Below are 576,716 nucleotides of genomic sequence, written 5' to 3'. Positions count from 1 at the left end.
AAACTCTCCCTCTTCGCCGATGACATGATACTGTACATAGAAAACCAAAAGCCTCCACCCCAAGATTGCTAGAACTCATACAGCAATTTGGTAGCGTGGCAGGATACAAAATCAATGCCCAGAAATCAATGGCATTTCTATACACTAACAATGAGACTGAAGAAAGAGAAATTAAGGAGTCAATCCCATTTACAATTGCACCCAAAAGCATCAGATACCTAGGAATAAACCTAACCAAAGAGGGGAAGGATCTATACCCTAAAAACTATAGAGCACTTCTGAAAGAAATTGAGGAAGACACAAAGAGATGGAAAAATATTCCATGCTCATGGATTGGCAGAATTAATATTGTGAAAATGTCAATGTTACCCAGGGCAATTTACACGTATAATGCAATCCCTATCAAAATACCATGGACTTTCTTCAGAGAGTTAGAACAAATTATTTTAAGATTTGTGTGGAATCAGAAAAGACCCCGAATAGCCAGGGGAATTTTAAAAAAGAAAACCATATCTGGGGGCATCACAATGCCAGATTTCAGGTTGTACTACAAAGCTGTGGTCATCAAGACAGTGTGGTACTGGCACAAAAACAGACACATAGATCAATGGAACAGAATAGAGAACTCAGAAGTGGACCCTCAACTTTATGGTCAACTAATATTCGATAAAGGAGGAAAGACTATCCACTGGAAGAAAGACAGTCTCTTCAATAGATGGTGCCGGGAAAATTGGACATCCACATGCAGAAGAACGAAACTAGACCACTCTCTTACACCATACACAAAGATAAACTCAAAATGGATGAAAGATCTAAATGTGAGACAAGATTCCATCAAAATCCTAGAGGAGAACACAGGCAACACCCTTTTTGAACTTGGCCACAGTAACTTCTTGCAAGATACATCCACGAAGGCAAAAGAAACAAAAGCGAAAATGAACTATTGGGACTTCATCAAGATAAGAAGCTTTTGCACAGCAAAGGATACAGTCAACAAAACTAAAGACAACCTACAGAATGGGAGAAGATATTTGCAAATGACGTATCAGATAAAGGGCTAGCTTCCAAGATCTATAAAGAACTTCTTAAACTCAACACCAAAGAAACAAACAATCCAATCATGAAATGGGCAAAAGACATGAACAGAAATCTCACAGGGGAAGACATAGACATGGCCAACATGCACATGAGAAAATGCTCTGCATCACTTGCCATCTGGGAAATACAAATCAAAACCACCATGAGATACCACCTCACACCAGTGAGAATGGGGAAAATTAACAAGGCAGGAAACCACAAATGTTGGAGAGGATGCAGAGAAAAGGGAACCCTCTTACACTGTTGGTGGGAATGTGACCTGGTGCAGCCACTCTGGAAAACTGTGTGGAGGTTCCTCAAAGAGTTAAAAATAGACCTGCCCTACAACCCAGCAATTGTACTGTTAGGGATTTACCCCAAAGATTCAGATGCAATGAAACGCCGGGACACCTGCACCCCGATGTTTCTAGCAGCCATGTCCACAATAGCCCAACCGTGGAAGGAGCCTCGGTGTCCATCGAAAGATGAATGGATAAAGAAGATGTGGTTTATGTATACAATGGAATATTACTCAGGCATTAGAAATGACAAATACCCACCATTTGCTTCAACGTGGATGGAACTGGAGGGTATTATGCTGAGTGAAGTGAGTCAATCGGAGAAGGACAAAGTGTATGTTCTCATTCATTGGGGGAATATGAATAATAGTGAAAGGGAATATAAGGGAAGGGAGAAGAAATGTGTGGGAAATATCAGAAAGGGAGACAGAACATGGAAGCCTCCTGACTCTGGGAAATGAACTAGGGGTGGTGGAAGGGGAGGAGGGCGGGGGTGGGGATGAGTGGGTGTCCTCAGTAGGGGGACACTTGATGGGATGAGCACTGGGTGTTATTCTGTATGTTGGTAAATTGAACACCAATAAAAAATTAATTTATTAAAAAAAAGATTACAAACTGGTGAAAATGTTTGCCACCCATATCACAAAGAGATCCACCTCTCTTTATGAAAAGCTCTTAGAAATCATCAAAGCGTGCACGTGCACACACACACACACACACACACACAAAATGTGAAGAGACTGTTCAGAGATAATATAAATGGCCCTCAAATGTATGGAGAGGTGTCAAACTTTTCTCATGAGAAATGCAAATCAAAACCATGCTGAGATAATATTTCTCACTTAACAGATGAGCAAAAAATTGAAAAGTTAAATTCATTCTTAATAAGGCCGTAGAGAAGCAGGCATTCTCATAAACTGCTGTGGGGATTACAAAATAGAAGTCCTATGGAAAGGAACTTGACAGTATCTACCAAAACTATAGATACATTTGACTTTTGATCCAAATATCCCATTTCTGTCCCACAGATACACCTGCATGTGTGCCTTGAAAATATTTGGCATTGTTTCCAGGGAGTAAAAAATGGAAAACACATATGTCCATCAGTAGAGGACTGGTTTAATAGACTATACATCTACAGTGGAAGAATGTGCAGCTGTAATGAAAAAAATTCTCTTATTGAAATGGAAATATCTCCAAGATATATTAAATAAATGCAAGGTAGAGAACAATGTGTATATATTTATGTATATATAAATATATAAAAATATATTGTATAAGATATAAAATACATTTTATTAAGAATGAGAATATATATTTGCTTATATTTGCATAATGTCACACTGGAAGGATAAACAATGGACTAATGAAATGGTTGTCTGGGGAGCAGGGCTCAAATTGAGAGTTTTCTGTACTTTTTTTTTTGTATTTTTAAAATAGTTTTTATTTGAACATGCTACTTTTAAAACAATGAGTGAGAGCCAATAGCTTTTAGCATTTATTGACATATTGGCTTCCCTATTGTTATTTTTAATAAAATATTTTATGCAGAATTTTTGTTTCTATGGGTTTGCCTGAGTTTTTATTTTAATTAGGATTTTTATTATGGTTTTACAGTCTCAAAAATGGGTTGATTCATTTAAGTAACCTAGAAAAAAAGCAAAATATACTCAAAAGCAAGCAGAAGAAATTAAAGGGCAGAAATCAATGAAATTGAAAACAGAAAAATATATGCAACTGATTAATTAACTCTACATCTGAAACTAATGATGTACAATATGTTGGCTAGCAGAATTTAAATTTAAAAGAAATGAAACCAAAAGTTGATTTAAAAAAAAGTTGATAAATGTCTAGCCAGACTGACCAAGAAAAAAATAAGACAAATTATTGACAAAGAATGAAACACTGTTCTCCCTACAAACATTAAAAGAGTAAGGAAATACTCTGAACAACTCTACACAAACCTGTAATAAATTATATGAAATGGACCAATTCCTTGAAAGACACATTACCAAAACTCATTCAAGAGAAATAAAGTGAACTATACACCTACTAAAGAAATCTAATTCATGGATTCAAAAAAAGAATAATCCCAGTCCAGATGATTTCACTAGTGATTTCTATCAAATGTACAAGGAATAATTGGTTCTTCAAAATCTCTTCTAGAAGCTAAAGAGGCAATTTTATCTAACTCATTTTATAAAGCTAAGAGTATCTTCATATCAAAACTAGACAAATACAAGAAAACAGACCAATATCTCTTATTAATATAAATGCAAAAATTCTTCAATATTAGAAAATCAAATTTGATATGTAAAAAGAGAACACAAAACAAAGAGTATTTATCCCAGGAATACAAGAGTGGGTCTACACTTGAAAATCAATGTAATTCTCCACATCAACAGACTTAAAAAACCCACGTGATTATATCCATAGGTGCAGGAAAAGCATTTGACAAAATGTAACATCATTCATAATAAAAATTCAGCAGACTAAGAATAGAAGGGAACTTCCTCAGTCTAGTAAAGATAACCTGCAAAATACTACTTAATAATAGTATTCAGTTATACTTAATAGTAAAAGATGGAATGCTTTCCTCCTAAGATTGGAAACTAAGGCAAAAATGTCTACCATTGGGGTGCCTGGGTGGCTCAGTCAGTTAAGCATCTGCCTTTGGTTTAGGTCATAATCCCAAAGTCCTGGGATTGATCCCCACACCCCTGCTGAGCAGGGAGCCTGCTTCTCCCTCTCTCTTTGCCTGCTCCCTTTGCTTGGGCTCTCTCTCTCTCCCTCCCCACTCCCTCTCTTTTTCTGTCAGATAAAACCTTTTTTAAAAGTGTCTACTACTGCTACTATTGAATATTGCTCTGGAAGTCTTGGCAAATGCAATAAGGCTAGCAAAAAATAAAAGCCAATCTGATTCAAAAGGAAGAAAACTATTCACAGCTGGTATATCTCTGTAGAAAGTCCTAAGGGACCTATAAAGCTCCTGGAACTGATGAATATATCGAGGTTGCAGGATACAAGATCAATATATGAAATCCATTTTCTACACATTACCAATGAACGAGTATAAACTGAAAATTTTAAAACTACTGTTTGTAAAAGCTCCAAAAGAGAAATACTTAAGGATGTAACAAAGTATGTGCAGTCTGTACATGCTAAAAAATACAAAGTGCTAATGAAAGAGGTAAAAAAAAAAGACATGTTTATAGATGAGAAAACCCGATATAATTAAGATGTCATGGCACCTGTGTGGCTCAGTTAAGCATCTGCCTTCACCTCAGGTCGTGATCCCAGAGTCCTGGGACCAAGTCCCACATCGGGGTCCCTGCTCCTTGGGGAGCCTGCTTTTCCCTCTCCCTCTGCCTGTCACTCCCCCTGCTTGCACTCTCTTTCTCTCAAATGAATACAATCAAGATGTCAGTTCTCCCCAAGCTATGGATTTAATGCAATCCAAAACAAAAACCTATAAAGGAAGGTGAGGGGAATTAGATTAGACAAGATGATTTTTGAAAAAGAAAGTTGAAGGACTTGTACATTATTTTAAGACATACTATAAATCTACAGTAGCTGAGACAGTGTAATATGGAATAATGGAACAGAATATAAAATAAAATCCAGAAATAGATTCCTACAAACACGATCAACTGATTTTTGACAAAGGGACAATAGTAATTCAGTAGAAAAAGGAGTCTTCAACAAATGGTGCCAAAACTGGACATCTATATGCAAAATATGAACCTTGATCTACACTTTAAATGGTATGTAAAACAACTCAAAATGGATCACAGCAAAACTACAGTGAGACACCACTTTATATCAATTAGCATGGGCAATAATCAGAAAGACTGACAAGTGATGGTGGTTGGGACTCTCATATTAGTGGTGAAAGGTCAAATGGTACAACTACTTCAAAAAAGAATTTAGCAGTTCTCCAAAAAGTTAAATGGAGTTACCAAAAGACCCAGCAATTCCACTCCTAAATATATCCAAGAGAAATGAATACATTTGTGTACATGTTTTCATGTGGATATATGTTCATAGCAGCAGCATAATAGCTAAATTGTTGAAACAAGCAAAGTGTCCATCAACTGATGAACAGAAAAAATATAGAGTATTTTTATACAACGGAATATTATTGAGCTAGAAAAAGAAAGTACTGATACATGTTACAACATGGATGGACCTTAAAAATGTGCTAAGTCAGTCACAGAAGGTCACATTTTATGATTCAATGATAGAACAGGCAAATTTATAGAAACAACATAGATTAGTGGTTGCTAGGGCTAAGGATGGGAAGTGGAGAAGGGGATTGATTGCCAATGGGCATGGAGTGTCTTTGAAGTGGGGATGCAAATGTTCCTAAAGTGGATTATGGTGATGAATACACAATTCTGAACATTCTAAAATAAACTTTTTAAAAATAAACTTAAAATTAAAAAACATTGCATTTACACGTTATATGGGTGAGTTGTGTGGTAGGTAAGTTATATCTTAATGAAGTTATCTTTAAAAATGAATCAGAGACCTGGGCACCCAGGTGGCTCAGTTGGCTAAGTATTCAACTCTTGGTTTTGGCTCAGGTTGTGATCTTAGGGTTGTGGGATCGAGCCCAGCATCAGGCTCTGTGCTCAGCACAGAGTCTGCTTGAGATTCTCTCCCTTTCCCTCTGCCCTTCTCCCCACTCCTCCTTCTGTGAGCAAATGCAAGCACTCTCTAATAAAGAAATACAATCTTTAAAAAAAAATAGATCAGAGACCGAAGTGTAAAGCGTTAGATTATAAAACCCTTAGAAGTAGAGATAGAGGGATCCCTGGGTGGCGCAGCGGTTTAGCGCCTGCCTTTGGCCCAGGGCGCGATCCTGGAGACCCAAGATCGAATCCCACGTCGGGCTCCCGGTGCATGGAGCCTGCTTCTCCATCTGCCTGTGTCTCTGCCTCTCTCTCTGTCTCTCTGTGACTATCGTAAATAAATAAAAATTAAAAAAAAGAAGTAGAGATAGAGGAGAAAAATATCATGACTTTTAGTTAAGCAGGGTTCTTAGATATGAGACCAAATGCATAATCTATGCATTTGAAAACTTGATTTCATCAAAATTTAAAAACCTTTGCACTGTGAAGGACACTGTTAGGAGAATAAAAAGACAAACCACAAACTGGGAGAAAACACTCATATGACATGTAACAAAGGGATATATCCAGAAGATATCTTTTAAAAACCTCCTAAAATTCAACCAAAAACCTCAATTAAAAAAAGAAAAAAGAGGGGATCCCTGGGTGGCGCAGTGGTTTGGCGCCTGCCTTTGGCCCAGGGCGCAATCCTGGAGACCCGGGATCAAATCCCACATTGGGCTCCCGGTGCATGGAGCCTGCTTCTCCCTCTGCCTGTGTCTCTGCCTCTCTCTCTCTCTCTGTGACTATCATAAATAAATTAAAAAAAAAAAGAAATAGGTGTCAGTGGCACATTGGCCAGGCCTCGGGCAGGCTTTAGGGGGACAACACGGCTATGGCCAGTGATTTCTACTTGCACTACTACAAAGGGCACAAGGGCAAGTTTGGACACAAGTTTTTGGAGCTGAAGTTCCAGCCAGATGGAAAGTTTAGATACGCCAATAGCAGCAATTACAAAAATTATGTCATGATCAGAAAGGAGGCTTATATACACAAGAGTGTAATGGAGGAACTGAAGAGGATTATTGACAACAGCAAGATCACAAAAGAAAATGATGCACTGTGGCCTCCCCTGACAGAGTTGGCCGACAGGAGCTTGGAATCATAATTGGAAATGAACACATTTCTTTTACCACATCAGAAATGTGTTTTCGGTATTTGTATACAATGGAATATTCCTCAGCCATTAGAAACGACAAATACCCACCATTTGCTTCGACGTGGAAGGACCTGGAGGGTATATGCTGAGTGACAGGAGTCAATCGGAAAAGGACAAACATTATATGGTCTCATTCATTTGGGGAATATAAAAATTAGTGAAAGGGAATCAAGGGAAAGGAGAGAAAATGAGTAAAAATATCAGTGAGGATGACAAAACATGAGAGACACCTAACTCTGGGAAATGAACAAGGGGTGGTGGAAAGGGAGGTGGATGGGGGGTTGGGGCGACTGGGTGACAGGCACTGAGGGGGGCACTTGGCGGGATGAGCACTGGGTGTTATGCTATATGTTGGCAAATTCAACTCCAATAAAAAAATTTAAAAAAAAAGAAATAGGTTCTCTGGACGTCTGGGTGGCTCAGCGATTTAGCGCCTGCCTTTGGCTTAGGGCATGATCCTGGGGTCTCAGGATCGAGTTCCGCATCGGGCTCCCAGCATGGAGCCTGCTTCTCCCTCTGCCTTTGTCTCTGCCTCTCTGTGTCTCTTATAAATAAATAAATAAAATCTTAAAAAAAAATAGGTTCTCTTATTGATGTAAATCTGACAAAGGATCCTGAAGGCCTTCGAGTATTTTTGGTACAGGACCTTAAATGTTTAGTTTTTAGTCTTATTGGATTACATTTGAAGATTAACCCCATCTAAATGGTATGTTTTTGAAGCTGTTTTTATATTAATGGATGGGTTTGTTATTTACACTATTGGCATTTTTATGAGTGTGAAACTTTTCTCTGTGTGCCAATTAAAAATAAGAAAATACATAACCAGGCTTAATGGTTATTCTCACTTGGGGCCAAGTGGTCTAGACAGTCCTCACACATGAAATTCTGTAAATAAAAGCAACCTTGTGTTGATATTTTGTTCTAATAAAACATCAAAGCCTAGGGAAAAAACCCAACATTAATGGACAGTTCACCAGAGAATATACAGATGGTAAATAAACACCTAAAAAGATGCTTGAAAGATGAATGGATAAAGATGTAGTTTATGAATACAATGGAATATTCCTCAGCCATTAGAAACGACAAATACCCACCATTTGCTTTGACGTGGATGGAACTGGAGGGTATTATGCTGAGTGAAGTAAGTCAATCGGAGAAGGACAAACATTATAGGGTCTCATTCATTCAGGAAATATAAAAATTAGTCAATGGGATTATAGGGGAAAGGAGAGAAAATGAGTGGGAAATATCAGAAAGGGAGACAGAACATGCAAGACTCCTAACTCTGGGAAACGAACTAGGGGTGGTGGAAGGGGAGGTGGGCGAGGGGTGGGGGTGACTGGGTGATGGGCACTGAGGTGAGCATTTGATGGGATGAGCACTGGGTGTTATTCTATATGTTGGCAAATTGAACACCAATAACAAATAAATTTATAAAAATAAATAAAATAAAAAGATACTCAACATCACTAGTCCTTGGGAAATGCCAACTAAAACCACAACAAGGTATTATTACATACTGTATTAGTTATCTTTTGCTATAAAAAATTATCCCCAAATCTAGCATCTTAAAACAATATACATTTATTATCTCAGTTTCTGTGGGTCATGGATTTAGGTGCAGTATCAATGAGTCCTCTGTTTTAGAGTCTCTCATAAGGTTTCAATCAAGGTGTTGGGTGTTGGGGGGCAGGGGCAACCCCAAATGGGAGCTCCACTGGGACAGGACCTGATGCAAAGCATGGTTATTAATAGGATTCAGTTTCTTGAGGGCTATTGGACTTTGGGCCTTAGTTCCTTCCTGGATGTTAGCGGAAGACTGCCTTAGTCCTTCACCAGGTGGTTCTCTCCATCAGGATAAGCTCACAAGAAAAGCCAGGAAGAGAAGGCCAGTTACATAGAAGTCAGTCTTTCATAAGATAATCACAGAAGCGACGCCCCATTATTGTTGCCATAGTCATCTCAATTTAAAAAAATGAAAGGGACATTAATACTGTTAGTATTTCTTATCGTGTTAGAAGCAGGTCTTTAGATCCAACCCAAATTCAAGAGGTGGGGATTATTCAAGGATATGATTATGAACACAATTGTGTCCATGGGAGCCATGTCAGAAGCTTCCTTCCACACACTCTTTTTAGAGGAGCTAAAATTTTAAAATACCTAAAAATGCCTTAGAATAGACAATTCTAAGTGCTCACAGGGTGGAAAGCACAGCACTTTCATACATTGCTGGTGTGAATGCAAAATGTTAACAGCCATTCTTGAAAGCTGGAAGTTACTTACAATGTTGAACATACACTATATAACCCAGCAATTCCACTTCTAGATATTTATCCTAGAAAAACGAGAGCTTACATTCACAAAAAAAAATGTACACAAATAAAATATAGCAGCATTCATAATCACCCAAAGGTGGAACCGATCCAAATATCTCTCAATGGGTAAAATGGATAAACAAATTGTAGTATCCACAAAATAGACACCATCCATCAATAAAAGGGAATGAATTATTGATGCATGCAACAACATAGATGAATTGCAAATGAATTATGCTAAGTGAAAGAACATGGACTCCAAAGGTTACATACTGTATAATTTCATTTAAGGGACATTCTGGAAAAGGCAAAAATAGAGAACAAATCAGTGGTTTCCAGGGCTAGGGAGTAGGGGAAGGGATCTGAATACAAATTAGCCAGAATAGAATATTTAAGAATAAAAAGCACAGAGATGGTTTCTGAACCTAAAGAGGAAAAAGTGGTATCCAGACACTATGAAGAATTTCATGTCCATTGACCAGACAATAACCAAATACCTCTTCTCTCTCTAGTCTCAGTCTTCATCAAGAGATCACTATGCCTTACATGAACCCATGAAATTGTTATGTATTTTAAAGTCAAATTGTTTACACAGATGCAAAAAATATCCACGCAGACATTTGCATATCCTAGATAGACAATTCTACTTGACTGAAGCAGAGCACATTTGCTGGGACAAGTGAGACACAAACTATTACATAAGAAACTCTCCTTGAAGTACATAGGGGTTTTGTACTAGGGGAAGATTTAATCTTCTAGACATTCGTCAAACATTGACTATTGTCAGTAGTGAAACGTTGAGATTAATAGTTGCATTTATAGCATGCGAACTACATACGAGGTATGATTTAAAGTGCTTTGTCTATATTAACTAATATAATCCTCCCAACAATCCGAAAAGTCAGATATCATTATTATCCCCACTTTACAAATGAGGAAATTGAAGCACAGAGAGGTTATACAAAGTAATATGGCTAATAAGGATTTGGGATCAGGGAAACTTGGCTTCAAGCCATGTTCTTGATTCTTCTTCTGTACTTCCTTTGCAATATAAGAATGTGAAAGAAAAAATGGTATCATTAGCACTTCTTATATACCAGCCATTGTGCAATAGGTTTTATAATGAGAACTATTTATTATCCTCATTATAGCCCTAGTTATGGAACCAGGTTGCTATTCCTGTTTTACTGAAAAAGAAAACCAAGGTACAGAGATTTCATGCCATGTTCCATGTTATACTATAAAAAATGATGGTTTTAGAATTTGAACCCAGGCCTGTCTAAAAGAGTCCTGTCTCTCATTCTGAAATACTACACTCTGGGAGATCAAGGGATAGGAGAGTGAAGAAGGGCAATCCCTGCCCTTATTGATTCTCACAGAAGACTAGAATTAACACTGTCTAGGAAATCCCCAAGTAAAGTAAGTTTCGGAAATTTTACAGATAGAGATTTCTTGCAAACAAATCTAAGGAAAAGTGATCGTCAAAAAACTGAGAGTCACAACTGTATTATGACTCTTCAAGGGGGAGTATTTTAGGAATGTAACATCTGTTATGGGTGCAAGATTTTAAGGAGAACTTGCAGATGCAAGAACATGAAGTTAGTCTTCAAGAGGCTGATTCTAAGAACCTAGAGAAGCAAGAACATCAACCTTGAAAAATAGAAATCTGCCCACTCAGAGCCTTGTGCAAAATCCTATATGAGTGAAGACAATGGGAGTAAAGAACATCTCCCGGGTGCCTGGGTGGCTCAGTGGTTGAGCATCTGCCTTTGGCTCAGGTTGTGATACCGGAGTCCTGGACTCTGCTTTGAATTTCTTCATGGCATGTGTGACAAAAGTGAGAAATTAAACATTTGTGTTTACTTTCCTGAGTTTGGGGCACCTGGGTGGCTCAGTGGTTGAGCATCTGCCTTCAGCTCAGGTTGTGATCCCAGGGTCTTGGGATCAAGTCCCACATCGGGGTCCCTGTAGGTAGCCTGCTTCTCCCTCTGCCTATGTCTCTGCCTCTCTCTGTGTGCCTCTCATGAATAAATGAATAAATAAATAATATCTTTTTAAAAAAAGAACACCTCCCACAGAACATTGCTCAGAGAAGCTCCAAGGTCAAATATTGCCTGACCTCATAGAGCAAGACTCCCCATTGCCTAACGGCTAGGTAACCTCATTCAGCAATATGTGTAAGGTATAAGAACGTTTAGAATTGAAAATCATTTGTCTTAAATAGACACCAAAGAACTCACTTGGAAGAGAGGACCTAAATTTGTAATAACCATGGGAAAATCTTTATAATACTTTAAACTTACAAGAATATAAAATAATTCAGAGAAATAATTAGATATACATGAATTGTAGGTGATTATATGAATTATAAATATATGAATGAATGGCTTGGATATAGCTGAGTCCCTTAGTACATATCTTCAAATTCAGACACTCTACAAATGAGAAAAACACTACAAATGTGTGAGTGTGGTAAGGGCTTCAGCAGGAGTATGGATCTTTGATTATATCAGACAATCCATACAAGGGAGATGCTATTTATTTGTGAAGAATGTGTTAAGTAGGTAAATGTGTTATAATTTATCTTGGAGTTCACACAGAAGAGCCTTACAAATGTGATGAGTGGACTGTGGGTGTGGGTGTCAGAAGCATAAAAATATTTGCAGTCATGAAAGTGTCCATTGGATCCCTAGGGAAAAGGGCAGAATAGCAGGATCCTGAGGTCACCTTGTCCCACAGACACACCGAGGCAACATCTACAGCTATGCAACTAACTCTGAAAATGACCTGAAGACTGGCAGATCTTCCACAGCTAATTGTAGAGGGAAGGCCACATGAAAAGGGGGTAGGAGTAGAAGTGTGGTCGGCAACTAAGCACCCAGCCCAACGAGCTGTAAATGGGAAGCACATCACAAACACAGGAACAGGGGGATTAGACTGCACATTGGAAAGCCCTAGCCCTGGGGACCCACACTGAGATGAATCCCCATAACATCTGGCTTTGGAAATTAGTGGGGCTTAACTCCAGGAACTTTAGAAATCAGTGGGGCTTAACTCTGGGAGAGCAAGAGGGTAACAGGAAAAGAAGTCCCCATCCTTAAAGACCCAGCAAGATAAGTAACTCAGCCTGAGATATAGCACAGAAACAGCAGTTTGAAAGAAGAGCCTGGAATACAGGTGAAGGAGATTTATCAACTCATGTTAGAATGTGTGCCAAGAGGGTCAGGATCTGCAGGTTTCTCCAGGAACAAAAGTGCTGGCAGGTACAATTTTTTCTGTCCTCCCCCACCCTCTCAATGGCAAGGTGAGCGAACCCTGCTCAGACTCATAGCAGACAAAGCTAGTCATTGCAACCAGGTAAGTTCAGACACAACGGAAAGGTGCATGCAGCCCACATAGGGCACAGCCCTGGAGTTGCTGGTTCTGGTGATCAGGGGAGATCAGAGATGCTAGAGGGCACCACAGGAACTCTTCTATACAAGGATATTCCTTTTGAAACTAAAAGATGTAGCTGACCTACCTAATATACAGAAACAAATACAGTGTCAGACAAAATGAGGAGACAGAGGAATCTGTCTCAAATGAAAGAATAAGACAAAAATCACAGAAAAAGAGCTAAATGAAACACAGATAAACAATAGATCTGATGAAGCGTTCAAAGTAATGGGGACACCTGGGTGGCTCAGCAGTTGAGCATCTGCCTTCGGCTCAGGGCATGATTCCAGAGTCCTGGGATCGAGTCCCACATTGGGCTCCCTGCAGAGAACCTGCTTCTCCCTCTGCCTCTCTCTGTGTGTCTCTCATGAATGAGTAAATAAAATCTTTTTTTAAAAAAGTTTCAAAGTAATGGTCACAAAGGTACTCACTGAACTTGAGAAAAGGGCAGGTAGCAAATATAAAAAAGCAGCAGGCAGAGCTGAAGAATACAATAACTGAAATGAAAAATACACTAGAGGGAATCAACAGTGGATTAGAGGATGTAGAAGAATGGATCAATGATCTGGAAGACAGGGAAATGGAAGCAATCAAGCCAAACAGCAAAAATAAAAAAGGAGACTAGGTTAAGGGAATTCTGACATCATCAAGCATAATAAAATTTACAATATAAGGATCCCAGAGGGATAAGAGAGAGACAATGGTGTAGATTTGAAGAAATAATAGCTGAAAACTTCCCTTATCTGGGGAAAGGAACAGATATCCAGGTCCAGGAAACACAGAGAGATCCTAATAAGTAGCCGAGGAAGTCCACAGCGAGACATATAATAATTAAAATAGCAAAAAGTAATGACAAAGAAAGAATATTGGAAAGAGCAAGAAAAAAAAGAAAAGAAAAGAAAAGAAAACAGTTACATAAAAGGGAAACCCCATAAGGCCGTCAGCTGATTTTTCACCAGAAACTTTAAATAAATCACACAAATACCCTCTGGTCTGCAAAGTGCTTAAAAGAAAAAAATCTGAAACCAAAATATTCTATCCATCAAGGTTGTTGAGAATTGAAGGAGAGATACAGGCTTTCCCCCACACAAAAGTTAAAGGAGTTAATCATTGCCAAACCAGCTTACAAGAAATTTTAGGGGGACACCTTCAGGTGGAAAGAAAAAAAGATCATAACTAGAAAATTATGAAAGGAAAAAATTTCGTAAGTAAAAGCAAACATTATAAATATAGTAGATTCATGAGCAGCCCAGGTGGCTCAGTGGTTTAGTGCTGCCTTCAGTCCAGGCCCTGATCCTAGAGACCTGGGATCGAGTCCCACATCAGGCTCCCTGCATGGAGCCTGCTTCTCCCTCTGCCTCTCTCTCTCTCTCTCTCTCTCTCTCTTTCTCATGAATAAATAAATAAATAAAATATTTTTTAAAATAGCAGATTCATCACTTAAAAGCTAGTATGGAGTTTAAAACACAAAAGTAGTAAAATCAGTTATACCTACAAAAATTAATCAACGGATATACCAAATAAAAAGATGTAAAATATAACATACATAAAACATGGATGGGGGGAATAAAAATTTCTGCTTTTAGGAGATTGTGTAAACCTAAGTGACCATCAATTTTATATAAACTGGTAAATACATAGGATGTTATATATGAATCCCATGGTAATCACCAATCAAAAACCTAAAATACGTACATACAAAAAATAAAGAGAAAGGAATTTAAGTAAAAGACTAAAGAAAGCTATCAAATCGCAAGGGAAGAGAGCAAGAAAAGAGGAAAGGGACAGAGGGGAACCACAAAAACAGAAAAAATTAACAAAATGGCAATAAGTACATACTTATCAATAATTACTTTAAATGTAAATGGACTACACACATATGGTTTTTAAAAATATTACATTAAAAACATATTTTTAAAAATGTAAGTGGACTAAATGATCCAATCCAAAGACATAGGGTGACTGAAAGGATAAAAGCACAAGACCCATCTATATGCTGCCACAAGAGACTCCCTTCAGACCTAAAACACATACAGACCAAAAGAGAAGGGAGGGAAAAATATATCCCATATAAAAGGGCAGGGGTGGGGGGAAGCCAGGATAGCAATACTTAGATCAGATGAAATAGATTTTAAACACTGTAGCGTGACAAATAAGAGTATTACATAATAATAAGCAAACAATTGGAACAAGAAGATATAAGCAATTGAAAATATCTATGCAACCAACACAGGAGTACCTAAAATCATAAAGCAAATATTAATAGACATAAAAGGAGAAACTGACAGTAATACAATAGGGGCTTTAACACCCCACTTACATCAATGGATAGATGATCCATACAAAATCAACAAGGAAACAGTGGCTTTGAAAGACACATTAGACCAACTAAAACCTAACAGGTATATACAGAACATTCTATCTAAAAACAGCAGCATAGGGGCACCTGGGTGATTCAGTCACTTAAGTGCCTGCCTTCAGCTCAAGTCACGATCTCAGAGTCCTGGGATTGAGCCCTGTGTTAGGCTCCTGCTCAGCAGGGAGTCTGTTTCTCCCTCTGCCCCTCACCACTGCTTGTGTTTTCTCTCACATGCTCTCTGCACTCTCTCTCTCTCAAATAAATAAAATATCTTAAAAATAAAATGAAAAAAATAAAAGCATCAGCATACACATTCTTTTCAGGTACCCATGGAACATTCTCCAGGATAGATCACATGTTAGGGGGGATCCCTGGGTGGCGCAGTGGTTTAGCGCCTGCCTTTGGCCCAGGGCGCGATCCTGGAGACCCGGGATCGAATCCCACGTCAGGCTCCCGGTGCATGGAGCCTGCTTCTCCTTCTGCCTGTGTCTCTGCCTCTCTCTCTCTCTTTCTCTCTCTCTCTGTGACTATCATAAATAAATAAAAAAAATTTAAAAAAAAAGATCACGTTAGGCCACAAAATAAATCTCAATGAATTTAAAGAAGATTGAAATGATAAGAAGCATCTTTTCTGACCACAATGATACAAAACTAAAAAACAAGCACAAGAAAAAACTAGAAAAATCACAAACACATGGAGGCTAGATAACATGCTACTAAACAACCAATGGGTCAATGAAGAAATCAAAGGGGAAATAAAAAAAAAATACTTGTAGACAAATGAAAATGAAAACACAATTATCCCAAATCTTTGGAACACAGCAAAAGCAGTTCTAAGAGGGAAGGTTATAGTGATGCAGGCCTACCTAAAGAAACAAGAAAAATCTCAAACACTCAAACCTTACATTTAAAGGAACTAGAAAAGAACAAACAAAACCAAAGTTAGTAAAAAAGAATAATAAAGATTACAGTGGAAATAAATGAAACAGAGACAAAAAGAGGAAAAGATCAATGAAACCAAGAACTGGTTCTTTTTTTTAAAAAGATTTTATTTATTTATTCATAGAGACATATATATATATATATATATATATATATATATATATAGAGAGAGAGAGAGAGAGAGAGAGAGAGAGAGAGAGGCAGAGACGCAGGCAGAGGGAGAAGCAGGCCCCATGCAGGGAACCCGATGTGGGACTCGATCCCGGGTCTTCAGCATCAGACCCCGGGCTGCAGGCGGCGCTAAACCGCTGCACCACCAGGGCTACCCAAGAGCTGCTTCTTTGAAGAGAAACAAGATTGATAAACCCTGGGGCACCTAGGTGGCCTTCAGCTCAGGTCATGATCTCACGGTCCTGGAAATGAGCCCCACATTGGGCTCTCTGCTCAACAGGGAGTCTGCTTCTGCCTCTCCCTCTGCTGATCCCCCTGCTTGTGCTCTCTCTCTGTCAAATAAAAAAATAAAATATTTTATAAAATTGATAAACCTTTAGCCAGACTCACCAAAACTAAAAGAGAACTCCAAAAAAAAATATAAGTGGAACAATAACTGACACCACAAAAATATAATTATGATACTATTATAAAATTATATACAAAATATTTGGACATCCTTCAAGAATGGATAAATTCCTAGAAGCATGTAATCTTCCAAAACTGAATCTGGAAGAAATAGAAAATCTGGAAAGATTGCTAATAACAAAATTGAACTGATAATCAAAAAACTCCCAACCAGCAAAAGTCAAAGATCAGATGGCTTCACGGGTGAATTCTGCTAAACATTTAAAGAACAGTTAATACTTCTTCTCAAACTATTCCAAAATATAGAAGAGGAAGGAAAGCCTCCAAATTCATTCTAACACCAGCATTGCCCTGATACCAAAACCAGACAAAGATATTTCAAGAAAAGAAAATTATAGGCCAATATCCCTGATGAACACAGATGCAAAAATCCTCAACAAAATATTAGCAAACCAAATTCAACAATACATTAAGAGGATTATTCACCATGAGTGGGTAGGGTTTATTCCAGGAATGCAAGGGTGGTTCAATTTTTGCAAAATCAATGTGATGCATTAAGGAAGGATAAAAACCACATGATTATCTCAACAGATGCAGGAAAATCATTTAACAAAATACAAAATCCATTTGTGATAAAAGCTGTTAACAAAGTAGATTTAGAGGCAACATACCTCAACATAATAAAAGCCACATATGACTATCCCACAGCTAATATTATATCCAATGATGAAAAACTGAAGACCTTTCCCGTAAGATCAGGAACAAGACAAGGATGTCCACTCTCACCACTTTTATTTAACATAGTCCTGGAAGTTCTAGCTGCAGCAATCAGACAAGAAAAAGAAATAAAAGGCATCTAAGTTGGTGAGGAAAAATTAAAACTGTCACTATTTGCAGATGACATACTAAATATAGAAAACCCTTAAAACCTCCACAGAAAAACTACAAACGAGTTAATTGAATTTAAATAAAAATAAAAATTTTAAGTTAACAATTGAATTTAACTAAATAACTTAAAAAGAACTGATAAATGAAAAAAGAACTGATAAATGAATTAAATAAAGTTGCAGTTTATAAATTTAATATACAGAAACCTGTTGCATTTCTATACACCACTAACAAAATATCAGAAAGATAAATTGAGAAAACAATCTCATTTATAATTGCACTAAAAAGAAAAACTAGGAGTAAGCTTAACCAAGGAAGTGAAAGACCTATACTCTGAAAACAATAAGACATTGATCAGAGAAATTGAAGACAACACAAATAAATGGAAAGATATAGCATGTTCATGGGTTGGGAGAACAAGTATTGTTAAAATGTCCATACTATCCAAAGCAATCTACAGATTCAGTGCAATCCCTATCAAAACACCAACAGCATTTTTCACAGAAATAGAACAAATAATCGTAAAATTCATACAGAACCACAAAATGCAGAATAGCAAAAGCAGTCTTGAGAAAGAAGAATGAACTGTGGGTGTATCACAATCCCAGATTTCATGATCTACTACAAGGCTACAGTAACCAAAACAGTATGTTACTGCTGTGAAATTAGATACATTGGTCAATGGAACAAGAGAGAAAAACCCATAATAAACCCATGCCTATATCATCAATTAATCTAAGACAAAGAAGGCAAGAATATACAATGGGAGAAAGATAGTCCTTTCAGCAATAAACTGGCACTGGGAAAACTGGACAGCTACATACCAAAGAATGAAACTTGATCCCTTTCTTACACTATGCATAAAAGTACACTCAAAATGGGTTTAGGACTTATGTAGGTGAACTATTGGGACTTCATCAAGATAAGAAGCTTTTGTACAGCAAAGGATACAGTCAACAAAACTAAAAGACAACCTACAGAATGGGAGAAGATATTTCAAATGACGTATCAGATAAAGGGCTAGTTTCCAAGATCTATAAAGAACTTATTCAACTCAACAGCAAAGAAACAAACAATCCAATCATGAAATGGGCAAAAGACATGAACAGAAATCTCACAGGGGAAGACATAGACATGGCCAACATGCACATGAGAAAATGCTCTGCATCACTTGCCATCAGGGAAATACAAATCAAAACCACAATGAGATACCACCTCACACCAGTGAGATTGGGGAAAATTAACAAGGCAGGAAACAACAAATGTTGGAGAGGATGCGGAGAAAGGGGAACCCTCCTGCACTGTTGGTGGGATTGTGAACTGGTGCAGCCACTCTGGAAAACTGTGTGGAGGTTCCTCAAAGAGTTAAAAATAGACCTGCCCTATGACCCAGCAATTGCACTGTTGGGGATTTACCCCAAAGATTCAGATGCAATGAAACGCCGGGACACCTGCACCCCGATGTTTCTAGCAGCCATGTCCACAATAGCCAAACTGTGGAAGGAGCCTCGGTGCCCATCGAAAGATGAATGGATAAAGAAGATGTGGTTTATGTATACAATGGAATATTCCTCAGCCATTAGAAACGACAAATACCCACCATTTGCTTCAACGTGGATGGAACTGGAGGGTATTATGCTGAGTGAAGTGAGTCAATCGGAGAAGGACAAAGTGTATGTTCTCATTCATTGGGGGAATATGAATAATAGTGAAAGGGAATATAAGGGAAGGGAGAAGAAATGTGTGGGAAATATCAGAAAGGGAGACAACATAAAGACTCCTAACTCTGGGAAACGAACTAGGGGTGGTGGAAGGGGAGGAGGGCGGGGGGTGGGGGCGAATGGGTGACGGGCACTGAGGGGGGCACTTGACGGGATGAGCACTGGGTGTTATTCTGTATGTTGGTAAATTGAACACCAATAAAAATTAATTTATTAAAAAAAGACTTATGTAGGCCTATGTAAGACCTGAAATCATAAAACTCCTAAAAGAAAATATGGGCAATAATCTCTTAGACATCAGCCTTAGCAACATATTTATGAATAGGTTTCTGTGGGCAAGAGAAACAAGAGATAAAATGAACTATTGAGACTATGCCAAAATAAAAACCTTTTGCTTAGAAAAACTTATATAAAACTTATACCACTAGACACCAATAAAGCAAACAATCCAGTTAAAAAATGGACAGAGAACCTGAATAGACATTTTTCCAAAGAAGACCTACGGATGGCCAACAGATGCATGAAAATATGCTCAGCAGCACTCATCAAGGAAACGCAAATCAAAATTACAATGAGATATCACTTCATACCAGTCAGAATGGCTAGTATCAGACAAGAAATAACAAGTGTTATCAAAGATGTGGAGAATAAGAGAATCTTTGTATCTGTTGGTGAGAACGTATTTTGGTGCAACCGCTATGAAAAACAGTATGGAGCTTCCCACAAACATTAAAAATAGAAATACCATATGGCCCAGCAATTCCACCATTGTGTATTTACCCAAAGAAAACAAAAATATTGATTGAAAAAGATATATGCCTCCCTATGTTTATTGAGGAATTATTTACAACAGCCAAGATATGGAAGCAATGCAAGTACCCCTGGATAGATGAGCAGATAAAAATGTGGTGTGTGTATATATACACACACACACACACACACACACAATGGAATATTACTCAGCCATAAAATAGAATGAAATCTTGCCATTTGCAACATGAAAGGACTTAGACGGTATTATGCTAAATGAAATAAATCAGAGAAAGTCAACTACCATATGATTTCACTTATATGTGGAATCCAAAGAATAAAACAAACAACAACAACAAAAATCCTAAAGACTCCTAAATACAGAAAACTGGTGGTTGCCAGAGGGGAGGTGGGCAGGAAGATGGGTAAAATTGATGAAGGGAAGTAAAAGGTTCAAACTGTTATAAAATAAATAAGCTATAAAGGTGAAAAGCATAGGGAATATGGTCAATAATATTGTAATAACTTGGACAGCCCCAGTGTGCAGTGGTTTAGCACTGCCTGCAGCCCAGGGCGTGATCCTGGAGACCCTGGATCGAGTCCCACATCAGGCTCTCTGCATGGAGCCTGCTTCTCCCTCTGCCTGTGTCTCTGCCTCTCATTCTCTGTGTTTCTATGAATAAATAAAGTCTTTAAAAATATATTGTAATAACTTTATATGGTGACTACACTTGTCGTGGTGAGCAGAGGAATGTGTGGAGTCATTGAGTCACTATGGTGTACCCTTGAAACTAATAGAACTTTGTATGCCAACTTAAAAAAAAAAAAAGGGAACGATCACTATGTGATATCCTGGACCCATAATGAAAAAAGTCCTTTAAGAAGAGTTGGGTTCAGACCGCAATCCATCCTGTGGTACTAGATTCTGCCAAAAGAAGTTAGGTGATCATGAAAGATGGGTCCATAGTGCTGCTTCTCTCAGGTAATGATGCCTTATGCATTGCATAAAACCTGGTCTTGAGAGACATGAAATTTTCCACTTCAACGTCTCTTACATGAGTATTCTTGTTTCTCAAAATGTGGTTTGCAGATCACCTGTATCAGAATTACTCAAGGTGAGTACTAGCGTGTAAATACTACTTCAGTATTTAGTGCACAAGACACTAGTATACACAATTATCCAGGAGTCTTGTAAAAATTCAGACTCCCCTATATCTACTTAACCAGTTTGTAGGTGTAGGGACCCAGGATTTGCATTTGTAAAAGCTCCCCTTGCCCTCCGAAGGTGGAGAATCACTGTGCTTTGGGATGTTTGGATAAGGTTAGGAAACAAAATCTTAGGTGGCACTTTTGTGCATTGAACCCACTAGATATAGAAATTGTTGGGACCCCTGGGTGGCTCAGTGTTTGAGCAGCTGCCTTCTACTCAGGGTGTGATCCTGGGGTCCTGGGATGGAGTCCCACATTGGGCTCCCTGTGAGGAACCTGCTTCTCCCTCTGCCTGTGTCTCTGCATCTCTCTCTGTCTCTCTCATGAATAAATAAATAAAATAAAATAAAAATAAATTAAAAAATAAAAAGAAAGAAATTGTTACCAGTAGATTGATTGAAGTTGGGAAGTAGAATTCAGGGACTGGAAAATACATATCACCTGGCCCAAGGAAATAGGACATCCCCACAAATAAAAGCTAATGGGGACAATCTGCCACAACTTGTCTTTTAAATGATGTCTCCTCCCCCCCCCTTTTTTTTGAGAGTGAGAACACACACAAGAGCAGATGTTATTTCTAAAGTCTCAAATAACATTAAACACACTTTGGTGTGGGAATGTATAGCTTGATAAGGGGGATCTGGTTGGAGTCTGTTATATATGAGAAATCAAACACAGATGGAGAAATTCCTATAGGAGGATGGGGTAATGGTGAAATCATCCTCAGCGCAGCAATGATTAAATTAGAAACATCAGCATAAATCCAGTCTGTAACTGAAAGAATCTGCACTCTCTGCCATCATCCTAGTGACTGCAAATAGTCCCATGGAATGGCATCAACGTGCAATTTGTGCCCTAAACTGAAGCTGTATCCGTGGTTCCCAGATGTGGCTGGGGATTGGAATCAACACAATAGCTGGTTAAAAATACAGTTTATTGAAAAAAACTGTATACATATACTTTATACATATACTTTATCTTGGGTCCCACCCCAGGAGGCTATGATCCAGCACTTCTGTGAAAAGGCCTCCATAAGCACCTAAGTTCCAGATTGGGGAGCCCCTGCTTTATACTCCTTTTCTAAATGGAACTGGGGCTTCCTAGAGATTGGTCATTAAGAATGTTGGCCATGGCAATTAAGATGGGGCCTGGGACATCCTGTTAAGGTACCGATGCCTGCAGAGTCTGCTGGGGTGGTAATTAAAGGAAGTAAAGCACTGGAGGAGGAGAGCCGTGAGCATGGCAAGCAACAACAGGCTGAGTCTTAGCACAATCTCCTGTCACCCTGCCCCAGGGGCCCACAAATGTGTTCCCCAAGCACTGCACTATAAAAATAATTGTGCACCTGTCAGCAATTTCTCCCTGAAAAGGATTTCTGGTACTGGAACATTTTCCTACTGGAACCAATAGGCTCCAAGCAACCCCTCCAGCCCCTCTGTGGGAAGCTTAAGATGGGGCTCTGATACTTTTTCAAAGACACTCAACAGAGTTCAATAAGAAGCAGGTGTCTGCTTCGAAACCCAGGCTGCAGAGAGGCAGACAGATCACCGTGATTGAGCAGTGGGGGGGGGGGGGGCACTATGGTATCCACCCTGCCTTGATGACCCTTTAAGGCATCTAACACCTTGGCTTCTCGGGAAGCCAGCAAAGAGCTAAGGGTGAGGTCCCTTCAGGAGACAAGCCAGAGTCAGGAGAAGCCTCCTCCTTAAGTGCTTTGTCAGCACACTTGTCTGAGACTGAGGGTGTGAAATTTGGGGATGGAATTAAAGGCATCCCCATTTTGGAAGGTCCATGAATTCCCAAAAATAAGCCTTTATTTTAAAAGTCTGCTATCAACCAAGTAAATTGATCAGTCCGCACGGGTAGATTATGGGGGAGAAGGATGAACCATTCCTTAGCACCAGGAGGGAGGGAGAAACCCTTTTTTGAATCCTCCTGCTAACCTGGGCCATCAGGAGCACCGAAGTGTACTTGGCAAACTCATCTGTAAGCAGCTCAGGCAACTTTATCAAGTCTTTCTCCCACCTTAAAATTTCCTCTTCAGTAGGAAAGAGTGGTTTTTGCTATTTTTTAAAATATTAGTCTGGGGATCCCTGGGTGGCTCTGTGGTTTGGTGCCTACCTTTGGCCCAGGGTATGATCCTGGGGTCCTGGGATGGAGTCCCACATCAGGCTCCCTGCATGAGGCCTGCTTCTCCCTCTGCCTGTGTCTCTGCCTCTCTCTCTGTGTGTGTGTGTGTGTCTCATGAATAAATAAACAAAATCTTAAAAAAAAAAATCTTGGTCTGTGTTAAGCCATGCCAAATTAATGCCTAAACCCAGAGATTGCTGTCAGGCGTTGGAGGGTTACTTCTCACCTCTGTCCCTACTTCCCAAATCTCAGAAATGTCACCCTTGAGTGACTAGGATTGTTATCTCTGCATTTGATCTATTTCTCACCTGCTCTTTGCCTGCACATTGATCTTCAGAATTTGAAAGGAGGAGTATCTCTCAGGCCAGGGGTGTCCTGTTCCTTAATAGTTTCTAAGTGTGTAGCTCCTGGTAATTCTTGGTGAGCTTCTGGTCCCTTCACCATCCGGAATTCTGATTGCAAGCCCTTTCATTCGGACATCAAGGACAACTATGGCTTATTTCAAGCACTCTCCGTGAAGCAATAATTAGCATTCTTTTTTAAAATGGTATTAGTGGAAGAAAATGGTATAAGGAAGGCAGCTTTGGTAGCACTAGGGCCCTGGCCCTCTCTCCCAGTCTCTCCATCTCCCTCTCCACCAGTTCTGAATACAGTTTTATCATATCTCTACATATGGGATACCGAGCCAAGCTTTGCTTAATTTAGTCATGTTATTCTATTCTTAAATGAATTGCAACCCTCAAAATGAATTTGTGTAATCCTGATATTCATTTAATTCCAAATATTGTTAACCTTCCAGCCATAAAGTCCTCAGAGCCACTTTACTCACTTGCTCTTAAAATTTCCAGAGCTTCTGTTACCCATTCAAATTGACTTAAATTCAACCATGAATTGTCCTTGACAGTCTAATTGGATGGATATATTTAGTAAATGTTTCTGCATTGAAAGCCATTCACTCATTTAACAGGCATTCACGGAGTACCAGGCAATCTGAGTGTAAAGGCTGGCCTACTCATTCTTCCCCCATGAGCCCCTCTGTGTGGTCTGGAAATGCCTGTCCTCTCTGTGAGTTAGCCAAGGTTGGCCAGTACTATGTAGGTCACTTGGAATATTCTGGAAGTTCAACCAGAATCGTCATTTTTGCAGATATCAAGGAGATCACTTAAAGCAAGATCCCCTTTATTTATATCTTCTATGACTGACTGGAACTCAGATTTCATGGAAGGCTCTCAGTACAGCAGGGTAAAGTACGGATGGCCTAGAAAATTAGGTAGAGGTCTGTGACTTAAAACAGTGAATAGGGGGATCCCTGGGTGGTTCAGTGGTTTCGTGCCTGCCTTTGGCCCAGGGCGTGATCCTGGAGTCCCGGGATCAAGTCCTGCAACGGGCTCCTGGCATGGAGCCTGCTTCTCCCTCTCCTCTGCCTGTGTCTCTGCCTCTCTCTCTATCTCTATCATAAATAAATAAAAATAAGTTTAAAAAAAAACAGTGAATAAAGAATCCCTTAAGGTTTTTTTTTTTTAAGATTTACTTATTTATTTATTTATTCATGAGAAAGAGAGAGAGAGGCACAGAGGGAGAAGCAGGCTCCATGCAGGGAGCCCGATGTGGGACTCGATCCCACGTCTCCAGGGTCACACCCTGGGCCGAAGGCTGCGCTAAACCACTGAGCCACCCGGGCTGCCCCACTAAAGGTTTTTATACCAAGTGCAAAATAAACAAAATTGGATGTTTCAGGTAGAAAATTTGGCAGAGACATTATGATTACTTAGAAAGTGTGTGACACTCTAGCTCCATCCATGTAGTTGCAAATAGCAAGATGTCATTCTTTTTGATGGCTGATTAACATTAATATATATATATATATGTGTGTGTATATATATATATATATATATGCACACACACACCCCACATCTTCTTTATCTATTCATCAGTTGATGGACATTTGGGCTCTCTCCATAGTTTGGCTATCACTGATGGATGGAAGAGTGTATTTTGTTAAATAAAGTCAGTTAGTCACAGACAAATACTACAGGATCTCACTCAATGTGGAATTTAAGAAAAAAGAAAAACAGATGACCATATGGGAAAGGGGAAAGAAAGAAAAAAGGAAAAAGGGAAACAAGCCCTAAGAGACTCTTAACAATAGAGAACAAACTGAGGGTTGATGGAGGGAGGTGGGTGGGGGATGGGCTAGATGGTGATGGGCATTAAAGAGGGCACTTGTGATGAGCAGTGGGTGTGTATGTAAGTGATGAATCACTGAATTCTACCCCAGAAGCCAATACTGCACTATAGGTTAACTAACAAAATTTAAATTAAAAAAAAAAAGTGTGTGACAGCAGTAAATGCTCTCACAAGGAATATCGTATTTCGGTCATAGAATGGTGGAGACCCAGCTCAGCAGTGCATGATGGGAAAGGACAGAATTTCCCTAGAAAAACTGTAGAAAACAAGGGAGAAAAGTTGTGGTAGAAAATATAGTCCTTATTAGGACTGACACGATGGTTTCTAGGGGAGGATGCTGTGAAGATGGAAAGGTCAGATTTATTCCAGGGTTTCCGAATAGTACAGAGACAATGAACCTGAGTTTGGAATGGCCAGTTGGATATCTGGCTAACAACATCCCCTCTTGGTGGCTCTAGGACTTGACAGAAATTACTTAGCATCACTGACCACCACCCCCATCTTTCCAGTTCGGCTCCTCTGGTGCCCACATTCTAATAATTCTTCATCCTCACTGTGACCTTCAGGACCTGAGGCCCACTACTTTCCACTCCCCTTCCTTCTCCTTCCCCTCCTACCTCCTCTTTCCCACTTTCCCAGCATAGATCCCATGGTCCATCATTTTGGATCTTTTAAAATGATTTCAACCCTCTCTCCCCTCTCCACCGCCCGTACTAATCTAGGAAACCCCCAACCCTTGATACCCCAACTCTGACTTCCGGCCGGTACTCAGCTTATCTTTGCAGGAAAAAGGCCCTACAACACCGACTGCCTTCACCTTAACTCCCTGGCTGCAGACAGATGTGGTAAGTACCACCCATGACATAATCAAGTGGATTTGTCTCTTACCGTCCCTTTAATATTTATTTAGTGGGGGTCATCTCCTTCCCTGGAAGAGAGTCCAACAGATCTGTAACTTTTCTTCTCTTACCAAACAGTCCTACACTCACTTTTGGTCCAAACCCAGTCTGGATAGAGAGACCAGAAAGTCCAGATAGGACTTAGTGTTGAGCCTTCCTGCCTTCTCCAGGTAGGAGCCACGCGTGGTAGGAAGCTTGCAGCAGGAAAGGGTCTTTATCACTGTGCTCCCTCCTCTCCTGCTCACCCCCTCCCTATTCGTTAACCATTGTTGGGGACCCACCAGAGTGTAAGGACAAAGGAGGAGGAGGAGGAATTGACGTAGTATGTGAACTGGTGCTCCTGAAATCTGGTCTCAAGCTCTTGGGTGGGGTTGGGTCTGGTAGCTGAAGAAGGCCAATGCTCTCCTGGTGCCTTGATAATTATTCAGCGGTTTCACGGACACCACCCTCCTTGGTGAGCTTGCCTCAGAGGAGTGCACCTCTGTCCCAGGAGGCTGCTCAGGCTTCCTTCCTCCGCCCTGGCACCAAGCACCACCTCTCAGCCTCTGTCCGCCAAGGTCTCCTCAACCATCCAGACAGCCCCATTGGGTGGGAGCCAACACAAGGCCCCCAGCTCCTGTGTGGCCTCTGGGCCACAGGAAGCATTAGTATCCCCTTTCCAGGAGACAGAACATGAGAGACTCCTAACTCTGGGAAATGAACTAGGGGTGGTGGAAGGGGATGAGGGCGGGGGGTGGGGGTGCCTGGGTGACAGGCACTGAGGGGGGCACTTGACGGGATGAGCACTGGGTGTTATTCTATATGTTGGCAAATTGAACACCAATAAAAAAATATATATATATATATATATATATATCCCCCAAAATCAATGCCCAGAAATCAATGGCATTCCTATACACTAACAATGAGACTGAAGAAAGAGAAATTAAGGAGTCAATCCCATTTACAATTGCACCCAAAAGCATAAGATACCTAGGAATAAACCTAACCAAAGAGGTAAAGGATCTATACCCTAAAAACTATAGAACACTTCTGAAAGAAATTGAGGAAGACACAAAGAGATGGAAAAATATTCCATGCTCATGGATTGGCAGAATTAATATTGTGAAAATGTCAATGTTACCCAGGGCAATTTACACGTTTAATGCAATCCCTATCAAAATACCATGGACTGTCTTCAGAGAGTTAGAACAAATTATTTTAAGATTTGTGTGGAACCAGAAAAGACCCCAAATAGCCAGGGGAATTTTAAAAAAGAAAACCATATCTGGGGGCATCACAATGCCAGATTTCAGGTTGTACTACAAAGCTGTGGTCATCAAGACAGTGTGGTACTGGCACAAAAACAGACACATAGATCAATGGAACAGAATAGAGAACCCAGAAGTGGACCCTGAACTTTATGGTCAACTAATATACGATAAAGGAGGAAAGACGATCCACTGGAAGAAAGACAGTCTCTTCAATAAATGGTGCTGGGAAAATTGGACATCCACATGCAGAAGAATGAAACTGGACCACTCTCTTGCACCATACACAAAGATAAACTCAAAATGGATGAAAGATCTAAATGTGAGACAAAATTCCATCAAAATCCTAGAGGAGAACACAGGCAACACCCTTTTTGAACTTGGCCACAGTAACTTCTTGTAAGATACATCCATGAAGGCAAAAGAAACAAAAGCAAAAATGAACTATTGGGACTTCATCAAGATAAGAAGCTTTTGCACAGCAAAGGATACAGTCAACAAAACTAAAGACAACCTACCGAATGGGAGAAGATATTTGCAAATGACGTATCAGATAAAGGGCTAGTTTCCAAGATCTATAAAGAACTTATTCAACTCAACAGCAAAGAAACAAACAATCCAATCATGCAATGGGCAAAAGACATGAAGAGAAATCTCACAGGGGAAGACATAGACATGGCCAACACGCACATGAGAAAATGCTCTGCATCACTTGCCATCAGGGAAATACAAATCAAAACCACCATGAGATACCACCTCACACCAGAGAGAATGGGGAAAATTAACAAGGCAGGAAACCACAAATGTTGGAGAGGATGCGGAGAAAAGGGAACCCTCTTACACTGTTGGTGGGAATGTGAACTGGTGCAGCCACTCTGGAAAACTGTGTGGAGGTTCCTCAAAGAATTAAAAATAGACCTGCCCTACGACCCAGGAATTGCACTGTTAGGGATTTACCCCAAAGATTCAGATGCAATGAAACGCCGGGACACCTGCACCCCGGTGTTTCTAGCAGCAATGTCCACAATAGCCAAACTGTGGAGGGAGCCTCGGTGCCCATCGAAGATGAATGGATAAAGAAGATGTGGTTTATGTATACAATGGAATATTCCTCAGCCATTAGAAACGACAAATCCCCACCATTTGCTTCAACGTGGATGGAACTGGAGGGTATTATGCTGAGTGAAGTAAGTCAATCGGAGAAGGACAAACAGAGTATGTTCTCATTCATTTGGGGAATATGAATAATAGTGAAAGGGAATATAAGGGAAGGGAGAAGAAATGTGTGGGAAATATCAGAAAGGGAGACAACATAAAGACTCCTAACTCTGGGAAACGAACTAGGGGTGGTGGAAGGGGAGGAGGGCGGGGGGGGGGTGAATGGGTGACAGGCACTGAGGGGGACACTTGACGGGATGAGCACTGGGTGTTATTCTGTATGTTGGTAAATTGAACACCAATAAAAATTAATTTATTAAAAAAAATAAAAAATAAAAATAGGGAAGTGTTAAAAAAAAAAAAAAAGTATCCCCTTGCCATGGCACATCCAGGCGGGAGGTCTGTCCCAGTGCAGAAGGATGCCCTGAGCAGCCCCGGCCCTTCAGGTTCCCACGTCCATGGGCTGCTGCAGCTCTCCCAAGCATCGTGCCTCAGCCCCTTTGCTCCTGGCCCAGGAGCACGGCTCGCAGCTGTCCCAGTGGGTGCCCTGAAGGCCCCCTCCCTAGGCTGAGGTTCCAGGGGAGCATCCTCCCACCCCACCACCGAAGGGGAGGGAGGCCCCTCAGCTTGGCACCCGCAGCACTGCCCGGGAGAAGGCCCTTCTCGAGTCTCCTCCTGCCTCCTTCCTCCATCAGAGTGGAGGAGATCCTTAGGTCGTCTTGTTTGCAGGCCCCCGCAGGGCGATTGGGACCCTCACTCTGGGATCCCACGGGCCTTGCATCTGGTCTCTCACAGCCACTGGCAAGATCACTGGATCCTGCTGCCAAGTCAAAAGATCAACTGTAACAACTCAGTTCACTCTGCAGAGTACTCAGTACCGCCCGGGAATCCCACGGCTCACCGAGCGCTGCCGGCTTTCAGAGGCAGCTCGAGAGTCAGGGCGAGGGGATCATGTGGAGGGGGCCCCCTTGGCCCCGGTGTAGCTGGGCGATCTGGGCAAGCTGTTGAGCTTCTCTGTGATTTCCTCCTCTGCAGCATGGGCTCCACATGCCCCTCGGGGGATGGGGTGGGGGGGTCACGAGGGCTGAACGCGGGACTGCCAGCCTCCGCTGAGAAGGGCAGCTGAGGCCTAGTGAGCCCTGACGGTGCGTCTGGCCACTGATACTACTTCCTCCTCTGTCAGCCAGCTGCTTCCCTCACTTTACCAAAAGAATAAGGCCACCAGAAAGGGGAGCCCTCCCCTCCTGCCACCGCATCCCCCAGGGGCCTGCCTCTGGCTGGATGGATGCTCTTTCTTGCCTCCGCCCCTTAAAAACAGCCTTGCCGAATCCCCCACCCCAACCTGAGCTTGAGGCCCCACCCTGGCTCCCTTCAGGGACTTGGCCCCCCTCTTTCCAGTGTTACTGACTTCTCCGTGTGCAGAGAGCAAAAAGGGATCCCTGGGTGGCTCAGCGGTTTAGCGCCTGCCTTCGGCCCAGGGCATGATCCTGGAGTCCCGGGATCAAGTCCCACATCGGGCTCCCTGCATGGAGCCTGCTTCTCCCTCTGCTTTTCTCTCTCTCTCTCTGTCTCTCATGAATAAATAAAATCTTAAAAAAAAAAAAAAAAAAAAGAACAAGAGCAAAAAACCCCCCAAACCCAAGCCCTTCCTCAAGGCCTGCACCCCTCTGGCGCCTCTGCAGAACAGGAAAGCAGGAGCAGGAAAGCACAAGAGAGACCCCCACCTCCTTCCCAGGGGTGCTGAGAGAAGGGAGGGCCTAAGAACCCACGTCAGGTGCTAAGCCAGCCCCTGGCTTCCAGCAAGCGCAGGAGGTCAGCTGTAGCATTCGTGTTGCTATCACTACGGCAAGTTTGCGTCTCAGTGCTTCTGCCAGAGTGGAATCTCTTCGAAACACATTTTAGGCAACAGTGACGGATCCAAACTTGAGATGCGGTTCACGTACCTCACTTCACTATTTCCCTCTATTGTAGCCTTTTCCCACTTGATCAATCAGATGCCAGCGTCTTCTGCGTGCCAGCTGGCAAGCTTTAATTAGCTCGCTCTCTTCCTCTTAGTATTTTTTCCCCCATTAATGTGTCTGCCACTCTCTTTGTCCTGACAAGGGGAAAACACTTGGGCACAAAATAAGAGGCGCAGGGGGCCTTGGCTCAGGGACAAATCCTTCCTCTGGGCTGGGGCCACCCCCCCACCAGCCACCCTGGCCCAAGCTCAGGGAGTGTCTCTGCGACCTGGGTGTCTTGCGCTCAAGCACAGGCGGGCCTGCAGCAGACTTGCAGACGGAGCAATCCAGACTCCAGGCCCCCAGAACCGGTGGGGGAACAACCCTCCCCTCCACCAGCTCCAACACCCGCACTGTGGTGTTTTTTCAGGCCTAAGTGGAGAAACCACCTGATTCAATTCAATTCACATCCAAATCCATTCAAACCATGAAGAGCTGAGAAATTCTAGTTCTGAAGATAAGCTCTCTGGGTGCCCTCTCATGCCTAAGGCAAAGAGCAAATATGTGCAGAGTGAGCATCATTTCACAAAAGGAAGCAGGGGAGGGAAGGCCTTTCCTCCAGGCCAACACTTCACCAGCGCAGACCGAAAGCTCTGGAGCTCGCAGGCAGGGTGGTCTCAGCTGAGCAGGGGCTACACCTCCCCAGGGCGCCTCCTTTAAGAGTAACAACACGAGCTTTGTTTGGCACAGCTGTAGTTCTTGCCACCTTTAGGGAGTTGCTTGCTTGAGTTGGGTTACTGCTAACCTGATAATTCAATCACCTTGACCCAGTGATGGGGGGTTCTCCTACAGCATACCCGTGAGGGGGGTAATTCTGTGGGTTCTTATTCACTGAACTAATTCTCCTTAAATGTCCAGGGCAGGGTGGGTTCAAGCAGAAGGCAGTGTGCCTTGGCTCCCTTCGTAAGGCCACAAGAGGCAGGTACTCTGAGGCCTTGGATCTCCCCATAGGGAGCCCGCTTCTCCCTCTGCCTGTGTCCCTGCCTCTACCTCTGTGTCTCTGATGAATAAATAAATAAACTCTTAAAAAATAATAAATTCAAAAAATCCTTAGTTTACCTCTCTGATTATTCTCTTCTTAAAACACTCTCTTGCCTGGGTTCCACGACACCCCACGCTCCTGGGTTTCCTTCTGGCCCTCGGCCTGCTCATCTGCAGTCCAGTTTGTAGGCCTCTCTGTCTGTCTGGGGTCATACATGCTGTCCCTTGGTCCTGGATGCTGTCACTTCTCACTTTATACACCTTCTGAGGCATAAATTTCTGCAGATGCCTCTCAAATGGCATGTCTCCCTCAGATCTCTCTCCTGAGTTACAGGCAAACAGCCCAAACGCCAGGTGAGGTTGATTGATTCTTAATCATGATTCTTAATAGGTTAAAACCAGGACCCATAACCTTTCCATTCTTTATCCCATCAGAAAAACCTACTCTGCTAATATTCCCCGTCTACCTGGTTTCCCAAGTCAGAAACGTGGGTGCTAAGCTGACCTCTCCTGGTATCTCACTCCCCCAGGAGTAAGACCTGCCCATTCTGCCGCCTTTATCTGTCTCAAATTGCCCCCTCCATCCGCATGGCCTGGCCCGGGGGAGACCACTCTACACCTGTCTCCAGGTTCAGAACGTTAGCCCCTTAACTGCGCTCCTTGCTTCCTCCCTCGGTACAGCCCACCCGCGGGATCCCAGCAGAGCTTCTAAACCATGATTCGAACCATGTCTTTCTCCTTCTCAAAAACTTTCAGAGCCTCCTACTCTTCGTAGGGTAAAGTCCATTCTCTTTAAGGTGGCCTACAAGGCCCTTCCAGGAGAGAACACAGCTCAGCTCTCCAGCATCACACTTGCAAACTCCTGAAACTCCACTCGCAATGAGCTTGTCACTGCAGTGAGACACCCAGTGCACTCTTTTTTAAGATTTTTTTTTAAGATTTTATTCATTTATTCATGAGAGACACACAGAGAGAGGCAGAGACACAGGCAGAGGGAGATGCAGGCTCTAAGCAGGGAGCCCAACACGGGACTCGATCTTGGGTCTCCAGAATCAGGCCCTGGGCTGAAGGCGGCACTAAACCGCTGAGCCACCCAGGCTGCCCCTAAAGATTTTATTTATTTGAGAGAGACAGAGAGAGAGAGAGAGAGAGAGCATGGGGAGGGGCAGAGGGACAGGGAGAAGCAGCTGCTGCCCCCCATCTCCCTGCTGAGCAGGGAACCTGATGTGGGGCTCGATCCCATGACCCTGGGATTATGACCAGAGCCAAGGCAGTGGATGCTCAATGACTGAGCCACCCCCCCACCAGATCCCCCCAGGGCACAGTATTGAGGCCAGGTTTTCCGTGTTGTTTCTTTTCCAAGGATGTTGCTGCCATAGCAACCCCACCCCTTTAGCTCCGCTAATTCTTCCCATCCCCACCCTCTCAATCTGGGGGCCTGAGTGAGGCCTCAGGGCCCTGACTGCTCTCGGGGCTCCACTCCAGCCACGTGTCTGTGCTCCCCTTCTCCTTATAGGAGTCCCCTGAGGGTCTCTGTCTCCTTCCTGAACCAGCAGGTCTGACACAGCCCCATCCTCTGTGCTTTGGGGGATCCCTGGGCCTCCCCTAGCAGCACTTCTCCTACAGTCTCTGATGACCCTTTGCTTGTGTCCCGTTAGATGGCAACTATTTTGTGACCACAGAGGGTTGTTGCCCTATTGGTTCTGTCTCTCTGGAGACCATGACTAATACAGCGTGTTAAGAGTTCAGGGAAGGGGGGCCTGGGGGGCTCAGTTGGTTAACTGTCCGACTCATGGTTTCGGCTCAGGTCATGATCTCATGGGTCAGGGAATCGGGGAATTGAGCCCCATGTTGGGCTCCTGGCTCAGCAGAGAGTCTGCTTGAAAGATTCTCTCCAAAAAAAAAGATTCTCTCCCTGTGTCCCTCCCCCCTCTCATGCGTGCTCTTTCTTTCTTTCTCTCTCTCTCTCTCTCAAAATAAATATTTTTTTTTTAAAAAAAAGAGTTCATGGAAGGGGCACATGCACATACATGCATGCAGTCACAGGGCAGGATTCACCAATAAAACAGGGGTTCTGGCCCAAGGTAGGAGGCTTTGTAACCCTCTAACATCCTGTTTTTGTGCTGAATCAGAGAAATGAAAGAGGGCAGCCTGGGTGGCCCAGCGGTTTAGTGCTGCCTTCAGCTCAGGGCCTGATCCTAGAGACCCAGGATCAAGTCCCGATGTCAGGCTCCCTGCATGGAGCCTGCTTCTCCCTCTGCCTGTGTCTCTGCCTCTCTCTCTCCCTCCTCTCTGTGTTTCTCATGAATAAATAAATACAATCTTAAAAAAAAAGAGAAATGAAAGAAAAATATTTTTAATAAATCCATTTTTATACTGGGGACTAAGAAGGGATGTCTTCAGTGGACCAGAAATGATTAGGAATCCCTAATAGGGACACATCAGTGACTAAGGAGTATGAGAAAATCCCAAACATTTGAGGAATTCTAAAATCGTAAAAGAGACACAATGGAGACAGAAAGGGTGGTTGTGGCTGCTGTCACCACATCCGTGTCCTCTTCCATGCCCATCCCACTTCCCCATGTAGTCATCTAATGAAAAGAGCCAAGAACCAGGTGCCAGGTTTCTGGTTCTGATACTGTTCCGAGGCTGTGTGGCCCTGGGCAACTGTCTCTACTCCTATTTGGGCATTGTGTCTTCTTTTAACACCCTTGTCCTGTGAAATTCTAAGGGGACAGAGTAGGAGAGGTGTGGGAACATCTCACGTAATGGCCAGAGGGAAGCTCTAAACTCCCCTCCACTCCTGCTCCAGCGCCTTCTGCCCCCGGGCCCCAGGCCCAGGCCTGGATGCGAGCTCAGCTGTTTCTCTGCACCTTCAGTCTCTTTCCTGGGCGCCTGTGGTGGGCTTCCTGTGGAAGGGACATAAGGGGCTAATTGTAAATTCTGGGTAATGGCTGGACAGGGATAGAAGGTGCCTTTCCAGTCTCCCTTCCTCCCCTCCATCTAGGGCAGACCCGAACGGCCCGGAGGGTCCCCCTGCCACTCTCTGGAGAGCCCTACACTTTGACCCACTGCCAGTCAGCCTGGGATGGGTTTTGGTTTTGTGCTGTCTTTTTCTTTTCTTTTTTTTAAGAGTTATTTATTTAGGGACACCTGGGTGGCTCAGTGGTTGAGTGCCTGCCTTCAGTCCAGGATGTGATCCCGGGATCGAGGATCAAGTCCCACCTCAGGCTCCTGCATGGAGCCTGCTTCTCCCTCTGCCTGTGTCTCTGCCTCTCTCTGTGTCTCTCATGAATAAATTTTAAAAATATTTTTTTAAAAAAAAAAAAGGATTGATTTATTTATTTGAGACGGATGGGGCGGCAGGGAGAGAGAGTCCCAAGCAGACCTCCTGTGGAGTGGGGAGCCTGATGTGGAGCTCAAACTCAGGACCCTGAGATCATGACCTGAGTGGAAACCGAAAGCTGGATGCTTAACCTACTGTGTCACCCAGGCCCCCCTGGGATTGTTTTTATGAGCTCTGGATTGGGCTCTGTCCCAACCGTGTCCCTGACTGTTGTTGGGTGATTTTGAACAACTCCCTGGGCCTTTGTTTCTTAATTTATAAGATGGAGAAGGCTGTAATTGAGGCTCTCAAAAGTATCCTCCTAGTGAAAATGCTGTAGAATCTTGGACTCTCCTCTAATGGAATCGGAGTCATAATGGAACCAGCAAAGAAAGAATGCAGAGCAGTGAACCCATCACACAGACCCTCATTTCTCAACTGAGCCATGCGGAAGAAGCTGCCCGGCCTCGCTCCTGCTCAGCATCGTCTTCATCATACTTCTCCGACCCCAGCTGGGCTTTCGGCCCCCTCCCTGCCTCCTGTCCTGCCTCTTGTCTCTATGACTTCCCTGTCTCTCAGCCCTGCACCTGCCTCGGTCACCAGTTACTCAGACCAACCTGGTCTTCTTCCCACCTCATGCCCAGACCACCTGCCTCCTCTTACCGGTTTTACCTCTTCCCACCTCCCAGCCTGGGGCCCCTCCACCTTCGCCTGCCCCTCTGCTCCTCCCACCACCTGCCTTCCCCCTCTCCCTCTTCCCTGCATCCACCGCCCCTTCCGACTTGCCCCCCTCTTCCCCCACCCCTCTCCCTTTACCCCAGGCCTTCCTCCTCACTCTGCTTCTTCCCCCACCTGCATGGGCCTTGGGCCCAGATAGGCCTCCCCTGCTCCTGCTAGGACATCTGCCCCAACCAGCCCTCACCAGGCCTGATGATTCCCACGCTCCACCGTGAGGGCCTCATGTCCCTCCCCATGGGGCCCCTGGCCCATGCCAGAACTCCTGGGAAGATGGTACCCAGCATCCTGGTGACCCAGTGGACATGGGGGATGATGGCCAGCAGGCTTAGAACCAGGAGGGGCACCTCCCTCACTCAGGTAAGGGTCTCTTTCCTAAGATGGGGTGCTCGGCTACCCCCATGTGGTTTTCTTGCTGCCCCAGGATAGCACAGGCCTCCGTTTTCATTCCTTATGTCACATGTAAATGGGGATCTTATTATTTTACATTAGAGACTCCACAGGGTGTAAAGCTTGGGGCAGATTGCTGGATCCTGATGCTCCTTATTCATCTCAACACCGAAGTCAGGGACCCTGATACACACACGGACAAGCGCTGTGTGTACCAGCAGGTCCAGGTCACCATAACCCTGCACAGAGATCAGCACGGTGTGAGGCAGCTGTGGCCTGATGATGGTGTGAATGGAATGTTCTGAGACGTTCTGTTTTCCAGCCCTTTTATCCAATCCGGAAAACTTGGTTCTGATCTTTCATATTGATCAGATGAGGCCCATTTGGCCATAGAACACATTGCCCCTGGGAGAGGGAAATTTTTTTTTCTTCTTTATACATCAGGATCAGAGAACTGAGCTAATCATGCTTTTATCATTGGCCTGCCTGCCTGAGGCCCCTCTCCTGTTCTATTTATTCACTTTTATGCCCATGTCTCACTTCTCCTCCCCTCATGAAAGTACTACTCAAAATATTTTGACACGTATGTGTATGTATTCTCACAAAATCCGTGGTGTTATTTTGTGAGCAATATTTTTAATTTTCTTTTTTTTTAAAGATTTCATTTATTTATTATTCATGAGAGACACACACACAGAGAGAGAGAGAGAGAGAGACAGAGACAGAGACACAGGCAGAGGGAGAAGCAGGGATCCCGACACGGGATTTGATCTTGGGACTCCAGGATCATGCCCTGAGCCAAAGGCAGGTGCTAAACCGCTGAGCCACCCAGGGATCCCACTGTATTTTTAATTTTCATACGTGAGATTATGTGCTAGACTTCATCCTGCTTATTACCTTTCACCCAGCACTATTTTCAAAATGTGCCTACATGTGTGTCATCTCTGCTTCTAACTTCCACCCTGTGTCCTGCCGAGCGTCTCCTCCAGATTACACTCATCCATTTCCCTGGGGACAGCCCCACACCTAGACCCTCTGACTCTCCACCAGGGTGGATGATTCCAAACCAACCATCCTGCTACATGCCCACTTGTGACTCTATGGGAGGGTTCTTGGGGCCCGGAGTTAAAGGGTCTAATCTTCCATCATTCATGTCCAAGTGTTTTGTCAGGATGAGAAGTTGTTCATTAAATATGTTCATAAACTGAGTTTGGTAGGTCATTCTACGTCCAAGACCAAGGAAGTGAAATAGTTTTCTCAAACCCACAAGAGAAATTTGGCCTTTTATAATCAGCCGATATTTTACAAATTTTCCTGGATCTCAGTGGTGGTTCCTTATCAGTTTCTGGAGTTTGGAGGCAAGTACACATGCCCATGAATCAAGACTGTGTAGACTCTCTACTTGACCGCCAGCACCAGCCAACATTAGCAAATGGGTCAACATCTACTGTCAGGCACTGCTTGTCGGACATCTTCTGCAACTTCTTTGCAATTTTGTCTTAAAATTATTATTTAGTATTACTAATTACAGTAATTACTGTTCTATGTCAGTCCATAAACCCTCCCAGTTTCAGATGTAGAGGGATCTTTAGTAAGTTCCTTCTCCTTAGGCAGGCTGCTCTTCCCGTGTCACTTATCCCTGTCTGGTTGGTTGGCCGGTCTTGAAGGTCACCTCCCTCTGTAACTGTCCTGACACTGCCTGGACCTATGGCGAAACCACAAAAATGCAGGACTAGTGATGGTGAGCTGGCGAAGAATGCAGGAGCCCACCCTCAGAGAGACTGTGGCTGGAGTTTCCTGGGTAACTTCCCTCCTCGTGCACCATCTCATCTGTATCCCAGCAACACCCAGAATAATGCTCTATGGCCACCGAGGCCTTCCCACTCAGAATGCACATCTTGCAGAAAGAGGAAAGATTTCCAACGTCCCTATCAAAGCTGTGATCTTCTCACATGGCCCTTACCCTGGAATTTACGAAGCAGCACTGCTACTTATTTTTTTTTAATTTTATTTTTTAAAAAATTTGTATTGGAGTTCAATTTGCCAACATTTAGCATAAGACCCAGTGCTCATCCCGCCAAGTGAGCACGGTTACTTATACACGCCCACGTAACCCCATCCAGATATAGAGGGTTTCATGATCACCCCAAGTCACGCTGTGACCCTTCGCAGTCAATACCACCCACGTCTAATTCTCAGGAAGCACTGGTTGGAATTTTTTCCCTCTAGATTATTCTTGTGTTGTCTAGAATTTTGTATAACAGTATTTACCTTTTCGTGTCTGATTTCTTTCATTCAGTATGCTGTTTGCCTTCGCTCCACGTTGTTCTGTGTATCAGTAGTTCATTCTATGTAGTGCTGAGTGGGATCCCATTATATTAACATACCAACCTGTTTTCCCATTGCACTTATTGCCAGGTATGACAAGTATCAATCTGTTGCCTCTCAACCCCAAATCAGCCCTTCATTACCTGCTGGGCAGTAGTAGGATAGCCCCTTGATGCAATTCTCCTTTATGGTGAGAACATCCAGAGCCATGTCATGTCAGTAGATGGCGCTGGCGGGACACTAAGGAGGAGGACACTTCCCTTCCCCCACCCAGTGTGCTTCTGTTTGCTTCTCCTCCTCTGCCTGCGACTGCAGCCAGAGATGAATGGGGACCCCCATGGCACTGCCCCAGCTATGCATCCAGAGCACACAGTCCTGGGGGCTCACGGCCTTAGGCTCAGGCAGCGCAAGGCCCACCTGGCTACAGCCCTCCCGTCGTGGACTCAGTAAACCCCCAGCCCCACATGCCCTGCAGGTGAGCAGGGCACCGACTCCCCTGTGTTGCCAACCCTCTGGCCTCCCCTACCAGATCCCTGGGGGAGTGTTTCCAGTGGGCCCTCCAGACACAGGCACCTGCACCCCAGACCTTCACTACTCTGCCTGCAAGGAGGTTCCTGACTTGGGCTCCCCCAGGCCCTCCCTGCTAGTCTCTGCCACCACCATTTCACTGACCTGGAGACCATGGGGCAAGCATTATGCATTTTTCAACAAGGTTTGAATCCCAGCTTGATGGAGAGGGTCCTCTTCCAATCCGTTCCCTCCTTGGATCCTCTCCTTCTGCCTTAGAATACTCTGTAGAGTTCTCTTATTATTCTTATCACCTCACTGCTGAGGTAGTAATTTTTAAAATTAAATTTTCCTTGATCATATTACTGTGTGGTTTCCGTATCCTGGTTGGCCCCTGAGAGATATGTTAGACATTTGTATTGTTTCAAATTTGTGGCTATTAGGAATAAAGCTGCCATGAACATTTTTGTCTTGGGTGGGCACATGGTGTCATTTTTCCTGATAAAAACCTACAAGTGGAATTGATGGGTCATGGGATAAGCGTATAAGAAATTTAAAAGAGCCTGGGTGGCTCAGCGGTTGAGTGTCTGCCTTTGGCCCAGGGTGTGATCCTGGAGACCAGGATTGAGTCCCACATTGGGCTCCCTGCAGGAAGCCTGCTTCTCCCTCCGCCTGTGTCTCTGCCTCTCTCTGTGTCTCTCATGAATAAATAAATAAATCTTTTTTAAAAAATAATGATCTCGGGATCCCTGGGTGGCGCAGCGGTTTGGCGCCTGCCTTTGGCTTAGGGCACAATCCTGGAGACCCGGGATCGAGTCCCACGTCAGGCTCCCGGTGCATGGAGCCTGCTTCTCCCTCTGCCTATGTCTCTGCCTCTCTCTCTCTCTCACTCTGAGTGACTATCATAAATTTAAAAAAAAAAATAATGATCTCCTTATACTTAAAAAAAAAAAAAGAAATTTAAAAGAAATTGATAAACTGTTTTCCAAAGTGGTTGTACCATTTTATGTTTCCAGCAATGTTTCACATCCCTGCCAGCACTTCATATTGCCAGTCTTTATTTTTTTTGAGATTTATTTATTTTTTTCATGACAGACATGGACAGAGAGAGAGAGAGAGAAGCAGGCTCCATGCCAGGAGCCCGACGCAGGACTCGATCCCAGGACTCCAGGACTGTGCCCTGGGCCAAAGGCAGGGATCCCCTGCCACTGAGCCACCCAGGGATCCCCCTATTGCCAGTCTTTAATCTGAGCTATTCTACTGGGTATGCAGTTCCCTGATGATTAACTGATGAATGTCTTCTCATATGCCAGTTGACAATTTGTACATCTTCTTTGGTGATGCATCTGTTCCAACTTTTTGCCCATTTTTACTTATGTTCTCTTATTAAATTGTCATCTTAATAGGAGTCTCAATGGTGTCTGTCTTTCTTTCTTTCTTTCTTTCTTTTCTTTCTTTCTTTCTTTCTTTCTTTCTTTCTTTCTTTCTTTCTAAAGATTTTATTCACTTATTCATGAGAGACAGAGAGAGAGAGAGAGAGAGAGAGAGAGAGGCAGAGACACAGGCAGAGGGAGAAGCAGGCTCCATGCAGGGAGCCTGATGTGGGACTGGATCCTGGGTCTCCAGGATCACGCCCTGGGCTGAAGGCAGCGCTAAACTGCTGAGCCACCTGGGCTGCCCTCAATGGTGTCTTTCAAAAAGATTTTTGTTTGGATGAAATCCAATTTCTTTTTATTTCGGGGTTAGTGTTTTTAATGTTCTAAGAAACCACTGCCTACCATAAAGTTGTGAAGATTTTTTTTTCCCAAAATTTTCTTTCAGAAGTTTTATGATTTTAACTTTTATATTTAGGTCTATGACTCACTTTGGGTTAGTCTTGTGCATAATGTGACGTAAGGGTCCAGGTTCATATTTTTCCATTCAAATATCCAGTTGTTGCAGCACATTTGTTGAAAAGATGTTTGGATTACTTTGGCACCTTTGTCAAAAGTCAATTGGCTATGGGTAAGTCTATCTCTGCACACTGTTCTGTACCATTGGTCTATAGGTCCATGCTTATGCCAAGACCAGCATTACTTTATAGTAAGTCATACAGTCAGGTTACATAACTCTTCCAACTTGGTTCTTCTTTTTCAAAATTGCTTTAGTTATTCAAGGCCTTTTGCCTTTCTAAATAAATCTTAGTATTGGCATGTCAATTTCTCCAAAGAGCTTGTTGGGATTTTTTTACTGAAAGTGTAATGAACCTAGCGATAAATATGGGGAGAGCTGACATCTTCACAATACTGTGTCTTTCATTCCATGAATATGGTATGACTTACTCTCCATATAGTCTTTAATTTCTCTCACACTGCAACTCTCTAACCATTCTTCTGCAATCATATCTCACTCAGACTACAGCTACGAAAAATTTTCCACTTTTCAAGATCCAAGTGACAAGACTGGGCCCACCCAGATAATCCAGAGAGCAGGAGTGGGAGAGAAGTGAAAGACAGAAACCTGGGAAGCACTGAAACTCATATAGTGAGCCTGGTCTCATGAGCCTTCCCTCAAGAGAGGGAAAAGCTTCTACAAAGCCAAGAGCCAGAACCAAAGCAGTGGGGGTCATGCCGGAGGACCCTGGGGGAGGAGGATGCCAGCCTTTCTCCCAGCAGGCATATGACATTGGGACGCTTCCTTTATCCATCTTCTGTACCCACAGACCCAGTCCTACGGAACAAGGACACGGCCCAGAAGTGGTTAAATGTTAACATACCTTTCTGTCCTTCCCTGAGAGGCAGGGAGGGAATGGGGTGCCCCAGGGGTCAATGATTGCTGTAGTTCACAGCACTGGGGGTGAACTGCTATGTTTACTGCTTGTATCAAGTGTGGCTGCAGGAAACAAGACTGCCCTGGCCTTATGCCTGAGCAGAACTCCTGGACCTGAGAGCTCAGAAAGAGACCTATGAGAAGGATCAAAAGCAGTGGCCTTGGCTCCCTCTTACCTTCCCCTCTATTTGCCTCTGGGCCTCCCTCATGAGCCTCGAAGCAACAGAAGGCTTCGAGGGCCCATGAGCGGGAACCCCGGGACAGCTGGGAAGCCACCTGGCCCAGCCAGATTCCACAGCCCACGGCCATCAGTGTGGCAACAGAGTTCCCCCACGGGAGTCGGAGGCCCCGTCAGACCTTAGAGGCCTTTTCCTGAGACGCACTGCTCTCTCCCACCTCTGGGCCTTGGTGCCTCTTCCTCCTCCACGTTTTAGTCACCTGGAACTCTGTCTTCTCTCTCCTAGAATCAAGAACCGTCTTCAGAAAGCGACACGTGAAACCATTTTCAAACTGACTTTAATCTTTTTTTTTTTTTTTTTTTTTTTGCTGCCCAAATATTTTACATGCAGAAGCCATGTGAAAGAATTTTCTCCTCAAGGGAATTGGCAAGAATGTTGTACGAAACAGCCGGCAGTCCTCCCCAGCCATCCACCTGCCACCTAGGAGCCACAGCAAGTTTGGAAAGATGCTGCACATAGAAAATGTATAGAGCACAGATATAAAAGGCTAATTGCTTCTTATCTAAACAGTGTGCTTGTCAGGCCCTATCAGCTTATCTCTTTCTTTGCAGGATGCATTTGGAAATTCTAAAAAAGGGGTTCCTGCCTCCTGTGAATTTACATTCTAAAGGAGTGGATGGAATAATCAGGCCAACTTTTCCTAAGGAAGCAGCCACTCTGCCTGCTGAGGTGATGTCTGGCGAGAGATCCTAGAGAGGGGGGTGGTCTTAAGAAGCAAACTACGCTGATGGGAAATAAGTGCCCTCTCTCCTCCCACCAGAGAGCAATGCCTCGAACATTCTCAGGTGTTCAACTTGCCCACCGACGTCGTTCTAGAAGCAGAAGTGAGGACTGGCCCAGTCTCATCTGCTGGTGGGGGGTACTGACCTATGCAGGAGGTGGCTGAGGTGGTGACGTCACATCAGCACCTTGAAAAGTGTCCGTTGTAGACAACCCTTAAGTATTTCTCGTCGTTACACAAGAAGAGGGACAACAAACCACAAGGAGGTGGAAGCAGAGTCTGTTAGGATTCCCCGAGTTCTTGTCCGAAGCAGCATCTGGGCGTGGATGGAGAAGGACCTGCGCCCAGTTGGGGCACCGGGGGCTGGAAGGAACCGGCCCAGGCGCACCAGGCTGGAAACCCTCCTCAGCTTCAGATCAGACTTTTAAAACCCAGAGGGAACCACGGAGCAACTAGCAAATGCTCTGATCTTGCAGATGAGGAAGCTGAGGCCCAGACAAGTGAGGAGTCTTGCACAAGGTCACAGTTTGGGATCGAACTGTACAGAACAGCCTTGGAATCCATGTAGCCAGCTGTCCGGATCATCGACCCCGTGGGGCAGGTGCTCTGCTGCCCCTGGATTCCCGGGCCCGCATCTAGAGCCCAGTCCCAGGGGACCCTTCCCTGACATGAGGGTGAAGCCCCCTGGGGGAGGGGGCGCACAAGGCCCCAGGTGCTTCCAACTGGAGCCCGGGAAGGTTTCCCCAAAGCGGTGACGCCCTTTTCAACAAGCACCCGCCCAAGCTAGTCTTAGGCCCCTGAAAGAATGCGGTTTCTCTTACTGGCGTGGTTTTCCTCACAGGCACAGCCATGCTGGGCCCAGGAAAGCCCGAGCTCGGGGGTGGGGGGAGAAGGAGTTGCTTTGCTACATGGAAAGATTAAGCCCTTTGTCAGAGAACTGGGTCCCCCCATCAGGCAGGCCAAGGCCCGGCGGGGAGACCAAGTTGCTCTCTTTGGCATCACCGACATCGCTCTGAGATGCTCAGGCACTCTCAAAATCACCCTCTCCCAGCCCACCGGGCCTCACCTGATTGGGCGGGGCTCCCCTGCTCTCAGTCATGAGTGTTGGGTCCTGCCCCCATCCTCTTCTGACCTGAGTGAAAAGCAGACTCGAGGAGGCAGGCGGGGGAGAGTCTGCAGGCCCATCTCCTCCCTCTCCGGTGGGTGGAAGCGAATCCGGTGGAGGAAGCAGCATGGTCGGGAGCCTCTTTCCACATCAGGCTCGGGAGGAGAGGAGCACAGTCCAGGGAGGTGCCGGCAGGGGGGGCAGGCCTCTTCTGCTCCATCGCCTGCACCCCCGGGGCCTGGGCAGTGCACCCTCCCTCTCTCCACCCAGGGGGAGGATGACTCGTCTACATCGTCAAGCAAAGGCAGCCGTTTCTTGCACAGAGTTTGCACAGTGCAGGAAGCAATCAGAGACAGAAGAGCAGCCTTCCTGAAGCTCTGCTGCTTTCCGGGCCGAGGAAGATAGGGGATCGGAGGCATGGGGAGCCCTGGTGCCCCCAGGGGAGGAGCTCGGCGTCTCCCGGGCAGCAGGGCGTGGAGCGAGAACCCTGGGTGCGGGTCAGGGTTCCTGGTAACGCAGTCGAAGATTGTGCTACATTTCATTTCCAAAGACATACCCTTGGAGGTCTCTATGGTCTCTAAGGGGGTGGGGAGAGGGGCCTGGTCTCCTCAAGGCTGGCAGTAAAGAAGAGCTCAGGCATGCTTGCCCTGGTGGGTGTCACGCCCCCGGGAGACCCCGCGAGCCCCAAGCTCCACGGGGCCCTGTCTCTAGGGCTCCCTGGGGCCGCCTCACCCCAGGGAATGCTGGCGTGCCTGGGAGAGCCTCCGAAGCCCTCCGCTCCTTTCCTGGGAGAACTGGGAAGTGGGAGAGACGGGATGGAGAGTCGTTCTGGAGCTGGTCCTTCCCCAGAGGATCAAATCCCCCTTGGCAAACCCAGACGTGGCCCCACTTACTGGAGCCTGATTCATACCAGGGGCCCTCAGACGTCTCTGAAGAAGTGGGACACGTTGAGCAGGGCAGAAACGTGAAGACAGATGCTCTGAATCATCCCTCACGGTTCCTGCCCACAGCCCAGAAGCCTGGTGCGGCTGCAGGGCCACCCCCATCTCCGCGAACCTCCGCGAACCCTGCCTGAGCAGAGGCCGGGGAGTGACAAAGAGCCCCATCCTCTGCCCGCTCTGGGTCTCACCTGGGGAAGGAGGCCTTCAGAGCCGGGGACACCGGACCCCGGACCCCGGCAGCGCCTCCCGCCCCGCCCCCCCAGGGAAGGCCAGAAGCACCCTGTGCTCCCTCCTCTCCTGGGACAGGCTGGCCCCTGGATCGAGGAGGACGAGAAACAGACCCTGGAACCCAGCCATTCACCATCACACACGTGTCAGCCTCACCACCATGGGGGGGAAGATCAGGTGGGGATTCGTCACTGGTGCAAAGGGTTAGTGAAGGAGATGGTGCCCTAAGGTGGGGAGAATGCCATCCCCCTGGAGAAGTGGGATGGCGAGCGGCCCAGCTGGGACGGCTTGGCAGCTAGGGCGTGTGGGCAGCCGGCACGAGGTACCAACACATCAGGCCTGAGCTCCAGCTAGGCCAACTTCCACGATGCTAACTAACTAACCTGCCAACTTCCACGATGCTAACTAACTAACCTGCCCCCAGAGGCGAGGGGGCCCCAGGCTCTCTGCTGGCAGCCCCCCCATCTTCCCGGACCCCGAGAGGAATGAGGGTGATACCACTCACTGACACCCCCGCATTCCCTGGGGACGACTGCACGGGGTGGGGAGCACCCCTCAGCACTACGTCAGCCAATGTCCACACTGTCCGAGGAGTCCCCGCTCACCCCACCCAAAGGTGCAGAGTATGTGCACGCTGACCTGAGGGCAACTGCTTGAGCGGCAAACACATCGCAGAACACAAAACACCCTTCTGGGAGCGAGGTTCCTCCCTCTCCCCACCCTAGGGTCAAAGACGACAGAGCCCTTTGCCTTATTTTTAGAAAACACGAGAAATGCGTGCATTACCCCATCCCGACGACGGGAGAGAATTTCTGCCTAAAGAGAAAACTCTGACCCAGCTGCCGCCTCCCTCATCCTACACCCGCAATGGTCCTCGTCTTGATCATAAGCCAGGAGCCCATTTGGTTTATTTCTTACGCTCTTACCCACGTCTGTGGGTTTTCCTGGGGGGCCGGGGGAGGTTACCAGGCTCTGGCTTCAACCTGATGTGAGTCCCTGCCAGGAAGGGAGGCCCTTTGGGTGGAGGTGCCTTTATCTCCAGAGAGCCTCCTCCTCCACCTGCCCTCTACACCCATCCGTCCGGCTTTGGTTACCAATGGAGTCCAAGCACTCAGGCCCCGAGACCTCTCCCCGCCTCCACCTTGAGCATGTGGGTCACAGTCATCGCAGCACCCGGGGCCGACATCTGGGGAAGAGGCAGAGGGACGGTCTTCTCCATACCTTGACCCCTCCTGCCACCTCTTCCCTCCCAACCAGACACGGACCCAAGGGTTTCTGTGTCCACCCCGTGGACGACCTCTCACCCTTTGCCCCAGACCTGAGGAGGAGAGGACAGATTTGGGCATTCCTAGCAGACATCTCACAGGTCCAGGCCAGGCCCTGGTCCCCGCCGTATCCCCCATCCCCTCCCAGGGCCCGGTTGTCAAATCAAGTCAGGGTTTGAGTGGCTTTGGGAAGCTCCAACCAGACAAGGGTAGAAAGAAAGCAGAGGCTTGTGAGGGGCCGAGAGCAGGCCAGGCCACTCTCCAGAGGGCAGCTGCGGAGTGCAAGGAGGCAGGGAGGCGGAGAGGGGAAAGTATTGCTTGTACAGAGCTGGTGACTGTGGCAGTCTAGCTGAGTCCAGAGCCAGGCTGTCCATGGGGCCAGGAAGCTGGAGCCCGAGTGAGTCTGAGCTCCCAGACAGGGACCCTGGTCTGGAAATGAGCAAACAAAGAGAGACCCAAATGATCAACCTCATGCAGCTAATCCCCAAAGGTCAGACAGGATTCCCAACAGCGGCACAGAGCAGGTCAGCCCCAACCCTCCTCATTCCCGCAAACAGCCCTACCCTCAGCACTTCCTCCACAAGCCAGGCCCCACCAGGACAAGCCCAGAGGGGGACAGAGCCACCCTCAGGGCCTGAGGAGGACACAGGTGCCTCCAGGGACTATCTGCTTTGGCAGATAACATCCCCTCTGAGGCCAGCCTCTGGGATGTCAAGATCCTCCAAATCCACACCTCCTAGGGTCCCACTGAGAGAGCTCCTTTGGCATGTTGGAAGTGAGGAGGCTCAGAGGAAGACAGGAGGTGAAGAACAACACTAAGGGAGGTGCCAGCACTTCCCTCTAAGGGGCCCGGCCAGCAACCCTGGGAACTAAGACTTCCTAGTGTTTCGCTTATAGGCGGAGGCGGCTCCAGCCAAAGGGAGGAGGCGATATCCAAGCCCTCAGCTTCCCAGGCGTCTTCTGCTCCCCCGGCCCCTGGCCAGGGCACTAGATGAGCATGCTACATGCTGCAGATGCATTCGGTGGGAAGAGCTGCCAGTGCGCTCGGCGGGGGGGAGGGGGGTGTCGCGTCCCAGAGGGGCCTCAGTGTGGCCAGCTGCAGTGGGTGCTACATTCCTTGAAAAAGAGCAGCAGTGCTGGGAGAAGCACAGGTGGGACAAAGGACGAGACAGGAAACTAAGCAGGGACCACCAAGAGGCGACCTGGACAGGGACACATGGGCTTTGCCGCAGGCACAGGGCCAGGCAGGGTGGATTGGTGGCCATGTCCCCGACTTCCGCCCCTGGACTCAGGGACACGTGCCCACACAACACTCCTTTGGGTTTCTTTTCAACAAGACACAGATGTGGAGTTTAGCTCATGTAGTCACCAAGACTGACTATACCCAGACACGTGAACGGATATAACATGGTCACACACAGACAGACACACACACACACGCACACAGACACACACACACTACAGTCTCCACTGCCAGCTGGGACGGGCCCAGTAGCCAACAGGCATGCAGCAGGGCAAGGGGTCCAGAGAGACATGAAGACTATGTACAGGGGCGGGGGAGGCCGTCAGGCACCCCTCCCCACACTACATCCCAGCCTGGTCTGGAGGTCCTTAGGAGCACGAGGGGCTGGTGGCACTCTCCAGGGAGGACTGGGACAGGCGCCTGGTGAGGGATCCAAGCGTAGAGTCTGCCACTGAGGATGTGGGGAAGAGTTTGTACCAGCCGGTGACCGCGGCAGTCAGGTCCAGCTCGTCCAGCATGATCTGGGCCATGCCCATGAAGCACTTGTGGTCCATGCGGCCGTAGTCTCCCCAGACGATCACCTGCCGGGGGCAGAGGGGGGGCAGCAGGAGACAGGGGCGCTGAGCCAACACCCCGACTCCAGGGCTCGGTAGCGGGCCCAGGAACCTACAAGCTTCGCCAGAGCACAGATGAGACAGAGCCGGAACTGAGCCTGATTTGAGGGCTACGACTATTGAGCACTTACGATGTGCCAGGCTCGGTCCTATGGACCCCTACCCATGACCATGACTGTTACAGCCATCTAGGGGACGGTGCTGCGTGTCGTCATATCAACCACGAGGAAACCACAGCTCAGGTTAATTAACCCCAAGACGCAAAGAAATTGGTGGCGGAGCTGGGACTGGAACATGGGTCTGACTTCGGAGCCTCCCCCAGCCTCCCGGATGACAGCATGAAGGAGCAGACTGAGAGTCTGGGACCTGAGTCACAGCAACCAGTCTGCTGCGGGCTCACAGAGGAGCTTGGGGAGACCCTCTGCCCTCACTGGACCTCAGTGTCCCCATCCATAAAACTGGAAGAGCAGAATAGATTAGCTCGGTGATTTTCTTTTCTTTTCTTTTCTTTTTTTGCTCGGTGATTTTCAAACTTGTATTTTTATCAGTGGATCCTTTTCTCAAAATGGAATCCATATAGTCTCCCATGATCACCCCTACCCCACAGAACCCGAGGGTCCTGTGGTCCTCGCCATCTGAAGCCCCAAGGATCCTTGCCACACAACCACGTCAGCGCAGAGGGACAGCCCTAGACGAGCAGTCATGCAGCCCAGCCCTGAGCCCTGGCTCAGGCTTCTCCCCTGCCACCCATGTGGCCCCAGGCAAGGCCACCAGCCACAGCCACTACTGCCAATGCTCAACGAGCAGCTGTCTGTGGCCCAGATGCTCATAAGGCCCTCCACACCTCTCCTTACTCTTCACCATACGCCACCTGCAGACTGTGATGGAGCTGGAACTGGAATCCAGGCCTGAACCCAGAGACCAGCCCCCACTGTGCTCTAACCCCACTCAGCCTCCTGCGCACCTCAGGTGCTTCATCTGTCAATGGGCCTGATGGCCCCTCCCTCCCCGCACCGTGGCGTCACCCCGGCTCTGCAAGTCGCTGGCTTGAAACGAGTCACTTCACCTCTCTGAGGCTGTAAGATGAAGAGAATCGTCCCTACCTCGCAGGGTCATCTCGAGGATGCAAGGTCAGGATTGGAAAGCGCTTCACACACAGCCTGGCACGGAGCTGATGTGCAATAAGATTTAGCACCAGGCAGAAAGAGAAGGTGGCGAGCAAACCCTGCTTCTACCCACCAGCTGAGCAACCGGGGGTGGGGGTGGGGAGGGCAGTGGGCTTATTCCCCGCCTCCCCCCCCCCCTGGTTTCCTCATGAATCAACCAGGGGCAATAACCCCTCACTGGGCTGTGGAAACAAATAGGTCATGTGCATCAGTGCAGCCGGTACGGTGCCCGGCACAGAGCACAGCATACGTGAAAGATTTTAAATTACAGCTTGCAGTTTTCGAGAGTCACCCTGCCCCGTGGGCCCTGAGGTCCCCATGACACTCACCTGCAGCACCTTGCCCTGGGGCCCCTCATCAAAGAGCAGAGCCTGCTGGTACAGGGGGTCACAGGTCTTCTTGGCCACCTTTGTCTTCTTTTTGGCCAAGCAGGCCCCATTCTCAAGCAGGTAAACCTTGATATAGGTGGCTGAGGGATGGGAGAAAGCATGATGGGGAGGGGTCTGGGAGAGGCTGCTACGGCCTGCTCCATCCCCTAACACCCAGCTGGTCCTGGAGGTGAGCAAGGTGAGTGGGATGAGCTGGCCAGTGGACAGCAGTAGGAAAGACAGACTCAAACACCGACCCGTCCATCCTTCCCTCCCCCCAGCCCTGTCCACCGGCCTTCCAGACAAGTCATGACTCCGGGATTGAGAGTATGGATCTAGGTCTCTAGGTCAAGGGACAGCTGGGAACACGCCTGACCTGGAGCTCAGCTGCAGGACCCCATATCCAAAACCCCTCTCCCCATTGCCCTGCCTCACCTGGGAGGGACTTGGAGCCTGGTTTGGGGGTCAGGCCCCGAGCCTCAATCACTTCCACCTCCAGCTGGCCACTCCGGTCCATGATGGCAATGTGCACGTCCCCTGCAGGGGAGAAGAGGGACAGTCCAGCAGAGGCAGGCCCTGGGGCAGGCCAGCCAGCTGCTGTGCAGGACGCAGTCTGCAGAGGATGCTACGGTGTGGAAAGGGCATAATACACAGAAAACTGCATGTGCCTGAACTGCTCTCGAGAGCATGAGAGCACGTGAAAGCAGCTGAGAAATACTCTGGTACCTCCCCTGGGGCGAGGCAGGGGCACGACCCTCAAGGGACATACCTGGCTAACCACGAATGGCCACCCAACTCCCGGGGAAGTCTGGTTAGCCGGGGGGCTTCTTTTTACTGAGCAGGATAGCAGCCCTTGGCCGCTCCCCTAAATATCTATCAAACAAATATTTATGGAATATCAATTTGGAGAGATGCCGAGATAGGAGCCTGCACCGGACATCAGGTGCTGCCTGGGAAGGAGGACCCTATCGTACCCTGGCTCAAAGGATGGGAGGCAGGCCGGATTTCCTGGGAGCAGAGAACTGAGAACTCCTCACTGCGCTCCCCCAAGCGATTACCTCGCGAAGACAAGTTCTGTATGAAGTCATGTCAGTTATTTCTAGAACTCTTAGCTTTGTTCAACATCAGTTAGCGGAATCTGAAATTATGCATTAGTCACTTGGAGCGTCCTTCAAAGGAATGCAGAATCATAAGCCTGATGCAGAAAAATTAAAATTGGCCAGACTTTGGGTTCAGCCACCCATTTTAGATACTCTGAGCTATCATGCAATTGTTTGTATTTGCATACTTGGGAAGATGGGGATTTATACTTTCAGGAAACATCCTAGAAGTCATCACCCTCCCTCTAGCTATTTCTGACCTCCCCTTGGGGGAGGGAAGGGGAAGAGCTCACTGTAACATCCCTAAGAGGATGAGCAGATGCAAGCCTGCCCTTCCTGCTTCTAGACACCAGGAGGCACCACACACAAGTGTTCTAGGCTTAGGAAGGCCCGAAAGCCTTGAAAGCCTCGCGGAGGTGACTGGCTCCTCTCACCGCCTCCCAGCCCCTGGCTGGGCCTGGGGCTGGGAAAAGCAGACTTCCCAGGCCCTTAAGAACCTGTAAGCAAGGGTCGGGAATTAGCCAAATCCCAGGGAAAACAGGGCAGTGCAGTGGGAACACTAGTGGCCTGGGAGAGAAACCCAGCTCCACTGCATGGCTTGCAGGAGGGCACTGTCTGAGCCCAGCTTCCTCACGAGCTGTCAGGTTGAAGGCCGAACACTGTCCCAATGAGGACTGAGTCCAGATGTTTGGGGCAGACTGCTCAGGCTGGAGTGATGGGGAAGGGCAAGAGGCAAGGGGAGCACCTCAGGGGGAGCTAGTTCCTGGGAAGAGCAGCCTAAAGCCAACACTGCCAGTATCTAAGTCAGAGGGAGAGCAGGGGAGGTGTGAGAGAGCCAGAAATACAGCTGAGAGGACCAAGGACAGGCTCCGGGAAATAGGTCCCAGCTGCAGGGAAGGCGATGAGGAAATTATTTTAAAGGCTTTTGGGTGCCAGGCAGAAGTAACAAGTCCAATAAGACACGGTTCCTACGGAGTAAATGAAACACATCATTCAGGGGCACCTGGTTGGCTCAGTGCTTGAGCATCTGCCTTTGGCGCGGGCTGTGATCCTGGGGTCCTGGGATCGAGTCCCACATCGAGCTCCCTGGAGGGAGCCTGCCTCTCCCTCTGCCTATGTCTCTCTGTGTCTCCCATGAATGAATAAATAAAATCTTAAAAAAAAAAAAAGTCACATATCATTTAAAGCATCGAATGGGAACACTCAATGAATTGCTGTTAGATCACAGAACTAAGGCAGGGATTATCATTCCCATTACACAGATGCGGAAACTGAGGCTCGGGGAGGGGGAGTGACTTGCCCAAGGTCACGCAAAGCACCAGCGGAAGAACAGACTGGCCAAACGTCAATGCTGGATGACTTTTGTTCACCATTTCACATCCTGCAGGCACGCAGCACGGCCTGGCATGCAGCTGGCCGTGGAGAGTGGGTGGGTGGTGAGGAGGTGAGGGAGGCAACGCGCTGTAAAGCTGCTGCTGCGGGGAAGTGGCAGAACAAAGCTGGAACCCCTGTCCTCTCTGATGAGGGAGGGTCAGTGGAGAGCTGGGCCAACTCCTCCTCACTGGTGCAAAAGCCAGAGAGCGTGCTCCCCTTTGCAGCTGGCCCTGCACCGCACGGGGGCCCCCACTGAGCTCACTCCTCCCACTATGTGGCCACCATCACCCCACCCACTCGGCCCTCAGGAACACTCACCCATTGGTGGCGTTGCCAATGTCTGTCGCCCCACGATCTGAGCTGGTCCCAGCCCATCCAGGAAATCGCTGAACTGGCTTTCAGCCCCAAGCCGAGTGGTGGGGAAAATGAACCTAGAGGAAGAAGCAGAGGGGCACATGCTATGGTCTGGGTGGTGAGATGCAGCGGCTCTGCCCCCCGGACACTGGGCCATGCCCCTCTGGGCCTCCATTCCCCCCGCCCCCGACATCGCACGAGTGCACCGTGTTAGCTGGGGGCAAACAGAACGGTTCATCTCTGCACATTAAAGAAAAATACTTTGGGGTGCCTGCGTGGCTCAGTTGGTTAAGTGTCTGCCTTCGGCTCAGGTCATGATCCCGGGGTCCTGCGATCAAGCCCCCATGTTGGGCTCCCTGCTCAGTGAGGAGTCTCCTCCTCCCTCTGCCTCTCCCCACTGCTCATGCTCTCTCTCTCCCTCTCCCTCTCAAATAAATAAATAAATAAAATCTTTAAAGTAAATAAAGAGGAATACTTTGGTGTCCTTTGGGAAATAAATAAGCATAACAACATAATAATGTTATCGAATCCTCAAGCACCAGGATTTCTCAGGTGATCCTTAACAGGTAGGGCTTGCTGGACACCTGTGTCCTCCCCAGGGGCAACGAATGCCAAGAACCAGAAACAGAGGCCAGAAATGTCAATGCCTGGAGCAAGTTCCAAGAACTGAGGTTCAGTTGACCATATGTTTGAAATCCAAGTCAATAATGTGAGGTGGTGCCCAAAACAGCAACTGAAACCAAAATAACGCAATTACTGGGTTGAGATAAAAGGCGAGTGATGGTGGGTGGTCCCTGGTTGTGGAGGCCTGCAAATAGGAACGAGCAAAACTGACAGTGATTGAAAGCTGGCCGGGAGCCAGTGGCTCGCTAAATGCTCCGCACGCATCGTGTCGTTCCATCCTTGCAGCCTTTCTGTGCGGCAGGGGCCTTGCTTCAGTTTTACGGATGAGAAAACAGAGGCTCCGAGAGGTAAGAGGCTGGTCTTGACTGCAAAACAGAGATGATGCCCAGATCCTAGGGTTATGGCGGAGATCGGGGCAGCTGGTGCATGGAAGGTTCCAGACAAGCAGGAAACAATAAAATGGTAGTTCTGAAATTGCTGCTGGTAACACCGAGGGAAGTGCTACTTGTTCATGAGCTCAAGCCCAGACGTTCTGGTGGGGTGGCAGCAGAGAAAGGACCAATGAGGGATGGCTGACCCGGGTCTGCTCAGGGGCTGCAATGGACCAAAGACCTCCTAGGACAGCCCGGGTGTCTGGCCTGAGAGATCAGATTGTCCCGGAATGACTCCCCTGTTGGAAAATTTGTTCTTGAGTCCTCCTTGGCTGGCGACAGGCAGGGAGAAAGAGAGGTTGACTACGCTCGTCTTGTTGGAGAGGGCCTGGATTTCCACTCCGAGGGAAGGGGCTTCAAGCCCCCCACCCCTCCAATCTTACTGGCCATCAGCGGCAGCCTCATACCATACTCGGAGGGAAAGTGGGTTCTGAGAAGGTTAACTAAGGTCATAGACTCGCAAGGTCACAGAATTTTAGGAGCTCGGGATCCCTGGGTGGCTCCTCTCTCTCCCTCTCTCTGTGTCTATCATGAATAAATAAATAAAATCTTAAAAAAAAAAAAGAATTTTAAGAGCTCAGTATAGAGAGCGGAGAGGTTGTGACCAAAGGCCGTAGGGTCAAATGGTCTTAATTCAAATCCTGACTCCACCACCACCAAACAGTGGTGACCTTGGGGAAGGTACTTCAGTCTCTCCATGTGGACCGTGGAGATAATGGTAGTGCTGACATTCCCCAGTGTTAATTGAGACACAATTTTTGGTCTGATGGTGGCTGGGAGATCCCAGAGTAAGAAGCACTCATCTGGGCATCCCTGGGTGGCTCAGCGGTTTAGTGCCTGCCTTCAGCCCAGGGTGTGATCCTGGGATCCCAGGATCGAGTCCCACATCGGGTTCCCTGCATGGAGCCTGCTTCTCCCTCTGCCTGTGTCTCTGCCTCTCTCTCTCTCAGTCTGTGTCTCTCGTGAATAAATAAATAAAATCTTAAAAAAAAGGAGTACTCATCAGACATGCCCAGAGAGGCCCTGCATACCATAGGGCGCAGTACATGCCACTGGCCATCTGCATTCATAGATGTAGACACGAGATCTCAGAATCCTACATAAGAGCCACAGGGCCCTGCAATCATGGGCCTTGATGAAGCCAAACCCAGAAAAATCTTTGTCATATAACCGCTTTCATAGATCTAGGAGAGACCAAGGGAATATCTAAATCTAGTGACTTCCGCATTTTTGACTGCAGCCTCCATGCGATGGAAAAACTAAATTTACCATCAGAGACCTCTGTACATCCATCTATTAAAAAACCAAAAGTTCACAAGGTAATGCATTGTCACTCCACAGGATATGTCTGAAATTTCTATTTCTTTCCCTAATGCTGGTTTTGACCCACTAAACTGATTTTACTTCCTGCCTGAGTCATCAACCACAGTTTGAAAAACACTGATCTAGTCCAACCTCCTCCTCTAAGCTCCATGCAAGACCACTTGTGAGAACTTCATTCATCTGAGCCGTAACAATGGTTTCAGATCGAAAAGGATTTTAGGTCCACATTTTCCTCTGGAGCAGGGCAGTGTGCAGGTGCTAGGGCAGGGTCGGGGGTGGGGAGGTGTGCAACATAGATGGGATGCACTGCCCCCGGGGCCGCTGGCGTGTGCGGATGGGAAGCAAGCAGCCAGGAGCAAGAAGAAGACTGAGGCCCAGGCGGTGGGTGTCCAGGGAAGGGAGGGATGCAGAGGAACCCAGACATCCAGATGGAAGCCCAGCCAGAGGATTTCCCCACGCTTTCCCCCGCTCTGTGACTAGAGGGCCACGCGGAAGGGTGGGAGCAGTGGGGGTGGGCTGCACGCACGTGCCCTCGGAGCTGTTGCTGTTGGTGCTCCCATCTGTGGACTCCCGGCTTCCCTGGCGTGTGACCCGACTCCGCATCTCCACTGCGATTCCTGTCTCTGTGCTCCGCCGGATGTTGCTGCGCAGCTTCTTGGTGGCCCCTTCTGTGACCCCCAAAGACATAGAAAGGGGACAAGGTCAGTTCACTGAGGAGGCTTCGGTGAGAGGGCTGCCAAGGTCACCTCTTGGGAGGGGGTAGGACTGCCTCTGACTGGAGGCAGGGGCCTTCCTGAGCCGGCCTGCAGCCTGACCCCTGGCCCTACTCGGGGCAGTGACAGGGACAAAGGAGACTAGGATGGCTGGAGGCAGAGTCGGGATGGTGCGGCGGTGGGGTGGGGAGTCAGCAGGTGGAACCCAGGCCTGCAGCGCTCACCCTCACCCTGCCAGGCTCGCTGGTGGCCACCTTCCCAATTCAGTTCTAGCCCTTGCCCCAAATGGTTAGGTGTTCCTTTTTCTTCTGGAAAGTTTGCTTTCTCTGGCATTCCCAGATTTGCTTTCCTCCTTCCTGGGACCCGCATGAACCCTATCACACCCGGATCTCATACTCCACTCTCTGTGATATTTTATAGGCACGATAAAAATCCCCATGGAAAGCTTGGCCATTCTCACACTAACCCGCATTCTCAAGGTGTGTCTGAATGTGGAGAGGGCTGTGTGTGGAGGGGTGGAGAGGCCATTAGGGAAGCAAGACTGAGAGGGACCACTAGGTTGACCTGAAGTGACCTTGGCTTTGAGAGAAAGCTCTGCAGAAGAACCCCAGGAGCCACATGGTGAGAGCTCACTCCGTGTCTCTGTACCTCTTGTTTGGAGGGCCTTCCACCCTCACCCCAGCCCCCCTCTTGAGCCTTGCAGGGAACATGGGGCACTCTGCCTCTCCTAGCGGCACACCATCCTGCCTGGGTTTCCATGGCAACCTCCTCAGCATTGCAGTGAGGTCCCTCTAGACACCCTCTCCTCCTGGGGGCGGGGGGAGTAGAAGACAGGTTGAAGGTCTGCAGGGCCTTCCCTTGCTGAAGCCACCCCAAGAGTTTGATAGAGAGGGAAGTGGCATTCAGATAAGGACTGCACCAAAGGAGGCCATTTGCTGTCACTGGTTAGAGACCTGGGTAAATTCAGAGTGGAATTGCCAACAGGGATGGGAACGCTGGGAGTGGGGCCAACAGCACAGCCTCCAAAAGCAGTGGGGAGTGGGGAGCTGGTTATGCTGGCAATCTCCTGTCTAGGCCACACCCAATGGGGGGTTGGGGGGGATAGTTATTCAAAAGGCCAGTCCTGCTTCACCCTACTTACGTTTCAGGAAGTCCCAATGGGGGAGGGAAGGCTGAGAGGGCTGGCATCACTAGGCGATGCGATGGGGGGACTGGGAGGGGGGATGGGCTGGTGGTGAGGAGGAAGGTCTTCTCTGAAACCAGCCCAGCTTCTGGGATATTGGAATGGCTACTATCCACAAGTCAATGAGACCACTGACCTTCTGTGCCTCTCTCTCTCATGCACACATACAGTCACTTTGGCTCATATGTATTTCTTTCACACAAGCAGAGTGCAAACAATCACATATGAGGACAGCGGTCTCACAAGTCAGGTCATGTAGGTTCACAGAGTGGGCACAGTCACGAACAGTCCTGCCAGGTCTTAGTCATCCATACACACCACACACTCTGCCGCATACATGTGACTGTCACAGCATAACCCCTGGATTGAACCCCTCCACTCGATCACACACAGAGATACAAACTCACAAATGGTATGTGACCCACCACACAGAGGACTGGGCAATGATGGTAGGTGTAGGGGACTTGCCCTGGCCCTGGCTCCTAACTGCCACATCCCCTCTAACCCAGTTAGGAGACAGATGGGTCTGTGGGAGCTGCATGTCACCCTCTCCCCTCATAGCCCCTCCCCCCACAACACATACCCTGAGCAGAAGCCACAGTTTCACCACCCCATGGCCCCAATACCCCTCTTCACACCCACTTGGGAGAAAATTTACCTTCTTTGACCCACCCAACCCATTGTGAGCCCCTGGGTAGGGGTGTCACAGAATCCTGAAGTGTTAGAGACATCTCACTAGCTTCCTGCTGCCATTGGGGAACGAGGTGGCCACATACTCATAGGGCTGGAGCCAGACTCCAGGCCCACATTCTCCTGGTCTACTGACAGTCTACTTTTCACTCCTCTACATCAAGTCCTCATTGGTTTGAGAGGTGATTCAGCAGAGATTAAGTTTCATGTCTTCTGGGTAGGGAGAACATTCTTGCAACCTCGGAGAAAATTCATCTACTGGTTTCATACTTGTCCAGTCTGAACTCTGTTGATCTGGGGAGTAACTGTATGTAGTCTCTGTTTTTCTCTCTAGAGAACTGGGCCAAGTTGCTTGCAATAATTCTGTGGTGCCTGGAGACTGAAAGACTCCAGGAACCAACCCATCTGTCCCACCACATGCAAGGGAGAGGCAACGCCTTCAGCAGCACTCCCCATGGCATCTCCTGGAACATCCTGAGCCCTCTCCTCTCCAGAGCCCAGGTGGGAAGAGCCACTGTCCCTGGTACTGAAAAGGGAAGCTCCATTAGGGCAGAGGCTGGAATGGCCCAGGGTGGCCCTGAGTAGACCCAGCCTAAGGCCAGGTCAGAACCACCTATGTCCTGGGACTCCAAAGCTCTGCTCTTCCCCTCACCTTTACTCCTACAACTTAGAGAATGTTAGATCTATAAGGAAGCTGGGAGGGCAGCCTGGGTGGCTCAGTGGTTTAGTGTGCCTTCAGTCCAGGGTGTGATCCTGGAGACCCGGGATCGAGTCCCATGTCGGGCTCCCTGCATGGAGCCTGCTTCTCCCTCTGCCTGTGTTTCTGCCTCTCTCTCTGTGTGTGTGTGTGTGTGTGTGTGTGTGTGCGTGTGCGTGTGTGTGTCATGAATAAATAAATAAAAACTTTAAAAAAAAATAGAAGGAAGCTGGGAGGTAGTTTTTATAGCTCCATTTTACAGAAGAGGAAATTGAGACCCAGTGGGAATGTGACTTTCCCAAGGTCCCATGGGAGAGTTACAGAACCAGAACTAAACTCTAAAGTTTCAGGATGAGTTTCTGGAAGGCCATTTGAGGAAAATGTGAGGAATAAAGAGGAAAGGGCAGGGGAACTAGAGAGGAGGCTGGGGCAATAGTCCAGGTGAGATATCATGGGACCTAAACTAAAACAGAGGCTTTGAGGGCAGCCCTGATGGCTCAGCGATTTAGCGCCACCTTCAGCCCAGGGCCTGATCCTGGAGACCTGGGATGGAGTCCCATGTTGGGCTCCCTGCATGGAGCCTGCTTCTCCCTCTGCCTGGGTCTCTGCCTCTCTCTCTCCTCTCTGTGTATTCTCATGAATAAAAACAAATGAAATCTTAAAAAAAAAAAAAAAAACAGAGGCTTTGAAACAAAGAGGAAGAGAAGGGCAAAGCTGGAGCCAATGGACAGATCAGGGGGAGGGAAGCCCCTCAAGGGGCAGACCTAGAGCTCACAAGACTGGGTCCAGAAGAGGAGTTCTTCCCCACTTCACGCAGCCCAGCCTTGCAGGGAATGAGCTATCCCATCTGGGGGCAGTAGGAGTACCCTGCTCGGATCTGTGCCCAGTACAGAGTCTCCAGGGCCACTGCCCATGACGAGTCAGCCCGTACATCCCTCTGGGGCCAGACTCTCCTACCCAGGATGGGGCTCCAAGCTGGGACACTGGCATCCTCAAAGCTGGGGAGGAAGAAAATGGGGAGAAAGAATTATAGATGGGAGAGGAGTATGCCACAAGCAAGGGGCAGAGCTGTGGGGGCTAGAGAACTCATTTCTTGTTTGGTCCTACTGAGTAACCATGGCCAATAATAACACCGACAATTTACCAAGTATCTACTACGTGCCTGGCAAGAGGGTGGGTGGCTTTGCATACCCTGTCTTCTGTAATTCCCTGGACAATGCTGAAGGGCAGGTATCTTGCCCTTACAATCAAGGAAGCAGGCTCAGAGGAATGAAGTCACTTGCCCGCATCATCCAACTAGCAAATGACAGGGCGTGGCTCTGAAGGCCAATTTCAAGTTGTTCTCCAGGAAAATACCTTCTCCTCTCCAGGCTCCAATGCTTCATCAATAAAATGAGTAAATCAGACTAGATGATCCCAAGGGCCCCCCCCCCCCCCTGCTCTCACATCGAAAGATTGGATGATTCACAGAGACTTTCAGTTAAAAGGGCATCTGGGCCATCCACCTGGCTCAGGCTCCAGGTCTCCAGCTGCACCCTTGCATACGATGGAGACAAGTGATCCAGAAGCCCTATCGTCATCCATCCCCCCTGGAGGCTTGAGGTCTTGGCATCTATTCCAATCCCTGCCCATTGACTGTGGAGTCTGGGTAGGTGAATAGCCCCAGGCAGACCACCAGAAGGTCTCCCAGTGACTCAGGCCCCGGCCCTGACCTTGGATGACTGTCTGGCCAAATTGCTTGGACATGAAGAGGCCCTTGGGTCTGAAGCTGCATCAGGTGCATTCAGCTGGAGATCAGCAGGGCTTGGTCTCCTGAAGCCACACTCTTGGGGCCCAATACCTCCTCAACCTAATCTTAATCCCCTGACCTTAATCCCACCCCTTCGTCCTTTACAAGCCCGACTCCTGGATCCCCATCTCCCTGACTCCCTAGTGCAGGCCTATATTGCATGCTCACAGAGGCCCTGCCCATCCTGGGGCATGGATAGCCTCAAGCCCTCTCCCCATCTAGCATTTCCCTGAGCCAGAAACCACATCGCAGCTTGATTGCTGGAAAAGACCATCCCACGTGCTCCTGTGAAGGGCTTTGTAAAAATCTATTTTAAGGCCTGGAAAAGTCTCCCACCCTCAGCCCCAACTGGGAGTCTTGATGAGCATTCTCTCTGGATCCTCCGGCGCCCCCGCCCCCTCACCACCCCCATCCAGCTGCCCTATTTGAAGGTTTCCTGGGGAAGTTGTTACACTGAACAAAATAAGCAGGAAGAGATTTTAAAACAAAACCAGCTGGTGTCTGGGCTGATGCCACAAAGTGAGGAGGTCTTGGAGGGGAGGGCTGGCTCCTCTGTGATGTGGGGTCCAATGTGACTGTGTGTGACAAAGTAGGTGACCACCACCCCCACCACCCCACCCTGCCGGTCTGGGCATAACTAGGATTCCAAAACTAGGTGTCTGAGAGAATGTATTTTTCAGGATGTAGCTGTTAAGGTGTGTGTGAATGTGGCTTCATGAGATATGTGCATATACACGTGCAATGCGTTTCTGTGACCATGGGCTGCTGTGTATGCATGTGTGTAACTATGTCATTATGATCTGGGTCTGTGCATTAGTACTCAGAGGGCTGTGCTTGTGTGATGTGCACAACTGGCTTTATTGTGACCACAAACAGTGGGAATGACCGTAATATGCTTTCCTGGCAGTAGGGATGGCTTCCTGAGCAATTGAGCACACTATCTCTATGACTACGCAAAATGTGTGTGTGTGTGTGTGTGTCCTGTGACTTGTAATGTACACCTGTAATGACATTCGTGTGGCCATTTGTACTCAGGAAACTCAGAAAACACAGGTGCGATTGAATCCTGTGGATGTGTGTTTAGGAAGCTGTGTCACTTAGCATGGTGTCAGGAATACGATGGCAGTTTAATAGATGATTGATGAGGGGCACTTGGGTAGCTCAGTCAGTTAGGCCTCTGCCTTCAGCTCAGGTCATGATCCCAAGGGTCCTGAGATCAAGCCCCACATGGCTCCCCGCTCAGAATGGAGTCTGCTCCTCCCTCTGCGCCTCCTCCCTGCTTATGCTCTCTCTGTCTCTCTCTCTCAAATAAATAAATAAATAAATCTTTAAATAAATACATGATTGATGATGAATGTGTAAGTCTGTGCGTGGAGGTAGCGCAGCGTAAAGTTTAGGAGTGCGAACCCAGAAGCCCGGCTGTTGGGGTTTGAGTTCAGGCTTCACTAACCCACCAGCTCTGTAGTTTGGGGCAGCTCAGTTGCCTTCTCTGTGCTTTAGCACCTGCCTTGTGGAGTTTGCGGGGATTCAGTGAGTCAGGATGTGTCCCAGGCCCAGTACTTGGGTGTACAGTAAGTGCTATATGGATATTGGTGGGTGTGAGGACATTCCCTGGGTGCCCTGTCATTGCAAGGGGCCCCAACCCAGGCCCTGCGCGTCGCGGCCCTCTCACCGGACTGGGGGAGCTGGAGTGTGCTCTTGCTCCACTGGGTCAGGCCCACGATGGCCACCATCTTCGCTCCAAGGCTACTGCGCCGCTTCTTGGCTGTGGTGGTCCCGGGGCCACCCCCAGCCTGCTGGGAGCCACAGATTTCACCGCTGATGCTGGAGCTCCGGACCACATTCCTGGAGGCCGCGGCCGAGGCCGGACCCGGCTCCCCGTTAAACATGGTCCGAGGGGAGGCAAGGCCTCAGGCAACCCTGTGGGGGAGGGCGGGAGACAAAGGGGTCCCCCTTCAGGCCCTGGGGCCACTCTCCTGCAGCCCACCGCTTCCACCAAGCTGTGTGACCCTGGGCGAGTCACTTGGCCTCCCTGACGCTGTAGCAATCGAGGAAATAAATAAATGTCAAGAGCGTACACGGGGTCTGGCTTGATAAATGGAACAGAATATTCTTATTAGCACACGGCTGTCCTGGCAAGTGACCTGGTTTGGCAGTGAAGGCAGAGGCTGTGGAGTCATACAGCCCCCTCTTGAATTCTAAAGGCCTCTACACACTGGCTGTGTGATCTTGTGACCAAGCACCTTGGGGTTTCAGTGAACACTTCAGCAAAATGAGAAATAAAAGCACTTACCTCATAGGACTGTCGTAAGGATTAAATTAGAGCATGTGAATGAAGGCGCCTAGAACGGTGTCAGGCATGGAGTAAATATTTAGCAGGTGTGATTACTTTCAGAGCCAATAATAAGAACAGGGAGAGCAAAACTGGCCCCAGTCTGCGGGGACTATGGAAGGGGACCTCCCGCTAAGGGGGGAGCACAGAGAAGTCTAAGGAAGGAGGCACAAGTCACTCTTAAGCGCACCACAGAGCGGCAGCCACTGGAGGTGTTTTACCCCATTCCTTCCCAGGGTCTTTCTTATGCATTTTTAAAAATGAACTCAGGGCACCTGGGTGGCTCAGTGGCTAAGTATGTGCCTTCGGCTCTGGCCATGATCCCAGGGTCTTGGGATCAGAGCCCTGCATTGGGCTGTGGATGTGTGGGAGCCCTGCATGTGGCTGGGGCTCTGCTTCTCCTTCTGCCCCTCTCCCTCTGCCCCCCCCCTCTCTTTCACTTTCTTTCTCTCTCAAATAAATAAAATCTTTAAAAAAATGGAACTCACACTGCCAATACAATTTTACACCCCGGTATTTTTCATTTAACATCATATCACAAGCGTTTCCCAAAGTCATTAACATGTTTTAACATATGGTATTAACGTTTCAATACCACTAGAAGATTCCACTGTATAGAGGGAGCATAATTGACTTAACTACTTCAATACAATGACCCCTTAGATCAGGTCTGACTTCTTCCCCTCTCTCCTGCCTTTTAAACAACGCTGCTATAAACATCCTTCTATGCTGCTTGGATCCGCTTATTTCCTTAGGATTGATTCCCAGAAACAGAGTGAGGGGGCTGGGTGTGGATACTGCTGGGAGCGTCTCCAACGTCCACTCTCCCTCCCTGCTTCCTGACAGAGGGTTGGTTTTGTTGGGTACCACCCCATCCCATTTCAGAGGCTGATCTGGATTAGTTCAAGCCAATCCGTGAATGGCACTCACCTTCGTACGTACTACTGGTCCGAGGGCAGGCATATGACTAAGTTGGTCAAATCTGACTTAAGCGGGGGGTGGGGGGGAGGTTTGGATTCCATGCTTACCAGAGAGGTAGGGTCTCCCTCTCCCCTGCCCCAGTTCTTCCCTCAAGACGCTTCCCCCTAGAGAGCACCGGGTCCAGGAGGAAGCCAGTGTCACTGAGTGCAGCACAGCAACAGAAAGGACCTCAGGCCACCCAGGAGCCTGCCTTTCTCTGCCCTTCCAGTTATGGGAGATAATGTGCTAAGCCAGTTTGAATCAAGTGTTCTCTGTTACATCCAAAAGCATCCCAACTGATACCGAGGATATAAACATTTCTTTGATTCTTGGAAAATATTGCCAAATTCCTTTCCAAAGCTACATTCAACAAATATTTACGCTCTTAAAATTCCAAGGCCTATGCTGAGTGCCAAGGATACAGCAGTGAGCCAGGCTGACTTGGTCCTGCCCTCCCAGAGCCTCCAGTCCAGGAGGAGAGGCAGATAGTAAATAACTGATTATGTAATTAAATATTAAATCAGATAGTTCTGATGAGGGCTAGGAAGACAGAGGGCCATGGGGGCCACTCTGCGGGAGCGGGGCAGCAGGCATCCATAGCTCGGTTCTGCACAGAGATGGGATCTCCAGCTGTCGGCCTCTACAACTTGGCTGAAAGTCCAATGCAGCAGTGGGTGTCCTCTGCTCAGAGCATAGGAAAAGCAGCTGATCCTGCAGGCTCTGCCTACAGCCCTTCCCAGCTCTGTCTCTGCCTACAGAGCTCTTCCCAGGGCAGCTCCTGATCCCAGGGCTCAGGTCATTCTGCTTAACCCTTTGCCCTCAGGCCTGTCACCCTGAGGGAATCTGACTTTCTAAAAGGACAAAGTTGTAGTGTGTGGGTGGGTGGAGAAGAATGAGGGAGAAGGGGAGGGGCCACTCTAGAGGATTCAGTCCCCAGAGAGCTGTGAATGGTAGCCACTTAGCCTCCCGGTCAGCATGGCTCCTGCCAACCAGGCAAATTGGGGCTGACAGTGGGGACGAGTCAAAGCTGTGTTCTCCCTCCTTTGTGGTCGTCTGGACCGTTTTCACTCACCCTGTGATGTATGCAGAGCCCCGTATTATATTTCTTTATCCATCCCCCATTAACCTTGCAGCTAATGGAAAGTCCCCTGGACTTGGGCCTATGATGATCTCTTCTCTTTAGTTTCCAATTCTAGTGCCAGTTTGTGTGGGGGTTTTTTGGTATCTGCACGGTGTTTTGGTGGGTGGTGGGAGAGGGCTTACAACATGAGCCTAATTTGCTCTTTAAAGTATTTCTACTAAGTGTGTGGTAATCTCTATGCCACATAATCTCTATGTCTCAGGATGAGAAACTTGAGTCTCTGAAAAGTCAAGGCCTTACCCATCCTACTCAGCTAAGATATTGTAGCACCTGGACTCACACCTAGGTCTCCTTTTCCCAAGAAGATGCAGACATAGGGGCACCTAGGTGGTTCAGTCGGTTAAGCATCCTACTCTGGGTTTTGCCTTAGGTCATATCTCAGAGTCATGGGATGGAGCTCCGAGTTCTCAGGCTCCCACCTCAGCAGGGAGTCTGCTTGAGATTCTCTCTTCCTCTGCCCTTCCCCCTACTTGCACACTCTTGCAGGTTCACATGTGTTCTCTCTCTCAAAATAAAGAAAATCTTAAAAAAAAAAAAAAAAAGGATGTAGACAAACTCAGCAGCTCCTGCCCCTCCAACCCAGAGCTCACTCAAAGGTGTGGGCCCATCCCTCCCATTCAGCCCTTGCCCTGAGTCTCTGGTTCTTTGGGAAAAAAAAAAAAAAGATCTCTGATGAGAAAAACCTCTCTGGCCCAGGTTTTCACAGCTGGCATGAGCATGTGAGGGGCAGAAGGAACCCTACCCAGACCACAGCTGGAGAAGTAAGTGCTTCCCCAGCGAAGCCTACAGGAAGCTCAAGGGTACCACTCCCAAAGCTGAGCAGGGAGGAAGGCATGGGACAAAATTCCTGACCCCTCCAACCCAGGGGCTCATGTTTCCTCATGAATAATGAATGACATTGACAAGCAGATGGTTTGACATCCGGGACTCAGCACCATCTGGAGCCACTTTCTCATCTTTAACCACCCAGGGATCACCCAGAGGGCCTGGTGAGCTGATGAATGCTTCAGAGGGTCCTGCCAGATAGGCCACCCCCAAGGGGACAGGAAAAGTGGACCCAAGGTCTTGAGGCCTGACCCCTAGTACAAGAGTGCTGGATTGGGTGGCGTGAGAGAAGTAAGAATCAGGAAGTGGGATTAGAATGTATACAGACTCCTTGTGTCACTTTCTCTGGGCCTTGGTTTCCTTACCTGTGTGTAAAACAAAGAAGTTGCATTAGGTGATCTCTAGAAGCCCTTTAACTAGATAGCAGAGCCTGTGAACATATACTGCATTGGCAGGCTCAGAATTGGGGCTCCAGTTGCTTCTCTGACAGCTGGCCTAGCTCCAGAGGAGTTAAGACAAAGAGACAGAGGGACATCTGGTTCAGTAGTTGAGTGTCTGCCTTCAGCTCAGGGTGTGATCCTGGGGTCCTGGGATCGAGGCCCGCATCGGGCTCCCTGCAGGGAGCCTGCTTCTCTCTCTGCCTGTGTCTCTAGTTCTCTCTGTGTGTCTCTCATGAATAAATAAATAAAATCTTAAAAAAAAAAAAAAAAAGGACAAAGAGACAGAGCTGGCCACCTGGTCACTATGAGGAGGACGTCCTACTCACAGTGACTCCTGAGCCATGACACTATAGAGATGGGAAAGGAGCAGCAGGCAGAAATGGGGGAGTGGGGAGCAGCCAGCAAGGCACAGAACCCAGCACCTCATAGACTGGTAGCTCTGAAGGATTGTTAAATGAACTACCTCCTTCCTACAGAAGTCATCTCAATAATTCCCTGCCTCTGAGCATGGCTGTCCCTTTGCCAGCCCAGTTCATGGCTCCCCAAGGAAGGGAACACTTCCTCACCAGGTCATGGGGACCTCACTCTAGAGTTCTCTCGATGACTCCCATCTACTGCCACAGCAGCATCTACTACTATGGCTCAGATTTCCTCTCCTGGGACAAGGACTACTATTCCCACTCCTGCCAAAGCTCCGTGCCAGCAGAGACCCTCCAAGGTCCTCAAGGAAGGAAACTACTGTTTTCTTTCCAGGTGTGGATATTTGGCCTCTACCCTGGAGTCTCAGTACCCTAGCCCTCTGAACCATCTCTTGAATCCTAACAATAGGGGTCTCAGGGCTCTGCCGGGCTACCCAGGCCCCTTGGTCCCTTTGACCATGTGTCTAACCAGATCATAAGCCTTTTTTGAAAGTCAATGAGGCGTTCTGAAAGCCCAAGATAAACCTAGCTACCCACCCTTCTTCTAACAGAAGAAACCAAGAAATCTGTCAGAGGGTGATAGACTGGAAGATCCCCCCACAGTAGACATCACTAATCCATCTCTTTCCCATCAAGGCCAGATTTAACCTCAGAATCCCTCTCAACATAGCTCTAGTACCAACTGGTGAGAATTGGCTCATGATTTAAAATAGATTTGCGAAAATAAATAAATAAATAAATAAATAAATAAATAAATAAACAAACAAATAAATAAATAAAATAAAATAGATTTGCTGGGCAGCCCAGGTGGCTTAGCAGTTTAGCGCCACCTTCAGCCCAGGACGTGATCCTGGAGACCCTGGGCTCCCTGCATGGAGCCTGCTTCTCCCTCTGCCTATGTCTCTGCCTCTGTGTGTGTGTGTGTCTCTCGTGAATAAATAAATAAAATCTTAAAAATAAAATAGATTTGCCAATCCTATTCCATCCCAAGTCTTTCATTTTACAGAGTGAGAACCCAAAGCCCAGGATGGGAAAGAGACACACCCAGGGTCACACAAAAAGTTGGTGACAAAACCAAAGCTCCAACTCAAGCCTCATAATTCTCAGATCCCACATCGCCTGGTAGGTGCTTCCTCCCCACTTTTTTTTTAAAGATTTTATTTATTTATTCATGAGACACACACAGAGAGAGAGAGAGAGAGAGAGAGAGAGAGAGAGAGAGACATAGGCAGGAGGAGAAGCAGGCTCCATGCAGGGAGCCCGACGTGGGACTTGATCCTGGGACTCCAGGATCATGCCCTGGGCTGAAGGCGGTGCTGAACCGCTGTCAGGCTGCCCTTCCTCCCCACTTTGAAGAAAACCCAAACTCACTGAACTGATGAATCTGAGCGTGGTGTTCCACATCACAGGGGGCTGTGCCCCTCCCAACAGCACACCCCTAGGGCATTTACACGAGGCTTTAGGTCACTTCTGTCCAGACACCAGTTTCCAAGAAAGGAGGCAAAGGCAGTCAGGGTAGGTCCCACAAGGAGATGATGTGATAAGAATCTGAAAGGAAAGAGGGAAGTTTAGAGGAAGGGCTAGTGAAAACATCTGTCCTTAAGAGGTTCCAGTAGCTTGTGGAGTAAAAAGACTTTGGGGATAGTTGTGTGATGCTGAGCCAATCATTTAAACTCTCTGATTCTGTTTCCTACTTTGTAAAATTGTCCCAGCTCCTGGGTCCTCTAATCTTCCTGTTGGCACCTTAATGTCAAACTGCTGTTGCTGAAGCCCCCCCACAACTTTAAGGGTTTTAAGACATAAGGGACACATGGAGGTCCAAGTGCTAAGGAGCTCTAGACCCTATCCTTCCTTCCTCAGTCCTCCCCGACTAATGGGGTCTGTGTCCCTGCCCAGTATGTGTATGTGGGTAGGGGGGACTGGGGGGGGACTCCTGGCTCCACCCCTAGCCATATGACCCTAAGCAAGTCATTCAGCTTCCCTGAATTTCCATCTCTTCTTCTATGAGATGAGTCTACTTGCCACCTGGACCCAGCTGCACTCTCCAGTCTGGACTGGGTGTCAGATGGGATAATGAAGAACAGGAAAACACTGTGATTAAAAACAGAGGTTGTTTTTGTTTTGGTCTTTTTGAGACAGACAGACTTGGTTCAAAACCTAGATCTGTCACTTAACAAGCTGTATGACCCAGGGAAATTTCCTTAACAAACCCCTCAAGCCTACTGCTCCTCATCTCTAGAGTGGGGATAATAATGCCTGTCTTAGATGAAATGTTGCAAAATAAGCATCGGTATAGTACTAACTGTTCAGTTGGGCAACAACTCCACTATTACTGCTCATACCGGTGCCTTTGTGAAGGACTGCACAGGTGTTAATGCTTATTGGTCTGGATTGCACACCAGGTGCAGCCACTTCATGGGAAGGCTCAGAATCCAAAATCACCTCTCACTCCAGCCCGGGCTGCTTCTACGCAGAGCCCGGGATGGCATGGGATCTGTGCCTCTCAGCCGAGGTGAGAAGCTGGCATGTAAAGCTATACTCATCTCTCCCAGCATCTCAGCTCCTGGTCCCTCACTGGATGCGGGTCTGGCATTTGAGACCCCTGACCCAACCTTAATCCAGCACCAAGGCTGCCCACCACATCTCCCACACCAATCTGGGCCCATGCCAGACGCCAGTGTCTGCATCCACAGAAGGGGAGAAGGGTTCTCTTTTTTCCAGCATTTCCTTTCCCTCCTCAGGAAAAGATGGGTAGGTGACAGGGCTGGCACACGGTGGGGGAGGTAGGCTGGGCCAAGGGAGCATCCCCAGCTTGCATGCGGAGCACCAGGCCAGCTTCCTTCCTGATTACGTGACCTTTGTCTCTCCCAAGCCAGACTCACACACACAACACTATATACACACAGGGGAAAAACGTAGGGCACTCAATTTCAAATGTATGACCACACACCATACAGACCCAGACAGATGATATACCCGTAAAGACATAATCACATGCGTACACAGATATGCACATGCACCCCCAAGACAAAGGCACACAGAAGCAGTCAAACTGACAGTCACTGGCGTTTGCAGACTCATATATGTGTACACACTCACACACACTAATACACACACCCCTCTCCTTGGCCTCTGCCCAGCCCAGAGAGGCGGGAAGAGCCCATCCCTTCAGGGGGCAGGGAAGTGGGAAGTATCTTACCTGGATCGTGGGTTCCCTTGGCTGAGGCATGCACACCAGCTCTGAGCAGCCGCTCGTGTGAGCTTGAATACACACACACTCATCCCCGCTCCAGCCCCCAGTACCACTCTCCTGGCCCCCATCCCTGCAGGCCGGACAAAAGAGCTCCTCAGTGAGGTTTGTGGTGAGGAGATGAGAAGGCTGGCAGGGAGCAGCTGCTGTCACCATGGCTACCGAGCTGACCCACTTCTTCTCCACCCAGCCTGGCCCACCCAGCCTAGGCAAGGGAGGACAAGCAGCTTGGGGCAGGGTGGGGGGCCCTCTCCCATCACACACAGTAAAGAGGTGGCCCTCTGAGGGTGTAGTAAGGGATGGATTGAGGGCCAATTTGGTTCCTGGATAGAAAGGCAAGAGCCATTCTTTGAGGGGATCAAAGTACTAAGAAGATGGCCCCTGCTAAACCTAGCCCCTGGCCTCCCTCAGCATCTGCCTCAGGGACCTACGTGGGTCATGCACTTGCCCTGAACACATTCTCAGACACAGTCCTCATGACAGAGCAGAGGGTGGGGTGGCCAAGCCCAAATCTGTGTCCCCAACTCCAAGGACTCAGGACACCGAAGGGAAAGAGAGACCCAGAGCCGTTGAACTCTGTGTCCTGCTCAGATCAAGGCTGCTGAGGGCAGGGCTTGTCCTCCCCACTTGTACTAGGGGCTGCTGGAGGCATGGTCATGCCTTCATTCCTCAGACAGGGCTGCCATGTATCTTCTCTCAGCCAGGAGACTCCTGAGGACATGGCTGAGTGTCTTCCCTCCGAACTGGGGATATAGAGGAACCATACAGCCTTCAGACAGCTCAGTTTTGTGAGATTGCTCACAAAGAAGAAAGAACCACTCCTGCATGACAGCTACCCATAGCTCCTCATTTCCTCCAGGATAAAGTAAAATCCCCTCACACCAAGGCCCATAAGCCGAGTGACTCAGCTCATCCCATGCCCCTGCCCTTCTGTATTCCAGCTGCACTTGCCTTTTTCTCATTCCTCAAAAGTACCCTTTGTCTCTTGTCTGCCTGGAATGCTCTTCTCCAGCCCATCCCCACCTTCATGTACTGAAGCCCCGTATTTATCTGTTGTGCCACCTTTGCCTGGCTAATCCCTACTTGTTGCTCCGTCCCAGGTGGAATGTCATTTTCTAGGAGAGTCTTCCCAGGCAAAGTGAGTCCCCTGGTCATGCTCTCCCAGAGTCTGTTCTGTCCCTGCCTGGTATGTGAATTGTGTCCCCCGTGCCAAAAGATATGTTGAGATAGTAACCCCAGTACCTCAGAATATGACCTTGTTTGGAATAGGGTCATTGCAGATGTGATTAGTTAAGTTGAGGTCATGCTGGAGTTGGGTGGTCCCTAATCTAATATGACTGGTGTCCTTATAAGAATACAGCTACACAGAGAGAATGCCATGTGATGATGTAGGCAGAGTCTGGAGTGAGCAGCAACAAATTAAAGAATGCCAAGGATTGCCAGCTGTCACCAGAAGTGAAGAGAGAGCCATGGAACAGCATTTCCCTCAGAAGGAATCAATCCTGCCAACACCTTGATCTTGGACCTTTAGCCTCCAGAACTATGAGAGAATACATTTCTGTGTTTTAGGGAACCCAATTCGTGGTACTTTGTTAGAGCTCCCCTAGAAAGCTCATATACTGCTATTCCTAATTTGTTCAGTGCTTGTCTCCCACACCCCAGCCCCTGGCTGTGAGCTGCCAAAAAATAGACACCATGTCTTCTTCACCCTGAACCGCCAGTGCCTGGCATAGGTCTGGCCCACAGTAGGGCTCTGTAAAACTGTTGAATGAATGAATGATGATCTCAAACAAATATTAAATTAACAGTATTTATAGTTGGATAGTAGAATGGTGAGTCATTTTTATTTTCTTCATGTGACATATTGTGTTTTTCTAAGTTTCCACTTCAGAAACTATATTGATGTTATCATAAAGAAAAACTAAAATACATATTTTTCTTTTCAAGACATACATTAAAATGACAACCATTTCCACCAATACATGTTTTGTGAAGAGGAAGAAGTTCTGCTATATGCTTGATAACTACTTTTTCATTGATTAATTGATTCCTTCTTGTGTCGCTAGAGTGCTTTCTGGAGTCAGATTTATAGAGCCTGAGCTCCTGGGCCCTTGGGAGGAGTAGATTCCAGGTGAGAGGGATCTAAGCAATGTATGCATACTTCTCAGCCATCTACCCCTTCCCGTAGCTTGTAGGATCTGGCCAGATGTGGTACCTGTCACCTGATGGGAGCTGCTAGACTTGGCGCTTGAGAACATCACCAGCTCTGGTTGAAGACCATTCCCAAACAAGCAAAATCCTACCCTTAATGAATGTACCCTCAAACTTGAATATTTACACAAATCACTTGGGGATCTTGTTGAAATTCAGATTTTAGGGATCCCTGGGTGGCTCAGCGGTTTCGCGCGCCTGCCTTTGGCCTAGGGCATGATCCTGGAGTTCTGGGATCGAGTCCCACATCAGGCTCCTTGCATAGAGCCTGCTTCTGCCTGTGTCTCTGCCTCTCCCTCTCTGTATTTCTCATGAATAAATAAATAAAATCTTAAAAAAGATAAACTTAAAAAAAAAGAAATGCATATTTCAGTCCCATGGGTCCCAGGTGGAACCTGAGACTGCAATTTTTTTTAAATTTTTATTTACTTAGGATAGTCAGAGAGAGAGAGAGAGAGAGAGAGAGGCAGAGACACAGGCAGAGGGAGAAGCAGGCTCCATGCACCGGGAGCCCGATGTGGGATTCGATCCCGGGTCTCCAGGATCGCGCCCTGGGCCAAAGGCAGGCGCCAAACCGCTGCGCCACCCAGGGATCCCCTGAGACTGCAGTTTTAACAAGGTCTCAGGCAATACCCCACTGTTGCTGGTCTATTCTGGTTGTTCTGTAAGAGTGAATGCTTCAGGATAGGGAGACCAGAAAAGGCACATTGGGAAGTGCATTGCAGAGTACCTCACCTCAAAAGATAGGTGGGATTTAGAGAGGTAGAGGTGGCAGGGAAGAGATGGGAACTGCCTGGGAAGGTCCAGGGAGAAAGTACTTTGTTCACAGGATAGTGAATAGAGCAGTGCACTTGGAACAGGAGGCAGGTACAGTTGTGGAAGGGAGGGCTAGAAAGGTAGGCTAGGAACAGCCAATGAAGGGCTCTGAATGCAGGGTTAAGAAGCTTGGCTTTAATCCTGTAGGGAGTGAAATCTGACATGACTTAGATGCAATGTTTTACAGAGATCAATCTGACACTGAGTGCAGAATCAGAAGAAAGCCTGACAGAAGGAAGAACAGTCAAAGGCAGATAAGAAGGCTGCATTGCTTCAGCTAATGGAGATAGGAAGAGGGAAGGGGTGGCCAGGAATCACGAGAAGGCTTGGGGGGTTGCTTGTTGTTAGCGACGGGACAAAGTCGGGGAGAGGAAAAAACAGAATCTAAAGTGACTTATATGAAGGGTGGAGACTAAGAAGCACCATCAGCAAAGCTTGAGGTCCCAGAGGAAAGCACTGGCTTAAGGGGAAGATAAGTCCCATCTTAGATGTGATGAGTCTGACATAATACTGCAACTCCCACATAGAGGCGTTGGGCAGGTAAGCAGATTCAGTAGAGCTCAGGAGAGCACTGTGACTAGGCAGGATTTGGATGCATACCCTGAAGGGAAAAGTGGGGTATGGAGAGGAAAGAGAATGCCCAGAGGGGAGTACAGAGTGAGCAAAGGGTGAGCGGTAATACTCACAGCTAGGGGTAAGAGGAAAATAGAATCCATTGAAGCAGGGAGAATTAGCATAGAAGGCAGAGAAGACACCATGAGTATACAGATGGCCAACCTGGAGGCCCTACCATACCACTTTGGTGACATCAAAACCAAGCAAAGGCCTGCCCAGCCAAGGATGCAGGAGGGCAAGTGAAGCCCGGGCTCAAAAAAAAAAAAAAAAAAAAAAAAAAAAAAAAAAAAAAAAAAGAGCGCTGCTTGAATGGAAAGCAGGATTTGAATTGGTGGAGAAGAGGATTGGATTCCCTGGAGTAGGTCTGGACTTTAGCAGGATCCCGGGGGGGGGGGGGGGGGGCTGAGGCTCCAAAGCACTTATTTCAGTTCAGCCCAAACACAGAAAGGACGATCCCCTAGCTTGCAAACACACATACATGACATGTGCACACCTCAGAACCTACTGACCTCCCAGGGCAGAGCAGAGAAGGTGGGAGTAGAGGTCTTCGGAGCAAAACCTTATTGCCGCGAAGCGCATAATTTATCACCCAACTAGGGCTCTTTTGAGAGTGAGCGGAGACGCTGACCCACCATCACACCGGGACCACAGGTGTACATTACGGCTGTCCCAGGCAAACCCAGCCCTATCGTTACTCTAGCCCTGGGGGATACTGGGTCCCCAAAATGCCCGTTTGTTCCCTGTTCCCCTTCCTAGGAGGGGTGGCGGGATTGAGTCGCAGGCCCTAGGTACAGGCAAGCTCATGCTCCGAGGCAGGGGCCCGGCGGAGGATGTTGGTGGATGGGGAGCTCCGGCTCCCCCCACCCCCGGCAGCACCACGGACAGCGACCGGCCAGCTCGCTCCCCGCCCCCCGCCCCCCGCCCGCTGCGCCAGGGCCGCCGGGGGCCTGATCAATATTCCACAGGGGGAAGGGGCTCGGGTTACCAGCCGGAAGGCGCCACCCGCCCTGGGGACCCTCCCCGGGAGCCCAGCACACGCCGCCCCTCCTCCCCCGGCTCCGACAGCACCGCCCGCGGGTGCGCTCCCATGCCCCGCCCGCTCCAGCCCCGGGCCCCTCCCGGGGCGCAGGGACCCGCAGCCGCACCGCACAGCCAGACGCGCGCTGTCCAAAGCCGGCGACTACACAGGCCAACAGGCGCACACCACACCCAGCAGCCAGCCGCCCAGACACCCGGCACACACGAAATGCCTCGCAGACACACACCGCATGGAGAGGAGTCCACCGCAGACCCACCTGCACGCACAGACACCCTGCCACACTTGCACAAACCCACATGCTGCACAAAAACTCCCGCAGGGAAGCTCAGGTATATGCCACGAAATACATTCACTACAGACACACACATCACACGCTGTGTGTGCACACACACATATTGAGTGCCTCAGACATATCGCCCAGATATAAACTTTTATCATCATCATCATCTCTCTCTCTCTCTCTCTCTCTCTCTCTCTCACACACACACACACACACACACACACACACACTGTACACCTTCACAGAGACCCTCAGGCATTCACCATGGATACAGAAGCACATGCCTCACACTACCCAGGCCCCCCACCCTCCTGGAGCCCAGGGCTGCCCTCCCACTGTGGACATGGGACTGGGGAAGAGACAGGCAGGACTTCTATCCCTCCTGACTGGCCCTGGTGTTGAGTCCTCTGGATAAATTCTGTGTGTATTGAGGTGTCTGAGGGTTGCTGCCCAATCCCCAGGGGCAGACAGCAGCAGCACAAAGGGGTGGGAAGGGGGAAGCAGGGGAGAGGGGACCTTTGAGATCTCAAAGCCTCCCGGGCTTTGCTGTCCCGGGGCTCCAAGCTCTGGGGCATGAGGCTCCAGGGATGGCCCTGCCCTCACCTGCAGCTCCCACAGCCTCTGTACGCCCTGGGACTCCCACCCTCAGGGGGCCCTGAGGTTTGTGTTGTGCGTGGGGACCAGGAGAACTGTAGAGTTTGCAGCTCCTGCTCTTCCCAGGAGTGCCCAAGAGCTGTCTCACAGATAAGGGCACGTGCTAACCCCATCCTGGAGCCTCTCTCTCCAGCAGGGTTGGGTAGAGTGGCACAAATTCTCCTGCCTACAGAATAATCATGGTAAGATTTTCTGAAAGAAATCTAAGACGGGGCACGAGGTGAGGAGAGGAAGCAGGCTGGCAGAGCAGGAAGGGATTCCCAGATTTTCCAGGCAGGGGGAAGGGCACTTCAATATTATCTAGGCCAACAGGCCATGTCCCGATGTCCCCATATCTCTTCCCCATTGTGCATTATCCACATAACACTGTGTGCCCCCTCAACGATTTCTGCCAAATCTCCTTTCTCTGCACTACTCCTTATTTATAGTCTTGAAATTGACACTTTTAACTTACATACATTTACTGTAAATAGAAACTTTGTGTTACTACTACAAATGCAAAGGCTATTATTGCTTTTTTTAAAAAAATTTAAGATTTTATTTGAGAGAGAGAGAAAGAGAAAGAAAGCGCGAGCAGGGGGAGAGGGAGGGGGAGAAGCAGACTCCCCACTGAGTGGGGAGCCCGATGCGGGGCTCCACCCCAGGACCCCAGGATCATGACTTGAGCCAAAGGCAGATGCGTAACCGACTGAGCCACCCAGGCACCCCTATTATTGCTTTTAGCAAATAGAAAATGATGGTAAAATAAATACGGTAAAAGCCAACTGTAATATTAAATTTTAGCTACATGGAGTTGCCAGTAAGACCTCTTCATTATAAAGGGAAGGGCAGCAGTGTTGGTAAGTTGTTAAAGACACACTGGCACTTTCTCCCTGGGACAACCTTGGACTTGACAGAGTTGAAAGGGAACCAACTTTCTTACCACATGAGCCAATTCTACATAGTGACAGGTCCACGAGCCGCTGAAAGTCACCTCAGGTCTTGCGGAAGGTGCTACTCCCCACAGTGAGGAGCTCGAGGCTTGCCCGCCTCCTGTAGGAGCTTGGGCACAGTGGCTAGCTGGAGCCTCGATGCCAAGGTCCATTCTGGTAATAACAATCCTTAGATATTGCTCAATTTTTTCCTATTTATAAATTGGCCTTACAGCCACCCTCTAGTATGAGCTACACAGTAGGAATTATCATCCCCATTTCTTTTTTTTTAAATTTTTTATTTATTTATTTATGATAGTCACACAGAGAGAGAGAGAGGCAGAGACACAGGCAGAGGGAGAAGCAGGCTCCATGCACCGGAAGCCCGATGTGGGATTCGATCCCGGGTCTCCAGGATCGCGTCCCGGGCCAAAGGCAGGCGCCAAACCGCTGCGCCACCCAGGGATCCCCATCATCCCCATTTCTGAATGAGAAAACAGAGGCTCTGAAAGATTAAGAGATTTGTTCAGAGTCACATAGCTACACAGGATAGGTCCTCAACTCCCGCCCAGATGCCTTTTCTAAGCTACCTGCCTCCATCTGTTCCCATCACTGGGGGAGCTCTTGTTCTAGGCTGGCCCCTTGCTAGGCAGTGGGGAGTAGAGGTAAAATGATAAACTTGCATCTGCCTATGAGGCCCTCACAACCCCCAAAGGCAAACAGGCAAGTAAGAGCTTTTACTCTAGAGTTATATTGTTGTGTGTTCCTAATCTAATAATGGCACCTCTCTGAACCTCAGTTTCTTTGTCTGTAAAATGGGGATAATAATAGTACCTGTTATATGGGGCATAAGGATTCGATGGAATAATGCATGCGCATAGAGTCTGGCACAGAGTAAAGACTGAAAACCACTTATTACTAGGGAAGTACAAAGAATAGAATTAATTCGGGTAAAAAATGGCTGCTGGGGGATCCCTGGGTGGCGCAGCGGTTTAGCGCCTGCCTTTGGCCCAGTGCGCGATCCTGGAGACCCAGGATCGAATCCCACGTCAGGCTCCCGGTGCATGGAGCCTGCTTCTCCCTCTGCCTATGTCTCTGCCTCTCTCTCTCATTCTGTGTGACTATCATAAATAAAAAAAAAATTAAAAAAAAAGAAAAAAAAAAAAAAAAAAATGGCTGCTGGGATGGGTAGGCATGGCATGGTCCTTCACTGAGGAAACGATATGAGTTCCATCTTAGAGAATGAATAGGATTTGGAGAAGGAGAACTATCCTGTCTGCTCAAGCCCTCCTCTTCCTTCTCTGCCCACTCCAAAGAGAAGTGAGAAAACTGAGGGTGTCACCTTCCAATCTCTCTGCTCTGGCCTTTGAATGACGACAGACAAGCTCTTCAGAGCCTGCCCTGGGCGTTGCTGCCTCAGGAAAGCCTCCCACTTTAAGTCACAATGCCTGGGCAGTCTTCTCCACCTGCCATCCATGGAAGGTTGGGGGCCAGGTGCACCCTGGCCCTCCAAGGATCCTAGCAGATGTCTTTTAACGGACTTGCTCAGACAACAAAGACCCTCCCTACCACCACCCTTCTCCAAGGGGGTCAAGATCGAGGTGGGCCCGTCTGACTTTGAGAGCCTTCCCAGCAGGTTCAGTTGATTGGACCTGACCCACTCAGAGCCAATCAGATCCTGTCATACAAGTTCCGACCTGGATCTGTCAGACCCCTCTGAATGCGGTGGTGAGTTAGGACACAAGACAGCAACTATTAGGTGGTCCAGGATCTGGTAAAGCAAAGAAAACCTAGTCTGCGGAGAAAGAAAGGTAAAGGCGGCCAGCAAGGTGGTGCAGAAAGCAGCTGCTTCAATTTCTCCCCGCCTACAGGTCCTGCCTCCCAAAAGCTAACAATCTTTCTGCCCCTCCATTCTCAGGAATCCCTTGTGACCTGGTATTAAACCCTTCTTTATTACTAAGTGGGTTTCTATATACAAGCAAAGACCTAATTAAGACAGAGGAGAAGCTGGGAGCTAGAAGCACAAAGATGAACAATCCTGGGGCAGGGCTGGAATCAGTGGGCCCGCACTGGATGAGCTCAGCTCAACTGGAAATAAGGTAGAGATGTAGACTCTGTACAGATGTGGCCAAATATGTGGTTAACACCACCCAGGAAGGGCCAGGAGGGTCCTTGGGAGCTTTGCAACAAAGCTGGTAGCTGAGCCAGCTCTGTAGAGTGAAGGACATTCTCCAGGGGGACAAAGCAGGGGCAGGGAGGCATTACAGGTAGAGGGAACAGCAAGTGCAGAGCCACAGGGGCACAAAACAGCCTGATGTGTTAGAGGAACTGCCAGAAGTTCAAAGTGTGTGTTGGGGGCGGGGAAGGTGGAGCAGAGAAGACGAAGCTGGAGAGGCAGTTGGGTACGGATCACAGGATCACAAAGGACTTTGAATTCCATGCTAAGAAGTTGAGGCCTTTCTTGTCAGCAATAGGGAGCTATTGAAGTATTTTAAGTAGCAGGGGGTGACAGGGTCAGTTCTGTGTTTTAGAAAGATGGCCCTGGGGCCACAGGAAGAAAGGACTGGAGAAGGCAGGCCTGAAGGCAGGGAGGCCAGTTAGGACGCTGCAACAATGATTCATCTGTTCCTTTCATCCACCGAACAGCTCATGGTGTACCTACTGTGTGCTGGGGCTAGGCAAAACAGGACTCCTGACCCCACGGAGTTCACAGGCTAGTGAGAAAGAGAAAGAAGGAAGAAGCAATTCAAGTGTGATGAGTGTCATGAAGAAGTACCAGGTCCTACGGAGGAGGGCGGTGTTTCGTTTCTGGTTTTTAGGCTTCACTGTGGAAATGATGTTCGAGCTGGTATCTCTCTGAAAGCTCAGTAGGAGTTAACAAGACACCAGGAGGAGGAGTGCATTCCAGGATGAAGGAGCATGTGTGAAAGTCCTGCCACTGAGAGAGGGAGAATGGTAGCAGATGAGAGAAAAAGGTGGGCAAGGACCAGATCACACAGGGCCTCGTGGACTGCGTCAGAGTCTGGCATTTGTTCCAAGAAGCCTGGAAGGGTCTTACACAGGGAGATGATACAATCAAACGTTTATCTTTAGAAGATCACTCTGGCTGCAGTGTGAAAAATGAAATAAAGTGGGGCAAGAAGAGAAACACAAGGAGCCCACTCTAGGCTCCTGGACTCTAGGCTGTCGCTGTGGTCCAGGTGGGAGCCGAGGGTGGACTGGAAAGGGGCGGTGGGCAGGGAGAGAGATACAGGAGAGCTAACACGACTTGCTGAGGACGCCTGTGGGATGTGGGGGTGAGGGAGAGGGAGGTGTCCAGGAGAACTTCCAGCTTTCCAGCTTGAGCAAGTGGGTGGATGGTGGCAGCAGAGATGAGCTGGAGATGCTGGAGGCAGAGCAGGTGCCGGCAGGCGGAGCTGGGGACCTGGGGACCTGGGTTTGGACCCCAGGCTGATTGTGAGACAGCTAAATGTGGCCCAGGAAGCAGTTACACCCGCAGGGCCTGAGCCTAGAAGAGACCGCTCAAGTCCAGAGAGTGGTGAGATTACCTGGCTGAGGAGGGGGAGGAGGAGGAAGAGCAGTGGGCAGTGAAATGAGAAGGAGAGGTGGGGGGAGTCCTGGTGGCAGCAGGGCCTGGGGACAGAGTGATTAGAAGCTCTGAGTTTGGCAAATCAGAACCATGAGATCCAAAGGTTAATTCCTTCAGCCCCAGGAGGCACCAGGCTTTGGCTCCACCTTTCCTGGCCAAGCCTCTGGCCTCAGCACTGACACTTTCCAGCTGAGACAGCCCTCCCTCCCCCACAGCACCTCTTTCTCCTCTGAGCACACAGCTCAGGGGGCCCCTCCTCCTCAGGAAGACTTCCTTGGTCCCAGCATGCACTGTGCTGTCCAACAACCTGGGTTTGAATCCCAGTTCCGCTACTTGATAGCTGTGTGACTTGGGCCAAGAAATTTAACCTCACCTCCCTCATCTATATAACGGAAATAATAATAGTATCTACTTCATAGGGTTGTTTGAGGGTGAGTATATAAAGTACTTAGCAGAGAACCTAGCACACAGTAAGCACTAAATAAATGTTACTATTATTAACATCCCGCCCACCTTGGGACAGTTAGTCATGCCCTCCACCTTGTACCTCCTCCACTGCGGAACTATTTGCAGGTCTGTGTCTCTCCCTGCCTCTTCCTACCCCTACCCAATTTGTGGGGCTACATAATATGCAGGGCCCAGTGCTAAATGAAAATGTGGGACCCCTTGTGCAAAATTAGGCATTTCAAGATGGTGACAGCAGGACCCCGAACATGGGGTCCTAACCCAGGGCTCTGTGCAGCCACAGACTCCTGAAACCAGCCTTGTCCCTGCCCCCACCCAGCTCTGGGCCTGGCCTGGAGTAGGTGTCAGCCCCAAGCAACAGATAAAAATGCCAACTGACATGGAGATAGGGTTTTATAATTTCCATCTGGAATTTCATTTTATCTTTCCCATAGAAATAACATCAACTCAGTTTTATAGTTGACGACACTGAGGGTTAGAGATGGGGTGTGCCTTGCCAGACGTCAAACCACCTCATGAACTGCAGAGCTGGGATGTGAACAGAGGCCAGCCTGGTGCCAAAGCCTTGCCTCTTGCTCTCTGGCTCCTGGGGGAGGTAGGGAGAACCTGTCCCCAAGGGGTGAACTTTGTCAACAAGGCCCAGAGAGAGGGAGCTGGAGGGACTGGGACCGGCCCCCTCCCTCCTGGGGTGAGCCACATAAACAACCAGCTCCCTGGGCACCAGGGCCGGCTACAAGCTACCCAAGGAAGGGGGTGTGAGAGGGCAAAAGGTCACTCGGAGAAGGTTTTGCCTGAAGGCCACAGACCCTAGCCCACACTCCCTGGAAATGAAACCCTGACTTCTCAGCTTCAAGGTCTTTAGGGGCTGCCATTGGCCTCAGATAGCTCCTAAGCCTTGAGGATCCTACTGACCAGGAAGGTCTGGCCTCTGGCACCTATGCACCCTCTCTCCTCTCTCCTCCACAGCTGCCCTCTCCCACCATACCAGGCCCCTCCCACCATCATCCAGGCCTGAGCACACAAGGCTCCCTCCCCTAATCCCTGCTTCTTTGCCCTCCTCAACGCTTTGTTGCCCTAGGCTCCCTGAATCCTTCCTTTCAACACACCAACACAGGTGCCCTGGGCCATCCTGGGCTAGGATGCAGGCTCCATGGAGGCAGGGTTGCTTGGCTCACGGAGCTCTCGGTATGTCAGGTGTCTGAATGCATCCCCCTGCAACAGAGGCAGGAGGGTCCTGCACCCCTTCTCCCCTTCTCTCCACTCCTCTTTCATCTTGAGCTCCAAACGGGAGAAGCCCAAACTTGCAATGGGAAGAGAATCACCATATAGTATGCACCCTCCACCTGCCAAGCCCTGGGCTGGGTGCTGTACATCTGGTCACTGCATCTAATCCCCAAGCACCTTCCAGATGAGGGTGGGGCAGTAGGAGTATATATTATTCCTATGTTCCAGAGGAGTCTGAGATCACTTGCCTGAAGTGGCAACAGAGCCTGGTGGTGGAGAATTCAGGATTTGAACCCAGGTCTGGCTGAGACCCAGATACCTGGTGTCCTCTCTGCCCCTGTGACTGTTCGCAGCCAGCTCACTTCCAACCAGGGAGCAACTGTTTCTCACCCGGGCCTTCAGTTCACACACATCCAAAGCAGCTCAGCTTCTCTGTCAGGTCAGCAAAACCCTAGTGCAGAAGGCAGCTCCACTGTCAGTGAGAGCCAGTGTGAAGTCACCCCTCCCCTGGGTCAACAAAATGACAGCGTAGTAGAAATGCCCCCCGCCCCTCATCAAACACTAATGGGGGAGACACTCCCCATGTCAGCAAAATGCTGGTACAAGAGGTATACCCTGGACCCCAAGTCAGCAAAAAGCCAATGTGAGAGATACTTCCCCATCACTCTCCACCTGGGGCCCAAGACATGGGCTAGGGGTGCACAGAGTCCTCCAAGGTAGAGCTCCTGGGGTGGGCTAGGGGGAAGCAGTGGGGCTAGGGCTGCTGCTGCCTGGGGGAGGAGGCTGCAGCCAGGGAGCGGGCAGACTGGGGTGAGAGTTCTCACATGGCACTAATGAAATCAACCACCAGCCTGCCCCCCCTTCCCCAGGGACCCTCCAGGCTCCAGCTGATGCAATGCCCAGGCCAGATAATTGTTTTCTTCCCTCCTTAAAGGGCCAGCTGCTTTTGCAGCTGCAGACATCACCCAGACCCCCCCGAGAGACCCCACAGAGCTAAGCACCTGGTTTAGGGGTAGGGGGAGCCCAGAAAGTAGTGGCTTGGCCCCAGGCTCTGCAGAGGAAAATCCAATTAAGGTCCGGGACCAGAAATGTCTGTGAGCAAGGAGGGAGACATGAGAGTTAAGACAGAGACAGCGCCTGGCCCACAACCACATGCCCCAAGGGAAAGGAACCTGGTCCCTGGCTGGGTCCTCAGCACCTGGCTTCTGCTTGCCTGTCCCGTCAAGTCCTTGACGCAGGGGTTGCTAGTGAGTTCAGCAGTTCTCTTCTGAGCTTCCCTGAGTGCCAGGCACTGTGCGAAGCAGCTCAGATCCACCATTTCATTCACTCCTCCCAGCAGAGCTGGAAGGTGGGTCTGTCTTACCAAAGAAGTTCCTAGACGGGAAGTGATTCCCTCAATAGGACCCAGTCAGAAAGTGGCAGAGCCTGGGTTTGAAGTCAAGTTTGCCTTCAGACCCTGCAGAGGGTTGAGTAAGTGTCAAACCCTAGGGCTGGAGGTCCCTAAGCCAGGCAGCCTGGCACTGAGGGCAGGAAGGGGGTCTCTGGGCCCTGAACAGGTTCAGAAGGGCATAGTGCTTGGCTTAAGCACTGATTTCATGAACCCCTTCCCCAATTCCCCCCCAACCAGAGAATGTCCCAGTAGGCTGCCCACATGTCCCCAGGGACAGTTGGCAGCTGCCTGATTACGGACTAATTGGTGGCTGGCAGCAACTGTGGGGGCTGGCTGGTTAACCCCCTGGTGACCAGGCCTAGCCCAGAAAGGCCCTCTTCCCTGACATTTCAGGCCCCAAACCCAAGGACCCAAGACTTAAAAAGGCATCATAGGCAGAGGACAGGACCAAAGGAGCATCAGCCTTCCTCTTCATACCCAGACAACACCCTTGGGTCTAGGGATAGACACTGACGTTCACCCAGGCTCTCTAGCCCCAAAGGGGCAGTGCCAGTCAGCACCCCTTGTTCTCTGGCCTTGGGTATGGCATTGCTTACTCCATTCAAGACCACAGGAGCTATGGGGCCCTCCCTGGGTTTCCAGGCCCAGGATACTGGGAACAAACCCACTCTTCTGGCCTGGGGTACCTAGAGAAGGTGATGTGGCCATGGGTCCAGACAGCCTGGAGGCCAGCCAGTGAAGTTGCCTGAATGAAAGGGTCTCCAGGTTGTCCACCAAGAGTCCTGCCATGCCTCCCTGAAACCTGGGCTCCCCACCATGGATTGACCAATTGTCTTTCCCAGCTTCTCCAAAGCCCCTCTTCCTATCCTAGGGCTGGAGTGAGTACCACCCCTTTTCTTTCATGGGCTGGGGGGGGGGGGCGGAATGGGGGTCCGCTGGGCACCACAATGGTATTTCATTGGGAGGAAAGAGTGGCTGCTTCTCAACCAGGGCACAGGCAGGAGGGAGAAAGCAGGCTGCCTTCCAGCTCCCTTTCCAGGAGAGATTTTAAGCACTTTCCAAAAATGCCATGCGAGGCAATGCTGTTGAAGACCAGGGCCCCAGGTGCTCTGAGAATCAGCAAAGAACTCAAGACTCTGGGGTCCCCTACCCCATTTTCCAGGCTTCCTCAAACACCCCGCGTTCCCCTCTCCTACCTTGGCCCCCACCCCAGAGCCATCACACACACTCTGCTCATCCTCCCAGCCCCCGCCTCCCCCAGACCCCGCACGCTCACATCCCTACGTGGCGCCTCACGGCCGGAACCCCCTCCCCCCGCCGGTGGTCCCCCGGACCGCCGCAGCCCCCTCCCCACGTCCACTCCCAGGCGAGCAAGGCCTACCGACTCACCCGGAGGTGGGGCCAGGGTCCAGACAGGGAGGGGTCTCCGCCGGGCGAGGCGGCTCCGCAAGGCGGGGCAGGTGCTGCCCCGGGGACCCCGCCCCGCGGACCCGGCGGTGGGCGCGGCCCGGTCCCAGGCGGGCGGCGGACTCCGAGGGCGTGGGGGCGCGGGGCGGGGAGGGGCGGCGAAAGAGGCTCACGGGGGCATCGCCCGCCACCGGGCCGGGCAGCTCCGCTCCGCCCGCCTGCGCTGCCGGCTCCGCAGCCGCCACGGTTCCCAGCCGCCGCCGGGTGCAAAGCCCAAGCCCCGGCCGGCGGGAGGCGAAGAGGGAGGCGGGGCCTGGCGGGGGCGGGGCCTCGGCCCGGCGGGTGGGGCCAGGGGCGGGGCCTCGGGCGGTGGGCGGGGCCTCGGGCGGTGGGCGGGACCCAGGGGAACGGATCCAGCCTGGGTTTGCCCGGTTGCAGGCGACCCCTTAAGCTAACGAGACCTGAGACCGGACGGACCTGAGACCGACCTCGAAGGGTTGGGGTCTAGAGGACGCCTCAAGGCTCTCCACGTCCCTAGGACACTCCCGCGCCTCATGCCTGTCCCCCCCTCCACCACCATTTCTATCTGTACTTTTTCATCCTTACTCCTCTTCGGGGCACCTCGCAGGGCATCACTGGCACCACGGCACCCCTACTCCATCCTGGACCGGATCCAGGAAAGTCAGATGGTGGGAAATGGGGGAAATGGCTTACAAACTCAAATTCAATGTACAGGTGGAACAATTGAAGCCGAGACAAGGAGACATGACTTGCCCAAGTTCCTGCTGGGAAGAAAAAGACTTTGTGAGACCCTGAAGGGTCTGGAAACGTGGAAAGCCTGAAGCTGGGTCCCACAACTGGCCAGAGGTGAGGCCAGGACTCAATTTTATTCACCTATTGATTAAACTTTTGTTATCATCTCATCTCCATCAGGCCTAGAGCTAGGGCCTGTGTCATAGAATGATTGTTCTGGAGCAGCAGGGGGGACTAGATTAAAGGGACAAGATGGAGGGCAGAGAAATACCTGAAACAATGGTGGAGGTGAAGGATGGGGAGAGCAGCGCCTGTGAGGATGTGGGAGAGGGGTAGGAATCAAAATCCCCTTGTGCTCTTCCCATGCACCTATCACAGACAGGGAAACCAGGGGCTCCCTTTGGAATCATGTTCCCTTTGCACATTTGGTGAAAACTTGGGCCTTTTCTCTGGATAAATGTGCAAATGTACAACTTGCATATAATTTCAGGTACCCCAAAGACAAAGGATTGGGTGAAGGGTTGATTTTTTTTAAGATTTTATTTATTTATTCATGAGAGACATAGACAGAGGCAGAGACATAGGCAGAGGGAGAAGCACGTTCCCTGCAGAGGGCCCCCTGCAAGAGACTCAGATCTCAGGACTCCAGGATCATGCCCTGAGCTGAAGGCAGACGCTCAACCACTGAGCCACCCAGGCATCCCTGCAGGGTTGGTTCTTAAGTGCATGTAGAATAAACATGCAGGAATTTTTTTAAAATCTAGAGAAAAAGGAATGGAAAGAGATTCCGCCTTATATAATATTAAAACATAAAGCACCATCGTATTGAAGCAGGGCTACACCAATCATTGGAACAAACTGGAATGGAGAAGTGGATCCAACCACAAAAAGTAATTCAGTGTATGATAAAGATGGCACTTCAGGTAAATGGGTGAAATAACTGGCAAAACATTTGAGGAAATCAGAGAAAACTGTGTCCTTATACGAAAATACATTCCAGGTGACGAGCATATTTATACCTTTTATGTACCAGAAGAAAGCATGAGTGAAATGTTTTAATATCCCTGGAGATGGAACTTTCCCAAGCGTGATGAAACCTAGAAGCCAAAGGAAAAAACATCGATAAATTTGGCCATAAAAACTTCTGTAGAGAAGAAATGATCACACTCAAGTTTGGAAGACACAGGACAAACTGGAGAGGATAAATCCCAGCAGCCCTGCCCTGGGGCCCCCTCTAGCCTGCCAGCCCCTGGCCGAAGCCAAGAGGGGGCCAGCAGGAGGGAAGACAGTGGCTTCGAGAGGCCCGAGCACACGGCGGAGGTTCCTCCCACAGAGCCCTGGCCAGCGCCCACCTGTTCAGGAGCCGGGAAGCCCCGGAAATCCCAGCCGGGCCATCTGGGTCCCCAGCAGGTGCCTCAACCAGCAGAGCCAGAGCCGGCCCTGAGGCTGCTCACCGCTACCCTCGCCTGGCCATCCTGAGAACTGTCATCCTTGGTTCCAGTTCATGCAACTCCCCATCCTTACGGTGGGATTTTTTTTTTTTTTTTTTAAGATTTTATTTTTAAGTAATCTTTACACCCAACCTGGGCTCCAGATTACAACCTGGAGATCAAGGGCCGCCCGCTCCATGGACTGAGCCAGCCAAGCGCCCCGTGGAAATTTTGTTTCTTAAAATAATTAACAACTAAACTTCTGAGGGAGCTAACAATGTTCCAGGCGTTGTACTAAACACTTAACATGCAGCATTTTGTTTAATGCTCAAAGGTGCTCCACTAAGTAGGTCTACTTTATTATCAGCTCAATTTGACAAATGAGGAAACAGGGTCCGAGAGAAGTGACTTGTCCAAATTCTAAGTGGCAGCATCAGGACTCAAAGTCCGACTCCTGGCCACACTCTTGATAGAAGAAGGCCAAGGTCTAGGAAGAATTCAATAAAACAAAGTTTTTTTAAACTTTTTTTTTTTTAAATTTTTATTTATTTATGATAGTCACAGAGAGAGAGAGAGGCAGAGACACAGGCAGAGGGAGAAGCAGGCTCCATGCACCGGGAGCCCGATGTGGGATTCGATCCCGGGTCTCCAGGATCGCGCCCTGGGCCAAAGGCAGGCGCCAAACCGCTGCGCCACCCAGGGATCCCCTAGTTTTTTTAAGTCAACCTTGATCCAGGCTTTGTCCCAGGTGCTAGGGATTCAGAATTGGGAAAAATAATCATTAGGGGAGACAGGAGAGAAACATTTCTGACATGGAGAATCCTGGAAACAGCCGAGGACTTGTTAACCACAAGGAATAGTGGAAGAGAGGAAGGCTGCAGGAGGAGATGTCCTTGAAATGAGTCGTGTGGAGTTTAAGAGTGGGGTGAAAGAGTGGGGCAACACTTACAAGTCTGGACAGGGGAAGAGTAGAGCTTGGGGGAGGAGCAGTGGTCTACCTGCCCTGAGTCCAGGGTTGGTTAGAGATGAGACTGGACAAGTATACCAGAGCCAAGCTAGGGTTTGGGCACAGAGGAGTTTGGACACAAAGATTTTGAGAACTTTTCCATTGTTCAGTTGACTTAGTGTAGGTGCCACCTGCAAATGCTGAGGACACAACAAAGGGCAAAACACAGAATTTAAAGTCCATTAGGGTGCACCAGGATGACTCAGTTGGTAAAGTGTCTGATTCTTGATTTCAAGTCAGGTCATGATCTTAGGGCTGGAAGGTCAAGTCCTGTGCGGGACTCCACACTGGGAGGGAGCCTGCTTAAGATACTCTCCCTCTGCCCCTTGCTCCAGTCCCTCTCTAAAAAATAAAGTCTAAGGGATCCCTGGGTAGCCCAGCGATTTAGCACCTGCCTTCAGCCCAGGGCCTGATCCTGGAGACCTGGGATCAAGTCCCACGTCGGGCTCCCTGTATGGAGCCTGCTTCTCCCTCTGCCTGTGCCTCTGCCTCTCTCTCTGTGTCCCTCATGAATAAATAAATAAAATCTAAAAAAATAAAAATAAAATCTATTGGGATGGCAGACACCAATCAAATTACCCCCACACCAAAATAAGACATAATTACAAACTGGAATATGTGCCATAGGAGAACTTGCCAGAATGCTCCTCAAGGTAGCTCATCTGAAGCTTAGATAGTAGTCAATCAGATCGAGTCAAGTATAGGGTAGGAGCTTATGCAAAAAAGCCCCAAAGGTGCTTCTGAATCTCAGTTTTCTCATCTGTATCATGGGGACATTTATAGTTGTGAGGATTAAACGAGTTAATATATATAAAGTCCCTAGAACAGGTCTTAGGACATAAAAATTTTCCATAAGTGTTGGCTATAATAATAAAAATTATTTCATTTTCTTGGGGATCCCTGGGTGGCTCAGCGGTTTAGCGCCTGCCTTTGGCCCAGGGCCCGATCCTGGAGTCCCGGGATCAAGTCCCGCATTGGGCTCCCGGCATGGAGCCTGCTTCTCCCTCCTCCTGTGTCTCTGCCTCTTTCGCTCTCTCTATGTCTATCATAAATAAATAAATAAATAAATAAATAAATAAATAAATAAATAAATCTTTTTTTAAAAAAGTATTTCATTTTCTTTAGAGAGTTCTTGAAGGTCTATCAGCAAAGTAGTTAAATCATAAAGAAGCTTTTTTTTCAAGTAAGCTCCGCACCCAGGACAGAGCCTAATGCAGGTCCTAACCTCACAACTATGAGATCAAGACCCTGAGATTGAGACCTGAGCTGAGGTCAAGAGTTGGATGCTCAACCGACTGAGCCGCCCAGGTGCCCTATAAAGAAGCATTTTTTAAAGGTCATTCTTGCTGCAGTGAGGAGCATGGGTTGAAACAAGGAAAGAACAGATTTGGGCAATTAATGAGGGCACTTTGCAGGGGCCCATTGAGAATTGTGGGGCATTTAAACCAAGGAAGCTGAGAGCATTTGGAGATATTTTGTTATTTTGGTGGCAAAATGACTAGCCTTTGTGTTTGATTGGTGGTAGGAGGCTGTGGGAGGTGGCAGGGGGCTCCCAACATCTTGGCCAGCAACAGGGTAGGTGGTGATGTTCTTCACCAGTTTGGGGGAGCCTGCAGGAGGACCAGGCCTGGGGGTGGTGCTGAGACCAGTTGGGGATGCTTTCATGCACAAGCATTGTGGGGTGTCCTGGATACAGGGATGCAGAAGCAGCTGCTTGGGTCTGGAGTTCAGGGGAGAAATTGTGGCCAAAGATATAAAATTAGGATTGTTGGCAAATACCTGAAAATTGAACCTCAATCATCTCATCTGTAAAATGGTAGGAGGAAGGAGATGCTAGATGATTTTTAAGGTTTCTCCAACATGAATAAGATTCTAATTGCTGAGGTTAGTAGGCCCACAGAGAAGGAGGATCCATGGGCCTGAAAGATTTGGCAGAGGCTCCTCGGAGGCTACTTATTATTCTTTCATCTATCTTTTTTACTGTGCAGCGACTAGGAGTTTAATGATCTACTAGGGATGGAAGAGTGGACAAGACCCAGCCCTTGCCCTCAGGGAATTCAGTCTGGTGCAGAGATAGACAAAGCAAAGGGTGATTACAAAAAAGTAAACCAAGTGCCCAAAGGCAAGCCTGGGAGACCAAGAAGCTTCTAGAGGAACTGACATCCAAGACAAGATCTGGAAGTCTGCAGAAAAAAAGCTGTGTGGGAAATCTGGAGTGGAGAGGATTGGCGTTTTTTGTTTTTTGTTTTTGTGTGTATGTGGTTTTGTTTAGTTTTGTTTCCTCAGGGCGAGGGGCAGAAGGCTGGAGGGAGAGGAAGAGAGAATCCCAGGAGGCACCGTGCCCAGCACAGAGCCTGCTGTGGGGCTCAATCTCACAACCCCAAGATCACAACCTGAGCTGAAATCAAGAGTCAGACACTCAACTGGCTGAGCCATTCAGGTGCCCCTGGAGAAGACTGTTTATGTAGTGATTTTAAAGATTTTTCCCTCTTGAATTTTTCACTTTGGACTCTACCCATGTGCCCTGAGCGTCTATTTCAGGTACAAGTGCCCAGATACTGGTAGTTACATTTCATAGGCTGTGTTCAATTTGTCTTCTTTTTCCAGATCCTTCTCGGTGCAATAAAGGCAGGGCAAGAGAGGCACGTAGGGCACAAACTTAGGGAGGCACTCAGGCTCAAGGGTGTACAACGTGCTCCTGGCCCTGCTCCCTACTCACACCCCCACTCCAGCCTTTTTGGGGCTCACATCTTGCTGTGCACACACATGGCTCTGTTTACAAAGATCCTCCCCATTGGCCTGATGAAGGCTCACGCCTGCTCCAAGGCCCAGCTCCTCCTGGAAGTCTACTGCTCTCGCTTCCCATCCCTGCCTCCTCCCTAGGCCAAGGTGGTCCTCTGTGCTCTAACAGCATGGTAAAGGCTGCATAGAGCAGACTAGACTTTGGCATCAGAGCCCTGCTGTGCTATTTATTATCTGTGAATGACTCTGTGAGCCAGCTTCCACATGTGTAAAATGTGGTACCGACTTCACGGCAGGGGGGAGGGTGGGGTGTAAAGATTACATGAGAAAATGTATGTAAATGGATCAGCAGTGATTGGTACAGGATACTCAGTAAGTGGTAGGTATTATTCATTTATTTATACTTCTTCTAAAGCACTCATATATTCTATTTATTCTCCTGCCTTTATCTTCACTATACCATAAGTCCCTCGAGGCAGGAGAAGAAGAAGGAGGAAGAAGATCTTTATGAATGACATTGAACAGGAACTAAGACTTGTCTGCTGCATAAATAAAGAAATGACAAATTCTATGAAAAAAAGGAAATCTGGAGCCTTGGGCTCTAGTCACATGGTCCCAGTGATGGCACAGTGCCTGCCCAGCGCAACATACATTTACTTGGAAGAAGAGCTGCCCAGACCACAAACCCTATTTGGCTTGTGCTTTAGACCACTTGGTCCCTTCGGCCTCTAGCCTTGAACAAATGGGGCCAGCACCAGAACTAAGGGTTACCATTTCATATATTAGCTGGTGACCTTTAACTAATGGCCTACCACAACATTCGGAGACAGGCCAATTAGAGGCTCTCTTGAACCAAGGAACAGAAAGAAACTGTCAGGTAGCAGAGGGAGTTGGAGTAGGGAGGTCAGAGACAAGCGAGCCTTGGCCAGGAGAGCCATGTGCAAGCCAAGATAAGAGGGGGGAGAGACCAAGAAGCAGCAGGAGCCGGTTACTTGGTAGAAGAAAAAGGAGCAGCCCTGTGCAGAGATAGGGGAGGGTGTCAGGAGAGAGAAGTTGAATAGAACAGTGAGTCCTAGAGCTGCCTTGTTCCTGGTGGCATTTCAATTCCAGTCCTTGTAAGAAAATCCTTTATGTTTGAGCTAGATTGGGCAGATTTCTGTACCTTGCAACCCAATGAGCCTGATTCCGCTTGTCGTCTTGGTCAATCTCTGTCCCTCTCTGCACCTCAGTCTGACTAGACCATCTCTATGGTCTTCTCCAGATCAATGTTTGCTTTGAACATCATGTAGTGAAAATGGATTTTAGGTTGCTGGCAACTGAGTTCAGTATTAGGTACAGAGTGCCATGACATCCCGGCTCCCAAAATAGCTTGGTAACTGGTTAAAGAGCCTGTAGGAGGATCCAACACACACACCTGACTTTGAACCCGAGTCCTGCTGATACAGCCTGCCTCCCCCCTGTCCACTGCATCCTTTGTTGGATCATAAAGGAACTGAGAAACCAGGGCTGGTGTTTCTCCAGTGTCTTTGGCTGCTGAATGTCCTACCTACCCCCTTAACACTTTCCTGGACCCACTTCAGCATTTCAGAGGAGTCCAGTGCCAGGTCTGCTCCAAAGAAAGTGCCACTCCAGGAAGATTTTGAACAAAGAAAGTTTCCTTCTTTGGTGTTAAGATTTCCTGCCTTCCAGCTGTTTGGCTCTCAGCCTGGGCCCTGCCTCCATCTTTCTAAGCTAACAACTATGTTGATAATAATACTTCCTTGCTTTTGTATGGTGCTTTGTACTTTTCAGAGCATTTTCATGCTTGTCTTATTTGATACTCACAGAAACCCAGGGAGGAAAAAAAAGAGAGAAAGAAAAGAAACCCAGGGAGAATAGGCAAGAAGGAGAATGTAAAGGATAATACCTATCATTTCCCCCATCCCATCCACCCCCTTAAAACTATTTATTTTTAAAAACTTAGAAAAAATTATCCCTCCACTGCTTTTAAAATAAATGAAAATATTGAGACTGAGCTTGATTAAGTGGCTTGCCCAGGATCACAGAGCAGAAGATGGCTGAGTTGGATCCAGAAAGTTTTCTTTTTTTTTTTTAAATGGTATGGAGATTTTTTTTTATGATAGTCACAGAGAGAGAGAGAGAGAGGCGGAGACACAGGCAGAGGGAGAAGCAGGCTCCATGCACCAGGAGCCCAATGTGGGATTCGATCCTGGGTCTCCAGGATCGCACCCTGGGCCAAAGGCAGGCGCCAAACCGCTGCGCCACCCAGGGATCCCTGGATCCAGAAAGTTTTCAGTCACAGATCACACTTAAGCAGGACTTGTCTAACATTGCCTTGCAAAAAACACTGCTGGCCAAGGCAAAGGACCCCTGAGAAAAGTGGTATTCTTGGCACTGTTGCCCTTTTAAGGCCTCCAGGAATCATGCACGATCTTACCCCTCCAGTCCTTATAGAGACTTTGCTGCCCCACAGTGGCTAGGCTAGCACCAGGAACCCCCAGAAGGTTAGATGTAAACATTTAGAAACAGTTCCTTACATACTGGCAAGGATGAATGCTAGTGGAAGAGTCAGTTTTCTTGTTTTGATTACAGAATACTTCATGGAAGGGAGGACAGGAAAGGTTGAGAACCATAGGTCCACCCTCCCACCAGCACCTCTGAAAAAGAGGAAGCAGAGGTAATCATTCCTGCCTATCCCTCCTTCCTAAACTCTACTCTGCAGCAAGGACACCCTGTCCTGGCCCCTGTTTAGGGCCCCTTGCCAACTACACTCAGTGCTGCACTCCCACTTGGTCAAGATGAGCCCATCCCTCCCAATCGCAACAGGGACTCAAGTTATCCTGGGAGATAACAGTAAGTTCTAATAGTTACAGTTAGGTAAGGAAGCAATGGGAGTAAAGCTTCATCTGGGCTTTTTCCAGGGTCTGCCTTTGCTCTTTCCCCAGCACCCCCTGGAGAGTGTAGTGCGCTCTTCTTGTGGCTTCATCCACCCCAGCAACTGCAAACAGCACAACTTGGAAATTAGTCAAGGGAGTTGGCCTATCCAATGGCCCGGATAACAATATGTAGAGGTAAAGACAAGAAAACAGAAAATGTCCTTGAAATTTCAAACATAGGGCATTTATTCCAGAGAACTGGTTAGAAACTTGTTGGTTTGAAGGAGCAAAAAGGGTAAGGTGAGGCTGCCTAGAGATTAAGAGTTGCATGAAGCTTCTATCACCCCTAGGCTTGGAAGACCAAATGGAAGAGTGTTATTGGATCCAGAAGTGCATTTGCTGCTCACAGAAACTAAGCTGGGAGCTTAGTTTTTGAAATGATGCTGCTAGCAGAACTGCCAGAGGTTGCTGGAGCCTGCAGGTACCCACTGCTGCCCCTCCACTACCACCGACACTGCTGGATCCTGCGGCAGTAACCCACCACTGCTGGAAACGCCGAACATCTCTGAGCCCATCACCACCAGCTGCTGCCAGAGTCTCCAGTGGATGCAAAGAGAAAATGACTGCCTGTCCCACTGCCGTGCCATCTCCACCTATACAATTTCTCACCTGTACTTCCCATTCACCGAATCTGACAGGAAGCCAGCTGGTGAAGGGAGTCTGGGAAATGTAGTTTTCAGGGCCCAGCACCCTCCAGTACAAAGCAGAGCCTGGAAAGGCTAGAGCAACAGGCAAATGACCAGCACAAGTGCTAATGCAAAAAAAAAAAAAAAAAAAAAAAAAAAAGTGATAATGCAACTTACAGCTCATTTTGGCACGTTAGGGCCATATGAATTGGACATTAGTTGATTGCCTCATTACTTTCCAGGATCTATGTGTTTCCAGGAAGCCAGTCAGTGGCAAGAATGATTGGTTCAGGGTGGTCATATGAATCAGCCAGTCCAATCAGAGGGGAATCTCAGGATTTTGGCTGAGAAGGCTGCCACGTTCTTTGCTAACCATGAAAGAGGGAGCAGGGAGGCCTTGGGAGATGTTGGCACTCATCTTGGGGCAATAAGGGAAGCAGAAACAAGGAAGAAAAAGAGTAGCCTGATGACTAGGAGATTAATTTGGGGGCACATATATAACCGGCTGTGTCCTCTGCTTATGAAGCTCTGGCATAGTTGATCAGTCTTGTGCCACAAAGCAAGACCTATTTATTTATTTAAAAGATTTTTATTTATTTATTCATGAGAGACACAAAGAGAAAACGAAGACATAGGCAGAGGGAGAAGCAGGCTCCTCACAGGGAGCCCGATGTGGGACTTGATCCTGGAACTCCAGGATCACTCCCTGGGCTGAAGGCAGGCACTCAACCACTGAGCCACTTAGGCATCCCAGCAAGACCAATTTATGAGCATCATGGAAAAATCTAGAAGAGAAAGTCCTAGGAATCAGCCACTTTTCCCATGGTCACATCCTAAACCAGTAACTTTTAAACATTTTTTATTGTACCCTCAATAATAAGAAATCAATTGTACAGTGTGACCAGAACACACATAGCTGTATAAAAAACCAAAATAAAGTTTCACAAGTTTTCACTGTATTTATCCTGTTATGTTCAATTAATTCAAAATTTCAATTCTATTCCATTTTTTAAAATATTTTGTTTATTTATTCATGAGAGACACACAGAGAGAGGCAGAGACACAGGCAGAGGGAGAAGCTGGCTCCCCACAAGGAGCCCGATGCGGGATTCGATCCTGGACCCCGGGATCACGCCCTGAGCTGAAGGCAGACACCCGACTGCTGAGCTACCCAGGCGTCCCTCTATTCCATTTTTAAATAAAGCTGGCTGCAAGCTTTAAATTATTTCATGATCTACTAACGGGTATGACTGGCAATATGAAAAACATTACCCTGAACCATGCCATCATCAATTGCTGTCAAATTTAAGTCTTGATTTTAAGCATTCTAACCTTTACTAACTTTCCTGCTTTTGTACCCATATTCTCTGTCTTCCTTTGCTCTGAAGGAAAGTCACAGTGTCCCAGGTCTCAGAGGCCAACCTCTCCCCAACCTGAGGTAAGGACACCAAGAACTTACCTCTGTAGATACTCTCTTCTGCATTGCCAATTTCTGCCTACTGGAATGTTTAGTTTATTAAACTGCTCAAGTCTCTCTTCTTAAAACCAAAAACAAACCAATAAATAAAAAGCCCATTTTGGCTTCAACTGCCACTTCCTTAAGTCAACCCCGAGTAGATATGGTTGAATGGGATAGGAAGTAGAAGTGTGGCCTAGAGGTAAACTCAGTGGAAGGGATGAGGACCCTGTCAAGAAGGCAAGTAGTAGACGTGGAAGGGAGAAGACATTGCAATTTATGTGAACAGATAGAAATCACAAGTGAATTTTGACCCAAGAACTGCCTTCCTTAAACTCCTCTTTGGGGAATCTTGCTCCCTTTGCTCTTTTGTTGGGAAAGCCTGGAGTTTGGAGTCATATAAGCTCAGGTTCAGTATAGCTCTAACATTCCTGAACTGGCTAACTTTGGATAAATTACATCTCTTAAGTTTTCTCATCTGTAAAATTAGTCTAATAAAACCTTATCAAGTTGGCTTATGGATTAAATGAGACCAATACATGTTAGCTGTTATTATTATTAAGGTCTTCTCCTATCCTTACATAAAAGCTTACCTCCCCCCACCTACTAATAATAATTACCATAGTGACCACTTGTTGAGCAATTCCTCTGTGCCAGGCAATATGCTAAAGACCTTACCAATAGTTTCCAAGCCAAGAAAAGATTCCTTGGCACCTTCGTACTATAGTTTTTTTTTCTCTCTGATAATGTAATTAACATTTATAGAGTGTCTAGCGTGCATTAGGGAGTGAACTGGCTTACTTGCACTCATTTATTCTACAGTAGTTAGTTAAGCACCTACTGTGGTGCTGGGAACTTACTAGATGTTGGAGATATCAAGATGAATAAGGCTCTGAACCTTGAAGGATGCAAGTCTAGTCACACAATAAATGTCATGTAATGAGGGGATATGTATGAGATGTTCATTCCTTGTGGCTTCCTTAGTCTAGGCAACCCAATCTTTGAATCCACACCTAATGACTGATGGTGTTTGATTCTGTTTTTCTGGCTTGACTTTGGAGCCCTACTTTCAGGACATGCCTTTCAGCTCTCAGTTCTCCACAAGCCACTAGGATTAAGAGAAAATTTTTGTGTTCCTTATCTCTCCCTGCCTGGGATCCCCCTCTAGAGGAAAGAAAAATAGCAGATGTCCAAAAGACAGGTACATTGTGGGTCTGGCTTTCACCCCATCACATTTTTAATACTTTTCTGTCTTAATCCACTCAGTCTCCTAATTGCCAAATTCAATAGACTTTTTGTGCCTTTGCAGATCTTTTGCCCCTTTCTCTTTTTCTGGTACTACGTATCATTTCCTGTTCTTTGTATCTTTAAATTCTACAGCTTGAAAGGGTTAATACATGTTCAATTTATATCACTAAGAAGTACAGTTGGGACCTGAACCCAGAGTAGGCTGACTCCAAAGCACATGCTTTAGCTAACACTCCATACTGCCTTCCCAAGCAGACTAGTAGTCTAGATTTGTGCTGTTCAGTATGTAGTGATTAAATGTATGTAGCTATTTAAGTTGAAATGAAAATAAAGTAAAATAAAAATTCAGTTTCTTAGTTGTACTACCTGTCCTCAAGTGCTAAACGGCTACATGTGACTGGTGCCTACTATACCGAACAGCATAAATTGAAAACATTTCTGGGTTGCCTTAGTGGGTCAGTCAGTTAAGTGTCCGATTCCTTTTATTTATTTATTTATTTATGATAGTCACACACACACACACACACACAGAGAGAGAGAGAGAGAGAGAGAGAGAGGCAGAGACACAGGCAGAGGGAGAAGCAGGCTCCATGCACCGGGAGCCCGACGTGAAATTCGATCCCGGGTCTCCAGGATCGCGCCCTGGGCCAAAGGCAGGCGCCAAACTGCCGCTCCACCCAGGGATCCCCTAAGTGTCCGATTCTTGATTTCAGCTCAGGTCATGATCTTAGCGTTGTGAGACTGAGCCCCACATTGGGCTCTGGGCTCAGCGAGAAGTCTGCTTAAGATTCTCTTTCTCCCTCGCTTGCTACCCCTCTCCCTACTTGCACGCTCTCTAAAATCAATCTATCTTTTTTTAAGAGCTTAAAAATTTATTTATTCATGAAAGACACACAGGAGAGGCAGAGACATAGGCAGAGGGAGAAGAAGCAGGCTCCGTGCCAGGAGTCCAATGCGGGACTTGATCCCAGGACTCACAACCTGAGCCGAAGGCAGACACTCAACTGCTGAGCCACCCAGGCGTCCCTCAATCAATCTTAAAAAATAAATAAGGGATCCCTGGGTGGCTCAGCGGTTTTGGGCCTGCCTTTGGCCCAGGGCGCAATCCTGGAATCTGGGGATGGAGTCCCGCATCAGGCTCCCGGTGTGGAGCCTGCTTCTCCCTCTGCCTGTGTCTCTGCCCCCCCCCCTATGTCTATCATAAATAAATAAAAATAAATCTTTAAATAAAATAAATAAATAAATAAATAAAACATTTCCATCATTCCAAAATAGTGTGGTTCATTCAGTCAGACTGGGTCATATGCCTACCCCTATGGCTGATGGGATGTGGAAGATATGCTGTGGAAGGAAATATCTCATCCTCCTTCCCCTCATGCCAGTTCAGATCCTCAGAAAATCAGGGATCAAAACAGGATTAAATACAAGGATGAACAATACCTGTGAGAGAAAATGGGGTAGGAGCTGAGAGAGACTAAGGAGAGGACCATCAGACAATGATGCAGATCAGATCCTAAGGAGAAGGAAAGAGTTCTAGGTGGAAGGGTCTTAGACTGCAGTGTAGATCTAGAGAGAGTTTGGCAAGGCCACTAAGGGTCCTTGAGCCTAAGTGGCCCATCAGAAGAGTATCATGCTTATCCAGCTTATGCTGGAAAGAAACCTGTCCTAAAATTCCTGCTGGGCTGTCAGTGGTCAGGACCAGCCTAGGGAGAGGAGGCTTTAGGAGTGAGGGGTGATAGATTTCAGAGCTGCATACCTGGGCTGCTGCTGAATTAAATTTTTCCCAGTTGGAGAGTGAAAAGTGTATTCTCATGGTCACATATCCTCTCAGCCCAGCATTACATGTAGATAAGAAGGACGGTTCTACACTCTAAAAGAAGAAGAAAAAGTAGAGTGCCACTACCAGTTGAAGGGGCAAAGGTGTTGAGGAGGTAAGACAATGTCCATCTCGCAGCTTACAATATCTCATTTGTAATTCAAACTCTACATGTTCCAAGCTGAACTCATGATTTCTCCATGCTCTGGAAAAGTCCAGAAGTCTTCATCTGGAGACTACCATCCTCCCGACTGTGAAACCTGGAAGTCATATTAAACATCTTTTGATACCATCTCCCCTTGCTCCCGATATAGCCAATCAATAGTCAAGTCCTTCCAATCTTACCTTGGCAATATCCTCTGCATTTGTACCTCTTCTCTCCATTCTCATTCCTGATGTGTTCAGGAACTCATTGCATCTTGCCTGAACTACTGTGGAGGTCTCCCGTGGTCATTTTGCAATCCCATTCCATCTTATCATCTCTGCCACATTGTAACTACAGTTCTCATCATGTCAATCCCTCATTTTGTAAAAATTTCTATCACTGGGAACATAAAATGGTGTAGCCATGGTGGGAAACAGTATGGCATCTCCTCAAATAATTAAACATAGACTTACCATATGATCCAGCAATTTCACTTCTAGGTATATACCACAAAGTAATGAAAGCAAGGACTCAGATATTTGTACACCAATACTCATAGCCAGCATTATTCACAGTACCCAAAGGATGGAAAAAAACAAATATCCATTGCTGGATAAATGAATAAATAAAATGTGCTATATACACATAACAAAATACTAATATTCAGCCATAAAAAGAAATGAAATTTTGGTATGACATGGATGAACCTTGAATATATTATGCTAAGTGAAATAAGCCAGACACAAAAGGACAAGTATTGAATGATTCCACTTATATGAGATACCTAGAATAGTCAAATTCAAAGAGACAGAGAACAGTGTTACCAGGAGCTGGAGGAAGGGAGAATGGAGAATTATTGTTTGATGGGTATAGAGAGTTTCATCAGGGGACAATGAAACAATTCTGGAGATGGACAGTGCTGATATTTACATAACAATGTGAATGTACTTAATGCCAAGGAAATGTATGCTTAAAAATGGCTGAAGAGGTAAAACATGCAAAACCTTAAGCTTCCATACTACCTCTCCTTAGCAGAAAATAAAACCCAAGAGCCTTAATCTGACTGTATATAACTTTCCAGATGATTCTTCCTTTTCCTGTTACTCTGTATTTCCCCAATTGATCTCCTGTTTCCTGTATTTGCTCCAGTGACTACCTATTCAGGGCATGCTCTTCCCCTAGTTCTACTTTTTTTCAAGACCCAAAGATCACATCCTTGCCAATCTTTCTCCTCCCACCCTTCCATACTAACTAGAAGTAATTGCTCTCTTTTTTGAACTCCCACAGCTTGTGAATTATGTCTGTCTTTAACACTTACTGCTTTTCTTTTAGTACACAAGGAGATAGAGAGGGATGGCTGAGGGTAGTCTAGTTGGCCCTCTAGACATGTCCCTCTACTAGAGAGCTATAACCTTAAGGAATTTACCAACATCCCAGAACTGGTCTCTAGCCTTGCAAATTCAGAAACCCGATTTTAATAGTAAGCAGAGTGGAACCATCTCCTGGGGGCTCTTGTATCCACTAAATTCACAGAAACTGATGGTTATGTAAGCCAGAACCCAACAGGTTGATTTACAATGAAAAATGTAATTATCAAAAGAACTGGGATCCTCCAAGTGGCAGATCACTAAATTCTGTCCCAAGTTAAGTCATTTTCTGGGTGAGTCTAGAATCACACCAGGGAAGCATGTTGATCTTAAGAAGCATTTCTTAGCTCAGGCAGCCTGAGATATTCTCACCCACTGTAGGGATGACACGGAAAAGGAAATGCTAATACTTAGGTGGGCTTGACCAAGGCAGGACTTAAAAAGGCAATGCTAATTCTTGCCTCTGGACTCTCTTGTTTTGGGCTGTCATAGCTGATTAAGCCCTTTGGTTCACAAAATCGCTTTCCAAATAGGATACAGAACAAACAGTTGATAAGACTGATTAGGCATCCATTTATTAAATTACAGTCACATCTGCCTTCTTGAGATTTCTCTCGTATGACCCAGATCAGAGTTTGGTTTGTTTTTTTGATCATGATTGTACATAAAACCTTGGCTTACCACCATGGATAGCTAATTTTAAGGTTTGATTAGTCAGCATAGGCTAGCTAGGCTATGCTGCTGCAACAAACAACTAAACCAATTTCAGTGGCTTACAACAACAAAGGTTTATTTCTTGCTCACCTTACATTACATGTCATGTACATCAGCTGTGGCTCTGCACATCTTCATTCTGGGACCAACACTGGAGAAGCAGTTCTATTTGGGACATGCTGCTCTCATGGCAGATGAAAAATAATATGGAAGAATCATTATATGGTCCATATATTTCTAGTCAGAAGAGGCTCATGCCATTTCTACTCATATTTCATTGATCAAAACAATGCCAAATGTGATGACATTAGGGTGAGAAGTATAATCTTCTAGGTACAGATTAGATAGGTGGGGTTTCAGAAAGGCAGGGGCAGAGAATATTGATAATAGTCTACAATATTGGTAATATTCAGTCTGTATGAACCAGTATGTCTGGCATATTATATTAACTATTAAAACATTGAAATAGTTTCATAGTAGCTGATAAACACCTGCTACCCCAAGCCTCCTGACAGCTCCTCTCCCCTGGGAGTCATTGGGACATACTCTTCACACATTAGCTACGAAAGGGTTAATACCTAGCACAGAAAGGTATCTCCACAACTTTATGAACTTCAAATCTGCTAGATAAATGCTTGAACACCGCTTGTTGTTAAGTACGTTTATGATCACCTTTTATTTCCCCTATGTTAATTCTTACTCGTTTAATTCTGAGGGGAACCTGATTTCCAGACTCTTGCAGGGAAACTGACTGCAGCCCCTATGTGCTGTCAACACTTAATTATAACAGTAATAGCGGATAATGCTAATTTATGCTGATGGCTACACATTTTTATATCTTTTGTAACAAAGTATATGTAATAATTAACTCAGTATTTTAGAGCTTCACTTAGCTTTCTCTCATTAGCTAAGCTCATCTTTTTCTTTTTTTAATATTTTATTTATTTGAGAGAGGGAGCATGAGTGGGGGAGGGGGAGGAGAGGGAGAAGCAGACTGACTCTCCGCTGAGCAGGGAGCCCCACCGGGCTTGATCCTAGGACCCTGAGATCAGGACCTCAGCAGAAGGCAGACGCTTAACCTACTGAGCCACCCACGCACCCTTATCTTTCTACTATCTTAACATACTATTTATTTTGAGTCTGTTTTGAAATTTTTAATGCTATTTCTCACGTCTGGAAAGTATCATTATCGCCAACTTCTTTATGACACTTCTGCAATTTGCAAAGCACTTTCCTTTACGCTATTTCATTCAATCTCCCCAACATTCCAAGGAGGTAGGAATTAGATCATTTTACAGATGAAACTGAGACTCAGTGAAGTCAGGTGTCTTATAGCTGGTTAGGTTCTGTTCATTCACTCATCAAATATTTATGGAGAGCCTGAAGTGAGATTTATTCAAGTTGGATTTTGAAAACAATTTTCCTGAATCCAAGTCAAGGGCTATTCCAGTATTCTGAACACCTTTCCCACTAGAGTCATACCCTCAAAGGAAATACCCTCAAAGGAAGGAAATAACAACAGTGTTGATTATATTGTTGAAGGCTCCTGCAATCCCAGTCTCAGAAAGGCTCAGAGATCCTTTATAAAAAGTCAAGGTAACCACCAGCAAGTGCAGTTTCACTTCACTCTGCGCTTACACCTAACCCATTGGCTCAGTGTAGATTAATTCATCTACAGATTTCGAAGCTACTCAAATTGACTTGATGGGAATGAGCACTGGGTGTTACGCTACATGCTGGCAAACTGAACTCCAATAAAAAGAAACTAAAACAAAAAATTGAGTTTTGACACTTGCTAGCTGTGGGGCTTTGGTCAAGTTCCTTAACCCTTCTGAGCATCAGTTTTATCTGTAAGACAGTAATTCTAATGCCTTGGGACGACCTGGTTGTGGAGACTGAAGACAGAAGGTATGAAAAACACGTATGTTCATTGTAATGGGTTTTCAACAGAAAATAGTTTATTTATTTTTTCAATAGAAAATAGTTTAGATAGAAATTCTAAACTGCATTCAAATGAGAAAAGAAATGTCTAAGTCGACGGAAGGCTACGTCTTGGGAGGTGCTGTTCTTTACCCTGGAATATAGCATTTTGCAGTTTTGGTGTTAAATCTCCTTTTATGGTACTGGTAGCTATCTTCTCCAGCAGCAGCGCACGGAATCTGGCATCCCCATGCGATCCTGCGTACCCCGGCTCTTTTCTCCCAAACTTACCTCCCCCCAAAAAGAAAAACCGTATCTAACACTCAAGCGTGCACTCCGCATCACAGGTCCGGAGGCGCAGAACGCCCCGCGGCGGTCACCAGGAGGGGGCGGGGCCAGAAGGCCCGTGATCTCGCTCCGCCTCCCCAGGTCGTCGCCCCTTCCTAATTCTCGCGAGACTTCACACAAGTCAGCTTCTGCGCATTACGAGACCCAGGGAGTCCAGGCGCCAGGGGAGGGGGGAGGGGGGAGGGGGAGGGGGAGGGGGGGAGACGGTGCAAACGGCGCGGCCGCCATCTTGTTTGTGCCCGCGCTTCGCGCGCGCTCCGTTCTCCGTGACGCACGCTTCCCCCTCCCCTCGGCCGTGCCCAGGCCTCCGCAGGAGCGCGGGGGCGGCTCCCGGTCTTCCCTGGACTCCTGAGCAGAGGCGTGTGAGTGTGCGGGAGCGTGTCCGCGGGGAGGGAGGGGGAGCGGCGGCGGCGGGGGGGAGGGGCAGCGCTTCCCGCCCTCGGCGGAGACCTCGCTTCCTCTCGCGGCCGCTGCCGTAGTTCGGTCCGGCCTGGCCGCCGCCATGTTGTGTCCTCGCCCGGCCCGCCGCTGTCGCCGCCGCCGCGCTCCTGGGGTCCGCGCGCCTCGTCGGCCCGGCCCGCGGGCTTTCTCCCATTGGCGGAAGGCGACTGCGGGGGGGCTCGCTCGTGATTGGTCGGTGGCGGGGAGGCCGCGGACCTGGCACCTTATTGGTCGCGCCGGCTCCGGCCTGGGGGGTGAGGAAGCGATCGGAGGCTGCAGGGATGCGCGCGGCTCGGGCTCGGGCGGCCGGGGGTGACCCCCTCCGGTGCGGCCGCGGGGTTGAGGCTGGGGGCGGGCCTGGACCCCTTAAGGGGTAAGACAAGGTGAGGGTCCCCCAGGTACTGTGCGCGGCCCGGGGTGGGGCGCGCCCCTAACTCCAGAGGTACCTCCGTGGAACCTGCGTGGCCCCTTATAGGGCCGTACAAGCCCCAAGGATGCAAGGCTTGGAAACACCGAAACCGGGGTCAAGGGCTGAGAGCGTGTTGCTAGAGCCGGGAGAGCTAGACCTGGACTTTATTTTTATTTTTATTTTTTAAATCGAGCATCGTTAACATAGAGTGTTATTTTAGTTTCAGGTGCACAGGGTAGTGATTCAACAATTCCATGCATCACCCAGTGCTCCGCTCCCAAGTGTATCCCTTGATCCTCATCCCCTGACCTGCCCCCTCTCTGATCATCATCCGTTTGTTTTCTTATGGTTAGGATACACTGGAGTGGAACCCAGTTTGTGAGCGAGCTCGATGTCCACGGATGCTAGATCTGAGGGCATTGGTGTAGGAGGAAAGGGCATCAGGGCGTTAGGGACGGATCGAAGCGATAGGATCAGATCAGAGGGGCACTTGATGGGATGAGCGCTGGGTGTTATGCTATATGTTGGCAAATTGAATTCCAATAAAAAATAAAAAAATAAAAGGATCAGATCAGGGATTTCGTCGGAGAGTGCCAGCCTTGAAAGCGAGGTTTCACTTAACCACCGGCTCTGGGATGTGATATCAGGAGAAAACTAAACAGAACCAGCCTGAGAGAGGGATCCCGTTGAGTCAGTGCGCCGGGTCTTTACTGAATGCCGCCAAGCCTTAAGAGGCACAGCATTAAGTAGTGACAGATACATAGGAATGAGAAGTGCAAAGCATTTTGGGGGAACATTTTCAGACTTGGGAATTATAGATGATTGGGTCTCAGAACCATGCAGTTGATTTTGAGGTATTGATATATGAAGTTTTCCTGCCTTAGGAAGCATACACGTCAGGGCTGAGATTCTAAAGCTACACTTGCTAGTAGATTTTAGATACTTGGCATTTATTTGTTGAATAGATATTGTTAGGTTCCTATTTAGTGGAAGAGAGCTTAATAGAGATCCTGGACCCTTGAATTATTATTATTATTATTATTATTTTTATATGTATATGCTGAAAAGTATACCCACATTTGTGTGCAATTATTATTATTATTATTTAAATAAGCAGCTTATGGGACACCTGGGTGGCTCAGCAGTTGAGTGTCTGCCTTTGGCTTAGGGCCTGACCCCCGGAGTCCTGGGATCAGGTCCCAGGTCGGGCTCCCTGCATGGAGCCTACTTCTCCCTCTGCCTGTGTCTCTGCCTCTCTCTCTCTGTGTCTCTCATGAATAAATAAAATCTTTAAAAATAAGTAAAGAAGCAGCTTAGAAGGAAAATAAACTAGTACATCATTTTCTTGCATCTTGTCATGAGTTACAGGACTTGTCAACACTTTCTGGTTTGTGTTTCACCAAACTTTTGTTCTAGTCGAAGAGCTGTTAGAGTCAGCTGGGGTATTTTATCACTTTCCATTTTATTGTAATGAATTGTTCTTTATTTGCTCTTCCCACGGTTAGGGGATCATGGAAACACATTTTTGTTAAACCTCTGTGTTTCCTAATTTGTTTTTCTTCGTCTATGTTAGATGATCCTTTCTAGCTTTAGATGAATGTTATACTTCTGTTTTCATACCAGCTTCAAGAAACTTCTCTGGTTTTCAAATTTGGTCAGTTTTATGTGAATGCAACAAAATTTTCAAGAGAGAAAGAGAAAGTAGTAAAGGAATGGAATTGACATTTTAGAGCACATTTACCACCCTGTTCTGTTAGGTAGGCATTATCATTCCCATATTGCAGATGATAAAGTTGAGGATCAGAGAGGTTATGTAGCTTATCCATTGTCACTCGGTGGTTGAACTGGAATTCTGATCCAAGTTGTCTGTTGCCAAAGCCTGTAGTTTTAACTGCTATGTTGTGCTGTCCATATAAACCTGACTAGTCAAACTTCAGATAGTGTTATATTTCAAAGGGAATCATCTTTCTTTGATTGATGGGTGTCAGGCCTGTATTGAATGGGGAGAATATGAACAATTTTTTGTAGTGTTTCAATGATTCAGACCACGGAATAGGAACCAGATAGAATATAGGTTCTTCAGCTGGATATTTAAATCATATCTCTTGTTTTCTGTTGTGTAGAGAAAGATTTACAAAGTAGGGATCCCTGGGTGGCGCAGTGGTTTGGCGCCTGCCTTTGGCCCAGGGCGCGATCCTGGAGACCTGGGATCGAATCCCACGTTGGGCTCTCGGTGCATGGAGCCTGCTTCTCCCTCTGCCTGTGTCTCTGCCTCTCTCTCTCTCTCTCTCTCTCTCTCTCTCTCTCTCTCTCTCATAAATAAAAATAAATAAATAAATAAATAAATAAATAAATAAATAAATACAAAGTAAACTGTTGGAGTTTTTCTGAAGCCAGGTAGATACTAGGGAAAAGTATGTACAGAAAGTTTAAGAATCTGCATTCTTTAAAATAAAATCAGGTTTCAGAAAATTGCTGACATAATCCTTCTATATATGGAAGTGATTAATGCCAAGGAGTGAGGAACTACCAAGTGTATAAAGAACTCATTTGGAAGCTTTTTCAAATATCACTAGTTCTTTAGAATCGTAGTCTCCAAACACTGGGATCTATCCAGAAGCCTAGTGCCTTCTTCAAACCATGGGATAGTGATTCTGTTATATACTTATTCTGAATGATGTGTAAAAGTAAGCCTGGATATAAAAAATTATTTGCCGTTCTGGTATTTGTATGGAAATCTTTAATTCAAGTTTCAAGGGGAGACGAATTGGAAGTTTGAGTTGCTTTGCTACTTGATACAATTAGGTGAGGATCTCCTCTCTTTTATTTGCAATTAACAATTACATTGCAGTGTGGAAGTTAGAGTCAAAAGAACAAGGGGAAATAGGGCTTGCCATGCATTTTGTACCTTGGTCATCTCACCTTCCTTTGACTCAGTCATTAAGGTAGCCAAATATGAAGAATATTAGGGCATCCAGACAAGGTTGCAAAAACAAGCATACACATATTTGCTTTTTATTCAGCAAGCCTTTCTTAACTATCTGCTCTTTAACACCAGTGATCACCTTCATTCCCATTTGCTCCTTGCACCCATGGCCAGTTGCTGGGCCTTGTTAACATCTGGAATTGACCATCCTAGAAGTCTTGAACTCACAGGCGGTCTGAATTTATGGTAAAAACTTGAGAACATCAACTTTGCCATCTAAGTAGACTCACACTAATGTTTAATACTTAACAGACTGTGTCCATGTCTTGTTATCTGAATCATTATAACAGGTTATTATTATCTCATTTACGTGTACATATTTTCCATTTGGTCAAAACTGATTCATTGTACTAGAAAAGATACAGGGTTTCTTACCCCATTTAGAGAGTAGAGGCAAAGTGAAGTGAGGAGTTGATGCTAGTTGTCTTGGAGGCAATTTTGAAATTCACATCTCTCTTAGTTCAAAGATACTGAACCACTAAAAATCTATGAATCAAACTCAGGAATGATATAGTTACTACCTTTAATTAAGTCTTACATTGCACCAGCTAGGGTATAAATGTGTTATATGTATTATCTGCACATGCTGTGTGGTAGACCCTATTACCACCCGCAGTTTTAGGTGTGAAGAAAGGAGTTAAGTAATTTGTCCAATATCACACAGGTGGCAGAGCTAGATTCAAGCATAGGTCTGTAACTCTCAATTTTTTTTTTAAGATTTTACTTTTTTTTTTAAGATTTTATTTATTTATTCACGATAGACATAGAGAGAGGCAGAGACACAGGCAGAGGGAGAAGCAGGCTCCATGCAGGGAGCCTGATGCGGGACTCGATCCCAGGACTTCAGGATCGTGCCCTGGGCTAAAGGCAGGCGCTAAACCGCTGAGCGACCCAGGGATCCCCAGATTTTACTTATTTTTATTTGAGAGCAAGAGAGAGAGGATGGCAGACAGGGAGAAGCAGAAGCCCTACTGAACGGAGAGCCCATGAGGCTGGGTGTGGAGCTCGATCCCAGGACCCTGGGATCATGACCTGAGCTGAAGACAGACACTTAACCAACTGAGCCACCCAGGTGCCCCTGTAACTTTTAACTCTTAACAAAAAACAAAATTTGTGGAACCTTTACTCTTCAATACTGGGTTCTCTTTTTCTTTTTCTTCTTTTTTTTTTTTAAGAGAGAGTGTAAATGTACAAGGTGGGGAAGGGTGAGGGAGAGAATTTTTTTTTTTAAGATTTTTTTTTTTTATATATACATATACAGAGAGCATGGGGTGGGCACAGAGGGATAAGGAGAGAGAGAATCTCAGACTCTGCACTGAGCATGGAGCTGACATGGAGCCCAGTCCCATGACCCTGAGACCATGACCTGAGCTGAAATCAAGAGTCGGACGCTCAAAGAGAGAGAGAGAATCTTTTTTTTTTTTTAAGGGTTTTTTTTTTTTTTTTTTTTTTTTTTAGGATTTATTTATTTATCATAGAGAGAGAGAGAGGCAGAGACACAGGAGGAGGGAGAAGCAGGCTCCATGCTAGGAGCCTGATGTGGGACTCGATCCCGGGACTCCAGGATCGTGCCCTGGGCCAAACAAAGGCAGGCGCTAAACTGCTGAGCCACCCAGGGATCCCCGAGAGAGAGAATCTTAAGCTGGCTCCATGTTCACCTTCAGTGCAGAGCCCAATATGGGGCTTGATCTCATGAGCCTGAGATCGTGGTCTGAGCTGAAGTCAAGAGTTGGACACTTAACCAACTAAGCTACCCAGGTGCCCCAAACACTGTGTTCTCTTGGCACCATAAATTATTAGGAGAAAAGAAAAAATGCTTGCATCTTGGATCAGGAAGTGACTTTTAATTTCTTTCAGGCAAGTGCTTTGTACTGAGGCCCTAGACTGTGGTGACCTTGACAAGGTCACTTGACTCTGCAAGGGGAGAGCCGGGTCTAACCCAGATTACTGGATTGCCAGACCAGTGCTCATTCCTTTGGACAATATTGCCTCTTCTTTCCATCAGTGGAAACACTGATGATGATAGAGATGACTTTAAGGCACCTTTTGTGTTTTGACAAGTTTGCCTCATTCATAGGAGGGAGAATGGCAGAAGACATTATTAAGGTCACAGATAACCTTCTTGAGGTTCATTCCAGCCTCAGGCATACAACCTAGGAAGAACATTCCTTAGCCAGCAAGTTGTTCTTTTCCATTCAGTTTCTTGTGCTCAAAGCAGACTGATTGTGAGTTATCTGATGTCTTCCAGTCTCTCTTTTCATTTTGTTTATTCAGTTTTTCATGCGTGTGTGGTGACTAGTTAGAAAGGCTACAAGGTCATTTTAGTATTTTCCCAGAGACCGAAAGCACCTAACATAATTTAAGGAGATTAATTGTAGGAGGAAATGGATTTAAAGTACTTTGGCCAAAAAGTGCTATTAGGTGGGGGTAGTGTAGTTGCTGATGCTGGAGTCAGACCTGGGAAAGAATTCTGTCTGCAGTGCATTTACCCTCTGGTGTGAGCTGGGGTCAGGTTCTTAGCCTGTTTGAGCCTTAGTTTCTTCCTCTGTAAAGTAGTGGTAATGCTACTTGTCTTACAGAGTAGTTATGAAAAATGAATATAGTAGCATATGGTGGGTGCCTGTCACCAAGTGGACCTTAATATGTGAGAGGACACATCACTTTTTAGAACAGCATAAAATCTGTCCTTTCAGCTTCCCTAATGAGGAGGCCTTTTGTAAAAATGATCTACTGTTATATACAGTAAGATTTCTACATGGTGGAAGCAACCACTTGGCATGAAAGAAATAACCTAATTTAGTTGTATTGTTGTGGTTTAGAAGCTGATTTATGGTGGGTCCATATTATTACTAGTTTATATTTATAAACTACAAAGTAGTAGGACCATTTATTTCAGGATTAGCTTGTCTCCTGATTGCTCTGTTAATCCCCAGGTTCTGAGTGCTAATGACTTTGAGGAGATGAGAACTTTCCCATATTTGCTAAATGGCAATACCTATTGAAATCAGAACAACCAGTGTTATCCTTCAGTCCAGAAAGAGAGTTGCATTATAGTCCTTTAAAACATTTTCCAGTTGTAGAAATTGTCAGTTGAGGCAGGACCGTCAGTTTGGTTTGTAGTCACCTGGGCAGCATTTTCTCTGAAGTAAGCAGGAAGACAACATTGTGGAATGGTTCAGGAAAAATCTCTCTGCCTGCAGAAATTTTTGCCAGGTTGCAAAATTTGCTGCACCCTTCCCACACTTCTCCATGTTTTAGCAGTGATTACCTGATAACAGATGTTGATCTGTACTCATTTTCAGCATGAGAGTTGTGTTTTCTATTTTGGTTTAAGTCTGTTTGGTTTACTTGTTTGGGGTCACCTAACTGACTCAGTTGGTGGAGTGTGCGACTCTTGATCTTGGGATTGTGGGTTCAAGCCCCACGTTGAGTGTGAAGAATTTTTAAAAAGACAGTCCTAAAAAAAAAAAAAAAAAAGTCCTTACCTGTCTTTTGATAGGTTACTTTACTTCTAAATTCAGTATACTTTTATACAATGAGAACTTTTTAATAGATAAACTTCAGGTGCAGTTTAGAGAGAGGGACTAGGCTAACCTTTGCTTTTGAATGTTTCTTTCTTTTTTTTTTTTTTTTTTTTTTGCTTTTGAATGTTTCTAGTAGAGTAAGTTTAACTCAGAGGTTCAGATCTTCATGTCCAAGGTATATAATAAGGTGTCCTATTTAGATGCATACTTTTCACTTAAAATCAATAGTATGTTGTTAGATCAGATTCAAAAATTAATCTTAAAGTACATTAATGGGTATGAGCTATAAATAGTGATCTTGAGCAGTGCTTCAGTAAATGCTTCAGTGACTCATAGGAAATGATATTGGATTATAGAATATTTTGTATGATGTCATTGGCTTAAATCTATCAGTTACAGCAGTCCCACCCATTCTCAGCAGTTTCGCTTTCTGTGTTTCAGTTACCCATAGTCAACTGTGATCCAGAAACAGGTTCTGCTCCTCCTTCTGATTATTGTCAGAAGATCAGTATGCCACATCTCAATGCCTGTCATTCCCCTTACTTCATCCCCTCACACAGGCCTTTTATCATCTTACATCATCACAAGAAGGGTGAGCGCAGAAAGATTTTGAGAGAGAGAGAGAGGTCACATTCACATAATAGTATATTGCTATGAATTGTTCTATTTTATTATTAGTTATCGATGTTGATCTGTACTGTGCCTAATTTATAAATTAAACTTCATCATAGGTATGCACGTATAGGAAGAAACATAGTGTATATAGGGTTCAGTAGTGTCCTCAGTTTCAGGCATCTACTGGACAGGGGGCAGGGGGCTTGTGGAATATATCTTCTGTAGGGTAAGAGAGGACTACTGTACTGAAGGTTTTCATAATTTCTTTTTTTTTTTATTTATTTATTTATGATAGGCACACAGTGAGAGAGAGAGAGAGAGAGAGAGAGGCAGAGACACAGGCAGAGGGAGAAGCAGGCTCCATGCACCGGGAGCCCGACGTGGGATTCGATCCCGGGTCCCCAGGATCGCGCCCTGGGCCAAAGGCAGGCGCCAAACCGCTGCGCCACCCAGGGATCCCAATTTCTATTATTGCTAACCCTGCCCTCAAGCTGCACATTGTCCAGTGATCTATATGAAGTGAGATTTTTTGCCCAGTGTTAAGAAAAACATATCCCCTCACTACTGGTATGATCTCACTACTGGTATGTTCATTTAAAAGAGGAAAGTGAAAGTACATACAATCTGCACACTTGAACATCTTTGTCATTTTTAACTGTCTTAAAAATTATTACTGTGCCCTGAAGGGTAAGTAGCTTAGAATTTGCTCATTATCAGCTGACAAAGTTGTGGCCTTTTTAAAAAGCAAAGCACACTTGGTTGGCAGTAATTTGGGAAGCAGAGGATTGCTATTTATGGTGATATTTAATGTCATTTTCAGTAGGACTAAATTAAAAGGGAAAAGCCATAATGTGGGTAAAACTCCAACCATTTTGGAAGGTAGTCAGAGTAGAGTTGCCTATAATCTTTTCATTCCACCAAAATCTGTAATCGCAGTTTAGAGTAGTGTTTCCTAAGCTGTTTCATCGACTGTTATTTCTTGTACAATATAATAAACGTTCTCTGGCGTTGAAAAAAAAGATCCTTGACAGAATGTTGAAAAAAGGATCCTTGACAGAATGATGGCTAAAGTGAAATGCATTTCTTTACTGCAGATTAGTATTCAGAGCCTTTGAGTTGACGTGCCTTGTGACTCTTCAAGAGAGAGGATACATAATGCAGTGTTTCTTGAACTTATTTGGCCATGGAACCCTGTTTGTGAGAACATCTAATAAGCATTTTATGTTATGACTAGTATGTAGTGGGGCCCAGTTGAACGGTTCTGGTGTAGAGAGTTTATGAGTAAAAAATGAATCTTTTTGTATAAGACAGCTTGGCCCATAGTGGGAAAGGAATTTTCTGGGAACATACAACATGTCTCCAAAGTCATAAAGACTCTTAAGGATGAATGTGATTTCAAAAGGTCATCTAACCCAGTAGCCAATATCAACAATAACACTAGCAGCTACCGTTTTTTAGAGCCCTTGCTGTTTATCAGTCATAGTGTTGTTATTCTCCAGGCATTATTAGCCAATGGTCTTAATGATTTTTATCTTCTTAAAATTTCCAATTCATCAACATCTGCATTATTACATTTTCCAGTAACTAGATGACCACAGGGTCTTGTTTTCTTTGCTGTCTGTCTAGAGCTGCCATGCTTCCACCCTGTCTACTTCTCCATATTATACCCTGAATGATTTGCTGAAAGGGTAATTCGATATTGGTCCCATGCTCAAAACCCTTCAGTTGCTTACTGTTATCCTCAGAATAAGGTTCTAGTATCTTAGTCTTGTCTAGCCCTGTTCACTTTTCTAGGTTAACTTCTAGCCTCTTATCTCTGGGCTACTGCCATATCAAACTATAGCCCTTCCAGGAATGTGATGCTTTTCTGTCAGCTCCAGGACTTTTTGCACATGCAGTTTGCTTGCCTGTCTCAGTAGGTTCCTATTCTTCTTAAAATTTTCAGTCTTCCAAGAAGCCATCTCTGGCTGGCCTGAAATTGAGTTAGGCCCTGGGCTAGGGGCTCTGCTTATATCCTATACTATGCATTTTCTCCTGTTGTAACTCTTAACACACGGCACTATGATTGCTGATTTTAATTTTCTTCTTTGTTATAATAGACTATAGTCTCCTTGCAGACAGGACTGTGTATTTTGTAGGATCCCAGATCTTAGCACAATACCTACATATAAGTATTTATTGAACAAATGAAAGTATCCTTAATCCTTACAGCTTTACAAGATGGTTTATGGTTTAGGAAATTGGCCTCGGTGGGGTTAAGTAACTAGTTTGAGGTTACTCAGCTAAAAAGAGGCGAGGAGGGATTAGAATCTAAATCTGTCTAGCTGCAAAGACTGGGCTTTTCCCTCCCCTGCTTCTCCACATGGCTGCTCTTTTTCATCTTGTCTTTACATATTCCTGTCAAGTGTTCAAACAGCCTGTGCTAACAACCCCATCCATAACTTCTGAGGCAGCTTGTGCCATCTTTGGACAGCTCTGAGAGAATAGAATAGTTTTCCATCCATTGGTCTTAACTTATGCTTTGGAGACTATAACTTATTTTTTAAAAACAAATAATTCAGAATTTATGATCCACTTAAGGTCTCATTTATTGGTTTACTTCATTTATTGAGCAGCCATTTATTGGGCACCAGCAAGTACTGTGTTCCTTATTCTAATGATATTGTCATTACTCAAAATGTTTCTGGGACTTCTTTGGGGATTGTCTTCAAAACTTCTGTCAGATTCTTTTGAAAGTGTGTTGACACACTTTTTTAAACCTTGAAGGTAGATTTGGTTTGGGAAATAACTAATAAGTTGTTCAGGACCAAGTCAGGTGAAAGATATGGGTCAGCAGTAACAATCTGGCAGCCCTTAATTTTCTTTGTTCTGCTTATAATTAAAAAAATTTTTTTGAACCAGAATTGAAAAAGGAAAGATTTGACATTAAAAATTAAAACCACTTGGCTTTCATTTTTTTTTTTAAACCAGACAAAATGATACTACTTATGAAGCCATTGCTGTGGTTCTGGAAGAGATAATGAAGGTACCAGGAATGGGCATAATGGATGTTCCCTGTGATGCTATTTACAATATTTTAAAATTGAAGCCATTGAAGGATTAAAATCTAAAATACATGAAGACCTTAGCTATCTCAGCACCACACACACACACACACACACACACACACACACACACACACGTCAAGTTAAATGCGCAGATGGGATGCCTGGGTGGTTTAGCGGTTTAGCGGTTTAGCGCCTGCCTTTGGCCCAGGGCGTGATCCCGGAGTCCCGGGATCAAGTCCCACATGGGGCTCCCTCCTTCTCCTTCTGCCTATGTCTCTGCCTCACTCTCTGTGTCTCTCAAGAATAAATAAAATCTTTAAAAAAATGCACAGAGGATCTGAAAAGACATTTTTGAAAGAGGACATGCAGATGGCCATTTCAAAAGGAGACATACAGATGGCCAACAGACACATGAAAAGGTGCTCAGCATCACTAATCATCAGGAAAATGCAGATGAAAACTGCAATGATATATTACTTTATACCTGTCAGAAAGGCTAAAATTAAAAAAGACAAGAAATAAGTGTCAGCAAAGATGTGGAGAAAAAGGAACCTTTGTGTGGTGTTGGTGGGAATGTAAATTGGTACAGCCACTGTGGAAACAGTATGGAGGTTCCTCAAAAAATTAAAAATAGAAATACCATATGATCCAGTAATTCCACTACTGTGTATCTACCCAAAGGAAATGAAAACACTAATTCAGAAAGATATATGCACCCCTATGTTCATTGTAGCCTTGGCATTATTTACAATAGCTAGGATGTGGAAGCATCCTAAGTGTCCATCAATAGATGAGTGGATAGGAAGATGTGGTACACACACACACAGACACACACTCAGTGGAATATTACATAGCCAAAAAAAAAGAATGAGATTGTGTCATTTGTGACAATATGGATGGATCTAGAGGGTATTATGCTAAGTGAAATAAGTCAGACTGAGAAAGACTAAAATCTAAAAATCAAAACAAATAAAAGCACAGTTAGACCTAGAAATACAGAGAACATACTACTGATGGTTGCCAGTGAGGTGAGGGGCATGGAATGGGTGAAGGGAAGTGGGAGATACAGGCTTCCAGTTGTGGAATTAATAAACCTCAGGAATGAAAGGCACAACATAGGGAATATAGTCCATGATACTATAGTAGTGTTGTATGGTGACAGATGGTAGCTGCACTTGTGGTGAGCATAACATAACATATAGAGAAGTTGAATCACTATGTTATATACCTGAAACTAGTGTGATGTGTCAGCTGTACTCAAAAAATTCAAAAGGTAAAAAAAAAATAAAAAAGGAAGCTACTGGAAGTTATTAATATAAAACTAACTGAAATTATGGTACATCCATTCAATGGAATATAACCCAATTATAAAGGATACAGATATATATTTGATATGGAAAATTGTCCACATTTTTTAAGTGGAAAAAAATACAAAAACAGTTTATATAGTATTATATTTAGAGACTTAGCTTTCTCATTTACATAAGTAAAATATAGTGTTTGATTCTGAATGGTTGCATTAAATACCCTATTTTAGCAGTGCCCAAGTGACTCAGTTCGTTAAGCATCTGTCTTGGGCTCAGGTCATGATTCCAGGGTCCTGGTATCAAGCCCACATGGGGCTCCCTGCTCCCCAGCTGGGAGCCTGCTTCTCCCTCTCCCTCTCACCCCTTGCTCATGAGCATGTGCTCTCAAATAAACACATCTCTTTTTTTTTAAGATTTTATTTATTTATTCATGAGAGACACGAAGAGAGAGGCAGAGACATAGGCAGAGGGAGAAGCAGGCTCCATACAGGGAGCCCCACATGGGACTCCATCTTGGGTTTTCAGGATCATGCCCTGGGCTGAAGGTAGCGCTAAACCGATGAGCCACCAGGGCTGCCCAACAAATAAAATCTAAAAAAAAAAAAAAAAAAAAAAAAAACCATTATATATTCATCTCATCAGTTTAGTATATAATAAGTCATACAATGTAATATTCAAGTAAATATGGCTTTGTGTTCACATCACAACATATGAAAAGTTTGTTTTTCTTTAGAGGTTCTCTGATATTTCTTGGGGCTTCTAGGTTTACTTTACTAAGTCCAAAGGAATCACCTAGGGGCACCATCAATAAAATATTTATTTGTTCAGGGCACTGAAGAGCCCAGTTTCTTTGCTGCTAGTTATGCTTGTGATGTGATATAGTATAACCTCCAAGATCAGGTCATCTTGGGGACTGAGCAAGACCTTGTCCTTGACAAGAATTGTCATGGTAGTTAAGGCCAACTTCTGCCATAACTCTGGTCCTTCAGTCATTCCTCAGGATGCCAGATCAAGAGCTGTTGTAGCATCATCTTTGTTTTCAGAATCTGGCTTTTGCTGCTTTTATGGATTCTGAAGCTCTTGCTGCAGCTGACTAGTATTCTTTCATGGCCTTTGTCAGTTTGGAGCTGAACAGTGGCTGCCCCTTTAGATGGGACAGGCACCCTCCAGTTTTTCTCAGTCCCTACTACTCCATGTTATTTTGTTGACGCTACGGCTAAGGTTGTGTTTGACATATATCTCTGTACTGAGCACTGGGGATATATGTGGGTATAAATAAAACGTAGCCGCTGTCTTCAGGAAGCCCTCTTCTGGTAATAGACTTGGATAAGACTATAATGTATGATAAATGGTCTAGTCAAGTGTATATTTACATATTAATTGAATACCTACCACATGCAGGTATTAATGCTGAGTGCTTTACCTTGTCATTTAAGCCTTAACATTTCTCTTCGCTTCGGCAGCACTTATTCTAAGCCTCAAGATTCTCATAGGTTGTTTTTTTTTTTTCTTTTTCATTTTTTTACATGAAGAAATGAGCTCAGAGATGGTTAAGGAACTTGGCCAGAGTCCTAGAATTTTCTGACCAAGAGCATCAGTTCCCACCCTGTCTACTCTGAGAGCATTTAAACTTGAACCATGTAATCAGAGGCCTTCACTTTGCCTCATAGTGATATGGGTGTTTTTTAGGGCAAGATGATACAGTTCTCTAGTTTGGAGGGCTGCTGAGATCGAGGACCAAGGAAGAATGTGAGTGGGAATCCCAGAGATCACATGAGGGTCTTAGTCCACAGTAACAACAGGCTAGAGAAGGGAAAGCAATAATAAGTGAGTGGGTCAGACTGCCAGATGGAAATTCTAGTATAATTTCAGTTCTCTTCCCACTAGTAGCTTGAATTCTAGTAAGGTGGCTGTTGATGAGAAATAGGGGTTGAGGGGCACCTGGGTGGCACAGTTGGTTCAGTGTCTAATTCTTGGTTTCAGCTCAGATCATGATCTCAGGATTGTGAGATACAGCCCTGAGTAGGGCTCTGTGCTCAGTGCAGAGTCTGCTTGTTTCTTTCTCTGCCTCTCTTCCACACTCTCCTTCCCCCCCACCCCTTCAAATAAACAAGTCTTTGAAAAAGGAAAAGAAATAGGAGTTGAAGTGTTTTTCTTGCAGACTTCCTAAGAAATAATAAAAACTGTGCCAAAGACCTTCATAGTGTATTAAGGGACATGTTTGGTTTAGTTGGGTACATCAAACACAGAGTCAGGGATGGGCATTTGGGACAATAACCAAATCTCAGCCTGAATTGGTGGTAAAGGCATGGGGAAGATGTTTTGTAGCAGCTGGTGGTCATCCCACACTGCTCTTTATGGCCTAGGAGTTGCTTTCTGTAGGGTTTCAGGGTATGCTGGAGATAGAAGAGAGACAGTTCCTTCTAGTAGCTTTGGAGCCTTAAGGAGAGGGTGCTGTTTCATCACATACTTAGCTAGGTCTCAGCTCAGGAATCAGATTTCTAATTTTTATTTTATTTTACTATTTTATTTATTTTTTAAAAAGATTTTATTTATTTGTTCATGAGAGACACATAGAGAGGCAGAGACATAGGCAGAGGGAGAAGCAGGCTCCATGCAGGGGGCCCAATGTGGGACTGGATCCTAGGACTCCAGGATCACACCCTGGTTGAAAGCAGGCGCTCAACTGCTGAGCCACCCAGGCATCCCAAGGTTTCTAATTTTTAAATTAAAGAAGTTGGGTGTAATGGTTTATGCTACCTCTACATATATGTGACCCCTAAGAATTTCCTTGGCCGTGCCCTGAGATGCCACATGTCTCAGTGTCAGCATTATGGTACAATAGAAAGAATAGCACCCTAGGTGGGACCTGAGTTCGCATCCTAAGTGTATGGCCAGGAACCAGTTGTCAGACTTCTCCAAACCTCATTCTTCTCACATGTAAAAAAGGATAGTGAGGATTAGAGGGGGGAAAGTCTGTAGCGTACTTAGCACAGAACCTGGCACTAATTGATGTTCAGAAATAAATTCATTACAACGTGAGAAATGAGTGGAATGTATGTAGAGAAGTTAATATGGCAAAACGATCGGAAAGACCAGACCACCTTGCTTCTGTTTCGGGGGAATGCCAAATCTCAGCATATGCCCTGCCCATCATGACCTCTTGTATAAGTTCAGCAAAGCTATTTCTACCAAAGGTCTCCTTCCCCCTGGCAAAACAGTTGTGTTTTTTTTTTTTGTTGTTTTTGTTTTTGTTTTTTTTTTTTAGTTGTGTTGTTTAGTTCTGGGATACTTAGCTTTCAAGGGAGGAAGCAGATCTAAAGAGATTGTTAAAGGTCTTTGGTAATAGTGTGATGTTTCTATCTGAATATTTTGTGAAGAGAAAAAAGACATGTTAATTGATTTTCACCATATTAAGAGGCTCCTCTTAAAATCTCAGTAGTTGGGCCCAAAATCCAAAAGCAAATCTTTGACTCCCACCGATAAACTTCAGCATCCCCAGAATGTCTTCAGTAACTATAATACTTACAGAATCTCTCCTGAGATCATCCCTGGTACTTATTCTTGAAAATGTGGTAGAAAAGTTTATTCGCTGTGATACCAAAACTCTGTAATATTAAAAGATAATCAGCATTTTATGACCATCGTAAATAAATCAGTCCATCAAACTATGAGCTAATAGTCACTGGCGTTCTATCTCTGCCAGTCCACACCCCCGCCCCCCATCATTGTATTTCCCTCTTGGGTTCCTGGTAGACCATTTGGAAATGCTACCGTTTCTGTCACTACCTTCTTACATTATCCTGGAATTTTCCTATTTAGTGTTTCAAAATAAGGTGATTTATTCTAGTACTAATACATGCTTTTAAAATTACTGGAGACAATGACAGATGCCTTTTTAGAAATCCTACAAGCTGTTGTATGCTATTGGTTTCACTCTTTATTACTGTTAAAAAGGTAACATTTTCTTTGGAGCTGTTGGATGAGCCCACTCCGTTTTCTTTTTCTTCTTCTGTTAATACTCGAGAGAAAACTAGATAGTTAAGTCACAACTTTCCGATCTTGTGCACATTGCTCCTCTGGTTTACTGCCATAGGATACTATAGCAATATCTTACCGACATCTTTGATGGCCAATCAGAAGCAGTTAAATTACCTTAAATTTTTTAAATGGAACTCTGACAGCCAATAAGAAATCCTTTGGTTGGGAACTGTAACAACCCTTTCGTGTGATTTTAAGAACAATTGTAAATTCGCAGTTTCTTCTGTTTTGGAAACACAAGAGGCCCTAGTGCATCTGCTATGTGCATTTGCCAGGCATTTCCAAGCCTTAAGTTCCCCTGTAGTTTGAAGTCTGGATCTGACCCCTGTTCTGCTTCTCAAGGTAACTTTAAAACAGGAAGTGTACAAAGGAGGTAACTGATGACGTGAACAGCCAATCATGGCTTTGTGTTCTTAGCTGATAAAGCTGCTCAGCCAATGGGACCACTCTGGAGGCAAGGTTTGGTGTCAAATAGCATGCTAGATTGAATGCCTTTGACTGTTAAAGTGGAAGGAGGCTGCAGGGCTTCATTGGAGCCTCGGAGTTTTTCACTGAGGCAGGGGTCAGCTGAAAGACAAAGAAAAATGGCGAATAGTTTGTTGGGGGGTGGGGGGACAGCTGTTCGGGTTTTCACTGGAGTGGACATTCCAGACTCAGGTTTCTGCATCTCCTGCTGCTTTTGTTTCCTCCGTCCTTTTTTTTGGGGGGGAGGGCTAGGAGTGACTTAAATTCTCCCTGTCCGAGGAGATATAAATAACTACATGTAAAATTAATGCAGTTCCCGGTAAGTTTAATTCTTTGTTTTGTGTTAAAATGGTAGAAACTGTTTAGCTTCAGAGAGTGTAGACAAGTTGCACTGTTTCAGAAAATGGCCACTTTACATTCCATGCATACCTTTTGGTGCACCTAGAATACCTTGGCTCTGTTAAGATTTTGCATGCCCTTCACCTAGGATTTCTTTTCCTAGTTGAGTATTGACAAGATCAGGTACATGAAGAAAGGCTAATCATTTTTCAGGGCCACACAGCACTTTCTCTTTGCATTGGGTAAACTTAACTGTTTTCCAAATAATTTTCCTTTGTTCAAGTGCACTGAAGCCTTCCTACAGAGTAAGCTGAGTTGTTGTAAGACTTTTTCTGTTTCCATGCACTTTGTTGACATCTGTGTTTTCAGAGGTGGAAGCAACACTATTGCTGTTCTAAATTTGTGTGAAAATATGGTTTGCACGGATGCAGTTCTGATGGTGAAGGCCCACATGCCAATGTGAAATTCTCCCGTAACTTTCTTGATTTACCTGTTTGCTTCTGTTCTAATACGTACCAGTTAATCAATAACAATCTTTGTTTTAAAATGCACATTCCAGCTTAGAATGTTGGTGAGAAACATACATTTCCACTATATTGGCAGTGACAAGAGCAAATCTTTTTCTACAATTTCACACATTTTGTCAGGCATTGGTTTGATCTTTGAAAATGATGTGAGCAAAGTGCTTTTCATTTTCTGTATGAAATATTTCGAATCCTAATTTACCTGCAATTTGAGAATAGGAAAGTTAAGAGTACAGGTACCCTATCTTTTGCCCTTGATAATTTTTCTCCCCTGTTTTAGGGATACGAAGCTAATGCTGGTTGCTAATCAGTAACCAGCCAGTTTTTGTGAATAGTGAACTCTTCTGTCCCATGTACTAACATCTATAATACACTCGATTTTAAAAAGCAATTCTTTGTTTTCTTATTTGCAAATATGGAATGAAGGTCATTGGAACATTTCTGCAGCAGACTCAGTGTGGAGCAGTGAGCCAGCAGTACTCAGTCTCCGGGTAGGGAAAGGGAGCAGGCCCTAGTAGAGGAGAAGTTTGGAGGGTGTTGATTTGCCTTCTCTGGCTTCCCCTCGTGTAAAGGATTTACCTGAGAGGATCGATAGGGGTTTAGATTTGGGGCTCTTCGAATTGGAGTGGTGTAGCAGTCAAAGTTACTAGATACAGGCCTCTGTCGTTGCTCTCGCAAAAGTGACCTTGAAAAACTGCCGAGGAGTTGAAAGATTGAAGGACAAAGTTTGTTTATACAGATTTAGACTGAAAAGCTCTATTTAAGATGAAAAGAGACTGTACTTCTGATGTTCAAGTTGAGTGGTTAGTAGGAATATGTTATAGATTCAGATTAGGAGTTTTCAAGCAGTAAGACAATAGAGCTGCATTCATTCTCTCTCCCACTCTTCTCCGTTCCTTCCCCCAGCAAAAAAATTCTAAATCCTTTTGGTATGATAGTTGAGTGAACTGCCTAACAGATTCAGAATTCCTTGCACGCTACCTTGTCTTTTGTGTAATCTAGAGGGTTCTTAGTGAAGAATGGCATTTCATAAGTTCAAAGCAGTTATGTTTGTAAAACTTCTTTGGGGGAATTGGAATGCTTATGGTAAGAAAACTGTCATTCTGGGAAGTTAAGTCATAAGAGAAAGGGAGTATGTGTTAAGGATTACATTTTAACAGATAATTTAAATTTATTTTTTATAAGTCATTGATTTATATGTTATCAGTTGCTCCAGGTTTTATGTATGATTTAAAAGACAGATGTAGATACCAAATGACTCTTTTAGCTTGGGAGGCCTGGAGCAGGGAAGGCAGAAGGTAAGTGGGGCACAGTATGAGGCCTTGATTAAAACTCTTTATATTGAAAACTTTGTGGATTTCACTTCTTGGAAAGATTTATCTAGCCATTGTCTCTAACTTGGGTTCTTAACCTTTTCAGAGTCATGAATCTGACCCTTTACTTGGAAAAATGCACATAGGCATGTCTATGCAGAACCCCTGGTGACTAAGATATCTTTCAGTATATGCTGAATGGTGTTTATGTGATCTCCTCGTTTAACACATTAGCCAGATTAATGTTTTCCAGAAAAATGAAGAAAATTCTACTTCCATAAGGAGCATAGACCTTCCAGAGCTAACTATAACTTAGACTAGGGGTGGGTGGGTGGGGGTTGGGGTGACTTAGATAGGGTCTTAGATTTGGGCATTTCTTTTTTTTTTTTTTTTTTTTTTTTGGTGGGGGGGGCATTTCTTTATATTCTGATTACAATATTTGAGGCAGCATGCTGCTGTAGCAAAAGCAGGCCATTTAAAGTCAGGAGACCTGTGTTCAAGTTCTACTTAGCTATCACTAGCTTTGTGAGCTTGGGCAAGTCAGCCATTTAGTGTCCGTTTCCTCACATGTAAAAATGGGACCTAAAAATAGCACCTTCCTATTTAGTGGTGAGTCTCAAATGAGATCATGTATGTCAAAGTCCTTTGCAAATTGTGAATTGCTACATAAATATTAGTTGCTATTAATCCAGACTATTGGGGGGGGGCACGCTAAATACTTAGGAAGATAGGTGGGGCATCAAAGAAAAATGTTTACAAGAGTTTGCTTAAACCCAACACAACTCTTTTTTTTTAAAAACCTCGTTCCACTGTTTTTGCTGACATGACCCCTATGTAGTAGTTTGTTGAGACCATCAAAACCTTCCCTTACCAGGATTCCTTTGAAAGAATTTTAATCCCTTTGTCAAAAATTAAGAGTGTCTCAGATGAAATGAGAATGCTGATTTTTAAAAAACCCTTACTAGATAGGAGCCTCTCAGAATGAAAACTAGGAACCTGTTCCGATGGGATACTGAGATTTGTGTTATAATGCAGGTAATTTCTAATAGTTGTGGATGTTTACATTTTTAGTTTGTGCAACAAATATTTGTGAAGTAAGCTGGAGCCGTTTTTTTGTTTGCTTTGTGGTCATATTATTTTTTTGGTCAGTTTTCAAACTTGAGAGGTAGTTACAGCTTGCTGAGTAGTAGCAAGCAAGTAAATGTTGGGAAACGACCTGAAAAAAAATAATTGGTCTCTCATCAGAATATAAACACTAGCATGAATTTCACATAGCTGATACATACCAAGATAAATGGTAGAAACCAACGGACATTTCTTTCTCACCCATTTTACATGCCTGGTATCATCTATTTTTAGGACTCTTTCTTCCCCTGGGGTGGGGTGGATATTTTGCGATCTGTTTGATTTCCTGTCCTATTAAGTCACTTCCTTTCAGGCGTGGTCAGTCAGCATTGATGTCTGCCTCCTTTCTGTGCATTGAAAGAATGATTTACACAGAATAAGGTTTGGCAAAATTGGAATTGGCCTCCAAATAAAAGTCCACTTCCTGGGATGAGTTATGTTTGAAAACAGGAGTCATGGTCACTGTGAGCTTTTTTGTAAGGAAGCCATATATTTTTGTGGAGGCTTCAGTAACCCCCAAAGTGTTCTTAGAGCTTATCATTTATACATGGTCTTCACAAATAGAATTGTTTTCGTTTATTCCTATCCCCAATAATATATACAAACAGAGTTTTTATACTCGTAAGTTAGGCTGATGAAAATTATATAGGATCTAGTCTACTTCCCTTCTTGTAAAGTGGGGAAATTGATGCCCAAAGAGGTTAGGTGCCCCCAATCTTTCAGCTTCTTAATGACTGGCCTTTGCAGATTCAGAGATTCAACTCCTGCTTAGTTAATTCCGGGTTTCTTTTATTCCTCTAGGTTGTTTTTACTTTTTATTTTTCATACTTCTCTTCCTTTTGGTACATCCATATAGGTTTGCTGTTTTACACAGAAGGAAGAGAGAAAATGGGCCATGGAAATGGTTCAAAAGTCCCCATGTGGAGTCTGTTGGTTAGAAAGTCTGCTGTGGCAGCGGACTTACAGTCCCTTTTGGGATCTGAAGATTTCTTGCCTCAGCCAACTGGCTTATTCAGAAAGCAGAGAATCAGCTAGGAAGCTAATGGTGCCCACCTGGCCGAGGCGTCCCAGAGAGCTGGGATACTTTATGTATTATAAGGAAGTAAACAAAGGTATGCAAACAACACCTGCATGCCAGTTACTTGGGATTTTGTTTTGTTTTGTTTTTTGGTGGTGGTTGTTGTTAATACACCTCAAGAACAAGCTAACTCCCAAACAAGTTCGGGCCTGGTTCTTCGAGTCCTTAAGCCAACTGGTATTTAATAAACAGAGATCCCAGGCTCGTTTTAAGCTTTTGACAAGACTGAAATAGAAATCATTTGTATACTCCCTTAATAATATTTTAACTGTGTCAACTTTAATCTTTACCACCAACAAAATAGTATTGTGTATTTGCACGTGTGTGTTTGAGTTAGTTGTGGGTTTGGTTTTGTTTTTATTTGCATATTCTCTGATAGACCATAATCTATTTGAACCTTTTAAAAAAATTTTTTTTAGATTTTACTTATTTATTCATGAGAGACAGAAAGAGGGGCAGACGTAGGCAGAGGGAGAGGCAGGCTCCCTGTGGGGGAGCCCGATGTGGGACTCGATCCCTAGACCCCCAGACTGGGACCACAGCCTGAGCCAGAGGCAGAAGCTCAACTGCTGAGCCACCCAGGTATCCCTAAAATTTTTTTCTTTTGTAGTTGGATTTCTTTTCACCATTTTCATTTGTTGAACTAACGTTACAATTTATTGAAAGAGTGAGAGCTTGAATGATGTGCATCTTCTGTGATGTGTAAATGCTGAAGCATATGATGTCTGAAAAGTAGAGTAGACACAATTGGGATAGTATCTTCCTTGCGTCTGCATCTCCCAGAAGCTTGGTGTTTTATTTTTATTTTTTTTTAACTACTACTCTGCTGCCTCAGCATGGGGCCCGGACCTTTAAAACTTGATCAGATTCTGTCTGTATTGTCACCCATCCCATCCCCTCAGTATCCCAAAGCCACACCCCACTGTTCAATACACGAACCCAAAATTTCCCTGTTTGGGGTATTTACTATAAATTAAGTTACAGAGCGGCACTCTGTAGGGAAAAGGGCAGTTGAAGGATAAGAAATGAAGGTAAATTCCAGTGTGAAGGCAGAACTAAAGAAAAAAACATGTAGTAAATGTTTAACTTTAAAGTGGCATAACATAGCTTGTGACCTTGTGTTCCTTAGTTCAAAGGAAGAAGGGAGACAAACCACAGCAAACAGCAGTGCTGATTCACTTGGTGACCTTTTTTCTTGGAAGTACTGTCATTTGGTTTGTCTTCATCATTTCATTTACATCGGAAACTAAAGCATAACCTGCTTGACTGGAAATATCCAGATGAAATGAATTTTTCCTTTATTCTCCCTAAGCTGTATAGTTCTTACCTATGAGAAAATACCGAAGGTGGATGCTCTACACTTCCCTTTACTTATTAATTCACCACCCATGCATGTCTTATGTGTGGAGACTTTAAAAACGTGTACAAATAAAATTTTACTCTAGGATATAATAGGTAGGGGAGACAGAGGATGTATATCAAGTATGTGAAACTGATATGGAAAGTACAAGCAAAGGACACAGAATTCAGAGAAAGGGAGACCTTTACTTCTGACTTAGGAATGAAGGAAGGCTGTTTAACTGGCCTTTGGACTCAGGGAGATAGGGACAGGGGCATTCCAGGCATGGGGAAAGGAGGATCAAGGTCATGATTCAAAAAGTGCAGCATGTGCTGAAGATAGCAGTAAATGGTCCTGTCTGCTTAGAGCATAGAAGATGAGTTAGGGAAAGGAGGGAGTGGAAAAGCAATGAAGTCTGGAGAAGTAAGTTGGGGTCAGCTGTTGGCAGGCCTTGACTGCCAGGTTAAGAAATTTGAACTGTTTCTGTTGATATTGGTGAACTTTTAAATATTTGGGATAATAGGTTGATGTAGCATTATCAGAAGCGTTCTTTTATAAGATTTAGTTAGCATCAGTATGTAGAGATAAGCAGAATTTGAGTAAGAAACATCAGAAACTGTGAGTAGTGCAATGAATTCACATACTAGGTTCACAACACTTACAGGATTGTTATGAGGGTGAAAAGGGAGAGCAAAAGGCTTAGAACTGTATGTGGCACCCAGCATTAAATGAGTATTAGCTGTTATCATCATCATCATCATTTTTGTTGTTATATGAAGATGATGCGGACCTGAACAGAGAGTGACCGTATAAAGAAAAGTTGGGAGATGGACATTGTTGGGGTGCTGTTACTATAGGTTCTAGAAGTTGATTAGAATTGAACAGAGTCCAGGATGACTTGGGTTTTAAATCTAGGTGGACTGGAGGATGGAAACTGAAAAGTTAGAAGGATCAGGTTTGGGGAAAGGGGAAGATTTTGGACACATGGAGCTTGAGTTTGAGTTCTGGGTCGCTTTCCATTTGGAGATGTCCAGCTTACAGGACTGAAGTAATAGCGGAATTGGTAATGTATATTTGGAATTTAAGCTACAGAGATTATAGCTGAACCCGGGGAATAGATGGGAGTCGAGAGAATGGACAGAAGGGCTAGAAGAATAAAGCCTCATGTCAAAGTTAGAAACAAAAAATAAGTGGAGTCCTGTAGAAATGAACATGATGGAGTCCTCTAGGTCAGTGTTCTGTTAGATTTTTTGATTGTGCACCCCTATATCTGAGTGTGCAGCTCCCATATACTTTACCGTCAAGCTACGTACTCATTTTTTGAATGTTAGGTTAGTTAAAACTGTAGAATATCTATAACTTCCCTAATTCAGGCCTACATAACAAAGTAGGGTATCACTGTTAGCCTACATTTTTCTCAGAATATTTAGAGCACCATTGGTGAAACATGATCTTGTGATTAAGTTAAATGGAATGAAGGTGTCAGTATCAGTCCATAGGTTAAGTATTCAGAAAACTAATATTAACATTTTCAGTGTGTGCCTTGATATGTAGATTAGAAATGCTGCCCTAAAATCTGGTGGCCTTCACCTATTCTGAAAATGTACAAATAGTTCCTTGAACTGTTTTTCAGTAGTTGCTTGAGATTAGTTATATATATGTTTCTGTATATGTGTCTGTGTATGTATAGCCTTAAGTTTCTTATTTAAGTTTTAAATACATACACATCTCCATCCAGTGCAAAAGCTAGGGGTTTTTTTTCTGAGTTGCTTTGGGCTTAATCTTCACTAGTGTTAGTTTATAAAGTCTCAGACGGCAGCCTCTGCATGAAGCATAAATACACATGTAGGAATTTGGCAGCATTTGCTTAGCAAGTAATTTATAGACATGATCATGATAACACTGATGAACAGCATACAATATAAATTACCAGGAATAGGATAGCCTCATCTGTAGGACTTAGAACTTTTAATAGAAGGCATGTATATTTAGCTTCTAGGCTAGGTATCTTATAGTTATCCTCAATCTAAAATAAAGGTAATAAGAAACTTTTCACTTGATAAAAGTGGTAAATTTCCAGCCACTCTACCCTGTTATTTATTAATATCCTGAATTCCATGATTATTTCTCTCCTGGTAATTAAATGGCTAAATTCCCATGAAGCTACCCTTGAAGATAGTTAAGCGATGTAATAGTATGTAATGTTTATGTGAAATAGTATTTTACAGTTATAGAGTGATTTTATATTTATTCTGTCAGTATTTACCTAAGGTAGGTAGGACAGAGGGTTATTATCTCCATTTTGTGGGTGAGGAAATCAAAGGCAGAGCCTACTGACATAAGCCCTGCTCTGTGTTCTTTGTACTGCACCTTGTTACTGCCTGTGAAAAACAAGCTATAGCTATGTCTGTCTAATAGGACTAATTCTTTTGCCTCCCCTTTGCCTGTGTGTGCTCTTCCCCAGAAAGGAGACATAAAATTTTTTTCTCCCAGAGTTCACACATTATCTTATATGAAGTGACTAAGTTGAAGTGACTATGACAAATGGGTCATAAAAGGAGCAAATATATAGTCGAGCTGAATTATTTTTTAAATTTTTTGTCAGACACAGCCACCTTTGTTTTCAGAACAAAACATAGTGCAAATAGGTACTAAATGAGTACCACCAGTGAGTGTGGTAGGGAATTGTCTTTCCTGAATCCTAAATCCACTGAGGTGTCAGGTAAGTAGGTGAATAACTTTTTCAACGTAGATATGAGGTTAGAGTTGTATTAGGTGTCCTGCGGTGTTCCTTAGTTGTGCTGCAGATGCACACATTATTGTATGCATTAGGCACTTTCTAGATTTGTGTTCTTATCTGGAACTGCAGAGATTGGTATTTTTAGATGATTCATGGCATTCTTTAATAATCATTTATATTTCCTAGCTGTGATTTATAATACTTGCCTTACTACCTTCGTGAGGTAGTTAAAGGAATGCTGATTTCTTGGAGCGGTGACTGCATAATTAAGATAACATTGTCACCATGTTCACAGTGTTGCAATAGCTATCATTTTGTTTTTTATTTCTAATTTTTAAAAATATTTTATTTATTTATTTGCGAGACACACGAATAAATACACGAGAGAGGTAGAGACACAGGCAGAGGGAGAGGCAGGCTCCTTTCAGGGACCCTGATGTGGGACCCGATCCCCAGACCCTTGGATCATGCCCTGAGCCAAAGGCAGAAATTCAACGACTGAGCCACTCAGGAGTCCCTTTGAAACACTGCATAGTATTGAGTCGCATGATTCATCCTCTTAGTGTGCACCTATGAAAACATCTCCAACAAGGAGGCTAGGTAGGCTAAGGCTATTCTGAACTAAGGGGAAAAGATAGAGTGACTTCCCATCACCAGGCCTCCAGAGAGTGAACTTGATCTACCAAACTTTTTCATCCTCACTCTTGGCCAGTGACCAGATAACTCCCAACTCCCAGGCCTTGTGCGCAACTATAGGTTTAACAAGCTTGAAAAACCTTAAGCTGGGATGTCTGGGTGGCTCAGCTGTTGAGCTCTGCCTTTGGCTCAGGGTGTGATCCCGGGGTCCAGGATCGAGTCCCACATCGGGCTCCCTGCGAGGAGCCTGCTTCTCCCTCTGCCTATGTCTCTGCCTCTCTCTCTGTGTCTATCACGAATAAATAAATGAAATCTTAAGAAAGAAAAAGAAAGAAAGAAAGAAAGAAAGAGAAAGAAATAAAGAAAGAAAGAAAAAAAGAAAAGAAAAGAAAAGAGAAAACCTTAAGCTTTCCACTTGGAATTGTATAAGAATTTGGCATTTTGGCCTTTTGGAGTATTTTTTCCAGGAGAATGATCGGGAAAACTAAAGATAAAAGGCTTAATGGCTTACATTGCAGGCTTCGAAGAGCCATACATTCTTAAGTTTTGGGTCCTCTGTTGAGTTATTAATCCTACAGAGGGAGGGGAACATGCAGTGGAAGAGCACAGAACTGAGAATCAGGGCATGCGGATTTTCATTCCAGCTCTGGCCCATACTTGTCCTGTGACCTGCAGCAAGTCCTTCAGTCTATCTGGATGAAGTATCTTTGCCAGATGGGAGTATTAATACCTGTGTTGTGTTTGTAGTGAAAAACAAATGAGGTGGTAGAAAGAGAGCTACTGTACAAAGTGTGAAGAATGTACAGGTGTAAAGGATTAGCATAACCATCTCAGTTGCTTCCCATTCTTTGAAGTAATCTTTACACTCTTAGCTCCTGACAGCTGTGTACATGGAGGTAGGAGGTGTAGTGCTTGTTTGGCTTGGAGGATTTGTTTCTTTTCATGCTCTTCTCACTTCCTTCCTTTCTTTCAACATTTAAGACAACCATAAAAAACACTAAGCAGAGGGCAGGATTCAGTGTGTCTGAATCAGCTGAATCCATACAGCCAAATCAATACGACCAAGCTCATATTGACATTCTTACAACACCTGCAGGTTTTTAATTGAGAATTCTTTGCCACACCCTCCGCCCCAGTTTTTAGATGGATTAACTGATCAGCACAATCTCTGATTTTCCAGTGGAGTTTATGATTTAGACAATTTTCTACATTCATGGTTTATTTTCTGAAGAAGAACAGGTTTCTCTCCTTCCCTACTCTTTGACTTTTCTATGGGATTACTGCACAAAGGTTATAGCACGGCTGGGTACAGGTACTTAAGAAGGGATTTCCCCATATGAACCTTTCAAAGAAAAGAACCCAGAGTGAGGCCAAAGATACTTGGGGACTTAAAATAGTTCTTGAGGAGCTTGTATTTGTTCTGTAGATTTGTGTGTGTTGAATTCCCAATATGAGCAAGGCATGTTTCCCTTGAGGATGTGCCAGAAACAAAGAGAGTTACATAAGAACTGTGGAGAACATAGGAGCAGGGAAATTTTAGGCTTAAGAAATAATGTGCCAGATAATAATTTGTCACAAGTCTGAAGAAAGTGAATGTTAATTGTAGAAGTAGATTTTACTAGGTGCTGAGAATGGTTTCTTGGGGAGAAAAAAATTTAGTGGTCACTAATTAGTGAATATGTGTATTTAATTTGTTATAGTTGTATTGTAAAAAGCAAGCTTCTTAACAGTGCTATTCCCAAAAAGCCATCACAGGGTTGGTTTCATTCCATGAGATAATCATAACAGCTCCAGCTTTCAGAACATGTTTGCTGTATTCCTGGATTTTGGGTGGAGCCAGAGCTCTCTTCAGAGCTCAGACCAGAATCTTTTTCTTGGGTGGTGGGTCCGTAGGGTGGATGCTGCCTAAACTGTAGGTCTCTTCTACCCCCTAACATAACTAACAAGATTTTCTTTTGAAGGACAAAGTGACCACACACTCTTAACTTACAGACGGCTGATGTGTCCAAGGAGACATGTTCTAGGAATTGGAATGTTTTTGGATTAGTATAGAGGGAAAACCTGCATAGCTACTGGCCATTGACATTCCTGGGGATTTAAATTTGGATCATTCCTAGTCATTTCCACTTAAATTCTTTGCTTATTTGGAAGAAAAACACTCATTCTAAATTTAATAGAGGGTTTTACAGTTTACTTCATGTTTATAAAAGAGATAGGAAAAGATTTATCTCTATGTGTTTCCATGTATGTGAAACTAGACTCTTAGAAATTACATTAACAACAAAGAAAGTCTGAATTAGAGGGAGAAACAAGTTGGGTTACTTGCTACAGTACCTAAGGGAGATTCGTCTTTGGGCTTGGTGCTCTGCGACCATTCAGGCCAGGAGTAGGTCTTGCTCTGAGCAGTGAAAATGATATACCATCTGGTATTTATATGATGCTTGGTATTTTTCGAGGCCTTCTAGTAGATATTTTCCCATTTATGTGTTGCAACTGCCCTGTTAGGTGCTCCTACAGGTGAACAGAGGCTCCACGAAGTTAAGCGATTTGCCCAAGATGATAAACATAGCAAGTTAGTAGCCAGAGAGTGAGAACCTCGAGGTCCAGTACATTTTTTTGTCTTTACTCTGTACTTTACTGCCCCCCACTGTTCACAACTGAGTATTCATAGGTGCTACTGACTGACCTGGAGACACGCAAAGGGGGAAGGATAAAATAGGAAAGAAAAAAGCAACAAAGCTTGGAAAAAGACAACAAAGAAATAAAAAGATTTTCATATGATAGTAAATAGGGGTGCCATTAGTATTTTCTGTTTTCAGATAAAAATGATCTTAACGGTGCAAAGAAGGGCACCTGGGTGGCTGTGTCCGTTGAGCGTCTAACTTTGGCTCAGGTTGTGATCCCAAGATCCTGGGATCGAGCCCCTCATTGGGCTCCCTGCTCAGCGGGGAGCCTGCTTCTCCCTTTCCCTGCAGCTCCCCCTGCTCGTGTTCTCTCTCTGTGTCAAATAAAATCTTAAAAAAATTTTAAAAAAATCTGCAAAGAGTGAGAAAGAACAAGCTATAGTAAGGCAGGAAGAGAATTGTAGACCTTTTGTGGGTTTTTTTTTTTTTTTTAAGATGTATTTATTTGGGATCATGACCTGAGTTGCAGGAAGATGCTTAACGGAACAAGCCACCCAGGTGCTCTGAGTTTTTGTTTCTGACGGCACCATTTACTATATTGTGCTTTTGAGCAAGTAACTAATCTTCAGCTATCTTATTTGTAACATTGGAATAATATTGATGTCTTTATCACTGAACTGAATGAAGATCAATTGAGGGTAATGTATGTGACAAGTAGTTTGTGAACTCTACAGCTCTTAAGTTGGCATCGAGACATTCTTCAGAATCACACTTCTTACCTTTCTTGGGCACAAATTACAGGATCCTGTCAGAAACAGAAGAGGTTGTTCCCAGGGTTTCTAAATCTCAGAAGGGATCCAGTAGGCAAAATGCCTCCTTGTTTTAGGATACAACCTAACTCAGGCTACTGGCACTATTTCTGTCTCCAGCTCATGTCAGAATTCTCTTTCAGGCTCAGAGCCTGAAAAACCAGTAACTCCCCATTCTTCGTGCAAGAATTTATTTACTTTCATTAGGTTGGAGAGTCAGAGAGAGTAACAAATATTTCTGTGGGGCAAAGGGGGCTGGCCCAGCTCACTCCTAATGGAGGCTGAACATGTGAGGGAGCTGTGTAACAGCTGTGTGCTGTAAGGCAAGTTTCTCAAACATGGGTGCTCAGTTGCCCCATCAGTAAATGAGAGAAAACACTACTTCTGTCATGGAAGGATTCAATTCAAAGCACTGAACAGTTTAGAACTGAGTTCTAAATGTTATCTGATCCTTTCTTTGTAAAGGGCCAGATAATATTTTTGGCTTGCAGGGGCACCTGGTGGCTCAGTGGTTGAGCGTCTGCCTTTGGCTCAGGTCCTGCTCCTGGGAGTGAGTCCGCACTGGGCTCCCTGCATGGAGCCTGTTTCTCCCTCTGCCTATGTCTCTGCCTCTCTCTGTGTGTCTCATGAATAAATAAATAAAATCTTTAAAAAACATATTTTTGGCTTGCAGATCATACAGTTTAAAAGTTATAACTCTTCAACTCTACTGTTGTAGCATGCAAGCAGCCTTAAACTTTGGAGTACTCCACTGAAATACTTGTTCCTTCATCATACAAAATAGTGTTGTATTGCTGGCATATATACAGGGATGGTTTAAGTTGAACAGTAATGAACAAATGAGAAATAAAGTATGTGAAGTAAGATGCTTGCATATCATTTTCTCTTCTGCAGGAAAAGATCTTAAAGTGTTTTGTTCATGCATTCCTATCAGTTTCATTGCTTATACCAGTTGCCATGCTGTCAGTTTTTTCCAGTTATAACTGTATTATGATCTGGCCCTTGTTGAAAAGATTATGTTATAGTAGATAGCAAACAGAAACATGTTTTTGTTTTTGAAGGAAGTGTTTCTGCTGCCAATTTAAAAATGTGTCCCTGTGAACAGATCTTTAGGGAAAGTAAGTGCAGCTGGTTCCAACCCTTAGTCTTTTGGGAAGCGTGATTTTTCCAGTAGGCAGTTTGAAAAGCAGCTTCAGACTTAGCTTCTTGGAGCTAGAAACAAACACACCCTCAAACATTGAACTAGGCATTAATCAGGGTTGGGGAAAGGGGTCTCCAGTCAAGCTGTATTCTTCTTCTTCCTTCTTCCTTCTTCTTTCTTCTTCTTCTTCATTTATTCATGCGAAACACAGAGGCAGAGACACAGGCAGAGGGAGAAGCAGGCTCCATGCAGGGAGCCTGATGTGGGACTCGATCTCAGGACTCTGGGATCATGCCCTGAGCCAAAGGCAGACACCTTAACTGCTGAGCCACCTGGGCGTCCCAGGGTACATTATTCATTCTAATAGTGGGTACTGTGTAAGAACCTGCCAGTAAGTATGACTAGCTGGTATCCAGTTATGTAAGGGTTTAGAACTTAAGTAGTAAGTTTTCTGGCACTAAGCGTAGTGCTTTCTTGTGTGATTAAATTGAAACCTTAGATGAGCTTAAAGACTGTTGACCCCTCTTGTCTTTATAATCACCTTGCCTTCTTTTGTATCCATTCATTTATTGCATCCTCAAGTAGTCAAGTGTAGGTCTTCCATACTAGACCACCCCTTTGGCATATGTTCAGTATACATTGCTTCTGGAGGGGCTTAGTTGAATGATTGTCCCAAGGCCACCAGTTAGTAGGCCGCAGGCCAGTTCGCAAACATAGGTCTTTTAATTTCCAGAGTAGAGCTATTTTTCTCCTGAAATTGTCAATTTGACATTGGTTTTATTGTAGAGAACATATGCGTCCTTAAGGCTTGAAATGCTCTTTAGCCATGATTGATAATGGCATATATTCGTAGATCCATCTGTATAAACATTAGAACCAAATTGTCTGTTGGTGAAATTGTTTCAAAAGTCTTAGTTCTCAAATTTTTTTACACCTTTCTTTGTAGTTGGGAAGAATATCTAAAATAGCAAGCACAAATAAGCTTAAAAGTGCTTTGAACATGGGGAGATACCTGATATAAATTTGGAGACACAGGAGATTGGCGTTGCTTATAACCTAAAGACTACAAGTTGGATGGGGGGGGTCATTAAAGGGAAACATGGTACCAACATTTAGATTCGTTTTTCAGTCACAATTGGGCTAGGATATATTTGCTTGCATTTGACAATGAGAGTGTTGTTTTTAGGTAAAATCTGACTGCCTGGGATGGGTCAGCTCTAGTACTTTAATAGGAAGCAGTATTGGTCAGGGATTGGGTTTCATTTCAGGGGAGCTTTCTTTGATCTTTTTTCCTTGAACACTTGTTATGTTAGCGTTTTAGGTTATTATCACCCAACAACATTTATTTGGTTTTAGTTATTTCAAAGAACTGTATAATGGGTTTAGGTATACTATAAAGGACTTTCATAGACAGAATGAGGTATATGCCAAGAAAAGAGAGCTAAAGTCTAAAGTAGAGAGTTTAGGGACGCCTGGGTGGCTCAGCAGTTGAGCATCTGCCTTTGGCCCAGGGTGTGATTCTGGGATCTGGGATCCGAGTCCCACATCAGGCTCCTTGCAAGGAGCCTGCTTCTTCCTCAGCCTGTGTCTCTGCCTCTTTCTCTCTCACTGTGTTTCTCATGAGTAAATAAATAAAAATCTTAAAAAATAAAGGTACAGAGTTTAAAAACTAGGGAATACTGCAATAAAACCTTATGTTGCTTTCTATTTTTTAAAGAAAAATAAAATTTTTCTTTCTTCATCAATGATAAAGATTATTAGAATGGTAGTCAGATTTTCCATCTTTGAATGATCTGATTGAATCATCTTATTTCCTCCATGATTTTCTCCTTATCTTCCTACTAATGAATGGCCAAACAGAGGTATTTGCCTTCCTCCTACTTACCTAGTGTCATTAATTTTTTCAAACTATACTAATCTGTCCTGGTCCCCTTTCTGAGAAAGTTCTGTCTTTCAAAAAATTTATACTTAGGAGTGGTATGCACCCATTCTTCCAGGCTTCTAGTCTGCCTTGCATCTTTGGGGCTGTGTGTATGTGTGTGTGTGTGCGTGCGTGCGCGCGCATGTGGCCTTCCTAACCTATCCTTTTATCTTAAATTCGCTTCAGTAAGTCAGTTTCAGGTGGATTTCTGATTGTTGTCCTTATTTTAAAGGCCTAGAGAGGACCTCATTTATTCTGAGCTTTCCAGAATAGCTTGTATAACCACTTCCTTTAGTTGTTCAGGCAATCCCATTAAGTCTATTTCAGGGCTAGCCTTTCCAAGAGACCTCTTTTTCTTAGAAAGGCTGTACCTAGCACCTGTCTTGTCCCTTCATTCAGAAGTAATTGGTCAGACTATGTGCTAGATGCTGTGAGGGATCCCAGGTCCTACCCACAAGGAGCTTGTAAACCAGAAGGGGAAATACGATAAGACATACACATAAATAATGATCATACAAGATGATGTGGTGAAGGCAGAGAGGTGCAGATCAAGGGCTCTGAAGGTTCACAGGAAGGAGTGATCATGTCTGGGTGGGGATGTTTAGAGATGACTTGTGGACAGATGGCAGTTGAAGTTGAGCTTTGGAGAAATAGCCTTTTTGTGATGGACTTTGAGTGTTCCCCCTTCTAGCTTTGGAAAGCAAACTGTTTTTAAAAGGAGATAAATTAATAGATACTGGGAGTTGAGATTACTTCTGGCAACAACCATTTGATACTTCATCTGATCCTAATGTCTTTATTAAATAAACATCTTATTCAAGTATTATAAAGTAATTAATGAACATGAATGATAAATCTAATTTCAACGATGAGTTAAATCTGGGAAATTCTATGCCACATTTTTTTAAAAAGATTTATTTATTTTAGAGGGAGGGGCAAAGGGAGAGGGCAAGAGAATCTCAAGCAGACTCCTTGCTGAGCAAGGAGCCTGATACAGGGCTTCACCTCTGAGATCAGGGCATGAGTTGAAACCAAGTGTCAGATACTTAACCAACTATGCCACCCAGGTGCCCCAAAAGTCACTTGTTTTTGTTTGCTTAAAGTAGGCTCCATGCTGGGGATTGAATTCATGACCCTGAGATCAAGACTTGAACTGAGATCAAGAGTTGGATGCTTAACTGAGCCATCCAGGTGCCCCTATGCTGCATGTTTCATGAGTGATCTAAACCTAATGCAGCTTGGTCTTAAGCAGTTTTGTTGTCAACTGTGATAGCTATTAGAAATAGCAATTTAACATGGAATAAAAAAGATCCTGGCGGTGCCTGACTTGCTCAGTTCATTGAGCATCTGACTTTGGCTCAGGTCATGATCTCAGGGTCTTGGGATTGAGCCCCAGTGTTGGGCTCTGCGCTTAGAGGTAGGTAAGTCTGCTTCTTCTCCCTCTCTGCCCCTTTCCACACTCGTGCTGGCTCTCTTGCTCTCTCTCTCAAAAAACAAAACAACAAAACAAAAACAAAAGGGATACTGAAATATAAATCTTTCTTACTTTTAAATTACATACCTTCTCTCATTACCCTAGAAAATGGATCTGGCACATATTTCATGAGCTGTAAATGTTATAGACTACTTCTGTAGCAAAATCAACTTAGTTGCAATTAATGTATTTAAGTACTAAAGTAAGAAGTGATAAGATTAACTAAGGTTGGGGTGCCTGGGTGGCTCAGTCAGTTAAGCATCTGCCTTTGGCTCAGGTCATGATCTCTGGGTCCTGGGGTCTAGCCCTGCATTGGACTCCCTGCTAGTGGGTTGCTTACTTCTCCCTCTCCCTTTGCCTGCCAATCCCCCTGCTCGTTCTCTCTGTCAGATAAATAAAATCTTTATTTAAAAAAAGATTAACTAAGGTTGGTTTATATTTTTAACTTGTTGGGCTGTTTAGTGAGCAAAATTTACTGATTAGGTTTAGTTGTTTTAATCCTGTGCCTCAGTTAGAAAATAGTGAGAACACCAATTTGTGTTTATAAAATATTTTGCTTGAGGTTTGGTTTAATTTTTTAAAGCCCCATGTAATGGCTGAATCTGTTTTAAGGAAAACTTTTTTTTTTTTTAAGATTTATTTATTTTAGAGAGTGAGTGAGTGAGGGGCAGAGGGAGAGAGAGAATCCACAAGCAGACTCTCAACTGAGCCCAGAGCCTAAAGCAGTGCTTGATCCCATGACCATGAGATCATGACCTGAGCCGAAACCAAGAGTCAGCTGCTCAACCAACTGAGTCACCCAGGCATCCCAAGGAAAATCTTTTGAATAAAAGTAGTCACCTTTTCTGTTTTATAGTAGCAATTTATGTTCTTGCAGGAGGTATTAAAAAGAATTACCTGCTAATCATCTCTGTGCAAAGATACTAGAAATCATGTTCCTCATGAGAAGATCATCTGTTTCTGATGAGAATACTTTTGTTTTTGAAGTCAGGAATTTATAAAAAGAGGTTTCTGGATGAAAAAACCATAGGGCTGTAACTTTAAATCCAAAGCTCAGATGGAACTTTGCAAATATAATTTAATGTAAAGAACAGTCAGAGCTGTCCAAAGATGGAAAAGAGCACCTTACCAGTAAGCCAGTTTCCCAGAACTAGGGAGGGAGATACTGCATACTTGAAGCTGAATGACCACTTGGGATGGGAGGGGGTTGGCAGAGGTTGAAATAGAGCTGTGAGCATACTTTTAGAGGAGTGAGGCTTAGGGACTCTGATGTCTTTTTTAAAGTCCTAAACTTTTATGATGCAATAAAATATAAAGGACATTATTATTGATTTGTATATTTTGCCATTAACTATTTGTGATTTTCTAGTGCAGATGGGCCTCTGAAGTTAAAATTTTAACTTTTAATACATTACTCAGTTCCAGAAAGACTTGTTAGCTTCTGTTTTGTACCTAACCCTCACTCCCACCAGTGTGTGGCTCTGAACCAACCAGATTCATTCATGGTCTATTGACTGCACAGATGTTTGGGAACTGATCACACCAGCACATCCTTAGTTGGGATAGTTCAAAATTTAAAAGCAGACCGTACACAGAAAATTTAGTGGTGCTTCTTGAATTGTGTGCCTTTGGAATGTTAGAACAGATTAGGGAACAACCAAAACTTGTTACCAACTTTCTAAATCTCACTCAAACTGAACCTACCCATCATTAGCAAGTATACAAAGATATCTTTGGCAACAATATGCATCTTCCTCCTTTGACTGTGGCAGTTTGTGTGGCAAATTTTGCTAAGATCAGAGCTATCCATGGATCCATACAATAAAAGGTTAGATTCTTAAGTTTTTGATATTTATTTTTATTTCTAGAAAGATTTTTTTGTTTGCTCCATTTTAAAAGATTGAGTCTCTCTTCATTGTCATCAGAGCCTTATGTCTTTATTAATAAAGATAAACTTTGATTTATTCTCAGTACATCTAAGAGAATAGTGTATAGGCCGCATGCATATGGTGATGAATGAAAATATCATGGGACCATACTTGGTTTTGGGGACTGAAATTTTTATCTAGTTATTTCAATTATAATTCAACACTCTTCACTTTAATTCCCTCCAGAAACTCCAAGATCATATTGCTTCCCAGTACTTAAGAGTTCCTGTTGATGTATAGAGCTGCTTGTTGGCTTCCAGCACCAGAAATTGGCTCCAAATCTTTTCCCATTACATCATCACCTACTAATGTCATTACAACAGAGTGAAATCTGCTTTGAAGATTGTATTCTTGTTTTCCTTCCATCTCTTTCCTCTCATCATTTCCTTTAGAAGGAAAAAGAAAAAAAAAAAGGGGGACCTCTAGGACAATCCCAGGCAAACATTTAAGAGGGAATCAAACATCCTCACAGTCTAAACCCAGATTTATCAGTCTTCATTCCACTCTGCTGACGGAGAATGATCTGCCCAGCATGTGTCCTCATGGGCTTTGGAAAGGAACACGTTTAGTCATGTGACACCTGGCTTTGGTACTTTTCTCTCAGCCTTTCAGAATTAGTTCTTAATGATTTACATAGCTCTCGGCCAGCATCCTGTCACTGGCATTTAAACCTTTTAAAATAATTTCCCAGAATAGAAATTCTTAGGACATCACTAAGTTTCTTATTCTTTGTGTTTAATTAAACTGTTTCTTGCATTTAAGTATTTGCCAGATAAGCATTTAAGCCATCTGGAGTTTTTTACTTTCTCCCTGTAAGTCTTGTAAGACTTACAATATTATCTACAGTTAAAACTGATACTGGGATCCTCATTCATTTTCCCTTGTCATTCCCAAAAGCAATTGACCACATGCAAGTTCTGATTCTTTTCTCTATCCTAAATTTAATTCCCTATTGTTTTCAATGACCTTAAGGCTTCCATTTGATGGTGTGCTTTGGCTTTGGTCCTAACAGAAAGGTTCAGGTAAGGAAAGAATTGGGAAGTTGTTTCAGTTCAGAGAATTAGTGTACCCACTGAATTATTGGCCAAGGCTTTAGCACTTCTCTGTCCTCTGAAGCAGATTAGCTTGAGATTAGAAGAAATAATAATCTTCAGTAGCCTCAAAGAAATGGGGCCCCGGTGTCTAAAACAAAAGAATAAAATGGGCGCTTATTGTTAAAACTTGGGTTACATTTCTATACAGTATTAGTCATTGAGACCTTTAATATATCTGCTGCAGGCTGTGGCATGGAGTATGAGAAACCATGGTGAACTTAAAAAAACACTGGAAGAAATAGCATTGAAAATTATGGACCAGACTAGGGCAGCAACCAAGTGCCCTTTTTGTCTCTTCCTAAGATAAGACATTAAAAGCCTTGTTTCACATTAAGATTTCAGTTTGGATTTCTGGTAATTTTATATTTTCTAGTGAGAGCTCCCTGATAGTCTCTGTGGTATGAGTTGGATAGAAGGGGAAACTTCTTCCCTGTTTTTGCTAACATTTAAGTCTATGTTTAAAAACCTCTTCAGCACAATTATATACCTTCTCAGATTGAAAAATTGAATGAATTAGTGAAAACAGCCATAAGGAGAGATATAAATGACCTGGACAGAAAGTCTGTCTTTATTACTTCTAATGTATTTCATGTGTGTATTTGTTTTCAGTTGTCAAAATGTCCACAGAAGGAGGATTTGGTGGTACTAGCAGCAGTGATGCCCAGCAAAGCCTACAGTCCTTCTGGCCTCGTGTCATGGAAGAAATTCGGAATTTAACAGTGGTAAGAAAGAGTGAGAAACTTGCAGAGTGTAAAGGGCTATCAGATGAATAACCAATACTTAGAGTGAAACTTTTTTTTTTTTTAAGATTTTATTTTATTCATGAGAGACACACACAGAGGCAGAGACCTAGGCAGATTGAGAAGCAGACTCCATTCAGGGAGCCTGATGTGGGACCGGATCCTGGGACTCCAGGATCCCGCCCTGGGCCAAAGGCAGGTGCTCAACTGCTAAGCCACCCAGGTGTCCCATAGAGTGAAACATTTTTAGTCTCAAGCACATAGGCACAGTTCATTCTTGACCTCTGGGTGTGAACATGAAAATATAATTTACCTTAGTTGAAGTGACTACAAGGATTTTTTTTTTAATGTCTTAGTGTCTTTACTTAGGCATGTGGGTGTATAGTGGATGCTTTGACTCAGAGGCAGTAGCTTAATGTGAGGCATATCTTTTAGAGATGCAGAAAAGCAGAACTCTTACCTTCCTTCAGTAGCTGTAGCTCATTTCTTAGTCCTGATTCAGTGGCCCTGCCGGATTTTTAGAATCTGGTAAACGCTGTTGGGCAATTTATTCAACAGCAAATCTTCTGTAAGCAGGCACTCTTTCTGGGAGCTAAAAGATACACTTAGATCAGGGTTCCTCAATAGCAGCTTTATTCACATTTTAGGCTGGATAATTTTTTGTCACGAGGGGCTGTCCCATGCATTGTAGAATGTTTAGCAGCATCTCTGACCTCTACCTATTACATGCTAGTAGCAATCCTCCTCCAGTTGTGATAACCAAAAATGTCTCTAGACATTGGCAGATGTCTCTTGGGAACTAAAGTCATCTCATTGAGAACCACTGACTTAGAAGAATCAAATATAACCCTGGCCCTTGCAGAACTTACAATCTGGTAATTACAATCAGAGTTGGGGCACCTGGGTGCCTTAGTCAGTTAAGTGGCTGCCTTTGGCTCAGGTCATGATCTCAGGGTCCTGGGATGGAGCCCCACATTGAGCTCCCTGCTCATCAGGGAATCTGCTTTTTCCTCTCCCTCTGCCTGCAGCTCCCCCTGGCTTGTTTTTTTCTCTCTCTCTCTCAAATGAATAAATCTTAAAAAAAAAAAAATTATAACCAGGGTTATTTATTCAGTGAATATTTATTAAATACTTACTGAGGCATAGTGAGGAGTCTGAAGCAGTAAAAATCAAAGTGCTATGGGATTACAGAGGACATAGTGTTTATTCCTCCCTGGTTGAGTTAGGGGGGCTTTAAGTAAAGGTGACATTTTTTTTGGATCTTGAAATATTGAGAAACATTCACCAGATGGAAAGGATAGGCAGCTGAATCTGAGGAAAAGAGAATGGCATTTCTAAAGCCTGGAGGCCCAGAGGAGAGGGCCTTATGTTTTGAGGAACAACAAGAAATTCAGAGGGGCTGGGGACTACTATGTGGATAGTGTGGCAGGAGTAGGAGTAGAGTGGTATGACAGTGGTAGCAGGAGGTGACACATTAGAATTAGAGTATCTTCAGAGTGTAATTTCCTTAATGAAGACAATCCCGTTTGGTCTCAATTTAGGAAATACTGAAAGATCTTTCTGTTTTAGATGTGTCATTCCTGCCCTGAAGGCATTAAGTATCCTGGCAGAGCAGACACTGGACTCCTTCCTAATGTAGAATTAATGTTACACTTTCTTAGAGCTAGTGGCCTTTAAACTTCAGACATATGAGGTCAGTGTATTTGTTTACTCAGTAAATACTTATATACCTACTGTCGCTGTGCTGGATACTGTGAATCCAGTAGTGAAATAGCCAGAGAAGATCATTGCACTCACAGAACATGCATTCTTCTGGTGGGGGAGATAGACTATAAACAGGTAATGAGTGAATAAAATAACTACTCATTAGGTAAATGCCCCACTGACTTCAGGGATAAAACAAAAAAAGATTCATATTTTGATGTACTTGTGGGTCATGTTTGTTTATAATGGGACATTTTCAGCAACTGAACTTGACCTTTCTCAGAGTGGCTTGTGTTCACAGATCAATTTCCACTGAAAAATCATTGTTTCTTTTCTATAAGTGTAAAGGTGGTAGTTATCTATATTGTCTCAGATATAAGAGAGAGGAGGAAAAGAAATGATTAAGTAAAAACTAGAGTATTTTCATATTTTGAGTGGGTAATCTTCTAAGCTTATCAAGTTTTAGGGCAGGAGTCAGCCTGGCATAAAGCTAGCGCCCTCCTGAGCTGTGTGGGATTAGGGCAGTGCTGCAAGTCTGCACTCCAGTTTGAACATTGAAGCAAAAATCCAGGATCAGGCAAGTGGCCAGATAAACTCCAAAGGTTCAAGTTCATCACTTAACTTTTCTGTTTTGAGTTTTAATTTTTTAAAAATTGTAAAAAACATAACAGAACATATACCATCTTAACAATTTAAATTAAAATGTACAATTCAAAAGTGTTAAATATAGTCACATTCTTGTGAAACAGATCTCCAGGACTTTTTCATCTTGCACAACTGAAACTCTATACTTCTGAAACAATAACTATCTTTTCTGTCTCCCTAGCCCTTGGTAACTACCATCTACTTTCTGTTTCTGAATTTGGCCACTCTCAATACCTCATATGAGTGGAATCATACAATATTTGTCTTTTTGTGACTATCTTATTTCACTTAGCATGTCTTCAAGGTTCATCCATGTTGTAGCATGTAACAGAATTTCTTTCCCTTCTAACACTGACTAGTATTCCATATGTATGTGTGTATCACATTTTGTTTATCCATTCATCTGTCAGTGGGCATTTGGGTTACTTCCATCTCTTAGCTATGGTGAATAGTGCTGTTATGAATATGGGTATTCAGATATCTCTTTGAGACTCAGCTTTGATTTTTATTCTGCTTGGCTTAATTTTCAAGTTTGATTGCCAAAACAGATTGTGCTGTTGACCAACTTTTACTTATTATTTAGACAGCTAGCTAGTCTACCAGAGGTTCAAAGTGGGTTACTTTGAGGGATTGTTATGTTTTATGAATGAAGAGAAAGACCAGCAAGGAGGTAGTTGTCTTTAATGATTGTTTTATTGATGACAGTAGTTTTCTCCACTTGACAAAACTGCTAGATCACTACCATGGGATCTCTAACATCAGAGAGTTAGAATAAAGTTTGGCATTTAATAGGTATACAATACATATTTGTAGGAATCAGACTCCTCCACCTCAGATTTAGTCTAAAGCAACATCAGGGCCAACTTAGAGAGTGCAGTCTGGGAAAGTTGGGGTGCTCTTTCCCTTTGTAACACTCTTATTTTTACTTCTGCCTTTGGCACATGAAGGCATCTGCTGCTCTGCACCCCAGCCTATATAACATGGCCAGATATTTGAGCATTTAGTCTGTGCCTTTCCAGAACTCAGCAGCATTTACAACCAGAATTCAGATATGTCAGAGTCTCTTAGGTTGACATCTCAAAATGTCTTAACAGATTTTTAAAAAATCCATATGTTCAAACTGTCCAAACATAAATTAAACTTTTGAGAATGTTCATAAGGTATTGTGTTTTCTCTGACTGGGACAAAGATTGCTCCAAAAACAAATTGAAGTTTGCTAGATGATATATTTCATGATGTATTGGAAACACTGGCCTCAATCCTCAATTATTTTGGTCTGAGCTTTGCAAAAGCAATTTATCTTTCATCTCTTCTTGGCCATTATGTTCTTCTCACTCTTAAAAGGCTCTGTAATTGTCCATAAATCCAGGTGATGTTCAGTTGGGATTGAAGTTGGTTAAAAATCATACCGAAATGATTGTACATTTGGATGATTGTGCAAAATACTGTATTCCTGTTCAACAGAACTCTGGGAACAATAATTAACAGACTTCTTGGCATTGAGTTTTACTCCTCTGAAGACCTCTTTGAAAGTGGGGAAGAAAAAGCTAACTTTGTATTTTTGGGGGAAGGTGGGGAGGAACAATGCTGAATCTTAAAAAAAAAAAAAAGGATCATCCCTATCCCTTTTAGCCTTCAGTTAGCTGTAATTTGATGCCTAGGCCACAACTTTCTTTTAATTGCCAGGTACATCTTTTTATTCTTTGGTGTCTTCCGATTGGACAATGACATTTCTAACATTACAGTCAAACCAGGTAACTATTTATTTCATTTTTTTTTAAAACCAGGTAACTATTTAAACAGGAGTTTGGAAATGAAGGTTGGTAGACTGTTAGAAAATAAGTCTTGTGCTATTTGAGCCCTTCCTATAGAGCAATGCTGCTAAGTTTATTGTCTGTATGAACCACATGGGGATCTTGTTAGAATACAGATTCTAATTTAGTATGTTTGGAGTGGAACCTGAGATTCTGCATTTCTTTTGAGTTTCCTGGTAATGCCATTGCTGGCCTAAGGACCTTACTTAGAGTTGCAAGGCTTTAACCCTCACTGTGGGTCAGAGTCATCAGAAGAGTTTTCAAGACACTTGATGCCTGACTCCACCTCCTAGAATTCCTGGTTCAGTTACTCTGGGGTAGAGCCCAGAGCCCAGTCCTCCTGTTTTTCAAAAGCTCCCCAGGTGTTTCTAACGGGCAGCCAAGGTTGAGAATCACTGCTTTGGAGAGGATTAAATCTTGACTTCTAACTCTGGGAAATGAACTAGGGGTGGTGGAGGGGGTGAATGGGTGACGGGCACTTAGGGGGACACTTGACGGGATGAGCACTGGGTGTTATTCTGTATGTTGGTAAATTGAACACCAATAAAAATTAATTTATTAAAAAAAAAAAAGAATCTTGACTTTGCTAGAGTGCCTGACTGGGTAGACCTGGAAAAGGTTTCTCATCATTATTTGAAACTCCGGATGTTCTTCAGTGCAGCCTGAGACCCATTGACTTTTCCTTGGCTCCAGATTCTCATTGAGTGAATTCAGACTTCTTGAAACTCGGCAGTTTCAGATGGCAGCATTTTAAATGTAGTTCTTTGGTTGTGGTCAGGAGCACGAGCATTTTCTGAGAGAGAATCTGTTCTTCCACCTTGCTGATATCACTCCCAAGGGTAGGAAAAAAAAGTATGTGTCAGTTGTTCTTCCACTTGGATCAGCATCAGAAGTTAAATGGTATTCACATCAGTTGTGTGGTTGCCAATGACAAGGAGTCACTGAATTGAAAGACAATTGAGTGCACCTCAACCTATGGCTGGTGAGAGTGCTGCCCTCTTCAGTAAGTTGGTCATAAACCCTTATACACATATACGACTGGAAAGCTAGGATGAGATTATAGAAGACTGGGCTGTTGTCAGTGATAATGAACCATACATGCACATCTGAAGATCTGCTTTTCACACACTGCCCCTTGAGATCTCAAGGTTTGTGGCTCATGAGAAAGTTTCCAGAAAGAAAAGGTTTTTGAGGGAGAGACTTAGAGCAGGGTTTTGTTTGTTTTTGTTTTTTGTAAATTTCTGCCTTATTTTATACCTCTACAGGGTGGGACCTTCTGTTGCTTTTGATTGAATAGTCTCAGAAATTCTAAAAGTAATATTCTGTTTCGGGTTGGGGTTACCAGCTTTGGGCTTTGGTTAAGAAACTTTAGCGCAGTCATATAGAAATATATTAAATAACCAAGCCCACTGAGAGTGCATGTGCAAGCAAGTTAGACCTTGTGGTCATAATCTTGTGCTGTGTGTATCTTCCTGGGAGGCCTTTCAAAGGAGTTATTCCCCAGCATTCTCCTTGCCATTTCTGTTTAGCATCATCATTTTGTGTGATCTGCCACACAAGAAGGAAGACCAGTGATTGATTTCTGTGGTAAACGCTTTTTTAAATCCCTTTAGGGTCTGGCCCCAATCCAGCATTCCCTTTCCTGCTGCTCCCCTCTGTACTAAGATCATACATCTAAAACTTAAATAGACCATGTTTTTTGTGTTGCTGTACTTCTGCTTCTGTCTGGATAACATTTTCATACTTTTCCAACAAGCAAATTTTGAAACATCCCTTAGACACAGTTCAGATGTCAACCCTTCTGTGGAACATTTGCCAGCTCCTCTTGTTCATTCCAACCCTTCCCCCTGCCGCACCAGCTGGTTATTTCCTTTCTTGTCCCTATGGGATTTTACACCCCCACCCTACCTAGTATAGCATAGGGGGTTATAATATTTTTATATGACAGTCTCTAATAAACTATAATCTGTTCAAAGGTAAGAATAGATTTGCATCTTTTACATAGTAGCAGGTATCATACATTCACTCTCAGTTGAGTCTTATGAATGAGGAAATGAAAGAAGAGGAAAAAAAAATAAGAGTAGAAAGAATGTATCCTGCTGTTCTTTTTGGGTGAGATTTTAATAATTTGGACTTGTAAAGCCCTGCCACTCCAGGGTTAGTTTTAGTAGAAGCTTCATGGGAAATGTTTTACGTAAGCTGGAAAGGGAAAAGATAAAAAATTGATGTTGGAGGTTTGTAGAGGTGAGTGGTCCCAAGCCGCTTGTTGGGTTTGTGAGGAGAAATCCGGTGTTTCAGTGTACATCTTCCTTCTGTAATCATAAAGATGGATTCTGGGGAGGCTGGTGACGTTTTCCCAAAAGGCTCTACTGCCTTCTTTGACATATATTTTGACGGTTTCTGTTGGTCTTGGAAAAGAAAGTTCACTTACACAGATTTATTATACCAAATCTTAGCTCCTCCTTCCATAATGTGATGGTGCAAATTCCCAGGAGAGCCCCTTGGGCTTGGTGAGTCACATTTCAGACCACTTACAGAATCAGGCACTTGACACCTGGGCCCAGTAGGGATTTTGCTGATTTTAGCCAGTCTCTGCCTTTGCACCTTTCTTTTCACTGCAGCTGTGAAACCCAGAATCGATTTTTATTTCTAGAATTGCATCCATCACTGGGCATGTGTTTGAGTACCAGTAGTATCAAAATTAAAAAAGGGCTTAAATCGCAAATAACTGAAGTAGTGCTGGTCAAAAAGCCCTTTCCTAAATCCTGGCCTCAATAAAGTCCTGTGGTTTCCTCCCAGTCCAGGCTTGCTTGTTAGAAAAAAAGTGCCAGGGCTGTTCTTGAAAGGCAGCTAATAAATTCATCCTTTTTTTCACCATACTATTCTGCTCCCACCCCCTACCCCCACGCATACTTTGGAGACAGGGCCTTTGCTGCTGTGTTAGGAAAGGCCCTCCTCTCTAAATTCCAGTGTCAGGTTAGTGCAAAGGTCAGAAGTAGCCATAGTCAGCCAGGACTGGCTGAAGACAACTGTGGGTGACCGTGATCTGGTGCTGCCAGTATCTTGCCCTTGTAGTCCCAGAATAGAAGAAAGAACTGGCAACTTAAAGGAATGCCCCTGCAGAAAAAATCTCATTTTAACCTACATATTGTAGACTGATAAACTTTGGGGGGCAGTACAGAGGAGATGCTCAAAATGCATCTCTATTTTATGCCGGCAAAGAATCTGATATTGTTTAGGCCTGCTTTTCATGAGGGCACTGTTAGATGGCATCGTAAGTTTATCTTGAAACCCTTTAATTATTTGAAACACTGCATGGGGTAAGAAGAATTTTGCTTTGGGACTTGGATTCTCTTCATTTAATATGTACCTCCTCTCCTGCCGTATTTTCTGAAAGGAGGGACTAGGCCAATCACAGTGTTTCATGATGCCTGTCATGCCCTGCTGATTGTCCCTACCATTTATGTGCCTCTTGTTATTCATTTCAGAAGGATTTCCGAGTACAAGAACTCCCACTGGCGCGTATTAAGAAGATTATGAAACTGGATGAAGATGTGAAGGTGAATTCATACTCGTTTTTATTATTCATATTGAAGCTATAATGGTGGATAGGTTGTCACTCATTTCTGTAGCACTCAAAGTTTAATTAAAATGAAAATATCATTATTGTCTCTTGCTTTTTTTTTTTTTTTTTTTTTTGGTTCTGTCTAAAGTGAGCTGAAATTGAACAGTTTTAATTATTATATGGTGCTTCTCTGGAAATTAGGGATAGCTTGTTTTCCAGATGTTGATAGCATGCTGAGGGTTTGCTTTTTGAATCACCCATCCTTTTTACTGTGCTGGGTAAACACAAATCATCAAATCAGCAGGACAGTGCCATCTTCTCAATTAGCATTTTATTGTAGTCTCTTATTTGTTGATGTAAGCTCTAAGAAGTATTCAATAATGATATTATTGCTCCTGTTCTAATTTTTTTGTCCGTGAGTTGTTTTATATGACTTCTACCTGTGAGGAGGTTTCCCTGCAGGCAGCTATTTCTGTATTCTTAGAAGCCCACCTCCCAATTCAGTTCTCGGAGAGAGAGCAGTGCTCTCTCTTTATCACTCAAAACTAATAGTCCCTTGTGTTTGTATAGAAAGCTAACAGTTCACAGCAATTTCCCTTTTTATTAGCTCTCACTTCCTTCTCATGGTAACCCTGTGAGATTTGATAGGATAAGAATTATTAGTGCCATTGTCAAGATGTGGAAATAGACACAAAGAGGTTAAAAGTGACTCACCTAGAGTAGAAGAACCAAAATCGCTGTTCTTATCTCCTGCTTCCCTAACTCCACACCTCTTCCCATGGCTCTGTCCTGCATAGACCACTTTACCAAGAGTTCAGAGCCTTGTTTGACCAAGAGCTTGAACTTCGAAGTCAGATATGGCAAGGCAGATTACATTACTTGAGCACTTACCTAAATACCGGGCCCTGTGCTGGGTGCTTTTACATATATGACCTCATTTGATTCCCACAGCAGCATGGAAAGATTGTCTTCTTTTTCAGTATGTGGAAAATGAAGCCCAGAATGATGGGAAGCCTGAAATTTTACTTAAATCCATCCATAGGCTCTCAAACTTATTGTTCCCCACGTTGCCTCTCCTTGGATTAGAACCTAAACCCTGCCACTAACTGGGTCAATGGCCATGGGCAAGTCACTTCACCCTTCCTAAACCCCCTAGTTTCTTTGAAAGTCTATTATGAAAATAAGAAAGTGCATAGTAGGTGCTAGAGAAGCAAGTATTATTCTTCCTTCTTCCTTTCTTCTCCCTGCTACCTGCTTTGTCCCTACTTGTGGATTTATTTTACTTTGGGTTCTCTTGAGGCTGTCACCTTCTCATTTGCCAACCCTTGCCCCATTGTCCATGGCAGGACAATGGGGCAAGGGACAAATGAACTGTTTTGAATGACATGCTGGTGATTGACAGGGAGGGCCTACGTCTGTTGCAGATGATCAGTGCAGAAGCCCCTGTGCTCTTTGCCAAGGCAGCCCAGATTTTTATCACAGAGTTGACTCTTCGAGCCTGGATCCACACAGAGGATAACAAGCGCCGGACTCTACAGGTAATATCGTAGATGTACATGAGGAAACTGGGCAAGGAGCTGCTTTTACCTTCACTTGCTTCTCTTGCATGGTTTTCAGCCAAAGATTGTTCCTTCTTAGGTTTCTGTCAAGCTGATGTGTGGAACTGGCATCTACCTCTACTGCCTCTATGAGGCAGGTCTACCCTATAGACATGACAGTATTTCCCCACCAAGAATCTTCATTGCCAGTTCTTGTGGTTTTCACAGCTCAGTGACTGATCTCTTCATTTGGTGAGCCCTCACTTATAAACAGGCTAAAGTGAGACTGATCTATTTCCAGATGTAAACAACTTCTGGTTGGAAGCCTTGAGAGACTCTAGGAAAGGATAGTCCCAGGAAGAATCCGTCTCACCTACCTCATTTGCCTTTTTATTCCTTGTCTGCCTTCCTGGAAATCCTTTCCTTCTTTTTCATTTTCTTTTTATTTTAATCCAGAAAAATCAGCATTCATATTATGTGAAGACACTGGCTCTAGAGGGCTTTCTCTTAACAACCAGGCCCTAGTTCTTGGAGGAAAGGTTTCCCAGACATAAGAGGAAGGGTGTGACAGATAAAAGACACTGGCAGTCTTTCAGCAGCAAAGCCAAGAAAGTAAATTGTTTTCTCCTTTGTTTCCCTTTACCTTCAAATTGAAGATGCGTGCATATTTGTTCTACAAATATTTATTGAACATCCACATGCCAAGTGCTGTTCTAGGCTCTGGGGATTAACACACATAAGAGACCAAAACCCCCACCCTCGGGAAATCTACATTCTAGTGCAGTTAGACATTGAGAACTTACTTTATGCTGCTTTGAAGGAAGCCTTTAACTCTAGAGAGATCCAGTTAAAGCTACCTTCAAGATCAATTCAGACTAAAAAGTAAAGTGAACAAACTTGGACAGGACCTTCAAAAAAATATCCTGGGGCTCCTAGGTGGCTCAGTCGGTTAAGCATCTGCATTTGGCTCAGGTCATGATCTTAGGCTCTCAGCTCAGCAGGGAGTCTGCTGCTCCCTCTCCTCCTGCCCCTGCCTCCTACTCATGCACATGCACTCTTTCTCTCTCTGTCTCAAAATCTTAAAAAAAAAAAAAAAGATATCCAGATGACCAATAAGCATATGAGTGTGCAATATCATTGTCCCCTGGGAAATAGAAATAAAAACAACAAGATACTGGTTTACACTCACTGGAATGGGACTAAGTACCAACTGATGATGAGGAAGTGGAGTGACTGAAACTCCTATAGGACAGAATGCAAAGTGGTGCAGTCACTTTGGGGAATATTTGGCACTTTCTAATAACCTTAAATATGTCCCTACTGTATGACCCAGCCATCCCACTCCTAGGTATACACCCCAAAGGGTGGACTTTCTTGTATAAGAATATTTATAACAGCCTTACTTACAATAGCCAAAGACTAGAAACAACTCAAGTATCCATCAAGATGGGGATATATAAACAAAAGGGATATGTTCATAAAATGGATTACTATTCAACAGCAACAACAACAAAAATTATTGATCCATACAACTTAGGGGAATCTGAAAAATTATGTTAAGCCAAAGAAACCAGAGGAAAAAATTATGTGGCACATAATAATACCGTATACTATCACCATCTGTGGTGATAGAAATAAAGTAGGGGGAGGGCAGTTGGTTGGAAAGGGATAGAAGGACACTTTTTATAATTTTATCTGAGTGATGGCTACCTGGCTGCAGATATATATTAAAATTCATCAAGCTGTGTCCTTAAGATTTCTCTGTTTTATAGGAGTATTCAGTAAAATATTACTAGCATTAACAAAGGCAAAATAAAGTTAAAAAAGACCAACTTAAGTATATTTGTGTTTCCAAAATTCTGTAGAACACTGGTGTATGTTTGGAAGTGCTTATTATTTTGTTCCTACCACTGCCACTCCCCCAATTCCATCCATAGATGAGCTGTTTAGATAGCTTTGAGTAGGTGACATCATCAGGAATGTGATACTATATCGTACTGATCTTAAATGAGACCTGGCAGCCTTAAGATGCACCCTGCTTCGGTTGGAGGGTTTATTATCAAGCTGGTGCTTGGCAAGGGTGGATTGGAGTTTTGCATTTCAGTGGCTTGGGGCCATCACAGAGACAAGAGAAGGAAAATACAGAAAATTTCCATCCCCCTTTATTTTGTCTAGTTAGTCACCTCTCTTAAGATGTGATACATAGAGATTCCTAGGGATTTCTGTTATTATGTTGACTTTCTCCCTCAACATTTTATTATGAAAAAATTCAAATATAAGCAAAGTTAATAGCGAGCACCTTTATACTCACCACCTAGATCCTACCATTAACAGTTTACTAGCTTCATCCCTGTATCTATCTGTCTGTCCCTCTGTCCATCCAGTCATCTATTTCTTTTTTTTAAGTGGCTCCATGCTGGGCTCCAATGCAGCCTGAACTCACGACCCCGAGATCTAGACTGGAGCTGAGATCAAGAGTTGGATGCTTAACTGACTGAGCCACCCAGGTGCCCCCATCTATTTTTAAATGCATTTCAAAGTTTACTTTTCCCTAAAGACTTTAACGTGCATATCATTCACTAGAGTTCATTACTTTTTCCTGGCCAATTTTTTTTTTTCTTTAAAATTTTCATACAATGAAGTGCACAAATAAGGATACTTAATGTGTTTTATATAAGTTTTTAATTTTTTTGAATTTGGTTTTATTATTTAAAGACAAGTGTATCACTCTTAGAATTCCATTGGAACAAGGCTTGGTTTCAGTATCATCAGTCAATTCTAGTAACTTCAGACTTCTGGTATTCATATCACATTAAACAGGATTTAAACCATATATGTAACATTGTGACTTTAAATTCCAAATAAAAGTCGTAGCCTTGTGAGAACTTCCTATAGATCAGTGACTAGAAAATATTTTAAAAAGTTATTTAATTAGGATTCAGTAGAGATCCCAGAAGGTTGTAAGATTGAATAATAGCATGACCTCGCTAACCACAGAACAACCAGAAACCTGCCAGTTGAGATTGCTAGATTTGTACGAATTTAGTTGGAGGATGATAATTTAACAACTGTGGGGAAGACTTGGGGTAGGATCCAGCAGAGGTGGTAGTAGTCATAATTGGAGGCTTTTTAGAGCATGAGCTACAGGTATATCTTTGTTAGGGTCTGTCCATCAGGTCTTATGTGAAGTTTGCTAGTTTGTGCTTATTTCAGCTATAGCCTTGGCCATGGTTATTGATTTTGACTTAGAAGTCATCATCTTATCTTACTTGTAATGTGGAGGTTATAAAGCCAGGTGAACTAGTTTCTCCCTAGGCTAATTTTTCACCCTGCTTTTCTTTGTTACAGAGGAATGATATCGCCATGGCCATTACAAAATTTGATCAGTTTGACTTTCTCATCGATATTGTTCCAAGAGATGAACTGAAACCTCCAAAGCGTCAGGTGAGCTGGGAAGGCCTTGCTGCTGCTTCTGACCGAAGAGCACATTGCCCACTGGTGTCAGATACACTCCTCTCTCAGCTCAAGTCATTTCCTGTTCCTTTTGCTTTTCTTTCTCTAGACCAGATCCATCCTTAACATCTCCCTCTGTTACTCATTTATGGATACTTTTAACTCAGTGCCTCTGAGGTGGTATTTCAGAAAGTAGACAAAATGAGAATTAAAAACAAGTTAAAAAAAAGTAAAGTGAAGTTCATTTCAAGGTACCCTAGGGAGTCTCTCAGAGTTCTTAATCTGGGATGGGAGCACATTCCCAGTAAGGTACAGATTTTAGATTTTCAAGATTTAAAGCAATAGCTCTATGTGCACAGTGGTGTTTGGAGTGAATGGACTTGGGTTTTCTCTTACTCTGGATTGCGATTCTCTGTGTAGTACTTGGGCTATACATTAGATCACCTGTTAGGGTTTAAAAAATACTAGTGTCCGGGCTTCACCCCACACCAGCTAAATCAGAATCTGTGAGGGGGAAGCCTGGGCCACATTACTTTTTAAAGCTTTTCAGATTTGTTTAATGTGCAGCCAGATTTGAGAACCGTCACTTAAACCGTTTTCTAAGCAATCACGGGAAAGAACGTGATTATCTGTCTTTGCCTCTCTTTTGCCTGCCCCTCTCCAAAGGTCACACTGACTTTTTTGCAGCACCTTAGGTGCATCAAGCTCTTAATTGTAATTGTAATAGATCTCTGTCCTGTATAGTTCATTGTTTGCGGCAAGCGGATTGCCTGACTCAGTAGGTGTGGTAGAGACACTTGGGGAGTAGTGGCAGTGTCTGGCAGGAGCAAAGCTGTGCTTTGTTCTGCTTACTTTACCTTACTCATAAAATTTTAAGTGTTTTTAATGAATTATTTCATAATATATTAGCCTTAGAACAGGAGTCATTCATGACCACCATTCTCCTCTGCTGTCTCACACTGGTAACCAGTTAGGAAGTGTAGAAGTGGGCGTCTTAAAGGACCTCTGTAATCCTGGCCCTACCGGGGGCCCTTTAGATCAGCCAGCCCTCTGTGCCCCATCACTAGAGCAGGGCGCCTCACTGCGGCTCCGTCCTTTCTGGGCAGTCTTTGCTACTGTAAACATCCTTGACTGGAAGCTGTAAGGTGCTCAGAGGGGCTTTCAGTCGGATGTTTACAGCGGCAGGCTGCCACGGTCACGGTCGTCCCCAGCTGCGCACCGCCTTTGAGACCATTGCAGGTTTGTGCCCACAGGCTCAGCTCCTCTTCTTGGGGCGTTTCTCTCCTCTATGAGACGTCACTATAGCAAGAACTCAGACCGCTTCTCTTCCCCCAAAATAAATGCTACTGCATCCCTGCTCTCCTTGTTGGAATTTGTTTCAGAAGCGCCCTTTAAAAACAGGGTGGTGAGCTCTGTGACAAAATCAGGCCTTGTGCTGACTCCTGCTCAATCTCTGTGGGCTGTCTGCTGAACCAGCCAGCTAGAAGGAGGGGTCACGTCCTGTCCCTTCCTCAAGTCCTCAGTCCCTGGCTTTCTCAGGGTGTCAGGCCGCTGCTAGTTCCATCCTAGCCTGACTCATAATGTTGTGATCCATCTCCTTTTAAAGTGTGTCTAGCTGAAACAGCTCCTTGCTGCCTGGATTCAGGTCTTTGTAGGTGTTCAAGCCATTGATTGGCGTCCTATTGGGGACAGCTGCTGCCTGGCCTTTGAAAGGTTGAGATTGCTGAAAGCTGGCCTGAAATTCTAAGATAGCACTTTTAATCCTCTGTAGACATGAAGTTTTCCCCAGCTCCAAATTGGCTGGCACCTCCTTAAGTCCTTTAAAAGCGCCTACTCTCCAAAACTCACCCTTTCTGAAGGAGACAGCAATTCATTTCTGGCTACTGAAGCGAATGTACTTTTTTCATTCTGGGGCTGGCTGTGCAACCCTGTAGCAGTGGCCCAAGGATGGGATGCTGCTCGTTCTCTGATGTTCGTTGGTCTCCACTTCTGAAAAGATTCCAAGAGCACGTCCTCTGGTCGGGGAGGCCACTGCGAAAGCTGAGCAAGTGCCCCATTCTGGATTGATTCAGTCATTCAGAGATTGTTCTAACACAAGGGGTGATTTCCCATTGCTGGGGAAAGAAACTAGCCAGGAATATTGAGTTGTAGATCTAAGACCCTTGACTTCTCAGAGATGCTTGGAAATTTCTCTTGTTCTTCGGGGAAGCAAGGAAAGAGTATTCAGAAGCAGAGGATAGTTGAGGCTGACTTCTACCCCCACTAAAGCTATGAGTTGAAAGTTCCTGACCATTGAAATGTCATTTTCTCTTCACCCATTTCTTTAAACCAAGCATAATCATTCCCTTGCTAGCTTGCTCTCCATTGGCCGGGTGAGTCTTCATAATGCAGAACTTTAGATGTGCCTCCTTCCATTCCAGTGATTCGAGAGCAGCCATGCCTGGTCCTCCCAGCACCAATCCAGGCACCTCTGCTAGGTACTCCCAGGTGTCCTAGGCACTGCCTAGTTCATAAATAACTTAAGAGGGTGTGGTAGGCAGTATAGGAGAAGCTCTTTACCTGCTGTCACAGTTTTTGGCAAGGAGTATTTTGGCTTCAGGAAGAGGTGCTTTAAGGATTTTTTTTTTTCTTTTTTTTTTGTCTGGCGAAAAGGCTATATTCACTTGCAGGTTAGTTGCAGTGAGAGATAACTGGAGACAGAATTGTCACAGGTCAAGGCCGGAAATGCCAGTTTCTTCCTCCTCCCTGACTGCCTTCAAGTTGGTTCTGGGGAAGTCTCAGTCCTCTACCCTCTTGTTTACCCAAGAACTTTTGTAAGTTAAGTCTAGGCTATAGTGATTGATGTTTTTTATAAAATAGGAGGGGCACTCTCAGTGGAAAATAAATACATTGAACCTATTTCAAGAGCTTTGAAAAGAGCAGTTGGTCCCTGTTTCTTGGTTAAGGGAGGGTATTAGTATTTATCCCTGCCATAGTCAAGAGCTAGTTGACAGGCTTACCTTCATTTATAATGGTGAATAGTTGAGTTGAAATGGAGGTGCTGTTGTCACAGTTACGTTGTTCTGGAAACTGAATCCTAGATGAAAATAAAGGGGCCCTCCTTTTTCTTCTGCCTTAGCGTGGTTATGTTCAGGGTTCAAACTGTTTGGGTCTGAAGCACAGAATGCATTAACCTAGAAAATTTGTTCATATTTGAGGACTAGCTTAGAAACCCAGAATGGTAAAAGTGTCTTCTGAGGCTGGGTGGGTGGCCATTAGAGAATCTTTCCATGCGACCCCAGTTCCTGAAAGGCTAGACAGCAGCAATCCTACTTCTAGTATCCAGGGCCCAGAGTCACCAGGCAGGCTCTGTTCTACAGCAGACATCTGCTTCTCCCCACACCATGGCCACAGAATCCTAGAGGTAGCAAAAGAAAGTTTATGTACTCTTTTCTATTGGTAACAGGTGTTAGGTTCAAGAGACTATGTCATAATACCAACTTAAGTTTTAAAAAAAGTACTTTTTGGGGCACCTGGCTGGCTCAGTTGGAAGAGCATGCAACTCATAAACTTGGGGTTGGTGAGTTCAAGCCGCATGTTGGGTATAGAGTTTACTTTTAAAAAATAAAAAATAAAAAAAATAAACCACTTTCCTACCTGCAGTTCTCTGCCTGGCTCTATAAATTTGTCATTCAGCAACCTCTTCCTGAGTGCCACCTACAAGGGAATAAATGGTTGGGATATCGGAGAGCAAGAGAAAGTTGAGCCCTCATAGCACTTCCACTGGAACAGGGAAAACAGTGAATTTGATAAGTAGGTACAACAAAGTGTAGTGAGGAAGGGACTGTGCAATATAGATTGGGGTGCCTAACCTAGTTGAGGGTATGCAGTCAGTACCGACTGGGTCACTGTCACCTGGGGAGCTTTGAGGCAGTCCACAGCATCTCTTTACCTTGGAGAAGTGTCTTTTCCTCTTTTCTTGAATCTGACAAACTTAGCCCAGAACAAGGAAGTGAGTAAATTAAGCTAATTTTCTGCTCAGCCAGCCCAAGTGGATGTATGTTTCTGTTGTTTTTGTTGTCCCAGGCAGGGGCACCGTGTGTCGCAGGGTTCTCCGGAGCAGACGCCGATCTCTGTGTCAGTGGTCAGGGGCCTATCAACCCCGGACCCTCAGGCTCTAACCATGCCGTAGTGTGTGTAAACATCCTACACTCTCAGCTGTGAGCTCAAGGTGGCTGGGAGAGGGTTGTTTACTCCTTCTGCCATGGAAAACGTCAGCTGAAGAAGGAGCGGTCTCTTCACCCAGCAGATCGGACAGAGTGCGACCTCCCTAGTCAGCCAAGGCAGCCCCCCAGCGGAGAGTGTCCCTCAGGCCCCCTGGGTTGCGCTTCTGTGGCTAAGTACAACCAGAACCAGACATGATGCTGGCTAGACATGGCCTTCGGTGACCACCGAGCTCTTGGTGTACTGTGAAAAGCGGGGCACTTGCCTACCAGTGCTCTCAATCATGACATTGAATTCTAAACTTCTAGCCCAGGAAAAGCCCTATTTCCCTCTCCCCTGCTCTGTCCCTCCAGAGCTGGTGGGCACCACATAAGGAGAGTGCTGTCTATTTGGGAGATACGGGGCTGGCCTGAGAGCTTGATGTTTGGGTAGCATCTTCCCAGTGCTCACAATTAGCACCGTCTGCAGATCACAGGCCTCAACAGCGTTTACTGACAAGCACTTCTGGTGCGTGGTTTTTAGTTACGGTAATTATTTGCCCATTTGCAACTCATCACGCAATGGGTGATTACTCTGTACTTCAGAAAATTGGCTGTATGTTTTGTGAAGCCTATGGAATCTGTTATTTTTAGTTTGATTTAGCACAACTGGTCTCTTCGAATTCCACTTTCCCTTGGCTTCAAATGTGGAGAGCTCAGCATTCAGCAGGCAACTGCACAGAGTCTGTGTGGGGGAAGAATGGAAATTCACTGTGGCAGCTGCTGAGTCAGTTCTTTTCCTCTTACCTGCCTCTCCTTCTACCCCACAGGAGGAGGTGCGCCAGTCTGTGACTCCTGCCGAGCCCGTCCAGTACTACTTCACGCTGGCTCAGCAGCCCACCGCCGTCCAAGTCCAGGGACAGCAGCAGGGCCAGCAGACCAGCAGCTCCACAACCACCATCCAACCCGGGCAGATCATCATCGCACAGCCTCAGCAGGGCCAGGTCCGTGAGCTGTATGGGGGTGCCTGCCAGCAAGACTGCGCCACTTAGGTTTGGGGTGGGGAAGGCCTGGCCTGGGCGGAGAGGCAGGCCAGTCACCATAGGACACCAGAGTTGAAGTCTGTAAACTTAGGCTTCTCCCCAGAATCAGCTGTCCAGGTGATATGTCACCCTAACCTCTCTGGGCCCTGGTTTCCTCAGGGGTCACATGAGGAGAGTGCAGTGAATGAGACGCTCTCTGGGATCACTATGAGCTAAAAAATTTTAGAAGGGGGATCCCTGGGTGGCACAGCGGTTTGGCGCCTGCCTTTGGCCCAGGGCGCGATCCTGGAGACCCGGGATCGAATCCCACATCGGGCTCCCAGTGCATGGAGCCTGCTTCTCCCTCTGCCTGTGTCTCTGCCTCTCTCTCTCTCTCTCTGTGACTATCATAAATAAATAAATTTAAAAAAAAAAAAAAAGGACCTCAGGATTTATTTCCTGCCTCACTTTTTTTTATCCATATAACTAAAGTTCTAGGGTGCTTTCTCTTTGCCAGACACTGTGCTAGGCAAAGATGATTGTAGCCCAGTCCCTGCTTCAAGGCGTTCACTATACCCTGATGCCTAAGGGACCTTCTTTGGCTAATGCTTGTGCCCCTGCGGTGCTGAGAGCTTTACCTGGGAAAGGCTTTATCCCTTTACAAGACCAAACTTTAAGGGAGTCCATCAAGCACAGGGTCTGATTGGCTGAACATCCGAAGAGGCTCATGGCTGTTGTGCCCTGACAGCAGGGCACCCCATACATGATTTGACAGCTGCCATGCTAACACAAGCCTTCATTTTCCTGAAAGGATTTAGAAATACCTTGGAAATCCTCTTGGGAAAATTGAGTTGATAAAGTACAGTGATGAGTTGGCAGTATGCATATTTTTTTTTTTTTTTTTTTTAGTCAGCAAGAATTTCATCTCTCCTCTTTGCTACCCCAGACTTGCTCAGCTTGGAGCTGGTGAGGAAGCTTCAGGGATGGTGGAGTTGGTCTCTCCCAGTGTCTCCCACCTGCTGTTTCTCTGTCCTTCTGGTTCAGGGTGGCCTTGTGCTGTGTCCCCCTCCTTGGACCTATAGTAATGCCTGTTTCAAGTTGAGTTCAGATAACCTTTGCGGAGAGAATACATATTAAAGTTGGAAGGAAAGCATATTTTGGTAAAGTGAATCCTGTGTGTTCTATCATAAAATTGGAAACTTCTATTCCTGGAGGTTGGGGGAATAGGCTGAGTTGAGAATACGGGTGTGAGAACGGGAGGTGTTTCCTGTTGTCTTAGCCCACTGCATGTATTTTTACACAGATCCCTCTGTCCTCTTTCCTTCTACCTCCAGGTCATAGTAATTTCTCCTTACCTAGTAGTCCCTTGAATCTCATCTGGGGTTCCTAGAGCACATCCCCTTCCCCTGTAACTTCAGATGCATAGGAGACCTGTGTAGTCAGAAACATAAGATAGCCACTTCGATAGAAGGCTCGCAGCGTCTTCTTACTGAAGTGACTCTGGATTCAGAGTGGGGAGGGTCACGGCTGAATCCAGGCATTGGGAGTGTAGGTGTAGTTTTTAAAAGATTCCACCTTCCTTCTGGCACCATTTGGGGCTGAAATTTTGAAAAAAAAAATTTTTTTTAAGATTTTATTTATTCATGAGAGGCTGAGACACACAGGCAGAGGAAGAAGCAGGCTCCATGCAGGGAGCCTGATGCAGGACTTGATCCCAGGACCCCAGGATCACGCCCTGAGCCAAAAGCAAGATGTTCAACCACTGAGCCCCCCAGGCATCCCTAAAGCTTTGAAATTTGAACAAGTGACTGACCAACCCTTTTGACAGTTAAGTCTGCCATCTCTCGGAGGCGTAAGTTTCATAGGACTACAAGTCCATGAACATTTTTGAGAGACTCAGAATCTGCCAAGTCATGTACATTGGACAGAAATTTCTTAAATCTTAAGGTTCCTGTTTCTAGAGAGTTAAAGTTCTTGTTTGTTAAATTCTGTTCCTTGGGTAGCCTTAATTAATGTCTAGGTCTTAGTGGTGGTTGCCTCTCTGGTGGAAAGCTGAGCTTGATCCACAGCAGCCAGCTGGCCAGTGTGGGCTGGAGTTGTTCTGCTGCTTGCTCAAAGCCAGCATGTAGTTTATTTTCCTTCCAGTGTCTGGTATCCCTAGAAAGGAGTCCCAAGATCCTGAACTCAGTAAATTCATACCAACCCCACTCCATTTAATTTGTTCTCCAAATTCACCTGCTCCCGACTTGACTTTGGCCATTTCTCAAGTGAACTGTAATGGTTACTTTGGATTCTTTCGTAACATATGTGCCTTTTGGTCACTGAAGAGGCTTGAAAAGCTGCAGCATTTGAACCATAGAGATGTTTGGGGCCTGGACAGTTATTCTGTACTGTGAGACTACAAATCTATATGGCTTTCTCATCTTTTATTTTGGAGAATAAATTTTAGCAGTGCTGTAGGCCCAAAAGACTCTGAGTGTTGTTAATTTGTATTAAGATGAGTTTAGGCATCCATGGAAGGGGTTTGCTGCCAGTTAACTGCTCATCATTAACCCCTTGGTAAGCCTAATGGCTCTGAGCTGGGGTTGAATCAGCTTTCTCATTACTCTTCTTTCTAGACCACGCCCGTGACCATGCAGGTTGGAGAAGGTCAGCAGGTCCAGATTGTTCAGGCTCAGCCACAGGGTCAAGCCCAGCAGGCCCAGAGCAGCACCGGACAGACTATGCAGGTGATGCAGCAGATCATCACGAACACAGGAGAGATCCAGCAGATCCCGGTAAGCCTGCTCTGCCTCGCATCTGCAAGGCACTGTGCTCCTTTTGTAACGAGAGTGCTTATAGATCTTAAACGCACACACAGAATATTGCATATACCCATGTGTATGTATGTGCATACATTTCTCTAAACTTATATCCGTGTGAGTGCAGACCGCAGCTTGCTTCACTGTATGCTCACTGCTCTCTTTTAATCCTGCTCAGGTTCACCACCGTGGGGCAGCTCCTCTCGATTTCCCTGCACTCCACCTACGCAGAGAATGCTCGTAACCACTTTTCATGCCAAGACCCAAAGGCCCTGTGAGGCAGCCCTCCCTGTCTTTTGATTAGCAGAGAATAAGAGGGAGGTGTACAGAGAAGGCCATAAATACACTTGTTGCATATTCATGAGTCAGTTCCCAGTGGAGCCTGCAGCAAAGTGTATTTTTGGCTTTCATTTAACTTATCCATCCCTTCACTGTGGACTGCTGCTTCCTGTGTGCCATGAGGGATTTCATTTCTTGGATTTGTTGGCTTTTTTACTTATACTTGCTCTTTTGTAAAAAATGCCCCATCTTAACACTTGCCATCTATACATTGGTCATTTGCCACCCAAAGTGAGTGACACGGAGCAATACTTCTCTTTCCTGCCCCTTGCCCTTCCTCTTGTACACTTCCTCTTGTAAATGACATGTAGGCAGATAGAGAAACTCGCTTTGACTTGGTTAACTACTTCCTCTTTGAAAAAGCTCCATTTTTGAAACTGTTCTTATTAAGTTAACAGGGTAATAGACCAAGAGAAAACTTAGGGAAAGTGGAGTGTGTGTGTGTCTCTATCTTTCCGTCTCCCCTCCTGCCTTTCCTCCCTTTCTCTACTTTTTGGTGCACTCTCCCTCTGCTAGAGCTTGCACCCTCTCACTCCCACTTTTTTCCTCTCTCTCTCTCTCGTTCTGTCTCTCTCTCGTTCTGTCTCTCACACACATACCCCTCTTAGTTCCAGGTGCCTTCCCTCACTGTCTCAGCCACCAACCAAAGACCTCTCTTGAATGGTTCTCAGTTTTGCATGTGAAGGCACCAGAACTTAAGCCAGAGAAGAAGAGTTCCCTCTTTGCAGTAACTTTAACTCCAGTCTTTTTAACCTTCCAGGACACAGAGCGTTAGCACAGATTTGCTGCAGAATTCACTATTCTCAGATAACTTCTGCAGAAGTCTGCACTTCTAAATTCCTCCAGAGTGCTCGCTCCAATAGAGAGGACATTCAGGAAGGAAGCTTTGCTTCTTTTTTGAAGCTTTTTTGAAAGTCCAAAGGGCAGGCGTATTTGTCCTGTAATTAACATCAAAACGCTGCCAGGGTCCCCAGACCTATCATTGTGGCAGAGCATCACCAGATGTGTAAACCTAAGCCTAAAAGAGCTTCTGCTTCTAAGAACTGCTTGGAACTATCTGGCTCACAATTTTTCAGTCGCATCTGAGTTTCTGCAAAGAGCTCTTCCCAGCTGGGAAACGTAAAATCCCTGTGGTTGTCACTACACCTATTCTTGGGAATAGGCTTTAGTCTTTCATCCTGTGTTCCTTGGCTGGAGTTCTGGTGACTCTGGGACCAGCCACGATTGGTCCCAGCAGACGATCTTCCCCAGCTTCTAGTCAGCTGCCTTCATCCCCAAAAGCAGCTTAGTGTTGTTGCCCAGCAGCCACATTATGGGACTTCAGGCGGGGCCAATCTGTGCCTGGCATCACAACTTCCAGCAGCTCTTCTTGGCATAGTCTCAGAAAGAATCGCAGGTCATAATATCTTGCCCTGTCTCGTGTGAACCAGATTAACGAGTTTAGGTTTTCTATTCCTCCAATTTGCTATAAGTGGACAATTCTGAAATTTGGTCTACCAAGAACTTCTAAGAACTACACTCACTACCAAGTATTTGTCTTTTCTTGGTGGTTCAAATCCTCTTTGAAGCTGAAGTTGTAGAGAAGCAGTGTGATTTAACACTGCAGGCAGGAGTGCAGCTTCGTGTATCAGCATTTTCCTCATGGAAGTAAAATTCCCTGCAAGGGAATTCGGTTTTAAATTCCCTTTGCTCCAGGACAAAGAGACATGACTTGCCCGTTTGCCTCACGAAGTTCACTGCTGCAACAACGGCAGGCTGGGCAGCCAGGGAGAGTGGTTTCTGAGCCCCCGGATAGAGACCAGTCTGTCCTTCTGGCACCACTTTTCATCACCCAAATCCCGAGTGTGAATGTTGGCAGTGCTCTGCTGACTCTCCTCTGCTGAGCCACGGTTCCTCTCTTGCAGCCAGCCGCCTTGGTCTCTCCATTCCCACCCAAGGCACTGAGACTTTCATGGTACACTAGAGCGTTAAGAGTCTGAGTTAAGGCTTTTAGTGAACAATTAAATGCAGCATGTGGTATTATTGTATTATCTGAGACTTAATCTTAAGCATGAGGGACTCTAAGGGCATTTTTGTAGCTTTGGTTTCCCATGATGGGGTTTTCTGTGAAACATTTATTGATTCAGCTTCCCCTTGGGAGGAGTTTGGCCAGAAGAAAGTGCTGAACACCAAGGATCCTAAAAGTCCCACAGACCCCTGTTGGTTCTGGCTCTTGGGGACCGAGATAGTGAAGCAGGCCAGCTTTTTCTTCCAAGATGTGCAGCATGGGTCGGGCAGGACTAGGGCTAGGGCGCAGAGTGCTGGCCATCTGCTTTGGGCTCCTGACAGATGCTGGAGTTCTCACTATTAGATCAGCCATCCCAGGAATTGGGGTGGCGGAGTTTGGAGATAGAGTGGAGAATGGCCCACACTTACGGTACAAAGCATTCTGATCATGTCTGACAGTATGGGATAAAATCCTAAGATAAACTGAGCAAATGGCTGAGAGCCAGTGAATGTTGAAGGTGTGGCCATGCTGTTCCTCACATATGTGACCAGATCCTCTAGGAATTTTCTCCAAAGTCCACTTAGGGAACATACTCTCTTTTGTGTATTATGACTTGCCGGGTAGGGATGTTACGGTTTTGTTCATGTTGACTGCTGTTGAAGAGAAACTTTGCAGGTACTACTTTGGAGGTCTCAGAAGGGGAGTGGCAGTCACCACCTCTGGTCATGGGAAGTTTGCCTGTTGGGGTCATACTCAGTCTTCCGTGCCTGCTTGTCTGCCCCGCTCTAGGTTCAGCTGAATGCCGGCCAGCTACAGTACATTCGCTTAGCCCAGCCTGTATCAGGCACCCAAGTCGTGCAGGGACAGATCCAGACACTTGCCACCAATGCTCAACAGGTACGTGCCCCAGAGATGTAGGGCATGGCTAGGGGACTGACTGGAGCGATGGCTCTCTTGCCACCTCACCCTTCAGCAAGAGCTGCACCCTGCACATCTGTTCATCCCAAAGGACAGATGGAGTTTATTGGAGGATTGGATTCAAAGTGTGTCTCTTACTTACGGTCTTACTCTCAAGGGACAAAGAAATGCGAAGGATGGGAAATCTCAAGGACACTTAAAGAGAGCCTGATGTATGTGTGTGCGTGTCTGACCAGAGGAGACGTTCTGACAGTGTGCCTCATCGTCAGGCTGAGTTTTATCTTTTTTTTTTTTTTTTTGAGTTTTATCTTTAAAACCAAATAGCTATTGTGTTCTGGCACCCTCTGTGCACTTTGGAAAGCTTACGTGGATTTTACTTAGGCACACCTAGCCAGAGACTGTCCCTTTCATCTCCTCTCATGCCCTATGATACAGAAGACTGTTAGCCATGGGTGCTGAGGGGGCAGCCTCCCTAGGCTTGGGGCTTGGTGGGGCACGGGTATCATTTGTAGGGGATGGGGAATGCTGGTCAAGGGGAGGCATTGTTAATGGATTCTTCTGCCTCAGACCCAAAAAAAGCAGCGATCGTTTAAGAGCTGGACAAGTCTGGCCCAGTTGCATTTCTGGTGATGTATCTATTGACAGTGGTGACAGAGCTGAGTTTGTAGAGCAGGTCTCCAAAGATCTCATTTGGGAAAACATGAGGAATGAGCCAAAAAGGCTTCGGAGTTCCATGTAGTTTCTGGGATCGTTAAAGGGCCCATTCCAGACCCATTCCTTGGCTCACATAAGGGCGTGGGCTTTTCTGTAACTTCCTTGGGGCTGACTGGCATGAAGTTACATCTCCAGACTGGTCACACCGTCAGGTACCCCTCTTTAAAAAAAAAAAAAAAGGGATCCCTGGGTGGCGCAGCGGTTTGGCGCCTGCCTTTGGCCCGGGGTGTGATCCTGGAGACCCGGGATCGAATCCCACGTCAGGCTCCCTGCATGGAGCCTGCTTCTCCCTCTGCCTGTGTCTCTGCCTCTCTGTCTCTCTCTGTGTGACTATCATGAATAAATAAATAAAATCTTAAAAAAAAAAAATCCTTGCGAGATTCTAACCTGGAATCCAAAAACTTCATGGCATGAGGGTGGAGGAAATAAGAAGGAAGAGTTTTTGGTTCCTCAGAGGTTAGTTTGGGGACCAGAAACTAAAGCCAGAAAGTGGGGAGAGTCAGATTTTCAGATAGGAGAGGGAGAAGCAAGGCGGGGGGGGGGGGGGGGGCACCTGAGCGCAGTTGGAGTCTGCATTACAACAGATCATAATCGTGACAGCCTGGCACATAGTAGCTATTTGGTCTGTGTTTGTTGTATGAATAATATGTAAATGGAATGTAAAGGTAAATGAAACTTTCAGCTCATGTGAAAGGGCAATCCTGGGGGCTCACAAGGCACAGTTGACCTCATTTATGAAGAATACTTTACATTTGTCTCAGGGTCATTCATTTATTTTGCAGACATTTCTTAAATACTTTCTTTGCACTGGGGGACTAAAAAGACAAAACTTAGAGCTGCTGCTCTCTAGCCGCTTACAACCTATAGGAGAAGAAAGACCCCAAACAAGAACAACAGTAAGAAACCCTCTTGAAGCCCTTTCACACCTGCTCCACTCTTGCTCCTGACAGCCTCGTGGGAAAGCCTGATGGGGTGTTTTCAGCTGTTGTGAGGACACTCAAGTGGACAGTCCTTACCTTACAGCTTGGCTGTGATGGTTCCAGGAGATGGTACATAGAGGACATACTAGTCAGATGTTCCGTAGATACAGGAATGCACACAAGTATGCGTGTGCCAGGCTATGTCAAGCAGCTGACACTATATGATGCATTTCTACATGTCAGCACATTTCTTTTCAAATGTACTTAAAATCCTCATGTAAGATTGTAAACCCATGTGGTAAATGTTTGCCTCGTTCCACCCGCCTCCACCCCCCACCCCACCCCCTGCTTGGCTGAGAGGGCTGCACGTGGCCTGTCTCGGAAAAAACTTCATAGGTGTGCCACAAGGGCTTCCAGAGCCAAGGCCACCTCTTCGCCAGGGTGTTTCATATTCCAGTCAGATAATCTAGGTGATACGGTTTGGTTTGGAGCCCACCTTCCAAGAATGAAAGGGACCACTCCCCACTCTGCCCAGTGTTTTGCAGTCTGCAGTCACTGGCTAGGGTTTTTGCCTAAGCCATAAATGTTAGGCCCTGCTGTGTTGGCACCTAGGAGTGTGCAGTGAGGGGCAGGCGGGGAGCAGGTGTGGACATTAAGAGAGCTGGTTGTGGAAGTTGTATATATTACACACTCGGGGAGGGGGGTGCTCTGTGGTCCTGTGTGGTGTCAACTCTGAGTAGCCATCAGTAGCAGGGGATTGGGGAGGACCCTTGCTCTCCTGCTACTCCCCAAGCACCTGTTCTGTGCCAGGCCTCATTCTGGGCATTTTATGTGCATTGTCTCATGCGGTCTTCACAACCTTCTGGTTGTGGGCTGCAGGAGCGGTGAACCAGACCCTGCAGCTGACCTGTCTCCTCTGTCATCTTGATTCCCGCAGATCACGCAGACGGAAGTGCAGCAAGGACAGCAGCAGTTCAGCCAGTTCACGGATGGACAGGTAGGACACCCAGTCTTGGCCGGGGTCGAGGCTTGAGGGGTAGTCGGGGGCAGCAGGTAAGAAGATCTCTGGGTTTGGATGGTTAGGGCAACTGTTCCAGTTCCTGGTAACAAGTGAACAAAACTTGTTAAAGCAAGTACAGTCTTTAATTTGGAGTGCCAGTCCTTTAGGTTTAGACTTGTGGGAGCTGAACGTCATCTCAGACATTATATAGCACCAGTCCCCACTTTACAGATGAGTAAATGGAGTCCTAGAGATCAGAAGTGTCTTGTGTGTGCTCACTCAGCTCTTTATTGTAGCACCAGGACTAGAATGCAGGTCTTCTGTTTCCATCTCTAGGGCTGGTTTTTTCCTAGACTATGCTGCTTTTCAATAGCACGGATTCATTGACATGCAGAGAACATGGGATCTCTGGAACTCTCTTGGTGCCCGGAATTCAGTAATTCTAAGCTCCTGTGAGGAAGGAATCTTTCCTTTCCCTCACACTGATGGTCCCAGAGAACCCCGAGTACATGACAGGATGACACACCCAAGCCAGTGCCCTCTGCTGCCCAGAAAGGATAGGAGCCAGGACCCACCTCTGGCCTCGGCCCGCTCACATGCCCGGGCTCCTGTGATGGGTCTTTGCCTGTGGGTTTTTTGGGGGGACACCTGAGAAGTCAAGTGCCCTTCTGGCTCTGTCCTTCCGGAGTGGCTACGTGGGCTACTTCTCAATGCTTCAAGGGTCCTGGCTTAGTATTTAAAACCAGGCACCCTCCTCAGCAGGCCCCAAGGAGGAAGCGCAGGTTCAACGTGGCCAGATATTCTGAGGAAAGGAGGAGGCGAGAGGGTAATCCTCCTCCCCCACTAGTGAGGACGACTGAGACTGAGTTGGGGAAGTGCTGGCTTACACGCTGCTGCTGCTGCTGCTGCTGCTGCTGCTACAGCTACAGTGGTTCGGATTGCTTGTGTTGGTCACAGAGGAACAGCGTGCAGCTCGAGGCTCTGAGGCTCTGAGCTCACGGGAGGGGCAGAGCCCAGAGAAGTGCAAGCCACGGGCTGGAGCCCAGGGAGGCTGGAGCGCCCTGTGTCCGGGGCAGAGCCCAGAGAAGTGCAAGCCACGGGCTGGAGCCCAGGGAGGCTGGAGCGCCCTGTGTCCGCTGCTCCTGGGCCCGCAAAGCCCCACATCCCCTCCTCCCTTCGACGCCTTACAGCAGGGGTGGTTGAGGGATCTGGGCCCCAACCAGGGGAGGCCGGAGGGAGCTGTGTGCGCCTCTCCCAGGGGTGACCTCCCTCTCCTCTCCACCCCTCGCAGCAGCTCTACCAGATCCAGCAAGTCACCATGCCTGCCGGCCAGGACCTCGCCCAGCCCATGTTCATCCAGTCAGCCAACCAGCCCTCCGATGGCCAGGCCCCCCAGGTGACCGGCGACTGAGCGCCTGAGCTGCCAAGACCAAGGACACCCAACACAGATTTTGCCATAGAGCCCCGGGCGGTGGGCACAGCCTCCCTCCCCAGAGGACCGGCGACCTCGGTGCCCCCTGCAGGCTAGGACACTGGTGCACTACGCCCCACGCCTGGGGGCCGAGATTCTCCAACAGAAAGATGCAATATTTTTTATTTCCTTTTTTCCATTTTTTTCTCCAAGGAATCCATATTTCAGTATGCTGAGCTGTGTGTCCAATGCTATGAAATGAAAATATTAAATAACATATTTATGGCATTTTCTTGAAGAGTGTGGTTGAAGAACTATTTCTTTTGTTATCCCTTTTTTTTCCTTTTTTTCTTTTTTTCTCTTTTTTTTTCTTTTTTGATTCTTACCGCCACTTCTTTTCCGGAGCAGATCTCCTCAAGGGGGGGGTTATGTTTTCTCCTGACTCAGAACAGCTGCTGCCCCCAGGATTTGCCGTCTTGTTCTGCCCTCAGATTGAGTTAGGTGACTATGTAGCTTCCTCTTCACTAGTGATCCTCTCCCGTGACCCTGCGCTTGTCCCAGAGCTCTGTGTGTTTGCACCCAGAGGCCATGGAAACATTCCTTACGTTTGGAAGATGAACTCATTCGCCATGGAAAGTGGATGGTTTCATTTCCAAACCCTTCTCTCCCAGGGACCCAAGGAGACTAGAACTTTGTGCATTTGCCTGCCTCCACCCCCATTTTTTAATTTTTAAAATGCATTAAAAATTGTGCTAGTCTCCTCTGCTGCATGGACTTCAAACTGCATGAAATGCAATAAATCTCATTTTAGATAATTTAGAGTTGGTTTCTGTGTCTGGGGGCATTCGTGGAGCCACTTTGGGAAGGCTTGAAAATTGCAAAGGTTTGTTTGGCCTCAGGTTGAGTGTCTATGAAAGGAGGGGGACCTTTCTGAGGAGAGGACCTCCCAAGCTAAGGGAACTTATGCTACATGTCTGATTCGAGTGGAAGTCTTCAGCTAATTTTGAAGATGAACTAGGTCAGAATCTATTTGCTGCTACTACTTGCCTGCTGCCTTACCCAGACTACCACTGGTGGGCCAGATTCAGCTGTGTCCTGCCGGCCTGGGGGTCAAGAGAGCATCTCTCATGGAAGAAACATTCTCTGTCCTTCAGACACATCCCTCCACTTCCACCTTGACACAGGCTGGCATTCTGAGCTGCCTTCTACAGCCATGCCCATTACCAGAGGAAGTGGTATCTGCCAGGGAGGGCAGCCCAAGCCCCTTGTCAGCCAGCACGTCAGAAGGGTTCGCTTCCTCAGAACTAAAGCCAGAAGAGTAGAGCATTCCACTTCTTCATTGGCTTTCATTGAAGCCGGCAGTGAGCCACCTTCTTGACCTTCGCCATGCCATCCTTACAACTCAGGCCTGTCGTCATGGAAAGAGCAGGGAACTGAGTGCCAGGAAAAGTAGGTATTAATGTCTTCTTGGATGGTAATATGCCATAAAACCTTGCGCAACTCCCTTCTCTATCTTACGGGGTGAGATGAGGATAGGGAAGGGGCTTTGATATTAGGTGATTGCAAATCTGACCCTGATACCCTGGTAATTCTCACACCAAATGTCCCCCACTGTGAGCCATGGTAAGTACTTGGACATCCATCATCTACTCCTCAGTCATTTGCCTAGGTGTACGTTACTTCATTCCACAAGAAAAATTAAGATGGTTTGCATTGGAAACTTATATAATGAAACAAAATATGACAAATTAGAAATAAGAAGAATATAATTGAGTAGGAAATCAGGATCATAAAAAGCAAGAACACAAATATTCTAGCCATAAAGACCTACTTAGTTTCACATTTGACCCTGGGCTTCCTGGCTGCCAAAGCAAAAAGAAGAGGATTGGGTAAGAGATTCATACCAAAAAGAGAAGAAAAATAAAATTCTCTTGCAAAAGCAAATAGTTTCTTAGTTTTGAGGTTTTGGATACATGGCGCCCCTCCAGTGACATCTTGGGAGGTGAAACGGGTGGTAATATCACAAGAGATCAGTGGGTCTGCTCCACAGGCTTCTGACTCCCCACCCACAAATTTAGTGCCACCCCCCACCCCACCCTGTATCCAATTGTCTTCATTCTAGCTCTGGACTTTTCTCTGAAGGGGATCATCTGGCCTTTCCCACTGTCCTGTACCAATTCTCGGACATGCAAATCGTCCTGAAAGCACAGCCCCAAGGGGAGAGATGCAAGTTTGGGGACCCTGGCCTCAGAGGAAAGGCAGCAGCTCATCTCTTTCATTTCCTGGCTGACCCCACACATTGAGGCCACTGCATTGCCCCACCTTGCTGCTCGTCAACTCATTCCCGAAAACCCAAGTAGTTGGGATTTTCACACCAGGCAGTGGGTCATTTCCCATAGACATCCATTCTTCCTTTGGACATGTTTCGATCAGTTGTGATTGGATTGGGAAGCAGCTTTCCTAGTGAGCACGTTCCCTTTAAATTTCCCCGCCAGCAGGGCCCGTCTGGGTGTAAACAAACACTTTAGTGCAGCCCAAGAGAGCCCCTATCTAATCCCCAGCACGATCCCCTTACATCCGGAGCATGCTTTCAACATTTTTCCTAGCACTTGCAGCATCCGTCCTCCCCGTGGTGATCTTCAGGTGACCCTGCAGGGGAGACAAGAAGAGGGATCATGATCCCCGTGTTACAGATGGAGACATGGGAGGCCCAGCAAAGTGCAGTGACTTGCCCAAGGTCACTCCGTGGATTGAGGTGGAGTTGAGGCCAAAATATTGGTCTTCTGACCCCCTGTGCATACATAGTGGCTTTCTGGCCAAAGGGTGGTGGCCATCGTGGCGGTGGTGGTCCGGGTGGGTGTGAACACAAGGCTTTACTAAATGTGAACGGTCTCCTTTTACTACCTCCCCCACACCATGGGCCCAGTCTTGAGTTTGTGTGCAATAAATAGAGCAGTTGGATCTGGTGTGTAGACAGCTGGTGGTTGGGATAACTCTTGGAGGCTGGTGCCTGGGACTGGAGTCACCTGGGATCATGAACAGACCACCGGGCCTGCCTCCTTGCTACTCAGTTCTGCAGAGGCCACAAGGGGGCAGCATGCAGCACTTCCCTGAGCCTCAAGGAAGTGTGTGGTTCAAACTTTATCCCAACTTGAGACAATTCTAGAAACTCCAGGAGGTAGGACTGTCCCTTTCTCAGCAGGTCCTAGGCCCTTAACACCCTCCCTGGTAAGACCTTTGATTTTCGAAGGCAGGGGCATCCCTGGGGTGGCTGAGGGCTGGAAGCAGTATCCAAGTATTACATCAGGGTAGGTTGGCAGATTTTCTTTATTTTTCCTTTTATTTCTTTTTTTTTTTTTTTTTAAGATTTCATTTATTCATAAGAGACCCGGAGAGAGAGGCAGAGATGGGAGAAGTAGGCTCTGTGCGGGGAGCCCGATGTGAGACTTGACCCCAGGAACCTGGGGTCACACCCTGGGCCAAAGGCAGATGCTCAATCACTGAGCCCCCCGGGCATCCCTGATTTTATTTTCTAAGTAATCTTTACACCCAACATGGGACACGGACTTATGACCCTGAGATCAAGAGTCACGTGCTTTGCTAACTGAGCCGGCCAGGCGCCCTGGTTCTCAGATTTTATAAGGACTTCACGGCAGCCCAAATTCAATCAAGGCCCCAGGTTTGTGTCTTTCCACTCTCCTCTCCACAGTCATTCAGCAAGTATTTATTTGGCACTTCCCGCGTGTCAGAAATTGTTTTGGATGTCGATAAAACAGTTGAAAATTAGCCAGGTGACGTTTGTGCTCTGGTGGAGCTTATGTTGGGTTGGGAGCTAGGGGCAAGGGTGGATGGGAGTGGGAGAGAGACAAGAAACTCAGGACCAGTTAGGCTCTGAAGAAACCCCCTATCACTCTGTTAGAATTTTCTGGATTTAGCGATCTTCCTCACAGATGGTCCTCCTCCAGGTCAGAGTCCTATCTGCACGTCCAGAGCCCAACACAGGGCCTGGCACCTAGGGACAGCAGTGACTGATGAAGAGTGAGTGAACATAAACCCTTCCCTCAGGACAGGGCCTCCACACCTGTGCACATTCCCACCGCTACTTGTTTGCTCTTGCTATTGTTTTTTTTCCTAATAATTTTTTTTTTAAATTGGGCACTAGTAATATGCTAGGCAGGGGTATCGGATATTATTCTTTTAAGAAATTTCTGTGTAGGAGAGGCGCCTGGGTGGCACAGTTGGTTAAACACCCAGCCCTTGGTTTCAGTTCAAGCCGTGATCTCGGGATCATGAGATCGAGCCCCGCGTCAGGTTCTGGGCTTAGCATGGAGTCTGCTTGAGATTCTCTCTCCTTCTCGCTCTGCACCTCCCACTCCCACCCCGGCTCATGCTCTCTCTAAAATAAATAAAACTTAAAAAAAGGTGGCGGGGAGGACACCTGGGTGGCTCAGTGGTCGAGCATCTGCCTTCGGTCTGGGTCGTGATCCCGGTGTCCTGGGATCTAGTCCCACATCGGGCTCCCTGCGTGGAGCCTGCTTCTCCCTCTGCCTGTATCTCTGCCTTTCTCTCTGTGACTTTAATGAATAAATAAATAAAATATTTAAAAAATAATAGTAAAATAAATTTCCGTGTAGGAAAACATATTTAAGCTTGATACCTGACGGACAATCTCATTTCATCTTCACCTCCTCATAAGGTAGGTATTCTCATTTCCTAAGTGAGAAACTGAGGCTCAAAGAGATTAAGAAAGTACCCAAGGGCACCAGCTGGTTGAATGGAGCCATGAGCTTCAAGAAGCTTCCTCTCCAGCCAGCTCAGCCCCACTGGTCTCTTCCCCTGGGCCCATGATTCTTTCCTAGAGAGAGTGAGAGCCCCTGCACACCCCTCCCCAGGTAGGGACCTAGCTCCTGTCCCACTGCCCCAGCCATCCACAGGCCTCGGTAAGGTGGCGTCAGGCCTCCCAGGAGGAGGGGACACTAGAGCAGAGAGCAAGTTCCTGGTCACAGGAGCACTTTGGGTGTGGCCTCCCCCAGGCCCCCCGAGCCAGGCTGGCAGTGTTACTCCGTGGCTTGGGTGCTGGCCATCCTCAGGGCCCAGGGAGAGGGGATGGGAGGACAGCAAAGCTGGCGCCCAGGAGGTGAGCACCCAGCTGGGCCAGGCTGGGCTGGGTTCCTCTAGCGGGCTGGTGCCAAGGAGCAGTCCCCAGTAGCCTGCCCCCCCACCCCACCTCTGCAGCCTGGAGCCCCATCACCTCTCCAGCTCCCCAAAGCTCCCCCAAGCCCCCGTGCCTGTCCCTTTTGAGTGAAGTTCTGAGACAGTAGCTTTCTAAGATCTCATATGTGTCAAAATGTCTTTAGGTTGTCCTTTATTTAAATGATGGTTTGGCGATGTGTGGACTCTAGGTTCACGACTATTTGCCCTCAGCACTCTGAAGATTCTATCCCATTGTCTTTTGGCATCTGTTGTTGCTGATGAGGTGCTTACTGTCGATTCAATTATCGGACCTTTGTAGACAAGCTATCTTTTCTCTCTGGTGGCTTTTAGAATTTCCTTTTTATTCTTGATATTCAACACTTTGGCCAAAAAGTGTCTAGATGTAGTTTTGTTTTGCTTTCAAGTATCTCTTACTCGGCAGTCTGGGCCTTTTCAATCTAGAAACTCATGTTCCTATTTCTGGAAAGATCTTAGTCACTCTTTGCTGTATCTTTTTCTGAAACTAATATATGCTGGGGTTTCTCATTCAATCTTCGATGTCTCTTTTCTTTCGTATGTGTAATCTCTTCATCATTCTTTGCTTTGTTCTGGAGGATTTCCGTAGTTCTAGTTCCTAATTCACTAATTCTCTCTTCAGCCGCATTTACTCTACTAACCCATCTATTGTTTTTTTTTTTTTTAACGTGACTTTACTTTTCATTTCTAGAATTTCTAGATAGTGTTGTTCATATCTGCTACATGGTTTCATAACTTTCTGTTCTTGTTTTATAGATGCTATGCCTTCCTTGATCTTTTTGAAGATTTTAACCATATCAAACTTCCTTTGCTCTGTTATCTCTAGGTCTTTAAATACGAATTCTCCCATGAGAGAGTTGCCTCTCTCTCACGATATTGTACTTACATTTTTTCTTATATGTTGTGAGGTTTATCCTTGTGAGAGTTATTTTCAGCACATTTTTGTGACTGTTCCTTGAGTGTAGAGGCCACCCTAAGGGATGGTTTCTCAGTTAAATCTGCCGAAGCCATGTGGATGTGCACCAGCCCCAAACTAGTTCTTTTATTAGTGTCTTGGCTGAGATTTTTCTACCCAAAGCTGAGACCAGGAGGCTCGCAGGCAGAGACAGTTTAGCCATGCTTATGACAACACTTTCCCAGAGCATCAGGCAGGGAGCCTACTGTAGCCCCTGCCACTGCTGTAACCTTCCATCCTGCTGAATGCCTCCTCAGAGTTACAGCTTCCACTCCTACTCACCACCAGAATTCCCTCTCATTTCTGGCCCCGAGGGAATTCTCAATCTTGCTTCTGAGTTTGGATATGTATTTTTAAAAAGTTATCCAGTGTTTATCTTGTATATATCGAATATTTCAGGGAAGAGAGACTTTAGTATGACTTCAATCACGTTCGACCTGGAAGTCCACCCTTGGGCTCCCACCCCTTGGGCCTCCCACCCCCATCGTTGAGCCTCCCGGCTCCCTTCTGAGCCTCCATTCTCCTCCTTGGACCCCTATGTCCCTTACCAAGTCTTACTGCTGCTCTGAACCCCCCTTCTGTGCCGCTCAATTTGCAATCCCTCCTGCCAACATCACCTCCTTCTCTGCGTCCAAGCTTCCTGCAGCAGGGGAGCAGGGCGCGGTGAGGCTTTCTTCCACTACACTCTCAGCAACTCAGAAATGTCCTTCCTCCTCATTTTCCTACCAACTCCACTGCCCCAGATGTACTCCCTGAGAACGCGGAGCCTACCAGCGCACCTGCAGTAGCGGTGGTGCCCTCCACATGGTCTTCCTGGACTTGGGGGTCAAGGAGGAAGAATCCCGAAGGCAAAGGAGGAGCCGCAAGAGACGGGATGGTTTTGACTTGCAATTCCACACCCCGTTCTTCTCTCCCGGTGTCTCCTCTTTGTGGGCCCCCCTCCAACCCTGAGGATCAATGAGGGTTCACTTTCGCTGAGCTCAGCGACACTGCTTCTGTGGCTCACTGGTCCAGAAGGCCTGCTTGGTGTGGGCTGGGGACAGCTCAGTGGCACTGGGCCATCTGTGGGGAGAGAGGCTCCTCTGGTACCTCCCACCTGCCGGGTGGGCCTAGGCCCCTCATGCTCTCTGGCCTCACTGGGAAACTTAGCAGGCCTGATGCTTCTCTTGCACTTCCTGCTCCTGCTCACAGTGGAGTGGAGCCCTAGAGGTCAATAGGTCAATCAGGCATCCATGATGCCATCACCCCATGAGCACCTGCACTCCAAACCCCTCCTCCTAGGAAGCCTCCCCAGATTGAGAAGAGCTGCCTCACAGCTCTCACAGCAGCTCCCCTGTCCACCCGCACACCTGCCCGAAGAGCAGTAAGGTGAAGGCTTCATGCGTACAGCTCCCTGCACGATCATGACCTTTCCATGCATCCAGTCTTCCTGATAGCCGGGGAAGGTGAGGCAGAGGAATGACTTGCCCAAGGTCACCAGCTAGTCCAGGAAGAGCCGGGAAGCCCAGCCATGACTCGTAGTTCCGCGCTCTCTCTGCCCCGGGCACTGCCAGCCTCCCTCTGAGCCCACCCCTCCTGCACCCACTCCAGCGGAGCCCCGGGCCCCTGTAGCTTGCCCGGGGCTAAGGCCTTGGCCAGACTCCTATCAGGCCACCCTGGACCATCCAGCTTAGCATTCAAGGCCCCTGGAGTCCCCCTTGCCAAGCTGACCTTCCTCCTCTCCCCACACCCCACCTACACAAAGATATACACACAGACACGTGGACGCACACACTACAGCACAGGGGTGAGAGCTAGATTAGGCGAGTCTCACCACTGAGCCTCACTCTTCTTGTCTGTAAAATGGGGGTGTAAGCAGCATCACAGAGTCGTTGGGGTGCTGAAATAAGACAATGCAGATAAAGCACCGTGCCCAAGGCTTAGCATGTAGCCTGGACCTCAGCCTGGGGGCCACAGGCATTACTGACTGCACTTCTCTGCACCTCCTCGAGCCCTCCATACACCTGTCCCCTTCTTGGGACATCACCAGTGGAGACTATTCCCTTCTCTGACCTCTAGCAGCCCTGAGAGCTGTAAGAAAACCCAGGGGGCTTCTGGGATGTGGAGAAGAGGAGGAGATCCGGTGGGTGGAAACTTGACCCCCCCCTCCCGGCCCCAATTCAAGCAGAGCACCTGTGTTAATATTTTTTACACGTTGGGCGCTGCTTCCCAATGCCATTGTTAATAATTAAGTCTGAAGACCCCTGACTTAAAACCCCCTTCCTGCTCCAAGAAAGGAATCTGCACCTTTGGATGACCTGAGGTCACACTGGTGGCTGTTACAGTCGATGGCAGGCTTGAGTCTGGTCTCGGACCCAGGTCCCAGCCACTTGCAGACCTGGGAGTCCCCACCGCTGGCAGGAGACAGTTGGAGAGGACACGACTGGCCATCTCCAGTTGCCCTCAGCCTGCAGCATCCATCCCAGCATCACCCGTGCACAGTAGGTAGGTGCCAGCCAGCAGAGAGGACAGCTCATACACAGTTCCGGGTTACCCCCAGGCTGTGTATTCTTCAGTGATTCCCTGTACCTCTCTGGGCCTCAGCCTCCACATGTGCTAATGGCTAGTCTCTGTCCCGGGTGGGGCAGGGCCTGGCACAGAGTGGGGGCCCTGCGAGCTGGAGCTCTCCCTCCCTCCCCTTCCTCTCAATCAATACCTGCTGCACTGATGGATGGTGGTCACGGTGACGGATGATGGGAGATCCTGGAGCCCTGCCCCCTTTTTCTCCTGCAGATGGGGAATCGGAAGCCCAGAGTGGGGAAGGCACCTGTCCAGGTGGCCCAGTGAGTCTGAGCAGAGTGGAGACATCCTGGCAGTGTGACCAGGGAGAGATTCAGGGCCTGGGGCGTGGGCAAGAAGCTCAGGAGGGTGGGGTAGAGGGAACAGGTGGGAGAGAGGGTGCCAGGGAGGAGGGTGGGAAACCACAGCCCCCACCCCTGCAGCAGGGAGGAGGAATGACAGAGCCTGAGACAGCTGTTTGCTCAGAAAAGTGTCTTAGTCACTAAAGGCCGCAGTGGGGCAAGTCCAGCCTCCCAGTCATGTCCTGGGAATCCGGATGGGGGCAGGAAGGCCGCCGGGTGACCCTTGGAGTGGCCACCTGTCCGCTCTGAACCGGACTTTCTCCTCCGCTTCCCCCGGTCCCTGCGTGTGTGCGCGTGTGCACACAAATAAACTGCCTGTGGCCTCTAGGACCACCGTCTCCATTCCCCTCACCTCTCCAGAAGAGTTCCCTGTCTTTCTGCTTTAAAAAGGAGTGAGCCTGTCCCTCCGCTCATTCCGCTCACACACCTGCAGCAGAAACCGGCCTCTGTGTCCTCTGAAAGTCCTTCCTGAGATCTAACCTCCATCCCCCCACCCCACCCCAAGCTGCAACCATGGTCTCCTTCCTCGTCCTGCTGCCTGTGAGGGGGTGAGCTGGAGCTGGAGCTGGGAGAGGTGACGAGGGGCCCTCTCCTGGCAGTGAGGGCTCCTCACCAAGAAAGGAAGAGACTTTTTCAGTCCCCCAAATGGGAAGAGAAGTGTGGGGTCCAGAGGTGACGCTAAGCTTAAGGATCAGATTTCCAAGAACAGACCCAGCTTCAGGTATTCTGTGTGGTGGTAAGAGCAACCTGCGTTCAAGTGGAGTTTCTGCCACTGAAGAGCCTCAAAAAGACCCCCGAATCCCTTACAATTGATTTTCTTTCCACCTACCATTCAAGTCCCCAGGCCTTAGTCCCAGCCTCCAGGAGGCCTGACTGGTGAAGCCATGGAGTCCCTGAGGGCGGTGCCACAGCTCTAGCGGCTGCTGGCTTTAGCCCACAGGGAGAGGAGGGGGTAACCCAGTCCCGCATGTGCAGCAGGTTCCGCTTCCCAGCCCCGACCTCCCGGGGGCCCGGAAACCTTCTCCAGCTACCGGTGAGGTCCGGGCATAACCTGCCCAGAGGCCCTGGGCTGTCGCCGGGAGCAGCAGGGAGGATTCAGGTCAGACCCCAGAAGGCACCCCTTGTTTTGCCGAGGGAAGAGGGTCCCTGTCGGGGTAGGGGTGTGGGCCAGCTGCCTGGCTGAGCTCGGGGAGCCCCCGGGGCCCTGCAGCCCCCGCCCCGCCGCCCGCCCTCCCCCCTCCCCCCTCCCCCACGGGCGCCCGGCGGATCAATGCCGCCTTTGCTGACAGCTGAGAATCGAGCTCGCCTTCCCGCCCCCCGCCCCGCCCCCCCGCTCGGCTCGGTCCCCCGAGAGTCGCCCGGAGGGACGGGAAGAGTCGGCTGCCGAAGCCTTGGCCCCGGGGCCGGGCCTAAGCAGCGAGCGGCCGGTGTGGCCCAAGCTGCCGTCCGGGGAAGAGGGAGGGGGCGTCGGGGAACCCAGAGCGCCTCTGCGCGCGGGCCGGCGGCCGAAGGGAACGAAAGGGCTGCCCCCTACTGCTGGCGAGAGGAGGTCAGGCGCCCAGAACTTTCCAGCTGCAGAGGCAGTGCGTGGGAAAGCGTCTCCCGTTCTGCGGTGGGATCGGGCGGGGGCCCCTGGGGAGACGGCTGTGCAGCCCGCAGCGCGGGTTCGGAGCCCACCTCCGCGCACCACGTGCCCCCACCCCGACCCGACCCCGACCCCGACCCCGACCCCCGAGGCGGGGGAGCCGGTCCCACTGGGCTGGCGGGGAGCAGGCCGCTGGTTCGGGGGACACTCTTCTTTGGGGTGGGGTGGCCACCCTGGGGGCTCCTCCCCCAGCGTGACGTGGGGGTGGGTGGGGGGAAGAGCGCCCACGCCCGGGGGCCACCGTGCGACACGCCGTGACACGGCTGGGCGGCGCCTGGCCACAGGCCTTCCAGGTAGGAGCGGCTCACCGAGCCACACGCGGCGCCCGCACAGGCACACGCGCGCCCGGCGCACTCTGGACACCGCCCGACGGGGCACACCTCGTGCCTCCCACCGCCGCCGCCGCCTAGCGGGGCCTGGACGGCGCACACGCACCTTCACGCCCACGCACACGGCGCCCACGCCGCACACCTGCACGCACCGCCGTCCCGTCCCCGCGCACCCCCGGCCGCACACTCGGGGCGCGCACCTCGGCGGCCGCTCACACCTGAGCTCCACGGCCCCGCGGCCCGGCCGCGGCCGCGGCCGCCGCTCCCCTCCCCTCCCCGCGCCGCGCGTCCCGCCCCAGCCCGCCGCCCCCGCGGCCGCGCACGCCCCCTGCACGCGGCCAGCCCCCGGGGGCCGCCGCCGCCACGCGGTCGGGGCCCGGCACCGACTGGGCGGCCCGCGCGCCCGGGGGACCAGCCCCGCCGCCGGCCCCGCGCGCCCCCCTCCGCCTCGCCGCGCCCGCCCGCCCGCTCGCTCCCTCCGGATTTGGGAAGGCGGCCGCGGGGCGGGCGGGGGCGGGGGCGGCGGGGGCGGGGCGGGGCGGGGGAGGATGACATGTGAGCGGCGCGCCTGAGGCAGGTGGAAAGGCGAGCGGCATGGAGCGCGTAATAAGAGAGTTGGAGTCGGAAAGAGCCGCCCCAGTCGCCGGGGAAGCGGGCGGTCAGCGCGGGCTCCGGCGGCCCCCAGGCTCCGCGCGCCCGCCCCCGGCCCCCGCGCCGCCCCGCCGCGGCCCCTAGCCCCCGCCGCGGCCCCTCGCCCCCGCCGCGGCCCCTCGCCCCCGCCGCCCCCGCCGCCGCGCCCGCCCCGGGCCGCCCCCGCCGGGCCCGGGTCCCAGCCATGCGCCGCTGAGCGCCCCGCGCGCCCCCGCCCCCCCCCCGCCCCCGCCCCCGCCCCGGACCGCAGCCGGGCCCCGGGCCCCCCCGCCCCACCCCCGCCCGGCGCCGCCCATGGCCGAGGCCCCCCCGCGCCGGCCCGGCCTGGCCCCCCCGCCCGGGGACGCCCCCCGCGCCGAGCTGGTGGCGCTCACGGCCGTGCAGAGCGAGCGGGGCGAGGCGGGCGGGGGCGGCTCCCCGCGCCGCCTGGGCCTCCTGGGCAGCCCCCTGCCGCCGGGCGCGCCCCTCCCGGGGCCGGGCTCGGGCTCGGGCTCCGCCTGCGGCCAGCGCTCCTCGGCCGCGCACAAGCGCTACCGCCGCCTGCAGAACTGGGTGTACAACGTGCTGGAGCGACCCCGCGGCTGGGCCTTCGTCTACCACGTCTTCATGTGAGTTTGCGACCCCGCGGCCCGGCCGCGCCCCCGGGGCCCGCCCCGGCTCCGCCCCCGGCCCCCCATGCCCGCGGCCGGCCGACCCTTCTCCCTCTCGGCACCCCCAGCCCCGGGCCTGAGCCCGGTTTCCGATCCCCCAATCCCCCAGCCTGACCTTAACCCTGGTGCCCGGGGCCTGACCCCCGCTTGACCTCGCTTCTGGCCTCCCACCTCAGCTGTTTGCGCCCCGCCCTCCGCCCCGGCTCCTCTGTGGCAGGTGCCCCCCACCGCATCCAGCCTCTTGGTACCCCCTCCCCTCTGCAGTCCGGAGCCACCACAGTGGGGTCCCCTTTCCTCTTCCCTGCCTCCCTCTCCTGCGCCTCAGACACAAAGGGGACCCACTGCCCGCCCCCCCCCCCCCGCACACTTTATGTCACGGTCTCCCCAACTTTGTCGGGGCAGCGGGCTCCCACCTGGGCTCCCCCGGGAGCTCTACAGGGCCGGCCCCCATCCGGGTCCGGGGTGGGCCCCCCACCGTGGCCGTCCGGGGGTCCGGGTGAGCCGCCTGAGCCCCGACACCCGCGTGTGCTGTAGGACTGTCTTCACCCAGCCGCCCCTGCACCCGCCACCCGCGGGGCTGCCCTGCCCTGCCGCCCGGAGGCTGGGCCGCTAGCCTGCCCCGGCCGCTGGCTGCCGCGCCAGGCCTGGCTCCGGGCACCCTGGGGAAAAAGAAAGAGGAGAGGAGTTGGTTTGGAAACACTGACGCCGCCGGCCCCCTCCTCCCCCTCGCCCCGCTCCTACAACTTTCAAAAACACTGACCCCTCTTGGATGTAAAGAGTGAATTTTGGCAGCCTAGAGCCTGGTCTTGGGGGACGGCCTGGCCCTGCCGGGAACATGAGAGGCCCCGCGGATATCAGTTGAAGGGCTGGGCCTGGCGCTGGGACGCCCGGAGGTGCCCGAGAAAGACCTCCGGCCCCTGGAAAATGGACCCACGTTAGTCCCTTTCTCGCCGCCCTCGGGGCCCTGTGGTCTGGGGGTCTCCTGGGTGGACCCCTTGCCCGTCCACCTGTCAGTTTTTCTGCCTTGCCGGGCTGCCCCCCTGCCAGGGTTTCCACCTGTGTGCGAGTCGGCCTGTCTGTTGGTCTCTCCACCTAACTGTCCAGCAGTCCTTCTGCTTGTCTGTCTCCGTCCCTCTGTGGGACAGGCATCCCTCGTGTGTGCCTGTCTGTCGGGCTGCCCATCTGCCTGTCCGTCGGACTGTCTCACTCTTCTGCTTGTCTGTGTCTGCCTGTCTTTGCTCTGTCTTCCTGCCTGCCTCTGCCCCATCCTAACTGGGCCCACAGAATTCCAGAGGCAAAGGGGAAGAAAATGCTGGCCAAAGAGCGGCCCCCCCAGGCTCCCCGGGGCCACAGGGGAGGCGGAGGAAGGGAACTCTCTCAGCCCGTATGCTCCGGGTGGCAGCCTTGACTTTGTGCAGAGACTCCAGCCGGGCTAGGTCGGGGCAGAGTTGAGTTTGTCAGGACACGGGGTCAGACTCAGCGTCGGGGTCAGCTGTTAGGAGAGGCCCAAGCCCCCGTGCCCGTCGGGAGGGTCCGGGATGAGTACTTGTGGCTGCAGAGAGGACTGTCGGAGTGATGACAGCACGAGGGACAGCGGGGTCAGGTGAGAGCAGCAGAGGACTGCTAATTAAGCGGCCGCGCGTTGCCCACATGCAGCCTGGGGTGCCCAAGGAGGCTGAGACCCTCCAGAGAGCGGCTGTGTCGTCCGTGGGCTCCTCTCGGGAGATGACTGTCCCCTGGAAGCCAGTAGGCCTCTGAGGCAGGGGTCTTTCGTCTTGAGGCCTGGCCTCTCAGGCCCCGTGGGGGTCACTGGAGGTGAAGGACCCCGCCTCATGAGGCCTGGCCAGCCACTGTCTTCACCTCCTCTGGAAGGGCCTCTCCTTCCTCTCCAGGAGCTAAATCTGCTGGCACCTTTGCCCCACATCCTGCCCTTTCCGGATGCCAGGAATGCCCTGGCCGGGGGCATGCTCGTTCTGTCCACTTGTCCCCGGGAGCCCAGGGATGAGGCGTCTCCGGAGCTCTGGGGGAGGAAATGTGTGTGAAAACGTCCAGACGGTTGGGGACCTCAGGGACTTGGTGGTCTATGTTAGAGATCAAATGGAGTGAGGGGTCGGGAGCCCCACGCCTCGGGTGCTGTGTGATCTTGGCTTGATCTCCGGGCCTCTCTGAACTTTTAGGTGTCTAGGCCGTCAGAGTGGGCAGAAACCCCAACCCTGTGGGCCTCCCTCTTGGATGAGGTAATAGGTGGGAAAGAGCTTGGTTTGCCGCAAGGGCCTGTCCGAGTGTGAAAGATGGGGGTTATTCCCGGGGCTGGCGGAGGGGGCCAGACGGGAGGCCTCTGCTGTTCGCGAGGCGCTCCAGATGTGGGGTTTCTCAGTCACTCACTGTAGGGTCTTGGCTGCTCTTGCCAGGAAGTGCTTCCTGCTGTTGGACTTCTGGCCGTCGGGCTGCACTTTCGGCCAGATCCTTTCTGGCTCCACGAGGGTGCGCAGAGGTGGTTCAAGTGCAGGGGTCCCCCATGCGCACCATCAGCTAGCACCCCCTTCCCAGAGTCTCAGGCCCTCGCAGGAGGGGCCCAGCGGAAAAGCCTGGGAAAGAAGGGCTCTGGAAAAAGGGAACTGGGGAGAGCCGACCACCCTCACACCTGCCACCGAGGGCCCCACGGAACCTGCCCCTTTTCTGGCACCGAGGTGTGGGACACAGCCTGGCACGCGACCCCGGTTCCATCTCCCCCCTCCTCCTGCCCAGCACAGCTGTGGCCTCTGGAAAGTGGGAGCCACTGACTCCTGACTTCTCCTTACCGAGGTCCAGAATGAGGGATGGCGGGCCCCTCCCCAAACTCTCTAGGCCCCTGGCCCTGTCATCACCAAACCCCAATCCCTCCCCGGCGTCCCAGTCTTTGATTAAGCCCGCACCCCTTTATAGGCCCTGCTCTCTGAATTGTGAGAAACACCACACCGCTGGCCATCCCGCTTTCAGGGTCGTGGGGGGTGAGGGTGCTCACCTCCTCATTGCACCCTCTCAAAGGCCACCCCTGCCTCCCTTTTGAAGTCAGAGGGCTGCAAGGGGCCCATATGGAGCGAGGCCCCATCACCCCCCATTTCCCTGCGCCGCTGGGAGACTGTGGCTGCTCCCAGCCCCCAGCTGCCCAGCACTTTCTCTATGTGAAGGTTTACACTCTGTAAACATCCTCCTCAGCCTTGTCCCTGGGGTCAGAAGCTGTGGGAATGAGGAGGGGAGGAGGTGGCGGCAGTCCTGGGGCCCTCAGACTCCTCAGCCTGGAGTGTCCTGAGCTCCCACCCTGAGCATCTGAGAAAGATCACTGCCTGGGTTGGAAATAAGCCCAGCCAAGGGGGCCCAGAGCCCTCAGGCGACCCCGCTAGGTGGGTCCTCACATCTTGACAGCCCATTTTGCTTATAAGAAAACTGAGGCTTTGGGGACTGAAGTCACACAGTGAATCAGAAGCAGATGCGGAAGCAAACCCCAAGACTCCTGACTCCCTATCTAGAGCCACCCCCCCCACGCACCCCCCGCCCCTGCTCCCGGCGGCCTGGGTGGCCTCTTGCAGTCTGGATGGAAATTTCTGATGGCTCGCGGAGCATCAGTTGTGCCCTGGCACCGTGCTCCGTAAACCACCTCGAGAGGCAGGTGCTCTTATCCTCCTCACTTGCTAGATGGGTAGACTGAGGCTCAGGAGAGGTGTCGGAGGGGCCTCCTCAGGGCGAAGTCTGACTCAGCGCTGTCTCTCCCCTGCGTCTCGGCTTCAGCCAGCACCCCAGGAGCGGCGCTCCCATGCCATTGGTTTCTCTGTCCCCTGGCACCTGGCACCCAGCACCCAGCACCCGGCACCCAGGGATGAGCGTGTGTGAGATTGGCCGGAAGCTGCCCAGCGTCACCCGAAGCGGTCACGCTTCTGCCGTACGCGGCTTTGCACACCCACACGTCCCCGCTGCACGCTCGGCTGTCTGTCTCGTGCACCGCTCGCTACAACTTTGACGCACATGGCCTCGGGTGTCACAGGCGCGCCTGCAGCAGGCATCCAGCGGCAGCAAAGCTAATGCAGAACCGCCCCCGGCTCTTGCTTTTCTCTGACGTCACAGACACACACCTGGGCCTGCAGCTTCCCCCTGCCTGAACCCCCAGGACGGAAGGGAGTTGACCCCATTCCCTGAGTTTCTTGCCTTCACCCGTCCACACCAGCAGGCTGCCCCAAGGTCTACGTTGACCTGTGCGTCCACCTGGGTGGGCAGCCCCAGGGCCGCGTGGGAGCAGGGTGGCTGGCCTCCAGAATTTGCCCGGCCTTTGCTTGCCCTGAAGCCCACCCCTCCCCCCTGCCCGGGGACCCTTCTGCCCAGGCCTGCGGGGTGCTGCTGGGTACACTGAGGCATGGAAGGAGGCAGATGATACCTGTCCGGGGTCACACCTGGCAGATGGGTGGTGCAGCGGTGCCGGGAACCCAGGCCTCTGCCTCCCGGATCAGGACTTTGGGTAATACTGTTCTGGCCCCCGCTGATGGTGAAGGCTGATGCCCCGAGAACTTGGCCTTATGATGGCAAAAGTCTTGGGAGTGTGACCCAGATTTTTCGCGCTGCTGTCTTTTTCAGTTCTCATTCGTTTGTTTGGTCTTTGTGAGGAGGGGGCGAACAGAGAGACCGTCCCGCCAGGCGCCCAGCCCTTCTAGGCCTCTCCTGGCCCTCCGGCCCCCGTGCGCCCTCCTGCCCGAGTTCTCCTTTGGGGTTACAGTGGCAGGTTAGATCTCCCGTCGCTGCCCCACCCCAACTCCGTGCTCCGGTCATTGCCTCCGTGGAGGAAGCCCACCCGGTGTCTGACGATAGTCCCATTGCCGCGGGAGCCCAGGTTCTCCGAACCTTGGAGCCAGGAGTGTTTCAAGAGGTGATTATTCTTGGGCTGATGGCAGCACTTTGAGTGGGTGATTAATTTAAGGTTCTCTGAGCCAGTTGGGGAGCTGAAGCCTCCTGGGGAGCCGGAGAATGGAAGGCTCCACGGAGGGGCCGAGGCCCTGCCCCTGCCCCAGAGGAGGCCGCACAGGGAGCTTGCGCAGACCTGGAGCAGCTCAGCGCCCTTCCTCCCCTGCTCAGCGCCCTTCCTCCCCTGCTCAGCGCCCTTCCTCCCTGGACCCATACCGTGGGGGTCTTTGCACAGGGCTGGCCCTCCTGTGGGCTGGAGAGTCCCAGCAGGGAGTGCAGGGGGCAGCCCCCCTCCAATGCCCCAAGAGTGGGAGCTGAGGGCCTGGGGTACAGCAAGCCAGGGGGGACTTGCCATCTCTCCAGAGGTTGCCCCACAGAGGGTTAAGAGCAGAGAGTGACAGATTTGGGTTCACTTCTGGTTGTGGAGTTATGTGTCCTTGAGCAAGTTACTTAACCTCTCTGAGCTTCCGTGTTGTCATCTGAAAGCTGGCACAGTCGCACCGACTGGGGGCAAGCACCAGCGCTGGGTGCTGGCACCCGGTCCTCGTATCACCGTCGCTTGCACTGTTCTCCTCTCTGGGGGGTCCTACCTGACGGACCTGACAGTGGCCCCAGTGTGACTGCCTGGGGGCGGGGCAAGAGCTCTCCACAGGGTCCTTCCTTGGGGGTCCCTCACCTGAGCCCCGTGGCCCTTACCACGGGCAGGCACTGCTGATCCTCAGGTCACAGTTGAGGAAGGTGAGGGGATGCCACCCACTTGTGCAGGGTCACCCAGCTAGTGAATGGTGGCCCCAGGACCCCAGCCCAGGTCCCTTGTCACTCTGTACTGGGCCTGGGGGGGCACAGGGAGACAGATCAGTCCTGTGCCCTGCCTGGGACTCGGCCCCAGTAGGAGGCCACTGAGCCTGCCCGGCCGTGGGCCTCTCCTGCCTCCTCTCCCAGACCCTGGCAGAGAGGTCTGTGGGTGGGTGTGAGTGTGTCCAGGGGTGCTCCCCTGGGAGGGGAGGGCGACACCCCACTCTGCTGAGCCTGTCATCCTGGGGAATGGGGACAGGAAATCCCAAAGGACATTCAGAGTTCTCAGCGCTTGCTGGGAAGGTCCCGACCCCTACTTCCCCCCAGGCCCCGAGCCTCACTCTGCCCCTCTGTCAAATGGGGCTAAAGAGGTTAGTGGGCCCTTCAAGGCTGCTGGGCACAGGGCTACTCTGGAGTTTTGCAGGACGGGGGATGGGGGAGTCTCCAGCACCTTCTCCCTGGGCCCCTCCGAGGACGGGGAGCACTCAGAAGGGCACTCAGGAGGCCCCCTGCCCCCCCCCTCAGCTGGGGCTCTGAGGGGCTGAGATGGGGGCTGCTCAGACCTCTGGGACCCCCAGAAAGTGCCCCCAGGGCTCCGGGCTTTCTGGGCAAGTTTGTCCCCAGGGCAGGATCTGTGTGCTCTGCGGTGGGCACCTGGGGGGGAGGTGAGGGAGGAACGGGAGGGGCAGCCCCAGGCTGCAGACTAATTGGGCTGGGAATCCGTGGGCAGCGCCTCAGGGAGGGAGGCCCGGAGAGCAGGGAACTCAGCGATTCCTCTCTTCTGCTTCCTTCTCATTCCTCTCTTCTGCTTCCTTCTCGGAGATTGGGGAGCGGTGGGGGGGGGGGCGGGGTCTCTGGCCTAGGGGCCCTCCCCAGTCTGCAGGGAAATCTGGGGGTGGGGTGCACGTTCTCCTGAGACTCCTCACACATCAGGGCCAAGCAGGTGGGCGAGGGGGAAAGCCTGCTGGAGATCAATGGAGCATCGTTCCCCCTGCAGCATAAGGGATGGGGGTCAGACAGCAGGAAGGACTGCCCAGTAAGCAGGAGGTAGAATGCAATCCCCTGGGGTACTCTTCCCAAAACTTGGAGACCACGTCGAGCTGGGCTGGGCAGGGTTTACTCTGTTAATGACCCCTGTCAAGCAAGGGGCACCCCTGGTTCACAGTGTGAGGATAGGGAGTAGATGGGACCTGTTCCCTTTGAGGGAGCTCTGGGGGGTGGGGAAGAGGGGTCAGACCAGGCACCCTTTGGCTTTGGAGGTTTTTTGGAGGTGGGGGGTGGTCACAGGCTGCCTCTCTGCCACCCTTCCTTCCCTGCCGCTCCTCCCTGGGAGCCTCAGGCCTCCCCAGGTCACTTCTTTGGGTTTATTTTTTGCTGGGCTCGGCTGTCCCCGGGGAGGGGAGGGGGCAGGGAGCAAAGAAGGGGAGAGGAGCGGCTGTGTCAGCACAATCTCGGGCGCCTCTGCTCCTGCCCTCCTTGGCCTGGCTGCCACCCTCTTCCAGAGGGACCAGTCGCTGGGCATAACGGGGCCCCGGCGTCCCCATGGGATTTCCTCCCCTGGGGCCAAAATAGGCCTTCATGCCCTCACCGTTTCTCCATCTGTCCTGCCACAGAGCATCAGAGCCCGACTGGCCTCGGAGCTCAAGCAGAACTGGGGCTTCTTGGCATGCATGGAGAAACTGAGGCAGGACAAAGGACCTGGCTTCCCCAGGGACACGACGCACACGGGCCCCTCAGCAGATGATGGGGGCTGCGCTGGGCTGCCAGGACCCAGGAATGCCTCCCTCGGCGTCCCAGCCCTGAGTTTACTCCCTCATCTGATTTTCCAAGTTCTGGGCATCGCTGGCAGTCTGTCTGGTGGGAGAGACGGACAGGGGGACAAGGTGTGCCCCGTGGCCGGCAGAGGGAGGCAGATGCAGCCTAGGGGGACTGGAGGCCAATATGTTGTAGAGGTGGGATTCAAACCCCGAACACGGGTCCCGGGGACGCTGCCCCACTTCCCCCGAGGGCCTGAGCCCCTTGGGCCTTCCCTTGAGGGTCCTCAGTCTGCCTCCCTGGCTCTTCTCTCTCTCTCTGCCTGTTGAATGTTGGGGTTCCTCGGGGCCCTGTCCTGGGTCCTCCTCACTGTACAGAGCTATTGGGGTGGGGGCGGGCTCACGCACTCCTGTGACACGGGGGTCCCCTCCGGGATGAGAGCCTGCCCCTCTCTGGTCTCATCCCCAGCTTCCTAGGGAGCTGCCTGTGGACACCTGGCCTCCTCATCCCGGGGGGGTGGGGCTTGAGGTCAGCCTCTCCCTCCCACCCAGGCTCCCCCAGCCCCCCTGACAGCGACTCCCCTATGCTCCTGCCCAAGCCAGGAACCCCGTCCCTCAAGCATCCTTTGTCCTTCACCTAAGAAGCAACTTGTAGTGTCCCCCAGATGTGCTGTCTACCTCTCTCTCTGCTTTTCCTCGGCCCTAAACTCCCACCCATCGTTCTAGCAAACTCCTATTCATCCCTCCTTCTCAGCTGGAGCACCTGGTCTTCTTGCAATCACTCCCCGCCCACCCCCACCCCAGGCTCAATGGGGGGCCCCTGTGCTTCTGCCTTGGGTTGTGAGGTCTGGGAGGTGGGGCTTGAGCACAGTGCCTGGCATGTGGTAGGTAATTTGGAAGTGTTTGCTGAGCCAGGGAATGAGGGGGGCGTTGAGGCCGGTTACCGGGATGCAAAGGGTTTTGCCAACTAGCAAGAAACTGGAGGAGGGACCCCAGGTGCTGGGTGTGCAGGCACCGAGCTGGAAGCTCTTGTGATCTGGATCCTGAGTGCGCTCCACTTGGAGGCAACAGCGAGAGCCCAGGCTTCGGGGTGGAACTTTCTTCCTCCGTCTGCCCTGTCCTGGATCAGCAAGCTGTGGAGCTGGGCTTTGCCCTACGGACAAGGGGGAACCTAGGCAGTGACAGGACGGGGGAGCACCCCTGCTGGGAGCCGGCGCTTGCCTGATTTCTTCCCAGGAGCTAGTACTTTGCAAACAGTACTATTGTTCCCATTTTGCAGATAGGAAAGTGGGGCTCAGAGAGGGCAAATAGCGTGTACCGGCATACACAGCTTGTCCGTGCTGGAGGCAGGATTTGAACCCGTGTCTGTGTGACTCCCAAGCCCAAGCTCGGAGTGGTTCTCAGATACGTCAGCAGACCCATGAGGTTCTCGGTGGCCTAAGGCAAAATCGAGGGAAATGACAATGTGGTGACTTTTTCATAAAGCTAAATTTATTCCATTTAAAGGACTTTTAGTCTGAGATTATGTCCTTTCTTTTATGAAATGACGGGGCTGGGAATTTTTTTTCAAATGTCCTTACTTGGCAAAATAAAAAGTTGACAACCAGTCCCCAAGTGTTTTTTGGGAATTTTACCGGTGCGTGAAATCCTTGCGTCCGGGCGCCTTCCTGCCTCCTCCCTCCTGAGCTGGAGCGGCCACAGGAGTCCGGTGGGGGTGGAAGCATTAGGGGGATGGAGGCGCGCTCAGTCTCACTGTCTGTTCCTCCTGGGCCTGGCGGGAGAGCAGCGAGCACCAGCCCAGGGCTTGGCCTGGCAGTGCTGGGGCCGGGGTCAGCCGGAGTCAGGCCTCACCCCTCAGTGAAAGGAGCACTGGAGCAGGAGTCAGCAGGTCCCTCTCTGGTCTGAGCCCCGAAGAGGGGATGCTGCACAGCAAGGGGCTGGTGTGCAGGCCACGTAAGAGCCCCTGGACCCGAAGGCGCTTCCTCCTGTCCGGGGCCCTGGGCCGGGCCTGGTGACACCGTGACCACAGTGCACTAAGTGGGAGCCAGGCTTCGAGACTTTGTCGTACATGGATAACGTCTAGTCTAATCCGTACCAGGGACTGTGCCACATGTTCTCCATATGCTACTTCATTTAATCCTTCCAAGAGCCCTAGGAGGGGGCTGCTCTTATTACCCCGTCTCATCGAAGAGGATGCTGATGCGGAAAAGCTAAGCATGTGACTTTGTCACACAGCTTGCAGGTGCCAAGTGCCCAGATGGGCAGCAGTTGAGGGCTGAGCGTGCAAGGACTCTGGTGGGAGCAGGTCTTCGGGGCTGTGGGCAGTGTGTGTGTAGTGGGGGGGGGCGCCGAGGGGACACTCATGGGGGATGTGGGGTGGGAAGGCCACCTTCCTGCTGGGTGGCCTCTAGCAGTCAACATCCCTCTCTGCCTCAGTCTCCCTCTCCCACCGGGGCTCTCAATAATAAGAGGGAGCACTGACCTGGCGCCGGACACTGCTCTGGGAACTCACTGTGGCTCCTCTCAATCTTTCCTCTCAGCAGCCTGATGAGGTGGGTGCTGTTGTTATGCCCATTTCCCAGCCAGGGATGCTGAGGCACAGACAGGTGGAGAGACTTGCCCGGAGTCCAGGCAGGAGCCCAGTTCCGGGGGCTGTGTCCTTACCCACCATATTGTGCCCAGCTGGCCCTCACGGGTCTGCAGCCCGTACGGGGACCAGTGGGGCCTTAAAGTTGGGGGTCTCATCTGCCACCCCAGTTCTGCGCTGGGCACTCGTGCTCTCATTTGGTCCCTTGGGGCCAGCCACTGTCCCAGGTGTTGGGGGCAGAGCAGTGCAGCAGGCCCTCCCTGGGCCCCTGGGGACATGGGCCAGGAGCTGGCAATGGTCTGGGCCGCACAGAGTCCCAAACCCGGTCCCACAGCGCACAGGGCTAGGAAGGCTTCCCAGAGGAGGAGATTTAAGTTGAGGCCTGTGACATGAGCAGGAGTAGGAGTCTCCTGAGCAAAGAGGAGCATGGAACAGCATTCTGGACAGGCGGACTAGCATGAGCAAAGGCCACAGGTGAGGCTGAACCCAGGAGGCCAGGGCGGCAGGAGCCTGGCGGGGACAGGAGGCGTGCAGAGAGGAGGCCGGGGCATGAGCCAATGGTGCCAGGCTTAGGAGCAGTGATTTCTTGGAGGAAACAGTTCGAGAAGGACCTGAAGACAGGAATGTCCTGGGCAGATTGGTATTTTAGAAACACCTTTCTGGACCTCACAGGGAGGATGGTAAGGGGGGGGAAGCCACAGGATGCTGTCCACTTGGTCTCCTGTCCCCTCGGCCTTCCCTGCATGGCCCGGCCCCCTGAGCGGCTCCTCTGGATCTGCCCACCAGCCCTGCCCAGGCCTGGCGGACCTGGCCTGAAGCCCTCGGACTTTGCCTGTAGGGAAAGCTGAGCAGCTTATGCAAAGGGTGGCCTAGGGGAGGGTGTGTGTGTGGCTGAGCCCAGGGGGCCCTTGGAAGAAGAGGGGGTGGGTGCAGGCCCTGAGGCTGTCTGCAGGGGGTCTGGGGATGAGGGCTTAGGCTCTGTGGCCGTCCCCAGAGCAACGGTCTTGGAACAGGCTCGTGAGAGCACCCAGGGGTTTGGCTCATGGTGCATGTCCTGGAGAACAGGGCAGAGCCCAGGTGGCTCGGCCCACCTCCGTGTCCCCTGTTCCCTCCCTGTCTTGCAGCTCAACAGAGTGTGGAAATCACTGGTCTCACCCTCTCCCTTCTTTCTATTGATGGGGCCCAGAACAGGGCATGGACTAAACTTAGGTCAGTGGTGGAGCCCAGATTGGAGCCCAGCCTAGCTCAAGAGTTTCAGTTGTCCCCAAGCCCAATAAATAACTGAAAAACTGAGCTCAGGTTCCTCTCTGGGTGGCCTTGGGCAGGCCCCATCACAAGGTTCCCTGAGCCTGGGCCACGGGATCCAAAGTACCACCTTGTCCTGGGAAGGATGGTCCACTGTGGGGCTTCATTAGTGTTTGCTCACTGCAGCCCCCTGAGCTCTCGGAAACAACCCTGGAGGTAGATATCGTTATGCTATTTACGCTGAGGCTCAGAAAGAAGTGACTTGCCCAAGGTCATTCAGCTGGGAGGTGGCCATCATGGGCCTGGAGCCCAGATGTCCAGGCACCTGAGACCCCTGATGGGCACAGCCTCTGCTCTCAGTGAATATCCACTCAGTGACTCAGGCAAGACCCACCAGTCAGTTAGGCAGAGTGTGTTTGTGTGTACATATGTGTGCGTGTGTGTGTGTGTGTATTAGGCAGGGGCTGCAGGCTGGAACCGTGTGCCTCCATGCTTGAGCAGACTGCAGCTGCTGCCCCCTGGGGAAGGGGACCCACTTGCCCTCCTGCACTGAGGGTTTTTTTCTGGGGAGGGGCGCTGGCCGCAGCGTGACCAGTAGGGCACCTGCCTGCCCCGCCCATGCTGGGGTCTGGCCATCTAATGCCCTGCGCATGACAGGCATGGGACGGGCACTGGGTTGGGGAGAGGGATTTGCACTCTCTTAATCCAGGGGCCGCAGCCTTCCCCGGTGTTGGCCAGGGCCGTGGGAGAGGTTTGTCTCTGCCCACCCCCCCACCCCCGCCCAGTGGCCCCAGCTCAGATCCCTGGCACCTACCCAGCTCCTCTGCTTGGGGCCTTCCTCGGCCATACTCACGCTCCTCACTCTCCCACCATTTGAGCAGGGTTGAGACTTACGGGAGCAAATGCTGGGGCACTTGGGGCTAAGGGGGACTCCGTGTTGTGCAGTATTTGGGGCCGAAAGGGCGGGGCAATATCAGGGGGTTTAGGGCCCACGTTGGGCAAAGTTGGGGGGGACATGATGGAGGTGCAGAGCTGGAGTGTTTGGGGCTAATCCTGGGCCACCCCTTTCTGGAGAAATTTGGCTACAAGTCAGGGAGGCAAATGTGTGGGCTATGCCCCCCCTCGCTGGGCAGTAAACACAGCCGTAGCCCAGGAGACGGGCCCAAACATCCAGGCCCCCCACGGTTATTTATACCAGGACTCCCTCTCTCCTTCTCAGGCCTGGTCTGGCCTTTCAGTCCACTCCTGAGCTGGGCAACCTGAGTTGAGGGTCAGACCCCTGTCAAGGGAGGGGGCCTCAGCAGCAGGCCTGCTCAAACCGCACCAGGGACTGGGCCCTCATCCCCTCCCAACAGCTTATCCATTGAAGGCACTGGGTCTCGCAGATCAGAAATGTGCTCTTGGAGGCCAAGGCCTGGGCGGGAGGCAGGAGCCTTGGATTTGCTCTAAACTGCTATGCTAACCCCATAGCCTTAGCTACGTGTTCAGTAGGAGGGAATGGGCTAGATCGGTGCTTTGCAAACTGTTTTCAGCAGTAGATCTAGTTCTTAGATGAAACATGACACAGGAGCACAATATGTAAAACATATCAAAGCAGCATCGCTCTGGGTGGATTCAGGGGTAGGAGCCCCGAAGAATCCTGCCCACTCAGCCTGTATGGCTCTGCATACCACCAACTCAGAGCCTGTACACAGCCCTGCTTATTCTAGAACACATTCCAGGTAAGCCTGCAGTTCCTGGCCCCTGGATCCCTGTGCCTGCTTCCAGGGCTCGTACAGACCTCTTGGCTAGTTCATCATCTGGGGAGCCAAAGTATAGGAGCACTTCTAGGACCAAGGGCAGCTGGTTGCCACCAGTGTAGATGGAGCCTGGAAGAGCAGACGAGGGCAGCCCCAGGAGTGTACCCCAGACCCCTCCTGGCTGGGGCTGAGCCCAGGGTGGGAAGAGAAGGGGGCACGCCATGGGCTGGGGACGGGAGGGTAGCAACCTCTCCCTTCCAGATTCCAGCTCGGAGCTCCAAGGAGTCCAAGATTTTAAAATCAGACCTGGTCTTCCAGATTGTTAGGAAGGTATATGTGTCAGGAAGAGTAGAACACATTTTCTCTAACAGCTTTTTAGTTTGAGTTAAACTTTTAAATATTTAGACTAATAGTCTGTGGGTCCCCATTTGTACTCTTTCCCAAGCCCTGCCCGTGTTTGGGGTGGGCTTGCGTTTGCCCTCACCCCACCTACCCATCTCTGCAGCCACCTGGAGATGCCCTTACCCAAGGCTCTCAGGCTTCGCAGGAAAGCGGGAAAGTCCTGACTTGGATGCTAAGGCCCCGGTGACCTGGGTCCCCCTGTTCCTTTCCAGATACTGTCTGAACGTCTAATCGGCCAGCCTGGGGGATGTGGGGGAGTCACAACTAGCCTTGCCCTTGGTGGATGGATCCTAATGAGGGGGTGGGGGTGGGGATGGAGGTGTGGACAGAGGCAGGAGCAGCCTCAGCCCAAGACGGGGCCAGGGATCCCAGGGGGCTGTGGGAGCACCGCTTCCCGAAGCAGATCAGGGGTGCTTGGGTAGGAAGGGGTACATCTGAAGGAGGGGAGAGAGCACCAAAGTCACCAAGGTAGGAATGCACCGGGTATGGAGGGGTGGGGTGCGGCTGATGCTCGCGTGTTTACAGCCTCAAGCTCTGGGCTGAGGAGCTTGGATTTTAGATGGTACACGGTAAGGGGCCATCATAGGACTGGAAATGGGGACGGAGCACTCAGCCACAGGTACATGGACCAGGGTTGGGGTGGGGACGGAGCTAGAATCCTGGCAGTCAGTGAAGAGGTGGCTGGAGGGAGGGGGAAGGGGGTTAGTCCCCGGATGGACAGGAGTGGGAAGTGGGAAGCCAGGAAGAAGGAGCCGATCTCCATCTGCGCTTGGGCATCTCTTCCTTGGTCTTCTCCTCCTGCTTTCTGTCTCCCCGCCCCCATCCTATGGCCCCGTGTCTCCACACTGGGGAGAGGGGTGCCTCACCGCACACCCACCTCCCTAAGGAAGACCACCTCACGGCGGTGGCGAGTGAGAGGCCACAGCTGTATAAGAGCGGACCTGCCCGCTCTTGTGCACTCAACAAATATTGATGCCCTGCAGTGCACGAAGCCCTGTTCCAGGTGTGGGAGGGAGTGGAGAACAGGATCAAGTCGCTGCCTTCATGGAGCTTACATTGTGGGGGGGGCGACTGGGGGATCAGAAACTGTAGCTCCTTCTGGTGTCCCCCCTCTGGCTCACTGGTCCATGCTCCTGCATGCCTGGAAGAGGGGACTTCCCATTACCCAGTCATTTGTCCCAGCTGCCCTAGTATCTGCACCGGGGTCTGAGAACACTGACGAGGGGGGCCCAGTACCCAGGGCCCTGACCCCAGGGACCATTCATCTCTGTAAGAAGAGTCCAGATCTGAGGGGCAGGTCTGGCCTCAGGCGGTGGTTCTTTGCACTCGCAAATGGCTTGGAGCCCCTTATGAGGGCCTTCCTGGCCTCAGTTTCTTTATCTGTTAGGTGGGGCTTTGGGGAGGCCCCGAAGGAATGAGGGGAGGAAAAGCCCAGTGGATTGCAGCATTCCCCACTGGTGGACAGGGCGGTGAGAGGATGCCAAGGACTCAATATCATTATCAACACCAGAGAATCATCGCTGTCTGCCGTGTTCGCTGTGGACCCGCCTCCCGCCACTTTCATTTATTCCTCACAACCAGCTCTGCCTTCCCTCCCCATGTTGCAGACGAGGAAACTGAGTCTCAGGAAGGTGAGATGACTTGCTTGAGGCCACACGCACACCTAGCTGACTCGGGGAGCCCTCAAGGCCGGTGCTCTGAGGGTGCAGCCTGGCACCTGCCCTCCTGGGCACTCAGCCTCGGGCAGTAACCCAGCCCCGGGTGCCCCCCCTCCGCCAGCGGCCTCGGGGACGGGCACGGCGCGGAGCCTGGGCACCGGGTCCTGCGACACTGGGCCGCGCAGCACGCGGGGGGCTGCAGGGGCCTCGGCCCCTCGGTGCCCTGGGGCGCTCGGTGCCCGCAGCCCTGCTGGGTGGGGGGCGAGCCCGGGGCAGTAGGGGTGTCGCGCCCCCCTCTCCGCCCCCGGCCTCGGGGAGGGACGCGGCGGCACCTTCACACTTTCCGCTTGGCCCGCTGCTCGCCTTTCAGGCCGCCGCGTTTTCAATTGTTAATTTGGAAACGGAAAAAAGAAGCCGGCGGGGAGGGGGAGGCCGCAAGGAGGTAACCGGAGCCGCAGCGCCGCCCCCACCCCTCCTGCGCGCGGTGCCGGGTGTCGGCGAGGCCCCGCCCCCGGCGTCCGGCGCCCCGCCCCAGGCCCCGCCCCTTCCAGTAAGCCCCGCCCCGCGCCGAGGGGGCGGGGCCGGCCCTGCGGACCCCCGAGCGCCGAGCGGCGGTGCGCCGGCCGCAGAGGAAGGGGCCCCGGCAGGGGGGGCGCGTAGGGCGCCGTGCGGAGGGAGGGGTCCCCCTGGCGTCCTCCTCCCCGGAGCCCTCCCCGCCCGGGAGCCCCTCCCCTCCCGGAGCCCCACCCCTCTCGGGAGCCCCTCCCCTCCGGGAGCCCCTCCCCTCCGGGAGCCCCTCCCTCTCCCGAGGCGTCCCGCCTGGAGTCAGCCTCCTCCGTGTCCCGAAGTGAACCCAAGCCTTTCTGCAACCCCTCAGCGCGAGGTTCACCTGGGCCAGACCCCTGCCTCCAGCCTGCTGCACCAGGGATCCCTGGCCCCATTAGACAGACGAAGAAACTGAGTCCCAGAGAGGGACAGCTCACTTGCTCAAGGTCCCACAGACAAGGCTGAATTCTTGAGCCTGGCAGAGGTCAGGGTCAGAGCTGAATTCAAGCCTTCGGCTCTGATGCTTGTACGGTTCTGTCTTCCTCCGCTAGAGGAGGTGGGGGGCGTCAGGGCCACAGGTGCAGGCTGTCCCCTTCCCTGACCTCCAGCGCCCTTTCTGTGGCTAATGAGCTATTGGCAGCTTCCCTTTGGTCTACCCTGACTCCTCCTTGCTGTTATTATTCACTTATAGAGGAGTTTGGGAGGTAGACTTTCCATGCAAATGAGCACCATGCAAATGAAATGTAAAAGACCCTCTCCTCAGACTAGAAGCTCCTCAGGACTGGCGGCTTGGAGAGCTGCTAGGGCGGCCCTTCCCATTGGGGAAGCTGAAATCACCAGGCCTAGATGGATGAGCGAAAAATAGGGCCCTCGGAGACCCTTCCTCGGGAGTCAAGCCAGACTCAGAGACAGCGTCCCCCCTCCTCAGCTGAGTGGTGGAAGAATCAAAATAGAGAGCCCATCGACCTAGGTTCCTAGCTCTGTCCACACCCCTGTGTGCCCCCTTCTGCAGCCCCCAACCCTGACAGACCGCTCCTGGCTCTTAGAGGACTCTGAATCCACCGGAACCAGGGCTGGGCAGCCTCTCCCATTAAAGGCAGAACTGAGGATGTCTGCAGATGTGCTTCTGGCTTGCAGCCTAAGACCCACCTACCCACCCTTCCACTTTGGCTGTGGGACAGGCCCGGAGAAGTTGTGCTCCTGGCCTAAGGTCATACAGTAAACCTTTCCTGGCTGTCAGGGCCCCCTGGAGTCTGTCTTGCTGGGTTCAGTCTGGCTGGACATGGGTTTGAGGTTCCCATGGGGAGTGAGGCTCCCAGGGCAGCTGTAACCGACTGCCCCAGGTGTGGCCTGTGAGTTTGCATACTGCTTTGCTTACTGGTAGCAAAGGCATTGGAACACCCCTCCCCGCCATGCACCCTACACCTCCCACTGGGTAGGATTCTCAGTGGCTGAGTCTGTAGCACCTGGGGACTGCGCTCCCCAGGGTGCCCCGCCCTCACCAAATCTCCTGTTCCACGCTGTCAGCTCTTGGTACCCTCTCTGCTCCCCGGAGTGCTGACAACCAAGTGTGGGGGACTAAGCTCTTTCCCCTGGTTTGGATTCTTCCCTCCTTCCCCTCCCTCCTTTGCAAAGGTTCTGCTGATTCAGAGGACAGAAGGCTCCTTGGAGGTGACCCTGACCCCTGCCAGGCTCAAGTAGCTGGAAGCCTGAGCAGTCCTTGACCCCAGTGCCACCCTGTCACATGCAGCAGGAAGGGCAGGGGCCAGGCCCCAGCCTGATGCTTAGATGGTGGAATTTTTGAGGTGAGGGTGAGGGGCAGGTGCCTGACTCCTCCTATAGGAAGAGGACAAATCAAAAGAATCTTACCTCAGGAATCAGGATATCTGGGTGCCAGACCCAGTTGTGCCTCTGATCTGGGGTATGATCACAGGTAGATCATGCCCCTCTCTAGGACTCAGTGTCCCCTGTATAAACAGAGGATTGATCCACTCTAAGCGATCTTTCCGTGCTAAGCTAGAGTCAGTATCTGCTCATCTTCTGCCATGTCGGTCCCCCTAGTACAAGTCACCCGCATCTTATGCTTGGATCATGCAGCTGTGGGGCAAATGTCATTACCCCCTCCCCGTCCCCCTCTGCACCACCACCGTGGGTTCTCTACTCAACAGCCTGTGCTGTTGCAAATGCAAGTCAGATCGTGTACTCTTGCCCAGGAGTCCCCATCTCACTTGGAGTAAAAGCCAAAATCCTCACAAGAGCCAGTAGGTGATCTGCTTCCTGCCTCCACTGCCTCGCTGCTCACCACTCTCCCCTTTCCTCACTCTGCTCTGGGGGCACGCCTTTCTTGATGGTCTGGAACATACCAGGCACCGTCTGGCTCAGGTTTTTGCCCTTGCTTTTTCCCTCTGCTCAGAATCCCGTTTTTCCCAGATACCCACATGGCTCACTCGCTCATTTCCTTGAGATCTCTGCTGAAAAGTCACCGTCTTGATGCTGCTTTCCCCAACCCCTCTCTATAAAATAGTCCCCAATTCCCATACCAATGTTCCTTCTCTCTTCTCCCCACTTAATGTTTTCCCATCACCATCATCATCTCACATTAAAACAAAAAATTTTTTTAAAGATTTTATTTATTCATGATAGACATAGAGAGAGAGAGAGAGAGGCAGAGACACAGGCAGAGGGAGAAGCAGGCTCCATGTCGGGAGCCTGACAGGGAACTCGATCCCGGGACTCCAGGATCACGCCCTGGGCCAAAGGCAGGTGCTGAACCGCTGAGCCACCCAGGGATCCCCTTTTTTTTTAAATATAGGTAAGCTCTACACCCAACGTGGGGCTCTAACTTACCATCTGGAGATCAAGAGTCACCTGCTCCACCCACTAAGCCAGCCAGGCTCCCCCAGTAACCTTTGTGACCAATGTGGGATGCAAATCACATTTGGAACCTTGACTTGCTTGTTACCCATGTCCCCCACGAGAGTGCACACCCCACAAGTCAGTGAGTGAGGAAGTGAGTGCTGTGGTGCTGGCCTGGGAGTTGCTACCTGGCCAGATTCGCTCTCACACCACCTGCTGCAGGGAGGGTTGAGATGCGAGTGAACCACTAGCAGCCAGCGGGGTGGCAGTGGCACCTGTGGGGGGGGGGCGGTAGAGGGGAGGGTGGTAGAGGGAGCATGATGCCTGGGGTCCAGCACCTAGATTATGCCCTCTCTCAGGAAGCTTTCACCCAGCACCCATTCTGATTTGGGCACAGGGCATTCCAGGTGAAAAGGACAAGACCTCAACCAGCTCTGGGTTCGGGGGAGGAGGCCCTTCATCCAGCGGCTTTTCTCCAGTTGAACTAAATGCCATGATGATGGGGGTGGGCAGAGAGATGGGGGTGGGGACTTAAGGGAGCCTAAGGTGGGCTCCCACCTCACCCAGCCTCCCTGGAGGAGGGGCAAACATGACATGAGCAAAGATAGGGAGGGAAAAGCCGCTTGCTTTTGTGGGAGAAGAACAGAGCTGTGACCGTGGAGTAGCCGGCGTGGGGTTGGGCTCTGCGGTGGGGAGTGAGATGGTGGGGTGGGAAGGGCCTTCCTTGCAATTGTACTTAGGAGCTTGGGCCTGAGCCTGTAAGTCGGTGGATTTCACACTTTTTAAAAAAGCAGCAAAGCTCTGCGTTCCAGTGAAGTCTCCTGCCAAGCCCAGAATGTAAAACTGAGTCACCCGAATCCACATGGAGCTGCTCAGGTGGGGGGGGGGGGGAAGGTTCCCATTGGCTCTCTGGTTTAAGCTTTCAGAATCCAGGCTGCCTGTGTTCCACCCCTTACTTGTCTTTCATTCCACTGGCCTCCTGCTGGGGATCCCACGCTGTTTATTTGAGGCGTCGGTGCTGCCCAGCCAGCCCTTAACAGATGGAGGGCCCCTGCTCCCTCCTGGTGCCCACCCGGGACATGCTGCTCAGCCCCCCTTACCTGGAGCACCAGGTAGTCCGGTTGGCACGGCAGAGGGAAGCAGCGAGATGGAGTAGGAGGGTTTGGAGCTGGGCCAGGTGGGAGACGACCAGGCTGTGACGCATTAAACACCTGGCCCAGGAGACACTGCCTTCCACACCCTAGTGGCACCGAGACCATTCACACCAGCTCAAGACAACCTGGCATGTGAGGGCGGGGGACACCTACTGCCAGGAAAGGGAAGAGTTGCGTGGCATCGTGGAGGGAGGCGGCACGTCGGGGCTTCACTGAATGGAGAAGGGGAGATACTAGATTCGGGAACAAGTGGCCTCAGGTCCATTTTTCTATGCACTCCTGCCAACCTTCCTCTCTGGTTCTTAGTTCCGTTCCTGGGAAAGACCACCTGACTGGCTGGGCCGGACCTACGGGTGGGGTTGGGGGGAAGCTTTCCTGGTCAGTCTCCAGTTCTGGATGAATCAGTCAGTGGTGGCCAGGAGAGCGGCATGGAGCCACGTTGGTGTCACGTGGGGTTGGCCCTTGGGGGGCTGTGGTGGCTGTCTGAGCCGTCCCTGGGGACCCCGTGGCCTTGTACATCCTGTGCGTGGTGAGGGGTCTGGCGGGGAGGCCGCCGCTGGCACAGAAATCCAGCCCGAGCTTAGGGCTGCCTGTTTCTAGTGGGTCCATCCAGAGGGGCCAACTTTTTATAATTTTTCAGGCCGAAGGGAACGCCTTTTTCTAATTGGTCCTCCAAGAGGGGGCATTTTTGTCATATTTTGTACTATGTGCTGGCGGCTGCTGTCCCTCCAGGGACATCCTCAGAGAATCTGGAACTGAGCTGAGAGCTCAGGCCTCTCCCCTCCACCCTGCTCTGGAGAGCAACAAGGCTGAAGGGACTTTAGCCTTCAGACCGCGGCCCACCTTCACGTCGTAGATGGGGAAACTGAGGCTCCATGGAGCCCTCATCCCTCACCCTGAGCTCCCAGCATAGGCCTCTGGCCCAGGGAAGCAGCGGCCTGCAGCGGCAGCCCTGGTGTGGGGCCCTGGGTCACGTGCTTTTGCTCCCTTTGCCATATTTAGAATCGCTGGATCAGGGGAAACTTCTCGTCCCAGCCCCTGAGGATTCTTGGAAAGAGCCTCACTCTGAGGCCTGGCCGGCTGCCCCTCCCCTCGATCCCCCTGCAAGAGAAAGTAGGAGGCTGCTCTCCCCCAGAGGAGCCTGGGGCCCTCCGGGCCACACTGCACCCCCCTCCCCGTCGGGGGGAGCCCCTCAGGTCTAGCTTAGGTCCCTCCTTCGGTAGCAACCCTAGTTTGTAGTTTAAGAAGCCATCTTGTGCTGGAAGGTTATGGCCTCTGTCCGCCAGGAACCTTGGCTGAATGGGGACAGACTGGCCCTGGCCGTCCCCAGGGGGAAGGTGGAACCTTGCCTTCGGGGTCCTGGTCTGGGTGGGATCGCATACTCCCAAGGCCAGTTGTAGAAGGGGAGCCAGCTGGTGGCCACGCAGGCGACAGCTGCCTGGGAGGAGGGCCACTGAGGACAAGGAAGGAGGCCCAGGAGGAAGGAAGGGGGCATGGCCTGGTTCTGCATTTATTTTGGCCTGGTTGGGGGCGGGGGTATCCCTTCATCCCACATGGCTGCTTTCCTCCCTCAGGATCATCAAGCCTTAAAAATAAACCCAAAAAAGTCCCAAGCCAAAGCAAATCAGAAATGCATGTGTGGAGCACCTGTGGTGTTCTGCATCTTTTCTCCCATCCTTAGGGTAGGGGATAAAGGTCCTGTGTTCCCCAGGGACCCCTCCCCAGGGCCCAGTCAGCTGTTCAAACCTCCCCCACCTCTGTTCCCCGCCTCCTCCCGGAAGGAGGAGCCCTGACTCCTCCGTCACTGAAGGTCACAGAGGAAGTCGGAGCCCCCAGGGAGCGCTCTGGCTTCCCGGTCCCCAAACCTCTGGTCCCACCTAGCCCCTCCCCCGGGCCGCCCCACTAGCTGGCAGGGTCCTTTCCGCCCAGCAGCAGCCCTGACCTGCTCTGGATCCCCGCCTCCCTGCTGCCCTGGGGACTTCATTCCATTGATCATCCCTCTCTCTCCCCCATCTTCGACTTGTCCCTCTCTCCTCTGGCTTCTTCCACTCTGGCTCTTGCATCTTAAAATTAAAAAAAAAAAAAAAAAAAAAAACCCAAGCCCAGGTCCCTGGGCTCCCCATCCCTCTCTCACGCCTCCACCTTCCTCATCCTACTGGCCTGGCGCTGCTCCTGCCCGCTCTCTCCGCTCCTCTGCCCAAGGTGCCCAGTGACCAACTCGTCACCAAACCCAGTGGACATTTTTCAGGCCTTATCTTGTTTGACCTCTTGGCAGCATTTGACACTGTGGTTCGCTCCCCCCTTGAAACCCTCTTGCTTGGCATCCCTGCCACCTCTTTCTCCTGGCTTCCCTCTTGTCTTGCTGGCAGCTCCTTTGGCATCTGGCAGGGGGAGTGTGTCTCCTGTCTCTGCCCAGGGGTCCCTCTGGGTCCTCCTCGAAATGTGCCACATGTCCTCTGAACTGTCTGGGCCCCTACCATGGTATCTACCCGCTCCCCTGTGTGCCCCAAATCCGCATTTCCAGCTCAAGGTCTCTGCTTTCATGGCCTTGAGTGTGTGCCTGTGGGCAGTGACCCCAGGGGAGCTCATCGCCCCCACCTGCTCCTCCTGTGGGGTCTCCCGGCTCTGCCCACTCATCCTTCATCCACCTGGCACCCACGCCAGAAACGGGAGAGTCCTTCTCCCTCCTTGTCCCCATTTCCAAATAATCACCAAATCTTGCTCCCAGAAACCTCCATCCTGCACGTATCTTTGCTGCTGGCACCCTCATCTCTCATCTGAATTATTGTGGAACTTTCTGCATTTTCCCGATCACTCTCACCCCCTCCAGTCCACATTCCCCCACGACCCGTGAGTGTGGTCGTGAAACACATATCACACCACGGCATTCCTTTCTGGAAACTCTCCAATGGATCCCCATGGCCTTGAGGGTTCAGGGAATCTGGAACTGAGCTCATGACAGACCCTCTCCCTGCAGACCCTCTGCCAGAGAGTCTAGTCCCCCACCTCATGTTGCAGGTAGGGAAACAGGTAGTATTGCTTGGTGGTCCAGGTGGACTTGGGTTTAGGTCCTGGCCTTATGACTTTGGACAATCTAGTATACTTTTCTTTTTTCCTTTTCCTTTTTTCTTTTTTAAAAAGATTTTATTTATTTGTTTATGACAGACACACAGAGAGAGGCAGAGACACAGGCAAAGGGAGAAGCAGGCTCCATGCAGGGAGCCCGATGTGGGACTCGATCCCAGGACCCCGGGATCAAGACCTGAGCCGAAGGCAGATGCTCAACCACTGAGCCACCCTGGTGCCCTCTTTTTTCCTTTTTAAATAATGGCTTTGGGATCCCTGGGTGGCTCAGCGGTTTGGCGCCTGCCTTTGGCCCAGGGCGCGATCTGGGAGACCCTAGATCGAATCCCATGTCAGGCTCCCGGTGCATGGAGCCTGCTTCTCCCTCTGCCTGTGTCTCTGCCTCTCTCTCTCTCTCTCTCTCTCTCTGTGTGACTATCATAAATAAATAAAAATTTAAAAAAACAAAATAATGGCTTTATTGAGCTGTAGTTCGCATACCAGAAAATCCCGCCTTACAATTCAGTGTTTTTTAGTACAGTCGTAGAGCCATGCAGCCATCCTAGCAGGCCTTTCTGAGCTGTGTTTTCTCATTGATAAGCCTTGGGTGATTATGGTACTGCTTTCGCAGGGTGGTGGTGAGAAGTAATTAAAAATAAGCATGTAGAGGGCTTGGCACAGTGTCTGGCCAATAGGAAGTCAGCAGCCAGCAGGAGCGGTTCAGGGGTCACACAGCAAACTGGGGTGAAGTTGATGTTGGCCCGAGGCCCACGTCCCCAGTGGGGCTGTCCTCACTCCCCCTGCCCTGTGGCTGTTTCTGCAGCGAATTCAGGGAGGTGGTGGGGGCAGGGTGAGGCGGGGAAGGCAATAATTGCAGTTATTTAAAAAGCTATGGGCTGGCTAATAATTGAATCAGCCACAACCACTCCGATCAGCTGAGCCAGTGATTCTCCAAGTGTGGTTCCCGGAGGAGTAGCAGGAGCATCACCAGGGAGCTTTGCAGACGTGCAGATTCTGAGGTCCCACCTCACGCTTACATTCCACAAGTGGGGCCCAGAAGTCCTGGGTCTTAGCGAGTCCTCTGGGCGATCCTGACACCAGCTGTAGTTGGAGAACCACGGATCTAAGCAAACCAGCTAGGGGCCATTGTAGAGAGCCCAAGCCAGCCAGCTCCTGGGTGCCAACTACAATTGCAGAGGCAGAGAATCGAGGCCCGAGAGGGGGCCGGACACAATCCTTAGTCCTTATTTGTTGCATGAATGAAGCCATACCCTGGTTCTGGCAGACACAGCCACACCCTGGCTTCGGGCTCCTTCTCCCTGTCTCCTCTCTGCCTAAGCTCCAGACGCGGATCTCTGGCCCAAGAGTGGGTGTCTGTGTGAGGACCCCTCGGGAGGACCAAGGTAGCCTGAGAGGTCGCACTGATTCACTGTGTGATTTGGACCAAGTGTGTCCTTCCCTGGGCCCCATTTCTTCATCTGGAAGATAATTGCTCAGGTGCCTGGGACACAAGATGTTCTCTATCAAGGACTCCTGGTTGAGCATCTGCCTTCCACTCAGTTCCACTCAGGGTGTGATCCTAGGTCTTGGGATCGAGTCCCACGTCGGGCTCCCTGCATGGAGCCTGCTTCTCCCTCTGCCTGTGTCTCGGCCTCTCTCTCTCTCTCTCTCTCTCTCTCTCTCTCTCTGTGTCTCTCGTGAATAAAGTCTGTAAAAAACAAAAACAAAACAAAACAAAAAAGATGTTCTCTATCAGATTTAACGTATCTGTTCCACTGTATTGAGCATCTGGAAACCCCCATCCAGCGTGTGAAGGCAGTGGAGGTGAAGCTCTGGGGCTTAAAAAAAATATATTTTATTCATTTACTCATGAGAGACACACAGAGAGAGAGGCAGAGACACAGGCAGAGGGAGAAGCAGAGGGAGAAGCAGGCTCCCTGCGGGGAGCCCGATGTGGGACTCAATCCCGGGACCCCAGGATCCCACCCTGGGCTGAAAGCAGACACTCAGCCGCTGAACCACCCGGGCGGCCCGCTCTGGGGCTTTTTAAACAGTGTCTACCATGTGGAGCTGGTCAAAGTCAGAGACCTGCCTTCTCGTCCCTTCTCAGGAAGGATGCTGGGGAGTCCAACAGGCCAGGGAGGGACGTTTTTGGAGCTTTTGGAGCCTTCTCAGTGGGTACCAACTGGGGGCTTTGGTGACATGGTGTTTTAATATTTGTTTCATGTGAATGTCTGCTATTCATGTACTCAGTTTATGAAAAATAAAGCAGAGCAAGGAGAGAGAGAGAGTGTGTGGGGATAGGGCCATTGTTTTGGAGAGAAGGGGTGGTTGGGGAAGGCCTCCCCAAGGAAGTGATGTTTGATGAGTAAGGGAAAAATAAATAGGCATAGGAAGCAGCAGAGCAAGTGCAAAGCCTGGAGGTGGAAATAAGTTTGGTGCTCCAGCAATGGCATGAGGTCAGGATGGTTGGCGCATAGTGATGGAGGGGATGGGGAGAGGGGGTCAAGTCTGCGAGGTGCGGTGGGGGCCAGAGCTCTCAGGGCCTTCCAGCCCACACTGAGGAGGTTAACCTTTGCTCTCCAAATGTGATGGGACGTCAGGGAGAGTTTTGAGGAGAGTGATTTCCAGCTTTGCGTTGTCAGGAAGGTCATCCTGGCTACTATGAAGAGAGTGGGTCACAGTTGGGCCAGAGTGGAGGCGGGGAGGCCAGCCGGAGGTGAGATGGTGGCGGCTTAGTCAGGGTGGTGAGCTGTGGTCTGTCCAGGGACTTATTCTGAAGGGAGAGCCAAGAGAAAATTGCTAACGGCCAGGAAGTGGAGGGTGAGCGAAAGGAAAAATCAGAGGCAACTCTTAGGTATTTGGCCCGAGCCCTTGGGTGGCAGCTGGTGCCATTAACGGAGATGGGGAATCAGGAGGGGAACAACATTTGAGGGCAAATCGAGTTTGGTTTTGAACATGTTGGGTTTGAGAGGCCACCAGACATCTGAAAAAGAGAAGCTGAGTAGACAGCTGGACATGTGAGCCGGACTCTGGGAGAGGCCGTCACACCCTGACACCTGTGAAATGGCAAAGCTCTTGTGGTAAAGGGGTGGGGGCAGGACTGAAGGCAGCTGTGTCTCTGTCTGTATATTTAAGGAAATGCAGTTTTAAATTCCTATTTGTCATTACTTCTGTTTATTTATTTTTAAAGATTGTATTTATTTATTTGAGAGAAGGTGTGTGTGAGCAGAGGGGGAGGGAGAGAATCTCCAGCAGACTCCCCGCCCAGCTCAGAGGAGACCCCATTGGGCTCGATCCCAGGACCCTTGAGATCAGGACCTGAGCCAAAACCAAGAGTCAAGTGTTCAACCAATGGGGCCACTCAGGCGCCCCCACCCCTGTTTATTCTAAAAAATACAAGGAAGTGCAGAGAAGCAACAAAGCAGAACAGAAGCCAAATCCCTCTTAATTTTGCCACCCGGAGATAAGCCCTGCTGACTCTTGGTAGGAATATAAAAAATATATATATTTTTAAAAATTGGGATCACATTGCCCTTCAGATGTGATAATATGCTTTTTTCATTTAACCCGTTGGTGATGTGTCCATTTTATAGACATGTAACTGTTGACCTGGAAGGCACAGTGTGGTGAAAGATGCTTTTCTGAAAGCCCCAGCAGGAAGCTCCTAGTGTGGCCCCCTTACCTGAGGATCCGGGGTTAGCCGAGCACTGGGGCCACCGAAGGATTGCTGTTCAGGGTTGGGGTGAAAGCCTATCAGATTCAGAGGCAGCCCTTCCTGGGGGAGGGGGCTGGATGAGCCGACCTCAGAGAGGGGCCCCGGGGCCTGTAGGAGTCCCCATCCCAGGGGGATGTGGATGCTGCATTTTCTGTGGTTAATTCTTGAACATGAGGAGCTGGGGCTCCTCCTACCTCCCCGTGCCTTCTGTTTTGCTGACTCAGCTCTTGCCTGGAACTGGCCAATGAGGCCTCCCCCTCGCTCATTCATTCAAAACCCTTTACAACATCCACCACCTACCCTCTCTCCAAGTAGCCTGGGAGCCCGGCCCAAGGACGGTGTAGGTCCTTTCCGCATCTGTCCTCCCATCAGCTCCCCTGTACAGAGGTGGAGACCGGCTCACAGAAGGGAGGTGACTGTACGAGCTGGACCAGGACCTGAACCCAAGCCTCTCTGCCCCTGGGCCCCTGAAACAGGAACACAAATGAAGCCACGTAGAGAGTGACTAGGGCCATAGATACACAGGCGAGCACCGGGCAGGGGTGGGAAGGGGAAGAGGGAAGGGGGTGAGGAGGGCCTCCCTGGGGGGCTCCCTGGAGCAGAGGGGGAGCAGAGTCTCCGCAGGCCCTGGAGGTGGGCTGTTTCCGGCAAAATGCTGCATCAGCAACCTTCCCAGGTGGGGAGACTCTGGGAGCATCTGGGGGAGGCTGTGGGTCAGTCCACAAGGGAGGTGTTTGCAGAGAAACCCGTTCCCTCCAGAGCCTCTCCCAGGGCACATGCATGTCCAGCGCATCCCCCTCCCAAAGAGGGGCGCTTCTGGGATTCCGACCGGGTCCCTTCCCCCGTAGCCTGTGCCCCTCAGCCTGGCCTGCGTTGCGTATTCACACACTGTCTGAGGCCTCCAGCCTCTCCCCTCGTGCCCTTTCCCCCTCTTCCCATCCCTTGGGAAGGGGGTAACCCTGGCTGTAATCTTGCCTCTGTCTTGGACACACTGAGTGACCTTGGGTGAGTCCCTTTCCCTGTCTGGGCCTCAGTTTCCTCATATGTGCAGCTGGGGTGGAGGGAAGGGCTGGATGAGCTGGGTTATAAAGTTCTTTCCATTTCTAAATGTCTGTTTCTGGGCTTCCCACTGCCTCAGGGGAGCCACGGACCATGAGGCCTGACTCCCCTCCCCAGACCTCGTCCCACTCTGCATACTTCCCCCCTTCCCTGGCCTCCCTAGTCTCCTTTCCTTTCATAGTTGTCTCCTTCTTTAATTCCTTGAGAGCCCACAAAGGCAGAGACAACTGTCCCCAGATGAAGCGACGTTCCTGCCACCTCGGAGTTCACTGGGAGCAGGGACCTCTCCCGGGCTGCTGACCTTCCGGGCCCCTCGGCTGACCTCGGGGGTTCTTCTCTTAAAACAGTCTTAAAACCAAGCCAAGGCCTGAAAAACCAAGCCAAGGCCTGAGGGCCCCCCTTGTGAGTGGCTGAGCCTGCAGGTGCTTCGTGACTGTTCCCACTGGCAGCTCAGACAGCCCCGCCCCCCACCGCTGGGTGACCACCCTGGGAGCCGCAGGCCGCAGTCGGAGCCTCTGAGGGGGCAGTGGGCATGTGGGGGGCTCTGCCCCTGGGGGTCCAGCACAGAACCGCAGCTCCGGGGAACCCTGATTCGGATTCTGCTTTCCAGACAGTTCTTCCCAAATAACACTTCCCTCCACCCGCACCTGGGCAGCCCCCTGGCCATCCTGTCCAGGCCACGGTCTGACCCTCTCCCCGCTGCTGTTGCAGATTTCTGCTGGTCTTCAGCTGCCTGGTGCTGTCCGTGCTGTCCACGATCCAGGAGCACCAGGAACTTGCCAACGAATGTCTCCTCATCTTGGTGAGTGCCTGAGGCCGGGCCTGAGCCAGGCTGTGGGCTCAGGGTGGAGGCGGACAGAGGCTTCTCACCCTGCGGCTCAGAGAGGGGCTTGCCGCGCTGTGCTCCCTGGGTGCATGGCTGCCCCTCTCTGGACTTCATGTCCTGCTTTAGAACGGATGTTGAGGGACCTCTTGCCGCTGAGCCAGGGCTGATGTTGGGCCCAGAGAAGAGGTGGATAAGCCTCGCTCCTTTTCGGGGCCCAAAGGGTCAACTCAACCCCTGGTTTGGCGGTTGTTTCTTTTTTTTTTTCCTCTCCAAATAGAAGCACCTTGGAAGTGGACAGCCGACAGACAGCTACCCCTTATGTCACCCAGGGTTGGTGGGTTGGCAGGGCCACTGAGTCTGGGATAGCTGGGAGGGGGAGGGCTGAGTGAAGGGCAGAAATCCCCAGACAGCTTGTGGACAGGGAGTGGAAGGCAGTCTGTGGGAGGGGCCACGTGCCTTCTGGAATCCTCCTCAGGTCCAGCCAGGTGTAGGAACATCCAGGAGAGGTGGCCCAAGGAAATCCTGGTCCTCCTAACCCAAGGACTGGGGGCTGGGCCAGTGCTGTGAGCCCCAGGCCCTTGCCCTGGAGCGGGGAGACCAGAACTCAGGCCCCTGGTCCCACAGGAATTCGTGATGATCGTGGTGTTTGGCCTGGAGTACATCATCCGCGTCTGGTCAGCGGGATGCTGCTGCCGCTACCGAGGATGGCAGGGCCGCTTCCGCTTTGCCAGAAAGCCCTTCTGTGTCATCGGTGATAAGACCCGGGCACCCGCGCCTGCCCCCTGCCCCCGAGCCCCAGGGTTGACACCCTGCCCCAGACCCCAGCTCCAGCTAGAGATTCCACCCCCCCATCCCCTTGCCACTACCCCCCCCCCCAGCCAGTGGTCCCAAGACTCCCCCACACACACCTTGGGTCCCGGCCGGCTGTGACCTCACCTTCTGTGACCCTGCAGACTTCATCGTGTTCGTGGCCTCGGTGGCTGTCATCGCCGCGGGCACGCAGGGCAACATCTTCGCCACGTCTGCACTGCGCAGCATGCGCTTCCTGCAGATCCTGCGCATGGTGCGCATGGACCGGCGCGGGGGCACCTGGAAGCTGCTGGGCTCGGTGGTCTATGCGCACAGCAAGGTGCTCCTGAGGGCTGAGGGGGCCGAGGGGGAGGCCAGGGACCCTGCGGCAGCCAGGTCACAGGGGACGGTCTCTAGGGGCCCGGGCTGGGTGTTGGTCAGGAGGTGAGGCCTGCCGGGCAGGGCTTGGAAGCTTCTGGGTTCGGTGGCTCTATGCACAGCAAAGTGGAGAGCTGGGGTGGAGTCTGTGGGGGGTGGGGCGGGATTGGATGTTGGGGGGTGTGGGGTGCTGGGGGGCAGTGGGTCTGGGGACTGAGATCAAGGCCAGGGTGGGGGCTGGGGGACGGGAAGGTGGGAAGGCGGGGGAGGGTCCCCTTGCAAGGAGGAGCGGGAAAGGAAGGCAGGGAGAGCCATCTCTGAGCAACTTGGAGCCATGGGGGACCTTTGTCCCCCCCCCAGAGCACCTCTCAAAGGTCTCTGTGGGGACCCCCCAGCTGCCCAGAGCTGACAGCTGGGCGCCGTGTTTAACCCCCTCCTTGTACCCCCCCCCCCCCGCCTCCTAATGCCCCCTGGTGCCCTCGCAGGAGCTGATCACCGCCTGGTACATCGGGTTCCTGGTGCTCATCTTTGCCTCCTTCCTGGTCTACCTGGCCGAGAAGGACGCCAACTCCGACTTCTCCTCCTACGCCGACTCGCTCTGGTGGGGGACGGTGCGTGAGGGTCCGTGCAGGGCCACCCTTCTTCCCCAGACCCTCCCCTGCGCCACCACTGGGACTCTGACTCTGGGTTGAGGGAGCCTGCACCTGTTCTCTCAGTGGGGGCTGCCCCCCTCCAGGTTCTGTTGGCCCCCAACCTGCCCCAGTAGACCTGCCTGTGCTCCATCTAGTTCCCCACACCAAGCCCCTGCCACCTTAGCCCTGACCAGCCAGGGGACAGGGAAGGGGAGAGGTCTGCCTATGCCCCCAGCCAGCCCCTGTGGACCACCGCAGGGCACCCCTCATGGCCAGGCTCCCACCTGCCTGTGCCCCAGCAAGCTCTTGTGGGTGGCTCTGAGGGTCCAGCCAGCTCTGAGGGTAAACTCTTTGTGTCCCCAGATCACACTGACGACCATTGGCTATGGTGACAAGACACCGCACACGTGGCTGGGCAGGGTCCTGGCCGCCGGCTTTGCCTTACTAGGCATCTCCTTCTTTGCCTTGCCTGCTGTGAGTCCCCCTGCACTTAGGGTCCCCCGGCCTGGGGGAGAGGGCCCTGGGGGCAGAGCTGGGGAGCCCCTGTCCTGCATTTGCACAGGTGGGGGAGGTGACAGCGGGGGGGGATGGGGCTGGGATGGAGACCTTCTGGGCCTTTTGCTGTACCCCCCACCACCACCACCACCTTTCTCCCAACCACCCCTATTCCCCTAGGGCATCCTTGGCTCTGGCTTTGCCCTGAAGGTGCAGGAGCAGCACCGTCAGAAGCACTTCGAGAAGAGGAGGATGCCTGCAGCCAACCTCATCCAGGTACGAGTGGCTCAGGAAGCCCCTGAAATGAACTGGTGGGTCACCTCTCTGTGCTGACCTGGGTGTCCCACTCTCGTGATTGTGTCTCCACTTTGAAGCTTTTCTGAGGTCACGTGCCAAGTCCGGGCTAGAGCTGTGATGCTAAGTGGGACTGTCAGAAACTTCCCTTGTGCCCCACGTGCCAGTTCAGGCCTCGTCAGAGCTGCCCCACTGTCCCGCTCCAGCCCTCACCCTACGTGGCCTGCAGTGGAGTGGGGCCCCGGGCCTCTTGTCCTCCTGTCCCCACAGCCACCTGAAGGCTGTGCAGTCGTCAGTGGGCCTGCGCTGCTCCCAGCACCGGTTCATTGCACCAGTACTCACACGAATGAATGTTGTGACTACAGGCTGAGACAACTGCCTTAAAAGAAAGCATAGTTCTCTGCAGAGCATTTCACAGGGTTCTGGCCTGACCTTGAAGGGGAACTCAGGGATGATGACCCTAGAAAATTAACCCTTGCATTGCAAGCTGGAGGACCGGTAGGAGTCCACTAGGGGAAGAGGTGAAGTAAAGGAACTGCATGTGCAAAGGCCCAGTGGTGGAAAGGAGCATGGTGTGTTTGGTGAACTGGAAGGCAGCTAGCGAGGCTGGAAAAGCTCCAAGAAGGGTATATAGAGGAAGGAGGGGTCGGGTAAGTGGGTGAGGCCCAGGCCTGAAGGGCCACAGGGAGGAGCTTAACATTTTCCTAAGAGTGATGAGGAGCCACGGACAGTATGAAATGGGAGGAATGGGCCACAGGATCAGATTTGCATTTTGAAAGGAGGCAAGTGGGTTGGAGAGTGCCCCGGGTGTGCAGGGGGAGATGATAAGGGGCTCTGGCAATGTGTGGGCAAGGCGGGCTGGCAGACTGGCCCTCGTGGGAAGGAGGGAGCAGATTCTGTATATTTAGGAGGTGAAATTCGTGGCCTCAGCAGTGGGGTGGGGAGGTGTGTGGCGGGGGACTTCCAGGTTTCTAGCTCCCCCAACTGGATGATCGACCCCCCCCCACTGGAGGGGGACCGGGCTTGGGGCATGAGGCTTGTGAGTTTGGCCAGAGCAGGGAAAGCCTGAGGGCCTGAGCCCTGGGGGGCAGCATGGAGGAGGCAGCTGCACATAGGGGTCTGTAGCTAAGAAGAGTGGGACGTGCTGAGCAGGCAGGGGTGGAGAGTAATGGGGTCAGGGCCAGGATGAGCTGGCCTGGGATGGAGAGCAGGGGTGGAGAAGATGGTCCCCGACGAGCTTCGAGGAACCTCAGCATTTGGTGACTGGGGGGAGCAGGGCTGGGCTAGTCAGGGAGGCAGAGGAGGAGCCGCCAGAGGCGGGGGAAGAGAACCGGCAAAGCAGGAGTGCGTGGCCTCAGTTTCCCCCGCCGCACTGAGGCATGCTGATAGGCCGGGGGGCGGGATGGTTGGCAGGGGCTCCGGGGCTTTGGGACTCTGTGACTCAGCCCTGGGCTTCCCTCTAGCCGGGGTGCGAGGGGGAGCAGGGCCTGCTGGAAGTAGTTCAGGGGATACAGCTCCCTCGGCCTGCCCCCGGCGCCCGCCCTCGTGCTCCCACATCCAGGCCTAACTCGACCCCCCCTTATCTCTCCGCCCCAGGGTGGAACCCCCTCCACGTCCCTGCTATCTGCAGCCGCCAGTCCAGCCTTTCCTTCTCAGCGTCCCCTGGGGCACAATGGCTGTGGTCCCCTGGGGCCTGGCCTTCCAAGGGCCATCGTGAGGGCAGGTGGCTGGCACTGTCCAGGCCAAAAGACAGCTGGCATCGTGGGGCCCATAATTAATGCGACAGCTCTGGCAGCTGCTCCCTGGTTCAAGCCAGGGGCCGAGGCAAGCAGGACGTAAAAATACCCCTGTGCTAGGAGGGTGCCTGGCCAGTGAGCTCAGCAGTGGGCAGTGCCTTCGGGGCAAAGAAGTGCCCACAGCGGGGAGGCATCCGGGGCTCAGTTAGGCTCTGTCCATGCCTCCCTGCCCTCCCTAATCACCCCACTCCCAGCCCCTCCTTGGCTCCTCTTCTTACCAGGAGGGAGAAGGACAGTCCTTCCTCTTGTCCAGCCCTCATCCCTCCTGCTGCAGAGACAATCCTGCAAGTCCCTGCATGCTGAGGGGTGGGTAGGCCACACTCTGCCCTCCCCTCATCAAACCCCATGGGCAGTACCAGGCAGCTGAGAAAACACAGGGTGGATTTATTAGGAGCAATAATAATTCACCCAGCCAGTATTGGTCCCCAGCACCTACCGCGTGCCGGGGGTATAGCGGGGACCAAGACACAGCTTAGAGTCCAGAGGGCGGGAAAGACTCATCAAATACACAGGGAATAGCTGCTCCCTGGCTGTGGCCACGGGAGGGAACGGGAGTGTGGATGGGGGAGCCTGGTGTCAGGTGCCTTCTGTGTGCCGGGCACCGTGCTTGGCACTTGGTAGACATTGGCCCTTTTAATCCTCGTAGCAGGCTGTGGGGTCCGCAGCCTCTGGCTCTGGGTCCCCTCTGGCAGCTCCGAGGACTGGCTCCTTTGAGGGCAGAGGGCTATCGAGGGGCGAGAGGCTTCGCTGATGCCTTGTCCCCCCTCCCCTTCCTTCCCTCATCCGACCAGGCCGCGTGGCGCCTGTACTCCACCGACACGAGCCGGGCCTACCTGACAGCCACCTGGTACTACTATGACAGTATCCTGCCATCGTTCAGGTAGGCCCTGCTGCAGGGGGACAGGGTGGGGGTGGGAGGGGGCTGTTGGCCATGCCCCTTGAGGACCGGGGGCTGGGACTCAGAGCTGGAGGGTGGGAATGGGGCCTGGCTCTGCAAATCCCGTGTAATGCAGAGCCTGGAGCGTCCTCTCCCGTCCTGCTCTGCCCCGGGAAGGTGGTGGACACCAGGTACAGGGTGTGTGTGGGGGTTTGCTGCCCCTCAGGGCGGTGGCACAAACAGCTATCTCCCCTCCGTCCCAGGTGAGGGAGGGGTTAGCCCCTGCTACCTGGCATGCGGCAGCCGCGCAGAGGAAGTGTGTGCTATGGGCAGGAGCGTGTGTGCCAGAGGTGGGCGCCAGGCCCACCCCAGCGCCCCTGTGTGTGAGCCTGCTCCTGCTTTTCCTGGCCCTGTGCCCAGAAGCGGGTTCACCCCCCTGGCCCAGGGCGGCAGAAGGCTGCCCCTTATTAGTGACAGTCATCCCTGGGGCCTGTGCCTGGTCCTTGGGCAGGAGTGAAGACCAGAGAGTGCAGCTCAGTCCCCAGGGCAGGTGGGCATCAAGGGAGACTGGGCAAGGCTGGGCGAGGGCTGCTGCGCTCAGCACTTCTCCGGGGTGGGGGGGGGGGGTGGGGGGGCCTGTTCCTCATTAGTTCTCCAAGAGCAGATGATTCGTGATCCCACTCACCCCTACGCCTGGCTCCCCTTCCCTGCTCCCTCCGGGCTCCAGGGGCTTCCTAGGGGAGGCTCCAGGGGCTTCTTAGGGGAGCCTAGGAGAGAAGGGGTGGGGGAGGGGGCTCCCAGAATCACACTGGGTCCCTCCCCCGTCTCCACTTGGCAGAGGCAAACTCCCACTTCAGAGATAGGGGTTGGTGGTTGGTCTAGAAGGAGCCCCCCCTTCCAGGGGCAGCTCTAAGGACTGAAGGCTTTAGGGAGCGGGGCAGGAGCTGGTTTGTTAGGAATGGGGTGTATGATAGGGAGAGGGGGAGGGAAGATCTGGGGTAGTCCCGGGGCCTCTGGTAGGAGGGACGGAACTTGGTTTAGAGATTCTAGGTCCACGGGCCTTCTGCTCCTGGGAGCTCCCTGTCACACCCCTGTGATGGGCAGGCAGGGGGCAGGTACCCTCCTTTGGTTATGGAAATGGGACATGGCCTGGGGAGTTAGGAAGGAGCTGGGCCCAAATCTAGTCTCCAGGAACCAGGGGCAGGGGTGGATGCTGGAGGAGTGGGGGGCTGGGCTAGCTACCCCATCAAGTCTCTCTCCTAAAATCCAGTCAGATCAGGAGGGTGAGGATTTCAGGGCTGCTGCTGGCTTCCCCAGAGGCACAGCTCCATGAGCGGAAGTAGGCTAGATTCAAGCTCCCGCTTGCCGCCTTCCCAGGGTGCCCTCAAGTTGTGCCCAACCTGCACAACCATACTCGGCAGCCCTGAGGATTTCCCAGGAACTGAGTGCAGAAAGGAAGGGAGGAAGGTTAGTCTCTCCCACCAGCCATCCCCCCACCCTGCCTGTTCTGACTTGGGGTGTTTGCTGAGCCCCTCTAGAGGCAGAGCCTGGAAGGATCTGAGCTCCAGAGCTCGGTGCCCACCAGGCGAGTGGGGGGTGCCAGGGCCCTGCCTGCCGCTGATGGCGCCCTCTCCTGCAGAGAGCTGGCCCTCTTGTTTGAGCACGTGCAACGGGCCCGCAATGGGGGCCTACGGCCCCTGGAGGTGCGGCGGGCGCCGGTACCCGATGGAGCGCCCTCCCGTTACCCGCCCGTTGCTACCTGCCACCGGCCGGGCAGCGCCTCCTTCTGCCCTGGGGAAAGGTAGGGGCCCCCGGGGCCGCCACCTCCTCTTGCTTCTCTTCCTCCTCTTCCATTCTTTGTCTCACCCTCTCTCAGACCTGCCTGTGGCCACCATGTGGGTGTCTGGGCCTGTTCTGGGGACTCCCAGGCCTTGTCACGGGGCCGGGGCATTTGTCGTCGGATGGCCTGACAGGTACAGACTGAGAGCCTCTCTGGAGAGGCCAGGCTGGACTCACCGGCTTGTCACCTGGGGCTCTAAGGGTCTGAGCGGGGGAGATGTCCACACTGTCCTCTCCCGGCACCTCCTCCATTCATTCCATTTGTCCTCTTTCTTTCTGTTTCCACGTCCCCTCACTCTTCCATCCCTGCACCCCCATCCCTCCCGGGCAGCTGGAGAGAGGAGGAGGCCGCTGGCCACAGGTGCTTACGGCTCAGGTAATCGTGGGCCCCATTCTGGGGCGCGAGGGCAGGGAACCCCCTCCCCCAGCATGTTCCTCTAGAAGGGGCTCGCCACCTTGCCTCTCGGGAACGAGGTGCCAGCTGGAGACAGAGATCCGTGACTAAGAACCGCTGTAGGACCTACGTAAACTCAGCCAATGACTAATGCTCTTGTCTCGTGCAACCCTTGTGTACAGCTTGGCTAATCCCAGAGGGTCCTCTTGGGATTCTCCCACAATGCCTTTCTTCCTCACTGAGGGACATTTTGCTGCTCCTAACAGTCTCTTTCCCCTTGGCCTGTCTCTCCTGGAGCTTTTGCATCCTGAAAGAAGAACCAAGAAAGAACAATGCTTACCCCTACGTACATGTTCAAACTAGTGGAATTTCAGGCAATTTTGGAGAAGGGCAGCTCTCTAGCTCACAGGATGGGGGAGCGGCTGCTCCTGTAGAGGGTTCAATCCCCCCTCATTCCCCCTCCCCGCCCCCTCCCCATCGCTTTGCTCTGTTTCATCCTCACACATCATCCCTGATCAGCCAGGTGGGCCTCTGGGCCTTGAGCCTCAGGTGTGATTCTGAGCCCTGGGCCCAGAGCAAGGGAGGGAAGAGGCCAGCCACTCAGCCATCAGGAGGCCCGCGTGGTGGAAGCTGGCCTCTGCCACCTGATGCTGTGTGTCCTTGAGAAAGTCATCGTGTCACTCTGGGCCTCTGGGTCCTAGGCAGCAATGTATAGGCAGCTCAGGGGCTCTGGGGTTTCCAGGCTCAAAGGCCTGTGGGGGAGAGGGGCAGGGGTCAGTGCAGAGGATGCCGGGAGCAGCACTTCTTCCCTGTTCTCAGTGAGGGCATCTCTGACCAGGGGCCCAACAGGGAGCAGGAAGCGGGGAGACGGAAGGCCCCTCCAGATCAGGGGCTAGAGGGACGGGAGGCATGACTGGCCAGGCCTGGCTGGGAAATCTCCAGAAGACAGTGCATGGCACCTCTCCCACCCACAACTGCTGTGGGACTCTGGGTCCCCCTAAGCCTAGGGCCAGATGACTGCTGAGGGCTTGGCATTCACTAATCCCCAGCCTTGCATCCGTCTGCCCTGGACTGTCTGTGTGGCTGGGGCTCCTGGTGAGGGTGGTGGAGTGTCCCTTCTTCCCCGGGCACCGCAGGAGGTCGAGCTGTGACTTCTAGGACATCAGTCCCCAGGCTCGGGCCAAATGGCCATATCCTTAACTCTTGGCTATCTGGGCCCTATGGGGTGGGTGCTCCAGACAGGACCTCCCCCCCCCCCCGCCCGACACACACACCCACATACATATCCACACTTCTGCTGGTTGTGGTGCTTGTAGAAGGACCCAGAACTACAAGAAGCAGGACTTCCTGGGGGATGGCATTGCCAGGGCCAGCACCTCCTCTCTTTGAGGTTTTTCCATGAGGCACTAAGACGCTGTTTCTCAAGGCATGGTCCACTGACTTCCTGCATCAGCATCTGTGGGGCATTGCTTAAAAAATGCAGATCCCTGGACCTCTCCCCAGGGCCACAGGAGGAGACTCTCCGGAGAAGAGGCACAGAACTCTGCATATTCAACTTGCTCCCCAGGAGATCCTTATGCAAACCCTGAGAATCTCTGCATTCTGGGGATGTGGGCTGGAGGAGGATTTGGGTGGGGGTTCTTCTCTCCCACCAGCCACAGGAAGCCAGCCCCATCCTGGCAGCTCCCCACGCTCCACCCACCTGCCCCCTTCCCACTAACCTCTGTTTGTGTCTTGTTCTCAACTTCCAGCCAGATGTTTAGTAATAAACGGAGTTTCTTTCGGATCCACGCCAGCTGGAGACCGAGGTACCCCCTCGCCTGCTCCTCCTGTCCCCTCTCCTCCTTGCCCCACCCAGTTCGGGGGCTGGAGAGGGGGACAGGATAGGCCAAGGCCAAGGTGCATGTGCCTGCAGCCTGCCGTCTGCCTTGGGGCCCTGAGGAGGCTCTTACCTTCCTGGGGATGCCTCTGCCGGGTCGGAGGGCATGGGCCTGGAGCCCGCTCTGCCAGGAGGGACATCTGTAGGAGACGGGATGAGTTCTGGCTCTGCCGCTGACCCGCTGTGCGATCTTGGTCAAATTGCTTCCCTTCTCTGGACCTGTGGAACCAGGAATGGGCAGATTGAACTAGAGGCTCTCTGAGGGTCCTTCCCACTCTGACTTGCCAGATGTTGGGTTTAGCTTCCTGGCTTCCTGCTACCCCCTCCCCACCCCCTGGGGACCAAGCAGATGCCTGAAGGAGCTGAGATTGGCACCTCTTTCGCTAACGCTAGAGCCCAGCTCTTAGAGCTGCATCACCACTACATGCCTTAGTACCTGCCCTGTGCCCGGCCCCGCACGAGGGACGTAGCAGTGCATAAAAGACGGTGCCTGCAGAGTTGCAGAGAGCAGTTGCTGTCCTGTGGGATGAATGCAATGAAAGGAGGAAGCAGAGGGGCTACGGAGCCAGGGTCAGGCACTTCACCTAGAGGAGCCCCCAAAAGGAGTGGACATGAGGGAGGGCCTGCCAGGCCAAGGAAGCAGCGTGCACCAAGGCGAGGAGGTGAGAGAGAGCACAGCCGTGGAAAGGGAGCAGGCAACCCAGTGTGGCCAGATCTGAGAGTGCGGGCTCAGGAGTGAGGTTGGGGACTGAGCCGGATCGTGAGGAACCCCAAGGCCCTGGCTGAGTGTCATGCAGTAGGCCCTGCCTGGCCGGCTGGGCTCACGGCGTCTTGGGTCACCCCAGAAGGGCTTCTGGAACCTTGTGGGTTTGGGGAGCCCGTAAGTATGTGGTTGACAGAGCTTCTGGCTGCCCGTCCAAGAGGCAGTGCTTCGGAACTAGTGTCCTGGATCCGAACCTGGCCGCCATGCGCTAGCTAGGGGACCGTCACCAGACGCCTCGAGTGCCTCAGTTTCTGCGGATGGTAGTAGCATCTGCTTCCCCTCAAACCGTGCCTGGCTCATAGGAAGTGCTAGATAAGTGGTTGGCCTTGTTCAGTGTGGTGTGTGGAGCAGCTAAGATCTTATTTTTATTTTTATTTTTATTTATTTTTACTTTTTGTAAAGATTTTATTTATTCATGAGAGACACAGAGGGAGAGGCAGAGACACAGTCAGAAGGAGAAGCAGGCTCCTCGCAGGGAGCCCGATGTGGGACTCGATCCTGTGCTCCAGGATCATGCCCTGAGCTGCAGGCAAACGCTTAAGCACTGGGCCACTCAGGCGTCCCAGATCTTATTTTTAAGCATAGCTTGGACACCATGGCTGAAGGCAATGGGGACACAACTGAGAGGTTAAGCTGCAGAGTCTCTGGGTTGGACCTGCCCCTTTGCAAGACGCCGTCAGCAGCGTGGGCATGATGAGCTGGAAGGGCCAGGCCAGGCCAGGGGGGCCAGCCATGAGGCTGCGCAGAGGGGCTGTAGGCAGCGTCGGAGGGGGTGGGCGGCCTCTTCCCCCCAGGAGCGTGGCCTTTGCGCCAGATGGAATCCCTAAAGTCATTCGTTGTGGACACAGAGGTTGATCCAGCAGGGCAGTCGGAGGGCAGCCTGTGTCCAGTCCCGTCCTCCCCCACGGGGTCGCCTCAGTCAGGCCTACCCCTCCGTGTCCCAGGCCCCGACAGCCCCCTCAGACCAGTCTTTCAACGTCGGCACCAGGGAAGTCTTGGTTTGGATCATTCTTCACTGGTGACGGGACTGTCACATGCGTTATTTAGCATTGTTGAGCAGCCTCCCTGGCCTCGACCCACTAGATGCCAGGAGCGCCCTCTAATGCGACACCAGAAATGTCTCCAGGCATTGCCGAGCATCCCCGGGTGAGCAGACCTGCCCCCAGCAGAGAGCTGCTGCCCTGGACACTGTCCTGATCGCTGGTCCCCGAGAAAGAACAGTCTCTGAAGTCTCAGAAAAGGCTGAGTTCTGATCCTTGCTGCTTCTGGGGCTTTGGGCAGGTTGTTTGACCTCCTTGCCAGTCTGTAAACGAGGGATGGTACCCGCGGAGCCCACCACACAAAGCGGCCAGGAGGGCCAAGGCCTCAGACAGGACCTTGCGTGTCCCGAGGAGCCTGGGGTGGGAAGGAGCTCCCCCGACGTCCACCGCGTGCCAGGTTTCTTTCCATTTTGTTTGAGCTTTTAGGCTCCAGAGAGGCTGACGTGAGCCGTTTCCTGGGCCCTGCCCAAGGAGCTGGAATCCAGGGCCACCCCTGGGAAAACAGTGCCTTCTTACATTCAAGAGGGGCCCAGGGCCTCTGGCTGGCTGGAAAGTTACAGAACCCCACAAACCAGGCTGGAAGCTCCTCCAACCATCACAGAATCAGAGCTGGAAAGGGACCTTTCAAGGCCTCTAGTGCAAGCCTCCAGACCCCTTCTTCCCTGAGTCCTGCTGAGAGCAAGCCCAGTCTTGCTTGCACACTTCTCGTGAATAGGGAGGTCCCCCCTTCTCCCAGAACATCATTGGAGTGATGTGCTGGGCGCAGAGATCTGGAGTTCCAGCCCTTTGGCTGTGTGCCAGGGCCTTCTCCACCCCCCTCTTGCTCTCCCCCTCGGAGGAGTGCAGGACAGAGGGAGGGGTTGCACGGGCCGGGCGGGTGGGGGGTGCTTGCCAGCATGAGGAGAGCCTGAAGGAATGGCTCTGTAGAGGAAAGTTTGGGAGAGCCAACCTCAAACTTTGGTTGGCATCTCCGGGATGTTTTGAGGGGATCCTGGGCCAGCAGACAGCATGCTGGATTGTGGGGCTTGCCTCGTCCTTCCTTTCTGATATCCTCAGGGCCCCAATCCACGACCTGTAACCTCTCCCTTCTGGGCAGAGGCCCCTACTCCTAAGGATGGTTCTACATCCTGGCTGCCTTCTCGAAGGTGCCCCTGGTTTCGAGATCTTCCTCACCTCAGCACCTTGGCTCTATACCCTGTACCCCATGCCCAGGGCATGGGGGACCCTAGTTCCCACCCAGCCCTGAAACCAGAACGTGTCCCCTGGTCAGCTCTTGACCTGGAAGTGCCTGACAGTCGGTGGTCCAGTCTCCTCCCCGCATCCCTGTACCACCTTAGGCCTCCTCCAAGACTGGCTGGTGCTCTCCTGAGCCAGGGCCCAGACATTTGGGGTGAAAGGGCCCCCAACCTGCCCATAAGCCACAGCAAGGAGGCAGTCGTCACGAGGGCATGGGGTGGAAGACGTTTGCATAGGTCCTACCAGACAGTGACTACACGATCCTTGAAACCCTGGGACACAGAGTTACCCTCCTGGGTATTGGCTAGCCAGGGCCTGTCCTGGGCCACCTGGGGCCTCCCCACCCCGTCTTCCTCCGAGGATCGGGGATGTGGTAGGGAGTTGGGGTGCGGGAAGGGAGGTCTGAGCACACGCCCGGACGTGCACATGTGTGTACCTGTGCACACAGATGTGCAGGGGTTGTTGAAATGGGGGTTCATTAGGCAGTGGGGGGTGCGGAGCTGGGAGAGTGGGCCTCAGTCCAGGTGGGCAGCTCTCAGGCAGGGGGGACCACAGGAGAACGGCTTAAGACCTTCACTGGGGCGGGGAGAGGGGGCACCAGACATGTCCCAGGCGTAGATGTGGGCTCGGCAGCCAGACCACAAGGCCAAGGCCCTCTGCGGCCGGCACGTTGCACCCCGGGCGGGGGCACTGTTTCTGCTCGAGTCTGCGATGCACACCTTGGGAGTTTGGCAATGTTCTGCCTGCAAAGCGGTACCACGTCCTAAAGCCCTGACCCAACCCGTGTGGGATCGGAGAGCTCCAGCAGGAAAGGAGGAAAATATAAATTGACAGTGTAGACACACTGGTACCTAGGTGCTCACACACACACACACACACACACACACACACACACACACACCCCCGCCAGCTCCACAGCCGGCCTCTGTGTACAGTGAGGACCTGGAGGCCTTTCTCAGTGTGCATGGCCAGGTGAGCCTCTCCATCCCTCAGCAGCCCGTCTGTGCGCAAAGGGGTGGCCACCTCCACCTCCACCCACCCACCTGAGCCAGGCCCAGCTCTCCCATCCTCCTGTCTGTCTCTGACTCGCTTCTTGGGTCTCTCTCACTCCTTCCGCTCTGACATCTGTCTCCTGTGTGCCCCCCTTATCTGTTTGTGCAATGAGGGGTGGGAGATGGGGGTAGGGAGGGGATCTGCTCAGACTGACCCCTCATCAGCTTCTGGAAGGGTCAGGGCCCCCCTTGCCACGCCCTTGTTCCGACCCAGGAAGCCTCCACTTGGTGGAGAATCAAAACCCAGTAGCCACCCCCAAGTCCTAAGTCAGCTGCGCCCCCCCTGAGCACCCCCTCTCCCTGCTCCAGCTAACTTGGCTCTCTCCCCCACCCGACCTGCCCTGCCAGCAGCCGGATGGGCATCAAGGACCGCATCCGCATGGGCAGCTCTCAGCGACGGACGGGCCCCTCCAAGCAGCACCTGGCACCTCCGCCAATGCCCACCTCCCCAAGCAGCGAGCAGGTGGGCGAGGCCGCCAGCCCCACCAAGGTGCAAAAGAGCTGGAGCTTCAATGATCGCACCCGCTTCCGGGCCTCCCTGAGACTCAAACCCCGCACCTCAGCCGAGGGTGAGCCCCTGGGGGCCTGGGGCCCAGGACCTACCTGCGGTGGGGGGAACCGAGTCAGGACAAGGGGTGGCAGGATGGTTCCGGTCCCAGCTCTCTAACTGCTCGACCGTCTTTGGGCTCCGGTTTCCTGGTCTGTGAATTGGGCGCCATAACACCTGCTTTGCCAGGCTCCAGACTGTTCAAGAATCAAATGAGAATGTAGAGGGTCGCACTTGGGAAGGGTTAAGAGGGCAGGCTTTGGAGCCAGGCTGCTGGGGTTTGAATCCCGGCTTTGCCACTTATGGGAAAGTTTTAGGATCCCATGAGCCAGTCCTTGGGAAGCGCTGACCTATGGGAGCCTGGGCACGGCTGGCGCCCAGGGCCTCGTCTTCCCTGCCCAGGAAGCTGCCTGCCTTCCACCCTCCCTGCCCCCGTGGAGCAAGGATAGCATCCCCTCTCCGTGCACTGCAGCAGCCTGGAGGAGCGTCTCTCACCCGGATAGAGAAGGACTGGCTTTCAGGGCCTGACCCAGCAGCGGAGCTGGGCACGGGAGCCAGGGGCTCGAGCTCCCTTCCCTCGTGGCTGAAGGATAAGACCGCGTGTGTGATTATGTGCAGAGGCCTCGGGTCCCTGGTCTCTGGGGCTCGCTGTGCTCGTGGGACCAGGGGGGGGCTTCCTCCCGGGCTGCGTGGAATTTTCCTCAGGCCAAACCCTAAAACAGCTCCTGCTTACCTGGCCCCCAGGCAGATTCTCGCCCTGACCAGTCATAGGGCAGATGGGCATGCGGTGAACCAGGGTTTTCCACGCGGGGTAAGGCAGTCAGGGAGGCTGGAGCCTGGCCTGCCTTGTGCCCCCAAGAAGGTTCTAGACTCTTTCTGAGCCTGTCTCCTTATCAGTATCTCTAAAGGGGGGTCCGGCAGGTGGTGGTAGGGGTTGGGAGTGGCCCCTTCTGCTGCCACCACCTGGCCCCCTGACTTTCCAGAGGGCCCCTCGGAGGAAGTGGCGGAAGAGAAGAGCTACCAGTGTGAGCTCACAGTGGACGACGTCATGCCCGCTGTGAAGACGGTCATCCGCTCCGTCAGGTGAGACTGAGGCCTGAGGCGCCCCCTCCCAACCCGTCTGCCACCCATTGCTGCTCCCCATCTGGGGCCTGCCCTCATGGCCAGGCCTGGCCTGGCTCCCGGGCATGCCAGCTGCTGCCCGCCTGGCACCCTTGGCGGTGCTGGCTGGCGGGGACCCTGGAGTGTGGGTGGGGTGGGAGGTGGCATATGGCTCCCAGCAGGGCTTGCTCATCTTCTTCACGTCTGGAGGGCTGGCTGGCTAGGGTCGTAGGCTCGGCTGCCCACTGTGGTCCCTGTCCTACACCCGCAGGGTCCTCTCTGAGTCCCCCCCCACCCTTCCCCCGCCCTAGCTGTGTACCGCCTCCTGCCTGTCCCAACGTCTGTCCTGGGGGCTCTTTCCTCATCTCTGTCTCAGTTTCATATTCCTTTCGCTGCTGTGTCTCACCGTTTCTCTCTCTCCTTGGGTCTCTTGACCTCAGCTTGTCTGGCTCCCTCAGGGCTTCCTCTAGAGCAGAGCTTTTCAAACCACAGGTCACAACAGTTTGAAATCAACTTAGTAAAATCAATTTAGTGGGCCATGGTCAGCATTTACCAAAAAAAAAAAAAAAAAAAAAAAAGGAATAGAAAATAGCAGAGTGCATTCCCCAGTAGGAAGGATAAATAATGTTGATGAAACATACGTTTCAGTTACGTGTGTGTGTTACTGGTTTCTGATGTAAAATGTATTTTTTAAAAGATTTATTTATTTTGGAGGAGTGAACAGGGGGAGGGGCAGAGGGAGAGGGAGAGAGGGAATCCCAAGCAGACTGGCGGCTGAGTGCGGAGCCCGATGACGATGACAGCAGGGCTGGATCCCACCACCCTGAGATCGTGACCTGAGCCAAAACCAAGAGTTGGACACCTAACTGACTGAGCCACCCAGGCGCCCCGTAAAATGTATTTCTTAGGGTGGGTCTGGGTCAAGCAAGTTTGGAAGCCCCTGTCCTCCGGCTTCCTGCCCAAGACTCTCCCCGTTCAGGGCATTCCCCACACAGGCGGGCAGAACTATCATGCCAACCAGAGGAAACCCCACGGCCCCTTCCCCACCACGTGGCCCAGTCTCTGCCAGGGATTCGGGATTCAGGGCTCCCCAGAGTTCCTCCTCACTCACCCCCCACCTCCACCCACTAGCCTCCTTTTCAAGGCCAATCTCTTTCTCAGCTTTTTTTTTTTTTTTTTTAGATTTTATTTATTTATTTGAGAGAGTGAGAGAGAAAAAGAGAGAGAGCACAAACACTGGGAGAGGGAGAAGCAGACTCCTCACTGAGCAGGGAGCCGGACTCGGGGCTCAATCCCAGGACCCTGGGATCATGACCCAAGCTGAAGGCAGAGGCTTAACCCAACTGAGCCACCCAGGAGCCCCAACTTTCTCTGTCTTCTTACCTGCCACCCCACCTCCCCAGGTGGATCTGCCCCTTAGTTCCACTCTGGCTCCTAGTTCTGGCTCCTTTGAACAGAATCTCCCTCACATGCCTCCATGTCTGTCTGCATCCAGGAGGTCTCTTTTCATCCCCCTCTTGCCCTTGGGACCGGAATCACTCTCAAGACTTGTCGTCTGACCTCCTCAGCTGAGAGCCCCCTTCTCATCATCCCAGACCATCTCTCCATTCCTTGCCATGGCCTTTGTCACCCCATAACTGTGTCCTGTCTCCCACCCCACAGCAGGGCTACTCAGATCAGGGATTGGATCTGATGCCTTTTTGGGTGTCCAGGGTCCAGTTATTAGTGGTGCTAATAAACATTTGTGGAACGAATGCAAAAGTGTCTTCCCCCAAGCCGTCTTGATCACCGGTGTTCACAGATGCCTGCCCTGTGTCCCAGCTAGCAGGGAGAAACCAGGCCCAGACCCTGCCCTCCCAGGCTAATGCTACTGCAGATACAGGCACATTAAAATAATAATAATAATAACAAAATAATAATAATAATACCAGGGAGACATCAGAGGGCTAGGGGTGGAACCTGGTGGGGAGGAGGGAGGCTGGGAGACCCAGCAGGGGCTTTTGCAGTGACCCAAGCAGAAGGTGCTCTCATGCTGGGCAGAAGGTTAGCTAGCAAAGGGATGGAAGGATAGCAAAGGGGGCTGGGAAAGAATCTGTTTCCGCTGAGACCCTCCTCTCTGGACAGGATCCTGAAATTCCTGGTGGCCAAAAGGAAATTCAAGGAGACGCTGCGACCATACGACGTGAAGGACGTCATCGAGCAGTACTCGGCGGGGCACCTGGACATGCTGGGCCGGATCAAGAGCCTGCAGGCTCGGTGGGTGCACGGGCAGTGAGGTGACTCCAGCCCCAAAGCGAGCCCTGCGAGGAGGGGGTAGCACCCACCCCCACCACCCCCACCCCGCGCCGGGACAGAGCCGCCAGCGCCCCCTAGGGGCCGCGGCGGGAGCTGGAGGTTCTGGCCTGGGCAAGGCTCCTGGCTTGCAGGGCGCACCTGCCTTGAGCCTGAAGAAGGACCCAGACGCCCGTCCTCTATGCGAACCCTGTGGTCGTCCTCGGGGGATGTCTTTAGATGGCTGTTTCCTGGCCCTAAAATAATAGGATTAAAAATAATTAGTGATCTCCCATCTGCCAAGCACATAGGAAATCGTCCTCAATGCTGCCCACCTCTTGCCTCGGGAAACCTCCCACATCTCTTCTCTTCACCCAGTATATAGGAAGAATTCTTGCACCAAGACCTTAATCACCTACACCTTGCTCTTCTCCTCTTGTGGTCTGCATTCTCACTGCCCACTCATCGACTTGGTCTCTTAAGAAACAGTCATTGAGCTTTTGTTACTTGCCAGACAGTGGGGCTCTGGTAGAAAGCAAGAGTCCCTGGCCTCATGGAGCTTTTATTCTGGTGGAAGGAGAACAGATGATAAGTAAGTGAAACTAGACGATGTCAGATGATGATCAAGGCTAAGGAGAAACAGAAGGGTTAGGTTGTTGAGGTTTGTGATTTTAAATAGGCAAGAAGCTGACATTTGAGAAAAGAATTGAAGGTGGGGCAACAGGAGGCTACAGGCAACCCTGTGGCTGTTGAAGAGTTTTCAGAGGGAACAGCAAGAGCAAAGGCTCCAGCAAGTGTCTGTGGTGGTGTTTTAGGAACAGCAAGGAGCCCAGTGTGTCCGTTCTGGCCTGAGAGAAGTAGGCGAGGTTAGTAGACAAATGGCACTTGGACTGTATAAAGCCCTGTAGGCCACTGCAGACAAGCTGGCATTCATCCAGGGGGAGATGCAAGCCTTGGAGAACTTTGAGCAAAGGACTGGCAAGATCTGAGTTGTATTTTAAAAGGAGCACCCTGGGTGCTATGCTGAGAATGACCTATCAGGGAGCGAGGGTGAAAGCAGGGCGACCAGTGAGGAGGCTGCTTCAGACGTGCAGGCAAGAGATGATGAGGACTTGGACCGGTATTGGCAGCAGTGGAGGTGGGGAGAAGCGTGCACACTCCAGATATATTTTGAAGGTCGAGCCGACAGGGTTTTCTGATGGGAAGTATAAGAGAAAAAAAAAGAAAGTCAAGGCTGAGGCCAAGGGTGATGGCTTGAGCAACAGGAAAAAGTTGGTTTGTTGACATGGAGAAGGCAACAAGTGCAGCAGGTTGCACTCAGGAGAGCTGGGAGGTGTTGGGTTATGATGCCCATCGGGACCTCTACAAGGAGTGTTGCTCTGGCAGTTAGGCTTGGGCTTCAGAGGAGAGGTGTGGGCTGGAGAGACAGATTTGCCGTCAACAGGGTACAGAGGAATTGCAAATGTGGAACGGAAGACGTCACTTAGTGAGAGTGCATAGAGAAAAGAGGTCCCAGGAGTGAGCCTTGGGTCTTGTGCTGTTTCCTGGAGGTGAAGGAGGCGGGACCAGCAAAGGATGGTGAGAAGGAGAGGTTAGGGACGTGGGAGGAAAGCTGGGAGAAGGTGGTGTTGGCGACCCCACGTGAAGGAAGTGCAGGAGGAAGGGCGATCAGATGTGCCAAGTGCCACTAAAAGGTATAATAAGGAGGCTGAGAGTTGATCATCGAATTTAACAGCACAGGTCATTTGGGATCCTGACAGTAGTAGGTTCGGTGAGATGGTGGGAATGAAAGCCCGCCTGAAATAGGTTTAAGAGAGAGAGGGAGGAAAGAAATTGGAGATAGAGGGCAGAGAGAATGCTTCCAAGAGTCACGCTGTGGCTCTGTGGGCCAGCTCCAGCCGCGTGCGCCTTGTAACTCGCATTCCTGCTTGGGTCTCTCTTTTCCCGTCCACCGTCTTCCCACCAGGCAGTTGCTTTACTCATCATGCTGGTGTGTGGTGCTCTTCCACTGCTGGGCTAGTTGGAACACCTGCAAACCTGGAAGGCCCCTCCATCCAGCTCAGTCTCCATTCGTCAGGGCAGAAGGGCGCCCTCCTACCAGTGCAGGCTGGGTCTCCCCGTTCCCCAGGCAACCTAGAGTGCTTGAGGGAGCGGGGAAGGGATGGGTGGCGTGTGCCTGGGCCCTTTGACGGTTACCTTCCTCCGCAGGGTGGACCAGATTGTGGGCCGGGGGCCCGGGGACCGGAAGGCCCGAGAGAAGGGAGACAAGGGGCCCTCCGACACGGAGGCGGTGGATGAGATCAGCATGATGGGACGCGTGGTCAAGGTGGAGAAGCAGGTGAGTATGGGATGGAGTTTCGCTGCTATGGCGGAGCTGGTCGTGGGCCGAGAAGCTCCGGAGGGCCGCGGGGAGGTTGCCCGCCTCAGCCTCAGCCGCCGCCGCGAACCCCAGCCTGGGAGGCCGGAGGAGGGCCCGCGCCCCGCAGATAAGCCCCGCCTCCCAGGAAGCCCGCCTCCCAGGAAGCCCGCCCACGCCTGCCAAGCCCCGCCTCCAGGTGGGCGTGGCCTCAGGTGAACCCGACCCGGTGCCATCTACTGCCACGTGACCCCGCCTCCGTTGTCCATCTCTAGCTCCCGGAATACTGCAACCAGTCACAATTAAATTTCCCTCCGGGGGAAAAAAATAAATAAAAATAAATAAATAAATTTCCCTCCGGGAAGGAACCTCCCCACCCCCCTTCAGTTTCCCACCTCCGCCCCGCCCCCTGGCCAAGCCCCGCCTTTCCTTCGCCCCTCCCCGGCCAAGCCCCGCCCCGCCCAAGTCCCGCCTTCCATTCGCCCCGCCCCGGCCCCGCCTCCTGGCCCGCCCCTCCAAAGCCCCGCCTCCCGCCCTAGCCCCGCCCCTCCAAAGCCCCGCCTCCAGCCGCGCCCCGCCTCCGGCAGGTGCAGTCCATCGAGCACAAGCTGGACCTGCTGCTGGGCTTCTACTCGCGCTGCCTGCGCTCCGGCACGTCGGCCAGCCTGGGCACCGTGCAGGTGCCGCTCTTCGACCCCGACATCACCTCCGACTACCACAGCCCCGTGGACCACGAGGACATCTCCGTCTCCGCGCAGACGCTCAGCATCTCCCGCTCGGTCAGCACCAACATGGACTGAGGGGCTTCTCAGGGGCGGGGCAGCACACGGCCGGCCCTCGGAGGCCCCGGACTCCTCTCTTACTTGAACTTGCTCCCGTGCGGGGAGGGAGGCCACACGCAGTATTGAGCTGCCTGGGTGGGCGCGATACCCGGCGTGGGGGTGCCAGCGACCTGCCCCACCTCAGGAGCGCGAGATGTCCGGCCCCCCAGAGCCCCACCCGTTCCATCGAGGCCCCGCATGGCCCGCCGGGCAGGGGCCGTGTCCCGGGAGTGGGAGTGGGGCGCTGGGGTCCTGGGCCCCGACCCAGCTTCCAGCTATGCAAGGTGAGGTCTCCGGCCCGCCATTCGGACAGAGCAGGGAAACCCTCCCGCCAAGTCCCCGCCCCACTTGGGGTGGGCCCAAGGTGCCCAGGGGTACCTCTAAGCATAGAACCCTGCCGCGAGGCAGTTGGGCACCATATATGCAAACTATGTTAAATATGCAACTTTGGGGACCCCCATGGGGTCCCTCTGCCCCTCCCTCATTGGGAGATGGGCCCCAGCAATAGCTGGTCTCAGGCTGCTTGGCCATGACCCCCATCCTTGTTCTTTGGCTTACCACCGGCTCCTCACCCAGCATGGGGCCTGTTTCTCCCTTGCCTCCCCAAGGGCAGCGCATGGGCCTTTCTTCCCATTGGGAGGTATCCCCTCCCAGGGGCTCCTTCCTCCTGCTGGATGTCCACTCCCCTCCTTGGCCCTCCAGACACCTTGGTCAGCACAGGTTTCTGTATTGGCCTCCAAATCTCCCATGGACAGTGCTCCTGTGGTCACACAAAGTTTCCCCGAACATGCGGAAAGCCTCTCCTACTCACTGACACACACAATCACACACACTTGGAGACACGAGCACACAGCCATTCAGCCTTTCTTGGGCCTCTGCAGCTGATGCCAAGGGACAGAGGAAGCCTGCCGTTCCATCTGAGTAGGAGAGGGAGCTCTGAAGTGACCCCAGGCCTCACCTCAGAGTTTTACTAGCTCCCGTTTCTCAAGATCTACTTCTCACTGGTTCAAGAGCCCTAACTGCTGCTTCTGCTGCCCCCAAAGGTCCTCCTACAGCACAACTCAGGCCTAGGCCTCTCCTGCCTGGAAGGCACTGGAAAGACCCAGGCCCTTCCCCGGGGTGGTTGTCAGGCCTGCTTCCACTAGACTTGCCCCCTTCCTCGTCCGTCTCAGCCCCTGAGAGAATACTAATGCATTTAGCAACTCCTATTTGTTGGGCACCAGCTGTGCCTTTGGCACTCGCAGGCACCGTTTCCCTCCTTCTGCACCTCACTCTTCACTTCAGTTGGCAGCCCCCCAATACTGGCATTAAGTCCCCCCCTCCATGCCAGGCCCTCAGCACATCTGAGGGCATCCCTACCTTTCTGTCCCTCTTTTTGCAAAGCCAATGCAGGGAGCAGGAGGGTGATGGGTAGTGGACCGATGGTGACCCTCTGTGGGGTACCAGGGAACCAGGGGCTCAGGCCCAGCCACCTGCATCTCATGACTGGGGACCTGCATGCACCAGCTCCAGGGCTGGGGCTGGATCTTGCTCAGCCCCATGGTGCCCAGCCTCTGCCCCCACATACCCTCTGCATGTGACCATCATACCCTGGATGGAGCCTGTCCTGGCTCACTTCACCTGCACTGCACTGTCCCCAGAGAGCCACCCCCTATCCCCTCAGAGACAGAGCTGTGGAGAGGGGCAGGAGAATGGGATCACCCTATGACCAAAGGAGATTTGGGATGAAGCCCTCCCTCCTTCCACGATCGAGGTTCCCCCACCAACCCTGTTCTCGGATATGCAAGTACCTCACTTTGTTAACTTATTAACTTATTGGTTTCATTAAACTTTTCAGTAGGAGGTGGTTGCTTTTGGCTGTTCAGTGGCTCTGGGTGGGGTACCTGGTCTGGGAGTGGGGATGAAGACACTTGGAGTAGTCGGCACTCTTCTGGTTGTAAACCACAATACCCTAACCCATTATAGCTTAAGAGAAAAGGAAGGAAGGAAGGAAGGGAGGGAGGCAGGAAGGGAGGGAGGGAGGGATGAAGGAAAATTAAAAAAAGGAAGGAAGGAGGAGAAAGAGGAAAAGAAAAGCAAAAAGAAAGAAAGCAAGCTGAGATAAATAAACTGCCTGGAGTCTAGAATGGTTTTAGGCAGAGCCAGAGCTAGGTGCTTTAACTGTCAGGGATCTGTCTTGTGTCTCAGCCTCCCTCTCAGGCAGGCTGACCTCTCATGATGACCCTGGCACTTACAAATGTACTTTCTCTTGGCTTAGGGCCCCAGTGAAAAGTGAGTACCAGTTCCCTAATAGTTTGTGTCAGTCAGGGTCCGCTTAGGAAGGCGGAAACTAGGCTAGGTTTTCAACGATGAGAATTCACCATAGGGACCGGATTACCCTGGTGTAGGTGGGCTCAAAGAGCCAGAAGAACGAAGATAACTGAGAGGGGGTCCCTGCAGGAAACAGCTGCCTTTCCTACAGCTGTAGGATCATAGGGGGAGAGAGTGGGGTTAGCGGAACACACAGGCTTGTTTGGGGGAGTCCCATAGTGCTGGGGCTCTGGATACTGAAGAGGGGGTCTGGCTGGCTGGTTCTAGTACCTCTCCGGGGATACAGCGAAGCTCGTCTGAGGGTGCAGGAAAAGAGCTGAAGGCTGGTATCAACTGTTGCTATAGGGCTGTTGCTGATGAAGTTACAAGCAAAGGAAGAAGGAAGCCTCCATTCCTCCTGCCTTCCAACCTTTCCTTAATGCCCCTATTGTCAAGGCCAGCTAAGAAAGGTAACGTGGTTTGCAGAGTCTCAGCCCCAGGATCACAGAACAGAGTATGGAAGGTTGTGTTTGGAACTATAAGACAGTAGCTGAATAACTGGCACAGTCCCCCCTTTGGGCACTCGGCATCCACACACACCATTCCACACACACTTGAACCTCCACCCAATAAGATGAAACTACCCTGTATATAAATGAAGACACTAAAAAAAAAAAAAAAGAAAGAAAAAGAAAAAAAAACAATGAAGACACTAACTCTCTCTCCCCCCAAATAGAAAAAAGCACAAAGTCCCACTGTCCAATAGATGTATCCATCTCCAGGAGTTCGTCATTGAATCCGTATCTGCAGGATGTTAATTTTTTTACTCCTCTAATTCAGCCACAAGCCCACCTACAACTAAACAGTAAACTGTAAAGTTAGCAATCATAATCTTTATATAAAATAATAGGGGAGAAGGAGGAGTGAGGAAAAACGAATTACTTAATAGGCAATATAGACACCAAGCAAGAAGAAAATATGCATAAGTGCAAGACACCTCCTTCTGGTAACTGGTCACAGTGCCATAGTTGATAGATATATATTTGTTAGTTGAGTAAATGTATGTATGCAAAATATATATATTTTACTAATGGGTAAATGTGTGCGTGCGTGTATGTATTCGTAATTCTCTTATATATAATTGCCCGTTGCCGGGACATCAGCTAGTTGGGGTTCTTTATGCGGTGTAGCGATCTGAGTAATTCCTGGAGGGTCCGAATCCTCCGTGGTCCGGCACAGTTTGGGGTGCCCAAGCTTTTCGCTAACTTTACTCTTGTCTATGGAAGTACGAAGAGGGGTTCCGAAGGATCCTTGGGTTCTAGACATGGCCGTCTCCATCCTCATGGTGCCACTGCATCCCCATTTTCCTTTGGTGACTGGACCAGTCAGGCAGCCGGTACCATAACTTTCTTTGCCTGCTGGTTTAGTGGCTCGAGAAATCCAAAGTGGCCAGTTGGAAATTTCAACTTCCCATTCAATGAAGACTCTATTCCCTTCCTTTGAGAACTAAGACCTCCAAACTAGCGAGTCCCAACCACTGTAAGGGACAAGCAGCAAAAGTTTTGTGAGTGAGCACAGTAGGCGGAATAAATGGCCAAGGATATCAGATCCTAATCTCTGGAATCTGTAAATGTTACCTTATAAGGAAAAAGGATCTTTGCAGCTGGGATTAAGTTAATGATCTTGACGTGGAGAGATAATCCCAGATTATCCGGTGGGCCCTAAATCCAATTGTAAATATCCTTTTAAGAGAGAGAGAGAGGCAGAGGGAAGTCTGACACACACAGAGGAGGAGGAGGCAGTATGGAGACAGAAGCAGAGATTGGAGGAGCGTGGCCACAGCAAAGGTAGGCCCACAGCCACTGGAAGCTGGAAAAGTCAAGGAAGGATTCTCTCCCGGCGCTCTGGAGGGAGCACAGCCTTGCTGACACCTTGATTTAGGCCCAGTGAAGCTGATGGGTGAATTTCTGGCCTCTGGAACTGTGAGGCATTAAATTCTGTTGTTTGAAGTCACCCAGTTTATAGTAATTTGTTATGGTCACTACAAGAAACTACTACCGTGGGTTATTTGGTGTGATAGTGAGAGAAGCTACTCTCACTACCTCCCATTGATTCCCAGAACTGCACATTTGGCTGTGTCAATGAGGACAAATCACTGTGCCCTCTATGATGGGAAGGACCCGGGGAATGAACCTGGCACCAGGTGGCTAGATGTATCCCTGCAGAATGGTGATATATTGGGTATTCATGTCCCTGCTGATGGTAGATTGGACATACAGTAGTGGCAATAACAGGGTCAGCTTTGGTGGGATAAATCCATACTGCTGAACCTGTAAAGAGGCTCCATCCTTGTCACCATGACCACGTTGTGCAAGAGCATGTCAAGCAAACACCGGAGGAGTTGCGGAAGGAGGCCAACTGGCATCCATGGGATGTGCCATCTGAGGCATCTGATTATCAAGAGCCTCCCCTGCCATGGATGCACTTTTTTTTAAAAGATGTCGGCTTTTTTTAAAATTTTTATTTATTTATGATAGTCACAGAGAGAGAGGCAGAGACATAGGCAGAGACATAGGCAGAGGGAGAAGCAGGCTCCATGCACCAGGAGCCCGATGTGGGATTCGATCCCGGGTCTCCAGGATCACGCCCCGGGCCAAAGGCAGGCGCCAAACCGCTGCGCCACCCAGGGATCCCTGCCATGGATGCACTTTGGTGAGATTTCACTTGGGACGGAAATATCTTTATACTCTGTGGCCATTTCTGAAAGTCCATCTAAACACCTCATCTGGGGCAGCCCAGGTGGCTCAATGGTTTAGCACCGGCCTTCGGCCCAGGGTGTGGTCCTGGAGTCCCAGGATCGAGTCCCATGTCGGGCTCCCTGCATGGAGCCTGCTTCTTCCTCTGCCTGTGTCTCTGCCTCTCTCTCTCTCTCTGGTGTGTCTCTCATGAGTAAATAAATAAAATCTTTATAAATAAATAAATAAATAAATAAATAAATAAATAAATAAATAAATAATAAATAAATGTCTCATCCGAAGTCCTCCAATTCTCTGCTTTCTAAGTTGCTGACCAAGGGGCCCAACCATTAGCCACTGCCCAGAAACCAGTGTTGTACAGAAACCAGTACCAAAGGTACCGAAGGGTGAGTAGGATTTAGCCAGGCTTGGGAATTGGGTGGTTGGTGAATGTTCCAGCTAGAGAGTATATAGCATGTGTAAGGGGCCAGGGGCACCAGAGAGTGGGGGACGCAGGAAAAGAAAGAAGTCCCTGCAGCTGGGTCCAGAGAGCAAAGGAGAAAGTGGTGCAAAACGGAGCTTAGGAATTAGAGGTCAAGGTCTACAGATTTAGGAGTCCATAAATCATCCCAAGGAGATAGGACTTAACCGTGAGGGCATCTGGGAACCAGCTAAAGATTTTGACCAGGGGTTAAACCAGGACAGATTTCCATTTTAGAAAGTTTTCTTCCTCGGATGGAAGATGGATTGGAGGGAGCAAGGCTGGGTGCTCCCAGCTTGGAGACCGCTGCAGCAATCCGAGCAGGCAATGTTGTTAACCTAGACAAGTCCCGCAGCATTTCACTAATTGAACAAATGTCTGTGGAGCACCTGCTGTATGTCAGGTCCTGGCTCAGCACAACGCACGGGCTGAACAGACGCAGGAGGCCCAGCTCTGCCCCTGAGGTCATCCAGCCCCTGGTGGAAACAGATGCGCAATTACCCAATGCACACGCCGCTCTTTATCTTTCTAAGTTTGTCTGGCTCAGCAAGGAGGGTCCGCAGGTGGCTGTGGGAGTCCCCAGACAGTCGTCAAATATGGCCTTGAGAGCAGATATGATTTTAGCTCGGTGTGTCATTTGTCTATTGCTGTGTAACAACTCCCCTTACGCCTTAATAGCTTAAAACAACAACTGTTTTATTCGCTCTTGTTTCTGTGGGTCAGCAATTTGAGCTGGACTCAGCTGAGTGGGTCTGCTGGTCTCTCCTGGGACCACTGATGTGGTTGCCTCTTGACTGGGCCTGGATGGTCCAGGAGGACCTCACTCACGGGCCGTCAGCACCCTGGTTGCTCCATGGACAGGATGGCTTGTCTTTGCTCCATGTGGTTTACCAGCCTCCGGTTGGCTGGGCTTCTTTACGTGAAGAGGGCGCAGAAACAGAGGCAGAGGGCCCCTTAAAGCCTCTGACTCAGAAGCTGTCCCGAGCAGCCCAGGACTGCAGTGTCCCAGGGCCTCTGCTCACGTGGGGTGTGCTCTCAATCTATTGCAATTTTTACACTCTTGCAGATCAAAAAACCCCATGCTACATATTTCCCAATTTATTTATTTTTTAAAAGATTATTTATTTATTTATTCAGAGAGAGAGGGGCAGAGACACAGGCAGAGGGAGAAATCGGCTCCATGTAGGGAGCCCGACACGGGACTCGATCCCAGGTCTCCAGGATCACACCCCAGGCTGCAGGCAGCGCTAAACCGCTGTGCCACCAGGGCTGCCCATATTTCCCAATTTATTTTGACTTATTTTGATGTACTTTGAACAGTTCCAGTTGCTGGAACCATTTTGTTTGCCGAGGGGCACATTTTCCCCCTTCCACCCACCTCTTGTGTGCAACAGAATCGTGAAAGCTTCTCTCCTGGGGTATCAGTTTGCAGGGGCTGCCCTAACAAATGCTACAGACTGGGTGCCTTTTTTTTTTTTAAGCCCCAGAAACTTTGCTACAACAAAAACTATCTGGAATCCCAGTATAAACGATAAAATCGATGCATATGCCCTGAGCATGTGCCCGGCATCTGCAACCAAAATAAATCAGATCTGTCTCTGTGATGCATTCTCAAACAACTCTAGTAGACTGACTGTACTATTTGTTGGAAAGTCGGTCTTCCTTCATCGTTGCCATGGCTACCTTTGGGAGGAGTATGCCTCCCTACCTGTCTTACAATGGGTTTCCTACAAACAGATTCTGAGACAGAGGGGTGCGCAGCAGGCTCACTGGGGGGTGCTCAGCATGGGGAGGTCAGGTGGGCAGGACGGGGCAGAGGGAAAAATTGATCTGTAATGCGATTCAACGGAGGCATCTGCTGACCTTCAGAAGCTCTGGAGCTCAAGCAGCCCTTCAGGATTGTGCCGAATTGAGGGAAGGAGGCCCCCCTTTGTCTACATGCTTCGGCCAACCACTGGCCATGAGCTGCCCCTGGGGGGGGCGTGACTTTGGGGGAGGCAGTTCCCTATGGCCAAGGGCAGTTCCCAGTGAGTGATAGTTGGGAGCCAGCCCAGAGATTGCCAGCAGTTGGAGAGTGGGTGCAGAGGCCCCGAAGGGATCTGAGCACAGGGGCATCCATGCTACCACCCCCATTGACTCTGGGCTTGGCCATGGGATTTACTTTGGCCACGTGGAATGTGGGGGGAAAGGATAGTGTGCTTGTTCCAAGGTAAGGCCACGAGAGGCATGGCGAGTTCTGGCAAAGCTCTTGGTGCTTCCTTCCTCCACCATGAGAAGATAGCTCCTGGGCCTTCATCCTGGGTCTGGAACGCAGATGTGGGGGGCAGACCTGAACCAGGCTCAGAATCAAGAGTCTGGCTTGACCCAGCCCATCACTATCAGCTGAACTGCAGTTGACCTACAGGCTCAGGAGTGTGAAATGATACTTGAGTTTGTAGGCCGCTGAGACTTTGGGTTGGCTTGTTTCACAGCAGTATCGCAGCAAGACCCGACTAACACAGCTAAGCTACTAAGGGGGGGCTCGTAGGAGGCAGTGAGGTCAAAGGTTTACAATGCGTATCATAAGCAGAACATTCTTTTTTTTTAAATTTATTAATTTATGATAGTCACAGAGAGAGAGAGAGAGAGAGAGAGAGAGAGGCAGAGACATAGGCAGAGGGAGAAGCAGGCTCCATGCAGGAAGCCCGATATGGGATTCGATCCCGGGTCTCCAGGATCGCGCCCTGAGCCAAAGGCAGGCGCCAAACCGCTGCGCCACCCAGGGATCCCCAGAACATTCTTTAAACTCTTCTTACGTACCTTTATTTTTGCCCCAATGGCTTCTGGGGGCATCAGACTCCTCCTCTTCTTCTTCCTCACCTCCTTCTTCCTCTCTTCTTCCTCTCTTTCTTTCTTTCTTTCTTTCTTTCTTTCTTTCTTTCTTTCTTTCTTCCTTTCTTCTTTCTTTCTTTCTTTCTTTCTTTTCTTTTCTTCTTCTTTTTCTTTCTTTCTTTCTTCTTTCTTTCTTTCTTCTTTCTTTCTTTCTTTCTTTCTTTCTTTCTTTCTTTCTTTCTTTCTTTCTTTCTTTCTTTCTTCTTTCTTTTTCTTTTTTTAATTGCCTGCACAGCCTCTAAAGTGGGTGGGAGACATGGAGGACTTCCTGGAAGTAAGGAGAAAGATTGCTGGAAAACAGCCTGGGAGGAGGATCCTGAGGCCCAAGACCCAGGCTGCCCTGCCAGCTCAGAACCTGGGTGTGTTGTGCCCTTCCCTCTCAACCTCCCTCCTGCTAGACCCTCCCATAGCTCCTCTCCTGGACATTATGACTCCTCCCAGGCATCACTTCAGCTCCTGGAGGGCCAGAAGCACCTGGATGGACCATCAACCACCTGGGAACCCTCCCAGTCCCTGTTATATGTCTCCATGGCCACAAGGCGTCAGTAAAGACCTCAGCGTGGTGTCTTAGACCCAATCTGGAGCCAGGAAGGAGGCCGGACTCTGGGGCCGGGACACCCCACCAGGACACCCCATTAGTTAGGACCAGCATATCTGGAAGAGAGAGCGGTATGGAGGGCTGAGCAGTTCGTGGGTTGAGAAATGGAGACTCCAGGACTCGCTCTGAGAGTCAGGGGCTGTGTTCTCTGCCCTTCATTCACTTATTCCACAATTGTTTGTTCATCTCAACTATGTGCCAAGCACTTTTTTGGTGCCAAGGTCACTGTGGTTCTCCGAAACTCACAAAGGCCCTGCTCACACGCAGTAGATAGCAGATGACTGTCTAGACAGAAAATAAACGAACCAAAAGCCAAACAAGATAATTTCAGGGAGTGGTCAGAGCTCTGAAGACAAGAAAATGGAAATAGGAAGGTAGCAGCGTTGGAGGGGAGGCAATTTTAGGAGGAATGGTCAGGGAAGCTCAAGGAGAAGCAAAAGCCTTCATAAAAAGTCAGGACTTCCAAGGCTCCCAGGGCTGGCTGGCCCAACAGCTGTTTTTCAGAGGGGGAAACTGAGGCCCATTAATCCAGGGAGGAGCCTAGAGCTGACCCTGAGATTCTTGACCCCAGGTTTGTCCTTGGGTGGTCTCCCTTCTCTCAGGTCCTTAATGTGCCCTGTGTCATCCAAGGGAGGAAAGTGTAGGTGGCGGGGTGGCTCTCCCAGAATGTGCAGGCTAAACAGGAACCAGAGGAGACGGACACCTTCAGAAGTCGGGAGCGTAGGGACACCTGGGTGGCTCAGTGGTTGAGCATCTGCCTTCAGCTCAGGGCGTGATCCCAGGGTCCTGGGATCGAGTCCCACATGGGGCTCCCTGCATGGGGCCTGCTTCTCCCTCACCTGTGTCTCTGCCTCTCTGTGTGTCTCTCATGAATAAATAAATAGAATCTTTAAAAAAAAAAAAGTCAGAAGCATAGAAAACACAAAACCACACCGCAGTGGCAAAGAAGTCCCAAAGAGTTTTGATTTTCCCGTGACACGATTTCAATGCTTTAAAAGGTATTTTAAAAATCCAATTCTTTTCCAAATGTTGCTTTTGACGCCTTTGCCTGTTTGAGGGAGGTGAATGCTGTGACGTCGTTTCCTCCTCGCTGGGAGCCTCAGTTCCCTCACCAGCAGAGCCTGAGCCCCGCTTTTCTGATTCCCAAACCCCCGCTCCAGCCAGTCCTTGGGTGACCACAGGCACCCCCCTGCCACGTCTGGTCAGAGTCCCCTCCCTCTGCTTCTGAGCCCGAGCCCATGCCCACCCCTGCTCTGAATCTGTCCCCAAGACCACCAGACACAACCACACCCACTTAGAGACATCCAGTGACCTGTGATTTGGGGTTTGGGGGTTTGCACTTGTTATCATTGCCAGTTTGTCACCCAGGAAGCAAGACTTACTCAGGGTCACACCGCCAGGATGTGACAGCCAGGATTTGAACCCAAAGTTCCATTCAGGTTTCTCTGCTCAAGGCTCGCCTCTGCCTCTTAGATGGAGAAAACCCCCAAAGCTTTGCTGTTCCAGGAACCAAGCTTCACTCCTCCCCCCTCCAAAACACACTGATGTGCAACAACGTCACTTGGTATAGTGCTGCCACCTGCCGAGCAAAGTGGGGTGCAGCATCTCACCTCGAGTCCCCACTCTGGGGGTCAAGCCCTGGGGAAAACCCAATGGAGAAGCCCCAGGCTTCTCCAGTCACTTGACCCATGAAAACACTGAGGTCCCAAAGATGACCTAACCAAGCCACCCACCTTTGCTGACCCTTCCTCTTTTCTCACCTCCCGCTGCCCTGCTGACCTCCGCCCTCTACTCCCCTGACCTGCTTTGGGAAAGTTTTCTCTTCCCGGTTGCCAAACTCAACAGCCTCTTTGCAGCTCTCATTGTGTCTGGTGTTTCAACACCATTAGATGCTGTTGACCACCTCCTTCGGTGGCCTCCATGACCTCCTCGCTGCTGCTTCTCCTCCTGCCTCCCCAGCTGCTCCTCAGGCTCCTTTCTCTTGTGTTCCTCACGGTTCTGTCCTCGGCCACTTTCTGGGTTACTCTGTATGGCCATCCCCAAGGTGACCACTGATGTCCTAATGACTCCAAAACACACTTCCTCTCAGTCCAGACCTCACTGCTTAGCCAACCATCACTTGACCCATTTCTCCAACCTGCCTCCAGCAGGTCACCAACTCCGATGTCCTGCTGTGGCCATGCTGGTCGTATCCTAGTCTCCCAACCTGCTTGCCCTCCTGCTCCCACCGTGGGGAAGAGCCACCTGTCCTCCAACCCTCACCCCGGGGATCATTTTGCCTTCTCTCTTCCCTGTAGCCTCCACTTCGGTAGCCCATTTTTGAGACTGCATTTCACCCCTAATATCCATTCCCACTTTCTTCCTAGTAGTAGTAGAACCCCCCCCCGCCCCCAACTCTACTTAGACACACGGCCACTCAGAATAAAGACAACATTTCCGGGCCTCTTTTGTGGTTAGGTGTGGACACCTTCCAGAAAGTGCCCTCCTGCTCTTTCCTCCTCTCTGGCTGGGATGTTGATACAGCGGCCGGAGCAGCCTTCTTGGGACCATGAGGTCTAAGCCATGAGTGACGAAGCATTGAGGCAGAGAAGCCTAGGTATCAGCACTGTGATAACCACACCAGCCCTGGACCACCTACCTGGTGTATTTTAGCCAAGCTGCTGTCATTCTGTCACTTAAAGCCACTCACCTCATCCTAAATAATCCTAAATGTATAGCTCATTCAACAAGAGTGTCTATTTATGCCAGATGTTGTGTGCCACACTTTTTCAAACCAAATTTCTCTTAAGGCTCATTCCTCTGTCTTTACCATCTCTCCAGCGGACCCCACCATGCCACCTCTTTCCTGGGGCCCTTCTGTCGCCCTGAATCAATGTGACAGCCTTCTCAGTGGCTTCCATTTCTCCACTGCGACCCTATTGAATTCATTCTACTCATAGCAGTCAGAGTGATCTTTCCAAAAGACAAACCTAACCCTTTTCCCATCCTGCACAAAGACTCCATACCCCTTTCTCCGTTACCAACCAGGATCAAGTTCAGACTCCTCAGCCTGCCACTCCAGGGCCATCCCTCTGTGGCCCTTGTCTACTTCAAGGATGTCACTCACTCTTCTGACCACCACCCTACGTGCTAACACACTGACGTGTTGCCTTTCCCAATGAAGCCTTATTCACTCAGGCCACTTGGCCGTTGGACACACTGTCACCTGGGATTTTCTACTCTCATAGGCTCAAAGAGAGAAAGTGAATTACCCAAGGTGCACATCCACAGTGATGGCTGACTGACACTCTTCCCAGTTCCAACAGTTCTCTTCATACGTGTCCTCTGACATCTTCCCCGCCCACACCAAATATCCTGGGGCCTGGGATATCTGAGTTCTAATCTCAACTGAGTCACTTATTACTACCACCTGCTGTGGTAGAGACTGTTGGTTGTCCATCAAAATTTGCTCTGGACAAAGGATTTTGGGTGGCTCAGTGGTTGAGTGTCTGCCTTTGGCTCAGGTCATGATCCCGAGGTCCAGGGATCGAGTCTGGCGTCAGGTTCCCTGTGGGGAGGCTGCTTCTCTCTCTGCCTGTCTCTGCCTCCCTCTCTGTGTTTTTCATGAATAAATAAAATCTTTTAAAAAATCCATCCTTCTCATCTTCTGTGCTAATAGAAAGCATATTCCTCATTCTTCCTTGCAGCTATGCATGGTCCTGTGAGTAAATTCTTGTCAAGAGAATCTGGGTAGAAGTAATGTGTGTATCTGGGCCTTAAAATGTTGTACTTCTCTCCTTGCTAACTTCTTCCTTAGAGCTGGGCATGGAGGCGTCTGTGACTCAGCTTCCACTCCACAGACAAAGACACCCCCTCTCAAAAAAACCCACCAAAAATCCCCCCAACAAAATGCCAACCCCAAACACCCAGCCCCCAAAGAACAAAAGAGCCACCTTGGACTTTGAGTAGCTATCCTGGCTCATGAAGTTGGCGTCATGAATGGCAGAGCAACAAGAAGGAAGCAGTCTGGCTCTGAATGAGTCAAGCTAGAAATAAGGATTTTCTACTCTTTAAGGCACTCAAAAATTTTTCTGGTTCCCCTTGTACAGCAGCTGGGTTAACACTTAAATAGCTCTTATTATACATACTATCCTAAGTACATTAAATTCCATAAATTACTAGCTGTGTGGTGGTAGGCAAGTCACTTCGCCTCCACAAGCCTTAGCTTACCTGCCTCTACATAGCCTGGAATAATAATGTATCAATTCAGGTCACTGGGAGAATTAGGTGAGATATTATGGATCTGTACTGGATGACCTCACAAGCAGCCAGCTCATGTATTTAGGGCATGTGTTTAGGTGGAAATTTGAAAGACTTTGATGTGAAGAAGAGGAGGAGGAGAAAGAGAAGGAGGTAAAATATAACTATTTCAAAATAGTCATAAAAAACTGAAGAATTTTTTGGGATTTCTATGCTCATGCTCCAGTAAAATATCATTTTGTTTTGAATCATATATAGAGGAACAGGCATACTTACCCAAACTAAATGAAGGAGAGTTGGTTCCCCAAAGAGAATCTGGGGAAACCTTTTAGCAGGAAGATGACTGGGTTCTGGAAAGGCGTAAACAGCAAATGTCTACTTCTCCCTCTGGGTCTCCCTCTGCAGATACAAGAGCCCTGTCCTTCCACTGTTTACTTGGGACATAGTTTGAAGTCACCGTCCCCACACTGCCCTCCTGTTCTGGACCCTGTTACCAGCTGCTGCTTACTCGGCACCTCTTGTACTTATGTTGGCAACAGTGGCCACATATTGGGAACGTCCCTGGAGCCAGGCACTGTGCTGAGCCCACACACGTCAGCCTTTAGCTCATTTAATCTGACCGGTTGGGTGTGTATGTATTTATACCTATTTTATATTAGAAAGAAAAACAAAAACAGAGGCTCCAAGTGGTAAAGTGGCTTTGCCAGATGTCCTATATGTAGTTTGAAGCCAGAATTTTCATCCAGGTCTGTATGACCTTGAGAGCGGGGCTTGGCTCTAAGTCCCAGGGCCCAGACTGTTGACTGTGCTGTGTGCAGAGCCCCTGCAGAAGCACAACTTCACCTGCATCTCTGCCCATCTCTGAGGAGGGCCAGGGCCAGAGCATTCCTGTCCTTAACTTAAATCCAGAAGCTATGGAGGGGAGAATAAATGGAGAGATTTAATGACATAAAAATTAACAACTCCAAAAGCAAAATATACTTTAACCAAAGTCAAGTGACCAGCAACAGAATATTTGCAACATTTACAAAAGACAAAGGTTTACTATTCATAATACATAAGGAAGTCTCATAATACAGTAACAAAAAGACAAACAGCCCAGCACAAACACAGGCAAGAGTATGGACAAGTAACTCTTAGCAGAAGCAATACAAATACACAACATTTTTATCGATAAAGAAATAGAAATTAAACAAGATTTCTTTTCTTTGAATTCAGGGAGGTAACAATTTAAGCCACTGCTAACGTCCAGTGTGGTGGTCAAGGTCGTGAGCCAGCGGGCACCGTGTCATGGTGCTGGCAGGAAGGCGAGTGGGAGCAGCCGCTTCAAGAACCATTTGGCAAAAAAAAAAAAAAAAAGAACCATTTGGCAGTGGTTCTCCCAGTTTTCTTTGCTCGGATCTTCTGATCCAGTAATTCCCCTTCTAGGAATCCATTCCACAGAGATATTCCCAAGAGCGTTCAAGGGTAAATACAGGCAAGCCCCTTGCAGCATTAAACAGTGATAGCAAAATTCAGGAAAGAAGCTCAATTTCCATCAACAGGAGGCAGTTTGAGCAGGATTATGCACAATGCAGTCATTAAAAAGAGTAAGGTGGAGCCATATTTACTGACAAGAGGTTTCTAAAACATATTAAGTGAAAAAATTCCAATTATATAAAATTGTGTGATCCTATCTACGTGAAAAAGGATGTACGTGTATATAACATACGCATACATCATGTACACGTCGTATGTATGTGCGTGGAAAAACCTGTAGGGTCTTTGAATTTTCACTTGGGACCTTCTAAATTGCTTGAAATTGTTTTGCCTCAAGTGCATATTGCTTTTGACTAAAAGCAAAGCTTTTCCTCTTAGAAACAAACAATACTTGAGGCACCTGGGTGGTTCAGTCGGTTAAGCATCTGCCTTCGGCTCAGGTTGTGATCCCGGGGTCTTGGGATCGAGCCCCGCATTGGGCTCCCTGCTCATCTGGGAGCCTGCTTCTCCCTCTCCCTCTGCCCCTCTCCCCACCCGAGCTCTCTCTCTCTCTCAAATAAATAAACAAAAATCTTAAAAAAAAAAAAGCAATACTTGACTCATATTGTCTGCCAGACCAGGGTAGGCTGGGTGCCAGGGGGCTGCCTGGAGGTGCCAATTTAATGGCCGAGCTCATAGTTGGAACTTTTCACTAGGAAGAGGTAAAGGAGCAAGTTGGTCTGGGGACCACCCTCCGACGAGCTGTATAGGATTCTGTGCCCCGTCCCTGCCTCACCCCTGCTCTCTGGGGGGCAGCTGGACTTCCTGCTTATTGATGGCCAACAGCCCTCACCCTACAAATGAGAGCAACCTCTTCCCAAGAGTCCTGGGTATCAGTGAGTAGATCACTTGACCTCTTTGAGCCTCAGCTGCTGAGAAGGAGGCCAACAGAATAGAACGAGGCCAGTGACTACAGCCCCCTCCCAGAGTTGTGGTGGGGCCTGAGGAAGGTGTGCACAGCCAGCCTGCGGCCCCACAGGGCTGGCCCACCACATGCCATGGAAGCGTTGCATTTTCCTGCCCCCTCCCTCAGTCCAGCCTCACAGCCTCCCTGCACCTGCAATGTGGGAGGGGTAGGGAACATGGTCCTCCAGCGACTGTGTTTAGAGCACTCCAATAACGTGCCTCGGGCCACACGTTCACGGCAGAGCTACTAGCACTAGTGCTCTCAACTCTAGATCTCCAGCCTGGACTGTCTTTCCCAAGCCCAGGGCCGTGAAGCAGTCACTCTGACATTTCCTAATACCCGCTTGGTGCCCCATGGGGGGCAGAGGTGGGATGGTGATGAATCAGCTTCTGTCTCCAGAACCTCACAGTCTGGGAGAAAGGCTCCTCATCAACCCTGCCATGTGGTGAAACAGGCCCCTGGCAGGTGGAAAAGACCTTGGAGGGGGCCTTTCAGGCCAGGGACACACACAGGTATTGAGGCCTAAGGGGCCTGACGTGGCTGGACTGGAGAGTAGGAGGTGCCTGGAGGCTGGCTGGGACAAGGCTCTCCTTCTCGTCCCTGTGGTTGTGCTTCCCCACACCTGAGCAGCTCCCAGGAGCAGGGACTTGACATCACCTGCACTCATCCTCGGAAGGAGCCTTGCGGTGTCTCTATTGGACAGATGAGAACACTGAGTTCAGAGTAGATTTATTTCCTCTATCTGTCCCAGCACACTCCGGGCCTTGGCCTTTTACCTTGGTGTCCTCCCCCCGGGGTGGACCTACTCCTACCCTTTCACCTTGAGCTGCCTAGCAGCCCCTGCCTGGGACCCCTGGCACGTGACTCTATGTTGCAGCCTCTGTTGGCCCACACCTCAAGTCCCCGTGTGTGCAGGCAGGTGTCTCTCTAGACCAGCTGCCTGGGGTAGAATGTGTGGCTGTTCACCCCCAAATCACCCCAACCAAGCGGCACTGCACTATCTGCTACATGCTCGCAGAAACCCGGTCCCATTTGAATGGGATCAAAGGGATTAGCCTCCCCCATGTACAGAAACCGAGGCTCACAGATGCAGGGGTGGGTGGGTGGCGGTAAAAGAGGAGGCGGGAAAAGAGGGAGCACCTAGTGGGTGCCATTAGGTCCCATCATGCCTGCACACAGTAGGCACTCAACAATTGGGACTCAGTAATCCTGGCCCAGCACTGCCAACAGCGGTGGGGAGGTAGGGGTGGCATGAAGAGTTAGGCGAGGATGGATTAAGGAATTCAAGAGGATTATTTTTTAATCAGCTGAGTGGTCTAAGCTGCCTGGGAAAAACTAGGATCAGACTGCTCGTTTAATTTATTCCCCAAATGACTGTTGAACACTTCGATGAGCTGGCATGATGATGACGCTGGTGATCGAGGCTCTCAGTTATTTCTAGCATGTACCAGGTACTCACACCGAGTCTCATCAACCCTGTAAGGTCGATATTCCGCACTAAGATTTTTTGTTTGTTTTTCCTCTAACAGGGAAGGTACTCATCCAGCCTGGGACGAAGGAGAGGCAGGCGAGACACCTGGAGCACACATTTAAGGAGGCTCTTGCTGTGATGACTCTATGAGGCTGGCCTCACCTTGTCCCCACCTGCGCTTGTGGTGGACACTGGGCGCCCAGACCCCCTTCCTATTCATGGAAGGGGGTCCTGGTGGGTGGGAGTGCTGCTGGCAGACAGCTGCCACCAGCAGCTCCCTGAGGGATGGCTCAGCGGCGGAGACCTGCCTTGCCCACCGTCAGCCACCGCCTGAGCACCCCCCACCCCATGGGGCTGGCCAGGGCTCTTGTTGGGTCTGCTTCATAGCCTTCACTACTCACATCTGCCCCAGGCCTTCCCGTCCGCAGCTGCTGACCCTTAGGGTGCTCCCTACTAAGCTTGCAGGCTGAACAACAAGAGACTCTGCTTCCTGGGAGCCTCCATGTGCAACAGGGTTATTGTTCCAGCAACCCCTCGCTAGCTGGTTCAAGCACATTCTTTCTAAAGACCTGCATATTGTATAGCCCTCAGTGGTTGAGCATCTGCCTTCAGCCCAGGGCATGATCCCGGGGCCCTGGGATCGAGTCCCGCATCGGGCTCCCTGCATGGAGCCTGCTTCTCCCTCTGCCTGTGTCTCTGCCTCTCATAAATAAATAAAATCTTAAAAAAAAAAAAAAAAAAAACCTCGAATCACAAAGTATCCCTGAAAGACCCGGTCTCAGGGAGGATAAACTACAAACTACTGTTCTAAAAACCTCATGTGAACGGACTTATTTCATCTTCACTGCAGCTCTGTGAGGAGGCACTATTAGCATTTCCATTTTTTTTTTTTTGCAAACACACGAGGGTTTATTTACAAGCTCAGCATTTCCATTTTGTACATGAGTTCGAAAAGTCTTAAAAAAAACATTACTTTGTGATGAAATCCAGTCATCATCGAAAAGATTCAAAATAATGGACTCGGGAAACTTTTCATCTGAAAAGAAAGAAAAGAAGATGGCAAGATGTTTTGTCTGGACCACAACTCAGTTCCCAACCTTGAGGGGAGCCTGCCTCTCAACCCTAAAGACCCAGGGCCGGTATGGGCGTGAAATCCACAGGCCTGAGGGCACCAGTTTGCTTTAGTTCCCTTTAGCCCCAGGGAAGAGGTGTGATCCTGCACCCGCAGGAAGGTGGTGTGATCGGGTAGGGTGACTGGTTGAGGTCAGCAGCTAGTCAGAGCTGCCTCTGGAGCTGGACCCAAGGCTGTCAGCGTACAAGCCTGTACGCGCTGCCAAGGACACTCCATCCTCCAAGGAATCCTCCAAAGTATATCAGGGATTTGGGGATCCGGGGGATGGGACTGTCCCAGCCTTACCTTCTATTCGGTCCACCTGTCTGCTGTCCAACTTGTCAGGAGCCCCACTGGGAAGGATTGGGGGCTGGAAATAGTTCAGCAGCTGGACTCCTTCTACACCCCCTTCCACCCTGCCTTAACTCTACAAAGAAGCAGGTGTTGGGTTTTCATTGTAATCCCTTCCATATGGAGAGCACTTTGGTGTTTACCAGCTGCTTGTTAACCCAGCCCTGAATTTGTTCCTCACTTACTGTGTGAGGCTTATGGCCTTAGCAGGGCAGGGCTATGAGCCCCATTTTACTAGTGGGAAAACAGAAGCTCATAGAGAAGGGAATCAGGTCCAGGCGAGAGCCAGACCCTTCCATCCCAATCCAGCCCTGTTTTTTTTTTTTTTCTGTTTTGTTTTTTTAGGATTTTATTTATTCATGAAAGACATACAGAGGCAGAGACACAGGCAGAGGGAGAGGCAGGCTCCCTGTGGGGAGCCCGATGCGGGACTCGATCTCAGGACCCCGGGGTCACAACCTGAGCCAAAAGCATACACTCAACCACCCAGATGTCCCAAGCCCCCGGTTTTTATCTCTGGGTTTTGGGCACAGCTGGGGCAAACATTGGCTGTTCTGCGCCCAGAGCTCAGGGCAGTCTCTTTCCAGAAGCCTATCTGTCCTTCCGCCCCATCCTTCCCAGAGGCCCTATTATCGTAGGGGGGAACTTCGTTCATTTGTCAAACACCTTCTGTCCTGGTGGCTCCAGAGCTGGTGGTGACACAGTGTACCCTGAGTGAACTCACAGGCTGGGGGAAGAGTCATGCTCACAAACGGGCTTGGTAGTAGAGTGAACCCAGCCAGTGTTCCTCTCCAGAGTCCCGGGAATTCATTCTCTCCTCTCCAGCCCCACTGCCCCATCCTAGCTGGTCCTCGGCATCTCTGACCTGGCCTCCATCTCTGACCTGGAAAGATCCCTGGAAATACCTAGGGATCTTTCCAGGGAGTCAACAGAAGAGGGTGGGCCAGGAGCTCACAATGGTGATCAGGACTGAGGACAAATCCTGCCAGGCCTGGGAAAGCTCTAGATCTCTCCTCTGTAGACCAGGGACTGGGTCTACTTCACGAAGTTGCTGTGAGGCCATTCGACCTCTTGTTGCTTCTAGAGACCTCATGCCCTCGTGCATGCCCTGTAGTTGTATGCTTCCTGCCTTTGAACAGGCTCTTCACTTATACGCCACCCTCTCCAAGTCCTAAGGATGTATTCATCCTTCAAGGCTCTGTTCACATCAAGTGTCACGGCCTCCCCGGGAAGCCTGAACTGACACACCTTCAAGCAGCTGGAACCACTCCTTCCTCTCGGTTTGTGTACCTGGCCATCCTGTTTTCTAGTCCTCGTCACTACGGCGAGCTGATTTCCAGGTCACCCCCTTACTTCCACCTGGTGTGTGACTCCAGGAGAGCACTGACCAGGTTGGCACAAGGCCTGGAATAGAGCCAGGGCCAGTCTGTGGATAAGCATCGCTACCATTTACCGAGGCTGCCTAGGTGTCTGGCACTGCGTGCGACAGGCCTCACGTTGCATTTGGTCCTCATCACACCTGAGATGGGGACCCTACCTCTGGGGAAATAGCCTCTGAAACCTGAATGGATGGTGTCTTGGCCGAGGAAAGTCCCGATTCAAAGCCAGAAGTGTGTGACTCCTCGGATCCACCCAGCAGCTCCCCTCTGGCCTCCCTGCCGCCCTGGGCAAACAGGTGAGGGCAGCACCACGGAGCCCTTCCACCCCTCCCAGGAGTCGAGGAGCCTTTGGGTTACTCCACCGCCTGGCAGCCTCTGCCTTCCAGATTATGATGTAACAGTTGCACAACTCGCAATATTGCTTGAAAGAAACTCTCAGTTTCCTCTCCTGGGCACTGCCAGGGGCTGTGGCTTCCATCCCACCCAGGGTCCCCAACGGCCAGGGGGACCCTAGAAGCCAAATACAGTGCAGGGTTGTTGGAGTGGTAAAGAAATGGAAACGCAAGACTGTAAAGTGACCCAGTTTTATTTTGGTGTCGGAGGCCAGATGGGGCATATTGCTCCACTGCACGGGGCGAGGGCTGTACAACGTTCCCCTCCCCAAGGCGGGGGCCCAGGCGGCAGGGTGGAGGCCCGGCGGACGGGCGGCTCCAGGGACCCAGTGACCGCAGCGGGTTGCACAAGGAGAGAAGGGGTAGCAGGCAGCAGCCTGCGATGGCTCAGATTAGGGGAGTCGGGGTGGGGGGGTGCAGAGAATCCAAGAACCGGGAGTCCGAAATGGGGGTCCAGGCCCCTCCACTTTACCGCTGAGGCTCCGGGTCAGGGAGGTGGAGCTCCGCTGTCGTCCTGCAGGAGGCAGGGCCTGGAGCGAGGCCACGTCCGCGCCCCAGCCCGCCGCCTGCCCCCGCGGAGGGAGCGCGGCGCCCGCTGCGGGCCGTCTCCCCTCGGGCACGCGGGGCCGCGGGGCCGCCCTCAGCAGCTCACCGAGCCGGCGGGCGGCGCCGACCCCAAGTCCGAGCAGCAGTCGAACTCGCTCTGGCCCAGGAAGAGCTCGGGCAGCTCGCGCACGCGGTGCAGCCCGAGCTCGAGCTCCAGCGACGTCAGCGCCTCCTCGTCGATGAGTTCGGCGTCCATGCAGCCCAGGGCGTGCGCGGGCGGCGGCGGCGGCGGGGCCGGGGCCGGGGCGCCGGGCGCCGGCTGCAGGCACGGGGGCCCTCCCGGGGCGCCGGGGGGCGCGGTCGCGCGGCCCGGGTGCAGCGTCGCCACCGGCTGCAAGTGCGCGCCGCCGGCGGCCGGGAAGGGCTGGAAGGCGGGCGGCGGCCCGAAGGCCCCGTAGGCCAGGGCCCCGGGCGGCGGCGGCGGCGGGCCCAGCGGAGCCCCCCGCGGCCGCACGCCGCTGTCCAGGCCCGCGCCGGGGTAGGGCTGCAGCGTCCGGAGCGCGTGGGGGCCGTGGGCGGGCGCGGCGGGCGGCGGCCTCTGCACCAGGCGGTAGCCCTCGGCGAGCAGCAGGTGGTCGGCCATGCGGGCGGGGGTCGGCGCGGGCGTCCCCGGGTCCCGCCGGAAGGCTCTTCCCCCGCGGCGAGGGGTCCGCGTCCCGTGCCCTCCCTGCAGCCCAGCCGGGCAAAGGAAGGCGGAGCCCGACTCGTGCAGCCGCCCGGCCCCGGGCGCACCCAACTCGGAGCTCGCGCGCCCCGCGGCCGCGGCTCCCGGCAGCTGGGCCCGCGCGTCCGCACCGCCGCGGGCTCCCAGACCTGCGCGCCCGCCCGCCCGCGCCGCACCTTCTTATAGCGGAGGCGGGGCTTCCCCGCCCCCGGGCGCTCATTGGCTGGGCCGGACGCTCCTGGGCGGGCCTCCGGGCGCAGGCCACGCCCCGGAGCTCCGCCCTTCGGGCCCCAGGCGGTGCCGCGGGCTCGGAGCGCTTCCCCGGGGTGTTTGGGCCCTTTGCAAGGGGTTTGGGCTGACTCTCCCAGGCTGAGCCCGGGACTGGCTGGGGCCAGGCTCCAAATGACCGGAAGGTGAGGGGCCCGAGCTTTGGGTCCCCGGGGCTGCAGGATCACAAGCCCAAGCTCTCTCTCTCTCTTTTTTTTAAACATTTTATTTATTTATTCATGAGAGACACACACAGAGAGAGAGAGAGAGAGACACACACGCAGAGACACAGGCAGAGGGAGAAGCAGGCTCCATGCAGGGAACCTGACGTGGGACTCGATCCTGAGACCCCAGGATCCCGCCCTGGGCCTCTGCAGGCGCTAAACCGCTGAGCCACCCAGGGATCCCAAGCTCTTAATTTTCCAGCTGGAAACAGAAGCTCAGGGATGGAAGTGGTTTCCTGGGAACACACAGCAAAGCTTTCAGAGAAGCGACACAGAAGGAACACACATCGGCTTTGTGATTGCCACCACCGCACCGGGCCCGGGCACCTTAGCGGTGCGAGGTCCCACGGAAAGTCAGCTGCTTGTCCCCATAACCCCAGGGGAACCAGTTGCTCCTCCACCGGCTACCACTGACTTGTCGGTGGAAGCATGTACTGAGCCGTCATTAAAGTAATTTATGGGCATGTCTCCTGAAGGACTTGTTCATCTTCATGTCCTCAGCACTTGGCCCAGAGCCTGGCCCAGAACAGGCTTTTAGTACAGGCTTGGTGAATGAAGAAATGATCAAATGAATTAAAATTCGTTCACTTAAGCTGCAGTTTCTTCATCTGTAAAGTGGGGGCAACAGCAGCACTGACCCCCCCCCCCGGGTTTTTGCGAGGGTTGAATGAAGCAAGACCTGTACAGCTGATGTGGGAAACAAAGGCAGATAAAATTAAATCTCCTTATGACCTGCAGCCCATTGACAAATACTTGAGATAGTGAGATCGGCAGATTATAGCATTCCTCCAGGATCCTGTGAGTCTTCTTTAGCATATGAAAGTCTTTTTGGAACTTCCCTTATCTTTACTTATCCCAACCCCAAGGTGTATAATCACTGTTCCCTCACAATCCCGGGGCAGCAGGGAGCAGCAGGCAACCCCTCTTTCTGCCCGTGGGTCCTGACCCCGTGCTTTAATAAAACCACCCTTTTGCACGGAAGATGTCTCCAGAATTCTTTCTTGGCCATAGGCTTCTGGACCCCACCAACCTCATCAACACACCAGCATTCAAAAAAACTACATCACAGTGCCTGGCACACAGTAGGTGCTCAAGAATGTGTCCCAGATGAATGAACGGCTGGTTTTAGTTCTGTCCTTAGGGATCTTCTGAGTGGGGATGTGCACCTTCCCTTGATAACAGTAACCATTTGTATCTTTAGAGAGCTTGACATTCCATGAACATCCTAGTGGGGGCAGGGCAAGGATTAGCAGCCCCATTTTGCAGATAAGGAGACTGAGGCACACCAAGAACAAGTGGCCTTCCCGGGTGATGCACAACCAGAGCTGGCATGTGAATGCCTGTGTCCTTAAAGCAGCTGGAGCCTCTCCAGGTGGCTAGGAGACAGCCACCCGAACCTTGCCCTGCACTTGTTTGCTACTCTGCCCCTCCCTTCTCTGGCTTGTCTCCCCTGCTAGTGTCCTTGGGACTTCCTGGAACTTGGGTTTATCCAGTTGGTGCAGAAGGGAGAACCTCAGAAGCCCAAGTTCTTTTTTTTTTATTTAATTTTATTTTTTTAATAAATTAATTTTTTTGGTGTTCGATTTACCAACATACAGAATAACACCCAGTGCTCATCCCGTCAAGTGTCTCCTTCAGTGCCCGTCACCCATTCACCCCCAGAAGCCCAAGTTCTAATCGTATCCCCACCACTGGCAGACACCATGACCATGGGGTGTTGGGAGGGGGGGTTGTCACTTGATTCCCCAGGGCCTCCGTTTTCTGCTCAGTGAAAGGGAGATTGTAATCCTTGCCTGGTCACCCTGAGAGCTTGTGGCAAGGTCGCAAGTAACCATGGATGGGATCATATTTTATGCAAAGTGTAAAAACTGCACACTGGAACGGAATCCCCTGAAACTCTCTCCAATTCAGGCTTCGCATGGAAATTCCTAATCCTGGCTGCACCTTGGACTCACCTGGAAGTGTGTGTCAAGGGTGGGGTGGTGGGAGGGCCTTTGAAAAATACTAAATCTCTGACCCCACACAAATCTCCTGACTCAGACTCTGTGTGGATATTTTTGAATTGTAAGAATTTGTGTTTTTAAGAAGAAATCCTGTTGTTCTGACAGTATTGGTCTAAGGACATCAGCATTTGGGAGCCATTGTGTCACTAAACGGTTTTCTTTTCTTTTTTTAAAAGATTTTATTTTTTTCATGAGAGACACAGAGAGAAAGAGAGGGAGAGACACAGGCAGAGGGAGAAGCAGGATCCATGCAGGGACTTGATCCCGGGACTCTGGGATCACATCTGGGCCGAAGGCAGGCCCTAAACTGCTAAGCCACCCAGGGATCCCCTGGTTTTCTTTTTTTTTTAAAAAAAAAGTGTGCATGTGAATAATGTTTAAAAAGTTCTTTAATTTAGTCAACAGATATTTATTGGGCACCCACTCTATGCCAGACATTAATCTACTAGTGGATTTGAAGCTTCAGGAGTCAAGTAGTTCTCTGAGAATCTAATGAAAGCTGCAATTATCATGGTCACAAACTATAGAATATAAATGCAGCAGGCTAGCAGATCTCTGGGGGATCTCTGGGGTCCTCAGGGGTTCATGGAGTTCGGGTTAAGAACACCTGTTAGTACTTGAGGACTTATAGGAAAGAATAAGCTAAGTAAAATAATTATCTGGGGGCAGCCCGGGTGGCTCAGCAGTTTAGCACCCCCCTTCAGCCAGGGCGTGATCCTGGAGTCCTGGGATCAAGTCCCACATCAGGCTCCCTGCATGGGGCCTGCTTCTCCCTCTGCCTGTGTCTGTGCCTCTCTCTGTGTGTCTATCATGAATAAATACATTAAAAATAAAATAAAATAATCATCTGTATGTTAGAAAGTGGTAGGTACTATGGGGAAAAAAAGAAGAAAAACAGAGTCGGGAAGAGATGAGGGGTACGGGGAGGGCAGTTTGTAGTATTGCATAGGACGGTCAGGGTAGGCCTCACTGAGACTTAGATTCGGGCAAAGACTTGAAGGAGGAGAGGGCAGTAGCCATGTGGGATCCATACCAACAGAGGGGACAAATGGAGTGTGTTTCTAAAACTGTAGCACCAGAGACCAAGGCAGCACCACCACCGAGGACCTGTCCCAGACCGGGAGTCAGGTTCTGAATCAGAAGCTGGGCTGGGGCTCAGAGAGCCGGGGCTTTAATCAGCCCTGCAGGTGGTTCTGAGTCCCTAAGTTAGGGTAAAGCCTCGCACTAGGAGTGAGCAAGAGCCCCGAGGGTATGTGGCTGCAGGCAGGGGAAGCACGGGGTTGGAGGAGGTGAGAGAGGGAGGAGGGAGGCGGGAGGAAGATCACGTGGGGCTCATAGGGGCCTCATTAGGCCTCCTAAGGACTTTGGCAGATGAGTGACATGATCTAACTTAGGCTGTGGAGGCAGGGCTCTGGGCGGACCTCCTCGTTTGCTCCCAGCATGTTCCATGAACAGCTCCCTCGCTCTGCCTTGGACTGCCCTGTGTGCACATGCATTTCTTGGGGGCTCCTGCTGTTCCTTCTGCCTGGAATGCTTTTCCCTGAGACGGCCACACAAGTCACTCCTTCACTTTGTTCAGATCTCCATCTCAAAGTCAGCCCCTCTTAGTGACCTTCCCTGGTCACCCTCTGTCCCTCTCTATCCCCTCTCTCTGTTTTGCTTCGCTTCTTAGCCTTTACCAGCACTTGGCTTTATTCGAAAGAATGTCTCCCCACTAGCAGTTCAGCTCCCGAGAGCAGAGCCCTTAATTCTCTCGTTCTACACAGTATTTCTGAGGCATCAGAACAGTACTTGGCACATAGAAGGGACCTAAATATTTGCCGAATGAATAAATTAGGCAGAGTAGAAATTATTGTCCTTTTTGACAAAGAAGGAAACTGAGGCCCAGGAGGTTGGCAGAGGTCACGAGGTGTGTGTGGTGGAGCCAAAGTTGGAAGTGAGAAACCCAGTTCATTGTCGTGGTTTCCCCAAATGTCCCAAAGTTTTTGATACGCTTCCTTAAATTTCCCTCCCCTTGAATGTGGGCTGGACACAGTGAGTCACTTCTGACAAAAAGAATACAGCAGAATTGACGGTGTCATTTCCAAGATTAGATCCTAAAAGATACTGTAGGTTTCTCCTTGCTCTCTCTCTCTCTCTCTCTCTCTCTCTCTCTCATCACTCGCTCTGGGGAAGTTAGTTGACATGTCATGAAGGCATCAAGCAGCCCTTTGGAGAGTCCCACATGGCTGGAAACTGAGGCTTCCTGCCTGCAGCCCACGAGGAACAAAGGCCTTCTGCCAACAGCCATATGTGTGAACTGTCTCAGAAGCAGACCCTCCAGGGCAAGTCAAGCTTTTAGATGTCCACAGGCCCAGCTGACATCTTGTTTGCAACCTCACAAGGGAACTTGAGCCAGAATGACCTAGCCATGCCATTCTTGGCTTCCTGAACCATAGAAACTGAGATAATAAATGTTTGTTGTCTTAAGCTGCTAAATTTCGGGGGTAATTTTGTTATGCAGCAGTAGATAATTAATACATGAATATAGCCCCCCTAGTCTGTAAATCAGTTATCAAGTGCTCTTTGGTACCTCAGATGCCACTGGATTGTGCTCCTCTTTATGGTAGAGATGGGGTCTTTCTCCTCTCCAAAGCCCCATTGCCTGGCACAGGGCCTAGGCTGTACCAGAGTATGGTGTGAGGTTGGGATTAGCCATCTGGATCCAGGAAAGGAGCTTGGAGTGCAGGGAGGGAGACATTCCCAGCATAACACAGATGTCAAAGGTGCAGTGAGTCCTGGGGATGTGGGGCTGGGAGGTGAGTGGTGGAGACGTCATGGAGGAAGAAGCCTTCCTGGATGGGCAGGATCTGGACAGATGAAGATGATCGGGAAATGAGCCTTCTCGAGAAAGAGCACAGCTTTTTAAGTGAAAGCACCAAGACATGCATGTACAGGATGAAGTCCGGGAAGTGTCAGGTAGCTGGGTGGGGCCAGAATAATGATGATTTGTGTCTGGAGAGGGAAGTCAGGCTTGGATGGTGAAGGCTCTTGAAAGTCAGTGCTCCTGACACTGAAGATCATCTGTGAAGAGTGTTCTCCATCTTGTCTCAGCAACCCAAGAAGGAGAAAAGGCAGGAAGTATTTCCCGTTTTGCAGACAAGAATTGAGAAAGAGAGGGGCTCCTGGGTGGCTCAGTGGTTGAGGGTCGGCCTTTGGCCCAGGATCGAGTCTCACATTGTGCTCCCGGCAGGGAACCTGCTTCTCCCTCTGTCTATGTCTCTGCCTCTCTCTGTGTGTCTCTCATGAATAAATAAATACAATCTAAAAAAAAAGAATTTAGAAAGAGAGAGAAGTGAGTCAATTTGAGTAGTGTTGAATAGCTAGCAAGTGCAAGGGCAGGACTTGAACCTGGGTCCTTTAATTTCACATCCTACACTTACCTGCTCAAGCAGGGGATGGTCAATGACTCCTTGGGTAAGGAGGGGCCATAGAAGTGTTCTGAGCAATAAGGATCCTTTTATTGGAACTTTCTCTCCTGCCAAAGGGAGGAACAGAATGAATTTGAGGCAAACTGCTGGGGCATAGCAACAGATTCATTCATTCTTTCATTCATTCATTCATTCATTCATTCATTCAACAAATACTTATTGAGCCTCTACTGTGTGCCAGGCACTTCCTGACGTCATGGAGCTTACAACTTAGTGACAAGAAGAACCAAGTGAAAAAAACCAAACTATTACAAACTGTCAAGGGCTAGGAAGGAAGGAAGCAAGCAGGGTGACGTGAACTTGCTTTAGAAAGAGGGATCAGGGCTGGCCTCTTGGATGGGTGACATTAAATTGAACATGATAGAAAGAAGGAACCAAACCTACAAAGAACAGAGGGGAGACGTTCTGGGCAAAGAAACAACACGAGCGAAGTCTCGAGTAGAAATAAATAAGCTGGTGGGTGTGAGGAACTGAACAAAGGACCTGAGGCTGGAGGGGGTGAGCTGAGGGTCAACGATCAGACTGGTAGGCAAGGGTAGGGTCATGTGGGCGCTGTGGAGCTGAGTCAAGGAGTTGGATGCATTTCAAGTGGGATAGGAAGCCACGGGAGCCAGGAGGCTCCTTGTGCCCCCATCAGGACCAGAACCCTGGGACCCCATAGGAGAGGGAGATTAGGGAGGGGCGGGGTGGGGGAGGGGAAGGTGTTCAGTCACTTCTAGTGGACTCACATTTAATAACGGTAGGGAATTAAATTTTAAAACCAGGGGGATCCCTGGGTGGCTCATCGGTTTGGCGCCTGCCTTTGGCCCAGGGCGCGATTCTGGAGTCCCGGGATCGAGTTCTGTGTTGGGCTCCTGCATGGAGCCTGCTTCTCCCTCTGCCTGTGTCTCTGCCCCCACCCCCGTGTCTATCCTAAATAAATAAATAAATAAATCTTAAAAAAAAAACAGCACATAAGGACCACTCTGTGGTCCTTAAAAATCCCCCGTGGAATTTATTGCATTTACATTCTGGCATGTTCGATCTGTATAGTAATAGATATGCTTGTAGGCACTAGATATAGTAATACACAGTATGGGAAAAACCATACATTCTATAAAAGACACAAAATAAAGATAGTATTTAGTATTACTCTTAAATACATAAAAGAGAGAGCTAAGGGTAGGAGTCAACTAGTGCCCGCGTGTGTTTGTGTGAAGCTCCCCACCATGTATGCTGCTGGTGCCCGGGCTGGACCCCCTTTCCAACGCCTCCCAGCTGCCCAGATGTTGTCTGCCATCACAGCTGCCTCCTTCTCTTGCAAATTTCCCCCAGCCAAATGGAAGCTCCTCTTTGCCCACCACAGCCCTTGCCAGTCCTGGGGACACACAGACTAGTCCCCTTGCCTTGGTGTGAGACTGACGCTGTGGGGGTGACTGGTGCTCCAGAGCTCCCTGAAGGCCAGGCTGGAGCTGAATCTTTTCTTGACTTTCTCTTTCTTACAACCTCTTTTTCCAGAGCTGTGCTTCTAGGGAATCTGACCGGAGACCCTCCTTCGAAATGCATGCCTGTTAGGTGCCAAGTGTTGACATTCATTGCCTTATTTAATCCTCAATAAGTCAGGGAGATCTGCTGAGCTCATGGTGACACTCCTTCGCTGAGAAGTGCCCTCTCCTCACCTACCTGTGGGAATCCCCACTAATGCTCTGTGACCCACATTTCCTGGACGTTGCCCCCTGCGCCACAGACCACAGTGGGCCTTAGCCCAAGCTGGGCTGGATTCTTTCTCCCAAGAACTTGGAATTGGGACTGAAAGATAGAAGCTAGGCTGAGAGACTCGGACGGTCGCACACTAATATGCATGGGAGCTATGGGGGCAGCAAGCTTTTGCCAGAGGCACCGGGTAAGGGGAGAGACCCCGTGTGCAGAAGGAGAAGGATGAAGCCAACCTGTAGGGAAAAGAGACCAGAAGGGAGGTGGAGAGGGAGTCCTGCCTGGCTTCCTGATGGCTTTGCAGGCACAGGCCCAGGCTCCTGCGGCCCTCTGCCCTGGAGTTCCAGGAGTGCGCTGTCCTCCTCCGGACATAGACCTGAGGTTGCGTAAGCTAGCTAGAGAGGCAAACAGTGTTGGCTAAGATGAGAAATTTTATCCCCATTTTACAGGTGATGAGAGGAGTGTCAAGAAGGTTATATCGCCAGCTAATGGGAACAGAGCCAGAAACTGATGCGGCCTAGATGCACAGCAGAATCTGACTCAGTCCCAGCTCAGGCCACTCCACGGCTCACCCGGCCTCCCCAGTGCTCATGCCTGCCCACTGGGGCCAGGGCTCTCTCTGGGCCCGTGAATGGGGCACCTCTGAGCATCCCGACGCTGGAATTCCTTGGATTCAGGAATCCCCGAGCTGCTCAGCGAGGGTGTCACGTCACCCTGGAAGCTGTCACTTCTGACTTGGCAGCTACAGGTACCCTGTGAGCAAATAGCCTGTGCCTAGCTTTAGAGCCAGGCTCAAAGGATGGTCTGGGAGCCCCGAGGCTGACCTTGACTTCTGATTGCTGTGTAGCTGGGACTCTGAGGCCCTGCACGTCCGCGGGAAGGGGGGTTGCTGAACTGCATTTTCTCACTAGCATCACCCATCCCTTAAAAACCAGACTGATAAACGAGTCAACGCTGAGCCCAAACCAGGCATGATTAATCATTTCCTTCTCCAAGCAGCTCCTCCTGCATCCTGTGTGTGAGTCATTTCCGTGTCCCTACACCTCACGTGGTGCCCAGCATGACATGGGTACGGGGGCACGAAATGGGTATGGGGGCTGAACAAGTGGCGTTGAATTTTGCACTGTTGGATGTTGTGTCCACTCAGTCCCCTTGCTGACACTTAAAGCAGCATGGGGGTAGGGCCGAGTTTTATTATTTGGTGTGGGAAGGGCCAGGAGAGTGCGGTGCAAAAGCGTGTGCTCTGCAGACACTCAGGAGTCCCTGGCCTGAACTCCCTCCTTCCAGCTCTGCCTTTCTGGATCTGGAAATCTTGTGCAAGTTATTCTTTCTCTCTGAGCCTCCATTTCCCCATCCGTAAAATGAGAATGATAATAACTTCTGACCATGTACTCAGGAAGGCCAAATGGGATAACATACCTTACACTTACATCACTGGCTAACACAAAGTAGGGGCTCGGTAACATTAATTTTGTCCACTTTGGTATTTCCCCCAGTGCCTGGCACATGGCAGACATTCAGTAAGGCCGGGTCACCTTCGGGCCATCCTGGACCCTCTAGGCCTGGCCAAACTGCCAACATACTGCAAGCATATGAACGGAGACACCAGTCGCAGAAGAAGGTAGCAGCTGGGCCAGCCAAAGTGTAGCAGAACAGAACAGGGAGCGATAAACGATTGCTGCGGTAAGCCCTATGTTTTGAGATACTTGTTACCCAGCAAAAGTGGACTGAGACAAACAGTGAAGTTATAGGAAGGGTTGAGATGGAGCAACTAGAACCAGCACCTCCTCTCTGTGTCTCTTGTCTTTCTTCTTCTTCTTCTTCTTCTTCTTCTTCTTCTTCTTCTTCTTCTTGTTTTAAACGTTATCTTCTTTCTCTTTCACGGCACACTGATTTTTTTTTCATGGTGTAGAAAACATGGTTGAGTTTTATACCTTGCATTTTCAGCTAATGGAGAAAAATGGACTCTTTTCTCTGCATCCCGGGTCTAAAAATTCCAGGGAAAAGACTCATTGGACCAGCTTGGGTCAAGCGCCTCCTGGGACCAATCATCTGGTAATGAGGGGTGTGGGGGTGGGGGGTTGGGCAGGATCATGAAATGTATCCTTGGTGACAGGTGCTGAGTACAAGACATACCAAGCAGTGTTCTGAGGCTTCACGTGTGTTGACTGATTTTATCCTCAAAACACAGCAACCCTATTGGAGCTGTGATGACCTCTACTTTGAAGTGGGGAGACTGAAAACTGAGGCACAGAGGGCTGAAGTAACTTGTCCGGGGTCACACAGCCAGAAAGAAGTGTGGCCAGGAATCATACCAAGACTGTCTGACTCCAGAGCAACCATCTGCCCTGCTCTGCCTCTCGTATTGAGCTCCTGGGGAATCCCACGTATAGAAGGGTGGGTGGGGTGGAGGCCCTCTGAGGAAGGAGCTGGAGCGCTCAGCTCAGAGAAGGGAAGGATCTAGGGTCCCTTCATCACATTCCCTTCACATCACTAAGTGGCTGTCAAGAGGCCGTGAGAGGGGAAGGTTCTGAGTGACCTCTGAACAAGAATCTAGGATCAGTGAGGAGACATCACCAGGAAGTGGGTTTCGGTTCAATGCAAGGAGTTTCTTCCGAGTCGTGGTGTCTGGGGATGGGAGGGTAGCCCCTCGAAACAGGAGAGCCTGGTTGCCAGAAGTTGGAGGAGCTCCCTTGCCAGGGGATGGCAGCGGGGTTCCCTGGACTCTGCCTCTGAAGGTACAGCTCAGCTGAACGAGTGGGAGACGCTCAGCGGGCAGACGGCTGGACTGGATCAGTGGGTCCCAGATCTTTGGATCAGTAAACCATCCCCTTCCAAATTTTAGGAACTGACATAAGATGACCATTCTTTTTCCCCCACCAAGTGAGGACATATAAAATAGCCTAATGAGCCAACCAAACAAACCAAAAACAACTACTTTCTACCTATTTCACTACTGCTTGAGAGGAAGGCCATTTCAACACCAAAATATCCAAATGGCAATTATCTCAGAATAAGTCATTGTTTTGTCTTAAGGAAGAGCGGTTGACAAAGGTACGTAAACATAACAACCACCACAACAAAAGAGGATCTATTAAAAACCAATTCGAAGGCAGAAAAATTGGGTATAACACAGTCTCACACGATCCCATGCTAATATGACATTTTCTTTTTTTCCCAAGATTTTATTTATTTATTCACAAGAGACTCAGAGAGAAAGGCGGAGACACAGGCAGAGGGAGAAGCAGGCTCCCCGAGAGGAGGCCGATGTGGGACTGGATCCAGGGACCCTGGGACCATGACCTGAGCCAGACAGAGGCAGACGCTCAACCAATGAGCCACCCAGGTGTCCCCAATATGACCATTTTCTTTCTTTTTTTTTTACTTCAATTTTTTATTTTTATTTTTCTTACATATTTTTTTAATTGGAGTTCAATTTTCCAACATATCGCATAACACCCCGTGTTCATCCCATCAAGTGCCCCCCTCAGTGCCCGTCACCAGTCACCGCCACTCCCTGCCCACCTCCCTTTCCACCACCCCTTGTTTGTTTCCCAGAGTTAGGAGTCTTCCATGTCTGTCTCCCTTTCTGATATTTCCCACTCATTTTTTCTCCTTTCCCCTTTATTCCCTTTCACTACTTTTTATGTTCCCCAAATGAATGAGACCATATAATGTTTGTCCTTCTCCGATTGACTTATTTCACTCAGCATAGTACCCTCCAGTTCCATCCACGGTATGACCATTTTCTTGATACAAGTTTGTCCATTTAAGGATCTGGGATTTCTGGGGCTTTAAAAAATGCCACTTATTGTTAAAAATCCAGTTTCAAGTGAGAATATTCAAGGAAATGGAAGGAATACATTTCCAGTTCTTTTATTTTACAGCAAACTGGGGCGGGGGGAGGTGGGGGTTAAGAAAACAAACAACAGCTTCTGGCTTCTCCAGCCACTTTCCAACTAACTTCACACCAACGCTTCTGGCCCTGCTGGCTGGTGGGGTGGGGGGAAGGGGAGCCCAAGAAGGGGCTGCCTGAGGAGTGGGCCCTCCTCGCCCCTGCTGCCTTCCACCTGCCGCCTTCCCTACCCATCCATGCCAGTCAAGGACGGGACCAGCTGGCCCTCACCGGAGGGGACCCTTGCAGACAGTCACAGAGAGGTGTGGCTGGTCTTCATGAACCACAAGACCAGACATCCCTTCCAAAATCCCTGCAAAACCCCTGAAAAATCCCTGCAAAACCCCTTCCTAGTCGCATTACATTCTCATGACTGGTTCTCAGAGTCCCAGTGAAGCCCCCTGTGACAGCCCTGGCTTGGCCAATTTCAGACTCAAAAAGAAGTATGTGAGTGAGGACAGATTCCGTTGTCATTACTAACAGTACCAGTGGTGACCTTTGGTGAGCCCTTTGGGCACCAGGCCACGTGCACGCAGCACCTCACTGAATTCTTAGGCTCACCCTGCAGAGGAGGAGCCTGGAGACCCAGGCAGGTAAACGCTCGAGGTCACACAGCCAGCAGCTGGCCCAACTGGGGATTCAACTCACTTCTGAAAGTGTGCTAAGGTTTCACTGCTGACTAGCGTCACTAGTGCCCTGTTCTTTATTTCCTTTTCAAAATGTGGAGAGGAAGAGTGGTGGGGATGGGGTGCGGAGAAACCGGGCCCCTATCTGCCCCAGTCTCCCTTACGATCTGCTGTTTCCTAGCAGATGGGGACTGCTGTGGGATCATCTCCAGTTACTGTGAGTCTGACCTGTCTCCTTGACTCTGTGACATAAATTCCCTGGGGGAGGGGGGGACAGGGGGACAGGGCCCTGTGCCCCTTCTACCGCCCAGCCTGGTGCTGTCCTGGCTGGGGGCTATGGGATGGGGGTGCCCCCGAGCCTGGCTCAGACTTAGGAAGACAGGGTTGGGTCAGCCAGGAAGGGGTAGCAGGGGTTTCCTCTGGGAGGGCCTGCCTGGCTCTTGCTGGGCTGGAAGCCAACCTGGAAAGGAATTTCCCAGACGCGTCTTAATTCTGTCTTATTGTGGAGGGAGCACCGCATTGGAGGAGGATGGGCTGTGCTCTCCAATTCCTCAGAAACCAGCTGCTCAAGGGGAAAGAGGAGATGGGGGTGGAGGTGGAAGCGGGGCGCCTTCATTCCGGGGGAGGAAGCAACACTTTCTCATCAGGGTCTGGTTTTTCCCTCCTGGGAAGAGACCTCACCACCCTCCCATCCACCTCCCCCACCTGGACCCAGGGAAGAAATCTCGGCTTCGCTGGGTGACCAAGCTCTTTAGCCAGTGCTGTGTAATACAAACAGAACGTGAGTCACATGAAATTGTGTGTGTTCCAGTAGTCGCTTAAAAAAAAAAAAGTAAAAAGAAACAAGTGAAATTAATTTTAATAGCAAATTTTATTTAACCCGATGGATCCAAAATTACATCACTGCATCATGTAATCAATATAAAAAATTAATGAGCTATTTCCCATTTTTATATTGAATCTTTGAAATCTGGTGTGTATTTTATATTGGCAGCATAATTTGGAGTAGCCACATACCAAGTGCTCAGTAGCCACAGGTGGCTAATAGCTACCCTACTGGACAGGGTAGCTTTACAGGGTGGATTCTGGAACCTTTACACCATGGATTCTAGGAAGATCAGAAAGTCTCGGAATTTCCACGTCCTAAGATTCGCTTCAGAGGGACTCCAAGGTCATCTGGTCTTGCCTGTCCCACAGAGGGAAAGGACCTTCCTCCAGGGCACCCAGGGGCCCACTACTCTGAGCCAAGTTGACAGTGCGTCTGTGTCCAGTCTCAGACAACTGCTCGGGCCCAGCACCCCCCCTGCCAGCGGAGCAGGGATGCTGATGGCCACCGTGAAGGTGTAACGCAGGGCAGCAGGGGAAGCAGGAAGACACTGGAAGGAGAAAGGACGTGCCCTCCCCCAGTAGACATCCTCTTCTCTGCCACCTTCTCCCCTTCTGGAGGGAACATCACAGTCTGGGCACAGAGTGGGCAGGATCCTTTGATGAATCCCTAAACGTCAGGCCCAACCTCCTCCCTTCTGATCCTCCCCTCGTCTTTGCGTATTTATTGCTGTCTACACTGAGCTAGACCCTGTGCTGGTGGCAGATAAAAGACAGGCCAGACTTCCTGGGGGAAGGAGCAATTAGCTCTGCCTGGGGCAACCAGGGCCGGCTTCCCTGCTGGCCTGAAAGGAGCGGTGGAACTGGGTGTGTGTTTTGGGTGGGGGTGGGGATGGGGGTGGGGGGGCCAATGGAACTGGGTGTGTGTTGGGGGTTGGAGGGGACGGTAGGGGGTAGGAAATGAAGAAGGCCTCCAGGCAGAAGGTGACACAGAGTGGAGAGGTGTGAAGGAATAGGGCTCCTATTTTCCCAGGGGTGACGGCTCGCTCCTCCTCCAACCCCCGGGGGTCTCAGTAGCCACCGTGGCTTCCCATGAAAGAAGTAAGATTCCATTTTTGTTTTTATACGTCTGTCCCACCGGAGGTCCTAAGAAGGTCAACACGTGATGGGTGCTGGAGGGGAAAGAGGGAAGTAGGTGAAGAGGACATTAGGGGAGGTCAAGCCAGCCGGGCAGGGGGATACTGGGACCAGTAGCGGGGCAGGAAGGTGTGTCCTGAGCACAGGCCTTGTTTCCTCATCTCCGCAATGCCACTCACTACCCCCATAGTTGGAGGCGGTATTGCCCCCATTCTACAGGTGAAGAAAATGAGGCTCAGAGAGGCCCAATAAGGGGTTAAGGCCCACTCTGTCTGATTTCAAGGGCCGATCTTTCTAGGCTCTTCCTGGCATGGCCTCACCTGGCTACTGCCAAGAATCCAGCAGTGACCAAGTTCTTGGCAGGCACCCCCACCTTTGGAGGGGACTGCTTCACTGGGAGTTCCTGGTGAAATGAAGGGTTCCTGGAAAGGCCTCCGGTAACAGGCAGTCACTACCCCACTGGACTTGGGGATCACCCAGTCTCCCAGCCTCCCCCGCTCCACCGCCCCCAACCCCTCCAGGTAAGGATGGAAGGTACGGTGGCTTGCTCAAGGTCATACAGTGAGGGGGTGGGACAGGTGGGATTGACCACCCCTGCCCCTGGGCACTGACTCATGGTAGCTGCTGTGGGAAAGCCACTGCCAGTCTTTCAGCCTTGCCTTTCCCACCCAGGCAATGGGTAGGATCTCTCTGGCCTATCTGCCTGGGCCTGGAGCCAGGGGACGGGAAAAAGCTGAACGCAGCGCATCACCAGGGCGCCTCGCCCTGTTCCGGTGCCAGCAGCTCACACGGGGCATCCCGCCCACGGGCAGAGCCTCTCCGGTTCTCAGGGGGCCAGGCCAGGCTCCCAGGCCGCTCAAATCCCCAGCACCTGCACACCCAGGGTGACCACCGGCTCCCTTTGCCCAGGACTACCTCCGCTTGAGCAGTCCCCGTCCTGCATCCTGGGAACCCCTTGGTCCTGGGCAAACTGGGACAGCTGCTCCCTGGGGCCCCAACACCAAGGTCAAGTTCACTGCATTCAAAAATGTTCTAAGCGAATACAATCCACCAAGTCAGGAACAAATGAGCAACAGTTGGGTCCGGGGGTCGGGGGAGGTGACTGCTGTCCTCCTGTTACAGAGGAGAAACTGAGGCCCAGAGCGCTTCAGCTTTCAGGTTGCTCATCCTTTCTTTTCACGGGCACCAGGTTTCCTCTAAACTGTCCCCTGAGTCTTTTGAGCTGGTCCCTGGGGTGGGAGCTGCGGGGCAAAGTAGAGGTGGTCAGTGAATTCCACCCCTCCTCAGTTTGGGGGTGGAGGGGACGCTGAGATGGCCCCGGACGGGGCGGGCAGGGGAGGCTGCTGTGTTTGCAGAGCCTCGAGGCCCCTGCTGGGCCCGGCGGCTTCTGACCTCACTGCCGCACCCTGGGCTCTGCGGTCACTCGGTCTTCAGTTTCCTCGTCCGTCAAGGGGGCATGAAACACAAACGTGCGGCTCCTCGCGTGGCTGTTGCAGGTTCAGTGAGATCACGCATCGAAAGCGCTTCACATTCGCGCCTGGCCCGGGGGCAGCGCCCCAGAAATGCCAGCTGCTACCATTTTTCTTCCTCGGGGTCACAGGCACGAAGGGTGTATCCCCCGCGTGGCGGCGCGGACCCCGTCGCTTCTCTGTGCCTCAGTCTCCACGCCTGTAGAATGGGGTTTTGCCCGCCTTCGGGGTTGCGGGTATTCGCGCTGGGGCTGGCACAGGAGGCCACCGAGGCCATCCGCCTCGCCCCCCTGAGCTGGGTCCCGCCCAGCGCCCACTGTCGTTGCCCGCGATGCGGAGGACGCGGGGGTGGAAGGTGAGCGGACGCGCGGACGGGTGCGTGGAGGGCCGCCCAGCGTTGGCGCCAGGGCACCTCCCCGGCTCTGCCCGCCCGGGGTGCGGGGTGCGGGGTGCGGGCTGCGGGGGCCGCGGGGGCCGCGGGGCGCGCGCAGATGGGAGGGGCCGCGAGCGCGCGGGCGACGGGGCGGCCCATCGGCCTCCCGGGCTCCCGCCCCCGCCCCCGCCCCCGCCCCCGCCCGGGCGGAGGCCCCGGCGGTTCCCACGCTCGGCCTGGGCCGGGGGCGTTCTCGGGCGGCGTGGCCGCGCGGGCCTCGGCGGCGGAGGCCGGGCTGTAATTAGCGTAATTGCGCGGCTCCCCGCGGGCGGCAGCTCCGGACCCCGCTGGGCCGCGCCGGCGGGGGGGGGGGGAGGGGGGCCAGGGTCAGGTAGAGGAGGGCGGGGGGGGGGGCCGGAAGGGTGTGGGGGGTGGGGACGGGGGTGCCAGGTAGAGGAGGGGGGAGGGGGGAGGGGGGAGGAGGAGGGACGGGGCCAGGGGCCGGGCGCTCCCCCCACCGCGGCGCGGCCGGAGGAGGGGCTGGGGGGGGCTGGAGGCGCTGGGGGGGAGACGCGGGAAGGGGCGACCGCCAGCCTCCACCGAGCCGGCCCGGAGAGGGGGCTCCGACACGGATCCTGATCCGCCCGCAGTGTGACAGGTGCGCGTTCGAGGCCCAGAGGGGTGAAGCGACTGTGCCCAAGGTGACACGGCGGGTGCGGGTGCGCCTGTGCCTCAGAGAGGAGGGAAGTGAAGACTCCGTGCGCAGCCAGTGCTCGTGGGCTCCTGGAGTACCTCGATTCTACTGCACCTTGCCTTCCAACCCTAAAGCCCATCCCTGATCCTTCGGTTCTTGGCAGCCCTGCTCATAACCCCAGATCCTTACCACTGATACAAACCACACGGAATCCTTCTGGAAAAGGCAGGTTAAAAAGAAACAATCCATTTCAAGCTCTCATCTCCTATCCTAAAACCAACCCAAACCTTAACCTAGCTCACACCTAACTCCCGAGTTAATCTTGACCTTGGCCCCCTGCCCAACTCTCCAACCTTCTCTCCCCACCACTGTTCCCACCCCCCCACCCCCACCTCCAAGTAGCCTCCTTTGAAGGTCTGCTAAAATCTCCTGAAGCTTATTTCAAAGCCTCTGGACCTTTGTACATGCTGTGGCCCCCCCACTGGAACATCCTTTTCCTGGGGCCACTGGGTGACCTCTCACCTGTCACATCAATGGTAAGCTGTTTGGGTTTCCACTCCCCACCTGTGCTATCTTTTCCCCTGGCCAGGCTTTCCAGAGACTCTGAGATCTCAGAGGATAGGGTCCAAGTCAGCTGGAAGTAGAAATTGGGAGGAAAAACAATTAATTGCGTGTGACTAATTGAATGAATGAGCGAGTAAGGAAGCGAATGAATGAGGAATGAATGAGTGAATGAGTTATTGAATAAACAAGTGAAGAGCTATCCTGAGCCTGAATCCTTAACTCTCTCCTTAGCCCTGACTCCTTTCCTGAGAAGGGAATGACTGAAAGACCAAGGGAGTCCCCCTCTTCCCCCAAGGAGCTCCAGATTGTTCATTCTGTGTATGTGTGCACATGTGTGTGTACACGTTGGCGCCCAGGACTTTGAATCAGATAAGCCTGGGGCCCACTCCTGGCCATCGTGTTCATCAGCTGAGTGACCTGGGCAAGTGACTTCACCTCTCTGGGCCTCCATTTGCTGGTCTAGCAATAAAACCCTCCATGGAGAATGCCCCTGCCCCTACCCCCACCCCAACTCTTTGCCTGTGGCAGGGTCAGTGTTTGGTGCCACAAGAACACAGTCCTTGAAGGCAAGCGACACCAGCGAGGGTAGCCGGCCGGGCTGCAGGGAAGGGAGACAGCCCCCTGGGTGGGGTGGGAGGCTTCACAGAAGATGTGAGAATCAGTCAGTTTGCTGCTGGGCAAGTCCTGGCAGAGGCAGCTGCTTGTTCAAAGACACCAAGCGGGGAACAAAGGTTGCTCTATTATTGCTGGAGGACAAAGTGGGAGGTGGGGGGGGTGGCAGAGATTGGGGCTGGTGAGGGTGGTGGTGTCTGGATCAGGAAAAGCCTTGAGGGGCCTTTGGCTGCCGAACTGTATCTTGGAGGCAATAGGGAGCCATTGCAGATGTGAGCAGGGAGGGATGGTTAGATCTGGGCTAAAGCAAGATCACACTGAGTAGTAGGGTGGAGGACAGCATGGAGGTGACCATGGTGGGAAGCAGGGACGCATTGAGTGCCTACTATGTGCCAGGCACCGTTCTAAATGCTTATCTCTTTTAATTCATTTAACCCCCCAACACCCATACACAGTAGGTGCTCTTGGAATCTTCTAGAAATACCACCTGGAGATTAAAGTCTCCCATGTTTCCATCTCCAGCCTACACCTCCGCACTGTTGGACCCATATGCCTAATAGCCCACAGGTTTCTCTGCTGGACCTCTAACTAGAACCCTCACCTTCCCATGGCTGAAAACTCTCTTCCCAAAGCTGCTCCTCTCAGCCTTCCCCATCTCAGTAAATGGCAGTATCATCCTTGAAGTTGCTCAGGCTAAAATATTGGAAGTCATCCTTATCCACCCTCTCCCCGCCTTTCCCCGAGTCCTTATATCCCACCCATCTGCGGGTCTTGTGCATTCTGACTTCAGCACGTGTCCTCTGTCTGAGCACGTCCCTACTGCGGCCAGCTGGGCTGAGCCCCGTTTCTTGCCCGGATTACTGCTGGTGGCCCCGTTTCTGACTGGTCTTGGGGCCTTCCACCAACCCCCGGCCCTGGCTCCTCCAGCTGATTCTTCACACAGCAGCCAGTATGACCTTCAAATAGAAAGTCTGATTGGGAGGAACCGGGCGGGGGGCGGGGGTCAGTGCTGAGCATCTAACTTCGGCTCAGGGCGTGATCCTGGGGTCCTAGGATCCAGTCCCACATCGGGCTCCCCGCAGGGAGCCTGCTTCTCCCTCTGCCTGTGTCTCTGCCTCTCTCTCTCTGTGTCTGTCATGAATGAATGAATGAGTAAATAAATAAATAAATAAATAAATAAATAAATAAATAAATAATTGAAAGAAAGAAAGTCCAATGGGGTTCCTGCTCTGCTCAGATCTGTCCCTTCAAAGTCAAGGTGGCAACAAATAGACAAATAGCAGGTAGTCCCTCTCTGCCCAGCTTCGTTTAGGATTTCTTCCCTACTCCACCCCTGTCACTCTACTCCAGCCACACGGACTTCTTTGCCAGTCCTCCAACACTCCAAGTAACTGTTCCCCTCAGAATTCTGCAGTCGCTCTTCCCTCCAGGTGGAATGCCATCTCCCCAGGTGCCCATGTGGTTTACTCCTTCGGATTTCTGCTCGACCATGACCTTCTCAGTGGGATCTATTAATGGGACATTAGTTGCCCTATTTAAAGTCAAAACCCTCTTCCCCCCTACCCAGGTGTTCCCTATCCCTTTCCCTGTGTGTTTATAGCACATATCACCATAGGAAACATTATATATATATATGCATATGTGTATATATGTGTATATATACATAAAAAATATATACATGTATATTGTTTATACATGTGTATACATTGTATTTGTATATTTGTATACATATTTGTATATACAAATATATATTTTTATATATACACATTGTGTATATATAAGTATATTATATATTATATGTATACATATATGTATATATGTATATATACATTATATATACATTATTATATAAATACATTATATATAATATATAATATACATATTATATATATGTTATATATGTATATGTATATATATATAAATATATATTGTTGTTGTTTATTGCCTTGCTCTCCCTCTGTCCCCACTTCCCCAAACTAGAATATAAGCTCCACGAGGACAGGGATTTTTGTTTATTTGCTTCACTGCCGTACCCCCAGAGCCTAGAATTTTATATGTGGCCAAATAAATTGTTTTGAACATCAAATTGGAATCTCCACTTTACAGGTGAAGAAACTGAGGCCCAGGGATCCCTGGGTGGTGCAGTGGTTTGGCGCCGGTCTTTGGCCCAGGGCGCGATCCTGGAGACCCGGGATCGAATCCCACGTCGGGCTCCCGGTGCATGGAGTCTGCTTCTCCCTCTGCCTGTGTCTCTGCCTCTCTCTCTCTCTCTCTGTGACTGTCATAAATAAATATAAAGTTAAAAAAAAAAAAAGAAACTGAGGCCCAAAGGGGTTAAGTAGTTTGCTTGACATCGCACATTAGTAAGTGACTGGGCTGGGATGAGGAGACCAGAATCTGGGCAGTGACAGCAGAGAGAGGGGACTGGAGGGATGGATGACAACAGAGGCTTCCAGATGAGCTCGGGTGATGGGGCCACAGCCTGTGAACTGACTGCTGTACTGGCAGGGAAACCTGATATTGTGGGACCGCTCAGGGTTGACATGAAGGTTAAACTAGTTTGGAATTGACAACACATTGTATAGATAGCAAAAAAAAAAAAAAAAAAAAAAAAAGATTTTTCTTGCAAAGCTATCCCATGAATTTTTAATTCCCGGCAATTGTCCTGTCCTTCTTCACCCTTGACACGGAGGCATCTACTGCTTCTTAGCGGAGGCAGATTCAGCAGCTGACAAGAACCTAATCCTCAGCCTGACTTTTTAAGTGGATATTTTGAAAGAGTAGAACAGACCTAGAGTTTCAGAATCCAGAATTTCAGAGTTTAAAGAGCGACACCCTTGGGAGGGATAGAGAATTTTTCTAAATGTCTCCCCCCCCCCCCAAACCCGTCTCAACTTCCTTTTACATGTTAAGACCTGGAATCTGGCCAAACGGAGCACGGACTTTTCACTCTGAGCCCTGGAAGAAGGGAAAGTATGAGGTATGGCAGTGATTCTCAAATTTGAGTGTGCATCACGATCACCTGCTGGGTTTAGTCCAATGTGGATGGGTGGTCCCAGCCCCAGTAACTCCCACATTGGTCAGGCCTGAGAATTTGCATGCCACAAGTTCCCAGGTGATGTTGACCACATGTCAGGGGTGCTCTTAGCCAACACACACAGCAGCCTGTGGAGCTCACCCCTTCCAGGATGCAGGTATGGAGAGGGGAAGGCAACAGAGGGTTTCCAGGACCCCAGGAGATAGGGGTGTATAAATGCTTGGGAGGACGGTGGGCCAGAGAGAGCTGGGGTCAAAGGAGAGGGTGTGGAAGCTGTGACTAGGAGCAGTCACAGGGCAGTGGGTGCCTGGGGACCTGGCCCAAGTACCAGTGGGATGTATGCATCAGCACAGCTATAGAGGGTGGACACCCAAGGGAAGAGATGGGCCTGGGGGCATCTTTGGGACCACAGACCCCCTTCCCACCCTGAGGTTACTCAGGCCCTCCCTCCATCTTCCCTCTCTGATGTTACCCACGAGAAGGAAAAAAGGGAGTGAAAAATCCTGAAAGATTGAGCATTTTATCCTAAAGAACCCAAGTGAACCAAGAATAGCACAGTTTAGAATTTCTTGCCAAAACTCTATTGATTAATCCTTCTGCTCCTGTGAGGGCACGGGGACGTGGCCCCACAGCTGCAACACGGTGGTTAAGAACACAGGCTGTGGAGTCACTTAGTGGCGACGCAGCCCTGGGTGGGAGACGCTGAGTGCAAACTGAAGATGGAAATGTCCCCCACTTAGGGGATTGAGAGGTTTCAGAGAAATCTTGCGTGCGGTAGAATGTGCAGAGCCAGGGCCTGGCACAGAGTAAAGATGCAATAAATGGTACTTACTGTTATTATGGGTTGAAAAGATTCTTTCTTTCCAATTTGCCCTTCTCTTTTCCTCCTTCCTCAAACGCTTTCTGGCACCTCCTATGCTCTGAGCTAGATTTTGCCCTACAAGGAGGAATCAGACAGCTGAGACAGTCACAGACTGTGGGCTGGGTGCTATGTTGGGGTATACCCAGGACACTGGGGGATCAGAAGAAGCCTCCTGGGGACACCTGGGGTATGCCCAGGGCACTGGGAGATCAGAAGAAGCCTCCTGGGGGCACCAGGGTGGCTCAGCGGGTGAGCGTCTGCCTTCAGTTCAGGTCGTGATCCCAGGGTCCTGGGATCGAGTCCCACATTAGGTTCCCTGTGGGGAGCCTGCATCTCCCTCTGCCCCTCTCTGTGTGTTTCTCATGAATAAATGAATGAATGAATGAATGAATAAATAAATAAATAAATAAATAAATAAATAAATAAATGACAAGACTTCCTGGAGGATGGGAGGGATAGCTTATTTAGCTCGGTTTGTAGAAGCTGGTGACAAATCAAAAAAAATATGCTTTAAAGAATAATAATCCTTGGGAAGGAAGAGTAAAAATGATAAATTCCTCCCTTAGGGTTCAGAAATACATTTCTAATGTACAGCAGTTTATAATGGGAGGCAGGAGAGCACAGTAGAGAGAAATGACTTGGAATCTAGATTTTGAGGTTTAACAAACTGAGTGGCCTTGGGCCAGTTACTTAACCCCTCTGATCCTCAGTTTTCCTTATCTGTCAAATGAGACTAAAGATGCCTATTTGATCCATGGGTCAGCCATCAGGATTAAAGGAGGGCAGCCCAGGCAAGGAAACTAGGATGTATTTATTTGCTCATCAACTCCAAGTTCAGGTCAGGAAGGTGGGTCAGGGCAGTTTCCTCTCCACCTGCACCCAAAGCAAGGCTGCCGCTTGGCATTCTGGATCTTGATGAACCAATGATCATCTATCTTCTCCACTAGCCTGGGTGCTGCTTGGGGACTGATCCCAGCTGTTCAGGGTGTCCACTTTGGAAAATAAATAGTTTGGCATCATAAATAGAGCTGAAGACCACCTGCCTTTTAACATGGGTTCCTTGATATTTAGAGAAACCCCCGCATTGGGAGGTATGTACGGAAATGTTCATAGCAGCATGTTCATAACAGCAACAAACAAACAAACAAACAAACAAAAAAACAACCCTGGAACATCCCAAATATCCACCAGGAGAAGAATGCATGAATGATTGTGGTGTGTCCTACAGTGGAACGGAACACAGCAGTGAAAACAAATGACTGGCTCATGACGTCCAGGAGCCTGAGGATGATAATGTTGAACACAAAAAGCAAGTCGCAGCAGGATTCACTCACTATGATCCCTACCTACAGTTCACAAATAGGCAAAAGTAGGTGGGGTTTTTTTGTGTGTGTGACAGAAACACATATGGGAATATAATTTTTAGGATAAGGAATGACAAACACACACTTCAGAATAGTGGTTTCTTCTGTCCTGAAGGAGGGAAGGCCCCAGGGGAGGAAGGACACATGGGTAGCAGAAAGGTGGCTGGGTAGGCATAGGGGTGCAGGAGTCACCTCCGCTCCCTCACCTTTATGGTCTATATGTGCATTATAAAATTTTTTTCTGTATTTACACAATACTTAATACAACAGGGCAAAATCTCAACTAAGAAGCTCCGCAGGGAGGGACCCATGGGGGCAGGGAGGATACAAATGGCTCAGAAGAGAAGGAGCCCCTGGGGCTGCAGGACTGTGGGTCTCTAGGACCTGCTCGTGGAGAGTGGGACATGTCTCCCTCTCCAGGACTCTTCCCATCGTGGTGTTTCCAGGATCCATTATCATCACAGGACTCAGATTTCCCTTCCCAAGTCCCTCCATGCAGGAAACGTAGGGCCCCAGGTTAGGGAGGGAAGAAAACAGATGTTCACCCGCTGATGAAGAGGCTTCTGAGTTCTGCATCAGGGTCCTGTGGATTTTCCTGCTTTCTGGGCATCACGGGACCATCGGAAAGAGTCAACAAGATGAGGCCTGGAGAGCCCCCAAATGGAGCTCCGGTGCCCAGCAAGTGCTCAATAAATTTCAATTCAGAGAAAGGAAATAGGCCTTAGCTCCATTCCCTGCTCCCTGCAGGGGGGGCCTTAGAGGCGGGGCCAGAAGAATCCTTGGGATCCTGGCTCCTCTGGCTGTGAAAGCCAGATTTTATTTACAGTGCCTGTCACCCATTCACCGAGGGGGGCACTTGACGGGATGAGCACTGGGTGTTATTCTGTATGTTGGCAAATTGAACACCAATAAAAAATAAATTTATTATTTAAAAAAAACAATTTTATTTACAAATCTCCTCAAGAGCTCGGCAGCCTGGCAAAGTTGAGATAGGGGGCATATTCTATGGGGGTGTTCCCTTGTGGTTGGGGAACCTCTCTGGTGGGAGGTTTCGGGTGGCACCCAGCCTCAGGTGCTCCCCTCTGGGAGCTGCAGCCTTTCTCACACCGGGAGCCTGGTTCCAGATTCCAGAGGGGTATGGTGGGGGGTCGGAATCAGGAGCAGCTGCCAGCACTCAGGGCTCTAACAGAGGAAACCCCGACTCCCCGCAGCCGTGGGCCCCGGGCAGGTCCTCTTCTCCTTCCGTGAGCCTCAGATTCCTCAGTGGTGAAGTGGGTGGTGAAATGCCCTCCTCACAGGGCAGCTGTTAGGGATGAGAATGGCCATAAAGTGCTGAGGACAGTGGCCCCCCCAGTCCCGGGGCTGGAGCCTGGTTTCTTCCTCCTCCTCCTCCTCCTCCTCCTCCTCCTCCTCCTCCTCCTCCTCCTCCTCCTCTTCTTCTTCTTCTTCTTCTTCTTCTTCTTCTTCTTCTTCTTCTTCTTCTTCAAAATATTTTATGTATTTATTCAGGAGAGACACAGAGAGAGGCAGAGACATGGGCAGAGGGAGAAGCAGGCTCCCTGCGGGGAGCTCAATGCGGGGACTTGATCCCAGGACCCCAGGATCATGATCTGAGCCAAAGGCAGCTCAACCGCTGAGCCACCCAGGTGTCCCCAAGCCTGGAGGTTTCTTGATCAGAGCCAATGAGGGGGCTCAGACCCTGACCCTTGAACCTCCCTCTCTCCCCCTCCTCCATCATCTGTCCTGCCCTCCCCCTTCCCTTCCCCCCACCACCCCTCAGTTTCTATCTCTCCTTCCCCTGTCGCTCCCTGCTCTCATCTCCTCCAGTTTGGTGGCCTTCAGGCACCTTTGTCCTCCTAGGGGCCCCACCCTGCCAACAGGAGGTTTTGAGACTGAATGTTCCCGGGGCTGGGTGCAGTGAGATGAGCTTCTCCACCACTGGCTTGATGCCCATGCCCTGCCCATGCCACTCCTGGTCAAGGTTACCCTCACTCCACCTAACCGTGGCCCGGCCAAGGCCTGTGCCTGGCTGACTTTGAAGCATGTTGACTTGGGCTATGGGTGCCAGCCGACTAATTGCTTCTGCTGCGGTCCATCCCATGTTTCTCTGTGCCAGCCCGTTGAGTTTCCTGGTCCACAGGCAAACATCAGGCTGTAAGCACTCCTACAGGGGTTATGTGAGGCCCAGATGAGCTGACGCATGCGAAGGGCTTAGAACACAGCCAGGGTCGTGTCAGTGGCAGCTGTTAGGCAGCTTCTTCCATATTCTGTCATAAAGCTGCATGTAATTCTGAGTCACCTTGATAAGAATCAAAGCTCCTCACTCGATTTCTGGAATTAAGTCAATCGCAGATGGAGAATTCCTTGGATTCAAGGGAGGCCGGATGCCGAGATGAGACCCTGTGATAACGTCACCAACACCCGCTATGTGTCTTCTTCCCCCCAAGGAAACCATGACAATTTGCCAGGGTGAATGTACTTGGGGGAGAGGGAAAAATCCAGATCTTTGGGATATCTGAGTCCTGAGTTTAATATAGTCCCTGGGGACACAGGCCACTGTAAGGGAGCCCGGTCTTCCCACCACCCCACCACCATGCTGCTCCCTGAAGACACCATGCTGATGAGACTCAGTGACACTCTAGGTCCCCTGTTAAGATATATGCATGCCTGGGTAGGAGATGCAGACCACAGACATTCAGGGGCTGGTACCTCGTGATGCTTCCGGAAATCTAGAAGTACCTTGTGATGCTTCTGGAAACATGTCAAGTTTGCTGCATTGTGACCACCTCGCCTCCCCTGCCAAAGAAGGAGCACGGCATTTGGTGGGCCTATGGAATTTGGAGGCATGGTTTTCCATATTTGGGTAAGTTATTCCTACCCGTTTGCCAAGTTATCCACAAGGCTTCCCCTTGGAGTAGGGCCCAGAGGAAGAGAAGTTTCCAAGTGGCGTAGGCTGTGGCGCAGGCAGCTGAGGCAGATGGGTCTATTGACTCAGCACACACGGTGGTGCTCAATGAGGGTGAGCGTGTTAGGATGTGGTGTGGGATCCTATGGCAAGCCCTGGTTGGAAGAATCACAGGGAAGGCGCTTGGTTGTTGTGTTGTTATTTCAAACAGTGCTACTGAGGTATTACATCCGCGCTGAATAAAACGGTGTGTATTTAATGTGTGGAATCATAGAAGTTTTGATTCATGTGTGTACTGTGAAACCATCACCATAATCAAGCAAATGAGCAAATTCATTACCCCCAAAAGATCCCTCGTGCCCTTCTGTAATTCCTCCCTCCAGCCTTTTCTCTGTCCCCAGGCAACTACCAATGCATTTTCCAATTTTGAAATGTTTATTAAAATGGGATCACCCAGTCAGTACCCTTTAGGTCTGGTTTTTTTTCCACTCAGCATAGTTATGTGTAGATTTCTCCAACTGGTTGTGGCCCCTTCTTTTTTTCTTGCTGCATAGTATCCTTTGTATGGATATACCACAGGTTGTTTACCCACTTGTCTGCTGATGGACAGTTGGGTTTCCAGCTTTTGGCTCTTATATTTAAAGCTGCTTGGGCAGTCCGGGTGGCTCAGTGGTTTAGCACCGCCTTCAGCCCAGGGCCTGATCCTGGAGCCTCAGGATCGAGTCCCACATCCCATGTCCGGCTCCCTGTGGGGATCCTACTTCTCCCTCTGCCTGTGTCTCTGCCTCTCTCTGTGTCTCTCATGAATAAATAAAGTCTTAAAAAAATAAAAAAATTAATAAAAAAATAAAGCTGCTCATGAACATTCAGGTACAAGTCTCGTATGGACATATTCCTTGGAACTGGAATGATCAGGTCATATGGTAGGTAGCTGTTTACATTTTTATGAAATGGCCAAACTGTTGCCCAAAGTGGTTATAGCATCTTATATGCCCAGCAGTGTTGTAGGAGAGTCGCAGTACCTCCCTCCTCATCTCTACTAACCCTTGCTATAGGTCAGTCTTTTTAGCTTTACCCACTCTGACATGTCCTGGCATCTCACTGTGGATTTAATTTGTATTCCCCTAATGACTAATAATGTTGGGTATCTTTTATATGCTTGTTTGTGATCCATATATCTTATTTGGGGAAGTGTCTCCTCAAATAGTTTGACCTTTTTTTTTTTTTTTTTTTTTAAGTAGGCTGCATGCCCAGTGTGAAGCCCAATGCAGGGCTCTAACTCATGACCATGAAATTAAGACCTGAGCTGAAATGTCCACAATAGCCAAACTGTGGAAGGAGCCTCGGTGCCCATCGAAAGATGAATGGATAAAGATGATGTGGTTTATGTATACAATGGAATATTCCTCAGCCATTAGAAACGACAAATACCCACCATTTGCTTCAACGTGGATGGAACTGGAGGGTATTATGCTGAGTGAAGTAAGTCAATCGGAGAAGGACAAACAGTGTATGTTCTCATTCATTTGGGGAATATGAATAATAGTGAAAGGGAATATAAGGGAAGGGAGAAGAAATGTGTGGGAAATATCAGAAAGGGAGACAGAACATGGAAGCCTCCTGACTCTGGGAAATGAACTAGGGGTGGTGGAAGGGGAGGAGGGCGGGGGGTGGGGGTGAATGGGTGACGGGCACTGAGGGGGGCACTTGATGGGATGAGCACTGGGTGTTATTCTGTATGTTGGCAAATTGAACACCAATAAAAATTAATTTATTATTAAAAAAAAAGACCGGAGCTGAGATCAAGAGTCAGGCACTTAATTAAGTTTTGAATCCTTTATAAATTTTGAATACAAGTTCCTTATTGACTGTATCATTTGCAAATATTTTCTCCTAGGCTGTAGACTGTCTTTTTCATTCTCCTAAAAGTGTATTTCAGAGAGCAGACACTTTTATTGTTTAGGAAGTCCAGTTTATTGATTTCTTTCTTTTATGGATTATGCTTTTGGTGTTGTAGCTATGAAATTGTTGCCTAAGCCAGGACCACAGAATTTTCCCCTATGTTTCTTCTATATATTTTATATACATTTATATACATTAGTGCATGAATCTACTTTGAGTTACTTTTTACTTGTGATGCAAACGGTAGATTGGAGGGTATGTGTATGTGTGTGAGTGAGGGTGGGTATGTGTGTTTTAACGTACGATGAGCACGTGTTCTAGCACCATATATGGAAAAGACTATCTTTTCTCCATAGATGTCTTGTGTATCTTTCTCAAAAATTGGTTGTATTTATATGTGTATTTTTGGACTCGATGTTCTGCTCTAATAGTACATTTGTCTGGCTTTACACCAATACCACACTATCTCGATTACTGTGGCTTACTTTGAAATGAAGACATAACTGATAAAGGGGAAAAAAAGGGAAATCTTTGTGTATGCATATATGTGTGTGTATATATATTTTTTTAAATTCATTTTTTCGAATAGGTACACTTGCTAAGAAAGAACTTTTATTTCCCTCAGAAAGTGAGTGCTTACATGCAGCTTTCCCTGGCCCCACCCTTTCCCATCTCTAGGTGCTGTTGATCAAGGCCGAGGGAGATAGAACTAACACCTCCCATCCTCTAGAGACAGTATTTTTTAAAATATGTCTTGAGATCACACTTAGCTTTGTAGTGAGCTTACTGTTGATTCATTTAAAGTTCGCTGTCAACTAAGATTTCTTTTTCTGTCCAAAATGATACTGCTAAGCCATATCAAGTCAAACCCTCTGTAGTGAGCAATGTGCATGTTATAATACATGATTTTTGATTAATCATTATGTGTCAAGCCTCATGCTGGGTATTTTACATTAATAAGTTATTATTATGGCTACCACATACTGAACACTTTTAGTCTGTGTCAGACATTGTGCCACACATTTGTTTTTAATGCTATGGGAATTTATTGGCTAATGGAACTTAAATGTCTAGGGATTGTAGGGCTTCAGGCACAGTTTGATCAGGCCTCAAGCTCTGAACATTTGCATACTTCATTCAAGCCTTACAACAACCATTTTATTAGTCCCACCTTTTTGTTGAAGACCCTGCGGCTTTTAGAAATGACATCACTTTCCCAAGGTCATCAGCCAGAAGAGACACATCAAGGTCTCGAGGAACAAATGAACTAATTTCCGTCAGTGGCACTACAGGCCTCCCAGTCACCCAGGCCTGAAGCCCAACCAGCCCGACACCTGGGTGCTCATAAGCTCTGCTGATTCTCCCTGAAGGGTCCCCCTGACTTCTTAGTCTGGGCTTCCCAGCCCTCCCCAGGCTGGCCTGAGCCCACTCGACTGCGTCCTGGGGCCCCCTCCTCCTGCTGGCCTGCACTCTCCACTGCTTAGGTGGTAAGTGGACAGGTAAGTGAGGAATGGGACCTGGATCTGCCTGTCTCCAAAGCAGGGCTATTCCCTCTGTGCTCTTGGGAGAAAAGTCTTGTGCATGAGTAGTCTGGGGCCAGTCCTCCAGCCCGGGTGTGATGACCCCTGTGTTAAGGACTTTTAAAGTTATAACGCACCGATCACATGTAAGGGTGGGGGTCAGTACTGTCACGATTGCACGACTGCCACTGCCTGGCTTGCCAAGTCTAATTTGGGAGGCCGTAAGACTGGCTTCACTGTATCTGTGATTGATTTGGTTACATGAAACAAAAGCCCACTCCAGCTCCTTTAAGCACCAAGTGTAATTCAGTATGAGGAGTCAGGGCTATCTCACAGATCTCAAGGGCAGGCGGGTCACACAAGGACCTCACTCCTGGGGCTGGCAAGCCATCAGGGTGGAAAGCTCTCTGGGACTGCCCAGCTTCTACCCCCCAGCCGCCCCCGCTTTTCTCAGCCCATTGGCTTCCTTCCTTTCTCTTAGATGAGCGTTCTAAGCAGGTCTCCTCTGCGCCTATCCGTTACCTTGCCTGGCCTTGGCCTGGGCCTCACTGTCTGGGCGCTCCTCATCATAATTGTAAAGTTTGGGAATGTGATTGGCCCAGCCTGGCCTCTGGAGTGGTTCCCTCTGAGGCAGGTGCCCACCTCTGGCCAGTCAGCTGGATGAGGAGGAGCTGTTGCCTAAATGGGCCTCAGTCACCTTCCCGGCCCATGCTGGGGTCAAGTAGACATGGACTAAGCAGGTACCCAAGAAGGAGCCTACATCCCTTTGGCCTGTCCTGAGGATGAGGAGGAGGCCAGCTGGGTCATTTTTCTGTCTCACCATTTCTCAGTGCCAAGCATCATCAAGGGTAAGATTAATCTATCAGAGATCCCAGCACCTCCGGAAACTCCAGAAGATTCTGGGAGAGTCCAGTGAAGTATGTATGGCTTGTGCTTTGGGGGCTGTTTCAGGCTCCTGGGGACTTGCCTACTTGTTTTTCTTAGTCCCTGAAGGGTGGTTTACAGACCAATCCCGAGGGATTTCCTGTCTCGCCTCCTGAGTCACTGCCCAGAAACATGACAGATAAACCTGTGGCTTTTGACCAGTTACTTCTCCCACTGATCCCATCTGGTCTCTGTGTTTTTCTTTGCTGGGTGTGGCTCTTTGAACCATAGACTTCTAGAAGGTTAGGACTGGAAGGCCATTGCATCCAAATGCCATACACCTCTCAAATAAGGAAATTGAGACACAGAAGAGGAGAGGTGAATAAATGCAAAGACACCCAAGGGTGGTCCGGGAGGGGAATTCAGCGAGTATGTGAACAAACATGATGTTGCTCTCACGGCTGTGTTTAAAAAAACTCCACGATTGCCTGGGCTATGGCTAAAGTCACTGAAGTAAAATAAAGACAAACATGAAATAAATAAGTTTGTAATTTATTTATTTTTAAAGATTTATTTATTTATTCATGAGAGACACAGAGAGAGAGGCAGAGGCACAGGCAGAGGGAGAAGCAGGCTCCATGCAGGGAGTCCGATGTGGGACTTGATCCTGGACCCCGGGATCACACTCCGAGCCAAAGGCAGATGCTAAACCTGATGAGCTACCCAGGAGTCCCTAAGTTTGTAATTTTTATTGGAGAAGGCAAAGCGATGATAGCACTATGGCATGAGTGAAGTTTAGGAAACACTGCATTGATGAATAAGTGAGTGAACGAACAGATGAATGAATGAATGAATGAATGAATGAATGATGAATAATGGGCAACAGTGGACTCTTGGGTTTCATTTCCTTATCAGAATCACTGCCCAGTTCTTGCCTTTTAGGTCAAAGACACCAGCCTAGCCTCGCAGGCACCGCGCCTCTTACCATATGGGACAACACTGTTTACCATGCTGGTCTCACTGCTCAGATCAACAAATTCTAGCTTCGGTGGCAACCGACTCTACCTTCCAAGGTGGGTGTCTTAGGGTCTGGTGGCCCAGCTGCTTTGGGGGACTTGTCCTTAATCTTATAGCAAGGAGGGTCTTGAGGAACCAGATGGGGTCTTTGGCTTCCCCTCGGGATCCCTAAATGCCAGCTCTCCTTCTTGGCAAAACCCTGGGCCTGAGCCAGGCCTGAGTAATGGGGGGAAACCACCCTGGATGGAAGTGGGAAGGCCTAAGTGACCTTGGGCAAGTCCCTACCCTCCTGCACTGGTCTCAGATGCTTCCTCTGATAAACAGAGTTTAACTCCACTTCATTGGTCTGTTCACCCAATAAACCATCTACTGAACTCCAACTACATTCCTGGCATTTGCTTGGCACATGGGCAGACAAATAGAGGACTCAGACTTAGCGCCTCGAATAACCTGGTCAGGTGGGCTGGGGGAGAAGGAACGTAGTTTGGTTCCGTGCCAGGTGGCGTGGACAGCCCCCACCAGACCTGGGATCCCCAGAGCATGTCTGTCCAGGGAGAGGAATACGTGATTGACTTGGCAAGATTACAGGGCTGCACCCAGAAAGGTGTTGGACCTTGAAGTGAAGGGCAGCCCTGGCCCAGCTCCAGACTGGAATCAAGCAGATCCGGGTTTCAGTCCCTAGCAGACACCAATCAGAGCCAGTAGTTTCATTCTCTAGGCCTCAAGTGTCTCCTGTTATCGAAGGAGGATGATGCCCTCAAGCTCCTTAGGACTTAGGAGGTCCCATGAGATGGTAGAAATATGGCAAGAGCGTGGCACAAAGGCTGGCACGTAGCAGTGTGGGCCATCGTCCAAGCAGGCGCTGGAGGAACCGGATGCCTGCCCCTCCTCTGGGACAGGACACACCCGCCCCTTGCCTCCCTTGGCTGCCTCCCAGGGGGAGGCTTTCTGGCTAAAGCCCTCCCGTCTCTTGAAGATTTGCCCCAGCTCTCTCTTGATCCCATAAGTGCTATGGTGGGCTTTCCTCCTCCCAGGCTACAGTCCTTCCCACCTCTCTGCTTTCCCCAATCTGACAGTGACCTTCGTACGTGCCTGAGCCAAGGAGGAGACCGGCAGGGCTGTAGCCCCGGGGTGGGGGGACCCCTCTGCGGGGAGAGCCTGGCAGGCTGCAGATTCCTCCAGCAGTGTGGCGGCACTGGAGCTGCCTCCTCTTGCCCTACAGCTTGCGGAGGACAGAGTGATACCCTTCCTCCGTCTCGGAGGCAGGACTGGCTGGCTTCCTAGAAGAAGGCTCCAGGACAGGCCCAGCGTCAGACGCACCCAGGGGAGGCAGGAGGAACCTGCTGGTGGTGGGAGCACACGGCGTCCTGGAGCTCCAGGGCAGCAGTGCAAGGACAGGTTCGCCCACATTCTTGGCAGGCCCCGGGGATTGCAAAGCACTTTCTGTTTTTGTCACCATCTGCCAGTCCCTTACTCTGCCAAGGCCACAGTGCATCAAGCTTTGCAGAGCACCCAGCCATCCAACTGTAGTCTGCGTTCTTTACAGCGTGAGAGATGGGTATCCCTGGCTCTGTTTTACAGATGAGGAAACTGAGGCCTCAAGAGGAAGAATCACACGTGCAAACTCAGGTGGGCTGATGGAAAAGGATTAACATTTCATCGAGAACATGCTACACGCTGGGCCCCGTTCTGTACAAGCACCGTGCCTCCTTTCACCAGCCCAGCAAGATGCCCTGTTCATGTTTTCCCCATTGACAGATGAGCAGACCAAAACCCAAACTGGTGAAGACGCATGCTTGGGGTCCCAGAACTAGTAAACCCAGAGCCAGGATGTGAACGTCGCTCTGCCGGGCTCCAGGTCCCGTTGTGCTCATCTCCCCTCCATGGTAAAGGCAAGGAAGTAGAGACCCAGAAAGCCTCCAGCTGGGCCAAGGTCGCACCGCTGGCAAGTGGCGAAGCTTGCTTTCCACCCAGATCTACCTCCAGAACCCCTGCCTTTCCCATGAAACTACATTGTCTCAATAACTTGTTTTGTGAGTAACTGGCTGATAGCAAATGGCCACAAATATGACTCAAAGATATAAAGACCCAGGACAGAAAGGAACATGAGGTTTTAAAAAAATATATTTTATTTATTTATTCTTGAGAAACACCGAGAGAGAGAGAGAGGCAGAGACAGAGGCAGAGGGAGAAGCAGGCTCCATGCAGGGAGCCCTATGCAGGACTCGATCCCAGGACCCCGGGATCACGACCTGAGCCCAAGGCAGATGCTCAACCGCTGAGCCACCCAGGTGCCCCAGGACATCCTTGTTTTTAAGAAATACATATTGAAGGATTTAGGGGTAAAGAGGTAGCATGTCTGTAACTTTTAACTGTTTCAGAGAAACCTATAGATGCCCTGCAGAAAAACACACAGAAGGGTAAAGCAGAAGTGTTAAAATGTTAACATTTGGGGAATTGGGGTGAAGGGTATCTTGGAATTCTTTGCACTATTCTTGTAATTTTTCTATAAATGATGTCAGAAGCAAGAAGCAAGTGTAAATTAAAAAAATGATTCTTGTTTGGGGCGGGGGAGAAAGTCGATTCAGGATCCAAACTCTCTCTCGGAATTACTCCCTCTCTTGGTGGAGCCCACTCCCCACCCCTCCGGATGACATCTGCTAGCAGAGCCTTCTGGGACACCTGGGGCCTTGGGCTTGGACTTGCCAGCTCTGCCCTGTTGGGTCTCCAGTGTCAGCTTCACTCCCCATCACTTCTCTGCTGGCATAACCGGTCCAGCCTGGCTCTGGGTCCTGAGTGTGCGTGGCTCCCGAGCAGTCATGGCCTCTGATGTCCAGGCTGTCCCCTCCGAGCCCTTCTCATCCTGACCCCAAGCCTCTCACCATCCATGTCTTATCAATGCTTGGATATGCCCCCACTGGAAACTTCTGATGCTTACCATGACCCACAAAGGCCTTGGGGGAGTCTGGCCCTCTTGGCGTCAGTCCCATAGGGAAAATGGAAATCACACTGGGTGTTTTAAGAGAGAAATCTTAATACCAGGACTTGGCCTGACAGTATTGGACAAGTGGAAAAGCAAATGGTGAGCTGTCTGGGGTGTAATTGCAGGAAACAGATGCTGCCCCTCGGGATGGGAGGACAGAGGGAGAAGCTGAGATTATTAGAACCTAGAGACTGGAGCCCCGACCCTGGTGAGGGCACACCTGTGGCAGGTGCTGAAGCTGCCAGCCGGGCCACAGGGAGGCTGCTTCTGGGAAGGTGAAGACCAGTTGTTTCTGGGTCTAGTTGCCAGGGTGAAGGGCTGTTGGGTGGTGATGCTGCCCCAAAGGACTAGCCAGCAAAACCTCAAGTCCTCTGCCCTGCATCCCGTCTTGTGCCCTCTAGTGCCCCCTATGGTCACAACCTGCTATGGAAACGTGTCTCAAGACAGAAGAGGTGTGTTTGGGGTTAAGGGCTAACAGTGTCATGGGAAGGGGTGGCAAGGGGGGGGTGTCGCTGGGCAGAGAGACTGTGAGGTCCTCTCCCTAGATACACCTCACTGTCATTGCCCCAGCATGGCTCCCACGTCCCTCTATGAGGGGACGTCCCCTCCAGCACCAGGAGGAAGCCTCTCGGCCCTGGGGTCGGCTTCCACTGGGTGTTCACCCTGGGTAGAAGATTCGAGAAGCAGGCTCCAGCCTCCAATCCCACGCTCTTGCTCTTCTCAACCTAGACAGGAAGAGCTCCCTGTCTGACTTGAGAGGAATGGCCTACTGTCTGCCTTCAGGGAAACTTTCATGCGCTGGGTCGACCAAGTTTTATTTGAAGTTTTACACGAACGTTTATTTAAAGAGAAGATTTTAGAGTTCTGGAAAAAAAAATTTTTTTCTCTCCTATGTATGTTGACTCTTGCAATTGAATGCCTGGCCCTTCAAAGCAATTTTGCTTTGGACTCTTTCAAGAGTCCGATTTGACATTCAGCAGCGAACAATGACTTCTTTCTCCAAGCCTGTTCTCCACCACCCCCTCAGACAATGAGTGAAGGGCCATTAAACAGCAAGAAACATTTGGGCAAAGAAAAAAAAAAACCCTCAATTTAAAAATTCCCAATATTATCCTGCTCCAATAACACAAATTGAGTACTAACTATGCGCTTGGCGCCACGCTGAGCATGACAGCCAGCATCCTATTTGTCCTCTCAACAACCCTCTGGGGAAAGTACAAAGGTTTCTATGACTTCAGAGCCTGAGTTTTTTTTCCCCCACTGTGCTCCACCGCCCTTCTGGGGCCAGTTCTATCCTTTCACCTTATGGAAAAACAGAGACGAGGAAGGGGCTGAGCAGACCAGTAATGAACACAGGTTCTGGAACAGTCCAGCCTTGGGCAAGTCCCTGAACCTCACTTTATATGAAGTGGGGGCATTGTAAGGATTTGAAGATAACCCACGGGAAGTTTTTTGGCACAGGCCTTACCAAACAACAGGTATTTGATAAATGGTAATACCGTTTCTACTGCTACTGATAAAAACAATAATAAACAATGTTTACCGACTGGTTTTTAGGTCTGGCACAGGGCTGAGCACTTTACATGTGTTACATGTGTTAATTATTATTTTTTTAAAGATTTTATTTATTTATTCATGAGAGACAGAGAGAGAGAAAGAGAGAGGCAGAGACACAGGCAGAGGGAGAAGTAGGCCCCATGCAAGGAGCCCGGTGTGGGACTTGATCCTGGGTCTCCAGGATCAGGCCATGGGCTGAAGTCAGCGCTGAGCCGCTGAGCCACCCGGGCTGCCCCTTTGTTCATTATTTTAATGCCCATGATCTTCCTCCATTCATGCTGGGATGCTCTCCCTCCATCCGCCCAGCCCCATTGGTAAACCTCACAGTTTCCATGTTGTTCGAACTGGGTGCCCTTCCCCCAGCCTGCGCATCCATTGGGATGGTTGGAGACATCTACACAGCCCATGGCGTTTTGTCAGTGGTCTTCCTTTCATTCAGCTCTCTGAGGGTTGTGTCAACGGCAGTTCCCAGTCTTCGTGAGGATGAACCCTTCTGTTGCATAAATGAGAAATCTGAAGGTTTGTGATTTTGTTATTCCTTTGGTCATTTTTTTTTGGTCCTATTATTTTAGATTTAGCCAAGAGTCACCAAAATGGTACAGAGAGTTCACCAGCTTCCCTGAATGTGACATCATGTTTCATATCCATGGCACATCCATCAAAACTAAGACATTGACGTTGGACAACGCTACTAACTACAGATTTTATTCGGATTTCACCAGTTTTTCCACTAGTGTCTCTTCTCGGTTCCAGGATCCCACTGAGGGTCCTGCACCACATTTGGTCACCACCATGTCTCCTTAGGCTCTTTCACTCTGTGACCGTTTCTGTCTTTGTTTGTGTTTTAGGACGCTGGCTTTCGAAGAGCACTGGTCGGGTCTGCCGTAGGATGCTCCTGAGGCTTTGTTCCAGGTTTCTCATGATTAGACCCGGGTTGTGGATTAAGGAGAATGTCACAGAGGTGGGGTGGCCTTCTTGCGTGCTATCTGGGGGTATATGATAGCAACCTGTCTTGTTGCTGCTGATGTTAACCTTAATCACTTGGCTAGTGTAATGTCTGTCAGGTTTCTCCACTGTAAAATTGCTATTTTTTTCTTTTCCATACTCTAGAAGTGAGTCACTAAGTCTGGTCCTGAGAGTGGGGAGGTTGAGTAAGAATTAAGCTTTGCTTTCCAGAGGGAAAAGTATCAAAGAATCTATGGACATCTTTTTTTTTTTTAAGATGTATGTTTTTATTCATGAGAGACAGAGAGAGAGGCAGAGACACAGGCAGAGGGAGAAGCAGGATCCATGGAGCCCAGAGGGAACCCAATGTGGGACTCGATCCTGGATCCCAGGATCACCTCCTGAGCAGAAGGCCGACAGACGCTCAACGGCTGAGCCACCCAGCTGTCCCTAAGGACATCTTTTAAAGCCTCTATGGTGATTAACATTTTAAGATCCTTTTGAGGCTAGGCAGATATTTTATTTCTCCTTAAAATTTCCCCTACTGTTGCACATGCATCAGTGACCTTGCCTGTGGCAGTTAGCTACGTGCTGTAGAAGAATACTTTTAACATAAAAAAAAAAAAAACCCACCATGGTATCCATTGTTTGTGAAAATTTATAATGTCAATAAGCTATTGTGAAATCAGTTTTTATACTGTATAAGCCACAATAAAATCTACACAGTCTAGCTGGATTTAAAACATATTGTATTCACGGGTGACTCAGAGTTGGGACCCACCACTGAGGCCACATTGGTTTGGAATTATTGAAATACTTCTGCCCTCATTGGTAAATACTGACTGCTTCCACCCTATTCCAAGTCCCACCCTCCCTGAGTCTTTGGTGATTTCTCCTCATGTCTCCACAGTTTTAAAAAAAAAAAAAAAAGCTAAACTCTCCAGACATTTCAGTTACGAGTACGCATTGAAATTTGCTATAATCTCACTGCAAGGGGAAAAGTCTCCAGCAGGGCAATTAGAAGATTCACCCAAGGGAGAGACATTTTGTGGGCAAAGAAAAAGACTGAATAATTTTTGTTAGATTAGTGAGAAAAAGAGAATATTGCCTAATGGTCAGTAAAGCGGGAGCATGGGCTTTGGAAATGAGTTTGGGGATGATTTTATGGATTTGACACCATTCCGCAACTGAAGCGCTCATTTTTGCCACAGGACTGGAGCCCTCCTCACCCTTCATCCCCAGCTCGCGGCTCGGAACCTTCCATTCTGTGCTGGACTGACTCGGAAATACTTTGAAGAGAACGCAAGTTTTGCATATATACACAAGACCTGTTGAATAATCAGCCTGCAGTTCACTTCAGGTACAGTTTGATCCGCCTCAGAGAAAGAGGGCTTTTGAGCCAAAAAAGAGCTAGTTTTGAAAACCAGTATAAAATAAAAGTCCTGGAATAGTCTAGCATCTGACAATTTACCAAGCCTCACTTTTTATAAATTAGGGGTGTTTTGAGGATTTGAGATCACGGAGGGGAAGTTTTTAGCACTGTGCCTGAAAAATAATTTGATAAATGGGAAGGCTCTTCATAACAATGATAAATATCCATTGACCAGTTACTATGTCAGGCATAGGGCTCAACAGTTTACATGTATTATTTATTTTAATCCCCACAATAACTATGAGTTAGATGCTTTTAGTATCACCCCCACTTTACAGGTGATGAAATCCAGTCTCAGAGAATTCAAAAAACACATCTTAAGTTCACACAGAAAGTTGATGGAGCTGAGGTTCAAGCCCAGGCAGCCCGACATCAATGGCTCCATGATAAACACACAGCACGCAGGGTGCTCACTAATCCCTGGCAATAACTCGAAAGCCTTCCAGAATTCTATAGCCCTCAGGTTGGGAGCTTCTGCTGCAGACTACACAGAGACCTTTGGCTTCTTATGAAATATTTCTGACATCAGCAGGCTTTGGTACTTATTTTTATAACTTTATAGTGAGAGGAAGACAGATAAAAAGGCACAGAGATTCACGCAGTTACCCAGAACAAACATGGAATAAGACACTTGGCAGGCAGAGTGTAACTGTTTAGAAACAGTCATTGGGCAATGCTTCACCCCACAAACACTGTCTTGGGGTGCCCATTGGAGAATGACTACCTAGTCATCCATTTTTAAAAAAGATTTTATTTTATTTGAGAGAGAGAGAGAGAGTCAGTGAAAGAGAGAAAAAAAAAACACGAGTGGAGGGCAGGGCAGAGGGGGAAGCAGACTCCCCCGCTGAGCAGGGAGCCCAATGCGCACTTGATTCCAGGACCCTGGAATCATGACCCGAGCCATAGGCAGACGCGTAACCATCTGAGGCCACCCAGGTGCCCCAGTCACCATTTCTTAGATCTCACAAAACTTCCTAAAAAGTCTGAAGGGAACAAACCACGTGCAACCCTCCCCACAAACAACAACAAAAATGGGGCTTCTTCTTAATAAAAATAAAAGTGGGCGGTGATCTGCTGAAAACTGTTTTCTGCTTTAGCATAAAAGATGCCAAAAATTTCCTCTGGTCTCTCTTCCAAAGGGTGAGAAGGGATGGAAAGGCTTTCCTCCAGGACCCACCCCTGGTCCACCCCCACAGGTGAACTGTTTTGAGTTTCTAAGTTCTGGCCGTGCTTCGGGGCAATTCAACATCTCTTCTAAAAGGAGTTACCTGGATATTTGGGACCTGGGACTGAGAATGAAGCACTGGCTCCAACAGTGGGTGACCTGGGACCCTAAAAGGCAAGGCCCACAGGTGACTGGGCCCCGTCTGGTTGGTGTAGGGGGAGTGGTGCCCACAGCCCCTCACTGCTTGGGGCAGGGACAGGAGAGCCCCTGGGCAGCTGGAGTGCAGCATCAGAGTGGCAGGGACAGAGGCACCACATGACTGCCTCTAGACTTTGAAACTCTTGTCCCCACCTTGGGAGTTAAAGTCAAGTAGGTTCACTTCTCTCAGATTTTAGAAGCTTTGGCTATTCTTGAATGGCCCAGAGTGGTCAGAGTGGCAGGGGGGTAAGGCACGGCCCACAAGAGGTGATCCTGGGCTTTCTGCTCATCCAGGTGCTCGAGTCAGCAGGTGCTTGAGACCGTTTATATTCAACTTGGATAAAACATTTTAATACCCTGCGAGTTTGTTCCCAGTTTCAGAAGTATACAATGGCCTCCTGCCACATCCACCCCGCCACCACCTCCAGGGGAGGATGAGTGCTGGAATGGGGACTTGGCAAGACTCAACACTCCTGGTCACCGAGTTTTTCTCGTCCCCATCACCCATCCGTGCTTAATTCACGGGAACCCACAAAGCCCCTTTGTGTGGGGCCAGCCGGAGCCTGGGCAGTTGGAAGGGCCTGGGCTGGCGCTGTCCTCAGAGTTAGCAGACAGAGGTACGTCTACTGATGAGGCTGAAGCCAGAAAAAACAGGTCTAGGAGGAAAAATAACCTGCCACCAAAAAGCGCCAGTCTTATGGAAGAGGAGTATCGCATTTGACGATCACTCAGGCAACACAACGGGACTTTCATTATTCATTGTTTCAAGACAAAAGATCTTTCTGTTCTGCTTCATACTGAACCATTTTTAAATTACCTGGAGATGGAAACCAGTTTTGAGAGCCCTAGGAACAACGTCTGTTGGTAGCTTGCACCCACCCGTAACCAGGGCCTAGCTCTTCAGCCAAGACGGCCAAGACTAATCCAAGTCCCTCAAGAAGGCACAGCGAATAAAGCCAATTTTGCTGAAGATTTCACCGGAAGATGGAAGACGGGGTGACATCGGGCACCCCAGAGCACAACTTACACAAATGCTGATCAGACTCCTCCTACCCCAGAAATTTCCATCTTCGCTTCTGGCTTCCGTCTCCTGTTGCCCCCTCGCTCCTGCCCAGCACCCAACTCCCTGGTCCTCATCTTCCCTTTTCCTCACCCCCCACCTCTCCCCAGCTCCCCAACCCCCAACCCCCCTCCCCTGCCTCTCGGCAGAGCAATGTAGAGGTGGCCTGGCTCCCCCCACTGTGCCAGCATCACCCCTCCCAGCAAATAGAAGCCCCTCTTTCCGGAGCTTGAGCATCTACTCTCCTTGGTTTGGGTTGTGGGGCACATAGAGAAATAATTTCTCCCTGTTGTGGAAGCTTTTTCTATTCCCTTTGACATCAGTAAACACAAATACCATTTATCCGTCTGCCAAATCGTCGAACATGAACTCAGTCTGTAGAATTCCAAGGCAGAAGACAGTGGTGAGAGAGGCAAGGCTGGAGAATCAAGTGACAATGCGCTTCTGCGGGGCGGGCTCCCGGCTTTGGTCTGGTGGCCTGGCTTCAGCCTCGGGTGGGGCCTCATTCAGCTGTGTCCCAGGACTGGCACCTGGTCAGGTGTCAACAAATGTTCGATGGGCAAATGCTCTCGGGTACGCCACCTCACTTCTCGGCCTCAGTTTGGTCATTTACAAAAGGAGGGCAATGATCCCTTTCCTGGCCATGTCTCACTGTGGTGGCGAGGGGCAGACAGGAGTCAGAGTCGGGCATGTCAGCTTGGGTGAATCCAGCCTTGTGTCCTTCTGTCTGCTTTTTGGCTTCCTCAGGAGGGCCCCATCCTCTGGAGAAGCAGAAGAGGAAATCACCTGGGCAGGTGCATGGTAGCAAGTAGAGGTCCGGGTACAGATCACCTTGGGCCACCTTCGGCTCGCCCTCCCCACACCTTCCGTGGGCCCTGCTGGCCTGTGCCACAGACCTCCCCCCTCTTCCTGTCACCTCATCCATCCCGTGTCACATCCCGAGTCTGAGCCAAGTCTACTCTCTAGGGGTGGATTTTGGTGCCCCATCAGTGGAACAGGCTGCCGCAGGAAGATAGCCTGCCCCGTCCCTGGAAGTGGCAGCTGGGATTTGGGCAAATTTTGGATTGGGGAAGAGCTGTGTTGGTTGGCCTTGGAATCCGAAGATGTGTATTTCGCCCCAGGTTTGCATACTGTCTAGCTGGACATCCGCCAAGTTCATTCACGACTCTGAGCCTCAGTTTTGTCCTCTGTAAAATGGGGACGGTGATGGGATCTGGCTCATGAGGCTGCCCTGAGGATCCTGTGAGCTCGGGCTCCTCCCCGCTTGCAGCAGTGAGCTCTCCATGGCGGTAGCTGTTGTCCTTCTTTCCAATCCCACGAAATTTCTGTCCGAAATCAACAGCCGGCATAGAAGAGGAGGATTACCTATGAGGGATGGGACACGTGCTGGTGGCACAGGAGAGAAGACAGGGCTGGAGGGGTGGGTTGTCTTTCCCCGCAGTTGCGAGCATTCAGCGGGGCAGGTCCATGGAGACCCCACCCTGTTACCCCTGCTGAGGCTCACACCCCCTCTGCGAAGTCATCCACAGGCCACCATCCTCCCAGCATCCTCCCAGGTGCAGTCACCATGCAGCTGTCAAAGCCCTTTGAACACACTGTCCCCTTGGATCTACCCAGTAATTCCTACCTGTGATGAGGGTATCATTAGTCCCATATTTCAGATAAGGAAACTGAGGCTGGGAGAGATCACAGAGCTGGGACTTAGGCTCGGGCCTTCTACTTCATGAAGCCCAGTTGGTGCCACTCTGGATAACCGAGGCGCTTGGGCAAATGCGCCCCATCCCGGTGGGAAAGTCTCAGTCTCTGAGCCCCAAGGCTCCCCCTGCAGGTGAAGATGGGCCTGGTGTTCTCTGGATGCACCTCACCCTCCTTGTGTGTGTGTGTGTGTGTGTGTGTGTGTGTGTGTGCGCGCGCGCGCGCGCGTGTGCTTTCCTGAAGCTGCTGGGAGACATGGGTGTGGCTCCTCCGGGGCCAGAACAATGCTCCAGGCTGGCGCGGCTCAGAACGCGGTGTTCCCACCCTGCTGCCCAGGTCCCCGGCCAGCACGCCTGGCTACTCCCCAGGCAGCCGGGCAAACAAGCCTCCATTGATTCTGGGTCGTGGCTGGAAGAATGCCCCTTTGTTGAGCGCTTCCCCCCCCCCCCCCCCCCCCCCCCCCCCGTTCTTGTGTCCTTGCCCACAGGAGAGGCCTTCAGGTAGGAAGCAGCCTGGCCGCTCCTCCTGCGGGGACCCCAGAGGGCAGCAAGAGACGGAATGTCATCCCGGGGCCCTGCAGAGGCCTCTGTGTCCCTTCTCTCTCCTCTCCCATTTCCGGGGCTCTCTCCACCCATCCCTGTCACCCTGTCCTTACTGGCTGGTGCTGGGGGGCAGGGTCCTGTCGGGATCTCTCAGTGTTTGAATCCTCCCCACCCTGCATCCTCCCCACCTGGATCCCCACTAGACCGGGGAGCTTCTTGAGAGGAGGAAGCGCAGCTTGGTCCTACCTGTACGCCTGGGCCCAACCCAGAGCTTGGTCCAGAAGAGACACATCAAGGTCTCGAGGAACAAATGAACGAAGTTCCATCGGTGGCACTACGGGCCTCCCAGTCACCCAGGCCTGGAACCCGACCAGCCGGATACCTGGGTGCTCACAAGCTCTGCTGATTTCCCCTGAAGGGTCCCCCCACTTTCCTGACTTCCCAGACCTCCCCAGGTTGGCCTGAGCCTACTCGACTGCACCTGGGGGCCCCCTCCTCCTGCCCGCCTGGACTCTCACTGCTTATTCACCGCCAGGACTCAGGGCTCTTGGTGGAGCCCGTGCTGAGCGCTGGCATTGCTCTGGGGGCTGGGGATGCCCCAGGGGACAGGCGGACCGAGTCCTCTCCTCGCAGCTCTTACAGTCTCTTTGGGTGGACAGACAGTAAATGTGGGTGCAGGTAACGCAGCAGGGAGCGTGGGATGGGTGCTCCGAGCAGGGGCCGGGAGGTTGCGGGGATGGGGAGTGACGACAGTGTGTCTCCAGGAGGGGGCACTGGCGTGGGCACCGTGACAGGGGTGTGCGGGCCGGGGTCGCCCAGGAACCGGGCCACAGGGAGGAGCTCAAATCTCCCCGAGTGCCGTGGGGAGCTGCCGGCCGTCGGGCCGGTGTGTCCTGTCCATGCCCGCCTCCGGGCTTCGTCCCACGGGGCTGCCTGGAGCGCCCGTACCCCGCGCCTCTCCGTCTGCCTCCGTCCTGCTTGGATTCCGTGCCCAGCGCCAGTCTGCCCATCATCCCGAAGCCATCCTGGTTTTCTCCAGGGTGCAATCATCTCTCCTTCCCAATTCCTAGCATGGTACCTCTGCTCTTGGGGCGTCATTACGTCATTAGCAAGCTCAGATTCTCGAATGTTTACCCGGCACCCACTGTGAGCCGGTGCTACGTGTGGGTGACTCACCCAATCCTTGCCACCTCCCCATCCCCATGAGGTTCATGCTTTGCCCAGTTTTTTGCAGACGGGTAAAATGAGGCACAGAGAGGTTCAGCGACTTATCTGTGGCCTCACATTTAAGGGGGGGCAGGATTTGAAGGGCCGGCATCTGACCCCCCCAAGTCCAGCTCTGTCCTCACTGGCTCACAGGGGCTTCTCCCCTGAGGTTAAGTATTCAGGGCCCTTCAGGCCTGCCCCGATCTCTTTCTGCAGCTTCTCTTCCACGGGGACCCTGTGCTTCCAGGGACCACGAGGGCATGCACCCTGCCCTTCTCTGCGTTGCTTGCTGGTGTGATGTGCCCCTCGCAGAGTAATGAGCACACCCACAGGTGACAGCCACGGGGACATCCAAGGAGGGGCCCTGCCACCACTTCTCTCTCTCCCCCTTCTGTGGGTTTCTGCCATGAGAGTCAGGGACGGATCTCACTCCAGCCAACAGCCTACCCCAGGGCCACACGGTCATCCGGAGAACCAAGGCCCAAGGCCTTGGAAAAGTTGCCATATCCTAGGGTTGTGATACTGTAAATGCAACTATATCTCCCAGGCTTGTGACATGACGGTGTGGGAATAGCCATAAAGTCCTTGGCTGTAGTAACTCTTCACTAACCGATCCTTTTTTGGTTAAATTCAAGATGTCAATGCTAATAGAAAGTAACAAGAATAGCTACTTTATCAAGGCCATGCAGAATGCAAGGAGCCTGCTGGGCACTCTCCACAGGCTAGCTCACTGAATCCTTGCGACAACCGCAGCATGCAGGTGTGATTATCGTTCGCATCTTACAGATCTAGAAACTGAGTCTCAGAGATGTAAAGCAACAGGGGTGAGATGCCTGGGTGGCTCAGTGGTTCAGCATCTGCCTTTGGCTCAGGACGTGATCCTGGGGTCCTGGGATCGAGTCCCAAGTTGCGCTCTCTGCATGGAGCCTGCCTCTCCCTCTGCCTATATCTCTGCCTCTCTCTGTGTGTGTCTCTCATTAATAAATAAAATCTTAAAAAAAAATAAAGCAACAGAGGTGCTAAATGCTGCAATGCAAACTCCAGCTCCACCCATGGTCTGGTGGACCTCAGGTCTTTGGTCCCCACCTCTGAGGCCCACTCTACTGCAGGTGTTTTCGGGAGCCCTGTCATAGGTGGCAACCGGGGTGGAGGGCAGGTGTCGTTATTGGGGCTCCTCAGAGAGGAGACTGAACCGGGGTGCTCAGGACACTGCAAGGACACTGGTCTTGGTGTCATGCAGATCCTGGCTTTACCTCCTCCCAGCTGTGTGTCCTTGCTGGTGTCGTTCCCTTCTCTGTGCCTTTACCTCCTCCCCTGTGAAATGGGATGATAGTAGGTCCTCCCTCTCTGCCTGCTGGGGGAAGGAAACACGGTGATGTTTGTGCACATATTTTGAGGCCATGAAGCGCCGTGTCTAGTGTATTATTACCCACTCCCCAGACTTCCAGGATGAGCAGACGGGGGGAGAGGCCAGAGCAGTACTGGAGGGAGGGGGAGAGGAGAGTTCTGGATTGGGCCTTCTCTGTGTAGAGAGAGGCAGGTGAATGTCTTGCTCAGCCAGCCTCACATGACAAGAGGAACCTGCTAACTAGGTCACCTTGCAGTAGGAAAGAGCTATTCCGGGAGCCGCCTGCCACCTCCCGGAGCAGGAGCTGCAGAGCTGGGCTATTTCAGGGGTGGCACAGAAGACTCATCCAACAGCTCTGGCTTGGATCCCGTCTCTGCCTTTGCACCTTGGGAGGCCAGGGGGCCCCGGTGGGCACTGTGCTGGTGCCCTATGCATGGCTGTTCTGGGGTAGGCAGTGGCAGCATGGGACCATCGCAGCACAAACTTCCCCGGCCCACGGAAACCACCATCCCAGGCGAGGACGGTGGGTGAGGATAGCAAGATGCCAGGTTCGCATTTCCCCACCTGGCTGCGACACTCAGCTCTAAAATGCAATAGCCCTGTGATACCAGGCAAGTTGCTTTACCTTTCCGGGCCTGGATCTCCCCACCTATAAAGTAGGGGTGATGGTGCCTATGTCCTAGGACTGTTTTGAGGATTAAATGAGGTAATGGCATAAAGCACCAAGCACAGAGTCCGGCCAGATCTAGTGCTTGGTAAACAGTTACAGCTCCTAAGTGAGCTTCTGGGGCATTCCATGCTTCAATGGCAAGTGTGGGAAGGACAGTGGATGGCTCAGCAGGTCCGAGAAGAAGGCTGCGTGTTGTGGGATGGAGGGGTGGGGAGGCGGGTAGAGAGGGAGACTGTGCTGCAGAAGCTGGGCTTTGGGGGTTCTGGCTTCCTGAGCTCAGGAAAGAGAAGAATCCTTTTAGAAGGAACTAAAAGGCTTTGAGGCCAGCCACTGACCATGTGAGAATCGCTTGGCTCTGAGCTTCAGGTGCTAGGCTGCAAAATGGGGGTGGAGACATTTACCTCCTAGGTGCTGGCAAGGGGTGAATGAGGTCATCATGACGAAGCCTTTAGCACCCTGCTGGCTGCCTAGGAAGCACTCAAGAAATGCCAGCTGTTACTGTTCTCTCACTTGATGGCCGCAGGAACCCCCTGCAGAAAGTGCCACTATCCCCATTTTATAGATGAGACGATGGAGCACAGAGAGGTTAGGTAGCTTCTCTGAGGTCTCACAGGAAGTTATCTTGCTGTCATTTGAATCCAGTCAAACTCTGGGATTTGTGGGGTTTTTTTGGCAACACTGCCCAGCATGCAGCAAGTACGAGCTAAAGTATATACAGACGTGCAGATACAGACGCCGGACCGGTGGCTAGCACAGTGCACTTACATAATCCGGGGTCAGCAGTGCACCTGTTGCTATTACAATTATCAGCCTCGTCGTGATTGTCGTTCAGGAGCAAGCTGGGAATTATAAAGCTTGAGAGCAGCTGGTGAGGGTTGAGGATGTTCGAAGGTGTTAAAAGGGGTAACAAGAAATCTGTCACAAATAAGGATGAGCGGGGATGCCTGGGTGGCTCAGCAGGTTAGAGCCGGCCTTTAGCTCAGGGTGTGATCCTGAGTCCCAGGATCCGGTCCCACGGGTCCCACATCGGGTTCCTTGCATGGAGCCTGCTTCTGTCTCTGCCTCTCTCTCTCACTCTCTCTCTCTGTGTCTCTCGTGAATAAATAAATAAAATCTTTAAAAAAAATAAGGGTGAGCATCATAAGCATTATCAGTAATTGGCAAAAAATAGAAAAAATGTACATATCAAGCAGTAAGGGAGCGATTTAGCAAATTATGGTTGATCTCTTTAAAATGATGATAATCTAAAAAAAATTTGAAGAAATAAAATGATGATAATCTGACCTAACATGGACAATGTTTATGAGGCAGTTACTGTTAAAGGGAAAAGGCTGGGTATAGAATTCTTTTTTTTTTTTTTGGTATAGGATTCTATTTCTGCTCTAAGAATCCATCTATTACAGCTATCACCTGCATGTAGAGAAGAGTGGAGAGGGAACATGCAAAGAGTTGATATGTTAAATTCTGGAATCGAGGGTTTCTTATCTTTTGCAGTGGGTTTAATAATTCAACCATAATTTATTGAGCCATTACTAAATGTCAGCCACCACGTTAAGCATGGTTGTTAGTGTGGATTGTATTAGGGTTTGTTAACAGGAAGGCTTAAAGAGAAAAGAGTTTAAAAAAAATTAAGTATTTTTTAAAATAGTGTTATGGATTTTATTTTTACTTAGTTTTATTATTTTTTTAGATTTTACTTATTTATTTGAGAGAGAGAGAGAGACAGAGGATACAAGCAGAGAGGAGAGGCAGAGGGAGAGGGAGAAGCAGACTCCCCATTGAGCAAGGAGCCTGGGGTGTGGCTCCATCCCAGGACCCTGGGATCATGACCTGAGCCAAAGGCAGATACTTAACCTACTGAGCCACCCAGGTGCCTCAAGAAAAGAGGTTTTATTGCTTTTCAGAATATTCTGGAAGCAAGCAGTTGAAAGCTGATATGGCAGCTTCAGGGTGTCATGGGCCCTGGATCTCTGTCTGGTGACTGCCATTGCCAAGAAGTTGCCCCTTTCCACGTGGTCCCATAGGGTACACCACCCCATCCACCTTCCGGCCAGTAGGGTGAGGATGGAAAGGGGAGGGCATACCCTTCCCAGGACAGGTATGACTGGTGGTTGCTCATGCCACCTCTATTCTTATGCATTTGTCAGACCTTTATCATGTGGTCACCCCAAGCAGCAAAGTAGAGTGGGACATGGCATTACTTTTGGAGGCGATGAGCCTAGCTAGTGTAGAAGAAGGGAGGATGGCAACTGGGGACCTCTGTGGTAGCGTGTCAAGCTGGATAAGTTGAGGCCATGTCCTTGAAGAGCCCACTGTCCAACGAAGGGGAAACACATGTCAAGAAATGATGGAAAGACAGAGAGGTGCTGTGATTGAGTTATAGGATTACGGGGGACAGATGGCCAATTCTATCTGGCAGGGCATTAGCAGCTCCATCCCCCAAGAAGATTTTGCCTTCGTGGGGAGCCACCCAGTTCATACCATGTGACGTTGTATTCCCTCCCCCAGATCTGAGATCTGAGCAGGGGCCAATGCACTCCCGGCTCAGGCTGAGGCCATCCAGTGCCTTCTAGGATCACGAATGTCATGGAGAGACCCAGGAACTGGCCACAGTAGTCCTGCCCCTGGAAGGCAGCAGGCCTCTGCGGGACCTTGGACCGTCCTTCAGATTAATTATTGTTTATTCAGCTCCTCTTCCTTGATCTGTGATGTGCCTCTAAGAGCCTCCTGAGAAATCCATCAGCCCCTCTTAAGCCCCTCTTACCTCCACATTTTTTTTTTTTTGGACTCAACGTAGCAACTTGAGACCAAAATAAGCCAAAGCAATTCAGGGGTCAGGATAAGTTAACAAGCAGTTTTGCAGAGATTTGATGCCAAGTGGGTGTTTTCTCCCAGGTGCAATGAGAAGCCAGGAGGGTTTTAAGGAGGGCAAAGCTGACAGTTTTCCAGGCAGGGACTCAGCAGTGTATCTGGAAGCCTTTTACTTCTGTTAGTGGTTTATCGATTATGTAACAAAACGACCACCAGAGAAGAGCAAATACTTCACGCAGGCACCAGAGGGATGGGTTGCTGGCAGCCGACGGCAGAGCTCTGGATGAAGAGGCTGGAGGTCCGCCATCTAAGGGAGACCTGGTTTCTGTGTGATCCTAAGCACACCAGGAGACCTCTCTGCACCTGTTTCTTCAATTCTTTTTTTTTTTTTATGATTTTATTTATTTATTCATGAGAGGCCCAGAGAGAGAGGCAGAGACACAGGCAGAGGGAGAAGCAGGCTCCTGACAGGGAGCCCGATGCAGGACTTGATCCCAGGACCCCTGGGATCACGACGACCTGAGCTGAAGGCAGATGCTCAACCACTGAGCCACCCAGGCGTCCTTGTTTTTTCAATTCTAAAAAAAAAAAAAAAAAAAAAAAGAGAGAGAGAGAGAGAGAAAACTCTTATATACTTAAGTAAATAAAAAACCCCACAGCAGCCTCTCTCCCTGTGTTACCCTATAGTGGAACCATCAGCTTTTTCTCCCCTGAACTCCCTCTGCAGCTGGTCTACCGGCAGATCCACAGCCCAGGACAGGTGTCTGAGGCCATCACTTCTCCCCACCCGATTGCTCAAACTCCGGACAACTGCTTCGCCTCCTGACCAGCCTGCCTGCCTGCTGTTCCTTTGTCCCCTTCCAACCTGTTCTCTACAAGCCAGCCACTGTGATGGGGTGCCCTGGTGGCTCCATCAGTTAAGTGTCCAGCTCTTGATTTCAGTTCAGGTCATGATCTCAGGGTTGTAAGATTGAGGCCTGCATGGGGCTCTGCGCTGGGCATGAAGCCTGCTCAAGATTCTCTCCCTCTACCCCTCCCTCCTCTCCCTCACTTGGGTGTGCATGTGCTTTTTCTCTCTCTCTTAAAATTTTTTTTTAAAAAGTCAGATCAAGTAAAGGAAACCAGTCTGAAAAGACTGCATACTGTGCGGTTCCAACTACATGACAGTCTGGAAAAGGCACAGCTATGGAGACGGTAAAAAAATCAGTGGTTTCCAGGGATTTCACGAGGAGGGAGGGATGAACATAGAGCACAGGTGATTTTTCGGGCGGTGAAATTGTTCTATAGGATACTGTGGTGGTGGTTACATACCATTCATTACACATTCGTACCGCACAGAGTGAGCCTTAATGTAAACTGTGGCCTCTAATTAATAATAACAGGTTAATATTGGCTCATTAATTGCATCAAATGTATCACACAAATGCACAATGTTAATAATAGGGGAAATTGTGTGTGTGTTGGGGGGCGGTGAGAGAGTATATGGGAATTCTCTGTACTTTACCCTTAATTTATCAAAAACCATTCCAAACCTAAAACCTAGGATGGCCTTGAAAAATAAAGCCTATCAATTAAAAAAAGTCAGATCATGTCATTTCCCAGTTTAATTTATTTTTTGTAAGTTTTTTTATTTATTTATGATAGTCACAGAGAGAGAGAGAGAGGCAGAGACATAGGCAGAGGGAGAAGTAGGCTCCATGCACCGGGAGCCCGATGTGGGATTCGACCCCGGGTCTCCAGGATCACGCCCTGGGCCAAAGGCAGATGCCAAACCTCTGCGCCACCCAGGGATCCCTCATTTCCCAGTTTAAAACTCTCCAACGGCTTCTGTCACATTTTGAAAAAAAAAATCATAAAAAATAATAAAACTTTTCCCTCCAGCTGACGAAGCTCCTGTGATGTGGACCCTGGCTCCCTGGCTCCTGTCACTGACTCCAGCTGCACTGAGCTTCCCTCTGTTCCCCAAACAGGCCCAGTTTGTTCTTGTGGCAGGGCCTTTGCACTTGCTGTTCCCTCTGTCTGGATGGCTGCTTTCCTCTTATCGTTCGGGTTTTAGTTCCTATGTGAACTTTTTTTTTTTAAAGATTTATTTATTTATTTATTTATTTATTTATTTATTTATTTATTTATTTATGATAGAGAGAGAGAGAGAGAGGCAGAGACACAGGAGGAGGGAGAAGCAGGCTCCATGCCGAGAGCCCGACACGGGACTCGACACGGGACTTGATCCCGGGACTCCAGGATCACGCCCTGAGCCAAAGGCAGGCGCTAAACCGCTGAGCCACCCAGGGAATCCCCCCTATGTGAACTCTTTAGAGAGGCTTTGCCTGACCCACTCGTCAAAGCAGTCCCCGGTCTCTGGTTGCCATAGAACACTGTCTGAGCTCTCTGCCTGAGTCCCTGGCAGATACTCCTCTTGTGTGTGCATTTGTCCCTTTGTCTAGTGCCTGGGTCCTCCCTGGAATGTTGCCATGGGAACAGAGGATTTTTCTACCTTCCTCATTGCTTTCTCCCCAGCTCCTAGAACAGTGCCTGGCATATCAAAGGTGCTCAGTAGATACTTGTTGAATGAATGAATGAATGAATGGACAAACGAATGCATTTATTGAAACCACTCAGGACTGGGCCTGAGCTGGCTCCTGGCTCCCGGCAGAAGTCATAGTCCACGTCCCCTGGAAGCTCACGGTCTAATACATGAAGACTTATACTTTTTTTTTTTTTATGAAGACTTATACTGAGCAAAATATGGGGTGGTTAGCATGGCCATGGAGTCAGAGAGTCTGGGTTCAAGCCCTGGCTCTGGTCCACGCTAGCTGTGGTCTCTAAACCACTCAGAAAGGTTCCTAGAGCGTATTGTATACTTAGCAAATGCTAGCTGTGGCCGTGATCGTGCAGGCCATATAAAGACACACAAAACAGCATACAACCACCACCAACATGATATATGATTGTTTCTCGATTGCTCATTGCAGGCCTTTGGGAGTGAGCACGAGAAGGGGCAGGGCTCTGGGGGGAAATGTTCATGCTCCCAGCAGCTCCATGGGGGGGGGGTGCTACTAGGGCTATTTTACAGGTGAGAGGGCCGAGAATCGGGGGTGGTGCAGGGGCTTGCTGTGTAACACGGCCAGCTTGGTGGCAGACCCAAGAACGCCACCGGGTCTCACTGAGGTCCTTGAACCCCCCCCATCTCCCCCTCACCTTCCTCGCTCTCCAGGCACCATTGCCGACCCCCAGCCTGTGGGCTTATGTGAGTGGCAACAAAACAAGAGTGGGCAGGAGCTGGGCTGTTGGCAGGGATGAACCTTCAAATCCCAGCCAGAGTGGGCCGTGGGGCAAGGCTCCATCCTGGATGCTGGGGCCGCAGTGGCTTCTCCCTCACAGAGGACCCGAGGCAGCGCCCGGGACCCACTGGGCCAAGGAGGGTGGGTGGGTCTCACTTACGGTCCAAATTCCTCGGCTTGGCAGCTGGGACACCTGGGCTAGTCCACCTGCCCCCTTTTCTGGCATCTCTTTATTTGACTTATTTTTTAAATTTTTTATTTTATTTAAATTCAATTAGTTACCATATATTGTATTGTTAGTTTCAGGGGTAGAGGTCAGGGATTCCGGAGGGGCATCTAACACCCAGTGCTCATCACATCAGGTGGCTTCCTTGCTGCCCATCACGCCTCTACCCCCTCCACCACCTCTTTATAACTAATGTGGGGGATCCCTGTGGGGGCTCAGCAGTTTAGTGCCTGCCTTCGGCCCAGGGTGTGATCCTGGAGTCCCGGGATCAAGTCCCGCATTGGGCCCCCTGCATGGAGCCTGCTTCTCCCTCTGCCTGTGTCTCTGCCTCTCTCTTTCTCCCTATGTCTATCATGAATAAATAAACAAAATCTTTAAAAAAAAAAAACTAAGGTGTTTTCAGGTTAGTAAGCCAGTTTACGGGGGCGCCCCGGTGGCTCAGCGTCTGCCTTGGGCCCAGGGCATGATCCCAGGGTCCCCAGATTGAGTCCCGCATCGGGTTCCCTGCATGGAGCCTGCTTCACCCTCTGCCTCTCTCTCTCTCTCTCTCTCTCTCATGAATAAATAATAAACCTTAAAAATTGTAAAAAAAAAAAAAAGCCAGTCTACAGCCATTTTTGGAGCTGTTGCATGTACATCCCTGTCTTGCAGACCCGATGCTCTTTATTTCTCAGATTAAGCATTCTGAGAAAGCCTTTCAGGATAGAAATCTGTTTAACCTTGTTCAGTCCAGAGTTTTCCAAATGACTTTGACTGTGAAACCCTATTAATATCCCACAGAACATGCTTGTGTTTCCTGAACACCCTCTGCGATTTCCTGCCTGCATGCTCTGCGTAGGTGGGTCTTGCTTCCCACAAAGGCTTCCTCCCCAGCGCACAGTCACTAATCCCTGGAGGCCCAGATCCGAGATCTCTCCTTGGTCTGGTAGGGTGAGCACCTCCTTGGGGCGCCCTCAGCTCTGTGCACCTGTCCCTTCTCTTGCTCTCGCCCCCCCCCCCCCAGCATGTGGGCGCCCCTGCCAGGCTGCTGGCTCCCACCTCCAACTCCCCAGCGTCTGCCTCCCTGCTCCCCCTTCCCCTGCCCACCAGCCCACTTACATCCTGTTGTCTGTCCTCTGTTCTCCAAAGAACATCAGAAATACCTCCCCTAAGAACCTCTTCTTCGTGCTCCAGTTGAGACAAATCTCTCTTTTTCTCACGCTTTTGGAGTTGAAGCTTGGTGAGGGGAGGGTTCACATTTTAAATTTCTCCACAGTGCTTTGCGCTTAGTAGGTGCTCAGCAAACGCATGTTTTCCCATCCATTTGGCCAATATTTGTGAAACTACCTATTATGTATCTCAGTGCGGAGTGCTGGGGATATAATGGGAAACAGAACAGACATGGAAGGCACAAGGGAAGTGGGAAAAAGCAAGGACTCGGGAGCAGACAGCTTAGGTTCACATCCTGATTCCACTATTTACTATCTGTGCGTCCCTGGGCAGGTTACTAGACCTCTCTGTTTCAGGTTCCTCATTCCTAAAACAGGAAGAGATATAGATCTATCTTAAGGGTTACTGTGGGGATTAAATGAGATGACAAATGCAGGGTGCTTAGGATATTACCTGGCGCGGAGTAAGGCCCACATATACATGGGGTATTATTATTGGTAATACATGACTTTTGCCTGACAGAGCTTGCTGTCTCTAGGGAAGATGGACATTAAAAAACTAATTATACGAATTACTGTTTTTGAGATGTATCAAGAAGGAAAAGAACAGTGCACAATTGGTGTATAAAATGGATGCCCTGGACTTTCCCAGAGGGTCAAGGAAGGCTTCTCAGAGGACATGATGTTTAAGCCAAGACGGAGGATGAGCAGGAGATGCCAGACCAAGTGGGGATGGAAGGGTGTTCCATGCAGAGGGAACAGCATGTGCAGTGACACAGCGTTAGGAGGGCTGTTTGGAGGAATTCAGAGAAGATCAGAGTAAGGGAAGCTCAGAGAATGGGGGGCAGAGGTAGAGATGAGTGTGCAGGGTGGGGTAGGTCATGTCAGGCCTTGGGGCTTCATCCCAGGTGCTTCAGGAAGCCTTTGGAGGTTTGGATTAGGGTAGTGATTGTATCCGCATCTCAACAGATCATTCCAGAGATGGGTGGAGGACCCTAGTGGGAGACTGGTCTCAGACACTTAGACCGGAGAGCAAGCTGTGGGGAAGGAGAGATGCGTGTGTCAGGGAGTGGTCCGGAGATCAAAGAGCCAACAGGGAGGGATGCCTACGCGGACTGGGAGCAATGGGAAGAGATAGTGGCCAGGATGCCTGTAGGTGCTCCGGGGAGCAACTGGAGAACGGAAGACCAACCTGCTCACATGCAGAGGGACATGGTGAGCTTGGGCTGAGTTTGGGGGTGCAAAGGGGTCAACAGTTTAAGGAGAGTAAACTAGAGTACATTAAGCCAAATCGTACTGTGTGAGGAGTAGAGAGGCAGGTAAAGTAATTATTGGTCAAACAGGGACTTTGGTTTGGGGGATCTGTTCCTTTTTTTTTTTTTTTTTGGAAAAGACACTGCAGATGGAGATGTTTGGAGTACAGAGATGTGCATGGGGAGCTTCAGTGGGGTTTAGACCACAGCAGGCTCCCAGCAGGTAGTGGCTTTGACCGGTCCTGGAAGTGGGTGAAATATCTAGACAGGAGCCACCGCTCAGACATGCTCCGTGTCACCTAGGAGACTCACTGACTCAATCACTCACTCATTCAACAAACATGTACTTGTTTACTTATCTATCAATGGTCTAGGGATTAGGGGCATAATGGATCTAAAAATCCCTTAGCTTCTATAGAGGGAGGCAGACAACAAGCATCAGCATATAGTTAATCTCAAATCAACTGCCATAAAGGCAAAGAAGGGAAGATCACAGATTAGAAAGTGACAGGAAAAGTTCTCTGAGTTGAGTCTGTCTGAAGGAGAGACATTTGCCTTTCAATAAAACCATTGAGAAATCACAGATTTCTGATTTGGAAATATATGTAAGGGGACCTTTATATTTTTGTCATCTTTAAATGTATATTATGAAATAACTGACATGAATATTTAAAATTTATGAAACAGAAGCCATAAAAATGAACCATGAAATCAAGGAAGAAAATTAAAACCAAAGAATTTCCTTGGGTGCCTGGGTGGCTCAGGTGCCTTGGGTGCCTGGTTAAGCAACTGCCTTTGGCTCGGGTCATGATCCCAGGGTCCCAAGATCCTGCTCAGTGGGGAGTCTGCTTCTCCCTCTCCCTCTGCCCCTCTCCCCGCTCATGCTCTCTCTCTCTCAAATGAATAAATAAAATCTTTTTTAAAAAAATTAAAAACTGTTTCCAGTCATTCCAAAAGCAATACATCCCCAAGTGGAATGGGTAAGTGTGAAAAGCAGGTATGTAGAGGTTCCTGGAGGCTTTCACGATCCACTTAGCACAAAGGAGTGGATTGCATGAATACTGACATTTTTTGTGGACTTGACACAAAGTACTGAACTGACTAGGAGAACATAAAACGTGTAACACGCCCCTACAAAAGGACACGGATGGCAAACTGAGGGATGAGTTTCATCAGTTAACAAAGGATTCAGGATTAGTCATTGCGTGAGATGTAAGGTGTTCTGAAAGAAACCTGACAGGTTTTCCTGAGCTTGAGAACAGTCCTGAAAATGTCCATAAACGTGACCAATAGCAAGTTGTGAAATGGGAAGAAAGTTTTCTGAATTATCAATACTATTTATTTTCTATGCTGGAAAAGAAACCGTGCTGGAGGGAAAGCGGAATAGTCCCTCTCTTCTCTGTATAGAAACACAAACTTACAAAATTGTTGTCCCGAGTGTGAAGAGGCAAGCAAAGAAAATGTAGCCCCGAACACAGGAAACAAGAAAGGGATGTCAGATAAGCAATTTACAAAAATGTCATGTACCTTTCTGGATTCTGTGACTTTTGAGCTATTTGTCAGCTGCTAAAATTTTATAATCTGTTGTGATTTACTTTCTCATTGCAAATAAATCTTCCTGCACCTGAATTCATTAGCTATTGCTATAATTCTGCTCTAATACTCCCAAACTCAGTGGCTTACAACTCTAATTATTTATTTACATGGTCCTGCTGATCAGCTGGGGCGCCACAGCTTTAGGTTAGAGCCGCTGGGAGTCAGATGACCTGGGACAGGCCCAGGGGGATGGCTCTGCTCCAAGGGTCTCCTCTTCCACCTGGGACCAGTGTGCTAACCAGGGAATGTCCTTGTTTTTGGTTTTTAAGATTTTATTTATTTATTTATTTATTTATTTATTTGGGAGAGAGAGACAGAGACAGAGGGAGAGAGCATGAGTTGGGGGAGAGGCAGATGAGTGGGGAACCGGACGTGGGGCTTGATCCTAGGACCCCAGGGATCAGGACTTGAGTAGAGGCTTAACTAACTGAGTCATCCAGGTGCTCCAGGGCATGTCCTTGTGCTGATGGCAGGCAAAACTCAGCTCACCAATGTCACCCTGTCATTTCCATTCCATCCCATTGGATAAACCAAATTGTGTGACCAAACCCAGCATCAGTATATCCCTGCGGATATACTCTGCGTCTTTAGTGGCCAGACCTGCAAGGTCTCATGCCAGAAATGTGCACACAAGGAGGGGTGAAGAATTGGGCTCAATCACGCAATACCCTATTCAGATCTAATTTTACACTCCTAGAGGCATCTGGGTGGCTCAGCCGGTGAGTGTCTGCCTTCAACTCAGGTCCTGGGGTCCTGGGATCGAGTTCCGCATCGTGTTCCCTGCATGGGGCCTGCTTCTCCCTCTGCCTGTGTCTCTGCCTCTCTCTTTGTGTCTCTCATGAATAAATAAAATCTTTAAAAAATTTTTACACTTCTAATTTCATAATCTTTACCTTCAAGAGCTCCTCTCCCCAAATTGTATAAATCTCAGGCTTCTACAAAATCTGGATGGATCCCTGGTGGCCGTGTTCTTTTGAAGATGCCCAGGGTAGCTGCAGGGCCACTGCCATAACAATGAACACTCTGCAGATAAGAGCTTCATTAGTAGTTTGAAATACTTGATACCATAAAGTCCTATTGAATTCAAAGTCCATTCACATCATTTGAAGCCATTTCAGTCATCAATGACAGAAAAGGAAGCGCTGTTAGGTTCTTTAAATAAAATGTTGGGGGGGGTGAGGGTGACTGGGTGACGGGCATTGAAGTGGACAGTGGACACTTGATGGGATGAGCACTGGGTGTTATGCTATATGTTGGCAAATTGAACACCAATAAAAATAAATTTATAAAAAAATAAAATTTCAATTGTGGTTGCAAAAAAGTGTTGATAGTAATTTTTAGAGGTAATTATTAGCTCTGATCAGGAATTTTGGGTAGCCGTTGCGAATACAAAATCTGATCTAAAAATTTAGGTCCCCAGAAGCAAGGTCAAATCTCTAAGTAAAAATTTTGAAAAAACTGTATTTGAATGGGTTTATAGATTCAGCATTTAGTATCTTTGCTAACTGTTTTTCCAGGGGATCCTAGGTATACAGAAACAAATGATCATAATTCTTGGTTTATGGCAAAATTTTTTTTTTAAATCTTTTTTTATTTATTTATGATAGTCACACAGTGAGAGAGAGAGAGAGGCAGAGACATAGGCAGAGGGAGAAGCAGGCTCCATGCACCGGGAGCCCGACGTGGGATTCGATCCCGGGTCTCCAGGATCGCGCCCTGGGCCAAAGGCAGGCGCTAAACTGCTGCGCCACCCAGGGTTCCCTATGGCAAAATTTTTTTAAAAGATTTTATTTATTTACTTATTTGAAAGAGATTGAGTGGGACAGAGAACAAGCAAGCACAAGTGGAGGAGAAGCAGAGGGAGAGGGAGAAGCAGGCTCCCCACTGAGCAGGGGGCCCAATGTGGGGTTTGATCTTGGGACTCTGGAATCATGACCTGAGCTGAAGGCAGATGCTTAACTGACTGAGCCCCCCAGGGACCTCCATTTATGGCACACTCTTAGTTGGCCCACGTATATTACACTCCATTTTGTTATTTATAATAATGTAATATGTTATCCAAAACCAAAGCTAGCACTCTGGCCATTATCCATAAGTAACTTAAATCCCCCCATCCTGTCCCCTGTCTCACCCAGTATCACATTTTGACTTTCGTGGATATGGATGCTTCTGCCTTTGTGGGTCTATTCCTACACACACACACACACACAACGACACACAGACAAACATCTATGTTTATTATATGACTATTGATATAAAGAATATACTAATATTATACATTAAAACATTTTCTTTGACCTTTGCTTCTGATTGAAAAGAAATTAAAATATTTTGATGGGCCCTACAAATATTTCGGGCCTAACGCACTGAGTCTGCTATCCCCAGTGGATAAGCTGGCCCTACTCTCCACAGTGAGGTACCAATTGCCCTGGATCCTATGCTCATCAATCCTTGTTTTCCCATTTTTTAGAATTTATTGCACCTCTCTGTATTCCTTTAAAGAATCCTTTCTATCTTAGTCATTTTTAACTTCACAAAAGGCTATCGTATTGTATGCAATCCTTTGAGATTTACTTTCCTTGTTTAGTGTTAGACCGGTAAAATTAATTTATATTTGAGGCATGTCCCTGGAGCTGCTTCATTTGGACCGCTGTCTATCGGACATCATGTGTGAGCTTATATCACAGTTTATTCCTCACTCTCCCATTGATGGGCATTTGAAATGGACATTTTCCATCATTTCCTACAGGAACAAACAACCCCAATGTTTTAGTGGCTTCCAGCACCAAGTCACTTCTAGCTCTCATTCTGGGAGGCGGAGGGTCCCATGTGGCTCTGCTGGGAAAGAGTCTTTGCCAATGGGGAGACTTGGCAAGGGTGAAAAGGAATAAACAATTATGAATAAGTAATGCAATCGATCCCAGATGGCTTCCAGGTTTTACTACATGGGCAGCCCTGCTAGAAACACGGGTAACGCCAGAGCTCCTGGGTCGTTAGCTACGTGGATGCTCAGCCTCAGAGGATAAAGCCAGACTTTCCATAGAGGTTTCACCAATACACGTGCCTGCCACCCGTGTGCAAAAGATCCTAGGGATCCACGCCCTTCCCACACTTGGTGTTACCGGACCTTTAACTGTTGCAAAGTGAGTGGATGTAGAATGGTGTTTCCCAGAGGCCTCGACTTGCATTTTCCTGATCACTAACAACACTTGATGTTTCTTCACACTGGCTCTCTGTGCTTCTTCCTCACTGGAACATCATGCTCATGGTCTTTGTCCATTTTTCTCTTTTGTTGTTGTTTTTTGCCTTACTGATTCGTAGTTATATATATATATAATATAAATATTTTAAGATTTTATTTATTTATTCATGAAAGACACAGAGGCAGAGGCAGAGGGAGAAGCAGGCTCCCTGCAGGGAGCCCGATGCGGGACTCGATCCCAGGACCCTGGAAGCATGACCTGAGCCAAAGGCAGATGCTCAACCGTTGAGCCACCCAGGTGTCCCAGTTCTTTATACATTTTTCATATTTTTCCCTTTTGCTTCTGTGTATTGAGATTTTCTCCTCCCACCTCATAATTTGTCTTGTTACTTCCTTTAAGGTGGCTTTTGCTGAACATAAATTCTTAATTTTAACACAGGTATATCACTCTTTTATTTTGTGGTAAATGCTTTGGGGACCTTATTTAAGAAATCTTTCTCTACTCCAAACTCTAAAAGATATTTACCTGTATTTCCTACTAAGAGTTTTGGAGTCTTATGTTTGAAATGCAAGCTCTCAATCCGTGGAGAGCTGATCTCTCTCTACACCGTGAAGTAATAAGTTGCCACCTCTGCCACGGACTGAGGTGCCGTAGTTGTGCGGGTCTGGCTCTGGGTCTCATCTGTCCCGAAGCAGCACCACACTGCTTTCAGAGCACAGCTCCAGAGTAAGTCCCTCCTCCCTGCCCTCCTTAGAAGAGCCCCGAGCACAGCAGGGCACCCCCACCGGGGATGGGAGAGGAGTTGGACAATCTCCCCAAACAGAAAGGGTGAGGGCTTCAGAACCCAATCCCCATCGCATCCTAACTCTGTTCATTCTGCAGGAGTGGCTTCTGGCACATCAGTTTCCCCTTTGAGCCTTGGGTTTCTGTGTACAAATTGAGAGTAAGGATGCTACCCAACAAAGATGTCCTGAGGGTCAGATAAAAACATATAAGCAAAGATCTCAGTCCAGCACCTGTTCATTTGTGAGATGGGGCCCAGAGATGCTAGATGCCTTGCTCAGGGTCACACGACTAGACTGATCCCATGCTGACTTCTTGCTGCTCGGATTCAAAGATAATTTCTAATTAAGCCTTTTCAGTTTCTCTCCCTTCTTTCCACCTCCCCCCATCCCCAAATCCATTTCTGAAAGCTCATGGCACACCATAGTTCCCAACATCTCCATCTGCTTTGGCTCTTTCTTATCTGACGGGAACAGAGTGGACTGGTTAAGGGTCTCTCTAACAGTGTTGGAGAGGAAGCCAGGTTTATTTAAAATCCAACTTTAAAAAAAAAGATTTTATTTATTAATTCATGAGAGAGACACAGAGAGAGAGGCAGAGATACAGGTAGAGGGAGAAGCAGGCTCCTCATGGGGAGCCCGATGCTGGACTTGATCCCAGGACCCCAGGACCCCAGGATCATGCTGAGGGCAGATGCTCAAGCATTGAGCCATCCAGGTGCCCCTAAAATCCAACTTTTGGTGGCCCTGTTACCACAGGCGTTGGCTGAGTCATGGCTCAGGGTCATCTGAAAGCAACCAGGTCTGGGTTTGGCTTCTGGGTGGCAACCTGGGCTGACCACAAAGCAGTCCCTGGAACTCGGGAATCAGGAATTATGGACGTCACAGGGGCCGTGAGGGTTAATTGCTAAAATCAGTCCACGAGGCAGGGCCCACATCTGTGTTCTTGTTCTCTCTCTCTCTCTCTCTCTGTCTCTTGTTCCCACCATGGCCCCTGGCATGGAGCCAATGCTTGAGAATGAGTGAATGAACATACACAGATGCAGAGTCACCTGGAAGGGACAGTTTATCCTCATCCTAAAGACCCTGGCACAGCCAGGGAAAAGGTGTGCAGCTTCCCTGCTGGTTTGGTAAAGTCTTACTGAGAGAAAGGGTTCAGGAAAGAGTAGGTGTATATTAAAGGTTGCAAGACTCAAAGTGTGTAACTGGCTCAGAAACTGGAGAGATTAATGGAGAGGAATGGAAGCCACAGACAGACCTAAACTTACAAGGAAATTTGGTATATGATAAAGGTGGCCTTTCACGTACGTGACAGGATATTCCACTTAGGGGCAATTGATGGGTCATTTGGAAAAAATCTAGCTGTGCCCCTAACTCATTGCATACATTAAAACAAATTCCAGGTGAGCCCAAGATGTAAAAACGAAAACAAAAACCATAGAAATAATACAAGAAACTATCAGAGAATATTGGCTTTTGTAATTACAGAGTAGAGAAAACCTTTCTAGAACGTGACACAAATCCCAGAAGTTATCAAGAAAAGGATGGAAAAAAAAAAAAAGAAAAGGATGGGCAGCTCTGACTAATATTTTCAAACTTCTATAGGGGGAAAAGGTATACGCAAAGCAAATGACACGCTCAACCGAAGAAAATACTGATTTGCTTTTCATGTAACAGATGAGGACTAAGAAGCTGATCTGCCAAGAACTCTCACAAACCAGCATTTTTAAAAAAAGCACAAAGGGGGGCACTTGGTGACTCAGTGGTTGAGCGGCTGCCTTCAGCTCAGGTCGTGATCCCGGGATCCGGGGATTGAGCCCCTGCATCAGCCCTGCATGGAGCCTGCTTCTCCCTCTGCCTGTGTCTCTGCCTCTCTCTCTGTGTCTCTCATGAATAAACAAATAAATACTTTAAAATAAAAAAAGCACAAAGGAAGAAAAGACAGAAAAAGATGAGTAAGAAAAATAGGCAAATAACATGGGAAAATACATTTTATAGAAAATGACATTCAAGTGGCCAAAAACACATGAAGAGATGCTTGACTCCAGAAAAGCGGATCCCAATGAAAATGACAATGTGATGATATATTTTTTATATATCAGATTGGCAAAAATTAAAAGGCGCAGAGTGGCCTTGGGCCCTCTCATGACCGCTGGGCGAATGCAAACAGGCACATTATTTTTGGAGAGAAATTCATCAATTTCTACCAAGACTTTATATTTACATTATGACTTTGATCTCGTTAACTCTGGCTTTGAGAATCTGTTTATAGAAACACTGGTATGAGGGGACAAAGATAAATACACAGGAAGTTCTTTGCAGCATTGCTTGTAATAACAAAAGACTGGAAATGTGTGTGTATCAGCAGAGGATTGAGGAATCATGGTATGTCCACATTAGACAGCTGATAAAGAATGAGAGCGAACTATCTATATATGCCAATGTGGAAAGATGCCCACAACTCAGTTTTCTATTTTGAAAGAAAACCAAATTGAAGGGCGTCTGGCTGGCTTGGTCAGTGGGGTGTGTGTCTCTTGATCTTGGGGTTGTGGGTTTGAGCTCCAAGTTGAATGTAGAGATTATTTAAAAAAACAATCTTTGAAAAAAAAAAACCCAAGCTGAATAGCGGATATATTATCTACATATGTAATATTATTATATCACTAATATATATTATAATACATATTCAAATGCTATTAATTTTTAATTTATATTTTTAAAATGATCTCTCCATATGTTTGTATAAAACACGCACACATAATATCTAATTATATGTGATTATATATCTGAAAACTTATATACCAAAATGTTAATAGTGATTTAGATTGAAAGGCTAATGTTGAGGGGCAGCCCTGGTGGCTCAGCGGTTTAATGCCGCCTTCAGCCTGGGGTGTGATCCTGGAGTCCCAGGATCGAGTCCCACACCGGGCTCCCTGCATGGAGCCTGCTTCTCCCTCTGCCTGTGTCTCTGCTTCTGTGTGTGTGTGTCTCATGAATAAATAAATAAAATCTTAAAAAAAAAAGGCTAAGGTTGAAATTCACATTTTCTATATCACTTAAACTTTTTCCAGTGAGCACATAATACTTTTACAGCAATGTTAAAAAACAGCTGTATTAAAATATTTTTAATATTTGACTATTTAAAATATTTATTTTGGTTTAATATATCAGTGTTTGTGAGCTGGTTACTAAGTCTGCCTCTGAGGACAGACTCCCAATTGCTAACACAATTAGCAATTCTGGCTTTCTGCTGGATCACATTTTCCTCTTCCGGCTTTAGGGACTTCCCACCAAGAACCCCAACTTCCTTTGAGAGCTAGAGTTTGGGAGAACTGCCCTTTCTCCCGAGAGACCCAGAGAAGCCAATCGTGCTTGCCCAGGACTCACTGGGACATAGTAAAAGTGGCCCAAGTGTGTACCCTTAGCTTTAAGGCAAACCCTGAAAAATTAAGCTACTTTGTTGGGTTGGCCTTTCACAGCATGGTAATGGCATCCTCCCCTTGCCACCCCAGACTGAGCTTCCCCAGGGCAGACACCCCAACCCACTGTTGTCTGTATTCCTAGGGGCCAGCTCAGAAAAGGTAACTGGCCCTAATTTGGCAACACAAACATAGGCCAAGAAGACTTGCCCACCAGGCAGGTGGTGATGTCTGGCTAGCCAATGGACGTAAAGAAGCGAGAACAGACTTTGCAGTGAGCCATCAATGGCAGGAGGGTGAGAGGGAGAAAGAGCAAATACAGCAAGTCAGTTTATGAAAGGGAAAAAGGGGGGAGCAGCCAGCACCCTCCAAATATCTCAGGCAGGACTGCTGGGCATGGAGCCTGTCCATCGTGGGAACAGAAGGCAGAGTGGTGGGTGCGGATGGAGTGGCGGGTGGGACAGACTATACCGCGTGCTGTCCTGCAAAGCTAGCAGCCAAGGAGAGAGCTGGGGTCGCTGCTCTGCCTGAAAACCCTCTTGGTGATGGACACAGCTCGGGAAAGGCAGGTAGCTGCAGCCTGCCACAGCCCACGTGCAGTTGAGAGGCTGGCGTGAAGCACCTCTTTGGGTTGGTATCCCCCGTGCCCAGGGTCTGGCACAGAGCGGATTCTAGGAGGATGCTGGAGGAGGATGCAAAAGAGGGCGGCAGAGATGGGGGCCAGGGCCAGGCAGCAGAGTGGGGGGGGGGCCAATGGCCCACGAACCAGCGAGCTCTCTCCTAGTTTCCTGCTCCCAGAGAATGCTTCGAGGAGGTCCTGGAAGACTGCCTCCACTTCACTGCACCTCCCTGGGCTTCCATTTTCTTAACTATTTTATTTTAAGATTTTATTTATTTATTCATGAGAGACACACAGAGAGAGGCAGAGGCATAGGCAGAGGGAGAAGCAGGCTCCCTGAGTGGGACCTGATGGGGGACTTGATCCTGGGCCTCCAGGATCATGCCCTGAGCCAAAGGCAGACAGTCAACAGCTGAGCCACCCGGTCGTCCTCCATATTCTTATCTACACAGTGGGTGTTGGGAGGGAGCAAGAATGTTGGGCCAGCTCAGTGATTCTGACCTGGAGTCCCAAAACCCCAGGGAACTCTCGAGATAGAAATGCGTACCATAAGCTATTTTAGTACTTCTAAATGCATAACAGGAATCGTGCATTTGCTCAGGATGAGACTATGTGCTGACGGCCAGGTGTCTATCTTTGGGGCTGGAACTCCGTTCCTCCCCAGGAACAGGAAAGCATTTGGATCCAGCCCGCTCTGCAGGAGGGCCGACCCAGGTTAGGTCATATCCTGTTGGGCCTTTGACCAGGTCAGCCTGTCCCGGGTGTTAGTTTCCTCTTGGTGGCAACGGGGGTGATTACAGTCCCCCCACTCAGAGGATGACGGTGCCCATGGAATGAGTTTGCACAGGTAGGGGGGCTTGGCACTGAGCCTGGCCTGGAGTAAAGGGTAGTTACTGTCATTGTTAATTCAGGGTAGGAGGCCTGGACATCTCGTGCCAATCAGAAACACTGATTGGAGCTACATATATTGATTAATAAATAGTAGGAAATGAATGAATGATGAATTATTTAGAGCAGCTTTTTGGAAGAGAACAACTTTCAAAACATGAGACACCCCCCCCCCCCGCCCCCAGAGCCCCTTGTGTCAGTCTCCTTCCTGCCAGAGTCTAATAAGAGACTAGGCCTCCCGTCTTAGGAGCCTTGGTGCAATTGTTCTCTCAGCCTGGAATGCCTTTCCCTCCCCATCTCTGCCCGACTGACTCTTCCTATGAGGCCTCCTATGACACCTCCTCCAGGAAGCCTCTCAGGAGGTGACCTCACTCCTTTGAGGTCACCACTACAGTGTGCAGAGCTTTCTTAGAGCAGTGATTCTCAACCTGGACCACACATCAGAATCAAACCGAGGGCTTGTTAAGACAGATGTCAAGGCCCCCCGCCGAGTGCAGGGCTGCGTGGGTCTGGAGTGGGCCCCGTGGATCCGCCTTTCTCGCAGGTTCACAGCAGTTGCTGCTGTTGCTGGCCCCAGGCATCAGGCCCGGGGGACCTCTGGCTTCCCTCGAGTTCTCTAAGACGCCACGGATCTTACCGGTTTATACCGTGGCACCTCCGGCAGCCCCTCCGTGTCACCTGTGACGATGGCAGAGAAAGTCAAATAACAACATGCAGCGTGGGTTTCCCGGGGTTCTGTGGGCTGGCAGCCAGACAGCGGTGGTGACCCAGCCAGAGGTGTCACCAGCCTGAAGGCTGAAGGTGGGGGGCCGCCCCGAGGGTCAGGGCACTTGGAGGCCTGTGGCCTAGGTCATAGCACCCTCTGGTGGCACCAGCTCAGCTCTGCGCCTGGAGCGAGTGGCGGGCCGGAGGGGATGAGTCCTCGCGCCACCTGCTGAAAGGTGACTCTGCTCCCTCTTGCCCCTCCTCCGGGTTAGACCTTACCCACGGCTGTCTACTGCCTTCTGGGCGAAGCCAAGCGTTCCTGGTCCTTTGCTGCCCGCCTCTCCTCTCCTGCCTGCTGCCCCTCAGTACTCTGTTGCTCCCCTCGGGAACCCCAGGTTTCATCCACAGCAACAAGCCTCGGATTTCGTGCCTTCCCATATGCTGTTCTTCCTAATGGGACTGCAGCCCACCTTCCCCTCCCAGAAACTTACTCTTCTGTTAATGTCAAATGTGGCCTCTTCCATGAAGCCCTCCTGGTCTCTCCCAGACAGAAGTGATTATTCGTATAACCCTGTGCCTAGGCCGTTATGGAGACTCCATGGGGCCTGTAAGTACTGGTTTGTGGGGTCTGGGTCCTCCTTGACATCATGAGCTTCTTTGGGGCTCCTGACTTAGCTTTGGTGTCTCAATAAATGCTTATGGAATCTGAAAGGCTGTTTTTCTCCTCTCTCTCTCTCTTTCTCTCTCTCTCTCTCTCTCACACACACACACAGCTCCAATACTCTCTCAAACCCTCCTTTCTTTCTTTCTTTCTTTCTTCTTTCTTTCTTTCTTTCTTTCTTTTTTAAGACTGCATTTATTTATTTGAGAGAGAGAGAGAGAGAGAGAGAACGAGCTGGAGGAGGGAGAAGGAGAAGCTGACTCCCTGCTGAGCTCCAGGATCTGGGGCTCATGACCTGAGCCAAAGGCAGGCACTTAACTGACTGAGCCACCCAGGCACCACTCACACCCTCCTTTCAAAGCTGAAAATCACTTTCTAATTCCTAAGGCTGCATAAATCCTTACATATAATTCATTCATTAATTCGATCTCCAAGCATATTTGAGGCATTCCTTCCTGCGGGCATTCATCCTAGCGCAGGGTGTATAGAGGAGAATAAAGACAAAGTTCCTAGTCCTGGAACTTACATTCTAGTGGAGGAGAAAGACAATAAGCAAAATATATACTGTTAAGCAGTAATAAAGAAAAGAAATTATAAAGAAAAGTAGGGCAAGAGATGGCAATTGATGGACGGGGTCTATTTTAGGTAGTGTGGTTCAGAAAGTCGCACTGCTGAGATGAGATTTGAGCAAAGACCTCAGCGAAGTGAAGATCTGAACCGGGCATATATCTGGGAGAAGGCGTTCCTGATGACATGCCAAGGCCCTGTGGCAGGAGCAGGCTTGGCGTATTCTAGGAACAGTGTGAAGGCCAGTGTCTTAAGTCAGGAATCCTGAAGCAGACTCTGAGATGAAGATTCACGTGCAAGTGACTTATTAGGTGGTCCCCTAGGGGTGAGCAGCAAGTGTGTGTGTGTGGGGGGGGGTGGGCAAGGCAGGGAAGAGGAGTCCAAGCAAAGATGTGACTTCAGGCAGGATGCTGCAGAGGGTGGGCCCAGCCCGATTCCACAGGGAACTCTGGAGCATGAGTCATGCCTTAGAGTTTGTCCCAACCCAAGGCAAGTTTGCTGAGACTTTCATACTCCTGTCCACCCTTGGTTTAGGGTCACCCAGGGAGAAATACAAGCTCAGATGCTTCATGCAAGCAAAGTGGGCTCCAGTAGCTTGAGGGCAGCCCTGACCCCCTTCCCCCCAAAGAGCCATGGGTACTAAGTGTTAAAAGCAGAAGTGCACCAAAGCTGGAGAACGCACGTGATGTGCACAAAGGGAGAACCTGAAGCCATGTAATATTATCAAACATTATTAGTGGAGCATTGACATTACCTGTTACAGTCAATGAGGCTGAGGAAGAGAAGCCAAGGGGAAGAATTATGAAATGAGATCCAAGAGTCAGCTAAGGCCAGATTAGGTAAGCCAACATCTGATTTTGCTCAAAGAGGCAAAGTGCCCAGCTAAAAACCTATACTTCCCAGCCTTCCTTGCCTCTATGGGTAGCCAGTTCTAGACAGATCTAAGTGGATAGAAGTCTGCTGGAGGCTTCTGAGAGAGCACTGATTTCCTGATGGAGGCACCACCTCTTCCACCTTGCTACTCCCGTCTTCTTACCTGGAAAGTGAACCTGAGACTGGAGGTCAAGCAGCCATCCTGTAGCCATGAGGTCACAACGAGGCAACCGTGATAATAAGAGCTTCACGCTAAGGATGGTGGAGCAGAAAGACAGGAGGGGTCTGAACTGCTGGGGATGCAGCAGTGTGACTGCATCTCCAGACTTTTTTTGGGGGGGGCGGGATAATAAATTCCTCTTTGATGAAGTCATGGGCTTTCTATTATATGCAGCTGAACATCATCCTAAATGACACTGCCTCTAAGCAGTTTGGGAGTCTACACAACCTCCTACCTTCTGTGAGATCACCTGTTCCCACCCAAGTAGGGTGGATGTCGCAAAGCTCTTTCAAGCTTGCTGATCTTCATCCTATCTTGTTTTTTGTTTTGTTTTGTTTTCTTATCTTGTTTTATTGTGCATTTATTTAGTTATGAGTGGGACTGAGCATTTTTATATGTTTACTGACTATTTACATTTATGTGAACGACATGTTTTTGTGCGTTGCCTGTTTTCACTTGGGGACCCAAAAGGGTTCACAACAGGCATTAGTGTCTTAAAGGTTCTGAGAATTCCTGTACAGCTTAATTTTAGCATAGAATCCTCCAAAATTGGGCAGCCCCAGTGGCGCAGCGGTTTGGCGCCGCCTGCAGCCTGGGGTGTGATCCTGGAGACCTGGGATCAAATCCCACGTCGGGCTCCCTGCGTGGAGCCTGCTTCTCCCTCTGCCTGTGTCTCTGCCTCTCTCTCTCTCTCTCTCTCTCTGTGTCTATGAATAAATAAATAAAATCTTAAAAAAAAAGAATTCTCCAAAATTATTTGATCACAGAACATGTTTCATCTTGGGGTCCCTTTGGTTACTAGCTAGGACAGAGCTTTCCAGCTGGTGTACCACGAACGGGCTGTGGGCACGTTGATCTGTTCCACCACTCAGAAAGTTACTGCAGCTGAAAATATATTTGAACCCTATCAGATGGCTCCTTCTGTGATTGGCAATACTTATTTTTGTGGCCAAGATTTTACGGCAAGCACCTGCTGCCAGCAAGGCTTTGTTGGGGCCACATTAGGTAGGCCACACCTCCCAGAGGTGCAGAGCGAAGCATCTCAGATCGGCTGATTAGCACCCTCATCCCGGTTTGCTTGGCAACTACAGCACTGTTTATTTTGCGAGGACCTATAAAATACTGACATATCTGTAATTCTCTTATTTTTCCCATTTTGCTAACATGGGAGGATGGATGTTATGGATGTTATTATTAGTCGTGGCAAGTGCTTCTGTATAAAAACTAATGATCGTGTTAATTTCCCCCCTTGTCATTTCTTGACTGAGTGAATGACTATTGATTTTTGATGCTAATGTTTAAGTCAGTGTGATTCCTGATGGAATTTCAGAATGAGTCGTTGTGAGCTTTTAAAAATGAGAAAATGCTTCAAAAGTAAAACATACCTGCACGGACCCTGCGCTTCTAGTCTTTGGTATGGATTTATCCAGTGGCAGGAAGAGCGCGCGTCCACGAAAAGACACGCACAGGCATGTTCAGAGCAGCCGTGTTCATCCAAGCTGCAAACTGGAAACCACCCAAATGTTCATCTCCAGATGAATGAATAAAGTGTGACATATCCACACCGTGAGGATGAATTTCTCAAACATGAAGCCAAGTGAAAAAGCCAGGTAAAAAGGCACCCACCATAGGATTCCATTTACATAAAGTCCTCGAACAGGCAAATGTAACCTAAGGTGAGAGACATCAGATCGGTGGTTACCTGGAAAGGGATGAGGCTGCTTTCTGGGCAGATGGAAATTGCCTCTATCTGGATCTGGCACACAGAAATGGAAAAATACAAGTGTACGCTGCAGGTTCATGCACTTCACACATCTCACTCTGTGTATCATAGCTCAATAAAAATAATGTAAAATAAACAATAAAAATGTTAGGCCTGGAAATGAAAGTAATTAAAAATAATCAAATCCAATGTTTAAAAGACTTAGACTTTATGGCACCAGAAAATGGGTTTTTGAAATATTTTTGTTCTGTTTGAATATGAGTAATAGCTTTATGTCACGAATTTTCAGAAATTTAATTAGTAAGTTAAATAAAATTAACATTTTAGTACTTCCTACTTTGCCTGCTGAATTCTTTTTTAAAAAGAGGGGAAGGGAGAAGAAATGTGTGGGAAATATCAGAAAGGGAGACAGAGCATGGAAGACTCCTAACTCTGGGAAACGAACTAGGGGTGGTGGAAGGGGAGGAGGGCGGGGGGTGGGGGTGACTGGGTGGCGGGCACTGAGGGGGGCACTTGACGGGATGAACACTGGGTGTTCTTCTGTATGTTGGCAAATTGAACACCAATAAAAAATAAATTTATTAAAAGATAATAAAAAATAAAAATTTAATGCAATGCGTATAAAGCATTCTTAGAGATGCAGAAGACATATGGGCATAGGGACCTATGGTAACCTTAAGTAACCTTTTATTTAAATAGATATAATTTTAAAAACTGTTTCAATTAACATACACTGTATTATTAGTTTCAGAAGTCGAGCTTAGTGAGTCCTCAGTTGCCTACAACACCCAGTGCTCATTACTCCAAGTGCCCTCCTTCATGCCCGTCACCCAATTACTCCATCCCCCCACCTACCGCCCCTCCAGGGACCCTCAGTTTGCTTCCTAGAGTTACGAATCTTTTATGGTTTATTTCCTTCTCTGTTTTCATCTGATTTTTCCTTCTCTTCCCTTCTGTTCATCTGTTTTGTTTCTTAAATTCCACGTATGTGTGCAATCATCTGATAACCGTCCTTCTCTGACTGACTTATTTCACTCAGCATAATACCCTCTAGTTCCATCCATGTCATTGCAAATGTAAGATTTCATTCTTTGTGATGGCTGAGTAGTCCATTATGTATATAGACCCCATCTTCATTATCCATTCATCTGTCGATGGGCATCTGGGCTCTTTCCATAGTTTGGCTACTGTGGACATTGCTGCTATAAACATTGGGGTGCATGTGCCCCCTCGAATCACCATGTTTGTATCTTTGGGATAAATACCCAGTAGTGCAATTGCTAGGTTGTAGGTAGTTCTATTTTTAACTTTTTGAGGAACCTCAATACTGTTTCCCAGAGTGGCTGTACCAGCTTGCATTCCCACCAACAGTGTGAGAGAGTTCCCCTTTCTCTGCATCCTCACCAACAACTGTTTTTTCCTGAGTTGTTAATTCTAGTCATTCTGATTGCTGTGATGTGGTATCTCATTGCATAATATTTATGGATAATTATTTTTCCCATTATAATGGAAAGCTTTTAAATTAAAACTAGGATGTCATTGGAGCACCTGGGTGGCTCCGTCGGTTGAGCGTCCGACTCTTGGTTTCAGCTCAGGTCATGATCTTATTATGGTCTTAGGATAGAGCCCTATGCTAAGCTCCATGGAGAGTCTGCTTGAGACTCTCTCCCTCTCCATCTCCCTTTGCCCCTCCATGGTCCCCACTCCTGCTCTCATTCTCTAAAATTAATAGATGAATCTTTGAAAAAAGAAACTGGGATGTCATCAGAATCACTAAACACAGTAGTACAAAAAGCATTTATCATTCAACAGTCAATAAATACACCAAGATAATCACCCATTTGTACTCTGGGACCCTCCAGTTTTATCTGTTGGCTCATCTCACCAGTCCGCATGAGAACTATCAATACTGAGTTTGGGGCTGAAGAAGCAAATAGAGATTTTGGTTTGCTCATTGAAGCCCCTGGCTTTGGGGGAGGAACCAATGCTCACAGAGGACACCATTGGAAATGTTGTTTGTATTACCAAGGCTTTGACCGGAATGATATGTTTAAGAGAAACATGCCTTGAATTAGATATGACCAGAAAAGTTTAAGAAAAGAAGGTTGATTTATGGAGCCAAGGAAGGCCCACAGAAATGTGGGTCTGAGACCTTGCTTACGGAGTTTCCCAACAGCCTTAGCACACCCCACTAACATATTCACTAACTGCCTCTGCAAAAGCTTGAACTCAAGGTCAACTGATATGGTCTCTATTGATAAATAAATAAGGGCCTGCATTCCTTGCTTGAGACAACAGGCCTAAGACTCCCATCCATGTTATATCAGCTCTTAGAGTGTGCCCATAGGCCTTTCTCCGTGTCCTATGACAACCTCCTGACATCAAGGACTATATTCCACCTCGTTCTGATAGGAAGTCTCCACCCCAAAGTAAACATGGGAATATATGTTTTGCTTTTTTTTTTAAAGAAAGGTTTTTTTTTTAATTTTTTTTATTTATTTACCATAGTCACAGAGAGAGAGAGAGAGGCAGAGACACAGGCAGAGGGAGAAGCAGGCTCCATGCACCGGGAGCCCGACGCGGGACTCGATCCCGGGTCTCCAGGACCGCGCCCCGGGCCAAAGGCAGGCGCCAAACCACTGCACCACCCAGGGATCCCGGGAATATATGTTATGCATAGGTTTGCTCAATGTGAATGCTACACCTTTTCTCATGAATAATTATAAATTTCCCTGCCCTTTCATCAAGATATATGCAAAGAATCATTTGGATGTTTTTTTCTCCTGTCAATTCAAGGTTATTCCAATGTCACATTGGTTCCTTCAAATTGTAAGTATTGAAAATTTTTTTACTGTCTACCCCTCCCTCCCAAAAAGCAGCATATAGAAAAGTTGCCTCTTCCAAACAATCCTATGGACTCATTGAAAACATCTCAAGTGATGTAGAACTAGAAGCTCAAAAAAACCTTTTGTGCAAAATGCTGAACCTCCAGTCATCATTCACAGTGGTCAGCTAGAAGCAGCAGCAAGCAAAATTCTCAGAACCAGTGAGGAGCAAGCAGTCAGGGGTAAGCAAGCACCTTGGATTATGGTCCCCTCTGGTGGCTGCAGCAACAAGATGCAGAAGCTTGACTTCGCAAGTTCATCCCCTAAATCCTGAGACTTGAGAAGCACATTCTTTCATTCACAGGAAGTTATCATATGTAAAGATTCACATTTTGCAATAAATAATGTGATACATTAAAATCCAAGCCATGGGGGGCCTGGATGGCTCAGTCAGCTGAGCATCTGACTCATGATTTTGGCTCAAGTCTTGAACTCATGGTTGTGAGTTTGAGCCCTACGTGTAGTGCTCTAAACTGGGCATGGAGTCTACTTAAAAAAAGAGGGAGAGAGAGAGAGAGAGAGAGAGCCCCCCAAGTCTGTTAGTCCCAAGTGTTTTCAGCTTCACGTGAAGAAATAGGCCAATAATATGACCCTCTGCTGTTTTATACAGAAATGCATTGATTCACCCCAAGAAGAGTTCTGTCAAGAGTTTGTGGGCCTAAAAAGAATAAAAATAAAGTATAAACACTGTGAACCAGTCTCACTTTGCAGTTGTTTTGAAGGATTGTAAGCGGCTTCAGAATCTGACTTACTTGACATTTTTGAGTCTCTGAATCAACTTGATCGAAAATTGTGAGAATTAGGCAAAAGTACATTTGTGCAGTAATGGGTTAGCTCAGCAGGACTAGGTTCCCCAAACTCTGCACATTCCAAAGATATTTAGGACTAACCCCTTGACCAGCTCTTGGAAGATGGCCTCTGAGCCCTTGGACCATGGTCCATGATGCATTAGTTTAATATGCAGGGACCTGGAGATGGGGTTACTAAGGCCAGTCATGTGGGTGCTGCATCCCTAAGTGACTTAACCCAAATTAAAAACCCTGGACAGGGCAGCCCCTGTGGCGCAGCAGTTTAGCGCCGCCTGCAGCCCGGGGTGTGATCCTGGAGACCTGGGATCAAGTCCCACATCGGGCTCCCTGCATGGAGCCTGCTTCTCCCTCTGCCTGTGTCTCTGCCTCTCTCTCTCTCTCTCTCTCTCTGCATCTCTATGAATAAATAAATAAAATATTAAAAAAAAACCAAACCCTGGACACCAAAGCTAGCTGAGCTTCCCTGGTTGTCACCATTCTGCCTGTGTGTTCACATATCATTGTTGGGAGAACTAGGGCCTCTCTGGGTGACTCTATCAAACTAGGAGCTTGTGCCTAGTTTCTCCTGGACTTCTTCACCCAAGGACCTTTTTCCTGCACTGATTTTCTTCTATGAATCCCCTAGCAAATCAGAGCCTAGGGGCAGTCTTGGGATTTCCCCTCCAGTATTAATACACGTTACCAACATTTAGGGACAAAGAAAAAGACTCTACCTTCAGATAAGTGAAATTACTGGTGAACTAACTTGGAATTATGATTTGAACCCTAAAAAGAAACTACTAAGACTGGTAGAGCAATGTCTGTGTATTCTGGAAGAAAAATTCATCATAATTTTAAAATACTTGACTTGAGAAAAGTACCATTGTATTCTAAAGCCCTTTATATTATTACCAGAAATTTCAACATTACATGTTGTCAACCAAAGAAAAAGCAGAACTGTTAGCTTTTGAGAACAATTGACTCATTCAAGTAAAATTCAAAGGATCCTAATTCTATTAAGAGTAAGAAAGGAGTTTCTGACAATTGGAGGGGGAAAATTAAGAGATGTTGCTGTCACTCACAGTATCCTCTTGTGAAATGTTTCTTGTCAATGGTGATGATCATGAATTAGAAGGGAGCGTAACTGGAAAAACACCGTCAGAAATATTGTGGCCATTCCCAAGATAGAATCTAATAGAAAACGTTCATAAAAGCAAGCTGAATTCCTATCTGACATTTGAAGAGACATTATTTGGAAGTTTTATTCTATTAATTTAAATCTATTAATTAATTTTACTCTATTAATTTAATTCTATTAAATATTTACTATTTTCCTAAATACTTTGTATTTTATTTCCTTTCATAATTATGTACCATGAAGAAAATATAGTATTTTCACCAAGTTCTATATCAATAGCCCCAAATCTTGAGTATATTCTGATACTCCCTATAAATACTGCCATTTCCTATACGTCCCATGATGTGGAACATGTTTGGGAAGCACTGAGTTAAAAGAATTTGACTACTGTAAAAAGACTCAAATTATGGGGGCTTAAAAATACAGAATTATAGGGGCGCCTGAGTGGCTCAGGCAGTGACTGACTCCTGTTTGCAGCTCAGTTGATCTCAGAGTCCAGGGTCAACTCTCAAGTCAGGCTCTCAGCTCAGCTCAGAGTCTGCTTGGGATTCTCTTTCCCTCTGCACCCCCCCATGCTCTCTCTCTGTTTCTTTCTCTCAACTAAGTAAATAAATAAATCTTTAACAAATACGGAGTTGTATTGCCTTGTCAGGTAATAGTCCAAATGCAAGCAGTTCTGGGATGATGTGTTGGCTCCTTGGGTCATCACTTGAACACATGCCAGCCAGTAAGACGGTGTGAGTTTGACCTTTGTCATTGTTGCATCCAGCAGGGGATGTTAGTGATCTTCCTACCTGTCCTGTTCTCCTATTGACCACAGGCTTTCAGGGCAGGGAGCATCTCTCATTGGATGAAGCATCTTGGAGCCAGACAGACATGGGTTCAAACCTCATCTCTGCTGATTACCAGCTGGGGACTTGGGCAGTACTCATCGTTTCTTACTTTCAGTTTCTTCATCCATTACAATGGGGAGCAGAGAATGAAACTCAAAGGGCTGTGGGGAGAATTAAATGAGGAAGGCGGGTCAAGCACTCAGTATGGCATCTGGCGGAGAGCGAGGGAGATAAGGCCCCGGATTTGTCTCTACTAGCCCGGAGCCTCGAACTGATGGGCCTGCATCAGTGTTGGATGAGATGAAGGGGACTGAGAGCTCGGGGGAAGGACGTTAATTCTCCACCATGTCAGGTCTGCCCTGGGTGCACAGAGGTTCTAGGAGCCACAGGAAGCCCTAGGCAAAGATTTTTGGGACTGGACAGTGTATAGTCAAGGTAATATGCCTTGAAGGGCTAAGCACATGGGCCAGGTGATGACAATATTGGCTACACTGGATGTTGCCTTTTGTTTTGTTTTTAGAGAGAGATGTCTGGGTGGACCCTACCTTTTGCCTGGAATGGGGAAGGAATGTTATGAGAAGCGGGCAGTGCTGATTATCTTCTAGGCCTTAGGTAGCAGCCTGGCTGTGGTGGACTTGTGGTTATCTGGCCCCCCCACCCCCCACCCCCCCAAATCTATTCTCTGCTTCTCCTTAGTAATAAGAGCTTCCCTATGCAGATGGTCACCCTGCTAGAGGGGACATTCCCTGGCCTTACCTACAGCCCACATGTGGCCCTCCAGCTCAGTTCTGACCCATGGAATGGGACAGAAGGGGTGCAGGCAACGTCTACATTATTTTTTTTTCTAAAGATTTTATTTATTTATTCATGAGACACACAGACAGAGGCAGAGACACAGGCAAAGGGAGAAGCAGGCTCCATGCAGGGCCCTACACGGGACTTGATCCCAGGACCCCGGGATCACAGTCTGAGCCAAAGGCAGTTGCTCAACCCCTGAGTCGCCCAGGCACCCCAACATCTTACATTATTGCCTCAAAGGAAATCGTTGTCCTTCACGTCCTTTCCGTCTCTGCTCCTGGCCGATGTGAACGCAGACACTGCAGGAAGCCAGCCTGGCCCAGGCGGCCGAGGACGACGAAGGCAGAGTAACAAGTTGGCAGGAACCTGGGTCCGGGGTGGCTCGCGGGTCGGCCACCACTCGCCCTAAGGCTGTGATGCCGGGAGAGATAAACCGCCTCTTACTGAAGCCACACAGTTTGGGGTTCCCGGGGGTGAGGCGGTCCCCGCTGGAGGCAGGAGAGCCCCAAAGGGCCGTGCGGGAGCCTCCGGGGAGTGCCAGCAGGTGCGCTGGCCGAGCGCGGGGGCCCAGGGCCGACGCACAGCACGTGCCTGAGGAGGCGACCGAGGTGGCCGGCTGGCCAGAGAGGAGACAGGATGTCCAGGAGCGTGTCCTCTCTGGGGCCCGTGATCTGCGGAAGGGACAGAGCCCCGGCCGCCGTAGGAGGCGCACGGCGGTGTTTCCTTCTCTGCCTTGTGCCATCTGAGCGTGGGGGGCCCTGCGTGGCTCCCTGGTGCCAGTTTGGCCTCTGCGCCCATGGTGTGCCCCCGCGCCCAGGGCTCCAGGCCTTACTTCCAAGCTGGGTGAGCTAGGGCTGCAGGTCCTGCACCCCTGCCCCTGGAGGGCTCCACACGGGGGGCTGCAGATGAGCTGCCTTGAAGCCTGGGCGGCCCAAGTGAAGCTGGGGCCACTGCTCTCCCAAGGGGGTTCTGGTGACTGATGGACGCCGAGGCGCTGGGTGGCTTCCAGCTTGTCCTCTGCTCCTCGGCCGGTGCCCCTGCTCCAGGGCTTGCTGGCCCTGCTGACCATGGGGGCCCCAGGTGCCCACCCCCCAGGGCTGGGTGCCTCCCAGAGCTCCCCTTCCCTGTGGCTGGCTTCTCCACGGCCCAGCCTGGATGGTTTTCTTTCTTTCTTTCTTTCTTTCTTCTTTCTTTCTTTCTTTCTTTCTTTCTTTCTTTCTTTCTTTCTTTCTTTCTTCTTTTTTTTTTTAAATATTTATTTATTAATGAGAGATAGAGAGAGAGGCAGAGACACAGGCAGAGGGAGAAGCAGGCTCCATGCAGGGAGCCCGACATGGGACTCGATCCCAGGTCTCTAGGATCAGGCCCTGGGCTGAAGGCCGTGCTAAACCGCTGAGCCACCTGGGCTGCCTTGGATGGTTTTCTTCACAAGGATTTGTTAGTGACCCTTCTCTGATCGCCCCAGTCTCCCCACCCAGGGCCTTCACTTCCCTAGCTCCCCTGACAGTCTAATTCCCATAGCAAATCCCTGGAGCCTCAGCAAGTCAAGGCGACTCTCGATGCTTCCCCCACTGGTTGGGCTCTCGGCTTCCTTGAGTCTCTTAGGTTTTCACTCAGTCATCTGATTTCTTGCTGCCAAAGTTCCCCACCAGCCCACCGCCCCCATCATCTCTCCTGCTATCCTGCCTTTATACAGATTAACGGGTTTTTATTTGTAGTTTTTAAAGATTTATTTATTTTCGGGGGTGGAGTGGGGAGGGCCAAACGGCAGAGGGAGGCAGAGAAATCTCAAGTGGGCTCCGGGGCTGAGGGAGGCTTGATCTCATGACCCTGAGATCATTCATTACCTGAGCCAAAAATCAAGAGTCAGACACTTAACCGACTGAGCCACCCAGGTGCCCCTGGATTAACGTGTTTTTAAAAACTTTTCTTTAGTGGAGTTATTTTTAAATAAAGATTTTTTATTTATTTGACAGAGAGAGAGCACAAGCAGGGGGAGTGGCAGGCAGAGGGAGAGGGAGAAGCAAGGTCCTCCCTGAGCAGGATGTGGGGCTCGATCCCAGGATCCCAGGATCTTGACCTGAGCCGAATGCAGATGCTTGACGAGCAGAGCCCTCCAGTCGCCCCTCTGTATTGTAGTTTTAATGAGGTTTCTTCAGTGGGGAGGGAAAGTTTGGCGTGTTTGTTCAGTCTAGTGTTGTAAACCCCGAAGTCTTCTCACCACTGAGGCCTTCGCAGGGAGCCAGCCGTTCACAGCTTCCTACCAGGATCTGTGACAGCACGTGAGGCCCTCCTCTGACCCCTTCGTCCCCCAACTCGCCAGCCTTAGAGATGCTGCTCTGGAAAGTTTTTTTGACATCTGGCTGCATAAGGTGCCCCTCCATTTCCCCCAATCCTATCCTGACCTCGGTATGGTAATTGTTTTGTGACCCAGGCCCCTGGGACAGTGCCTGGTACATGGGGGAGGCCAATACAGGCATCAGTGAATGAATGAAATAGATATTTATTTTGCTGACTTTTTTGCTTTGTTTGCATAAAAGGAAACAGAGGAAGATGACTTGTTTACCTAAAAAGGAAGAGGATCTGGCATGGAGGGGGGAGAGAGGAGACAGCTACAACTTAAAGGAGCCAAACAAAATGTTGATTCTTGAAAAAAATAAGAGCTTTGGTAGATGAGCCTATTATTCCCAGTTTAGCTTTAAAAAGAGCCCGGAGAAAACTAATCTGTCTTGTCAAAAGTCAGGGTGGTGGTCTTGCAGAGGAGGTGGGGGCTGAGGGACATAGAACTGGTAGCTAGAGGGGAATGAGGGGGCCTTCTGGGGGGCTGGTAATGTTCTGTTTCTTAGTCTGGGTGCTAGTCTCATGGATGTGGTCAATAGGTAAAAATACATCAAGTTGTACATTTATGATCTTTACAATTTTTTGTAAGTATGTTATACAAAATATAATTTTTAAAAGATATTTTTAAAGGTTTTATTTATTTGTTTAAGTAATCTCTACACCCAATGTAAGGCTTGAGATAAAAAAAATCTCATGCTCTTTTTTTTTAAGATTTTTTTTTATTTATTCATGAGAGACACAGAGAGAGGCAGAGACACAGGCAGAGGAGAAGCAGGCTCCCCTCGGAGAGCCTGACGTAGGACTTGATCCCCAGACCCTGGGATCACAACCTGAGCAGAAAGCAGATGCTCAACCACCCAGGCACCCAAGAGTCTCATGCTCTTCTGACAGAGCCAAATGGACTCCCCAAAATAAAGTTAAAAAAAACAAACAAACAATAACTCAGCCCCAAACTTCTTCTTCCAGAATAACATCACTTCCACCTACCATATCAGCCTCATCCATCTTTCTAGTTATTTAAACCCACAAACATATGGGTGTTTTCCCCATACCTCCTTGAGATCAGATTAGCTAAATGTGTGTTGAATGCAGGTATTTTAAAAGGTTGAATCATTTTTAAAACTCTCATCATGTGCTACAGGAATCAAGTGTTACTTATGCAAACGTGGGAGTTGTTGGAGATCTACATGAGTTGTCCCTATTTCCCCCCAGGTTTAAAAGGTGCCTTTCAAGTGATCCTGGCACTAAAGGCAGGAGTTGTTCTTGGAGACTGAAATAGATCTCTTTGAGAGATCGAGATACAGATGTCTGGAGCCTGGCCTCAGAACTTGAAATTATAACTATGGAGTTTTATACTCATATATGGCTCCACTGAGTGCTTCCTGGATGCAAATCTTTCTAAATCTCTCAAGCTCCTGACTGTCCATCTTCTTTGTGCTAATTGATTAAGTCGCTCAACTCTGTGGCAGCTGGGAGAATGCTAGATGCCCAGTGGGAGTCTGGAGAATATTGACATATTGACCCCCTTAGTGATTCTCAGTCCACAAAACACCTTGAGGCAACACTGCCTGGAAACATTTGAGTCCCTTGGATTACTGAGCTGGGCTGAAGTTGCTTTTGTGGTGTCTTCCCAACTGAAGTATAATTGGTTTTCTTGCAAGAACACTCATTTGTCTTGAACAAATAGGTGGGGAAAGGCCACACCATGAGAAAACTGAACATCACAAGGTTAATTTCATAATTTTAATTCAGCTCGTCAAATGTCTATTGAGGGCTTGCTATGTGCCAAGCACTCTGCTAGGCACTGTGGACAGAGCGCTCTGCCTCTAGAGTTTTCATACTGAAAGGGTATAAGGGCCACAGTTTGGTTGGAAACAAGTGGTGGGAGCTTGTTCTGAAGCTCTGTTTGCACAACGAGTGCAGATTTTTTAGGTAGATTAGATGTTTGAGGTGGTTCCGGGGAGCTTCTGAAGCTTGAGGGAGGCTTTGCCACCCCTTCCTGCAGCTACTGCAGCTGAAAAAAGGCCGTTTTTTTTTTTCTCAGTCTAGAGCGAAGCAAATCCAGATAATCTCAATATAATGTGGTAAATGCTGGAATGGATGAATAAGAGTGTGCTCTGTAGATCAGAGGAGTAGCAATCAACTAGCATGGGGAGCTGGGAGGGGTGCTAAACGGTGAGGAGACTGGAAATGAGTCCTGCTTGCCATGTTCTCTGAACCCAAAAGTCAAAATAATATGGTCTGAAAAAGTTGTCACTTTCTTCTCTGCCTATTTATTTGCATTGAAAGTCTTATATGAGCATAAAAACAAAATGACATTCAGTCACACACGTAACACATTACTTTTCTTAAAAAGAATAAAGAGTAAAATTCCAAGAAATCAGAAGTGTCTTTCTGAATCTGGGATAGGTGGTGATGTCAGCCGTGTAAACGTATTTGTCAACTAAGAATTCATTATTATGCTTGCATAACATATAAGGTGTTTTTTTCTTTGTCTTTTACTATGTTTTTCCCTAAACGTGTTATTGAGGTATTAGTGTATGATCATAGCATAGGATTATATATAGTACTAATGCATATTATTATATGTCCTATATGAGACAGATGTCTCCATCAGATTATAACATCCCATCATATTCTCATGAAGGACATCAATTAATTCTGAGGTAGATATGAATTTTACCCCAAGCTCAAGTAACTGTTGAAAGCCTTTGATTGTAACATGAATAGCTTTGTTCCATGTCTCTCTCAGAGTGTAATCATCGCCCCTTTCAATCTACCCAGCACTCAGGTTCGAGAACTTTCTTTATAGATGAGCACGAGAAGAGGCTTTTGAATAAGCCAGGTTTTCCAGTGGCTTCTCCCCCCACACTGCATACTCTTGGCATCCTGTTGGCTCTCAGCAGAGCTGCTTTGCCTGAACTGCACTTTGTGGCACTGCCATCAGCCCTTATTGAGAATCATTCTAAGGAGGAGCCCTGTGACCAGAGGTCTGCTGTATGGGTGTGACTGAGACATTTTATCCATGCATTACATATCCTGCGTCCTCTCCATGAAGACTCTGAGAAGAAATTGATTTCTGATCTTAGTTACAGAAATAAAAGTCCTTTTAATTCATTCGGGAAACATTAACTGAGCACCTACTACTTGCAGGCAATGTGAGAGGTGCTGGGATACACTCCTAGATGAAATACAGTCCAGTAGAGAAGACACACATCAAATAACTAATTACCCCCATCAGTTGTTATATTTTTGATAAATGTGACCAGGGAAAAATAGTGTGGGGGGCCCTTACGGGTGCCAATAGGAGGCTCTAGGGGAGTAGCGAAGGGTTATATTTCTTCTGAGCAACTATTGTACGGTTTTCTATAAATCATATTGACCCTTTTCATTTTGGCTGCTGGGAAGTAGAAGTCAAATTTGTGACTCACCTCTAGAAAGCTTATAGGATTTGGGATCTAATTTAATTTCTAGATTCATTTATTTGTAGGGGAAAAATATTTTCCAAATGTGCACCATGTGCTGGGACCAGCTAGGCACTGGGCATATACCAGTAAATCACATAAACAGGTCCCACAGCTCAAGAGCTTGTAGGTAAGGGGGAGATCTGGACATGGAAATGAACCGTCAAAACGCGACTCGTAGGTGTTGTGCTTGGAGAGGTCCAGGCAGCAAGAGAAGAATGGAGAAGTGCTAGACCCAGCTTGGGGGAGGAAGGCTGTCCAGGAAAGATACCTGGGCAAGTGAAGGCCAAGCAGCAATGTGACATTAGTAAGGCAAAGGGAAGGGGGTTTTCCAACAGAGGTCTATGCAAAGATCCAGATGTGGGAAAGAGAATAAATGGCATATTCAGGCAACTGAAAGAGTCCAGCATGACTAGTGCATGGGGTGGGTCATATGGCTGGCGAGGTAAACTGAGGCCAGTTTGTGGGCAGCCTCATTAAATCAAATTATGGTTTTGACTTTATCTTGAAGGCAGTGGAGTGCCACTGAGGAGAAAAAGTTCCTACCTTAATTTTCTCTTTGCCTCATTTTTTTCACTCGTATTTTACACACAGACAGACACACACACACACACACACACACACACAGAGCTTTTAATCTGTTCATGTCCAAGTGAGGGTATAACCACGTAATTCACTAACCATCATTAAAGAAAACTGGCTCAAGTGAGGAAAATCCAGCATACCACAATTGTATGAAAATAATATATAGCCAATAAGAGAGGATACAGACTATGCACAGAGTATCTCTTGAAAGACAAATAAGAAACTGGTAATACTGGTTGCCTCTGGGAGGAAAACCAGGTGGCCGGGGAATAGGTATGTGGGGAAAGCTTTTACTGTGTGTTTCTTTTTGCCTTCTGAATTTTGTACAATTTACATATTTTTTAAAAACTAAAACAACCTTTTTATTTTAGTATAAGTAGCCCCCATCTGGGCAAACTATATAAATTTAAGTCAGCAGTTGTGGGCTCCTTCCTCCTCTGCAGCTCACCCAGATAATGTTTTTTTAAATTATTATTATTTATTTGAGAGAGAGAGAGAGAGAGAGAACAAGCAGGGGGAGTGGCAGGAGGAGAGGGAGAAGTAGGCTCCCTCCTGAGCAGAGAGCCCAATGTGGGGCTCGATCCCAGGACCCCAGGATCATGACCTGAGCCAAAGGCAGATGCTTAACCGACTGAGCCACCCAGGTGTCCCTCACCCAGATAATATACTAGAACACTCGGCCAGGGTGACGGCATATTGATGTGAAAGTAAAGAAAGTCACTCAAAGGAGCCTTGGTGGGGAAACAATTAGTAAGATTTGGTGATGGGCAGGGGGGGGGCTGAACAGAAAGGAGTCAAAGTGAACCTTCATATGTGCTCTCAGGAGGGCATTTTTACTTTTCACTCCCAGTTTCGTGTCACATGGGATGTAGTGATAAGGATGGCATTTGCATCACAGGGTAGTGGTGGGAATTAAAGTTATTAAAAGGTGAACGGGAATTATGTCTGATAAGGGATCTGAGACACAGAAATGTGAAGCAGTCTCAAAGAGATTACAATCGGGTGGGGAGGAGACGTCCAAGTAGACGAGCAATTTCAGCACCCGGCTGAATAAATGTCTTAGGGAAGTAGTGAGCGCCCCGTGGGAAGACCTGTAGGAGAGGCGCTGTCCTAGATCCCGTTCCCTAGAAACCAAGACTGAGATGGGGTTCTTGTGTAAGGGAATGCTCACTTTTCACTTGAGCAATGCTCACAAGTGAAACCCGTAAGGGGGAGGCAGCACAGGGCAGCGAAGGAGCTAGACAAGACGAGGGGTGTGTTTAGTTCAGGGGTTGGCAAACTGTGGCCTTCAGATCTACTTCCATTTTGGTGGCGCTTCTTTTGTTCAGAGATGACACTTTTTGTGCTACGAAGACAGAATTGAGTAGCTGTGACTCTGTGACCCCCTAAAAGCTTAAAATATTTATGATCAGGCCCTTTTCAGACAGTTTGCTGCCCCCTGGTTTAGGCCTCCCAGTGGGAGCTCTAGAGCAGGAGCCACTATTGCAGAATTGTCCTACCTGGAGACAAGGTGCCTGTTTGTTCGAGCCGGTGACTTTCATGCTTAGAAGAGCCCCAAACCTGGAGTTCAGGAGACAGGTCCAGGCTGGAAATACCAATGTGGGAGTCAGCAGAGTATAGATGGTACTTAAAATCGGGATGAGATCATGTAGAGAATGATTACAGATGGAGACAGCATCTTTTGAGCCCTGGGGCATAGCAATGTTTACAGGTCAGGAACACGAACGGCCCTAGGAAGGGGCACCCAGAAGGAGAGCCCTGTGAAATAGAAGAGAAACAGAAAAAGTGGTTTCCTAGAAGGCAGTTTTTTTTTAAAGATTTATTTATTTATTTATTCATGAGAGACACAGAGAGAGAAGCAGAGACATAGGCAGAGGGAGAAGCAGGCTCCCTGCAGGGACCCCGATGTGGGACTCGATCATGGGATCCCAGGATCATGCCCTGAGCTAAAGGCAAATGCTCAACCACTGAGCCACCCAGGTGCCCCAAGAACACGTTTTAAGGAGGGAGTAACTAGTTGTGACAAATGCTGTTAGGAAGTGTTCAGTTTAGGAGCAGGATCTGGGGGCAGTGCAGCTGCACCCACAAGCCCCCAGGGAGTCTGTGAGCTCAGGGCTGGGGGGGAGAGCAGCCCAAACACACACACACTGACACTGTGCAAGTACAGCCACACTGGCATCTTTACCTGGGACTTGTGAGTCTAGCCTGGACTCCAGAGGTCTGGGAACACAGAGGTTAATTTTCGACAAGCCCAGTTTCATTGGAATTTCGTGAGCAACAGCCTGATGCGAATGAGTCCCAGAGACAGGGAGGAGACTAGAGGCAACAAGTACAAACAGCACTTTCTGGAAGCCCTGCTGAAAAGGGACACAGAGACATGAAGGGTAGCCAGAGAATTATGTACAGTTAAGGGAGAGCCTTTAAGATGGGAGAAATGGCATCATGAAGTGGAAATGATCTGGAGGGGGGGGACCTGACTGCTGATGCACAAGGGGAGAATCACCAGGGTGACCTTCCTGAGTTGAGGAGAAGACATCTATGGGGATAGTTGGTCCACAGCGCGGGGGACAGCCAGAGCTCGTGCAGATAGAAGGGGGCTGGGGGACACGGCAGTGGGAGCTCAGGGGGCCTCTCCTGATGGCTTCTACTTTTCAGTGGAATAGGAAGCAAGACCACTGCTGAGAAAGAGCATCGGGGAGGAGAAGGTGGAGGTTCGAGGCAAGCAAGGAAAGGGTAAACTGATGATCTCGAATACAGCGTGGCTCGTTCTCGTGTCTCCTACAGCATCTCGATTACTTCAGCGGGTATGTTCTCAGTGTCTGTCATGTCCCAGCGCTAAGATAAACACCAAATGCTTCTCGAAAGAATGTGTGGCCATAGCACATCCTCAAACACATCCCAAGCATGTTTTCGATTTGGAGCTGAGTGCAGCTTGGGTAGCTTGGCAGCGTAGGAGCAATGGTGATCCAGATTTGGAAGAAGCCAGAAGCTCTCTCTGGGCCACTGCAGAAGCCTCCTAACTGGTTTCTTGGAAACCATTTGTTTGAGTCGTTTTCCTGAAAACAAACGTGATCATGTCACACCTTCCGTTTGAATCTTTCAATGAAGATTACAAGAGCTTGTGACAAATTGTTTCTAGGGAAGAAAAAAGGAACGTTGGGGTACAGAGGTGAGATTTTCGAGTATATCTGGTGTAGTGTTTGGAGGGTCAGAAAAATTAACCATCTGCATGTATTCGCCATTCTAGAGAAAGACAAAATCCCCTCCTCAAAAAAATTTCTATGGCTTTCCACTGCCTGTAGGACAGAGAAAATCCGTCACTTGGACTACATAATGCTCTGCATGGTATGGCCACGCCCGCCTCTCTAGTCTGGTCTCATAATCTCTCTTCCTTTGGCTCCTCCAATGCTGCTCCGCTGGCCTTCCCATGCAGCTGTGCCGGGCTCTTCTGGGCCTCAGGGCCTTCACACATGCTTTTCCTCCTGCCTCGCTCATTCTCACTCCCAACCGCTCCCTTCCCTTTCGTCGCCAGTAAATGTCAGTTGTCAGCTTTAAACTACCTTTTCAGGGAAGACTTTCTTGCCTGCGTCCCCGACCCCCACCAGGCTCGGTCAGTTCCCGCGCTGGGCACTCCAGCAGCAAGAACTTCTGAGAATCACGATGACATGCAACTAGCTGATCGCTTGGCCCCACTACGTCGTCACACCCAGGACACGGGGTCCTCTGGAGCCCGGCCCAGCGTGGGGCACTCAGGGGGTGCTCGATGAGCCTTAGCCGGCTGGAACCCCGTCCCTGGAGCCCTCTCCGCCGAAAGCGGCCGCCCTCAGGTCGGATGCAGCTGCAAGGGAAGCCAGCTGCGGGGAAGGAGCGAGCGCCCAGGCGTCCGTCCTTCCAGGCTTTTGCATTCAGAGGCCAGCGGGGGTGGGGTGGGGTGGTGACACTGCCGCTGTCCCCCGGTCCCGAGAGGAGCTGCGGGCCCGCGACCGGCGGCCGTGAACCTCGTGCTCACGAGGTCGGACGGTTCAGAGCCGCGGTGTGACCATCCAGCCCCGCCTGGGAGGCTGCAGGAGCCCGGCGACAGCCTTGCCAGCTTGGAGAGCCTCCCCGGCGGGAGACGCAGCCGGCACCAGCCACCGCGGGCGCAGCAGCGCCGCCGGGCCCCGCCCGCACGCCGCCCCCCGGCTCCTCGGCCCGGCCGCCCCGCGCCTGCGCACTCGGGCCGGCGCAGGCCCCGCCCCGGGGGAGGGCCCGCGCGCCAGCCCCGCCCCCGCCCTGCGTGCGCACCGCCGGGAGCCCGCCCCCGCGAAAGACTGCCGGGCGCATGCGGCGGCGCCGGCTCACTGGCTGCCCGCGGCCCCGTGCGTCCCTCGCCCAGCGCCCCCCCGACGCAGGCCTGCAAGCCGGCCTCAGGTAGGCTGCCTGCGGGCCCCGGGGGAGCCGTTCTCCCGGGCGGGAAGCGGCGAGCGCCCGCCGAGCGCCGCGCGGGACGGCCACACCGCCGGCGGACAGACGGGGCTTCGCACCAATCAGGGAGAGGGGCCCCGCGGGCCTGGCCAATGGGCTGCGTGCGTCGCGGAGCGGGGCGGGCGGCCGGGCCGGCGAGGAGCCGGCTCCCGCGCGCGGGGCCGCGTGGCCGGGCGCCGCGGGCGAGCCGGGCGGCCAGGGGCGCGGGGGGACGCGCGGGGGGACGCGCGGGGGCCCCTGCGCCCAGCCCTGCCCGAGCAGCCGCGGCGGCCCGGGAGCACGGCCTCGGCCCGGCCGGGGGGCGCCCCGGGTCCCGGAGGCGCCGCCGCGCGGGGGATGGGCTCGGCGGCCCGGCCTCGGCGCCCCCGGCGCGCCCCGACTCCCGCGGGCCGAGGGGCCTTGCAGCGCCCGCGCTCCGGGCTCAGGGTGCGGCCCCCGCTGCCCCGCGGCGGACCTGCTGCGTTTTGCAGAAGTTCGCTACGTCTGCGTGGCCCGCTTAGGTGCACGCTGGTTGTAACGCCCAGCGCTCGGCCGCCCCGGTGACCGCCCATGCGGGGCATTCTCACCCCATTTTTACCAGCTGTAAGGACGCGGGGCGTCAGGCAGCTCGGAGCAACCCGATGGGTCTCAGTGCGCAGAGTGCTAGGGTGGAGGTGGCTCTCAAACACCAGTTTAACCAAAAAAAGCTTTCTTTCTTTTTTTTCTTCTTTCTTTCCATCTTTGTTGGATTCCCCTGTGCATTTTTTTATCTAAGATTTTCTTATTTTTAAGTCGTCTCTACACCCATTGGGGGGGCCCAGACTCACAACTTGGAGATGCAGAGTTGCTTCCTCTACCTAGGTAGCCAGCCAGCGGCCTCTGAAGCATCTTGATTTATGTTACGTCTGTGCTTGAGAACTCCCTGATGTGTCCACTGCCTTCAGAGTGAAGTTCAGATGGGACCTTCAGGTTTCCAAATGAATTCGTCCCTTGCTTACATTTCCAGCTTATTTCCCACCGTGTTCCCGTCCTCCCTTTCCGCCTTTCCCACCGTCTCCCTGTCTCTCTTCTTGGCCCTACTTCTGTTTTCTGTAGATGGCCTTCACCTTCCTGTTCACTCTCCTCCCTTCCCCGTGCTTTATATCTTATAGTCCGTCCTTGAAGACTCCCTGCAAGTCTCAGGTCAGTGAAGCAGGAGCCTCTCCCTGCCTTAATTTTCTCACGCCTTCTTCTGCTGGGCCACCATCTCTGCCCTGGTTTTGCCACTGAAAGCTTTCTGCTCCACCTTCTCCACATACGCCTTTCACATGTTGTCCCGGTTTCCCACCATGACTGGATCACTCATTATCTGTAACTGTTTTGTCTCTAACCAAACTGCCAGCAACTTGAGTTACGAGCCCAGATGTGATTAAGTTTTGTGGTCCCTGCTCTTCCTGTGAGTGGCCTGAGACGATCTCTGAAAATGGTTCGCTATTCACTTGACCCAGAAAACCCTATAAAATCTCGCAAATCAGGAAGGTTCGCACCTTCGTGTTCAGTTTAAGAACACGCGCGAAACTGCTCGGGCCATCAAGGATAGGCATATCGAAAAAGCCACCGAGTATCTGAAGGTTGTCGCTCTGTAGATGTACTATGTGCCATTCGGTCATTACAGTGGTGGAGTTGGTAGGTGTGCCCAGGCCGCATGATGGGCATGCACACAGGGTCGGTGGCCCAAAAAGTGTGCTGGATTTTTACTGCACGTGCCTAAAAGTTCAGAGAGGGCTGCTGAACTTAGGGATTTAGAGGGGACAGAGCAGTGTCCCTCCTAAATGTGGTCATTGAGCACGTCTAGGTGAACAAAGTCCCCAAGGTGTGGTGTAGAATTTACAGGGCTTATGGCCGGATTCACCCATATGTGAGCTCTCCATCCGTAGTGAAAAAGAGCAGATTGTCCTTAAACCAGAAGAGGAGGTTGCCCAGAAGAAACTGAAGAAACAAAAACTATGGCCTGGGAGTAAATTTTGCATCAAATAAATGCAAATAAAGGTAAAAAAAAAATGGTTTTGTGGTTCCCAAAGTGTCCAGCACAGTAGCACCTACACAACCGTGTCGCGCATCAGGGTGAGTGAGTGGGTCCTGTCAGCCTCTCCCTCCTGGTCTTTGGGCACATTGGAATCTTTATTGTCAGGCACTGTGGGAGCCCGCAAGAATCATCCCTCAAGAGAGCTTTAACCCTCTTTGAATAAAGTTGGGGCAAATCAAATGCAAATGGATGAGATGGGTCTTCTGTAAAAGTAACCTACTCCATAACCCACTCAGGGTGGCCGAGGAATTTCTAGGGACGTCGAGAATTGAGTCTGAGACTGGATATAGTGTCAGGGATATACCTGGTTAGAACACATCTAAAATGTAGCCAAGTCTGATATTTGTGTGTCCATAAGGAGCCATTTGACTGAGGTGACAGTAGCAGCCTCCCCCCCCCCACCCCAGGTATTAGGGACTTGGGAAGAATGCATACCCTATACCCATTTGGGGAGATCACAATGTGCATTAAGTTATTAAAGGCTACTGGAGGTCTGGCATTAAACCAATTGACTGTTAAACAGCATTTCTCTGATTTATAGGTCTGTAGGCCGCCTTGTGGGAACCCCATATACGTTTTGCAGAAACCAAGGAGCTTGCTTTTGGAAACGCTCTAACAGGATTCAGCAAGTCCTATTCTAGGTGTCTTCCTTGAGGTCCAAGGGGGAAGTCACGTTGAGCGGTCTTACTTTGCCAAGCGTATTCATTCCTGCCTTGGGGAGGAGTGGGGCGGGGGAATGCTTCAAGCAGAACTCCCCTGTTTCCTTGTTCTTTCTGAGCTTATTTTTATTATAATCTGGCTTCACATGAAGTGTTCCCGGAGGAGGAAAATGTCCTGACCATGCCAAAGCAAGCATTCTTTTCTGCTTGGTGATTGTGTGTCTCCCTTTGGTCACATTTGGATTTACCAACCACATGGTGTGTCTGGGCCTCTGGAGCTGGGGGGCCAGTGATAATTTCTCCCCAGCAAGCCTGTTGCTGTCGCCTCACCTCGAGCCTCTGCTCTTCCTGCGTGCATCTGCCCCTTTTATCTCTCACCGCATCTGTTCCATTCCCGGCCACAGCTGCGCTGCTCTTTGGATTTAATCAAATCTGCCCTCCCTTTGCATCCTCTGCGCATTGTGTGCTTCAGGCCGGGTGGGCATCCGATGTTCCTTCCCTGCAGTATATGCGCTTTCTCTTCCTGGCCCTACCTGGGCGAGACTGCTGGCAAGGAGTAAGTTATTCGAAAATTACAGGGGAGAACCACCTCTGATGAAGAGTTTGAGGCTTCATTGCGACTCCTTTTCAACGTTGAAACTCTCTACTGTCTTCCGTAACCTAGAGAAGTTGTGTTTTCTTGGTGATACGTTGTAGGTTGGCTAGAGACGTTCTCTCTTTCGTGGCCAAAGTGCTCATCCAAGACTGAAACCTTTTCCACTTCCACGCAGGGAAAATAATGAGGCGTCCGCTTACAAACTCCTGGGTCCGGTGGCTATGTCAGCCAACGTCGGGGGCATAGTGTTCTCTGTCCACAGAGCTGTTCTTAAGTTTTTACATTTTTTTTTTTTAGGTTGTCTCTCAAGGTTGTTAGTTGTCCGAGCCTTCAACAAGAGCTTCATTATTTGATTAAGCGAGTTGTTTTTTTTGACTCCCGTTTCACTAAAGCCATTCAGTGATTCCCAAGAAGTATTTGTTAGGGTCCCACCTGACAACCTTCTAGAGTGGTGTGGCTGATAGGGAAACAGGCTCCTGGAGGGTGCGTAGCCAGTAAGAGGCAGAGCCCTTGAGCCCAGATACGCATGCTTTGTGGAGATACCTTTATCTGAAATTTTTCCTTCTCCCACTCCCAGGTCAAAAAGTAAAATGAAGTACATTCTAGTCACTGGTGGTGTTATATCAGGAATTGGAAAAGGAATCATCGCCAGCAGCGTAGGCACCATACTGAAGTCATGTGGTTTACATGTAACTTCAATTAAAATTGACCCATACATTAACATTGATGCAGGAACATTCTCTCCTTACGAACATGGTAAGCGCGACGCATTTCTTTTCTTTGATTAACATAATGATGGTGGAGTATATAGAAGCACATGTCAGCCTTTGGAAATTGTGTATATTTTGCATAAACATAACTTGCATTTCCTTCCTTCCAGAAAAGTCCTTAGTTTTGGAATAGTGGAATATGCTTTTCTCACCTGAACAGAGAGCAGGAAGCAGAAATCTAAACAGGCAACGTCATGAGGAGAGTCTAGAGGTTTCTGAAAGAGAACCCTCTCTCTGAGGGGAGAAAAGAAGACATTTTTTTCTTTATCCCATTTTTGAGCTCTTCTCCTTTTGTGATGGTGAGAATGAACCATCCTGGGCAGAATTTCTAGGATGACGTCTCAAGGAATGAATGTTAAACAAAGGAACGGGGGGAACTTTGAGTTTCACAACTTTGTTTGGAACCAAAGTGTAGCCCAGAAGTTGGTTTTTCTGATCAACAGGATCTTAATATCCGGCATGAGTTCTGAAGGAAATCATGCTTTGATCACATCAGAGACGTTTTTCTGTAGGAGGCTTTGTTGAAAGTTCTTTCTCTTTAGGCAGCAGATAGCACACTCCTGTCAAGCTCCCCGTACCCACCGCCCTTGAGGCTGATTTCCTTCGTTCCTTGCCCTCTCATTACTTCCTGATTGAGACTGAGCTTGTTGATAGACTCGAAGCATCCTATTACCTTTTGCAGAATGGTTGGTGATTTTTCTTTCTTTTGTGTCATGTTTAGTTTTCTAGAAATAAATTTCTCTGCTTCGTATCAAGGTAATGCAGACTTTGTTCTGCTTAAGTGTTTACGTTTTGAGACTCGCGTTTGCCATGACATAACATGTTTTTCACTTACCCTGACCATTTCCGCCGTTCATCACAGGTGAGGTTTTTGTGCTGGATGACGGTGGGGAAGTAGACCTCGACCTGGGGAACTATGAGCGCTTCCTTGACATCCGCCTCACCAAGGACAATAATCTGACGACTGGAAAGATCTACCAGTACGTCATTAACAAGGAACGCAAAGGAGATTACTTGGGGAAAACCGTCCAAGGTAAAACTGGGTTTGCCTTCGGGGTGTAAACATCTTAACCCATTTGCTTTCTTTCTTTTTTTTTTTTTTCCAATTTGCTTTCTTTTGTGTATAGAAATTTACTATCTGTGCAGTTGCAGCCAGAAGTGTCAAGGTATTGTTACTGAAATATGCCTTCGGTTGAAAATTCAGAGTTGTGCAGCTGTTTACTAAAAATAAATAAATAAATAAATAAATAAATGTGAAGAAGCCCCTGCTGTTCTGAGAATGACACGGAAGCTGTGAGTCCTGTGGCAGGATTTGAGTCCTGAGAGCTGTTGTTCGTACGCAGTGATGGGTGTGAATTAAGGACAGCAGCTAGGCCAGGGCAGCAAGCCAGGTGGTGTGTGTATATGTCGAGCATCTGGGATGGATTTCGGCGGTGGTAGGAAAACAATGTCCTTCGTGTTCGTTGGTTTGCAGGCTGCTCATTGGCGCACATGGGCCTGGGCGAGTCTGAGAGGCCGGTCTCTGGGTCCTCCTGTGCTTTCATCAGCCGGCTTCACCGGTGTCTGCCTGCTGCCCTGGGGTTTCGCACAACACTCTTTTGAGAAAATTGCCACTCTTAAAAGGTGGGGTTCAAAAACCACTGGTTTAGTGCGTAATGGCTGAAGTCTAGATTGGGGGCGGCGTGTGTGTTATGAGAGTGACTCTCCTCTTGGCTTTAGACTTTGCTAAGCCGAGGGTCAGGCTGACAGGCCGCTCTAGTCTGGGGCCGCCCTGGTCAGATTCGGGGCTAACGGGGTCATGTGTTAGAGCCTTAGCCCTGCCACTTCCCAGCGGTGTGAAGGCAGGCCGATACCTAACCTCTGAGATCTGGTTCCCTTTTCTGGGAGATGGCGATAAACTACCTGCCCTTCCTGATTGTTCAGAGGGCAATAAAACTCTGGGCTCCTGACACACGGAAAGGGGGGTCAATTAGGAATTATGACGATCTCGATGATACAGTTTGTTGTTCTAGGCCTCCGGGGTATTCATTCGTGTACACATTCATTCGTCACATATTTTTTGAATCCTCACTGCGGTCACACCCGCCCTGGGGCTACGTGATGAACCAGACCAGTGAGCTCGTTGCCCCCACGGAGGCGGAGGCTAAGGCTACCGAGTGGGAGACACAAAAATACATGAAACACGGCGTCTGATAAGAGCTATGGAGGAAATAAATAGTGAGCTGAGAGTGTGTGGAGATGGCCCATTTGGACAGGTGGCTAGGGGAAGTCTCCCCGAGGGGCATTTGTGATGAGAGGCCAGCCGGGGCCTGAGGGGATGGAGCACACAGCACACAGAGGCCCGGGCTGCAGGGGCCCTGTCATAGAGGTCAGGGGGTGGAGGGTGTCCTGCAGAGTGACCTGTGGTTGGGGGGATAGGATGCGTGGAGGGGGGGTCAGGTGGCCTGCAGCCAGGTTACACAGGACCTTCTGGGCCATGGTCCCGAGTTTGGATTTCAGAGCAGTGAGAAGCTGTAGAAGAGTTTAGAACTTGGGAGCCGAGGAGCTCTGTTTTGCATTTTTAGAAGATCCCTTTGGCTGCTGTGTGTGGAATAGATAATGAGTATCCTTGTGCCCGAGGCACTGCTGGTTAAACACGAGCCAGTTAAACAGTAATCCCTGCCCCTTAGGAGGCTGCCTCCCGAGTCCTACAACTAGGATTTTAACAAGTGTTTAGCTTGGTAGCTGGCTCTGCTGAGCCCTGGCACGCGAGGCGCTCTGCCTAGCATCTTACCAGTGGTGTCGCTCACAATTTCCACAACTTCATGAAGTTGAAGCTCTTACTGCCCCTGAGTGGATAGGGACATCGAGCTTAAGAATAGTTCAGTCATTTGCTCAAGGATCCGTACCTAATGAGCGGTGGAACTGAGGTTTGAATCCAGACATTCAGGCCCCAGATGCTGTGCTCCTGACCACCCTGCCGGACCCAACTGTCTCTCCTCGGGGGATTGTTTATCCTTCTGTAAACCGGAACACAATGGAATGGAGGCCTGGGAAGCCCCCCGGGTGTGAAGCGGCCGCCTTCCACAATCAGTGGTGTGGGGCTGAGTTGTGGTGCTGCCAGGGTAGACTCTGCACAGGGCCAAGTGCTCTGATGTGGTTCAGGATGCACGCTTGGCCTTACCCTCTTGTACGTTCAGCCACAACTTGGGAACCTGGAAGGGAGGCTGTGGGAAGTATGAGGAACCTAAAGATTTTTCAATGCCATCTCGGAGCTGTGTCAAAAATATGTTTATGACCCCATCACCACTCCAGGCAAAGCCTGCAGCACTTTATTGTCCTCGTAAGCATGTCTGCCTCCACCAGCACTGACAGAAAAGTTTAAGGTATGTATTTCTTTTTTCTCTTCCAGTTGTCCCTCACATCACAGATGCAATCCAGGAGTGGGTCATGAGACAGGCATTAATACCTGTGGATGAAGATGGCCTGGAGCCTCAAGTGTGCGTTATTGAGGTTTGTATGTCTCTTCTTTTCTTTTTTTAAAGCTTTTATTTATTTATTCATGAGAGACACAGAGAGAGGCAGAGACACAGGCAGAGGGAGAAGCAGGCTCCATGCAGGGAGCCTGATGCGGGACTCGATCCCTGGATCCCGGGATCATGACCTGAGCTGAACCAGACACTCGACCACTGAGTCACCCAGGCGCCCAGTATGAATCTTTTCTAACCGAGTGTACATATTCCTCCCCTCAGGCCATCAGCTCCCCATAAGAGGTGCCCCGTGAGGCCCTTGACCCTCCTCACTGCAGGGGGCGGGTAAGGGCACAATCATGGGAGCGGCCACACCACTGCGAGCAGTACTCTGTGCAAGCATGTGTCCGTTCACTCTTTGTGGACAGTACCGCTGAGAGCGGCAGGACATGTTTTCCTCCGTCTCTTGAGAAAGTCAGCTCCTTCAGCCCTCCTCTGGTAGGAATGTTGATCTCTCTCAGTGAGCCCCATTGCTTTCAGTTTCTTTACTCATGCTCTGATGGTCCTAGATCCATGTTCCCACAAAAGTAAGGGACTCAGAAATTCCAGCAGTTTATGATTGATACATTTTTATTCAAAAGTTATTTACAGCTAACCAAGTAGATAAGATTTAGGTTTTCTTTGCTTCGCAACTTTGTGCAAATAAAGCCTCTAGTACATTTTTTCACCCAGTCTTTTTCTTGGCCAGATCTATAACCTTGGAAAATGGAGAGCCTGTCCAGGAAAGTAACCTTTCAGCATAAAGAAATGTCAGTTACTGCTTAGTGACATTATCTGGGCTCAGAGAGTCCACATGATGCTGTTTCTGATCACAGAGCTGAGCTGATGAGGTGCAGTGTTAGAAAACTAACCCACGAGAAAAAGGCTTAGTGCTTGACCTCTACGGTACCTTTGTTCTTGTAGCTCGGTGGAACAGTGGGAGATATAGAAAGCATGCCCTTTATTGAGGCCTTCCGTCAGTTCCAGTTCAAGGTCAAAAGAGAGAACTTTTGTAATATTCACGTCAGTCTGGTTCCTCAGGTAAGGCATTTAAGTTTTACTTTGGGGAGGGGGGTGTTGTGGAAATGAAAGAGAAGAGGATGGTTTTCATTCCTTATCTGTTTTAGATATGTGAGGTGAAGGGAATAAAGACCTTCTTTGTGAATTTAAAATTATTGTAATCCTACTTTTTGAAAAGATCGGATGGAAAACATTTAGAAGATTTTCCAGGGAAGCTGCAGTTGAGGATGGTGGATTGAAAATACTCGTTTGTCTCTACTACATGGTGAAAGCCTGCTACAACTAGAGTAAAGAGAATTTTTTTAAAAGAGAAGAATTCACAAAGATAATGCGAAATAATCAATGGGAACAAAACGTAGGCAGCCAGAAAGCAGGTGATGTGTACAAAGTGACATAGCAGAGGTGGGAGCAGAATCCTAAGCCTGGATCAGGGCCAGCTGAGAAGCAGCCCTGTTTGCCCTGCAGAAGCCCCAGGGCCCAGGCAGGGGCAGTGCCAGGTGCCGTGAGGGCTGGGGGGCGGATCATGGTAACTGCTGTTCGAGAAGCAGCTAGAACCCAGCATCTCCTTCCCTAACATGCATAACTGGGCATCAGTCCCTCTCCCACCTTGGCAGAAGACTGAAGCTTTTTCTCTGGAGAGGAATTCTAGACCAGCAGATATTAGGAACAGTGAAGAGTGGTAATACTGAACTAAAAACACAGGGGTAAAGCGCACTTCTATGCTATTGGGACACCCTGCCTTCTGTCCCTCGGTTTCCAGAATCATCATATCCAGTCTTGGACCATTTCCCACAAGGTTCATGATAGGGTATATGACTCGCCCAAGAGAAAACACAGTGCCCTTCGAGGCTCCCCAGTGACACAAGTGAGGACCCCAAGGGACAAGTCCACCCACTCAGAACTTCCAGTTAGCTTTTAAATGTCAGCTGGCAGCCAGTGCTCACCAGACATTTGGGAAAAGCACCTAACTTCACAAGAAATCAAAACGGCAGGACAAAGGGGGAACTTAGAGGAAATTTGGGCTCTGGAGGAAGCTGAAACCTCCTAACTTGGAAGCCAGAACAACCTGTCGTTAATGTCCTCAGAGAGTCAAGGGGTCAAGGGGAAATAAACTGCATCCATGAAACAAGAATTGGGCCTAAGAAGGGGGCATTCAGAGAATAGAAGAGAATTCTTGGAAACTAAAAATGGGATAGCAGGAATGAAAAAGAAAGAAGATGGAGGAACTACCCCGGGGAGTACACAAGAAGATCGAGAGATAGGAAATGTGAGAGAAGGGGTAAGAGAACGAGAGGACTGGGCTAGGATTTCCAGAAAATAATAGAGAAACGGAGGGGACATGTCATCAGAACCAGGGGTCAGCAAACTGTGCCCACAGGCCCAGTCAGCTCACTCCCAGTTTTTGCAGATGAAATTACATGGAACTATAGCCCTGCCCACGTGTTTATGTGTTGTCCGTGGCGACTTCTTTATTTAAAACAGCAGAGTTCGAGTCCTTGTGACAGCCTGTATGGCTCACAAAACCTAAAATATTATCTGGCTTTTACAGGGAAAGTTTTCTGATTCTTTGATCTAAATGATTCAAGGAGATCTCAGGACATTAGTTTCTAGATTGAAAGGACCCACCAGATGCCCAGCATATTGAATGAGAAATGACCCACAGCAAGACACATCACTGAAATTTCAGAATAATGGGGCAGACATTCTGAAAGGCTCTAAAGAGAAAAACCAAGAGTCAGTAAGGCATTACACTTTCTCAGCAGCAATACTAGAAACTAGAAGACTGTTGGAGCTATTTCCTTATAAGTGCTCAGGGAAAAATGCTTTCCAACCTAGAATTCTATACCCAGCAAATCTGCTAAGTGTGAGGGGAGATAAGGGATAATTTAGTGCTTAAGAAACTCAGCATACCAAGAAAACAGAACAAAACAAACACCAAAAAGGAAAACAAACCAAATTTGGACAGAAAGGAAAAGCATGGTACATGGTTTATGGTGGGCAGTATTTAAACACTCAACACACGTAGCACTGGAGAGGTATCAGGAGATGGGTTGTAGCCAGAGGACAGGTGCATATGTAGTAGAGAGAGAAGGTTTCTCCTCTAACAGGGGAATCCATAGGAAATGTCTTAAGCTACAAATCAAGAAGTAGCTCAAAGCATACCAGAAGGATCACGTAAGAGTGGGAGAGGGGCCACCTCTGGGGATTGGGGAAGGGGAGTGGTTCAGTGGGCACCAGTACCACCGTCCTTAAAACAGACTGTGGAGGAATCCCTGGGTGGCGCAGCAGTTTAGCGCCTGCCTTTGGCCCAGGGCGCGATCCTGGAGACCTGGGATCGAGTCCCACATCGGGCTCCCGGTGCATGGAGCCTGCTTGTCCCTCTGCCTGTGTCTCTGCCCCTCTCTCTCTCTCTCTCTCTCTCTCTCTCCCTCTCTCTCTCTCTCTCTGACTATCATAAATAAATAAATAAATAAATAAATAAATAAATAAATACAGACTGTGGAGCTCTTTGACTCTAAAATACATGCACATGTGCCTTTGACCAAAACAAACAAACAAAACACCACTAAATTAGATAATGGTCAATAAAAGGGGTACAGAGAACAATCATACCTGAAAATTCCTTTTCAGAGAGAAATTAACTTTCTTCCTTTTGTAAAATAGCCAAGTTCAACAGGAGAGCAGAAGACTAAACCCACCCAGAATAGCGTGCGGGAACTCAGAGGGCTTGGGCTTTCTCCAGATCTGGTAAGATTTTTATGATTCCCTGGTTTCAGGGTAGTCTTGTGTGCCTAATTAAAATCTCTTCTCCGTGTACCCTGTGACTTAACTTGGAACCTAAAAAACAAAGCAAACAAAACGCAGAGGCAGACCCATAAAGATAGAGAACAAACTGGTGGTTGCCAGAGGGGAGGGGAGGGAATCGGCCAAAGTGGAGACACAGACGTCCCGTGAGGGAGTAAGTCACGGGGAAGAAGGGCACAGCACAGGGCATGAAGTCAGTAGTGTTGTGTTGGCATCACCTGGTGACCCGGCTGCACACCTGGTGGGCATAGCGTAGGGTATAGAGTCAAATCACTGTGTCGTACCCCTGGACCCCTGAACCCGATGTAACCTGTGTGTCAACAATACTTCAATTTAAAAGAAAAAAAGGCAAGAAAATCTTTGCTCCATGGCACATTGAAATCTTGTTTTCTTGGCATGCTTTTCGTCGATGGTGGGGAAACCGGGTTGGTGCTTTGCGCTGGGGCTGTCTCACAGAGATGTCCTCAGGGGCAAGCATGAGGTCATGCCTGGTCTCTCCCCTCGTCCATCATTCGCTGTCCCCTCCCTCGCATCCAGGACTTAAACTGAGGAAAGCCCCAGTTCCTCGGTTCTAGTAGTTCCTTATCTGGGTGGTCGTCTGTCCCGCCCCCCAATTAGTTGCTCCAGACTGAGATTTAGGAATTTCAGTTTTGAAAAACGGGTTATATTTAAACAGTGGGTGTGCATTGTGCTGGAGTTAATGTTTTGATTTGGCTTCAAAAGGTGATGTTTATTTTAACTGCAGTTGGGGGAAAACCCCAACTTCGTAATCCCTTTCTTCTGTCTGAACATCTTCCTCTGTTTACTGCTAGGTTGTATGCAGGTGCTCAAACCCTCTTGACACGTCAGTGAAAGAGAAAATATCGATGTTTTGCCACGTTGAACCTGAACAGGTAAGTAGCAGTTCCGCCTTCGTGTAAGTCGTGCTTTGCGTCTAGTTATCCTGAGGTCTCCCAGCCACTTTCGTGAGGCTCCTGGCATTTCATAATTCAAGACAGCAGACTGTCCGCTAGAACTGATGTCTGTTGGCCCCGTGATTCTCCATCACCTTATCGCTTGTGGTTTTCTGGACACACCTGACCTCTCCTGTCACTTCTCTCCCTCCTCTTTGTACTCTTTGCTCCACCCATGCTGAATGGATGTCGCCCTCCCTGTTGGCCTGGCCGTCTCCTATTCATTTTCATCCTTCAGGGCTTAGCCAGGACACAGGATTGTCCGTGAAGCTTTACTGGTCAAACTGCCTCACCCTCAGACCTCAAGGTGGATCCTCAGGGTGGATCCTTCTGGGGCGACCTCTGTCTCAGGGGTGCTGGTGGTGGGCCTGTTATACTGCCCCTCAGTGTGTGTGTGTGTGTGTGTGTGTGTGTGTGTGTGTGTCTGTGTCCCTGTCCCCATATTTGTCTCTACTCATAGGCTTTGAACTTTTTTTTTTTTTTAAGACTATTTATTTGACAGAGTGAGTGCATGCACGTAAGTAGGCAGAGCCGTAGGCAGAGGGAGAGGGAGATGCAGACTCCTCCCTGAGCAGGGTGCCTGACACAGGCTCCATCCCAGGACCCTGGGGTCATGACCTGAGCAGAAGGCAGATGCTTAACCAATTGAACCACCAGGTGCCCCCAGACTTTGAGCTTCTTCAAGGCAGGGACCACTTCATTCGGCTTTATATTCCTGGTGCCTGGTATCTAAGGTGGTGTGGGCTCTAAACGTTTTTTAGTCGTTTTCTTTACTTGTGCTAACGGAGGGTACCTATTAAATAGGAAATTCAAGATTTTGGGACCTCTCATCTGTCCAGTGTGGGGCATGGTAGGGGAGTCCTGGTGGTGGTAAGTTGAGATGTTGGCTGTGGTCAGGTTCGGCTGAAGGAGGGGAGCGGGGAAGTTGAGGTCAAGGAATTTGTGATTAGGTTGTGAGTGGTTTGCTTTGCCGCCGGGTTACTGAGGATCAGTAGATGAAGCAGGAGAGCCTGGCTGGCCTAGTGAGGAGAGAAGCAAGCAGCAGAGTTGAAATAAGAGGAAATCCTTTTACAAAAGTGAGGGTCCAAAAAGTTAAAGTCACTGGCATTGGAGTTAACAGAGCAGGACAGCCTCTGACCCACAGCCACCCCCCCAACCCCCCCAACCCCCCCCCCCTCCCGTCTCTGCAGGCACTCAGGTGTCAGCGTGTGACCCTGGCCCAGGGCCTGAGATCAGTGTTCCCGGCATGCTTCCGGAGCTGGGAGCTCTGGCTCAGGAATTCCTCTTCCTACTAAGTACAGATCTTGCTTGCCTTACGATGGGCTAAGTCCTAATACACCTGTTCTTAGGTTGAAAAAATCCTAAGTTGAAAGGTGTATTCTGAATAGAAGTCTTCTATCAGATACAGGATTTGCACATTTTCCTCCAAGTCCATGGCTTGTCTTACTGTTTTTGTATTCATTCATTCATTCACTTATTTATAAAGATTTTATTTGTTTATTAGAGACAGAGAGAGAGAGGCAGAGTCACAGGCAGAGGGAGAAGCAGGCTCCATGCAGGGAGCCCGATGGGGGACACCATCCGGGATCTCCAGGATCAGGCCCTGGGCTAAAGGTGGCGCTAAACTGCTAAGCCACCTGGGCTGCCTTTGTCTTAACTGTTTTAATGGTGTCTTTTGGAGCACAAGCTTTTACATTCTAATGAACTCCAGTTTATCCAATTTTTTTCTTTGTAATTGTGCTTTTGGTATCATCCAAGAACTCCACTTAACAAATGCCACAGAGATTTTCTTTTATGTTTTCTTCTAAAAGTTTTGTGATTTTGGGTCTTATATTTAGGCTTGGGATCCATTGTCAGTTAGCTTTTATGTATAGCAGCTTTCTAGTAAAAGTTGAAATTCATTTTGCCTGTGATAGCCAGTTGTTCCAACTCCATTCGTTGGAAGGACTGTCCTCCATAGTAATCTATACTTTTCTTTATAAAGGTGCTTTTTAAGGATTGTTTATCTTTGTAAAGTTTTAGTCTAGATTTATTTATAGCTGTTCATAATTTTTGTAACTGTATGAATGGTATATTTTTAAAAATTATATTTCCTAGGAGCACCTGGGTGGCTCAGTTGGTTGAGCATCTGACTCTTGATCTCAGCTCAGGTCTTGATCTCAGGGTTGTGAGATCAAGGCCCATGTTTATCTCCATGCTCAGCATGGAGCCTACTTAAAAAAACAAAATTATATCTCCTGGGGATCCCTGGGTGGCGCAGCGGTTTAGCGCCTGCCTTTGGCCCAGGGCGTGACCCTGGAGTCCCAGGATTGAGTCCCACATCGGGCTCCCTGCATGGAGCCTGCTTCTCCCTCTGCCTGTGTCTCTGCCTCTTTCTCGTTCTCTCATGAATAAATAAAAATCTTTTTAAAAAAATTGTGTTTCCTAATTAGATACAACCTATGTATAGGAACCCTTCTGACTTCTACTCATTGATCTCAAGCTTAGCAGCCTTACTAAAATTCTGCTAATTCTGATTATTTACCTATAAATTCTCATGGTTTTTATGGATAAGTAGTAATACCATTTGCAGTTTTTGGCAGTATTTTCTTATTTTCTGGTTCGTGTATATATGTATATTATTTAATGGTAGTGGCTGATAACTCCAGTACATTATTGAATAGCAGTAGTGATGGTGGCCAGTTTTACCTTGTTTCAGAATTTAAAGATTAAGTGTTAAATATTGAGAACCAAACGAGGGGTTTTATTTTCTTTATATTTTTTACATTTTCCCTCTTGGTCCTAATTCACCAAGAATTTTTTAAGTGGATTGGTTTTGAATTTTTATTAGATCTGCATCAACTGAGGTGACTGTTTTTCCTTCTTTAATCTATTTGTGTAGTGAATTCCACCGTTAAGTATCCTAATGCAGTGGTTCTCAGACTCAGCCTGAAAAACTACTTAGGCCTGCCTGCTTCCCTCTAGAGGTTCTAGTTTAAGTGGTACGAGGTGCTTTGTGAACTTGTGAATTTTTTTAAAAATTCACCCAAGTGATTCCAGTGTATAGCCAAGTTTGACAGCTATTGTTATTGGGACAGATCCTACTTGGATAAGTGAATTTTTTTCTTTTTTTAAACTACATTTGTCGTTTGGTTTGTGATTTTTTTTTTTTTTTAAGAATTTATTTAGAGACTGGGATCCCTGGGTGGCGCAGCGGTTTGGCGCCTGCCTTTGGCCCAGGGCGTGATCCTGGAGACTCGGGATCGAATCCCATGTCAGGCTCCCGGTGCATGGAGCCTGCTTCTCCCTCTGCCTGTGTCTCTGCCTCTCTCTCCTCTCTGTATGACTATTGTAAATAAATAAATAAATAATCTATTAAAAAAAAAAAAAGAATTTATTTAGAGACTGAACATGAGTGGGTGGTGGGGAGGGGGAGGAGGGAGAGAATCTCTAGTAGACTCTGCACTGAGTGTAGAGCCCGACTTGGGACTTAATCTCATGACCTGAGTGAAATCAAGAGTTGGATGCTTAATAGACTGAGCCACCCAGGCACCCCTGATTTTTTTTTTTTTAAGAATTTTTGCATTCATGTTCATAAGGGATTGGCCCTAGTTTTTTATTCTTGTGTTGAGTCAGTGTTGGTAACGTATATTTTCCTAGAAGATTGCCCTTGCCATTTTCAGATTTAGAAGTTATTTTCTGAAGGTGACATAGCCCGTAGGAGGCTATCAGCCCGGTTCGTTTTTGTTTTTATTGAATAACCTTTGCTCATTTTTATGCAGGTGATCTGTGTCCACGATGTCTCATCTATCTACCGAGTTCCCTTGTTATTGGAGGAGCAGGGGGTCGTAGACTATTTTCTCCGGAGACTTGACCTTCCAATCGAGAGACAGCCACGGAAAATGCTGATGAAGTGGAAAGAGATGGCAGACAGGTTTGCCTCTTTATGAGGAGCTGGGAGATCAGGCCTTTATTTCTCTTTTCCGGAGGGTTGCAAGGAATTTGCCTGTGCTGGCAGCTCATGCTAGGAAAGGACTTTGTGGTAAGAAATGCAGAGACAGGCTCTCAGCCCTCAGGTAGTTGCATCGGGGATGAAGAAGTCCTGGCGAGCTGAGTTCAGATCACACACCCATGGCCTTGTGTCCCCTTGACTAGAAAAATCAGTATGAACAGGTGTCTAGTGGCCGAGGGTGAGCACTCGCCAGGCCTGCCTGGATGGCACTGCTGGGTCCCCTGCAGATAGCTGAGCTGTGGTTTGGGCATGTGGCACTCCCCGCCCACCAGAAGAGGATGAGCAGGGGTGTCCAGTCTTGTGTTACTACTGCTGCCAAAGCTCATCGCTTCGAGAACTGTCCCCCTTCCTCTGAAAGTTGGGCGATGCTCTGGCATCACATCAGAGGTGTTCCCGCAGTGCCTGAGAGCACTAGCTGTGCCCCGCTGAAGCTGCACGGGGGAGGCGCTGCTCTGGCTCTGATACCCCCTTTCACTTTGACATCCTCCCTTTGAGTCTTCATGTGTTTCCACGTACATCCGTAGGTAGCCACGAAAATGCACACGGCTCTGTGATCTTTTTTTCATGCAGTATTAAAATGTTTTTGCTCTGTTATTAATTATGCTTTATAATGAACATTTTTAGTGAATATAGACAATTGTGTTAATGTCCTGTAATTTATTTGAATGTTTCCTTCATCAGGTTAACTCTTTTGAATTGTCTTTTATTTTTTTTTTTTTTTTGCTCTTTGGGATTTTAATTTTTTTTTTTTTTTAAGATTTTATTTATTCATGAGAGACAGAGAGGCAGAGACACAGGCAGAGGGAGAAGCAGGCTCCATGCAGGGAGCCCGATGTGGGACTTGATCCCGGGACTCTAGGATCACACCCTGAGCCAAAAGCAGATGCTCAACTGCTGAGCCACCCTGGCCCTGGGATTTTAATTTTATTATTTATTTGGATTTTAATTTAAAAAATTTTTTGAGATTTTGAAGCCATTTCTTCATGCATGATTCTAAAATCCTCCTTTCTTTCCAAAGTCTGCTACATGGATTTGAAAGTTGCTTCCTCTTTACTGTTCTGTCCATAGAATTCAGATCATCCCTAGTCCCATTATATTTCTTCCCAGAGATGTTTTTCTTTTTAGAAAGCAATTTTGATCTCACGGTAGGTATATACATTCTAAATAATTTGGTGGTTCTTGGCCTTTGATAGATACGATCGCTTGCTGGAGACCTGCTCTATTGCCCTTGTGGGAAAATACACCAAGTTCTCGGACTCCTATGCCTCTGTCATTAAAGCTCTGGAGCATTCTGCACTGGCCATCAACCACAAGTTAGAAATCAAGGTAAGGAGAGGTGGCACGTGTACAGCCGAGGCATGAACAGGGAGGGCTTTTGTATTCTCATAGATGCTGCAGGCATATCTGCTTGTATTCCTGGAGCTCAGAATTTCTTTTTTAGAAATAAAATGTACTCATGGTTGGCCCCTGGCTTTGAGAAAGAACAGTATAACATTTTCAGGAAACAACGAACAGGAGAGATGGTCAGAGTAGTAGTTGAGAAAGAGCAAACGGTTGAATCTGAGCAACAGATGACCAAGTAAAATTGCCCCACGAGAACAGGGGAGCCCTGGTGGGCCAGAGGCACATTGCTATTCCCCTGACCTTATCTGTGAAGTGGGAATGCTAATCACCACCTCCTAGAGCTCAGCAGTTTCTTTGAAATGTGTGTTCAGTTGCCTGGCCAGTGCCTGGAGGATGGGTGGCACCCAGTGAATAGTACTTCTTGTGTTCCTGCTCCATGACGTGATGTGCAGAAGCCGAGCTGATGGAATGTCAGGGCCTGGCCCCTGCCTGTCTTCTTCAGGCGGTGAGGTCTTGAGGTTCAGGGCTCAGATTCTGGGTGTCCTCACCACTGGCATGGGGATTGGCTTCCTCCTTCTCCAGGTGTTTCTCCGTGCCATCACTTAGTTTGCTTTGTGCTGGCGAACAGATTACTGTACAATGACCTAGTGTATACGACTTAAGAATTACGGGAGCTTATTACACTTCCCTGACTGACTTTTGCTAGTTATTTGGCTCATTCATCTGTTACATCCACTTGGACGTAATCTGTTAGATGATGGGGGCCGAGTGGGGAATGGGTCCGTGAGGTCTCGAAGGTGTGAAGGGAGCACGCAGGAGAGGGGTGAACCTGTCTGGCTGGATGTGTGAGGAGGGCCAACTTCCTCGAGGAGGGACTCTGGGAAAGTTTGGGACAATGGGTGAGGCGGAAGGGAAGGGATTCAGACAGAAGGGCTTGGAGGCGGGGCTGGTTGGGCACTCAGTGGATGGAAAAGGGTGAACTGGAGGATGCCTGGAGACGGGCCTGTGAGATCCTGAGTCCCGTCAGCTGGGCCGCAGCAGGTCTTACCCTGAGGTTCAGGGAAGTCATCACAGGGTATTGGGCAGGAAGGAGTGGGGAAAAAGTTGAACCACATCATAAGAAGGTGGGCAGAAGATTTGAGGGGACACGTCCCTAAATGACACACCTGATGTGTGTGGAAAGACAGTCAAATTCAGCACCTTTGGTTGTCAGGGAAACAAATGCAAATTAGATCACTGTGAGTCACTAACACACACCTGCCAGGGTGGCTAAGGGTGCTGGTGAGGGTGTGGGACTCGCATCCTTGCTGGTGGGCCTGTGAGGTATCACAGGCACCTTAGGACCCACACGAAGGTAAACTTTCATGCACTTACTCCATGACCCTCAGCACTTCCACTGCCAGATGATTACCCTGAGAACATATGGCCACGAAGCATATTTTTATACAAGAGGACTATTAGGACTACTATTTTGATATCCAGAATCCGGGACCAGTGCAAATGTCCAGAATGAGTCCGTTTACACACGGTCCTCTGTTTCTATGGTGGGAAACCGCCCAGGGGTACAAAGGAATAAACTCGTGACATGCACAGCAACAGGGATGATGAAGCTCGGAGACATCCTGAGCCAAAAAAGCCAGACACAGAAGGCTGCATGTTGTATGTTTTTATTTCTGTGAAGTTCTGAAAGAGGCATCTGCGGGGATAGAACGCCGAGCCGGGGCGTCCGGGGCAGGAGGTGGAGAGGAGGCGGATGGCAGGAGGGCAGAGGGAACTTGCTGGAACGACAGCCATTTTCTTAATCTTTGATTGAGCTGGTGGTCACACCTTTGTGTGTATGTCAGACACAACTCATTGGAGCGTATACTTAAGATGCTTGGATTTTGTCGTATGTGAGTCACGCTTCAGTAAAGGTGCAGACGTGGAAAGCTGTCTAGGCAGGAGATGGGCTGGGGCCATGCATTCCGAGCAGAGCAGACGCTTTAGACTCCCTCCAGTGGGTTGAGGATAGGGCCGGTGGGGAGCCGGATGGGGGGGGTGGGCACGGACTTTTGAAGGCAGCATTTGTATTTTAGAATATAAGATTTTAAAGTTTATTTGAAAATTATTAAGTTAAGGGATCCCTGGGTGGCGCAGCGGTTTAGCGCCTGCCTTTGGCCCAGGGCGCGATCCTGGAGACCCGGGATCGAATCCCACGTCGGGCTCCCGGTGCATGGAGCCTGCTTCTCCCTCTGCTTCTCCCTCTGCCTCTCTCTCTCTCTCTCTCTCTCTCTCTCTCTCTGACTATCATAAATAAATAAAAATTAAAAAAAATAAATCTCCAATGGAGTTTAAAAAAAAAAAGAAAATTATTAAGTTAAAATATCTGAAGATTATGATTTTTAGAAGCTTATTTTCAAGTCAAGGAATATGGGGCATTGAGAGTGTTACGTGGGAGTGAGCAAGAACCCTGACCTTCTCTCTCTCTGTCTGAATAACCCCCAGTACATAGATTCTACGGACCTGGAGCCGAGCACGTTGCAGGAGGAGCCCGTGCGCTACCACGAAGCGTGGCAGAAACTGTGTAGTGCTCAGTGAGTGGTGCCCCCTGGCTTTGGGCGGGGGGCAGCGGGGGCAGCAGAGGGCCGCAGCTTCCACGAGCACAGCGCTATGCTCTCCCGTGCCGGGAGTAGGTTATCTCCCTTTTTTTCAAGATCTTTTCATTATGGCAAAGGCCACAATGTGTATGATGCCAGCCTCACAAAAATGTGGCTTATACACAGTTGAGTGTAGTTGAACCTGAAGAAAACGTGTTCGATTTTATTGACGTTTTGCCATACGCGTCTATCGATGAGGCTTAAAGATTTTCATCCAGGACGTCGGATAAGGGCCCATCAGCAGAATATCCTGGTTTGTTTTCAGCAGCTGTTATTTATAATAGTAAGAAATCAGCACGACAGCCTCAGTTGCTGGAAAGGTGGGGTGTTTCAGAGCCCTGCAGTGTGACTGAGACCGCCGCTCAGCAGGCACGCTCAGTTGACAAGGAGAGGCTCCCCTTCCGCTCAAGGGAGCACTTTAAGCCAGGAAGTAACAAGTCGCGTTCTTTTTTTTTCTTTAAACAAGTCGCAGTCTTAACATATATTTTTTACGTGCATTTTTAACATATATTAAAAATTATGAGAGAATCCACGTGTACCATTTTTTTTTTTACTTTAAGCATTTTGTAACATCACTCAGAAACATTTAGTGCACATTTTCTAAGTTCATAGTGTTTACGTACAGCTCGCTGGCGATCTCGAAATCACCGTCAGAGACCCAGTGGCAACACACACAGAGTGACTTGGTGGCACCAGTGTCTTGGGAATGGCTCCTTGGGTGGTGACTGCGAGTCGGGCTGGCGGGCAGGGCCAATAGCCTTGTGGTGTGCTCTCTCGTACAGTGGAGTGCTGGTTCCAGGGGGATTTGGTGTTCGGGGGACGGAAGGAAAAATCCAAGCAATCGCCTGGGCTCGGAAACAGAAGAAGCCTTTTCTGGGTAAGGAGTAGCGGAGATCAAGAAAAGGTGCCACGTGGGAGCTGGGGAATAAAACAGCCAGGTTACTGAGACCGAGCATTAGGTGCCGTCTTTCTGGGTAGCAACTCAAGTAGAAGCATTTTGGTTCCTTTTGGGAGAAAATCAGACCGTCTTACCATGAAAAGTTTTATTTTAAGGGTTTTTTTTTTTTTTTTTTTAAGATTTTATTTATTCATGTGAGACAGAGGCAGAGGGAGAAGCAGGCTCCATGCAGGGAGCCTGACATGGGACTTCATCCCGGGTCTCCAGGATCATGCCCTGGGCTGCAGGTGGCGCTAAACTGCTGAGCCACAGGGGCTGCCCACCATGAAAAGTTTTAAAGAGCGTGTACAACCCTGTGTAGGCGTCCTGGAATTTGGGGAGAACGGAATAGCAAGCAGGAAGTCTTGGCCCCTACCTGGTCCCAGCTGCGTGGCAGGACACGTAGTGCAGAGTTTCACGTCGTCCCTTGGAATCGGGCAGAGTGGTTCTGGATGCTCTCTGGTGCTGCAGATTTGAATAATTTTCAACATGATAGGTTGTAAATGGGGACGTCACGAGAGAGAGGAAAACTTGAATTTTTTAGTATGAATAGAATATTGTTTAATTCTAAGTGGAATAGCTTCTAAAACCTGGAATCTTCGTATGAGAAGTTTTTGAGAGCTGAGACCCCCAGTGTTTGAAAGCTGATACAGCGGGGGCAGGGGGCTTGTTTGTGGCAGGAAAGTACGAGAGTTTGTGATTGTCCTCCTGGGAGCACCAGGCCGCAGGGGCCAGGGCAGGCTGGGGGAAGGTGGGAGCTGCCTTTTCGACGGAGCTTCACGTGTGTTTTCCCTCCACCTGCAAGGTGTGTGCTTAGGAATGCAGTTGGCGGTGGTTGAATTTTCAAGAAATGTGCTGGGATGGCAAGGTAAGTGTTCGTTAAAAACCTTGCTAAATTCTTGCCGAAGCGTTTCGTGGAGGGTCTGAAGCCTGGCGCCTGGTGGGTGACGGGGACCGTGGAGGGGGCCCAGCCTGGCTTCGTGGGACGTCGTGGGGGCACAGGGAAGGGGAACTGCCGGGTGCACCGAGGGAAAGCACGGCTCCTCCCAGCCTACTGACTGCAGGAAGGGGGGACCGCCCCGGCTCTCTGCCTGTGTTTGCTGCCCTGGACGGAGTGGCCTGCACCCCCCTCGCCGTAGCCACCGTCCCTGAGCTGGTGCCGAGCAAGGAAGCTCTGGCCTCCCTGAGGCTGTGCGGTTATTAAGAGCTCGGGCCCCGGAACTGGTCAGATCTGGGCTCACATTCGACTCTGCCTCCTTGCGGGTGACTAGGTAACTCACCTAGCCTTTCTGGGCTTCTGTTTCTTCCGTCAAACGGAGTGATGCTGGCCCCTAGTTCTCATGCTTGTAAGAAGGAAATGCAAATGTGTGTAAGTAGTCCCAGCATGCTGCATGGCAGACGGGAGATTCTCTGTGCCTCCAGCCCACCCGAACGCTCCGTGGCCTCCCACCACGTTGTATCAGGTCTCACGAGGCTGTGGGGCGACTGGGCTCAGCAGGCTGGTTTCCTGCTCCCGGTTGTGCATCAGATCACCCTGCCGAGCATTCAGCCCTGCCCAGCAGGGACATAGAGATGCTTCTCTCCACGCAGCGAGGCTCATCATTCACTAATTCAGCCGCAGCCTCTCACAGCGTGGCGACCTACCAGCCTCCAGAATCGCAGGCCCGGTGTGCACGCGCTCAACAAGCTTGCTAATGTCCCAGGGCCAAGCGCGGTTGGCGGAGGGGACCACAGTGCCCCTGAGGGGCGAGGTGCTCTGGGACCACCGATGAAGAGCCCCCCACGGCCCCTCTCGTCCCCGCAGCCCAGCCGACAAGGTTTTTCAGAAAGACCTCATGAGTTGTAAGAAAGAAACCAAGCATCCTGAGGAGCGTAAGCAGTGGTCCTGCTCCACAAGGGACACGGGGCTCTCCTGTTAGGGTTGGGCTCCTTGTACGTGTTTCTGAGAGGCCAGCCTGCCAGGTACCCCGAGGGGGTACGGTGGCCGGTCTGTGGGCAGCACACCCTTTAGCTGTGGCTCCCGAGCCCCTGGCAGCCGGTGTCCTGACCACCCACCACCCTGGAGCTGGCCCTCTGGGCCCTTGGACCTTCCCAGCCACGCTCCACTGCCCACTCAGGGTCCCAGGTGGGTGAGCGACCCGGTGACGAGCCTCCCTTCAGCGGGGAGTTGGCCCTGCTGAGGCCCAGCAGGGAACGGTACCCGGCCTGTCACACAAGGGGCCGGGCGGGACCAGGAACTGGGTCCTTTTCCTTTTAGTCTTTAGTGGTTTTGCTCCCAGCTGGACCATAAATTCAGTAAAGGAAAGGGAGGTCACAGGGTTCTGGGATCAGTGACTTCCTGCTGCATGAGGCGGTTAGGCAGCGTGAGGTGCTGCGGATGAGAGACGGCCTGAAACAAGAAGGGGAGAGTTGAGGCGCCCGCGTAAGAGCTGCCGTACGGAACTGTTCCCTGAGCAAACATGATGAGGTTGTGCCGCTGGTTCCGATTTCCCCATTTTTGCAGCTTGGCTCCAGAGAGCCAGCAGGTGGAAAACGGTCCCCGCGTTTGTGTGCTCGGTGCCTCGGGCCTTTGGGTTACCCCTGGTTTTATTGCCATCGCTGAACGGTCACGTTGAACTGGGGAGGGCATTTGTGGTTCAGAGCCAAGGAAAGACCCTTGGAAATCATCAGTGTTGTTGGTGTCCGTTGTCGTAACGTAAGGTTTTCGATTTTTCAGATGCCAATTCTACGGAGTTTGACCCTAAGACCAATCATCCTGTGGTGAGTCCAGTGTTTGAACCTCACCAGGGCTCAGAAGGGCGTGGAGGGGGCGGTCGCGGGAGCTGTTAATGCTCAGACACAGGAAGGGGACCGCTGAGCCCATCCCCGGGACCCTCAGCCCGGCCGGATGGGAAGAATTTTCCATTTTCATTGCATGATCTCTCACTTCTCTTCCCAGTTTGCAGCAGAAAAGGTTTAAGACAGTTAGCAGCCCGGTGGTTCCCGGCTATGATAACGCTCTGTCCGCGCCCCCTCGGGCACCACGAGGCTGTAACACCACTGCTGTAACGCAGCTGCACCCAGTGCACACTCGCGGGGTACCCAGTGCGCCAGGCGCTGCCCTCACCCCTCTAGAGACCTCACCCCTCTAGAGACGCCTGTTCGTTTCATCCTAGACAGCCCGGGGGGTGGGCAGGTTATTCGAGAGCTGAGGAATGTGGCTCTGACGTGCTTAGTGGTAACCGGAGCCCGTGGGGGCCGCATGCCTCCTGTGATTGGGGCTCCGGGGGAGGGACAGCGACTCTGGTCCTCTTCAGACTTCGCCAGGGGGTGACAGGTCTGCTCTCGATGACAGCAGCGATGTTGTGATACAAGGTGGTCAGAGCTCTGGATCTCAGGGCATTTGAACAGCATCCATGTGCGTGTGTTGGCCTGAAACTGAACTTTGCTCACATGAAGAGCTCAGGAGAAGAAGAGTGTAGGGTTTGAGGTGTGCAGCCTCTCGGCGGTGGGAGAGCAGGGCCCAGAGACAGTCCTCGCAGCCGGGGGGTGCCCACAGGAGCCCAGAGGAGCCCGGGACCGAGCTCCGCGCTGTCCTTCGAGCGGCTCATCAGTCCAGGAGAGGAGACGTGTGTTCGAACCTATCCCATCTCGCATCCGTGCTGCCGTGTTGGGCTCTAGAAGGTGCTGTGGCCCAGCAGCCCTCGTGATCTGGAGTGCTGGGGGCAGGAAGGGCCAGGGGCGAGGGCCACTGTGTTCCTGCAGCCCAGGGCGGCCGCCTGAAGGCTTAAGCCCCACCCAGCACGGGGTAAAAAATGCCGAGAGGGAGGCCTTTCCCCAGCGACGAGTGTCATACCCCCTAGTGTCACACCCCCGCCACGCAGGGAGATCAGAGCTGCTCACAGGCCCCGGCCCCTGGGCAGGCGGGCTCTCTGCCAGCGGAAGCAGAGTGTGGTAGCACGTGCTTGTTTTTCGGATGCCTCCAGGTCATAGACATGCCGGAGCACAATCCTGGGCAGATGGGTGGAACCATGCGGCTGGGCAAGAGGAGAACCCTGTTCCAGACCAAGAACTCGGTCATGAGTAAGCGCTGCCTCCCCGGCCCGCCTGCAGCAGGCACGTCCAGGACTCACGTCTGGGGCTGCTGCTGGGCTGCGAAGGGCCAGGCTGAGGCGTCTTGGGTTTTCTCACTTGGCGAGTTCTTTTCTTCCCCTTCCTACTCAATAGCCGAGGAAGCGGTGTGGCTCTTAGCCCACGGGTGGTGCGGTCAGGGGCCTGGGGGCCTCGGGTGCGGGCGGGCCAGGAGGGGGCAGTGATAAAATTACTAATGTGTTAGTGTTAAAGATGTAGGGAAAATTGGGGGAGGAAGATATTGAGAATTACTCCAGCGTCGTTTCCTTGCTCACTGGGAAAATTCCGTCCCAGTGTCTGTCGTAGTTCGCGTCCCTGGAGTAGGCCACCTTGCAGTCCGGCTGCGAGTCCGCGGGCTCGGGGCCTCCCCCGGCCGCCCCCTGAGCAGGTGCAGCGCTGGCACTGGGGTGCTCTGCGGACCGTCACTTAACTGCATGGCGCTCCCCGGCCCCGGGTCCCCGAGGCCATCGCCATGGCTCTGGGAGTGTCTCTGTCAGGGCTTAGCTGTTGGACGTGTCTGGGGGGGTTTTCCCAGGCAGTTGCCAGGAGAAAAGTGCTTCGTACCCCAGTAGTCCCGCGTTGGGAGCTGGTGATGGGAACGTCTGTTTTTGTTACGGTTTTCCTGGCGTGGTCAGTAAAACTAAGCCCGAGAATGAGCCAAAGCTGCGCTGCTGCGAGCAGGCAGCCGGGGTTGGCGGGAGGAGCCCAGAAACGGCCTCCAGGGGCCTGGCTGCTGGGTGATCGCCGTGCGCTGAGAAGCAGGTGCGGTCACGGGTAGCTCGTGAGCCGGGATCCCCTGCATTGGCGTGCTCTCTCCTGCCAGGGAAGCTTTACGGAGACCCGGACTACCTGGAAGAGCGGCACCGCCACAGGTTTGAGGTGAGGAGGCGCTTTGTGACCTTTAACCGCTTCTCCTCTGGAAACACAGGAAGCCGAGAGGTCTGCCAACTTCCTCTTCACGTGTCCGCAGGTGAATCCAGTCTTGAAGAAGTGTTTGGAAGAGCAGGGCCTGAAGTTCGTTGGCCAGGATGTTGGGGGAGAGAGGATGGAGATCGTGGAGCTGGAGGGTGAGCGTGGCGGCCGTGTCGGGGGGGTCAGCGGGTGCCGGGCACGGGGGCGTGAGCGCCCAGCTGGTGGCCGGACGGTGAGCGCGGGCAGCCCTGCTCTGCGGGGGGTGCTCTCGGGGACCAGGCCCTGGGAGCTGGGAGCCTGGCCTCGGGCCTCGTTGTCTGGAATGAGGGCTTGCACTTGCTGCTGCTCTGAGGAGCTGCACACTCGGTCCTGTGGCAGCGCCAGCTGGGGCAGGCTCCCTGGAGGGGCGGCCTCCTGAGCCCTCCGGGCACCAGCGGGCAGGGCCAGGGCATCGTGTGAGCCCCCCTGTCTCTGTCCCACCCCCCGCCCCCACTTTGTGGCTGCCTTCACGCAGGTCCTGATTACGATTCTATTTTTAGATAATTGTAGGGTCTGTAGGAACAAACGTTGGACGGGGTTTGCTCCTTTTCTGTGTGGATGGACAGAACAAAAGTGCTTTTGCGTCTGTTTCAGATCATCCCTTTTTCGTTGGGGTTCAATACCACCCAGAGTTCCTGTCCAGGCCCATCAAGCCTTCGCCTCCATACTTTGGGCTCCTGCTGGCCTCTGTGGGGAGGCTCCCGCATTACCTCCAGAAGGGCTGCAGGCTCTCGCCCAGGTGCGGTCACTCTTCTCTGGTCCATCGGGGTCCCCGGCTCGTTGCCATGGGCATGCTCTCCTCCCTGGGGTCCTTGGGCTGCTTGTGTGCCGCCCGGCCCTCACCTGGCCTCTGGGATCGCAGGTGGTGGGAGCACCCTGGGGTCCCCTTCCCGCTGACAGCCACAGCCCCGCCCTGGAGGGTCTCCTGCCCCACCACCACCTTTATCCGGGCCCAGTTACTACTCACGTTGAGCTGGTGGTTAGAGTTTCAGGAGCGAAGTAGAAATCGAATGTGTATCTCGTCTAACCAGAAGCAGAAAATGCCTCCTCCGCATCTCTGTGCTAAATACGTGGTGCAGGGGAGCATCTTTCCGACTCCTGCTGCGTGCGGACCGTGTCCCTGTGGTGCTGGTGGTTGGGAGGACGGAGAGGGAAAGTGTGTCTTTGGTGGGAGACAGTGAATAAACTGCCTGAATTCCACAGGGACACCTATAGTGACAGGAGTGGCAGCAGCTCCCCGGACTCTGAAATCACTGAGTTGAAGTTCCCATCCATAAATCACGACTGATGGTCACGTAAGTGGTGTTCTTCAGCTCTAGTATTTGCGTGCATTGGTTTTAATGGTGGTAACGCTGGAGTTAAGATACCACGAAAGTGGGGGATCCCTGGGTGGCTCAGCGGTTTGGCACCTGCCTTCGGCCCAGGGCGTGATCCTGGAGTCCCGGGATCGAGTCCCACATCCGGCTCTCTGCATGGAGCCTGTTTCTTTCTCCCTCTGCCCTCTCTCTCTCTCTCTTTCTCTTTCTCTCTCTCTCTCTCGAATAAATAAGTAAAATCTTAAGAAAGAAAAAAAAGATACCACGAAAGTTTGGCGTTGAGAGCTTTACCTGCCGGAGGATGTGGATGGTAAGGTCCGTGTGGGCATCAGGTGGGCGAGGCCGCTCTGGGCGGCGGCGCACCTGTCCCCAGGGGCTCCAGTCACCGGCACTGGTCTTGTCGCCGCTACATTCAGGTGCTGGTGTGACCTAATCCCAGGGGAACTGGGTTCTCAGACCTGGGTACCTTGTGTAGCCGTGAACTCAGAGGTCTTGAGGGAGGTGACCACGGAGACAGAATGATCACGTTTGCAGCCACTCAGGCTTCCGTCAGGGAGTGCTTAAAAACTGACACAACACACAACACTTTTATGTTGGTTGCTGTTTATTCTGGAAATCCCCTAAGATCCGGACAATCACCAGGCATGCTTTGAACATTGATCTTTACGTTGACAGGGTTCATATGCTTATGACATGGGGTAGCTGTGGGCACCGCCCTAAAATTATGCTAAGTATTGTGACAGTGGAGCCAACCTTGTTGGCCACCTGCTGTGAGTGCACCTCCTGGTGGGTGTGGAGGGAGGGGGTTGGGGTGTCAGTGGTCTGTGGGGTCTGAAAGGAGAAGCAGGGATGTGGTGTGGGCCCATGTGGGGGGGTCCCACCACGGGCAGGGAAAGCTCCCACCAAAGCGGCCCGGGCGTGCGGCCTCCCGACCCCGCACACCTCGCATTGACCACGGGGCCTCTGGCTGCGTGCATGGTCCCGCAGGCACACACCTGTGCCCTCCTGCCCTGGACACTGAGCCCCCCGGCCTGTGGGTTCGCCCGGAGGAGGGCCGTGTTGTGTTGGCACAGATGCACCCCGTCTCCCCACCAGCGGTTTGCTGCCTGCGAGTCGGAGAAACCGCCCTAAAGAGAAAGCGAACGTTGTCAGGGGCTGGATGGTCAGTGGAGCCTGGATCCTCCTGCGTCGCCACATGGGGGCCTCCATGCTGGTGGCCGTGAGGACGCTGATGCGCGGACAGGAGTGCAGGCATCGGGTGGAGGAAGGAGTCTTGTGAGATTTGGAAAATGTGTGATTGTGTAGGAATTACAGATTTAGCTTCTAATTATTCATATTAGGCTCCCACCACTGGCTTTCACCGGGGGCGGGCGTGGTTTGCGGTAGCAGCTGACTGTAAACTCCCTTTCCTACCTGAACGTGCATCACGTAACTGCTCTTTTTGTTCTTGTTTTAAACAGGGGCGATCTTCGGGAGAGCCTTCGGACTCTGAGAGTTTACAGCTTTGATTTTACACTCAGCTTTTGACACTTCCTTTAAATTATGTTTTTATTAAGATTATTTTATTATGGGGCAAAGGTATTTGGAAGACTTTGTGACTCACGTGGCCCATCCTGTGTGTTGGCCCCTGGACAGCGTGCGCCCGGCATCCACACCCCACGTGGGCCCCGCCGCACTCGGCCGAGGAGGAGGAGGAGGAGGAGGAGGGCGGCCCCTGGGTGGGAGTGGAGGATGCCCCTGCTGGGGGAGCGCCCGTTGGTCACCTCGTTTCTCCAACTACCTCCCGTCGTCGTGGATTCACGTGGGTAGCCGTGGTTTCCCTGGAAGGCCGAGGCCGAACCGTAGGAGGTGCCGCACAGACCCAGTGCCCGGAGGGACAGCTCGGGACGCTCGGTGCTGGTACCCGGAGGGCAGCGCCGCCCCCGGGAGCAGTGAGAGGACGGGGGCCTCGGCGCCCACGGTGGCCGGTGGGGACGGTTCGTTCGGTGTCTGCAGCGTGGTTTCCGAATCCCCGTCCTCTGGCCGAGCCTCTCCTCCTGGGGCTGGGCCGTACTCCTTGCATCAAGGGGTTGCTTAAAAAAAAAGAACAAAGCATCTTTGGGGGAAACTGCCTCTAGAAGCCTCTCCTGTACCGACAGCTTTGCCTGAGGGGAGCTCTTGCTTCCAGAACGGTGTTACTGCAGCTGAAACGCAATCCAAAAGCTATTTTCTTATCGCGGTGCATCAACAGGCACTGCGGTGCCCGCTACCCCTAGCCAGACTCCGTGTATTCTCTAACTTAAGAAATAAATGACGCAGAACGGGACCCACTGCGTGTGTTGTGCTCCTGGCGTGGGACGTGGCCGTGTGCCCCGGACCCTCAGCACCTGCCTGCCCTCTGGTGGGGCAGCCTCAGTGGGGGAGCCGAGCTTTGCTCAGAAACCGAGAGGAGGGGATCCCTGGGTGGCGCAGCGGTTTGGCGCCTGCCTTTGGCCCAGGGCGCGATCCTGGAGACCCAGGATCGAATCCCACGTCGGGCTCCCTGCATGGAGCCTGCTTCTCCCTCTGCCTGTGTCTCTGCCTCTCTCTCTCTCTCTGTGACTATCATAAATTAAAAAATAAAAAAAAAAAAATTAAAAAAAAATTAAAAAAAAAAAAACCGAGAGGAGCCTTTTCCTTCCTCCAGGGCTCGACGCCGGCAGGACGGCTTTATCCGCCCCGGGTCCTCCTGTCCTGGCCTTGTGCGTCCCGGGCCGAGTCCGTTCCCTGCGTGTGCAGTGACCTTGGCACCCGCCCACCCATCTCTGGCTGCTGAGCCCACGTGCTGGCGGCAACGCGGTGTGCGGGGCAGAGGCTCAGCCTGCACTGCCTTTCCTTGCAGCCGGGAGAGAAGCCGGGTTCCTGGGTCGGGGAGAAAACCGTTTCTTTGTTACCGTGTGGTGCAGTTCCTCCGTGGTCCAGAGGAGCGGACTTCCCTGGACGCCTGTCCCCGCTGGGGCCCCGGAGCTGGAGTCTGCCCTCCCCTGGCAGGGGCAGCTGCGCCCCCTCTGTCCCCATTACCGCCGCCCCAAGCCAGTGTCCCAGCCTGTCACACTGGCCTCGTACCTCGACTGCCTCGGCCGCGACTGATGGGGTGAAGTCTAAGCCCTGCTTCCCCGGGGTTGCGTCACACAGTCGGGATGGTTTCCGAGAGAGCCGTTCCCCACACTGAGGCTCTGACGACAGCCGCGCTCCATGCAGCAGCGGGGCCTCGGCTGGGCATGGGGTGGTCTGCAGAGCCCCATGGTGCGCCGATGTCCTGCCCGTGCCGGAGCGCGCCACAGCTGACCCGCCATCGGGTACTGGCTCCCCGGGCCTGGGGGCCTGAACAGCCCTGCCCCCCGCCCCCCCCCCCCACCAAGGTGGCAGAGTCGGGCCGGTTCTGAGCCCCACATCCCGGAAGAGCTGCCCTGGATCCGGCGCGCCTGCTCCTCTGGCTTCCCGAGCAGCACCTCCTCTGTGCCATCCTCACGGAGCCTCTGCAGACCTGTTCAGGCCCTGGGCCGGGGTGACCTGGGGCCCAGGGGCTGAGGAACAGGAGGCAGTAGGTGACCAGTCAGGACACACGTCCATTATCCGCATGTCTGGGAAGCAGTGGGAGCGTGGCGCGGGCCCTGGCAGCTGCACAGCCCCGCGGCCCCGGGACGGGGAGCCGTGCATTCCGGGGCCCCGGGCGGTGCCCTGTTCCACCAGGTTCCGTATGTCCCCGTGGCTCAGACCCCGAGTCCAGGGGCATCCTTGTGTGTTTCCCCTACTACCTGCCTGATGTGGGTTCTGGACGGCAGCCGCGACCCGACGCCCCCGCTCCCTGTGGTCTGGAGCCTGCGCTGGGCGAGAGGGCGAGGAAAGGCTGCAGAGCGCGATGGCTGGTGCTGCGGCAGGAGGCTGGAAGCAGGAAGGGGGGCTCGGGGGGCTCCTGGAAGCAGGAAGGGGGGCGCAGTGGGGCAGGGCAGGGGGAAGTTGAGCCCAGAGTGAGCAGGCTCCTGCAGCGTGGGGAGGGGCCCTCCGGGGGGGAGGCGGCCAGTCGAAGGCCCTGCCGCAAGTGTGTTCAGGGGACGGGGTGGCCGTGTGGCCGTGACGCGGGCGAGGGACAGGAGGGGGCGAGGGCAGAAGGGCCGGCTGCGGAGTTGCAGGCCCGCTGTTCTGACTTTGCCTCTGGTGGAACGGGGGCTCCTGCGGGGCCCTGTGCCCTGACGCCACCTGACGTTCGCTGGTCATCTCCGCTCTGTGTGCGGACCTGACGGGGGTGGCCTGAGCGGGGATCCTCGCCCGGGGCTGGAGGGAGCCTGACGTGGAGGTCAGACCCCTCCTGGCAGGCGCTGGTGGTGCTGGAGAGACACGGGCGTCAGTCTGATGGTGACCATGGGCCCCTGCCCGTGCCCATTTCCCGTCTTACAGAGGAAGAAACTGAACAGCGGGAGCACTTGGCCGCTGAGGGCCCGTCTCTAAGGCCAAGCCGCACCTGCCCGGGCCCCACGCTCTGGGCGGGAGGAGCCCCGCGCTGGCTGGGCCTCGTGGATGGGGGCGGGCGCAGGACTCCCCACTCAGCTGCGCGCAGCAGCTCACCGGGCGTCCTAGAAAGAACCATCCTCGCCCCAGGTGCATGGAATTTATTAAAGGGCTGTGACGGTCACAGGTTCCAGCAAAGGCCACGGTGGGGGCTGCAGAGTGGCCTGTTGGCCCCGGAGCCATGTGCCCGAGTGGGCCCTCCCCAGGCTTTCCCAGTGATACATTCCTTCTGGTGCGTCTCGCCCCTGCATCCGAGACCCAGGCCGGTCAAAAGGAGCCTCTGAGGAAGCAGGGCGGTCCTTAGAGCTTGGTCCCAGGGTGGCTCCGGCCGTTTTCAGCAGCGCTTTCTGGAAGCACGGTTGCTGGGGTTTCGTGCGAAGAGCCATTTCTCGGCTCTGCGGACCCGGATCTGCTCGGGCTCGAGGCCCCCGCACGGGCGACCAGCGGGAGGCGGTCGGAGGAGCGCCCCCTCCAGGTGAAGCTGGCCTCCGCCCGCCCGCCGCAGGGACCCTCACAGGACGCAGCAGGTGCAGGAGATGGGCCGGCGCCGCTGCAGCTGCTGCTGGAGCTGCTCCTTCTCCGCCATCAGCACCTTCAGCCTCTGCTCCAGGTTGCCCAGCTCGGCCGCCCACTTCTGCGGGCGCCACAGAGACAGAGTCCACGGCGGGGCCGCCTGGGGGCGCCCCCTCCACCTGGCCTTGAACCGATGGAGGGGGTAGAGACCCAGGGGCCCCGGGTGGGGGTTGAACCGATGGAGGGGAAGAGCCAGGGGGCCCAGGGTGGGAGGGTGATTCCCGGAGGCCACTGGGAGGCACGCCGTCCCCTTGAGGCGGGAGCTGGTCCCTGCTGTGCCGCACCCCTGACAAGTCAGGCCTGGGTCTGGAGGGAAGCCGCCTGACCCGACTCCCGCCAGCATCCCAGACCCCGGCCCACCCAGCCTCTGGCGCCTCCCAGTTCCGCGGCCGCGTGCCCCCCTCTGGCCATCAGCCCCTTGTCCCTCTCTGCTTTCCTGCGCCTGACGTGGGACCGAGTCCAGCGCTGACTCCCTCCCGTCGTAAGGGCCTCCCCCAAACGCAGTACAGTCTTCGGGTGCTCCTAAAACTGCTCGCCATGCCCCCTCCCCTGGCTGGCCCAGCCCACGAGTGCGCACACGGGGGCGGCGGTCACTGCGCTCAGCCTCTGGGGGCGGGGGGCCGTGCCGGGGCCGGGGAACCCGCTGGCCCTCCCGGGAGCGCACCTGCTGGCACCACTCCTGGATGGCGTGGACGGACAGCGGACCCTGGATGCTCCCGTCCCGCCGCAGGAACACCTCACCCTGGTCGGTCTCGTAGAGCTGCGGCTGTGCCGGGGCCCGGGGGCCGTGCACACTCAGGCGGATCACCTTGGGGGGGCGACAGCGGCTCTGGCAGGCTCCTCGGGGCGCCTGGGGCCACCTGGGGGGGCGGGGGGCTTCGGGGCCCTCCTCGGGTCACGGCCCCACCCCTGCCCAGCCCAGGAGGGTTGAGGCCGGACGGACCTGGACCCTTTCCGGGGAGCCCACCTTGAGGGGCGTGCTGGCGGCCGAGGTGCTGACCACGGGGATGAAGGAGAGCGTGTAGGCGTCGGGGAAGACCTGGGGCCGGAAGCCCTGCAGGACCGAGTCCACCAGCAGGCGCACGCGGTCCTCGTCGCGGTGGCCGCAGCGCACGCCCTGCACCAGGCCGCTGTCCTCGACGCCCACCAACAGGCTGCCGCCCCCGCTGTTGAGGAAGGCGCACGCGTAGCGCCGCAGGTGGTGCTTGAAGGCCAGGCTCAGGTACTCACCGCCGCCGCGCTTGAACTCCACGCTGCGCGTCTCGCTGCCCAGGAAGGCGCCCTGGAAGAGGCGCTCCTGGCCCAGTATCTCTTGGTGCGCGATGGCGCTGTCAGAGCGCGTGCCCCCCGCCTGGCCCCGGGACCCCCGCAGGGCCCGCCCCAGGGTGCTGCTGGGGGGGCTGGGGCAGGGGCTCGGGCCGCTGTCCTCCTCCTGCGGGGGGCGGGGGGTGAGCTGGGAGTCAGCAGCCCCGAGCCTGGCCGCTCGCCGGGGCGCGGAACCTGCGGGGTCCAGCTCTGAGCCGCCCCTGCTCCTTCCTGCTGGGCCTCGGGGTGCGTGGCGGGTCCGACGGGCTCCCCCGCCTGCGGTTGGCACTGCAACTCCTGTGGCCAGTGCCTTCCTACTAGGGTACAGATCCCGAGGCCCTGCGACAGCGAGTGAGGGGGCTCCCAGAAGCCCGCCCCCTCCTGGTCTCCCTGGGATGCCTGCCTCTTGCTTTCCGGACCACGGACCAGTCCGCCCCCCCCCCGCCCCCCCCCCCCGAATCTCCAGCCTCCTCCGGGCCCCTGAGGCCGCATCTACCGTTTCTGCTCTGTTCCGCTGGCCTGGCCTGGGCCTCCTCGCGGCCTCCCTGCCTCCCTCCCTCCAGGCTCCACCCCCCATCCACCCTCATCACTGACCCTGGGATGCAGGGGGACTCTCCGTCCTCCCTAACGGGGTTCTCTGCTGCTGTCCCTGGCTCCTGGTGGCCTCCAGTCTCCAGCCAGTGTGTGTGGGGGGCTTGGTGGCAAGGGGCACGCCCCCACCCGCCCCGCAACCCCCCGAGAAGACGGCTTATCAGAAACCTGAGGAAACTGTCCCGCACACGTGCGCACGCGCCTTCAAGTGCCAGCCACAGAGCTGTTCGGCTCTGCAACAATCTAAACACAGAGTTTTCATCCCAAAAGAAAAGGAAAGCCAAGTGCCCTGGCGTGGCCGCTCCCACCCCTGTAGAGGCCCCCCTGCAGCCCCTGGGGCCTGGCCCCTGCCCCCTGGCCCAGCTCTCCTTCAGCCTGAGCTCCGGAGGCGCCAGACGGCTTGTCCTTATGCACGCGGAACGGTCCCCCCGCCTAGGACGTCCTTCCACTCCCTAGTCCCCACTGGGGCCTCGGTCCTGCGCATCTGTCCCTACAGCTCTGTGACGCCCGCAGCTTTGTGACTCGCTGGGTATGGCTCTGCTCCGAGCTGGGGGCTCCTTGAGGGCAGGGCCGAGCACCCCACGCTCTCCTGCCCACCGCAGCCAGCACAGATCCTGCCCCCGAGTGGACAGTGCATACCCTAGGGCCTGGGCTGGCCCAGGGAGGATGGACAGGGGGCCCAGGGAGGATGGAGAGGGGGGACCCGGGGAGGATGGACGGGGGGCCAGGGAGGATGGACAGGGTGCCCGGGGAGGATGGACAGGGGGCCTGGAGAGGATGGACAGGGGGCTCAGGCAGGATGGCCAGGGGGGCCAGGAGGATGGACGGGGGTTCCAGGGAGGATGGACAGGGACCCAGAGAGGATGGACAGGGGGCCCGGGGGGGATGGACAGGAGGCCCTGGGGACGATGGACAGGGACTCGGGGACGATGGACAGGGGGCCCGGGGAGGATGGACAGGGGGCCCAGGGAGGATGGACGGGGGCCCAGGGAGGCCCCGTGCGGCCCCTCTTCCAGGCTGGAGCTTCCAGGCTGCAGCCAACGACCGCCCTGTGCTGAGGGGGCAGCGTGCAGCGCCAGCCGCAGGCTGTGGTCATCGGGGTAGCACATCCTACCCTGGCTCCTCAAAGACACACCTGTACCCTCCCCCCGCCCTCGCCCCTCCCCCGGGGCGAGGCTCTGGGGTTCGCAGGCCGCACTTACCTCCCTGCAGTTTGGGGGCCCCTGGCCCTCCCCCAGCACCAGCTCCTTCCCACGGGCCGCCAGCTCCTTGGGAATCTGCTGCTCCTCCCAGGCTGTTTGCAGGAGCCGGGGGAGGGAGGCCAGGGTGTCCTCAGGAGCCGACACCTGCACCAGCGCGTAGGCCCTGCGGGGTCGCCTCACCACCTCGATGTGCTCCCGTGGCACCCGCAGCTCCAGCCGCTCCAGGGTGTCTCGCAGCAGGCAGGTGAGCACGGGCACGGAGAACTGGGGGTTCAGGTGGCCCACGTAGAGAATGTGCGTGCCGGGTGTGGTCTTGAGGCCCGAGTCCTCGGGCAGGGACTTGTCCCCCGGGGGCTCTTGCAGTGGCTGCTCGCCTGGGGGCTCCATGAGGGGCTCCTGCCGCTGTTTGCGGCGATCTCTTCCTGGGGGTCTCTGGAGAGGTCTCTCTCAGAAGGGCTTCTGGGACTCCTCACTGCCGCCTGTTCCTCCCAGGACCGCCCAGGGGGCTCAGGGGGCACTGACACTCCTGGGAGGTTCACAGATGGGCAGGGCTGGCTGGGCAGGAGCAGAGGGGTGAGGGTGGAGGGCCAGCCGAAAGGGGCCTGCGCCCCGCCGAGGAGCAGGAGAGGAGAGGGGAGCCAGGGCTGAGGCGGACAACAGAGCGCGTGGGCCTGCCCCTCCATCCCACAGAGGGGAAGACGGAGGCGATGTGCCCCCCAGAGGGCAAGCGGCCCAGAGCTCAGGTCTCAGGGCCCCGCCGCGCCCCTTCACGGGCCCCAGGTGTCCTGTCTTATCCCCCCAGTCCACAGGCTGGAGGAAACGCTTGGGATTCCCTGGCTACCAGAGATTCCTGCTGCCTCCAGACCTCAGGGAAACCTTTTTAAGGGGACCTTGGAGAAGCAGCCGCCACCCAGGGGTCTGAGGACTGGCAACGGCTGCAGTGCTGCTTGCCCTCGCCTGGTCTGAACCTGGTGTGAACCTCGTGAACCTGGTGTGAGCCTGCTGTAAACCTAGTGTGAACCTGGTGTGAACCTGGTGTGAGCCTCATCTGAACGTGGTGTGACCCTGGTGTGAGTCTCATCTGAACCTGGTGAGCCTTGGCTGAACCTGGTGTGAACCTGGTGTGAGCCTGGTATGAGCCCGGTGTGAACCTGGTGTGAACCTGGTGCGAGTCTCATGTGAACCTGGTGTGAACCAGGGGGTTTTAGAGCAGACATCTTTCTGCTTCAGGCACACTGACTGAGGAAAGCTGTGGCCCCTCCCCAGAAAAACGGCCTCCACCCATACACAGCTAATTTGAGGCGGCTGTGGCCCTTCTTAAGAGCTCCTGGTCTAGACAGAGGCCTCCGATCTTGGTCCAGAGAGCAGAAGTGAGGGGGGGCAGAGCCAGGGCCCTGAAGTACGCCCCTCCCACTGGGCCAGGGGCCTCACTCCTGAGCTGTGCCCTGTGTGGCCCACAGCAGCACCTCCACTCACCCCCACACGCCTGGCCTCTGCTCTGTGTGGCGGGTGCCACCGGCCTGCATCTTTCCAGAGTGGATCCTTGGGACAGTCAGGGCCGGGGGAGCAGTGCAGCTGGGGTGGGGGCGTTCAGTACCAACAGGAACAGGAGGAAAGGACATGACCCTCATGTCCTGATGTTCCTGGGGGAGCGTGGGAGGTGCCAGCCCTCAGCTCCCACAGACCCCTGACCCCCAGCCAGCAGCTCCTGGGGACCCTTGGGGGCTTGGCGGGGCAGCCAGAGGGAAGCTGGGGGGAAGTGGGCGGGGCCGGGCACTGCCTGTGATCTCACAGGAGTCAACAATGCCCCTTCCTGGCCACCTCAGGGCTGGGGGCCACAGGTCCCCCCACCTTCCCCTTTAGTCCCCAGTCCCAGGCTTCACGAGCGCAGATGGCCCAGCTACTACCAAGATGAAGCAACGCGCACGGTTGGTTCCAGGTCCTTCTCCCTGCCCCGGGTGGAGGCTGGTGGCCAGAAGCGCCCCGAGAAATAGGTCAAGAATTGCTATTCCCTGTCAAGGACAGGCTTGTCACCTGCTGCTCGACGGGGCCCGAGACATGGGGGATACATGCCTCTGTTAGTGCAGCCGGGGGTGGGGGCGGGGCGGTAAATGCTTCCGCTGTGCAGATGTGGGTAGCCCAGTCCACGCAGCTTCCGGAAGCCCTGAGTGGGCGGCAGAGGCTTCGGTCGGGGAGCCTGTGGGGCCGTGGGGGCACCCCCTCTCCGCGCAGCCATCCTGAAGAAGCTAAGGGCATCTTGTTTCCCCTCAGGATGGAGGAGAAGCTTGGCGGGGGAGGCGGTGTGAGGTGCCGGGGCATGGGGGCGAGGGCCGCGGCTTGCCCTGCCCCGTCCTGCGGGCCATCCCGAGCCACTCAGGTGGGGACCGCGTGGCCTGGCTCTGCTGCCCGGGAGGGAGGCCCTGGGGCTGCGCTGCCGCAGGGACCTGGCAGGCCAGGCCGGGGGCGCGACTGCGCAGCGTGACGCTTGTCCCAAGGCCCGCGGACAGGCCGCCTTCTGTGCGAGGTCTGCACCCCCGAGTCCCCGAACAGCCCCCGTGCTTACTGGGGTCCCTTCGAACACTGGATCGCGTGTTTCCCGTGATCTCTCCTCACCTTACGTGAGAAAACGTCCGTTCCACGTCCTTGCGTGGGGAGGGCGCGAAACGGTCACCGTCAGCACTGAATACATGTAGGAAATAGGATTTCAGACGCTGGAGTGTACTGCAGTGTAACCGGGTTATTTGCAGCATCCGCTTCCTAACTGCAGTGGCCGACATGGGCTCGGTTTTCCAGGACGAGCAGCCCCGCGTCCCCTCACTGGAGGGCTATGACCTTCCTGACACTCTCTACTTGGCACCTAGAGGGAAACAACTCTTGAATTTAAAGTTCAGACCGTAAGTGGACCCAAAGCTGAGGGAGAAGGCAGCTGTGGATACGGCTGTCTTCATGCTACCTGGGGAGTGTCCACTTGGTGGCCCCACGTGGTCGTGATCCCCGAAAGCACAAGGATGGGTGCGTGAAGGGGCAGGGACAGCGATGGCACCTGAGCTCGGCCATTGGGTGGGAGAGGCCAGGAGAGCAAACTGGACCTCAGGGGAGAGGTGGTGTGGACACAGGCCTTGGCCATCTGGGCCCCGGCACTCCGGCCTGTCTTGAGCCCTCCCGTTGCGTATGGGCACCTGCCTGTGGATTCCCACCCATGTCCCACAGGGCCCAGCCCCAGCCTCCCACAGGAGCCTTGGGTCCAGTGTCTTCACCCTGGGACTTGTCACCTGTGGGCTCCTGAAGCACCTGCAGTGGCTGTGGTGTCACAGGCCGGGCATTAATTAATGCAGTTAATGACGCTTGGCTGCCGTGGTGCCTGGACTGGTTTCCAGCTGTGGAGCTTCCTGATGACTGGGGTGACCTGGGGTATTAGGGTAAGGAGGTTGCACAAAGCTGAGGGCAATGGAGGGAGGGGGGGTCTGGGCTCTCCAAGGCAAGAAGGTTCTCTAAGTTTTCAGCTTTGGTTGCAGGGAGGAGGGGGGAGCCACCTTCCAGCTCTTCCGAGGAGGGGTCCACGCGCACCGCCACAGCTGCAAGCCCATGGAGATCTTGGGTGGTTTCATGAAGGTGCCAACGAGAAGGGCTGTGGAGGCTCCAGCCTGACTGCAGCGGTGACCGGGATGGCGTGGCCAGCGGCAGGGAGCGGTGCAGATGGTTCCCTAAGTAGTCAGTGCCTAGACTCTACTGTCCTCTCCTGATGGTCCTCAGCGCTGGAGCCAACGTCCTGTCCTTGTCATGGTGGGGGGGGGCACGTGGAGCTGGTGTCAGGAGGCCTCTGTCCCCCAGTCCCAGAGGCCTTCCCGTCTCGTGGGTGGCTGGACTGGTGGGGTTGCCGGAGTGGTGTCCCCTGCCCTGCAGCATGTGGGTACGGGCCTGCCAGAGGCCACTTCAGCCGCTCCGCATGACTGTGGGTCACTATTAGAAGGCTTGGCTTCAGGAGATCATTTCAAAAGTGTTTTTTTTCTTAGAAGACATTCAATTCTGATCCCAGGGGTGAGGGCAGAGTGAAGGGGGAACAGATCCTCTCCCCTCCTACAGCAGCTGACGTTTGGTTACCTCTCTAGTTCGGTTCCCTTGGAAACCAGGTAGAAGTGGGATGCCAACCGCTTCAAGGCGACGTTGCTTACGGTAAGAGTGAACCCTCTCTGTAAATCACCTGGATGGGGATGCTGGCTTCAAAGCCACGGCCCTGGGCCTCCCTATGCAGAGGCTCAGTGGGCCGGGGCCTCGCAGGGACCCAGAAGCGATGCCTCCAGAGTTGTTATGCCTACAAACTAGGGAGTTACGGTCCCTCGGGGCGTGATGCTGCTAGGCCAAGGTGAACCCCGCTGCTCCCCTTGCACCTGAGCTGTCACCTGGATGATGGTGGGCTCTGCAGGGACTACCCCAAACAGGACTGCTCCATGCTGTCCTGCGGTGGCAGAAGTTTCCATCTCACAGCCTTCAAGGTGGCCTGTGGAAGCCCTGAGTCTGACTGGTCAGCAGGATCTGGGACGGCGGCCCGGGAGGGTGTGACAGGCACCCCTGATAAGCTGTGGAGTTTGGGGTCAAGTAGCTGTCCAAGCTGTAGCTTCCCCACTTGCAAAGGGTGTGGGGGGGGGCGGGCACGGTAGTCCCTCAGGGTGACGGTGAGGTTTAAACAAGACTGTGCATGAGTAAGTCAGCACGAGCAAGCTGGTACACTATGCTCTTGGCGACCAGCGGGCAGGAGAGGCAGGAGCTGGCCGGCTCTACCAGGGCAGCCCTGCAGGGTGTCTGGCCTGCCTCCACGTGCTTGGCGCTACCTCCAGTCCCTGCGTCTGTCTCTTGGGGAAGGATCACACCCAGAAGTTCATTGTCAGGGGTCAGTAAGGCTGTCTCTGGATGGACGGCACGCCTACCACACCCCATGTCCAGGAGCCTGTGGAGAAGACGGTCCTGCTCTGGTTCGGGAGCCCGGACCCAGACCGCACGACCATGGTGAGAACTCACAGGGGCCAAGTGTAAAAGACATTATAAATTACTTCCCATGTTGGCGCCAGCCATGGCGAGAATTGGCAGGGCCATCATCTGAAGCCCTCATGGCCACGTGGGCCCAACAAAGGGAAATGACCCAGCCAAAGCCTTACAATAAACACACTCACTAGAACTTCAACCTTGGCCTTGGTTTCAGAGTACTTGGCTCAAACACCTGCTTTGGTGCTTCCTGGGACCTGACCTTACATTTCCTCATCCAGAAGATGGGTTTGCTGTGAAGATTTAATGGGCCAATTCTAATTCCTGTGGAGTAGTTCATGGGCCCACAGTGACACAAGAGTGTCAGCTATTATCGGTTTTTCCTGCATGGCGCCGCTGCCCCTATACCACCTCCGGTGATCCCAATAGAAATGAGGCCATGTGGCCCTGGCCTGGAGTGTCTGGCGCCAGGTCGCCACAAAGGGTACAATGCAAGCTGGGCGAGCCTGCATCTCACCTCAAGGTGAACCCAGCCACGGAGGTTCTCAGAGCCGCTGACCCAAATACTGTTCTTCCTTTTTTTTCCCCTTTTTTTTTCTTTTTAATACTGTTCTTCCTGCTTGGACTTCGTGTGGCTTCTGTGCTCCCCACTGTCTTGCTGCACCAGAGCGCAGCCCTCTGAGGGCAGGAACGAGCTCCACATGGCCTTCCCAGTAGGCATCGGGCAGACAGTCTGCTTCTGGGGACTGCTGGAATCAGAAGGACTCTTGGGGATCACCTTGTCCACACACCTCCTTTAAGAATGAGGAAACTAGGGCAAGAGAGGGGAGTGCTCTGCCATTGGAAGTGCAGTGCTCTGTCGACTGATTAAAACCACACTGGCATCTATATTGGTTTTTATTTATAAACAGATTGACATAAAAGAAGTCTGGATGGCAGCAGGGGCAGCTGTGCTGCTGACTTGCTTATAAAGGAAGCATCTGGATGACGGAGAGGGTACAACTAGACTCCAGCCTGCAGACCCTTCCCTTCCATCCACCTTACGGCCTTTGTGACCTAAAATCATGGGGCCTAACCTCCTTCGGCAGTAGTTTTGGCCAGGGCAAGGAGCTATGGGGCAGGGGACTCCCATTCCCACAGTGGAGGTCCAGGGCTAAAGGGCCCAGGGGCAGAAGAGGGAAAGGTGACAGGGACCCTCTCCTCCCCCCGCTGATATGGTCAAGGCCTGAAGGATCTGTCCATCCTACAGACAACATGCCCTCGGGGGATGGCCCTGATGGCCTCTGAAGAGGGCCCATGTCTCTTGGGGACCAGGGCCAGGCAGTCTCCCTTCTCCTGAAGCCCAGTGTTGGGAGTGAGAGGAGTATGAGCTGGAGGGCTTGCCCAAGTGCCAGAAACAATACATTTAAACAAGAAGAAAAGATCTTTTTTAAAAAAAGGTAGAGGTCTGCACCATGATTTTGGAGTCTGGGGCTCTCATGAGGTGGTGGTGGGAGCTGCGGGGCAATGGGGTGCCACGCCAGGCCCAGCAGGTGGATGGGGCCCAGGTGTCAGTCGAGGGCCCCATCCACTGAGGCCTCAGGGGTCTGCCCCTTCATCACTGGAAGGTGTTCAGTCTAAACGCCCTGTGAGAAGCCAACCAGGCTTGAGAAATAAATACAGAGGGACCTCAGAGCTGAGGCAGGGCTGAGGGGAAGAGAAGCGCCAGCCCTGGGCCCACACTCTCCTCTTGGTCCTTCATGGAAGGACATATCATGGCAGGAGGGGGAGCGGTGGTGGTTCCGCACAGCCTCCGGAGTCCTGAGGCGGCCCTGAACTCCACTGAGGCGCCGGCAGTGGGCTGCTGGCCCCCCTTCCGGGGAGAAGAGTGCTGGCCCGTTCTTGGTGACCCCTCGGTGGTCTAGGCTGCGTCTCCCAGTTCAGAACTTGCCCTGCTTGAGCCGGTCAATGTGGAAGGAGAGCTTGAGCGCTGGCCCCAGCTTCAGCCCCATGTACTTCATCATCATGTCGCTGCGCAGCAGGAGCAGGGCCTTGCCGTCGATCTCCTGCGGGGGGGAACGTGCCATCAGAGGCTTGGTGGCTTGATCCCCTGGGAGGTGCCAGGCCCACGGGGCCCAGTGAGTCAGCCGCCCCCCCCCCCGCCACTCCTCCCGAGCCCAGTGGGTGCTCCTCACAGCTTTACTGCCCTGCTGCAGCCTGAGGCAGTGTCCCCGCCCTCCCAGCGGCTGACGGGTGACCGCTGATGGCTGACTGACAGGCTGACCTCTATGTTCCAGTTCCTGGGAGTCCCCATCCCCCCAGTCCTGTGCTGGAGCCCCTCTCCCAGACTGTTCCTCTGGGAGCCACCTTCTTCCTGGGGGGCAGGGACCCCTCTGTGTGAGCTAGGCCCAGAGCAGGCCCTTACTGAGCAGCTGTGAGACTTTCAGGCTTGACCCAAGGGTACCCCCAAACCCACCAGCACAGAAAAGTGAAATGATTCATGGGAGGTAGCACATCTGTTCTGAGCGCCCAAAGGGCAGAGCAGCACCAAGCAGTGGGGGCTGAGGGGAAAGGGGTTTGCACCCCAGATCAGGAGTATGGTCGCTGCTGGCGGGTCCGCAGCAGTACCTGGCTGCACAGCCAAATAGTCACAGAAGAGATGCTGCAGGCTCACAGAAGAGCAAGGACAGGATGGGGGCTGAGGAGGTCAGACAGTGGGAGCCATGTGGCAGGATCTCTAAGTTGGGCCGAGGCCCCTGGTTCTCAGGCCATGGCAGGCAGATGTGCGAGCAAGCACTCCTAGGAAAAGAGGAGAGTCCTTGCCCTGGCCCTGAGGCCCCTGGCCATGCAGCCAGCAGGAATCTGACACTACAGGCACAGGCTGGACTCGGCGCCCAACCAGGGATGCTTGAGACCCAAGATTCTGGCTCTCTTTTCATCGGGGGTCTCCTGTGCTCAGTTTCATGGAAGCTTTAAGCATCTACAAGTTGCGGAAGCAAGGCTCCCGGTGGACACGGGACTGGTCGGGCAGGGGTACCTACATGTTTGCGAAAAAGGTCAGCGTGAGGTCCAAGCTGAGGATCAGCTTCCCGGACAAACTGCATCACGTCCTCCACTGTCCATGAGGAGGGGTCCCGGCCACTCAGTCGAGAGGTGTCCCGGCTTTCCAGGTATCGGTCCGACCCTGCAGGACAGGAGGGAACCTGCCATAACGGGTGGGGACTGGTTTGTAACGCCCCACCACTCTCCGTGGTGTGTCCCAAGGGCCCTGTGGGTCAGGCTCGTGGCAGTGCCAGAGCAGAGGAACTGGAGGTGACCGAGGGAGGGAAGGGTTTTTCTGCAAAGGGATGAAGCTCTGAGACTCTTCTTCAGTCAACTCTTTGTTCTTTTAGATCTGATTTTGGAAAGGGTCAGAAGGAATTTTACATTAAGGTTGTGGTTCAGCCTAGACCTGAGTCTGGTAACAGTGAGTAAGGGGATGACTTGGGTTCAGTGGGGGCCTGGTGGGGAAGGCTGCTTTTGTCCTGGCTCTGGAGACCATTTCTGGGGAGACTTTGGGAGATGGGGAAGGTTAAAGCCAAATCCTTGGGATCTAGGGAGAAAAAAAATGGTGGCTAATACCCTGTGCCTCCTCCAAGGCCTGGAGAGTAGCTAACCTCGTCACAGCCTGATGATGCACAGAGAAGGAAGACAGCTTTGCCTGGGCTGCGAGGAACCTCGTTAGCGTAGTGCTCTGCTCAGAGCTTCTGTATCAGTCTTGGCTCAAGTACAGATCCTCTCCTTTCCCTGATGGGATCTGGGCTCTCTGAAATCTGAACTCCTTACCGCATGCATGGTCTCGAAGGAACCCCATCATCTGGCCCTTTCTACCTCTGACCGCATCTCAACCCCCTACTCCCACCCCTTCCTTTCCACACTCCAGACACACTGGCTTTCTTCCTGCTTCTTGAATAGGCTATGCTTTTATTCTTTGACCTTTAATTTCCTCTGTCTGCAATGTTCTTTTCCTAGGACTTTGCATATCTGATTCCTTCTCAATATTTATCTCAAATACCAATTCCTCAGAGATCGTCACTGACCTCCTAGTAAAAGTACTCCATTCCCCCCAGAGCCATTCTCAATCCAACTACTCTACTCTTCTGTTTTCCCAGCACGTATCACGACCTAGAATAATTCATGTATTTATGTTTATTGTCTGTAGTCTATTTTCTGCCCTATTTCCTGGTGATACTGTGATTTTTTTAAATACACTTTTTTTTAAAAAAGATTTTATTTATTCATGACAGACAGAGAGAGAGAAAGAGAGAGAGAGAGAGGCAGAGACACAGGCAGAGGGAGAAGCAGGCTCCATGCAGGGAGCCCGACGTGGGACTCGATCCTGGGCCTCCAGGATCACACCCTGGGCTGAAGGCAGCGCTAAACCGCTGAGCCACCCGGGCTACCCGATACCGTGATTTTTAATAAGAAACATACACATGTGGTCTTTGTCCTGTTTCTGGCACAGAACCCTAAAATTCTTGGCATTTCCTAAATGGTAAGAGAAATAAAGATGTGGTCTTTTACTATGTGTAATAAGCCCCTTTCAGTCGCACCTATGTTCATGAGCTCACTTCTGGAAAGCCCCTGAGGATGGGGGCTGGTTGCCGACCTTCCTGGGAAGAAGTATTGCCAATGACTTCATCAATTGTGCCTGTGTAATGAAGGTTCCATAAAAAACCAAAAGGACAGGGTTCGAGAGCACCTGGGCTGGTGAGCACATGGAGGTGTGGGGAGAGCAGCACCCGGGGCGGGGCGGGGTGGGGCGGGGCGTGGAGGTCCGTGCCCCCCCTTCAAGCCTTGCCCTGGGCAGCTCTTCCATATCCTTTCATAAAAAGCTGGTCACCTAAGTAAGGAACGGTGTTCCTGAGTGAACCCGAGGAGGAGATCGTGGGAACCCTTGATTTACAGCCAGTCAGAAGCACAGGTGACAACCTGGAGTGCTGTGTGGCTTGGGGGGGGGGGGCAGGCTTGTGTGATGGAACCCTTACCCCGTGGGATGGGACACTCTCCCAGGTGGAGTGGCACAATCGCTTGGTGTGTGGAGAACCCCCGCATCTGGTGTCAAGGGTGAGGTCCTGCTGAGTAGAGTACTAGGAGTAGGGGAGACACACGGGGGAGCAGGGTCTTCCTTCACGGTCCCCAACCGTGAAAGATGCCTGGTCTGCCGTGGCAGATGTTCAAACAGGTTTGTTCAATCAATGAATGACCGCACATAATAGTTACTTGTGTATTTTTGTCTCCCCCACCAGACGACGTCGGCGTTGAGGCAGGGACCTTGCCCTGCTCATGTCTGTATCCTCACCACCCAGGAGATGCGGCACACAGCTGAGAGGTGGGCTGAAACACAGCTAGGAAAGCAGAAGGGTGCACTCTTCACCTATCTCTTACAAAGGCTAAAAATCTCCTCCATTTCCCTTCACTCTGGGTCCCAGGTCTAAAAGTTGAAGCACACTTGGCTTGGCCTGCTCCCTGGGGAAGAGACTCCAGCATGTTCTATCTTAGACTTCTAGCTGGGCACTGGCCAGGGGAGAGGTGTGCTGGAGCAAGTAGGGTGTTACAGCCACAGAGACTCCAACGGCCTTCAGAGCTGGTGGTCGGCAGGAAGCTGGAGGGCTCTGTGAGCCAGCCACTTCTCCTGGCCTGCCCTCACAGTCCACCGTGACGCTAACAGAGAAACCAGCTAGAGGTCACGGACAGCAGAGAGAAGATACATCTTGGGTGTGTCCTTGGACCATCTCAGCCAATTCCTCAGCCCCTGGGGGCCAGAAATAAACACACGCTCCACAGTCACATATACTATACTATTATATATTATGAATTTGTCTGTCAGCCTTCTTCTGTTGGAATACACGCTCCAGGAGGGCAGGCAGCAGGTTTGGAGAGACATCTCTGAAATGATGATACCTGAGCAACACCCTGAGGCAGAAGAGTGACTGGTACGTGTAAGGTGGAGCCAGGAGTAGAGTGAATGAAGAGAAAGGGGTAGGGGATAACATCTGAGAGGCAGTGTGTGTGACAGGGTGGGGGGCCTGGGGGTGCAGGTAACAGAGGACCTTGTAAACCACTGAGAAGCCACTGGCTTTTCTATCAAGTAGGTCGGCTCTGAGCAGAGTGACTTGAATCAGCTCACAACGGAAAGAATCACTCTCAGAGTCCATGCAGATAACAGGCTTAGACTTTGGGCAAGGGTAGAGTGGAGACCGGTACGCTGCTGTCACGGTCCCAGCGAGACATGGCTGTGGCATGCCCCAGGTGGTGGTGGTGCCGGTGGGGAAGCAGGGTCTGAATGTGAACATCACCAAGGAACCCTCGCCCCCACTGTCAGCTTGTTTGCCCCTTAAAACAGCCCTTGAAGGAAGTAGCATCATCATCAGTTTGGAGATAGGGGAACGGAGGCCCAGAGAAGGGAAGTGACTTTCCCAAGACCACACGGCTAGGAAGAAGGCAGGTTGGTGCCCTGAATCTGTCTTTTCCCATTCCTATTTCTACACACAGACTATAGCGGGCCTCTCCCCCGCTGCCCAGTGAGTACGGCTGCCCCTCAAGGAAGATAGGGAGTCTGCGTCTGAGAATGACTAAGGCAGGTGAGGTGCATCTAAGGCAGGACACCAGACTAACAAACTGATGCCTACTCATTCTCCATTAGTGAAATAAGAGGGACAGACTCAACAGCCGAATACTTTGAGGGAAAAAATCCTAGTGCCAAACATGGAATCCTTCATAGCCTTATGAGGTTCTTCGAGGTCAGAAGAGATGTAGACCATAACCTGGTCAGCAGACTCAGGCATCCCACAGGGGGAGTGGAGGTGTCCTGGAGACAACAGTGGCCTCTGAGGCCAGTGCTGCACAGGGCAGCAGTCAAGAAGCACGGCTAACAGAGAGGGTCCTGGGAGGTAGAACACGGACAGTAATCCTCACACCTGGGCAACGATTAAGCTTCCTGAGGGACCCCATATCCCTGCTTCCATCGTGAAAACACCAGGCCACTATCAGCACGTCTGCTGTGCATGAGAGGAATGTAGGGGCCTGAGAGGGGAGTGGACATCCCTCAGACTCAAGGCAGGGACTGCGGAGCTCCCCACGTTGCCTTGTGGGGTGAGGGCTAGGGGGTGTCCCAGCCTCTTCCCACCCTCCTCCTGCTCAGTCTCCCTGAAAACTCTCTCTCCTGAGGCCACTTCTCTCCTCTGCAGGCCTTGTCAATGGAATCTTCCCCCTGTTCCACAGCTGGGGCTGCAGGAGGTCACAGCGGGGGTGTGGAGGTGGCATTCTCCTGTCTCTCCACAGCTGCTTTTAGGCCGTTCTCCTAGGAAAGTTCATGTTCTTCAGAGGCCAGATATGTCCCCAGCCATCTGCTCTTCCTCATCACTGCTGCCTGCAGACCCCTGGCTTCTATCCCTTGCTAAATGAAGACTGTTTGCTACACTGGTCACTCCCTCGTGCTCCAGCCAGGTCCTATCATCATCTTCAGAGGCACGCACCATTAAGCCACTGTGCCTCCAGTGACTTTCACCTTGACTCTACTTCATTTTTTTTAAAAGATTTTATTTATTCATGAGACACACACACACACACACACAGAGAGAGAGAGAGAGAGAGAGAGAGAGAGAGAGAGAGAGGCAGAGACACAGGCAGAGAGAGAGGCAGGCTCAATGCAGGGAGCCCGATGTGGGACTCCATCCCAGGACTCCAGGATCACGCCCTAGGCCAAAGGCAGGCGCTTAACCCCTGAGCCACCCAGGGATCCTCCTCGACTCTACTTCAAATACCTCCTGCTAAGGCCACTGTCTGCGTCTTGCCATCACTTGGAACAGACCCACTTCAGAAATTCAAACATCCCTTTCTCTGATCCCAACCTTCCATCTCTGCAACTGTCCTGGACGTAAGTCCGCTAAACCCATCACCTCACTGGGAGATTTAGCACATCAGACTTACAAACTCCCCCATCCTTCAGCCTTGTCCCAGCTGTGCTTCTTCCCTGCCCGGCCCAAATCCGGTGCTGCTAACCTAAACAACGGTCCCTCCATTGCTATCATTCCTTCGCATACTCCCTCAACCCAGCCCTCTGGCCCTCCTAGCTCAACAGAAAACTTTAAGTCTCAGGCTTTTCTAGGTTTCTAAGAACCATAGAGGAAAATCACCTCTCTTGCAAACTGGCAAACTAGTGTCCAAGCACAGCTGGGCCTTTGGTATTTCCTGCAGGCCATTCCCTTCTCCTCACGCCATTTCCTCCCTCTTCTCTTGACCAGTCCACTCTGGGGGCACCCCTAAGCCCTCTCCTCCTCAGCCCCCTCTCTATGCCCTTGTGGCCACCGTCAATCTTCCCTCCAGTCTCAGAGGACAATGCTTAAGACTGACCCATCTTTCTGTCTGTACCCTTGACCCCTAACTCTTCCCACCACATTCACCTTATTCTCTCCTCTTTCCTGTATCTCTTCTTCTTGGAAGGCTCAACTTGTCTGCTGATAGACTCACCCAATGCACTCCTGCTCTTGAAGACCTTCTTTTGAAGGTCCCTAAACCCTTCCTAATAGTCCGCCATGCAACCTGTCCTCATCGCCTTCCACCACCATCAAAGCTGCTCTTGCTAAGGCTGTCAGCTGCCCTCTAATCTCCACATTGCGGGGGCGGGGGGAATCCTTGCTTTACCAAACCTTTGCATGGCTGTGCTATTTTTAAAATACTCTGTTATCCTGGCCACTGTCATATCAAATTTTGATTTTCCTCACATTTGGTTACTCCTTTGTCTCTTTCTGGGATCCTCTTCCTGAACCTTGTTGGCCTTATCTTTGGTCAATTGTTCTTTTCATTCTACAATAATGCTCCTGGAAAGTGGCTGTCATTCACCCTACAGTTTCAACTACCATCTAGATGCTGATGACTCCCAAATATTTATCTTTGATTTAGTCCACTTCCCTGAGAATCAGACCTGCAGAGCCAGTGCCTGCTGGGTATCATCTAGATGACCCATGGTCTCCTTCCCCTTCTTTCTCTTCTGTGGTTGGTCTCCTTTCTCCAGTGAGGGGCACCACCATCCCCCCTGCCACCCTCTAGAAACCGAGGAGACAGTCCTGCTGCCTTCTTTCTCACAATCCTTAAATCTGTTTAAATATACCATGTGAATTGTTTTTTAATTGATTCAATCTTCTATAAATCTATCACCATCCTAGTCCAGGCCTTTATTTGTTCTGGTTTGGTCCACTCTACAACCTCCTAACTGGTTCTCTGATCTGTCTGTCCTTCCTTAGATGCACCTTCAACACAGTAGCCGATGATCTACTGAAAACACAAACCTGTTTAGGTCTCACCTCTAATTAGAAGCCTTTAGCAGCTTCACATTGCCTGCCGGATCCACTCCAAACTCTACCATGGCATTTGGGTCCTCTATGAAGTAGCCTCTGACCTTCCCAGGCTTTTCTGCTTGAAGTCCCAGTATGACATTTTATGTTCAGCAATACCAAAGTGCATGCAGTTCCATGCACACCACCTGTACCGGTTCTTATCCCTTTGCCCTTGCTCCTGCTACACTCTCTTTCTGGAGAGCTCTCTCCCCTACTACCCTTGAGATCACCATTCATACAGTCAGGCTTTTAAGTCAGAGATGGTGTCACTTCCTCAAAGAAGCTTCCCCTGGACACCAAGCTTGGGTTAGGTGATTCTTCTTACAGTTTTTTTTTTTTTTTAAATTTTTATTTATTTATGATAGTCACACACAGAGAGAGAGAGAGAGAGGCAGAGACACAGGCAGAGTGAGAAGCAGGCTCCATGCACCGGGAGCCCGACGTGGGATTCGATCCTGGGCCTCCAGGATCGCGCCCTGGGCCAAAGGCAGGCGCTAAACCGCTGCGCCACCCAGGGATCCCACTTCTTACAGTTTTCATACTACTCACAGCATATCTCTGAATTCAAGATGATGTTTTACAATTACGTGTTGAAGTACTGTTTGTTTCTCCCCTAAGACTGTGAGCTCCTTAAGGACAAGAAGTGATCCATTTTTGCATTCCCATGCCAAACACAGATGATGTTCAAATAAATGGGTAATAAGTGAATGTGTATCCTTCCCTGTCCCTTTGATTCTAGGTCTTTGGCTCTTAGTTTTCATTATTCTCAAGCCAATTCCAGAGCTTCAGTTGCCCCCCGGATACCTAGTCAGACACGAATGGTAAGTCTAGACCCGAGTCCAACTACCAGATGAGGGGCAATCAGATCTGAGTGAGGAAGAAGGAAAGAGTGAGGGAGGGTGGGAATGCCGGAACTCCGGTCAGCTTACCCCTGGAGCACAGCCTGCGCACAGCTGAGGCAGTACTCAGTGGGAGGCCACAGGATGGAAGCAAAGGCCGGTACCCATGGGTTCGAAGGTTTTGGGAGCCACTGACAAGGTTGGTGGGATTCAAGGTAGAGTCCATTGAGTCTGAGTGTGGTTCCAAAGACCGAGTCAGACTATTCCCCAAGACAAAGCTTTCACCTGGAAAACAGTAAAGCCAGAGTTAGAGCAGGAACTACCCTGGAATGATTGGCAGGGTGCTGGCCTCCCAGGTACCTGTTTGGAGCAAGAGGCAGCAAAACAGGAAGCCCTGGGCTGTGTCTCAGGCTCTCACTAGGTGGCCTTGGTCAAGCCCAATGCCACTCTTTCGGCTTGGATCTCCTTAGAGATTCTTCGTTTTAGACTAGTGGTCTTTGAAGTTTCTTCCAGACTGGCTGTCTTATGCTTTTTCTGGATAAGGAAAACCTTAAAACAAATAGAGCTATTTTAGGAAGAGGCTGCCTCCCTGCACATGAGATGCAAGTGCAGAGGACTGGTGCTGGAGAAGAGATACACTTGCTTAGATGAGGGTTCTTTAGAAGGTGACCCTCTCAGCCAGCAGGACATTTAATGTTGCTCTTCAATGCTTGGCTAAAGGTCTGTCTGTGAAAGGTCTGCTCCTATGTTCCCTTCCCTCCTTTCTTATTTGCCTTGCTCAAGAGAAATACTCCAAGGAAGCCAGGCTTCTGCAATTGTGAGAGTAGGGCTGTGGAGACCAGAATCAGGGTTAAAACTTGGCTCTGGCACTGAGTAGGCAAGGTGCTTCTCTAGGAGCCACATTCTCATTTAGAACACGGGAAGTGCCTTTCTTTTCTTCTGAGGTCCAGCAGCAGGCAGCAGCCCCTGACAGTGCACTCCAGAACCTGAAGCAGGTTCCCTCTCATGACTGGAGTCTACCTGCAACAGGCCAGTTTCTCACCCTGGTCACAGCATCTCTGCCTATGGAGGGCATCCTGGCTCCTGGGGCATCATACCACTGTCCTCTGTGGTTTTTCTTAGAGGTCTCGGCTATTTAGGTAATGCTTGGGACTCACTTAGGGCCTGTGGTCAACACTACAGTTGAGCACAATGTCTGGCACATAGTAAGACCTCTGTGGATTCTAGGACTACTTTCTAATACTCCCCTGAACTTGCTTGGTAACCAGGGGCATAAAGTCAAGTCTAGCAGGAGAGAGCTACTGGCCCTTCTCTCAGGGACTGGGACTGATGAAACCCTTCCCCAGAAATGCTTCTGAAGAGAGAAGCTTTGGGTACCTGAACCACAGCCCACCCCTTTTTGCAGATGAGCTTTCAGATTCCTGTTTTCTAGAAGAGATGACCATAGCAGCATCTCATTTTGAGACAAGAACAGGAGCACAGACCCTCAGACAGGAGGCCTGCATTCTAGGCCTGAGCTCCTGCTTTTCACTAGGTATTTGACCCCAGGCAAGCTGTGTTTTCTCAGCACCAGCTTCCTCATCTGTAAAATGGGGGAAAAAATCACCCTTTGTCATGCTGAAAACAACAGATGAGAAGATGCAATGGGACGGACTTTATCAAGGTGGGGACCTGCCATTTTATTTATTCTTCACTCAGAGTTAGAATGGCAAACCCAAGTCCTCTGCAGTAACTCAAGAAAAAGCTGACATCTAGTTTCTGCATGTGTTGGCAGGGTGATCTCACCTTTCTAGACCTCATCTTACCCGGCAAAGCCTGGGGCCAGTACCACTTGCCTACCCTGCGCTAACAGATGTGAATTATTATGACAGTCCCAGGGCCTCACCAGCTGCTGATGCAAGTCAGTGTGTCTTCCTCTCAGCAATGCTAGGAATGGCACCTGAGCCCTGGAGTCTGAGTTGAGGGGCCTGGAAATCTGGATGGGTAGCACCTGGACTGGCATTGTCATCAAACCTCCACTAATGAGATGTAGTGGCCAAATGAAGAATCATGTCTAGGGCTCTGGGAGGTCCTAGTCCACTTAAGGCCAACTGAACAAGGCCCTGGCTGCTTCAGTAAGACAATGCTGTATAGAACACTGCAGTGCTTTCAAATTGCTCCACAGAGCCCTGAGGACTTCCACAGGGAGGCCAGCTTCTAGCAGAATAGCTCTGGTTTTAACTTTTATACACCAGAGTTCTCATATAATCTTAACTTTGCAAAAAAGAGTTCTACTACTGAAACAAAAGAAACTTTGCAACCACTGGCCCAGGGCTCAGAAGTTAGGGCTGAAAGACTTGAGTTCAATTTCTGGCCTGATTACTGGTTGGTGATCACTGCCTTTTTTCTGGGATTCAGTTTGGCCATCTATGAAAAGATGCCTCATAGGGTCAATTTATATTAAATTTGCCATGGATGTGCTAGAGACATGAGAAAAGTCAGTATGAGAGGGAGCTCATTCCTACATTCAACGAACATTTGTGTACTAGCTGCTATGCTAGGGAGGGGGTGTACAGAGGTAAACAACAGATAAGGAGCTTTCCTTACCCACTGATTTTCAGTTAGAAGCAGATTTTCTCTAAGTATCACCTTGCAAGGCTACCTTAAAAACTAGAGTTCCCAGGGGGAAGATGGCAAGACTGGCGGGGAGAAGTCTAGAAATCATGCAAAGGAGAAAGAGCCTGGGAATATAGAGTCTGGAGAAAAGTCAGGGGAGACAAATACCCTAACGGCAGTCATAGGAAGGGAAGAGAACTGGAGGCAGATTGGCCTTTTTGAAAGTCAGAGAGTAAAATGGGGGAAAGGAGTTATAAGAAGACCGATTTTGGTTCAAAAGGGAAGGCATTTTAGCCATCAGAAGTGTTCAACAAAATCGACTGCTGAAGGTGAGGGTGAGCAACCTGTCATCGGGAGCACTTAAGCAGAAGTCAGATAACTACCCTCATCTGTTGGGCTAGACACTAGATCACCTCCAGAGGACTCTCCCCTTCTGAGATTCAAGGACTCTGTGCTCACAACCACGCTTTCCCCTTCCAGGGGTGAAATGAATGAATGGACTCGTGCTACGTATCTAAGAAAATTCTTCCACCAACACAGGTCCCAGAGTTCTTGTGTATGCTTAAGTTTGTCTCATTAAAAAAAAAATCCTTCTCTGAACTGTATGTCCGACATTCTCTACTACACTTTCATTCAACAAATATTGTTAAATACTTGCTATGGGACAATGATGGATATGGAGAACGATGCAAAAACCAGATACTGTCCCTCCCCCTCCTCATGGAATAGGTAACCTAAGTGGGAAGGATGACAAGCACAAGTTTATAAAAAGTGAGAACCTACTATAGATATTACTAAGCAGGGCAGCCTGGGTGGCTCAGCAGTTCAGCGCTGCATTTGGCCCGGGGTGTGATCCTGGAGACCCGGGATCAAGTCCCACGTTGGGCTCCCTGCATGAGAGCTTGTTTGGAGGTTCTAGCAGGGGAGCGCAGCTACTCGTATACCCTTGACGAAAGAACAGCCCTCCTCTATCGGGGATGGTCGTCCTCTTCGATCAAGTGCGCAGCTTCAGGAGGGACGCACATGGGGCGGTGAGGGAGGACGGGGACACCCGCCTAGCCAGCCAGATTAGCCAAATCAACCCTGGCGATCAATGGGGTGACAGATGTTGCAGCCAGATCGTCCTCGCATCCCGGGTTCCCTGCATGGAGCCTGCTTCTCCCTCTGCCTGTGTCTCTGCCTTTCTCTCTTTCTCTCTCTGTTTCTCATGAATAAATAAAATCTTAAAAAAAAAAAAGCTCCCCTTGTTATTTTCTGTCTTAATATCCTATTCCTTTGCTTAGTAATATATTTTTTTAAGATTTTATTTATTCATTCATGAGAGACAGAGAGGGAGAGAGAGGCAGAGGGAGAAGCAGGCTCCACGTGGGAGCCGGACGTGGGACTTGATCCCAGGTCTCCAGGATCCCATCCTGGGCTGAAAGCAGCACTAAACCGCTGAGCCACCAGGGCTGCCCAAGGGGAGCTTTTTTAAGATGAGGAGACCTTGAGAACTGTTCCTGACAAGTTGATGTTTAAAAGCTGTGGCCTGAAGGAGAGTCCAAGTGGAGGTGTGCTAGACAATGCTTGGTTTTAGGATTCACTGGTGGCCCCAATGAATCCCAAGCATTACCTAACCACTTGATCCCTAAGAAAAATTGCAAAGGACAGAAGCATGACCCAGGATGCCAACGAGAACAAAATCATTAAAAAAACAAAACAGCACACACACACACACACACACACAGACACAGACACACACACAAAAAAACCCACACAACTGGATTAATCCACAGGAAGGCAGAAAAAAACACAGGATAGATGGAATAAATCTCTCCACCAATAGCTTTTGTCTTTGTTCTTTGAGTTGCTGAAAGTATAGATCTGTGGGCTACATGGTTCTTTCATTTATATAATTATGTTGTTTTATTTATATAATTATGGTTATGAAAGACAAGGTCAGGGAAAACAGAGACCAAATGAAATGAAATGATGGTGTATGATAAATTAATTTGGAGTTGCCTGCTGGTAGCTGGAAAAGGAGGAGGATGGAAGGAATAGAAAATAGAGAAGAAAATCCCCCAGGCCCAGAGTGGGTCCTGGAAATGGCAGCAGGCTGAGGCCTAAGGTGAAGGAGGCCAGTAAGATATATCCTATAATAACTATAGACATTAAGTTTTTTTTTTTTTGAGGGGGGGTTTGTTTCATTTAAGACAGAAAGAGAGAGGGGCACCTGGGTGGCTCAGTTGGTTAAACGTCTGCCTTTGGCTCAGGTCATGATCCCAGGGTACTAGGATGGAGCCTCACACTGGGCTCCCCGCTCTGAGGGGAGCCTGCTTCTCCCTCTCCCTCTGCCTGCCGCTCCCCCTGCTTGTGCTTCCTCACTCTTATGTCCTCTAATAAATACATAAAATCTTTAAAAAAAAAAAAAAGAGAGAGAGAGCACATGAGTGTAGGGGGAGAGTTAAAAGAGAGGGAGAGAGAGAATCTCAAGCAGACTCTCAGCTGAGTGCAGAGCCCAACGTGGGCCTCAATCTCTTAACTCTGAGATCGTGATCTGAGCTGAAACTAAGAACTGGATGCTTAAATGACTGAGTCCCCTAGGTGCCCCACTGATAAACATTAAGATTAAAACAAATATGTTAAAATGCTTTCTGTTCTTTGTGACAATTCTTTTTTACCTCCTGAGCTTCAGTATTAGTTTATTACACTTAGCAGCCTTGTGTTCATTTTCCCTTAGGGAAATGAAGGCTGAGGAACTGGATCAAAAGTTGGGACAAAGGAGCTTAGGGAGAGATGGTCAGCTCTGAGAGTGGTCATGGAAAGAAGAGGATAAGAATTGAGTCAGAGCAGGGAACCTAGTCTGAATTACATAGGGTGGGTATTCATTTTATGTTATTCAGATTTGGATATCAAAGGAAAGGATCATCCCCAAATCTAAGAGGACTCACAGATCCACAAAAACCTCCAGCCAGTCTCCCTGCCTACCATGTCTCTCCACACCAAGCCATTTACCCACACAGGATCCTGAGTGACCTCTCTGAAGCACAGGACTGACTGTGCCCCTTCCTTGGGTCCTCACTGCGCAATGAGGTAAAGCCGCTAACGTGGTCAATTAGAGCTTTTCCAACTCGGCTGCTGCCTCCCTGCCACTGTGGTTCCCAGACCTACAGACACCCAGTTCCTCTGACCTGGGTTGTGCTCCCATTTGTCCCTCACAGTCACACGTGCTATTGAGTCAACCGGAGCATTCTTCCTCACTCCCCTCCTCCATCTCCTTGGGTCTGTGGCATCTTCACCTGATTATCTTGCTCTTTCAGGGCCAAGCTTAGATATATCATTTCTTCTGGAAAGTCATCCCTGACATCTGGCTTGAACTGCTGAACTTGGAACTTGTCCTATTAAAGTATATCACCACAAGTTCACTGTTCACTTGTTTGTTCCTCTTGTTTACTAGGCTGTAAACTTGGTGTAAGGACCTGGACTCCTAGTTTACTGTGGAACTCTCTGTGCCTAAACCAGAGCTTGGCATTGTGCAGTGAATAAATTCTGATTGACTGACTGGGTAATAGACTAAATACAGATTTAATGAATTATGTGTCATCTTAGAATTGACAGTTCTACAAGGAAACTCTGTATGGGGATGAAGGGGCATCTTAACAGAGTTCACAGTTATTTGGCTTTAATCCTGTGAATGTTAGGATTTTGAAGGAGAACCACTTTATAAGCTCAGAAGACCTGGCATGGCAATTTAGAAAGACAGGCACAGGGAGCTTACCACCATGGGACAAATGAACCCCTTCCTCCAGCAGAGAGGAATCTGGGCAGTCTCTAAATAGAAGACCTAGAGGTTAACGCTGGGTAGCTGTAATAAGATTAAGAGTCTGTGGGACCAGCTATATTAGCTATATCCTGTCTCACTCAGTCTGTTCTGAGGGCTGGAAGGAGCTCCTTGTGACCTCACCTTCACAGGCCTCTTACCTGACACTGCACCCCTAATCTGGCACTGCCTCCCCCAGTAACTCTTTTTAACCTCTTCTTTCACCTTGCCCATTGCTCATCATTCCCGGCTCACACCACAAGTATGTCTACCTATGCCTTTCTCTCAGCTGGCACGATTTCAGAGAGGGGATGGAGTCTGTTTAATATCTGGCTCCTCAGGATCTGGCACAGAGTGTTTGACAACTGGCTTGGACTTGTAAAAATGCCAGTGTCATGTTATGGAAGGTAGAAAACAGTATGGAAAACTGCTGTAGATATAAGGGAACTAGAGATAGAACAACTAAATGTAGTGGATGACCCTTCACTGGATCTTGGATTAGGGGGAAAAATAGCTAAAACTACATTACTGGGACAACTGGGGAGACTTGATACAAACCATATATATATCAACTAGTAGAGTTGATTAACGTTACATTTCTTGAGTGAGATAATAGTACTGTGTTCCTTGCTCCTAGGAGATACATAGGAAAGTTTATTGAGGATTAAGGCTCTCATCTGCAGTTAACTCTCAAATTCAATAAATAAAAATAAATAAATAAATAAAATAAATAAATAAAAATACACAGGCACTAATATATGTGCATGTACTTAGAGAAGCAAGTACAGTAAATATTGCAAAAAGTTAAGTGGTAAATCTAGATGAAGAGTGCATGGTTGCTCACTCTACTATTTGTACAGCTTTTCTGTAGGTTTGAAGTTTTTCAAAATAAAACACTAGAGGAAAAAAGTGAAGTCTCAACTTAGATATGGAAGCCTAATGGGACCTGCTATACCAGAAATGCATGGTCAGTCAGGTCCAAACTCTGAGGGCTAGGGTAGTGTGGAGACAAGCTGTAGAGAAGGGGAGGGGGGGCTCCAGTAAGTACGTAGATAAGAGAGCTGGTAGTTTTGGGTGCTGAACTAGTAGAAGTACGTAGCCAGGTAGAAGGGCAGCAGTGATAAATTCCAGATCCAAGGGGCAAAGCAAAAGACAGCCCTGTGCAGACCAAGCTGTTTGGCAGAGGCTGGGGTAAGTAAACAGGAAAGTACAAGAAATAACAGATGATCAGAGGTGGAGCAAAGGGTCAGTAAGGCAGGCAGGCAGGTAAGCAGGCAGGAAAGATAAGCAAAGGAGCATAGAGGGGTGAGAAATCTGGGCAAAGCTCTGGCTTGTCTGGGCACAATTAGAACGCTCACTTCAGGGAAGTAAACAGAAACTGGGGTGAGAGCAGCCAAGTTGCTGAGCACCCAGGATGGGCCACAGAAGTTAGAGAGTGGGCAGAGGAAGGCACAGAGTTGGCTGAATCATCTGGAAATGAGGGCAGGAATAGGGGCAGCCTGTGGCGGAATGTGATAACCCTGGTCTTTGTCTCTTAGTTGATGAGGCAAGAGGGCAGAGTGGCCAAAGCTTGCTTCCTCCTATCTGGCAGCTGAATCAGAGAGATGCAAACTGAAACAATTCCCAGGAAATACCAGGCCTTGATTCCAAACTCCCTCCATGACTGCAGGCCCAATACACCCCTCCTGGCCTCTCCATGCTGCTACCAGTGTGATTCTCTTCGCTCTTAGTGATGATACTCCACTTAAAAATTCTGGATTCCTGGTTCTTTGAGAAATCTCTTTAGACAAGCAGCTAGCCTTGGTGTACACTATCTCCTCTCATGATATTCATCTTCCAGAATCTCAGGTAGGCTTCACTTTCATTACTGAGTGCAGCTCAGAGTTCCTGAAGGCCACCAGCTAGGGATATTTAACAACTGCCTTTGTCTGCCCCCCTCCCCGCCATGCCCAGCCCAGATCCCAGTGCAATATGATAAGAAAGCTGTTTTCTGTTCTCAGATTCTAATGATGAAAGCAAGTAGGGGAAGAGGTTAAAGAAGAAGTTCCCTCCCAAGAAATGGATCAGTGAGGGGGGCACAGACATGTCTGCAGGACCAGATGGTCTGGCCCTCCCAAGGAGTACCTGAAATTCAGCTTGTCTTTTTGCCCTGCAGGTAAGTCATATGAGCAGCGGTCTTTGGGGTGCACAGACATAGATGAAGGCAGGGTTGGGGAGCTGGGTGAGAAGTCACTTCCCCAGGCACGTTCTCTAGAAGTGGCACTTTTATCAGGAGTGACTCCATTAAGATGACGATAAAAAGATACTGTGGAACAAGACTTGGGCAGGTCAGAGGGGTGGGCACCTCTCTGACTTTGGCTCCTTCAGCAATGAGCACAGCCCTGGCACTGATGGCACCACCTCTCTGCTCCTCTGCCCAGGATGAGTTCCACGAGACTCTTCTCAAGGGCCTTTGCTCCCTCTCTCCACAGTGACCTACCTTACTATGTGTGGGGCCGAGCTCTCCTCCCCTCCGTTCTGTGTCCGGGGCAGCAGATAAGCGATGCTGATCTCCTTTCCCTCAGTAACCTCTCTCGGAAGTGCTTAGTCACTGATCTGGCCAGGGCCACGTGGCCTCCGCCTTCCCGCTGTGGGTCTGCTCTACTAACTGAGAAAGTTATTTTCCACCTCAGGTCGAGATGGCAGGAACTTGAATTGACTTGCTAGACAGGCAGTGCTAGAGGAGCTAGGGCCACGCGCCAAAGGAAAGAGTGGACGGCCAATCACGAGGGAGCGCATTTCTCAATCTGTAGCCTGAGACTAAACCTTCCTGTTGGCAAGGGAGAGCTCCCTTAGGCCTTTGCTGCCGGCTTCACCCTAGGAGGGGTGCTGTGACTTCATGGTGGCTTCACGTGCTGCGTGGGGCTCAGAAAGGGAATTGTGAACCACCATTTTCTAGGGATAAAAATCCAGAGGAGAGAAGGTTAATCCTAGAGATAGGAGACAAAATCCTGGAAAGAACAGAGTTTGGAAGAGACCAAGGAGTCCCAGGAATGGCAAAGGCAAGGAACAGAAGGCCAGGTCTCTGGAGCATAGGTACCAGGCTGGCAGGTGTGAGGGCCGGCCCCAGGGCCCTCACTGGCACTGCTACCAGCTAGCCCTGTGCCCCGTTCTTAGCCCCGGCCCCATCCCAGCTCCTACCTGGTAGGTACTTGTCGTGGCTGTGGCTGTACTCAGTGGTGGTGAGTGGCAAGTGAGTCTGTGTAAAGGGCTGGTTGCCAAACAGATTGTCACTGCGAAGGTTGTGGCAGAGTTTCTCCAAGAAGCGCAGGACGTAGGTGATGCTGTTGACTGCTGGGAGGTTGAGAGTATGCTGCTCACGGTCAAACACGGCTGTGGAATTAAGGAAACAGGGCTGAGCACGTCAGTCTGGCAGTGCAGGGCAGAGCGGGGCAGGAAGAGCCCAGCCTACTGCTTGCCTCCGGCTTACCTGGTTACACAAAGCAATCAGTGCCCAGGATTTTCCCCTCCCTCCCCTCCCTTCCCCTCCCTCCCTCAAGGGTTTGGTTTTTGCCTCCAACTCCAAAGGCCTGGCAGTAATGGGAGTGGCCAAGCCAGGTCTGTTGCAGGGGTTCTGGTGTGATTTCACTCAACTTGTGAAAACGACTGTGAACATGACTCTATCTGCTCCATCAGCTGGCTGGGCCTCCTCCAGGAAATCTGCTCATTTCGGGTTCTATTTCCCTAAGAACTGCCCGAGAACAGAGAAGCTGGGCAGATGAGAATACAGCTGTTGCCAGTAATGGTTTAGGTGCACAATCTGATCTGTATAAGGGTGCCAGAGTTTAAGTAACATTTGGAAGCATCCCACGCCTGGTTTTATTTTACTCCCTATCTATTTCTATTCAAGAAGTATCTGTATAAGCCTTACAAAGCAGGCTTTTGCATTTGTCTCTAAGGGCAGCAAGGTAATGAAGAGATAGGCCATTCCCAAGAACCAGTTTTGGAGCAGAAGAGGAACCCTAGAGAAGGTGTGGGCAACAGTAACTCCACAGAGGTAGCAGGGAAGGCTGGGTTCCCGCAGACTATACGGCACAGAAGTCTTCCTCAGAAGGAGGCTTGATTTCCCAGCAGTCCCTCAGGCTTCTAGAACAATGCCTTTCATGCCTGCTCCCATCCTCCACACAGCCAACTGCTCCCTAGCCTGGGCTCCCACACCACCCTATACACATTTCTCATACATCAGAACACCTCTCACCTATCATCTTTCCTCCCTCTCCCCTGGCCAGGATCTGGCAATAACCTTGGACATATAATAAACGCTCACTAAAGGTTTGCTAACAAAATAAGAATTATTTATAGGGTCTTCTAAAAGAATACAGGTATTCATGGAGTCTTCCATGATAGCTGGGTTTCCTGAAGCTGATACTGCAACTTGTTAGAGGGAAGGGGTATGAGACTATGTAGTATCAAGCGGTTGAGACTGAAAGGCTCCAGGTCAAGTCTTCATGGGTTTGATGGGTAAGGAATAGGGTTCTGGACTTAGAAACACTGAAACAGAACCAGGGCACAGGAGAAAAAGTGAATATTCTCAATGACAACAAAAAACACAGTGCAGTTGAATCAGACACAGCAGGAGAAAGAGAGGAAATGGTTTTTCCCGCTCTGCCCTGGGATTCAACTTCCTTGTACCAGGGCTGGCTTGGGACCGGGTGGCTAAGGAGTCAGAAGCACATTACAAGAGTCCTGTGGTCCCTCCAAGGCTAGGCAGGAGGCTGTGGCAGTCTGGAGAAGCTCCTGTTGCCACAGTGCAGCCCCTCTGGATTCTTTCTTCTGGAAAGCAACAGACATCTACTTTCTGTATGCAGGGGCTGAGCAGGTAGCAGGACGGGAGTCTGCCCAGGGGCTTATAAGCGGAGTCTGTGTGGGTATTCTGCTTGGCAGAGGTGTGTGTAACGCTCAGAAGGGTCCCAGGAGTTGAAAAGCAGGACTCTCAGAGGAATGGAATCCCTCCCCATTTCAACAGAGCCTACAGGCACGGAGTAGGAACCGGGATACTTTGCCAGAAATCAGCCAGTGGAGAAGGCCTGCCCCTCTGACTAGGAGGCCACACTGGCCCAAGGGCACTTACCTGAGATAACTTCACCACCGTGGCCCTGTTTGAGGAAGCTGAAGACGGTTTTCTGATGATACGCACAGTCGATACAAGCCTGGACAGCCTGCTGCAGCACCACGGAAGCGCGGGCCGGCCCAAAATGGTCAGGGAGCAGCTGGACCTTCTTCTTATCTAAGTGGGGGCCTGGGCTGCCATTCTTGTTCAAGTAAATACAAACTGCAGGAGACAAAGAGCCAAAGCAGCTTACAAAGCGTCTGGGTTACAGAAGTGATAGAACAGTGCTCTCTTCTGTCTCTCGCACTCTGGGCTCCGGTCCCTCGCAAGACTCTCAGCTGCTAGGCTAGTGGAACACCAGGAGGGGGATGGGGTGGGGGCCTGCGTCCAGCTGCAGCCAGCCCAAAATGCATGACCAAAGGCTCTGGGAACACAGCCTGCTGGAAGAACAGTCCAGACCAAAAGCCAAGGCCCAGAACTTGTACTTTGTCTTCTGTGCACGGAAAAGGGAATCTAAACAATTCCTGCAGATGTATGCACTTTCATGTTCAATACTTGGTCACCTCACACATTCTTTGGATCTCTTATGTTATGTGTGTCGGAGTGGTAGGGACCATGGCAATGTTAGCCAGAGTGTGTGCTTGTGTGTGTTTGGCCTTGCACTTAGAATGGTCACGCCACAGGTTACCTGCCTTGATTTTTGTTCTGGGGCTGGGAATCTATTTGTTATCTTCTGCATTAGTAGTCAGGCCCAAAGAAAGCGGTGAAATAGACAAATATGGGAATAAAGAAAACCATGGAAAGGGCTAGAGGGTCCCATGTGGAGAGTGTTGCTCATTTCAGGAGTCTCTCCTGTCAAGCCAGCAGGGCTCTCTCCTACTGCAACCCTCTACCTGGCATGGTGCTAGGCAGGGAACAGAGTGGGCAATGGAGGTACTTTCTTGGTCTCCAGAGGGGACCCATGGCAGCCTGGTCAGTTATGACATTCTCTCTTCTGATGTGCGTTTAAGGCCCCATTTGAACAGGGGTACTCTGCTTTCGCACACTGCCATGGATCACTAACTAAAGGAGGAGGTGGGCAAAGGGCCTTTCTTGCTATTAAAGGCAAAAAAAGCTAAGCGCGTAGCTGGGTTGGTTGTGGATGGACCACCGTTCTCATGCAGGGGGGCCTCAGCTTTAGCCTCTGGAAAGTGAGGGGGCTAAGTCATGTGCTGTCCGAGGACTCCTCACTTAATTCTAAGGCAAAACAAGATGAAGAGAAGGAAATGGAAAATAGCGAGAAAGGCAGGGTGTGGAAGGTGACAGGTGGAAAAAGAAGAAGGAAAAAAGGTAAAAGGTAAGCAAGAGGAATTGAAATACACATTCAACTCCCTTCTCTCCTAAAACCCTCTAAAGTGAGTCAGACAATAAGGGAGATAGCTAAAAACTTTGGAAGCTGGAAAGCAGATAAACAAAGTAGCAATTGACTGACCCCCAAAAAGCGGAATCCTTAACCAACAATGGGGAAAAATAAGAATCAAGCTGTTTTTTAATTATAATTATAATTAAATTATAATTAATTATAATTCACAAAAGGCCCAAGAATGGGCAGGTGCCTCTGGAGGTGGGTGTGAGGCAGATCTACTGAAAGTAGCAGGTAAAGTGGGTGATATGACTCTTTCACTGCAAATAAAGCAAGTAAAAATGTAGAAACTCAAAGGAGTAGGAAGAGTAGTTAAAATAAATGAAGACACAGATCTATGAAAAGACACCCATAAGAATGGTCATAGCAGCTTAGTCATAACAGCAGAAAACTAGAATCGACTCAAATGTCTGTCAACAAGAGAATACATATACAAATTATGGTGTATTCATTTATCAGAATAGCACTTAACAGTACAAAAGAATGAACTATTGATAGGGTGCTTCTTAAAAACATTATTTTTAGTGAAAGAAAGCAGATACAAAAGGTATATATAATTCTATTTATATATTAAGTTGAAGAATAGGAAAATCTAATCTACAGTGATAGAAATCAGAATAAAGGTAGGAGAGAAGGCTGATCATAAGGATGTATGATATGACTTCTAGGGGCAGTAGAAATGACTTTTATTTTGACTTAGGTTGTGGTTACATGGTGCTTACACAGATTAAAACTCATCTAATTGTACATTAAGATACGTACACTTCACTGCATGTAAATTTTACTTAATTAAAACATATGAAAAGAAAAAATATAACCAGCCCAGTGATGATTATAAAGAGAAATTCTACATGGATTGAAGTGTGAAGTGGCAAACTATAAAACCTTTAGTATTATTTTTAAAGATATATTTGTTTATTTGAGAGATTCAGAGTCAGAGCAAGTGAGCATGAGTGGTGGGGAGGGGCAGAGGGAGAGAATCTCCAGCAGCCGGAGTCTGAAACTGGGGTTGATCCCACGACCCTGAGATCATGATCCGGGCCGAAGGCAGATGCTTAAATGACAGAGCCACCCAGGTGCTCCTAAACTATAAAACCTTTAAAAATGTGGCCCTCCCCACAAAACAACATTCCGCTTTCTTGGGACATTCACTCTTAGAACCCAACTACCATGTGTGAGTAGAACCCACCACCTTGTGGCGAAGTCCACGTGGAGTGAAATCCATAGCTACAAGTGACTTGTTAGCCACTTGGTGGAAGTGGGTCCTCCAATCCTTGTCAACCATGTCAGCTGACACTGCGTGGAGCAGACACAATTGGTGGTGGTTTGCTGTGTAGCAAAGGATTAGTGGAAGGGACTGTGGTACCAGAAATAGGGTGCTGCAGTAATAAAAGCATAACACACATGGCTTTGGCTTTGGGACTGGGAAGCAGAAAGCAGCAATACAGGGCCATGAAAAGGGTAGGAGTGAAAGCATAAAGGGCTGAAGTAGAAGCCTGTAGAAGGTGGCGGAATCAAAGGATTCTTTTTGTTTTGTACTGTCTCTGTCCCTGATAATGCTTTTACCAGAAGGCTTCTTTTAGAAACTTGAGAGTGGAAGCCTACAAGGTTTTGAGGAGGCTGTCAGTGAGCACTTAAGGCAAGTGAGGAAAATCTTATTGGAAGATGAAGGATGGGAGACACTTGCTAGGTAGTGATGTAGAGTTTGACAACACTGTCACCTGCAGTAACGTGGAACCAGGAAGTAAGTGTACCCGGTGGACTCAGTGAAGTAGATAGAGATTTCCAGACGAAGTAATTAAAGTGCCAGGTGGCTTCTTACTGCCTATGATAAAAATGCAAAATGAGAGAGATGAGTTTAAAAAAAAAACATAAAAAATAAAAAAGCCCAGGATTCCACAAATAAAAGTGCTTCTCATTTCTAGTCCTTCCAGAAGACAAACAATTCTAAATTAAGAAAGGATCAAATACAGAGTGGGGCAATAAAATAATTTATTAAGGGGCTAGAATGACTTAAGACCATGCTTCATAGATTCCTTCTGACCAAAAGGCCCTCCAGGAATCTTAAGGGTCAGCTTTGCAGATTCTTTCCCTTAAACGGTTAAGTTTTTAAGAATCTTAAAGGCATTGTCTCCTAGCAGCCATATTGGAAGCCCAAAGTAGGGAAGGGCTTACCTTTAAAAGATTCAAGGTTGTGACTTTTGTCTAATGAAGGAAATCTCAATGGTAGTCACAGAAAACCCCTCAAGTTTCTAAGAGAATCATTCATAAACACTGTCAGCTCAGATTAAAAGGGACAGAAATAGTACAAAATGAAAGAATCCTTTAGACCCAAACCTTTTCCAGATGGGATGAAGACCAAGAAAGCAACCTTAGTTTTCTTATGGAAAAGGAAGGATGATTCAGAAGACAAAACTAAGACCCATGGAAAACCCCAGGAAAGTAGTATTGGATCTAATTAAGGAACTGGCAACATGTGCCCTGCTGGATTTCAGAATTTCTACAAACCAGTGACTGTTCCCTTTTGAATGGGTATATCTGTAAGTTATCCTATACCTGTGGGGAGTGGACAACATTTTTCTTTAGTTCACAGATCTTCAGATTGAGAAGAAGTACACTCAAGGAGCTACTAAACTTGAGAACTGCACCTGAGAGGTTTCATTTGCAACTGGATCTGATATAGCTGATGAGATCCTAGATCCAGAGCCTGATGTTGTAAAGGGATGGGACTTTAAATGGAGAATCTTGCAAGAAGAATAAATTTCCCAAGCAGGCAAAATGTAAATAATTTATGTCCAGAGAGTAGAGTGAAGGGATTTAAAAACATGGTCCATAATTCTTTGACCCTCTTCTCATAGAAGAGTACGGTCTATTCTTCTCTTGAATTTGAACTCTATGACTGCTTAAGTAAGTAGAATATGGTGAAAATGACACTATACTAATTTTGGGGCTTAAGTCTTAAATGGAAGCCTCCACTTCCTGTCTCCTGGGACACTTGCTCTTGGAATGCAGCCACCATGGTATGAGGAAGCACAAGCTACCCTTTAGAGAGGTCTGTGTAGAGGAACCAGCACCAGTTTTGCTAGCCATGTGAATGAACCTTCTTGGAACTGGATCCTCTGGCCCCAGCTGAGCCACCCCAATGATGCCATGTGGAAGAGAGATGAACTGTCTTAATTTTAATACAGTTGAATATATTGATATTACTCTTTTTGGTATATGAAAGGTTATATACCTTTCTTTTATGGGTCATGCTTTTGTCTTGTTTTGAAATTCCTTCCCTATCTTAAGGTTGTAAAGATATTTATAACTGTCATGTTTTGGTTTTGTGCTGTGCCCATGAAATTAGAGGTTATAAAAAATTGGAGAAGGATTCAGTATATAAGGAGCTTGGAAGTGGCCACTCCATCCTAACAACAAATGAAAAGCTGAACAAATGAAAAGATTAACAATCCTTTTTAGATCCATCAGAGGAGTGAGGATACAGGATAAACTGCAGCCACCCAAGTTTGGAGAGATAGGTGAGTACAGAAAATCACATTTTGCCAAGCAGAAACCTCCACAGTAACCAGTGCCAAGGTAGGAAAATCTAAACTGTAACTGACCAATTGCTGGAAGTTTAGTGTGGACGAGTCTAAGAGTTAAAGACTCCAGGGGGACCCACTCAGGGCGGGGGTGGGGATGTCCCACACTTTTCTAAGAGTTTTACCTTCAGGAGATCAACTAACATTCTCACAGTGAATACTGGAGAAAATCCCCTCATGCATTGGGCATGGAAAAGCATTGGGCATGGAAAAGGAACCATTTAAAGACATGCTAGAGTGTTCTACTCTTCTTAACAAGGCCTGCCCTCCGGAAAAATTATTTTACCAGAGCTTGCCCTGTCAGGATTTGGTCAGAGCCTAACCTAACTAGGAGAAGGGAAATATCCAATTCCAGCCCTCTCTAGTCATCCTGTCCCATCTAAGGGCAAGGGAGGATAAGAAATACTGGTGAAGGGGATCCCTGGGTGGCGCAGCGGTTTGGCGCCTGCCTTTGGCCCAGGGCGCGATCCTGGAGACCCGGGATCGAATCCCACGTCGGGCTCCCGGTGGAGCCTGCTTCTCCCTCTGCCTGTGTCTCTGCCTCTCTCTCTCTCTCACTGTGTGCCTATCGTAAATAAATCAATAAAAAATAAATAAAATTAAAAAAAAAAAAAGAAATACTGGTGAAGTTCACAGCATGGGCCCCCTAAAAGACTGAGACCTAATCTCAGGACTATAGAATACTTTCTCCCCCAGCACCTTATCATCATATTACTAAAGCCTATTTACAACAATTCCTTTTACCTACTACTTCATGTCTGGCTATCAAGAGTAAAATTACAAGGTATACTACAGGACAAAAACTGCAGTTTTAAGAGATAAAGCACAAGCGTAAGAAACTAGTCTTAGGGAACCCTGGGTGGCACAGCGGTTTGGCGCCTGCCTTTGGCCCAGGGCCCGATCCTGGAGACCCAGGATCGAATCCCACGTCAGGCTCCCGGTGCATGGAGTCTGCTTCTCCCTCTGCCTATGTCTCTGCCTCTCTCTCTCTCCCTGTGTGACTATCATAAATAAAAAAAAAAAAAGAAATTAGTCTTAGACTAGAAATCATAAGAACTAGACTCAGACATGGCAGGGATGCTGTAAGTATTAGATTGGGAATTTAAGATGAATATGCTAAGGGCTCTAATGGATAAAGTAGCATGAAAAACAGATGTGCAGTGTAAGCAGAAAGATGGAAATTCTGAGAGAGACTCAAAAAGAAATGCTAGGGATAAAAAAATACTATAATAGAAATGAATGCCTTTTTAAAAAAATATTTTATTTATTTATTCATGAGAGATACAGGCAGAGGAAGGAGCAGGCTCCCTGCAAGAAGCCTGATGTGGGACTCAATCCCTGGACCCCAGGATCACAACCTGAGCCAAAGGCAGATGCTCAACCACTGAGCCACCCAGGTGCCCCAGAAATGAATGCCTTTGATGGGTTCATTAGTAGACTCATTAGGGGGCATGGACAAGAAAAGAATCACCAGGCTTGATGGTATTTCAATAGAGATTTGCCAAACTAAAAAAGGAAAGAGAAAAAATACTGCAAAACAAAACAAAACAAAACACCCAAGAGACTATCTAGGAATTATGGAAACACTATAAAAGGAATAATATACACACAGTAGGAATACCAGCAGAAGAAAGGAACAAAAGAAATTTTTGAAGACAAATGACAGAATTTCCCCAAATTAGTATCAGACACCAAATCACAGATTCAGGAAGATCAGAGAATACCAAGCATGAAAAATACCAAGAAACCACCTACAATAAGGCATATTATATAAAAATGCAAAAAATCAAAAATTAAAAAAAAATCTTGAAAGAAACCAGAGGTGAAAGACCCCTTACCTACATATGAGCAACAATAAAAATTAACATCCTTAGAAACCATGTGAGCAGGAAAAGACCACAGGGAAATACTTAAAGTGTTGAGGGAAAACACCAACCTAGAATTCTGTACCTTGTGAAATTATCCTTCAAAAGTAGAGGAGAAATACTTTCTCAGACCAAAAAAAAAAAAAAAAGAGGGAGTTTGCTGATAATAGGTTACCTTGGAAGAAAGGTTCAAGGGACTCCTTAGAGGGAAGGAAAATAATACAGATCAGAAACTCAAAACTACATAAAGAAAGCAAGCACTGGAGAAGGAATAGATGAAAGCAAAAAAGAAACTTAATTTTCTTATTCTTAACTGGTCTGACAGATAACAGTTTCTTCAAAATAAAAATAACAACAATGTATTTGTGTATGCTTATGTGTGTGTGTATATGCTTATTTATACTTATGTATAAGTAAAATGAATGACAGCAATCATACAAGGGATGGAAAAAAGGGATTAGGATTATTTGTTATTATATCTGTGATGTGGTACAGTGCTGTCTGAAAGTAGACTTGGGGGCAGCCCGGGTGGCTCAGCGGTTTAGCGCTGCCTTCAGCTCAGGGCGTGATCCTGGAGACCTGGGATCGAGTCCCACATCGGGCTCCCTGCATGGAGCCTGCTTCTCCCTCTGCCTGTGTCTCTGCCTCTCTCCCTCTGTGTCTCTCATAAATAAATAAATAAAATCTTTAAAAAGAAAAGCAAAAGCTAAATCCTAAAAAAAAAAGAAAGTAGACTTGGATTAGTTATGAATGTATATTGTAAACTCTAAGGTAATCACTAAAAAATAAAAAAGAAGTATAACATATACTAAAAAGGAGAAAAATTGGACTCCTATAAAATGCTCAATTAAAACCACCAAAGACAGAGAAAAAGGGGCTCCTGGATGGCTCAGTCAGTTAAGCATCTGCCTTAGGCTCAGGTCATGATTCCAGAGTCTTGGGATCAAACCATGCACTGGGCTCCCTGCTCAGTGGGGAGTCTGCTTCTTCCTCTGCCCCTTACCCTGCTTGTGTTCTCTCTCAAATAAATAAATAAAATCTAAAAGAAAAAGGTAGAGAAAAGTAGAAGACAAAAATAGGCATAAAGAATAAAGACAACACTGTGATGCCTGGGTGGCTTAGTGGTTAAGTGCCTGCCTTCGGCCCAGGGCGTGATCCGGGAGTCCTCAGATGGAGTCCCACAACAGGCTCCCTGCATGGATTCTGCTTCTCTCTCGGCCTGTGTCTCTGCCTCCCCCTTCCCTGTGTCTCTCATGAATAAATAAATAAAATCTTTTTTTAAAAAAGAATAAAGACAACAAATAGGAAACTCAACAAATATGGAAGCTATTTAACCAACTATAGCAATAATACCTTTTTAAAAAAAGATTTATTTGAGAGAGAAAGGGAGAGAGAGAGCGAGCAAGTAAGCATAAGCAAGCAAGAGGAGGGGCAGAGGAGAGAATCTTTCAAACAGACCTGGCACTGAGCTCAGAGTCTAATGTGAAGCTCAATCCCATGGCCCATGAGATCATGACCTGAGCAGAAACCAAGAATCAGACACTTAACTGCCTGAGCCATCCAGGTGCCCCAATAATCATTTTAAATACCAATGTCCTAACTACACCAATTAAACAACAGAGATTCTGAAAGTGGACCAAAAAACAAGACCCAACTATATGTTGCCTACAAGAAATCCACTTTAAATATAAAGAGACATATAGATTAAAAGTAAAGAGGTAGAGAAGGATATACTATGCTAACACTAATCAAAAGAAAGCGGGGATAGTTATATTAATTTGAGATGGAGTAAACTTCAGAGCAAGGAAAGTTACTGCAGATAAAGAGAAGCATTACATAATGATATAGAGGTCATTTATCTAAGGAGATATATCAATTCTTACCTTATATGCAACTAACAAAGGACCATCAAAATATGAAAGGTAAAAATTAATAGAACTCTAAGGATAGACAGATGGATCTACTATTGTAATTGGAGACATCATCATCCCTCTCAGAAATGGACAGATCCAGCAGGCAGAAAATCGCTGAGGACATTGAAGAACACAATCCTACCATCAATCAACTGGATATAACTGATATATCTATAGGATACTTTACTCAACAACAACAGAACACATATTCTTCTCAAGCTCATATGAGACATCATGAAGACGAACCATATACTGGGCTATAAAACATATCTTAACAAATTTAAAAGAACAGAAATCGTACAATATTTGCTCTTAGACCATAATGGAATTAAACAAAAAAATCACCTGTAACAAAGACAGGTGGAAAATCCCCCAATACTTGGAGGTTAAACAACATATTTATAAATAACACATAGGTCAAAGAATAAATCTCCAGAGAAATTTAAGTATATTTTGAACTAAATGAAAATAAAAACACAAAATTTCTGGGATGCAGCAAAAGTCATGGATGGGAGGAAATATATAGCACTGTATGTGTTAGAAAAGAAGAAAGATCTGAAATCAACAATCTAAGCTTCTACTTTAGAACACTAGAAAAAAGAGCAAATTAAAACTAAAGTAAGCATAAGAAAAGAAATAATAAAAATTAGAGCAGAAATCAGTGACACTGAAATTGGAAATCTATAGAAGAATAAAAATATCGGGATCCCTGGGTGGCGCAGCAGTTTAGCGCCTGCCTTTGGCCCAGGGCGCGATCCTGAAGACCCAGGATTGAATCCCACATCGGGCTCCCGGTGCATGGAGCCTGCTTTTCCCTCTGCCTGTGTTTCTGCCTCTCTCTCTCTCTCTCTCTGTGTGACTATCATAAATAAATAAAAATTAAAAAAAAGAATAAAAATATCAATGAAACCAAAAGCTGGTTCTTTGAAAAGATTAACATCAATAACCCTTTAGACTAATTTCTTAAAAAGATGACACAAATTACTAATATCAGATATAAAAGAGAGGACACCACTATGGATCCATGGTCATTAAAAGGATAACACAGGAATACTATGAATAATTCTAGGCCCACAAATATGATAATCTAGATGAAATGGACCAATCCATGAAATCCACAATCTCTCAAAACTCATAAAGAAGAAAAAGATAATCTGAATAGGCCTATATCTATTAAAGATATTGAATCAATAATTAACCTTCCAAAATAGAAAGCACCAGACTCAGATGGATTCACTGGTGAATTCTACTAAGCATTTAAGAAATACATTTTACCAATTATCTAGAATCTCTTAGAAAATAGAAGCAGAGAGAATACTTCTTAACTCATTCTAGGAGGCTGGCATTATCTTAATACCAAAACCAGACAAAAACATTACAAGAAAATTAAAGATCAATGTCTCTCATAAACATAGATGCAAAAATTTTCAGCAAAATTATTAGCAAATCGAATCCAACAATATATAAAAAGAATTATACATTACAACCAAATGAGATTTATCCCAGGTGTGCAAGGCTGGTTCAAAACAGTTAAAATCGATTAATGTAATCTGTCACACAAGCAGGCTAGAGAAGAACTATCGCATAATCATATTAATAGATGACAAAAAACCTCTGACAAAATCCAAGACCCATTTATGATAAAAACTCTCAGCAAACTAGGAATACAGAAGAACTTCCTCAGCTTGATAAATATCTAGAAAAAAACTTCAGCTAACACACTTAATGGTAGGAAACTAGAAACTTTCCCACTAAGATCGGGAACAGGGTAAGCATGTTCCTTCTAACCATAACTTCTCTCTTTTAAAAAAGATTTTACTTATTTTAGACAGAGAGAGTGAGCAGGAGGTCAGGGGGAGCAAAAGGGGGGGATCTCAAGCAGACTCCATACTGAGCATGGAGCCTGATGCAGGGCTCAATCTCATGACCCTGAGCTGAAATCAACAGTTGGATGCTTAACTGACTGAGCCACCCTGGTGTCCAGTCACAACTTTTGATCATTGTATTGGAAGTTCTGACTAATGTAATAAGATAAGGAAACAGATTGGGAAGGTATACAGATTGGGAAAGAAGAAATAAAACTATCTCTGTTCACAGATGACAGAAATGTCTATGTAGAGAATATGGAAAAATTGATCAAAAAATTCTGGCACTAATAAGCAATTACAATAAGGTTGCAGGATACAAGGTTAATACATAAAAGTCAATTGCTTTCCTATGTAACAGTAAGGAGCAACTGAAATTTGAAGTTAAAAACACAATACCATTTACATTAGTACTTCTAAAAATGAAATACTTAGGTATAAATCTAACAAAATATGTACAGGACTTATATAAGGAGAACTACAGGGGCACTTGGGTGACTCAGTCAGTTAAGTATCTGCCTTTGACTTAGGTCGTGATCCCAGGGATTGAGCCCAGCATTGAGTTCCCTGCTCAGCAGAGAGTCTGCCTCTCCTCCATCTGCCTCTCTCCCTGCTCATGCTCTCTCTCATTCTGTCTCTCAAATAAATAAAATATTTTCAAAAAAGGAGAACTAAAAACTCTGGTGAATGAAATAATAATAATAAAAAGCTCTTAATACAGTTAATACTATAATTAATATTATAATACAGACTAAATATAGACTATTAACTATAGAGAACAAACGGTTTGGTTACCAGAAGGGAGGTCGGTGGGGGGATGGGTGAAATAGGTGATGGGGATTAAAGAGTACACTTATCATGATAAAATAAAATAAAACATAAAAGAAGAGAAAATGAAATAAATGGAGAGAGATCCTATGTTCATGGACGGGAAGACTCAATATTGTCAAGATGTCAGTTTTTTCCAATTTAATCTACAGATTCAATGCAATTTCAACTGAAATCCCAGCAGGTTATTTTATGGCTACTGACAAACTGATTATAAAGTTTATATGGAAAAGCAAAAAAACCTCTAAATAGTCAACACAATTTTGAAGGAGAAGAACAAGTCTGGAGGACTGATACTACCCAACTTCAAGACTCACTATAAAGCTATAGTAGTCAAGATAGTGTGAAAGAATAGACAAATAGATCAGTGGCACAGATAGAAAGCTAAGAAATAGTCCCACATAAATATAGTTAACTGATTTTTGACAAAGGAAAAAAGGCAATATAATAAAGAAAAACATAGTCATTTCAACAAGTGGTGCTAAACAACTGGACAGCCACATGCAAAAAAGAGACTTAGATATAGACTATATACAACTTTTTTTAAGATTTTATTTATTTATTCATAGAGACAGAGAGAGAGAGAGAGAGAGAGAGAGAGAGAGAGAGAGAGAGAGGCAGAGACACAGGCAGAGGGAAAAGCAGGCATCATACAGATAGCCTGACATGGGACTCGATCCCGGGTCTCCAGGATCACTCCCTGGGCTGCAGGCGGCGCTAAACCGCTGCGCCACCAGGGCTGCCCTATACACAACTTTCACAAAAATTAACTCAAAATAGTTTACAGACCTTAATGTAAAATTCAAAACTATAAGACTCCTAGAAAATAAACTAGGAGAAAAATGAAATGACCTTGCGTATGGCAGTGACTTTTTAGATACACCACCAAAGAAATAACTGATAAGCTGGATTCATTAAAATGAAAATATTCTGCTCTGTGAAAGACACAATCAAGATAATGAGAAGAAAAGCCATAGAGTGGGAAGAAATATCTGCAAAAGGCACTCCTGATAAAGAACTGTTTTCCAAAATATACAAAGAATTTAAAAAACCCTCAATGATAAGAAAATGAACAACCCAATTAAAAATTGGGTCAATGCTGTTAAACAGATACCTTGCCAAAAAAGATATACAAATAGCAAATAAACATATAACGAGATGCTCTCCCCTGTATGTCATTAGAGAGATGCAAATTAAAACAATGAAATACCACCACACATCTATTAGAACAGCCAAAATCCAGAACACTAACATCACCAAATGCTGGCGAGGATGTGAAAAAAGGAACTCTCATTCATTGCTTATGGGAGTGCAAAATGGTCCAGCCACTTTGAAAGACAGTTTGGCAGTACCTTGCAAAACCAAACACACTCTTACCATATGATCCAGAAATCTTATTCCTTGGTATTTATCCAAAGGAATTTAAGATTTATGTCCACAGAAAAACCTGCACATGAATGTTTATAGCCACTTAATTCATAATTACTCAAACTTGGAAGGAACCAAGATGTCCTTCAGTAGGTGAATAGATGAACTGTGGTATAGCCAGACGATGGTATATTATTCAGCCCTAAAAAGAAATGAGCCATGAAAAAGACATGAAGAAAATGTAAATGCATATTACTAGGTGAAAAGGCTATACATACTGCATGGTTTCAACTTTATGACATTCTGAAAAAGGAAAAATTATAGAGACAGTAAAAAGATGAGTGGTTGCCAGGAGTTAGGGGGCAAGGAGGGATGAATAGGCATAGAATGGAGGATTTCTAGGGCAGGTAAACTATTTTGTATGATCCTAGAATGGTGGATACATATCATTATACATTTGTGAAAACCCATAGAATGTACAACCCCAAGAGAGAACCGTAGTGTAAGCTATGGATCTTGAATGATAATGATGTTTCAATGGAGGTTCATCACTTGAAACAAATTTAGTTACTACTCTGGTAAGGGATGTTGATAATGGAGAAGCCTATGCATGTGTGGAGTCAGGGGTATACGGAAAATCTCTGGACCTTCTGCTCAATTTTGCTGTGAACCTGAAAAAACAGTCTAGTAAAAAATTCAGAAAACAAAAAAGAGCTAGCAGATGCAAATATCCAAGAGTGGGGAAGTAGAGCATAAGCCTTTCCTAAATGTATGTGACAAATATCCTAACTGTATGTAAAATTCTTTTATGCAATCATTTTGCAGGACTGGTTTTCCACCAAACACCCATTGGAAAATGCCACTAGCGTAATGAATAATGATACTTAAAAGTAAGATGCTAGACATGAGAAACTCAGTACAAAATTTGGAAGATAGAGTTGAGGAAAGCTTTGAAAAAAGTTAAAGAAAAAGTCAAAGAGAATAAGGAGAAGATTAAAGAGGGTTAAGAATATTATAGCGCAGGTTCAAGAGGTTCAACATCATGAACAATGTGTGTCAGGAGGAGTGCAGAGAGACAAAGAAGAAGGAGAAAATCCCTGACGAAAGATTTTAAGAAAATCTCAAGAAACTAAATGAATGGGCACACACAAGGGCCAGCATGGCAGTGTCTCATCCTAGGTAAGACTGCAGAACACTAGGGATGAAGAGAACATCGAAGAAAACAAACAGGTTTCATGTAAAATTAAACATGCAATGTAAGATTTACATGGGAAAACAAAGACAGGGGAAGGAGCAAACTGGGAATAATACGAAAGGGAGGTGAAGAAGATGTCCAGGAACTCAGCAGGCTTCAGAAGAGACTTCTTCATGACAGTATGAAATGACAGAATATATAAAGTGCTTGGACATAAAGAGATATGTACACAGTAGTGAGAGCTTAAGGCTGAATTAGTACTAGCAAAATAAACACATAAAGAAATCAACAAGATTTACTCTGAAAACAACATGTGCAACAAAGGAAAAGTAATCATAGTACACTACTTGGCTCAGTTGAGAACAGTATGCCACAAATTACAATGACAAAATACTGGGCAGCCCGGGTGGCTCAGAGGTTTAGTGCCACCTTCAGCCCAGGGCATGATCCTGGAGACCCAGGATTGAGTCCCACATCAGGCTCCCTGCATGGAGCCTGCTTCTTCCTCTGCGTGTGTCTCTGCCTCTCTCTCTCTCTCTCTCTCATGAATAAATAAAATCTTAAAAAAAAAAGACAAAATACTGAAATCTAATCAAAATTATAATATCATGGTATTAAAATAGGGAAGTATGTGTGGGTGGGTAAGGGACAAGGAGATTAAGAAGAGTTAAATCTTCAACTTCTAAGGTGGGGTTATCAGTTAAAAAATGCCTGAAGCATGAAAACAATTAGCAATATCAACATGCCATTCACACATCTGGAGGTAAATAAAAGAATAGCTGAATTAAAAGTTATTGCATTTAGTGAGAAATGACAGGGGGAAAAGGTGACCAGTCTGTTTTGTTTTTGTCGTAATTCTTAAAAACATATTGTTCCTTTAAATTATGAGCATGCCTCGGTGCCCATCGAAAGATGAATGGATAAAGAAGATGTGGTTTATGTATACAATGGAATATTACTCAGCCATTAGAAACAACAAATACCCACCATTTGCTTCAACGTGGATGGAACTGGAGGGTATTATGCTGAGTGAAGTAAGTCAATCGGAGAAGGACAAACAGTGTATGTTCTCACTCATTTGGGGAATATGAATAATAGTGAAGGGGAATATAAGGGAAGGGAGAAGAAATGTGTGGGAGATATCAGAAAGGGACACAGAACATAAAGACTTCTAACTCTGGGAAATGAACTAGGGGTGGTGGAAGGGGAGGAGGGCGGGGGGTGGGGGTGAATGGGTGACGGGCACGGAGGGGGACACTTGACGGGATGAGCACTGGGTGTTATTCTGTATGTTGGTAAATTGAACACCAATAAAAATTAATTTATAAAATAAAAAAAAAATAAAAAAAAATAAATTATGAGCATGTATATAACTGAAAAAAAACCCCAACTCTTAAAAAGTGTTGTGCAGTTAAAAAAATGAGAGGGAGGTATAAAGGATACAGTGTGGCACATAGTTTTCAATCCATGATAGCTTTTACTGTTCACATTTGAGTCTGTAAACGGTAACTTCATCTAATGTTTCCACTGCATAAGTGTGGAAAGGGAAGTGATGTCAAGGACACACAGAATGAGCCAAGGCCCAGGTAGAGGATAGCCACACAATGAATGGTTAAAACTGCTATAGTCTGTCCAGGAGCAGGAAACAGAGATGGAAAGCAAGTTCCCACTTTTCTTAGGCTGTGAGAGTCAGGTTGAGGAAGGGATGCCAGCTCAGTGATGGTCAGATTTAAATGGAACCTGCATCACTTAAATGGAATAGTGAGGTACAGTCATTGCTGTGGGTCTTCTAGGTAAGGTTGAAAAGGTACACAAGTCCCTTAGTGGTATCTAGAATGATGTGGATAAACCAAGCAAATATATAGGCATCTAGGGGATATGCCATGAGGTTGGAAAACATATAATCAGTATTGTTACCAAGGTGTTTATCTGTTTTTTCTTCCTCATCCATGGGACTTAGGAGCAAAGGCCACTGTTCATTAATTTAATGATACTCTTGCATGAAGCTAACCCAACAACTGGCTGGCCTTAGATGCAGATAATATATTTGGAGAAATTATGTAATAGGACCCAAAGGTTATGTGGAGAAGAAACCAGAGCTGGCCTTCCCATGAAACTCAAATGTTCTAGGATTTGGGTGGAGACATACTTAACTCCTAAGAAAAAGACTCTGCTAACTTCCCTGGAGATCATTCCAATTGCTTAAAGAAGGTGGAGGATCTACAGAATAACCAGAGTGAGGTTTCACATGTCTCTTTACAACGTAAGAAATGAGTCTTGTTCTTTACAGTAATCTCATTGGGATTCCAGCGATGTAGCTCTTCTAAAGTTACCTTCATAGACGGCTGGTTTATGAAATGGAAACAGATATACATAACCCTGGTTGACTACCTGCCCACTGCAGCCACCACACTGCTCTGAATCAAATGTTCACTGGCTGGTTTCCAAAATCAAGTTCACTCTCACAGTACCAAGGTTTGCCACCATCAAGGACTTAAAAGAAAAATTAGCCAGAGTTTTGTTTGGGATTTTACAGACTGGTTTTTGCCCTCGTCATCCTGAAAAGAAGGTGAAGGCTCTCACTGGAAATGAACTGTAGCTCTGGATTTCAGTGTTGGTGGATGTTCTCTCCAGCTTTCAACAGACTTTGTGGAATCCCATCCTAAAATGTGAGCCAGTGCTCTCACGTAACTGTCCCATGACTTCTTCAAGAATGATTTTCTAGAAGTTGTGGATTTCTTGAAAAGTTTAACATCGAAGAGTAAAGATGAGAAAAATGGAATTCTTCAAGTTTCAGCTGCTAGTAAGAGGAATTAATAGCACTGTGGTTGGTGCCTCTTCTGCTTAATCAGTTGGTGTGTGCAGAGCCAGCAGCCTTTAAGAGTTTTCTTCCTCCCCTGCTTGGCCCCATAAAAACAATGCACAGGGAAAAACCCCAGAACCCCCCTGCCTGCTCTTGCTGGCCCTGTTCCAGTCCTAGGTGAGCCCCGTGCTGCTCCAGCTGTTGAGGTGAAGCACATGTGGAACAAGCTGCTGTCCCACCTGGAGGCCGACATGGAGCGATTCATTCAGGAGCACCTGAAGAAAGTCACCTTGCCACACATGTCACCAGGCTGGCGGGATGCCAGTGATTCCATTGTGGCAGTTACTCTTTACAGCCCAGCAATGCTGGTCTACTTGGATTAGAGGTGATGATAGGAGGAGAAAGATATCTTCAAACACACTGCCTCCAGTTCTATGAAAACTATTGACCCTTCCTGATGGTGGATTTTCTTAGCCTATTTAATTTCCCATGAATGGAATCTCAGATGTAAAAAGTACCTCAGAACACAGTGAAAACTCCTTCCCATCGAGGTCTAAAAAGGCTGAAGAGGGGCCTTATCAGAGTGAGCTAAAGGGGTCGGCAAACAAAACTGTCCATGTATATATCTGCCCCACAGAAATGCTATGATGCTGCCAAGTCCTTGCTCACTAACGAGGAGATGCGGGATGACTTTGAGCTCAGCAGCTAAGACACTGAGATATACTCTGGAGGTGGAACCATGGCTGCAAAACCTATTACCTCGGGGATCAAAAGGCATTTCCTCCTCTGCTTCCATTCACTGAAGAGTCCAAGCTTTTGAGATCAAGCTTACCCCAAAAGACCAGTCTTGCACAAAGTGGGGATGAGCCAGATCAAACCAAGCCACTGAAATGTGTCACAAGAAAGGAGGCCTAAGGTTCCATCAGAAATGAGTTTAGGAGAGTTTACCAATTCAAGTAAAAAAGAAGCCAGTACAAGATCCTGAGTTGGACTGTTTTGCTGATACGATCCCAGAAATGAAGCCTGTAACTGCTATTCTTATTTTACCTGATTGAGGGCAAAGATGATGGTTCCCAAGGATGATGTCTCACCAGTCATGCAATTTTCCTCAAACTTTGCTGCAGCACAAATTACTGAGGGAGGGCCTGAAGACTGGGGAGGGGAAGGGACCTGAGCTAGGAAAACAATAACTATGACACTGTGTGGCAGTTACACTATAGGAAAAAGGATTCCTTTAGGGGAAAAAATACCACATGAAACTAGTACCTCAAAAGCAGGCTCCGCAGACAATGCCCCCCAGAGCATCCTGTTTCTGCGGTAGCAGGAGCTCTGTGCTACCTGCAGTGTGCGCCCCTGAGTGCAGCTAAGAGCCCCAGGCAGTGAAGAGGCCCACAGCTCTGATTTCTCTGAGGAAAGGCTGTGTGGGTTTGACTAGAGCTCTGTGAAACACAAGTGGCTGTTGAAAGGCTGAATTCACTGTTACTGTTTTTCCTCCAGTAAAGAAAGAAAATAAATACAAAAAGCCAAGCTGATTAGCTTAGTTCTGTGCCATTTCTTTAAGTCAGAAGAGTAAGCTCTACTATGAAGTAAAACTTACAGAAAAAATTTTAGATATAAAGTATATGAATGATTTTTAAATTGCTAAGCTTTTCCTATGCAGCTAATGGGTGTCTACTTGTGCTGTCGAATGCATAGCCCTGTGGGCACTGGGCAGGTACTGACTGTCCCACATGTGTTATATTGTACCAAAGTTCTTAATGAGCAACATGTCCCACAGTCCTGTTTTCTAAATATTCCATAAAGACTATTTTCACTAGAAAAAAAATCAGAGCAGTTGCACACATATTGGAGGGATGGCAGGATTATTGTAACGCTGGAAGGATTCTGGAAGGGATCAGTAAAAAGGGAGCACTCAGAACTGGAAAGGATGGGTATTTTTTTTTTTTTAAGGATGGATATTAATACAAACTGGGCACGGGGTGGGGTAGGATGGGGGTGCTCCTGGTGCTAGCTCCACTTCCGCCCTATCCCCACACCCCAGCTCCCCAATTCCGAGTTCACAGGATATCTATCCAAGTTTCTTTCATTGTTTTGAAAGGATGAAGGTTTCTCTGAAACGATTTCAAATGCCAAAGATAAAACAACTGTTTAAAGATTTGATTTAGGTTAACTGGGGGGCTAACTGCTGGTGCAAGATAAGATAAAGGACAGATAGGGGGGCCTGGGGCTTGTGGCAGCTGATCCCATGATCTGCTCTTACCTGTGGGGGCCTGCATGGCTGAGCTGGGGATGGTGGCAGCATCTTGGGGTACAGTGCTGGTATCCGGTTCGGGGGTGCTGGTTGTTGGTGAGGTGGGTGGTGGGTTCAGCAAAGTCCGAGGCTTCCTCTGTCAAAATGGATGGGGAGAAGTTTGCTACCCGTGACAGGTAACTTGTCTTCTGATTCCTCTATTCCTAGCCCTTGATTCACCCATTGGATGGAAATATTTCTGTGGACGGGGCTGTGTTTTATCTTGGTTTTCCATACAGAATCTTGCTCAGCACTTTACATATAGTAGAGGCTTAGTAAAAATTTTCTAAACTTATGTATAAGATTCTGGGCTCCTATTGAGCTGGAGCTTAATGCACAGTCTTTTATACTAGATTCAATACTATCCTTTGAAATTCCAGGTTCTTTATCAGTAGAGCAGACAACAGCAAAAATGGGAAAAAAAATGCTGAGGTTTTAAGTCTACTTTGATGTTATTTTGTACTTTGCTTCTCCTTCCGCTAAGTACAAACTCGTTCTTCTGTCTACCTCTAGCTCATCATCTGCCATTTCCAATCTTAAACTTTATACTCTAAGGTTTAATCTCTAACTAAATTACTTCTCTAAAAACCCTGTGGTTTTACCTCGGCCATGCCTTTACAGTAATAAACTGTCTTTTCTTCCTGGAATGCCCCTTCTTTCTTTTTTTACTTCATAAATATATGTTTTTCCAGGAAATATTTCTAGATTTCTTCTACTATCTCTTTTGTGCTACCTCTGTACTTTGTGTTGAGTCTGTCACAATGTATTGTCATATATATTTAGACACTGGTGTCCTCTATTAGCCTGGAGCTCCTTGAAGTTCTGAGTCTGAGTACCATTTCTAGCACAGCAACTGCCATATAATAAGTCTCAATAAATATTTTCAATGAAGCACACAATACAGAAACCCAATAATGGGGGAAGTAATGAAAATGATTCGAGAAAAATCTAATATCTTCTCTATGCTGTTCGGGGCAGTCTCTAGGGGAATAAGATCCCAGAAGGTTCTTTTCAAGAAATAGTTTTCTAAATTTTTTTTTATTATTTATTTATGATGGTCACAGAGAGAGAGAGAGAGAGAGAGAGAGAGAGAGAGAGAGAGAGGCAGAGACACAGGCAGAGGGAGAAGCAGGCTCCATGCACTGGAAGCCCGATGTGGGATTCGATCCCGGGTCTCCAGGATCACGCCCTGGGCCAAAGGCAGGCACCAAACCGCTGCGCCACCCAGGAATCCCAAAAATAGTTTTCTAAAAGCCGTTCTGAGTGCAAGAAAAACATAATCATCACTGAGATCCAGAAATCCATTTTTTACTAAATGTCCTATGTAGGGTCCACTGCTGGGAGGTATATAAATCTGTCTGCCTTTTAGGAGTGTATTATGTAAAGCAATAGTACCAGTGACAACGGGCATATATAAGATGGCCTTTTCTGTGGAAGCTATCATGCAAACACTTAAGAAACATTCAAAGCATACATGGGACATGGACATTTCCTCCTTATTTTTTTTTCTAATACTGCTAAAAGTAAAAGTCTAAATATGCAAGGGGTCAGGGAGGAAAGGAAATGGCAGTTCATCTTCATGGAATTAGTGGTATCATTTCATGGGGTCCCTGAAGGAAAATGCCTGGTGAGTTTGGTGCCCAAATATTGTAGTAGAAAGCAGAGAGATGGAAGGCATTACTGTTTTGAGATAGGTGCGTTTACACTCATTATATCTCTTCATATATTACCTCATCTCCACTTTATTGGTGAGAAAACTGGGGCTCAGAACCTTATTCAAAGTTTCCCACAGTCACACATGTGGTAACAAATGGAGATGAGATATAAACTTGTTTGTTGGCTTTGAAGCCTCTGCTCTCATCATGAAACTACTCTGCTTCAGAAAGGAACAGAAAGGTCATGGGTTAAGTGGAAGGCATATTCATTTATAAAAGTAGGCAAAAGGATAGGAGGGAGAATTAGCGAGTCAAATGCCAGCCCATAAAATACCGGATAAGAGAATTATTGTTTTCAAGAGGGTTGGAAAGAAAGGAGACTTTGGTTATTACTATGTTTAGGACTGCTTGAGGAAGCAAAGCAGAGGCAATCATAGAATCATAGTGTTTAGGTTTTGAAGGATCTTAAAGGCCACTTAATCCAACCATCCCTCTCCTACTTCCCTCTTCCTGGAAACACCCCTCCCATACGGGTCATCTAGTCCCTGACAAAATGCCTCTAGTGATGGTACATCACTATTCCTCTCTCCTTCCCTCTCTCTTTCCTTTCCACCTTTTTTTTTTTTTTTCAGATCAATACATCTGTTTTGGGACAGATTTAACTATTCCTCATATGTTGAGACAAAGCCTGTCTACCTGAGTTTCTACTTTTTGGTTCTGGTTCTGTCTTTGAAACCTTACAAGTTTTCTCCCTCTTTAATCTGATGTCCTCAAAATATCTTCACATCATCGAACGCATGGCTTTTCTGGCCTTGGAATCTTTAGAGCCTTCAGTCTCTCTCCACAACAGAAGAATAAGAAGAGAGTAGTGGAGACAAAAATGAATCAGGACCTGGGTTAGGGGTTAGTGGTAGATAGATCAGGATCATATGTGTTACACAGAAAGATCAGGATGTGATATCAAGAATTCAAAGCCAATTAAGAGATAATCCCAATTAGAACATCATAACTAAAATCATCCATCCTGCACATATTGAACATCTCCAAGGAGACTGAGATATAAGGTACTACAGGAGAAAAAGAGAAGAACAAGATTAGGTTCTTGACCTTGAGCAGCTTATATTCTAGAGGAACTGAAGTCAGCTGAAGTTAATAAACAGAACAAAACCAATCAATCAACCATTTAACCAACCAACCAAACTTAGGAAGGAACTCATGAGATTAGGATGGGGTGCCCAAAGAGAACTAGCTATCATTTCCACATTAAGATTGAGGAAGTCTAGTTCAGGAGGGATCTGCAAAGAAATCCCTTGACGAGAGGTGAGTGGAGAAGGTGATGCTAAAGGAAGCTGTAGAGAAACAGCTGAGGAACTTTCTTATCAATGGTTTCCCTAGGGAAGACATGCATGAAAAACCGGTCATGACTAAAAGGTGGTACTTGCAGTTACAGTGCTCAGTGAAGCTTAACTCAGTAGTCTTTTCCTGCACTAGAGATAACTGTTATCTTCTTCAGGAAATGTGGGAGAGTGCTCATGGTACCCATGGTTGGGCAGCAGTGACCATGGAACCAGAACACCTGGAGCCCCATCTCTGGCGCCTTTGCCATTTATTAGCTATGTGACCTTAGGGAAGTCTTTTCACATATCTAAGTCTCAAATTTCTTAACTATCAGATAACATAAACACTACTCATCTCCTAGGGTTTTGTGATCATTATGTAATATGTATGTAATGGTGTCTGATACAGAGTCCGATACTTACAAGTTATTCAATAATTCTTTCTTTTTAAAATGAAGGGGCAGGGATAGAAAAAGAAATACATTTATAGAGTCAATTTTCTCTTTCTTTCTGTTCACGTGCCTGGGCATCCACTCTGGGTAGCTTAACAATTAGGAGTGGGGTCTTCCATCTAGGGAAGACATTAGACCAGAATTCCTACAAATGTGAGTAGCTTTCAAGGTCAAAGTTTGTTTCTTATCCATACTATCCTATCTCTGATATTACTAACACCCAGATAAGTAGCTAAGCAGGGATGACAATCTAGGAGATTCCTGTTAAAAGCATACACAAGGTGGAAAATAGGGCCAGACATGCCCCTTTCCAAGATGGATGGATATGGGTGAGTTATCCCTTTAAAAAGCCCATTGTCCCTTTCTAGGAAACCCGCATTTTTACCTACCTTACTGCCAGGTTTGGGACCCCTCTTCTTTGGGAATTTCAAAGGTTCAGCTGACTTGGATGGGGTAGAGATGGGGTGGGGAATTAGGGGCTTGGGTGTCCGGCCCCGCTTCTTTCCTGGTTTACGCCCCCTCTGCCCTGGTTGATGGTCCAAGATAGTTTTGGTGCTGCTGTGGATGCTGGGCTTCTCAGTGTTCACATCAGATGCAGGATAGGGATTCTTTGGAATCACAACTGCAAGAAAAAGACTCATTCTATCACCCCCTCCTCCCACCTGCATTCCCATCCCAAAGAGAGGGGGAAAAAAAACTTGCTACTTCTGCTTGGGTAGTTTTATTCCAAGAAGCTAGTTTCCTGGCATCTGACCTAAATGTTAGAAAATCTCAGAGAACTGAATTTAGATTGGTTAGAATTGGAAGTTTTAATTATTTCTGACAGATGCAGAGAAAATATTAAATTTTTCTCCCCAAGGCATCTAGTTAAAGCATATAAACAGAAACACAGGCTCAGAGATGGAATGACTTTTAGAAGCCTACAATCCCTTCCTGCTAAGAATGAAGTTCCAAAGCTCAGCAGAGGAAATGATGCCTTATCTGGGTTATACAGTGAACTAGGATAAGGACTTATATTTTGAAACTAGGCCCTGACAACCAAGTTACACATTTTCTTCACCAATCTACTTAAAGTTTTAGTACGATTATTGCAATGAGGAGTAGTGAAACACATGGAAATACATCTGACAGCATCTCTCCTTACTTCAAAAATCTTTGCTCCATATTACCTTTAAGGTAAAGTCCAAATTCTTTATCCTGATATCCAGGGACTTTTGTGACTTTACCCTTGCCTTGCTCTCTGGTGATGTCTGTTGTCACTTCTTGACACATAGCCCCCCTATATTCTAGCTCAACTGTTTTCTGAAAACCAATTTATTCATATATGTTGAGTTCCCTATTCTTCCTAGTCAAGTAAAAATCAATACTCAGATTCCAGCACTCAGTTCCAGGGCCACCTCCTTACTGAGGTCTTATCTAATTATTCCCCAAATAAGTCAGTACCACTCTACCCCCAAAGCATTCTGGAGACATTTATGTTAGAGTACTTTCAATTTTACTCCAACCATTCACCTATTCTTTAAACCGAGAATGCTTCAAGGTAAGCACATCTAATTCATCCCACAAATAGTTACTGAGCACTTATTATAAGTTAACAAAACACTGTTGCCACTCTTATGGAGCTTACCTCCTAGTTGAGGAGACAGAAAACAGACAAATAAATATACTGTATAATGCCAGGTAAGTGCTATGATGAAAATTATGTGGGGTAGTAAGGAAAGTTCTCTTTGAGGAGATGACATTTACACAGAACTTCCAAATGAAATAAAGGCAAAGCCATGTGAAGATCTGAGAAAAAAACCCTCCCAAGAAGAGGGTACATAACAAGTGCAAAGATTCTGAGATGGGAACATGTCAGTGTATTTGAGAAATGGTAAGGAGGTCAGTACAGCTAGAATTGAGTGAGCAAAGAGAGGAGTGGAGGGGATTCAAGTTAGAAAGGAAGTAGCAATAAGATCGTGTAGGACTTTGCAGATGGTGAAAATGAATCTGAACTTATTATAAGCATGAAAAGAAGCTGCATGAGTAGAACTGGAGAGACTACTTCACAAACTAATTACAATGGGCAGGTAGAGGGTAACGTTGCTTATGCTTCTAGGCAGAATGTAACAGATTACAGCAGTGCAGTGTTGCTGATTCAAAAATTAGGAAAAGTCAGATACTTCTTTGAAGAGACACTGCAGTGTTGTAGAAATCACAAGGACTAGATGAACTGAGTGAGGAGGGCTTCTGAGATAGTTGTCAATGTTTTCTTTCCTGAGGACATTTGTCAATTTGGGGCATGAATGGAGGTCAGAGGACCTCTACTGGAGGAAAAAGAAATCCAACAGGCTGCTGTGACAGATTGGGACTAGAACTCCGTGTGTGGCCAATTCTCCCCACGGGATATTTGCTGAGTTCCGAGCCTGTACATTGGACATGTGAAGCTAGGCTGAGAGCTTCTAGAAGGCAGAATGAAATCTCCCATAATCCTGAGATTTTAGGGGATAGAGTCCCACTACAAGGAGGGAGGTCTACCTCAGATATGTATCTCCTCTTCAAGATAAATGCCATATTTTGAATTTAAGAGGTTAAAGAACTAAACCCCCAACCTCTAAAGGTAGGACAATCTCCTGCAATTTTTCAGGGCTGAGGAGATAGAGAGACCTATTAGGTTCTCAAATCAAGAGCCCAGGAGGGCCCACATCCAAGAAACAGATATAAACTACAGGTATAACCCAGACCTGAACTAGCTCAATCCAGGATTAGATTGAGAGGATCAGCCCTTATCCTATTAGCTTAAATAGGGGAAAGGAAGAATTCTTTCTGATGCAAGATATTAGCTGATGCCTCAACAGTTCTTTTATATAAAATATTCGTATATCACAAAAAAATATTAGATGTAAAAAGAGGCAGAAACAAGTGATTGGTAATCAAGAGAAAATACAAAACAATAGAAGGAGACTCACATATGATCCATGTAATGGAATAGAGACTTTAAAATAAGCATAATTAATGTGTTAAAGAAAGCAGAGGAAAAGATGAACAAAATGCAAGAAAGGAAAACACCCAAGAAAATAGGAATCTACATAAAAAAAAAAACAAATGAACATTATGGAATTATAAATGTAACATGAGAAATTAAGAACTCATTGGATGGATTTAAGGGAAGATAAGATCTAGCAGAAGAAAGGATTAATAAACTTGAAGAAAAATCACAGAAAACATCTAAAGTGAAGCAAAAATATGGAAAGAACATTAGAGGATTAGAGACATGTGGGCATGGTCAATGGATCCAAAATATGAGTAACTATAATCCCAGAGGAAGAAGACAGAGAGAATTAGGCAAACATAATATTTAGAAACAAATGAAAAGAGGAGCTCAGCAATCTAAGAAGGAGCAAAAATCCAAAAAAAAAAAAAATCCCCCAACTATATCATGTAACTGTTAAACTGCTGAAAATAAAGAAAATAAAATGAAATGACAGAAAAAAATTTTAAAGTAGTCAGAGAAAAGAAGCATTACTCTTATAGAAACACCAATAAGACTGATGGCTGACTTTTTAACAGAAACTATAGAAGTCAATATAATGATACATAAAAGGGCTAAGATTTATAAACTGCCAACCTAGAGTTCTATACCAAGTAAAAGTATCTTTTAAAACTGAAGGTAAAATAATATTTTCAGTCAAATCAAAGTTGAAATAATTTATCACCAGCAGACCTAAACTACAGGAAATAAAAAAGAAGTTCTTCAGACTGAAAGAAGGTAATCCCAAATAGTGAGATCGAATTGCAGGAAGAAATGAAAAGCATAAGAAAGGGCAAATATGTGCTAGATACAAAAGAACTTAGAACAAGAACTGACTAAAACAAAAACTTATAAAATGGTTTATAGAATTTATAATGTATATATTATAATCATAGTAAATTATATGAAAGCAACAGCACAAAGGATGGAAGTAGGGGATAAATTGAACCAAACTTTGTTAAGAATTTTACATTATTTGGGGAGTGGTTACAAAGCACTTATTTAAAGAAGATATTGATGAGTCCAGAATACAAGTTTCATAGGATCACTAATTAAAGAATGTATCACTAAAAGCTAAGGAGACAGAAATGGAATAATAAAATACACCTGATTAATCCAAAGGGCAAGAAAGGAGGAATAAAGAAATGAGGAAGAACTCTGACAAATAGAAAATAAAAAGGAAAATGGCAAACTCAAATCCAAATAAATACTTAAGATTAAATACAAGTGGATTAAGTAAAACAACAGGAAAAAACTAACATACTGCACCAAAACCCCTCAGTACCTAATTAAATCTGTTTATAAGAGGGCCTTGAAATATAAGGACACTTGAAATATGACACAGATAAAAAGATAAAAACAAACAGATGGAAAAACATATACCCTGTAGACAATACCAAAAGAAGGCTCATGTGGCTATATTAATATCAAACAAGTTAGTCTTTAAGGGAAGAAGTAGGTCTAGATTAAAATGGAACATTTCATCAAGATAGTTAAATTTCTATATATGTAATAACACAAAACATATAAAGCAAAAATTTAGAGAATGAAAAGGACAAACAGACAAATCCAAATTATGAGTTGGAGATTTTTAACATATCTCTCTCAATAACTGATAGGTTAAGAAGTTGAAAAAAATCAGTAAGGATAGGAAAAATTTGAATAACTCAATTAAATGACTAAAAACATAAACAACCAATTAACCAATCAACTTAATTGATATCTGTAGGACACTACACCCAATAAGTATAGAATGCACTTTCTTTTCAAGTACTTGTTATATGCTGGGTGAAAGAGCAATCCTGAATAAAGTTCAAAGAACTAAAATCATACAGAACATGTTCTCTAGCCATAGCAGAAATAATTTAGTCTCAGCCACAATCTTCAACATTTATTTTTAGAAAACACTACTGCTTTGGTGTTTTAGGAAAAGTTTTATAAATCATTCTATATTAATAAATTCCGATACAGCAGGAAGATAAACAAGTTAGTGTGTTCAGCTCTACTACCAGTAATGCAGAAAGACTTATAGCTCTAAAAACAAAGACTTGTAAGCAGGAACATAAGAATTTGCAGATTTTTTTGTACTAACTGATTCAATTCATAAATTTGCATTCATTTGTTTATTCTAATCACTGCTTAATAACTTTATGTTAATATAGTTATGCATAAACTATATGTCTATCTTAGAAGAAAAATGCAAAGTGTCAAAAGGAAGAATCTTAATATATTTCTGCCTTGATATCTTGCGGCTTTTTCTTTTTTTATTTTAATTTTTTATTTGAGTATAGTTGGCACACAGTGTTACCTTAGTTTCAGATGAACAACACAGTGATTCAACATCTCTATATGTTATGCTATACTCACAAAAAGTGTGGCTAACATCTGTCCCCATATGGCACTTTTATAATATCATTGACTATAGGGCAGCCCAGGAGGCTCAGCGGTTTGGCGCGCCTTCAGCCCAGGGCGTGATCCTGGAGACCTGGAATCGAGTCCCACGTTGGGTTCCCTGCATGGAGCCTGCTTCTCCCTCTGCCTGTGTCTCTGCCTCTCTCTCTCTCTCTGTCTCTGTCTCTCATGAATAAATAAATAAATCCTCCCAGACTTTCACCCAACCACAGTGGAATTTAAATAGGAATCAGTAACAAAAAATTAATTGAAAACCCCCAAATGCTAAGAAATTAAGTAACATATCCTTGTAAATAACTTAAATATCAGAGAAATAAAAACAGAAATAAGAAAATTCTTGGAACTTAAAATTCATGAAATATGACAGATCCAACTGTGTGAGATTTAGTTAAAGCAGTGCTCAGAGGCAAATGTATAGCTTTAAATATTTGTATCAGAAGAGAAGAAAGGTTAAATATCAATAACCTAAGCTTCTATTTCAAAAAGCTAGGAAAGGAACAGCAAACTAATCTCGAAAAAAATAGAAGTAAGGAAATTATAGAGATGAGTGGATAAGTCAATGGAAAAAAGAAAGCGGACATACTACAGAGAAAATCAACAGCCAAAGTCTGATTCTTTGAAAAGATAACCATTTAACAAGCCTTATTAAGAAATATAAAAAGACAAATATCAAGAATGAAAGAGTAGATTTCATTATAGATAATTCAGGCATTAAAAAGACAGTAACAGGACATCATAAATAACTTTATGCAACTACATTTGAAAATTTAGATGGAATGGTGCAGCTTCCTTGTAAAAGCAGCTTATTAAAATGGAGAGAAGGCCACAGAATATGAAGAGCTGTATACATAATAAAGAAATTGCAATTGCAATGAAAAACCCCTCTGCAAAGAAAATTCCAGGCCCAGATGCCTTCATGGGTGAATTTAAGCAAAATTTAAAGAAGAAATAAAAGTGACAACAAATTGTACGATATCTGTTCAAATAAATGGAAAAGGAAAGATTCCTCAACTCATTTTAGGGGCCAACATAATCCTCATGTCAAAACATGACAAAGATATTAAAAGAAAGCAAAACTATAGACTAACATCCTTCATGAACATAGATGCACAATCTTTAACAAAGTATTAGCAAACTGAATCCAGCAATATATAAAAAAGGATAACATATCATGACTAAGCAGAATCTATGCCAGAAATACAAAGATTTTTTTAACAATAGAAAAAAAATCAGCTGAATCTACCACATAAGCAAAATAAAGAAAATCCATATATCATCTCAGTGTATGCAGATAAAAAAGCATTTGACAAACTTTAACACTCATTCATCATAAAAAATATCAGCAAGTTTGGAATTTCCTTATAGAAAAGGTCATCTATAAAAAAAATCAATAGAGGCAACAGCAAACTTAATGGTGAAATATTGAGTACTTTCCTACTGAATTATGGAACAAAATAAAAAAACATTGACTATCACCACTTCTATTCAACATTGTATTGAAGGCCAATGTAACAAGGAGAAACAAAAAAGAAATAAAAGCTATAAATACAGGTTGTAAAAAAGAAGCATTATTTGCATATAACATAATTTTTTTTTACATTAACTGTACCCCACTCCCATCTACAAAACCTATTAAAAAATGAATTTGGAAGGGCCACTAGATAGAATTCAAAATACAAAACTTTATTCTATTTCTATATATAACAATTAGAAAATGAAATTTAAAAACCCCAAGTCAAATATTCAGTGAAAGACATGCAATATATCACAGTAAAAACTGTAACACATTCCAAGAGAAATTAAATAAGATCTAGATACCACATGGCCACGAAGAGATATATCACAATCATGAATCAGAAGATTCAAGTTGTGCTCTCAATACTCATCAAACTGACTTAAAGAGTCAATGCAATACCAATCAAAACCCAGCAGTTTTTCTTTAATGTGCATGTGTACAAACTGACAAGTTAATTCTAAGTTTTATTAGGAAATGCAAATGATCTAGAACAGCCAAGTTAATCTTGGTAAATAACCGCAAAGCTGGAGGGAGTATTTACATCATTAGAAATTAAGACTTATTATAAAGTTAGAGTAATTAAGACATGTGATATTGGTGTTAAGGATAGTCAAATGGATCAATGGAGTAAAACAGAGTCCAGAGATAGAACTAAAATATACACAGTTGTCTTATTTATAATAAAGGTGACCCTGTAATTCTGTGGTGGTGGAGGGGAACACTTCTTCAATAAAATTGTGGTGAGTTGGGCAGCCCGGGTGGCTCAGCGGTTTAGTGCCACCTTCAGCCCAGGGCGTGATCCTGGAGACCTGGGATCGAGTCCCACATCGGGCTCCCTGCATGAAGCCTGCTTCTCCCTCCTCCTGTGTCTCTGCCTCTCTCTCTCTCTCTCTGTACCTCTCATGAATAAATAACTAAAATCTTAAAAATAAAATAAAATTGTGTTGAGTCAAACATATCTATATGGAAAAAAATGAGACTTGAACCTTGCATTTTATATCAGATACAAAAATTAACATGAAATCTAAAACATCAAACTTTTCCAAGAACACAGAGGGGAGTATCTTCAAAACTCTGGGGTAAGCAAGATTAAGCAGGACAAACAGGACACACAAAGATTAATTATAAAAAGATTTATTTCTAAAAAAGATTGATTTCTTTTTCTCAAAAGATATTAGGAAAGTGAAAAAGAAAAAGAAATCTTGCAAGTGGGGAAGGATACACAAAACACATGTCAGAAAAGTAATATGCAGAAAATATGAAAATCTCCTAAAATATGTAATAAAGACTAACAATTAAATTTTCAAAAGATGAGACTTGAAGAACCATGTCACAAAACTGAATATACAAATAGCAGATAAAGATATGAAAAGTTGCTGAATATTATCAGTAAAATGCAAATTAAAACTATAAGACACTGTATCTCCACCAAAACTGCTAAAATTAAAGGGCTGACAGTGCCTATATTGGTGAGGAATACAAAGCAACTAGAACTGTTGTGCATTGCTGATGGGAATATAAATCACTTTGGAAAACCACTTAGCTTTATACTCTCACCCAGCAATTCCACACCTTGGTACATACCCAAGAGCAATGAGTGGCATGACCACCAAAAGACATGTACTAGAGTGTTCACAGCAGCATTTTTCTGAAGACTCTCTGGGAGACATTGTAGGCATTATCTAAAAAGTCTAAAAGATGTACATATTCTATGATTCAGGAATTCCAACTTTAGGTATAAACTCCAGAGAAATTCTTGAACATGTACACTTCAGATATGTGTAAATGAATGTTTACAGCTGTGTTATTGTAGTAACTGAAAACTTGAAATGATCCTATGTCCATTATTAGTAAAATGCACTTAAAAAACACAGTTTTTGGGCAGCCCGGGTGGCTCAGCAGTTTAGCACCACCTTCAGCCCAGGGCCTGATCCTGGAGACCCAGGATCGAGTCCCATGTCGGGTTCCCTGTATGGAACCTGCTTCTCCCTCTGCCTGTGTCTCTGCTCCTCTCTCTGCCTCTCTCTCTCTATCATGAATAAATAAATAAAATCTTAAAAAAAAAACCCATAGTTTTCAGAGTATGCTCTGGGAGCTCCTTCAGGACCTTGAAATCCTTTTAGGGGTAAAATGAAAATTATTCTCATGATACTGAAACATTATCTCCCCTTTTCACTTTCAATCTCTCACAGTGGAGTTTTCCAGACTCTATATGTGATATCATTATTTTGACAGCTAACAGAATATATTCTTATATCTTGAAAATTCTAAGTTTTCATTTCTAATATAGTGATATGGATAATATCCACAAATAGAAGCTCTTTGGGGTCTTTAAAAATACCAAAGTTTCCTGACACCAAAGAGTTTGAGAACCACTGACCTATAATTATAATCACTTCCTTGCCCCTCTTTTCCCAACATGCATGCCTAGAAAAAGTCCCAGTCTAATTCTCTACTTATTCTACACCCAAACCTGAGTAACTAGACATGCCAAATAAAATATTTATTTTTATTTAAAATATTTATTTATAAATAAATAAAATCTTTTAAAGTAAAAGATCTAGATTACACACACACACACACACACACACACACACACACACACACAGAGGCAGAGACACAGGCAGAGGGAGAAGCAGGCTCCATGCAAGGAGCCTGATGTGGGACTTGATCCTGGGACTCCAGGATCACACCTGGACCAAAGGCAGGCACTTAACCGCTGAGCCACCCAGGTGTCCCCCAAATATTTAAACTGATTACTCTAAAATCCTAAGTTGTCCCCTGTATCTCTAGTAAGACCATGGAGTCCCGAGTTGGGCAGGGAAGTAAGGGATTTACTTTGGAGTTCCTGCCATCATATGACAAGGTACCAAGTTCTTAGCTGGGACCCAGCACGTGTTTGTAGAATAAAAAAAGAAAACAGAGATAAGAGATGAATTGAACAGTTCTTTATGTGGCCTTCTAACAATCAGAAGATAGTTCTTCCCTTAAAGCTACACATAAACGTCCATGATGCCAACTGTCAGAGAGGCTGCCCTCTCTGACCTGAAAGATCTGGGCAGAAGAACTAACCAATTACATTCAATAGTTCAGAAAAATCAGGGCATTCACGTCATGTGTGAGAAGCCAGCACTGAGATTAAGCTTCATACTAATTTAAAAGCTTCTTAATAATGGATTTCTTAAACTATCCTGAGGGACTCCAGGATTTGGAAGTTCTTCCCATCAGGAAGTCCTCTTCTGCCACATTCTAACTTAATTATCCTAGTTGGGGAAAAAGAATTGGAATGATGTCAGGGGACTGGGGATCTAATTCTAGTTCTGTCCCTTATGGTATGACCTTGAGTTTGTCATTTAAATACAATCTTTTCTTATTTTTCCAAATGTAAATAATTAAATAATTTAATGACTGTCCTACTTCAGAGAAATTTCTGTTAGAAAGATCAGAATATTCTCCAACACATTTGATGCTACTAAGTTTGACAGGATTACACTCTTAATCAACAAAACTTTGACAAAATTCTTGCACATTCATGTAGCCTTCGTAACAATCCTGTGAAGGTGACGTATCATCTTTCTTTGACAAGTAAGGAAAGCAAGCCTTAGAGAAGTGAAGGTGGCAGAGCCATGCAAGATTCTAGTCTTTGGTGTCTTCAGTGCACACATTCTGTCTGGTAGCCTAGGAGGAAGGAAGCAGTCTTTCTTCCTTCAGGAGTCCAGGAAGAGGAAATTCATATGTTAATTCGTTTGACCACATCAGTTGACAATTTAGTAAATGCTAAGTATCAAGTTTGCCAGTTGTCTAAGGTGAAAACCCAAGAGGATTGTTGTCCTACAAAAGCACAATGTTGAGAAGGTTCGTAACCTTTACACAATCACAACTCAGTGGGTACGGACTGGGATTGGGAAGGTACAAGACAAACCTGGAACATACTGGTCAGAAAGTAATGGGGATGCTCAAAGAGCAATGGGGACATGTCAAGAGGACACCAGGAGCCAACTTCAAGGGCTGGCCAAATCTGGGACAGTTTGAGCATCAAAACAAATAATGACAATAAACTATTATTGAATCAAATTAAGTGTGGGACCCTACTAAATGTAACTAATGCATTGAAAAAAAGCATAGAAAAGGGGAAAGCTGTTGCTTATAGTAGAACCCCAACTAATAAATATGAAAGTGGGTGAAAACTTGGTGAGACACAGGATATTTATAGTCTCAGAATATTTCTGCACAAAGGAATGAAGTGAAGAAACTTGGTAGATACTGCCTGGACCAAGTAACCAAAGTTACTACAGTAATGAAACGAACAGATTATCATGTGCTTTGAGAAGAAAGTCACTTCTAGAATATGTGTGTCAAAAATATACACTCTGAATCTAATCATGAGGTAACACCAGACAAACCTAAACTGAGACCCAATCTATAAGATAACTGAACAAATATTTATAAGGAAATATTAATGAGACAAGTAAGAATGATAGAAAAAAACGGTTCCAGATAAGTGGAGACTACAAGGACATGATAATTAAGCATAACTCATGAACTCCAATTTTCTTATCCCCAAAGGACGTCATTGGGACAACTGGCAAAATATGAAAAAAGTTTATAGATTAGCTACTGGTATTGTATGGCTAGTAATTTTCTACTTAAAAAAATTTTTTTTATTGGAGTTCAATTTGCCAACATATAGCATAACACTCAGTGCTCATCCCTCCAAGTGTCCCCCTCAGTGCCCATCACCCAGTCACCCCAACTCCCCGCTCACCTCCCTTTCCACTACCCCTTGTTCGTTTCCCAGAGTTAGGTGTCTCTCATGTTTTGTCTCCCTCACTGATATTTTCACTCATTTTCTCTCCTTTCCCTTTATTCCCTTTCATTAATTTTTATATTCCCCATAATTTTGTTTTTTTTTTTTAATTTTTATTTTTATTTATGATAGTCACAGAGAGAGAGAGAGAGAGAGAGAGAGAGAGAGGCGCAGAGACATAGGCAGAGGGAGAAGCAGGCTCCATGCATCGGGAGCCCGATGTGGGACTCGATCCTGGGTCTCCAGGATCGCGCCCTGGGCCAAAGGCAGGCGCCAAACTGCTGCGCCACCCAGGGATCCCTAATTTTCTGGTTTTAATAACATTAGAAGGTCTACAGATTATCTCTAAATACTAGGTCAACATTAATTTTCTGGTTTTTAAAAAGATTTTATTCTTAAGTAATCTCTATACCCAACTCAGGGCTGGAACTCACAACCTGGAACTCACAACCTGGAGATCAAGAGTTACACGCTCCACCAACTGATCCAGCCAGGTGCCCCTAATTTTCTGATTTTAAATAATAGTACTATACTTACAGAAGAGCATGCCCTTGTTTTAGGAAAGTATACACTAAAGTCTATAATAATAAAGGGACATTATGTATACAAGTGATTGTCAAATGGTTCAGAAAAAATATGTATTTATTGAGAGAGACTACTAAGGCAAATGTGCTAAATGTTAATACTTAGAGAATTCTTTGTATTTTTGTTACGATTTTTCTGTAAGGCTGAAATTATGTCAAAATAAAGTTTTATTTATTTATTTAAAGAGGCAGAGACATAGGCAGAAGGAGAACCAGGTTCCCTGTGGGGAGTCTGAGGTGGGACTTGATCCCAGGACCCTGGAATCACGACTTGAGCTGAAGGCAGACGCTCAACCACTGAGTCACCCAGGTGTGCCCAAATAAAGTTTTAAAAGTGATTCATGAGTGTGGTACCAAAATGTATCCATACGCAGGGGTTTTAAGAATCTGGAGGAAGGAGTGACTAACTCTGCAAGGGAAGGGAGAGGGTGCAAGGGAGACAGGCAGGGGAGACTTGTCAGGCAAGATTTCATAGTGACATTTTAACAAACCTTTGAAGAATGACTAGATCTTGCATTAGGAAAAGGGCAAAGGTAAAGGGTGAGAGTACCTCAAACAGAGGAGAAAGTAGATAAAAAAAGCACAGAGCTATAGAAAAGCAGGTTCTGTGTGACTTACGTTCATAAGAAGGAGAAACAGATAAGGTTAGAGAGAGATGCTAAAGCCAGCTTGAGAAGAGTCCACAGGACATTTAAGGGGTGCTAACATACAATGATTCTGCCAACAGATGCAGGGTGGGTACTATGACCCTACATATGGAAAAAGTAATGGTGTGGTTCATCATAAAGGCAAAAGCACATCTAAGGCAGGTAGTAGCATATAAAGTTGTACAGAAATGATCTCTCCTTGATGAACTTTTTTTGATCTGTGCACAAATGTGTATATCTAATCCTTATTCCCTTGGCCATAACAATGACTAATAAAGTTGCTAAGAGACAGACAAACTGTTAAGGCCAAGAATGGAGAAAAGAAGCAGTTTACAAATGGGTATCTCCTAATGATGCAATTAAATTTACTTAAATGGAACAGACATTTATTTATTGGGCACTTATGGTGAAAGAGGCAATATGGACAATTATCATTGTCAATAAAATTTATTAGGGTGCGTAAGACCTGTATATACTGGCAGTTAAAACAATGGGCTTTGAAGCCTTGCCTATGAAGCAAATGTCACTATTTCTATTTAATGGATGAGGCTACTAAAACTTGAGTAACTTGGCCAAGGCCATGTAACTAATGAGGCAAGGCTGGAGTTCAAATCCAGAATGTCTACCTCTAAAATCCTTGCTCTTTCCATCATACCATTCACTCATCTGTACATTCATTCATCCAACAAACATTCTCTATTAAGAATATATTATGTGGAAGGCTCCAGTATGAAGCAGGAGTATAAGTACACAAATTAATCTCAGATGGTGGTTAAGTGCTATGAAGAAAAAAACAGAGAGAATGACAGAGAGATCATCAAGAAAAGCTCTTGAGAGGGTGACATTTGACCTGAGCCTGGCATGACAAGAAGACATCAAGCATCTGAGGATCCAGGGCAGAGTGTTCCAGCAGATGAGACAGCAGGTGTATAGGCCTTAATAAAATAATGAGCTTGACTTCTTTAAGAAACTAAAAGAAGGCCAGAGAGACTCCAGCAGAGGGAATAGAGGAAATAATGGCACAAGAGGGAGTCAGAAAACAGGTGGGGTAAGATCATGCAGGGTTTTTTGGGTCATGGTAAGAACATGATCTAATTTGCTTCTGAAATATATCTCCCTGGATGTTCTATGAAGAGTGGATTATGGGAAGGCAAATATCGGAACCAGGGACATCGGGTAGGATGCTGACTGTAGAAGTCCATGCAAAAGGTAACAGTGATGGAGATTAATGTGACAGCCATGAAGGTACAAAGAAGTGGATAAAGATAAGACAGGTTTTGTAAGCAGAGCTTACAGATGGAACAGAGGGAGGGAAAGAATGATTCAGGATGAATTTTAGGTCTTTGATCATTCACCAAACAGGGAAGACAAAAGGAGTTGGAGGTTTGGGAGGAGGTGATTGGGACTTGAGAATCTGTTCTAGTTGTATCATGTGCATCATTTATGACTTAGATAGTAGAGATAACAAGTAGGTAGTCAAATAAATGAGTCTGGAGTTCTACAGAAAGGTCAAGGGTAGAGGTAATTTTGGTATTAATTAGCATACAGACAGTATATAAAGACAGGGGACCGACTGAAATCACTTGGCAGGAGAAAGAGTATGTAGAACAGTACAGGAGAGGGCCTAGGACTGAGCCCTGGAGCTCTTTCCCAACCAGAGGCTGAGAAGTGGAGAAGTCTAGCTGAAGGAAACTGGCAATGCATAGTGAGTGGGACAGGAACTGACAATCCAGTGTGTGTAACATCCCAGGAGCTAAGAGAAGGTAATGGTTCAAGGAGGAGGGAGTGCTGGAAATACTGCACAAAATGAGGTCAGAGAAGGGTTTGTCAACAAGGAGGTCAATGTGTTCTTGCTAAGTGCAGTTCACCAGAACAGTGGGGACTGAAGAGCAATTGGAAGGGACTGCGGAGCTCATGAAATAATAGAAGTAGAATGATTACAGATCAGGTTTTTTTTTTTTAAGAAGTTTTATTGTGTGTCGCTGGCAGAATGGCCCTCAGCTATTCATGCCTTAATTTTGGAACCTGTAAATATGTTACATGGCAAAAGAAATATTGCAGATATAATTAAGGTTGAATTCTTAAAATAGGGAGTTATCATAAATTATTTAAGTGGGCCCAATCTAATCACATGAAGAATCCTTACAAGCTGAGGTCATTCCCCAGCTGGAAGTAGGGGAGATGAGGCAGAAAGTGGAAATCAGAGAGATTCAAAATGTGCAAAGGACTCAATTCTCTGTTTTGACTTTGATGATGAAAGGGGCCACAAGCCAGGGGATATAAGAAGCTTCTAGAAGCTAAGATTCTCCCTTTTCCCAGCAAATTCCCCCCCCCCCCCCCCGACATCAGATAGCAGGGAAATGGAGACGCAAGCCTACAACTGCATGGACCGGAATCCTCCCAATTCAACCCAAATGAGCCTGGAAGCAGATTCTTTCCCAGATGCTCCAGGCTAGCTAATACCTTGACTCTGGCTGTGTGAGACTGGAACAGAGAACCAATGATCTCACTCAGACTTCTGACCTGCAGAACTGCGACATCAGGGGATCCCTGGGTGGCGCAGCAGTTTGGCCCAGGGCGCGATCCTGGAGACCCAGGATCGAATCCCACATCGGGTTCCCGGTACATGGAGCCTGCTTCTCCCTCTGCCTATGTCTCTGCCTCTCTCTCTCTCTCTCTCTGTGACTATCATAAATAAATAAAATAAAATAAAATTAAATTAACAACTGTGACATCATAAGTTTGTGTTGTTTTAAGCCACCAAGTTTGTGGTCATTTACGACAGTAGCCATAGGAAATTAACACACTATGAAACTTCAGAGATGCACGGCAGAGCAGTCAAGGGAGAGTTTTGAAAGATGGAAGTCATCATAACTTGTCCGTATGCTGATGAGAATGTTTCAGAAAGGAGAGGTTGCAGTAAGAAACCAGTGAGGTAGATGAAGGAGAGGCAAGAGAGGATGCAGTAAAGGGAACAAGTGGAGGGTTGGCCTCTGTTAGGCGCAGAGGCTCTTCATCTATTGTAGTAACAAGCAGGCACCATAAACCATGCCATGGCCTCCGTGTGCTGCTCTGCCCAAGCCTGTAGCTGGGCAGTCAATGGTGATACTGAAACCCTTCTCTTCCAAGTGTTCTTTTGGCCCTTTAAATGTAATTCATTCAGATCCAAAGACCTTTTTGGAACACAGTGTAGGAGTGTACCTGACATTTCTTTGGGGCTTTTTTTGTAGTGAATCAATTCCAATTTAACCTGAATCAAGAACTAACACTAATGCTTGTGCTTTGGAGTCAGAAAGACTTGGATTCAAATTCCAGCTCCACTACATAATAGGTGTAGGACAGGGGGCAAGTCACAAACTCTGGGAATTTTTTAAAAATTAGGATTATAATATCTACCTCACAACACTAAAAGAACTAGGGATAATGTAAATTACCTTATATAGTACCTATCACAGAGCAGACACTCCTACCCAACCTGTTCTTTTAAATGTTTGCAGTACCCTCCTATGGTGCAAAAATATTGGCAAAAAATAAACTGATTGATAGAGCCTAGTAAGACTGGTATGATTCAAAAGTCAGACTTAGTGAAAAGTTTATGGGGTTTGGAATCAAAATGATCTGGTTTCTACCTTGAATCTGCCATCTCCAAGTGGTATGATTTTGTACAAGTCATATCTCATTTCTGAGCTTTCTAAAATGGGGGATAATCTCACTCACAGAATCACAGCATTGTTGGAAAATTATATGAGCAGTTATAGTAAAGTGCCTGAGACATATAAACTCCACAACCAATGTTTATTTCCTTGAGTTCTTTCAATCTTCAGAACAACTGAACAAACATATACATGTTCTCATTAATTTTCTCTTGAGGTCTTGGAATCCTAATAAAATAAAGTTGATGTTTTGCTTTTTAGTTTTTCAAATTGCTAGTACTAGGCATTTCCTTTAGGAGGAGGGAAGAAACAGCAAGAGTAGATAGATAATTCAGGTCTCTTGATTCCTTATTCAATATTCTTTTCCCATCTAAATGGGTACACGCATGTGCGCACACACCCACGTATTTCCTTTGGTATATTGGGTCTAAATTCACTCTATTGCTTTTTTTTTTTTAACTTCCCAGCTTTGCCTGTTTCTTATCAAACTCTTAACTGTTCTAAACTTTAATTTGCATTAATCTAATAGTATTTTGGCTAAATACTACATTAACATAACTTCACAACCTGGGGGAATAGGAGGGGCACTGTTCATTCTCTAATTACTTTCACTATTATTAAGTCTTATCTCTCCAACTAGCTATACAATTTAACCAGAGCATACTTTTTTTAGTGCTAGGAGTATTCCCACCCATTTCAAATCTGCAACAGCAGGCCCACTGGATCCATAGTACGGCAATGTCTGGGAAACATCATTTAGACTTCCTTCATGTTTTATATGTTCTTTGAAATTTGTTATTAGCCTTTGGTATCTAGGCCTTGCTAATGCCTGATTCATGTACTTGGCTTGCTCTCCGACCTATTCTTCAACACAGCTTTGGTGACTGGCCTAGAGTTCCTAAGGTCTGATTTTGGCCTATGGTTTGTTTTTGGCCATACCATTCTCTTATCTATATCCCAAAAGAACCCTATGGCCAAAGTTACATGGCATGTATCCTAACACCCTGAATTATGCCAAGCACATGTTATAGTAGTTCGTTCGAATGTATCAAATTGGCGGTGGGGAGCAAGAGAAGGTATAATCATTAAAATAGAGGTTGCTCAGTCTCTCCGCAATAGGACAATGTGTAAAAAGCAGTGTGTGAAGTCAGCCTAAAACTAGTGTAGAAACTGGGAAACTAATCACACTTTCTTGAGGAATAAGACATAAGGAAATAAAGCTTATAGCTATTTCCATGGAAACATATGATGGCTCTCTTTGGTATTATATAACCAACAAATTAAATAAAGCCAAATATATTGGAAAAAAAAACCAAGAGACCTGGGGTCTTAGGAAAACTATTACATAAAGCCAGTATTCGGGAAGATCCCAAACCAAAAGATGAAAAGAAATCAGGGTAGGAAGAAATAAAATAAATCTCCAGCAATCACATTCCAATGAACTGTGGTACAATAAAAAGAATAGTGGCCCAGGACATAGCAAACATAATTCTGTTTCTGAAGCTAAAGTGTTATATCACTTTGGCAAATTTGTGCTCCATTTTTATGTTCTGCTATTCCTTCAACATGTATCTCTTCAGAATAAGGTAAGGGTACTATTCCATATAAGCATCATAAACTTGCCACATGGAATTATAAATATTTCTATATCCCCACCAAAATAGCAATTATTAGAGAGTAGAAATTATAGGAAATGCAAGGAAAAACAGAGTAACACTAGTAGTACAATACTTTAACACACCATTTTCAGAATAAGACAGGTCAAGAGGACAAAATAAAAGAAGACCTAAACAACACAATCATCTGAAAATCTATTAGTTATTCTGAGCATATGTCTATAGCTAAGCTCCTAGTTCTTCCACCTCTTGCCTTCAAACTTGTTCTTAGTCTTTTCTGCTTCATTTCATCTTCTAAAATGGCTCAGGCTAAAATCCTTGCAGTCATCCTTGACTCCTCTCTTCTCATATTCCATGTCCCTTCAGCAGTAAATTCCATTGGCCATAATTTTCATATGTCCAAATTTGGGCCACTGTTCACCACTTCCTCTCCTACTTCCTTGGGTCTAAGTCATCATCACCTCTAACCTGAGCTATTGCAATAGCCTCCTAAATGGTCTATCCCTGCCCCTCTAGTCTAATTTCAATACAGCTACCAGAGTGAGCCTTTTAAAACATGTCTCAGGTATCAGCATTCCTGTGCTCAAAACCTCCAATAGCCCTTTATCTGATATGTTATTTGCAAATATCTTCTCCCATTCTGTAGGTTGTCTTTGAGTTTTGTTGACTGTATCCTTTGCTGTGCAAAAGCTTCTTATCTTGATGAAGTCCCAATAGTTCATTTTTGCTTTTGTTTCTTTTGTTTTCGTGGATGTATCTTGCAAGAAGTTACTGTGGCCAAGTTCAAAATATTACTCAGCCATTAGAAACAACAAATACCCACCATTTGCTTCAACGTGGATGGAACTGGAGGGTATTATGCTGAGTGAAGTAAGTCAATCGGAGAAGGACAAACAGTGTATGTTCTCACTTATTTGGGGAATATGAATAATAGTGAAGGGGAATATAAGGGAAGGGAGAAGAAATGTGTGGGAGATATCAGAAAGGGACACAGAACATAAAGACTTCTAACTCTGGGAAATGAACTAGGGGTGGTGGAAGGGGAGGAGGGCGGGGGGTGGGGGTGAATGGGTGACGGGCACGGAGGGGGACACTTGACGGGAGGAGCACTGGGTGTTATTCTGTATGTTGGTAAATTGAACACCAATAAAAATTAATTTATAAAAAAAAAAAAAAAAAAAAAAAAAAAAACCTCCAATAGCTTCCTGTCTTACCCAGAGTTAAAGCCAAGTCCTCATGCAGACCTACTAAACCCAACATGATCTGATTCCTCATTACTTCCTTGACCTACTTTCCCACCACCTTCCCTCAATTACTCTACTCAAAGCTAGGGATTTTCAAACTGTTTGGTCTTGGGAACTCTTTAAATGCTTAAAATTTGGGGGGATTGCAAGGAGCTTTTGTTTATCTGGGTTAGATCTATCATATTAGAGATTAAAATTGAGAAATTATTTAAACATATTAATTTTAACCTAACAAAACATGTTTACATAATATATTTTTATGAAATTTAATGTATCTTCCAAAAGAAAATAATTTAGTGAGAATGGTACTGTTTTACATTTTTGAAAATCTCTTTAGTGCCTGACCTAAAACAGAAGACTGCTGGATATCTCCACTTCTGCATTAATTTGTTACTGTGTATCTTTTTGGCTGAAGTATGTGAAGTATACGAAGAAAATATTCTGGAAATATGTAGTTGGAAAAGGGAGGTGTGTTTAAATAGAATTTTCAGGTAATCGTGTATATCATCCTTTATTATTATACCAAAACTCACCCAGTGGTTGTTTTCTTACATGTTAGCTGAAATATGAAATCTGAAACCTTACTGATGAACTTTTCATATCCTGTTAATGTTAATATCCACTGGTCAACCTTATACTTTGAATGGATCTTCCATTCAAAGTACACATGCATGGATTTCATAACATCATGCATTGGTCATTTGGAAAATGCGGTTTCACTGAGTTATGCAGATTTCCCAATGTTGGCACATTTATTATGCAACATCAAAAATTTATAATACTTGACATCATCATAATCCTAACTTAAAAATCTGTATTAATTACTAGGAAGCTGTCAAGATCCATGGTGGCAGACACAAGTTTTCCAAAATTCAAATTTACATTTGAAAGCCTGAATTTTATCACTGTCAACAAATGCTATTAGTTGTCTTCCTTGAAGTGGCAGGCTCCCTTAGTTCATTTTTGAGAAAATGTCTGCCAGATACCAAATCTGAATAATCACAGTTTGCCTGTTAGTCATTCTTTTAAGTAAAAAAGGTGACCCATAAAAAAAGTAAATAATTCAACTGACAGCTCAATTTTACAAGTGCTTTTTCTAGAGACAACCAAGTACTTTGATGTAAAGCAGAACTGCTTTATTCATACTTCCCATTTCTCATACAGAATATTAAAAAGATATGTACTCACAGATTGGAATTTGATAAAATTAACACATTTTACTGCTTCATCAAGAACACTCTTAGTGAGTCTGGCATCTCTGCCTTGCCCCAACGTGTGGTCATTGCCTTAATTTGTGCCAAGGTGCCAGCAGTTTTACTTTTACTCACTGTGGTATTTGCACTGCCAGTGCAAATATCAACTCAGTGAAAAAGGCAAATAGAGTTAGTATTATTATGAAAATACATTCGATCTTAGATCCTGTGAAAGTATCGTGGGGATGCCAAAGATCCAAGGATCAATTTGACAACTGCTGCACTAAACTCTCTATTGCTTTTGTACAGTTAAATTTGCAGCTTCCTTTGCCAGGAAAGAATTTCTTTTGCCCAATTATCCATATGGTACCTTTCAGTGAGGTTTTCCCTGATCATCCTATATAAAATAATACCTCCACTCACCTGCTGGATACCCCATCCTCTGGCACACTCCACTTCCCGCCTTCCCTTTACTCAATCTTTCTACAGAGAAATTATCACTTGCTATTTATTTTCCATTTCCTCCAACTAGCACAGAAATTTCTAAGGAAAATGCTATTATTGCCACCTCCTAGAATCATCCTTTATACAAGGTAGATGCTCAATAAATCTTAGTTGAGGAATTAATCTAACTCATAATCCAGCATTTGATTCCAGGATTTTGGTTTGCTTAGATGGCTTTTTGGTTATTTATATCTTATTTCCCTAACAGAATATAAACTCCAAGACCAGAGGCTAATCTACATTCCATGTAGTCTCCAAAGCTTCTGGCACTTGTCTTGGACATACTATGTGTATTCTCTTCCCTAGGGAATATTTGTAGTCCCATAGTCAACTCTGTTCATAGCCAGTATACATGTGGAGGGGCAGAAAATTGGCAAAACTTTTTTACCTACTTCTTTCTGGTTTGCAACAATTTCTACCATAGAAACACTGTAATTGGTATATAGCAATGATGACCTCAGCTCAGTGGCTCTGTGTTTCCTAACCAAAAATGTGGGAAACAAAAAAAAAAATTGCCATTCTGATGTTTTCTGGTTGGTCTTAACCAGAAGGTTCTTGGTTTAACATGCAAAGGTTTATTTTTTAAATGAGCACACTTGACTCTGTTCAGCCAAGACCTTTAAACATATTCTAATTCTTTGACTTAATCTTGCATTTCTGGGAAGCTAACTTAAGAATATGTTCTGCAGCACTGAAAAAAAATGCTTACATGTTTATCAAAACATTATTATAAAAGTTGGACGATCAAACTAGGGGAATAATTAAGCAAACAGTTGCATATCAATTCAATCAAATTATGTAATCATTAAAAATGATGGCTATAGGGGCAGCCCTGGTGGCTCAAGCAGTTTAACGCCGCCTTCGGCCCAGGGCCTGATCCTGGAGACCCGGGATCTAGTCCCACGTCAGGCTCCTTGCATGGGGCCTGCTTCTCCCTCTGCCTGTGTCTCTGTTTCTCTCTCTCCTCTCTGTGTATTCTCGGAAATAAATAAATAAAATCTTTAAAATAAAAAAAATGATGCTATAAAGACTGTGTAAAATAACAGAACTAGGCAGATGACATCCTTTAAGTGAAAAACTATAAAACTTAATATTCAGTGTGATTAAACTGTATTTCAAAAAAGTATTTGTAAAGAATAAAAATCAGAATAAAATATACAAATTGTTAACAATGGCAAAAGAGAGGAGGAAGATGGGAAGCTCAGATGAACAGAACAGGTCCAATAACAAAAACAATTATATGAACTAATAGACACTAATGTATTATGCCTTATTCCAATTACTAACTCGATATATCCAAAACAGAGTCTTAGAACTATTTAGAGTTGGTCGGGACTTGACATATCATGTAGTTTAATCTCCTTCTTTTAAAAAAGAAGAAGAAACTAAAGATGATAGAGAAAAAAATACTTGCTTAAAATCTCCCAGGAAGTTAATGGCAATGCTGGAGTGGAACCACGGACATGTGGACATGATGTGTGATTTTGAGGAAGTAACTTCTTCACATCTTTGCACTATGGCTTCTTCATTTGCAAAACAGATAGTAGTATTTACCTAAGTGGCTACTGCCAAGGTAAGATGAAATAATAGGATGGGACCACTATAGTGCTGCCTGCATGGTATTCAATAAACATTAGCTCTTTCCCTTCTGATTCTAGAGAACAGTTTGTTATTATGCTGCTGCACAGGAGGTAGTAGGGGAAAGCAGGTTGGGTAGGGCTGGAAAGAGAAAGGAAGAGAGGAAAGCAGCCAAGGGACCCTGCATAGCTGTTATAGCAGAAAAGACAGCCAAAGGGAGTCCTGTTCTAAGACTAAAGACGGCCACTCAAGACTGAAGAGGACAACCCAGGCCATCCTCCTATCTCCCCTTCCCTTGCTTTTTTGTGCTCATTCTCATGCTGATAATTACTATAAAGTCCTTCTAGTGCTTTCCACTTCACGGAGAGTAATTTGGGCAATATTTGGGACCAGCTGCTTTAGGGGATATGCACATTAGCAGCAATTTCTAGCTTTTTAACCTAGTTCAAAGAAATGCCATTTCTTCACATGTTAGCTTTTAATCATTCTGGGAACCTTCAATTCTGCTCCAACTCTGGTAATGTGCAGGATATCTAAGTGAGGAAAGGGCAAGTATATCTATTTAAAACAATGGATGTACAGTAGTTATTTTAGTGTCTTTGAAATAAAAAGTATGTCTAGAAACCAAATTAGCCTGTCAGGAGGTGGTTCAAAGTGCTATGCCTTTAAGGTTGCAGAAATTGTATCTTTCATCACAAATTCATCTGAGCAACTGATCTTCTTGATTTGCAACAGTTGACTGATTTCAGATTTAGTTTTCTAGTTTTTCTGTCTGCCTATAGATCTGGCATATTCTGCTGATAACATGGTCTAACTTAGCATTTATTCTATTTACTTAGTTTGACATCAAGTCCACGATTTATAAGATTCTCTAGCACTGGAAGAGCAAAGCAATATGGCTCAAGAAGAGCATGGATTTTCCCAGAGAAATTGTCTCCTGAATGTTTCAAATTCATTTCTTTCACGCTGATCCCACCTGACATTACCTTAAATCAGAGTCTCATCATCTTTTGCCTTAATCACTGAAACGGTCAACTAGCTGGTTTCCCTCCTTCTAACTCACTTGCACTAATCATTATCTCTATCCCTTATGTGACAGGTCATAGAGAGCTGTCTACAACACATATAGGATCACATCATTCCTTTGGTTAAAATCCTTCAATGGTCTCTTCTTATCTTCTGGGTCAAGTCCCTTTGAGCAGGCTTTGTTTATTATCCTATCCTTATTATCTGATTTTAGTTTTCTGACATATACCTTTTTTACCTTGTGTCTTGTACCTGTGAAATCCCCTCAAATATGCCTCCCCAGCACTTCCTCAGGTGGCTATCAATTCTAGGTGCCCTTCAGTAAATGACACAAATCCCAAGAAGCCCTCCCCAACTTCCCTCTTTTCACTGATTCAATCTGAATGATATTTTGAACTTCATTTATTTGTGGGTAACTCTTAAATATTTTGTTCTATTTTTGACAGCTATTTTACAAGTGCTTATGTAACATGTAACTTACAAGTATTTATGTAAGACACATAAACTGAAAATTTTCATATGACCCATGAAAGACCACCTTATTTATCATCATAGGGAAAACACACATCATCTAATAGCTAATCCAAATAAAACCTGATGAAGTGACTTACTCTTCCTAGACCTCAATGTTCTTGTTTAAAAAATCACAGCCATCAAGCGAGGATGACTTAATAACTCACATTTTTTGGAGAATTTAGTAGGTGCCAGCCATTGTTCTAATATGCAAACTCATTTAACTTCTTACAACACTGTAAGTAGGAACTATTAATGCCTCCAATTTATAGATGACAAAACTAAGGCTAATAGAGGTTAAATAATTTGTTTAGTCACACAGCTAGTAAATCTCTAAAAAGCCCTTCCATTTTGAAAGTTCTATGAGAATTCTATGGTTCTAAAAATACTCAAATCTAAACTGAATGCAGAAGAAAGTCAAATCAGTAACAACTGTTTCTACTTCATATTCTATTTATCTATATCTCATCTCCTCTCATAAAATTATATTCCCTGTTATACCTAGCATACTGGCCAATACACATATGAACTCAATATTTTCTAATAAACTAGTGAATCTTCAATTTTTAGCATCATATATTACACTAAAAGCCAAGTACAGGTCAAAAGATATTACTGGGAAAGATAAGATAAAGAAAATCCAACTACTCCTCAAAGTTAATGTGGAAAGTAAAATTAACACTGTTTAAAGATTTTGATGGGGTTGGGGGTTTAGCTCCTGCCAAGTTAATTAAGATGAGAATATTTCACTTGACATATGTTAACATGATTTTGAAAACAAAGACATGCATAAACAAATGAAAAAAGAAAGTGTGGTGATACACTGTCACTAAAATGTACAAGTAACTAGATAAGTGTTGTCAGTCCCTATCCACATAGGCTTCCAGGTGGTATAAAGCAGAAAAAGGTCATGGACAGCTAGAGCAAGAGTAGGAAGAAGAAATAGAGGAACTTGCATGTACTCAAAATATCCTTGGGGGGGGGGAATCCTACCCAGAGTCCCTAGATGGCTTTCTCCTTCTATTTTACTTCCATGAATGTTAAATTTCCCAGGAATATCTCAATTGGCATAGTTGACTGCATAACCATATAATATATACAGGTGGCTCTACTCAGTTATGAATGATTTTCCCTGTGAGAGCTACTATATTTCATTTTCCATGGATGAACAGCTGGCTATGACTGGCCTGGAAAACTGACTTCTGATATTCAGATATATAGTAACTAGCTATTGGTGCTTTGAAGGGTCTATCTTCCCACTCTCAATCCCTCTCATTTTACCCCAAACACACATTTCAAACTCATCCCACCTCAGCTGCTAGGGTGAAAATGGGCCCTGGAGTTTCTGGTCAATTTCACCATGCATTTCCAAAATCACTGATGGAAACCTCTCACATGAGAATCACACGTCACAATTCTCAAATTACTTTGACATTCACTAACTCAATCTTATTCACAATTATCTCAGACTTATTTACCTAATGGGTATCTCTAAAACTTGTTTGAGGCATAGAGAAGTGTGGTACAGTAGAAAGAGCATAGATTTTGAAGTTAGAAACCCATGGAGATAGGTTCAAGTCCTTACAAATCATTTAATCCCTTTGAGCTATGGGTTATTATGAGGTTTGAGAAAGTTTGATGATGTGGATATGATAAGCACTGTGTCTGAGATGACCTAAGGACTTTACTTCTTATTCCTTCTGGTAAACTTCCTGGCCTCAGTTTCTTCATATGTAAAACAAGGTTAAATATAGTAGTTCCCCTTTATCCACAGTTTTGTCTTCCATGGTTTCAGGTACAAGCAAATGATCCTCCTGATGTACGGTCAGAAAATCAACTATGTAACACTATATCACAACGTCCATCTCATCGTGTATGCATTTTATCATCTCGCATCATCACAAGATGAGTGAGTGCAGAACAAGATACTTAGAGAGACAGAGACCACATTCATATAAATTTTATTACAGTATGGAGTTATAAGTGTTCTATTTCACTAGTCCTGTTAATCTTTTACTATGTCTAACCTATAAATTAAACTTTACCATAAATATGTATGTACAGGAAAAATCATAGTATATATAGGGTTCAGTATCACCTGGGGTTTCAGGCATCTACTGGGAATCTTGGAACATATTCTTTGAGGTTAAGTGGGGGACTATTGTACTATAAACCCTACAGGGGCAGTTGGGAGATTCACTGAGATAATGTATCAAAGTGCTGGCTGTATTTGGAACCTTATATGGGGCACTGTAAAGGTTAACTTCCTTTCTTATTAGAATGGTGCTCATTAAACATTCTTCTAAACGACATTATAAAAGGTTTAATGTAGTACTAAAATAGCAGATACACAGAAAGGTAAGCATTTTTGTTGGGAAGCCTGGGTGGCTCAGCAGTTAAGCATCTACCTTCGGCCCAGGGCAGGATCCTAGGGTACTGGGATAGAGTCCCACATTGGGCTCCCTGCATAGAGCCTGCTTCTCCCTCTGCCTATGTCTCTACCTCTCTCTCTCTGCGTCTCTCATGAATAAATAAAATCTTAAAAAAAAAAGGTAAGCATTTTTGTGATCTACATTCTTTTCTATGGAAAGTTACAAATAAGGCTGTTTTAAAGTATACTCTATTGACCATGGGTACTTGGGCAAATTAAGCTCTAAGGCCACCCTCCATGTTTCTACACAGCTGATACCATATGATCCCTACTGGTCTGAATGAGGAAAAACTATTCTTAGGAAAAAGGTGGAATACATTTATCTGGTGAAACTTCCCTGAGGAAGATACTTGGGTGTATTGCAATCTGGACAATGTGATTAAAAAAAATTGTAAAAGCATGTTCCAAATCTTGTATTTACCATCCCTTTAGTGGCAAAGATAAAAAACCACACTACCAGAAAATCCCTTCTCCAACATGGCCATTATGTTCTGAAGTTTGTTTCAACTTGTGCTGAGACTTGATAAGGGGTAACATTAAACATCTACTCTAACCTTTTTAAATATATAAAAAGAGACACAATGTAATCCCTTATCTTCAAGAAGCTAGACTAGTAGAGTCCCCTCTTAAGGGAAGTATAAGTGCCACTCCATCCTGCACTTGTTAGACCATCCCTGATGTATTGAGTTCACTCTGGGCACAACACTGTAAGCTGAAATCAGTCAAGAACTGAGACCAAGCTGATGAAGGGCTTAGAAACTATCCAATTTCAGATATATCTGAAGAAAAAAGGCCCAGAGGAAAAGAGTATCAAGAGCTATCTGAAAAAGGTTTCAGGTGAATTAGGAAACAAAATTAGAGCCAAGAGATAGATACTGGGGGAAAGCAGATTTTAGCTCAAAATTTAAAAAAGAACATTTTTGGTCATTAGAGCTATCATAAATGGAAAAGGCTCACCTCTGGGAGGTTACGATCTCCCCATCTCTGGAAGAACTGAGGTAAGGGCTAGATGCATAATTACAGGGGATGCTCTCAAAGGGAGCCCTCAATCAGGTGGAAGTTGAATTTGATGACTTCTGAAGTTCACTTTAACCCTGAGATCCTAGGCTTCTATGACTTTTTACTCCCTGACACCTCATATTTAATATTTTTTTTATTTTTATAAATTTATTTTTTATTGGTGTTCAATTTGGCAACATAAAGAATAACACCCAGTGCTCATCCCGACAAGTGCCCACCTCAGTGCCCGTCACCCAGTCACCCCCACCCCCCGCCCACCTCCCCTTCCACCACCCCAGTTCATTTCCCAGAGTTAGGAGAACTGAAACTAACCAAAGCAACTTTGAGATAGAAGAGAACATGGCAAAGAGTGACTCTGAAGCCTTTACATATTGGGAAGATAAGCTCAGGTTGGTAGGTACAAGTATCCCCAAAATCTGATTTCACTTGAAACTTTAAATTTCCCATTTATAGTAAATGCTTATAGGTTATCTTCCTTGAAGTTACCAGCTCACTTAATTTTGAAGGGAGAGTCTGTCAAATATCCAAGTCAGTTGTTCTTTTAATTAAAGAAATGATGTTCCATGAAAAAGTGGCTACTTGAGCTTGCAACTCAAACAATCCCACAAGTGCCTTTTCCTGAGGCAACCATTCTACTCGGATATCTTAAAGATGGAGAAACTGAACTCACAGAGGTTGCCAAAGCACACACAGCTACAGCAAAGATTCGAACCTAGATCTTTTTTGACTTTCAAAGTTCATGCTCTTTCCACTATTTTACCCTGAAACTGATAAACAAGAGTGTATCCCCCAAATAAAGGGTAGAAGATAATGAACCTATAACATGCCTAGTTATAATAATGAAGGGTATCAGGGTATTACTGATTTCTAGGTTTCTCCAATAATCCTTAGTTAGGAGTCTTAGTTACTCAAAAGAATTCATTATCAAATCTCTCCTCTCTCTAGCAACAACACAGTATATGGGATTGGAAACTGATCTGTAAAATGTAAGTAAGTGCAGCTTGTGTGTGTGTGGGTATGTATGTGTCTATATGACATAGAACATGAACAATGGAAAAGAAAAAGGAACAGGGGGAAACCCATTTGGTTTATCAGTTTCCTGGACTGGCATCTTGTTTTCATTCACAGCAGTATATCATTGGCCTTGGCATAGTTACTTAGAGGATGTGTTCTTTATTAGCTTTGCTCAACTTGGCTGGGTTCAGCAATGTGCTTCCAGCTGGGTTGATGCCAAGGCTGAAACTCCAGTCCTCTAAATTCAAGTTCACTTAATAAAGCATGGGTTTCCTTTTGCTCTGATCTAGCCCAATTAACACTTTCAGTTCTCCAGATCTAACTCCTTCTCTCCCTTCTGACTCTAATTCCTACAGCATGAAGAGAAAACCTCTGCAACTATAAAGACATTTCATGTGTTCTTGGGGATTTTTTAGGCTGATAAATCTATAGAGAGTGAGGAAAAGAGAGGATAACAAAATCATACATGATGGGACCACAAGCCAAATTTAAGAACCTTCTACTACTGACATTCAAAGGAGTGACTGACCTTAGCTATCTAGGACAATAGGTAAGAGGATTTGGGAGCAGTTTCTTCAAGTGTAGGGCTATTTGTTTTCAGAAGAAGATCTGCAAACTGGTCTCATGAAACTCACAGCCCTCCGAGAGGCAGTGTGAGAGCACACTATGATGAACCACACGCTGGTCAGCCACACATCACATGAGCACATTCCAGCTGTCTTTAGAGTAAAACAATGAATCCCAAAAGCTTATAGTCAAACTCCTGATTTCTTGCTGTAGCACCCTCAAAATCTGTTTTTTTTCTTTGCTCTGTTGAAGAGTTTGCCAAGTTTTCCTCATCTTTTTTGATATACTTGAATGTTTATGTTTTTTTCCTACTTAGTAAGTCATTATTGAGATTATAACTGTAATATTTTCTCAAAAAATCATCGATTTAATTAAGGAAGAGAATGTAGTTACATGGAGTTTATATTTTACTGTTTCCAGTATGGCTTTCTGAAAAACCACATACACTTATTTAAAATAGGGGACTTTGCAAGCTGATATGTATTGCTGGTGGCACACAGTAGGTGCTGTATGTAATAAAAGCTTGCCAAAGAAAACCACATGGATCTAAGAATTCTGAAGACAACAGTAAGTGTGGCCAAATCTATGAACTGCTTAAGTCGCATCCCACTATTTTCAGGAGTTTGAGAGATGCCAGTTGTTTCATTACATGTGCCAAAAATTTGCTACCATTCTCAGGCATCTGTGGCCTTCACAGCCAGGGAATTGCAAAGAACCTACATGCAGCTTAAGGAAGCTAGAAGAGAGGCCTGGGACAGGATTTTTCTGTCCCTTAGCAGATAGAATCAAAGGGAGAACCCAGATCCCCCACTTCATAATTCAGTGTCATCAGGTCTCTTCCCCATTTACCTATTTCTATTTGTGTACCATAAGCATCCAATCAAGAGAAAGCCAGTTATGGGAGTACTGGTTCACTGTACAAACCTTATCTCTTAAGTATATGTATTTTTTTCTAACCAAAATAGAGCATTTAAATGCTTCTGTGCATAGTTCCCTTTTCTTGGGATGTCCATGCATCTCAATTCGGATAGAACTAACATATAGTGGGCATCTACCATGTGCTACTTGGTGCTATACATTTGCATGCTCTTTCTCTTATTTCAATTACTCACTCAACCTGGGAAGTAGGCACTTCTCTATAACCTCCCCTGTGCCCAGCATTACTTAAAGGAGACTGCTCTACAACTGTCGGGCACATGGATGAATAAAAGTCAGAGCTCTTGTGAGTCAAGTACCAGGCCAAAGCTGGAATAATGACAGAGATTGTATGTGCATGCATGCAACTGTGTGGAGGGAGGAAATGATATATAAAAGAAAGGCAAGGCCTCGAGATAGAATATCTGAGAGGGTAAAAAAAACCAGCCAAACTGCTGAGAGGCTGTCCTCATTAAAGGTACCAAAGAATTTGTCTCACTTATTAATCAGTGTGCCTGCACCTTTTCTGACATGGTTTAGTGAACACACCTTCTCAGGGGACAAGCGGGGTATATTGGCTGTGAGAAGTTTCCTAGAGAGAGGACATTCCCCTGTTTGCTGTGGCTTAGTAGCAAAAGAAGTTGGGTGGAAGGCAGCTATAGAGCTGTACTAATGTTTCTGGAAATGAGTGCTCTTTCTTTTTTTAAAGAGAGAGTGAGTGAGAGAGGAGGGGAAAGGAGAGAGAGAGAGAAAGAATTTTAAGCAGGTTCCATACTCAGCACAGAGCCTGACACAGGGCTCCATCCTGTGACCCTGAGGATCATGACCTGAGCTGCAATCAAGAGTTTGTTTCATATGTTTATTGCTAGTGTGTACACATCTAAATGATCTTTCTATGTTGATCTTGTATCATAGGATCATCCTGAAATTACTTATCATCCTTGGAATTTATATAGTTATATGTAAATTTGCAGTGTTCTTTGTATTTTTCATGTAGATCACTGTCTCACCTGAAAATGGAGAGTTGTCTTTTCTTTCCTTATGGTTCTTTTTGGAACATCCAGTCCTGTGTTGAATAGTAATGGAGGGACTGGACATGCTTGCGTTGGTCCCTACCCTAGGGGGGATGTTTTCATCTCCATGTGTGGAAGCTATAGGTATTTTATACTTTTGTTTAACAAGCGGAAAATGTTCTTTCTCATTCCCTGAGATTTTTTGTCACAAATAGGTTTTGAATTGTGTCAAATGCTTTTTCTGTATTGACTGATGAGATTATGGATTTTCTTCTATAGCCTGTTAATAAAGGAGATTACATTGATTGATCTGAGTATTGAACCAATCTTTCATCCTTACAATAAACCCCATTTGGTCACAGAAAAAAAAAAAAAAAGAGTTGGTCACTTAACTGACTGAGCTACCCAGGTGCCCCTTGCCACTCTTTTGGTCGTGAGGTTTCCCAAATTTAAGTAACAAGACATTAATTTAAATAGATTTGAATCTGCTATTAAAATGAGAGTAGGGATCCCTGGGTGGCGCAGCGGTTTGGCGCCTGTCTTTGGCCCAGGGCGCGATCCTGGAGACCCAGGATCGAATCCCACGTCGGGCTCCCGGTGCATGGAGCCTGCTTCTCCCTCTGCCTGTGTCTCTGCCTCTCTCTCTCTCTATCATAAATAAAATAAAATAAAATAAAATAAAATAAAATAAAATAAATAAAATAAAATAAAATAAAATAAAATAAGAGTAGTACTCTCACTCTTGTAATTAAGTGATTAGTGGCTTTAGATGTTGATGAATAGAAATGGCATCAGAAATAGCACAATCTGGGATGCCTGGGTGTCTCAGTGGTTGAGTGTCTGCCTTCCACTCAGGGCGTGATCCTGGGGTCCTTGGATAGAGTCTGGCATCAGGTTCTTTGCATGGAGCCTGTTTCTCCCTCTGCCTGTGTCTCTGCCTCTCTCTGTCATGAATAAATAAAATCTTAAAAAAAAGAAATAACACAATCTAGTTCATGCAACAAATTATTACTGAATAACTACCATGTGCTAAGTGCTAGGGATATAAAGATGAAATTAATAAATTAGTTCCATATAACGAAGATTCCAGGAAGTAATGAATCCTAACTTCCTAGACAAAACAAAAAGAAGAATTTTATTTTTTTTTAAAACCTGAATTTTTTTTAAATTTTTATTTATTTATGATAGTCACACACACACAGAGAGAGAGGCAGAGACATAGGCAGAGGGAGAAGCAGGCTCCATGCACTGGGAGCCCGATGTGGGATTCAATCCCGGGTCTCCAGGATCGCGCCCTGGGCCAAAGGCAGGTGCTAAACCGCTGCGCCACCCAGGGATCCCCAAAAAGAATTTTAGCTCTCTCAATGTGCATACTGAAAAACTGGCAATATTTTACGTTATAGGGGTAACTACTTGTTATATAAATAAAATAGTTATGACAGGTGTTGAACTGTAAGAACTCATATTTTGGCTTCTTTATTCAAAGAATATGCCCCTCCCCCAATCGTTTTTCCCTTTTTACCATAATGTCACTGCCTCAATTCTTTCACTGGAACATTATAACAGCTTGTGAACGGACGTCTCTGCCTCCAACTTCTGGAAGCCACCTGTCGTCTCACTGCTACCAGAATGATTCTGGAACACAAATGTGACTTGTAACTCTACTAATTAAAGCCCATTCAATGGCTTTCACTGCTTTTAGGGCAAAGACTCTGATCTTTAAAATGGTCTAAAAGGGAAGCTGTATATTTCCTGTGCTACTTCTCCAGCCCTTCCTCATTCTATTCCTCTCTTTATACTCTGCAATCTAGTTTAAACATTTTTCAGTTCCCCAACACATTTTTTTTAAAAAAATCTTGGGCCTCCACTCCTCTGCTAGCTAGAATTTTTCCCACTGCTAGCTAGAATTTTCCTCTACCTCCCCATTCTTTCAATTTCAGCTTAGAAGTCACTTCCTTCAGAAGCCTCCTCTGACCTTCACCTTCTATCCTCCAAACTAGGTTATGGGCCCTTCTGTACTTTATTACTTCAAAGCTATAATTCTCTACTTTATCTATATGCTCCCCAATCTGTAAACTCTAAACTCTAATGGAGGCAGAAGCTCCATTGATTAGGCCAATTACTAGCACTCAGCTGTGATTTGATAGAACTTGAATGAATGGCTGGCTGGTTGAAGAAAATCAGCCTATCAGCTAACCTACATGCCATGACCTATAGATTAGCCTGGGTTGTGTTATTCTTGCCTCTATCCTACTTTCCCCCTGCATATAGTTTAGGGTTACAATTTAACCAATTCTTTTTCTGACCCAGAATCCCAAAGTGACTATAGTATAGTTTCCTATGTAGTTTTACAAGATGAAGAGGCCATCCATAAAGTATGGGAAATACTTTTTAAACATTTTACAGAAACAATTGGAAGAGACAGTCTAAAGTTTTATTTTTAAGCTCAAATTCTTACTCTCTAGACCAGGGAGTATATGGAGAGCAGCCGGACCCAGCTCTACGAAGTCACAAGACAGTGAAGTATAATCCAGAGAGCGATATATTAATTTATAATAAAAATGTAAATGTGGAATAGCTTGTATCTCATGTTCTCTTCCTATTGTAAAATTGCACAGGAAGCTAACTCAAGACTATAATCTAGAACGGGCTTGCCCAGCTTGAAAGCAGTGTGAGGGGGAGTTAGGTGGATTGTTATGATGGTGAAAAGTCTAATTTAGCATTATAGTCATGCCAAGTGGACTAAACATTGTTTTTCAAAATTTAAAGAGTAAAGCTTGCCTCTGTTTCAGTTTTATGTTAAGTCACACACACACAAGCAATGTTAAAAAAAAAAAAAAAGCTTCTACCTTTTATAATCAACTACACCCTGGCTTAGTTGCAAGCCTGGTATTTGCTGCTTATGAGTGCTGGCTGGGCCCCAGGAGTTCAGGAACTCTAATAAGGATACTACTTCTTAGCAGAGGAGAAACAGCCAGCATGCAGGAATCCCTGAGAGAGGCAGAGCCCAAGGCCAGTGTGGACCTGGAACCAATCAGGAGACAGTCACAGGAGACACTTGTTACCCACCCATCACAGGGTGGGAGGGACCTCAAGGGTCATCTAGTTCAAACTCTCACATTAGGAATCACTTGCTCAAAGATATAAGACAATTTTGTGGCCCAGTTGGGATGAGACCCGATTTAAAAGCTCTTATCGTATACAACACCACTTTTTTTTCTATTTTGTATCAGGAACTGGACGCCAAAATCCAGGATCTCATATGGAGCTTTGAAGAAAGCCTGAAAGAGAATGGGGAGGATACAGGGCATAAAGGCAATATGACTCAAAACAGCCCCAACAGCTGGCCCTACTGGAAGATCTCCATGACTTCTCCCTCTAGACTCAGTTATCAAGAGAACTAGGTCACTTAATCCTCTGGACCTCACTTTTCTCATAAATAAAAGTATTTGAGAATAATTATACTACTGCAGAGTTACCAGAAATATAAATGAAATAATGCATGTAAAACAACATTAAATAAAATCGGTATTTCTTCCTACTCACTGTGAGCAAGAAACTATCTCATATTACTTTGAGGGTTTTTTTTTTTTAACATTTACACACTACTGACTAGAAGGTAGAAAGGGAAAAAGAGACAGTATGATTAGAAAGAGAACAGGCTTACACAGAGAGAACAACTTGTTTTGAGAAATGAATTGAGTAACCACATTTTTTCCACATTGGATCACTTGCTCCCTCGCCAGGACACTGAGGTGGCTAAAGTTCTGCTGTTACTGAAAGCTACACTACAGAACCTACTGAGGGCATGAGGAGGGGGGCAAGGGAGTCATTGGAGAAGCCCTGGCTGCTGGAATGATGACCAAAGGACCCGCTGTGGAAATGCCTACAGAAGGTGGAAGAAGGTCTCTCTCCACCTTCTGAGCCTGGTCCTCCTGGTCACCTTCTGTTACAAATCGAAGCTATCCACAGACACATAGCAGGGGATGAAAACAGTCAGCAAACACCTCTGGAAGCATCAACCACAGAGTGAGTCATGCTTATCAGCATGGTATACAGTCAGAAAGGAATGCTCGTCCAGCAACTCCTGGGCACGGAGGCTCCCAGCATTTCTGGCTTTCGAGAAAAGCCTAATTGCTTTAAGACATTTGCTGATCAAAATAAAAAATTCTCTATGCAAGAAAGTGAGAAAATCAACCTACTCACTGAACACAGCCTGGAGCACTGAGGGTTATCCTGTTTGTCTCAAGTAAACAAAAAATGACTCCGCTACCACCTCCGAGGCACGTCTCTTCTTGCTGCTTCCACAGAGATACCGCCTCACAGGGCTTGCAGAAGGACAGCAATGGATTTCTCATAGCAACCTCAGGGCACTTGTTTCTTGAAGCATAGAGAGGAATAGCACTTTCCTGAGGCAAGAAGTGTGTCTCCCCACCTGCCTGCCCCCACCTCAAGGTCTCTCAACTTCAGTGCCACCCACCTAATTCCAGCAACCCTCACCTCTTCCTGTCCACTTAGCATGGCGCCATCCAATCTCCATAGCAGCCCAAGTGATTTATTTTTATTTGTTTTTTAAAAATATTTTAATTATTTATTCATGAGAAACACAGAGAGGAGACAGAGAGAGAGAGAGAGAGAGAGAGAGAGAGAGAGAGAGAGGCAGAGACACAGGCAGAGGGAAAAGCAGGCTCCATGCAGGGAGCCCGACGTGGGACTCGATCCCAGGTCTCCAGGATCATGCCCGGGGTCGAAGGCGGCGCTAAACCTCTGAGCCACCTGGGCTGCCCCCAAGTGATTTTTTAAATGACAGCTTTATTGATAGATACTTTACATACCATAAGATTCACCCCCTTTTAAGTGTATAATTCAGTGTTTTTAGTAGATACACAGAATGGCAAGTATCACCCTTATCTAATTTTAGAGCATATTTATCATCCCTGCACCTATCAAAGTCACTTCCCATTTCCTCTCTCCCTCAAGCTGCTGGCAACCACTAATTTACTTTTGTCTATTTTTGGCTCTTCTGGACAACCCATACAAATGCAATCATGCCACGTGTGGTCTTTTGTGATTGGCTTTTTTTTTAAATAAGGTTTTTTAAGGTATATCTGTGGGTGTAGCATATTGCAGGACTTTATTTCTTTTTATTGCTCAACAATATTTCATATGGATATATCACATTTTATTTGTCTGTTTGTTACATGATGGACACTTGCGCTACTTCGACTTTTTGGCTACTATGAATAATGCTGTTGTGAACATCCACGATATATTTTTCTGTGGAAAGATTTTCTATCTCTTGGGTGTATACCCAAGAGTGGTATTCCTGGGTCACAGGTAACCCCATGTTTAACAATTTGAGTAACTTCCAAACTGTTTCTACAGTGGCTGTATCACCTTACAATCCCACTAGCCATGTATGAGCGCTCCAATTCCTCCAGATTCTTGCCAACACTTGTTACTGCCTTTTGGTGAGATCATACCTACAGGTGTGAAGTACTATCTCCTTGTGGCTTTGATCTGCATTTCCCTAATGGCTAATGACCTGGAGAATCTTTTCAAGTGCTTATTGGCCTTTTATACATCTTCTTTGGAGAAATTCTATTCAAACCCTTTGCCCATTTTTTTAACTGGGTAGTTTTTTTCATTGTTGAGTTGAATTCTGTATACAAGTACAAGTGACTCTTTAAAAGTAAGTCAGATTTTGTCATTCCCTTACATAGTGCCCTTTAACAATTCCCACTATGTTTGGAATAAAATCTGAATTCTCACTCTGGCTTTTGGGGTCCTACTGGGTTTTGCCACTTTCCTCCTCACACAGTGCATTACAGTAGGAGTAGGCTTCTCTCTGCCCCTGAAACACATAAACTGATTCATGCCTCAGCACCAGGGTGTATGTGTGTCCCATCCCTGCTTGGAATGCTCTTTCTTGTCATTCAATTCAAATATCACCTTTTCAGACAAATTTTCCTGAAAAGAAACTCTATCTAACGAATCTCCCCCTCCCACCAAGAGAAAAAAGAAAACTTTTGGCCATGATGGATATGTTCATTATTTTCACTATGGTCATGGTTTCATGGATGTACACATATGCCAAAACCTTTCAAATGGCATACTTACAATATGTGCCATTTGTTTCACTCCAATTACACTTCAATTAAAGCTGTTAAACAAAAACTCCCTTCACAATCACTCCTTCACTGCCACTACCTCACATACTTTAGTCCCAAGGAGAAACTGATCTTAAATCAGCTTGTTTATTTCTTGATTTCAGTGCTTATCAGCTATCTCATCCCTCTAGAACAGAAGTTCCAGGAGGGCAGAAATCTTTTTCATCTTTGTAACTGCTGTATCCTCAGCCTGGCTCACAATTAAGTGCCAATAAATATCAGGTGCCCTGAATGAATGAAATTGACAGAGGTTTAGAAAAGAGACTGACAGACCACAGGAAGGGTGACTTTCTATTCCCTCAGATTAACTAGTACTTTTAGACTTCAGGAATGAGATGCAGCTACCTCAAACTCTATCCTGGATGATGTCCAACTCTAATCATCATTAGAAATATAATTTACTATTTAACTATCCTGTGGTACTCTTCCAGTATTTCATATATACTCTTCCATTGGGAGTAGTTATTTTTATAATAATAGCATAATAATAATAATGTGGCATAATATATATTATATAATAATTATAAGAAATATAGCATATAACTATAATAATAACAGAATATAATAAAAACATTTGTTTAGCATTGGCTATCTGCCAGATAGTAGATAAGCATTTACCCACATCATCTCATTTATTCCTCACAATAACTTTATGAAGCATTTGTTCTTTTACAGACAAGGAATTTGAGGTTTAAAGAGGGTGCCCAAAGCCACACAGCTGGTGAAGAAAAGGCAGAGCTGGGACTCAAACCTAGGTCTCAAAACTCACGCTTTTCCCACTGTGCTACAATGCTTCTCAAGTGTTCTGATGACACGGTGATACTTCAGCTCATATACAAAGCTGAGACCCAAGACAGAAGTGCACCCTGAGACAATACTACTCAAACTCTGAAACAGGCCAGGAACCAAAGTCACAGAGAGGAAAGGCTGGGTGCCTGAGAATAAACCAGGATCTCTAGAGCAAAGAACGTTTACTTTATCCCAAACTCCACGTCTAGCTTCCTTTGATATTTAATTCTTATTGTTTCTAATTACTCTCTGGTAGACCTTGGTTTTTACCTCAGTTGCCTACTGGTGAGGTTTACTGAAGAGATGCTGACTATGGGAGATTCAGACAATCCCCCTTCCCGACTTGGGTACTGATTTCAAGAGCTCACATGAGCCTTTACCTTTCGTGCCAGGCGGCTGTAGGTTGTCTCCAGTCAAGGAGCACCAGCCCACAGGGAAGATGTCCCGGGAGTCGAAGCGGCACCAGTAGTCAAAGGCCCCTCGCCACCCGTCAAAAGTGACAAGCACCTCTGAGCCCCGCACCTCCCCAATAGTGGCTGGGCAAATGAAATGAGGGTTCTTCCTGTCCACAGCTTCTAGCTTCATTCCCATTTTGAAGAAGTTGTGGGAAGGCGATGGTGGTTCCTAGATGAGAAACAGAAATATGCAAACCTAGAGGCAAAGACAGAGGCTGTGTACGCCAAAAGACTGTCACCATATTTGGATGATGACAAAGTGACTGGCTGCTCTTGAAGACTGATCACGAAGGTTTAGTCTTAGTTTTAAAATATTTAAAGTTTTGAATTTCAAAGGGTACCGAAGTATTACTTAAGTCCTAACATTTTACCACTTTTGATTCAGACTTATAAGAAATAAAAGGTAACCGATAAAGTTCAATCCCTTTTGTGCCCATGCCTCATGCATGTTTTCCTATTTTACTATATATACATACATATATATATAGACACACACATACATCCATTTACACACTTTAAAATTTCATATAAATGATATTATACTGTACATATTCTACAACTTTTTTTGGTGGTAACATTATGTTTTTGAAATTTATCTCTGTTGATAAATGCTAAGTGCTAATAGTATTCCATTATATGTATATACCACTACTAATTCATTCTCTTCTGATGGACATTTAAGATTCTTTCTAACTGTTCACTATTTCAAGATTTTTAATGACCATTCTTGTACTTGTTCCTCTACACACATGGGGAGGGTTACTGTAGGAGCAGAATTGCTAGGTTATAGGACTGATATATACATTTTACACTTTATTAAAATATTGTCAAATTGCCCTCTTAAGTGGTTTTAACATCGCACACTTTCTCCAGCAGTGTGAATTTGCAATGTAGTTCCAAAGATAAAGTTCCCAAAAAGTACTATACACTCTATTCTTTCCCTATACTTAGACTCTGATCCTGCACCAATAATACTGTCTTACAAAATGGGTATCTGGGAGAAAAAGTCCCCTACTTTGTTATTTTTTTCTGTATGGCTTTGGCTATTACTATCTTTCACATGAATTTCTTATGATCTTTCATATAAGAGGTGATTTCAAAAAATCAGCTTTTTAAGTCCATAGAAAACCCCTATTTGGATTTTGACTGGAATCCTAATGAATTTATAGATTTAGGAAGAAACCTTTGTAAAAATAATATTTAGCATTCTCATCTATGAACATGACAGTATTTTCCATTTATTAAGTATTCTTTAATGTAGATTTCTTCTTTAATATGAATTTAAACATTTTCTCCACAAATATCTCATGCTTTTTACTAACATTTTTCTAGGCATATTACAATTTTATTGCTTTCTTCTAAAATTTTTATTTTCAACCACTTGTTGCTGTTAAATAACAATGCAACTGATTTTTAAAAATGCATCAGCCAATTTAGTACTGAGTAGCTTATGCTGATATATCAATTTCCTCATCTACCTGATTTATCAATTAATGAGAGACCTGTACCAATATATCCCGTAGCAATTGTGGATTTTCCAATTTGTCCAAATTCTGTCAAATTTTGCTTTCATATCTGAGGCACTGTTTTTCAGAAGCATGTATTTTTTTAATTAGATGGCGGCCTCTTTAGAATGTCTTTCACTAGCAAAGTCTCCTTTGCCTAATGTCAGTATGGTTAGGACTGGCTTCATTCTGATGAAGATTTTCCTGGTGTTTTCTTTTCCTTCCAACATTTTGGTATCATATTTTAGCAGTGTCTCTTGTAAATAGCATGTAGCTAGATTTAAGAACAATCTAATGTATTCTGAACTGATGAGTTTAAGCTCATTTTTTATAACTGATGTATTTAAATTTATTACAATTATCATATTGCCTAGATTTCTATGTAACGTGATTTTTCCAGGTTCCTTTACAATAAATTGAATTTTCTTTCCTTTCCACCTCTCCATTGGTTCAGATGTTAATCATTTTCTTTATAGTTCTTTCAGTGGATCCCCTTAAGATTGTAACTGTATAGTTGACATAATTAAATCTAAGCTCATCTTTATGTACAGTCCCAAACAATATAAAGACTTTATTTTACCTACTCCTGAGTTAATAGGTGTTTGATAATTTAGTTCCACACTGTCATTATATTTAGTTTATATAGTTACAGGCAATGCTTGATTAGGTTTACCCACATGTTAAGCAATCTTTCCTCACCACTACTTCTTCCATTCTTACTTTCTGAGCTCACTCACCTACTTCCTGAAATATATTTTGTTGTTCTTTCTGCATCTATGTTAGCAGTTACTCGTATTAGTTTGTTTGGAAATGTTTTGATTTTACATTCATTTTGAAATAACATAGGTAGATATAAAATTGTAGGTAGACAGTAATTTTTTCTCAGTACTTGGAAAATACTGTTCTAATATCTTTTGGCTTGTACTGCTGTCAGGAGATGCGCTGCCAGCCGACCAGGAATCCTCTGGAAGGTGTTCTGTGTGATTATTTGCTCAGATCTTTTCTTCGGACTTCAGTCATTTTGTGATGTTTTAAAACATACTCATGCTTAATACACACTCTGGAGAACTCGGTTAATACCTTCTTGAATATGACTCTTCCCTATCTTTCTTACTAATCTTTCTGAAGTTCATGTTCAGCATATATTGGACCTTCTACTATTCTGTCTTTTCTCTTTAATATTTTCCATCTCTTTATCTCTCTGCACTGCATTCTGGAGAAAATCGTTACACATGTCTTTCAGTTAATTCTTCACAGAAGTCCTAGTTTCTTATATTCCTACTCATTAATTTGTTCTTTTAATCATTAAGTTCATTTCTAGATATTCAATTTGCTTATTTTCAAATATTTTTGGAAATAGGGCTTTGTATTTCTCTCAAATTTTTAAATTCCCTCTTTTCATTCTTTATTTTTAAATACTGAATTTATAATCTCTATCTGATATCTCTATTATCTGAAAGTCCTTGGGTTTATAGCCTTACTGCTTGTTGGGCCTACTGATGTCCCATTGTGTTGGATCTGTTTCAAGAGTTTTTGAGGGCTCTGGAATTCTGAAATGAACTCTCATTTTCAGGGGTGCCTCACTTTTGGGACTTCTAGGACATAGGGTTGAAAGCAACCAAACCATGTAGAGAGGCTTTGGGTTTGCTTCTGTAGGCACTCAGAAATATCTCCATACACCTCTGAAGTTCCCAGACAACACAGGCACTATATCTGAACCATGGACCGGCATGGGCGAAGACTGCTTTATTGGAGAAAGTGACTCCATTTTCACCCCTCCCTAGAACCCCGGTGGAGACTTCCCTTGCCAGTGTTAACAGTCCTTCCACTAAGGAGTTACCAGCTGAGGGACCTGATCTGGTGGTCTACATGGTAGTCTCAGGGCTGTTTCCCTGCCTTGCATGGGCCCAAGTGCTCATCTATCCTACTATGGCTGTTAAAAGACTAGATCCTTAGAAAGTAAGACTGGCAATGCCCCTTAAGGCATCTACAGATGTACTACATACATTTAACTCTGGTTCTCCTTCATTCTGGCCTCTGGAGAGTTTTCTACCTTTCTGATAGCTTGACAAAGCATTTAAAAGAGTATTTGTTGGTCCCTCCAACCCCACCCCACCATTTTGATATATTCTGTAGTGAAAGGGTTTTTAATTTGCCCAGTACACTATATATTCTGGTAACCATATAGTGCTCTTAGGGCTTAGACTTTACTAGCAGCACATGAATGCTAATTCAGTCCCCTCTACCTCATTAAATAATTCAGCTGAGAGCAGACTGATTGCTTCATGCCTTGAAAAACAAGCAAGAATGGATACAGGTTTTAATCCCTGTTCCACCCTACTAGCCATGTGATCTTGGGCAAGTTCTTTATTCAGTGCTTTATTTGTTTCCTTAATTATTAAATGAAAATTGTAATTCTTGCTTCAGAAAGTTAACTGTGGATATTAAATGAGATGGTGTATATCAATTCCAAACATACTGTAGACATTCAAAAAATAGTCTCCTTCCTCTTTGTTTAGCATATGGACCTTAGGGAATTCCAAGATCTAGGATAAGAATAGCTCCTTCAGATTTATATTATATTTTATATGTTTTACTGATAAACACATTTTAACTTCTTAACAACCCTGTGGGACAGAATCCCACTTATAGATGATGACAAAAGGGCACTGATTATTATTGGCAGAGCTGGGACCCAAACCCCAGGAATCCTGACTTATAGTGAAATTTCCTCCAGGGATAATTGCTGCTTCCTAAGATACTAAAAAATCCTCCCACTGAACTAGTTTCTGAAAAGGCATCCTCAGGCCATAAATACAAAGTAGACATCAGGGGCTTAGTAAAATGCAAGAATGGAATCATGTGACGTTAAGCAAGTGGTGATAACTGAAGGACACCATACCTTGTGGAAAATCCTGATGGGAGCCATCTCTGCTCCATTTAGTGTCTTCAAAAGGAACATGGGCCAAGAGGAGGCATTCAGCCGAAACCCTGCAGCAAACATAATGGGCAACAGATAAAAAATATGTTTCAAAGGGACTGGTGATATTAAGTTTTCCCTTGGCAATCCAGCTACTCCTGCCACAACCTATGCTGTGATAGTTACAGAATCACAGACTGTTAGGAAAGGACTTAAAGGTTAAATAGAAGAAATGCCTCATTAGACAGCCGAGGAAATGAGGCACGGGAGAGGGAACGTAACTTGCCCAAGGTAATGTTGCAGAGTAAGCAGTGGAACAAAGTCCTCAATAAACTTTTCTGACTCTATGACAAGTATTATAAAATATGTATTATGATGTCTATAAAGCTTTTCTTGAAAAGTCCAAAATAGATGAGATAAGATTAACCAATACTTAGAAATGATCTAGACAGTAAAGTGTGAAAGGGGATAGGATAACATCTTAAGAATAAATCAAATATGTGAACCGATACACCCAATATATCAGTAAATATTTTTGGTTTATTTCAATATAAACTAACTCACTATTTCTCCTTCTCACTTTCTCTTCCTTTCTCTCTCTCTCTCTCTCTCTCTCTCTCTCTCACATGCGCACACACACAGAAAAAACACAGAGTACAAAACACTTTCTGATATTCATTTTTACTTAAACAATTAAGGATCAGACAATAACGAAGATTTTTACTCATTTTCCAAAAGAGTAAAAAGAAGCCCAGAGAGATTAACTGTCCATTGTCTTTCATTGTTATAATAGTTAGGTCTTCCAATTAGAGCTCCGAATGCTTCCTTCTCTTTGGCTCCAACTCTCTATTCTGAGATATTCAAAACTAGTGCTTTTTGAGAGTCTCCCCATTGCCCTCAGCTTTCCCATCCCTGACAGAAGAACAGACAGGCTGCATCAAAGCTGCAGGGCTGGAAATAACAACAACTGTTATTACTGAGGAGCCTACTGTGTGCACAACACTGTGCTGATCACTTTCCATAGACCGCCTACTCAAGACAACCCAAGGAAGTAAATATTATCCTCATTTAATAGACAAGAAGGGAGATATAAAATAAACTTCTTAAGATTTCGAAGTGAGCAAATAAGAAAGACTGTGAAACCCAGTCCCTTAAGTCCACACTATGGACTATGCTAAACTATCAGCATGCAGGTAAAATGAAAAAGGAAGAATCCGCTTTGGGGATTAAGTATTAATTAATGACTATAACTGAGGAGGAGGTCATGAAAAGAGAGAAAAAAAGAAATAAGAGAGTTACTACCCCATTTGATTTAAACTTTACATCTCAAAGCTGGCTAGGCTAAACTGAGCTGCCCACGGTGAGGAGAACTCATTGATATCAACAATGTTGACTGCAATGCCGACGTTCCTATCACTTCATCTAAAAGTGCTATTGTTTACTTCTTTGCTTGCCTAGTCTTTTTTCCCCTCTGGAAAAACCGTATGTGATTTGATGTCTATGGCATGACTCTACCAACCTGGCCATGGAGTAGAAAATCATGCCATTTGAGGGCACCAGATTGCCCCACACAAAGTTGACCCAAGCTGGGTCAACTGTTTTCTGACACCATAGGCATGTCAGATCAGAGTCTTTGGCTTGGCACTGCTAAATGGAAAACATAACTGAGAATAAAGCCAAAGTAGAGCAAGAGGCAGGGAGCCATGAGAGTGTTTAAAATCCTGTGTCCAAACACACTCAGCAGCTGACCTTAACTTCTTCGTTATATAGAGTTAGTAATTCCTCTGTCCTCCTTTTCTCCTCCTCTAACTTGGTGTGAGTTGAGTTCTTGCATTCACAGCCAAAGGAGTCTTGACTACTTTTCCTTTGATCAGGGTAAAAAAAAAAAAAAAAAAAAAAAAAAAAAAATTAAATTTAAATTTCTTCAGAAATTCAGGCCTAATACGTATTGACTCCTTACTACATGTTAAATTCTTCACATGCAATTTCTTTCTGGATATCTGAAATAATACCACAAGGTATGCACTATTATTACCTTTAGTTTGCAGAAGATGAAACGGAAACTCAAGATAAATATCTTGTCCAAAGTAGTAAGTGATGAAGATTGCCAACATATGACAGTCTTACTTTAGACCTCAGGGTTTCTAACTATTCTGTTTTACTACCTCCTAGCGAGAGTAGCAGGGCAACACAGAAATGATATTAAACCAAAGAATTGCTGAGGCACCTTATTTCCCCAACCCCCAAGGTGATGTGGGGCCAAATTAAAATGTATCCATAATCTGTCTCAGGCAGTCACAGATAGCATTTTAATATTGAAAGGGCCCTCAGAGACCATATAGTAAAAAGATTTTATGTTGCAGACTATAAAACTAAAGTCCAGAGAGGCTAAGAAACTTATTTCTGGTCACATAAGTTGCTCTTGTAGAATCAGGCTGGACCCCTAGGACTTTTCATTTGCTCCTCTTTCATTACACTATGCTACCTTCCAAAGAAAACATTTATTATGCACATATGATATGCTAGGCTCTATGTGCTATGCACTTTAAGTGGGTTACACCTCATTTAATCACTACTACAACTCTGTGAATCAGCTATGAGAAGAGTAGCCAGGGAAGTTCAGGAGCCAGGCTGCCTCGATTCAAATCTAGCTCTGTCACTTAACTTACCTGATGTGCAACTTAACGGCAAATTATAAAAACCTCTCTCTGGTTTTAGTTTCTTCAACAATAAAGTGGGATAAAAACAGTAACTAGCTCAATGGGTTGTTCTAAGGATTAAAATAGGTTAAGACAGGGATCCCTGGGTGGCGCAGCAGTTTGGCGCCTGCCTTTGGCCCAGGGCGCGATCCTGGAGACCCGGGATCGAATCCCACATCGGGCTCCCGGTGCATGGAGCCTGCTTCTCTTCCCTCCGCCTGTGTCTCTGCCTCTCTCTCTCTCTGACTATCATAAATAAATAAAAATTTTAAAAAAATTAAATATAAAATAGGTTAAGACATGTAAAAAACTTAAAACCCAGCCTGGTATATAACAAGTGTTAGATAAATGCTAGCCATTATAGATGGAAATACTGAGAGAAATGAAGTAAAATATCTGAGGTTATTATGCTAGTAAATAGCAGAGGCAGGATTTAAGCCCAAGTCCTCTGTCTCTAGAACCTTCATTATCAATCAGCAAGTTAAGGTCTTCAAATATTTCAACCCTCACCCTGCCGTAGCGTTTTCACTGGTAAAAGGCGTTTGGGTCATAAAATTGTGCAAGAGGTTAGAGAAGAATAAAAATAGTAATTTGAGGATCTCCTCAAATTAAGCAGTGGCCTGAGGTGCTTGTGAGGAAAAGAACAGATGGGTCAGAAATCCCAACCTTTGAGAATGGGAGCACCTCGGTGCTCAGCCACCCATTCTCCTCTTCTTGGTCTCCAGTCTCCTCTTGGCAAACAGAACTACCAATTTATATCCTGAGCTTAAATCCCTGCCCTGAGTGTCATGCTCAGATTTCCAACTGCCTTCTTCCGTAAGTCTACTTGCACGCTAAGAGGTCTCAAAACGAGTTAAGTCTCACGCAGAACTCTGGATTTGCTGCCTGCCCCCAACTTGCTCTTTTCTCCTGTCATCTCATCTCACTTAATGGCATCACTTATTTAAATCCAGGTGGCTGAGATCAAAAGGCCTAAAAATCACCTAGGATTCCTTCCTTTCTAGCACCCCTCAAATACAATTAGTCAGCAAGGCTTGATAGCGTGTGCATCTTCAAACCATCTTCTCACCATTCAAGATTTCTCAACAACCAATGACCACCTCTGATCTCACTGTACCTAAAATGCTCAAACAACTTTCTAGCTGGACTCTCTGCCTCTACTTTTGCCTCTCTATGGTATGTTTGTATTTTTTTTAAAAAAACTATCAATCAGATCGTATCACTGCTACGCTTACATCCCATTAAATAAATCTACGGTCTTCAGGTATGTTAACAAGGCTTACATGGTCTGGAACTTGCTTACTTCTCATAATTCATCTCCTGACACTCCTCTGCACCCCATTCCCTGATCTTTCTGTTCCTCAGACACTCCAAGCTATGTCCCTCTGCCTCAAACACCCTCCCTTTTCTCAAATCTTTGTTAGTTCTTGGCTGAAATATCATCTCAGAGAGGCATTCTTAGACCATTTTCCCTAGAATAGCCTTCTAAATCCTGCTCCCTTTTATTTATCCTTAGCCCTCACTGTTGTCTGAATTTCCTTTCTTTTTTCATTGTAATGTGTATGCATTTTCCAACTAGAATATAAACTCCATGAGAGTCTTACTGAACAAAGGAAAAATGTTCATTTAGTAAAAAGGTTATCAAGAATTGATGGATACTTTGTTATTCCATTTAATATTCACTAAACCCCGGTGTGGCAGAGTTTATGAATGATCTAGCAGGTGAGGCAACTGAAGTTCAAGGTTAAAAGTCAAGGAAGAGCAACTTATCAATGGCCACATAACTAAACTTATAAGTGGCTGAGCTAATATGATAAGGCCAGGTCTCTTTAATTCTAAACCCAGGCATGCTACAAGTGTTCTGTGTTTGTTTACCTAGGATTTCTTTTAAAAAATATTTATAAAGAACCAGTTATAAAGAGCTTCTAGATATTCCCAAGACGATGGGACACTGAGTGAGTTAGGATCCAGCTGTTTAAACAAACTTTGACCTGAGGACGCTCTGGACTTCGCCGCAGATCAGCAGGTCTACAATTTAGTCATGGTTCATGCCCTCTGGTGGCGAGTGCCAGAACAGCATTCACACCAGGAACCACTTGGGTATGGGCTCCACTCTCTACCAGGCCATTGTCCCATCTAATAATTCCAAGCTTTGTGAAGTTATTAGACTTTATCCCTGTCAAAATGATGCTCAACTCATTCTCTTCTCCCACAGGAGCTTTACATACATACACGTCTACAAATTCATGTACAGAAACAGGCCACTCACTGTACGGCCCTGAACAACTTACTTCCCTTTCCTTGTTTCTATATTTGTCAGATGACGACACTGAACTAAATTAAGCTATGCTTCCAAACCGAGGTTGAGTGGACTATCTCAATTTTACCCTACACATGAAAGAAAGGAGAAATGAAACTGACAGAGAGGTGCTGAACACACAGGGTGTCTTCCCTGAGGAAGAAGTGAAGATCCAGCCGGACTATCAGGGAAGACTGGATTCCTTTTAGCTCTGATAGGATTCCATCCCTATATTGCTGTTACACTCCCAAATATACTCTCAAACACAAGTTAACTCAGATTAAATTAATTAATTTAATTGGTTGTGACTAATCTTGAGATAGGTATATACATGGGTCTGGCAGGGTCCTTGCTGTAGAGAAGAGGGAGTTTAGTGAATATTTTTTAAATTGTCTTTGTAAAATAAGCATTTAAGACAACATGGTTAAATAAACTTCCAAAGTTTTGGGCTATTTCTACCCCCACAGGTTTTGTAAAGAGTTCAAATTCTCTGATCACAAAAAAAGATGTGTATCTTTTTAAAACCCCTTTTCTATTGACAGGCCCTAGAGGTTACTTAGCAAATGAAAAGACTGGTCAGGGACAGAAATATACAAAGAGTTCCTTTCAAGTCAAGGTACCACATATACCCCAGAGCATGTGACAGCTTACTGACTAGGCCCTTGGTACTGGGATTCTGACACATTTCACTGGGGGCAGGGGGGGAAGCCTCACCAGAAGCCAGCCTCTGTTATAGACCAGGGACTCTCAAATGTGGACACTGGAATCCCCTGGGGGAGCATTAAAGAATACACTGGTTCCACCCAGAATCAGAAATTCTGATTTAACTGATCTGAGGTAATGCCTAGGCACTGAAAGTTTTACGAGCTCTGGGTGATTCTAACTGGCAGCCAAGTTTGAGAACCAGTGATCCAAACAGTCTTGTTTAGAAGAAATAATCACAGTCTTGAGAAGCAGAATAGGTCAGTAAAACAAAGGAGTGTGAGGAACAGGTTGGCAGCATTGAGCTAATAATGTCACCTGAGGGTCATTCTACCTTTCCACCTTTTCCCCTGGAGGACTCCGTAAGGGAGTATGAATCTTCCTTTTGTGAACAGAACACACATACATACACATATAAATCATACAAGATTTTACAAGAGAAGAAAGCTCTTCTAGAGCAATGTTTCCCAAATATAGACCAATTTTGTTAAGAGTCTCGGGAGAGTCATTTTACCATGCAGAATCCCAAGCCCCATTACCTAGAGATTCTGATTCAGCAACTCTGGGGAGAGGTCCAGAGGAGGCCTGGGGAACATGAACACACACACATATATATGTATAATTACATACATAATTTATTTAAACTTTTTATTTTGAAAAATATTAAACCTAGAGAAAAGTAGCAAAAACAGTACATGAACTATGTACCCTTCACCTAGATTCAACAACTAATAACATTTCACCATATTTGTTTTCCATCTATCTACATACTTTGTCCTCTGAACTATGAGAAAGTCAGAGACATAGTGACACTTCACCTCTAAATACACCAGTACATTTGTCCTCAGAACAAGGACATTCTCCTTTAAAACTGTAATATTGTCATACCCAAGAAATTTCATTAAAAATATCCTCAGTTTTCTCCAAAATGTCCTTTATGGCTGTTTAATTTTTTAAAATACAAGAATTGATCAAAAATTACATTTTGCATTTGGCTGTCATGTTCCTTTAGTCTCCTTTAATCTACAGCAGTCCTGTTGGCTTTTGTTTTTCATGAAACTGATATTTTTGAAGACCGTGGGCTAGCTGTTTAACAGAGTATCCCACAACTCAGATTTTTTTCTGATTGTTTCCTTATGTTTACATTCATACTAAACAGTTCTGACAAAAACACACGTGATATTGAATACCTCTCACTTCATTACTTTAAGAAACACATAATGTCAGTTTGTCTAATTATTGATGATACTAAATTTGATCACTTGTTAAGGAGTGACTGACAGATTTCTTCATTATAACTTCTCTTTGTAATTAATAGGTAATCAGTGGTAGAAAAACATTGAGACTATGTGAATATCCTATTCTCTGGTAAGTTTTTCTTAATGCTTTTAGCATTCATTGATTATCCTCACCTGAATCAATTAAAATGGTGGTTGCAAAATGGTAATTTTCTATCATTCTTTCTATATTTATTAGCTGGCATTCTGTAATTAGACCTTTTCCTGAAACTCTAAAATTTTTTGTGTCTACACTAGGGACCCATGGATGTCAATACTACTGTTCTTTTGTTTTCATTATTCTTTCTGATATTCATATTGTTCCAATTTTGGCTGGTCAGAGCTCCTTCAAGCTGGCTCCTGTGTCTTTCTGCCATGTCCTCATTATTGAGACTTCTTTTCTTCCTGGCATAATAGAATGTTCCAAATTCATCTTACATTTTCTCTTCTGCTCAGCCTTGGAATAAGTCATTCCTCCAAGGAGCCATGATTCCATCTAGTGAAGAATGGGATTTAGAAACCACATTGCTACTGAGGTGTCATTACTTCTAGACCTTTTCAATGAACAGAACTTATAAAATTATAATACAACTATATATAAAATTATATACATTTTTTAAGTTTAGGAGTTCATATAGATACCTCCAATTTCAAATTCTATACTACAGGGTTCTTCATCTTCCACATCTCTCATTTGTATCTTATTTACTCATTTGCTCTATCTTCAATGCATGCAAAATCACTTCAGATTATTAAGGGTAACCCACTAACATTAAGAAAACATCAGAATTTATCTGAAGTTTCCATTTTTTCTTTGAAATATGTCCCCTTAAGGGTATACTGTGAAGGTTCTGTTTTCAAGGTACTGGAATTAATTCTTTCTTCAATGTTATTATGATATCCATTTGATACACAGTTCAGTTTGTTTCTGTTTGTAATCAATTTTAGGTTATGATTTGTTCTTGTTTCTGGTTTAATTTTGTTTTTTGAGTAAAATGTTTATATAACACAAAAGTCAAGAGACTATAAAAGAGTATTCTTCGAAAAGTCTCACTCTCATTGCTCTACTTTCGACCCTATTCCCAGACACTCCCAATAGGTGATCTTTTCTTTATTTTCTGACTTAACATTCATATGTTTCTTCTTATAAAAGTATGTATGCAAAATATATAATTTCATGTATAAGATGTACATGTGTGTATATATATGTGTGTATATATATTTCCCTTTCTCAAGAGTGACATCAAGGACATTCACATTGTTGTACAACTATCACCACCATCCATCTCCAGAACTTTTTCATCTTCCCCAAGTGAACTCCGTACCCATTACAGAATAATTTGCCATTCCTCCTACACTACCAGCTCCTGGCAACCAGCATTCTATTTTCTCTATGAATTTGCCTTAATTAGGTATCTTGTATAAGTGGGATCATACAATGTTTGTCCTTTTGTGACTGGCTTATTTCACTTAGCATAATGTCTTCAAAACTCATCTACATTGTAGCATGGGTCAGAATCTCTTTCCTTTTTAAGCTTCTGTAATATTCCATTGTATGCATATGACACATTTTGTTTAACCATTTTTCCACTGATAGACACTTGAGTTGCTTTGATATTTTGGCTATTGTGAATAATGCTTCTAAATATAGGTGCACAAATATCTGCTTGAGTCCCTACTTTTAATTGTTTTGTCTATATACCTAGAAGTGGAAACACTGAATTACATGGTAATTCTGTATTTCATTTTTTGAAGAAATGCCATATTGCTTTCCATAGTGGCTGCACTATTTTATATTCCCATCAATAGTGCACAAAGATTCCGATTTCTCTATATCCTCACCAATACTTATTTTCTATTTATATGATAATAGCCATCTCAATGGGTATGAAATAGAGTATCAGTGTAGTTTTGATTTGTATTTTCCTAATGATTAGTGATGCTGAGGTCTCTTCATGTAGTTATTGATCATTTGTATATCTTTAGAGAAATGTCTATTCAAGTCCTTGTCCTTTGCTCATTTTTAAATCAGGTTGTTTGCTTTTGTTGTTGAGTTGAAGGATGGTCTTTTTGGTTTTGTTTTTTAGTATTCTGGATATTAACCTCTTATCTGATACATGACTTGCAAATATTTTCTCTTATTCTGTGAGTTCCTTTTTCACTTTGTTGATATTGTCCACTGATGAAAAAGATTTTAATTTGATGTAGTCCAATTTAACTTTTTTTTTTCTTTTTGTTGCCTGTGCTTTTGGTGTCATTTCCAAGGAATCACTGCCAATTCCAACATCATGAAGCTTTTCCCCTGTATTTTCTCCTATGAGTTTTATAGTTTGAGCTCCTACATTTAGGACTATCATCCACTTGGAATTAATTTTATATATATGGTCTAGCTTCATTTTTTTGTTATGTATATATCCAGTTGGCTCTGCACCAGTTACTGAAAATCCACTGAACTGTCGTGGTACCGTTGTTGAAAATCAGCTGAGCATAAATGTATGAGTTTAATTCTGGACACTCAAACCTAATCCACTGATCTGTAAGTCTATCTTTATAACAGTCCCACATATCTTGGGCACTGCTGCTTTGTAAGAAGTTGTGAAAACAGGAAATATGAATCCTAGGTAGTATGCTAATTTCTGTTAAAGGTCAGATGACTTTCTTGCTTAGCTATCTTAATGTGGTGAATTTCACGAATGATTTCTCTAAAGTTAAACCTTCTTTCATTCCCAGAAAAAAACCACTACTTTGATTTGATAAATTATTGTTTTTTAAATATGATGAATTCTAATTCCTAATATTTAAGACTTTTATAAAGATAGTCATACAAGGAATTGTACATATACGTGTGTGTGTGTGTGTGTGTGTGTGTGTAATTTAAATTAGGCTTGGGTATCAAAATTCTACCTGCCTCATAAAAAGAATCTGGATGTTTTCCTACTTCTCTATTACCTAGAACGGCACTGTCCAGCAGAGTAGCCACCAGTCACATAGGCTTTTTAACTTTAAATTGCAATTAAACAAAATTAAAAATCCAGGTGCTTTAAAAAAAAAAAAAAAAACAACCAGGTCCTTAGTTGCAGTAGCCTCATTTCAAGTCTCCTTTAATTTTTGGAAAATTTTCTTATAAGTATTAGTTGTTTCATTGTTTAGTTCGTCTTCTTCAGAGGCTCTAATTATACATGCATATATACATTCACATATATGCACTGAATCTTTGTTGACTATGTCCTATATCTAACAGTTCCTTTCTGATACTTTTAAACCTTTCCTAATATTTATTTTTATTCTCTTGGTTGTTTTTATTTCTCTTCTCAATGTCCCTTACTATATTTTCAGTTACACCTACTGTCCATTGGGCATCCTAGAATTGAGTCTGCAATTGAGATTATTTTGTCTTTAATTTTTTTCTTGAGCTTGGACAATTCTATTTTCACATCTTCCCGTATATTGTACATTTCTAGTCTGACTTTTAGAATTTATGATTCATGGTGCTTTTTTCATACCTGTCAATACTTATTTAATTCAAATTGGGTTGTTGTGCAAGAGTTTTCTTCTGGTTAGTCATTGATTTTGGCAGAATTTTCAGTAGTAAAAATGGTTTTATCCTCATCTTTGGTTTTTCATCATATAGAACCTTTTAACAGATGTTGACTGCTGTTTCTCAATAATTTGAAATGTCTTATATTTTCCTGGACCAGCAAAAACAGGAGGTTCTATTCTGGCAGGGATCTCGGGTTATGAATTTTCTGTTGACATAGTGAAATGCAGTTTCTTTAGTAGATGAGCCTGTTGGGATAGGATGAGAAGACTGGTGTGCCTTTTGACTTTATGATTCTCTTCTGTTTCTGTATAATTCTGAATTACAACCCCTGCTTCCTTTTTCTCCTTTAACATAGATCTACCCTTCCCCAAAGACAGTTATCTTCTCAAGAGTGCTCTCCCTAGTCTCTCTCACTTTCAATTTACTCTCTTCCTTTGGATTCCTCAGTAGTCAATGCTCTAATCAAGTAGGTCTTAGCTCTGTTCTCAGTATTTCCCACTCTAAATTGGACTATCTTTTCCTGGAGGTGATTTTGATTGTGTTAGGCCCCCATTGCCCTCCCCTGTTTAAATGCAATTTCTACCCACATAAAACTATTATTCTGGTATGAGTTAGGAACTAGCTCTAATGGTTTCAGACCTTTATATCTGAACAAGTAGACAACATGTAATTGAAATCTGTGGTATTTTTGACTCCCAGTAATATTTAAACATGAATTATGGGTGGGTTGGTTTGGTTTCCTTTTTGATCTGTTTATTTCTAGAGAATTTATCAAAAGATTGTGATTTAAATCATCACCATTATCCTCGGGAGCTTATTAGTTGATCCTTGAATGATGTGGGGGTTAGGGATACTGACCCTCCCTGAAACCCATGCACTAAAAAATCATGTGTAACATCTGACTCCCCTAAAACGTAACAACTAAGCTTTAGTAGTTAAAACCTTAATGATAAAAAAAACTTAATGATAATGTAAAGATGTACTTATCGAAATAAATCTATGTATAAAATGGAACTGTGCAGTTCAAACCTATGTTGTTCAAGGGTCAACTGTATTTTTAATAGCCTATCAAGATGTTTCTAAATAGCAATTCATAGAGCAGATTGAGCATTATACAGTGCTATGCAGGAATGAGAAATATTTCCATACTACTAAGAAGTCATCTTTAAGATATTTCATTAAATAGAAAACAAGGTTAAGACAGTATGTATAGTATGCTGTCATTTGTATTTAAGTGGGAAATATATATGTATATATGTACACACACAGACACACACACAAATATATTTGTATTTTTAATAAATGGAGTATAAACTATAAAATTAAAAGAAAGTGGCTGCCTATGGTAGAAGAAAGGAATAAGGTGAAGGGGATTTCTCTGAACATACTTTGTTTTATGGATTTGACTTTAAGAATGACGTGTATAAAAAATGATGTATTCCACATATATATTTATAAAGGAACATTTCTTAAAAGCAATCTCTAATAATTTTTTAAAAATACAAGCAGGGATCCCTGGGTGACTCAGCGATTTAGCACCTGCCTTCGGCCCAGGGCATGATCCTGGAGTCCCAGGATCGAGTCCTGCGTTGGGCTCCCTGCACAGAGCCTGCTTCTCCCTCTGCCTGTGTCTCTGCCCCTCTGTCTCTCATGAATAAATAAATAAAATATTTAAAATAAATAAATAAATAAAAAATACAGGGGCTCTTGGGTGGCTCAGTTAGTTGAGTTTGACTCCTGATTTTGGCTCAGATTGTGATCTTAGGGTGGTGGGATTGAGCTTCACATTGGGCTCTATGCTCAGCAGGGAGTCTGCTTGAGGATTCTCTCCCTCTGTCCCTTCCCCCACTCACATGCTCTCTCTCTCTCTCTCTCTAAAATAAAGAAATAAATCTTAAAACATGCGATAAATGAACCTAAGTTTATATCAAGTTGGTGGCACTGCCACCCAGAGAGAAACCAATCCAAACAACCTTATAATGTATTATTGACTATACTTCACCTGAGGGTAAGAAAAAAGAAATGCAAGTAACTCAAATACTATCAGTAATGATTATAGTGGTAAGTGTTTGTATTATTATTCTGAGACTCTTGTATGTGTGCTGTAGGATAAAACAAATGGGTTATTTTGTTAATGACATGGAAAACTAGGGTTTTGTTGTGATATAGAGGAGAGACAGACTTAAGACAGTAAAGACAAAGTAAATAAAAACACCATTTGTCCTGAATTTTGGCAGGAAGTATCAATTATGAACTAATGATTTTATCTTTAATACTACTAATAAGGCAGTTCCTATCTATGCCAAAAAGATGTAGAAAGAACGAATTAACCCAGTAGAGGTGAGCACTCTAGCGTTCAGATTATAGTCTCTAAATATCATTTCCCACTAAAAGGAACCCAGGCACTTAAAAGATAACTGACTCCATATTGGGGGTAGATAATATAGAAGATGAGCCTGGAACATTTTGAAATTTTAAAAATCCAAGAGAGCTATCAAGCAATAAAGAGTCAGGAGACCATTTGATGAGGCTCCTATACAGCCAATGATGGGACAAATCAAGAATCAATAAGAATAATTAGTGTAATGTAATAAAACATCAAATATGTATTAATTCTTGGATTTATGATACTAAACAGTAACAAAAAAACTGTCCATAAATATTTTTGGAGGATGGTATTAAGCCAATTCATTATTTTGAAAATTGGTAAATAAAGAAAAGAATCAAGCATTTAAGCTTTCTTCCATGAATGATATCCTCATAATATCCAAATAAATGATGTAAGTTTAATAGACATATTCCATTTAATTTATGTGGATGGAATTATAAGACTAAAATTCCCCATTTTGCAACCATAATGAATTGATTGATCTAAATCCGGGGTCAGCAAATTATAGCCAGAAGGCTGGTAATCTGTTTTTGTAAATACAAGATTTTGTTGGAATAGCCTTGCTCATTTGTTTATGTATTGTCTATAGCTACAATGACAAAGGTGACTAGTTGCCAACAGAGAAATGTATGGCCAATAGGCCTGAAAGTTTTGCTGTCTAACCCTCTAAGAGAATGTGTCAACCCTTGATCTAGACCACAAGTAGTAATGGCTGCTACATTATAAAATGAAAGATAACAAGACCATATATGTTTCTTATTAGAAATAAACACCACCACCACCTATGAAATATTCTTATGAAAAAATTAAACCTGAACCTGATCCATCCTCTAGATCTAGCTGCCAATTTCTAGGAAAGAGAGAACAGAGAAACATGTCAAATGATACCACAGAGATATAATCAGCAAAATCTAATTGTGAGGGATATCAAAGACAAATTATTTAGGTTCTTTAACATGTAAATTGTGAGAAAAAATTAAGAGAGAAGGAGAACTCATGGATTAAAAGAGACTTAAAGGACATAACAACCAACTACAATATGTGGATCTTATTTGGATCCTGATTCAAAGAAACTTAAGAGAGAGAGAGAAAGAAGGAGAGACAGACAGACAGACAACAGGTAAAATTTAAACACTGAGTAAATATTTGTGGTTATTAAGAAATTATCATTAGTTTATTTACATATGATAATGTCATTATGATTACATTTTAAAAATATTATCTATGAGACAGAGTTACTAAATATTTAATGACAGAATGATATGATGTTTGGGCAATTGGGCAGGAGGGGGCAGGGAGTATGTGCAGGTACAAATAAAACAAGATTGATTATGTACTGATAATTATCAAAGATAAAGAATACATGGGCATTCATTGCGCTACTCTACTTTTATGTTTGGAATTTTATATTACAAATACATTTTTTTTAATGGGGGATAATATTCAGTAACTACTTGTGGTCTCCTGCAAACGAGTTGTCTCCTAATGCTCAATTTACTACAACCTTCTGAGGGGAACATAGCCCATAGCTCATCACCCATCTCTCTCTCTCTCTCTTCTCTGTTGAGACTCACTCCAACAGTGATTGATAGTTATTGATAAGATGGGCTAAATCACTTCGGTATACTGAAGAGAAAAAAAGGTAAAATCTAGTGGGGTTATTAGTTTAAGTAAAATAATACAAATTAATTGAAAGTGAGAATATGACAAGGACCAAGTGAGAATTTAGGGGAAAGAAGGAACCCCAATAACAGTCATCATTTTACTGGGAAATTTTCTCTCACCTCTTGTAATCACTGTAGGATTTGGCAAAAGCTCTGTAGTTTTCTGAGGCAGGTTAAATGGTAAGACCTCCTTCCATTCTGTCTCTGAGGGTAAATAGGAACTGACAAGGATGGAAGGTGTGGTTTCTAGTTGGAAAAAGGAGACCTTAAGCAAAGTTTGGATATCATAAGCTAATGTAGGGAAGAATATGTCCAGATTTTACAACTCATTTCATTTTGGGTGGGCCTTTTCTTTTGGCCATATGAGAAAGAAGGAATAGGTGGGGGATCCTAAGCTTTCCCATAATAGGATGTACAATTTTGGAAGATAACTAATTGGCTAAGGAGAGCTTGGGTCTAGTTACTCACCCAGAGGGGGCTGCAGCATACCCCCATTCTTCTCACAGTTCCCAATAGGCTGGATTTCAGCTGAGTCAACCAGCCGCCAGAAGTCATTCTTGTTGTCGCTACCATCAAGGCGAAGGCGGAGGCGGGCACCTGTCAGTCCAACTACTGTGGCAATACACGTGGATGTGGTGTTCCTGGGGTCCTGTGCTTCCAATTTCATGCTGATCTTGAACTCGTTGCTTGGAGGTGTGTAGGACTGAGAAAAACAAGCCATGGGGATTAGGAAGACTAAGAGTAAATGGCATTTTCAGTAAGGATGTTACGAGATGGAACCTGACAATTTATGTTTTGGACTGAAATTGGTTAGAGCTGGCCTGAGTCAACTGCCTTGAACTATTCCCTAATCCTTAGGAAGGGTTTCATGTAAAAGAAAGACTAGAAGGTAAGATGAAGGGTAAAAAAATTACTTTCCAAAGAAGCATCAAATACTGACTCTCACTAGTAAGAAAAGCACAGCAGTGTCTCAAATGGTCCTGATTTAAATGCTTTCTCATCCTATCTTCTCCAGCATCTGAACTCTCCAGGTAGTCATAAAATTTTCTTCTCAGAAATCATCCTATTAAAATCTCATATCCTTAGTGTCTCTTAATGGAGCATTTCAGTGTATTGGTTTGTATACTCACCACACAGATTATTGGGGGTTAATATTTTTCTTCTTTTGACACTAACTTATAAATCAATTCATATTTTAAAACAATTTTAATTATAATTGACATACCATAAACTATACACTTTGTTAAATCTGGACATATGTATACACCCATGACACCATATACATCACATACACCCTTGAAGCCATCACCACAATCAAGATAATGAAAATGGACACACTCCCAAGGTTTCTCATGTCCCTTTATAATCCCTGTCTAGCCCTACCCAGACTCCTGTCACTTTCTATCACTGTAGATTGACTGGTTTGCATTTTATAGTCTTAAGAGGAATCATAGAGAATATATTCTTTCTGTGCGTGTCTAGCTTCTTTCACTCAACATAATTATTCTGATATTCATATTGCTGAATATATCAACAATTCATTTTATGTTTTAAAAGACTATTTTTTAGAGCAGTTTTAGGTTCAGAAGAAAACTGACAGAAAGGTGAAGAGATCTCCCATACACACCCTGGCCCTACACATGCATAGTCTCCCCTGTTATCATCCCCCGCCACAGCAGTACATTTGTTACAATGATAATTACCCAAAGTCCCTAGTTTATGTTAGGGTTCTCTCTTGGTGTTGTACATTCTGTAGGTTTGGTCAAATGTATAATGACATTTATTTGTGATTATAGGATCATACAAAATAGTTTAATGCCTAAAAAATCCTCTGTGCTCTGCCTATTTATCCCTCACCCACTCAACCACTGGCAAACACTGATCTTTTTAGGGTCTCAATAGTTTTGTCTTTTCCAGAACGTCACATAGGTGGAATTGTACAGCATGCAACTTTTTCAGACTGGCTTCTTTCCCTTAGTAATATGCAGTTAGGTTTTCTCCATGTCTGTTCATGGATCAATAGCTTATTTCTTTTTAGGGCTGAAGTACATCCCATTGTTTGGCTATACCAGTTTCTTCATTCATCTACTGAAGGGCATCTTCATAGCTTCCAAGTTTTGGCAGTTATGAATAAAAGTGCAATAAACATCTATGCACAGGTTTTTGTGCAGATAAAAATTTTAAAATCCTTTGGGTAAATACCAAGGAGTATGATTGCTAGATTGTATTTAGTAAGAGTATGTTCAGTTTTGTAAGGAATCACTAAACTATCTTACAAAAACCGTTGTGTAATTTTGCACTCCCACCAACAATGAACATGAGTTCCTTTTGCCCCACATCCTCACCAGCTTTCAGTGATGTTAGTGTTCTGGATTTGGGCCATTCTAATAGGTGTGTAGTGGTATCTCACTACTGTTAATTTGTGTTTGTTTCTCTGATGATACATGATGTGGAACATCTTTCACATGCTTTTTTGTCATCTGCCTGTCTTCTTTGGTGAGGTATCTATTAAGATCTTTGGCCCATTTTTTAATCAAGTTGTTTTCTTTTTTTGAGACTTTAAGCATTCTTTGTATATTCTGGATAACATTCCTTTATGAGATATGCCTTTTGCAAACATTTTCTACGAGTCAATGGCTTAACTTCCTATTCTCCTGACACTGTCATTCTTAGAGCAGAAGGTTTTAATTCTAATGAAATCCAGCTTATCAATTATTTCTTTCATGGATAGTGCCTTTCTAAAAAGTCATTACCACACCCAGAGTCATCTTGTTCTTCTCCTATGTTATCTTCCTGGAGTTTTATAGTTTTGAGTTAGACATTTAGTCTCTGGCCTGCTTTGAGTTAATTTTTGTAAGGGTGTAAGGCTTCTATCTAGATTCCTTTTTTTTTTGCATGTGGCCATCCAGTTGTTTAAGCGCTATTCATTGAAAAAACTATCATAGCTCCAATGTATCGCTTTTGCTTCTTTATCAAAGATCAGTTGTCTTTACTTATATGGAACTATTTATTGACTCTCTATTCTGTTCCACTGATACATCTGGCTCTTCTTTTGCAAATACCACACTGTCTTGACTCCTGTTTATTTACAACGAGCCTTTAAGTTGGATAATGTCAGTATTCCAACTTGTTTTCCTTCAATATTATGTTGGTTATTCCAGATATTTTCTCTCTCCACATAAACTTTAGAATCAATTTTCCACAAAATAACTTGCTGTAATTTTGATTAGGCTTGCATCGAATCTATAGGTCACACTGGGAAGAAATGACATCTTGACAATATTGAGTCTTTTTTTTTAAAGGTTTTATTTACTTTATTTATGAGAGAGAGCGAGCAAGCAAGTGGGAGGAAGTGCAGAGGGAGAGAGAATCTCAAGCAGATGCCACACGAAGCCTGATGTGAGGCTCAATCACTACACCCTGAGATTATGACTTGAGCCAAAATCAAGAGTTGGCCGCTTAACTGACTGAGCTACCTCAGAACCCCAAGTCTTCCTATTCTTGAACATGGACTGTTTTTAGCTCTTTGATTTCAACACCAGAATTTTATAGTTTTCCTCATATAAATCTTGCATATATCCTGTTAGATATATACCTAAATATTTCGTTTTTGGAGGTGCTAAATGGAATTGTGTTTTTAATTGCAAATTCCACTTGTTCATTACAGTATAAAGCAAAATGACTGACTTATATATATTAACCTTGTATCTTGCAAACTTGCTATAACTGCTTATTAGTTCTAGGAGGGTTTAATTATGTCATCTGCAAAGAGTCTTAATTTTTCCTTGCCAAACTGTATATTTTTTATTTCCTTTTCTTGTGTTTTTGCAGTATCTAAAACTACCACCATGATACTGAAAAGGAGAGGTGAGAGGAGACGTCCTTGTCTTGCTCCTGATCTTAGTGGGAAAGCTTCTAGTTTCTCACCATCAAGTGTAATGTTGGCTATAGGATTTTTGTAAATACTATCACTCCACAAACTATTCTGATTTCATCCATATTGTTGAAGGCATCAATAATTTACTTCTTTTTATTGCTGAGTAGTACATCATGTTGATAAGCATTTGGTGTGTTTCCAGTTTTTGATTATTACAAATCTTCTACGAACACCCATGTGTAAATCTCTTTATGGAAATATATTTTCTTTTCTCTTGGGTAACTATCTAAAAGTGAAACGGGTGGATCATATGGTATGTATTTGTTTAACTCACATACCAGAAAATTAACCTTTTTACAGTGTATAACTTGGTGGTTGTTAGTATATTCAGAGTTGCGCAAACATCACTTCATCTAAATTTAGAACATTTTCATCATCCCTCCAAAGAATTCCCATACCTATTAGCAGTCTCTCCCCATTCTGCCCTCACCCCAGTCCCTAGAAACCATTAATCGTCTGTTTCTATGGATTTGCCTATTCTGAAGATTTAATATTATATGTGAGTGGTTCCTTTCTTTACTTAGCATAATGTTTTCAGGGTTAATCTATGTTGTAGCATTTATCAGTACTTCATTTTTATTGATGACTAATATTCCATTGTATGGACATACTACATTTTGCTTAACCATTTATCAGTTGATAGACATTTGAGTTGCTTCCTCTTTTTGGCTATTATGTATAATGTACGTAACATGTACAATATTATATAACATAAAATATATGTATAATGATGCCATTTGTGTTTCATGTGGTCATATGTCTTCCCTTCTCTTGTGTATAACTAACAGTGAGAATCCTGGGTCATGTGCTAATTCTATGTTTAAAATTTTGAGGAACTTCTAAACTTTTCTAAAGAGGCTATTGCATTTTACAATCTAACCAGTAATATGAAGGTTCCAATTTCTTCATAGCCTATTTATTTTTTAATAAGATTTTATTTATTTATTCGTGAGAGACAGAGAGAGGCAGAGACATAGGTAGAGGAGCAGCAGGCTCTCCGTGGAGGGACTCTGGGATCACATCCTGAGCCGAAGGCAGACTCTCAACCACTAAGCCACCTAGGCATCCTTATTGTCTGCCTTTTTAATTTCAACTACCCTAGTATATGTGAAGTGGTATCTCACTGCAGTTTTGATTTGCATTTCCCTACAGATTAATGATGTTAAACATCTGTTATGTGCTTATTGGTCACTTGTGTATATTTGGAGAAATATCTATTCAAATTCTTTGCCCATTTAAAAATTAGGTTGTCTTGGGATCCCTGGGTGGCGCAGCAGTTTGGCGCCTGCCTTTGGCCCAGGGCGCGATCCTGGAGACCCGGGATCGAGTCCTATGTCAGGCTCCCGGTGCATGGAGTCTGCTTCTCTCTCTGCCTATGTCTCTGCCTCTCTCTATCATAAAAAAATAAAAATTAAAAAATAAATAAATAAAAATTAGGTTGTCTTAACTACTGAGTTTTAAGAGTTTTTCATATGTTCAAGATACAAGTTCCTTAACAGATATGATTTGCAAATATTTTCCCATTCTGTGGGTCATCTTTTCACTTTCTTGATAGTGTCCCTGGAAGCACAAAAGCTTTTAATTTTATGAAGTATAAACTATCTTTTGTTGTTTGTGTTTTTGGTGCCATATCTAAAAAACCACTGCCTAATCCAAGGTCATGAAGATTTACTCCTACGTTTTCTTCTGAGGGTTCTACAGTTTTAGCTCTGACATTTAGGGCTATCATCTACTTCGAGTTAATTTTTGTATATCATGTGGAGGTAGGGTGCAACTACATTCTTTTTTATGTGCATATCCAGTGGTCCCTGCACCAATTGTTGAAAATACCACTGAACTGTCTTGGTATACTCATCCAAAATCAACTGAACATAAATGCATGAGTTTATTTCTGGACTCTTGAGTCTAATTCATTGATTTATAAGTTTATCTTTATGCTAGTACCACAATATCTTGAGTATTGCAGCTTAATAGTAAGTTCTGAAATCAGGAAATGTGATTTTGTTCTCCATTTCCAACATTGTTTTGGCTATTTTGGTTCCATTGTGTTTCTTTAAGAATTTTAGGATAACCTCAATTTCTAGAAAGTAGTTACCTGGGATTTTGATAGGAATTACACCAAATTGATAGATTATTTTGGAGAGCATTGCTGTCAGCTGTCTGATTTGCCAATATTTTCCAAGACTATGGCTTATATTTCCCTCTTTTACCAGTGTCTTTTGAAGGGCAGAAGTACTTAATTTTGACAAAGTCAAAGTCAATTTTTTTACTGAATCATGCTTTAGGTAAGGTGCTTTGCATATCTGTCAGCTTATTCATACACACACACACACACATATTGTAATATATTTGGAAGTTTTCCAGATAACTTTTTCATATTAATTTTTTATTTAATTTCAATGTAACCTGAGAATACACTTTATATTACATATATCTATATGTATATACCTATTGTAAATGCTGCTATTGTAAATGAGAGTTTCTTTTCTATTATGTCTTCTATTGAGTTACTTTTAACTATAGTACTGAGGTATAAACATTTTTTCAAGTTAAAGATGTATTATTCAATTCCTAATTTAGTGGATTTTTTTTTGGCTCAGTAGTTTGAAGTTTTTTGCAAACTACGTTTTAAAGCAATTAAATAATTTTATGTTTTCACCAGTACTTTATGAAAGTTCCATTTACTCCACATTATTCCCACTATTGGGTATGGTCAGTCCTTTTTATCAGAGGCATTTAAATAAATGTATAGAGATATCTCATTATAATTTTTTAAAAGATTTTCATTTATTTATTCATCAGAGACACACAGAGAGGGGCAGAGACACAGGCAGAGGGAGAAGCAGGCTCCCTTCAGTGAGCCTGATGTGGGACTCGATCTCACAACCCTGGGATCACAACCTGAGCCAAAGGCAGACACTCAACCACTGAGCCACCCAGGTATGCCTCTCATCACGATTTTACTTTGTAGTTCCCTAATGAAAAAATGTTAACCATCAATTTACGCACTTATTCGCAACCCACATATTTTCCTTGGTAGTTGCTCTAATCTTTCAATCAGAATCCCTTTCTTTCTTCCTTCCCTTCCTTTTTCTTTTCTTTCTTTTTTTTTTTTTTTTTTTTTTTTTTTTTGCCTGGTCACATTCTCAGTACAATATTGAATGAAGTGGCAAGAGCAGACATCCTTGTCTTGTTCCTGACATTAAGGGAAAAGCATTTAAATTTTTACCATTAAATATGGTATCTTTAAGTTTTACATAGATGCCTTTTAGGGTGTAGTATTTAGGAAATTCTCTTCTATTTCTTATTTGTTGAAAGTTTTTATTAGTACTAGACAGTGGACTTTGTCAGTGCTTTTTTTTACATCTATTGAGAGGACCAGACTTTTTCTTCATTAGTGTGTTCATATGGTGAAACACTGATTGACTTTCGGTTTTTTTGTCTGTTTGTTTTTTTGCTTTTAAAGATTTAATTTATTCACGAGAGACACAGAGAAAGAGAGCCAAAGGCACAGGCAGAGAGAGAAGCAGGCTCCATGTAGGGAGCACAACGTAGGACTCAATCCCAGGACTCCAGGATCATGCCCTGGGCTGAAGGCAGACTCTCAACCATTGAGCCACCCAGACGTCCCACCAATTGACTTTTGAATGTTTAATCAACCTAGCATTCTTGGAATTAAGCTCCACCTGGTCACGGTTAAATTATTACATATCGTTAGAATTAATTTCCTAGAATTTTCTTTAGAATTTTTACATGTATTTTCATATGGGATGTTGCTTTGTAGTTTTCTTTCCGTATCTTTACCTGATTCTGGTATCAGCATAATACCTGCCTCGTAGAATGAGCTGGAATGATGTATTCCCTTTTCTTAAACTTTTTGGAAGAGTCTGTGTAGAATATGTATTACCTTTTCCTTAAATGTTTGGAACAATTCACCAGTGAAGTCATCTAGGCCTGAAATTTTCTTTGTGGGAAATTTCTTAACTACGAATTCAACTTCTGTAACAGAAATAGTGCTATTCAGTGAACTTTGGTAATTTGTGTTATTCATGAAAATTATCCATTTCAACTAAGTTGTCAAATTTAAAGGTATAAATTTGTTCATAATCCTTTATTATCCTTGTAATATTCATAGAATCAACAGTGATGTCAGTCATCACTTCCAGTTCTGACATTAGTTAATCTGTGTTTTATTACTGATTAATCTAGTTAGAGGTTTATAATTTCTATTGATCTTTGCAAAGAATCAGCTTTTGACTTCAATGATTTTCTCTATTATTTTTGTTTCTTCTATTATTGGTTTATGCTCTGATCTTTATTATATCCTTTCCTATGCTTACTTTGCAGTTAACTTGATTTATTTCTCCCCTTCATTATTTAAAATGAAAGCTGAGGTCAGAGAACGAAACTCTTCTTTTTCTTATCAGTGTTTGGCACTATAAGGACTGCTTTAGTAGCAATCCACAATTTTGAAATGTTCATTTCCATTTAGTTGAAAATATTTTCTTTCTTTTTTTCTTAAAGATTTTATTTATTTATTCATGAGAGACACAGAGAGAGAGAGAGAGGCAGAGACATAGGCAGAGGGAGAAGCAGGCTCCATGCAGGGAGCCCAACGTGGGACTCAATCCCAGGTCTCCAGGATCACACCCTGGGCTGAAGGCGGCACTAAACCGCTGAGCCACCTGGGCTGCCCTGAAAATATTTTCTAATGCCCATTTTTAATTTTTCTATACCCAAGGAGTATTTAGAAATGTGTTACTTAGTTTCCATATATTTGGAGGTTTTCCAGATAACTTTTCGCATTAATTTTTTAATTTAACTTCAATGTAACCTGAGAATATACTTTATATTACTTACATCCTTTTAAATTTATCAGAACTTACCTTATGGTCCAGAATATGGTCTAACTTCGTTAAACATTGTGTGCACTTGAAAAGAATGTACATTCTGTTGCTGGGGGTGCTCTCTACCTGTCCGTTAGGTCTGGCTGGTTGACAGTGTTGCTGATGCCTACTATTCATTTGTTGATTTCCTACTACTTGTTCTTTAATCCTACAGGGGAGTATTAGAACTCTATAAATAAATTTAGATGTATTCATTTCTTCTTATATTTCTATCATTTTTTGCTTCATGTAAAAATGTCTGTCCCCTTTTCATGATGAAATCACCTTTTTTATCCCTGGCAGTATTCTCTACTCTGAAATATACTTTGATATTAATACAGTCATTTTAGTTTTATTGTGGCTAATCATTTTCCATCCTTTTACTTTTTAAGTTATTTATGTCCTTATATTTAAAGTATAATTTCTTGCAAGCAATATATAATTGGATCTTTTTTAAAAATTCAATGTGATAATCTCAACCTTTTAAATGGGCATTTAGACCAATTATAATTAATTTGATTACTGAAATGGTTGGATTTAAGTCTACCAGCTGCTATTTATTTCCTACTATTTTAGTGATTGCTTTGCTGTTTATAGTTAACATGTTTAACTTATCAGTCTGTCTTCAAATAATACCATACTGTTTCAAGAATCTTAACAGTATGTTTAAGATTTCTCCTCTCTTGGGCATTTATGCTATACATTTTACTTATACATCTATTATCACCTCTACAATAACAATATGATTATTATTGTTTACACAATTATCTTTTGTAGAGATTCAAATAATAAGGAAAAATCTTACATATCTGCCGTTGTAATTATAATTATCAGAGACTTTTACTCCTTTTTATAGATCTGTAATTCCACCTGGTATTGTTCTTGGAAGATCTTTATACTAGGTATAGAATTCGAGGTTGACAGTTTTTGCTTTTGGTACTTTCAACATGTTATTCAACTTTCTTCTTTGCATCGTTTCCAACAAGAAAATATAATGTTCTCATCTTACTTACCCTGTATGTAGTGTCTTTTTTCTCTGGCTGCTTTTAAGATGTTCTCTATTGCTAACTTTTGAGCATTTATGATGTGTTTATGTAGTTTTCTTGTCTTTTATTTGGGGGAGGGGATTCTTAGAGCCTCTTCAATCTGTGGATTTACATTTTCCTCAATTTTGGAAATTTTTTAGCCATTAGATCTTCAGATACGTTTTCTGTCCCTCATCTCCTTTGCTTTAATTAGATGGTCTATGAAGTTATCCCATGGAAAGGGAAGTTATCCTTTGGCTCACTGATGTTCTTTTTCATCTTTTTAAGATTCTTCTCTGTGTTTCATTTTGGATAGCTTCTACTGCTATGTCTTCAAGTTTACTGATCTCTTCTTCTGCCATTAATCCCATCTAGAGTATTTTTCATTTTGCACATAGTAGTTCAATATGAGTCTTTTTATATCCATGTCTCTGCTTAGCTTTCAAACACATGGAAATAAAAGAAATGTTTTAATGTTTTTGCCTGCTGTTCTAAGATCTATACAGGTTCTGAGTCTGTTTCAACTGGATGATTATTCTGCTCAGGACTGATTATGTTTTCCTCTTTACATGCCTGGTGATCTTTGACTGGATGCCAGACATTTTGCCTTTTTCCTTGTTGGTTACTGTTCATTTTTGCATTTTGTCTTGTGCTGTGCTCTTAGGTGCATTTAAGTTACCTGAAAATAGTTTGATCATTTTGAGTCCTGGTTTTTTTTTTTAAGATTTTATTTATTTATTTATTCATGAGAGACATACAGAGAGAGAGAGAGAGGCAATGACACAGGCAGAGGGAGAAGCAGGCTCCATGCAGGGAGCCTGATGTGGGACTCGATCCCGGGACTCCAGGACCACATCCTGGGCCGAAGGTGGCACTAAACCGCTGAGCCACCCAGGGATCCCCTTGAGTTGTGCTTTTATAATTTGTTAGGCAGGTCCAGAGAAGTGCTCATTCTAAGGCTAATTATTTCCCATTACTGAGTAAGATCTTCCCAAGTTTCCCACCTGATGCCACATGAATTATGCGATTTTCTAGTCTGGCTGGTAGAATCAGTCATTATTCCCAGCCCTGTGGGAGTATGGGGCTCTATTCCTTCCAATCCTGTCAGATTTTTTTTTTTCCTGGATTTCGGGTAGTTTCCTCATCTGCATACATGTACATGGAACAACATCACTCTGCTGAATACTTAAATAGGGCTCTCTGCAGATCTCTGTGGTTTTCTTTCTGTGCAGCTCTTGGCACTCTGTCCTCCAAATTCTAGCCACCTCAGTTTCCCCACTCAGCTCCATTTCTTCAAATTAGAGAGCTACTGGGCTCACGCTGGGCTCCTCTTTAATGGGCCATTGTCTCTAAATTCTCTTAAGACAGCTGGGAAATCATAAGGGGCTCAAGTAATTGTTTTCATCCCTCAGAGATCACTGTGCTTGGCTGCCTAATATTCAGTAACTTGAAAACCACTGTTTAACATATTGTCTTTATTATTATTATTTCAGGTGGTATTATGATTTTAGTCCCTATTATTTAAAATGAGCAGAAGTCCTAGATTTTTTATTTAGAACACAAAATTCAAAGTGAAATGCTGACAATTCGAGGAAATAAACACTTGGATAATAAAGGAAGGTATAAATAGCTTCCTGATGTTTAGCTCTGTTTAGCAGTACACTTCTTTGTTTACCAGCCTTATCATGCTCTGATACAGTCAACATTATCAATGCATTGTGTGGGACACTTAATCCTATGTGGGAAGCTCAGAGTGACCTCTAGTAAGGTCCTAACATACTCTCCAATGGAACTCGTTGCCATTATTCTTATGGAAAGGTAAGACTGGCTAGGGTGTTGTGCAAAGAGAAATGAATACTGCTCCACTTGCAAGAACTGTCAAGGGGCTATAACTCTGTTTCCTATCTGTCTGAATTAAGAGCTATCATAAAAATTGGGTATTGTTCTTAGTAGTAAAACATATTCTCAAAGGGGTTAAGAAAAGAAAAGGTATTATTTGGGAAGAAGTTGGAGAGACTGCTGCCAAAACTCATGAGTTTTGAGCCTTGAGCTGTATTCTTACCATAGAAGTTTACTCTAGAGCCTTCAGGTGAGAAGTCCAAGGACTCCTACCTCATGTTTTACTTGTCCTAAGGACCAGAACAAATCTACTTGCCTCCCACCTACTAAAGATGTTGAGAATCAATTACCTGCTTGAAGCAATGGACAGGCGCTGGGACTGAACATGTTTCTTTTAGGTATTTGTCCCAGGTAAAATGACCTGTAAAGGAAATAGAAATCTCTATCACAGTCAACTTCCTAAAAAGTCCTTTTGGGCTGTAATCTAGACTAAACATTAGGTGTAAGAAAAAACTTATTTTCCCCTACTGGGCTCAAGAGTAGAAATCTAAAGGTAGAAATCTAGGTGACCAGAGTGGATCATTTTAGGTCAATGTTTTAACATCATGGTCTGAAGATGACCTTACATGTTCTTCATGTTAGTCCTTAAAGTGATCCAAATGCCAGAGCAAGATATATCAGTATCTCACAGAAATGTCCAGGAAGTTTGTGGACAGCAGAACAGCAGACATAGAGTGTGGGTGAGGAGAATCTTTCTGAACACCTGACTCCTGAACAGATCCCTTAATACCATCAAATGATAGGTTTTAACACCCAATACAGTTGGATCCCATCATCTTAGCTCAGAAAGAATGAAGGAGAGAATAGGGTAAAATGGTTTGATGGCATGAAAAGCCAGAATAAGTGAGATTATACTTGAATCCTTGCTCTCTCTCTTTTACCCATCCCCAATCCACTCCCATTCTTGCCACAGCTGTGCTGCTGAGGTGCAAAATGACAAAGATCTGGTACTTTACAGAAAAGTAGGTCCTTGGTAGCATTTCTGATGAGAGTAAGAATAAGTTAGGGAGTCTAGAGGATCTTTTAGCTTCTTAAAGTGGCTTTCAGAGCCTCTCAAAGTTTGAGGAACACTGTGCTAGAGAAAGTCTTCAAGGTAACACTGCTGGGGCAGGGAAAACATTTTAACAAACAAGCTGTTAAATATATATCTATATCTATATCTATCTATATCTTATAAAATCACAAAAGATGACGAAGTTCTTTATTAAAGGTTAAATCAATTACCAATCTCCCCCTAATACCCACCTAGAGGTGACCCCATGATGGTGCAGGGAAGATCCCAGAGACTCTCACAAACTAAAATACTGTAGCAAACCAGCATTTCTTGATGTTTCCTCTGCAGTGGAGTAGCACAGGGCCACTTTGGACCATGTAAAAAGCACTAGATGTTGGGAATAAAAATGATTCACTGAATGATGAAATCTAAATCACTTCAAAGATGTTGCCAAGACTTTATATACTCTATTGACTTTACAGCTTCTGTTTTAAAACTGGTCCCTTTCCCATCATCCTTAAGCAAGCCAAATGGATTTGGCCAGAAATCACGATCAGTTCTGAACCACTTAATGAACTGGCCAGTGATTAACTATCGTGAATACAGAGTCCATAAGGTAAATGGGATAGATATTTCTTGGAATCAAGATTTAAAGAGCTTATCAGAATGTAATAAAGAGTTTGCTCTTAGCTGAGACATCCCTACACCAAAGAATGAATATATTTCATCACTATTTGCTGTTAGAAAAAGAAAACATTAAAAAGTACTATCCCATTCTTACAAATAAAGGTTAAGTCACATAGAAAGTCTGGAATTTGAGTGAACTGCAACTCCTGCAACTCCAGCATCTATGGCAGCACTGTCCACTAAAACCTCCTGTAATGACAGAAATGTTTTGTGTCTGTGTTGTCCAGCAAGGCAGCCACTAAGCCATGGGTAACTACTGAACACTTGAGATGTGTGAGTGAGAAATTTAAATTAATTTGATTTAATTTAAATTCCTACATCTAGTTAACAGCTACTGTATCAGACAGCGCAGGTCTAGAGGTTTGGTCAGTCCTGGGTAATTGCTTGTAGTAGCTTGAGTTTTGACCACAAGCACCCAAGAGACTTTGGTTTTAAAAATTATGGCAGTATCAGGGGTACCAAAATAGTTGAGGTATTAATTATAGTTCTCTATTACACATCAATTATGGTAATCAGTCCCTTGTTAGGCAAGAAACCTCACATCTTTCTCCATTTAGAGAACACCCTATTACCAATTGAATGAAAATGAATCTGTTTGTTAAAAGCAGTTCACCAACTGTAATTGAACCATACCTAGATTAGTATTTTTCTTAAATTTTGCTGCCTATGCTTCCTAGGGCTTAGTCTCTTAATTTCAGGTAAATTGCAAACAAGTTAATTTTTATTGACTCAATAAGAATGTTTGAGCACCTACTGTAATGCCCATAATGGAGCCAAATGTCATCTCCATATGTCTACTACATCTCCAACTGCACACACAAAAATAGGACAGGCAGCAAGGTACAGATCAGGGAGGGGTCGGCAAGCATTCTGTAAAGGACCAGACTGTAAAAATTTTACCCTTTGTGGGCCACACAATCTCTGTCACAAATACTCAACTGTGCACTGTAGCCTGAAAATGACCACAGATAATATGTACATGAATCAACATGGCTGTGTTCCACTAAAACTTTATTTATAAAAATAGGCAGTGGGCTGGATTTGCCAACCCTTGGCATATATCATTGATTCCCAAATGTTACTTAGCACCAGAATCTCCTAAATAATTTTTCTCATTTCTTTCAATCAAGTTTTGGGCCACATCCTCAGAGGTACTCATTCAATGGGCTTTGGGTGTGGTCTGAAAATCTGTATTTTCAAAGGTTCCCTAAGTAATTCTGATTCACATCTGTGTCTAGGAATTACTGGTGTAGTTAAAAGAATGTAATATTGAGAGTCAGAAGATGCTGGATAAAGTCTTGGATTTTTTTTTTAAGATTTTGTTTATTTATTTGAGAGAGAGAGAGAGAATATAAGGAGGGAGGAGGGGCAGAGGGAGAGGAAAAGCAGACACCCCCACCCCCCACTAAGCAGGGAGCCGAATGAAGGGCTCAATCCCAGGACCCCAGGATCATGTCCTGAGCTGAAGGAAGATGCTTAACCGACTACACTCCTAAAGTCTTGTTTCTATAACTATCTTGGATAAATTATTTAATCCTTCCAAGTATCAGTTTGCTCATCATAAGGATAGAGATAGTATCTATCATGCAAAATTGTACACACACTTATTCATTCAATAAATATTTATTAAACTCCATCCAAGTACAAAAGCACTGTGTTAAATGTAAGAGGAATAAGACAGACATGGTTCCTAAATTCATGGAGCTTGCAGTTTAGAAATAAGCAGAGATATTAAATAAATAATAACAAATAATCTGATATCATTATGATCAATTTAAATTAATGAGGTAGTATAGATTGCCTTGAGAATGCAGAACAGGAAAATTTGATCTGTTACTGGGGTCAAGGATTACTGTGAAGATTAGTATTATTAACTCATGTAAGTATACTGTTTTATAATTTATAAAATGATTTCAATTATTCATTCAACTGATGTTTGAATATTCCTCTATGTGCCAGGCAGTATTCTCAGTGCTGGGATAAGACAGGTGGTCCCTGCCCTCATGGAATTTACATTCTGGTAGATGAGGCACAATTAACACATAACCAAATAAATAAGTTAATAAGTGGTAAGTATTTGAAGGAAATAAAATAGTGTGATGGACAGAGGCTAGGAACTATCTGAGATGGCGAAGTTATGGACAGATGCTCTAGAAAGGAATCACTGGACCTGAGACTTTACAGGTAAGAAAAAAACAGTCATCTCATTTATATTACTGAATAACACTTATTAAAGTATCTTATAAACTCTAATGCATATGACTTGATAGTTATACTTATTAGGAAGTGAAATCCCTACCCTGAAGAGACACACTACATAGAAGTACCTTTAAAAAATTAAAAATCCCCAAAATGTCAAGCACAAGGATCCACCCAGTTGAATGCATAAATACCTTTCTCTAATACTCGTTCATTCAACAAATACTTACTGCACACCTACTATGTGCCAATCCTAGCTCTAGGCACTAGTGATATACAGCAAAGAATAAAATAGCCAAAGTCTCTGACCACATGGAGCTTACTTTCTAAAGGGGAAGAAAAACAAACAAATAAATAAATAAATATGTCAGTTGCTTTAGAGGGCAATAGAGAGACACCTTTTATGTGGCCCCTATTTGGCCTTTTTCAAATAAAGAAAAAAGAAAGCAAGGTAAAAGGGAAAGAATGCTGAGGTTATGTGTGTCCTATGTTAGGCAGATAGTCAAGAAAGGCATTTTGATGGGGTGATATAAAAGTTGAGACCTCAAGCTCCCTCTAGCCTCTGCTTGAATACTTCCAATGATGATAAATTCCTTATTTACTTATTATTCCATAGTACAAATGGATAGACTTTAACCTTTATAGTCAGTCAAAGTCTGCTTTCTTTTAACCTCTACCTATTGGTCCCAGGCATAATACACACAACCTCTCTTTCTAAATATGTCCCAAATCCCTCAAATGCTGCTAATTTGACCTGGTTACATGAGGCACCTCTACTCATGCTGGTTACTATTTGGCCACATTTCTCTACAAGAACTCTACCCTCATTCCACCTTAAGTGTGGAACCTAAATTCCTAAGAGAAATAAAGATAATCATAGTCTTTAGATCAGAAATTCTTCCCCAAGATTACTGTCTGAAAACTGTTCCATAGTTTATATGTGCCATAATTTATATTAGTTAACAAAAGTATCTGTTATATGCTCTCAGTGGTCATATAAGCATTTTCTAATTTTTGATGAGTATTTTTTGTATTCTTTTAACATTTTTAAGATTATCACTTTAGGGCAAGTGGGGGGAATGAATGGACGAAGAACAGACATATTTTATATTTTGATACAATATAATTCCTGCCAATAGTGCATAAGAAAATGTTTTTTTTTTAAGATTGATTGATTGATTTATGAGAGAGAGAGAGAGAGAGAGAGAGAGAGAGAGAGAGAGAGAGGCAGAGACACAGGACGGAGAAGCAGGCTCCATGCTGGGAGCCCGATGTGGGACTCGATCCCGGGACTCCAGGATTGTGCCTTAGGCCAAGTGCAGGTGCTAAACCGCTGAGCCACCCAGGGATCCCCAAGAAAATGTTTCTTATATCCTTGATAAAACTGCTTTAATAAAAAAATAAATAAAACTGCTTTAATAATCTCTATACTTTGGTTAAATCTTACCAGAGAAAAAACAAAATACTATTACACTTTTATTTTCAATTCTTTGATTACTAATAAAGTTGAAGATCTTTTTAGTCCATTTGTATTTTATTTTTATCATTTTTCACTGAGGTATTCTTTGGTTTTCTCACAGATTCTAAGAGTTCCATGTAGATTAAGGATATTAATCCTTTGCCTGTCATGTATCTTGAAGACATCTGTCTCTGTCTGCTAGGATTTACCCTTCAATTTCTCTGTCTTATTCTTTATGACTTCTTGGCTTTTACATCATGCTTTCTTCAATATTTAAGAAACACTAAACCATGTTTTCTTCTAGGATTTCTCAGGTTTCACTTTTTTTTTTTTTTACATTTAAATGTCTGATCTATCTCGAATTTATTTTCAGAGATAAGGCAAAGATGCTGCTTTCTTTTCACCTTTATTCAATAAATGTGCTCACCACAATTTATTGAATAAATCACCTTCTCCCCATTGATTGGGGACACTGAAATGTCACCTTGATCACATATTAATTTCTTATATACATTTAGACCTATCTCTGGTCTCTGTTCTGTTCCTCTCATTAGTCTGTTCCAGCACAAGGAGCACTTTGTTTCATGTAATTTCAAAACCAATTTAAATAGAGCAAGTATTTTTTATAAGGCCTACCCTAAACCATGTTTTTTTGGCACTTTCAAATGATTAGTAAGTTATGGCATATCCAGCACTAATAAGACCTAGACATTTTTAAATGCCCAAAGCTTAAGTTTATGAGATACACAGTGGTTCATTCTCAAAACAGTGTCCATAGGCCTTTGAGATTAGTAACTTGATAATTTTTAATCCATCATCTAAAGATAAAACACCATGCCAAAAAGAAATGTCTGACTCTCCCTGTTTCCCAGAACAAATCCCAACATTTCTTAGCTTCTGTAACATTCCTGTTCATACCTTTATTTTCATACTTTTCACATCATCCATTTATTTAAGCTCTTTACAGATAGCAGCTATCTTTATTATTATTTTTTTTAATCTTCATTGTTTAACACAGTGCCTGAAACTTACCACAGGCTCCATAAAAGTTTAGTGAATGAAAAGTGAGTGAAAAGTAGAAGCAAGCATGCAACAGTGCTACTCTTTTCTGGACTAGTGAAATCACACCTGGGATATCAAATTTAGTTCTAGGAACTAACAAACCAAAGCCTAAATGAAGCGACACAAAATCACATCACCTGAGGAACAGCTGAAGGATCAATGAACATTCAGCTTGAAGAGGCAAGCAAAGTCTTGGAGCCATTTTTTCATCTAACCATCCATTCATCTATCCATTCAACAAATCTATTTATGTGTATCAAAGCATTGTGCTGGGCGCTGAAGATACAACTATGATCAAAATATTGTTCTTGCCCTTACGGAGCTTCACTGAGGGCCAGAAATTAAACAACCAACTATAATAAAGTATGATAAGTACTATAGTTGGCTACAGAGGGTGCTCTAGGAGGGCTTGTGGAGGGATTCCCAGAGAAAGTAACCTCTACACTTCTAAATTAAAGTGTTAAAATGATAAACAGCAAGTCGGCCAAGACAAAAATTTTTTTAAAGATTATTTATTTGAGAGAGAGAGAGAATGCACAAGCAGAGGGGAGGGGGAGGTAGACTCCCCTCTGAACAGGGAGCCCAATGTGGGGCTGGATCCCAGGAACCTGAGATCCCAGGACTCCAGCATCTGAGCTGAAGGCAGATGCTTTAATCGACTGAGACACCCAGGAAACTTGAGAGAAAATTCTTTGAAGAATCTTTTGTTTTAGACTGAAAGAAAAGCATGTATAAAGACCCAGAAGTAAGAAAAGGTACCTCTCTAAAGACTGAATATTTTGGTATGGCTAATGGATAGAGTTTAAAAAAAGAGAAGAAAAAAAAAACCCAAGACGAAATCAGAGAGGGAAACCCGTAAGAGACTCTTAATCATAGGAAACAAGCTGCGGGCTGCAGGAGGGGAGGGTGGTGGGGGACAAGGTAACTGAGTGATGGACATTAAGGAGGGCACAGGATATAATGAGTACTGGGTATTATATAAGACTGACTGGGTATCCCTGGGTGGCTCAGCGGTTTGGCCCCTGCCTTTGGCCCAGGACGTGATCCTGGAGTCCCAGGATCAAGTCCCACATCAGACTCCCCGCAGGGAGCCTGCTTCTCCCTCTGCCTGTGTCTCTGCCTCTCTCTCTGTGTCTCTCATGAATAAGTAAATAAAATCTTAAAAAAAAAGACTGATCAATCACTGACCTCAGCTTCTGAAACCAATAACCCATTATATGTCAATTAATTGAATTTAAATAAAATAAAAAATAAAAGTTAAAAAAATAAATAGAAACTCATGCTAAAATAAAAAAAAAAAACAGAAAGAAAAGAGGTTTTAGATCAAAGTAGTGTTCAGGTATCAGAAAGTCTCCTACACCACATTAATAAGAAGCCCTGAAGGCTCTGGGGGAAGAGTCATTCTGTCTACAGTGTGAAGGATGGATTAGAGGAGGACAAGGCTGAAGGCAGGAAGACTAATTAGGAAGCTATTCTAATAACCCAGGTATGAGATAATGGTGCTTCAACTAGGAAGGTAGCATGGCAGTGAACAGGCAGTCCCTAGAGGTGCTTTCTAATAACTAGAGGCTGGTGAGTGAAAAATTGGCTAAATTATTCCATATTGCCCTAAAAGTTGTAAGTATGATTGACAGAAAATTTACAAAAAAACAAATCGGGGGCCCAATAAATATCTGTCTGAATATGAAGAGAGTTCCTGAGGATGCTGTAAGTCCCCAACAACTTTGAGGATTTCAAGACAAGGCATTTTATAAGATACTCAAAATGTCAAATTTGAAATGCTGGGCCAAGTTAGATTACCTTAAGGTCTTTTCCAAACTTGGAGATTCTAAAAATCTACTGAATTTCATTTCAGTTTGATATTTGGGGTTGCCTTCTATGCCTGATGGGCAAAATGAAACCTGCAGGATCAACTCATCAGAGGCTATGCCTGGCTATGCTTGTGTTATGTTAGCACAGCTTCTACTCCTTGTACAAGGAAAAATATACTCTCAAATTTTAACATTGCTCTATGTACTCCATGCTAAATTGAGTATCCACTTTTTACAATTACCTACCAACAAAATAGATTGTTCACAGCATACCTTGTCACTGAACCGTATGTAATTGTTACCATATTAGCAACAGAACCAAAATCAGCAGCAGCTCTGAGTACCTTCCATTTGCCTACACCATGCCACACAGTGTTCAGTATCTCCTAAGTTCATTATAACCAGAAAAGTATGTTTTATTGACAGTTTAAAGATGAAGAAATAGGCTCAGAAAGATTAAGTAATTTTCTCAAAGTCACAAAACTGGTAAGTAGGGAACAGGGATTTGAATGAAGGGCTATCTGATTCTTATGTCTGTGCTATTTCTATCATACAACAATGCCTTAGCTTGAGGCAAGATTTAAGTCCTTAAAAAGTGATTCTCATTTATTGTTTATCAAGTGCTAGGCCTTTTACCTACATTATTTCATTTCAATCATTTTTTTCAGCTCACATTCATAGAACACTTCACTTCAAGGAATGTTCCAAGATTTGACTTAGAGTAATTATCTGAGGATAGTTCCTCAACCGAATGAAAATAACAACCTCCAAAGGTGAAAAGTATTTGAGAGGTTTTAAGATGCTTTCACATCTATTAGCTCACATAATCTTCTTAAAAACCCTGTGAAGTAGGGAGAATGGGATTATTATCCCCATTTTCCAAGTTGGAAAACTAAGGATCGGCATCACAAAGTTATTAAGTGTAGCTGACTTTCGAAGAACCCAGGAGTTCTGACTCCTAGTCTAGTGTTCTACGCTATCTTTTTTGTCAGTTGGCAATAAAAGTAATGGTTTTGGAAGAAAAGGCAAGAGGGAATAAAAAGATAGTGATCATAATAGAGCTGAACACATGAAGTTGCAGTAACAAAATATATAAAAATATCTGAACAAAAACTGATAAAGGCATTAGGATAATAATATTTATATAATATAAAGAAAGATTTTAAAGGACTAAGAAGTTAAGACTGACATTTATGTAGAAATCCTGAAGGCTGATTAAGAATTATTAACATTAACATTATTTCTTGAATCCTAGTCCTGAGAGGTACACCCTGTAGGGATGAAAACTAAATGTAGTAGCACTTTGATTCTTGCTATTTCGATTGTTAATATTTCTGATTGTGTTTAGTTAAAATTTAAAGAAAATATTTAGGTTAAATTTCAGTTCAATATATCTCATGAATAATTTCTTTTGGGAAAACCCCAACAAATTCTGATTTATGGGCCATCAGGGTTTGTTTTAGTTCTAGATTCAGTGAATTAAGAGTTAACTTCCAGTTTGGGTCAGCCCCTGTGCTTCCCCTACCCCTCATCTTTGTTAGCTTGGTCTGCACCTCCTGATAAGGACTGGCTGCAAAGGCTCCTAAAGCAGATGAGCACAGGACTCACTAGCCCATGGGACACACAGCATAGCATTCTTTTCCAAGTCACACTCTAATCTCTGGTTTGGTTAGTATTCATATTTAACAGAAATACAAGAAAGAAGTCTTACCTAGTTCCAGGATGTCAGTAGCTTCTATTAAAGAAAAAAATGTTTCAGTGTAAGTCATCATGACAAACATGCCAAAATGATAGAAAGGTAAAGTTCTGGGGTAAAATGAAGGCTTGAGAGTTTGTGTAATCCAAGCCTCTCATTTTAAAAGATACTGAGTGTGTTACTAGTAGTTGTGGAATATACCACCTAATTCTTCCTCACTCCTAAGGCTAAACTCTTAGAAACTGGAAATGCAGACAGGCCAAGCAATCAGGCCTAAGGCTGGGAAGCTAATTTGGAATTACCTGTATTTAGAGTCCTGATTTCTGGTTAAAAACAAAGCAAATTGCTTTTGATAGACACCACTACAAACTCTAATGTTTGCTTGTGCTTTAATAAGTGAGTTCTTTGTACCACAGGCCTCTAAGAACAGAGGTTTCATGGTAAGAGATGTCAAACTAAATTTTTCCATGCTAGTTTTTTTTTTTTTTCCTTACCTTGATATTGGGATGCAGACTCTGAGAGATGACCATATTTGTGTTTTCTAACATCATTCCAGTCTATTACTGCAGGAAGAGAGAAAACAGTCACGTGAAAAGAAAATGCAAGATTCAATACTTCTCTAATTTAACAGTATGTATTAACAGATTTTGATAAAGTAATCCACTTCTGAGATTGTATTCTAAGGAAATGCTCCAAAATACAGAAAAACAGCTTTATTTAAAAAGCATTAGTTCTGTTTATAATAACAAAAAACTGAGGGGATGGCACCTAAATGTCGGGAAGACTGATGAAGATACCACAATACATTGATCACTTGATAAAGTATTTTGTAGCTGTTAAATTTTTACAAAGGTTACACAATGAAATAGGAAAATGTTTAATGTTATCTGGTAAAATATCAGATCAAAAATTATATTTATGGAATAATTGCAATTATGTAAAAAAAACTGAAAACAAAGAACAGCCCTGTTATGAACTGAATTGTGTCCAACCTCCTTAATGTTCTAATGTGATTGTATTTGGAGATAGGGTCTATAAGGAAGTAATTACATTAAAATGGGATCATTAGGGTGAGCCCTAATCTGGTAAGACTAGTGTCCTTATAAGAGGAAATCTGGACATACACAGGGACAAAGAAAAGACCATGTAAAAAAAGGGAGAAGACAGACATCTACAAGCCAAGGAGAGAGGCCTCAGAAAAAAATAACTTTACCATACCTTGATCTCTGACTTCCAGTTTCCAGAATCATGAGAAAATAAATGTCTGTTTAAATGACTAAGTCTATAATTTTTGCAGCCCTAGCAAACTAATACAACCTTACAAAGTTACCACTAAAAAAAAAGAGGAGGAGGAGGAAGAAGAAAGAAGAAAGAAGAAAAGAAGAAGAAGAAGAAGAAGAAGAAGAAGAAGAAGAAGAAGGGGAAGAAGAAGAAGAAAACACAGCAAATATAAACATCTGGTTATGGTTAGGCGGTGATCTTATTTTTCCCCCCATCTTCTAATCTCATATATTTTCAAATTTTCTATAAAGAGTATAAGTTACTTACATAATGGAGATTCATTTTCCTTGTTTGAAAACTTAATTTTTTTTAATTTATGATAGAGAGAGAGAGAGAGAGAGAGAGGCAAAGACATAGGCAGAGGGAGAAGCAGGCTCCATGCACCGGGAGCCTGATGTGGGACTCGATTCTGGGTCTCCAGGATCGCGCCCTGGGCCAAAGGCAGGCGCCAAACCGCTGCGCCACCCAGGGATCCCCTTGTTTGAAAATTTAGATTAATCTACTGACCCTACCACTTTCTTGCCATTAATTACCCATCATTTTTTACTTCCCTTCTTACACAGTTCAAATTCCATGGTCCTCATTAAAAACACCTCCTGGCAAACACTCTTCTTTCCCATCTCTTTTTTGTCAAATTTGCCTAGGAAAGCCTCAGTCTTAACTCTGGTTAAAGCCACTTGTCCACTTATCTACCATGCCTACCCCAACAGCTCACAAATGCTGAAGAAAAACAAACGCAAGCTTACTGGTCTCACTTTAAACTCATCGCCATAATTCTGAAATGCAACTTGACACCATCGAGAAATCATACATTTCCCTACTGTGTTTGCTTTTCCACCTTCAAAAAAAAATTCATGTATTTTTCTCTCTTCTCATACTCCAAATATTCCCTCCCTCACTTTCACTCTTAGAGATGATGTTTTCAGTGTTCATTGAGAAAACAGAAGGGACAGGAACTTCCTATATGACTCATTTCAGGAAGGTAGAGATCTGATTATGTTTAGTGGTATATCCTCCATGCACAGTATAGTAGCAGGTGCTCAGTTAGTGTTTGGTGAACGAATAATCTACTCATTCATCATTCTTTCTGACTGCTCTCTATTGTTGTGGATGAAGTATCTATTTTTATCAAGAAGCAACCCTCCAGTTTTGCTCCAGATCTCATTTTCTCACATCCTCTCAAGGACTTTGCAAGTACTCTCTTTCTAATAGACCGTTTGCATCTGCATCCTTACTGCTCCATCATCTCCTATCAAAACAAACACACAAAACAAACAAATACCCCACCTCCTACTCTCAATCCCACATATATCCCTCCTGCTATATCCTTCTATTTCTCAGGGAAACTTATTTTAAGAGTTGTTTATCATCATTGCCTTCTCCCTTCTTCACATTATCTCTTCATCCAAATAGGTTTTTTTTTTTTTCTGGTTGGTTATTATTCCACTGAGATCACTCCCAAATCTATATTTCTAGCATTGGCCTCCTCTTGGAATTCCATGCTTACATATATGACTACCTATAGGTCATATATGACCCATCAAATCAGACATTTCAAACTTAACATCACTGAAACAGAATGCCATGTCTTACCAATCTGTTCCTCTTTTGTTTTTTAAAGTTTTTATTTAAATTCTAGTTAGTTAACATACAGTGTAATATTAGTTTCAGGTGTACAATATAGTGATTCAACACATCCATACAATACCTGGTGCTCATCACAAGTACCCTCCTTAACCCCCATCACCTATTTCATCCAACCCCCTAACCCCCTTCCCTCTGCTAACCATTATAGATTGCTCTCTATATATAGTTGAGTCTGGTTTTTGGTTTGTCTGTCTTCATTTTTTTTCCTTTGCTCATTTGTTTTGTTTCTTAAATACTGCATATGAGTGAAATTATATGTGATGGAGATGCCATTTACTGGTTTTGGGGAAGATAATCTGTTCCTTTTTGTCTTCTCCAAACCAGTAAATGGTATCTCTGTCACCGAGTTGCTCAAGCAAAAAAATCCCTGAAGTTGTCTGTGATGCCTCTATTTCCTTCATACTCATACCCACTCAGTAAACTCTGTTGGACCATGTCCCAACCCATCATCCCATGGTTCACACTCCAGTTCCAGTCACTGCCCTTCTTACCTGGACCGTTATGACAACCTGCTAACTGGAATCCCTGCTTCACTCTTGGTCTATTCCAATCTACTCACCATACAGGGCTCAGAGTGAGCATTTATTTATTTAAAGATTTATTTATTTTAGAGAGTGAGAGTGAGAGAGAGCAGGGGGAGAGGGAGAGGGAAAGAATCTTAAGCAGACTCCCTGTTAAGTGCAGAGACTGATTTGGGGGAGAGGCACTCGATCTCATGACCCTGAGATCATGACTTGAGCTGAAATCAAGAGTCAGATGCTCAACCGACTAAGCTACCTAGGTGCCCCAAGAGTGAGCATTTTATTTTTATTTTTTAATTTTTTAAAAAATATTCTATTTATTTATTCATGAGAGACACAAAGATAGAGAGGCAGGGACATAGGCAGAGGGAGAGGCAGGCTCCACCCTGGGAGCCCCATGTGGGACTCAATGCCCAGACTCCAGGATCACGCCCTGAGCCAAAAGCAGTCGCTCAACCACTGAGCCACCCAGGTGTCCCAAGAATGAGCATTTTAAAACACAAAACAGATGTCATTCATCTGCTTATGGATGGCTTCCCAATAGCTTCCCACTGAGTTACAGGTGCCTTGCACAGCAAATGCAGGATTTGGCTGCTGACACATCTCTGATCTCAGCCTGTATGGCTTTTCCCTTTTCCACTATACTCCAGTCACACTGGCCAGTGTTCCACCCTAAGTGTCTTCTCTCCTACTTGGATGTCCCCTGTCTTTCTAATACCTGCTATGTTTGTTCTCCCCTAAATCACTGATAAAGATTACAAATTTGATCAGGCTAAAAAACTGGTGACAGAGACAAAAGATATTAGGGTATCATAACTGATTTTATATTAAAAAGTTTCCACAATTTAAAAAAATTTTATACTTAGGATGTATGATTAAAAATTAAATATATAATATGTATTCCACTTATGTACAAAAGTCTTCACTATCATCACTCAAGTAAAGATGCGCTATCAGCATACGCAAAACAGATTCAGGAAGCCACAATAAATAGAAACCAGGCTATAAGATCACTAATACAACAATTCAAAAGCAACCAACCCAATCTAGGAAAAAAATTCTCTAGTAAAGAGAAAAAACAAAAGCCAGAGTCAATGATGAAGCAAAATGAACAAAATAATTAATAAACTTAACTGGGCAGAAAGGCATCAAATAAGGCTCCACAAGACAATGAAAAAAGAACTCCTGAGAAGAAATACTTGAAACTCCTGGCACAAAAAAGTGGAACCTGGAAAGCAGCCTCCAGAGGAGAAAAGGAGACAACAACTACATTCATTACAAATTGCTTAATTTTGGGGATCCCTGAGTGGTGCAGCGGTTTGGCGCCTGCCTTTGGCCCAGGGCGCGATCCTGGAGACCCGGGATCGAATCCCACGTCAGGCTCCCGGTGCATGGAGCCTGCTTCTCCCTCTGCCTGTGTCTCTGCCTCTCTCTCTCTCTCTCTCTCTCTCTATGACTATCATAAATTAAAAAAAAAATTAAAAAAAATGCTTAATTTTTAAGCATCACGATACATTACTCAGTAGATTAGGGAATCATCCCTGTATCAATTCCTAAATGAACAGAATGCAGCCTCTGATAGGAAAAAAAAAAAAAAGGAGCTAGTTATTTTTCAGAGCATTCTAAGATTAATGGCCATGTTTCAGAATATATTATGATATGTAGCTACTATTTTTAAACAATCAGTTTTATTTTATTCTGTCTCCCCACGCAGTATATTTCTTCTCTGGTCTTCCCTCTTCTAGTTAACAGTGACAAATCAGAAACCTGGAGACCTCCTTAATTGTCTGTTCTCTTTTGTCCTCCAGATCCAACCAGTTACCAAAATCTGTCAGTTCTCCCTCTGAAATGACCATCTCCTCTTTCCTACTCTGAGTTTAAGATTTCATTCTCTCTCACCTGCCTGACAGAAACAGTTACTAAAGTCCTGTGTGGGACCCCATCCCTCTCCAATCCATGCTCTAGTGCTCATTTTCTAAAATACAGATTAGATAAAACTTGTCACTACTCCTTTAAATATCTTCAAAGATCAAAATCTAAACTGTCTCCATAATGAACATGCCATATTGTTTTCTGTGTCTGGACTTTCACTTTTCTACTTGGGAGATTCCTATTTATTCACTATGGTCCAGGATAATGTTACTTTGTAATAGCTTTCTGGCAATATCTCTAAGCAGAGCACTATTGCTACCTTCCACTTCTATACCAGCTCTACAGTGTCACAGCTAAATACTACTAATCCAGTTTTTGGGTCTTGGCACACAACACTCAAAAAAAAAGTTTGTCTTTTTGGCAAACTCAGAAATATTATGCAATGTGAGAAAATCACACATATTAAGAAGTCAATGTTTATTTTTAAAAAAGATTTTATTTATCTTTTTAGTAGGGAGCCCAACTTGGGGCTCAATCCCAGGACCCTGAGCTTACGACCTGAGCCTAAAGCAGCCACTTAACTGAGCCACCCAGGTGCCCCAAGAAATCAATGTTTAAATGCAAGCTTTTATCAAAACAATTTTGACACATAAATGGATACTTAGATACAGAATCCAGCACAATTAGATATTAATTATTGATGTTAAATAGGAATAATAATAATTTGAAAACAGGTCATCTAAAACTGCATATAATAGACAAATCATTTATATACTGATTTTGGAAATTTTTCCAAACAGATTTACTATTTCAATACCTAGGCTAATATTAAAAACGTGCTTGCGGGATCCCTGGGTGGCGCAGTGGTTTGGCGCCTGCCTTTGGCCCAGGGCGCGATCCTGGAGACCCGGGATCGAATCCCACATCGGGCTTCGGGTGCATGGAGCCTGCTTCTCCCTCTGCCTGTGTCTCTGCCTCTCTCTCTCTCTGTGACTATCATAAATAAATAAAAATTTAAAAAAATAAAAAAAAATAAAAAAAAATAAAAACGTGCTTGCTATCATTTAATGCATACAGAGTTTCGGTTTCAGTTTTGCAAGATGAAAAAAGTTTGCAGATGGAAATGGTTGCATAACAATGTGAATGTATTCAATGGCACTAAACTGTACACCTAAAAATGGTTAAAATGGTAAATTTTAAGTTCTATGTCTTTTATCACAGTTTTAAAAAAATATTTTATTTATTTATTTGAGAGTGAAGCAAGAAGGAGAGCCTGAGCAGTGGGAAAGCAAGGAGACAGAGCAGGGAGCCTAAGCAGGGGCTGGATCCCAGGACCCAGGGGTCATGACCTGAGCTGAAGGCAGATGCTTAACCAACTGAGCCACCCAGGTGCCCCTTTGTCTCAGTTATTAAGATTCATTTAATTTTAAAAAATGGACTTCCATTTCTGCGATGTCAGGAGGCCATACTGATTCCATTTCAGATTCTACCAACACCTATCATTACCATATACCAGGCCCAGCACCAGGCACTTTCACACATATCATCTCAGGTATTACCAATATCTATTTGCAGGTGAATAATAAGAATCTGGGGCACATAAAGTTGAACAGTGCCACAGAGGGGAAGGGTTGGTGAGGCAGCAGCAATTAAAGATGTGCAATAATTGTTCACAAATAAAAAACTGAATTGAATTAATGCCTGAATCTGGTTTATATAGACTTATTAATTCAATAAACATTTATTATTTGTTATTTGTCAGGCACTGTTCTAGGCACTGAAGATGGGTCTTTAAAAACAGATTAAAAACTCCTGCTTCTCATGAAGTTTACATTCTATACCCCGGGTTCCACAAAATGTGATCTTTTGACTGGACGCATTTGAAATAGCATTCATTGCAGGGAAGCAGATGTCAGAATGAGAATTCCTGGCAATGAGAACTATCCTACAGAGAATGGGTTATTCATTCCTCAAAGAGTACAAATAGAGAGGCTGGATGATCACTTATCACCAAAGATGCTGAAACTATTTATAGGTAGGAAAGGGATTAATTACCTAACTTCTAAGATTCTATTCAACTTTGGAATTCTATTTCACTAAGCAACAAACAATATTATGAGGCAGCAATACACAACTATATCTTGTGTGTGTGTGTGTGTGTGTGTGTGTGTGGTTGAGCATATGCACACATTCTATGAACTATTTAGCTATAAATTATGTCTTTTTTATATCAATTATGTCTTATTCCCCTTTACATCTCATGTGTTTTAAGTCCATGAAATGAATGAATGAATGCGATGCCACAGGCCTATAAGACTGAATTGCTTCCTATTAAATCCTGTTCAATTTGACATTTAAATTCTATTTCCAATCTGCTATTTTCAAAATAACCCTCTAAAGTCTTTCCTATTTCCAGATTGAAATTATATTCATTCACTCTTTAAACAAAAATTCTTTGACTACGCATAGGTTCTAGCCTTGTGCCAGATAATGAGGGGTTCAAAAAGCAATAAAGTCTCCTTTCAGTCTAGAAGAGGGAGAAAGATACATGACTAAGTGTGATAAAGTATTATAGGTGCTGCATTAAAAGTATATGGGGGTTCAGAAGGTAGAGGAGAGGGGAGGAGACAGTTCTGTCCAGGGAGAAGGTGGAAGGAAAACTTAAGGCTATGAAAAAGTAATTGAGTCTTGGGGTTGGAGTAATAAAAGTTTATCACAGAGAGAATAATGTAAAGAAAGAAATGATGCCATAAAGCACTACGTTAGACCTGCTCTGTCTAATATGGTAGCCACTAGCCATATGCAGCACCTGAAATGTGTTTATGTAACTAAGTAAATATTTAATTTTAATGTTTTATTAATTTAGATTCATAAATGACATTCAGTACAGCTATAGGAAAAACTTTTTTTTTATTAGTTCCATAGGTAGAATTTAGTGATTCATCAGTTGCATATAACATCCAGTGCTCGTTACATCAAATGCCCTCCTTTCTCCCACCTTGTTTGGAATAAAACTGGGTAAGAGAATCTACTTTTTCCATTGAAAATTGTTGAAATCTTTAAAAAAAATTGTTGAAATCTAAATATAGATAAAGCATTTCTGATAAAACTTGGTGTCTGAATTGAGATGTGCTATTATTTGTAAAACATGCACCAGATTCTGAAGACTGAGTATGAAAAAAATGAATGCAGAATAGCTCATTATATATTGTTATATTGGTTACATGTCAAAATAGTATTTTAGATACACTAGGTTAAATAAAATAATTATTAAAATTAATTCCTCTGTTTCGTCTTTACCTTTTTCAATGTGGCTATTAGAAAATTTAAAATTATGTATGTGACTTGCCCTCTATTTCTATTGGACAGTGCCATTTTGGGCAACTGTAGTATAATGTGGCTGGAGGAAAAGGCATGTTAGTGGGTATGCTAAGAGAAGTAAAATGTAGTCAATGTCAGTGACTATATTTTTTACTATAATGGAGAAAGCAGATCTACTATGAGCAAAAATAAGCCAATGGGCAGAGAAGTAGAGGTGAGGGACAATGGAAAGAATACACTAATGGCTATGGGACCTTGGTTCTGGAGGCTCACTACACTCTTGCTTTTCACATGGCTTAGTTGTTCAACCTGTCTAGTAATTAAAGGAATCCTAACTATTTCAGATGTACAGATAGATGAAAAGACTTTAGAGAAATTCCCATGATTTTCATGTCAAGTAGAAGAGCAAGATTAACTTAATCTTAGACAAGGCAAATCATCTCACCTCAGGAAATCCAAAGCAAAGGATAAAAAAAGGAGTAAGACATAATAAACTAGAAACCTATGCTTAACAGAGAGATTTTATATACTTGAAGATTCTTGATAAGGTTCTTAGTTTCTATAAAGCTAAAACTTTATTTAGAATCTAAACTCTGAAACTTATGAGATGTTTTTATTAAATTCAACTAATACTATTAAAAATATTGCTATAAAAATGGCAAGAATACATACCTTCCTGATATGGCTTTAAGTTTTAATGACATTTAAATATTTAAACACTAAAGAGTCTAGCGGCCTAACAGAGAACAAATTCATTAAATAATAGGTTTTTCTTTCATTTCTTAATAATCTTGAGTGTTACAAAAATATCTTTAGGAATTTAAAAAGCAAGTTCCTTCCATGAACTGAAAAAAAGACATCATGGCTAAAAGAAATGGATAATGAATGACAAAATTAGCAACAAGAATTCCTAGAGTCAGTCCTTGCTAGATCTCTTAATCCCTCTTACCTCCAGAATAGGGTAAAAAGATACTTACCACTAGGCTGCATAGTCAATGGAGTTAAAACTGGTCAAGGAATTAAGGAGTTTAGGATTTATCCCTGGATCCACCAATATCTTACTCTGACCTCTGACAAGTCAGTTTCTCTGTATGTTAATTTCTCCATCTGTAAAATGGGGGTGGAAGGAAGGAGGACACTTATTACCCCTTAATGTACTGAGACTTAAGTATTAACAAGTTGCTACATCATTTAAAAAGTAAGGACAAAAATAAAAAAATAAAAAAATAAAATAAAAAGTAAGGACATTTAAATATATCTTTTTTGCTTATTAGAATAGCTCAAGGTGGGACAGTACCTTATAACAAGTTACCACAGGTTTAACTTAACTAAGCCTCAATATTCACAGAAATCAAAAATACAGATATTTGCTACATTTGGTCCCATGCAAATATTGCATATGAATATAATTTCCAACTAACCAGGTTAAGCCAAAAACTCAAAAGATACTAAAAATCCATTATGGACTGAATGTGCTCCCTCACAATTCCTATGTTAAAGTCTCAATTCCCAATAAGACTGTATTTGGAGACAGGACTTTCAAGGAGGTTAACTAAAGTTAAATGAGGTCGTAAGGGTGGGGTCCTAATTTGTCCTTATAAAATGAGGAAGAGACATCAGAGATCTCTCTCTCTCCACAAACATACAGAGAAAAAGGCTAGGTGAGGATGTGGCCAAAAAAGTGATTGTCTATAAGCTGAGAAGAGGCCTGACCAGAAACAAACCCTGCTAGCACCTTGATCTTGGACTTCCAGACCAGAAACTGTGAGAAAATAAATTTCTGTTGTTTAAATCACCCAACCAGTGGCACTTTTTTTTTTTTTTAAGTGAAAGTCCAAGCAGACTAACACACATGGTCACAGGACAAAAGAGGCTGTAGTCACTCTTTTTTAGAATAACTACCCCATGCAACACTATTCAGTTTCCAAGTTGCCCTAAGAATCTTCACTCTTTTACTATAGTCTGACTATAAAATAAAGCAAAACAAAATAAAAACAAAACAAATATCAAATTGGAAATTAAAATTCTATCCTGTTTTGAATGTCAGCAGTATTTTCCCTTTAAAGGTATTTTCCTTTAAAGATTTTAGGCAACTAACTTAACTGCACCGAGCCTGTCTTCTTATTAGTAAAATAGGGATGGTAATCCCAATGCTACTTGCTTTACTAGGTTGTTGTGAAGAACAAATGAAAAAAAAAATGGCTTTAAGAGTAAATAATACAGGGCAGCCTGGGTGGCTCAGTGGTTTAGCGCCGCCTTCGGCCCAGGGCATGATCCTGGGGGCCCGGAATCGAGTCCCGCATCGGGCTCCTTGCATGGAGCCTGCTTCTCCCTCTGCCTGTGTTTCTGCCTCTCTCTCATAAATAAATAAAATCTTTAAAAAAAAAAAAAAGCGCAAATAACACAGTTAATAGGGATTATTAAGAAAAACTTGCTGTTTGCTACTTTTCTAAGAAGGAAAACTGAGATCCTGAATAATACAATGTACTTTAGAACCTCCTATTACTAGTCAGCCCCTAAGGATTAAAACACTTGATTTTTGAGCAGCGACTCTAAGGAATATCTGCTAGAATTATTTCTACTTTGCCTCTTCTCCCTTTGGCTTCCTCTTACTGTTGACTGGAACCTTTAAAAAGTTATCATAATGCAATCTTCTTGGGGGAAGCAAAAGTGCCTATATTTATTCCAAAAGACTGTAATGACACTAAGAGACTGGAATAAGAAGAGTAACCTGAATCCTCAAAATGCATGTTTGAAGCCCTGAAACACTAAGAGAGAAATCTGTAGAACATTCTAGAAAACATACCCTCTTTGCTTTCTGAGAAAAGAGCACAGGAGCATAGACTAGTAATATAAAGTGGTGGTGTCCTACTGAACTTTCTTTGATGCCAGAAATGTTGTGTTATCTAATGGGTAGATGCTGTGGCTCTTCAGCACTTGAAATATGGCCCGTGTGACTGAAGAGTTCCATTTTTGTTTGTATTTAATTTTTACTAAATTAAAAAATTTCCTTTAATTACAGTGGTGACTATACTGGATAGTGCAAGATCTAGAGGATGTAAAGATTCTGGTATTTCTGGAAACCCTTGAGAGAAAAATAATATGTAACAGAAAAATTTACAAGGCTATGGAAGCATCCTTTCAACACGTGGCAAAACAATCATAATAGGTCATCCCCTGAAGCAGGGAAAAGTAGAAGAAATTCTTCATATATTAAGAACAAAATTTTAATTATAAATTATTATTTATATATTATAACAGCAGTATTATTAATATTATATAGCTATTATTTTAAGTGTTTATTATGTACCAGATATTGTGCTAATTATTTCAATAAAACCTTCTTGTTAAATCCTCACCAGTATGATACCCCTTAGTATGGTATCATTATCCCTTTTTAACCTAATGAGGAAATAGTACCCAGAGAGGTTGAATAAGTTCCTAAAAGGCTACAGTCAATAGAAAAGCCAGTATCTGAACCCAAACTTTGCTCTTAACTACACTGCTTCTCTCTCAAAAGAAAAAAAAAAGAAAAAGAAAAAAATACAAGAAATAAACCTTACAAATGCTTCTAACATAAAATAGCCCAACTTAGATATTCTACCCACTTTACTACAGTAAAGACTGAAGCACTGATCCTTATTAGTTTGACCTGAACACTGAATTAATATTAAGCATAGTCTGGGATTTAATGAGGCAAAACTCGATTAAATGGAGGATGTTCAAAGGTACCATGTTTTAAATATTCATTGAGCTTGGAAAACACAAAAGAAGTAACGCAGGCTTACATGCACATATCAATGAGGGGCGAGGGGAGAAAGGGAAGAAGGGACAGAGAAGGAGGGATGTTTTTCTCAGAAATATAAACTGGAAAAGAGAAAAAAGAAGCATCAAACATACTCCTGAAAACTCATGAAGACAAAACTCTTTCAATGTTAGCAATGATAGTAGTTATGATTTTAATAAGCCATAATCCTATGCCAATAAGCACAGAGATCAAAAAGGAAACACTGGGAGCAGCATACCTGCCCCACTGTGGTCACGGAGGACAAGCTACAAAGGAGGCAAGAGACAGACAAGGGACTAGTCAGGGATGTACCACTCCCTCTGAGCCACTCTCTCTTATTAGCAACTATTCCTAGTGCCTTTTAGCTGATTCTCTGCCTCCAGCTCTCCTTCATTTACTTTTATTCTGTTCAGAGATAAGTGTGATGAGATGGTAATATTCCTCTGGGATGATCTGCCAGAAGAGGGGGAAGGGGAAGCAAGCTAGGCAATCTCTTTCTCAAAGAGAGCAATAAATCCTGTCTTGTGCATGCAGCAGTTGTGAACAAAGAAGATGGAACAGATCTCTCCTTGGCAATCATCCCTACCCCCACTCCCTCTGTAGCAATTATACATCTCTGCACGTGCACAGAGAGAGAAGAACCCCAGAGAACATCAGCATTTCCTTTAACAAGCAAGGCAGCTAGCAATGAATGGCTAATGAAAATGCAGAGAAGCCATAACTCCCTTTGTCTTGCAGGCAGACCTAGGAGACTTCAACTATGTATAATGTGTACCCCTTCCAGAGGCTTACAGAGGTGTGATCCAGAGCATAAGAGAGGCTGATGCTTTCTATAAAGCTTCTGGCTCATGTTTCCTGAACAGGGAAGAAGTTTAGTGGTACCAGTGGCGCCACATCATACTTCCTGGCAGAAATATATCGATCTCATGTCATGAACTAAGTAAGGCACCACCACCACCACCATCATTCCCATCAGTATTCAGAAAAAAGGAAATAACAGTACTGGATGATCTACACTGCCAGTTAGAACACTTTGGAGGTAGAGTTTTATGTTCAAATCTAGTTCCTATACTCTGAAATGAGATACAGGAATACAATTCTATTCAAAGGAAAGCAACAAGGAAAGTAAAGGTTTAAGAAACTGTGAAGGTTTAACCAAGAGAAAAGAAGACTTGGGGGAAACAGGAGAGCTGTTTGCAAAAACCTGGTGTGTTCTCATGTAGAGGAGAGATGAGATTTGTTCTATTTGCTCAATATTACCCCAAGGGACAGAATAGGACTCGTGGGTAGAAGAAGGTACAGGTAGACAAGCTTCAGCTCATTACTAGGAAGGACTTTCTGGCAGTCAGAGGTATCCAACTATCAGATAAACTGTTGGAAGGACAGGTGTGAATCTGCTATCATGGAGGGTATAGAAGCAAAGGTAAAATAACCTCTCAGTGAAAGTATTTTTTTTTAATTTTTATTTATTTATGATAGTCACAGAGAGAGAGAGAGAGAGAGAGGCAGAGACACAGGCAGAGGGAGAAGCAGGCTCCATGCACCGGGAGCCCGACGTGGGATTCGATCCCGGGTCTCCAGGATCGCTCCCTGGGCCAAAGGCAGGCGCCAAACCGCTGCGCCACCCAGGGATCCCTCAGTGAAAGTATTAAATCATGAAAAGGAAGAGGGAGGTTACACTAGGTAACCTTAAAAGGCCTTCCAAATCTGAGATCCTACAATTTTATGGAGGTATGGACCTCCTGATTTCATCATTTTAACACTGTACAACTTTAGGTTTGCAGTATGGACAATATATATTTCTACAATACCAACTTTTCTCTGAAGGCTTACAGAAATGTAATGTAGGGGCAGAAGAAATAACATCATCATCATCTTCTTTCCCTTCTGTGTCTTCATCTGCCATGTATTGGCACCACAGAAGGCACTTTACATACCTTAGCTCTCATCTTTGAGAGTCAAGTTCCAGTTAGGCTACTGTGAGACTGAGCCAGTAACACATCATCTTTGGTTTTTACTTTCTTCATTTGTAAAATAAAGAGGCTGAACTTCACTCATGATCTGTAAGGTCCCTTTTAAGTTCTATCATATTGTGAGTCTATGAGCAGCAGCATCAAGGAATCAGGCCAATTATTTACTCTGTATTTGTTACAACTTAAAACCAAGCAAATAACCTGAAATAGTTTCTTTCTTTGAAGTAATGAACAGTGTGTGATGCTTTTATTTTACATAATAAATACAAAATTTAATGTAAATGGAATTCTTTTATAAAAAACGAAGTCTATTTTGAGCACAACGAGATGTTAAAAGAAATCCTATTAAAATAAGCTCAATGTCTTACTACAAAGTAACTTGTTCTATAAATTTGGATTTTATACATTGGATTTTCTCTTATACTACTCTGTCTTCCACTCAAGTCATCCATGCCAGTCACATTGACGTCTTTTCCTTTGTGCTTGATAATCAGTCAGATGGTGTAACATAGGACTACAGGTTTGGAAGGAACAGTAAAAGCCATTTAGTTCAATGCCTCCTCCTCCCCTGCCTCCAATTCCACCAATCCTAGCCAGTGTTTGAATCTTCTTTCTAGCATTCCTACCAAGTCTCTTCTTATACTGCCATTGATAAAAATTCCACATCTCCCCAGGAAGTTCCTTCCATTCTTGGCTGTGGATCTTGGCCTTAGGAAAGTGATTCTTAGTATTTTTTCTATCTCAATAACCACTAGGGAATGTCAGCATACTTTCATTAGTAACAGTAGTTTCATCTACAACTGAACTTTTAAAAAAGGTCTCTCAAGAGAGCAAAAGAGTAATGGGAGGAAAACTTTCTCTTCATTCAGTATACTTCTGTTGCCAAATTTTTCACAGTGCTTATACATAATTTTAACACATACACATATTAAAAAGAAAAGTGGTTCAAAGGAGTAAATGTTTATCACAGCAGTGGTAGGTAATTAAACAGGAACAAGTCCCCTTAGGGAAACAAAACTGAAAGGGAGAGAATGGCATGTGTTTGATATGACACCTCCCTTAGGACTCTATATACTTGGGTGGGGGGAGGGTGTTGAATGTCACCTCCTTCCTTGAAAATCACTGCTCATCTCTATCACAATTGAGTATGCCTGCTCTTTAGGCATTATGGGGCAGCTCTCATGTGTGCAGGGCAAGTTACTTGCTTCCTGGTCTTATCAAGGTGAAACTCAATGACTAACTATATAACCTGTCTCATTGTATCTGCTTCTTGGTCCCTCTCATTCCTAATCCAGAGTAAACTATTCTGATTGGACACTGCCTTCCAACATTACTCATCTATGGTCTGTTTATTTTCACTTCACTGTGATGGGTTAGCACACTTCCTAATTATTCAGACTAATTAACTTAGTTCAATCTCAAGGATATTTTTACCAAATATCCCTAGATTTCCTTCCTCTCTTATGAAGATTCTACAGCAATACTGCCAGGGTTCGGATCTGGTTCTATCACTTACTAGTTGTATAACCTTGGCCAAGTAACTTAACCCCCTGTGCCTTGGTTTCCTCATCTGGAAAATAAAGACAATAATAGTAAATAGCGCATTTAGGTGCAAGAATTAAATAGGATACATAGAAAGCACTTAGACCAGTTCCTGGTCATTGTACACACTTAATCAATGTTAATGTGTATTGTTGCTTCCTTCTTCTCTGTCATCATCACCCTCATGCCCTGCTATTAATTAAGAAACTTAATTAAGAAAATTACTACAGACCCAGACTGTTTAGTTGGCCATTTCTTTCCATTGAATTTCTATGTCTCTTCTTTACCAATCCAAAGCATTCTTAACACTTCAACAAAGCTCTTGTTGATAAACCCAATTAAAGTGGAACTTTCTCACTTAGCATATCTACTACTACAACCTGTTTTCATTACATTATGATATACACTCATGCTTCACCAATTCACGTTCCTTTTCTCTTCAAACCTCTATTCAAAAGGGCCAAAGAGTAAATAATTTCAATTTTATGGAACATATAGTTTCTGTTGCAAGTTCTCAACTCCACCACTGTAGCATGAAAGCAGTCATAGGTAACACATTAACAACAAACGTGGCTATGTCCCAAAAAACCTTATTTACACAACAGGCAGCCCACAGGATTTGACCCATGAGCCACAGTTTGTTAATCCCTTATCTAGAGGAATTCGTCCCTAAATAATCCTGCTTGGCTATGATCATCCCTGTGTTCTACTTCAAGCATGTACCATGTTTATTTACAAGCTTCTAAGTTTTGTATGTGGTCAGTCTCCCACTAAGATTGGTATACATATCTTTAAGGAGAGCTAGTATTCAATTCTTTAAACAAAATGTATCTAAGCCTAGAAGTAATGTGGGGGCAGTAAGGACACAAAGAACTCACTGATTAGTAGGACAGATAGCAATACAAATACACAATCATAACATAACATGAATTTTGCTCTAATAGCGATGTGCTATACAAAGCACTCTGGGAAAACAGAAAGGAATGATTAACCCTGCTTAGGGAAGTGGGGAACGCACCACAGAGATCAAGTTTTACTAGGACTGTAGAAGAAAGATGAATAGGCATTTTAGGCAAAAGGAATATAAAAGGTATGAAAATGGACAGTGTGTGTGGACAACAACCAGCAGTTTATTATAGATAGAAAAGGGCAGGGCAAGCTACAGAGATAAAGTGAGAGGAGAATCGAAAAGTAGGAAGGGAGCAAACACAGAGCTTCATTTGTCACGTAAGACAATGGTATATTACATATTGAGGCATCTCATGTCATCTCAAAGATTATGTTAGACATTCAATATCATGATCTGACTTAATTAATGATATTTTGCATCCACACAGGGATTTTAACTTTTTCACAGATTTTTACATACACTATTTCCCGTATTCATACAGCTGCCACACTTACTACTTCCATGCCTTCTAAATTCTGATACTGATCATGAATTTGTGATGGAGTGAGAAGAAAAAGATTTAAAGGCAAAAGATCTAGAACTAAATGATACAGCAGCACATAGTAACAAGATTTTGAATAAGTCTCTTAACCCCTCATTGTTTCCATAAAACAGGAAACGTAACTGTACCTACTTCACAAGATTACTGTAAAGACTATGTAAGACAATTACATGAAGAGTACTTTGCAAACTATAAAGAGCTATATAAATGACACGCAGGATTTGTTAAAATTGCAGGATAAGTTGGCAAGAAAGGGTGAGATTCTTTTATTCGCTCTAATAGCTTTTTGAGACACATACATTCATATACAATCTAGTAGAGGAAAACTCTCTATTTCCATTATATATAAATACAGGTTCTGACCTTTTCGAGGATCCGATTTTTGCATGGTACCATCAGCTATATCAAATAGGAAAGTGTTCCTCCTTAGCAAGATGGAGAAATCTGGAAGTAAAGGCAGAAAAAATTAGAAATGTGAACTACTGTAGATCAAAGAAGACATGCAGTAAAATCAGGTTTTTATTAGAGGAAACCAACAGGCAGGACACCCAGACATGGCTTCCCAAAGGAAAGGAAAACCTATCCAAATAGGATCCAATTTCCAGGATCCTTCCCTCAGCTTTGTGGGTTCAGAACACTGATTCTGTTAAAAACAATATATTCTTGAGGGTAGTTCTATAGGTCATTAAACAACGATGGGTAAATTAGAATGTTAACTTATTAATTTACTGTAGAAATATAATAGCCACATGAAGTAAAATATTGTATGATGAAAACTACAAAACACTGCTGAAAGAAATAGAAAAAAACATAAATGGAAAGACATTCTGTCTTTATGAATTAGAAGACTGACATTGTTAAGATGACAATGTTACCCAAAGTGATTTAGACTCAATGCCATCCTTCGCAATATCCCAAAGATGTCTTTTGCAGAAATATAAAAACCTGTCCCAAAATTCATGTAGAATTTCAAAGGACCCTGAAGAGCTTAGACAACCTTGAAAATGAATAAAGTTGGAAAATTCACACTTTGTGATTTCAAAACTTACTACAAAGCTAGAGTAATCAAAACAGTGTGGTACTGGCACAAGGACACACACACTGACCAATGGAATAGAATAGAGGGCCTAGAAACAAACCCTAATATATAAGGTCAAATGATTTTCAACAAAGGTGCCAAGACCATTCATGGGAAAAGGATATTTTTTTCAACAAGTGATGTTGGAAAAACTATTCCCATATGCATAAGAATGAAGTTTAAACTTTCCTTATACTGAAATCAAAAATTAACTCAAAATGCAAAGACCTAAACACAAGAGCTAATATTATAGAACTCTTATAAGAAAACACAGGGGAAAATCTTGACATTGGATTTGACAATGATTCTGTAACATCTAAACCACGGGCAATGAAAAAAAAACAGATAAATTAGATTTCATCAAAATGAAAAATATTTGTGTATCATACAACACTATCTGAGTGTAAAAGACAACCTATACAGAATAGGAGAAAATACTGGTAAATTATATATTCAAGAAGAGATTAATACCTATAATATATAAAGAACTCCTACAATTCAACAACAAAAAACCCCTCAAACAACTCAATTTAAAAAAATGGGCAAGGGACTTGAATAGACATTTCTCCTTTTTCTATACAGATAGCCAATTAGCACATGAAAAGATACTAAGCATCATTAATCAATAAGGGAAATGCAAAACAACATCAGGATGAGATACCCCTTCACACCCATTCAAATGGCTATCATAAAAAAGGAACAGAAAACAAAAATAACAAGTCAGAATGTGGAGAAATTAGAATCTTGCAAATTACTAGTAGGAATGAAAAGTGATGCAGCTGCTGTGGAAAATCTAAAAGAAATAAACATAAAATTAACATATGATCCAGCAACTCCATTCCTGGGTATACATCCAAAAGAAGTGAAAGCAGGGACTAAAACAGATACTTGTACACTAATGCTCATAGCAACATCATTCACAATGCCAAAGGAAAGTAACAATCCAAGCGTCCATCAGTAAATGAACAGATAAATAAATATGCTTTATACACACAATGGAATATTTATTCCATAAAAAGGAGTAACATTCTGATACTTGCAACAACACAGACACATCTTGAAAACATCATTCTAAATAAAATAAGCCAAACACAAAAGGACAAATACTGTACGATTCCACTTATACTTGGTAACTAGAATAAGCAAATTCAGAAATGGAAAGTAGAAGTACTAAGGCAGGGCAGAGGAGGGAATGGAGAGTGATTTAATGGGTACAGAGCTTCTGCTTGGGATGATGAAAAAGCATCTCCCCTGGAGATGGGATGCCTGGGTGGCTCAGCGGTTGAGTGTCTGTCTTTCGCTCAGGGCAAGATCCCAGAGTCACGGGATTGAGTGCCGCATCAGGCTCCCTGTGGAGAGCCTGCTTCTCCCTCTGCCTGTGTCTCTGCCTCTCTCTCTCTCTGGGTCTCCCATGAATAAATAAATAAAATCTTAAAAAAAAAAAAAGAAAAGAAAAGAAAAGAAAAAGAAAAAGTTCTGGAGATAGAGAGTAGTAAAGGCTAAACAACACTGTAAATGTACCTTAATGCCTTTAAGTGGTTAAAAATGGTAAATTTTATGTTTTATATATCTTACTACAAAATAGAAGAAAGAAGAGAAACAGGTAACACGTAGATTTGCATCACAGTCCCATTCAACCATCTCATAAGAGAAACACAAAAAGCTTCACAAGGACTTAAACTTACGTTCTGGAGTCATAACATTCTCTTTCTTGGGTAATTCTATATGCAATCAGCCATCATCAATTTTCTTTATGACCTTCCATTTCACAGGTTTCCAAGCTATCTTCCCATAGATACATCCTTTCTTTGGATAAAATTACTATCTATATAAAGCATGTGGTACAGATGGGCTTTGAGTTTGAATAACAACTCAGTCACTAGCTTTGTAAACTTGGACAAGTTACTAAATGTCTCTAAGCCATAATTTCTGCAGGTTTAATGTAGAAATAATAGTGTCTACTCCAAAGGGTTTATGAGGGTTGAATGGCATTATCTATTTTAATCAATGTATATAAGTAAGTATCTAACAGGTAATAGGGTATCTAATCCCTGATGAAGTCAGTCAGGTCTCTCTCTATTGGCTCCATCAGCATTCACACAATCATTGCCACAGCTCTCTGTGGATTCAGTTAGGGCCTTGCTAGTCCTGGGATGGAGCCTCCATCAGGCCCCCTGCTCAGTGGAGAGCCTGCTTCTCCCTCTCTCTCTGCTGCTCCCCCTGCTTGTGCTCTCTCTCTGTCAAATAAATAAAATCTTTTTAAAAAATAATAAAATAAAGGGCGTTGCTAGTCCCTCTGTGAAAAACCTTCTCTTTGAAAGTCCAAGTTTTCTCTCCAAGACCAAAGACATCCAGAAGACCAAAAGTAAAGACAGGTTCATTTTCTGCCTATCTCACAGACCTCTCCTGCAGGATTCTACCCCCGAGGGCAGAGACTCTAATAGGCTTATTTTATATCCCACACATAGCCTGTATCAGAAGAAATAACTTTCTGAGTTTTTAAATTGACTTTTTAACAATTCTAAGTTTTTTTTATAACAAAGCTTTGCATAAATTTCCAAGTACATAAGTTCTGTTTCTATACTTATAGTACAAAGCAATAAGGTAAAAACAGTATGTATGGTTTTCTTTCAGTGATGAGAACTAAAGCAAAATATAGAGGTGTGACAGGGTGTGATGGTGACTATTTCAAAGCCTGCTATACTATAATCGACCTGTATTAAAAATGCCAGAAATAAGAGAGTAAGTCCAATGTCCCACCATTAAAAAACTCAATAATGAACTTGATTTGATATCAGGCAAAATTAAAAATCCATTTAATCTCCACTTAAAAAGCAAAATATCAGGTAGCCCCGGTGGCGCAGCGGTTTAGCGCCGCCTGCAGCCCAGGGCGTGATCCTGGAGACCCTGGATCGAGTCTCACGTCAGGCTCTCTGTATGGTGCCTGCTTCTCCCTCTGCCTGTGTCTCTGCCTCTCTCTCTGTGTCTCTATGAATAAATAAATAAAATCTTTTTTTAAAAAAAAAGCAAAATATCACATCAAGTAATCATCAGAGAATAGCATCAAATCAGAATTCATATTGCTGATTTGCTCCTAAATCACAGCGGTCAGACATTCAATTGCACCTTATCTGACTGAACTAAACCTTCAGCTACACCAGTTGGGATTATTACTGTATATACTTATTAAACATGCCTAGGTATAAGATGTAATCAGGAGATAGAGAACTGTAAGAGAACAAAGAAACTGAGAGGTTACAAGGAAAAGAGGTTAGGATCAGTTTGTTAAATAGACTTTCATAATGTGAACTTACAGAACCATCATAGGAGAAGGGGATTCCCTTCTATGTGCTACTTTCTGTACCAAGCACTTTAAAAATGACTTTTTAATAAAGTATAACATACTGAAAAGTACACAAATCATAGTAAGAAACTCAATGAACTTTTACAATGTGTCGTCAAACCAAGAAAGAGATTGTTACTAGCACTCAAGGAAGTACTCCTTTGTGTCCTCTCTCAGTCAGTACTCCACCCAAGAGTAAACACTGTCTCAACTTCTGTCATTATAGAATAGTTTTGCTTGTTTTGAACTTTAAATAAAATATACCACATATATTCTTTCATGTCTACTTCCTTCCACTCAACATTCATTCGTGTTGCCCCTAGCAGGCACTTTTACTTTCATTACTTGACTTAAAGGACCCAACAATTCTAGCATTTCCCATTCAGTTAAAAAAAAAAAAAAAAGCTGAGGTTCTGAAGTTAATGGAGTGAATTAAGGCATCCAAGGCCACATAGCTACTAAATGGAAAGGCTAAAATTAAAGACTAAAGGCTAATGTCTAATTGGAAAGTCCATGCTCTTTCTGGTTACATTATGCTTGCTTACTGTATTTAAAAACAACAAAAATTTAATTCTTTCCCTGGTTTATTTATCATAGGCCATATATATGTATGGAGGCTTGGCAAACAGTCAAGTACTATGCAAATGGAAGAAAGTGTTGTTAGCACAAGGAAGGAGTTACCTAGTGCAATGGCTTTCAAATCTTTCATGACTGTGACCCACACAGACTTAACTCCAGGCATTTATATACAACGATATGCATTCCTGAAAACCCTGCACTTTGTAAACATTATGCACTAAAAATGGTCTTGTGGGAAAAACAGTTAGGAATAGACTAAAAAGCCCACAGAGCTTTGTATCTTTTACACATACACACACCCCATAAGGATCTGAGTCATTAAGAAAAGATTAAATTAGGCTCAACAAGCTAAATTAAAAAGAAGAAAGGTACAATTCATTTTAGGATAATTTCCAACTAAAATTATTTTTAAAAATAAAGATTTAATGTATAATCGAACAAACCTGTAGCTATCCAGAACCTTAAGCTTCTAAGAGAGTCTTATTTCCCCAAGGTTTCCTTGGAGTGAAGATCTGAATGTATGTCACCATCTACAGACAGGAACCACTTAATAACAGCTTTTCATAGTGACAAAATTAAAATCTGAGGTCAGACTCAGATGTCTTTGGGGACCAGTAAAAGACTATTAACCCGTTTACCACTTTTTATCTGTTCACACCGCCCAAGCAGCCCTTTGAAAAATATCTACCAGGTACCAGAGATCTCAAGATCAACTTAGAATCAAGTTAATAAGATTGAAGTCTAAGAAGATAGAGTCCCGTACAGAAAACTACCTCCTCCCTAACCCCCCCAAAAAAGAAAACTACCTTCTTAGATATAGAGTCTTGAGAGTAGATTAAATCCTCACCTGCTTAGGTCACTGAGAGAGGTACATAAAGTAATTTGGGCTCCAGGACAGAGTGGCATCTATAAACCATTCTAGAAATCCCCCCAAAGTCTAGGGTCTTTTTTTTTTAAGATTTTATTTATTCATTCATGAGAGACACACAGAGAGAGGCAGAGACACAAGCAGAGGGAGAAGCAGGATCCCTGTGAGGAGCCTGATGTGGCACTTGATCCCAGGACCCTGGAATCATGCCCTGACCTGAAAGCAGATGCTCAACCACTGAGTAACCCAGGTGCCCCTATCCAGGGTCCTGTATGAATCTTACAGAATTCCAAACTTGGGGTAATTATGGTTTCTCTGTAAGAAGGAACTGAGCTGCAGCTTAGGTCTAAACTTGGGCTGGTTCATTCCAGGTCACCGAGGAGTCCCTTCTTCAGGGCTTCAAATCCTTCACCAGAAAACTAGGAGGTGAAAACTCTATAGTGCATTCCCAGGCAGGTCCCATATTTACTACAAACAAGCTGCATGCCTGTTTTCTCATTATCCACCCTCCACAAGTATCTGATTTTATGGCTTCATAGAAAATTCTGTTGTTAATGAAATAAGGGAACTTTATCAAGTGCAGTTGTCTTCCTGCAAGCTACTTGGGCAACTGCCCTGACACCCACTTCTGGTTGGGAGTCTCTGAGACTACCTCTTTCGTCTCTGTATCAGTAAGGCCAGAGACAAAGGGGCTTTCAGTGAAATGTGTCCTCTGTGAGTCTGAAACAGTATAGCAATCTTAGAAAAGGGCTCTCTTCTCTAGAAGACACTGAAAGGGCATGGAATAATCTTTGAAATGTGGTATTAAATTGAGGCATACCACTGATTTTATAAAATTATTTGGGGATAATAAAGAATATAAACATTCCAAACAGCAAAGGCAGAAGAGTGGTGCCATTTGCTAATAGTCATCCATATTTACTAGGAACCTTTTTCGTGCTAACAAGTCAGAAAACCTTTCTATATAACCACAGAGCCGGCAGGAACCAAAAGGCATGAGAAGAAAAAACATGTTTTTTTCAGAAATTTATTCAGAGATAAATTTCTGGTTGCTTACCTTTTTGAGTGGGTTTTTTTTTTTTTTTCTCCAATCCTGGAAATCTAGCTTTTAGGACACAAGATGCTTTTCTCAAATTCCTCAGCTTTTGATCAGCAATTCACTTCTTAATTAAAATCTACTTTAATTTTTCCTCATTTTAAGTCGCTGGGGTCCACTGGGCCAGGATTAGGGGTGGATTTTATTTCAGAGAACAATCTTACATGATAATACTATTCCAAGAACTCCAGAAATCTACTTAATCAAAACTATTGATAGATGTAAAACCAGGCAATACACTTTAACACAGCGCAGTGATTCATAAATTTTTTCCCCACTCTGACACACCTGAAGAATACAAAACACTATCAGCATGGCAGGTTCATAAATGCACTGATTTTCAGCAAAAGGGTAAGAGAAAGGACTTCTCTGATGGGGAGTCTCCACTAGGTAAAAGTGTTTTGGAATCTCCAAGGGTATTTGTGTAATTACGAAAAACACCTCCCTCAGCTCAAATGCTTCTCCCACTGCTCTCTCCCTTCTGACCCACAGTCTGGAGCAATGCTGCCCAACAGAAATATAATTCAGTGGGTGCTTGGGTGGCTCAGTTGGTTAAGCGTCTGACTCTTGATTTTGGATGAGGTCATGATCTCAGGGTTGTGGGATTGAGCCCCATGTCAGGCTCCATGCTAAGCGTGGAGTCTGCTTAAGACTCTTTCTCCCTCTCCCTCCACCCTGTCCCACCACTCTCTTTCTCTCAAAAAAAATTACATGTAATTCAAATTAAAGAAAATTTACAATTCAGAACTTCATGGCTGTCGTGGCTATCATGTTAGATCACCCATATCTAGAGGAAGTAAATTATAAGCTTAAACATTAAGTACTTAATGTGTTCTTACCACTTTACTTGCATTAAGTTGTTCAATTCTCACAACCCATTAAGGTAGGGTCATTCATTCATTCATTCATTTAGAGAGTGAGCATGTGAGCTGAACGGAGGGGGGGAGAGAGAGGGAGGGAGAGAATTTCAAACAGACTCCCTGCTGAGTGCAGAGCCTGACACAAGGCTCAATCCCATGACCCGACCAGAAATCTATAGTTGGATGTTTAACTGACTGAGCCACCCAGGTGTCCTTGGGGGTACTATTATTATCTTCATTTTATTGAGGAGAAAATCCATACAGAGAGAGGTCTTAGAATTTGCCCCAAATTACACAGTTAGTAAATGGTGGAGCTGTGATAATTTGGCCAATCTCTTGTCTCTGAGGCTTGGGTTTTTTCCAGGAAAACTAGGCCATTTTAGTATGCCCTAGGAGTAAATGCAATCTTCTGCCTCCGGTTAGATGCTCTCAGCACTGGCAAATTTTCTCTGTCATATGGCCCTATCCTGGTTATTTGTTAATATAAGTTAGATCATGTCCCTCTCCTGTTTAAAATTTCCCAAAGGTTCCTCCTAGCTCTTCAAATTAAATCCAAGTCCCTGACCCCCATCATCCTTCATGCTCTGACCCCTCCCCCTACTCCTTTGCTCCTACATTCCTCCCACATTCCTGTTGCTCCAGTCACACTGTCCTCTGCTCCAGAAACAAACTAAACTCATCACTACCAGAGGGCTTTGGCACTACCCAGGATGTTCCACCCCATATTCATACGGCTCACTTCTTATCATTTAGGTCTCAGCTTAAATATCACCTCCCTAGAGAAGCCTTTACTGACTACTCTATCTGAAGAAGTCACCCAGACTTCCTTTGATACCATGTTTAGTTCTCCCCAACAGTTAGCACTATGTAATATTTTCTCTTAAGATTTTATTTATTTATTTGAAAGAGCACGCATGTCAGTGTGTGAGAGAGAGTACGAGCAGGCAGGAAGGGTAGAATGAGAAGCAGATTCCCCACTGAGCTGGGAGCCTGACATGGGGCTCTATCTCAGTACCCTGGGATCATGACCTGAGCCAAAGGCAGATACTTAACTGACTAAGCCACTCAGGTGCCCTATGTAATATTTTCCTTGTCTATTCATTTGCTCCACTGAGACTTCGTGTTGTCCATTCAGCACTGTATTCTAGCACTTAGAATAGTGCCTGGAATGGACTCAGTAAGTATTTTTGAATGAAATGAATGAATGCTAATCATTAATAGAAAAAAGTCATAAAATATGAGAGAGAAACAGTTTAGGGCAAATCTCTCAAAATGGATCAAAACAAGCTGGGTCCTTTTAATATCTCTAAGTCAGTCTCAAATCTGACAGAACCATTACAAACAGGTAAGGAGAGGATGAAAGCAGTTGAGAGACATAATTATGAATACAACTTGGTTTTTCAAAAACTTTTCTGAATACAGTCCTCATAGCCCATTAAGGAAATCCACCTAACACTTGGCAGCACTGGAAAATAGGGAAGAGTACCATCAGAGAATCAGAAGCTCTGAAGAATTTCTGTCATATGTAATCTAACTATGGCTATGTAATGGAGAAAATCAATCAATGCTAAGGACCTGTAACCAAACATAGGTAAAAAGGTTGTATTTACTGGTAGGGCATACTAAATAGACTAACTATCCTGGGAAAAAGCAACACTCAGAAACAAAAAATTGGAGATAATGGGAAGTGCTGGGATACCTGAGCTCTGAAGACCTGGGCAGGCATTCCATTCTACACAAACAAAGCTTCTAGCTGCAGTGGTTGCCACCAGACACAGAATGCACACCATTGTTTCTTATTAATTTTTTAAGATACTTTCAAAGGAGAAAGAGACAACAAGGAAGACTATGTAAAGCCTACTCTAAATATGACACTGCAAAGAGGATCAACTGAAGGCATTCTCAGGAAAATTCAATGGGACAATTTAAGGTTGGAAATGATAATGTAGGAGTACAAATAGTAGAGACAGATTCAAAAAATAAGTAACTCAAAAAAAAAAAAAAACTCCGTAAATAAAATTCTTCAGAGGAGCAAAGCAATGTAAATAAGAAAACTGTAATTTAATTACAAATATCTAAAACGGGAAAAATATAAAATAAAAAAAAAATAAATAAATAAAACGGGAGCAGCCTGGGTGGCTCAGCGGTTTAGCGCCGCCTTCGGCCCAGGGCGTGACCCTGGAGACCCGGGATCGAGTCCCACATCAGGCTCCCTGCATGGAGTCTGCTTCTCCCACTGCCTGTGTCTCTGCCTCTCTCTCCTCTCTGTGTATTTAAATAAATAATAAAAAATCTTTTAAAAAATATCTAAAATGTATTTGTATTCCTGGCTTCCAAATTAGTTAAAATACCTCCATTAAAAAACCTCCTTCAGCAAAGTCCTAGAGAATCACCAGAGAAATTTCAACATAGCTGGGTGGGTAGAGGGACAGATAGATAGGCAGATATGTGACATTTATAAGTAATGGTAAAATTTTGGTGGTAGACATGGGGTTTTTCATTGCAAATCCTTTTTGATTTTGTTGTATGTTTAAAATTTTTCATAACTAAAAATAAACTTGAAAATATCCCAAAGAGGCTGCTGTCTCAAAGCTTAACATCAGACAACAGTGAAAAGGTAGGTAACATAATGGAAAGAATGAACATTGTTGTTTTAGCACTTTTACATATAATGACCATTCATCACAACAAACCTGAGGTACATGACATCATCTCCATTACACAAACTACACACATACACACAAACACACAGACTCTGTAGGCTCAAAGAGTACTTTGACATTTACTTGGATATCAGTGAAAATATAAAAAAAAATGCATATATGCTTAAAAATATACCTAAAACCTTAATCTGCCCTTATCATTTATTTTCCACAGGTATCCAAAAAAGTGACTCTGTTTTACCTCTGCTTGGAGAAGCACTTTAAAAATAGTGAGAACGTGTAAAATGCAATTTATAAAACAGTTATTTTTTACAATATATTATACAAAAATATGACTTCCAGTTTCAAAGTCCTTTATAATGTTCAGTGTTAACTGATTCACATATTATCTTCTTGGTACTAGAGTTATTTATGTACATCTTTTATAATTCTTTTAATGCTATAAATCCCTTGAAATTAGGATCCACATCTGATTCATTTCTACATTCTTTGTAGTAGTACCTTGAATAGTAGTTTAGTGAATGTTTACTTATGGAAAGGATGTGACCCTCACAATAGATATACAAGGTAGCTAGGAAACCTGTTCACATTATTCTTATTAACACTTGAAGAAACAGAGGCAGAGTAAACTCTGCTGCTATTTCTTAGCTAAAAAGCTCATTTATTGAACTAGGGCTCCAGTCTTTTCATATTGCACCAGTGACTCAAAAGGACATTAAGCTTAATTCTCCAACTCAGAGTCTAGCAGGTTGTCCAAAAGAATAAACTTTAGTTACATTATTTTTTTAAGTATTTGAAAAATCCTGAAAGATGGATCTAATGTAGATAAAAAGGTTTGTAAACCTCTTGATTTCTTTCTATTTTATTAAGAGAATGATACAAAGAAAATGAAAGTGCTTCTTGAAAATCGTAAACTCAGTTATAGGTTACCTAAACTCAACAAAACTAGAAGTTGATATGTAACAGCTAATATTTATATTCAGCTCTTTGGGCCAATTCCACGTATACAGGTTATTTCATATGATTTTCCATAATACCTAGTGAGAGATTACTATTATTCTCATTTTACTGATGAGGAAATTTCAGAGTTGGAGTTAATAGGTGGTTAAACTGGGATCTGAAACAATCTCAGTTACTGTTCTTTGCCGTATACTATGTTGCCATTTGCTTGCACAAAACTAGCCTTCTAACTGGTTTCTCTCTACTGTCCTCTATCATGTGTATGGCAACTGGAGTAATCCATCAAAAATAAAAATTCCATAACATCATTTCTCTGCTTAAAATCCTTTAATGGAGGGACGCCGAGTGGCTCAGCGGTTGAGTGTCTGCCTTCGATTCAGGACGTGATCCCCAGGGTCCTAGGATCAAGTTCTGCATCAGGCTCCCCACAGAGAGTCTGCTTCTGCCTCTGCCTATGTCTCTGCCTCTCTCTCTGTATCTCTCATGAATAAATAGTATCTTTAAAAAAAAATCCTTTGATGGATCCATGTAGCCTATGGAATGAAATCTACCAAAGTCCTTGGCATTGCATACATAGCCTCTCAAAACCAAAATTCTTTAAGATTTAGCCCCTGACTACTTCTCTGGCCTCATTTGACCATCTTCTCCTTCTTACTTTACTTTCTTTAAGTTATTCTAAATGATCTACAGTCCCTCAACGCATCTGCAAGTCCCTCTTCCCATTATGCACTCAACTTACCAACTTAATAACTCATCGTTCAAAATTTAACTCAGAAATCAATGACTCTCTCCTTCCTCAGCCCTCTTGGATCTTTTCTCTAGATAATCATTTCCTTTTCTATTCTATGTTTATATCTGGTTCATACTTACAGCATTTAAATACTATATTACAATTATTTGTTTACATATCTCCCCCGCCTATTTGACAGCAAAGCTAAGGGATGTCTTAGTCATCTCTACATTCCTAGGGTCTAATACAGTGCCTGACAGTAGCAGGCATCAGATACATACATGTTTGTTGAGCTGAATTCAAATAAACTCACTTAAAAAGTACAAAAATATTAAAACAGGATTTGGATTTTTTAAAAAATATAAATGTTTCAAAGGAAAAAAAAAAGGAGCCTGAAACTCTTTAATAGAAAAGCGTGTAACAATGGCAATTGCCTGAAGGTCCCTGCTAGCACTCTGTGCCCCAGCTGGGCCTCCAGAAGGTTCATTACTTTCATATTATCACTATGGCAATTTATTAATGAGCTCAACACAAGCAAGACAAATTGAAATGACAGCCCTGGCAACTAGCATCTCTTATTTATCACTAGAGCTAGCTCTCACCAGCAGTGTCATGGGTAAGCTATTTTAATGCAAAACAATATTTATAGAGTATCTTCTAATAGACTTACAAACACTGTGATTGGTACTAAGGGGAATTCAAAAAAAGTACTGGTCCTCATTTTGATAGAATGTGTTCTTGAAAAATAACTAACTCAAAACTGAAAAACATAGACATCTATTAGAAGTGATGGTAAAGGACTCATTATGTAATTCATCATTTATGGGTCAATTACCCATACAGGGGCTAAGTGAAGTACCACTGGGGTTCCTCTTGCTTCACCCTGATTGAGGCAGTATGCCTGAGAACCAAGAACCAGTACTAGGCATTCTGGCAGAAGGAAGGTCTGTAAAACTCAAGCCACCACTCCTCTAAAAGTTAGAAGGCTTCTTGTTACCAAAGTATTCCTACCAATGATTTAAAATTGCTTTCCTGAGATAAAAGAAAGGCAAATCATAAGCTGTCAGCACACAAAAGTAAACTTTAAGTACAACTGGACATAAATATGGTTTTAAAAGAGGAACAGCAAGAAACCCTGAGGATATAGGCAGATACTACACACTCACGGTCTTTCATTGATGACTTAGTACCTCCCAGTAATACCCCTGTTTCGGCTTCTTAAGCCTGCCATAGCAAAGTACCACCAACTGGATATAATAAAGGAAATTTATTCTCTCACAGTTCTAGAAGCTAGATGTCTGAAATCAGTGTGTGCTGGCAGAGTCCATGCTCTCTCTAAACCCTGCGGGGTAAGATACCTTTCTTGCCTCTTTTAGCCTCTGGTAGTCTCAGGAAACTAATAGATTTTGGTACTGATGAAAGTGGGGTGCTGCTCTAACAAATAAAAATGGAGACGTGCCTTCGGAATTGGATAATGATAGAGGCTTAATTTAAAAAACCTATACTGCCTTGAAGCAATGTTTGGTACATATATGAACATTAAAGATGCTTCTGGTGAGGCATTAGAAGGAAACAACGAACATGTTATTGGACATTGGAGGAAAAGCAATTCTTGTTATAAAGTGGCAGAAAATTTGTCTGAATTGTGTTTGGTCATTGGGTGAACTTGTGATAAACTTGGATATTTAGCTGAAAAAATTTTCCAAAGAAAGTGTTGAAGTGTGGCCTAGTTTTTCCTTGGTGCTTACAGTAAAATATGAGCAGAGATAAATTGAGGAATGAACCATTAAGAAGGAACCAGCACTTGATGATTTGGAAAATTCTCTGCCTAACCAGACTACTTGCTCTGGAAATAGGGCCAAGGGTGTGGCTGGACAATCGTTTGCCTGTGACTCATGGATATAATCAACCATCTCAGAAGCTAGGAACAGAGATATGGTTATCCAGGAAACCTCTTGTCAGATGGTTTGGATCCCTAAGAACTACATGGAAGACTGAAAGGTTTTTGAGAATTTAATACCAGCAGAAGTGCTGTCAGTCTGGACTGAAGGGAACAAAGATAGGATAAAATGAAGGAAGAATAACACAAAGGGCAAAGTCACAGAGGTCAAGGTCTGGGCCAGTGGGACCTTCTAGGTGTAAAAGGGTGGGGCTGCCCTATCAGGCCAGAAAACAGAGCATCAAGTTACAGAGAATTACTCTCAGGCCTTGAAACCTAAAGGAATTTGCCATGATTGTGGATTTGCTTTAGACTGGTGGCCTTTTTATTCCCTCATTTTCCCTTTGTAATGGAAATGTCTTTCCTATGCCTGTCCTACCTTGTATCTTGGAAGCAGATAACTTGTTTTCTAGATCTAAAGGTCCACAGATGGAGAATTTCGTACCAGGATGGACCATACCAGAGTCTCACCCATACTTGATTTAGAAAATGAGATTTGGGACTTTTTGAGTTGATTATATTTAGATGAGATGCTGGACTTAAGAGCTGATGCTGGAATGAGTTAAGACTTTGGGAGGATGTTGGGAAGCCTGAATGTATTCTGCATAATGAGGGGTCATGAATTTTGGGGGGCCAGGGCATGGATGCTATGTGTTGAATTCACTATCCATCGTATTATAAGTTGTATTCACCAAAATTATGTACTCCTGGTACCTCTGAATGTGACCTTATTTGGAAACTGGTCTTCGTAGATATAATCAAGCTAAATGAAGTCATAGGGTGAGCCCTCGCCCAATCTGTTTGGTGTCCTTAAAGGGGAGGAAAGCATGTGGAGATAGACACCAACAGGGAGAACACCACAGGATGACAGAGACTGGAGTGACATAGCTGCAAGCCAAGGAATGTCAAGAATTGACAGCCACCGCAAGCTAGAGAAAGGTTCCACTCAGTCTCTGAGGGAGCATGACCCAGCTGACTCCTGGATTTTAGAGTTCTGCCCTCCACACTGTGAGAGAATAAATTTCCATTGTTCTAAATCACCCATGTGTGGTACTTTGTTACAGCAGTCCTAGGAAACTAAAATACTCCTTAATACTAATATATACTCAGGACTTAATAAGTACAAGGTACTGTGTTAAGTGCCTTACAATTCATGAGGAAAATAAATAAAGTAACTTTCTAACACACTATTCCTAACCACTATGCTAAACTTTCTCTCATGTATATATGCTGTATAATAATTTGTATGGTCTTTGTCCCAGGTTCCTGGCATAGAGCTTCTAAAACTCCTATAATCTTCCAAGTGACAAGAATATCTTTGTTATTCATAAGCCCCTTGGATCACACGTGAGTTCGTACTAATAAGATGACTCAGAATGGGGGCTGGTTGTCAGAAAGACCAATCATGGGATTAGAGGATTGGGGCTTTGGGCCAGCCTACCTTCCTGGCCTATATAATAGAGCCCCAATCAATAATCTGGACACTGAGGCTCAGTGGAGCTTCCTAATTGGTAAGGTAAAGGTAAAAATTGGAGTGGTAAACACATCAATGTGCCAGGAGGATGCCCTGATTCCATGGAGAGAGGATACGGAAGCTCCGTGTTTGGGACTCATCCAGACCTCACCTTATATGTCTCTTCATTTGTACCAGATTTATATCTTTTATAACAAACTTGTAATCATAAGTATGGTGCCTTCCTGAATTCTAAATTGTTCTAGTGAATTACAAAACTTGGGAGGTCATAGGAACCATCAGATTTGCAGCCAGTTGGTTAGAAGTGTAGGTAGTCTGAGGACCTCACTTGAGGCTGGCATATGAAGTGGAGGCAATCTTGCTGGGCATCATGTTCCCTTAAACCTATGCAATCTGACACTAACTCTGGGTGGTTAGTATCAGAATTGAATTGGATTATACCAGGTGGTGTCAGAATAGTTGGGTTAAAATGGAATATCATAACTGAGTCCTATGGTGGCCTGGTATATGTAACAGTAACCAGTGATAAAAAAGAGAAAACATGCTATCAAGAAAAAAGTCACTTGGTCTCTCTGCTATTTAACTTTCATGTATCATTCCTTCATACATTATATATTAATCAATACTCTTAAACCTTATCATATGTAGAATCAGGCTTTTCATTATTTCTCTTAAGAAATAATGGTTTTTAGCTAATGTGTAGTGGAATGTCTACCAGGGAACGGAATTGGGGCATTTGCTAGGTATTTGAGGATTGAGGCTCATTTGCTCATACAACACAAGGACCTCATCCTCAGCTGGAGGACTCCTTGCCTGACTCAGTCACTCTTCACTGATTCCAGAGTGGCAAGTACCACTGGATTGTGGGCAGGCAGCAGCTGAGGGAATTTCACCAGGGGATATGTACATGTATTTGGAGGGACTGTTTCCAACCCCTTGACTCATGAAGTAATGATGGTTAATTTCCCCCGAAATGTTTTTTATATGAACTAAGCCTTAGAAGTAACTGAAATACAGGGGATCTCTGGGTGGCTCAGCGGTTTGGCACCTGCCTTTGGCCCAGGGCGCAATCCTGGACTCCAGGGATCGGGTCCCTCGTCAGGCTCTCGGCATGGAGCTTGCTTCTCCCTCTGCCTGTGTCTCTGCCTCTCTCTCTCTCTCTCTCTCTCTCTCTGTCTATCATAAATAAATAAATAAATCTTAAAAAAAAAGAAGTAACTGAAATACAAAATGACTTTTTAAAATGAGCCACTTAAAGTCAATATGTGTAATAACTGACTCTAATAAGAATCTATTTTGGTGGGGCACCTGGGAGGCTCAGTGGTTGAACATCTGCCTTTGGCTCAGGTCGTGATCCTGGGGTCCTGGGATCGAGTCCCACATCAGGCTCCCCACAGGAAGCCTGCTTCTCCCTCTGCCAATGGCTCTGCCTCTCTCTGTGTGTCTCTCATGAATAAATAAATAAAATCTTTTAAAAAATCTATTTTGGTGATGGTAATTTTTTACATGTGTCATTTCCAACTAGACTCTATGCTCCTTGAAAGCAGGAACTATACTTAGAGCTATCTTTATTTCAGAGACCAGCTTAGTTGGATAGGAAAGAAGGGGCAGGTTGAGAGAGCATATAGTTTGTTAACATACATTCTTATGACTTCTAAATACCAAGCCAATGTTAGACACTAGGAATACAAGAAAAAAGATATGGCTGTTTTTGATAAGAGCTCATAACCTAAAGGAGTCCAACATAAAAGTTGATGTCTTCTTACTGGAACTTTCTTTGCACTACTTTTTGGAAATCTGAACAAGGTAAACTGGTGGAGGCCATGAAAAACAGGTATTCCCTTTCTGATGCTGTCCCAGTATGGGCTGTAGTCAGGCCTGCTTCATCAACTTCTGGTGCAGCAGGCATAGCAGGCGCTTAGGAGAACACAGAATTCTGCATCTGATGCTTCAACATACCTGTGACCCCAGATAAATTTAATCTCCTTAGCCTCATCTTCTTCTACTGTCAAATGAGGATGGGTAGGTCATTTCTTGGCCAACAATGCAAAGATTAAATAAACAATATGCCTGCCCACCCCCAGAAGTTAAATACTAATCGTTAGAATTACCATTACTATTATCATTAGTACTGCATTAGTACTGCATTTCAAAATTCAAAAGGGCATGCAGTTACAAGAGAACAAATGTCTGATTCTCCTTATACGAAGTTCCCAGAGGTTAAATTCAGAGGGCAGAATGGTAGTTGCCAGGGTTGGGGAGGTGTGGGGAGTTTTTGTTTTTGGGGACAGGGTTTCAGCTGAAGAAGATGAAAAAGTTCTGCAGATGGATGGTTGTGATGGATGCACAGCAAATGAATGTGTTTAATGCCACAGAACTGTACACTACGTGCTTTTTATGAGTATCTTAATTCTCACAATAGACCTAATGACATATTATCATTATTCTCATTTTACAGGGGGGAAAAGCTGAAGTACAAAGATTTTAACTTCTCTGAAGTCAAGAAGCTGATAATAAACAGCACATTTTCTGAGCTTTAGCTGCACTTTCATAACATCTGCTTCATTTGGTCCTCATAAGCTTGTACGGTACAAACGGCAAATACTAGTATCTGTGAATTAGAAATGAAGAAAATAAGGCTCGGACAGTTTAAATAACTGGTAATACACAGTAATTGCTAAATCTAGGATTAGAATATCTAAGTTATGTGACTTCAAATCTTGTACTTTTTCCATAGGCCAGTCTTTCTTGCCAGAAAGAGATCACTTAAAGGTCATTCATAAAACTGCAAGAACAGATAAATGCAATTAATATGAAACAAAACAAGAGTGCTATTTAAAAAATCAGACTGAAAACTTTTCAATTAAACCAATTTCGGGGGGAGGGGCAAGATGGCGGAAGAGCAGGGTCCCCAAGTCACCTGTCCCCACCAAATTACCTAGATAACCTTCAAACCATCCTGAAAATCTACGAATTCGGCCTGAGATGTAAAGAGAGACCAGCTGGAACGCTACAGTGAGAAGAGTTCGCGCTTCTATCAGGTAGGAAGACGGGGAAAAAGAAATAAAGAAACAAAAGGCCTCCGAGGGGGAGGGGCCCCGCGAGGAGCCGGGCTAAGGCCGGGGCGAGTGTCCCCAGGACGGGAGAGCCCCGTCCCGGAGAAGCAGGAGCTGCACCAACCTTCCCGGGCGGAAAGGGGCTCGCAGGGAGTTAGAGCAGGAACCGGGAGGGCGGGGATGCCCTCGGGCTCCCGGGGACACTAACAGACACCTGCGAGCGCAGGAGAGTGCCCCGAGCTCCCTAAGGGCTGCAGCGCGCATGGCGGGGCCGGAGCAGCTCGGAGGGGCTCGGGCGGCGGCTCCGCGGAGGGGGCTGCGGGGCGGGAGCGCGAATCCAACAGCGCAGGCCCCGGAGCACAGGGCGCCGGGACACAGCCCAGGATCCGGCCTCCCCCGGGACAGGCAGAGGCCGGGAGGGCCCAGGACAGCAAGGACGAGTTCCTGCGGAGGCTGAATCCTGGCTTCCAGAGTTGCCATAGCAACTGCGGCTGTTCCTCCTGGGGCCCCACGGGGTAAACAACCCCCGCTGAGCCCGGCAGCAGGGAGGGGCAGAGCAGCTCCCCCAAGTCCTAACACCTGAAAATCAGCACAGCAGGCCCCTCCCCCAGAAGACCAGCTAGATGGACCAGTGATACTCCCCCGTGTTCCAATACAACTTGTTTTTGGCCACTCTGCACTGAGCAAAAGGACTAGAAGGAAAACCTCACCTCAAAAGAAAGAATCGGAAACAGCCCTCTCTCCCACAGAGTTACAAAATCTGGATTACACTTCAATGTCAGAAAGCCAATCCAGAAGCACTATTCTACAGCTACTGGTGGCTCTAGAAAAAAGCATTAAGGACTCACGAGACTTCATGACTGCAGAATTTAGATCCAATCAGGCAGAAATTAAAAATCAATTGAATGAGATGCAATCCAAACTAGAAGTCCTAACAACGAGGGTTAACGAGGTGGAAGAACGAGTGAGTGACATAGAAGACAAGTTAATGGCAAAGAGGGAAACTGAGGAAAAAAGAGACAATCAATTAAGGGACCATGAAGACAGATTAAGGGAAATAAATGACAACCTAAGGAAGAAAAACCTACGCTTAATTGGGGTTCCCGAGGGCGCCGAAAGGGCCAGAGGGCCAGAATATGTATTTGAACAAATCCTAGCTGAAAACTTTCCCAATCTGGGAAGGGAAACAGGCATTCAGATCCAGGAAATAGAGAGATCCCCCCTAAAATCAATAAAAACCGTTCAACACCTCGACATTTAATAGTGAAGCTTGCAAATTCCAAAGATAAAGAGAAGATCCTTAAAGCAGCAAGAGACAAGAAGTCCCTGACTTTCATGGGGAGGAATATTAGGGTAACAGCAGACCTCTCCACAGAGACATGGCAGGCCAGAAAGGGCTGGCAGGATATATTCAGGGTCCTAAATGAGAAGAACATGCAACCAAGAATACTTTATCCAGCAAGGCTCTCATTCAAAATAGAAGGAGAGATAAAGAGCTTCCAAGACAGGCAGGAACTGAAAGAATATGTGACCTCCAAACCAGCTCTGCAAGAAATTTTAAGGGGGACTCTTAAAACTCCCCTTTAAGAAGAAGTTCAGTGGAACAATCCACAAAAACAAGGACTAAATAGATATCATGATGACACCAAACTCATATCTGTCAATAGTAACTCTGAACGTGAATGGGCTTAATGACCCCATCAAAAGGCGCAGGGTTTCAGACTGGATAAAAAAGCAGGACCCATCTATTTGCTGTCTACAAGAGACTCATTTTAGACAGAAGGACACCTACAACCTGAAAATAAAAGGTTGGAGAACCATTTACCATTCAAATGGTTCTCAAAATATACCCTAAAAACTATAGAACACTTCTGAAAGAAATTGAGGAAGACACAAAGAGATGGAAAAATATCCCATGCTCATGGATTGGCAGAATTAATATTGTGAAAATGTCAATGTTACCCAGGACAATTTACACGTATAATGCAATCCCTATCAAAATACCATGGACTTTCTTCAGAGACTTAGAACAAATTATTTTAAGATTTGTGTGGAATCAGAAAAGACCCCAAACAGCCAGGGGAATTTTAAAAAAGAAAACTATATCTGGGGGCATCACAATGCCAGATTTCAGGTTGTACTACAAAGCTGTGTTCATCAAGACAGTGTGGTACTGGCACAAAAACAGACATATAGATCAATGGAACAGAACAGAGAACCCAGAAGTGGACCCTGAACTTTATGGTCAACTAATATACGATAAAGGAGGAAAGACGATCCACTGGCAGAAAGACAGTCTCTTCAATAAATGGTGCTGGGAAAACTGGACATCCACATGCAGAAGAATGAAACTGGACCACTCTCTTGCACCATACACAAAGATAAACTCAAAATAGATGAAAGATCTAAATGTGAGACAAGATTCCATCAAAATCCCAGAGGAGAACTCAGGCAACACCCTTTTTGAACTTGGCCACAGTAACCGGAGAAGGACAAACAGTGTATGTTCTCTCTCATTCATTTGGGGAATATGAATAATAGTGAAAGGGAATATAAGGGAAGGGAGAAGAAATGTGTGAGAAATATCAGAAAGGGAGACAGAACATAAAGACTTCTAACTCTGGGAAATGAACTAGGGGTGGTGGAGGGGGAGGAGGGCAGGGGGTGGGGGTGAATGGGTGACGGGCACTGAGGGGTACACTTGACGGGATGAGCACTGGGTGTTATTCTGTATGTTGGTAAATTGAACACCAATAAAATTAATTTATAAAATTAAAAAAAAATAAACCAATTTCAAGGCTACTTCATTTTTACCCTCCTCTGTACACCTCCCACCCTCCTCCCTGGGAACTTTAAGGCATGTCCACACAAGATATCTGGCCATAACGTTCTTATTTGTATCTTTTTCTTTAAAGTAGGCTCCACACACACTGTGGAGTCCAATGTAAACCTTGAACTCATGACCCTGAGATCAAGATCTGAGCTAATATCAAGAGTTGGACACTTAACCAACTGAGCCACCCAGGTGCCCCTGTTATTTTCTAAAATACATATTTCAACCCCTGTTATATATGTCATTTTGAATATACAAGTATAGGTTCCCTAGTGAGAAGAAAATCATCCAGCTTGTCCAAGACCAAATAAAAAGTTTCTCTGTCTGACATATGTACCAAATATTGATGACTTTCCCTTTATCCAATCAATACTCTATGTATCAATCTCTGGGTTAGGGATATAAGGATGAATAGGACTTGAACCATGTTAATTTAGAAGTGGAGAAAGTGCAAAATACATTACAACAGAATCTAACATATAGTTATCATAGGTATGTGAAAAGTGGAGACCAACTTCATCTAAAGGAATTGAAAAAACCTTCATAGAGGAGGTGACTTCTGAACCAGAATTTGGAGAATGCATCTTATTCCAGACAGAGAAGGAAGTTTAGGAAATTCTAACTAAGCAAAGGGAAGGAGAAAAGCAGTAAGTAGTGAAAGGGCTTCTATGATGTCCTGTGGAAAATGATAGATAGCTCAAGCATAGGATATATGGCAGAAGGCAGTGACAGAATTAGAAAATCACGTTAGAATCAGGGAAAGATCCAGGAATATATTCTGCAGACCTTTTTAAGTCAAAGAACCATCTTCAAACAAATTTTTATGCAAAACACAACAATATATAATGACTACAGAGCTTATTAGATAGAAGGGAAGCAAAGATTCAGTCTATACATTCTGTCTCACCTTGACACCCCATCACTGGGGCTCCCTTCACAGAGACCTGAAGTGGTGCTAGTATTCAGCGTTGTAGTCCTCCTCAGCAAATGGTTATTAATTTGTAATAAGTAATTAAGAATAAGCATTCTGAAACTTTGTACTACAATTTAACAGAATACTTTCATGCTAATCAATAAAATTCTGAAGTCTATACTTGGATTTTTAAAAGTTTCATCTAATAATTTATTTTTATTTTATTTATAAAAGTATCAGTCTAAGATGAATGGAAAATATTGCTCCTTTGTACCAGGTGTTGTATGTTAAGTGTTGAATCACTAAATTCTCCTGAGACTAAGTATTATCCTGTATGTCAACTAACTGGAATTTATTTATATTTTAAAGATTTATTTATTTGATAGAGAGAAGGTACACATGCATGAGCATGTGAGCTGGGGGTGGGGTTAGGCAAGAGGGAAAGAAGCAGACTCCTGGCTGAGTATACAGCCTGACATGGGGCTCGACATGGGGCTCTATCTTACGAGCCTGAGATCATGACCTTACGCAAAATTAAGAGTCCATTGCTTAACTGACCAAGCCACCTAGGCACCCCAACTAACTGGAATTTAAATAAAAACTTGAAAAAAAGGGCACCTGGGTGGCTTGGTAGGTTAACTATCCTCCTTTTAAAAAAAAAAAAAAAAAAAAGATTTTATTTAGGGATCCCTGGGTGGCGCAGCAGTTTGGCGCCTGCCTTTGGCCCAGGGCGCGATCCTGGAGACCTGGGATCGAATCCCACATCGGGCTCCCGGTGCATGGAGCCTGCTTCTCCCTCTGCCTATGTCTCTGCCTCTCTCTCTTTCTCTCTCTGTGACTATCATAAATAAATAAAAATTAAAAAAAAAGATTTTATTTATTTACTTATGAGAGACAGACAGAGAGAGAGAGGCAGAGATACAGGCAGAAGGAGAAGCAGGCTCCATGCAGGGAGCCTGACGTGGAACTTGATCCCAGGTCTCCAGGACCATGCCCTGGGCTGAAGGCAGAGCTAAACTGCTGAGCCACTCATGCTGTCCCAAGTGTCTGCCTTTAAGCTCAGGCCTGATCCCAGGGTTCTGGGATTAAGCCCTGCATTGGGCTCCCTGTTCAGCAGGGAGTCAGCTTCTCCCTCTCCTTCAGCCCCTTCCCCTCCACACATGCTCTCTTTCTCTCAAATAAAATCTTTAAAAAAAAAAAAAAGAACTTGAAAAAAATTATGGCTCCTTCAACATGTGTAGCTTAAAAAGCACTGCCCTAGAGGTGCCACAACTGATCAGATCTGTAATTTAGAGAATTAGAAAAATAACTTTAGTGGCTATTTAGAGAAGGAAGATCAACTGGAAAACATAAAGCATAAATAATATAAAATAATAGAACATTTCAGGTAACATAAGGATAACCTGTGTAAATGTTAAGCATCTGGCAAGTGAATAAAAACATTAAAGTTCACAGAAAAAAAGATCTCTGCAAACTAAAATAGTCAAGGAAGGCTCAGACATGTTAGTAGATTTTTAGAGGAAGAAAGACCTGAAGTCATCAATTTCCAGGCCTATGGACACCTGGGTGGCTCAGCGATTGAGCACCTGCCTTCAGCTCAGGACGTGATCCCAGAGTCCCGGGATCAAGTCCCGCATTGGGGTCCCTGCATGGAGCCTGCTTCTCCTCCCTCTGCCTGTCTCTCATGAATAAATAAATAAAATCTTTAAAAAAAATTTCCAGGCCTAAATTCATGAAGTCAACAGATTTTAATATTCTTTATTATATATGGAATGTTATTGACTGAAACACTGACTATATACCAGGTGCTGGGGATACATACTGAACATAATGTATGATCTCTGCCACCAGGGCAGACATTAGTCCACCAAAATACATAAATAGATGTGTCATTTAAAACTATTATAAGTACTAAGGGGTGCCTGGGTGGCTTAGCTGGTTAAGTGTCTGACTCTTGATTTCAGCTTAGGGTTATGAGATTGAAACCATGTGGCTTGATCTGAGTGTGTAGCCTGCTTGGAATTCTCCCTCTCCCTTTCCTTCTGCCCTTTACCACGACCACCCCCACTCTTGTTCAAAAATTAAAAAAATTAAAAACTATTATTATAAGTACTCACAGGAAAGTCGCATGGCACTATTAAATCATGTCACTTAAGAGATTAAATCGATTCTGGGAAATTAAAGCAGTATATCCTAAAGAAATGATGTTTTAGTTGAAATCTGAAGGATGAGTGGAAATTAACCAGGCGAGGAAAGGAAAAGAGCATTCTTGGCAGAGGGAATGAACAGGCATGAGAAAAAACTGTGAGGGGAGATGGGGCATTGACAGTCCACGGAACAGAAAGAAAGAATCACTAATGCACCGAAAGCAAGAAACAAAGTGAAAAGAGGTCACAAAGGTAGATGGGCTAGGTCATTAAAAGTTCTAGAAGCAAAAACACTGATAAATCTTGAAGACATAAGCGAAATAAGGCAGTCACAAAAGGACTATATGATTTCACTCATATGAAGTATGTGGAAGAGTTACAAGGACTGACAGAAAGTTCTGTCATAGAGACAGAATCATAGTTGGAGGGGTGGGAGGGAGATACAGGCAGTTATCGTTTAATGGGTACAGGGCTTTAGTTCTGCAAGATGAAAAAAGTTCTGGAGAGGAATGGTGGTGAAGGTCACACAAAGTGAATATACTTAATGCCAACAAACTGTACACTTAAAAATGGTTAAAATGATGTATTTTATTATGTATATTTCACCATAATTTTCAAAATTATTTTTTAAAGTTCTATAAACTACATTAAGATCAACAGGAAGTATGTGAATAATTTTAGTGTAATTATCAGACTGTAAGTTTTTCAGACTTCAGGTCTTTAAAAATTTACCCTAGGGATCCCTGGGTGGCGCAGCGGTTTGGTGCCTGCCTTTGGCCCAGGGCGCGATCCTGGAGACCCGGGATCGAATCCCACGTCGGGCTCCCGGTGCATGGAGCCTGCTTCTCCCTCTGCCTATGTCTCTGCCTCTCTCTCTCTCTCTCTCTGTGTGTGTGACTATCATAAATAAAAAATAAATAAAAAGAAAATTACTTTAAAAAAAAATAAAAATAAAAAAAATAAAAATTTACCCTAGAAACAACACGGAAAATGGATTAAAGGGAGTCAGAACAGTTGTAGGCAGAATAGTTAGGATGCAATTGTACTAACTCAGGGGAAAGAGGACAGAAGCTTGAACCAGGATGGTGGCAACGAAGATTCATTCATTCATTCAACAAATATTTAATGAATGCCATTATATGCCAAACACTGTGATAAATGCTAAATATAAGACTGGCAAGGGGATCCCTGGGTGGCTCAGTGGTTGAGGGTCTGCCTTTGGCCCAGGGTGTGATCCTGGAGTCCCAGGATCGAGTCCCACACTGGGCTCCCTGCATGGAGCCTGCTTCTGTCTCTGCCTGTCTCTGCCTCTCTCTCTCTGTGTCTCTCATGAATAAATAAATAAAATCTTAAAAAAAAAAAAGACTGGCAAGATCCCACCCCTGTGGAACTTAAAAAAATAAATAATTACTTTTTGTCATTAAGTGCTAAAACAGAAATAAATAATCTGTGGTGACTACAGTGATGGCGGGGAGGAGAGTAAGATGCAAAAGTAGAAGCATGAAAAACAGTTAGGGGGTTAATACAATGGTCCAGAAGGAATTATGACACCTTAGGCTAGAACAAAAGATACAAGTGGAAGACTTGGAAGACTCATTAGATATTTAGGATAGAGACCTAATGGGTATTAGTAATAAACTAAAAAAGGAGAAAAAGTAAAAAAAAAAAAAAATCATTTCACAAACGAGTTACCAGGTTTTAGGCCAGGGCAAATAGATGAATTTGGAGGTTGTTCACTGAAATAAGCAACAGTGGGTAAGCATCATAATCACCTAGAGAGCTTTTTAAAAATACTAACTCATGTTCCATTCCCTTGGAAATCCTAATTTAATCTTTTTTTGTGTGTGTGTGGGGGGTGTACATGCGATTTTTAATTTAAAAATTCCTCCAGGTCTAATAATCAGCAAGGTCTGGCAGTCACTGCTATAGACAGAATTGGTTTCTATTGCTTGCAACCCCAAGTACCCTTGATAAGGAAATTGGTATTTGGAAGAGGGGGGGTCCCTAAAATGTAGAATTGACTGGATTAAGGTTAAGAACAGAACAGTGCAAACCTCTATTTCATGCTGAGAGGCTGGTCATCCATATGTGGTATGAGAAAGCTGATAACACTGTGGTCTGCTTTGTATTAGGACTCATTATTGGGAACCCTGGGTGGCACAGCGGTTTAGCGCCAGCCTTTGGCCCAGGGTGCGATCCTGGAGACCCGGGATTGAATCCCACGTCGGGCTCCCGGTGCATGGAGCCTGCTTCTCCCTCTGCCTATGTCTCTGCCTCTCTCTCTCTCTCTGTGTGTGACTATCATAAATAAATAAAAAATTTTTTAAAAAAAGGACTCATTGTTGAGGTACATTGCAAAGAGACATGGTAAGGAAAACGCAGATGTGATATGAATTGGCTCAATAGGTGGCCTTCAATCAGTTCCTATAAAAAAGAAATTGCTTAATATGAAATAAGGGAGATACTAAAAATATTAAATAGCCTATAAGGCTATACCAGTGAATAACGAGGAACATCAATCCTGAGTTAAGCTGGTCAATCTGAAAATACTGGGTAGGAAATATAGCTTTTCTTAAAAAGTTTCATTCTGCCTAGAACCTGCATAGGAGGCTTGCTGAACTGTAAAATCACCCAGGGCTAAAAATGGCACAAGGAAAGACAGAAAGGCAGGACCTACAACTACGGGTAAGACTGAGACATAACAGTCTTGATTCCCCTAGGGTCCTTTCAAGCACCTCTGTCTGTTATGCACTTCTTGCCTGATAAAGTTGAGATACAATCTAGAAGGAGTTTATTAATAACTCCCTTCCCCAGGCCCTATTTCAAATTAATTGAGCCAATGATTTCCTTTTTTCGCTTCAATCCATGTTAGTTGGGTTTCTGTTCTTTACAATCAAAAAGTGTTAAAATACTACCAACATTTAAAAAAACTAGTGCACATTTAAAAAAAACTAGTGCACTGCTTTTTTTCCAAAAGGATCACCAGAGGCACTAACCTCAAATCTACTAAAAACAGAATTTCCAACTCAAGGTATCTGTTAATTCTTAATGTGTGCTCCAGATGATCAAACAAATTGGGAAAACAAAAGTCTGGTTGTCTCTTCCCTTATTCATGAAAGAGTAATTGTTATTTCCCAGCAATACAGAGAAAGAATATTATAATAATTATTTATTTATTTATTTATTTATTTACACTAAGAGCCCACCACCATATCAGAATCCACATAGTATGCATATAGTGAGGCATGAAAAGTGTAAGATGTGGCCTTGCTTAACTAGGATCTTGTGGCCTTTAAGTCATGGAAAAGGCAATACGTACATATACATACAATGCTAAATGTGTCTGATCAATGGAATAAATTAAGTATCTTTTTGGTAGATTAGGGGTGAAAGACATAAGATTTAAACCCCTTTCCATCAGACAACAAATCCATTTCCAAAATATGGTCAGTGTAAAATACACTTCCCTCTTACTATAAGGTGAAGGAGCACAAAAAAGAAAAAAATATACATAATGGAAACAGTTCATTAATTCCAATTTTGATTTAACCAACATATATTTGAGCACTTACTATATAAACATTTACTGTATTAGGCACCTAAATATAGGTTTTCATTGATTACTAATATTCAGAAACACCAGCAAATTAGCAAATTGTCTGAATTGACATTTCTCTTTTCAGCCTAATGGTTTATTTAAATACCATCATTAAGGAATTTAACATATCAAAAGAAAATTGTCAGTGCTGAGAATAAAAAAGTCAACAAAAACATTACTTAACATCTTACCAAATTCAAATAGCAGGTTCTCAAAAAGACAACTTTGACACCTAAGTGTCCAGGTCAGCATAAAACATCATCCACTCATTGTTAAGGCTGTTAATAGAATTCAGCCCAAACAACCAATTCTTGTTTATTCACTAAGTTGCATTAAGTAATTAAGTCAGAGGAATAACATCTCTTGGAGAGTAAGTTCTGAAGCAAGAAAGAAGCAAAAGAATTGCTGTCTCTGATGGTATTTGTTTAGCAATATTTTCTAAGCTTTCTATATAGAGAGAGGATATCTAGGGTCATTAATAATTATTTACAGAATATGTTCTTGAAGATAGATTTCTATGAATGGTTATCTTTAAATGTAGGTACAACTACAACTGATGATTAAAATATACTTAGTAGAAAACTATAAACTCTGTAATTAAGCGACTTCTCAAGTTTTTTCTTGGGATGTCTGGGTGGCTCAGTGGTTAGCGTCTGCCTTTGGCTCAGGGCCTAAGGAGTCCCAGGATCTGATGAAGTCCCACATAGGGCTCCCGCAGGAAGCCTGCTTCTCCCTCTGCCATGTCTCTGCCTCTCTCGACGTCTGTGTCTCTCATGAATAAATAAATAAAAATCTTTCTTAAAAAAAAAAAAAGTTTTTTCTTAAAAACTAAACCAGGACTTCTTATCAACTTATATAGCATCTGCAGAAAAAATAACTATGCAACTCATATATATATATATATATTATATATATATACACACATACATACATATACACACACACACCCACATATATATTGGCAATAGGTATTAGCGCTATTTTAGTGTCGCTCAAATAGCTCAAATACGATAACATTCCTGTATGAACAGCATCACTTTTGTTCAGAAGCAAATATGGGAACTTATCTACAAAAATTCTACCAAATAATGGCAATGGTGCTTTCAATTAACAGGCAATATTATGCGGTAAGAATCTTTTACATTTTTCTGAGTCCTCCCTGTTGAGTAGCATTTGGCATATTTTTTTTCATTTGGCATATTTTTGTCATCTATATGTATGAGACACTGAGATTTAAAAAATTTATATGGATAGTATATGGATGGGTATCTCTGAATGGGAAGAGGGGAGCAAAGACTGGACGTAATGCTGGGAAGAGCACAATGGAACTTAAATTACACAGAAGTCCTCCCTTAACTGTGGTTTCAGTTAAAAAAAAAAATAAAAGAGTTAATTCTTACAATTCAACTTTGCCTCCTGTACAGAGAGTCTTAGAACTACATCACACTGCTTGTGAGGAAGTGTGCACGGTGAAATGCAAAGAGGTCTAGGGTTGAAGTGAGCCTGGTCTGGGTTTGAAACTGAGTCCTATCACTTATAAATGCATGATTTGGGCCACATATCCTTTCAGTTTCAGTTTGCTTACGCATAAAGTGGAGCTAATAATACCTTTTTGCAGGTGGGTGAGAACAACATACACCTGCATGTTGGAATATGTCTGAAGGATACTCAAAAAAAGTTATTCTCTTTGTTAGTATGGTACACTACACAGAGTTGATATGCTTTAAATACATCCTGGAATAAAGTGGGATATGTATAAATAAACACAGAAGATACGGCTGTTACTTTTATATTGGATAAATAAACTGTGAGACAATTTCACATGCCTTCATGTTTTTTTCAGATACCAATTATGTGCCTGACATAGAGAAGCCACTCAAATGTTTGATGATTCCTCTATTAGATTTCTTTGGTCAAGAGAATGAGATTCCTGTTTTATGACCCTGGACAAACCACATCTCTTTTCTTTTTTTTTTTTTTTAATATTTTATTTATTTATTCATGAAAGACACAGAGAGAGAGGCAGAGACACAGGCAGAGGGAGAAGCAGGCTCCATGCAGGGAGACCGATGTGGGACTCAATCCCAGGACCTGGGATCACGCCCTGAGGCAAAGGCAGACGCTCAACCATTGAGCCACCGAGGCGTCCCCCACATCCCTTTTCTAAGCCTCAATTTCTTCACTGAATAGTTGACTTAATAGTCATGGAACTTATGAGTTGGAAGAAATTTTAGACCTCACCTATTGCAACCCCCTTGCCTAAATTAGATACAGTGAGGGGCAGACTGGGACTTCAGTGGAACTCCCAATCACCAAGTCATAATTCTTTCCACACACCTCAGATCTCTTTCACCTCCTTATCTATGAAATATTGGAGACTGAAATACTGATTGTTGGAATATTATCCATTTCTAAAAATCCACTAAGTCAATAACATCCTTACTTCTACCTTTATTAAAGCCAGAAGACAAAGAAGAATAAACAAAGCTGTCAATATTAATCCTAGTTAGCTAAAATGCTAACTAGGGAAACTATGATACAGACTGCAGAGGATTAAAATTCTTTCAATTGTGTTGATATTTCAAATACTTAAATATAGAGACTATCTATTTTGAATAGTCTGACTCCATCAGACTGTAAATGGAATTACAATCACTAGTTCACAGAACTGGTAGACGGAATCACTACTATTCTGAGTTATCCATCTATTATCTTGCTATCCCTTTACAAGATCTTACTCCTTCTGCCTTAGCAGTCAGTTGTTCTTGCCCTTGTGTTCCTATAGCACTCAATATTTCAATGAGAATACTATTTATAATAGATTGAATGAGGTTGAACCATTTGAAATTGCTTATTAGACCATTTTAGACCAATAAAAATAGCAATTTTACATGATTCATCCTAATAACATCTCTTTATATTTCTGCTACTCCCTCCCTCCCTGCATTACACTCATAACAAGAACTACACACTATTATTTTTTAAAAATATATACATAATACTTTATATATAGAAAAAGTTATAAAGAATAATGGACACCCATATATCCACAGCCTAGCTGAAAAACTATTTGCCAATACACTAGTCTCCCTTAGCTGTGGGGTAAATATGTTCCAAGACTCCCAGTGGATGCCTAAAACCACAGATAGTACCAAACCCTGTATATACTCTTTTCCTATACATACATACATACATACATACATACATACATACATGCCTATGGTAAAGTTTAATTTAAAAATTAGGCACAATAAGAGATTAACAACAATAACTGATAATGAAATAGAACAGTTATACTATAATAAAAGTTATGTGAATGTGTTCTCTCTCTCTCTCAAAATATCTCATGGTACTGCATTCACCCTTCTTCTTGTGATGATGTGAGACGATAAAATCCCAGTGTGATGAGATGAAGTGAGGTGAATGACAGAGGCATTGCCACATAGCTTTAGGCTACTACTGATCTTCTGACCATACATCAGAAGGAGGATCATCAGCTTTCCGACCATAGTTGACTACGGGTAACTGAAACAGCAGTTAAAGGAGGACTACTGTACCATGTAAGCCTCCTGTGTGCTCTTCCCAGTATTATTCTCAGTCTTTTCTCCCTGACCTGCCATTCAGAAATACCCACTATACTTAAATTGATATTTATCAGGACCATGCAATTGTTCAAACAATTATGATTTAAGTATGCTTCCCTAAATAATATATGCATGTTAAACTTCATGTAAACGTGTTCTGCCATTTGGTTTATTCACTCAACCTTTTATTTGATATTCATCCAAGTTTCTAGATAGGTCTAGTTCATTTTCATTATTGTACAGACTTCCATTAGGTAAATATACTGTAATATTTTCTCTCTTTTATTGATAGACATTTGGAGTAGTCTGAAGTTTTTGCTATAATAAAGTTGCATGAATATTTTATGTCTCTTTATACATACACTGGAGAGTTTCCAAAGGGTACTGACCTAGAATTGTTGGACTATAGATTATATGTACTTTAGTTTTAATAGATACTGCTCAAATTGTTCTTTGCCATGATTGTACAATTTCTATTCCCATAATAGTATCCAAGAGTTCTAACTTCATATCCTAGCAGTGTTTGAAATTATCAGACTTCTTAATTTTTGCCTAATAGCTATGAAATGACCCCTCATTAGAGCTTTAATTTCCCTTTAATTATTGGTCAATGACTAATAAATATTTAGGTTACCTCCTTTATGCCTTGTTATTTTTCTATGAATTTGTCTTTTTCTAAAATTTTTTTTTTTTTTTATGATAGTCACAGAGAGAGAGAGAGGCAGAGACACAGGCAGAGGGAGAAGCAGGCTCCATGCACCGGGAGCCCGACGTGGGACTCGATCCCGGGTCTCCAGGATCGCGCCCTGGGCCAAAGGCAGGCGCCAAACCGCTGCGCCACCCAGGGATCCCTGAATTTGTCTTTTTCTAATCTATTTGTGGGAATCCTTTATTATCACAGATAGTGATATTTGGCTGATTCATGTACCATATATATTCTTTAATTTTGTGACTTGTTTTTGCATTTTAAAAATTATAGTATTAAAAAAATGGCACTCCTCTTTGTTACTGTATGTAGCACTATGTCTAGCAGTCAGTAGACAGTGAATATTGAATGAATGAATGAAAAACTGAACAAATACAAAGAAATTAGATGTTTTAAAACTTCTATATTCCCTTAATTTGGAGTTATGATTGTCTATGCCTATTAGGCTTTATAAACTTTTATACTCCCAGGGCACCTGGGTGGCTCAGTCAGGTAAGTATCTGCCTTCAGCTCCTGTCAGGATCTCAGGGCCCTGGGACAGAGCCCCTGCATAGGGCTCTCTGCTCAGCTGTTCCCCAGCCCCGCTTGTGCACTCTCTCTCTCTTACTAAAAAAATAAACTTTTACATTCCCAAATTCATATTTAAAATTCATTTATATTTAAAGAAAAAAATTGAATCTGGTTTGAAGACTTTCTGGCAGTCCCTGCTAACTGGAGGTAACTGGAGATAAAATAGAATACTAAAATATCAAGGTTGGAAGTCTAAAATTCTAAATCATCTAAGACAAATGATTGCTCCCTTCTTAAATATCTCCAAGAACAAGTATACTGGCTCTCATGTTTTCTATTATACTTTACAGGACATAACGACTAAAATAGCCTTTATTTCCATCATGTTTGAATGCCCCAGAGGAAAATCTACACGAGTGTAAAGCAATTATAACAAATAAGAAAACACTTGGAAATATGTTATAATATGCCAACGAGCAACAGACGTAGTGATTAAAATGAATGTACAATATGCATATGCTTTAATTTTGATAGCTAACAATTGTAACATTTACAGTAGATGCAGAGGGAAAAAACAAATGCAGCAGCCTTATATGTTTCAAAATATACAGAAATTAATACATGATGACTTGCAACAGAAACAGTAAGAAGTTCAGACAGCACAGGTCTTAAAAAGGAAGTCACAGGAGGCAATGAATCATTCTGGACAAAGTACAAGATTTGTAGTAAGACGACATAGTTTTGAGTTGTTCTGACATTGACTAGCCATTTGATATTGGACACATCATTTACTCCACCTGCACCTCAGTTCTTTATCAGTATATAGAGTTCACAATGATCTAGCATCCTACCTAACAGGGTTATTATGCATTTCAATTTACTTAAGAAAATGTATGTGACATCCTTCAATAATAACCTTCCTCACATCCAGTGTCATCTACATCATCCCTGAAACTCTCAGGCAGAACAAGATATAAAGTCCTCTGGAATGGATATTGTATTTGTCTGCTGAGGCTGCCATAACAAAGACCACAGACTGGGTGGCTGAAACAACAGGAGTGTATTTCCTCACAGTTTCACAGGCTACAGATTTAAGATCAAGGTGTCGGCAGGGTTAATTTCTTCTGAGGCCTCTCCCCTAGGCTTATATAGACGGCTGTTGTCTCCCTCTCTCTTCATTCACATGGTCTTTCCTTTGTGTCTGTGTCCTAACCTCTTTTCTTATACTATGACACAAGTCATAATGGATGAGGGCCCATCCATATGACCTCATTTTATCTTAATCACCACTTTAAAGGCCCTATCTCCAAATACAGTCACATTCTGAAATACTGAAGGTTAAGACTTCAACATAAAAATTTTGAGGGGAGTGGGAGTGCAGGAGACATAATTCAGCCCACAGCAAATACGTAGAAAGCAACCATGCAGCACCCACCATTGCTATAGCACTTAGTATATTGTAATATAACTACCACTTTTGTTTCCTCTAGTGGGCTATAAATGCCTGCACAGAACTGAATATTTCCTTTTTTAAAATTTTGAAAGATTTTATTTATTTATTTGAGAGAGAGCAGGGGGTGGAAGGGAGAGGATCACAGGGAGAGAGACAAGCAGATTCTGCACTGAGTGCACAGCCTGATGTGGGGCTTGATTTCATGACTCTGAGATCATGACCTGAGCCAAAATCGAGAGTTGGATGCTCAACCAATTGAGCCATCCAGGTGCCCTTTGAATATTTCCTATTAATCTCACAAGTGTCTAACAGAGTGTATGTACAACAGAAGGCTCCAATAAACTGCTGGTAACAACCTATGACACTTTCTATCAAGGAACAATTAGAACTAATCTAGCCTACGAGAATTTTTTTTTAATTTTTTTTTTATTTTTATTTATGTTAGTCAGAGAGAGAGAGAGAGAGGCAGAGACACAGGCAGAGGGAGAAGCAGGCTCCATGCACCGGGAGCCCGATGTGGGATTCGATCCCGGGCCTCCAGGATCGCGCCCTGGGCCAAAGGCAGGTGCCAAACCGCTGCGCCACCCAGGGATCCCCGAGAATTTTTTTTAAGGGGGTTTGTAACATGCCAGAGATTTAAGAGAAAGGACAAATTTTTCACTTTTCACTTTCCAAAAACTACATTTCAGTGCTGGAAGGTTTTCACATAGTATATTAGGACCTGTAGTGATGGGACATAGTGATTTTAAAGTAGGTATGATACCTAGCTACTTGTGAAGCTGACTATAGGTAGCTAAATATATCGTTCTAACACTCAGAAGAGATTATCTTGACTATAGATAGAAATTTGAGCCATGAGCATATAGATGTTACTTATAAGTCAAGTGAGTAGATGAGATTGCTAAGGGAATGTACAGAAGGTGGCTTAGGACCAAAGACAGGCAAGAGAAGGGAGGCTCTCATCTGGGATGAGAATGGCACTGGATGAAGTGGCCAGAGAAGAACCAACATGCTGAAGTGCATCAAAGCCAAAGGGGGGTGGGGGGTGGGAATACCATCCTGAGGAAGAGGGAATTATCATCAATGTAAAATGCTGCTATTAAGTCCTGAAAATGCTTGCCTCCCCCTGGCATTAACAACAAGGAGAAGGCTGATGACCCTGATGAGAACAGTTCAGAGACTATACGATTTGGGCAAGTCTCTAAAACTTTATATCTTAGTTTCCTTTCTTTGCAAAATAAGGAGACTTGTCTCCTCATGAGTGTTTTGAAGATTAAATAAGTAGCAATAATAGCAAAAGTAACATGTGAATGCAACATATATAGCATTCTACAACATACTGGACACTGTACAGAGTTCTTTAATACAGATTCTCTCACTTAAAAAAAATCACGCATACACACACAAAAACCACAAAAATCTTAAGGTACTATAGTACTTAATAAGTACTATTATCATCCTCATCTTCCGATAAGGAAACTGAAATTTACTGATAGAGACTAGAAACCAGAACTCAATGAACAGGTAAAAATGAGAGTTTATATATTAAATGTATATAACTCAAGAAGTTTGAGTTAAGGGTAGGAGACTAGATGGTACCTGGAGGGAAACATGGACTTAAGATTTTATTTATAAGATTTACCTGAAGATGGGAGACATCTATAAACAGATTTTGGGAGATTTAAATAAACAAAGAAAAGAGCCGGAAGAGGGAAAAAGGTTGAAGGCAATGAAAAGACAGGGGTCAGAGATGTAGCCTTGGGAAAGAAGCAGCAGCAAGAAAACACAGATATGCTTTTAACAAACAGGTTTGACGTAAGATCTCATAGAGACCAGGCAAAGAAATAACTAGGTATTGAAGGGCCCAATGGCAATAATCTGTATAAGTGTGTGATTTTCTCCAGTAGGCCTCAGAGCTGTAACTACTGCTAAAAAGAAAGAGGTTCAATTCAACAGGTTTGAGATTTTGCCCAGAGAAGGACAGAAGAACAGTAGAGCAAGGGAATAGAGGGCTGATGGCAAGAAAGTGAATGAACTAAATTATAGACTGAGGAAGTTAAGCTGGATAGGGAAGGAAGTGAAGATAGGCCTCAATGAGAACAAACAACAGAGCTGGTGGGGATAGTCAAGGTCAGGCAGAGGCACTGTGAACAAAGCTGCATGTCTTCATTTATAGTTTCAGAGGCAGGCCATCTCTGGGTGATAAGGCTCATGGTGTGACTATGAGAGTTGATAAGCTAAAAACATGGTCACTTGAGTTGAAGAAGCTATTGTGATAGAGTAATAATAATCTGTGTGAATATTGAAGTCACTCAGGGTGAGGATGGAACCTGAGGTGGAGAGGAAGACTGTACCAGCTAGGTCCTAAGTGATGGAGAAGATCTACATACAAGATGACAAGAGTTACCATATAGCCCCTGTGCACCACAGAGCACAGGGATTTTAAGAGGATGGACAAGTAATGGTCCGTTAATAGTGGTACACAGAAAACCACAGTCATCCTTGTCTCTCTCATTTTGTACAGTGTGGGAGAATACACTGCCCCCTTTTAAAAGAATTACAGTGCAAGTGACAGTGCTCTCCATGACTCCTCAGATGAGAGGCCTGACTTCCATTTAAGGCCAGAACACACAAGAAATCTAGTAAGATGGGTAACAGGGTAGGAAGGAGGGGTCTGAGAGAGCAAATGGAAAGGTATGAGAGGGAACAAACAAGCACGGTTGGGAGAGAGGAGGAGGAAGCCGAGGCAGCACAGGAAAAGCAGTACAGAAGACAAGTGAGTGGAAGGGATAGGACAAAGATAACAGATGAGAAGACTTGCTGGCTTTATATGGCCATACGGTTATCAAAATAATTAGTTCTAGCAGTGCCCTGGTGGCAAGGGAGTTAGCACTAAGACCTTGGCAATGGTTTGAGGGGAGGGGCAACATCTGAGTGCCTATTATGTAACTGACATTATTATGTAAAGTGCTTTACACTTCCTATCTTGGTTAAACCTCATACCTAACAAAAATGCAGGAACTGAGGACCAGAGAGGCAAAGTGACCTGCCCAGGGTTGTACAATTAATATTTAGTGATATTTTGCATAAAAAAGACATTTTGAAATCAGAGCATCCTTAGTCACTTTCTACCAATAAGGGCTTATATGTTTCTTAACTCCATTATGCCTACACCAAACAAGGTTATCTCAGGCATTAAGCTACAACTATAAAATCTGGGGCAGCCCGGGTGGCTCAGCCATTTGGCGCCTTCCGCCCAGGGTGTGGTCCTGGAGACCCACATCAAGTCCTGCGTCGGTTCCCTGCATGGAGCCTGCTTCTCCCTCTGCCTCTCTCTCTCTCTCTCTCTCTCTCTCTCTCTCTGTGTGTGTGTGTGTGTGTGTGTGTCTCTCTCATGAATAAATTTTAACAATCTTTAAAAAAAATAGGGGATCCCTGGGTGGCGCAGCGGTTTAGCACCTGCCTTTGGCCCAGGGCGCGATCCTGGGGACCCGGGATCGAGTCCCACGTCGGGCTCCCGGTGCATGGAGCCTGCTTCTCCCTCTCCCTCTGCCTGTGCCTCTGCCTCTCTCTCTATGTGTGACTTTCATAAATAAATAAAATTAAAAAATAAAATAAAAATAAAAACAAATCTGAAGAGTTATTTTTTGAAGCTAAAACTGGCCTACATATGAACTTATTTTCAAATGTGGAATTTCCTACTTGTTTTACTTCAAATAAAAATCCCAAGTTTCTGAAACTATAAATTTTAGATAGGAAACTGAGGTAGGGGAAAGAGAATGTACAATCTATGGTTCCCTAATCTATCTAGAACCAAGTCCAAACTCCATAGTTACAGGTCTTTAATACTATGGCCCCAGCTCATCGCTCCAGTCATATCGGTCATTGCTGACTTCCACAATAATACTGAGTTCTGTGGCAACGATCAATTTTTAACAAAAATACCTGCACTTTTCCCTCTTTGTAACTCCATCTAACTACTTAATCTATTGAAATTTGTTCTCCAAAACCCAAATGAAATTTATTTTTAATGTGAAGCCTAACCTTGCTTCCAAATATTGAGGAATGATGGCTCCCTCCTCTGAAATCTGTATCCCTTTGCTTTATCTCTCTTAGGGTACTTCTTGCCTTATAGTTTAAATTAGCATGAGAAAAGTTCCACCAGCAGAGCATAAATCCCCTAAACGTAGCTGAAAGAGAACATTTCCTTTAAATTGCTTTTCTAATGATTTTATACACATAGTTTCATGTAGAATTTGTGACACCATATGAAATAGGAATTTATTTTTTACACGTAAGGACACTGCAAGTCACACAGGTTAGACAATATGCTTATAGTCCTAAAGTTAGTAGGTGACAGAGCCTATATTTGAATCTTGGTCTTTCTAACTCAAAATGTAGGCTCTTTCCAGAAACCATGGGTATAATCTCACTGCTTTATCTGACTGCTTCCTACCTACCTACTAATCATCAGTGGGGAAACCTCCATTGACTTTTGTCATTAACAATCAGCAGAAAGGATTGATATAGGGTACTCGCCTTCCTACTTTTCAAGACAAAGAACAGACTCTTGAGAGCAAAAAGAATGATTAATATGAATCCTAAATAAAGCTGAAGAGATCAGAATCCTGCTCCCAAGAAGGAAAGTAAAAAAACACTACTTTTCCACTCTTTAAAAACTCCTCTTCCTTTGAGGTGTCCACCATCTGGCTATATCACTCTCTACCCCTACTCCTCATCTGTCATCCGCCACCCTCTCAATTAATCCCTTCCATTCACTGCTCCTGGGTCACAATCTTCCTCTCTTCCCTAAATCACTTCACTATCCACACAGATGACCCATTCAATACAACAGCCTCACAGTTGCTGTCACACTTGGTTTCACCAACCTTCACCTCTGGGGTACCTCAGCACAGAGACCGAGCTGTCACTTGGAAGGGCTCCACACCACACAAGTTAACTCCGATATCCCACCTTCTGACCACAACCTCTCTTTTTTCTGGCTTATTTGAGCCACATCTATTCACTAATTTAACTCAAGCTACTGAAAAAACTTCGAATTCCAAAATCGAATTCATCATCCAGTGTTTCTTGTCTCAGTTAATGTCACCACCATCCCCCTAGTCACCCAAACCAAAATCTGAGCATCATGCTGGACTCCTGACCCTCTCATCTACACATCCAATCAATCATAAAGGCTCACAGATTCTCAAAACTTCAATCTTTTTTCTTTTTTTAAAGATTTTATTTATTCATGAGAGACACAGAGAGAGGCAGAGACACAGGCAGAGGGAGAAGCAGGCTCCTTGCGGGGGATGGGGAGCCCCATGTGGGACTCGATCCCAAGACCCAGGGATCACTACCTGAGCCAAAGGCAGACACTCAACCACTGAGCCACCCAGGCGTCCCCAATCCTTTTTCCTCATCCCTATGACCACATTTTAAAAGTGTTATTCCACCACGCCCGATAAAAAAACCTCCAGGGATATAAAAAAAAGAAAAATCACCTGCATATACAAGTACAAGGTCTACTATGGTATGGTCTCCACCTCTATTTGCAACTTTATAACTTACCATTTCTGTCTTTACTGTTATATTCTTAGCTTTCAAACTGCTTGTGGTTTTCTACGCAAGCCAGCCGTTCCTTCTCACACTGATGCCTTTCCTCGAGCGCACTTTTTACCCTTCTCTGCTTGCCTGTCTTCTACTTAACCATTTATCCTTTGGGTCAGGTGTCCTTTCTTTTCAAAATCTTCCCTCAAGTCCTAGGCTAGTCAAAACACCCCAACGGTGGGGCAATCACAGCATCAAATGCATCTCTCTCACCTTTTATTCTGAGATGAGTTATTTGGGCATTTAATTTGCCAATTCCACAAGGATTGAAAATGTAATTTACTCATCTCAGTATACCCAGCTAAAGGCAGTCCATAGACATAGTGTCAGACGCAAAGTAGATACAAAGGCTTAGAGCACTAAGTCTAGTAAATGCCAAGTGTAACTGTGCAGCAGTATCTTCACACCAGTTCTTTCTCATAGAGTTTTCAGTATTTCCAACCATTAACTTCAAGTTCTGTGAAGGGAAGGAACCAGAGCTTTTCCTGAGCCTTTATGGCTCTGTACAGAATGGTTCTATACAAATTTTACCCAAGTGACGTAAAAGGAAATAGCATTTGCACAAACAAATCAGAAATCAAAACCTGACATGTGTGTTACAAACTTCAAAACCACTGACCAATTTAAAAAATAAAGACATAAGAACAAAGATAAAGAGCCAATTCTGACTGCTGGTACGTGCTTGCCTACATCATAAAAACAGTGAAAGTTTGCTTAGAATTTGAACAGGGTCCCCAGACACAAGTTTGGCATTTCATCTACACAGCCATCACATCTCTGCTGGACTTTAAAAATCACTAACCTGCAGGGCTGCTTAGGGTCGGACGTTAGGGCGCCGGTAAAAGGCACTTCTTAAAAACTTAACCCTCACATACCAAGGCTGAGTGATGAAAAAGCAAGCAAAAAATAATGCTGGTAAATGAGCAACAGAAAATGTTCTTTTTCATAGTAATTTTGGGCCTTCTGCTGGCAGTTAGAAACAGAGCAAAGAGTTCGATGTAATAAGCATTCCCCTCTCCAACTAAATATTGAATTGCAGTCTGGCCCCAAACTAGGTCTCAATCCTTTTTCAGGGTAAAAATAATCAGCTCTCCTATTTGCGCGCTGCACCGTCTGCCACACTTTGATACACATCGGCTCGCTTGATAAAGCGTCGACACAGTTGTTTGTTTTTATTTTTAATGAGGGGGGAAACCCAAACAGCTTCCTAAAACAAGATCTCTTTTTAGTTCGTTTGAACACAGTACTGGTCTTTTTTTTTTTTTTTTAAGTTCAAACTACAGCACAGAAATGAGGAGCGGGGGGGGGGGGGGGGCAGCCCTGGTGGTTCGACGGTTTAGCGCCGCCTTCAGCCCAGGGCGTGACCCTGGAGACCCGGGATCGAGCCCCACGTCGGGCTCCCTGCGTGGAGCCTGCGTCTCTGCCTCTGTGTCTCTCATGAACAAATGAATAAAATCTTTTAAAGAAAGAAAGAAAAGAAATGAGGAAGGGAATACTTATTTTTTTTTTTTAAGCAGGTCAATCCGTGGGACCAAGGAACTTCTTGGGGAAACTCGTAGGTTCTGTGTCCTCACACACTCGAAGGGGCGAGAAGCCCTCCTTCGAGGCGGACGCGGGCAAGCTCCTTCAGAGGAGGGACCGGAGTAAACCGCGTTAAAAACACCCCAAGGAACTGGAATTAGTTGAAGAGAAGACACGACTCCGGGGCCGGGATCCCTACCTCAGACACCTCCACAGCTGCGCATGAGGGAGAAGAACCGCTTACAACGTGGGGCCGCGGTTCCCCTCAACCAGAACCGCATTTCTGGGACGGAGCGGCTTCCCCACCCCCGGACGAGGTGTTCCAACAGGTTCGTCAAACGAGGAGGGTGTTTTTGGGGGTGTTTCCCCGGGGCCTCGGGGCGCGGCGGGAGCTCCCCTTCCCGTCAGGCGCTGTTCTGGGGCTCACCCCGCGCCCCCCCAGCCCCTCTCGGGGCCCTCGGGCCGGCGCTCCGCGGCTCCACACCTGCTCTCCCCGCCCGTTTCCGGCCCCGCCGCCCGCGACCCCCCGGGCAGCCCTCGGCGCCCGAGCGGAGCGACGGACCGACCGACAGACCGACAGCCGCTCGGACGGCGACCCGCCGCGCCCCCTCCGCACGCGCCCCCCCGCGTCAGGGCCGCTGAGGCGCCGCGGCCGCCGGGGCTGGGGGCGGGGGGGCGGGGGGGCGGCTGCCGCGGCCGCCGAGGGCCGCCGAGGGCCGCGCTCGGAGCGCAGCCAGGCCCGCGGCCGGACAGGCAGCGGCCGGCCGCGGGCCCTCAGGGCGGGGGCGGAGGCCCGCGGGGCCCGTCGCCGCCTCCTCGCCCCGGGCGGCGCCCGCCGGCCCAGGCCCCTCAGGGCGCGCGCCCGCCGGGGAGCGGAGGCGGCGGCCGAGACGCTTACCTGCGGGCGCAGCGGCGGCGCGGGGCGGCTCACTCCCTTCCCGCCGCCATGTTTCCGCTGCGCAGGGAGCCCGAGCGGACGCGCGGAGGGGCGGGCGGGCGGCCGGGCGGGGGCGGCTCCGGGGGCCGGCGGGCGGGCGCGCGGGCGGGCGGCGGGGGGTCGATCGCGGCGGCGGCGGCGACGGCGGCGGCGGCGGCGGCGGCGGCTCCCGGGCCCCGCCCCTCCCTCCCGCCGCGGGGTGGCGCGCGCCTCGGCCGTTGGGCCCGCGCGCGCGGGGGGCGGGGCGGGGAGGGCGCCACCGAGCGGCCCGGCCCTCCCCCCGGGGGCCCGACCCGGGCGGGTAAACTGAGGCGGGCAGAGGGCTCAGGGCTCAGGTTCGAGTCCCGCCGGGGGCGAGACGGCCGGGCCAAGAGCGTTTAGGTCTCGGCCCCGCAGCCCGACTGACGGGGCTCGGGTCCCCGCCCCGCCGCTGACCCGCCGGGTGATGGATGACCTTGAGCCAGTGCCCTCGCTCCTCGCCCGCCGGGGGCCCGCGCGTCACGTGACCCTGCTGTGCCCGGTCGGCGCAGGACCCGCCGCCCCCGCAGGGCTCCGCGGGCGCCCCGCCGCGCTCCCCGCATCCTCCGCCCGCATCCGCCCCGGATGGCCCCACGCACAGGGGGACACCGCTGGCCCGGGGTCCGCCGGCGAGCGAACGACTGAGTGGGGAAGACTGATCGCCGCCTGCCTGAGCTCGACGCCTGCGTACGCTCCGCGCAGGGAGTGGTGGGCTCCGCGGGGGTCCAAGGAGGCACCCGAGGGCCCAACACGGTCAAGCTGGCTCTTAGCGGAGCCTGCGGGGTGGGGGTGGGGGTGGGGGTGGGGGTGGGGGTGGGGGGCTAATTTGGGGGCAGAGAGAGAAGGATGGATGCAGAGGCGTAAAGACGTGACACCGTGTGGCTGGCTGGTGGGAGCGGCGTGGCAGGAGTATGGAGACCTATGGACGGGGTGGGTGGTGATGCGGCTGAAGGAAGCCAGAACCCGGGAGGAGGCGTTTAGAGGGTCCAGAATGACCTTGAATGTCCTTGTCTGCCTACCTTAGAAGTCACCCTGTAGGCCAGTGGTTTTCATCGCGTGGTCCCCCGCGACCCCTGGATCTCCCTCGGATCCTTCCCGGGGTCACTGAGCTCCGAATTATTTTCAGAATAATGCTAAATGTGGTTTGCTTGCTTGCTTGCTTTTTTTTTTTTTTCACCCATTCTCCCACGAGTGTACAGTGAAGTTTTCCATAGAACATAGGACATACTGGGGGGCCTGGGGGGCTCAGCGGTTGAGCATCTGCCTTTGGCCCAGGGCGTGATCCTGGAGTACCAGGATCGAGTCCCACATCGGGCTCCCTGCATGGAGCCTGCTTCTCTTTCTGCCTCTCTCTCTCTCTCTCTCTCTCTCTCTTCTCTCTCTCTGTGTCTCTCATGAATAAATAAATAAGAATCTTTAAAAAAAAAAAAAGAATATAGGACATACGGTATTGCAACAGCTTAAATGCAGAAACAGATTTTAGGATCCAGCTGTCTTCTTTTAAGCCAGTCGTTAAAGAAATTGGCACAAATGTAAGACGCCACTGTTCCCATTAATATTTTGTTATAGAAAATGTAGATTTCTTTTTCATTAAAAATGTGTTTATGTTAACATGTAATGAGTTTATTACTGTGATTTTTAAATGAATAAAAATTTAGAAATCTCTCAGTTTTAATTGCTAATGTGGTTAATCTTGACAGAAGGAACAAACTGCATAAAAACAAAAAAAGCCCCTCAAAATCCTCAATAATTTTTTCAGCGTGGAAAGGGGTCTGGAGACCAAAAGGTTTCTGAATGCCCCTGCTGGAGCATTAAGAAGCTACTGAAGTGTTAAATGGGGGAGTAACTTAATCAGCTTTCTTTCTGAAAGCTTCTTCAGAAAGAGCTTTCAAGACCCAAGCCAGGGCTTGAGGGATATGTTCCCAAGGCACCTGCATACCAGGCAGAGGGATAGAGAAAGGAAAGTGCAGGGCTGGTAAGCAACAGTGCTAGGACACTGGATGACATCAGTCTTTTTATTCCTAATTTGGTGCGGCCTCATCCCCTGACAGGTCAGCACCAGGGCAAGTGTCTTATTCCTTTATTTCCACTGAGCCCCATGTACTGAGGATTTTGCTCATGTTTTCTGTGAATGCTCCTCCTTCTGACCCCAGTACACCTTCCTTCTTATTGCCTGTTTTCTTGAGAAGCAAGTTGTCAGGGAGGTGGATGAGAGGAAGGGAAGAAATTGCTGAAGACAGCCTGAGTAGGCCTGGGAGTCCTGGCAGAGGGTCCTCTAAAGCTCCACAGCCCAGGCTATCCTCCACAAACCCCTAGAGCTCTTTAGGTAGTGAGGGTGGGGGGGGGGGGAACAACTGAATTAAAAGCTCTGCTGTCTGGAAAGCTGCTTTTGAAGAGAAGTTCCCCCACAGTGCTGAGAGTCTATTCCTTTAACGTTTTTTTAAAAAAAAAAATCCATACCAGATGAAAATCTTTTAAAGGTGTATTAGGAACTTCCTAGCCATACTAAGTATGCAGAAATAGATTCATTATTTTCTTGATTTGTTATATGTTCTGGTAGCAATATCGCACTTTTTTACAAAGAAATCCTCTTGAGCTGTTGGAGAGTGAAGGATTATATTCCACTTTAACAAATACCCCAGAATGCTATGCTTTGGGGTTCTCGTGATGGCTTCTTAAAGTTTCAAGTTGTTAGCTGCCACTTATCTTATGGGCATAATGGTCATTATGCCCATCCCCTTCCAACCTGCTTCTAATTTGCTAAAGCCAAGAAGGTAAATAGTCCAAGCTCCCCGGAGCATCAGATAGTCTCTGAATAAGGGTCTGAGGGACTGTCCTAGGGTGAAGCCCTGTGAAAGCCAGCTGCAGTGGCAGTAGAGTGGGGTGGTTGATTATGAGCTGTGGGGTTGGTTAGCCTTAACTTCTCTGGTTTCAGTTTCTTCCTCTCTAGGATAGAAGGGGGATAATCATGTACCTGTCACATCAAGTTGTTGGAAAGAGTAACTCAGAGCATGTCATCTAGGTCACCAGCCCCCACCCCAACCTTTTTTGTTCTTAGCTCAGTTCCATTAGACAATTCCATCCAGAGTCCTTAAACTTCATGGGTTAAAAAAACAAAAAACAAAAAACAAAATCATGACTCTCCATCCTAAACCTTCTTTCTAGTTGTGTTCCCCCGTTTCAGACAATGGCACTGCCATCCTCCTAGTCAGTCAGTCTTAATGCCATGGTAGTGCTTTTTAAAATGCTTCCCTGTTGTCTGTCCTCCACATCCAATCCATTTCCAAAGCACCCTGCCTTTTCCCTAGTGGAGGCTCCATTCCATGGACTAAATTCCAATTAGGTTAGGAATTGTAACCTAATTCAGACTCTTCTCCCAAACTTACCTCCTACAAGCTTCATGCCAGTCCCCAGTTTCTAAAGCTCAGTAAGTCCTCAGTACCTATAGGACAAAGTCCAATGCCTTAGCCTTGAAAACTCAAGGCTCTCCATGATCTGGCCATAACTTTCCTTTCTAAATTCATTTCTCTCCATTCTGCTTTACTTGGCTCACTTGTACTTTTCTACATTTGTCCTTTGCTACTCTGGGCTTTTCCAGGAACTGCTCTGTCTTCTAGAATGCCTTCCTCTCTATTTCTTTTATGTCCTGATTCTACCCATCTTTGAAAACTCTGATTTCATACTGCCTCCACAAAGCCTTCCCTGATCTTCCAGTTTGAATAATAAAAACCAACATTTTATGTAATGCTTACTTTGAATCAGGTACTTTTCTACATGCTTTACATGTACTATCTTAATTAATTCTTGTGAGAATTTAATCTTCATAACAAACCTAGTTAGTAAGCATGACTATGACCTGCATTTTACAGATGAGAAAACCAAGGCACAAGAAGGGAAAGTAACTTGTCCAAGGTCACATAGCTAGTAAATGGTGGAGTCAGAATAGGAACCCAGGCAGCCTGGGTAGAGGCAGAATAGGAACCTCTACAGCCCATTTTCTCAATCACTGGACCAAAATGAAAGGACTTTTCCCGCCTCCACTCCTGTTAGCGCGTGGCAGGCCATTCAAACATCTATTAGGGTCTTTAACCTTTTCTACCTCATTATCAGTTAGCATGTTTTATCTTGCCCTCTTACATAGTGAATTTCTTAAGAGCAGGACCAGTGTCTGATCTAAAACAGTGCCTACTAGATTTCTTGACCCTCTAAATATTTAGTAACTGTTTTAAAGGCAGACTATTCCATAGCAATAAGAATGAATGATTTAAAGCAGGATTGAGGGATGCCCGGGTGGCTGGGACACCTGGGTGGCTTAGTGGTTGGGCGTCTGCCTATGGCTCAGGGCATAATCTCAGAATCTGGGATTGAGTCCCACGTCGGGCTCCCTGTGTGGACCTTGCTTCTCCCTCTGCCTGTGTCTCTGCTTTCCTCTCTCTGTGTCTCTCATGAATAAATAAATAAATCTTTTTTTTTTTAAAGCAGGATTGATAAATCATGGGTCTTTGGGCCAAATCTGGCCTGACTCCTGTTTGTGTATGGCCCAGAAGGTAAGAACATTTACCTTCTTTAATGGTTGAAAAAATCAGTAGAAGAATATTCATGACATGTGAAATTTATATGAAAATAAAGGTCTATTAGAACCCAGTCAGGTTATCTATGGCTGTTTTTTGTGCTACAATAGGCCTTATGACTACAAAGCCTAACATATTGACTCTGTGGCCATATATAGAAAAATTTGCCAAACCCCGATCTAGAGCCACATGTAATAATATAAAAATATCTTAGAAGTAGCATTCAACCAAAAAGGAATAAGCAGCATGTTGCCACTTATATAAAGTTTAAAAATAAGCGAAGCATTATCAGTTTTGTTTAGGGATCACTTCTTGTCCTTTTGGCTAAGATCAAGTGTAGTTTTGTTTAGGGACACACATACACATGTAGGAAAACGTAAAGACAAACATGGAAACTGTAAGTTCAGGGGAGTGGTTATCTCTAGAGGGCTGAGGGTGGAAATGCTATCAGGGAGAGTGCACAGTGAATTTTAACTATTTTCAAGCAAGGTGGAGGGTACACAAGTGTTCACTGTGTTATTTTTTAAATATGAATAATAATGTTTCATAAGAAATGAATAGATGAGATTCAAGGGCTTATTTACTTTTATTTTGGCTGATTGAAAATCTATTTGGCTTTCACCTATAGCTGAGATCTCCCAAGAAATAGAAATCCCAAGAGCCCCGCTGAGATGGGTGTGGGTATTATTTAGAACATGGTGGGACACTTGGGTGGCTCAGCAGTTTAGCACCTGCCTTCAGCCCAGGGCGTGATCTTGGAGTCCCATGATCGAGTCCCCCACGTCAGGCTTCCTGCGTGGAGCCTGCTTCTCCCTCTGCCTGTGTCTCTGCCTCTCTCTGTGTGTCTCTCATGAATAAATAAATAAAATCTTAAAAAAAAAAAAAAGAACATGGTAACTCTCAGGTCACACAGGGACTCCTGATTAATGATGCCTCTGTGAACAGTGTTCCTTGAAAACAAGTCCACCTAAGCCAAGTTTGGGGCTGCAGCTGGGATAGCTAAGGCCGAGTTACTTGCTTTGTCTATAGAATAGGCCTTGGAGCACTGGAGAGAACGGGGGCCTCCTTCTTTTGTCTGAGCGTTGGGCCCAGCGTCAGTCTCCCCGCTTTTGGGAGGAGGGAGTGGGCAGAGTGTCTCAGATCTTGATCTGCATCCGGGTCCTCATCTGCATGCTCAAGTCGCCTTTAAACATTCATTTGATGGAATTTCAGGGAGTACCTGTCTTACTAGTAGCCTAAGGTTATGAGGATAATTAGATATGGCCTGGATCCAAGGAGCACACAGTTGGGGAAACTGGTATGTAAACAGCCAACAAGAAGACAATGTTGTTAAGTGCTTATTGCTTCATAACAAATTACCACAAATTTAGCAGTTTATTTATTTTAAGATTTTATTTATTTATTCATGAGAGACACAGGGGCAGAAACAAGGGCAAAGGGAGAAGCAGGCTCCCTGTGGGAAGCCCCACACGGGGCTTGATCCTAGGACCCCTGGACCATGACCTGAGCCAAACGCAGACACTGAATCACTGAGCTACCCAGGTGCCCCACAAATTTAACAGTTTAAAACACCACCATTGAGCAGCTCACAGTTCTGTGGTTCTGAAGTCTGGTGAGGCATGGCTGAGTTCTCTGCTCAGATATCATATAGCTAAAGTTAGTGTTGACCAGCTACCTTCTTATCTGGAGACTTGACTAGGAAAATGTCCACTCCAAGCTCCTTCTGTCTCTTGACCGAATTCATTTCTTTATGGTTATAGAACTGAGATCCCCACTGCCTTGCTGGCTGGCAGTTGAGGACTTTCAGGTCCTTAGCACATGTCCCCCCTTCCATCTCATCGACAGAGACTCTCTCACATCAAATCCTGCTCACTCTTTGTATCTCTCTGGTTTCCCCTACTTCAACAGTCAGAGAAAGCTCTGAGCTTTTACAAAACTTGTAATAAGGTCAGGTGAAGCCAGGTAATTCCTCTAGTAGAGGCCAACAATGCCACAGCACGTACACCTAATCTGGAGAGTAAAACATCATATATGCTGTCTTGGGGATTATGCAAGGTGCACAGACTAGGGGCCAGGAATTTTGGAGACCTTCTTAGAAGTCTGCCTACTAGGGACACCTGGGCACCTGGGGGGCTCCGTGGTTGAGTGCCTTCAGCTCAGGTCATGATCCTGGGGTCCCAGGATCGAGTCCCACGTTGGGCTCCCTGCATGGAGCCAACTTCTCCCTCTGCCTGTGTCTCTGCTTCTCTCTCCGTATCTCTCATGAATAAATAACTAAAATCTTTTTTAAAAAAATTCTGCCTACGACACCCAGGGAGAAGCATTCTCTTTAACGATCTCTATGAATTCCCCTGGTGCTTTCTTCTGAAACTCCGTGGCATGATATGTGCTGTCTTGCCATTATTAGGGTACATTTTTAAACTCCTTTTCTGGGCTGAAAGTCTCTTGGGATCGGGAACCTTGTTCACACCTGCAGCTCCAATGTCTCAGATGAGGCTTCTTCTGGAGCTATGCCTCTGTGTTTGCTAAGGAAATAGAAAAAGGCAGATACTGTCTTTTGGATTCTGGCTCCTATTCTGTCCCCAGGTCAAAACGTCTCTGACACTCCTCAGGAAGAATTCCTTGCTCCCTCCTCTGTGCTGTCACTTGGTAAATATGTCTGCATGAAGTGTGTCATATTGTAGTGGCTTAGTCCATAGGGGAGCGCTTCCCGTTTATTCCCTTTCGTATCCCAGGGCACAGCGCATCATAGATTTCATTGTTTAATGTACGAATTTGTAAAAAGGAGACATAGTTATTAAAACCAAGAGGTGATGGAGAGTGGATTCAGGCTGTGAGCAGACCAGACCCTTGGGAAGGATTGCAAAAGGGGCAGAAGCCCAGAAGTGCTGAGGCAGCAGAGAGGGAGGAAAATAGGGGGAAATTTCTTTTCTTTTCTTTTCTTTTTTTTTTTTTCAAGAAGGAATGATAGCAACCCCAGGCCTGCTGTTTTATACATCGCATTAAGGACTAAACTTGGCAGAGCTGTCCATAAGGGACAGCAAGAAAGTGATTATTTGGGGGCTGACAACCAAGGAAACAGTTGTTTACTTTTATAGTCCAACATTTTATTTTCACTTTTGGGTGGCAGTGATCCCCAAGGGAGAAGTGGTGAAGGAAAAGGAAAAGAGGGCTTCTGGAGCTTAAGACAAGTGGGGTGGAGGGGGTTGGGGGTTGGGGGCGGCCCTGAGACGTAGCAGGCTCTTGGCCTCCACCTTGATATGGATGTTTGCCCTTTCACACCTTCCCCTGGTTGTCGGCCTTTAGTGACTCCTTTTCTGGTCAAGGCTGCCTAAGATCATTATGTCAACAGCTCTCATCTGTATACTAAGTCTGGCATCAGAGGAGCAGTTGGAAATTTTCTGATCAGGTTCACCAGGAGCCCTGAACCTCCTAGAAGCGATTATGAGGATAGGAGAACAGAGTGAGCTGCAGGAGCCAGAGGTGAGCTCCATGCCTCCCCTGGGTTCAGGACAAGGATGCTAGATGGCCAGCGATGAAAGAACTCCCGTTCTCCTTAGATGAAGGTCCAAGGGCTGGTTTGTTTACCCAGAGGCACTTCGCTTACAGCCTGTGTGTTTGCCGGGCAGCTGACCATCTGTTATTGAGTGCCCCTGTGCAAGACCCTTGGGAGAGACACCCACATAGCATGGCATTCTGCTCACGGAGCTTACAGTCTTATGAGGAAAAGTATTACTATACAAGGCCAGAAGTTATTTATTTATTTATTTATTTATTTGTTTGTTTGTTAATTAATTAATTTATTTATTTACTTACTTACTTACTTATAGTGTGATAGAGAGAGAGGAGGAGCAGGAGGGAGGGGCAGAGGGAGAAGCAGGCTCCCAGCTGAGCAGGGAGCCTGATGCAGGGGATGTGGGCTCCATCCTGGGACCCGGGGACCATGGCCTGAGCTGAAGGCAGACGCTTAATGGACCGAGCCACCCAGGTGCCCCAAGGCAGGAAGCTCGAAATGCAGTCACAATGTTACGGTGTTTGGAAGAGATTCAGGGAGGGTTTTATAGAGAAGGTGGTAGTTTCGGTGAACCTTGAATGATGGGTAGGAAAGTTAGGGGCAGAAGAGGGAGTGTTAGGGGAATGAAGCATTGTCTGGAGAAGATAGAGTGAGATAGGGACAGAAAAGTGAGGGAGCATGTAAGAAATGGCGAGGAGCTGTGTGTGGCTGGAGCAGAGGGTCCACGTAGGAGCAACGTGGGTCAGTAGGCTGGACAGAGAATGAGGCTCAGCTCTGGAGAGTCTCAACTGTCAGCTAAGAATCCTGAGAACAGGCAGTGTGGGGTGAGCAGAGGACGTGCAGGGGGGAGTGGGGCCGTAGGTGGGGGGAGCAGGACAGTTTTTGATTGGTTTGCAGGCTCTTGCTGCTTCCTTCGCCTGGGCTGCCTCTGCTCAGCATCTTCCTTGGCATTCTGTGCACCCTGTGCCCATCACAAATGCTTCCTCCTCCAGGAAGCCCTGCTCAGCCTTTCAAGCTGGCTCTGATCTCTTCCAACCCTGAGCTCCCCACAACTCACCATCCTACCCTTGTCAATGGCATTTATCATCGCCCACCCTGCCAGATAGAGATTTTAATCTGGTGTGTGTGTGCGTGTGTGTGTGCGCGCGCGCGCGCGCGTGTGTGTGTATGTTTCTCTCCTGAATCCTGCACACATTAGAAGCTTGGTAAACATGTTCAAGTCTAATAGAATTTACTTCCTCTTGAATACTCGGCCTGTAACTTGGGGAAATGGGACCATGATGCTCCATCAACCTGACTAGCATTTCTGTAAACATGGTAGACAGACCACAGAGTAGAATGCCTTCCCCTCGGTTAGGCCAGAGCTGAGATTAGGTGGGACCTTGGAATCCATCTAGTCCTCATTTTACTCATGAGGCCCAGAGAAGTGCAGCCACTCCCTCAAAGTCACACAGTTGAGTTGATGATCTGAAATAATGTGTTTTGCATGTGAGTGTTCTATCACAGTGCCTAACATGCCACACGCACTTGATAATCCTGTCTACTTCCTCGGCTTCTTGAAGTGTAATTAAGCACTGAACTGCCTGTAATTTTTTTTCCACACTCTGGGAACTTTATGCCTCTGAGGCTCTGCTCATATCTGGAACTTCTTCTTTCTTCTGTCTCTTCCTCCCCAGGTTAACTTCTGCTCATCCATGAAGCTAAAGTTTCTCCTGATCCCTTGTCTTCCACCCTTGCCCAGGATAGGTTAAATACCCCTCCTCTTGGGGATCCCTGGGTGGCTCAGTGGTTTAGCGCCTGCCTTCGGCCCAGGGCGTGATCCTGGAGTCCCGGGATTGAGTCCCACGTTGGGCTCCCTGCATGGAGCCTGCTTCTCCCTCTGCCCGTGTCTCTGCCTCTCTCTGTGTGTCTCATGAATAAATAAATAAAGTCTTTAAAAATAATAAATAAATAAATAAATACCCCTCCTCTTGCTCTCCTAGTAGCCTGGGCACATCCTTTCATCATTATATCACTAGGTCATGTGCATATCCTTTGCTTCTGCACCTGTCTTCCAGCTGATGATAAGCTCCAGAGAAGGTTGGAACTGACTCTGCATTCTTTATTACACGCCCAGCACCTCACACCATACCTAGAACAGAATGATACTCTGTAGATATTTATGGAATGATGTGTGCGTAGGGTCCTCGCAGGCCCAGGCCATAGACCAGAGGGGCAGCCTCCTCATTGCCTACTCTATAACTCACAGCCCCCGGCCCTCCCCACCCACCCCCACCCTGGGACTGGCTGCTCAGATTCTGATGGTCTGAGGGCTTTGCAGAGGAGTGCTGAACCCAAATCTCACTGTTTATTAAGACAGTTCTGCTCCTTTTCCTTCTGTAAAATACCAAATAAAAATAGTTCCAGGAAGCTATGTGGCTGAGAAATTCCAGACTCTCTCTGAGGTCCTAGATAAAGGCTGTTATTGTTAGGAAGTTGGTCATTAATCCAACCTGCCTTTTCTCTGTGCTGGGGTTCCACACTCTTCTAAAGGCATGGATCCTGTTTGTCCTCAGTTACTCTTAAGCCTGTCACTAGCTGGTAACAGGAAAAAAAATGACAGCAATTGACGTCAAAATGAGCTCAACCTATCAGTTGGCCACAAGTTCACTTTGTGCTCTGGGCCTGTGACTTTTAAGTTAACTTGCTCTCAAAGTACCTTACCAGATGGCTAATATCCTCATCTATAAGGCAAGAAAAATAGCACCTGCCTTGCCAGATTATTGCATGAGTGAAAGAAGATAAGATAGGCAGAGATGCCTGGCACACAGAAATGGTTAAAGAAATGTAACCTCTGAATCAAACAGTAGAATCCTCTTACTTTGTTCTGCTGTAGCCAGACTTTATCTAAGCTCCTGTTTGTCCTAAACATCATATTTTAAAAGAGGGATATTGACAAATTGTCACCCAGAAGAAAATGACCAAGATGATACGACTCTGGAAATCAGACTTTTTTTTAGAATTTATTTATTTGAGAGGGAGAGAGAGAGAGAGAGAAAGAAAGAGAGCGCGCGCAGGAGCAGGAGGAGGGGCAGATGGAGAGGGAGAAGCAGATACCCCACTGAGCAGGGAGCCCGATCCCAGGACCCCGAAATCATGACCTGAGCCGAAGGCAGCCACTTCACTGACTGAGTCACCCAGGAGCCTTAAGAACCTGGAAATCAGGCTTTTGCAAGAAACAGCTGGAGGAACTAGGACTCTCTGATGTGAAGAAATCACTAGGAAAAGAATGACATAGACAAACCTCAGAGGGGTCTTCAAGTAATGGATTCACATCCAGGAAAGGATTAAGCATCAGTCCTATTCCACAAATATTTATAGTATTCACTATTAAGTGTCAAAAACTGAGAATGCAAAGCAAAGTAAAATACAATCCCTGTTCTGAAGTCTTCTTAGACGATGCAGGACCTAACAGTGCAAAAGCGGGCATGTGTGATGTGCTGGGGGAAGGCAGAAAAAAATGAATTCTGCAGGGAGCCTGGAAGGCCCACCAAGGAGGTGACATCTGTGTGGAGCTTTAGGCAGAGGAAGAAGGGAAGGGCGTTCAGGCAGCAGGTGCAGATGGAAAGGCATCCTCATGGCAAACCTCAGATGCCCTGGCAGGATAGAGAGAAGCGAGCCTGCAAAGTCCGGCAAGAACCAGATTGTCAAGGGCCTTGGATATTAAGGTAAAGAGCTTGGACTATTTACCTCGAGTAGGTATTGAAGAGCCATCAAAGGCATTTAAGCAGGGGATTTTTATTTTGAAAGGATGCTGTAGTGTGGCGCGCCTAAAGGCTTTATGGAAGGGAGACAGAAGGCAGAGGAGACAGGACACTCCAAAGAGTTACATGTGGGCTTGAATCTTCCACTTATTGTGAATGAACTTGAGCACATTATTTAAACTCTCTATGAGTCGGTTTGTCTTTTGTTTTTGTTTTTCCCCCCCAGTCATGTATTGAGATGATCACATCTGCTTTAGAGAGACGTGTTAAGAACCAAATGGGGTCATCTACCCAAGCCCCTCACCTATGCCTGGTACCTGAATGGTGCTCAGTAAGTCAGCACCCTTTCCTTCCTTCCCTTTCTCTTAATGGATGGAGTAGACGGAGAAACAGAGCTCTGCTCAATGATAAGTGGATTCCTGGCCACCCAGTGGGATAAATTCCCTTGGGAAAAGTAAAAGCATTACTGGATATGCTCAAGAAGGCTATTTCTCTGGTGGAAGGGGAGTTGAACAAGATGCACCTCTAAAATCCCTTTGTACTGGTAAGTTCTATCATCTTCAGGGCCTGAGTCCTAAAGGCATGGTCAAGAGCTTGAGGCTGAAAAAACCTTTTGGTATTTACCATGTTAAAAATGACCAATTGGACCTAAAGGAAATGAATCCTTTTCGAAACATACTGAAGTATACGATTTGAAAAGACCCACCCTAAACTTTTAACAGCCCCTCAGGAGTAGGCAACCATCATAGAGGAGAAAGAGCCCTGCCCAGACTTGATGTTTACAGACCTGCATTCCAGTGTCAGATTTTGCTGTATGGTCTTAAGCAGCTCATTCCCCATGCCTTGGCCTCAGTTTCTCCATCGGGAAGATGTGGAGGCTGAACTTCTGTGGGGTCCTCCCTTGCTAACATTCTAGGATTCGGGGAGTTATAGATATTAGGATCATGCAATTATAGATGTAAAATGTTAGACGGTTCTAAGAGCTCCCACAGCAATGACCTCCCCCACAGGTCATAATATGTCTCAATTTAATAGCATCACACTCTGTAAAACATATTTTAAGATGTATCACATACATGTGATTGAGAATGAGATTCATTTGACATTCTTCTTAGAGTCAGAAACTTTAGAATTCAGTGCATTTCAATTCTCAGCATTAACTTAGCTGCAAATTGGATTATTTCATATTTCTGGTTGAGAGAGAAGGCACTTTCTCCAGTGTGACAAAGAAATAAAAATGTCAGTCATCTGTCACAGACGGAAGATGCCGTCTTGTCTCTGTTAACATCAGGGCCTAGATGCTGCCCTGGATGTCTGGAAGCAGACAAAATGAAGACTAGGTGTTAGGATGACCTGCTTTGTGCTTGCTGTTCCCTCTGCCTGGAAGGTCCCCCTGGCCATTACTGCTCATCCTGTCTGAAGCCTTTCCTTTCCTCCTCCTCCTCTTCCTCCTCCTCCTCCTCCTCCTCCTCCTCCTCCTCCTTCTTCTTCTTCTTCTTTTTAAAGACTTTATTTACTTATTCATGAGAGACACACAGAGAGAGGCAGAGACACAGGCAGAGGGAGAAGCAGGCTTCATGCAGGGAGCCTGATGCGGGACTCAATCCCAGGACCCCAGGATCAATACCTAAGCTGAAGGCAGATGCTCAACCACTGAGCCACCCAGGCGCCCCTCTTCCTCCTTTTCTGTATAATAGAACAAGTCCCTCCACTCACTCTGCTCTCCCAGCACTCCCGATCTGTTACAGCACTTGTCACAGAGGGTAAGTATTGCCGCCGCGTGGCGAGTGATTCTCCGTGGGTCAGGCAGGGACACAGCACCTGCCATGGGCCAGGAGCCTATATCCTCTCACGTAACCCACACTGCAGCGCTTAGGAAGTGTACACTGTTATTCCCCATTTAGCTGCAGAATCTGAGGTCAGAGTAGTTAAATTACTTGTTCAAGGTCATAGAACTGATAAGTAATGGCGTCTGGCTTT

The 576,716-nt window shown here is 46.6% G+C and overlaps 7 protein-coding genes, 1 long non-coding RNA gene and 2 pseudogenes across 19 annotated transcripts; 5 read left to right on the top strand and 5 right to left on the bottom strand.

Moving 5' to 3' along the window:
* Positions 1-6,884: 6,884 nt before the first annotated feature.
* LOC129520880 (protein mago nashi homolog) lies at positions 6,885-7,911 on the top strand (annotated as a pseudogene).
* A 34,729-nt stretch (positions 7,912-42,640) lies between these two features.
* On the bottom strand, positions 42,641-84,476 carry RIMS3 (regulating synaptic membrane exocytosis 3). Its single transcript, XM_055342124.1, has 8 exons — positions 84,223-84,476; positions 67,761-67,937; positions 61,945-62,192; positions 55,727-55,868; positions 52,787-52,899; positions 50,430-50,531; positions 49,956-50,095; positions 42,641-48,427 (listed from the first exon to the last, which is right to left on the bottom strand). Exons 3-8 carry the CDS (start codon positions 62,159-62,161, stop codon positions 48,215-48,217), a joined length of 927 nt encoding a protein of 308 aa, XP_055198099.1. The 5' UTR covers positions 62,162-62,192; positions 67,761-67,937; positions 84,223-84,476; the 3' UTR covers positions 42,641-48,214.
* An 18,479-nt stretch (positions 84,477-102,955) lies between these two features.
* On the top strand, positions 102,956-168,717 carry NFYC (nuclear transcription factor Y subunit gamma). Of its 4 annotated transcripts, none has more exons than XM_055341964.1 (10): positions 102,956-103,109; positions 140,277-140,389; positions 148,059-148,130; positions 149,560-149,673; positions 153,022-153,117; positions 158,138-158,311; positions 160,948-161,106; positions 164,246-164,353; positions 166,946-167,005; positions 168,300-168,717. In XM_055341964.1, exons 2-10 carry the CDS (start codon positions 140,285-140,287, stop codon positions 168,417-168,419), a joined length of 1,008 nt encoding a protein of 335 aa, XP_055197939.1. In that variant the 5' UTR covers positions 102,956-103,109; positions 140,277-140,284; the 3' UTR covers positions 168,420-168,717. The 4 variants fall into 4 exon arrangements, with proteins under 4 accessions (XP_055197939.1, XP_055197938.1, XP_055197937.1 ...); XM_055341963.1 differs by lacking the exon at positions 102,956-103,109 and adding an exon at positions 103,252-103,442 and having other exon boundaries at positions 168,303-168,717; XM_055341962.1 differs by lacking the exon at positions 102,956-103,109 and adding an exon at positions 103,259-103,442.
* Positions 115,541-119,363, bottom strand: LOC129520769 (uncharacterized). The gene is made up of 3 exons (XR_008666665.1): positions 119,232-119,363; positions 118,606-118,684; positions 115,541-115,667 (listed from the first exon to the last, which is right to left on the bottom strand). It is a non-coding gene; the product is annotated as an uncharacterized LOC129520769 (long non-coding RNA).
* Positions 168,718-180,422: 11,705 nt separating the features above from the next.
* KCNQ4 (potassium voltage-gated channel subfamily Q member 4) lies at positions 180,423-231,511 on the top strand. Of its 2 annotated transcripts, none has more exons than XM_055342055.1 (14): positions 180,423-180,736; positions 208,995-209,085; positions 209,734-209,860; positions 210,063-210,238; positions 210,762-210,887; positions 211,272-211,382; positions 211,584-211,679; positions 214,285-214,373; positions 216,541-216,585; positions 222,922-223,142; positions 224,104-224,203; positions 226,346-226,477; positions 228,701-228,830; positions 229,436-231,511. In XM_055342055.1, the coding sequence occupies exons 1-14, from the start codon at positions 180,423-180,425 to the stop codon at positions 229,646-229,648; spliced, it is 1,971 nt and encodes a 656-aa protein (XP_055198030.1). In that variant the 3' UTR covers positions 229,649-231,511. The 2 variants fall into 2 exon arrangements, with proteins under 2 accessions (XP_055198030.1, XP_055198029.1); XM_055342054.1 differs by lacking the exon at positions 216,541-216,585 and adding an exon at positions 216,010-216,171.
* Positions 231,512-250,187: 18,676 nt separating this feature from the next.
* Positions 250,188-251,427, bottom strand: CITED4 (Cbp/p300 interacting transactivator with Glu/Asp rich carboxy-terminal domain 4). Its single transcript, XM_055341922.1, has one exon. The coding sequence runs from the start codon at positions 251,198-251,200 to the stop codon at positions 250,652-250,654; it is 549 nt and encodes a 182-aa protein (XP_055197897.1). The 5' UTR covers positions 251,201-251,427; the 3' UTR covers positions 250,188-250,651.
* An 87,076-nt stretch (positions 251,428-338,503) lies between these two features.
* CTPS1 (CTP synthase 1) lies at positions 338,504-368,598 on the top strand. Its single transcript, XM_055341772.1, has 19 exons — positions 338,504-338,620; positions 342,550-342,728; positions 343,605-343,775; positions 346,134-346,234; positions 347,155-347,271; positions 349,915-349,998; positions 350,868-350,948; positions 354,770-354,921; positions 356,193-356,325; positions 358,828-358,916; positions 359,762-359,856; positions 360,722-360,784; positions 362,633-362,676; positions 363,882-363,978; positions 364,850-364,905; positions 364,997-365,093; positions 365,572-365,716; positions 366,181-366,272; positions 367,754-368,598. Exons 1-18 carry the CDS (start codon positions 338,532-338,534, stop codon positions 366,263-366,265), a joined length of 1,878 nt encoding a protein of 625 aa, XP_055197747.1. The 5' UTR covers positions 338,504-338,531; the 3' UTR covers positions 366,266-366,272; positions 367,754-368,598.
* A 2,214-nt stretch (positions 368,599-370,812) lies between these two features.
* SLFNL1 (schlafen like 1) lies at positions 370,813-377,268 on the bottom strand. Its single transcript, XM_055341467.1, has 6 exons — positions 377,110-377,268; positions 375,978-376,134; positions 374,492-374,913; positions 372,361-372,846; positions 372,058-372,201; positions 370,813-371,454 (listed from the first exon to the last, which is right to left on the bottom strand). The coding sequence occupies exons 1-6, from the start codon at positions 377,266-377,268 to the stop codon at positions 371,332-371,334; spliced, it is 1,491 nt and encodes a 496-aa protein (XP_055197442.1). The 3' UTR covers positions 370,813-371,331.
* Positions 377,269-380,357: 3,089 nt separating this feature from the next.
* Positions 380,358-562,977, bottom strand: SCMH1 (Scm polycomb group protein homolog 1). 8 transcript variants are annotated; one of them, XM_055341783.1, is made up of 17 exons: positions 562,852-562,960; positions 520,793-520,873; positions 512,654-512,783; positions 503,529-503,597; positions 503,050-503,073; positions 494,372-494,507; positions 493,417-493,487; positions 481,848-482,082; positions 466,791-466,879; positions 462,309-462,552; positions 424,096-424,328; positions 420,233-420,359; positions 401,171-401,371; positions 399,241-399,432; positions 389,757-389,951; positions 382,492-382,634; positions 380,358-381,516 (listed from the first exon to the last, which is right to left on the bottom strand). In XM_055341783.1, the coding sequence occupies exons 6-17, from the start codon at positions 494,445-494,447 to the stop codon at positions 381,391-381,393; spliced, it is 1,932 nt and encodes a 643-aa protein (XP_055197758.1). In that variant the 5' UTR covers positions 494,448-494,507; positions 503,050-503,073; positions 503,529-503,597; positions 512,654-512,783; positions 520,793-520,873; positions 562,852-562,960; the 3' UTR covers positions 380,358-381,390. The 8 variants fall into 8 exon arrangements, with proteins under 8 accessions (XP_055197758.1, XP_055197756.1, XP_055197757.1 ...); XM_055341781.1 differs by lacking the exon at positions 494,372-494,507; XM_055341784.1 differs by lacking the exon at positions 494,372-494,507 and having other exon boundaries at positions 381,376-381,516; positions 382,492-382,653.
* Positions 404,217-419,146, top strand: LOC129520665 (protein-associating with the carboxyl-terminal domain of ezrin-like; annotated as a pseudogene).
* Positions 562,978-576,716: the final 13,739 nt, after the last annotated feature.

The sequence above is a fragment of the Nyctereutes procyonoides genome, unplaced genomic scaffold (assembly GCF_905146905.1).
Source record: "Nyctereutes procyonoides isolate TBG_1078 unplaced genomic scaffold, NYPRO_anot_genome, whole genome shotgun sequence".
Classification (NCBI taxonomy): Eukaryota; Metazoa; Chordata; class Mammalia; order Carnivora; family Canidae; genus Nyctereutes; species Nyctereutes procyonoides.
The sequence above is the reverse complement of the archived record's forward strand: the minus strand, read 5'-3'. Positions and strand labels throughout refer to the sequence as shown.

Coding starts and splice junctions, on each gene's coding strand:
- KCNQ4 (XM_055342054.1), top strand. CDS start 180,423: ATGGCCGAGGCCCCCCCGCGCCGGCCCGGCCTGGCCCCCCCGCCCGGG. Junction 211,383..211,583: donor CCTTCTTTGCCTTGCCTGCT/GTGAGTCCCCCT, acceptor CTATTCCCCTAG/GGCATCCTTGGCTCTGGCTT. Junction 223,143..224,103: donor ACCCCGCACCTCAGCCGAGG/GTGAGCCCCTGG, acceptor CTGACTTTCCAG/AGGGCCCCTCGGAGGAAGTG.
- SCMH1 (XM_055341782.1), bottom strand. Junction 466,880..481,847: donor TATGCTGCAGCCCCCTCTGG/GTGAGTAACTAG, acceptor TGTTTGCTGCAG/GGTTTCGGCTGAATGCCTCC. Junction 382,635..389,756: donor GCGCAGGCTGTGCTCCAGGG/GTAAGCTGACCG, acceptor CCTGTCCTGCAG/GGTCGGACCGATACCTGGAA.
- CTPS1 (XM_055341772.1), top strand. CDS start 338,532: ATGCGGCGGCGCCGGCTCACTGGCTGCCCGCGGCCCCGTGCGTCCCTC. Junction 358,917..359,761: donor CAGAAACTGTGTAGTGCTCA/GTGAGTGGTGCC, acceptor TCTCTCGTACAG/TGGAGTGCTGGTTCCAGGGG. Junction 359,857..360,721: donor ACAGAAGAAGCCTTTTCTGG/GTAAGGAGTAGC, acceptor TCCACCTGCAAG/GTGTGTGCTTAGGAATGCAG.
- SLFNL1 (XM_055341467.1), bottom strand. CDS start 377,268: ATGTCGGCCACTGCAGTTAGGAAGCGGATGCTGCAAATAACCCGGTTA. Junction 374,914..375,977: donor CCACACAGAGCAGAGGCCAG/GCGTGTGGGGGT, acceptor AGAGACCCCCAG/GAAGAGATCGCCGCAAACAG. Junction 372,202..372,360: donor CCGCCAGCACGCCCCTCAAG/GTGGGCTCCCCG, acceptor CGCCCCCCCAAG/GTGATCCGCCTGAGTGTGCA.
- CITED4 (XM_055341922.1), bottom strand. CDS start 251,200: ATGGCCGACCACCTGCTGCTCGCCGAGGGCTACCGCCTGGTGCAGAGG.
- NFYC (XM_055341964.1), top strand. CDS start 140,285: ATGTCCACAGAAGGAGGATTTGGTGGTACTAGCAGCAGTGATGCCCAG. Junction 140,390..148,058: donor AAATTCGGAATTTAACAGTG/GTAAGAAAGAGT, acceptor TATTCATTTCAG/AAGGATTTCCGAGTACAAGA. Junction 148,131..149,559: donor AACTGGATGAAGATGTGAAG/GTGAATTCATAC, acceptor CGTCTGTTGCAG/ATGATCAGTGCAGAAGCCCC.
- RIMS3 (XM_055342124.1), bottom strand. CDS start 62,161: ATGTTTAACGGGGAGCCGGGTCCGGCCTCGGCCGCGGCCTCCAGGAAT. Junction 50,096..50,429: donor AGGCTCCAAGTCCCTCCCAG/GTGAGGCAGGGC, acceptor CCCATCCCTCAG/CCACCTATATCAAGGTTTAC. Junction 48,428..49,955: donor CCCAGGGCAAGGTGCTGCAG/GTGAGTGTCATG, acceptor TGCCCCCGGCAG/GTGATCGTCTGGGGAGACTA.